Source organism: Leuciscus leuciscus (genome assembly GCF_965113295.1).
Source record: "Leuciscus leuciscus genome assembly, chromosome: 2".
Taxonomy (NCBI): Eukaryota; Metazoa; Chordata; class Actinopteri; order Cypriniformes; family Leuciscidae; genus Leuciscus; species Leuciscus leuciscus.
This window is the reverse complement of record NC_138726.1, coordinates 47,506,086-48,030,916: the sequence shown is the minus strand read 5'-3', so window position 1 is coordinate 48,030,916 and position 524,831 is coordinate 47,506,086. Positions and strand designations below refer to the sequence as shown.

At 37.5% G+C, this 524,831-nt stretch overlaps 8 protein-coding genes and 1 long non-coding RNA gene across 11 annotated transcripts in view; 6 read left to right on the top strand and 3 right to left on the bottom strand.

Annotated features, from left to right (window-relative positions):
- sh3gl3a (SH3-domain GRB2-like 3a) overlaps window positions 1–15,312 on the top strand; it is a 41,198-nt gene extending 25,886 nt beyond the window's left edge. The window contains exons 2-11 of the mRNA XM_082154789.1: window positions 1,088–1,156; window positions 1,265–1,337; window positions 2,573–2,716; window positions 4,807–4,940; window positions 5,428–5,586; window positions 6,991–7,094; window positions 7,442–7,566; window positions 9,748–9,780; window positions 10,091–10,165; window positions 12,725–15,312. Coding sequence (XP_082010915.1) covers window positions 1,088–1,156; window positions 1,265–1,337; window positions 2,573–2,716; window positions 4,807–4,940; window positions 5,428–5,586; window positions 6,991–7,094; window positions 7,442–7,566; window positions 9,748–9,780; window positions 10,091–10,165; window positions 12,725–12,930 — 1,122 coding nt within the window. The 3' untranslated portion in view covers window positions 12,931–15,312. The remainder of the gene's footprint in view (window positions 1–1,087; window positions 1,157–1,264; window positions 1,338–2,572; window positions 2,717–4,806; window positions 4,941–5,427; window positions 5,587–6,990; window positions 7,095–7,441; window positions 7,567–9,747; window positions 9,781–10,090; window positions 10,166–12,724) is intronic.
- Window positions 15,313–15,406: 94 nt separating this feature from the next.
- Window positions 15,407–18,779, bottom strand: gjd6 (gap junction protein delta 6). The gene has a single exon (XM_082154805.1). The coding sequence runs from the start codon at window positions 18,038–18,040 to the stop codon at window positions 16,886–16,888; it is 1,155 nt and encodes a 384-aa protein (XP_082010931.1). The 5' UTR covers window positions 18,041–18,779; the 3' UTR covers window positions 15,407–16,885.
- A 174-nt stretch (window positions 18,780–18,953) lies between these two features.
- On the top strand, window positions 18,954–34,757 carry LOC309487383 (E3 ubiquitin-protein ligase MARCHF3). Of its 2 annotated transcripts, none has more exons than XM_082155031.1 (5): window positions 18,954–19,510; window positions 26,507–26,688; window positions 28,984–29,188; window positions 32,439–32,645; window positions 33,198–34,757. In XM_082155031.1, the coding sequence occupies exons 2-5, from the start codon at window positions 26,549–26,551 to the stop codon at window positions 33,354–33,356; spliced, it is 711 nt and encodes a 236-aa protein (XP_082011157.1). In that variant the 5' UTR covers window positions 18,954–19,510; window positions 26,507–26,548; the 3' UTR covers window positions 33,357–34,757. The 2 variants fall into 2 exon arrangements, with proteins under 2 accessions (XP_082011157.1, XP_082011156.1); XM_082155030.1 differs by lacking the exon at window positions 18,954–19,510 and adding an exon at window positions 23,464–24,287.
- Window positions 34,758–39,375: 4,618 nt separating this feature from the next.
- Window positions 39,376–231,067, top strand: adamtsl3 (ADAMTS-like 3). The gene is made up of 31 exons (XM_082154169.1): window positions 39,376–39,557; window positions 40,101–40,223; window positions 64,368–64,487; window positions 138,862–138,989; window positions 146,979–147,024; window positions 150,946–151,182; window positions 155,030–155,156; window positions 161,321–161,395; window positions 164,917–165,074; window positions 166,620–166,731; window positions 170,676–170,814; window positions 170,963–171,013; window positions 171,657–171,861; window positions 173,055–173,202; window positions 177,165–177,249; window positions 181,162–181,448; window positions 181,686–181,815; window positions 186,342–186,546; window positions 187,557–187,739; window positions 188,739–188,892; window positions 189,681–190,716; window positions 204,654–204,781; window positions 204,880–205,008; window positions 212,111–212,293; window positions 212,843–212,962; window positions 213,553–213,768; window positions 216,609–216,792; window positions 225,550–225,754; window positions 227,018–227,121; window positions 227,214–227,428; window positions 229,450–231,067. The coding sequence occupies exons 2-31, from the start codon at window positions 40,155–40,157 to the stop codon at window positions 229,566–229,568; spliced, it is 5,298 nt and encodes a 1,765-aa protein (XP_082010295.1). The 5' UTR covers window positions 39,376–39,557; window positions 40,101–40,154; the 3' UTR covers window positions 229,569–231,067.
- Window positions 103,941–109,248, bottom strand: LOC309492922 (uncharacterized protein; the record flags this gene model as incomplete). The annotated part of the gene is made up of 6 exons (XM_082161961.1): window positions 109,118–109,248; window positions 108,947–109,017; window positions 108,322–108,859; window positions 106,702–106,848; window positions 106,564–106,617; window positions 103,941–104,188 (listed from the first exon to the last, which is right to left on the bottom strand). Exons 3-6 carry the CDS (start codon window positions 108,755–108,757, stop codon window positions 103,941–103,943), a joined length of 885 nt encoding a protein of 294 aa, XP_082018087.1. The 5' UTR covers window positions 108,758–108,859; window positions 108,947–109,017; window positions 109,118–109,248.
- Window positions 230,909–235,096, bottom strand: saxo2 (stabilizer of axonemal microtubules 2). The gene is made up of 4 exons (XM_082154716.1): window positions 234,966–235,096; window positions 234,099–234,278; window positions 233,761–233,963; window positions 230,909–232,823 (listed from the first exon to the last, which is right to left on the bottom strand). The coding sequence occupies exons 1-4, from the start codon at window positions 235,001–235,003 to the stop codon at window positions 231,853–231,855; spliced, it is 1,392 nt and encodes a 463-aa protein (XP_082010842.1). The 5' UTR covers window positions 235,004–235,096; the 3' UTR covers window positions 230,909–231,852.
- A 30-nt stretch (window positions 235,097–235,126) lies between these two features.
- Window positions 235,127–333,484, top strand: efl1 (elongation factor like GTPase 1). Of its 2 annotated transcripts, none has more exons than XM_082154219.1 (20): window positions 235,127–235,200; window positions 236,019–236,119; window positions 236,238–236,305; window positions 238,972–239,056; window positions 239,145–239,278; window positions 239,767–239,904; window positions 241,482–241,699; window positions 243,157–243,280; window positions 245,390–245,469; window positions 246,740–246,876; window positions 249,099–249,221; window positions 251,946–252,045; window positions 265,943–266,055; window positions 266,926–267,092; window positions 267,954–268,089; window positions 305,833–305,964; window positions 309,292–309,439; window positions 317,507–318,465; window positions 322,102–322,286; window positions 332,205–333,484. In XM_082154219.1, the coding sequence occupies exons 1-20, from the start codon at window positions 235,142–235,144 to the stop codon at window positions 332,391–332,393; spliced, it is 3,396 nt and encodes a 1,131-aa protein (XP_082010345.1). In that variant the 5' UTR covers window positions 235,127–235,141; the 3' UTR covers window positions 332,394–333,484. The 2 variants fall into 2 exon arrangements, with proteins under 2 accessions (XP_082010345.1, XP_082010344.1); XM_082154218.1 differs by having other exon boundaries at window positions 265,943–266,085.
- Window positions 333,485–369,521: 36,037 nt separating this feature from the next.
- Window positions 369,522–373,374, top strand: mex3b (mex-3 RNA binding family member B). Its single transcript, XM_082150735.1, has 2 exons — window positions 369,522–370,031; window positions 370,717–373,374. The coding sequence occupies exons 1-2, from the start codon at window positions 369,800–369,802 to the stop codon at window positions 372,078–372,080; spliced, it is 1,596 nt and encodes a 531-aa protein (XP_082006861.1). The 5' UTR covers window positions 369,522–369,799; the 3' UTR covers window positions 372,081–373,374.
- A 42,808-nt stretch (window positions 373,375–416,182) lies between these two features.
- On the top strand, window positions 416,183–417,429 carry LOC309483294. The gene is made up of 3 exons (XR_014200532.1): window positions 416,183–416,239; window positions 416,323–416,426; window positions 416,643–417,429. It is a non-coding gene; the product is annotated as an uncharacterized lncRNA (long non-coding RNA).
- Window positions 417,430–524,831: the final 107,402 nt, after the last annotated feature.

Below are 524,831 nucleotides of genomic sequence, written 5' to 3'. Positions count from 1 at the left end.
TGTCTGCCTATATGATGCCTATCACAGCATTCCCATTTAAAGGGGACATGTTATACAAAATTCACTTTTAAAAGGTATTTTAACACAGATGTGTGTCCACAGTGTGTACACAACCAGCCAATAATAGTAAAAAAATCCACCCACTCCTTTTTTATAATCCCCATAAATCATAAACAGTCTCTCCAAACTAGTGGCCCCGCCCATGAGTCATCTCTATAGACTCCTGGCACCTGAGTCACTGAGGACACCGTGGTTGAATTTCATTTATGAAGGAAATCGTGCCAAAGAAAGTCGTTGAAGTGTTATATATTTGCGCAAATCATTTTACGCTGGATTGCTTCCCAAACGAGGGTCATGTTTAGGGGCGTGACAATATAATGTCGATGTCCCCACAATAACAGACCGGCGTGCATCTAATAAATTATTAATTCAAGAACGTTGTGCTAGTTTACGGCAACAATGGAGCCGCGAACTCCTCCTTCCTCCACGAGGGGTTTTGGCATCACAGCATTTGTTTCCAGGCATTTCTTTTGTTTATTTTATTGTTCACCAATAAAAGAACGCAACACTCACATCTTCCCAGACATCCTGCAGAATTCAACCAATCAGATCGCGACTTCGAAACTTCTGAAGTGTTTCCAGAAAAGTGTGCCTTATGCATCAGATGTTCAGCCAACGGTCCGTGGGCGTGACATCTGAGGCTGAGACTAGGACACACCACATGCCATCGGGCCATTTTTGAGCTGTGGTCGGCTTCGTTTTTTCCGCACCGTTGTCTCTAGTCGGACGCCATCAGGGTATTTTGGGCCGATTCAGCATGTTGAATATCAGCAAAATTCCAATATTGTGCTTCTCTAATATTGTGCACCACAAAATGTGTATACTATCATCTTATAACTGCTGGTTTGAACACACACACACACACAAACTTAACCAATGACGTCTGGTATAATTTCTATAATATGCAAAGATAGAGGCTTCCGCCCTCCCCAGTTTGTGCACAGGAAAACATCATGTAATTTCAGCCTGCTTAAACTTCCTGTCCCTGATCTAATATCTCTCTCTCTCTTTCTCTCTCTTTTTCTAGTTATTAAGTGAAAAGATAAGCGGTGCAGAAGGGACAAAACTCGATGAAGACTTCATGGAAATGGAGCGGGTGAGAAATGCAGAAATGAGCGCCTTCTTCACACGTTACAAGCATATTTACTCTTATCATCTTTAATCTTTACTCTATTTACTCTTTCTGCTTTTCCCACCTTTACAGAAAATAGAAGTCACCAACAAGTCTGTTTTTGAACTTATGACTAAAACCACAGAATACCTTCAACCAAACCCAGGTACGATTCAGAAATCAGACTTATTTACTGCAATTTGCACTGGATTGCATTAAGTCATTTACATTACTTCTGAAATGAGGAGGCTAGGCATGATTTTTGAGTTAAAGACTTTTGAAACACCACTTACTTTACACCATCAACAAGTGTCCAATGCAATAATAACTTGTTTATACTACCATACTATTTATTAAAACCAAGTCACATCAAAGTCTAAGCAGATTCACACTACTGTTCAAAAGATTTTTAAATGTTTTTTGAAATAAGTCTCTTGCTCACCAAGGCTGATGTAAACATATTTTACTGCATATATTAAATTTATGAAATATTATTAGAATTTTTTATTATATTATAATATAATATAAGTAGTTTTCTATTATAATATATTTTAAAATGTAATTTATTCCTGGGATGCAAAGCTGAATTTGCAGCATCATTACCCAATTTCAGTAAATAATAATATAATAATAAATATAATAATATAATAATAATAATAAAAAATAGAACAGTAAAAATCAGTCATCAAATCGATGGCTGCAGCTTTTTTGTGTATTTCGAATTAAATGTAATCTACAATGGTGAGTGGTTGAATGGTTAACTAATGTTATCCATCCATTTCCACCATTCTGACTGATTTGTGGACCTGATTTTTCAAGTCAAGTCTCTTTTATTTTATATAGCACTTGCTTTATACAATACAGATGGTTTGAAAGCAGCTTTACAGTGATACACAGGAAAATACTGATAATTGATGCGAACAGAGTTCATTTCTGCTGTTCAGTCAGTTCAGTATTGATTCAGTTCCGTTGTAAAGATCATCAATTATTAAAATAGTTCATTGCATCTATAAAGTAGTTCTGCAGAAAACAGTGATGTCATCGTCCAGTTTATTTCAGTTCTCATCCAATAATGTCAGACAGTGCAGTCAAATCAATAATATTGTTGAATATCGTTACATATTGAGAACACTTACAACTCACCTCCCTCTAAAACGTCATCACTGTTCCACAATATTAATTTATATTATTATATTGTTTTATCTCATATTTGGAAATTGTATTGTTTCTGTTTTCTTTTTACATGCATCATTTTTATTTATTTATTTTGTGAGTAGGCACTGATTCCCTGCTGCTACTAAATTACTGTAACTTAGTTCAATGACTCATGTTTAGCATGCAGTGTTATGATTTATAGTTTAATCATGAGTGTATGTCATATATATATATATATCTGCACAGCATCAAGAGCCAAACTGGGAATGCTCAACACCGTGTCTAAAATCAGAGGGCAGGTAAAGACGACGGGTTATCCTCAAACCGAAGGCCTATTAGGAGACTGCATGCTGCGATATGGACGGGAACTGGGGGAGGAGTCCACTTTCGGTAACGTCTGCACATACCAACAGTCACGTACACACATGCACAGACATGAACCACAGGCCAACAGTTGCAGAAATCCAGCTGCAATGTGATGGAATGCTAGTCGATCTCTCTCTCTCTCTCTCTCTCTCTCTCTCTCCTTGAGTCACACAAACTTGCACATTGTGCATTGTGAAACGTGTTTCCTGTAATAGGGCTGTCCTTCCTTATAACATTTAAACACGAGTCTGACACCTTGTGGTGCTTTGTTGATGCCAGATACAAATGTGCAAATACCAATTATTTTACAATGACTTCCAATGTGGCTCATCCAGTCAGAATTAAGTCAGATCTATTTGTGTTATAAAATTGGTTTTAGTGTTGTATGGATTCTGCTACATTTATTTGAAGCATTTGCATCCATCCATCCATCAATCAAGAAAACACTACTTATTCAAACAAACAGTTCTTTATTTACACTTGCATAGAGGTAGGGCAGGGAAATATGGAGATACGAGGTGTGACGATTTACTGTGCACTAAAGGGGTGTAAGTCTTGTATATTATCCTGATTTTTTTTAAATTATTCATAAATTAAACCATCCCAAAGGAATCTAATAAATGTCTATATTAATTTATATGATCCCTATCATATCATGTTTCATATAAACAACATGTATTCACATATTCTTGATGAAGTCCAATACTAAATTCATAATACCCATACGCAGATTACACCAGTACAATAAATCCAAACATATCAAATAGAAACAACATTTCCAAACGTATCGAGTAAGCACAAAAAATACAACTCATTTACAAATTCAAAACTCCCTCAGTGTGTTGAAAATACTTTTAGGAACAGCCATTCAGCTCGAGTAGTGTTCAAAGCTTGAATTGTATCCAGTTCAAAATAAAGGAAACACACCCCTAAATATAAATCAATGAAAAACAATTAGCACTAAGTAACTATCGAATTTACAATCATAAGAATGAACAACAGCAAAAAGAGGGTTGCACTTGCACTTTCCCTAACTGGTTTATCTTCAGTCTCCATTTCAATCAGGTTAGATGCACAATTTCTTCATTAAAGGGGGGAAAAAACATTTATTAGCAGAGTTAATCACATGAAGGTTTCTGCTCGACAGCGACTATGTGTGTGTATATATATATATACAGTCCTATGCATAAGTTTAGACACCCATTCTAAAGTTGACTAAAAAGAGGAATAAAAAATCATCTTTTGGAAATTGAACTTAATACCTTAATTAAAAAAATTAGGAAAAATCCAACCTTTAAGGACACCAATTTTCTTTGTGAATGAATAATGTATCGTAAATAAATAAATGTTCTTCCTTAAAATACAGGGTGCATAAGTCTGGACACCCCTATGTTAAATTCCCATAGAGGCAGGCAGACTTTTATTTTTAAAGGCCAGTTACTTCATGGATCCAGGATACTATGCATCCTGATAAAGTTCCCTTGGCCTTTGGAATTAAAATAGCCCCACATCATCACATAGCCTTCACCATACCTAGAGATTGACATGGAGTACTTTCCATAAGATCATCTCTCAATGCAAATCAAACCAGCTATTAGGCTAACTGAAATAAAACCATGCCAATCTCTAGGTATGGTGAAGGCTATGTGGTGATTTGGGGCTATTTTAATGGGCTATTTTTATGGGAATTTAACATAGGGGTGTCCAGACTTATGCACCCTGTATTTTAAGGAAGAACATTTATTTATTTACGATACATTATTCATTCACAAAGAAAATTGGTGTCCTTAAAGGTTGGATTTTTCCTAATTTTTTTAATGAAGGCATTAAGTTCAATGTCCAAAAGATGATTTTTTTATTCCTCTTTTTAGTCAACTTTAGCATGGGTGTCTAAACTTATGCATAGCACTGTATATATATGTATGTATGTATGTGTGTATATATATATATATATATGTATATATATATGTGTGTGTGTATATATAGTAATTATATATATTTCCAAAAACTTGCTCGTGTTACCTATTTTTAAATCACAGTTAAATCCTTGATTATTTTTTATCTTTTTTATGGAAGTAAATCATTGCTTCAGTGGGTCTACATCATCTTCTCAGGGGCTGCGCTGGTGGACATTGGTGAAGCCATGAAACAGATGGCCGATATTAAAGACGCCCTCGATATCAACGTGAAACAGAACTTCATCGACCCACTTCAGACTCTACAAGACAAAGACCTCAAAGAGATTGTGGTACGACATCATTTCGCTGTTTATTATCATTTCATTTGAAAGAATTATTAAAAGTGCAATAGGATTTTGCATTTAAAAATGTTTTATACTTAAAGGTCTTTTGAAATGAGGTTTGAAAAGATGTAAACTCACATGAGATGAAGAATCCAGGCATATCAGTGGCCTAGAAAAAGCTGCTTTCTTGGAGCATATCACCCTCTCATGGTGGCCGTTATGTTGACCAAGCAACTCTTCTCATTTTATTTCCCTGATTCTCCCCCTATTAGTAGACAGTGTCATTTACAGAATGAAGTTCGTCTTTAAGGTTTAACATCAAGCAGTTCGTGCATTTGCAGTTTTTTGTTTAAGTTTAGTGAAATACAGCTATATCGACTAGGCCGATTAATTGATCAGTGTTTGATAATTTTGAGATAATAAGCATCGGCCAATAATTTAGCCTTTTTGGCCTATTACTTAATGAAAGCATGTTGTGTGATTTCCCTTATAGCATCATTTGAAGAAACTGGAGGGACGACGGCTAGACTTCGACTATAAGAAGAAACGCCAGGGCAAGATTCCTGATGAGGAGATCAAACAGGCTGTGGAGAAGTTTGAGGAATCCAAAGACCTTGCTGAGAGGAGCATGTTTAACTTTTTGGAGAATGATGTAAGGGAAAAATTACTGTTGAGAACATTTTATTTTGGTAACACTTACAGTGAGGTTGTTACATTAATGTATTAACTAACATGAACTAACAGTGAGCAGTATATATATTTTACAACATTTAATAATCTTTGTTAATACAAAATAAAATTTTCATTGTTTGTTCATGCTAAAAAATTAAACCTTATTTTATTTTTATTTCCTGTTTTACAATACTTAAGTGACACATTTATTTATATATATATAGGTTTATATTAGTCTTTAATCCCACATTTTTAAATTTGGTTCGATTGTCTAAATACATTTTGGTACCACTGTATATATAAACGTTCTGCACTATACCTTTTTCATGTATATTTCACATATTGTGTATTTGCACATATAGTTTCTTGTATGTTACATAAATGTACTTAAAGGAGAACTCCGGTCAATTTTAACATTGAGCTAATTTTTTTGTAAATGTGGAGTGCTGTCAGTACAGAGAACAACGACAAAAATCGGTGTTGCCTACACTGTGTTAGTCTCTTTTTAAAATTTGCACCCTGTTGACTTCAATGGGGCAAGTTTTAAACCTGCTTTTAGCCTCTTAACATCCTTGATGTGTCAATCACAAGTGCCCAGCCATTGTGAGTGGTTCCTTCAGAGTGAACGCGGTGAATCTTACTGCAGTAGATGTGAAAGATATGAATAAAGATGATGTTAATTCAGCCAGCGCACATACCTGTATTTTCTTCCTGTTTTCGGTCGAAGTCCACAGTAGTCGATTGTCGAGTTCACGCGCATAGGTTATCACGCAACACCGATTTTTGTCATTGTTCTCTGTACTGACAGCACTCCAAATGTACAAAAAAATTAGCTCAATGTTAAAATTGACCGGAGTTCTCCTTTAAAACTACTTAAAAAAAGCCACGACACTGGGCATTAAAGTCCCCCTGTAGTCAATCATTTTAACCCATAAAACTCATCTTTGATCACCAAAATTACATATTTAAACGTTTTTTCATTGAAAAAATTGTCTTCATGCCTTAAAATAGCTTGAATGTAACTCTACACCCTATGAATATGCAAATAAGCCCCGCTTCCACTCACTCACACCAGCTCATAGATCCGCTTGTTGATGATCACATGTTGACGTGATTGGTTACAAGGTAGTTTGTGACGTCAGAAACACCAGCGATTTCAAACCGTGATTATGAAACTGTTTTTGGTTCACTGCAGTTTTAAGGAGAAAATACTCCTCAATGGTGCTGACTTATGAATTTGCACATGGTTCGTCTTAAAGCATATTAAAAACACCACATAGACATATAAACAACATTAAAAGCTTGATTTTCACCACAGGGGGGACTTTAAGTTTCTGTTCTGGGGTTAACCTCTGTAAACATCATGTCTTTCACTCGCCTGTAGGTGGAGCAAGTGAGTCAGTTATCAGCTCTGATTGAGGCAGCTCTGGATTACCATCGACAGTCCTTGGAGATCCTGGAGGAACTCAACAGCAAAATACAGAACAGGTATATCTTCAACTGCACATGCTGGCAGCTGAAAAGTCAGCTATATTCCCTGTTAATATTACATGTATCTAGTATGACAGTAACAGTATGTGCTGTTGGTCAATTTTCATTGGTCAGCAAGGAAAACACATTTTGTGAGAAAACAGAAAAAGATGAATCTCTCTTCCTTTAATTTTTTTTGTAGCCTGTTTTGTTCCACTATTCAGACTTTGTTGGTGATTTTGATTTCACTTGCTTTAGAAACCAGCCCAAAAAAATTGTGATGTTATCAAAGTGTTCAAAATAAAAAGGTGTCTTGCTAATATACAATTGAGTTTATGCACACATTTTGGCATCTGCTCTCGCAGGATATCTACCGCAAGCAGTCGGCCCAAAAAAGAGTTCAAGCCAAAGTCGATCGTGTCCAGTTTGGAGACCGTCGAGAACACACAGCACAATGGACTTTCCCACACCTCATCTGTCAAAACCACAGGTATCAACCAGAAAACATCTTGACAGCTCTCAAGAGGAGAGCTTCTTATGTGCTTAAATCTAAGCAAGAAAATCTCATTTTTAAATGTGGTCTAATTTTGGATAATATTAATAAAATAATCAAAGTACAGTACTTATGGTTTGTAGCATATATATATATATATATATATATATATATATATATATTAGGGGTGTAACGATACGCGTATTCGTATCGAACCGTTCGGTACGAGGCTTTCGGTTCGGTTTTCGGTACGCATTACGTACCGAACGGTTCGTTGGAGCATTTTTTCTGCCGACCAAAATTTCGTTATTTCAAATGAAGGCGCGTCGCGGGTGGCTCATAGAGGCTGGCGCGACCACAACATCAACTGGCAAATGCAATGTAAGGAACGAAACTGAGCTACTCTTAATGTGTTTGTGTGGACCGTTTATCAGTTTTGACCTGTGAAGCGGGACTCGCGAGACCCTATGCGCGAGCCTGATCAAGCAACACCACACAGCGCTAAGAGATCCAGACCAGTAAAGAAAGCATTTGAATTTCAAATGCTTTTTGAATTCGCCACTGAAGTAATAACATTGCTGCGAGATCTAGTGAGAAACATGCACATTTCTCTGTTATTAACGGATCAAACAGCGCTGACGTGGAAACCAGGAAGAAACATCGTGCCATGAATGAACTGGCCGGTGTCCACAGATCAGCAACATTCACCGTGGAATGGATTTGCTGTAGTAACACTAACTGCAAGTATGGAAGTTTGTCAGGAATAGTGGGCTATAATGCTTTCAAGTAACATTACGTCTGTTTTATTTTGACATTATAAATACAATTGCTGCCCTCAAATGTTAATCTGAACTAAAATAAACCTTTGTTTATAATAGCCTACTACTACAATATTACATTTCATTTTGTCCAAGAAGCTGTTTTGTTTTATATGCTCATAAGAAGAGTCAAGTATAGCTCCATTATTGCTCAGTAAAAAAAATAAAAAAAATAATCATACTTTATGATCATTAAATAAAAAATAATAATAAAAAAAATTAATTCAAGGAAATTTCTCTGGCATTTATTTATTTTTGCTGTAGCCTATGGAAAACGTACCGAACCGAACCGTACCGAACCGTGAATTTTGTGAACCGTTACACCCCTAATATATATATATATATATACATATATATATATATATATATATATATATATTAGTGATACATTTATTAATCATAGCTCATGGTTAGTATTATATTATATTATATTATATTATATTATATTATATTATATTATAGCCTAGAAATCTAGACGCACCCTAGCGGCAGCAAAATGTATTTTGCAGCCAGGGCAGTCTAGCAACTCTCCATTGACTTTCAAGCTGCAAAAACCTAAATTGGGTCAGGCCAATCACGTCGTGTATAGAGTAGGCGGGGCGGGCTTAACATGATGACGACAGAGTTGCGACGGCTGCCACTTGAAAACAAAGAAGAGCTGCTGCTGGAGAATATATAGTCTTTCGAACTATAGGCTTTGGCCGCGACTCTGGAGGACTTGGAGTTAAGTTTTTCTTTGAGAAAAGAGCATAGAACAGCACTTAAGTCATTCTTAAAAAAAGAAAGATGTGTTCGTAGTTTTGCCGGCCAGATTCAAAAGTTGAATCTATCAACTAGCTCCGCTGTTGGGAAAACGCTCTGGTTGGTTGAAGCGCTGTCCTATTGCGTGCCGAGGGAATTTGAGAGACAGCCGTTTATCCCGCCCCTCGGATTGAGCTGTGTCTATGGTGAGTTGCCAGACCCAACATCTTGATGTAGGTCTGGCTTGCCAGGCTAATTATATTATATTATATTATATTATATTATATTATATTATATTATATTATATTATATTATATTATATTATATTATATTATATTATATTATTGGTTTACCAGCCATTCACTAGTGGAAAAATCACATATTCTGCATTAATGGTCTTAATAGAATTACAGTGTTATACAGTCCATTTTTTGGTTTTCTATTCACCAGTTTCATTTTGTGATTTGTTTTATTAAATTTTTATTCTGGCTGTCATTATTTCATAGTAATTTAAAGTAATTTAAAATCAAGAGGATCACGATTTGGCTTTCATTGTGTGTTGCTCACATTTATCACCACCATCATGTTGTCTTACATAATTCCTTCATATTCTTTTCAGATTTCCAGGTCATCCACTCTGTAAATGGAAAAAGTAGGTGGTAATGTTTATCATAGAAATGTTTTATTAGTAGGACTATTATATTTCAGTTGCATCATGATGATGCATGTAATCAGACTTGAAGAGACTTTAAAACTAGAAGTATTGGGACGATTTAAAACTTAAAAGAGATCAAAACATAAAGGGGTGGTGAAAGTAAGCAAAGTAAAACTATCAGACAACTTTAAAATTCCCATACATAATTCATAGACCACATGGTTGTTTTTTGTGGTCATGTTCATCAACTGTGTTTGTGTGTATGTGTCTGTCTCTCATGTTTGATCTCATGTGTTTTTGCTCTCAGTTGATCAGTTCACACACACATCACCCACAGTACCCAATGTATCATGGCCTGAAAGCACCAATGGTAATTGTAAACGTGAGTATTGTCCTGTAGGATCATGCCTAGACACTGAATGTGAGGTTGTGAGGTTGTTATAAAAAGCAGGAGATGTGTAGTATTTTGTCAGTAATGGCTATTTGAATTCTGCAGAAATATGTGGAGCTTTTGTTGGATAACTGCGGTCACAGATTTCATGTGAACCTACTCATCTCATCTACCCACACATCAACTCTCAAACTACATTATTCCATGATTTTCTGTTACTTTCCTCTCAATAACCTGGTCCAATTTTAAAATGAGTTGTTCTGGCTGTTTGGAAGCAGCCCAGTGGTGTTTAATATTTCATTTTAAACCCAATTTTCTCATCCTCATGTGATTCAAGACCTAAATGACTTTTGTTTGTTCTTTGGAAAAAAATAAAATAATTTTTTTTTAACAACATTTCTTTTAAGTGACCAAAAAAAAACAAAAAACATTATGAAAACAGTCCATGCATCTTGTTCACTATTTACAAGTTAATGAATTATATTTGTGCATTATTATACATTTTTGTGCATTATAATTTAATTATATTTGATAGCTTTTTATGAAGAATAGACTGAATACGAATGAACATTAAATGTAATGAGAACTTAACTTTTGATCCCTCACACAAATCTATAATATGACTTAGAATATAACATATGAGACTTTTATGGTGCTTTTTTGAAGTTTGACAGGTTATTGTTGTAAACTGAAATGAATCTATGAAAACCATTTTCATTACTTGAAATAAAATAAACATGAAACATGAAATTTCTGTCATTAATTACTACGTTCCAAACCCGTATGACTTTTGTTCATCTTCAGTAGACAAATGAAGATCTGTTTGATGAAACCTGAGAGCATCTGATGCAAATCTGATGCAATTACTACCTTTCTAGGGCTTGAAAGTGGAGTTGGCCTATGCAGCTACCATTTTCAAGCCCTAGAAAGGTAGTAAACCGAGAAAACAAGGAGGGACAGAAAGCTCTCCGATTTCTTCAAAAAGATCTTCATTTGTGTTTAGAAGATGAACGACAGTCTTACGGGTTTGGAACTATGTAAAGGTGAGCAATTAATGACAGAATTTTCATTTTCGGGTGGACGAACCCTTTTAAAGGGATACTCCACTTTTTTTGGAAATAGGCTCATTTTACAACTCCCCCAGAGTTAAACAGTTGAGTTTTACCGTTTTCTAATCCATTCAGCCGATCTCCGGGTCTGGCAGTACCACTTTTAGCATAGCTTAGCATAGATCATTGAATCGGACAGGACCATTAGCATCTCTCTCAAAAAAATGACCAAAGAGTTGCGATATTTTTCCTATTTAAAACTTGACTCTTCTGTAGGTACATCGTGTACTAAGACCGACGGAAAATGTAAAGTTGCGATTTTCTAGGCTGATATGGCTAGGAACTATACTCTCATTCCTGCGTAATAATCAAGAAACTTTGCTGCTGTACCCATGAGTCCAGCAGGCTAATGATATGACGCAGCACCTGAAAATAGTCCCCAGCTCGGTAACTTCCAACGTGTCCGGGACTAAGTTTGTCTAACCTATTAGACCTATTTTCAGGCGCTGCGTCATATCATTACGCCTGCTGCACCCATGGTAAAGTTTCTTGATTATTACGCAGGAATGAGAGTATAGTTCCTAGCCATATCAGCCTAGAAAATCGCAACTTTTCATTTTCCGTCTACACGATGTAACTACAGAAGAGTCAAGTTTTAAATAGGAAAAATATCGAAACTCTTTGGTCATTTTTTTTGAGAGAGATGCTAATGGTCCTGTCCGATTCAATGATCTATGCTAAGCTATGCTAAAAGTGGTACTGCCAGACCCGGAGATCGGCTGAATGGATTCGAAAATGGTAAAACTCAACTGTTTAACTCTGGGGGAGTTGTAAAATGAGCCCATTTCCAAAAGAAATGCAGTCTCCCTTTAAAGGTGCAGTATGTAATATTGATAGCTAGTGGTTGAAATGGGTACTGCAGTCCAAATTACCAAATAACTGGCGGTAGCATTGTTTTTCAGAGAAACAAGTATTTGAACTTAGCATGTTTCCTAAATCTATGCAAACATATTTTGGTATTTTTATGCTTTTTGTATTGTCAAAAAATTACACGCAGCACCTTTAACAAAAAAAATAATAATAATAATAATTTATTTCAGCAACATTCCTCATTTTCACTTAATGTTGAAGTACTAAAATAACTAAAACTAAATTAACTCAAATGAAATATAAAACCTAATAAAAAGCATATAGACATTAAAAAATATAAAAAGACTGCAAAATTACTGAAAACAGAAAATACAAGAATAAAATATTCAAAATATTTACAAAATCTATAACAGCATATCAATGGTACTATAAAAAAACACTGGTTTGACAGCAATGGTCACTATGAACGCTGTAGGGTGAACATAAAATGATTCCAATGGAAAATGAAGAACATATGGGTTTGGAACAACATGAATAATAAGTAAATAATGACAATATTTTAATTTATGGGTGAACTAATCTTTTAACAAATGTTTAAATCTGTGACATGGTTGTATTTTCCTCATTACAGAGATAGAATCACACATGGACCAGCCCTGTTGTCGATCGCTCTACGACTTTGATCCGGAGAACGAGGGTGAGCTGGGTTTCAAAGAGGGCGACATCATCATCCTCACCAATCAGATTGATGAGAACTGGTATGAAGGCATGATTAATGGTGAATCGGGCTTCTTCCCCATAAACTACGTAGAGGTCCTAGTGCCCCTGCCTCAATGAGTCGAGCCAACAACCAGTGGTCACTGACCACACAGCCAAACTAGACTGTCTCAACCGTCCACGCACCCATCATCCTCTGCTGCATTCTCACCAATGAAAGCCTTGCTTTTTACCACAGACAATTTTGAAGCTTTCACATTTCAGTATTTAACTTATTACGTTTTCATGGTGCAACATCTAGATTTTTACACTGCGAAAACATTTTAATCAGTATTTATCTAAACATCTTTATAACTAAAACAGACCTATACGTCATCTTAGGCCCTGTTTTCACCTGGTTTTAAGATGCGTTTGGTTGATCGGATCACAAGTAGACAAAGGAGACACATTCCTGTTTACACCTGCTGTATTAATCAGTCTCTTTTGTCCACTTTCAACCACTTCTGTCCTGATTTCTTTGAGGGGAGGGTCTATGGGCGGGTAAATGAATGGCCTTTTTTTCCAGATCTTTCGATCTAATGGGCGAAATAAGCTCACGCAATTTACATATGACCTCGAAAGGAGACAAAACACATGGAGAGCAGCAGCTTTCATTTCTGCTCTAATAGCCGCTTCTTAATACCAGATGTAAACAGGGCTTTACATATCATGCAGTTTAGAAAGAACATGATGCAGGGCACCAACTGACCATGTGATGAAGCCGATTAGAATGCAGCTAAAATGCCACTAAAATTCAAGATATAAGGCAAAAAAAAAAAAAAAAATTGTCTTGAATTGATATCATACCAAAATTGATGTGCGATTAATTTGCGAGTAATTCGACTAATTAATTGGCACATCATGTAATTAATAAGATAAAAATTGTAATAGCTTAACAGCCCATAGATGCATATATACATATATATATGCTTGTAAGTCTTTTATTACACAATTTTGTTTCTCCAGATTTAGATTTTAGGATGTTTAGCTATTTTTTATTGGAAAACGATTACGATTATTGGAAATACAGAATTTTTTGCAGTGTAATTTCAATGCACATGTTTTATTTCAGCTTCAACGCAGCATTCACCTTGTTCATTTGGAAATGTGTTGCATCCAATGGGGGTGGATTTTGTATTTTGCTGTCTCCGTATGTTTTTTTTGGCTCTGATATGGGGTTTACCTGCCTGCGGTGGTCTTATGTGTTTTTTGAAACACAATTTTTCTAAAAACTGTGACTATCTTGACTGCTACTCTTATGAATGTCTTACTCTTACTCTCTTCCTGTCTCCGTTTACAGACTTATTGTGATCTTCGGTATCATAGTAAGCATCGCGGGTGTTTTAATGGGTTTTGCTCTCTTGCGCCTTCCAGTGCTTTTTTTGAACGGTGGCTGTATTGCACTAAAGCTTTAGAATAACACACCCATTGATGTGCACATTTTATTTTTTGTGTTGTGATTTTTGGTTTTAGGACATTGCACTTTCTACTGTATCTCTTTCTGCCATGCCGATAAATACAAAATTTTATCAGTCTTATCTTATGGAGTGCTAAAAAATATATATATATAAATATATATTGATATGGATCATAACTTTGTACTGTATGTAACAAGAACCTTTTGCTCGCCTATGTGGTTTGTTTGACCTATGTCGTACTCTGAAGGACATTTAAAAATTTGCAGATGTTAATCAAACATTTTCTCGCCCTAGTTAAACCGTCCTGTGCTTCTAAACTAAATTGGACATCTTTCGAATTCAGACAAAATTTGTCTCTGTGTTTGTCCACCAAAATTAGACTGTATTCTATTAATGTCAAACATTATTTTTGTTACTCTGAACAGTTCGTTTCTTGTGCATGAAATGGAACTTTGAATGACTGTTTTTGTTCCTGTATTGGCCAGATACTGCCATCAACTGTCACAAATGTTGTAATCATCTCAGACCAATAACTTTTTGACTTGTCATTCCCTGTTGTATCTTTTTCTGGCCAAATTAAGCAGTCAGAGAGCAAAAAGGGAAAAAAAAGTAAAAGTTGAAGAAACAAATTATGCTGAAAGCTGCAATGTGGAATTTCTGTGCCACTAACAGCACAAAACCTGAGTTGGCAAAAGTACTATATTTTTGCATAAAAAAAACAAAAAAACATGTCAATGATCATTTCATGACCAGTTACAAGGCTAAGTTTCATTCTTAGGGTTACAGGTTGCAATCCCGAACCCTCAAAAATATGAGCCGTAATAATTGTGATGCTTCCCTTAGCAAATACCACTAAATATTTTCAAATAGGCCTGGATAATAAATATTTCCTGTTTCAATTCAAATCACATTCTCAAGCTCTTGATTTGATTTAATCTGATTCTAGTTCATTTGGATATTTTTCAATTATACTATACATGTGAAAGAAATTCTCTAATTGCTATAGATGCCGTGAACATTCCAACTTGTTATATTATGAAATTATTATTTATTTTTTTTAAACAACTGGCCCAATGTCGTTTTAATGATTCATCAAAAGGACAAGCTAAAAAAGTCATACACTGGTTTGCTTTACGCAGCTTCTTTTTTTCTTCTTTTTTTTTTGCCCTCAGAGATAACTTAATTGAAAGATTTTTTTGCCATTATTTCACCATACAGGAATGTTTTATCTCATCACATTCAATTCATACTGCAAGTTATCAGGAAAATATCACTTCTTTTGCTGCAGGTTTAGCAGCGGGGACGCACAGTTACTGAAAAGCAGTGCCGCAAACATTGACACAAAAAAAAATTATATATATATTGTTTAAATATTTTTACTTGTCCCATGTTTCAGAAATTTTTATCAAACGCATATCTTCCATTGTTTGGAAAAACGTGTTCAAATCGACCAAAAGTTCATTTTACAGACCACTTAAACCAAACTGAGCACTATTTTGAAAGTGCCACAGTGTTTACAATCCTCAGGAAGTCAACCTACTTACACGACCGTTCAAAAGTTTGGGGACGGTACTAAAAAATAAAAAAATTATAATAATAATATTTTTATTCAGCAAGGAACATTAAATTGCTCAGAAAGACGGTAAAGACATTTATAATGTTGCAAAAGATTTATATATATTTTTTAAATACATTCTTTTGAACTTTCTATTGATCAAAGAATCATGAAAAAAACTTCGTCAAAATTAGTAATTAGCACAACTGCAACATTGATAATATTGACAAAATATTATTGAGCAGCAAATCAGCATATTAGAATGATTTCTGAAGGATCATGTGACACTGAAAACTGGAGTAACGATGCTGAAAATTCAGTTTTACCATCACAGGAATAAATTACATTTTAAAATATATTCAAATAGGAAACAGCTATTTTAAATTGTAGTAATATTTTACAATTTTATGGTTTGTGTATTTCTCATTAAAAAAAATTCAGCCTTTGTGAACAGAAGAGACTTCTTTCATGAAAAAATCATTAAAAGAAACGACTCAAACTTTTGAACGGTTGTGTATAATTGTCTCAGCACAAAATACTGAAGAAAATACAGAAATAGACCCTGCACAAAAACTACCTGACTACTTTCTGAAGATGATTGTGAAAACAATATGAAATTGCTTGAAACAAAGGAAGATGTGGCACCCTAATCATCCCGATCTCAAACTTGCGATGTAGAATAGCTCTTTACTTCCAAACACTATTACTAACTCCTAAACCAATTTTACAGTGTTCTTATGAAATTTCTTCTCGAACGTTCATCACTACATCACTGAGTGAAAGGAAAGGCTTGTGAGTTGTTTTCTTTTTTGCTCTCTGGCGTAATTTATACACAAAGTTGTTTATAGATGTTGTAAATGAATATATTATTACACACTGTATATTGCATAAATAAATGACGTGGAAATATTGATTACATGTCATGGCTGATTGTACATTTTATAGTTTATTTTTTTGTCTTAAGCTCATCCAAACAAACGAGCAGCAGCTGCCTTCAAAAATCTATCATACACTACCATTTTGTAATCAAATTTAAGACTCTTCGAATTGTCCGTAATTGAGTTTATATCCAAACCTCAGTGCTCCTTTGTTTTGATTTTCTTTCTTTGTTTGGCTGCGATATACCCTTGAGCAATTGTGTTCCTCTGTAGGTGTCCTTGTCTTTCTTCGCCGAGCAGTTCCCAACACAGGTCCAGTCAGGCTGGTGGTCCACCACTAGATCTAGGGTAGGAAGCGAAGTGGTGCTGGTCACGTCTCTGAAAGTTAGAGAGGCTATGGACCGCGAGTCTTGGTTTATAGCGCCGTAACCCCTCCAGGAGCTGTCCTTGATGAGCATTGACTTCTTGATCATTTTCCAGCCCAGATGATTGAGCTCTAAGAAGTTGAGGAAGATGCAGAAAACACCTACGCAAAACATGAAGATCAAGAAGATGGTTTTCTCAGTGGGACGGGAGACGTAGCAGTCGACCCTCTGTGTGCAAGGACTCGCCGTGCACACGAAGTGAGCGGGAACGTTGAAACCGAAGAGGAGCCACTGCGCCACGACGAAAGCGACCTCGAGAACGGCACGGAAGCACACGTGGAAGACATAGTACTTTGAAAGGACTCCCGGGGAGATCTTGGATGGGGCGGCGGTCTCCCGCTGCGCCTGTGAGCTTTTCTGCCCGCTCTGGTTGGCGATGCCTTCGAGAACATCAGCAAGACTGTGACCCAAGTGCTTGTGCGACTTAATGGAGCAGCTATCCGAATCGCAACTGCGACCGTACGCTTCCCTCGCCTGCTCGCCCTCTGGATGCTTGGATAAGTTGTGCCAGGTGTAGATGATGAAGCAAAGAGAAGGCGTCGACACCGTGATGATCTGGAAGACCCAGAATCGAGGTTGGGAGATGGGGGCGAAGGCGTCGTAGCAGACGTTGGGACACCCCGGTTGAAGGGTGTTGCAGACGAACATCTCCTGCTCGTCCGTATAAACGTCCTCAGTCGCCACAGCCACAATGAGCAGGCGGAAGATCACCATGACCGTGAGCCAGAGGCGTCCGATCATGGTGGAGTGCTGGTGCACGGCGTCCAGCAGCCGCTTGAGCAATGTCCATTCTGTCATGTCTCTACGCACCGGCCTCTTGAAGTACAGCACCTGAAATAGATCCACTTTAGCTCTGTTGCCAGCAAGGACGGGTGTTTTCATGTTACAGCTCTGGCCAGAGAGCGAAGGTGCCATCACTGCTCCCAGCCATCCCTTTCTCCTTCAGAGATAAGGCCTCCGCTTGGGACCGTGCCGGCCACTTCACATTGGTCACATGGTGCCTGTCGCTTGTCTTTAGAGTCCATTTACAAACCACAGGAGAGACGGCACTCTTCCTACTCTTGATAGCGTCGGCAGATTACGTTCTTTTCAGATTGCCGCCGTACGTGATAGGATGGGTTCCTTCTGAAGGCCACTTTTAAAAATACGCCACAGATAGTGGATACGTGCATGTGCTAATCTATATACTTTAAACTTGGCATTGCGCGCTATGAATATTGTTGGCTCTTATGACAAATTGCTTATGTTCCTCAGTTGTAAGCTGCTTTGGATAAGTGTCTGCTAAATAGATCAATTAAAATGTGATAGTTGCCTAGTGCGTGATTTTGTCAGTCATGTTTGTAACTTTGTAATTGGCTTGAATTGAGTTAAAAGCATTAAAAAATATATGTTTTTGAAAAAGTCTCTTATGGTTACCAATGCTGCTTTTGTTTGATAAAAAATAAAGTTAAGGCTTTATAAATTTCTTTTTATATATTTGACATATATTATTCGGTATACAATATATATATTTGTTTTCTATTATTTCTTTTAAATATATTTATGGATTTTCTGGATTTTCAGCATCATTACTCCAGTCTTCAGTGTCCCATGATCCTTCAGAAATCATTCTTATATGCTAATTTGCTGCTCAAGAAACATTTCAACGGTTCAACATTAGAAATGTCCTCTTTACTGTGATTTTTTTTGTATCCAAAATGCATCCTTGCTGAATTAAATTAATATATATATATATATATATATATTTTTTTTTTTTTTTTTTTTATCTTAATGCCCAAAAACCTTTGAATGGTAGTGTATGATAGTAAATGTCTTTTACCAGTATGGGATAGAAATAAAATGTTTCCAATACTGATGATACTGTTTGTTTACAAAAGTGATGGCAGCTATTTTGAATCTTAAACTAAAATAGACAGATGATAGCAGTTATCTTCATGGTATCTGCTAACTGGTCCCCGTTGATTATTTATGAGCCCTTAAAAGGTCTGACATGAGTGGACGCTAAAGAAAAAGCAGTAACCAGGGGCTCTGTTTCCAAACAATTTAAAAGCCAACTATGTAGACTGTAAGACAGCTCACTAGGTAGTATTTTGAATGATTTGGTACGCTAGATTGCCAGCAACTCCATGCGTCATACAAATAGCATTCCTAGAGCAAAGTGCTGGAGACTCAACTCACAATTGATTTCAACAGAGCTTGGAGTTGGCATGTAGTTAGCATCGCACACTAATGAAAATGGTAAAATGGTCTAACTTTTAATTTAATAATTTATAATTAAAAAATATATAATTTTGTTTGCCATCTAAAGTCTTTTCAGCCCATCGCAATGCATTATGGGGTTGTCATTTCATAGAGGAATGGATCTGATGCTGCTGAAGAGAAAAGGTACAGTATCTTAGAAGTCATTATTCACATTCAAATTGGAAGCACCTACAATATCTTAAAATTATGTTTACGTAGTGAGGTTGTAGAACAGAGCATGTCACACAAGTGTAGCCCCGCCCCTTTTTTAGCGCCGCATTCATTGTGTTGTGTCTTTCGGTTTGTTTTTCCACAGCATGAAGGGAAGATCCTACTGATTTATGAATTAACCACTCATTTTAAGGCTACTTCTGTTAGGACATCCGCTTCAAACATTACAATGCTCTTGATAACTTTCGTTAACTCTACATTAAGTAAATCCACTTCACTAGCTAATGCCATAGAAAAAAAAACAACAGCTACTACCGGAAGAATGTAAGTGCAAACACAAAATAGTTTGGTCATAGTCCCACTGATATAGTCAAAAATGACCTATAGGAAATTAATGGGAAATAGGCAATAATCTACAAACCATCCACAATGCAGAAAAAATGCACAGGAATGAAGGGGTGGCACTCTTAAAATAGAGTACAAAATGGACATGCCCAAACACACACTCACTTACACACACACACACACAAACAAATGAACTGGTGTTGCTGTAACAATATGGAAAAATTGAGCCAGAAGACTCAAATAGGAGGTTAAAAACAGATAAAGCATTTCTGTTAATTTTTGTAAAAAATAAAATAAAATAAAAGATAGATAGAATTTTGATGTTATGTGTAGAAAAATGTGCTTCTCTGTGTTCAGGTTTGACTGTAGTAAAATGAATGTAAAAACTGACTCTTCAAATCAACATTTCAAACAAAAGAAATATAAACCTTGACAAAAAGTGGTCTTTGAGAATGTCAAATATCCAAATACTCAACTTAATAAAAATAAGTAATCATGTCTAAAAACACCTGTTAATAAGCATCTTTATATAGAGCTATAAATGGTCTGGTTACACCACAGCATTACACACGTTTATCTTTATTTACTCCCACCAGATGCCTTCAAAAATTTGATTTTTCAATGGGAAAAAGAATTATCATAATTATTGCATAAATATGAATTAGTACCATGAAATTCTCTCAAAATAATAAATAAAAATAATGATTGAACAAAAATAAATTACACTGATTTGACAAAAAAAAAAAGAAAAAAGTTACATTTCAGATGTAGAGTACATTTGGCTCATAGGGCCAGTGATGTTGAAGTACTCACCATGACTAATGGCTCTATCAGTAATTTGCTGTGATGTTGCCAATGGCAATCAGACATGGATGCAGGTCTCAGGTCAGTATAGGAGTGTGTGCGTGTGTGAATACTTGTCCATGTTGTGTTTCCAGGAAGGCTGTGCTCAGAGAATTCCTGTTGATCTTTGATGAGCTGTCAACAGTGTCTGGACCTTTATCTCACACGCACATAAACCAACACATTTAATATTCAATTAACATTATATAACAATATTTGCATGTCGTGCGCAGTAGACAGTTTTGTTAGATTAAATATGGCTGAAAAGAAATAACTTGTTACATTTACTGTAGTGAGGTTCATACTGATAACGTACTAGATACATTCTCTGAGTTCTACTCTGAGTAGCTTGCAGCAAAAATCTTATTTTGAGGATGTTAAGTTCTGTACAAAAACAAATTTTACTTTTCGCTTGCATGGTTCATTACTTTTTCTAGACATTTTAATGAATATTTAAATTGTCTTGGCAGATTATGAATGGATTGGTCTGTTGCACCTCCTGAAATTAGAAATAAAGTATTTTTGTCTAAATATTTGTTGAAATAGAGAAAGAGAAGATAAATTAACTTGAAGCAACAAGTTATTTAGACTTTCAGAGAACATGATTTTAGTATATTTTGTCTTACTACAAGTTAAAAGTGCAGAAAGACTAAATATACTGAAAGCAAGTCTTACATTTTAAAGTATATATATATATGATTTTTTCCCCTGGAAAAGCAAAGGTGTACTTATTTAACCCCTCTTTCACCACATGCATTTCTCTCTTTTTTTTTTCTTCAGTAAATTCTCAATGGATAAAATTTAGTCCCGTCCAATTTTTCTCAATAGATGTCTTGTTACTCAATATTAATCACATTGTGGAAGTAAAATAGGTTGTGAAACAGTGTTTCATGTTGACTTTAAGAAATGACAAATTTGAACCATTTACTTCTCGATTCAATTTTGCACAGAGCAGATTTGTCATGTTGGAGCAGCACTTTGGGTGTTTATGCAGATGGTGTGAGTTCAAAGCTGGCTTGTCTTTTCCGATCCTTTCCTTATTGTTACTTGTTTTATCTCTCATTATCAAATTAGAAGTAGCCAGAATGTAGGCCTACAATAGCGCCTCAGCCAGTCACACCTCACTGAATCCCACAACATTAAAGAGGAAGTTCTCTTTCACCAAAGCTTGTTTTATTCCTGTGGTAATCCCTGGTGTCTGGGTCTCTCCTGCAAGCGTCTAAGAGGTGTCAAAGGAATTATTCACCCCTTCACGTGGTTCATGAAGAAATCCACATTGATGTCCGTCCCCGCCGGCCTTTCTAGCGAGCAGCTTGGCCATGAATAGCAGACAGGATTAGTGCCAACAGGACAGAAAGAAAAGCGAGCAGACAGAGGGAGGAAAGAAAGAGGCAGATTTATGGGGTGAGACTCAATGAGAGTGAAAGTCTCTCATATGACTACTTGTCTACAGTGTTTCCCTTCTGCACTTTCATCTAAGCTAGACCTGCGGTATAAAGAAAGATATTATGAATAAATCAACCCTTGACTGCCTAATCTCTCGTGATTGTCGCAGCTGAGTTTCTCACGTGTTCAAAGATCTGCTCTTTTGTCCTTTATGCTTCTGTTGTGTCTGCGTCGACTGGCTTTAGGAGACATTTGTAGTCAAATAATCGGACCTCCAGACAGGGGCAATGCTCAGAGGTTTGAACGACAATTAAACAGCCCTGTACAAACACTCAAAACCACTCAAGACTGTTACACATTGATTTTTCAACAGGCAAGAGCTGTTTTCGGGCTTCACATCCTGCCTAACAGTGCTTAACTGTGTTCAATTCTCTGTAACACTCGGCCTTAAGTGGCTTATTACTTTAATAACATTTTGATATGGGTTTTATTGCCAATATCTAGATACAATGTAGTGTGCATGTATGTAATATACACACACACACACACACACACACACACACGCATTATGATCACTGGTACTGGACATTATTTGTTAAATGATACTGAATTTGTTTTCCACACTTGTGCTCCTGACGGTCAAAAATGATCACATTGATGTGAATGGGAGTATGAATTGAATTGAAATGAATGGGAGACTTATTTCATTTAGTGAAATCTTTTGGTACTGCGGCCCATCAAAATCTTACTGAAAACGAATTTTTTGAGATATCAAGCTCAAATTTGGTACACTATTTTTTAGATTTATGGTTTTGGTTTTCTTGCAGTTTTAGAGTAAAATGTGTTTTTGAAAATATAGATTTCATATACAAATTTTAAATAGTATTTTTGTGGATTTTTCATAACAATAAATGTAAAATTCTGTAACTGTAAGTTCACTTTTTAAAACGTATTTCCCCTTCAGCAATAATTTACCAAGTGTCGTCTTTAAAAAGAGATCAAACTTAAGTCTGTGCTTTAAAGCATTCAAGATTTACGAATAAATGGATTACAACTACTGTGTAAATATAATATAGTATCATAAAATCCCCTAAAAATACAAAATATTAAATAAAAAAACATTTATGAAACTAAAATAACATTCCTTTCATTGAAAAAATAAATAAAAACATTGTCATTTTTGACCGCCACATGCGAAGAGCACCAGAGGGTTAAAGGGATTCACTCAAAAATGTAAATTCTTAATTACTTTCTTCTGCTGAACACAAAAGAAAATATTTGAAAGAATGTCGTAATCAAACAGTTGATGGACCCCATTGACTTCCATAGTATTTATGTTCCTACTAATTGAAGTCAATGAGGTCCATCAACTGTCTGGTTACCAACATTCTTCAAATTATCTTCTTTTGTGTTCAGCAGAAGAAAGGAATTCATACAGGTTTGAAACAACTTGGGTGAATAAATGATGACAGAATTTTCATTTTTGGGTGAACTATCCATTTAAGACTAAAATATGTCTTTAAAATTAAGATACCAACACTGAAAAATGCATCTGCTACTCAAATAGCAATGGATTAGGCTACATTGAATTATTGTTGGGTAACGTTACGTGTTCTACTACTGTAAACATGGCTGGACAAAGGAAAAAACAATAAATGCTCACAATGCCTGACCATTTTAGACGTCAGTCAGCGAACAAGATATAAAGGTATTTAGCAAGAGATCAGGCCGCTCTTATAGATCAGCGGGCTAAAATTAGACCTGGTCCGTGAGGTTTACACGCTGCCAACACTTTCACCGTTTGTTGTTGTTATGTCTGCAACGGTTTACAGTCGAAGTTTAGGACCCCGTTCGATTAGCATATTGCCAGGAAAATGAAAAGCCATTGATGTCAACTAACTGGATTAAGGAAGCCTGAATGAGGAGCTGCCCGGGGTGTAACCAACGGTGATGTGAGAAGGATTTCCCTTTGTCGGCTCTGTGCCTGTGCTTTCCTGGCCTTCCAGCTAATCCTCAGATATTCTCACCAACGACCTTGGACTCAGGCTAATCTGACCGTAGAGAGAGGGTGAGGGGGAGAGAGAGGGAGAAAGTCTACCTATCTTTAAACCTTCTTCAGAGGCTGATTCTGCTCGTGTTATGGGGAGTTAGGATGAAAAACAGCGTCTGTCTGATGGTAAGTTCCTAACTTTCCTGAAAACTTTGAAATAGCTTTTCATTTGCAAAAGTCATTGAATGGTGTTTTTGAAGTTGTTTTAGATGTCCATTTGGTAAAATGTTAGGCTAGTGCCTTGTGTGCCTATAGTAGTAGAGTGAATGTTGCCTCAGATAACGTTGTATATATCCATTGACTTGTGCATCACAAGGATGCAGCAGAGAAATGCAATGGTTTGCAAAAAAAAAGTGATGCTCCAGCATGCAATCAAAACTTCAGCTTTTAATGTTTGCTCTCTGACGTAAGCATCTATTGACTGATTTCAGAGAGGCAGGATGTGTGTCCTTCAGAAACAACTTTTGGACAGTCTTCATAAAACTAATGATTTTCAATGACCTGGCATTTTCCACACTCTCAGTGGATCTTTTGCATCCCTTACAGTTTAGTTTCAGTTCATGAAGTCTGTACATCATTCAGTGGAAAATAGTGTAACCTCAGTTAAATCCTCCACTCTCAGGAGGTACAAAAGCTGTCACTGGGGCGGTATCCTTGCAAAAGTTACTAATATACCATTTAGGTACTCATATGTACCTTTAAGACCTTTAATATGCACAGTTTAAGGATAAATGCATCACAAAAGGGTATCTTTTGAAAGGGTTCTGCCCCAGTGACAGTTTTTGTACCTTTTTTATACAGCAAAAGTCATCATTATGGACCCATGATTCATATGTGACTGAGCCTAGTCTAACTATCTAAAAAAAATACTGATGAAACATGCATTGAATGTGAATGATAGCCTAAAATGTATGTGCATGCAATTGTTGCAAACATGCATGCAAGTGATCATCATCTGCAATAGTTTAAAGAGGGAAACACACACACACACACACACACACACACACACACACACACACACACACACACACACACACACACACACACACACACACACACACACACACACACACACACACACACACACACACACACACACACACACACACACAGTACAGGCCAAAAGTTTGGAAACATTACTATTTTTAATGTTTTTGAAAGAAGTTTCTTCTGCTCATCAAGCCTGCATTTATTTGATCAAAAATACAGAAAAAATATGTAATATTGTGATATATTATTACAATTTAAAATAATTGGTTTTCATTTTATTCTACTTTAAATTATCATTTATTTCTGTGATGCAAAGCTGAATTTTCAGGATCATTACTCCAGTCTATCACATGATCCTTTAGAAATCATTCTAATATGATGATTCATTATCAAAGTTGGAAACAGTTCTGCTGCTTAATATTTTTTCATAACCTGTGATACTTTTTTAGGATACTTTGAATAAAAAGTAAAAAGAAAAAGAAAAAAAGAAGCAAATGTTTTAAAAATAGAAATCTTTTGTAACAATTTGGGGTCAGTAATTTTTTTTCTTTCTTTTTTTTTTAAAATAAATCAATACTTTTATTCAGCAAGGATGTGTTAAATTGATAAAAAGTAAAGTAGATTTATATTATTAGAAAATATATTTTTTTATTTTGAATAAATGCAGTTCTTTTTAACCTTTTATTCATCAAATATATTAGGCAGCAGAACTGTTTCCAACACTCATAATAAATCAGAATATTAGAATGATTTCTAAAGGATCATGTGATAGACTGGATGTCACATGTGACACTGAAGACTGGAGTAATGATCCTGAAAATTCAGCTTTGCATCACAGAAATAAATGATAATTTAAAGTATAATAAATTGAAAACCAATTATTTTAAATTGTAATAATATATCACAATATATAAAAAAAATTCTGTATTTTTGATCAAATAAATGCAGGCTTGATGAGCAGAAGAAACTTCTTTCAAAAACATTAAAAATAGTAATGTTTCCAAACTTTTGGCCTGTACTGTGTATGTATATGTGTGTGTGTATACAGTATGTGTGTATATTTATGTATAATTTATAATTTAAATATAATTACAAAAAAAGTAGTGTTTTTTTTGTTAAATCTGTCATTCTATTATATCTCATTCACATTCGTGTTCAAATTAAAAGTAGTTCTTCTTATACATTTGCGTAACGGTTTTATCCAAGCTCGTCAAATTATATCTCAAGGGTAAATAAGCAGCTATTTCAGTCTGTTCCTCACACAAAGGACAAAGCTAACGCAAACAAACTTCAGGTTCCTGTCTGTATTGTTCTGTCAGTGTCTCTTCATTGATTCATGTCTCCGTCTCTCTCAGCTTGCTTTTGCTCAGGTATGAACGGCCTCGTGTGCAGCAGTCATGCTCTGTGAGGAGTCTTCAGCTGGGCTCAAGGCTGCTCTGGATTCTCTGGATACTGAGACCTCCACAGATCCTGTGCAGGAAGTCATTCACAGTAGCACTTATGTTTCCTCTGTGATCCATGCACATGTGGGCATCAGGTGGGTCTAAGCCATTTATAGATCTTTTCTTTTAAAGAAATTTCTTTTTAAGGACTACAACAAACGGCTGATAGGGACTACACGACATTCCTCCCGGGTTAGTGACATCACAAACCCTAAAATTTACATAAACCCCACCCCCTGAACATGATTTATAGATTATCAAGACAGAATATGCTAATCAATGACTAGAAGATAACTACACATAAGCTACATAAATTCACCAACTCAGAAATGTCGTCTACATGTTGTCACTTCTTCTTGAGTCTGTCCATCTTTCTGACTTCGGTTTGAACATAAAAGGCTAAAAGTTTTAGAAATTTTCAGTGCATGTCTGTGTGAGGTAAAAGGACACAAGCTGTTGAAGCTCCGCCCTCTGTGCCAGGAGCAGTAGCTCATTTGCATTTAAAGGGACAGACACAAAAACGGTGTGTTTTTGCTCACCCTAAATAAGTGACAACTTTAACATGCTATATAAATTATCTGTGGGGTATTTTGAGCTAAAACATCTCATATACACTCTGGGGACATCAAAGACTTATTTTACTTCTTGTGAAAAGGGCATTATACCACCCCTTTAAAATTGATTCCTGTGACATCGAAGCTGATTTTCAGCAGCCATTACTCCAGTCTTCAGTGTCACATGATCCTTCAGATTTTTTCTGTTATTTTTGTTTTTGTTTTTTGTGGAAACGTGATAATTTTTTTTTCAGGATTCTTTGATGAATAGAAAGTTCAAAAGTATTAATTCCTTTAATTTATAATATTGTATATCTCACAGTTGAAACTTTATATCTCATAATATGCATATATCTATTATTTTTAACTTTATCTCAATTAACTTCTTTATTTAATTTTTTACTAAGGTACAAACATGCTTCCATTCCAAAATAAAGTGCAATAATAAGTAATGATAATGATGAAATGATTAAAATAATGGTAACTTAACTTTTAAACAACCTACAAAAGACTTGCTTATAATCTGCACATTTCAACAACCATATAAATTAATTGATTTGGCCAACTTAAAAAGACTTCATCGTAATCACCCCAAACTTTTGAAGATAGTGTGTGTGCATGCATACAGTACAGGCCAAAAGTTTGGAAACATTACTATTTTTAATGTTTTTGAAAGAAGTTTCTTTTGCTCATCAAGCCTGCATTTATTTGATCAAAAATACAGAATTTTATTTTAATATTGTGATATATTATTACAATATTTTAAATTGTCATTTATTTCTGTGATGCAAAGCTGAATTTTCAGGATCATTACTCCAGTCTTCAGTGTCACATGTGACATCCAGTCTATCACATGATCCTTTAGAAATCATTCTAATATTCTGATTTATTATGAGTGTTGGAAACAGTTCTGCTGCCTAATATTATATATTTGATGAATAAAAGTTTAAAAAGAACTGCAATATTTTCTAATAATATAAATCTTCTTTACTATCACTTTTTTATCAATTTAACACATCCTTGCTGAATAAAAGTATTGATTTATTTCAAAAAAAGAAAGAAAAAAAATTACTGACCCCAAATTACTGACCAGTAGTGTATATTGTTGTTACAAAATATTTCTATTTTTAAAACATTTTCTTCTTCTTTTTTCCTTCTTTTTTTTCTTTTACTTTTTATTCATCAAAGTATCCTAAAAAAGTATCACAGGTTATGAAAAAATATTAAGCAGCAAAACTGTTTCCAACTTTGATAATGAATCATCATATTAGAATGATTTCTAAAGGATCATGTGATAGACTGGAGTAATGATCCTGAAAATTCAGCTTTGCATCACAGAAATAAATGATAATTTAAAGTATAATAAATTGAAAACCACTTATTTTAAATTGTAATAATATATCACAATATTAAAAAAATATATTTCAAAAACATTAAAAATAGTAATGTTTCCAAACTTTTGGCCTGTACTGTATGTATGTATATATAATTTAAATATATGATTAAAAAAAGATAGAAATTAAAGTCATTATTGTAACACATCTCATGCACATTCATATTCATATACTGATCTCACAGTTATATCTCATATCTATGATTTTTTTAACTCTATCCACAATTAACATCTTTATTTATTTATTTATTTATTACTATGGTGCAAACATGCTTCCATACCAAACAAATAGTGTTAACATGATTTTTAAACACCCCACGAAAGGCTTGCTTATAGCCTGCACATTTCAACAACCATCTACATCATGTGAATTTTAGTAGCCTGGAGTCCTGTGTGATCTTCAGTTATTGTTTTCTGATGGATATCCTGGTCTCTTTTTTCAGTCTGAACAACGAGGAGCCGTTCTGTCGTATCTGTCATGAAGGCAGCAGTGCGGGCGATCTGTTATCACCCTGTGAGTGTGCCGGGTCTCTGGCGATGGTGCACCGTGTTTGTTTGGAGCACTGGCTCACGGCCTCCAGCACCAGCCACTGTGAGCTCTGCCACTTTGAGTTCTCTCTGGAGAGACTTCCTAAACCACTCACAGAGGTACAGGAAAATAATCAGCAGTAGTGCTTTTGAATAATTGAATCCTCTATTTGCTAATTTCTATGGTCTAAACACTTTAAAGTCCCCCTGTAGTCAATAATTGTATCCCTTGAAACTCATCTTTGATAACCAAAATTACATATTTAAAGTTTTTTTCACCCTTGCCGCAATTATTATACGTGGTTCTATGAATATGCAAATGGAACCCGCCTCCATTCACTCACACCAGCTCATAGATCCACTCGTTGACGATCACACATTGACGTGATTGGTTACAAGGTAGTTTGTTACGTCAGAAACACCAGCGATTTAAACCCGTGTTTTTGAGACTGTCTTTGGTTCACTGCAGTTTTTAGGAGAAAATACTCAGCAATGGTGTTGACTTATGAATTTACACAAGGTTTATCTTAAAGCATAATAAAAACATAAAAACATCACATAGACATATACAACGTTAAGAACTTGATTATCACCACAGAGGGACTTTAAAAAATCTTTTTGATTTTTAGTAAACTAACCCCCCGATTTCACAAACAAGTCTAGTCCCAGACTGAAATGCATGTTTGAGCTGATTTAACTGAAAGCAACTTGCATTGGCATATCTTAAAATATGTCAGTGCCATTGTTTTGTCTCAAGATGCATGCCAGTAATGTTTTTTTTTTCGAAGGGACTTTCATAAAAGCTACTTAAATGTCCTAATTGAACAAGGGTCTAATCCTGGTTTAATCTAAGCCCAGTCTGTGAAACCGGGCCTAAACTTAGTTGACTGTGTGTTCTGTGAATGACATTAAAGCAGACGAAGACGATGGTGTTGTAGAGGACCCAGGTTGATTATTCCAAAACTTGAAAAATGAACTATAAACCTGAGCTTTACATAAAACAAAAGCCTAAACTTGACTTGAACTTGACTTGACTGATAACAATAACCTGATATGTGGAATATTTTTTCATATTGATCTTCAATTCTGATGAAAAGAAAAGCTTTAGAAATCAGATTTCATAGATCCAATATAGATTTCTGTCTATGCAAATCAATTCTGTACAAATATTTGTAAAAAAAGAAAGAAGTGTTTTAGCAGTCATGGATAGATTCCTAAAATGTAGCTAACAGTTAGGTCCCAGTTTTTACAAAAGTTATTATTTAGCCCCTCTTGATTTTCAGTGTGAAATTATTTTAAAGTAGCTCCATTTGCTATAATTTTGTATGTTTAGCAGATGGTGAAACTGCATCTTGGGCACCGACTATTTACTCCTCTATTTCTTCTAATTGTGTTGTTGGCTAAATGTTGCTATGGAAACGCAGATATTGTCCGACCTCAGCTGAGACATAATTCACTGCGAGTCTGTCAATCTGCCCTCACAGAGTTTATTTAGAGGCATAAAGAGATCTAAAACTGCAAATGGACATATAATAGCATACACTATAGTCGCAAGGAATGTGTTTTAAGCAACATTATCATCAGCCTTCATTCTCATGGAGTCAGTCACTCTTGAGTCCTGAGTCGTGTCTCTGCTTCACCTTAAGGCACACAGCAGATATTGGCAGGTCTGCTTTACCTCGATGTCTTTTAAACACTAATCCACTTAGCAGGAAAATGAGATTAGATGAGGAACATATCCCTGTCACTGCAGAGGCTGGACGGGGACATGCCGCTTTATTAATGTCCTTATCTCATGTTTGGGCTGGAGGACAGGAAGATGATACTATGTCCATGTGCATCACAACAAACCTCACATGCCCTGCCCTATCAGTGCTATGCCTTGCACTAAAGTTAGAGAACAGGCAATATTATGACAGATACAAATACAGATTATAACTGTCTGATATATATCTGATATACTTATGCATCATCATTAGACTACAACAATAAAACCATAATATTTATGAATAATAATGCAGAATAATAATAATGATCCGTCCGTCCGTCCGTCCGTCTATCCATCTATCTATCTATCTATCTATCTGTCTGTCTGTCTGTCTGTCTGTAATATATCTGTCTGTCTGTCATCGATCTATCTATCTGTCTATCTATCTATCTGTCTGTCTGTCTGTCTGTCTGTCTGTCTGTCTGTCTATCTATCTATCTATCTATCTATCTATCTATCTATCTATCTATCTATCTATCTATCTATCTATCTATCTGTCTGTCTGTCTGTCTGTCTGTCTGTCTGTCTGTCTGTCTGTCTGTCTGTCTGTCTGTCTGTCTGTCTGTCTGTCTGTCTGTCTGTCTGTCTGTCTGTCTGTCTGTCTGTCTGTCTGTCTGTCTGTCTGTCTGTCTGTCTGTCTGTCTGTCTGTCTGTCTGTCTGTCTGTCTGTCTGTCTGTCTGTCTGTCTGTCTGTCTGTCTGTCTGTCTGTCTGTCTGTCTGTCTGTCTGTCTGTCTGTCTGTCTGTCTGTCTGTCTGTCTGTCTGTCTGTCTGTCTGTCTGTCTGTCTGTCTGTCTGTCTGTCTGTCTATCTATCTATCTATCTATCTATCTATCTATCTATCTATCTATCTATCTATCTATCTATCTATCTATCTATCTATCTATCTATCTATCTATCTATCTATCTATCTATCTATCTATCTATCTATCTATCTATCTATCTATCTATCTATCTATCTATCTATCTATCTATCTATCTATCTATCTGTCTATCTATCTGTCTGTCTATCTGTCTGTCTGTCTGTCTGTCTGTAATATATCTGTCTGTCGTTCTGTCTGTCTGTCATCGATCTATCTGTCTGTAATATATCTATCTGTCTGTCTGTCTATTTATCTATCTATCTGTCTGTCGGTTGTCTGTCTGTCTGTCTGTCTATCTATCTATCTATCTATCTATCTGTAATATATCTGTCTGTCTGTCTGTCATCTATCTGTCTGTAATATATCTATCTGTTTGTCGTTCTGTCTGTAATCTATCTATCTGTCTGTCCGTCCGTCTGTCTGTCTATTTATCTATCTATCTATCTGTCTGTCTGTCTGTCTGTCTATCTATCTATCTATCTATCTATCTATCTATCTATCTATCTATCTATCTATCTATCTATCTATCTATCTATCTATCTATCTATCTATCTATCTATCTATCTATCTATCTATCTATCTATCTATCTATCTATCTATCTATCTATCTATCTATCTATCTATCTATCTATCTAATATAAATGTATACTTATTTATTGGTTTTAAATAAGTAACATTACCTGCTCAAATTGCTGTACACGTGTAATACCCTTCTAATCATCTGTTTTTCATGGCTCCAGTGGTTCACTACACCGTCCATGCAGCACCAGAGGCGGACGCTGTGTGGGGACGCGATCTGTTTCCTGCTCATCACACCATTAGCCAGTCTGTCGGGATGGCTGTGTGTGCAGGGAGCCATGGATCTGTACTACAGCAACAGCATGGAGGCCATCGGACTCATTGTTCTCACACTCACACTCTTCACTATTTACTTCTTCTGGACTGTTGTAAGTTTATTCTTGTTTTCAGTCTAGCTAAATGAAAGCGCACAGAAGCTGCGTTCACGCCATGTCGTAATTACTGTAATTACAAGATGACAACCCGCTATGTTCTGCTTGGAGCTTTTCATGTCCTCGGAATTTTGCACTTCTACAGCAACACTATCAACGGCAAAAAAAATCTGCAGACGTCAAGTCGGAGTTTATAATCTGTAATTACCAGTTCTACGAGGACTTGATTTTTACACATCGGAATCTCATAATTACAGTTATTTGAACATGGCGTAAACACACCTAGATATTTATTTATTTGCAGTGTATGGAGCCCCTAAAGGGATGACATGATTGTGGTAAAAAAAATAAAATAATTGATGGATTTCAAAACTTTTGCATTTGCTCGTAACACTTTGCATCCCCCGCGAAAAAATTGAGCAAAATGTTTGCGTTCCCACTTTCTCTCATGATAGGAAGGCATGATATAATCTGGACTTTGGTGAACAAATTGTAAAAGAGTAATAAAAAAAGTCAAATTTTCTGCATAATCTTCCTTTTTTACTGCAGGTATCCCTCCGTTACCACGTTCACCTTTTCAGGACGTGGAATGCGACGAATTCCAGCGTCCGGCTGCAGATTCCCCGCCCTGTGAAGACACAGCAGAAACAAAAACATCTAACGATGCACTTCTTGTGCAAAAACAATAAAAAGGAGACCATGGTGTAATGCCGGCGACAGCATCAGGAATAAAAAAGCCCAACGGTTATTTCAGACACCCTGATTTCATGATGTCTTGATTTTGAGTGAAGCCCTGATTTAGAGTCACACTCAGATTTGGAGAGACATTCTGATTTGGGACTCACACGCTGAATTGAAGCGATGCCCTAATTTGGAGTGACACCATCATTTTGAGAGCGATTTGGAGTGATGCCCTGATATTGAGTGACGTCCTTAATTTGGAGCAACGTCCTGATTTGGAGCGACATTCTGATTTGAAGTGGTGTTTTTACTTGTGTTCACTTGAGTTTTTAAATAATGGAAAACTCTGAAGAAGAAACTTTTCAATCATGAAACTTCATCAAAACATTGGAAAAGCATGTCAAACCTCTGGAAAAGAACATGCCTGCATAATTATTCCAGAGAACAATGGTGTTGAGATGATAACGATTGAGCTATTTATACCTGCAGGTTTTACTTTACAAGATTGTTTCATAATTATTCAGAAGAATATATATCTAGGTGAACGTACAGTAAATAGGTAAGACAATCATACAGATATGCAGATCATTTCATTACTGTTTGCTTTATCATGGAAACACTGGAACCCACCCCCCCACTTGAAAACAGGAAAAATATTGAACATTTAACCATCTTTTAATTACTTGATGAGCTGAATTGAAAAGACTAAAACAAATTTACTTTAAAATGTTGTAACATTGTGTGCATTGTAAATGTCACATCAGAATATCCAACACGATCTCATGAGAAAATATTGACTATCATTCAAAGGTTTGGGGTCAATACGATTTTTTTTTCACAGAGTATGCATTAAATTGATCAAAAGTGACACTGAAGACATTTAATATGTTGTTATAAAAGATTTCTGTTTCAAATAAATGCTTTTCCTTTTTATTTTCAGGATTCTTTGATGAACTGAAAGTTCAATGTATCACAGTTTCCACAAAAATATGAAACAGCACAACTGTTTTCAACATTTATAATAAGAATTTTTGACAAAGTGACACTGAAGACTGGAGTAATGATGCTGAAAATTCAACATAAATCACAGGAATAAATTATATTTTAAACTGTATTAAAATACAACATTTTAAATTCTAATAATATTATTACTAAATATTAGGCTACTGATTTTATTGTATTTTTGATCAAATAAATGTCGCCCTGGTGAGCGTTAGAGACTTCTTTCAAAAACATTAAAAAAATTATTACTGATGCAGTTTTATTTTGTGCTAGATTAATTAATTCATAATTCCCCACAAGCCAACATTTCTCTTTTAATATTAAGAATTTTTTTGTTTACTTTTCTGTTCTGCCTAAATGCTGTGGACATAATTTAATTCCTATTGTGAAAGTGAGAAACAAGCAAATAAAACAAGTTTTACATTTCTTTTTTAGTTTTTTTACTCTTACATTTTTCTATCTCCAGACACAAATATCCTGGGGTGTTTTTTTCCACTGAGATCTGAATCATTCAGAGACTTAGCTGGCTGGATAGCTTTCTCCATTTCAACCATTTCAATCCTGCCAGAATACAAATAACTGTGTTCAGTGAGGTGAATTGGTCTGCAGTCAGAAAAAGAGCAGTAACTGTTCTTCATGCTTTAAGATGATTTATAGACCATGAATATTGTTCAATGTTAGGCTAATGTGCACAACATATGAAATGACAGGGGTAGCAAATGGGTAGCAGTAAATCAAAATGCTAAATATGCTAGAACCGTGCATCACTGCTATTGCAATCATTGTCCTATAATTGCATCATGTGCACAGTAACAGCTCAGAGTCTAGAGTAGTGGTTCTCAATGGGGGTTATGGAAGCAAGATTTTGAAAAAGTTTACACCAAAGATCCAGGCATTAAACATGTAATTACTTGCAAAATAATTGTCTACAACATTCTAAAATCTGCCAGTTTAATGCGACATGTAAGCTATGTATCGTTTCTTTTGCAACGACTCTATTATTTTTCCAGTCATAGACCAGCGCTCATGCACTGACTAGAATCCAGCGCTGACAAGAATCAGCATTCACGTGCTCAAAAATGGGTTTCGTGCTGATCCAGCGCTGACTAGAATCACGCAGCGGAGGAATGGAAAGTTGACAAGCCATTAAAAAAGTATTGACTAAAGAACCACTTATATATTTTCAAATATTTTCAATAAATTATGTTCCCATTCACTCCGGCGACGAATTTTTTAAGGTAAATGCCAATGCCAATGCCAAAATGTTTTCTTTGTTCACCAAGTGATTTACTGGTCAGGCATTATTGGTGGTATAATGCCCTTTTCACAAGATGTAAAATAAGTGTGCATGTGAAGTTTTACCTCAAAATACCCCACAGATATTTTTATATAGCATGTTAAAATTGTCACTTTTTGACCATTTTTGTGTCTGTCCCTTTAAATGCAAATGAGCTGCTGCTCCCAGTAAAGGGGGCGGAGCTTCAACAGTGTGTGTCCTGAAAATTTCAAAAACGTTCAGCCTTTTATGTTCAAACTGGAGTCAGACAAAGATGGTGGGATTCAAGAAGTGACAACATGTAGACAACATTTCTGAATGGATAGTTGATGAATTTATGTAGCTGATGTGGAGTTAACTATCTTCTAGTCATTGATTAACCCATTCTGTCATGAGAATCTATAAATCGCGTTCCCGGGGGCGGGGTTTATGTAAATTTTAGGGTTTGTGATGTCACTAACCCAGGAGGAATAAAGTGTAGTCCCTACCAACCGTTTGTTGTAGTTCTTAAAAAGAAATTTCTTTAAAAGAAAATACCTCCCTTTGCTTTGAACTTTGAGCGTCGTAACTTTGCAGATGTTGTTTATGATCAAACAGCAACATTACACACTAACTAAAGTTAGAAAAGTGAAAAACAGCCAATGTTCGTCGCCGGGCCAGCATGCAAAAAAATTGCGTCTTTGGTGTTAATGACAAAAGCATCTGCAGTAAATAAATAATGAATAAAGACCTGTTTTGATTGTTTTATTGAAATACGTGGTGCAGCTGTGAACAAGCTCGAGTCATTCGTTATGTCTCTGGAAACCATTAACTTAAATTGCAGTGAACACAAAACCGCAATTGCCAAGAAGTGTCAACAGAGGGCGCTGATCAGGCCCACAGATACCCCACTGTGAATTATTGTTTACATGAGTATTATTCACATACTAGTAGGCTATTGCTCCTAAGTAACTTTCAAAATGTGACAATGTAACAGGATGATATTCTTTCTGGTGGATGTTTGTGTCTTGTGTGCTTTATTTTAGGCTAATTTCACAAACCTCTGGATGTTGTGTCTGTTACAGCTTTTTCAGGTGTAGAAAAGTGGCGAGAAATTTGAGGCTGAAGCGGCTGTAATGCTTTTAAAAATGTGCCTATGAAGGTAGAAGATAAGTAAAACTTCATGCTTCGAATCAAAATGTGTAATGTTCGTGGCTTAGAATCTTTCATTAAGAATTTTTTTATTCCCTAGGGAGAAAATTAAAGAAAAGAAAACTTCTTTCTCATTATTATGACTCAGATTCTTACTAAACCACTATCCAGCAATCCTGCTGTGTTCCTGTAGGCTACTTTGGACACCATTCTGTCAAATGTGTGAAAGATTCTTTAAAACAAGTTAATGTTAGATAACTAATAGATTAAACTGGAAAAGTATCATTGTACTGTCAAATGTATATGCAAATACTGCATACATAGTAAAAGTGCAAATATATTTTATTCATAATTTTATTATGAAAAAGGGACCGTGCAGCTGAGCGAGTGTGACACAACGCCCCCGTCTGGAGGATTCGGTTATAGTCTAAAACTAACCATCGAAATGTCCACACTCTTAAAATTCTGATTAAACCATTAAATTAAAGCTTTGTTTTTTAAATAATCTAGAATAAAGAAAAATGATACTGTAAAATAAATAAATATTAAATATTTACGATTCTTCACTACTTCCGGGTCACTAAGACTTAGACAATTAAGTAAATTAGTGACATTGATCATGTGACTCAATTGAAGCACAAGAAGAATAGATGCATAATTCTCAAATCGTGTTGGAGAACATCATAAGGTTCAAATTGCTCAAATTATTCGGCTTGATGGGACAGATCAAATGTAAGACTATAAATAATCTGCAAAAAAAAATTGTATTAGATGCATTTTCACTATGGTCTCAGAGTTTTGTATCCCACCGTACATAAACATCATGCTAAAAAGGTATTCATCATGTTCAAACGTCATGTTAATAGATTTAACAGATGTCAATATGATTTAGCTAGGAAATTTGAAATGTCTTCTAGTTTTGGAATAGAAGAATTGCTAAATAAATAAGGAAAAGAAGAGAATGAAAACTGTTGCATGATTTTCTTCAACAGCAGGTGGAGATAAAAGTCCATGAATCCACTGAAAGTGATCTGACTCTAATAATGATGATGACTGATTCCTTCTGTGCTCAGAAAGCAAACACATGGATGCATATTATGTATCATACTTTTGCAAACTCTAACATCTAAAATCTAAAATACACATCCGTTGTTTCAGTTTGCCACAGCACATATTTAAATGTAACACTTGAACACTTCATCATAAATCTGCTGCTAGATCTGTGTAGAATAATAATGACCGTATAGATCTGAGAACTCACCAATAGACTGTTAAAAAGAATGAAAATCTTTGCCTGTCTGCTGCTCACTTTGACTTCAACCAGGACAGGTGAAAGCATATCAAAGCCTCTCGCTGCCAAACGCTACTCTACACTTCATAATAAACAGATATGCTGAGCCCCAACAAGCTCTTTTGATCAATCGCAGGAGTATTTAGAATGATAAAAGCTGACATGAAGAGCTGGGCTGCTCTCTGGAATTGATCCAAATAGTTTAATAATGCTGGGAAAGTAGGCTATTTGAACACTTCAAATGTCTGAATGGCATTGGATTAGATAAAAAAAAAAAAATCAAACCAAGATTCAATTTCAAACCAATTATTACTAGATTTTTTTTTTGGCTCAATGTCTTTTGATCAGCTAATGTTTTGGGGATTTTATTTTATTTTTTTAGAGAATCTTGTGCCTCTTGGTTTAATATTTTGTTAGCTAATGCAAGGACATCCAGATATTTTTAGCTTAAAGCGATAGTTCACCCAAAAATTCTGTCATCATTTACTCATGTTCTTTCAAACCTGCATGAGTTTCTTTATTCTGTTGAACTAAATATATATGTTGAAAGAATGTTGGTGTCTATATTAGTATTATATATGAAATGTATATTAGTGCTGTCAAATCGATTAATTGCGATTAATCGCATCTAACATAAAAGTTTATGTTTACATAATATATGTGTTTGCATATATAGCCTACATTATATATATATATATATATATATATATATATATATATATATATATATATATATATATATATATAGCCTATACAATATAATCTGTTGAACTACAAATATATTTTGAAAGAATGTTGGTAAACTAACTGTGTATTGTGTTTGTGTTTACATAATATAGGCTATGTGTGTGTATACACACACACACACACACACACATATATATATATAGGCTATATATAATTTTGTTTTTGTTTTTTTAAGTCAACTATAAATAAAGGTAAAGTTTAGTTGAAATGTTGCTGTATTTTCAAAACAAGGCTATTTCTAATAAATCTTAGATCGGAGAAAGTGAGATAGGCTACGTATTTATGGACTAAAATGTTGATATTTCTATAGCCTATAATTATATACATATCTATATATATCTCTATATATATCTCTATATATATCTCTATATATATCTCTATATATATCTATATATATATATATATATATATATATATATATATATATTACTATTTATTAACTTTTTGGGTGCAAAAATAGGCACTTTAATTACAGGTTCCATCGCAACACCTCAGCCCATGAAGTGTGACAACATGCCCCGCTATGGGGGTGCGTTCTAGTCGCGTCGCGTCCGGTATGGGACGCCTAGTGGACTATAAGCTCAGCACACGAACTTCTGTCAACTCAGTGTTCAGTACGCAGACGTGCGCTGAGGATATAGAAGAAACTCACAGTCATTCGACCTGCATTCAGCGTTTATAACACCCGACTGACCGCTGCGTGACGGCCACACGACATTCAAGTGCGGCGCGCGCGTTTCATGGATTAAAATGTGAATCTATGAGTTACTTTGCAGCAAAGGTAAGAGCTGATCACATAAACGCACGTCTTTTCTTAGCTTTGCGTGACGAGTTTTTCTAGAATGATATCAGCTTGTCTAATGCTTTTTATCTTCATGTTTTTAATATGAGTCATTTATAAAGCAACTTTGATTTGTCTGCCAAATTATTAAGCTGAATGTGCGTTTGGTCAGATCGTTCATCTCATACTGTTTGCAGCATCTCATATAGGCTTTGCATTAATCTGATAATATAAAAGCTGTGTCATGTGAATATGGGTACATAAGACATTCACTGTTGCACAGAAATGATGCACAGAAACCTATTGCACTGCATTCATACTGCTGTTGCATTATGCATGGGGAATACCTGAGAAAGAGGCTGTATTTTTTCACTGTCAAAAACCTTGTACCAGCCTAGATAGGGTAATTAAGTCAATCAGGAGTACCCCTGCCTGGCACTTTCAATCTAGATTCAACAGAGGTAAATAATCAAGCATCATTCTTACAGCAGCAATGATGATCTGTGCCTAAACGCATCTCTCTCTCTCTCTGTCTGTCTTCAGGCTGATATCTGACTGACATCATTCACCAGACAGCTCTGGAACAGGATTTTAAAGATGGAGTTCTGGGTTTTGCCCATATGTCAGATCAGCTTCATGTTGACACTGATGTCATCCACCGGTCAGGTATGATATACCTGTTAGTTATCGCTCACCTGAATACCATCAATCAGATTTTCTCTACACTGTATTAGACTTGGCTAATAGCTGCTGTACTTTAATCATTTTTACAGCACTGGCTTTCATATAGCCTACTTGTAGTTCATGTTATAATCGAACACTGTTCTGTGACAGAGCAGCAAGCAAGGCTGGGTTATTACTGTGATGTTTCAGCATTGTTTAGCTGACATTGTTTTGTTTTAAACTCATTTGTCCTCTCTAATGTGCTATATTGCCACATATGGATTACTCGTTTTTACGTTGGCTAAACATCATAATGGTGACATCACGTTATCCAAGCGCAAGGGTTAATGGGCGTTCGGCCATTTTTGAAACCTACAATGTAGCCTGATCTGATCATTTGTAATTTGTTGTCCTCCGACAGAAAATTAGGTTGATGTTGCAGTAAAAGTTTGAATTTTGTGTTTTATTGTAACAAATTACTGTAAAAGAACTGGCAATAGAGAAGAGTGCATGAAGATTTGAACTTGTACAGATGTATGTTTTTGATATCTGTTTTTGTATAATGATCGTATAATTATAATCGTGCACCCGTGCATTAGAAATCACACCTTATATTGGACACAATATTTAATTTATATAGTGCTTTTATAATCCACATTGTTTCAAAGCGAAAATATTTCATAAACGTATAACGTATATTTAGTCTATATCTCACATGTTGTATTTTATTAGCAGTTTTAGGGATTTAGAGTTAGTTTAGTGACCAATCCAGACCAATCCATTTCATATTTGACCACTTTTAGATTACCAGCATTTTCATAAAGTTTATGAATAGTAATGGTTATGAATAGTAAATGTAGCAATTTTATACATTTTAATGTGTACTAAAGTATGAGGTCTGCGAGATGTTTTTAAAGAAGTCTCTTGTGCACCAAGGCTGCATTTATTTGATATTTAAAATACAGCAATGAATACATTTATTTAACAAAACAGTAATATTGCAAAATATTAGTACAATTTAAAATGTACTGTTTTCTATTTGAACAGATTTTAAAATGTAATTTTTTCCTGTGATCCAAAGCTGAATTTTCAGCATCATTACTCCAGTCTTCAGTGTCACATGATCCTTCAGAAATCATTCTACCGTAATATGATGATTTGCTGCTCAAGACACATTTCGTATTATTATCAATGCTGAAAACTGTTTTCGTGATAAGTGTTACTTTTTCAGTATTCCCTAATGAATAGAAAGTTCAGAAGAACAGAGTTTTTATTTATTATTTGAATTATAAAAATGTAATAGTCTTTACTATCACTTTTGATCAATTTAAAGCATCCTTTCTGGCTAAAATGATTAATTTATTTAAAAATCTTACTGACCCCATACTTTAAAATAGTACTGTATCTGTCATTTATGGAATTGCTTGATATCACATCTGCATCAGACATTAAAATGCCCATATACATTCTGTTGTTTGAGAGGGAATATTGAATACTTGCATCCCAGTTCAACTTGTGATATTTACAGACCAACTCAAATATTCCAGTCAAATATCTCGGCAAGAGACAAGCTCCTCCAGCCTCTCAAGTCAAATTATAGCCACAGACGGCATCTCAGGTCTGGAGGGAATCGTTGAATCTTGCCTTCTTTTTTCGTGTTAGAAACAGGTTATAAATAGAGTCCTGGTGTGGATGTTAATGGAAGAGCTGGCATGAACGTGGACGCCAGCCTAATCCACCGCAATAGGGCCACTCGATAACAGCCATTTACACCGCGGAGCTGCCACCTAAAGTGGCCAAATCTCTTTGTCCTACGCGCCGGTACATGAATAACGACAGCTGAAACCCTAGTCCTTCCTTTGTGGGATACTGCCGTGGCTGAATGAAATGCAAGTGGAAAGACGGAGGAGAGAGCAGGTAGCAGGTAGCGTTGTGGCATTAGTGAAGCAATGCACTCTGGGATAGAGTTACAGCCGGCCACATCGAGCACCTTTTCCATGCACGCACCGTTCGGCTAGTGTCATTCATTCCCTGGTTCGTACTTTTGCGCCATTTTTACCACGTCAGAATTGATCATATGCATTCTGCTGAGTGAAGCAGGTGACTGGAGTCATCCATCTAGGAGGGAACAGGTTTCTGCTGGAGTCTAAATTGAAATTTGATATGCATTTATCCAGAGTCTCCATTAAAGCTCTTTGCAGTAATCTTTCAGAATAATATTTATTCTATGGGCTAAACACTTCGGCTTGATTTATGCACGCGTGGGAGCCGCCGCTGGGACTCTTTAAGAAGCTGTGAGTTTCAGCACTGAAAGTGAAGCAGAGTCTAACAGGTGTTTTCACTACTCTTTTCCCACATCTCCGATTTTCCTGCTTTTCCTATTAGAGTGCGGCTCTGCTCTTTCACCTCCCTCTGGCAGTGCGCTTCTCCTGGTAGACATGCTCGCTCACACACACATGCTGTCACTTTCTCATGAAAGGGTTTCGCAGGGTCAGTGGTGTTAGATGTGGGCATATGTATTTAATTTTACCTTTTGTTCAGCCTGAATAAAGGGATGAAACTCACAAGGCCTCGGCTGAATCGGTGTATATAGTTCTATCAGTGATTTATCAGTCTAGTATTAGGCCAGAAATATTATAAATAAGATATTTAATCAAATACACAAATGCAGATGTTAATGCTTGGCAAGCACATTGCAAGTATTCACACTTAACGTGTTCTTGTGTTAGGGTGGCAGTCACCAAACTCAAAGGGGAGGATATGATTCAGGTAACTAGCTAAAAAGATGTCAACAATTTAAAGGAACAGTTCACTCAAAAATACAATTTCTGTCATTATTTTTTTACTCACCCGTACCTATTTTCTCCATGCAACACAAAATTTGAATTTGCATATTTTCATAGCTTTGTGTGATGAAAATTAAGTTGTAAGTTCTTTCAAATCAATCAATCAATCAATCAATCAATCAATCAATCAATCAATCAATCAATCAATCAATCAATCAATCAATCAATCTATCTATCTATCTATCTATCTATCTATCTATCTATCTATCTATCTATCTATCTATCTATCTATCTATCTATCTATCTATCTATCTATATCATCTATCATCTATCATCTATCTATCTATCTATCTATCTATCTATCTATCTATCTATCTATCTGTCTGTCTGTCTGTCTGTCTGTCTATCACAGTATATAGGCTATTGTGTATGTATATTGTACACTATCTAGCTTTGAAAATATAAGTTCTTTCAAATCCATCCATCCATCCATCCATCCATCCATCCATCCATCCATCCATCCATCCATCCATCCATCCATCCATCCATCCATCCATCCATCCATCCATCCATCCATCCATCCATCCATCCATCCATCCATCCATCCATCCATTCATCCATCCATTTGCATCCATAACCTGTTGCGTACAGAATGCTTTGGGTCTTAGTTAAACTGCTGTGCTTTCAACCCTTGCATTCTTAAATACCGGTAGTTTGGTGCACTTTGGCAGCAGGTTCGTATTAAGCTCTTAAATTCACTTGTTTGAATTAATCAGTACCTAACACTTTATCTCAGCTGAACAACCTTTATTCTGCTGGGACAGAAAGCATGCACTTCTTCGTCCGGAGGAATGTGGCATTTAAGGAGAAGCTCAGAGGTTAAATGAGTACAGTCAACAATTATGGGCCAGAGTAGATTTTGAAATAGCAATTCTTGCTTGGCTTATAGCATAGATTATGACAAGCAGATGTTGCACTAACCCTGTGCCTGATTGCTTTTTATTGCATTCTGTTTTCAATGGTATTGATATTCTCAAGCTCTCAATTGAAGCCACTTGTGCTCTCTTTTTCAATGTCACCATCTCCTCTATTTTAGGGAGTGTTCGCTTCGCTTTCCATTTTTCAATTTTTTTTTTTATTCCCAATTTACAGATTCGTAAACACTACTGAAGGGTTGCATTGTAGGCGGACTAACAAATGAGCCTTTTGTTGTCTCTGTCTTTCAGAGACAGGAAATGCATAACAATATGCTCTTTCTATGGCATTGTGAAGTTAAAAAATTTTTGGGGATAGTTTTCAACGCTCGTTATTGACAGAGACCATAGAGAGATGGCCGGAAATGATATGGCATTGAGAGGAGGAATGAGGATGGGTTGAATTTGAACCTTAGAGGTTGCTTTTTCATTGCAAACAAATGAGGTATTTTCATATGCCGCCTACCTTTTGGATCAGCCACTGTGTTAGGAGCGTGTTTATGATGCCTTAAAATGCGCACTAGCTTGGAACAGAGCCATTATTTTAAACAGTTATTTGTCAGTAGAGACGTGTTCATCAACACAAGTGAACAGTCAGAAAAACAACAGCTCTATCTCCCATGTCATTTCTGGCTAGCTCTCAATAGGCTCTGAGAATGTGTTTGCGTGTGTGGACATTTAAATAAGTGAGTGTGCTGTGTTGGGCACGGTGTGAAGTTTTCCGTGGATGTGTCAGGCAGCAGTACGAGAGCTTTGGTTTCTCATTGCTGTTGTATTGTGGGTTCAGAGACACTACGGCTGAAGCTTCAGCCTGTTTGAACAGCTGACACCTAAAGCAGAGACAAAGAACTGGCTCCAGACAGCCTCATTGCTGTGAGCCGGGAATAGGTTGTGGATGTTTGAGTGCGTTTCAAGTGTGCACTTGTATGTCTGTATTTGTTCTTTATGGATGGACAAGAAGGCTACAGGGTCCCACAAAATATTTACACCCCCCAAAAAATGGCAGGTTATATATTTGACATCCATATTAAAACTGAAAAGTGTTGCACAAAGTGGCATGGAAGGGTGACTTTACAAGGTTTCTAGGTAGCAAAAAATTATAGAATTCTTAAGATCTTGACATTGATATTTTAAACTCATTTTTGCTGCTTTGTACCCAGAAGACGATTGATGAGGCAAAATCCTATGGTTTTATTAAGCTTTCATGTGTTCTATAGCGTCACAATATCTATTGATGGTTCAAAGGGTGTTAATGTTTTGATTTATTGGTCCATGCAGGGCCATAAATACACAGCTGCTTTTAATGACAGTTTTACTGATAAACACTTAAATCAATGCAGCACATGTTACTCAGAGACAGTCAAACTCAGAGTGCAGGATAATCGTTCTGCAATAAATGATCGAATCCCAAATATACATCTTTAAACTCACACATGATGTAAAACTGGATGCATTTCCTGTAGCTGTGGTTTGATCCGTGTAAGAAAGCAGTTTGTGGATAGTCATCATGTCTTGTTATTGAATAGCACAATAGGTGAAAACTGTCGGGTTTAAAGTCCCCCTGTGGTTAAATTCAAGTTTTTAATGTTGTTAAGTCTGTGTGGTGTTTTTAATATGCTTGAAGACAAACCATGTGCAGATTCATCAGTCAACACCATTGCTGAATATTTTCTCCTTAAAACTGCAGTGAACTAAATGTGGTTTGAAACCGCCTCTTTTAACCAGTCCCATTAACGTGCAGAAAATACAAAAGAAACTCTGCAGATTCTGTCTGAGCTTTGACATCTGTTATGTGAAAGGGTAAAAGAGCTCTTATCTGTATGTTTTGACATATACTGCTCGTCATGAATTCTCTCTCTCTCTCTCTCTCTCTCTCTCTCTCTCAATATTCTGTGGGTGAAGTTAGAACTGAAAGGCTCATTCATACACAGTTACTGTGTGGCCATTCACTCTGACCAGCTGTAAACAGACTCACTGCCTTTTTGCACCCTCTGCACTGCTAATCTTTTGGATGGGACCCTCTCACTCTCTCTCGCTCTCTGACATGGCAAATTGGCTCTTGACACTAAGCCCTGGCACATATTTCATGAGCCATTAATGGGCCCAGTCAGCTTTTGATAGAGAGAGTGGCATTATGCTTAGTACATGACCTTAAAGGAATAGTTCATCCAAAAATTACAATTGTATCATCATTGACTCAGTTCCATGCCGTTTCAAGCCCTGTATTATTTTCGTTCTTCCATTAAAGAGATGTTTAGCAGAAATGAATGATTTATACCATCAAGCTCCAAAAAGGACATAAAAGTACCATGCAAGGATGAAAATAGTCCATAAAGTCCCCCTGTAGTCAATCATTTTATCCCTTAAAACTCATCTTTGATCACCAAAATGACATATTTAAAGCGGCGCTATGCAGTTTTGGCAATTTCTTCGCTGTTTTCTTGCTTTTTGCTCGCAGGTTTCTCTATAGAGCTCCCCCTACAGCTTCGGAATAGATATTTGACAACACGGTCGTAAAAACTCGTTGGCGACTCTCCCCCCTCCCATCTTCTTCCTCTGGTCATGTGCATTTGTTTTCAAAGAAGCCGGCGAACGCACAGAGCCATGTCCACTGAGGTATGTATGATACACAGAAGGCTAGCATATAAATGTATGTGTGCAGTGCCGTAAAGCAATTCCTTACATCGCGAGAACTGATATCACGCGATACTTTCTGACGCTGAGGCCCAAAGTAGCAAGGGTGGTTTTTCCGCTCACAGGCACTAGTGGAAAGTGAGACGGCCACCATTCAACCCGAAAAAAGTTATATAACCATTCCAATGACTCCGAAGCTGTTCAGTTAAGGTAAATTAAGATAAAAAAACTGCATAGTTCCCCTTTAAAAAAATTTTTTCCTTGAAAATAATTTGTCATGCCTTAAAATAGCTTGAAAGTAACTCTACACTCTTGCTTCATTTATTATACGCGGTTCTATGAATATGCAAATGAGCCCCGCCTCCACTCACTCACACCAGCTCAGGGATCCGCTCGTTGATGATCACACGTTGATCTGATTGGTTACAAGTTAGTTTGTGACGTCAGAAACACCAGCGATTTAAAACCGCGTTTTTGAGACTCTCTTTGGTTCACTGCAGTTTTAAGGAGAAAATACTCAGCAATGGTGCTGACTTATGAATTTGCACTTGGTTCGTCTTAAAGCATTTTAAAAACACCACATAGACATATAAGCAACATTAAAAGCTTGATTTTCACCACAGGGGGACTTTAAGATTCTGAAATCGTATGATAGCTTTCAGTTGTTGTTCACTGATAATTATCCTCTCTAGTCTGATTTCCTGTCACACTTTTTTTTAATTGCTGTCCATTTAAAAAAATAAAACTTCCAAAAGTGTTTTTTTCCAACAAAGAACTTTTATTTTTAAAAGTGTGACATGATTGGTCACATGACACATAATAAATAATGATGTGTGTGCATCTAAAGAGGCACTATTTTGGAATTGAACACAAACATGAAGGAGATTTAGAACAGCGCACAATGCTACTTTAATGATTTTAATGTTTAGTATATTTTACATGACTTTAATGTTGTTTATTATCATTGGAGCAGAATAAATCACCATCCAATTTCGCTGTCTCAAAAAGAGCAGCTCGGATATTTTGTCTAGCATCTCATTTTGAGGTTTAAAGCATAATGAAAGTAATATGAGATAGGAATATCAGGGTGAGTAAATGATTACACAATTTTCATTTAGGTGGGAGGGATTTCAAATTAAATGTCTAAAACAATTCATTTGAAATGTAATCATCTTATATTTAAGCCTATGTGAACGCTGATTGTGGCTGAGCTCTTTGGTTCTGCCTCATTTCACAAATCTCTAGTTGTTGAAAAGACTGTGATATCTCACTGCCACCAGATCCTTTGTTGTTTAAAGGTAAGATAACTGGTTTAGGACCAAGTGTACCAAATCCCAGTGTTACTTTAGTATAATTTTTCACATAATATTGTTATATTTTTTCATATTTTCAGTTTGTATTATTTTTAGTTTACGTTTTAGCTATTTTGTTTTGTGCTTTTGTCATTTTTACTGGTTTTAGGTTCATTTTAGGTTTTATATAACAATGAGCAATACATTTGTTACAGCATTTATACATTTTTCTTAACATTATTTGTATATATTAATCTTTGTTAGTTCCATGCTAGCTCTGGTCCATTAAATAATATTAATATATTAATATTTATATCTAGTTTCTAATTTATATTTATTTTGGTTTTAGTTTGAGTCAATTTATTACTTCAGCTTCAACTTATTTTATTTCAGTTTCCCCCAGCTTGTTTGGGGCATGCCCTTTTAGAAATGTTTACGTTTTTCCCCCCTTTTTCTGGGAAATCATTGTGTTTAATGTGCATAGTTCACTATTAGTAAGCCATTTTGTTGGATAATTCCATGAAAATGTTTAATATTGTGACTCTGTTGCTATCAGAACATTGCTCTGTCTGTTTAAGCATCACGGCCAGCCTGATATCAATGCAACATTGACTTTGGGGCACGATTACCTGTTTGGACCTATGATAAATGGGAGGAAACCTGTTTGAAAACTGTCATTGTTTTTGCAATAGCACCCACTAGCAGTGTTTTTGTAACTTACGCCCACTTACCTGGCTGATAAGATTTGTGACTTAAGCCAATTTTTAGATCATTCTTATATCCCTGACACCATATCATTTTATATTTCTTGCACTTATATTGGTCTGGATATGAAGTTGGCCTGTTAGCATGCTGTTCATTTGCGTCGCTACACTTGTAGTGTTTTATTCAGTCATGTGGAATGCTTACCCAGCACCGAGGCACTTCCTGAAGGAGGCATGCTTCGTAAATACATTAAATTGTGTGTTCTCTCTTACCTTTACTGTTTATCATTCTAGGTAAGTATTTCAATATCTGCATTGAAGCGCCTCAGGCGAGCGGCTTTTGGATTTGCATATGGAAGATATCCAGCAACAGTTCACCTCAGTGTTTTTCGACCTCATGGAATCTGTTAGCTTGTGCTGAAATTTAATTGTGGAGGATGTCGAGATCATGACTGTTCAGAATGGCTGGGAATCTTTTAAATTATATTTTATAACAAGTTGTTCTCCTCAGGGGCTTGAGTCATAACGATAGCAAACAAGCCGATTCTTCACATCCAGTCTTCATACTGGATTTTTAGTGTTCAAATGATCCTGTTAGAGTGGATGATTTACATTTGTGTTTTTACCAGAGGGTTTCTTATCAAATAGATTTGCTTAAGCTAAGCTTCTGAAACTAAGTACAGACTCACAGTAATTGCAAAATTGCAGTTCAGATCATTGCTCTATTGTCACGACAACCAAGGTTTATAAGGACCATTTACCTCTCTTAAAACTAAAAAAAATGGCAAAATAGAATTATTTAAGTCATGCGACCGTAGTGTTGTTCATTTATAGCATACCTTTAGCTTTTTACTTCTGCTGATTGTATTTAGATTTTAAAATTCATAAAAGATGTTAATTTGTGAAGAGTATCATGATGAACAAAACATGCAATAATCATAAACTTTTGTTGGTCACAGAGCTTATTGTAATCAATAAACCAAAAGACAATGTACATATGCTTGTACGAAGATTGTTTTCTTGTTGAATATTCTGTTTCACTTATAAGGAAGTTAAATAAAAAGTTTAATAAAAGGAAGGAAGTTAATAAAATAGGTTGCAAATGCAGTTTCATGTTGACTTTGAGCATAATAAAGTTGAAAAGGGGACTATATTTTCAGCCTCTCAACCCCCCACTTTATTTTGGGTGGTATGGACAAGCGTGAGTTATGGATTTTAGGACCATTAAATGCTTAGCGGTAAATCCTGGGCTTCCTGCTGAGCCAAGGCTGGACTTTTCCCACAGGCAGATGCTGTGGAATCAGGATGGGGACTTTTTTTGTTGGTAGTAGAGGTGGAGGAGGCAGGGTTAAGAGTTAGCCGAGGTGGAGTGGCGTTAAGCTGATGTGTTAAGGGGTGTGATTAGAAACAGAAGAGGTTTGGTCAGTGCCGAGCCGAGCTGGAGTCAAATGTGCCAGTGTTGGTGCTTGTAGGGGAGGATGATAAGAACCGTTAACAGTTAAGGAGGTTAAGAGCAGACGATGTGGGGTCACAGACTAAAGTAAATATAACAGTGGAAGAATTATCTTGGGCTGCTTCCAGACATATTTCAGAAATGGAAATATTTTAACGTGATTAACTGTGAAATATTGCTACAATGTGTATAGTTTGTACCCTTCATAAATATATCTCAATTGTAGAGACTTTGCCTTAACAGTTTTTTTGTTTTATTGTTTTGGTGAAAAGATTATTGGTCTGTTCCAAAACCTAGACTGCTTTGCTAGCTTCCTGAACCTTATAAGTGGCCAATTTTAAACATAACATCCTTTAGAAATGATCACACTGAAATGGCTAGTATTTTTATTTATTATATCCCCCCCCCCCCCTTACTGCTTAAAAAACCTTATTGATTTAACATTTGTAAAGACATTTTGTGATATAATTTACTTTTTATTTTGAGAACTGAGACTTTGTTTCATTGAAAATTTTCTAATTTGATTTGCAATGATTTACAATTATAATGAACTATAACTATTTATTGATTCCTTTTGGTACTGAATTATACTTATAGTTAACATTTATCATGTTCCCTCTACTTTTTTTTTGCCTTCTCTGCTGCCAATGAAGATGTTGCTTAGAAAATGTTTACATTTTGTCACAGCCTTCTCATTTCGGGTGCACCTATATTGTTTTTAAAAATGGTTCTCATTAAGGCAGCTTACTAGCCTCAGTAGCCTGTGTCACTTCAAAAGAAATATCCTATACTATAGAATTCTGTACTATGCCCAGGTACTCAAATAGATCAAGAACAGCTGTTTGCAGATCCTCACATTTACCCAACTCCCATTCTCAAGGTCAGCCAGACCCCTCTCAGAATTCCTCAACAGGATTTTCCCTGAACACGTCACCCGACCTCTGCTTACATGGCTCATGGGGTGGTCATCAATGCAGGAGGTAACTGTTGACTTAAGGGTTATTGTCCCATAACCTTTTTTTATTGGCTTTTCATAACCTCAGCAGAGCACATAAGCCATCAATCACTATCTCAAGCTGGATTATTGGCTGGTTGTGGAGTCAATGGCTCACTCTGGTGTGTTTTTCAGAGACCTACTAATGTTCAACTTAGTCCACAAATGGATTGATGTGTCTAAAAATGAATGGTTGTATTTGATTGGTGCTCAGAAAGTTAGTCCCTCTTCCAGTGCTCTTGTTTACACATCTCGGTGTGCAGCTCATGCCTTCAAGTGCCTTCTAATTGCTTTAGGAAGCAAGTTGTGTGTAATTGCCTTGTAAGTATGTAAGTTTATGTATGTTTAGATATGTGAATGAGTGTTTGGCAACTGCCTAGCTTTACCTTAGTTACTCAGTAACACTTGCTGGCATGCTGTGAGCACATATGTCACAGGTGTCAGGTTGATAAAAGTGTTACCATGACATGCACTTCCATCCTCTTAAGCTCTTGCTTATTAAAGTGCCTTCAGAATATAACAAAGATCAACAGACAGCTAGAACAAGCCAAAAAAGGACCATCTTACTGTAAGACTAATGACAGTCCAACTAAGGATGTCTGGTACTAGAGGTGTGTACCGTCTGCGATAATATCGTAATTGTTGTTTTAATGGTGTGGAAGCTGACTTTATTGAGTGTCACTCACTTTGCAAAAATAAATTGTAGCCTATTAAAAGGCCCCAAAAATTCTATATTTGAAGGCAAAAATGTACCCGTATGAGTTTTTGTTTTATATTCCTATATGATATAGTTAAGCAATGTCACATGGGCAAGAATGCTTTTTCCCCCCACATATGAGTGAAAAAATGTTATATTGATTTTAAACAGCAGTTCAATAAACAAGAACCTAATATTGTGAGTTACATTTCAGACACAATATTGTCAATATTGTCTGTTTTTGCTCTTTTCCCACAAAAATAGTTCCAAACAAGCAATAACTCAACCGTCGTGCGTGTCCGAGCAACACAGTGGTGTTTCGTTCCTGAATGAATCAGCATTTTTCTATGAATCAATGATTCAATGATCTATTCATAAAGACAGTTCCTGTGCCCGAATATGCCTTCTTCTATATTATATTTGAGGATTTGTGAATGGTAGTGAAGCAACACAACTGAAGCCGTAGGTCACATGACAATGACAACATCGCGGATGTATTACGGATAACATTTTTTTTTTACGGTCGTGAAGTAAGTTTCAAACCAAATATAGTACCTACTATATAGTGTGCAATTTCATTTGCAGCACGTCACTTGCTTTGTTCCTGAATGAATCAGCCAATTTAATGAATTTTAAAGAATTCAATGACTAATTTATGAAATGTACAATATGTAAGATTTTTGTAACAAAATATCCAAAAATCGCTTGCACAGTGTGAGATATTTCCTGCAGTTGTGTGCTTACAATATCTCAAAAGTTCCCAAAGATTTTTAATTTCAGAGAAATTCCAATTTTAAATAATGGCTCATCCCTGGTATTGTCGCCTGTCAATGACGTAAACGAATCAATGTTATATAGCTCAACATGATGAAATGTTAGAATATGATCAGGATGTTATTCTAATGTTGATCTAGCTTACTCCTTGTCTCATATAGCCAACAAACTAACACAGATAATAACATTATAACTTTCAACACACTCAAATGCAGTTTAGTGTGATAGTGTAGACCAAATGAAACAGCGCTGCGTTACCTCACAAGTTTAATTCGTCAAATAAACTGACCTGTGTGAGTAGTAATTCAGCACTTGCGGTTCGGTAGAATGAAATGTCCTTATTCCTTTATATACGCGGGTCTTGCGTGTGGCACTGATATCAGTCTCTCATTAAAAATTAAAATTAAAAAACATCAATGTATTCACCCATCCATAAACATTATTAGATCCATCAGCATGGCAACAAGTTCCATAATTCCGCTTAGCATCATCAACCTACGCCTTTGTTATTGTAAGAGGTTAGCAACTCCTGGCGGCGAAACAAATTACATATTGTACCTTTAAGACAGTGACTTGCCGGTAAGAACTTGAGGATGACATGGTTCCTCACTTCAGGAACTTGAGGACAGCCTGCCGGAAGCTAGTTATTTTAGTCGATAAAGTTTTAAATATGGATATTTTTCTTACACGAACGCATCGCTTCGCTTCAGAAGTAACTCCGATTGTATTCGATTGTATTCGTCTGACAGAAGAATGTCATATACACCTAGGATGACTTGAGGGTGAGTAAATCATGGGGTAATTTTTATTTAACGCCAATATATATACGCAGATAAATACATTTTTATTTATTATTATATTTAATAATAAAATTAATTGTTATTATCCCTTTAACGCCGGCTCGCTTTAAGTATTCTTTGAATGTTCTTTGCCAAGTCTTCTTCTGCCTTCCTCACCTATGGCATCCGTTGGGCGGTATCCATGTCAGTGCAATTTTTACTTGCCGTTTTTACGATTTCCGCAAAATGTGACCTGCCAGTTTGATGCGACTCTCAGACACAGCGGCGGAAAGTCTGTGGGTTTTAACCCTGTGCAGAATCTCTTCTATAGTAACGCGGTTATGGTACGTGATGTGGAGAATGCATCTGAGACACTGCTGTTGGAATGCATCCAGCTTGTGGATAATTCTCACTATGTTTTTTCCAGATCTCGCAGACATAGATTGGCATCGGTGACACAGTGGACATATTAAGTTCCAGCACAACTGTCTGTACCCAGACAGCAATAGTGTCGGCCCAGATCCGACCCATATCTGGTACATGTGGATCCACACATACCAGATGTGGGCCGGATCTGGGCAGACACTATGCTGCTGTCTGGGTAATTATCAACTGCTCCTGAAGATCTTAATTAGCTGGTTCAGTTGCGTTTGATTAGGGTTGAAGTTGAACTTTAAAGGAAGGTAGATCTCCAGGAACAGGATTGGACACCCCTACCATAGAATAACCATTTTTGGGTTACCCAAAGAACCTTTCAGTGAACAGTTCTTAAAAGAACCATTTTTGTCTGATGTGAAAAACTCACATAATTTTTTTTTTTTTCTGCAGTGGAAAGTTTCCATGGAAAGGTTCTTCATGGGAACCATTGATGCCAATTAAGAACTTTTATATTGAAGAGTGTGGGATGTTGTGGACTAAATTCATTGAATAATTTTGCAGAATCATGGCCTTTGGGTTGGTGATAGCCTGTAGGTTATGACTCAGGTTTTGTTCCCAAGAATAAGCCACATCTCTGTTCTATTAATCCCTGCATACCAACCGCTTCTGGTACGAGAAAAACAGTCACCAAGAACATCAAAGTATAGCCATAGGGAGCAAGCTCAACCCTGCAGGGCAGTTTTGCTCACACTGATTGGAATATGTTCAAAGAGACTGCAACATGCTGAGATTACACTGATGAATATGCATTATCCATCATGGGCTACAATCAGTATGTGGGTGGATGATGTTGTCACCAGAACCATCACCACACATCCCTGATTCCCTACTAAAGGCTCTGGCTATATACACACTCTGTACTCCGCCTCTGAAAATCCAGCACCACACCAGGCAAAATAAATTATAAATGTCTGAGTTTTGACTGTGAGTTTGCAGTGTGAATCAAATGTCCCATGAGCCAATTCAAAAGTAACTGACCACTCAAAAAGTATTCATCACTTAATGTATTCTCTGAATCAGTTAGAACGGCTACTGAATCAACATCTGACTCATTTGCTAAACTACAAGTTTTAAGGACTTTCAGTAGTTTCAGTCTCGAAATGAAGCAGGTTTTGAAACTTAAATACAAATTTGTTTTTAAGTATATACACCAGTGTTCAAAAGTTAGGGGTCGGTAAGATTTTTTTCGGGGAAAAACACTAACATTTTTAAATATTATTAAAATGTATAACTGTTTTCTATTTGAATACATTTCAAAATATACTTTATTTTTGTGATGGTATAAATATAATCTTTATAAGTCATTACTCCAGTCTTCAGTGACATTCTTTGATGAATAAAAATTTAAAAGGGTGTCCTTCCTTTTTCACATGACTGTATACAGTCATGTGAAAAAGGAAGGACACCCTGTAAAATGTTATGGTTTTACGTATCAGAACATAATAAAAATCATCTGGTTGTTTGCAGGTCTTAAAATTAGGTAAATACAACCTCAGATGAACAACAACAAATGACATTACACCATGTCATTATTTATTTAACAAAAATATAGCCAAAATGGAAAAGCTATGGGTACACACTATGATTGAATTGCTTGTAGAGCCACTTTTAGCAGCAATCAGTTGAAGGAATTGTTTTCTGTATGACTTTATCAGTCTCTCGCATCATACTTGAGGAATTTTGGCTTGCTCTTCTTTTACAACGTTGCTTCAGTTCATTGAGGTTTGTGGGCATTTGTTTATACACAGCTCTCTTAAGGTCCCGCCACAGGATTTCAGTCAGGTTGAGGTCTGGACTCTGACTGGGCCGTTGCAACACCTTGATTCTTTTCTTTTTCAGCCATTCTGTTGTACATTTGCTGGTGTGCTTGGGATTGTTCTGTTGCATAACCCAATTTCAGCCAAGCTTTAGCTGTCGGACAGATGGCCTCACATTTAACTCTAGAATACTTTCAAATGCAGAAGAGTTCATGGTCAACTCAATGACTGCAAGGTACCCAGGTCCTGTGGCTGCAAAACAAGCCAAAAATCATCAACCCTCCACCACTGTGCTTAACAGTTGGAATGAGGTGTTTGTGCTGATATGCTGTTTAGTTTTCACCTAACTTGGCGCTGTGCATTATGGCCAAACATCTCCAATTTGGTCTCATCTGTTCAAAGGACATTTCTCCAGAAGTCTTGAGGTTTGTTCAGATGCAACTTTGCAAACCTAAGCCTTTCTGCCATGTTATTTTTAGAGACCCCCTTCCAAACATGCCATTCTTGTCCCGTCTTTTTCTAATTGTATTTTCATGAACTTCAATATTTAACAGAGGCCTGTAGAGTCTGAGGTGTAGTTTTTGCAGTTTCTATGAAGTTTCAGTGTCTGACCTTGGGGTGAATTTGCTGGGACGTCCACTCCTGGGTAAGATTGGCAACTGTCTTGAATGTTTTCCACTTGTGAATTATCTTACTCACTGTAGAATAATGGACTTCAAATGGTTGAAAAATGGCCAAATAGCCCTTTTCAGATTGATGGCAGCAATAATTGCTTTCCTCCTTGGCATTGTGTTAACACACACACCTGAATGCTCCAGACTAGTAAACTGCCAAAGCTTCTGCTTTTATAGAGGTGATCACATTTGCTGATGATCAGTTAATCAAAGAAAGATTGTTAAGGTTGTACTTAGCTTGTCACCCATGGCTTTTCCATTTTGGCCTAGTTTTTATTAAATAAATAATGACACGGTGTAATATGTCATGTGTTGTTGTTCATCTGAGGTTGTATTAACTTAATTTTAAGATCTGCCAAGGACCAGGTGATTTTTTTTATTAAGTCCTAATACATAAAACCATAGAATTCAATAGGGTGTCCTTTTTTTCTCCACATGACTGTATGTATGTATATATACACACAGTGTATATAGTATATGTATATTAGAGAGGCCTAAATTTGAAGTGTGCTATGAGAAAAAAAGTTGTTTTATAAGATAAGTCACAAGAATTTTGCAGCTGGCAGGATTCATTTATGACACTACGCTTCTAAGGTTTCTGCCAATGGTAACTGATTGTCATAAAAAGGGCTCTAAAAGCATTTATGTGACGTCAAGGACATTATGTTTGTCTTAAAAGGGGTATGTGACTCAAATTGTTGTTGCCGCTTTTTCAGAATGATTTAGAGTCAGGGTGCTTTTGCCAACTCGTGCTCACATTGCTCAGGGTAAATGCCGAATCTTCATTGTCTCACTGACTTCAGAGCTGAGGAATGCTAGAGTGACCAGATGTTAACCTGGCCCTTTTTTAAAAGAGAAGCGCCCTTTCTGGAAGTTATGATCCAGGATTAACTCTTCCTCTGACTGTACTGATCCTTGGCATCGAGTACTAAAAGTCGAAAGCTTATTTAGGGTTAGTCCGGTCTGAGAAAAGGCACTGGCCTGCTGCCATTAACCCAGAGACCAGCTGGAGTTTTCTCCACATTATTGAGGATACTCACACTGATGGTGTCGCCACATTCCTCCGGTCAAAGCGGAGCCTTTTACTTCCAATCTTTGATGTTAGAACTAACGGCGCTGCCGTCAACTTAGTTCTTTACTTATTTGGCACTTATGCCCCGCTGAGACAATGTATCTACAGTTCCCTATTAGAGTGCCTGATGAAACATCTTCTGGCACATGAAAACAAGCACACCTGCGCCTGCTCTTGTGAATGCCAGTGGAAGTGCACTGAGCCTTTAGTAATGAGCTTGTGTGTGGCGCTAAGTTGAACGAAACCCAGTACGGTTACTCACATGCTGCCTGAAATTTAAGTTTAATCAAAACCAGGTTAAATTACGGCAAGATTTAAAGGTCCCATTGCATGGATTATTTTATTATTTTAGAATGTTTCCTGGGGTGCCCTTATAATGTTAGTATGTTTTTTAGATCAAAAGTTGTTATAATTTAGAAATAAAAGGCATATTTCCTAGCCTGATTTCATCCTCTGATTTGAACGCTCTGTTTGAAGGGGCGTGTCTGTGTGAGACTGCAGTGCAAACTGCTTGTGTGTAAACTGATTGTGTAAACTGCTGTGATTGGCTGACATGCTTGCATATGAAATATCTAGCATTACATGTGGAACTATCTGGAAAACTTTTACTATTACAGCTATTATACATTTTTACTATTACAGCTATCGGGATTAAGGAATCGTGAGAAGTTTTTTAAGTATTTAGATCTATTCCCATCACATAAAAGGTTGCAGTGATGAGCATTGAGCAGATAACAGCCTGTTGATCGCGTGAAAAAAGATCTTATCATTGCAACGCAGTTTCTTGTACTCTCATTAATGCTTTCACCAATGCAAACATGAGGTAAGTACAGTAAGAGCTTCATTGTGCTGTGTAATTGATCATTGATTTCATAACGAGTTTTTGCAAGTGTCCAGATAAACTCGCGCTGTGTGATTGACAGCTTGGGCGATTGGAAAGGGATTGTTCTTTGATCGCTTTCTGTATATATATTAATCACAGTTTAAGTAAGATTATTTTCATCCTACTAAGAGAAACGATGTGAAGTTGATCGCTACTTCCGTAGTAAATCACTACTCACCGCTTGCTGGAATATAGTTGGAATTGCCCCCTTCTTCAGTATGAGACGCTGAGAGAAGCCTGCTTGATATTGTCCCAGGTTAGAAAAACAGTCCATGGTGAAATGGGCAGAGTAAACTAACAACTTTGAATTAAACTGTTGCGGTATCCGATTATAGATAAACATCAACCACACCTGTTGACATTTGACTGTTGACTGCGCAGTTCCGCCTGGCATTGAACATGGGCTGGCATATGCACATTTTTGGAGGCGTACATATTAATGATCCCGACTGTTGCGTCACAGTCGTTGTTATGTGGAGATTAGCCTATTTTTCAGGGGTGTTTTTCAAAAACGAGATTTAAATAAGAAGGAGAAAACAATGGTGTTTGAGACTCACTGTATGTCATGTCCATGTACTGAACTCTTGTTATTTAACTATGCCAAGATAAATTCAATTTCAAATTCTAGGGCACCTCTAAAGCCCAATTTATACTTCTGCGTTGAACTAACGCCGTAGCTACGTCGTAGGCTGTGTGTAGCGCGCATACCCTTCGGCGTACCCTGACGTGCACCTCTCCAAAAATGTAACAACGCGTCAACTCTACGCGGACGCAAGCGCTGTGCTCCCTCTGCAAAAGTAATTGCGCGTCAACGCGGACAACGACGCAGAAGTATAAATGAAAACAAACGCGTTGCCTACAGCGTAGAGGCTCCGGCATAGGTCCGACGCAGAAGTATAAATCAGCCTTGAGGGCCGTTTAAACCAAGGTTGAAAACTATAATGAAAACAATCAATATAGATCTTTTTACTATACATATTGTTTCAAAGCACAAAGTGCAAGATTATGGGATGTATTATGTGAATGTTTGGCTAAAGAGATGTGTCTTTAATCTAGATTTAAACTGGGAGAGTGTCTTTACATTATTAAGAAGGCTATTTCAGTGTTTAGGAGCCAAATGCGAAAACCCTCCTTTAGTGGACTGAGAGATCTTGGTTACTACCAAAAGTCCAGAGTTTTGTAATCTTAAAGAGCTTGATGGATTGTAAAATGATAGAAGATCGGTTAAAGGGATACTTCAGGATTTAGCATTAAGCTTTGTATTAGTGGAAAATCTGTAGTATTTTCGAATTATCGTGCTTTCCACCCTCATATCCCCCTGAGATGAGAGATTTCTGTATTTTTTGTCTGGAAAAAATCCTCCAATGACGCAAAAATCGTCATTTTGCGTCATCGGAGGATTTTTTGGCCAGAGGCTATAGGCTACAGCCAGTAGGAGGGGCTGTCCCGCATGTTTTCAACCCGCCCATAGAGGGTGGGATCTCACTCACAGAATGTACACATAGTATCAGCCGTCTTTCTTTGGAAGCTAAGCTAACAGGCTGTTGTTCTGTGGAGAAAGCTGAGTAGTAGGAGAAAGCTGAGTATTAGGGGTTACCATACTCTTTTTCCCGGACATGTCCGGCCGTCGAGATCGTCCAAAATGTCCTGGATTCGGCTTTTGCTTTCTCTGCAGTCGCCATTCATTGTTTACATGCACACCTTTTGTTTCAATCGAACTGAATTCATTCCGATTGGTGAATCTGAATGTAGTGTTTACATGAACGCTAAACAAGTGATCGGTTGATGTGCGTTTTAACATTGCTAAGAAAATTCCCGCTCCTCTGTGAGAGATAGCCTACGAGACCGGTGAGTCTCACAGGTGTCGCTCATCAGTAGTCACGCCACCGGCTTCGCGCCGTTCTCCCGCGGCCCTCAGTCTCGTCCTGCTCGCCACAGTAAACATTATGAATGACGACTGTAGAACGCAAAAGCCGAATCCCGGACATTTTGGGCGATCTCGAAATGCCGGGCAAACTCGTCACGGAGACTCACTAGTAGCCTAGCCTTGTTGTTTTCAACTGCGCTCTGTAAACGGTAGGCGTGACTTGGGAGTGGCCTCGTAGGGCAGCGAAGCAAGTGCATTCTGGGAGTTGTTGTCTTTCAAAAGAAAAATCAATTTTCTGGCTTTTCTCAGTCTAGAAAGCTCCAAATTCAAAAAATAATTTCACATTTCTTCTACATAAATGACCTATTTTAAATACACATCCATCTTTCCAGAGGTGAAGTATCCCTTTAAATACACAGGAGCTAAACCATTTAGGGCCTTATAAGTCTGTAGCAATACTTTGTAATCGATACAGATCTGAACAGGTAGCCAATGTAGAGATGATAAAATTTGTGTTATATGATCATATTTTCTTGACCTGTTAAGAACTCTAGCAGCTGCATTTAGGACTAATATAACTGTAAAGTTTTAATAATCATTCTAATTCTACGAGATAATGGAAGTCCACTCCACAATTGTAACGCTAATGACAAAGAATAACGATATTGTTGGAATCACTTTCAGAATCACTTTTATTCCAGCTGATGAACGAAACAAATATTGACAGCCAATCTAAATCCACCTGAAAGGTCCTGTGGATGAAAGTGCTCAAGCATTAAAAGCAGCAGACGACATAACTGCAGCGTGTTCTCTTAGTTATTTTAGTTTTATCAATATTTTGAATGAGATTTTATTTTTATATTTTTTAGCTTTCATGTTGATTTTAGTAACATTTCTAGTGCTTTTGTCATGTTATTTTAATTGGCCATTTTTTATTTATTTTAATTTTTTTTTCAGTTTTAGTGCATTTTTATTTTATTTTATTTTATTTTTATTTCCAGTCATTAACTGAGAGTGCTTCAACTTCAACTTATTTCAGTTTATTATATTTATTTCAAATTTTCATTAAGTTTTAGTTTTCAACTAATATTTTATTTTATTTCAGCTTTATTTCAATTAACAGAAGTTTTAGTTTTAAGACGCTGATAATATAGTTATTGCTGTAGTAATATTTCTTAGTGTGAATGTGCCTTTATACTCATTCAGAAGCAGCCTAGCATTAACACTATTAAGATCTGATTTGTATAGAAGCAGAGGTGGTGATTGTAAAAGGAAATTTGAAGTCCTCATCCGTTGAAAGACTTTTTTTCTTGTTTAGGGCACTTAACGGATCCAATGTCAGACTGAACATCCTCAAAGAGTTTTGTGCAGCTCTCAGAACCTCCCTTCGACTTCTATTCTTGGTTATGAAATGAAAGTTATTCCTGTTAGCCATATTATTTTTGCTCTGTCAGGGCTGTTTCCTGTAAGAGATGATGAGAGATGGCTAAGCTGCGCGACCTTTCCTTTGCTTGCACGTAGAGGAGGGAGTTTGTTGTCGTAAGTCTGTGTTGGGCCCCCGTGAGGTACCTTGGGGCCTCATAGGGAATTTACTGGTGAAGATGTCCCCTGCTAATGCAGTCAGCACCTGAAGGATTTCTGTGTGTGTGTGTGTGTGTTTGGGGAACACAGATGGTGGGGTGTTTACAAGGGTGACAGATGACACTTGTTTAGGCTGTAAGCAGTCTGGATTGATGCTTCTGTTTGGGGACAGATTGTGAAAACGTACAGTACATGACAAACACAGACAAACACATTTCATATGCAAATGCACACACTGATTGTAATTTTGCCATTATTAACAACAATAACAGAGGGTCTTTATTTCGACTTGATCAGGGTTTTTAATCTTAAATATACATGCATCAGGGTTGCATCGCACATGCATCACAATTTATATTAATATTTTCGGACATTAATTAAATGATATTAATAAGTGCTGTGCTGGTGCTGGGTAGATTACTTACAAACTGTAGTCCATTACTGAATACATATTACATGATGAAAAGTATAGTTAGTAACCTATAGTATTTAAAAAGTATTTAATTTTACATTAAATATTTATAGTTATTTTGGTAACACTTGAACTAACATGAACTAACAATGAACAAAACATTTGTTACAGTATTTATCAATCTTTGTTAATAAAAATACAGTTGTTCATTGTTTGTTCATGTAAGTTCACAGTGCATTAACTAATGTTAACAAATACAACCTTTGATTTTAATAATGTAATAGTAAATATTGAAATTAATATTAACTAAGATTAATAAATGCTTTAGAAGTATTGTTCATTAGGGTTAGGGTTAATGTTAACCAATGAACCTTATTGTAAAGTGTTACCATTATTTTTTATAAATCAGTACTTCACTAGTTTTCTTAATCATTAAAATGTTGTTAATAATTATTTCTATGAAGTTATCTAAGGAAAATTTTGTGGTGCTCTACACAATGTAAAATGAAAAAATCTGTTATGATGGCCATATTGAATTCAGTTTAGAAATAGATGTCTAATTAGTCATTATGCGTGTTCTACATATGAGGAAAGAAATAGACATAATTATTAAAAATGGTTAGTTGAAAAACTTATGTTAAAGTAATGAAGATCTTTCATGTTGTGACTGTGAATTTGGAGCCGGTGCTTAAAATTCTTCAGAATTTTGCTCGGCACACACACGGACACGGACACGCGCACGCACACGCGCACGCGCACGCGCACGCACGCACACACACACACACACACACACACACACACACACACACACACACACACACACACACACACACACACACACACACACACACACACACACACACACACACACACACACACACACACACACACACACACACACACACATACACCAGGGCTGTTAATTCAGGCTTGTCAGTGAAAGTCGGTGTGGCTGATGAAAGCATGCCGGGCGGCTTCTCTGAGCGTGTGCCAAACTCCTCTGCTCTTTAGGGCATAAGTGCTTGGAGAAGTAACCAGCGTTAGCATGTATCCATTCACACTTGCACCAGCAGACCAGTGTTCAGGTATAAAATTAGATTCACTTTTGATACCCAGGTATATTTTGTCTTCAAGCTTCAAACACTTGTAAATAGTTCCCCATTTAATGAGAAGGGAGGGAAAAAAGCTTTTCAGGAGCTTGCTGTGATTTTATAACCTCTTTAACTTGCATGAAATGTTTATAAGAGTGTCACCACCAGGCACTTCTGAGAAACCCGTCAGCCTGGCATCAATACGGTAAACTCATGGTAGCCAACTTCAAATTCTTCTGTACGATTCAGGATTTGGTGCATGTGCTGCAGCTTATCTTCCTCAATAAACCTCTAAGACAAAAGGGAGTTTCAACTCTGAAAGACCCCGAACCGCTTTCTTTGCTGTGGGCTTCTTACTATCTCACAATGAACTTTTGACACTACTTTTAACAGTTGCAATTCCTCTTAATTTGTCCATGCTGTAGTCCTTTATTTTCTTTTAGTTTGGGGGATGTCATAGATGGCTTGCAGCTGGCAGGTTTTGAGGTTCATTTCATGAGTCAGGAAAAGGATGATTATTTTATGTAGCCTACTATATAAGTTTTTTTATATATAGACAGTGGCTGATATATATATGTGTTTGATATACAGTACATTAATTGCATATGCATATATCATATGGACATGATACATGTATTTGATTTAATGCAATTTCAATTCCAGTAAATAAGACACATACTCTGTCATGCACAAAATGTGTGTGTATATATATATATATATATATATATATATTTATATATATAGTATATATATATATAGTATATATATATATATATATATATATATATATATATATATATATATATATATATATATTCATCAGTTTAAGATGCCTCTTCTTAATTATTTGCAAGCTGCAACTGTTTTCTTCATGCTTGATATATATATATAATTTTTTTACAATTTTTTTTTATTGTCTATATGAATGACCTTAACTGTTTATTGTCTAATATCTAATGGTTGGATTGGGGAAGATATGGGTGGTTTTGGTGTGATGGAGAGCTTTTGTCTCTGTTCTGTTAGTATGTATGTATGTGAAGTATGTTTTTCTTCGAAAAGTCCTTAACCGACTTTTAAATCTAAAACTTACAATTACAATTGCAAAATTATTCAGCTTGATCTGTACAGTAGTTGAACACTGTTAACATTTCATAACATCTTTTATATACTTACCTCATGGTGTGGCAAATGTTACATGCAGATCTCCCTAAATGACAATGTCCACACGACTCCACAGTACTTTTTCGATTAGGTTTAATGTGGATGTTGTGGTCTTGTTTTACAGGGGTTAGCGAGCCAGACGCAGAGTGCTTACTTCCTACCTGAATTTTCTCTTTCTCCACAAGGAAGCTTTCTGGAAGACACAACAGGAGAGCAGTATCTCACCTATCGCTATGATGACCAGGTCAGAATAACAGAATTACACACACATTCCCTGTGAATATTCATCTGGATTCTGTCTATTCAATTGAGATGATTTCTAATTAAAGTCATACTTGCCACTTCATATTGTGGTGATTAAATTGCACTTTGTAAAACTGCTGCTCTGTGAAATGATCGTGGTTCATTAGCTTCTTGAATTTAATACTAGCTAATAGGCTTTGTTCTAACACCTAGTGAGCTGTCTTGACGTGTGTGTGTGTGTGTGTGTGTATACAGTAGGGCCTATATGTAGAAAATGTTAAAAAATGTTGCATATAATATATAATTTTACCTAATATACGTTGGATAATTTATGTATATTTTATATATAAAAAATTTGTATCAGTATTTTTCAGTATTGATTGAAAATGTAAATATAAAAAAAATGTACTTTGTTGTTTTCTCTGAACTTGGTGTGATGCTTTCGGGGATTGCCTTTCCGCAAATATACATTATCTTTGACCCCAAAATTGTTATGATGCATAATTATGCCTCCTGCCATTTTGGAACTGTCAAAACCGCACACCTACAATGTTTTTATATGCTGTCTGTAGGCAGTTCACTAGGTTTTGGAACAGATCTATAAATTTGTCTTTAGAGTTGCATGATTTTTTTGTAGATAAGTAAACTCAGTAAGAATGTCTTCGGGGCATATGATTAAATGAGTCAGTGATTAATTTCACAGGATGGCACAAGTCAATCATGAATCATTTCTGTCTGTGCATATCTGTGCTGCTCTGAGGGGAAAACAATAACAATATCAGTTCTACAATGTGTCATAACTGTGCTATGAGTAACTTAACATTTAATATGATATAACCCTATTATATATGTCTTCAACATTGATAATAAGACATGTTTCTTGAGCAGCAAATCATCATTTTAGAATGATCTTCCTAGCCCCAAACCTTTAAACGATAGTGTTTTTAATATATTTTTATATTAACTCTTTCCCCGCCAGCGTTTTAAAAAAAAAGTTCCCAGCCACCGCCAGCATTTTGAAACATTTTCATAAAAGTTTAATCGCCCCCATCATATTTTGTTGTATGAATATCTGAACATGCAATATTTCAAAAGCAAGAACAGAGCCTCTGCTTTTAAACTGAAAAATAAAACATTTTATTCTAGCTTAGTGCATTATTTTTTAATCAATACATGAATGTGGGTAAGTTTCATTAAAAAAAGCAACATTTTGAGAAAAACACGGGTTTTTTTTCCAGACTACATCCAGATGGGATTCAGAACAATGATCAAAACATAGATGGAGTAGATCGAGTTCATCAACACCTCAAAAGCTTGCACAGTCCTATACCTCATCCTAGGTCGACATTTCATTCAGTAACTTTAGGCAGTTTTGATTTATAATATATGCTTTTTAATGTTTATGATCGCGTTACATATGCATCTGCTTACATATGCTATCGTTTGTTTCTGCTTCTTTTTCACCTGTATTTTGATCCGGAGATTCAGTACTCTTTCAGAAGATGTGTCATAGCGCCCCCTACCGTATAACAGTGAAAACACAGAAGGCAGGAAATTTTCATCAATGGTGGGGAAAGAGTTAAAGGGATACTCCACTTTTTTTTTAAATAGGCTCATTTTACAACTCCCCCAGAGTTAAACAGTTGAGTCTTACCGTTTTCGAATCCATTCAGCCGAACTCCGGGTCTGGCGGTACCACTTTTAGCATAGCTTAGCATAGATCATTGAATCGGACAAGACCATTAGCATCTCTCTCAAAAAAATGACCAAAGAGTTTCGATATTTTCCCTATTTAAAACTTGACTCTTCTGTAGGTACATCGTGAACTAAGACCGACGGAAAATGAAAAGTTGCGATTTTCTAGGCTGATATGGCTAGGAACTATACTCTCATTCCTGCGTAATAATCAAGAAACTTTGCTGCCGTACCCATGAGTCCAGCAGGCGTAATGATATGACGCAGCACCTGAAAATAGTCCCCAGCTCGGTAACTTCCAACGTGACCGGGACTAAGTTTGTCTAACCTATTAGACCTATTTTCAGGCGCTGCGTCATATCATTACGCCTGCTGCACCCATGGTAAAGTTTCTTGATTATTACGCAGGAATGAGAGTATAGTTCCTAGCCATATCAGCCTAGAAAATCGCAACTTTTCATTTTCCGTCTGTCTTAGTACATGATGTACCTACAGAAGAGTCAAGTTTTAAATAGGAAAAATATCGAAACTCTTTGGTAATTTTTTTGAGAGAGATGCTAATGGTCCTGTCCGATTCAATGATCTATGCTAAGCTATGCTAAAAGTGGTACCGCCAGACCCGGAGATCGGCTGAATGGATTCGAAAACGGTAAAACTCAACTGTTTAACTCTGGGGGAGTTGTAAAATGAGCCTATTCCCAAATAAAGTGGAGTATCCCTTTAAGCAATATGTTATGAGAAGCTATATTGTGTTGTGAATATAGTGACTGCTGAAAGGCTTTGTCAGGCACGGCATGTTTCGTATCAAAGCAGTTACTGTTGTGTGTATCACGACTGGAATGATGTATTGACCGATCAGATGACTGGACCTAAACTATCTGTTTTAGGACTATGACATTGTGAAAGTGTTAAAGGCATAGGGTATAAGGGAACATCGATACATCGCTTCACAGGAAGTGGAGAGGGTAAATCATCCAACTGTCACACCGTCACCAGTCAGAACAAATAATGGATCAGAGCCATTGAAAGAGTTTTTCAATGGCTCTGCAGTGGAGGAGTTTACATACAGTAGTGGCCAAAAGCTACAAGTTGGATGAAACCATCAAAATATTTTAAATATTAGGGAAGAACAAAAGGTTAAGGGATTTATGTGACAAAAAAAGCTACAGGTTTTATTTTACTTTGCAAAAATATTCATAGAAAAACAAAAACTCACAGGAAAAAGTATACATTAACAACAAGATAATCAGTTATTAATATTTTATATTTTGTTGGTTCTCTATTGTTTTTGCATGTGTTCAACATTTCTTTGTATGACAGCATGGACAAAAATTATATCCGCACAATTTGGTCTGTTTCACTTTAACATTTAACATGTAACATTTAACACATTTTTAATAACTGAAATAAAGGGTGACAATGTCAATTTTCCAAGGCTGGACATCACTTTTGGCCACTACTGTATGTGTTTGAGTATTCACAAATTTGGTTATTATTATACAAACTAAAGTATTTATGCATGGTTATGGCGATGAATGTTACATTTGCATATTTTGTTGTATGAATAGGCATGGCAAAGTAAAAGTGTTGAGAAGCAGCTGAGGCTCTGTCCTTTCTTATTTTACTTTATTTACCTCAGGAGTTTTTATGTAGCTACACGTGGAAAACGCATGATATAAGACTGATTCAATGCAATTATTATGACCATGGATTAACACATATACACATGGTTAAACAAATCAGAACCTGGAACGCACCTTTATTGAAGGCACAAGACCTGTCAGTGATGTAGATACTGATTTGTCTAATTTTGAATGATCATAATTCACAGAAATAATATAACCTTCCGTGACATGCTCTGTGTTAGCGGCGGTTGGACCATTTCCACTCGATACAATCAGTTAAGACTTTCAGATCAGCCCCTCGGCTTAAGGGGAATTTAGGCCAGGCCGTCTCGGTAAACCCTCTGTAACAGGAAAGTCCAGGTAAACCCAAAGTTTATAGGCATTATAAAGCTCTGCCCGAGTGTTTTCTTTTGAACGCCTGCCCTGGGAGCCATTAACCCAGACACACTCTGTGCCACTGAACTGTTTTGGGGCCTGTTATGGAAACCTTGGTTCACTTTAGTTCAGCACTGATGTCTGTTTCCAGGCCAGTTGTTATGTCTGTGACGTGTTGGCATGCATGTCCAGGATGGCTTTTATTATGGTGATTTAATACTGGAATGCGGTGGTGGCACAGCAACCATGCAAACACATGCTGCTTCCTGTTGTTATGACAGAGTTCCAAGCATTTCTGCTCTTATGGGCTCATACTAATGCACTGCTGTTGTATATCAATGCTGATAGGTGTGTGTGTGTGTGTGTGTGTGTGTGTGTGTGTGTGTGTGTGTGTGCACGAAAACACACTCAGTGGCCCTGTTTGCAATTGAATTCTACCTTACTACTCTTACTTTTGCTGCAGCATATATAGAGTATGAGTGAATTTTTTTTCGATTTCTAATTGATAAATTTAGCTTTGTTTTCTAGTTTCAGTTTATTTCTTATTTTAGTTAATAGTATTTCAGGGCTGCTAAAGTTAATTCAGTAGGATCATTTAAAAAAGGTTGTTACATTGGAGGTGGATTGTTTCACGTTTTAGAATATACCTTGTATCTGAAGTAGTAAAATTAATTTGCAGCCATTTGTGAAAATGTCATTAAAATGTATTTTACTTTCTTGTTTTTCCTTGTTATCTTTTTTTGTAATTTATTATTTGGTCAGGCATACATTTTGATAAAAAATGTTAAAATGTATTTAAATTCACAAAATTTGATTGAAAATACAACCTTTTTGGCTTCTAAGATTAGACTTTTTTCGCTCAATTGAACAAATTTGTGTGGACTTTTATTCCAGATTTGTATAGGAGTATTGTTGCACAATTTTTTTCCAGTTTCACACTGTTATTTTCTGTTATTTTAGTATTGTTTATATTCTATTATAGTATTTATTAATATTTTGAATCAAATTTGTATATTTTGAATGTCATTTAATAAAAAAAAATTGTGTTCATTTTTATTTAAAAAATACTTAAAAAATATTTTAATTTAGCTTTTATTTTAATTTATTTTAATTTTAGTTTTAGTTTTAATTTTAGTAATTCAACTATTTATTTTTTAGTTAGTTGCCAAGGAAACATTTCTAATTTTCATTTTCTCAGTTAATATTTAAATTGTATTTTATTTTCAAAAAATATTTAACAGTTTTTGTTTTAATTAATAACAACACAGTAGACAATACACAGTGTATAATATATTTTCCTTTGACTACATCTCTGTACAGTGTATATATACAGTTCCCAATAATTTCAACATAGTTTCCATTCTTATGCAGACACAAAAATGTCCTTGCTGAAAAAAAGCGTCACATTTCTGTCCATTATGGGAAAAAAAACTATACCGACTGATGTTTCAAGTTTAGAATATTTCAAAAGATTGTAAAATCTTCCCAGTTGTGCCGTCTGCAAGGTAAAGGCATCAAAAGAAAATGCCACCGGCCCCAGTGCCGCTGCTTCCATGCTGTTTCTCTCCATAAGAAAGAAGGTGGATACCATCCAGGCCTGTGCCTGCTGAGGTTAGCCACAGATGGAGGGCTTTCCCCTACAGACACGGGGCTTAAACTAATAGATAATGCACATGTTCCCTTTGGGCATCTCCCCGGCCAGCCGAAACCGTATAAAGCAGCTTTCCTCAGAGAGCCCCGTAAAGCATATCTAATGGTTTTTTGTGTTGCGCTACCTGCTTGAGACTTTGAGTTTAGCCAGCTGGAGATTTTTGGCTCAATGCAGCACGCTAGTGCCAGTGTTTCCACTTACAGCCAGTCCAGTTCTCTCTAAAATAAGTTCTCATTTGAAAAGACGTGACACTGTGCAGGCAGAAGGTGGATTTTTAATGGATGGGTTTGGAGTGTGTTGATTAATTTGGGTCAAGGGGCGTGCAACGGTCGGGGAGATTTGAAGGTCTGGGTTTGAGAAGGTGTTCACCTTGGGAAAGCCAGTGCCAGGTTTCATCTTTGTGGTGTTTAGCAGGGTTTTTTGTTAGAGTGGCCCCCGTCTGTGGCACGCCAATGTGCTGGAATGGAGATTTTAATTGAGAGAGTCAGGCTCAGCATGGCTTAAAAGAACTCAGAACTTAAATACTAACTATCACTGAAGTGAACAATAATGAACAAAGCAGGAGGGTGTTGTATTTTAGCCGTAAAGTGTGAGGGGCCCTGGTCTATACTGAACGTATCTGCATAGTGATATACAAAAAATAGCTGGTAAACAGAGGTTTTGCATCATAGCTGTTTTTATATTGTGTGTTTGAGCACAATCAAGCATTGTTCTCTTACACTTTAGATTAGGGCCAATTCTCACTATTAACTAACTATTAACTATGACTTTTGCTATAATAAGCATCCATCCATCCATCCATCCATCCATCCATCCATCCATCCATCCATCCATCCATCCATCCATCCATCCATCCATCCATCCATCCATCCATCCATCCATCCATCCATCCATCCATCCATCCATCCATCCATCCATCCATCCATCCATCCATCCATCCATCCATCCATCCATCCATCCATCCATCCATCCATCCATCCGAAACCTTCAAACGTCTATCTATCTATCTATCTATCTATCTATCTATCTATCTATCTATCTATCTATCTATCTATCTATCTATCTATCTATCTATCTATCTATCTATCTATCTATCTATCTATCTATCTATCTATCTATCTATCTATCTGTGTGAGCGTTCATGCATAGCTGCTCCTAATTGTCTCTAATTAAAGCCTTAATTCTTTCCAACTGCTAAAAAGCACATTTCATCACCCCACTGCCTGCTAATGCTCATAACGCCTTTTTATTCAATGACACCCTTGATCTATTTTTAATGTGGATTAAAATTTCCATAAATGCACTTCTCTGAATGCCTCCTTTGACTTTCAGGTCCGTGTGCCAAAGAGGATGTTGGTATTGCCAAGGTTGGGATGCTAATCAAGACTCTCTTAGTTATATGGGACATCTAGTGTTTTACCCTGAGCACTTTCAGTCGAGGGTTGTGTAAAGTCCCATTTGCCTAATCCTCAAGAACGCCTGACAAGATGTGGCTCAGTTATAAGTTAATGCTTGACATTTGAAATTAGATAGCGATGCAAGCTTTCTAGTTCAGCGTTGGTAGGCAGATATAAGCTGCAGATGTTTTGTTATCAAAGGATTTAGTGCTGTGGAAAACAAGGGCGTTGATGCCAGAAACATTGACAAGAACAAGTTTGGGGTCAGTAGGTTTTTTTTTTTTTGTTGAAAGAGTTTGATACTTTTATTCAGCAGGGATGCATTCAATTGATCAAAAGTGACAGTAAAGACATTTAGAATGTAGCAAAAAGATTTCTGTTCCAAGTAAATGCTGTTCTTTTGAACTTTGCATTCATCAAAGAATCCTGAATAAAAGTTTCCTCAAAAATATTACACATAACTGCTGTTTTCAACATTGATAATAATAAGAAATGTTTCTTGAACAGCACATCATCATATTAGAATGATTTCTGAAGGATCATGTGACACTTAAGACTAGAGAAATGATGCTGAAAATTCATCTTTGCTATCACAGGAATAAAATACATTTGAAAATATATTAAAAGTTAAATATTATAACTTTTTCTGTATTTTTAATCATATAAATGCAGCCTGGGTAAGTATAACATCTTTAAAAAACATTTTTAAAAAATCGTTAAATTTTACCGACCACAAACTTTTGGACATTAGTGTGTGTTATTTGCTCACTCTCATATTGTTCCAAACACATATTCTTCTGTGAAACAACAGTAGTGACCACATTTATCAAGATCCAAAAAGGACCATACAAATAGTCTAAACAACTTCTGTGCTATATTGCAAATCTTTTGAACATAAGCTTACTGTGAGACTAAAAGTAGGGTCTTATTCACTGATAATCTTTCCCTTTGGCAAAGCTTTAAAATCTCAATTTCAGATTCAGATTAAAAAATCAGATTGGACATAATTTGTCTTTCTTGACTGAGCCTTTGATAAATACAAGGCAAAAATGTGTCCTCAACTACACCCAAAAAGTTCAACATGAACTTCAACATGACAACAAAACCTCCTGCCTGAAATGAAATGTTTTTTATTGAATGATGTTTCATTCATTGTTGCCAAATCATTTTCATGGTCACACCGCATACAATTATCCTCAGACCTTGATGTGTCAAGTTGTTGATAAGACTAGAATGAAGATGGAGAGGAAATTAAACATGTTGGTATTGGTAGAGGAAACATGCCAGGCATGTCTCGTTTTGGGTTGGAATGGAGCGGTAAAATATTTTTATCCATTTCTGAAGTCAGGAGTTTTCTTTGCCATATTTAATTGAAATATTTCAACCTCAACTGCCCCCAGCACAACTATAATAGCAGCTAATGTTACTAGAACCCAGATTTATCTTTTTATTGTTCCATTCACCATATCTGAACTACTTTATTAATAGTTGTTCACAGCCATTTCATCCAAATGAGTCATGTCATGAGTCATTTTGATTTTTTTCTTTACTTTTTGGTGTTTTTATGGTCATTCTGGAGCTTGATATTCATGGTAACTACTAACTGTTGATATATGGAAAAATAGCTGTGTGAAGTGTGTTCCATTGGAAATATAACAGCATATGTGTTTGAAATAACATGAGGGTACGTAAATGATGACATTCATTTTTGGGTGAACTATTCTTGTAGTGCGGCTGAATGCTGTTATTTCTCTGAGAAAAGCACAGAGTCACAGTATGCAGACCACATGATGTTAGTATTAACTTAGGAAACATAATTGTGTAACTTCATGTAGATTAGTCAACCGTGACGGCCCTGCATTACAGCTGCCATCAATGATATTCAGGGAAAGTGTGTGTATCCTATCAGCCTCTCTCTCCACCATTATTAATCAAATCTGGGAAACTTCTGGAATTTAACCTGGGCCGAAATGACTGGATGTTATTGTAGGTCGCATGTTTTTGCTCGAGGAACAGGCCTTTTTGAGGTTCTGACTTATGGGCAGGGAGGGCAAGTTGGATTGTGTGTGCTTTGCTTTGAAAAATATTAATGTTGCATTGCATTGAAGTTGGCATGAACCGATGTTCTTCCCGATTGTGACGTATATCCAAGTGGAACGGATTCTTGAACTAGAAAAAATTTAGGACAGGGACTTGATTTTGTCATTGGGAAATTGATTGGATGTTTGGATCATTGTGGTTTGCTTGCTATTGGTCGATCTTATGTGAGTACAGGTTGTCCCGCCCTTATATCAGTAAACACATCATCAGAGAAGAGAAGAGATGTTGCTGCAAGAGGGAGGGCAAGTTATTTTGATTAAAGATTACTAGGGCACATGAATTAAAAATAATGATTTTTCATAAAAAAACTAATTGAACGGTCAATTTTGATTTTATTGTGACTTTAAGGATAAAAAATTAGGGTATTAGCACACATGATGCCTTAAAATGCTGTCTAAGTAGGGAGCTCACTAGGCTTTGGAACAGAGCTATTTACACTTACATTTTTACAGTTAAATTGATTTAGCTCATGTGGGGGTTTTCATCTAAAATATTTTGCTGTTTTTGTCATTAAGGCTTCAACTTGTGTGTTTTGCTGTTCCTGCTATGTGGGGGTATGTGTGGGGGTGTGTGTGGGCTGTTGCTGTTCTCAGATCAGCTTGTTTCAACTTGAGGGACCTGCACAGGCTGCACACCTGTTGTGTCAATTCCCTGCATTCAAGTTCACTCAAGGTCATATTTTTAACATGGTGACCACGTTTGAATACATATGCGAACTGCGTTATGTTTTATGTGTGTGCGTGTGTGCGTCTCCTGTCCCCCCCCCCGGACAACAGGTGTGGCCCCTGGAACAGAACAACCATCTGGATCTCGTTTGCCTGTCTTCTGAGAGCACGCCGATTTAGCAATCGCCTCATTTTGTAGCCCTTTTTCACGTTCTCTGACACGGCCTTCTTTGGTCGCGGTTTAACATGAATACATTACGGCAGCACCCCCTTCACCATCACTGCGGCTTTGGTATTACGTTGAATTTGGGCAGCGGTTGGGTTTACTTTGCAGGACGTCAGCGCTGACCGTAGGGAGAAGATTGAGCCGCTAAGAATTTATTGCTCTGTGAGGAATTCCACTGGAACAAGAGAGTTTGAGAAGCAGGAACAGATAACAAAAGGATAGATGATGCCAGGGCCGTCTCTTGGGTTGTGAAGCAGAGGTTCAACAAGGTTTAACTCAAACAGAGGCTTCTTTAAGACATTCTTAACATGCTGGAGAGATCAGATATTGTCCTCCCTTTGTGCTTTATGTGTCTCAGTTAGGACTTTGCATGAAACACTGGTCTAAATTAAGTTGTTGCAAACAAATCGAACAAAGGGACCTCAGAATGCAGGAAGAAATATTCAACTCAGCAAAAGCAATTACCTGCTAAATCAAATGAGGTCGGAGAATGTCTCGCTCCTGCCCCACTGCATCATTCACTGACATTTTATGTGTGAGGACAATCAGAAGGACTAATTTTCTGTGGGGAAGTGCAGGGAACTACATCTTCCTAAAAATGTAATGAGAAAATGATTTTCAGTGTAATTGGTGAGTTTTAGGTGTGTAGTTTAGTTTGTGTAGTGCGTTGCAACACACTTTCCCTGAGTTTGAAAATAATCAAATGCAAATAACATAAACTACAACATTTATGTGTGAATTCACTGTTAAATTAAAGATTTACAAGGTGAAGTTTTGGAAGACTCTGGCCTCCCAGTGGTCAGAGCCGCAACTAATTGAGTGCATTGCCATAACTAACACATCCTTGTGGAGCGTAAGTGTTGATCGTGCAGTGGTTGGATGTGAATTTTCGCAGCTTCACTAGCTACTGCCTGTCTGTCAGGAAGTTGATCCACTAACTGATGTAGGTGGGCAGGGCACAGAGAGCTGAGTTTATTTGGACAGGAGGCCAAACTGAAGTCCACAAACAGGATCCTAGCATGAGTCCAGATGTTGCAGGATGTAGTGCAGTCCCATGTTGACTGCGTCATCCACAGACCGGTTTGCTCAATAAGAAAACTGAAGGGGGTTTAGCAAGGGTCCAGTGATGTCTTTAAGGTGGTCCAACACCAGTCTCTCGAAAGACTTCATGACCACAGACATTAAAGGAACAGGTCTGTAGTCGTTCAGTCCTGTGATCTTGGGTTTCTTTGAATGAGGATGATGGTGGAGCATTTAAAGCAGGGACTTCACACAGCTCCAGAGATTTGTTGAAGATCTGAGTAAAGATGAGTGACAGCTGGTCTGCACAGACTTTCAGACAGGTGGGCGAGACATTGTCTGGGCCTGATGATTGCCTGATCTTCTTTTTCTGGAAGAACAGACATACATCCTCTACACAGATTCAGTGCAGGTTGAGCAGTAGGAGTGGGGGGTAAGCAGGAGGTGTTAAAGGTTGTGTGGAGTGAAGGTCCAAGAGACAACCTTTTTCAAAACAACAATAGAACTCATTCAGGGGTGCGTTTCCCAAAAGCATTGTTAGCCAACTATGTTCGCAAGTTCTGTCATTATCAGCATAGTTCAACGAGCCGGTGTTTCCCAAAACCATCGTTCCAACGGACATTCGCAAACAGCATCGCAAAGTTGTGTGGATGGAATGACAACTCTCGACCTGTGGTTAGAAGCAGAGTTTCTAGTTTGCATGACATGTGGACTATTCTGAGTAAAATAAGCAAGTTGACATTCAGTACAACCTGTGTCTTTTATTTAGTTTCTATTGTCATTTATGTATTTTAGTTTGTCAAGAGATTTAAAGCTCTGTTTTTGAAGACTGCACATGTGCGTACATACTCTACTACGTAAGAACGAGCCTATGATTGAATCTGGAAATAAAGCAAAATGAATGAGAAAAAAATGAGAAGTGGTCCTCAGATGCCATGTCTGTAATTTATAGCAAAATATCTAGCATTAATTCGATCTCAAACAGATTCTTTAAAAGAAGTTATTACTCCACCACTTATGTGACGTCATAAACCAACGTGGTTGAAGGCCACTTTGCGACAATATGGTTTCGGGAAACAGTCTTGACTTGCAAGTTGATTTCTTCAACAATGCATCGTACTATGGTAGTTAAGCAGCGAGTTACGTCGTAGTACGGGAAACACACCCCTGATCATCAGCCATTGTTGATTCCCAGCATATAAAGATGATGATGTCTTGTAATTGGCTGTGTCTTTGAGACCTTTCCACCTTCTCTTAGCTACTCTTACCTCTTTTGCCAGTGTTTTATTGGCCTGTTACATTTTTTTTTACATTATACTGTATGTTTTGCCCCCCCAAGGCAAGCTCACATTACAGGACTGTAAGACTACCTGAATTGTTGTGGTGCTTACACTACAGAACAAGTAGTGTTGTCATCTGTTGTCTTGTCATAGCAGCACGCATACTACACAACACAGTACTGAGGAAGTGCACAAACTACCAGATATTTGGTCACGAGGCAGTCCCGACCAACAGCGAATATCACAGCGTATGTGACTTTTCGAGACAGGCTCAGGTCACGTCACTGACCTGCTCATACTTAACATATGGTGACCACAACAAGCATAAATCTGGACTCGATCCGGGGTTTTTGTTGCAGACCTTGGAAATTTGTCTGGGAGAGCAAAATCCAGCCAAAAATTTTAAATCGGACGCCGAGGTTGCACTGTTTCTTCTGGACAGGTGAGTAGCTGCTAGTGCTGACTTGTTTGGATGTGAACTGTGTGTGAAAATATCCTTCTTGAAAAAATATGAGCGAAGCATGATCGTTTTTTTCATGATGCACGAAACGGGAGGGAGGGGCGAGCTAACTTGATTTGTTTGGGATCTCGCTTCAAACACAAACAGAAGTGACGTCACCCACAATCGCTGATACAACCTTTAAGAGATATTATTGAAAGATATAGATGCTCTAACATTTTATGTATTTAGTCCGTTATACTGTTATCTCATTGATGTTTTGGCCATATAAATAACAATATCTGGCCAAATTTTGCTCTGTTTGGGCCTCTATATAAACCTGAGATAATTTTTTTCAACTTTGAGTATGAGCGCCATAGACTCTATAACTATATCATACTGTATGGGCTTTAAAAGTCTGATTTGTCAAATATGATGCAAAATCTATTTTTAAGATTTTCAGCTGAGATTAAATAAACTATTCCATTTAAAAAATATTTCTGACTATCCTTTCCTATGCCAGGCTTAAAAGGGTTCAAAACAGATTTTCAGTTGGTTATTTCTTCAGTTTAGCTAGATATAACTTCAGGTCATACAGACAGAATGAGCAAGCATGCAAGTTATTGTTGATGCTTCAACAGCTTTACACCCAAATTCAATTAGATTCATTCAAGACCTAAATTTGATAAATATAATTTTTTTTTCTTAGCCTATTCTGTCCTTATCATCGGGTCATGCTCGCAGATACACCCCCCCAAAAGGCTTCAAAAAGGACCGAGTTCTAATTGAGGTGGGCAGCATTGAGTAACCATAGCTACAGGAGCCGTGTTATCCCAGCCGAACTACGGCCCACTTGCTCATTCCGGGTCTCAACAACCAGTCGCTAACTTTTATTACAGGGGAGCTCAGATGGATTAGGCCTGAATTGCAACAAAGAAAGGCTGTGCATAGATTTTACGCCACGTTACCCCTTCCTGGGAACTGCCCGTCACCGGCTTTGTTTGAGAGTGGACGTTTTTGGAGAGCTGTGTATACACCTGCTTTGTGTCTTGCTACTACACACACTCAGACACACATAGACACACACAAGCACAGGTTCATCCTTTATTCAACCCCCGTAAGCAAAATGAAACAAGACAATGCACGCTGCTAAACTGTACAAAATGAGGTCTATAAACCATTTTACTTCTATAGTGTGAATGAGAAGTCTTTATTTTATTAGAAATAGCCTGGATTGTGAAACTTAGGTTTTTTTTTTTTTATATAAACAAAAAAGAATGACATTTATTTCCAAGATTATAAGTAGACGCTAAAGTTAGTGTACAACATAATGTACAACATAATTCGAGAATTTAGTCTGATTCAGAGGGGAATCAGAATGCCAAATCCTGACTGGACGAGAGGAGGAGCTGGGGATGGAGGAGGGAAATTAGCTCCTGAGAAACGCGATAGCTGTTGATTATATTGAGGAGCTTATATATGTATACTGTCATAGGCTTCGTATTCCCATAGGTAGACGTGGATCAGCTGATGCGAGCTTGACTAACGTGACCTGCCAGAACTGGATATTTGGACACTACGCTTGATATTTAAGCACCCTTGGTATCAGTCTGAAAAGTTGTGCATTTTGGTGAAGAATTACACAGACAAACATTTTGTTTCTTTGGAATAGCATGCAATAATGAGTCATGCACAATAAATAACATGCATTAAGAAAATAAATAGGGACAATTATGATTTCATGTTGACTATTAAAGCCAGAGGTCATCCGTTGATTTGATTTTGGCTGATGTTTTCTGTTTTTACTGAGGTCATTTTGTTTGTTCTGGAACGGATGAGCCAGTGTGTCGCGCTGATCAAAGGCTGTAAATAGCTCAGGATGAGTGTATATGTGTATATGGTCATTCTGAATCTAGTGTTTGATATTCAATCCAAATCCAAATTAAAGTAAACATTTAAGTGCTTATACAGCACCCCATTTCTTTCGATCATTATTTTCTCTTTCCTTTCAACTTTGCATAATAACACTTCTGAGTCTAATATAGGAGAGATAACTGCAGGATACAGGTTTCTTAGATGCTCAAGATTGCATGCTACTAATATTATACTTCTACACTACAGTATATATGTATACTGTGCACAGGGGATTTATTTTACTTCACGTCACGTCACGTCACGTCATGTCACTTCACTTAACTTCACTACCAGAGCACACTGCTAGGAATAAAATACCCCACAATGCAATGCACTCGAATTGACCTTCCATTTCCATCACTATGATGAATGAACTGGACATGATATCAGCTGCGATCTCTTTTATGACTCATTGTTTGAACAGTCTGCCAAAAGTTTAGTCAGTTTTTATATAAAAAAATAAATTATTAAGTAGACGCCACACGAACTGAGGTAAAGTTGAATTCCAGTTAGTACGATTTTTGGGTGTAAAATATTCTTGAAATACACATGCTGTTCTCACTGGGCATTAATACAATTTTGTATTTTATTAATATTATGTTCAACAATAATATTCATATTTTGAGAGTCTAAATTTAGGATATTTTTTATTCATATTTTAATGCAATACATTATACAAACTGACATAATATTTTGCCTTAATTAATGAATTAATAATAATAATATTTTGAGAGTTTTGTGTTTTAATTTAAAAAATGGTTTTTTTTTTATTATAATTTTTATAAAATACATATTTGTATTTAATGATTTTATTTTAATAAATAATTGGGTATAAGATATTCCTGAAATACGTATGCTGTTCCCACTGGGGAAAACCACTTAGATTATGTCATATTTTGTTGCTGTTTTTAATACTGATATTTATATGAATACTCATATAATAATTGATATTTCATGAGTTATGTTTTTAATTTGAAAATATTTTATTAATATTTCAAATAAATATATTCAATATTTTATTTTATAAAAATAATGAATATTATAATAATATATATATATATATATACTTTTTTTTTTATATAAATATCAAATAAATAAATATATATATATATATAAAAAAACACATTCAGACTTTCAAAGCTTAGAATATAACCCTGCTGGTTTACACTGGTGTTGTAACGGTGTGGTGTACTCAGGAACAGGCTCAGAAGATGAAATCCAAACAACTCTTTAATAATAAAGTATTTTGGTGACCGGACAAGCAGTGCAGGAGAAGGAACAACTTTAGTGAACACAACGAGGATAATTACTAAACACAGCTGACACACATGACTTAATAATGACGGTTACCAAGGAGACGGACAAGTAGCGGAAAACTGAACTAAGAAACATGTGACATATGAAATCACACTGAAAGTCCATGAACAAAACAAAACTGAACTGAATGTGACAGCTGTATGTGATATTGTTGAATATAAGAGTTGAAAAGCAGCTCATAGATGCTGATTAGAAAGTTCAATTGGGCTCATGCTTTCCTGTGTTGAGATTTGGGCTATGAGCCCAGATGCTCTGTGGGGTTCTCCTCCGTTCCTCCTCCTCTCGCGTTTGCTACCTCTGTTTCTCATGCGCTCTCATCCTGTGTGTGTACTTGTATTTTTGGACTCGTTTGCGATATTGTAAATCTGATAACCATGTAGTAGTGTTGTTACCTGGGAAACCCACCCTTAGGATGTGTGCTGTCGGGCGGGTGGAAGAGTGTGTTATTTGGCACATCAGAGCACATTCCATGAGATCTCCAAACACTGCTACTAATGCATACAGACACACACACACCAGCGTCACACCGTTAGATAAACCTTCAACACTCAGACAAATACTCAAACTGTCACCACGCCGCTAGTGTGTTGTAAGTCTGATCGCTTAGAAAAGTAAAAGCACATTGCTCAATGTGAGGTGTAATGTCCGTAGCACAAAAGGTGCAGGATGAATCACACACTGAAGTAAGTTTGGGGTCTAATCACTAGCAGTAGTATTAAGCACTAGTCTCAGTTCCCTTTCTACACACAACATTTTTTTTTAGAAACAATTTTCACTCAGAAATGTCTCTGATGTGAGTTTCACAAACAATTACAAAGAAACGTGAAATTTTGAGGTAGAAAAACAGTAGAATTTTCTTGTAAAATGCTCACCAATAATCTTTTATTTACAACTTCAAAAAATTACTTTTTACAGTTTACAGGAAATTGCTGAAAACTCAACCCACTTAAAGCTGCAGTCTGTAGTTTTTCCTCTTTGTCGCCATCTCTGTTCGAAATCTGCAATTGCAGTTATTCGCAGAATTATCAACTTTACGTGGGTTGTGCCTCGGCACAGCACAGCGCGGATGAATCCAATGTTTTGAGGAGAATGTGCGGCTGTCAGTCACTGCGCTGGTGTGGATACTGTCATTCGCAATCACAGATTCTACTTATTGGAAGTATGACCAACATAAGAATTTTCACCGGAAAATGTCATCTGAACAAGTAACATGCACTTTTGTTCTGACCAACTAAGGGAAAAAAAGCATTGCAGTAAATCGTGCCGATTAAATCTAACGATCGCTTATCATATCACATATTGTTCTCAAATTGTTAATGTTAACAACATCAGCATTGCGTGACTACATTTAATGCGCTTCAGAGATTTATCCTTGTTTTCGCATGGGCCAGGTTTCAGTCTCTTTTTTTCTGTAGCCACTCCGAAGTCCGAACTCTCTTGCATTTTACAACGGGTGAATCTCCAGTTGTCACTGGTGATTGTCGTTTGAACCTTTCTGGATCCGCCATCAAATTGAAAAGTTTAATTATATCAAGTGAGAAAAGGCTATAAATCTCCACCTCCAACATCCTCACACACAACATAGCCTACTAGCTTCGACATCTTCTTTATGTGTACAGATGTGATGTATTGACGCAAAGACATGCTTGAATTTCCCGCGGAATTCCACCAGTACCACTGGAATTAAAAACATTACTATAAGCTTACCGTTTTGAATCGAGCTAAGGCAAGCAGATAGTTTTGAACACTGGCTGGTTACAGTATGTACTTGCTAAAAAATTTATTTTGGATCATTTTTAACCCAAAAAAGTTACGGACTGCAGCCTTAATAAAGCATTTTTGCTTTACTACATTTGCTTTATCATACTATGGTAAACTCACAGTTATGTTTCATGTAAGTGTCAATTCTTTTAAAGTCCTTATGAGAAATTTATCCTTATGAGAAATAGCGTTTTTAAGCATTATTTTCTACGTATACTACTAATAACTTTTTAACAGGTTGTATAGGCCTACATTAGCATTAGTTAATGAATTGGAATGGGAGTGAGCATTAATTAACAATAAACAATATTTATAAATTAACAACATTGCATAAAATGCTGTTAAAAATGGTAAGCTTTCAGCTTCATTACTCCAGTCTACAGTTTAACATGATCCTTCAGAAATCACTCTAATATGCTGATTTTCTGCTCAAGAAACATTTCTTATTATTATCAGTGTTGAAAGTAGTTATGCTGCGTAATATTTGTGTGGAAACCTTTTTACATAATTCATTTTTTACAGGATTCTCTGATGAATAGAAAGTTTAAAAGAAAAGCATTTATTTGAAATAGAATCCTTTTGTAATATTATAAATGTCTTTACTGTCACGTTTGATGAATTAAAAACAATTTAATCTGTCCTTGCTGAATACAAATATTAATTCCTTTAAAAAATAAGCATACTGACCTCATACTTTTGAAAGGTAGTGCACAGTAAAAGTATAGTGCCATAACATAAATGTGGATAGCATAGCTCATTTTTGGTCTTGGAAGAATAAGGTGAGATTTCTGACTTTTGACTGCAGACTTTGGTATCTTGGCAAATGTGAGCACAGTTTGAGACACTGCTGAGATCTCTATTGAAACTCTATACGTGTGATATTACAGAGGTCTTTTTCTCAAGAGTTAAATCTGATTCATGCAGTTTCCATTCACTCTCCATTAAATCTCTCGGAGAAACATTTGAGATACTGAAGAGATTTCACACTAACCGTCCTTGATAACGAGATTGGTCTAATTTGTCCATTGTGTCCTTCCTCTTTCCGAAATACCGCTTGGATTCGTGTTGACTATGTGTGACAGTGGAAAATCCCCCAGCATTACCCGACAAGGTCTCGGCATCTGGCCAGCGCAGACCCACAGCGGCCCACTTGTTGAATAGGTCAGTCGGCCCTCAGGGAGCGAGGTGGATAAGAATAACTGAATGTCATGGAGGGCTTCGGTGGACTTAACTTAATTAGGGGACATTTTTAGATGAAAAGCCTGCTTCACAGCTGCTACAGCCCTGCAGGTACATGCAACAGGGGGCCTCAGAGCTTCCATGCGCCTTTCCTTATTTAACTACTTCTTCCTGATATAATGCTGCTAAAAAGGCCACCTGGCATTCCCGCTAAATGATAGAAGCTCTCTAAAGGATTTGTGGGGTGACCTCAACGACCTGATGATATTAAAGGAAAGATCGGCTCGGATGGAGAGCTCTTTCAAGCTGGAGAAAGGTGAGCCAGAGGTGAATATTCAGAGTCTTTTTTTTTCATGTATATCTTTCAAGACAGTAGCTCTAGTATGCATTAGTTGTGGAATTCGTTGTTAAGCTCACCCGTATTAAGTTGCATAATCTTCTATGGTTAGTTTGCACTGTCATCTCCTAATATTCTTGTACTCATGGAGACTGTAGAGCAAAGAATATCCCATAAAGCATATTGGCAGCTGTAATCAGACCAACTGACCATCACTAGGATCATGCGTTATAAAGCTATTTATAATTCATAATTTATCAATATATATATTGTATATATACATATACAGTCGTGCTCAGAATTAATCATACCCCTGGTAAATATTATCAAAAATGGCTGTAAAAAATAAATCTGCATCGTTTATCCTTTTGATCTTTCATTCAAAAAAATTGGCAAAAATCTAACCTTTCATTTAAGTAAAAGAATTGAAAGTGGGGGGGAAATCACATTGGACACAATTATTGATATCCTTTTATTAAATACCTTTTTGCAACCTCCTTTTGCCAAGATAACTGCTCTGAGTCTTCTTCTATAATGCCTGATGAGTTTGGAGAACACCTGACAAGAGATCAGAGACCATTCCTCCATACAGAATCTCTCCAGATCCTTCAGATTCCCAGATCCATGACCATGTTGGTGCTTCTTCTCTTCAGTTCACTCCACTCCAGGAAACTGGGACGGTCATTTTGTGCTCCCTAACACATTTTTGTGTTGATTTTGATGTATGTTTTGGATCGTTGTCCTGATGGAAGATCCAACCACGACCCATTATAAGATTTCTAGCAGAGGCCGTCAGGTTTTGATTTTTTATCTGTTGATATTTGATAGAATCCATGATGCCATGTATCTGAACAAGATGTCCAGGACCTCCAGCAGAAAAATATGCCCACAACATTAAAGATCCAATGGTATATTAAATTGTACACGTGGGGTACGTTTTATCCTTGTGTGCACCAAACCCATCTAGCGTGTTTGCTGCCAAAAAGCTCTTTTTTTAGTTTCATCTGACCACAGAACCCTGTGCCGTTTGAAATTCCAGTCGTGTCTGACGACTGAATATGCTGGAGTTTGTTTTTGGATGAGCGAGGAGCATTTTTCTTGAAAACCTCCCAAACAACATGTGGGGATTTAGGGGTTGTTTGATTTTTTTTTTTTTTTATAGGCTTTCTGATCCCAAGACTCAACTAATCTCTGCAATTCTCCATCTGTGATTATTGAAGAGTCTTTGGCCACTCAAACTTTCATCCTCACCGTCCATTAAGACAATATAGACACACATCCTCTTCCTGGCAGATTCGTAACATCTTTAGTTGATTATAACTTCTTGATTATAACTTCTGCCCTGATGGTCAAAATGGGGATTTTCAATTCTTTAGCTATTTTCTTACAGCCACTTTCTATTTTGTGAAGCTCAACAATCTTTTGCTGCACATCAGAACTATATTGTTTGGTTTTAATCATTGTGATGGATGATTCAGGGAATTTGGCCTTTGTGGTTCCTCATATTTAAACTCCTGTGAAACAAGAAGTCATAGCTGGACAATTTCATGTTCCTAGTCACCCTGGTGTGCTAAAAAAAAAGGGAAATATTAATAGGAATATACTTCAGAGATATTTTATTCATAAAAAATTCTAGGGGTATCAATAATTGTGGCGAACGTGTTTTGGAGAAAAACATTTATTTCATAATGTGATTTCCCCCCCACTTTCAATTCTTTTACTTAAATGAAAGGTTCGATTTTTGCTAATTTTTTTAATGAAAGATCAAAAGGATAAACGATGCAGATTTATTTTTTACAGCCATTTTTGATCATATTTACCAGGGGTATGATTAATTCTGAGCACGATTGTATGTATGTATATATATATATATATATATATATATGAGATTTAATACTTAATCATGATTTAATCGTTAAAGAGTGTAATATGAATTCAAAGCATTCAATATAATGCTTTGGTCTCTTTAAACCATATATGATACATTAGATACTGTAAGTATTGATTGCTGTGTTTACAATGTTTAGAACAACATACCAGCACGTGTTTTACACTGGTTCAGTGTTGGTACACATACCAACATTGGTTCAGTGTTTGTCTACGGCAAACACTGAACCAGACTATTTAAATGTTGAGCAAGCAATCTCATTGGCTGCAGGATCAACAGAGGCTGATCAGCTTGTGTCATGCAGTAATGATGTGATTGCTTGCAGATTTAAAGTACCTATCAGCCTGTGCCCTCTAGAATTTCATGAGCGGCCAAGATATCTTACCCTCTTTAGCCACTTTCACATGCAAGGTTGGTTAGTTGATTCTCGTACAATATTTTGAGATGATTTTGACATTTTATTTAGCCAAGCTAACGATATTACGATATCTCTGCTCCTGGTAGCAGACTGTTCTTCAGCAGGGACAGATGGTTTACTCATGACTTCATCTGGAGCCGCATGAGATCTGCCTGCCTTTGGGCAGCTGATTAGCTGATTCATGACATTAGGCGGTCAAGCTCAGGATAGACATCAATGAGAGAGCCGAAAAAATTTGGTTTACTGACTCTTTTCTCCACACACTGCTGGGAATTCTTTCATGATGGGAGGATTTTCATAGCTCTGCATCTGTTTCTCACCGATGTGTTGCTTGATGATGTGCAGATTGTCTTCACTGTGTCTGTGGTTTTCCTTTGCTGGTGAACAGTGGGATGTATCACTCTAGCTTGACAAAAAAAGACTTGATGCTTTGCACTATCCCACATCCTACCTAGTTTTACCCTGCATCTTGGAAAAAATAAATCTGCTGATTTGCAAAAAAGGCCAAATAATACCTAATTTTATGAAAACTTTTTTTTTTTTTTTTTTTATAAGTACATTTTTGCTTATCAAAATTACAAAAGCAGTTAAATATCAAGTTTAGGTTTTGATAACATCTGTAATACTGTCGCTGTTTGGATGTAGTAAAACACGTACAAATGTAGCAGGAAACATATGGGTCATGCTTCCATTTTCTTCTGGCCATAATTATGGAAGTTTGTTTCCGCACAGAAAAAATAAATAAAGTTTATTCCAACTTTTCATCTCACAATTCTAACTTTTTTTTCCCCGCTATTGTGAGTAATAAAGTCTGAATTGTGAAAAATAAACTCATGCAAGTAAAAATGTTGCAATTACCTTTTTCATTTGCGAATATATCTTGCAATTCTGACTTTATTTCTCTAATTTGTGAAATATAAACTTGCGATTGTGAGTTATAAAGTGCAAATTGCGAGTTAAATCTTGTAATTCGGACTCTGTTCAGATTTGTGAGATTTAAAGTCACAATTACTTTTTTTTATTTTTTAATCCATGGTGGAAACAAGGTTTCATACATAATTCTTCCTAATTCTTGAAATCAGGATTAGGTGCAAAATAATGTCATAAATGTGAAAATCGGCTGAGAATTAAATGGATCGTTGTAACCCAGTTAAGGCAGAATAAGACAGGAATCATGTCTTTGCGACTGAAGGATAATACAATACTTCTTCCTTACAAATGTTTGCTGCAATCAAAAATGCTAAGAAAAGCACATCACATTTTGTGAGAAGGTGTGACGTGCTAGAGCAAAACAGGCACTATTTTTGGAATCGGCACCCCCCAAAAAAAATGAAAAATGAAAAAAAAAAGAATAAACAAGTATTGGATTTCATTCAGCAAATAAGATGCAGAGCGGTGTTGTTAATTCAAAATGATACATGCTCAACGAGGGTTTACGTGTCTAGCACACAGTCTCATCCCCTGCTGCAACTGCCTTTCGTCAGCTGTGACGGGCTTGTCGGATGTTGAAGACTTCTCCTCCACACACACTGCAGACTGTGGTCTGCTCAAATGAAAGAGTGAGAGTGTATGTCCTGCAGCCAGGCAGTGGTTTCACCAAGCTCTCCACATAAAAGCTGTGGAACATGTCCAGAGCACTTCATTACTGACAGGGACCTGGGTTCATTAACCTTACGGGAGTTACACCTTGATTAGTTTCCCATCAGGTCTAGCTCACGGTAATGCAGCCTGATACATCTGCGGCACCGCTTGAATATGAGGTTTCCATGGTAACGCTGTGTGGATACAGGCTGGTGTCAATGAATTCTGTGAAGATTTTAACAGAAGTCTCCTAGTAGGCTCAGTGGTTTTAAAACTGGATTCAGCTTTTACATTAGACATCAAGTGGACAGTATCTTATGTGTTTTGGTCACGTTAATGCTTTGTGCCTTTCTTTTGAAGTCTAATTTGTGATTATTAGAATATGATTTACTGCGAAGAGACATTGAACTCTGTAACAGTTGCACACACTCATTTTTGGGTTGAAAGAGCAAAACAGCAATAGATATTTTTCTTATGCATGGATTTTATGTTCAGAGAATTAGGACAAAGATCGTGCTGCTTTTGGCAGATTGTTTTCTCCTACAGGTCCAATAAAAAAGATGGATTACAAATATATGTATTGCAGCTATTCCAGTTCCATTTCATTTGTCTCCTTAGCATTAACAATTTTTCCATTTGCTGGGTTTGAACCCATGCTGCACCCAAATAATGTTTATAATATTTTGCTGGAAAAACACCCTTTCGATGTATCAAGCTTTATGAAAAATGAAATCCAAACAAATGTGTGTTACTTTCTTTATAATTTTTCCTGGTTTTACTGCACATCATTTGTTATTCTTTACCAAAATATATCTTGTGCCTTTCAACCTTATTTATTCATTTACTCTTTTATATATATGCACTCACCGGCCACTTTATTAGATACACCTTGCTAGTACCGTGTTGGAGCCCCTTTTGCCTTCAGAACTACCTTAATTCTTCGTGGCATACATTTAACAAGGTGCTGGAAACATTTCTCAAAAGATTTTGGTCCACATTGTCATGATAGCATCACGCAGTTACTTCAGATTTGTTGGCTGCACATCCATGATGCGAATCTCCCGTTCCAGCAAATCCTAAAGGTGCTCTTTAGGATTGAGATCTGGTGACTGTGGGCATTTTAGTAAAGTGAACTCATTCTCATGTTCAAGAAACCAGTTTGAGTTGGTTTGAGCTTTGTGACATGGTGTGTTATCCTGCTGGAAGTAGCCATCATAAGATGGGAATACTATGGTCATAAAGGGATGGACATGGTCAGTAACAATTCTCAATATCCTGGCTATAGCGTTTAAATGATGCTCAATTGGTACTAAGAATATCCCCACACCATTACACCACCATCGCCAGCCTAAACCATTGAAAAAAGCAGGACGGATCCATGCTTTCATGTATTTTTATGCTAAATTCTGACCCTACCATCTGAATGTCGCAGCAGAAATTGAGACCAGGCAATGATTTCCCATCATGCATTGTCAAATTTTGGTGAGCCCGTGTAAATTGTAGCGTCAGTTTCCTTTTCTCAGCTCACAGGAGTGGCACTCGGTGTGTTCTTCTGCTGCTGTAGCCCATCTGCTTCAGTGTTTGACGTGTTGTGCGTTCAGAGATGCTCTTCTCCAGACCTCGGATTGTATCGAGTGGTTATTTGAGTTACTGTTACCTTTTTATCAGCTTGAACCAGTCTGGCCATTCTCGCGCACGGAACTGCTGCTCACTGAATATTTTCATTTTTTCTGACCATTCGCTGTAAACCCTAGAGATGGTTGTATGTAAAAAGACCAGCCAGTCTGGCATCAACCATGCCACGTTCAAAGTTATTTAAATCACCTTTCTTCCCCATTATGATGTTCAGTTTGAACTTCATCAGATTGTCTTGACCATGGCTGCGTCTGAAAACATTGGCAGCCGACTTGCATGATGTTGCATTGCTACCTTATCAGACATGACTTTGTAGGCAGCGTTTGCACAGGATTGTGGGATATCAAAGGCGAAAAAGGATACATCTATTCTGCCTTCAAAAATCGGATCAGATGAAGGTATCTCATGAGACAGGAAGTGAAGCTAACATTGGATATGGAAGTGCCTTGATGCCTTCCTACCTTGGAATGCATCCTCCGAAGGCAGCATTTTACACTTTCGGACGCATCCAATGTCTATATGCCTAAATGCATTGTGTTGCCACCATGTGATTGGCTGATTAGATATTTGCATTAACAAGTAGTTGAACAGGTGTACCTTACAAATTGGCCGGTGAGTGTATACATATAGTTGCTGCCGGGCGAAAAACTGGGATGCACCTCTTTACATTTTTTCTTGTTTTTACCAATCTGTTTTGGTATACATGGTGCTGTTTTTCCATGCCAGCTTATTATTGTGGTGTTATGGATTTCTTATTCATCTGCTCCTGTGGTTGGTTGCTTCTAGATGAATTAGATGAATACATTTTTTTTATATATATATATATATATATATATATATATATTATTTTTTAGGTTTATTGCAAGTTGCTGGACTCATCAAGTTTTTGGTGCTCTGGTGCATGCGGTCTATATCCCATGTGTTTCAGTTTAGTCTTCATATTAGCCTTAAATCATATTATGCAACTTTTGGTAGTCTTCAGAGGTCTTTTTTAATTCTGAAATAACAACCTCTCAAACCTCAATTACTGCTGTTGCCTCTAGGGGAGCGGTGTAAGTATCACAATCTCACTATCAGTGGATTCCAATTGATGAAACTTGACTCGCTTCATTTCTTGTTTGTTATTGGGATGCTGTGGCTTCTGGTAACTAGAATAGAGACTGTTAGTAAAATCTTGAATACATTTTGAATTAGATTTATATTAAAATGTTTGTATTTCACTTTAATTCATGATGCATCCCTGTCACTATAAGAACATGAGGAGTCTTTCTTTTTTGGGTTTGTATATGTTGTAGAAGTGGGTTGTTTAGTTCTATCTTTCAGCAAGAAATCCAAGACAGGTAATTTGTTTTGATTTGCTTTCATTTTGTTTTTCATTATAAGTAGAGTATATTTTGGGTCTAACCCTACCTTGTTTTGCAGAACAAGGTTTACAGACTTGACATGATTGTAGATCAGAGAGTTTCTGAGATTGATCTGTAAATGGTATATAGCTGACATCACTTTAATCTAATCGGACTGAAATCTTCAAGACATTTATCATCGGAGACTCTCAAGCCAAATATAACCGGCATGTTTATTTGTCCGTTTGTTTGTTATATCTATTTTCTCTCTCTATTGATCTTCTGCTTTCCTTTCGGCATACACAATTACTCTCGCTCCATCCTCTACCTTTGCTTTTTCCCACTCTGTGGAAAGCTTTTTAATCAGAACAAATTAATCTCTCATCCTCTCGTTTATTTTTACTTGAGCCACTCTTTTACCTTCTTTCCAGCTAACAGCTAGCTTCATGATCAAAGCCAACTTCAAGGAACATAATTATTTCCCCTGTTCCAGCCAAAAAAACCAGGCCATACTGGCATAAAGTGGACATTCACTGTGTTTGTTTTCATAGCTTTCAATATGAACATTGTTTGTAGGACAACATTGGGCAGGAGGTGAAATAACATGTTTTAAAATAAATACAGATTTTCTTTTTATCCAAATATAAAATACAGAGTAAATCGCCATTCACCCAACAAATACAGAGAACCCTTCAAACTGCTTGGAAATGTGGTTTATCAGCTCAATCGAGCTCCACTCCCTTAGCCAAAGTTGTTTACCAGTCCTAATCATCTGATCAACCATCTAAACCGACTTGAACCAGCTTACCAATATCTTAGACCATGGTATTGTATATACACAAACTATTATTAATATGTGTAATATATTAATTGTATTGTTTATTTTATATATGGTTTCTTGATAGTTTAAGTTGTTTATTAGATGGTACAAGTTGGTTTAGGTGATTTATCAGATCACCAAAGGGGTTTAATGGTCTCAATCACGTAATCAGTCCATCTGATCAACCAACTTGGAAGAGCCAATGATCATTTAAGACAAGCTATAGTATAAACCATATAAAACCAGCTATTGTATCTTCAGATGCTGTTTTTTCTTGAATGTTCTGGAATAGGGTGACTGGACTGGACACTATTTGTATATCTAGCAGGCTTTACACATGTTGTTCCAGACAGATGTTCACCTTTGTCCCGTCTGAGAGCGAGGGAGCCCATCTTTTCCTGCCTGTTTTATCTTATCTTGATCTGCTATGCATCGGCCAGGACATACCTCTTGGCTTGCACTCCGATTAGTTATTAAGACCCATAGTCAGCCTGCAAAGTCGACCCTGCTAAATAGCAAGAGTGTACAAATAATCTAGCCAGGGACGTGTCCCATCTGTGCTCATAGCCCTCCATGTATTTGGCAAAGAAAGACGACAATAAATCAGGACAGCCTGTTGTGAAGTAGTGAGAAACTATGGCATCTTTAAGTAGATGTACAACTGATGGTCTGTTATACAAAAGAACTAGGGAATATTATGGGCTCTGTTCCAAAACCTATTGAGTTCCAAAACCTAGTGAGTTATCTACAGTCTACATAGACAACTGCCTTCTAAGGCAGCATCCTAACTGAAATGGCGTCTTGTAAGTGACTAATTTGTAAGTCACAATTGATTTCATTAGAGTTTGATAGCATTTTGCTAATGACACTATACTATAAAGCATAAAATACATCACACACTCAAATATGGGAAAACAATTTTTAGTTACTGCATTATTTTATTATTATTTATTAAATTTTTGTTTTAATTTTATTGATACTAAAATATTGTTTAAAATTTTAAGTATAATTATATATTACATTTCTCTCATCTGTTGTAATCTTGAAGTGCTTTTTACAATTTAATGTGAGATTGCTTTTTCTACAAATTCTTTTTATATTTACGTTTTCAATCTTTCTTGTAGTTTGTAATATAGCAGTTTGTGAATCTAAAAGGTCTGCTTTAAGTTTCAAAAGAAAGAACCGATTCTGATTTGCCTGTCCAGTCATTCCTGCTTGAACCTATGAAGGTTTGTAACACATTTGCATAATGCCAGCCTACGGTCTTCATTGACTGCCCGTGAACGACTACTACGACCCTCCTTCAAACACTGTAGTTGTAGCTGAAGCCTGAAAGAGTTTGGTTCATGTTGTCAACAAGTTAAGAAGACACTGTTTTCTGTGCTGTGAAAGCAAATCCACTTTGAATGTACTTCCCAATGTATGAGGACTTGCACTGGAATTGAAACGGTACAACTGATGCAGCGTTACTGTTCATATCACTGTGTATCAAGTGCTGAGGAAGATCTGGAGCTGAAAATCAGATATTGTAATGGGCGTTTCGTTTACGACACGCTCTGTCACAACACACTGGACAGTCTGACCAATCAGAGCAGGGTAGACTCTCGGAAAGGTGGGGTTTAGAGACCAAATGTGACATGTGGCATGAGTGTAAAAAGACATCATGCAACAAAGAATATAAAAAAAGTGATTTTTGACCTTGGATGCATGCTAATCCTATTGTAGGAGACCTCCAAAACTAAATTAGGAACCTTTAAAATAGCATTATAGGGGCACTTTAATACATTTCCAAATAGCTTTAATTTATTTTAAGTATTTTTAAGTAATTTAGTAATTAGTACCAAAACGTATCTCAACTGAAAACAATATTTAATATCTTATAATCCCTTTAAAATTCTGCCTAGGCAGCATGTTAGGCTTTTGAACAGAGCCAGGTCAGGGCTGCATGTCATTCAGATCAGGCAATGTGTGTTTAGTTAAGTTGGCACTGGTTGCGGCAGTGACCGGAGAGGAATCTAGGCCAAACATGGCATGTGTCTGTATCTTTCATTAGACTTTGGTCTCATCAAACGGTTTTTGAAATCCAAGTTATAGTAGTCACTTGAAGCATTTGTATATATATATGTATATATATGGCAGAGTTTGAACGCGGCCGAACAAAGTTTTGTTTGGACAGTTTCGCTGGGTCCTCTACTTAAATGAAATAAAAATAAAATAAAATAAAATACATAATTATACTCGCTATGGGATTTTTATCCTCTCTAACTTTAATGACATTTATGAGGTGGTGTGGTAAAGTGGTTAAAAACCTGATATCCAAAAGGTTATAGAGTAACAGAAAACTATCACCATTGTGCATATTAGCTAGAACCTTGTTTCTGCAACGACATCTGACATGTTTACGTTTTATGTGGTGTGAGAGTGACATAAGAAAAAAAGCTACGCAAAATCCGATCAGAGCGGTCAGACTGAAACAGATTTTAAAAAATTAGATATGAATAGGATTTCAAACCACATACGTAGCTTAAAACAGATTTGTAAATATCGGATTTCCTGTGATTTTCTTTTTTTGTCGTTCTACCAAACGATAGATTATATGTCCTTCTACTTACTAGTTTCTCAGAAGCTAATTGTTTAATTATAAATCTGGGATTTATATGATCATATTTACAGATTTCCATATTTTCCGACCTGAGAAGTATAAATCAATCATGAAATGGGCTTAAACAATTACTAAACAAAGTGTGTTTTCTGTGTGTTACTGTTTTCAAATACATTTATTTCATTCTTAAATTGCTTCCTTGCAAGAGCAAGTGGTGCCAGCTATAATCTAATGTTTTCCACATTATTATTATAATAAATAGTTAATTTTATAATAATAATTATTATTATTATTAGATAATATTTTTTACAGCACATTTGTTTTGTCCTTTGTTCATGTTTTTTCTTCTTCAGATATTAGCTATATTTCATGTACAGTATATACCTGATATTATAATTCGGGTATATACTAGCACATCTTTACTGGTTTTCCTGGTTAGTGCTGGTTTTATGCTGGTCTATCTGGTATAGTCATTTCTCTGGGAAGAAAAGGTCACAGTCTACTATTCAAATAGGGTTTATAGACTTAGAATCGTGCTGAATCTTAAATCTTAAACATTTTACATTGCAAACCAAATCTGAGCATTAGCAGGGATCCGTTCCGCCCATAGGGAGGTGTACAGCAGGACATATTGGGATAGAGCACTGTGGTCCTCTCGTTTCTGAGTTCCCAGACCTGACAGTCGTGAGGGTTCAGTGGTTGCTGTGCAAGCTGATACGGCTGTAATACGTTCTGCTGAAATTTCCAGTTGTGTTGTATTTCCTGATTCGGGGAGATTTACAAGCAGAGCCTTGCACATCTGTATTAGTGTGCTGTTAAGTTGTGGGCCTGGAAGAGGAGGACTGCGGCTCTTCTCCAACACACACACTGTTGGCTGTGCCTCTGTTCTCCTGACTCCTTGTTCACTTATGGTTCACTTACAAACTTGTCATTCTTCCTGTTTCGGTGAAGCGTGTATTTAGCTACAATCTAAGATTCTGAAATGAATGTAACTTAACAGGTTTTATTTCTTGTTAGAATTAAAATGCCATGGATCACATGGAAAGGTTATGGCACATGGAATGCTAGTGCATATTAATATACTGAATGAGAGGTCATGATTTTGCCGCTTAATGAAACTCAATCGCAGTCCATTTACATTTGCAAAACAAAAGTTTACTCAATTCATTTGTGTTGGGACTTCTTCAATAATTTCCATTAGTGTTAACGTAGCATTACTGAAACTGGGCAGAGGATTTGTAGTTCCCAGCATGCTTTGCTTGAGACTGGATGGGGAGAGTAAATGTTGAAATTAGGTGCTATTTTATGTGTTTTTGAGCAAGCTGAGAAAAGAGGGAGAGCTGTTGGAGTTTAATGTTCTGTTATGTTGGGATTTAGAGGAGTTTGCTATGTTGGAGTTTTGGTGGTTACCGTTGTGGTGAAGAGAGGAGATTGATTGCAAAATGCCTGTAGGTGGCGATATGCAGTAAGAATGTAAATCGGCATTAGTCAAAATAACAGGCAGGCTTTTTTTGTTGTTTTTACTCAAAAAGCAATTCATGTTCAATTAAAGTGGAATCATTTCACCCAGTCTTTTTTACCATGTGCTGTTTAGCATGCTAGCTTGCTAATGCCACTCCTTTCTAGTAACTTGTTTTTAGTTTTGCATGTGCAATGCCAAAACTCAATCCATTTAGCTTTCTGCAACACAAAGCGTTTGTCAAAATAATTATTGTATTTGGTTGTGCGTATTACAGCCGTATCAGCTTGCACAGCAACCACTGAACCCTCACGACTGTCAGGTCTGGGAACTCAGAAACGAGAGGACCACAGTGCTCTATCCCAATATGTCCTGCTGTACACCTCCCTATGGGCGGAACGGATCCCTGCTAATGCTCAGATTTGGTTTGCAATGTAAAATGTTTAAGATTTAAGAATCAGCACGATTCTAAGTCTATAAACCCTATTTGAATAGTAGACTGTGACCTTTTCTTCCCAGAGAAATGACTATACCAGATAGACCAGCATAAAACCAGCACTAACCAGGAAAACCAGTAAAGATGTGCTAGTATATACCCGAATTATAATATCGGCATTAGTCGGCATTAGTCAAAATAACAGGCAGGCTTTTATTTCTTTTTTTTACTCAAAAAGCAATTAATGTTCAAGCAAAGTGGAATAATTTCACCCAGTCTTTTTTACCATGTGCTGTTTAGCATGCTAACTTGCTAATGCCACTTCTTTCTAGTAACTTACTGTTGTTTTTAGTTTTGCATGTGCAATGCCAAAACTCAATCCATTTAGCTTTCTGCAACACAAGGCGCACATGAATGGAGTTCATAAGAAAATGTGAAGAAAATCAATTTACAATGTGTCTGCACTGCACTGTCTGTTGTTGCTTTGTTTGCTTTACTAAATACAGCCCTGCAGTTATTACTGATAATAACTGCAGGGTTGATATCTTTTTTTTCCTACGATATTTAATATTTAATCATATTTGAATGATGGTATTTGCTCTGTATACTGTATATGTTTTACACTTGGTTGTCCAAGGACTATTTGAGGTATTTTAGCAGTTGAAGAGTGTTTGTTATTTCTCATGTCTGTTGAAGAAGTCATTGGACTTTTTGGAAGTATCTGTTTGTGTATAGAGCCTCAAAATGATTAGCACCAGCGATACTGTCAAGTACTGTATGTTTTCATGAAGACTAAGTTGTTGATATATATTCAAAAAGCAGATGTCCTTGTCTGAAGTGCGTGTAAACCTTAGATTTTGGATAAATAGGAAATTATGGTTTAATGTTTAAAACTCGAAGAGAAAACAATTGAATCACACATCAAACAGAACATCCACTCACTCTGACAGCATGTTAACATACTTTATTTATGAAATCAGTTCCTCTTCATGATAGGTGCTGGAAAGACTCTAATGCAGGAAAGATGTTCTGGTCTAGTTCAGCCGTGGTAACCATGAGCCAGTTTTCATCAGAATCTGTGTATTCTCAAAACCACCTCCTCTTTAGACAGACTCCTAAATTCTTGACACATGTATTTGGTTGTGCTAGCAACCCTTAATTTTTCCCTCAAAACCCACATGCAAGCTTCTCCGATGCCTGGGCAGCATTGAGCATCATCTTTTATCAGTGTTATCTTCCATTCAGTGATTGCTTGGTTATTCCCTGTTTTATGTCTTGAATATCCGTAGTGAAGCCTTTGTGGAGAGTGGAATGAATCATGACTTCTCTTATACATAAAGGGGTTTGAAGCCTGAAACCATAGGGGACCTTTAGAAGTTACTATGATGCCATAGGAGAATTTAAGTTTATATGATCACATTACCAACACATTCTCTTAAGGAAATGCCACTCAAGCTACTTCTGTCCTGAACTACTAAAATGCAAAGAATTAGATTAATTTTCAAAAATATATAATAGTAATTCTACTCATGGCATTTTTTTTAGAACAGTAAGCATTTTAGATCTTTGATTGTACATTAACTTTTATTTAATATCATATTACTACTTTAATATTGTAATGTTATAATAACTTTATTCTCAAAACTTTTACTTTTTTCTTATAGAAGTCTATTATGAGATTTTTTATTATATAATTTATGACTTCTTACTATGCTAAAAATCTTTCTTTATTTTAGATTATTTTATAAACATGGCACTAAATTGTCATTATCTACTAGTATTTTTGTCATATTAATAAAATAGAAATATATTTTAGTTTCATCTACTTCTATGTTTTGCATAATTCAAACTCATTATTATATCCGAATATCCCCCCCCCCCCCCCCCCCCCCCTTTTTTTTCTTCAATATTTAGAGGAATCCTTTGAGCTGAGGAATGGCAGCATGCTTTGGTGATCCAGCATAAAAGTCACTATTAGCTAAAGTTATAAGTCAATATTTCTCTTATGAGATGGCAATGTCATATGCCAATGTCTTAAAGTGATAATGCACCCAAAAATGTAAATTCTGTCATCATTTACTCAGCCTCATGTCGTTTTAAAAATGTAGTGACATAAAAGGAGATATGTTCACTTTTGGGCGGAATATCCATTTAAGGTTTTATTTTATTTTTATTCCAATGATTCCATAGGAGAAATAATTTGAGTTCTAGTGATGCCAAAGAACAGCAATTCCCAAACTGTTTGTCAGGGGACCCTGATTTTACAAGTCAAATGTTTCACGCTTCATAGTTGTGCTTTTTAATCTATTAGGTGCCATTCACAATCTTGGTCTTGAGATGTTAAAATGTCTTTATTCTTCTCTTTTTGGTTAATGAATTGTTTTTTCACTCACCTAGGTTGGCTGTTTCTGTGTTTATAGTGCAAATACACTCTAAAAAATGAAATTAAAATTAAGTTTTTAAGTTACATTTCTAAACCCAATGGTTGGGTTTGTCCATATTTGAAACAACCCAGCATTTTTTAGAGTGTAGGTTTGGTGACTCCAAAGAGAGCACTGTGACCACTGGTGCAAGGCTTTTGAAGTTCCTTTGATGCCATAGATCAAGATCTCCAAAAAAACAAATAGCCAACTCAAGAACCTAAACAGCAAATAATGGTTCTTAATAACAAGCATGTTCCTTGATGAACTTAATGTGTTGCAAAGAACCAGTGAAGAACCATTATCACAGAGCTTTCTTTCTTTTTCACAGTGTTGGGAAGACAGTCGTGAGAATGAAAGCTAGTGTACTGAGAGTGTCTTGGAGACCAAGCAGATGTTGTCAGGCATTAACTTCCCCTTGACCAGATGCAGTTTTAGTTCCAAAGCCAATAGCATTACTAACAAAAAAGGGCTTATTGTCCCTTAGATCAGCCCCTGAGAGACAGCCAAAGACCATCCACCAGTGACTGTCTATTCCTTATTATCCTCATCAAAACTCAACTGCGATTGCCAATGTGCGTTGCTAGGGTGCAGAAACAAGCGCAGGGTAAAGCCTGAAGTCTCTTAAACAGTCTGTGTCCATAAAAACAACTGTAGCCTTGCTCCGTTGTTTTTCTTGGGGGGTGACCCAAGTTTGTTGAAGGAGCCGTGAACTCTGTGATGGCAGTGCTATTAACTAGATATTTTTTTGAGTAACATAAGTAGTACATACTTGCCCATGCAAAACTTGCCATCATGACTGTTGAGTGCTCTGGGTGGTTGCTAGAGTGTTGCTAGGTGGTTGCCGGGATGTTTAACGTGGTTGCTAGGGTCCATTTTTGGAGACCCGCCCCCGCCCGTACCCGCAAAGTTCAGCACCAGATCCGACCCGTCACCCGTGATAATATCAAAATTAAATCCGCACCCGCCCAGACCCGTTAATATTTGGCCCGTTACCCGACCCTTGCCCGCGATAAACCACACATGCGTTCATGTAACAACATGTAAGGGTGCGCTGCCAATAACGCACCTAAAAGCTGTCACAAAGAACTTGGAAAAGTAATGATTATTAATAGGCCTATGTCAAATATATCAATGAGACATTTCAATTGTTTATTAATAAGCAAGTGTTTTCTGTGTCAAAGATGACGATGCTGACTCGCGATCTTCGCAGTAGTGAACGCGCCAGAGAGAAATGCACATTTCATACGGATTATAAGCAGAGAACAGTCTGTTTTCTTTCGTTTTGAATTGTTTTGTTTAAAAGTACACATTTCATGCTTTCTATTTCTCAGGTCTGTGAGGCAAGTAGCTTATACGTTGAGTTTCGGTTCATTTAAGTTCATCAGTTCACGCGCGGGCGCCTCCGGCCGTGTCCTGATTATATTGCCTGCCTGCTATATTTACTTCTTATTTATTAAATTCAGTAATTTGGTAGATGAAACATTGATTAAAATTAAGATACAATTAATACAAAACGAAATTCACTTTAAAGAAAGGCTGAACAAACTTAATGAAGTGGTCAAAATCATGTCTGCCCACTCCATTTGTCTCACGATATTCGGGATCATCTTATCTTATTCATGCTTTTCACTTTTCATATAATCAACATGAAATATATAAAACAAATTATATTATTTTATTTAAACATGAATATGAAACTAAATCGTTTTTTAATGACTGGGCTACAATACATAGGCCTATTAGCCTACAGTACAGAGAAATTTAATGTCGCAACTTGGTTGGACTAAAAGGGGAGAAAAAAATTAAATTGGGTCGGTCCTAAATTGACAGGGTCAGTCGGGTTACGGCAAACAAGAATATTTTGACTAAAACACATATTTGCGTATGTGTAATGCTGGTAATTTAGACATATTGCACATATTTTTCATCCGCTACCCGCCCGCAAGGAGTTCATTATCCGCCCGCGTCCCCGCCCGTGAATTTTAGGAATGTCACAATCCACCCGTTTTAGCCACTTTTATGCGGGTACCCGACCCGTTGCAGGACTCTGGCTCTGGGTGATTGCAAGGGCATTGTTAGGTGGTTGCCAGGGTCATGGTTGCTAGGGCATTGCTGTGTAGTTACAACTGTTTTTCGCCAACTATATAGAAGGGATTCGGGAAGTATGCAATTTCGGATGCAGCCATTGTCTTATGTTGTGTTTGGGTTCATTCGAAACCACCTGCTCAAAATAAAGATATGCTATCCGCTATGGTTTTGGTTTACTAATGTTTCGAGAAGTTACAAACAAAAACGCGGCACAAAATGTGTATACATGGCATCATGTGTATACTGTTTACACATGCGTCGGTGGTGTTTTTTCCCCCAAACAAATACTTGGTATAGTTTGGTCTCTAACTGAAACAAATATGCTTGTTGTATTCTGCTTGTTGAGACCTTTCAACGATATATGACACAAGCCTATCTGTTCAGTATGATTATTTTACAGATAAAATAAAGCAGTTATTTTTTCACGCTATGAAATTAGAGCTCTTCTAATATGTCAGCAAATGTAAAAGCTCTTGTTAAGTGATGGTTATATTCTCTATGTTAACTGTAAAGCCAAGTTTCTAAGCTTTAAAACGACACCAATTTTGTATTGGATAAACAAGTGGTTGTTAAGGAACGTTATAACTTAGTAGGGCCCCCCGCTTCGTTTAATGGTTAATGATTAATCGATTAATTGTTCATTAATTTAAACAACGATCGATAATGGGGATTTATGCAAATTGACACGCCTAGTGTAAACAATAGTAATAGTAATGCTTGTCAATTCTGATGTAAACCTGTAGTAGCACCTGATATGTCCCCTCTAATTGTACAATACCCCTTAAAGGTGCTAGTCACAGATCCAGGGTTTAATTCAAGACGAACTACATACTTTAGAGTTATTTTATATTCTGTGTGTCATATTAGATACAAACCAGCTTCCAGGTCACCCGACACCACCCTTCCATTACCCAGAAATCTCTCTCCCCCTCCACGTCCCCCTGCCTTTAGCACCTAAGAGGAAAAATAACAGCCCTAATGTCCTTGCGAAGTGACTTTAGATATCACATCACTAGGGAAATGTAGCCTAATTTTCTGCTTATATTTAATAAATGGCAACAAGGCTGACGACATGTGCCAATTGAGGCCATAACATCGTTTGCTGCTGCTGTTGAGCTGTTTTTGGCTGGGATTTGCATAAGACTGGACTTTTGGCATTGAGAAACATGAAATGAAATGGGTGAGAAGCTAATGTATTTGGCCCATGGGGTAAAGGCAGCAGGGGACTGAAGGCGACCCTCCCAGCCCTGTGTTTTACTTTGTGGTACCGAGTCTGATTCTGGGTGACACGTGGTAATTATTGGGTTTCACTATGACAAGCTTCACTACTATTGCATTAATACTTGGGGTTAAAGATATGAATACTTTTTGGCCTGTAACTTCAGGGTAAAGATACTTCAAATCATGTATTTTTTTGAAGAGAGGTGTGCTATTACTTTTCAGACTTTGATCAGACTTCAGGATCCCATAGACTAACATTGAAGTAGGGACTAGTTCTGGATTCTCTTTGTGTTGTTTTAGCTATGTGAATACAGTGAAGTTCAAGTATGGCAGTAAATATGTTTATATCCCCTCAAATGATAAATGTTTGAATAAATCTACTAGTTTGCAACACTTTTTTGATGTAGTGCTTTTGGCACAGTCAAATGCATTATTCAGGTTGGTTATTAATAATCCAACAACAACTATCAACAGTAATTTATAAATATTGAAGTCAAGTTATCCTAAAAATGATGTGGCGGTTAATTGGCTTGATTGTAATAATCATAAATCTTTGTTCTTTGTTTTCAAACTTCTTTGCAGGCATCGTTACGTGTCAGGAAAAGCAGTCTCATTAAGATTGCCTTGCAGTAATTATGTCTGATTATACTCCGACCTCTGTCATTAGCTCAGCGTTGAGAGCCTGACACGATGAAGGAGAGCGTGTGTTGGCCATTCATTGTTTTAATTGAGATGCTTTTCAGCACTGTGTGGTTTGGAGATCAGCCAAATGCTGCGATTTGCACTCTGTCCGACCCGATCTACCTTATTCAGGGACTGAGAAGCGCATAAAAATGAAAGTTTACATAGAGTAAAGATTCATTGCCATTTCTATACATTTAGGTTCTGTAATTTTTCAAGAATTCGATGTGTAAAAAATGTTGTCATTAAACTTTACTGAATGTCTAAAACTAGGGAAAAAAATGGCCACCACATGATGATGGATCAGGTGATTAGTAACCACATAACATATTTTTATATGTTAATGTTAATGTTGATGTTGTTTTATTTTAATATAATTTATTTTTGTTTTTATATATTTAATTACATATTTGAAATACACACACACACACACACACACACACATACTGGTTTATGTGGATTAGCCAGACTTTTTCTCCAAACAGGCCCGGTGGTGGTTTAGATGGACTACCCTTTCCTGAGGTCCTAGAGCTATGAGAGTTAGATTAAAACACTCAAAAAAATTTGGAAAAAATTCAGGACACTTTAGACTTCAGATACACCCTTCAGAGCGTGATACACACCACCCTAAAACTATTGTGGTTTATAGAGACAGTTCTCTTTTTGAAGAATATGTGACTTATAAGGACCAAAACAAACATTATTGGGACTTTAAAGGGACAATGACGTCACTTGCTCATTAACATAAATACACATTAACATAAATACACATTAACCTGACACCACCAAGCATTAATGGGACTTATTATTATTTTATTGCACAACTCTAACATCACCATTGTTAGTTGGTGACACTGACTAACAGCCAGATAACAGCCTGTAAGAGCTAAACAATAGATTGTCACACAACACCAGTGCCATGACAATGAGAATGGAGCAAAAAAGGTAAAATAAGTCATTCTTACCCAACTTCAAAAGACCCATGGTTGCTCATAACAAAAAATAAAAAAATATATAAAATAAAATAAAAGCTGTTTTACAGTTTGCTTTTGTGACGGCCTCTATTTAAAACATTAAAGGAACTTTGGACTTTTGGGACTTTAGCTTATTCGTCGTATCCCCCAGAGTTAGATAAGTCCACACATACCCTTCTCATCTCCGTGCGTGCCGTAACTCTGTCTGACGCTCCCACCGCTAGCCTAGCTTAGCACAAAGACTGGAGGTAAACGGCTACAGCTAGCATACTGCTCCCAATAAGTGACACAATAACGCCAACATTCTCCTATTTACATGTTGTGATGTGTATAGTCACAGCGTGTACAAATAACAAGGTCACATGAGACACAGCCATCTTCTAACCGTATACATACTGGGAACTATATTCTCAGAAGGCGAAGCACTGCTACTGCGGAAGGATTTGCTCGCAGGACCTGAGAAGCCCGTGGTGAGGAGCAGAGAGTTCGCTCAGAGGGTTGTGCTAATCACTCCAGCCAGCAGTGCTTCGTCTTCTATATAGTTAATTCTATGAGAATATAGTTCCCAGTATGTATACGGTTAGAAGATGGCTGTGTATCATGTGACCTTGTTATTCATACACACTGTGACTATACACATCACAAAATGTAAATAGGAGAATGTTGGCGTTATTCTGTCACTTATTGGGAGCAGTATGCTAGCTGGAGCCGTTTACCTCCAGTGTTTGTGCTAAGCTAGGCTAGCGGTGGGTGCGTCAGACAGAGTTACGGCATGCACAGAGATGAGAAGGGTGTGTGTGAACTTGTCTAACTCTGGGGGATACGGCGAATAAGCTAAAGTCCCAAAAGGTCGGCGTGTTCCTTTAACACAAACATAGAAACACCACCACAATTGTCAGTGTATTTAAATCTTTTCTTTTTCTGACTGCCTCTTTGCAGCTATTCCTCTATTTCGAACAAAGTCCCTTATATTTTGCACTGTTCTTTGTGCCAACACGGGGTCTTCCACCAGTTTGCAGTGACTGCATTCAGTTTTGGTGGCCAGTTTTCCCCTTTGACCTTTGAAGTGTCGCATTACTGCAGCGACCTCAGCCTTAGACCACACTTTCTTTGCCACTCTTCTGGATCCATGTTCCTCATCAGCATACTTCCCTGGAAGATAGGCAAACAAAAATGAATAGATCACTAAATGTGTTGTCCAGTTTAAGCCATCAAAACATGAGGTCAGTTAATGCCACAGTTGACAAGAAATTGCAGTTTACTTTTCTTAATTCACTTTGGGTATCAGTTGGTGTCTCACTCGATGTGATTTCACCAACTTTACTAGCCCACATTAGAGTGCGGACAATATGGAGTATTATTAGAATGTCTGCTGTTCATCTATTTATGTGGCCAAACCTTTTGCTATTTGAATTAATTGCAGTAAGTAATACTATAATTAGTAACGTGTCTTAAGTAATTTTGGCATTGTACTTTAACACACCGTATTTTAATTGAAACCAAGACTATGGGGTTTAAGGTCTGATTCTCAGTTTAAATCTGATTTCATAAGGTTAACTAAATAGTGTTGGAACTTGGTCTGAAAGTTTAGTCTTGATATTGAAACTGTACGTAACAATCAGCTTAATACTACTTTTAACCTCTTAATCTTCCAGATTTTGTGGCATGTTGTGACTCAGTCATCAAGACCAATTCATTTTTAGTCTTTTAACCAACTTGCTAAAAAGAGAATTAATAGAACATACTCATGGGCAATCAAGAGAACATGTGAAGAGGAGGAGGTAACTTTACTTTTACCTCAAATTCAGTATACATTTCCTGATAATAAAGTAAGTGTATATGCTCCCTTGCAGACAAGATGTTTTGTACAAATGCAGTAGAGTTAAATTTAGGGCTATTCATTTATATCTCTTTCTTTAAGATTACTCTTGCATTTTGATAGTTGAATACATCACAAAGACGTGCATAATAATGTTAAAGGGATACTTCACCGTTTTTTCATATTAAACTATGTTATTCCCTTAACTAAGACGAGTTGATGCATACCTCTCTCGTCTCAGTACGTGCACTTAATCGCTCTGGCGCGCGGCGACACTGTGATAGCACTTAGCCTAGCCCAGTTCATTCATTAGGGACCAAACAGAAATGAAGCTAGAAGCGACCAAACACCTCCACGTTTTCCCTATTTAAATACAGTTACACAAGTAGTTACATGACCAAGTATGGTGACAAAATAAAACATGGCACTTTTCTAAGCGGGTAAAAAGGATAACTATAATGTATGGCGGAATAGCACTTGGGACTCAAGAGCACTTCGACTTGGCGCAGTAAAAAGTCACGCTTGAAAAATCCTCTCCCTCTCACTTCTGTCATTAGAACCAACGTGACTTTTTACCAGAGGCAGACAGAGTACACAGCTTCATTACTTGAGTAAAAGTACAGATACACCTTGCTAAATTTTACTCAAGTACAAGTAAAAGTACTACAGTCAGATGTCTACTTAAGTAAAAGTACTGAAGTACTTGTTTTTAAAAGTACTTGAGTATCAAGAGTACAAGAGTACATTTTCTAAATATTGCATTACTACTGCCACAGTGCTTACATTGGTAAACACAGCAAACACTTGAAGCGAAAACTATCATTAACTTGTTCAGAAAATTGAAATAGTCTGGCGAGGTGGGGCCACGGGTTGGCACATTCCCGGGACGGACCTGCTGCGTCTTCATCCATTGTTTCATCCATGGTTTCGTCTCTTATCTAAATCTGACCATGGAGTTGACCTTTGGCGGAAAGCTGAAGGTGATTGCTGATAGGCTGTCCCAATCAGTGGCGCCTGCACAATCCAATCACGTTTGAGAGGGAAACAACAAATTGAGGGTTTCCGAGATTTTTCTTTTTCTTTTTTAGAAGTAACGGGTACTCACGGTTATGGATAGAAATGTAGTGGAGTAAAGAGTACAATATTTGCCTCTCAAATGTACTTGAGTAAAGTCATGAGTACTCCCCAAAAATGATACTCGAGTAAAGTACAGATCCCTCAAAATTGTACTTAAGTACTGTACTCAAGTAAATGTACTCCGTTACTGTCCGGCTCTGCTTTTTACACCTAGTCGAAGTGCTCCCAGTGCTATTCCGCCATACACTACAGTTATCCTTTTTACCCGCTTAGAAAAGCGCCACGTTTTATTTTGTGTCACCATACTTGGTCGTGTAACTGTATTTAAATAGGGAAAACGTGGAGGTGTTTGGTCGCTTCTAGCTTCATTTCTGTTTGGTCCCTAATGAATGATCTGGGCTAAGCTAAGTGCTATCAAACTGTCGCCGCGCGCCAGAGCGATTGAGTGCACGCACTGAGATGAGAGAGGTATGCATCAACTCATCTTAGTTAAGGGAATAACAGTTTAATATGAAAAAATGGTGAAGTATCCCTTTAAGGGAGTTGGGCAAAATAAGAATCTCATTGTAGGGTATAAACCACTGTGTTTCTTCTGTGCATAGACAATAAACGTCTTGAATCTGAATCTTACCTTCAGAGGGAGGTACACTCTCACTTACTGTGGACGACACAAATGACACTGATCCTGTTGAAAACAATTTAACAAGTTACTTTTGTCACAGGAAAATATACATTTTATCAGCAGTGACTATGAATTGAGTTAACATACCAAAGTCTCCCATGTCATGGTCTTGCTCTGTGGTTGTAGAGTCAGAAACCATAGGCTCCACAGTTCCAAGCTCTGATGCGGTGAGATCTGTGTTGCTGTCATCAGATTCGCTCCCACTGTCTTCAGCATCACTTAACGCAATCTCATCTGGAAAATGGCATTAGTAAAACTCAGAGGTGTAAAGAGTACTTGAAAACCATACTTGAGTAAAAAGACAGATACCTTGCAGCATAAATTACTCTATTACAAGTTACCAATACGAGTAAAAGTGATTAACAATACTTTAGTATTTTACTTCTACTAAATCTAGGCTCAAAGATGCACTAGTCCTTGACACCTGAGACAGGCAGGTGAAAATAAGAAACAATTGATTTGTAAAATGAGAAGTCATGTTTATTTTCTAAAATCTAAATAAAACTGAACACCTCAATAGTCTAATAAATCAGGGTCGACACAACAGCCTCTTAAAGGGATTGTTCACCCAAAAATGAAAATTCTGTCTTCATGTAGTCAACCTCAAGTTGTTCCAAACCTGTATTTCTTTGTTCTGCTGTACACATAGATAGATATTTTATATATTTTTAACCAAGCAGATCTTGCCAGCCATTGACTAGTACAGCAGAACAAAGACAAGTTTGGAACAACCTGAGGGTGAGTAAATTATGACAATTTTCATTTTTGGGTGAACTATCTATTTAAACGTCTACAAACTCTCAAGTCTCAGTTAAGCTCAAGTGCACAAAAAGGCCACACGTAAACCAATATCCTTCAAAAAGGCCTTGTCAATATGGTGGATAAAAATTTTTTATGTTAAGTCAAATTAAATAGTCAAAGTCTACTTGCACTGGATGTGCTGGTTTTGGACTCATCACTGGCTGCAGTCCTGACTTCATCTAAATCAAACGTCTGCGATTTAGCACCTACTAATGCACTCGCATTCATGTAAAGTAGACTTGTTGACAAGTTTGGGTGAGTAAGGGCAAAACGCACAAGATATAGTTCAGTCAATGCCACTTAGATGGAAATATCACTTCTTTATAGCAAAAACAAACTGCTGCAGAAAAAGTTAGGTGCCATGCAAAATGTAATTTGTAATTGCATAACTTTTTGGCTACTTTGTAGTTGTACTGTTACTAATTACATTTACTCAAATAGTTTACAGCTCTGGTAAAACTCTCATAAATAGCTGGACATAAAAATCTGTGGTTGAAATAGCCACATCAAATAAGGAAAAGATAGTACTTGGTTTTGTACTTGCCACTTTTTGCAAAGTAACTATTTTTACTTGAGTAGTTTTGAGCTATTATACCTGCGTTTATGTTTAATGTGGTCCATGAGCACATAAGATAAATGATTACACAATCTGATATTAGGTTCATATTTAAAGTAATTCGACTGCACCTACACAAACATAATTTTGAATTACTGTCCAGCCATACTGTAGACTTAAGTTTATATTTCTGAATAGTAGTCCTCGACTCATACTTGGACATGAAAGGTGATTTTTTTTTTCTTGGAAAGGGATGCTGACTACGCCAAGTCTAGATGATTATAAATTAACATTCAAAGGAAAAAACAAAAACTCAGATAATATCTACAAGGGCTAATTTCTGTACAAACCTTCAATTTCAATCTCATCCAGTGACTTCCCCTGCATGCTGGAAAGGTTTCCTTTCTCCATTGACAAAAGGAGTTTGGAAATCTTAGCCAGTTGTGTTGTGGGAACTGGTAATCTGTAGAAGTCGCGGTGAACACGGATGTCGTGACCCAGGAAATCTGCAACCTGATCAAGTTCATTGTGTTTTAAATTAAGGACTTGTGAGAGTGTGGCAACATGTTTCCTGAGTTGCGTTGACCTAAGGTACTCAGGGTGCTTTGCTCCACACTGGCTTGCATGAACATGCAAACAATCATGTCCTCTGTAGTGGCTCATTGACGTTGGTCTTGCAAACAGGAAGACATTTATGGCACAAATGCCACATTCAGTTCTTCTACTGGCAAGTAGTGACAAAGCATATTCTGACTCTGAATCAGGTATGTATTCCTTGTCAGACATGTCCTCAGCATCATCAGATGATATTTGGTCCAATTCTGGATGTGGAATTTTGTCCTGATCTGACAGCAGTTCATCCTCAGAAGCCTTAGGAGACTGCTGCGCCTGAATTGGTGAGAAAGCAAATTATTTGACATGGTGATTGAATCTTATAGCCAGTTCAAGTTCAACACTCACTTAGTAGATACTCACCTGTGCTGTGCTGTTAAAGTCATCTCTTTTAATTTGCTTGAGGCAGGATTTATGCCAGACCCCTGAACAAACTGGAACACATTTGAGTAAAATAATGTTAACACTGCAGGTCTATTTAAGTGGTTAGAGCACAACACATTACACTCTATACTAATTCACTAAATATCTAACCTGTGCATCGATAGCCAAGCCACTTGAAGGAAGATACGGGTCCCACACAACGAACACACTTGTCCAAGGAGGATACTGTTGCGCACACAAGGCGGTGTTTTTGACACTGTTGGCGAAAAATTTAATTGTAGTATTTATTTATGCCACATAGTTTGGACAAAGATATTTTATATTTACGCCACATAGTTTGGACAGAAAGATATTTCATATTTACATGTCGATATCCAATCATTTTAAATCCAATACCAATGTGACATTTAATTTACCTCATACATATGATTACCCTTTTATTGCATTTTGTTATTTATAGCGTATCTTATTTATATGCAGCTTATTTAAAGCATATCCTATATGAAGATATACCTTCTTCATATTTTTAAATTGTAGATGGGGAATATGTAGTTAGCCTCAGTGCCAGGAGCTGACTTCTTGTAGCCCAGTATAACTAATAGGGTGCCTATCCATTACATGTAACCAAACATCTTAGAATTCACATTTAACCAACATACAGATCCAATGCAGGCAGTCCAAGTGTTCTTAAAAACCAAAGTGACGCCTCTGGGGACGGGACCCTCTAAACTGTATGGACCTCCCAAGTCATATTTGGGTGGGGTTCAGTGTTAGATACACATACACTCAGATATTATACTGACTGTCCTTCCATTCCATTGTCCACATAAAGCATGTTCTACTCAGGTGACTACACACACACACACACATACACATACACTCAGATATTATACTGACTGTCCTTCCATTCCATTGTCCACATAAAGCATGTTCTACTCAGGCGACTGTCCACATAAAGCATGTTCTACTCAGGTGACTACACACACATACACACACATACACATACACTCAGATATTATACTGACTGTCCTTCCATTCCATTGTCCACATAAAGCATGTTCTACTCAGGCGACTGTCCACATAAAGCATGTTCTACTCAGGTGACTACACACACACACACACACATATATTGAAATAGGTTGACAGATTTAACATTTTGCCACAAATAAGTTGTACATCAAATTTAATTTACCTCTCCAACCTTGGTGAGTGGGCCGAGCTCTGGACTAGTCTGATTCGGGTGGCTGACGGCTGTATGGGTGCACTTGCTCTCAGTGGTCAGCTGTAGAAGATCAAACAGAGACAAAGGACAATAAAGAGAAAGTCCTGGGAGCGTGACACTAGAGAGGACATTTGACATCTGAATAAAAAAAGAAACCATTCTAGTGTTGACAGAAAGACAGAGGAAAACCTTGCTTTAAAACTCACTGACAACTTTTCTGATATTAACAATCAAGTGCAAGATATTAATAAAAATCTATCTTTTGTGAGGACATACCTCTTCAGTATCATCAGTTGTGGAAGGGGGATTTGTGGTACAACACATCTTTGGAGACATTTCATCATCAAGGCCCTGTAAAAAGGAAAAAACAAACAAAAAATATTGTAGACCGTGGACTATGAAAACTACACTGATGAACACATTTGTGTTCACCGCGACTTCTACAGATTACCAGTTCCCACAACACAACTGGCTAAGATTTCCAAACTCCTTTTGTCAATGGAGAAAGGAAACCTTTCCAGCATGCAGGGGAAGTCACTGGATGAGATTGAAATTGAAGGTTTGTACAGAAATTAGCCCTTGTAGATATTATCTGAGTTTTAGTTTTTTCCTTTGAATGTTTGAATGCAGCTTATTTAAAGCATATCCTATATGAAGATATACCTTCTTCATATTTTTAAATTGTAGATGGAGAATTTGTGGTTAGCCTCAGTGCCTGGAGCTGACTTCATGTAGCCCAGTATAACTAATAGGGTGCCTATCCATTACATGTAACCAAACAACTTAGCATTCACATTAAACCAACATACAGATCCAATGCAGGCAGTCTTAAAAACCAAAGTGACGCCTCTGGGGACGGGACCCTCTAAACTGTATGGACCTCCCAAGTCATGTTTGGGTGGGGTTCAGTGTTAGATACACACACTCAGATATTATACTGACTGAAGCTTGAAAAAGCATGTTTAGACAATGTCCTTCCATTCCATTGTCCACATAAAGCATGTTCTACTCAGGTGACTACACACACACACACACACACATACACATATATATTGAAATAGGTTGGCAGATTTAACATTTTGCCACAAATAAGTTGTACATGAGATTTAATTTACCTCTCCAACCTTGGTGAGTGGGCTGAGCTCTGGACTAGTCTGATTCGGGTGGCTGACGGCTGTATGGGTGCACTTGCTCTCAGTGGTCAGCTGTAGAAGATCAAACAGAGACAAAGGACAATAAAGAGAAAGTCCTGGGAACGTGACACTAGAGAGGACATTTGACATCTGAATAAAAAAAAATAAACCATTCTAGTGTTGACAGAAAGACACAGGAAAACCTTGCTTTAAAACTCACTGACAACTTCTTTGATATTAACAATCAAGTGCAAGACATTAATAAAAATCTATCTTTTGTGAGGACATACCTCTTCAGTATCATCAGTTGTGGATGGGGGATTTGTGGTACAACACATCTTTGGAGACATTTCATCATCAAGGCCCTGTAAAAAAGAATAAACAACAAAAAAAGATCAATTATAATAAATATCTTGAAGACAAGATGTTCCCTGTGTAGCATTCAGTGAAAAGATATCATGGCTGTATTTCAGTGAGTGTTTTGTGGAAAACATGTAGTCTCTGAAACGGTTCTTTAGTCACTGAACAGGCCACATGACTACAGTCTGTAGACTATGAAAACTACACTGATGAATACAGCATTTGATTACTTTGTTGTTTATCTATTGTCAGCCAACTTCGTAGAATGATTGCACTTCTAGAATAATTGACTAAGCTTTTACATGGAGTGAGGTGTTAGTCCTTTTATAGTTCTTAGATTTGCTATGATTCTTTTAAATGACATCTTGTCATGAATTTTCGTCAGTGCTGTTGAATGGGTGCCTTTCCATTACATGTAACCAAACAACTTAGCATTCACATTAAACCAACATACAGATCCAATGCAGGCAGTCCAAGTGTTCTTAAAAACCAAAGTGATGCCTCTGGGGACGGGACCCTCTAAACTGTATGGACCTCCCAAGTCATGTTTGGGTGGGGTTCAGTGTTTGATACACATACACTCAGATATTATACTGACTGAAGCTTGAAAAAGCATGTTTAGACAATGTCCTTCCATTCCATTGTCCACATAAAGCATGTTCTACTCAGGCGACTACACACACACACACATACACTCAGATATTATACTGACTGTCCTTCCATTCCATTGTCCACATAAAGCATGTTCTACTCAGGCGACTACACACACACACACATACACTCAGATATTATACTGACTGTCCTTCCATTCCATTGTCCACATAAAGCATGTTCTACTCAGGCGCCTGTCCACATAAAGCATGTTCTACTCAGGCGCCTGTCCACATAAAGCATGTTCTACTCAGGTGACTACACACACACACACACACACACATACACTCAGATATTATACTGACTGTCCTTCCATTCCATTGTCCACATAAAGCATGTTCTACTCAGGCGACTGTCCACATAAAGCATGTTCTACTCAGGTGACTACACACACACACACACACACACACACATATATTGAAATAGGTTGGCATATTTAACATTTTGCCACAAATAAGTTGTACATCAAATTTAATTTACCTCTCCAACCTTGGTGAGTGGGCCGAGCTCTGGACTAGTCTGATTCGGGTGGCTGACGGCTGTATGGGTGCACTTGCTCTCAGTGGTCAGCTGTAGAAGATCAAACAGAGACAAAGGACAATAAAGAGAAAGTCCTGGGAGCGTGACACTAGAGAGGACATTTGACATCTGAATAAAAAAAGAAACCATTCTAGTGTTGACAGAAAGACAGAGGAAAACCTTGCTTTAAAACTCACTGACAACTTTTCTGATATTAACAATCAAGTGCAAGACATTAATAAAAATCTATCTTTTGTGAGGACATACCTCTTCAGTATCATCAGTTGTGGATGGGGGATTTGTGGTACAACACATCTTTGGAGACATTTCATCATCAAGGCCCTGTATAAAAAAAAATATATATATATATATTGTAGACCGTGGATTATGAAAACTACACTCTGATGAACACAGCATTTGATGACTTCATTGTTTTTGTTCTTACATTCTGTAATGGTCAGTATCATCTATGGTGTGCTGGTTAGGTGGTGCTAACAAAAGCTATAAAAATCATGTTCCACCTGAAGCTTGATGGAAAATGTACAGTGTTTTGGTATGTGAAATGTTCTATGGTTAAAGCATTTCTTATATGAGAACTAACAATTTCACAAAGTTAGTTAAATAAAGTCAAGAATATAAAAACACTGTTTTTAACTTTTTTTTTTTTTTAATAACACTCTACACACAGCATGTTTTGTATATTGATCATTGTGGTTGGTTATTATGGTACCAATTAATTTATCTTACAGGTTTAGTACACTAACAGAACATCATAAACACATTACATTTATTTAATGGCCTGAAAGTACTCATATTAATGATATCACAGCCTTCCTGTGTCACTGCAACTTCATATTTAAACAAAATAATGTTGGGCTACTAAGAAAATATTTAATTCTATAAAACAAACACAATGTCTGTAGTAAAAGTTAAGGCTTTAACTAGCTTCGCCCTGCTCATTAAGCCATGCGGTAGCCACAGCTCAACTTAACCTAGCTAGCTTTCATTTTAAAAACAAAACTACCAAATTTGACCTGCTCGCAATGTTACTTCTGTCCTCATCTCTACCTGATGTCCTCCACCTCTTTAGCCCGAGGCTTAATGAGCAGGACATGTTGATAGCCACTCAAGCTAGCTCAGCTAATATTGTGGTAAATATATAGCATTTTACAGTAATTGTAAGTTACAAGTTACAATTTCTTGCAAATAGGAAACACTTCATGCAAAAATGCAACTATATGTATAAATATAATTATTACCTGTATGTATTTAATCCAGTAAACCCAACGACGTCGAGCTGACACTTCCGAGGTGTGGTCCATTAGGTATTTAATTAGCGACAGCTGGGCCATGTGCTGTGGGCGGAGCTTCCCGTCGACTTCTGTTTGTTACCGCCCACGTGCGCAAACCAGCCAATCACAAGACGGCCCGCCAAAATGCACCGTGTGTATCAGAAATGTGTATGAAACTGCAATATAAAACCCAGCTGTGGGGTCGCTGTTCTATACACTGGCATACACTCAAAATCAGGTCAAGTGGTAAATAAGGACTTTCAAAGAAAAAGAGAATTTATGTTGTTCAGACACTAACAAATGCAGTTACACTCTTTGATTTATGAGGACCTTGGCATAGTCCCCGTATTACCCTTAGGTCCGGGGAGCCCAGGTGAAATGTCCGGCGTGTTGTCCGTGTAAACCACATATCCCAACACACACACACACACACACACACACACACACACACACACATTTTTAAATATATAAAGGCATTAACACAGTCTTGCTAACACTAACTGCATTTATAGTCATTTTACATTTGTATTAGCAAATGCATTTTTATACGTTTATGTATTTGCATTTTTTTATTATAATTTATTCATTCGTTCATGCATTCATTCATTTTGCACTGGAAAGTGCACTTTTTTTTCTTTTCTAGGCTTTGAAAAATATTTCTCATAATGAATTTTCCAAGCGGCAAGTTTGGGGTAGATGGAGGCTTAGTTCATTTTTCTCGCCAAATGATTCACGGCAGACTCATATTCATCTCATCTCGTTTACGTTTTTGCTCTCACTTCCAAAATTACATGAGGATTAATTAGCAGCATGGGAATTAGTATCACTAAACTCTTTCACAGCAGGCAGAGGAAGGGCCAAACACTGAGCAAATGTTTGGATCCGCGGGATTAATGATCGCTGGTGTGTTTAACTTGATGTACAATTGGTGTCTATGGATTTGAGAGTGCAACTTTTTGCAAAGATAAATGGATTTGTTTTAAGAGTTAGCTCATAAAATTGCTTTTATTTATGTATTCAGCTGTTTTTGCTTTTTCGCTGGTGTTTTATGGCATGTTTTTTCCTCATAGAAATTGGTTTTCAAACGACAAGTTCATGAGATCGCTTGGGGTGAAATAGATATTGACACAGTGCGCAGGTCACTTGGTCTATTTAGGACATTAAAACATGTGGTTCTGTGCTGTCCCTCTTATTTAACCCGTTTCACCACTTTCAAGTATAAATGGATCATTGACTAAAGTAATACTCATATTTTAGGAATTTCTATAAACACAGTGAAGCACCAGCTGTTTGTGCAATTTAGTAGTCTCACTCAGTTTAATATTACTGTGACTACCCTTCTGAAAAGACTAGCATTATGTTGTGTTTTGACTGGTCATACAGAAGTAAAATGGGTTTGTAGAGACAAAAATAAGAAGACAGGATATGATGGAAAGCCAAAGATGTGAGCAGTTGTATTTAGAGTGGTCTATGATTGCTCACAATATGCTGTAAATAATTTCATTTCTGCGCACAATTACAGTTGCAAAAATGCAACATTTTTCATCTCTCATTTGTATTAAGTCGAGCATTTCTCATTCCACTTGCTCTGCTGTCAATCCCACAATTCCCATTGCGAGCCTGCTGCTCAGCAATCCTCCTACAGCATATAGCAGTGGTTCCCATCTGGTCTTGCTTCAGGAAACATACGGTACCAAATGTTTTTTCTTACAAAACTGACCTTAAAATCAAACACTGGTAATCCATGCATGAGGCACTTCGCCAAAAACAGATGCAAAATGTAAATCGGAAACATTTTAACTTCCCTTATCCATTTTTATTTGATTTGCTGTAGTTTGTGATAAAGCTAATTAAATGTTGTTGTCTGCATTTAGCATTGTTTCTTTCTGTGGTCAGCAGCCAACCAGAAACAGATCTGTGGCTCATTTTCAAGTCATAACTGACCATTTGAGAACCACTGCAATAGGGAATGAATTATAAACGGCGTTCAGCTCGGCTCACTTCACTTTAGAACTTTACTTTTAATGTGTCAAACACTTGAACATGCTGATATATTCCATCTTTTGGATCCGAGTCCAAGCCGTGACTTTTTGTATTCCTCCTTTGAAACACTGAACTTGAAATCTGAATGTACGTGAATGAGCTCTATATTAGAGAGCAGATGAAGCTAGCACACATTTGCCAATGTAAATATTGAACCTGCAAGATGTTTTCCATTGGGTGCTTTCGAGCCAAGCAAGGAATCTCAAAGATGAGTTTAATAAGGTGCTTTCACTGAAGGGTAATGGTGATGGAAAGCATGCAATTTTATTCACCGGAACTAATCAGCTAGCGGTTTCATTTGTTTCACAATTTCCTACTATTTCTGTACATTATATAAGTATAATTGCTCGTCAGAGTTTGCTGACATATAATCAGCCATTGAATTGGTTATATGGTTAGTATGCGAAGCTAACCCAGCTACACACACACACACACACACGTTTTATGTACGAATGTTAAGGTAACATTCCATTTTATAATTTTGTAAACATAATGTAAACGTTACTTTTCAATGTTCTTTGAACATTTTGAAACAAGTAGTTACATTTAAAAAACGTTAGCTGAAATCATGGTGAATTGGAGAATCCAAATCGTTTCAGAAAAAAAAAAAAAACGTTTCATATACTGTATATATAAAGTTTTTCTGCTAATACGTTTAGAACATTATTAAAGATCACATATAACTTTGAATGAACATTCTCTTAAAGTTCAACTCTTTGCACCCCCCCATGGACGGTTCCAGTATTACATTTAATTCACTGATCCAACACTTTACAGTAACATAATTATCAAGAGAACCACGAAGATGGAAATGACTCCTGTGAACAAGTAAACACATGTCATATTCCTGCTCTCATCACTACTTCCGTGTGCAGCTGCTAGATTCAAACACTATTTCAACTCTTTCTTTGGGTTGTTTTCTTCAAAATTAGACTATTTTCACTTGTCTGTGGGCATCTATGGCCAAACGACATTGTAATGTGTCATATGTGCAGGTCAAAACATGCGATGCAGCCCAAAACTTTTATTACCCGTAGTTTCGATGATCTTTGTTAGCCGCTATTGTTGATGACATCATCACGTATTGCTTCCTACGTCATTAAATCTGACTATCTTAGCTCTCCATAGACATGTCGATCAAGCTTCTACACTATTCAGAGCTCAAGATCTCCCTATCCAAAGTTGAGGAGGCGAAGCACGATTTGAACATGGCGCCCTGCAGGACGTCCAGTTGAGGTAGGATTTGATGTCAGGCTAGTTGGAGAGTTTGGACAGTGTTTTTTTCTGAATCATTGGTTTGGAATTGGTTGGGACAATCTGTCTTTGCACAATGGCGAACACAAAAGGTATTTTTTTTGGTGTCGATTTTGGAGGATCTTGATCATCTGAGTGACTGAATCTTGCAGCGACGCTAGCTTTTACTGGAAGAACATTTGTTCATAACTTTGAGAGAACTTTCTGTGTTAGTTGGGAAACTTGCTTGCCAAGCAACAAGCTACTCATAATTTTAAGCAGTTAAAGACATCATGAAATGGAAATTCACCCTATTTGCATTTCATTTTTCAATTAATATGCAAACTGCACTGCTTCACTGACTTTTTTTTTTTTGTACAAATATAATTATGCAATGATATAATTCTTGCATTTCTCTGGGAAAAAGTGGTAAAATGTGGAGGGAATTGTTGATTTTTTGTTGTTGTTCATTTAGTTCAACTTGTTCATTGATTTAATTTCTTGAAATATAGTGGGGGTTTTTTTTACGTTTTTGGAGGTTGACACTATGAATTGTCATTGTATAGCAAGAGCTGTGAAAGGATTCTTCAGAAATTTCTCTACATGAAAGTAAATAACCGCAAATGGGGTTGGAACAACATGAGGGTGAATAAATATTGACAGTGAACTGTTCCTTTAAGCCTTATTTTAAATATCAGAATTGACTGCTGTGTGTGGTGTTCCTTTTCACTTCTAGTATGAATTAATAAGCATTTAAGTGACAGAAAAGGTTTTTTTATTACCTAGTATTACCTTATTCTACTACCTTGCTCAAGATGAGTGAAGTTGCAATCGGGTGAAACGTCATAACTCAAATGTGGTCTTGCAGATGTGCTTTTCAGCGATGGCTAGAACATTTAAGGTCAATGAACTGTGAAATTTTGCTTTGCCACAGCTTTATTTTTTATCTGCCATCTTGTGTTGGCACCAGCACAATGGCGCAAGATGTCTCGGTGCAATCTTCTGTATTAGAGAAGGGGTTGTGTTGGATCTGATGGAGCTCGTCTTGTGTTTTCTCATATGTGAGTGTGTGGTTGTAAGTGATATCCAAGAGGGAATGTCGGGAGGGAGAGAAGAATGAGGTTTTTCTTGTTTAGCTTTTTCATCACACTGATCTTGTCCATGATAAAGAGTTATTAGTTTGGAAGCCCTTCCAGCTTTGTTTAACCTTGCGTTGGATAGGAAGAAATCATTTAATCAAAACAGACCTCCCAGTCTGAATGGTTTGATGAGCATATTTGGAGCATTATCCAGATTCTTGCCGACTAAAAAGCAGAGAAGTTTTCACATTTTTTGCATTTCGTTACAGCAGGGGTCGGCTTTTTTGGCATCCAGTTTCATTTCAGGCTTGATTTGGCCCTATAATTGGTTTATATCTTTTTCACATTATGATGAATGCAAATTTCTGTGGTTTTTATGCCTCAGTGACATCTACAGGACAGTTAGCACCTGCTAATGCTAGCCGTCAACTCTGCAGGAATTTCACGTTGCATTTGAATTCTTTCCTTTAGGGAATGCGTCACAGCTGTCTTGGATCGCAAACGTTTGAGGCCAAATAAGTCAGAAGAATTCATCTAATCTGTAAATCTTGATTTCTCTGACCTCAATTCCCCTAGCTGTCATGGATCATGCTAATTAGCTTCATGGCGAGACTCAATCGGTTAGTCCGTTTGGAGAAGATATAAATTGCACCATTAGGACGTCTTATTATGCGCCGATCCTAATGAGAATTCCTGATTTTGCCTGGAGTGAGACTTGTGAAATCAAGAGGAGAAAAAGAAAACATTTAGATTTGCATTCGGCTTTACAGATCTTTTTCTGTCCTTTTTAAAATGAAATTGGTTATTGCAGCCTACAGTCAATACTTACAGTAAAGTTTAGTTTACTTGCTTATTGTTTGCTAAGACAGAGATTCCCTTACGAAAAAGAAGTATACTTCAAGTTCATTTTATGAAGTATACTTTAGTAATGTTCAAGTATATTTTTAATTAGCCTATACGTTATCGAGTAAGTATACTAATGTCAATATGTCCTAGTAGTAAACTTGTAAGTGTACTATTTTAATACTGCTTGGGACTAAATTGGCCCACTTTTAGTATATAAAAGTATATGTTTAAGTGTATAAGTGTATCAGTAGTAAACTTTAAGTGCACAACTAGTTCATAATTATGTTTCTCATTTGTACTGCAAGTGAACTTATAGGTATACTACAGTAGTAGTTTACTATTTTAATACTTACAGCAACTTTGAAGTATATTCTCAGTAAACTACTAGTTTAGTAGTTTTATAATACAAGTTTTCTTTAAGTGAACTTAACATTATACTTATAGTTTACTATTTATATATAATTTTTGCACTTGCAGTAGGCCTATACTACTATGTTCAAATGTTATTTTTTTGTACTTGAAAAATGCCTTTAACTGTGCTTTAATTTTAAAAACATTTTATTAGCTTCATGCATCCTTTTTTATCAACACTTGAATGTTAGTAAGTTTCATAAATAAAGACAACATTTTAAACAAAAAAGATGAGAAAATCTCATTTTTGTCAAAGACTACGCCTTGATCAGATGCAGAACGATGATCAAAACACAGATGGAGTAGATCGAGTCCAACACCCCCAAAGCTTCACAGTCGTTTTCTCTTCATGGGTTACGCTTCATTTCATTTGGAAACATTAAGCAGTTTTGATTTACAAGCTGTTTAATGTTTGATGATCACATTATTTTACATTTGAGTGAGCAATCTTCTATCACTTGTTTCAGCTTCTTCTTCCCCTGTGTTTTGATCCGGAGATTCTGTAGTTGAAAATGATAGCGCCCCCTACCGTATAACAGCGAAAACATGGATAGCTGGAAAATTCAGTCAATGGCGGGGAAAGAGTAAAGTAGAATTAAAGTACACTCACCTAAAGGATTATTAGGAACACCTGTTCAATTTCTCATTAATGCAATTATCTAATCAACCAATCACATGGCAGTTGCTTCAATGCATTTAGGGGTGTGGTCCTGGTCAAGACAATCTCCTGAACTCCAAACTGAATGTCAGAATGGGAAAGAAAGGTGATTTAAGCAATTTTGATCGTGGCATGGTTGTTGGTGCCAGACGGACCGGTCTGAGTATTTCACAATCTGCTCAGTTACTGGGATTTTCACGCACAACCATAGGGTTTACAAAGAATGGTGTGAAAAGGGAAAAACATCCAGTATGCGGCAGTCCTGTGGGCGAAAATGCCTTGTTGCTGCTAGAGGTCAGAGGAGAATGGGCCGACTGATTCAAGCTGATAGAAGAACAACTTTGACTGAAATAACCACTCGTTACAACCGAGGTATGCAGCAAAGCATTTGTGAAGCCACAACACGCACAACCTTGAGGCGGATGGGCTACAACAGCAGAAGACCCCACCGGGTACCACTCATCTCCACTACAAATAGGAAAAAGAGGCTACAATTTGCACAAGCTCACCAAAATTGGACAGTTGAAGACTGGAAAAATGTTGCCTGGTCTGATGAGTCATTCAGATGGTAGAGTCAGAATTTGGCGCAAACAGAATGAGAACATGGATCCATCATGCCTTGTTACCACTGTGCAGGCTGGTGGTGGTGGTGTAATGGTGTGGGGGATGTTTTCTTGGCACACTTTAGGCCCCTTAGTGCCAATTGGGCATCGTTTAAATGCCACGGCCTACCTGAGCATTGTTTCTGACCATGTCCATCCCTTTATGACCACCATGTACCCATCCTCTGATGGCTACTTCCAGCAGGATAATGCACCATATCACAAAGCTCGAATCATTTCAAATTGGTTTCTTGAACATGACAATGAGTTCACTGTACTAAAATGGCCCCCACAGTCACCAGATCTCAACCCAATAGAGCATCTTTGGGATGTGGTGGAACGGGAGCTTCGTGCCCTGGATGTGCATCCCACAAATCTCCATCAACTGCAAGATGCTATCCTATCAATATGGGCCAACATTTCTAAAGAATGCTTTCAGCACCTTGTTGAATCAATGCCACGTAGAATTAAGGCAGTTCTGAAGGCGAAAGGGGGTCAAACACAGTATTAGTATGGTGTTCCTAATAATCCTTTAGGTGAGTGTAAATTCCTATGTGCACTACCAGTGGACTAGCCTACACAAATTCAGATATGCAGAATTAGAAAGATATCTGTTTTATATCAATATTTTAATCAATATTTTCAAACAATGTAAGTTTCATAAGACTGTATAGAAAAAACTTTGTAAAAAAAAGTATTTAATAGGCTACTCGATCAAAAGAGTTAACACAACTACAAGCCAAGTATACTTTGAATAATTAAACGTTTAAGTATATCTCGATCAAAAGATTGAGTACAAGTATAGGCCAAATATACTTGGACTTTTCTCTCAGTATAAGTCAAGTACACTTAAGTGTAAGTAAGTATATTTCTGAGAAGTACATAAAGTGTATTTTTGAGAAGTATATAAAATGTAGACTGAAAGTATGCTTTCTTCTTTTTAGTTGAAAAGAAGTATACTAATAGAACACTTGAATAAACGTATTTTTCGTAAGGGTTACCAAACTTATTGTGCTCTAATATTCACAAGCAGTATAGTCACGGTTTTATTATTTGTGTTTCATTATGTTCAAAATTGATTTCAGTATGTTATACTGTAAATTCCAACATTTGTTTCGTCAGCCAAATGCATTTGACCTCAAATATTTAGGTCACCTCATTAAGTACCTCTGAGATTTTATGTTAATAGTTGAATAATTTAACAACACATTTGCATGTTAACAGTTATCTGTTGTTGGTATATATACATATATAAAGTGTTTAACTTTGGTTTTCAAATTGCATATTTAAATTTCACTTTTTTAATCAACTCACAACCCCCAGTTTGGAAATCCTATTACTGTCCACATCAACACCACTATTACTGTTGATTTAAACCTCTTGCACTATATTTAACTGTTTGGCATACATTTTCCGGCACTGTTTTTGCTATGTGCATGAATGATTACTCAAATCATATGGCTTGTTGAGGTGTGCTATTATTTTCTTTGTGAATACACTTGCAGTTTTTGCCTGGCTGGTGGAAAAATCACACATATTTACACAGGAATATCATAGAGACTTGAGGGTGGGCTCTTTTGATTTAACCACCTAGATACAACCCAGAACACCCTGGCAACCGCATACCATCATGCTAACAACTTCTCAGAACACCTTCATAACTACATAGAAATGATCTGGAAACCACCCAGAACACACTAACGTTGTGGCCGTGAGTTTAACACAGGCATGCACAGGCAAGATTGAAAATCTTGTATTATTTACAATTAAGCATTAGGCAGATGGTTTTATCCAAAGAGACCTACATTGAATTTAGTACATTTTCTCAGTTCATGCATTTCCTAGAAATCAAACCCATGATCTTGGCACCATACTCTGCTGTTTGAGCTACAGTGGATTGTTCTTTTGGGATTGACACAACTGATTGGACAGTGTTTACCATTAAATGTATTTTATAGGTGTAAAGAGTGCCTGACTCTCTAATAATGTTACATATGAAGTATGTTATGGTTTGCTGTACTACGGATTGCAGCTGTCTAGGCGTAGGCCCAATTCCATATTAATCAGTCAATTAATATTAAGAGAGCTGAGGTGAGCTAATTTAAGGTCCTGTTGATAGCATGTGCTCTCCTAGGCACTGACATGAATTAATGTGCCAGGTCTTCGATGAAGAGTCCTATTTTGTGGTTTTGCTCTCACCTTAATGAAAACATGAGACGCCCTTCGCCAAACCAAAACTATGTCTCGTATGTGCTGTTTGGTCCAAAGCCCTCAACTAAAGAACGTACTACTGTAGCAGATAATGTTCTTCTTGCATGTGTGAAATGCTAAAAAAAAAAAGGGTAATTTTGTTTCTTCTAATGTGTATAAAGATCATTATTAATGTAAGCATGAGCAGATATAAAAAAAAAATTTAAAAAAAATGATTTAATTTCCAGTCCAAAATTGAGAACATTGATAAGAGCTGGGAGAGCAGCAATAACCCCCCTTAGGGTAAACAGAACAGAACCAACATGAATGTATTGCAGATATCAATAATTAATAAAGATTTTAATGTACAACATAATTCGAAAATGTATTCTGATTCAAAAGGCAATCAGAATGCAAAATCCTGACTGGACGAGAGGAGGAGCTGGGGATGGAGGAGGGTAATTAGCTCCTGAGAAACATGATAGCTGTTGATACTGAAGGAGCTTATACTGTATATGGATGCTGTGATAGGCATCGTATTCCTATAGGTAGACGTGGATCAGCTGATGCGAGCTTGACTAACGTGACCTTCCAGAACTGACGCTACGCTTGATTTGTGTTTCACTGCTCAAAGAAACATTGTAAAATTGTAATGCAGCATCTTTCAACTGGAAAGATGATACCATAATGCATTGCATTGATGAAATAAAATGGAGTTAATAATGTAATACAATTTATATAATAATAGGGCCCTTTAATCACAAAATGAACATAAACAGCAAAACAAAAGTAAAGCAGCATCCTCTTACGGAAGACTGCCGCCTAAACAAAACATTAACATAAATATCCCAGACCTGGCCCTTTCTCGTCCTCCACTCGTCTTCAAACTCTATTCAAATTCGTGTCGAGTCTCCCATGCGTTTCATGTGTTGATTTGTGGTTTAGTTGTTGCTTATGTAGAGTGTTCCAAATCAGTCACTTAAGAGGTTCTCTTTCAATTAAATGCCTGTGTTGGCTAGGCAGCTCACTAAGTTTTGAAGAGGCATGAAGTCCTGGGAGTTTTTTTTTTATTTTTATCTCTAGCATTGTTTCTTTCTCCATCACTCTGCTTGTCCGTCATCCTGTCTGTCTCTGTTTCTATCGCTATGAGACTGTGTAGTACCTCTACAGTCTCATAGCGATGCTGAGAATAGACCGCCAGAGACATGCGGCGCACAGGAGAACAGGATCAGCGTGTCTGGTTTTTCTCATTTCAAGCATCTTGTAATCACGAGAAGAAAAAGCTGCAGACACCTTATCATTTTATCTTCACTCGTCAACAATACATCTGGAGCCAATGCTTTTAACCGTGAATTGAATGTTCAAAATAACTGCATTTATTTCAAATACAAATATTTTGTAGCATTTTGATTGGTCACTGTTAATCAATTTAATTAGTCCTTGCTGAATTAAAGTATTAATTTCTTTACAAAGTAAAAATGTACTGACCCCAAACTTCTGAATTGTAGTGTGTGCAATATATATTTCAGCTGTGCTTGTCACAGTGCGTTCTGTGCATAAAAGATAAATCCAAAACGGCATTTTAATTTGGTTAAATAAGGCCTTATAAGGTCTTATAAGGCAGCATAATGTTAGAGCGCTCACAAGGTTTTGGAAGAGAGTTATCAAAACAGAAAAATATTTAAGCAAATCAACTAGTTACGTAACATAAAAACCTACACAGTTCTGGAAGACCAATTAAGTTGTGAATATCAAACACTGTGCGTTGCATGAGGAAAATTTCACGCTTTTGCTCAACACTTCTAAACATTTGGCTTTAATTTGTGTCCCGTGCAGAAGATCAGACAGTGGCTGATTATGTTGAGAGTTCTGGGGCCGTACATGCGTCGGCCATATGGCTCACTTCCCTGACAACTTTGATCTTCACATCACTAGCAGAACGCAATTGTGTTTGTCACAGCTTGTTAGAGTAACTAGCCTCTTGGATGAAATTGCAAGCAAACGTCTGAAAAAGAGAGTCAAACAAGTGGAAAGACATTTTAGCAGGGTGACTTGGATGAGTGTGTGTTTTGCAACTCTTTGAGTGACATCATTCCCAAAGATAAAGATTGTGATAACAGAGGATTTGATCCACATTTAGCAATTGGTTTGCTTGAAAACGTTCCATGTTTTGTTAGCACTCTCATTCCTTAAATTATCCAAAACGAAAATCTGTGATTTACTGATTTGTCTGGTCCTCACATGAAGTTTTCACAAGGCTTCAGAAGACTCTATGGTGCATGTGTAAAATGGACCATTTTTATGGTACTTTTATAATAAAATTTTTGTCAATTTAAAAATGTTGTCACTATCTGCTTTCTTTGCATAAAAAAAGAGCTGCTTTGACCTCCTTTTAGAGTTTGTCACACTGAGCTTAACCCAGGGATATTTTTTAAACCCTGGGTTAATCTCACTTTTAAAGCAACATTTCATGTTTGTAGTAATTTCAGTAACACTGATTGGACAAATAAAGCTTGATGTCATTGACCTCATAAATATGCAAATAAGAACATTACCTCAGGGTTTAAAAAATAAAGTGCTGGAGTGATGATGAAAAAAAAAAAACCTCACCAAAAAAATGATGATTCTTACACGTTTTGTTCATCAAGATAATCTTCACAAATTAACACAGCTTCCATGAATTTTGAAACCTAAATACAATGGCCAGAAAAAAACGAGCTACACCACGGTTGCATGACTTTTAACGTCACCAACACTAAATCTTTATTTAAAATCTACAAATGGGAAAGTTTGAGTTATAATAGTATGCAAGAGCTTGAGTATAAAGACAACAAGGCTGTAAAAGCCGACTAGTGAGTAGGTGAGTTTACTCTTCGACATGATGTTTACCCATAAGCGCCTTTTTCAAGACACGTGAAAGCTTAAAAAAAATCACAAGAGTAGAATAAAAATGTAGAATAAAACATGAAATTGTCTTGAGCTTGTGTTAAAGGTGCAGCTAATAGTTAAAATTCAAAATACTGGAGAGAGTTTTTACCCCGCCCCCCTCCTCCTCCTCAGACTCGACACTCATGCGGGTTGTCAGATTGAGGACATGAAACGAGAACGAGCGACATTGACAATGGAAGGCGACGAGCCTTATGCTGTACAGTACATTTATCTGCGTTTTTCTATACCGGTACTTCTAGTCAAAAAGCTATTTAGTTGAATGCTGAGGCCTTTTAGGTCGGGTATAATCTGCGATCTCTGACCCAGTTCATTTGCTGGCTTCCATGGCTGCAATACGCTGTGTTTTCTGCCGACTGGCCACACAGGGTGTCGAAATACTATTGGGTAATAAATTGGCAGTGGGCGGGATCACAGAGACCAAAACAAAAACAAATTTCCGATATGGAATGACATTTCAAAGTAGAATAACTGTCTGTAGAATTGTTTTTCAGAGAAACGAGAATGTGAACTTAGCATGTTTCCTAAATATCTGCAAACGGTATGACATATGACTTATGGGGCCCTATCTTACACCCGGCGCAATGCAGCGTCAAGCGCGAAGCAAGTGTTTTTTGCTAGTTTCAGTCCGACGCAGTTATTCTTTTCACGTCCTGCGCCACGATGTTTAAATAGCAAATGCATTTGCGCCCATTTGTGCGCTGATGGGCGTGCTGGTCTGAAAACGAGGTGTGTTCTGGCGCGTTGTTGGCGCGTTGCTATTTTGAGGCAACAGAAATAGACTGCGCCCTTGACCAACAAAAACCTGGTCCAAAAACATATTTTTTTAATTGAATGAGCGTGTTAGTAATGTGCGCATATAGGCGGGTCCACAACGCGCGTACACTCTGCTTATTAAACACACAGGGACGTACAGCAGCACACAAACATGCCAAATATTTAAAATGAAAGGATTACAATGTAAAAGATTATTATTGTGTACATAAAGATATGGTGGAATCCGGCTTGTCCCGTAGATGGTCTGTTTGCGCGCTTTAACCTCGCACACGAGCAGATCCGTTTGCACTCTGGAGACGCGTCGGTCTGTCCACTATCAAATTCCGTCATGTAAATAGCGAATCTGCCATGGCGCAAGCGCAACTGGCATTTAAAGGGAATGGGAGATGAGACTCTGATTGGTTTAACGCACGTAAATCCCAAAACACACCCATTACTCATTATGAGAATAGGGACAACCCTTTTAGACCATGCGCCTGGCGCGCCGACCATTTTTCCCGTCGTTAAACTAGCAAAAGTGGATTCGGACACGGCCTAAGTGAACTTGCGCTTTAGACCATGCGCTTAGATTGTTAAAATAGGGCCCATGGTATTTTTATGCTTTACTACTTTAAAAAAAATTACATACAGCACCTTTTAACCACAGACCTTATTTCAAGCATTTGCAATTAACCAAAAACTTCATTGTTCAGACTTCAGGACGATGGAACCAGAAGTTCAAAAATGCTTGTTTCTGGGTTTTTGGACTCCTGCAGCACTCTATGCATAACTAAGATAATAACTTTCCAAGTGTGAAGTATGAACAGTTTGAAACATTGAACAAGATAACCCTGGTCTCAACTGGTCACTGCTTTCATCTGTTTGTTTGGAGAAATTCTGCTTAAATCAGCTCAAATCAGGGTGGGAGACCAGCTAGACTAATATAAATCAGCTAAAACCAGCACAATAGCTGAGGCTGGTTTAAGCTGTCCTCTTTTTAAGCTTGGCGAGTTAACAGTTGCAAGTGTGAAAAGCCCTTTTGTGTCCCACGATTTTTTAATGACATGTGGGTGATTAGATAATGACAGATTTTTAATTTTTGGGTCAACAATTCCTTTAAACTCTCCTCAAACCTCTCCTACCCTTTTCCCCCCTCAACACACACAGTTTGTGTTCGGCAGCCAGCTCACCCAGATGTTAAAGTGTTGTTTAGCCGCGTCGCTGAACGCTGCTGCTTTCCATCCAACGTTTGACGAGAATCTCATGGACCTGTTGATCCATCCGTCGCCCCCACACGCACACACATCTGGAGCTTGGAGAGATATGATTGATGAGAGAATTCCACTGGTGGTCTGTGGGAGACTCGGAGGAGGTTATGTCCCACTGGAGAGTTTCTAGCCGAAGGGATGCTTATCACCTTCTCACACCCACTCACTGTCTGACCAGGCCAGCCACTGTGTGCATGAGTGTGTATGTGTGTGTCTGTTGGTATATAGGAAGTTTATGATTATGCATTTGTGATATCCAAAGCGACATTGGTCAGAAACATGCTTTACGCAAGTACGCAGGCACAAATGCTTTGCTAACACTTTGCAAGCAGGATCCCTTTGAACATACTTAATGTGCACAGTTGTTTTTATCTGGTGGTAATAAGGCCCCGTTTACACGTAAAATTAACATGGTTATTTTGAAAAACGGAGACATTTCCCTTGGGTTGTGCCCCTCGTTTACACGCAAACGGAGAATTCGCCTCTGAAAAGGATTCTTTCTAAAAACTCCGGCCAGAGTGGAGATTTTGGGAAAACTCTGTTTGCACGTTTGCATGTAAACTGAGAAAAACAGAGTTTTAGGCAGTCGACGTCACAGTATGCGACAGAACTTGCTCTGCGTCAAAGTTTCGACCTATATTTTCGGGATTCTCTATTTTCGGCTTGAGCTTCTCGTTACACTGCCACCTACAGGTTTGGCATGCTCTTGACGGCATATACACGGGTTTGTGTAAACAAACACTTTTCTGAAAACGGAGAGGGTGAAATGTCAGTTTATGAAAATAACCGGCCACGTGTAAACGTAGCCTAAACCTCTGTACTTAAAGGGCCGATATACTTATTACATTTACATTTTGCATTTATTCCATTAGCATTCCCATTCAGCAGCTCTGAAAGTATTTTTAGTATTAGTGTTATTTTAGTATTTTTATTTATTTATAGTTTTATAGTATTTATTAATATTTTAAATGAGCTTTTATATTATATTTTCAGTTTTCATTTCAATTTTAGTTTAAGTATTTTTTTCAAAAGTAATTTTATTGTGCTTTTGTCATTTTTATTTGTATTATTCCTATTACATTTATGTTTCTATAGCTTTAATTTATTTTAATTTCAGTTTTAATTTTAGTACAACGTTTAAGTTAATTGCAATAGCACATTTTTGTTTATGTTTAAGTTTTCCATCTAATATTTATTTAATATTTATTTTAGTATTTAATAATAACAACACTGATGCCATCTTTGCTCATGGATATAGTTTCAAATATTTTTTTGGTTTGCGCAAACATTAATTGAGCAAGAAATAAATGCGATGCAACTGATCACTCTTTAATATCATTTCTATTTCACAGAGTTAAGGGCTTTCCTAAAAATGAAAAATCTATTTTAATATATTGAAACTTTAGCACTCTACATGTTGCTTGCAAAGAAGGAATGTTTTTATTATAATTTGTGGTACCTTTGTATGCTGAGAACACATACTTTCACTTCATTATGAATTGTGGTCTGATACATCATTTGTAATGCATGAACATGTACAAAATCGAGTTTGTAGTGCCAGAAGCATTGGTATAGCCTACTTGTGCAAATTTCAGGATATGCAGTGCTGCAAACCCACGACCATGCTAATGCTAGTGATGCTATTCCACAAGTTGTACTAGCAACAGAGTCTGGGCCAAATTCTAACTCACAACTAATTAATCTTAAAGAGTTGTGGGTGACTTCTGGGGTAAAGGTGGTTGCAGTTTGGCTCTTTTCGGACTGATATCTGGGGATTCTGGCACTGTTTTAGGCATGTGATGGCTGGTTTCTGGGGAGGTGGAATAAGTTGTGGGTGAGTTTTGGTCTGCTCTTGGCATTGAACTGGTTTACTTTTGGCTAGCACCTTTTGGGCCAGTCTTGGACCATAATTCGTAGTGGTACTGAACTGTATGTAGGCCAAACTCACAGCTGAAATTTAAGCAGATTCGGCCAAGAATCAATTTGCTATTTGGAAAAAAAACATCTTACCCAATCAAATTGGCAGCTTACTGCAAACCATCTCCCCTTTTTGAGCAGTATGTTTGTATATTTTAGGGAAATGTGTGGTAATGATAGACAGTCAGGATAAGCTACTGTTAGCAAGTGTTTGCATTTTGCCATATTTGTCCTGTACATTTGTGTGATTTGTTTTGGCAGAACAAATTGAGGAAAACTGAAACTAATTTTTTTCTCTCTCACTCAACAGTATGCTTTAGACAAAAACATGGTTCTATTCATCAAAATAGATTTATGTTTGCACTAAAAATGTTTACTGTTGGAAGACGACTGATGAAGATAGACAAGTTATACTGCCCTTGATCAAGTCATGTGGTAATGATTGTATTTACAAGATAAGCACACGTGGGGGAACTCAGGAATGTTTTTGAGCCCCTTTCCAAGTTGGAGGCTAGTTTAAGAATGGAGGAAACTAACTGCTATTGTACTCATATTTCTCAAATAGCTATGCTAAAATAGAATAGCGATAAAGCTTATCATAAAATACTTGATACAATCTTAAACTAAATTTATTTTTAAATAGAGCTACAGTTAGGAATGATATTATTTCTTAAAGACCATGCATCCAAAATGTAAAATTCATTATACCATAATAGCCTAAGAGTTAGCCTAATACAACATCCTTCTCCAGTGATGTTCTTTTTGATATTTGTCCTGTTATCATGTCAGTGATCACCCAAAATGTATTATATTTAACATTTATTTATTTATTATTTAAAAAAAAAAAATTGTTGGTGCTAAATTCAGGATTTAATTGTACTTATTTAATTGGGTGAAAGCTTTGCACCATAAACCTCTGGCTAACTTTTTCAAACTAATGTTGCAGTATTGGCTGAAAAACATCCACTACAGGGTATTTTGGTCCTTGGCATAAACTGATCCATTAAACTGATTATAGTAATTCATCTAGAGACTATTCAGTTACACAAACCGTGATTTGTTGCGTCTTTGTTTGAAAGTACTCTTGGAGGAGAGAGCGTAAGTGACAAACAAACATGATCTATCTAACAAGCTTATTATTTGTTACAACTAAGATCTTTCCCAAGGAACAGTCTTGGCAATCGAAACGGTTTACCTAAACTGACAAGTATAGTGGAGTTATATGAGGTCACTCAATATTCTGGAGCGCTCTTGTCCAAAATATACTTTCAGCTCACTCAGTTCTGATTGTTGACAAATCAAGAGAGACATGGGAATATGAATTGAAAATCGCTATGGACCAAATGCTTTTTTTCCCCAGAACAATGCAGTGACACTGTTGGCTCTGATAAAAAAAAAACTTGGTGATTTACTTGCTGTCTGGCTACTGCGATCTAGCAAGGATTTGAAACACAGCCATTATTTGAATCAAGTCTAGATTCAAACTCTCTAACTGGATTAAATACTAACCATGTTACACTCCATAAAAGCTGCATAGTTATTATCCAGAAGTGAAGTATTTCAGATGTGGCTTTAGAAGAAACTACATTCTTGCATTCTACAATTGGGTGCAATAAAGTAAAAAATGTTGGCAATAGGTTAGAAGTACAGTGGCCAAAATATTGGACACTCCATTTCCAGTGGACTCAGAGCGTTGTCTCTTAGGAAATTGCACTGATTTTAATCTCAGATGCAACCACAAAATAAAATATACAAACATTGCCTTCACTGTTGCTAGGAAATGCATCGCACTGACCTGGAAGTTGAATTCCCAAAATGTATCCTCCTTGTAAAAATACACTGGGTTAAGAAAACCTGCATTTGGAATATATCAAAATGAACAAGTTTAAAAAATGTGAGATGTGCTTGACCAATGAAAAAATATGTTGGGGTGTCATGAGTGGTTGCCAGGGGGTTGCTATGTTGTTGTTCTGGATGGTTGTCATGTCCTGGTCTTTAGATGTTGCTCTGCTCCTTCTTTCACTGTATAGGTTTCTCATAATTTATGTCCATAGAAAAAACAGTGCTGAACACGTTATGTATTTAGTATTTCTGGTTGGGGAATTTAACAAATTCCTCTCTTCTCCAAGTTTTAAACTTGGTGCAACACTTAATATGAGATATAAATACTTTATCAATCTTTTTATCAAGTTATATTTTTTTGTAATGTGGTTTAGTGTATATTGAGGTCCAATTAGGCTCTATGTACTTGTGCTCAAAAGCACTAAATTGTCATAATGATCAGGAAACTCAAGCTACGCATTTAGATTCTGTTTATTTAGCAATTTCCACTTCATTAAAACAATACAGAACAATACATAAACAACTGAATGATTGCAGGCAGGTGTTGGACACAGGGAATAATATGGAGAAAGAAGAAAAATTCCCACACACTGCTTTAGCTCTCAGTAAATCCAATATATATTTTTAAATGATTCGGCCTTGCAAACTTTGTTAGACCATTTTTTCACTTCATTAAACAAACACCAAAATGGGGTTCATTTTCAGGTGTTTAATTCTGTTTAATGTGCTGTTTAATTCAATAATGACATACATTTGGCATTGCTGAAGGTGTGTAGTGCATCTGAATTCTAAGACTGAATATTAGTCAATATGAAATCATAAAGTAAACAAAGACTGTTTGACTGTGTGCTAGTTCAGAAATCTGTGAGTAACCTGAGAGAGGTGTTTGGTTTTCCTCTTTAGCCAGTATTGTGAAATGACTCCTCTGTAGACGTCGGAGAGCTCAGTCATGAGATGCAGTAGAGACTCTGAACAGCACGTCTGCCAGTGGAGTCTGCCATCTTTTGCTCTTATTTTCTTTGAGTTTTTTTAATGTGCTCAGGAGTGCCCAATAAATGACACACCAGAGAACCCAGTAAACATTGTGGGTTTTCTGAGTCACACATTTGTTGCGTGGTCCCGCTGTCATTGATTTAGTCTTGTTCCTTCTGGCTTCGAGCATCTTGCCATACCATTGGACAGACCTTCATGCTGTAAAAATTAACGGTAACACTTTATTTTGATGGTCCCCTTTAGACGTTCTGTTGACTGTAAGTAACTTTGCACTTACAGTACATGTCAACTAACTCTCATGGACTATCTGCTTAATCTCTGCTAATACTTTATTTTGATGCTCCACAACAGACTTTCTACTGACTATAAGTAACTTTGCAAGTACACGTCAACTTTTTAGACTACTCTAATGAGAGTTAGTTGAAATGTAGGTGCAACTTTATGTATAGTCAACAGAACGTCTAAAGGGGACAATCAAAATAAAGTGTAACTAAATAAATTTTCTTAGGATTTTCTTGTTCTTACCCCACGATATGTCTTATTTTAGTATTATTTATATGCTATTATAGTATTAAATTTTTCCAGTTTTCATTTTAATTTTTGTTTAAGTTTTAGTAATTTATTTTAGTTCTGTGTGCAGTAGCTTTAATTTATTTTTATTTCAGTTGTCATTTTAGTCATTTTAGTACTTTAAATTATTTCAGTTAGTTGCTAAGGCAGCATTTCTGATTTGATGTTTTCCATGTAATATTTAGGCTATATTTTATTTTATTTTTTAGCTTACCTTTATTTCAATTACCAACAACTATTTGTAATTATTTAGTTTTAGTTAACAATATCATCACTGATTAGGCAGATTTTAGGCTGAATTTTTAACACTATTAGTGATTTCTAAAGGATCATGTGACACTGAAGACTGGAGTCATGATGCTGAAATTTCAGCTTTACTTCACAGGAATAAATTACATTTTAAAATATATTCAATTAGACACAGTTAAACAGTTGTTTTATTTGATTTGATATCTTAAATATGTTACAAATTACTGTTTTTATATAAATGCAGCCTTGTTGAGCAGAAAATACTTCTTTCAAAAACAAAAAATCTTAATTATTCCAACTTTTGACCAGTAGCCTATAGTTCATCTATCTATCTATCTATCTATCCATCTATCTATCCATCCATCCATCCATCCATCCATCCATCCATCCATCCATCCATCCATCCATCCATCCATCCATCCATCCATCCATCCATCCATCCATCCATCCATCCATCCATCCATCCATCCATCCATCCATCCATCCATCCATCCTAAAAGATTTGTGTGTTTTTGTGCATTTGTAGGGAAAAGCTGCTCATATTCTTTTGCTATAAGCCTAACAAAAAAGTCCTCAAGCCTGAATTTGGTATTTGTCCTAATCTGTAGCACAAAATTAATATTTCTAGCTTTGTGTGAGTACCATTGTTTATAAACAGTCAGGTTTCAACAGCCATAGTTGTCAAGTCCTAAGCTAACCTCTAGCTAGCATTAGCCGACAGACTCCTCAGCTTCAGCGTAGATGCTAAATGAGTGTTGATTTCTCCTCTAAAGCAGTGATGTGATCTCTTCCAGTCCTATTTTCATGTCAGAGGATTGTGATGAGAAGAGACAGGAGTAAACTAGGTGCTGTTCTACCTGGTGAGCTTGGCGAGAAACCAGAAAGATTTGCTGCCCATCAGGAAGTCTTATAGAGGGAACGTGCGATAGTAACTTTTAAAACAATAGGGATTTGAAATCTAATCTGAGGCCAATTTACAGAATCACTCTTGACTGGAAAGTTTAGTCTTCAGGGAAATGGATTGCTGTTAGATCATTGTAAAAGCTGACATCCCTTCACCGCTGCAAGGTTAGCTAGTCAAAGCCCACTGCTGCTAGTCTGTTTTCATTGGCAACTACTGAGGGACTGTTTAACTAGGACTGCGGTCCAACATGTGAAATTAAGAAAGCCTTTACACACATTCATGGTAATAGAACTGTACAAGCAGGGATGTTACATTTTCCAAATGAAAATGAGCAAGAAGAATGCAGGAAGAAATCTGCCTTTCCCACAGAACAACTGCACATTATCCATCTAAAGAATCTGTTTGAAATGGAGGTACACCACTGTTCAAGTTTGGGGTCAGTGGGATATAGATTTAAAAAAAGAAGGGGTGGTATTAAAGCGGTTTATGTACATTTTTGGGTTGGTGATGTCACTAACCTGGGAGGAATGTGGTGTAGTCTCCACGAGCCATTTGTTGTAGTCCTTAAAAAACGATTTCTTTAAAAGCAAATATCTTCCTTTGCTTTGAACTTTGAGCGTCGTAACTTTGCAGATGTTGTTTATGCTCAAACAGCAACCTTACACACTAACTAAAGTTTAAAAAGTGAAATCATAATCAACCACCCCTTTAATACTTTTAATCAGAAACTTCAGCAAGGATGCATTGATTTACTAGCCGCGTTTCCATTACAGATTTGCGCAAATGTTTTGCGCTATTATCTAAATATCGATAAAAAACTATTGCGAAATGACGGCGTTTCCATTAACCGATGTTATGCGACTAAAACGTCTTTTTTTCTCTCGCGATAAGTCATTCCAAAAATCACGGCAACGGACGTTGGTTATAATATCACAGCCACCGCATTAGACATTATTATTATTATTAATGGAAGGAGACGTGGCGTGTTATCCAAGCATTAATGGCAGGGAAAGACCCCCGAACGACACATATAAGGAGTTTCTGGGTGTTTCGCCCTCATTTCTGCTCCGATTGTGGCATTTCTTTGAGATTTAGAATCCAGTATTCCTATAGGCTAATTATTGTTTCTTTTATGAATTTAATAAATAATTCTGTCTCGTGTTCTGTCCAAATGATCCATGTAGGCAACTTTTGTGTCTATTTGTTTTTCCTTTTTTAACCCCTAATTGAAAAACGAAAAATGAACGGTTGTTGTCTTCTTAAAACAAGTTGAACACCAAAATTTTAATTTGAACTGGCTACACACAACTGCTGTGCTTTATTTATGACTTTTTGCCCCTTTATTAAACATTTAAAATATTCACAAATTAATATGGAAAACATGTCGATTTTACTGGTTTTCTAAGGCCAAATTAGAAACTGGAATTGATGTATTTCCCGCAGTGCTGAATGAGAAGAGCCATTAATATAATTAATAAACTATTGTTTTCTAAGTGTCGGCTAAAATCACATCTCCACTCCGCTGTTATCAGATGCGCTTTTAGAGAGAAATGCAACTTTCATACGGATTAGCCTACATAATCAGAAGGTATTAGCTTTCGATTCGAATTTGTTCGTTTTAAAGTGGACATTTCAAGCTTTAGCCTACACAGGCTATATTTTGTTTCAGTTCTCGCGCCCCAGTTTACGGAGATCATGTGCGTCTGATTGTTTCTTTTATTTTACAAAAGCACAGCATTTTCTTGTTATTGTGAGTTTACACAAATAAAAGTGGTTGAGAATAATGTATTATTATTTTCTGTCTGACCAGAAATGATAGAGTATAAGTTGTTTCCACTGTTGATAGGAAAATGCAAGTGTTTGCGGCCGCGCCTCCGTGTCATGCAGTGCGCGCTCCACGCTCAGCTTTGTTCCTTTTTTGCATAAAAGCCTCTTCTAAATATAGCCTATTAAATGTTATAATAAAATAATATAAAATTATTATTATTTGCGTAGCTATACATGGACTTCAAACACACTGCGTCTTCTAAGTCAGGTGACTGTAAATGCGCAAAAACTGTTTCCATTGCAGTTTTGCGAAATATTCATTTTTCGAATTGCCTGAAAAACCACCTCATGAGAGCGTAAAAACTTTTTTGCGATAAATGGGAGTTTTTGCGAAATTGACGTGTTTCCATTAAGCGTATTTTCAATTCGCAATTTCAATTTGCGCAATTTGAAGGGTAATGGAAACGCGGCTAGTTACAGTAAAGACTTTTATAATGTTGCAAAAGACTTTTATTTCAAATAAATGCTGTTCTTTTAAACTTTCTATTCATCAAATAATCCTGAAAAAAAAGTACCATGGTTTCCACAAGAATATTAAGCATAATTTTCATCATTAATAATCAGCATATTAGAAGGATTTTTGAAGGTTCATGTGACACTGAATACTGGAGTATAATATGCTATATATATGCTATAAATTCAGCTTTGCATCACAGGAATAAATTACATTTGAAAATAAATATTTCACAATATTGCTGTTTTTGCTGTATTTGTGATCAATTAGTCTTGATGAGCATTAGAGATTCAAAGAAATAGATCAAGTCAAAAATTCTGTCATTATTTAGTGATCCTCTTTTTTTCCCCTTTGCTCTTATATTTTCTGTGAAAGGCATTAAAATAAGAATTTTTCAATGAGAAAAAAATGAGAATTTTAAAATGAGAATTTTTCAAGGGCCTTCAGGCTGTTTTTATACACAACAATAGATTGTTAAGCTCCAGAAACCACCAAACAACACCATAAAAGCCTAAGAAGTAGTCCATATGATTTGTGCACTATATTGTAAGTTTTCTGAAACTTTGTGTGAAGAACAAACTGAAATTTGAAGAAAATTGGTTGTTGTTCACTGAAAATCTTGCCCTCCACTGCAGCACTTGAATCTTATTCATTACATGTTTAAAATGGCACTATAGTTACGAACCAATGTTATGTCAAACTTGATGTGCCATTTCTAAATCTGTATGTAAATGAGATTTCAGAACAGGGTTGTTCTTAGACACGACACGAGTCAGAGTCTCTCGTGTCTTATTGCTTTATTACAGTCTTGGCTGCTTTTAGATCAGACACATGGGAGGTTGAGGTCAGTAAATGCGAGCTTCAATTGATTTGACACCAAATAAAAAGGCAGTCTGAGCTAGACGTTAGTATATTTTGCTCTATAACTTATATCAACACACAGGAGTTTGAGTGGGTAAAGATATCAAGCAAAAGTATTCGGGAACGCAAGGAGCTCAGCTAATGTTCAAGGTCAGTGTGTAGCTGGTGTCCAAGTGGGATTTACTGGTGGGAAAAGTGAAGGAACTCAATGGATAGGTGGGTGACCGAAACATAAATAAAACTGGGGAATGAATTAGTGTTTTTCTTCAAAAAAAAAAAAAGTTTGTGCAGCAATAACATTCACAACTGAGAACGATACGATTTTTCAGGTCAAAAGAGGAGAAACCCGAGATCTACAAGTAGAGGGCATAATTAAATTTTAAAGTTTAGTATGGGAAAAAAATCCAAATTCACAAATTCATTGGTGAAAAGGTGTGGGAACCCTTCAGTATGAAAAAAAACCCCCAGCTTAGTATGCATTTTCAAAAAACTTACATTTTTAAATGTATCTAAAGTGACTGTAAAGACATTTATAATGTTACAAAATATTTCTGTTTAAAATAAATGCTGTCCATTGAACTTTCTATTCATCAAAGAATCCTGAAAAATTTACACAAAAATATTAATCAGCAAAAACTTTTATACTGTAATAATAAAACAATGTTTTCAACATTGATAATAAGAACAGTGATTAATAATTGTGCATCAATATAACTGATAATGACTGAGCAGGAAACCAGCTTATTAGAATGATTTCTGAAGGATCATGTGACAGTGAAGACTGGAGTAGATGATGAAAATTCAGCTTTGAATCACAGGGATAAATTACTTCTTTTTTTTTATTCAGATAGAAAACAGTTATTATATATTGTAATAATATTTCATAATATTACTAATTACATTTTTTTGCTGTATTGTTTGAACTACCTGACTGGTAGTGTATAAAATCTGAAAATTCAACCGCATTTTTAAGAATGGTTCACTTATAGTAGACTCTCTTTAGAAATTGGATTCGAGAAAATATTTTAGCATAAAAAAAGTTAATGTTGGTGTTTTTGTGTGTTGCAGTCCTCAAGAACGACCCGCTCAGATGAGGAAAGGGACACCGGTTGGGATGCCTGGGGCTCGTGGAGTGACTGTTCTCGAACCTGTGGAGGTGGAGCCTCGTATTCTCTACGCAGGTGTCTCAATGGAGGGTGAGTGAACACACACACACGCACACGCACACGCACACACACACACACACACACACACACACACACACACACACACACACACACACACACACACACACACACACACACACACACACACACACACACACACACACACACACACACACACACACACACACACCTTTATGACTTGTCGAACACTAAGCCTTCCTTTAAACCTTCCATTTAAATATTCCTCATTTAAATAATTACCATCCGAGGCATACACAAAAAAAGGGGTGATGCCTGGTTGAGTCGCGTTAGTAGTTTGTTGAAACTTGCGATTATGGTAAGGGGCGAGATATTTGCCAAACACGCTGGAAGCGGTTGACCAATCACAACACACAGGCCCAGCTGACCAATCAGAGCATTTTCAGCTTTTCATTAGGAGGGGCTTTATAAAGACTGAAGCTTAACAGAGCTTAACTGACAGACTGGGAAGAGAGGTGCAGCAACAATGTAAAATATGTGATAAAATAATGTTGTTTTTACATATACTGTAAGCATGACAACCTATTTAATGTTTATTGCTGTGTCATGTTTGTTAGCCTAATAAGGTTCTGTGTTTGACCCTGTTCACTGTCTATACAATGCGGTTTCACTTGATGCAATATACTGTTATAAGTTGTGAAATATGCTGTCACCAGAATGCCATCCCATAATACCCAAAATTATTTACTTATTTTGTATTTATAGACAGTTTTTATTTTTTTACTGTTAATTTCTGGCAACCACAAAAAGGTATTTTGACATTTCAGTTACATTTTATAATCAAAACAAAATATCAAATCAAGTGGCATCTGCAAACAAGTTATGCTTTTCTGATGACTAAATTCTCTTTTCTTGTTTAGAGATAGATGTCTTTTGGCTAGGTTTTTCAAATACTGCAGCTCTTTTTCTACAGACAAGAACAGGGTACAATTAGCCTATCTGTCTTTGTTATGTTGTATTGTATATGACAACAGTTGATTTATGTCATGATGTCAGGCTGCCCGTTGTTATCGCTGATCTCAGAGAGAGGACAGAGAAGTGCTTCCTTTCCAGAGAGAATGGAAAACTTGACAGACACTTTGGACTCAAGTATCTTCCTCTCTCTTTTTGCAATTCAACTTCTATTTCTGTCATATTTCTGTCCTTCTAAAGCAAAGAAAAGGTTTTGTTCCTCAAGTAATAATGTTAGTACACATTATGCATGTGCATAATTTACATGATTTAGAATATATTAAGGAAGCCGTTGTCATTAAAATGAAGCCGAGAGAATTGAATGATTCATGGATACAGCAAAGTGTGTTTTCTGGGTATAATATTCATCTTGAAATGCAAATGGGATTGTTTTGTTTGTAGCCAATTTTAGTTTCTTGAACGTTAAAACAAACTTTGTTGACTCGTAAAAAGTACGTTTGTTAACTTTTTAATCGTAAACTTTGTAAAGGTGAAATGTCTTTTTTTGTGTTAAAATACTATCCCAGCTTAATATGACATTAATCAGATCTTCTCCTGAAAAGTGGCACTATCAAAAGATTGCTGTTTGCTTGACCAGCCCAACACAGCCCAACTCTGGCTCAACCAATGGCATTAGTTTGGGGCGGGACTGTCTGTTTCTCTCAAGTTATCAAGTCTAAAGGCCCGTTCACACCAAGGACTATAACTAATGATAACGATAAAGATATATTTCTTAAAAAGCGTTATGCCTAGTTCTGTCATGAAACTCTAGATGGCGCAGGCTGATGGGTCCTTAACGCAACCTAATGAGATTCACAGCATTAACTACTTGGCACAAGCTGATTGGTTCATGTCACATCTGCAGCCAATGTGCTTGCTGCTCACAACATTTAACTGGCTGGTTAGCATTCACCATAGCAGTTTGCAGCTCGCTTTCAGAGTTCCTCCGAAACCTCCACCTTCCCCAGCTCCACCTGTATAGATCTGCTATGGTTAATTTATATATATGCTATTTGTGCAGCAGTATGTCTTACATAATCCCATCAGCGTATCAGTATGTATTGCCAGTAGCAAGTTCCTGTACTTGCTCTGCAGCAGCAGCAATTCAGCAGCAGCAGTGTAGCAGATCTATTCCGCCAAGGCCAAATACATTGTCATATCCATTACCATGATAAAAATCTTTAGAGAGTTGTCATGATAGAACTAAATATAAACGAATAGCAAGTTCCACACCACAACTGTAACGATAGGAACATTGTCATTGGAATTACTTCCAGAATGATTTTTTTTTCCAGCTGTTGAAATGTAAAAACATTGACAGCCAATCAGAATTGATTTAAGAGCTTGAGCATTTAAAGGGGTGGTTCAGGATTTTCGACATCGGACCTCATTTTCAAGTGAGCCTGGTTGTTATTCATCAGTGGAGACAGTTTTCAAAAAAATTCATCCAGTCCTTACTTTTGGATAGTTCGCTGGTGCTAGGCTAGCGCGAGTCAACGGTGCACGTTAGCCTTCCATTAAAAACAGTTTTACCCACTCCACAGTACACCAAAAGCAAATAAATTATAACGCCAGACTGTCGATGTAATGTCTGTTGAGAGAATAATGTTAGAAATCAAACTACCCTTTCATCACATTGCATTAGTTATAATTTGTTCCCTGTATTTATAAGCAGTCTACAGCAGCGGCGGAGTTATATTTGGTTACCTAGGAAACCGAGAGAGCCGGTCCACATAACAATCACGCAAGTGTATTTACCTGCCGATGATGATGAGACTTTTGCCTGAGATGCAAGAGCACTTTGATTTCTAACATTATTCTCTCAACAGACATTTACATCGATAGTCTGGCGTTATAATTTATTTGCTTTTGGTGTACTGTGGAGTGGGTAAAACTGTTTTTAATGGCAGGCTAACGTGCACCGTTGACTTGCGCTAGCCTAGCACCGGCGAACTATCCAAAAGTAAGGACTGGATGATTTTTTTTGAAAACTGTCTCCACTGATGAATAACAACCAGGCTCACTTGAAAATGAGGTCCGATGTCGAAAATCCTGAACCACCCCTTTAAGGTGACAGAGGACAGCATGTGCTTATAAACAGAATGATATTGTCCGCTGGTGTGGATGCTAATAGAATAATCATTATAGTTATCTTTACAGTTACCGTTCTTGGTGTGAATGGGCCTTAACTCTCTTTGACTCAGTCGAAATATGTTCAAATTGTTTTCATGGATCAATCCGTTGGAGACAATTCCACTTATTTTGGTAGAAGCTGATCCTGTCTTTCCTCTTGTCATACCGTTCAATCGTAGCATCCAAGCAATATCGCTCGCACATATACTGTAAATTGCTAATATTTCATTATGTTATAATGGATGTAACATCTACTATATTCATTGGGTTATTTGTGTGCAGTGCAGGGGCGGCAGTGGCTCAGTGGTTCATGTAGGTTGTCTACAAACCGAAAGGTTGGTGGTTCAATCCCTGGTTCCACCTGACCAAGTGTCGAGGTGTCCATGAGCAAGACACCTAACCCCAGCTGCTCCCGACGAGCTGGATTGCGCCTTGCATGGCTGACACCGCCGTCGGTGTGTGGATGAGTGAGTGAATGGGTGAATGTGAGGCTATGAAAAGCGCTTTGGTGGCCATAGGTCTATGAAAGCGCTATATAAATGCAGTCCATTTACCATATACTATATTTGGAAAACTCTTTGAAGTGTGAAATGGACTTATTTCTGCTGCGTTTGAGGTCATAGCTCAGTATAGTTAGGATTTGCGACTGTGTGAGTGCTTATTGTGTCGTTAGCCAGTCAACGCTGCTGTTATGCCATTTACTGCTCCAGAGTGATTAGTCACATGCTATTTAGAGCTCAGGTGATTGGCTACAGACCTGAGAGAGAAATTGTGTACTTTCTACTGACCAACTTCCATTGAAATGAATGGGAATGCTAACGGATAGCTCTCTTCAGGTGTATCAGTCCTCTCTGAGACAAACAGAGCAATGCTTTGATAGCACCATAGTGTTTACACTCTTTGTGCAAATAACCCAATGAATGGCTTGTCTCTGCGCATAAAAATTTGGATAGATATCTGTTTTTTTGTTTATCATGTTGGACACAATCATGCTTTTGTAGCTCATTTCCCATTACTTCTGGAGGGTAGATGACAAAAGCTAAAGCAATACTCATAAAAAACAATAAAAATGGGAAGTTACACACCATTTATGCCACAATAATCATTTAGAGCTAACTGAGCGGTTAGATCCAACTGAAAACAAGAGAAAGGGCTAATTACTCTTCAGGTCTCATTGGAAATGCTTCTACTGACCCTCAATGTAAAATTGCTCTCAATTATTCGCATTTAACTGATTCCTGTGTGAGGATAATTTTTTCCCAAGAACATTCATTACGTTTTTTTTTTAAGCCGCTTTGGTGCCTGCTAATTGGATGAATGTACGATACCTTTCAAAAGATTGGGGTTTGTATGATTTTTTTAATGTTTTTAAAATAAGTCTCACCAAGGCTGCTTTTATTTGATCAAAATACAGTAAAACAGTAATATTGTGAAATATTATTAATTATTAATATTATTATCTATTTTAATATATTTAAAATTTAATTAATTTCTGTTGAATTTTCAGCATCATTACTCCAGTCTTCAGTGTCACATCACATGATCCTACAGAAATCCTTCTAATATGATGATTTGCTGCTCAAGAAACATTTCTTTTTAATATCAATGTTGAAAAAAGTTGTGCTGCTTAATATTTTTGTGGAGATCATGATAAAAAAAATTTGAATTCTTTGATGAATAGAAAGCATTTGACAGTATTTATTTGAAATAAATATCATAAATATCTTTACTGCCACATTTGATTGATTTAATGTGTCCTTGCCGAATAAATATAATAATTTCTTTCAACAAAAAAAAGTTTTGATATGTTTGTAGTCAAGCTTTTGTCAATTGTCTTATGTTCTGCTGCATTTTTGAAGTAGCTCTTTGGTTTATAGGGTTCTTGAGTTTGTTTGACTCGTGATTTGGGGATTTATACAAAAGAAAATCTTGTATTAGTCAATCAAAAGATTTTTTTCAATATCAAATTCAATAACAAATTTGACATTTGATGCCATTTCATCCACAGAAAAATGTCTTGCACAGATAAAGTCTTTGCGATATTAAACAGACCATCATGAGTTTGCTGTGAGCTACTGGAATTACCCCCGCTCTCTTCCTCCTTTTGTTTATTGTCAGTAGAACTTTAGAAGTGCTCGAGCAGTGGGCCAGCTTGTGTTGTGATTGAGTTCTGCTGATTACAAGAAGATCTGGAAGTGATTCCACAGTTGATTATGTGGTCAGCGAACAAAGACGCTCTTTCTGAATCGTAGCATCCGAGCAATATCGCTTGCACACAGGCCAGAGCACCTGTTAAAGAGCACTGGAGTAGAAATAACAGACATCTATGGTTTAGAGTGGAGACAACTCAGGCCGTAGTTGACCTGAAAGAGAAGACTGATCAGAGATTAAGAGTTTAAACTAATAAAAACACATACTTGTGTTGCATTATGAAGTACATTGCAGTAACCCTTTTATTAATACTATAATTAATACTTTAATTCAGCAAGGAAACGTTACATTTTTAAAAAATGACAGTAAAGCTGTATTCATAAAAGTGTCCTGAAAAAGAAAAGTTTTAAGAAATGTTTCTTGAGCAGCAAATCAGCATATTAGAATGATTTCTGAAGGATCATGTGACACTGAAGACTGGAGTTATGATGCTGAAAATTCAGCTTTGCATCTCAGAAATAAATTCCATTTTAAAATACATTCACATAGAAAGTTATTTTAAATTGAAATAATATTTCACAAAAATATTACATTTTACTGTCCTCACTGAACAAGAAACTTCTCTGACACAATTGCAGCCAATCAGAAAATAGCAGATGTTTCATTTTAATTACATGTTGAGCTGTCTCAGATGTCACTTTTTTCGACCCTATTGTGGTATTATACTATAAAGTAATAGGATCATTACAAACCGTGATTGATCACTGACTGGCAGCTGACATGCCAGTGATGGTTTAACCAGAAGTAATGTCTTCTCCAATGTCTCATTATTACATGACTCACTATTTGATCTGGCTGCAAAATGTTAAAGGGGTGGTTGATTATGATTTCACTTTTCTAACGTTAGTTAGTGTGTAATGTTGCGGTTTGAGCATAAACAACATCTGCAAAGTTACGACGCTCAAAGTTCAAAGCAAAGGGAGATATTTTATTTTAAAGAAATTGCTTTTTAAGGACTACAACAAACGGCTGGTTGGGACTACATGACATTTCTACTGGGTTAGTGACATCACAAACCCTAAAATATACATAAGCCCTGCCCCCGGGAACGCGATTTATAGATTATCATGACAGAATATGATAATATGAATATTATTATCATGACTAGATGATAACTACACATAAGCTACATAAATTAATCAACTAACCAATCAGAAATGTTGTCTACATCTTCTTGTAGACTTCTTGAGTCTCTCCATCTTTCTGACTCCGGTTTGAACATAAAAGGCTAAAAGTTTTTGAAATTTTCAGTGCATGTCTGTGTGAGGTAAAAGGACACAAGCTATTGAAGCTCCGCCCTCTGTGCTGGGAGCAGTAGCTCATTTGCATTTAAAGGGACAGACACAAAAACGGTGTGTTTTTGCTCACCCTAAAAAAGTGACAACTTTAACATGCTATATAAATTATCTGTGGGGTATTTTGAGCTAAAACTTCTCATATACACTCTGGGGACATCAAAGACTTATTTTACATCTTGTGAAAAGGGCATTATACCACCCCTTTAAGACATTTAAAACAAGCGTTTTTATTTTCAGGATTACAACTGGAGACCTCTTGCTGAATTAAACATGCGGCAAATGTAGTGAGGTCATGTTACAACGGTGTAGCATAGAACACTTTATAAATTGGAATTGTAACTTGGAACAACAAAAGCAAATAGAACATAATATATTCAGTCATTCTGTGTACATTGGATGCGGAGCGGCGTGACGCGACACGACAAAACTCCAGACCGTACACTGATGCCCCTTTGCTTTTCTGACGTACTTCAAGCATTCGCGCTACTTCCGACATGAAGAACAAATGGATTTGCAATGGTCACTTTTGTCACGTCCAGTGTGGACAGCTTCTAGCTGTTGTGGTGCGACACGATAACGGTCGCATTCGATGTAGACACAGTGTTACTGTTTAAAAAAAAAAATATTGCAGGATGCAGTGTATACTATGCAGTATTCTCTAAATATAAGTATTCCATTCCCAATCGTTTTGCTCAAGGGCAGGATGATTGGAGAAAAAGATTATCTAATAAGATCTTAATAACAGTCTGGTTGCATCTTCCCTCCATCCCTCAGTGTGATGTGAACCTTTTCTGTTTAGGGTGACTGCTGCTCTTCTGAACGGAATTAATAAGCTGAAATATGTTTGGCTACTGTTTTTAGGCTGAGGTAATAGGATATTTAGAAAGCCAATATCCTGTTGTCCTTTTCTCTTTATTTCTGTCTCTAAACATCCTTTTCTCAAAACACATTGCTGCATATTTCATACAGCTGTAGCTGGATTCATGTTTTTTGGTGCCATTAGAGATAATCACAAGTTGCAAATCAATTCAGTTTTTTTTTTTTTTTTTTTTTATGCACATCTTCTGGCTTGACAGTGTTGTTGTTATTACCTGACTGACAATACAATATTTCACAATAGAAAATAAGGCTTTTTGTCGAGGAAATTTTGTTTTTGATATGCTGCAGCATGCTTTCATTTTATGTTCTCAAAAAGCACACAAGCAAACAAAGAACCTCACAAACGAGTGGGAAAAAAATGATCAGGAGCAGGTCTAAAAATGATTTCTGCAGGGATAAATGGGGTGTTTCCTTTCCCCTTGATACAAAAGACGGAGCAGCTGTACCACAAAGAAGAACAATGACTTTGTAACATATCTGATTTTGTTGTTTTGTGTTTGTTCGACAGGAACTGTGAGGGCAGAAACATCCGCTACAGAACATGCAGCAACACAGTAAGTCAGTATGATATGTTATGAGGCCCACCAGGAGTCTCCATCTGCAGAAGTGCCACAAATTTATATGGAATTGAAATGCCTGCCGTTCATACATTTATACAGATGCTCCATCCCTCTCATGTTCGTTTATTAGATATTTGGACTAATTTGGTCATTCTTCCTGTTACCAGTAAGAGGGTAGCACTCACAGCTCCGTTTAACACATTTTAACACTATTCATTTTTTACATTTACATTTAGTCATTTAGCAGACGCCTTTGTCCAAAGCGACTTACAAAATTCAGCGAGTCATCATAAAGAGGCAAAAGCAACAACAACGCAAGAAGTGCTCAAAATACGAAGTTCAGGTATTATTCAGAGTAGCATAAGCCTGATAAGTGATGTTTCAAAGGGAAAAGAAATTTTTTTTCTTTTTTTTTTCTTTTTTTTCTTTTTCTATAAGGTTAAGTGCTCACGGAAGAGATTGGTTTTCAGCTGTCTTTTGAATGTTGTCAGGGATTCTGCATTCCGGATGAGGGTGGGGAGAGCGTTCCACCAGCATGGAACTGTGAATGAGAATGTTCTGGAAAGTGATTTTGTGGCTTTCTGTGATGGAACCACGAGACGTCGCTCGTTGACCGATCGTAGGTGTCTGGTAGGGATGTAGACTCGTAGGAGTGAGTGAAAGTAGGAGGGAGCTGAGCCTGTGATAGTTCTGTAAGCAAGCGTCAGTGCCTTTAACTTGATGCGAGCAGCGAGAGGTAGCCAGTGCAGAGAGATGAACAGAGGAGTGACGTGGGCCCTCTTGGGCTCGTTGAAGACAAGACGAGCTGCAGCATTCTGGATCATCTGTAGGGGTTTGGTTGCACATGCTGGAAGTCCAGCCAGAAGAGCATTGCAGTAGTCAAGCCTAGAGATGACCAGGGCCTGGACGATAAGTTGTGTTGCATGCTCAGTTAGGAAAGGCCTGATTTTCCTGATGTTGTGCAGTGCAAACCTGCATGATCGAGCTGTCTTTGAAATGTGATCTGTGAAGGTCAGCTGGTCATCAAACGTTACTCCAAGATTTCTGACCAATCTTGATGGGGTGATTAATGATGACTCTAGCTGGATGGTGAAGTCGTGCTGTAGAGACGGATTGGCAGGGAGGACGAGAAGCTCAGTCTTTGCCAGGTTGAGCTGCAGGTGATGTTCCTTCATCCATGTGGAGATGTCCGCCAGACAGCTTGAGACCCGTGCAGCTACTGTGGGATCATCTGGTTGAAAGGAGAGGAAGAGCTGTGTGTCATCAGCATAGCAGTGGTAGGAGAAACCATGTGCCTGTATGATGTGTCCCTGTGATGTGGTGTAGATGGAGAAGAGGAGGGGACCAAGAACTGAACCCTGGGGAACACCTGTGGTCAGCTGATGTGCTCTGGATACCTCACCTCTCCATGCGACCTTGAAGGACCTACCTGTGAGATAGGACTCAAACCAGTGGAGTGAAGTTCCTGTGATGCCCAGTGATGAGAGGGTGGACATAAGGATCTGATGATTCACCGTGTCGAAGGCAGCAGACAGATCCAGGAGAATGAGGACTGAAGATTTTGAAGCAGCTTTTGCGATCCGTAGGGCTTCTGTGACTGACAGTAATGCAGTCTCAGTTGAATGTCCTTTCTTGAAGCCAGATTGGTTGACATCCAGCTGGTTGATTAGAGACAAAAAGGATGTTAGTTGGTTGAAGACAGCTCTTTCAAGTGTCTTCGCAATGAATGGTAGGAGAGAGATAGGTCTGTAATTCTCTACAAATGATGTGTTTAGCGTGGGTTTTTTGAGCAGCTATTCATTTTAGTAGATTTCCACAGATTTTCCCTGAAACACTACACAAGTCTGCAGATTAATCACAGTTTACTCAAGGAGGATTTAACCTTTCATAAATTCATGTTTACTCAATTTGGCAGTGTACTTTAAACGTTTTTACAGAAGTACATTGCGGAATAATATAATTAGCAAAATATTTGCGTTTCCCTGAGAAACTATGTGTTCACTTGCAAAAGCACTTAAATGTAGTTTTCCCTCCAACCTATTTCCTATTCCATGTCCCTTTAGGGCAGGGGTGTCCAAACTTAGTCCTGGAGGGCCACTGTCCTGCTGTGTTTAGCTTGCCTCAACACACCTTCCTGGACGTTTCTTGTATGCCTAGTAAGACCTTGATTAGCTGCTTCATATGTTTTTAATTGGAGTTGGAGCTAAACTTTGCAGGACAGTGGCCCTCCAGGAGCAGGAATGGACACCCCTGCTTTAGGGGCTGCTTAAGAGAAGTGAGGGAGAAATATAAGTAATTTCAAAAGATTTTATGTGCATTTTCCTCTCTGAGCAAAGTGTGACATGTCAATTTTAAGGTGGGAATAAAGAGCTGGTTATTCATTTTAAATATTTGATTTCATTAACAGATATTGAAGGTTTACATTATTTTTCTTATGCAAGTGATTTTCTATTAGCAAATTATTTATTATTTTCCTTGTTTTACTGTTATGATGGTGCAAGGAGATGAACCCAAAATGCAGACAGTATTCAAGTGAACTACGTTTATTACAGAAAAACAAAACCCACGAGGGGGCAAAACAAGACAGGATCGACTATATAAGACTAACAAGACTACACTAAGACTCAGACAGAAAACTGAACAATAAACTAACAGCTAAGACAGGATCAAACTCTTCACAAGACTTTCAACAGGTTACTCACGGTTGGTTTCACATAATGAATGACAGTGAACCGGCACAGGACAGCAAACACAAGGGGATTAAATAGGGAGAAACTAATGAGGGAAACAGGTGACAAGGGTAAAGCAATGATGACTAAACGAGGGTAACAAGTGGGCGGGGTTACGTGACGAGACAACGCAAGCACACAGCCCAAACAAATGGCCATGTGCTTACACATAAAACATGGGTCTGTCATGATCCTGCCTCAAGACCAGTGAAAATTAAAAACTAGATGGCAGAATCATGACAATTACGCATGACGAGTATAGAGTGATTCATGAACAAAAAAAAACAGTGAGCCAGTTCTTTATTGATTCTTTGATGAATTGTTCAAATGATTCACAAATCAATCTTAAACTCCTTAGGCTAACATCTCAAAAATAAGTAAAAAATAGACGTTAATGGAATTGTTATTAACCAGAATTGTTTAGAGGAATCAGAACCAGAATTGTGCTTTATGATTCAGTCAATAGTCCCCAACTGGTCTACAATCTAATTTTGAGAGCTGTTAGATGCCCATGTGTTTCAAGGACCATTTTCATCAGAAGCAAGTGTTTTTCTACCATTGAAGTGGTTTCATCTGAAATCACATTCCTCCTTCGCCCACAATTCCAATCAGAGCCATCTGGGAAAGATTCCCAGCATAACATTTATTCAATTTCCATCAAAACAGTGATAACTGATGCTTGGTCTTCCCTCTCAGGCTTCCATTGATGAGATTCGTTGTTGAATTGTTCTTTTTATTTCCATTACTGATCCTGACATTTGTAATCGCTCCATCCGATGGAGACGTTTCAATTATGGGCATCACTGATGATCTTTGCACATGGGGGTTTCTGAGCCGATCGAATGATTAAATGAGTTCAAAGTCCCAAGCTATAGAGGAAGAATTGTGGTTTTCTTCAGTGCACAGGAGATGACATAGGAAATATTGTTTTTCAAAACATGGTGGTTTGCCACAATTCAATTACACTGTCTCCATTCGTTAATGCACCCCGGTCATCTGCATATGCTGATGTTATGATGTTACGCATAAGGTCACGATTTAATCTTACCAGATAGAAAATAATATTTCCAGTGTCATTGTCAGGCCAGCTGTTACTGTTGGGTCTTTTAAATATCAATGTTATTATATTATAGTCAAAGATGTGAAAAATATCTGATAGCTGTCAAATTTTCTTTCTACCAATCAGGACTGTCCTCTAGAGTCAGGTGACTTCAGGGCTCAACAATGCTCTGCCCACAATGACATCAAGTACCAGGGACAAACCTACGAGTGGATACCTGTGACGTACGACCCTATTTCACCCTGCACCCTCCGATGTCAGGCCCGGGGAAAAAGCCTGGTGGTAGAACTGGCGCCCAAAGTGTTGGACGGCACTCGGTGTAAAGCGGACTCTCTGGATATGTGTATCAGTGGGATCTGTCAGGTAACCGTTACTGAATACGTTACTGAACTTAAGCTACGGAATATCAGAGCATTACATCATAAGAGTTGCCACAAGGGGCACTATAGCGAGCATTAGCTGTTTACTATGCTCAGTTGTCTATTTAATAGTTATAATAAGGATAATAGGGTTTAGGGATAGTTCAAGCAAAAATATGTCGTTCCAAGCACAAGACTTTGGTTAGTCTTCGAAACACAAATGAAGATATTTGTCATGAAACAAGAGAGGTTTCTGTCACTCTTTTGAAATTCCAGGTAACTAAAACTGTAAAGATCCAGAAAGGTCATAAAGGCATTGTAAAATGAATCCATATGAATCAGGCGGTTTAATCCAAGTCTTGTTAAAAGATACAATCACTTTATATGATGAATAGATTTAATTTATGATTTTATTTACGTGATCGACACACATACAAAGAGAACATCACATATGGTAAACACTAGGGGTCTAACAGTAAATGATGGTTTGGTACGTAATTCTGTTTTGAAGTATGCATTTTTATTAAACAGTAGTTTACTGAACTACTGTATGTGATGCGCTCTATGTATGTGTTTATATGTGAATAAAAGCTAAAAATAAATCTGTTCAACATTTAAAGCAATCAAATCTCTTCACAAGACTTGAATTAAACCACTCTAATCATAATGATTCATTTTCACCTTTTCCATTGTTTATTTGATTGGTTTTGGCTGTTTTTGCACTTTGTTTCTGGCTTGGATTTGTGAGAAGTTGTAAAAACGACTGTCTAGCGGAAGTAGGTGCTTACCAGGTGCACTTGAACGCAGTATGAGATGGCAAAACTCCCAGAAAACCAAACTTCTGTTAAAAACTGAAATCCGAAAATGTTATTTATGCATAAGCCTACTTAAGTGAGCATTTACAGCGCTTAAGTTAAGACCTCTGTCCTTTAAAGTACAGTCTAGGCTTGTTGATGAGGTGAAAAACGTTCTTCTGAAGCCAGAGTCACTCAGTATTTATGAGGGAGAATTCTTGACCTTTTCAGCTCTGTTCTGACATGCATTACAGTAATATTATTACAATGAGAATAAGCTTTACAGTTTTATCCATTTCTTTTCCTGAATATATTTGGATCAAATATCCATCCACTGGAGTTACCAAACCATCTGCTTCTGCCATAGTATCAGTCTTTTTTATTGCATGTCCAAAAGCTTAATGTTATTGTTTGGTGGTACTGATGCCAACAGGTTTTCCATTCTGGATGTTTCTAACTGCGCAGTTCACATTTCCTAAAAAATATATTTTTATAAAACCTGCAGCGAAAGTGAAAAGATAATGAAATAATGACCATAAACATAGGATAACCGTCTCTCTTTTTCAGTGTTACATATGTGTGGATTTGGGGTATATTTAGGTCACGATTCTGCCAGATTGACCTCAGTTCTGTGTCCTTGTGTGAGCAAAAGAGAGAAAGAGGCCGAATCGACAGAAAGACAGGGATTGAGTTTCCATTTGACCATGGCTCCAGTTTAGGAAGTTAAAACACAGGATTTCCAAAAAGAAGTTGCTTGAAAACTACTTAACGGTAATTACTAGCTGAAAGCTTGCATACATATTAGACTTGATTTAGCACTAATTTAGCATTCATTTCACAAATAACTTTCCAGTGCACCTAGAGCTTGAATAACTTTCCAGTGTTTATAAAGGCTATGTTTGATGTGCTTAAAGAAATAGTTCACCCGAATATAGAAATGGGGACTTTCACTCCGAGTATTTATAGGAACTAGCCAGCAGGGCGGTCCTCTGAGAACTAAACATTTTCCTGGTTTCATTCACACTGCCAGTAGAAATTCTGAAATAACATTAGCCATCACTAATATCCTGCCTCTCTGGTTGTTGTGCGGGACTTTTATTTTGACAGTGCTGTGGACTTTTATTTTGACGGCGCTGAGAACGCCAGAGCCTGAGCACACAGTGCTCCCATTTTCTGTCTACATTAGTTTATGATCTGTTTAACGGTCCTATCTAATATGTTATTAGATACAACTGTTAAAGGGGTGGTTGATTATGATTTCACTTTTCTAACTTTAGTTAGTGTGTAATGTTGCTGTTTGAGCATAAACAACATCTGCAAAGTTACGACGCTCAAAGTTCAAAGCAAAGGGAGATATTTTCTTTTACAGAAATCGCTTTTTAAGGACTACAACAAACAACTGATAGGGACTACACAAGCTTCCTCCCTGGTTAGTGACATCACAAACCCTAAAATTGACATTAACCCCACCCCCGGGAACGCAATTTAATGAAAGTAGTATGACTTGTGCACAATATTCCATGTCCTCTGAAATACATTTGCGTTGTTTGAGGAACAGACTGGAACAAGTCATAATTCACTGAAAATTTTAAAGAAATCTATTTTGTGATCTTGAATATATATATAAAAAAATGGCACATAAAAGGCATGGTCTGCCAGGTTTGACATCCATTTGCTCTTGCATGTTTCGTAACTCAACGTGATGTGCCACGTGGATATTAATTTTGTGTTATGAGATTTGAGAGCTACACCAGAGGCAACATTTGAACCAGTTTTCAGATTAAATTTAAATGTGTTTGTCTATTCCTCACACAAAGCTATTGTATGGCTTCGGGAAGACTTGGAATAAAGTGCAGTCTTTTATGCAGCTGTTTTGGTCCATTCACATTCAATTTTGTTTTGTATTTGCAAGAACACCTTGTACATTCTACTAAACTTCATTTTCTGTTCCACACACACACACACACACACACACACACACACACACACACACACACACACACACACACACACACACACACACACACACACACACACACACACACACACACACACACACACACACACACACACACACACACACACACACACACACACACACACACACACACACACACACAAAAGAGCACACACTAAAGAGCCATACAAGTTTGGAACAGCATGACGGTAAGTAAATGATGACAAAATGTTTGGATGAACTTTCTCTGAGTTCTCTTAATGTTTTCTGTAGACTTTCAGCTTTTCATTTGGCCGACAGCAAAGAAACACAATAAACTCAAGCCAAATCATATACAATCATCAGAATTCAAAGCAGTACTGCACTGTAACTGAATTCTACAGTGTTAATGAAACTTCCTTTGCGTTGCACCTATTTTGACCTCAGCTCCTGTGAGTATTAGGTAAATTGGCGTAAATGAAGCTTGTCTGTTTATTTGTGCTTGTTTACCAGAGCTACCGAGTAAAGTCATGCTGTTTGCTATCTCTGGCTGCTTTCCCTATTGCCCTGCTTGTGTAAACAGAATTTTGCATTAAAGCTGGGCAGCTTTTCTTGCACAGATGGCAAATTCTTTGCAGAACATCACTGTGAGTAGCACAGATTTCTCTGTAAATATTGAGGATTCTGAGAGCGAACTTGTGCGCAAGGGATGAAAACTTCTGAAAAATGATTTGGTTTTCTCTCATGTTTTATATGTTGGCTGTCCATGAATTTTGATGATGCTAGGTTGAGCTTAAACATTGTAGTTTGGAGCTGTGCACCGGCCAGCTTCTCAGTGCATTCATTTTATAGTCAGTTTCTGTTCTGTTATGGAGGAAGCATGAATTGAGGTCTCGCAGACATGTCAGAAATTACCTTCACTCAAAATAGTGTTTCAGCTCTGGGCATGAATCAGGAAAATGTGCACTACAAAATGCTGTAGTGGATAATGAGTATAATTTGGAGAGTAAGTCAAGTCTCAAGTAATTTTTTTGTGACTTGAGTGCAACTCGACTGCCATTCTATGTCCTTTCTGTCCCATTTTGCCTTTTTCTGAGTGGTTGCTCTGTCATTTATTACAGGAAGTTGGCTGTGACAGACAACTGGGAAGCAATGCTAAAGAGGACAACTGTGGCGTGTGCGCTGGAGACGGTTCCACCTGCCGACTAGTCCGAGGCCAGGCGGTGCCCCACATCTCACCTGAAGAACGTAGGTACACACATACATAAGCACATTCTTCTTTGTTGGTTTTGTTTTTGGAGTATTGCTTTGCTTTTTGATCTCTGTGACATTCGGACTGGGATTGGTTATAAAGCTAGTGTTTGAGTTTTGATTTTTAAAGCATTTTTGGTCATAAATTGTACAACACTTTTACTATGGCAGAAAACTGCAGGGAACCCTTAAAGCTTCTTTACAATAGTTGGTTTATAAACGCTTTTCATTACAAGTTTGGGAAAATGGTTGGTGCATGTTGCATTCTTAAATGCACGTTATAAGTGACCTAAACTCAGAGAAGATGAAGAGATGAGTGTGAACGGATCCAATCTGAGACACTGAAAGTATCAGAGTAACGCGCTTCACTCTGAGACACACAGCGCATATTCATTTAATTATTCCTTTGCCATTTGATAATCACACTTAGCCATATAACGATTTTGGTTTTATTCCAATTAACCATGCAGCTCTACATGATTCTGAATGTTAGAATGAGTCATTGGACTATTTCCCCCCCTTTTTTTGGAGTTTATTGCTGTATCAAATCAAATAATCCTAAAGGTTCAGAAACACTAAAGCCATAAACGGTTGTGTTTTGGGCAGTCTTACATTCCCTGTGGTCTTCGGTTAGTGCAAGCATTGGCAGCTTTATTAGCCTGCTTAATTTATGTGATTGCCAGCAGTTGGATTGTTTGCATTCTGGGACTGAAGATAGAGTTATTGATTCCCTTTAAAGCATGTGAGGGATTCTCAGTCCATTTGTGAGAAATAGCACACTTAATGCTGTGGCTTTTGCTTGTAAATAGCTAGTTGTCATTTCTTTGAGATTATTACCCAAATACTCAGTTTGTGTTTCTGTCTGCTGGGCAAGTATTTGGTTTTTAGGCAGGACGCCATTGCTGAAATCATGTCTGTTTAAAAATATCAAATAACCAAACTGTTTTATGTAACAACCACACCCCAAATTAATTAAGACAGATATTTTTTTTCTTTCTGCACGCTGTACAGCTGAATGTTGCCTTTAAAACATGCCAGCCTGAGGAGCACAAGGCTATTTCTGTGGCACTTTACAGTGTTCTTGCCTTGAGTTTTATATTGTTTTTGGTAAGATTCTGCAGTGTCTTGTGTTTGATGGCTGCCGAGGATTTTTCCTCATCCAAAAATTCCTTTGTCCTACAGCAATGTGCTCAAACGGCTCTGATTACGGCTCTGTTCCAAAACTTAACACGCCGCGTAGGCTGCATTTTTAGGCATCGTAAGCACACTCCCCACGCAAAGGCTGTTCCAAAGCGTAGGTAGCATGACTATGCTGCCTTCTAAGATACCTTTGGCAGCATCACATGTATCCTTTGAGGAAAAATGCATTGCAAAATGGATGACGCGAGACAAGTTAATTATAAATATACACTTCCGTTCAAGTTTGGAGTCTTTATATTTTTAATGTTTTTGAAAGAAGTCTCTTATGCTCACCAAGGCTGCATTTGTTTGATTTCAATGAATACAGTAAAAACAGTACTATTGTGAAGTGAACATTTTAAAATATCTGTTTTATATTTGAATGTTTTTTAAAATGTAATGTATTCCTTTGATGGCAAAGCTGAATTTTCAGCAGCCATTACAGACCTATCTGTTTAGCTTGTGAACACAAAGGCCAATCAGATGTGTTTAAGTTAGTCAGAATCCGCTCAAAATGGACTTGCACACTCACAAATCCTTTTATTATAACCAACAATGTATAAACACAATGTCAATAAGAGATTCATTGCACAGCATAGACGGCTTCATTGATTATAACGGGAGTTTTGTCAACAGTGCAGCTTTGTGTATCTCACGTTGTAATTGACAGCTTCAGTGATTGTAATGGCATCGATCTTTGCTCGCTTTCTGTACATAATATGTATTTGTCATGCTTCGAACTACACATTGCAAAGTTTCTGGATTGACAACCATATTTAAACACACGACTGAATTCGATTGACACTGATAACCATAGAAATGGACAAAACAAAACAATCTGATAATGTGTCAAATGATCTATGTATTCAGTCTTAGATTGTTTCAAGTCAGTCACTCTGTGACTTTTTACATATAAATTTATGGATTTTTAAAGATAAAATAGTTCTTCCATGATAGTACATTGTTTCATGATCTTTACCGACAGTGTTTTAAATTTTTTTATTTCATGAATAAATAGGGTAAGCTAATATTACAAACTGTTTATTTGCATCTATTTTGGAGGAATATTAGGCTGATGTCACTTTAAGAGCTGCACGGATTCAGTATACTGACACAAACGTGTGTTTTATTTCTCAACTGTTCACGCTCACTTAAGCCATAACCAATTATGTTTACTAGGATACTCACCAAGATGGGCATTTTGATATAATGTTGTATGAATTTGTCTGTTCAAGCGCAATAAGAAGTGAAAGAGACTGCACACAGAAAACTTCTCACTCATCGAGTACCAAATTGAGTTCTCTTTCGCGTCTTCTTGCACTTGAATATTTCATTTTGTTTTACCAAGTATTTCATTTTTTTCTACTGTGAATTTTTTTTGGATTATGCAACAGACACTTTACAACTCAGTGCCTTCGTGCAGTTAACATCAGTATCTGCCTTTTTCATGCTATAGCCAATATGCCGATGGCTTTAAATTCATAAAAAAATAAATAAATATCTATCATCTCTAATTGTGAGTTACATCAAACTCAGGGACATTTGTGAGGACATTATTCCAAATAGGTTTTATTTCTGTTGATGCTGCCTGAGAAAGCACTTTGACTGAAGGAAATAGAAAGCAATGCAGCTTACTGGGTTTTGGAACAGAACCTGAGTGACTGGAACTTTTCTCCTTACCAAGACATTTTCACACAATCATGCTATTCATTTTCAAAGCCTGTTAAACCAAAAACGAGGTAATTCGATCCAAACAAGTTATGCATTCTTTAATAAAAGCCGTCTCACTAATAATTCACATGCGTGGCACTGACACGTAGGCTTCTCGTAAGTCGTAGAGCCGTCATGAGGTCTCCAGATGGAAGTCCGGTGATCGGATAGGTCATTTCCCAAAAGACTTCAATCCGGGCTGGATGACTGTCAGGATTCCAGAGCGTCACATGGATCTGTTAATATTAAAATGCAATAAAGCTGCTAATGAGCCTCTGGCTCTTTTAATTCATTCCTTTGTGACTCATTTCTGCATTTAAAGGAGAGCGATAGAAACACAGATGCATTATGGGAACGTTTGTGTGATTTTTAATTTTAAATTAAACTTGCGGGTCGATGCATCTTTTGTGGGGCAGTTAGCCACATTAGATTACTTTTTTCTCCATCGTTATAAACAAATTTGAAGTCACACTTGCATGGTTGGGTTATTTTTAAAGTGAGGGCAATTACGTCTTGGGTTTTTTTATTGGTTTTTTTGAAACACAGCATTGTTTGGGCATTTTTTACCCTGTTTACAACTGACTGGTGTCTGAAACTTTTTTCATTATAGCAATAAATTCCAGTACTTTCTATATATGTTTCCAAAAGTAAATATTTTGGGGCTCCCATGATGTTGGTGCATTTCCAAGCCCTATAATTGCTGGATGCGGTGAGCATTGCAGAGCGAAGGGAAAAACACCTCTTTTCCTACATCAATTCCTGCTAATGCAATAAACGGCATTAGCACTTTGCATCTACACAAGCCACTCACTTTATATTTGACCCAAAAGTGTCTCAGTTAAAGAAGTTATTAAGGAAGCTACTTTGAAAGCTGTTGCTTGCCAGGCTACAAGCTAAGGGTGTTTGCTGTTGAAACCAGGGGCACTTTTAAAAAAACACACTTTTTACATCCTTACTAATTTATTTATTTGACCGCTAAAAATCTCCAAGGGCTATAATACATGCAGAGATTTTTGTAATTTTTGTAATTTTCTTTGAAAATCATGAACATTCTCACCACATCTCAAATGAGCTGTGATTTTTCTGTGGTGCAAATGATAGAAATTACATTTTAAACATTTTTATAATAAAATAGCTGATTCCTTTGCCTTTTTGTTGCCAATTTCATAGCAAGCATGTTATGAATTTATATTTTATAGGTAATAATTCATCTTTTTTATCATGCATTTTCATATTTTTAAGATATCCTCAAGGCATGATTATCCATTTTGTCACTTGAGCAAGATCCCGGTTATATAAAATGGCTGATTCCTTTGCCTTGTTGTGGATAATTTGCATGTTATGAATTTAGCCATACAGTAGTATGCATGTTTTAAATGAAAATTCCTTAAGGAAATTAAGATTTTATAAAATTACAGCTTGATTGGAAATGAAGCGGAATAAAAAACACTCTGTTTGCGAGTGATATTAACATTGATTTTTCATTGTTTTCTATACATGTCTCATATTTTATATCAAACATGCTCTTTAATAACCCAGCAGAGTTGTGATAAAACTTTATTGGGGGGAGACTGTTTGATGCCACAAATGAGTGACAGTCATATATTTTTTTAAGGTAAAAATTATGATAATATTGCATTCATAGTTGAAAATATATATTTTTTTTATCATGCATGATCATATTTTAAGAAAAAAGATTTTAAGAAGAGAGAAAATTCTTTAATTCTTTACTCATTCTTATGTTGTTCCAAAAAAAATTCTCCTTTTTTGTTCTATAAGTTTGGAAAAACATGAGTGGGGTTAATAATGACAGAATTTTCATTTCATGGGGGAACTATTCCTTTGCTCCAGGGGATTATCCCTGTAATAAGTGTCTGTGTATAAGAAATCTAAATAAAGAATAAAAAAGTAGTAGAGATGAGTAACTGGAGAGATTTCCTGTATTCCACCCCATTCTCTCCATTACCCCATTACGCTTGCTTTTACAGAACGCTCTCAATCCAACCATAACTGAAAGCACTCAAGCTGCTCTCTGTTGTGGTTTTCTGTTTACTGAGCTGGAAATTGGTGGGTTTTCTTTTTTCAGCAGTACACTGGGAAGCCACAAATGTTTTTTTTTATGGAGAGAGGTCGAACACATTAAGCGTGTCAGAGTTGCAGTGTCTGTGTGTTTGCAACTCATTTACTCTCAAACGTGTAATGACTGTATTTACGTGCACAATGGATACTGACATGAGCTGTGAGGGATGCTGTATTTCCGAACTGTGTTTGGAGTGAAACACTGCATACTTCACTTACTGTATGTCATTCAACACTAGAATTTTGGGTTATCGCTTAAAAAAAAAACGCTGGGTGGAAACGGCAAGATGCGCATAAATTCTAAAAATGTGCTCAATTGAGGCAAATACATTTAGGGCTGGGCGATATGGCCAAAAACATAACCAATATAAAAAATGTCATATCAGTCGATATCTATAATTATACAATAAATGTCAAATCTTTATTCCTTTCAAGTTTAAAAGCAGATTTTTGCTCCTAAGTGAAAGTTATTTGTGGTTTTAAACTACTCTTTATTGTCAGAACATGAAAAACACTTCACTTTTTTGAATTCTTTACACTTTTCCAGTCATTTTTCTTTAACAAAATACATTATCTTAATTGACAAATGAATTTCTTAGTTTCTGCATGTGCTAATGGGTCATATTGTTTCAAGTCTGACTTGTGACCTGCTGGCACATTGCTTCAACACAGTTTGCAGTGCAGGCGGCAGTATCAATAATATTACACGTTTTGTCTCTTAGAAATACACATTTGGCAGTAGCTTGAGTTTGGATTCAGATGCAAATTTATGCTCATTAACAAAAACAGTAAAAATTGTAACAACCTCATTTTTATATTGTAAAATTAAAATATTCTGTCTGTTTGAGTTTTATTAAAATTCCATAGTAGATCATTAAGATCTTGATAACCACTGTTAAAACCATGCACATAGCACCTCAATACCATGATAAAATGTAACTATATGGTTTCTATGGTATTTGTATGAAAAACAGTAGCCTAAATACTCTTAGTATAAATGCACAAATGCTATGGCTTACTCAAAAAAAATAATAAAAAAATACTGTAATTATATTCCATTACTCCTTTAATACATTTAATACATGTCTAGATTAATAATATAATAAAACTCTATATGAATATCCCACACATCTGCCACAATACCATTATGTGTTGTTTTAATGAGTCTCTGGTTTGTGATTCTTCTTCTTCAGCCATGAAGACGGTGATGGAAGTGCCGATGGGTAGCAGAGGCCTCAGAATCACTGCCAAGGGACCGGACATGATTGGTGAGATAATGCATGTTAACTTTATACAAAGATCTGTGGTGTTTCACAGCTTCTGGGTCTAATTCTTGACTTGTCATAAAACTATCATGTATGAAGTCTCGACTTAATCCGGCGGTTAGAAGCCATTTAACACTTGTTTGTCAAAGGATTTTGTTGGAGAATCAACATCAATAATATGAATGAATCCAGTTTTCTGCCACAGGGCCGAGGCCTTAGAGTGCAATTATAATAGTGTCTCACTGTGTTTCCAGAGATAGCAAGGTGACATTCAGCTGTCAAGGAGTTGCTAGTTTTTCCACACTCTAGTTTTTGTTCCAGAGAGAATTTCTGAAATCTGAAAGTTAACACCATTGGGAATCTTTCGAATGACAAATCCTATTTCATTCTAAAATCAGCTGAAATATGAGAAATTATATTTATCCTAAAGAAAGTGAAGCACCTTATTTGTCGTTTTTATACTTTATCTTTATTTATTTCAGGGTTATTTTAGTTTTAAGTTTTATTAATATTTTGAATCAGTTTTTATTTTTATACTTTTAGTTTTCATGTTAATTTTAGCTTATCTTAATCTCATTATGTGCTTTTGTCATTTTATTATTTTTTTGTTTTTGTTTTTTAAAAATTGCTTTTTTATGTTTAATTTGTATTAAATCAGTTTTAGTTTGTGTTATTGATTTCCAGTTAATAATTTTAGTGCTTCAATATTTCTATTTCTTTTTTTTTCATCTCTATTTCAATTAACAGAAATGTTTTAAACCCTGATTTATTTATTCATTTATTTATTTATTTATTTATTTGTGAATTGCATTATTTCAGCATTTCCCATTCATTATCTAGCCTGTGGTGGCCCGTAAACCTGTAAAACCTTGTAAACCTGTTTTCAGAGAAGTTTTCCACCAAAATAAAATGCCTGCGGACCCTCCTCAGAGGGACCAAGGTCCACCCACCACAGTCTCACAAAATCCTATTGGAAACACTAATGATGACTAAAGGAGTGGGCTTAGTTTTTATGCCAATACAATAAAATTTTTTTTTTTTATTTAGTTTTGTTTATTTTGGGGTTAAATACCATCCAAATGTTTATTTGAAAGGCTTTGTGAGATTCATCCACATGCATTTTAATCAATTTGTAACATCGTTGCCCCTCTCAGAAAGTTGTCACGGGTCATCTGAGGTATTTCCAAAGAGCTCTTCCAACATCTGCAATATAGTCTAAAGTCTGAACTTTACAATGCCTCCACAGTGACACGGCCAAACTGTATTTGACACAGTCGCCTGGTGTAGTAGCACAGTGTGGGAATGCATATGGATTTTCTATATCTATCTAGCCTGAAAGACCAAAAAAGAAAAAGAAAAGAGAAAAGAGATTTCCTATTACCTGAGTTGGACAAATGCTAAGAGGTTTGAGGGAACTTTAGGATAGAGCAGAAGAATGAAGTGTTCATGCAGGCTAATTTGTGGTGGCTGAAAGCCCAGTACGATGGAGACAGAGCCAGTAATCTAGCAGACTTCCATAACGGACACGCGGAGTATGCTGAAGTCCAATCCCAAAGTACCGTTCCACATCCGATGGACCCACACTCACACAAATACACACTTCCGTTCTGTAGAAAACCACGTTTCAGACTACACACACTGATATCTAAACCCTATAACCTGCCCATTACTTCTTTTTGGTTGCAAACTAGATCTCCATCAAAAACTACAGGGGTATTTAGTGGGTGTTTGGCTTGTCCGGTGTTTCAAATTGGGGTTTGAGTGACCTGAAGATGGCTCTATCCCAAAGCTCACGTAATAAATGAGAAAATACAGATAATACCTTAAAAGACTAGAAAAAATTAAGAAAACAAAAACATACAGTAGAATCCAATATCTACTGTATAACAGCCAAGTTTATGAACTTTCCCCTATAGATTTGTGCATTGAGATGTTGTAGATATGATGGCTCTTTTGTAATGTTCCAATAATTGCCATTGCTAAAAGTACTTAACACAGCCTTTCTAATCTGTGATCTACCACATCACAGAAAAATCCTCATTCAATCCATTTGACTAAGCAAATACATTTTAACTGCCTTTTTTTTTTTTTGTCAGAACAACGACAATGTGGGAATTGAATGTCTTTGTGAGTTGTTTCGAGAAGAAGGCATAATTATATTCAGCTGCTGCCAGACGCTCTCTAGCCGCTTTGACCATTTGTTTGATTTTCCCTCACCGCTAACACATGTTGTTCTGTTGCTTTATTTACATGAAGGATCTGCAATTATTCTCAAAACGATGTATCAATGTGCAAACAACGGAAATACATTTATTTATATTTGAAATTGTCAAGTATTTTATGACTTGAAACATTTAATGTGGGTTAATTACATTTAATTAAAAAATTAAAAAATTCTCATTGTTCAAAACTTAGACACAAAATTAATGTGAAATTAAGTTTCCTAACCATTTTACCTCTATAAAGTGACATTTCAGAGAGAAACAATTTGGAGTGGCCATTTATTTGGATCTAAGTGGACATTACAAGCCAGAATGGAGTCAGGTGTGTGTGTGTGTGTGTGTGTGTGTGTAAAATAAATAATAATAGATACTTCTGATTTTACTAATGTATTAGTAAATTCTAAAATGAACATGAACTAACATTAATAAATGCTTTATAAGTATATCATTAGTTAATGTTCACTAATGTAGTTAGTTAACAAATTGTTATCAAATGGAAACTTATTGTAAAGTGTTACTGGTTATTGTAAATTTTTTTAAAAGAGAATTGTGAACAATATGAATTTAATATTCCACCTAGGGCTGTCAAATCGATGAATCGCAATTAATCGCATCTAACATAAAAGTTTGTGTTTACTGTGGGGAGAACAAGTATTTGATACACTGCCGATTTTGCAGGTTTTCCTACTTACAAAGCATGTAGAGTTCTGTCATTTTTATCATAGGTACTCTTCAACTGTGAGTGACAGAATCTAAAACAAAAATCCAGAAAATCCCATTGTATGATTTTTAAATAATTAATTTACATTTTATTGCATGACATAAGTATTTGATCACCTACCAACCAGTAAGAATTCCGGCTCTCACAGACCTGTTAGTTTTTCTTTAAGAAGCCCTCCTGTTCTCCACTCACTACCTGTATTAACTGCACCGGTTTGAACTTGTTACCTGTATAAAAGACACCTGTCCACACACTCAATCAAACAGACTCCAACCTCTCCACAATGGCCAAGACCAGAGAGCTGTGTAAGGACATCGGGGATAAAATGATGGATTTGCAAAAAATCAGTCTCAGTCTAAATCTCCACCCTCTAAAAGTGTGATTGACAGTGTTACTGTTTAGAGAAAAAGTGTGAACCGCTCCACTGACAGTTTTTGCTGTTTTCAGACTCTAGCGCTGTCACAGAGACAGGTGTGGTGTCTCAGGGCACCTGTTTCAGCAATATCTCTAAGGTAGTAGCAATATTTTATCTGTGGTAATACCCCAATATCACTCATAGAACCTGAAATGTCCTGTTTCAGTGATTGAAGCCCATGCACCAAACAGCCGAAGAGAAGAGGTTGTGTTCAGCTCTTCAGGTTCTCACACTCTGGGCAACAATACGGTGGAGTATCAGAGAGGAGCAGAAAGACAGACACTCCGCTGCTACGGACCGCTGTCTGCAGACTTCACCATTAAGGTGTGTAATGAAAACGAACAGTAGATATATCCATCTACAAGTGGTACTAGAAAGCAGCACAAACTCTTAACTAGATATTTGCTCTTTTCAATGGATTTTCTCTTGTGTTGGAGTTTCCAACCTTAAGAAATGTATTTGATTCACCCCTTAAGATTGTATAGGTCTAGTTTCACAATTTTTTATTTTTATTTCTATCATCATTTGCTTGTTGCAGCCTGCATTATTTTATTTTTTCCATAACATACAAAAGGAGATGTAATGCTGAACGTTCAGCACAAGTAGATGGTCTGTTGTATTGCTGTTGTATTCTCGATTGTTTTTATTTTATTTTATTTTATATTTAATAATTATAAATATTTTTGTACTGTATATGATTTAATTTATAATTTATATATATATATATATATATATGTATGTATGTATATATACTGTATATATACACAAATAATAATGATATATAATTATTATTTGTATATTTATTTATATGTTGTAATATATTTTATTTATTACATACCATTCATTATATACCAAACATGTACATCATTTATACATACATATATAAATAAATATAAAAAATATATAAATAATATACAAATATATAGAATTATTATATATAACAACTTGTGTATATATTACATAGTGCTGTCAAATCTATTAATCGTGATTAATTGCATCTTAACAACAACATAAAAGTTATATAACTTTATTCTAACTGTATTTTTATATTTTCAAAAAAGCATAATTTAGTATGTTTATTAATCACATTATTTCCCTCGTGGGGACCGCTGGCTGGTCCCCACAATATAGGTGATCTCAGGTCTTACTATCCTTGTGGTCTCATTTGGTCCCCACAATGTAGTATAAACCTGTACACACACACACACACACACACACACACACACACACACACACACACACACACACACACACACACACACACACACACACACACACACACACACACACACACACACACACACACACACACAATCATATTCATCTCACAAACATGAACTATTGTTCCATCATGAACCTTTTGGGTTTTAGTTTTTTTTTTTTTTTTTGCAAGGATTTTTAAAGTTTCATGCAAACTCAGTTTGAAGCTTCATTATGAGTTTAAAGCAGCAAAGAGAATCTATGTTTACTCTCCATATGAAACTGTAAACATGGCACAATATGACTGTAATCAGCCTAGACTTTCTCATGTCACGACCTGAAGAGTCATGATTAGATCTGACACTACAGCTTTACAGTAATTGCACATGACTCATTACTCTAGTTAATTGCAGCAGCATGCAAACAGTATTTAACTAATCATCACAGCTCCGGAAATCAGGATATTCAGTGGAAGATGATGCATGCTGCATTTCATATGGAAATCAACTGTGGCCCCTTGAGGAAATTTCCTGCTTATTATACGTCAAAATCATTTGGTTTTTCAAAATGAATGGCTTTTATCTCTTTTTGTGATATGATTATGAATGTGACTATTAAAAGGAAACGATCGGATCAGGCACATTATAAGTGAATTTCGGTTCTTCTCAGGTAAAATATGCTGGCCCTAAAGACACAGTGATGCAGTTTATGTTCTACCAGCCCATTCGCTACCAGTGGAGAGAAACTGACTTTTTCCCTTGCTCTGTCACCTGTGGAGGGGGTAAGTGCTACAGATTATTCCTCTTAATTAGAGATGGACATTTTTAATAATTCACAGTGATTTGAATGCACCAAAAATACTCATTCAGCACACCTACAGTATGATCATTTTAAATTTGGGATAGTTACAATTTTGTTCGATACTGATAGGACAATAATCTGAAAATGATAAAAAGTTTACTCTTTTTTTTGTGTGTCTAAATTAAAAATAAAACACTAACAACTAAAACGAAAAGCAACACGTGGATTTAGGCATCACAAATTTATAATGTACAATATGAACATGGATATTTATTTGATAAAGATTAAATTTAACAGAGTAAATTAATGGTTAGTGTTTTTAAAACTTTAAGTGAGCATTAAATGAAACCAAATGAATAATCTTAATATAAAATAGGGGAAATTATCTACACAACTAAACATCCAATATCTGTTGAAATATATCCAATATCAACCAATATTGAAACCGATAAATTAAAAATCTCTAATATTGGCAGATAATTGAGTTGGTATCTATATATCATGCATTAAAGTGCCCCATTATGCTATTTTAAAGGTTTCTAATTTAGTTTTGGAGGTCTCGTACAATAGGTTAACATGGATTCAAGGTAAAACCACCTTATTTCTCAAAAAGTCTGAAAACAGTTAGTTTGAAGATTCAGTCTCTCTAAACTCCTCCTTTCCGTGAGCCTACTAAGCTCTGATTGGTCAGATGGCCCAGTCTTTTGTGATTGGTCTACCGCTTACAGCGCGTGTCGGAAATGAGATGCCTGCTACCATATCAGAATTTCAGCTCCGGAGACTTCTTCAGCACTTAATACACAGTGATACAAACAGTAATGATGGCGTCGTTTTTTCCATATCAATTCCAGCGTGAGTTCTCTTCTCTGTGAAGTGCATGCAAAGTGGATTTGCAGCGCTAAAACGGTCTCTTAAAGGGACAATGTGTAGCTTTTTAGGTATTTTATTATCTAAAATCTATATTTTTATTCATAAATATGCCCTCAATGGTGTACAAATACCTATGCCAATGTTCAGACTAATCCTCGTAAACGAAGAATTTATTATCTTTATATACATGGGACGGGTAAGTCCACGGAGGCTTCCATGTAGTTCCGCCATCTTGAAAAACTATAATAGCAGAGAGGGACAAAAAGTACTAGGCCAACGCGTTTCCACAACGCGTTTCGTTTAGAGCCAGCGTCACGTGACTGAAGCCAGCAGAAGCGGAGGAGCAGAGAAGTGAGAGGCGCTTGTCACTGCACCGGCAAGTTTAAAAGGCTGCACTGCACGGTTATTTATACACCGTTCATTCATACATACATATGAGTCACGGGATAAGGAGTCCTCGTCGTCGAAAAAGTCCAAAATAGATCGTAAAAGGAAACGTGACCGGAGATTACAAAAACAAGGGTTACTGTCAGGATAGCTAATGCAGGAGAAAGCTTTCAAAAGAGACCCTGAAGTTGCCTGCTTTCTTCTCGACAGGTAAGTCAATGTTACAGTCTTAATTACAAGCTTTTTTTTCATTGCTTGGTTGTGTACTTTATTATATAGACAGTCGAACATTTATAGTTAAAAGTTAAACAGGCTCTTTGATGAATAGCAGCTATTGAGTAAAGTAACGTTAGAGAAGGCTCTGATGATGATGATATCTAACAATGCACATACTTCAAAAAATATAACGAGTAAAGAAGGCATTACTACTAATTACCATAGTTAATGTTTTTGACAGTCAGTAGTTCATACTGTAACATTCTTTTTTTCGTTGTTTCAAGTTTCAGTTTGTTTTAAATAACAAACATGTTCACCCGAAGAAAAACTCGAAGTGCTATTATAAGACATCCTGTCATAGCTTTTAGGTACATAACGGCTACCGTAGATGCAACGCGCATTTGAAAAAGTGAGGCGCTGGAGAGCATTATTCGTTTGAATGCAAAATACAATTTCACCACTAGATGGGAGAAATTCCTACACAATGTCCCTTTAAAAAAAGAGTCTTCTAAAAGAGTCTTCATGACATGTTGACAACATGAACTAAACTCTTCCAGGTCTCAGCTACAACTACAATGTTTGAGTGCTGAACAAAGTTGATGTCGTTTGCGGGCAGCCAATGAAGACCATAGGCTGGCATTATGCAAATTTGTTACATTGTTATAGATCTGTAACAGGAAGTGAGACTGGAATTACTTACGACTCATTTCAGCAGTTCAGAATCGATTCTTTTTTCTTTTCTTTTTTGAGACAGTAACTTTATTTGTCTTGCACTTTGATCTTTAAAACTTTGACCTTTTACAATCACATGAAAGGTAATATTCAAAAAAGCATAATAAGGGAACTTTAATATATGATATATAAAATTATATATAATAATATATAATGATTTCTGAAGGATTATATGATACTGAAGATTGGAGTAATGATTGCTGAAAATTCAGCTTAACCATCATAGGAATAAATACATTTTAAAATATATTCAAATAGAAAACGGTTATTTTAAATTGTAATAATATTTTATGGTATTACTGTTTTTGCTGTATTTTTAACAAATTAATTCAGTCTTGGTAAGCATTATATATATATATATATATATGTATATGTATATGTATATATATATATATATATATATATTATTATTATTATTATTTTTATCCTCCTATTTTTATTTAATTTTTATACTGTAATTTTTCCAAACTTTTGACCGGTAGTGTATACATGCATTATCATGCATACTTACGGTGGCCAAGAGAGCTCAACGCGCTGCAACTGAAGAAAACACATGCAAATAGAAAAAACACCCGCAAATTAAGAAAATATTTAATATTCAAATAACACACGTGTGCTCCAAATACTCACAACACAACAAAATACAGAAACGCGCTGCAAATAGCACAGACCACAACGGAAATGTTTCCAGTGGACCCCAATAAGTGACAAACCAGTCTGGGACATGCTAATAGCTCAAAGTCTACTTTTTTATTTATTTTACTTTTATTTATTTATTTTTTAAACATACAGAGATGACATGTTTATAACATACAACATTGTATACAATATACAAAATTTATAAACAATATGTTCAATGTCATCAGAATACAAATGATAAAAGAAGAGTGTGCTGAAAACTAAAAAAATTAAAAGAGAGAGAGAAAAAGAACACGAGGGTAAGAAATTAATCTATACATCAGTTACATTGTACAAATTGTGTCATGTTATGTTTAAATACGTTTCATAAGAAATGTTAATGCAGGGTCCAAAGATGAGAAGGCAAGTTTTAAAGTTGAGACACTCACGCAGAAATATATAACGCATATTTTAAAAACTTTTTTTGTATAAAATGTATGTTTATTTGCCACAGTTATGTTAACAGCAATAATAAGAAATTTCTGTCGTAAGCAGCTATTGGTCTGATGGACAGCTGATGGACACCGCGCTGCATCGTCATGGGAACATCCCAGGTGAAAATAATGAGGAAATTACATTGTCTTTCGTTGCTCCCTTCGCTAAGTGCGTTCCAAAAGGCTACATAATGCTCCCTCCAAAGTCCCCACTTCTAGGGCTCTGCCCTTCAAAGGGAGTAGGGCATAGGGATGCTCACGAGCAATAAGCACGTCCCAGCCGGGTTTGTCACTTATTGGGGTCCCCTGGAAACATTTCCGTTGTGGTCTGTGCTATTTGCAGCGCGTTTCTGTAATTGGTTGTGTTGTGAACGTTTGCAGCGCGTTTCTGTATTTGGTTCGGTTGTGAGTATTTGGAGCACACATGTGTTGTGAAACTGATAAAGATGTTTTCTTAATCTGCAGGTGTTTTTTCTATTTGCATTTGTTTTCTTCAGTTGCAGTGCGTTGAGCTTCCTCGGCCACCGCACATACTACTTAAAATGCTGTCTGTACTATGGTATCGTCATAAAACCATAGCTAATGTTGCTTTGTCTCGCCTCTGAAGGTTATCAGCTCAATTCGGCTGATTGCATGGACATTCGTTACGACAAATCGGTTGCAGAGCACCTGTGCCACAGCTTCCCAGAGAACACCAAACCTACACCCAAACTCAAGGAGTGCAACATGGATCCCTGCCTCGAAAGGCTGGTTCTGTCTTATCGATCTCTGCAACACACTCACCATGACAAAACACAATGAGTGAAGGATGCATTAGACTTCCTGTGCATGAGCTCATTATAGTGTGGATAATGACTGTGTGACCAAGGGCTAATGCTGTGTGTTTCTCTGCAGTGATGGCTTCAAGGAAGTGATGCCCTATGACCATTTCCAGCCTCTACCGCGGTATGAAGTTATTTACTGTGTACAGCACGTATATCACAGCACACTTACTGCTCACATTAGGATAGACATACAAAGGATAGCTTTGTGTTTTTTTGGATACTACAGACACACTACTATTTAAAGTTTTTTTTTTTTTTTTTTTTGAGTTAGTAATACTTTTTTGAGAAATTTACATTTTATTCAGCAAGGACACATTTAGTTGTTCAAATGTGACCGTAAAGACATTTGGGGTGTTACGAAAGATTTCTGTTTTAAATAAATGTTGTTCTTTTGAATTTTCTATTTATCAAAGAATCTTAAAAAAAAACATCACGGTTTCCACAATAATATTAAGTGTTTTCGAGATAGATAATAAATGTTTCTTAAGCAGCAAATCATCATATTAGAATGATTTCTGAAGGATCATGTGACACTGAAGACTGGTGTAATGATGCTGAAAAAACATGGAATAAATAACATTTTATTTATTTAAAAATTTTAATAATATTTCACAATATTGCTGTTTTACTCAATTTTTGATCACATTGTTGACACTTTTGTCTCCAAAAGCTATCACATTTCATAACATAAAGTTACTGGTCATCTACTATGTTAGTACTTATACACTAATACCAACAGATATTATTGTATAACACTGATGCAGGTGGGAGCAGAACCCGTGGACGTCGTGTTCAGTGTCGTGTGGAGGGGGCTCTCAGGAGAGAAGCGTGGTGTGTGTAGAGGAGGACGTTAACGGTCAGATTGTGCAGGTAGAGGAGTGGAAGTGCACACACTCCCCAAGACCATTCAGCAAACAGAGCTGCAACACGTTTGAGTGTCCACAGTGGATGGCCATGGAGTGGTCTCAGGTAAGTGACCTTTCATTGACCTCTTCTTCCATTTCTGATCACCACTGACCATCTTTAGATCTGTTCTTCAGCCTAGTGAGATGTTTCTGTGTCCTAACTCAAACGAAACCACATACTGTAAGTGACTATTATGCTTTTTACATTTACAACTTTGTTTAGTCTATAAGGTTGTTGTTTGAGCATGAAAAAGGTCTGTAAATGTACAAAGCCCAAAGTCACTCCAAAGGGAGTTCTGTTATAATAAGCACTGTTTCTGAACTCCTTGAAATGCCTCCATTGTAGTCTTGAGTATTCTTCCAGGAACAAACACATCACAATATTCCTTATTTCAATAATTCCCGCACAAGGATTACGCAAAAAATGGACGAGGCCTGGTTGAGTTGCGTTAGGAGACGACGAGCACATGAACAGCTTTGCCCTGCTGCTGATCAAGCAGTAAAAATGGCCATACCTGTGCCCAAAACAAGGCATCTGTGGATGAGAGTCCGAAACAAGGACTGGTGGGACGTCCTGCTTCACTTCACAAACGATGAGTGGAAGGAGAATATTAGAAGGACATGACAGTCATTTATAACACTATATTCAACAACAACAGCTAGTTCCATTTCCATTTCCATTTATGCATTTATCCAAAGCGACTTACATTGCATTATCCTATACATTTATACATAGGTATGTGCAATCCCCTGGGATCGAACCCACAACCTTGCGTTGTTAACGCAATGCTCTTACCACTGAGCTACAGGAAAGCTGTACAAACGTCATACGTCCTCACGTCATTTCTACATCATTGCACATGCGCAGTACTTTCCAGTATCCGATCAAGTGTTTACATGTCCTATCGATCGGATTAGATAAGGTTTAAACCACCCCTACCAATCCGAATTCAATTTTAATCAGATTTGGCCAATTCGTTACGATTTCTTATTTTGACTATGCTAGTAGTCCGATTACAGTCGGATTACTAGTGTCCATGTAAACGCAGCTACTGAAGATTGTCCACCAGTCTGTGCATATATAGGCGTAAAACCACCAACACTATATCAGCCAGCGTTTCAGTTTCATTGTCCAAGCCATTTATTTGTATGTGCTTCTCACTTCACTCCTGGTGTACATGGACAGATTCAGTTCAATTTAATTTGTATGGTGCTTTCAAAATACGTATTATGTGTTTTTGTATTTGTACTATCCAGTGCACGGTTACCTGTGGCCCAGGTCTACGGTACAGGGTTGTGCTGTGTGTGGATCACAGTGGGCAACATGCTGGCGGCTGCAATCCCCAGCTCAAACCCCATATCAAAGAGGACTGCCTGGTCCCCGTCGCCTGCCACAAACCACGAGGTAGAAACAACAAAAATCGTATTAATAAAACAGATCTTTTAAAGAGACCCACAATTGAGTGAGATACTATTGGCTACATAGGCAGCTGCCTTCTAAGTCAGCATCCTAACAGAAATAGCTTATACAGATTTGAAACATTCTAGGCAGGAACTGCACATGAAGCTCATGTGAGATTAAATGATTCCAACTACGTTTGATGTTAGCATGTTGCTAAGATAACAACATAATGCTCTAATACAGCAGCTAGAAACTGCTCTGACCATATATTTCTTCTTGTTTTTTTAGCGGTTTTAGCTTATATTAAAGATGTTTTGAAATAATAATGAAAAGTTATTTTGTGACCGCATTAGAACTGTGCTGTTGAGAACCACAGCTCTAATAAGCATTGAAAATTCACAGCACACACAAATACTGGGTGAATTTTTGAATGGATTGATCATTTCTGTACACTTTTCAGTATTAAATGAAATTGTATTAGTATTTCTTTCACCGTTTTCACTGATCTTGTCACAATGCATTTTTGTGAAGTATACATTTACATTCAATGCTGCCTTTTTCCTTTCGCAAATTCCTCCCCCCCCAATATTGTGATTTATTGTAGCTGGTTAGTTTCTTTAGTTTCAGGCTTTGAACTTTTTACTGAAGAATGTTCTGCCTTCAGAAAAAATAAATGGTTATTAAATCTGGAGCTAAGGCCACTGATAAAGTGAGCAGTCACTGTTAAGTGCCATTCATCTACTAATGAAAACTAACATTAAAACATTGATACGATTAAAATACTTGTTTAGAACTTATTTGCTTCAGAGAAGCATTTCAATTAGAAGTCTGTTCCAAAACTTAATGGTAAAATTATGCTGCTCTCTTAGAAAAACCCATTTTGCACCATTGCATCTGTCTATCACAGAGAATGTAATGAGAATGTGCCCTGAATAGATGATTGACTGCAGGAAAGAAATGTTTATCATCAATATAATTTGTATATGATTAAGGTACAGAATTGCCGTCTGTCTAGAGTCTTCCAAAATGATGCTTATGAGGTTGCTGCCTATGTAGGCAGTTGGCAGTGAGGAAGCTCACCAGACTCGGAACACAGCCAAAGTGTTCTCCATTAGGGAACAGTCAGTGTCTGCAGCTGTCAGAGAGGAGAGTGGAGTGTGCCACAGACAGACGCTCATGAAGTAATGTGTGATCTGAATATGAAATTCTCCATAAGTGCAGACAGACACTCTGAGCTCATCAAGAGTCAGTCACGGTGTGTTTTAGAGCTGTTTCTTGCTGTGGAGTTAATTCATTCCTGAGACTTGTCCTTGTCTGTCACTTTATTTTCCTGTCAGACCTCTATCGCTTTTTTTATTTGAGTATTTTTCTCTGTCTTTCCCGTAGGAAAAAAGCATGAGAAGTGAAATCTGTTTTGATAACTCATTATGATCTCAGTATTTTAAAGTCTCCTTAGACATTTTATTTTTCATTTTATTCTTAGACCATTTGCGCTATATAATATTATATTTCTTGTTTTTATTTTTTTTGTTCTTAAAAATTCACACAAATAATAAACACATTAATAGCCATGATCCATTCAGTAGCAATAGTAAAAATTGTGCATTGTTCAAAACAATTTTTTTAATTATTATTATATATTTTTTTTCTAAGCAACTGAGAACTCTATGCTACTTCAGCTCAATAATATTTTCATCTTTGTCTCTCCGTGTGACCACGTCTTTTCTCACTTAAATGTTACGTATTTTTGGCAAGACACACTTTTCATAAAGTCTTGTGTAATTAGTTCAAGTGATTTGTCTGAGTACATGAATAAAATGTACTTCTTTTTCATTCCAAGTCATGCCAAACATAGTCCCGTCTGCTCATGAATCAAACTCCCTTAGCCGAGACGGAAGACATTTGAGTTCAGGCACGATTTTGCCACATAACAGGAGGTGTTTGTCATCTCGACGTCTAACACTTTCCTCCTCACACGTGTTTTACATTTACAAGCTTTGCTTAAATCCTCCAAATTTTCATTGAAGGAATAATTCACCCCAAAAAAATAGTTCACCATCATGTCGTTTCAAATCTAAAGAGCAGTTTGAAGATTATTCAGAATTTTCCCTTTTGTGTTCCACTGAACTAATGATATGGTACAGGTCGGGAGTGACATGAGAGTAAGTAGTGTTTTCTTTTTTTTAATGAAATACACTACTGTTCAAAGGTTTGGAGCCAGCAAGTTTTTTTTTACGTTTTTATTTTTTATTAATGCTTTTATTCAACAAGGACGTATCAAATTGATCAAAAGTGACAGTAAAGATATTGATAATGTTACAAAAGATTTCTATTTCAAATAAATGCTGTTCTTTTTAACTTTGTTCATTAAATAATCCCGAATACAATTGATCACGGTTTCCACAAAAAAATGGGGGGAAAAAACAGCACAACTGTTTTCAACATTGATAATAATAATAAATGTTTCTTGAGCACTAAATCAGCCTATTCAAATGATTTCTGAAGGATCATATGACACTGAAGACTGCTGAAAATTTAGCTTTGGCATCACAGGAATACATTAAAATATTTTAAAATAGAAAAACGTTTTTTAAAAATTTCACAATGTTATCATTTTACTGAATTTCTGATTAAATGAATGTAGCCTTGGTGTGCAGAAGCGACTTCTTTCAAAAACATTGTTAAAAAATAAAATAAACACATCGTACCAACCCCAAACTTTTAAACGATAGTGTGTTCCTTTAAATGTAATATCAGCTATGCAACAATGCCAAAATTCAAGAAACCTTAATCACAAACATCTGTATGCTTTTTTTCCCCACCAATAATTCTCTTCATATCAATCAATTCCACACTTAACTCAAGCCTGACATGCTTGTAAAAACTCAGTGGGTTGAAATGACAGAGGCTCCATTGCCTGCTATTTCACCTAGACCTTCCCGCACGCCAGTTGTGAGGATGTCTGCCATCAGAGAAACCCAGAAACCCCAAATCAAGAGCCAAACCCTGAGCCCTCGGCATGTTCTACTGCGAGACTTTACTGCTGAGCCACATTCACCAACAGCTGTGATAATCCAGTTCCAGATCAATAAATGGTTGCTTGCATAAATATTTGGTTGTCACATGGAGATTTATGTCTAGCTTTATTAGCAGTGTTTGGGTTGGGGGGCTGGGGAGAAGCAGCCAGGTTCAAACTGGCTCTCTAACCTTCGGTAAGACACATGACCCAGTGATGGTCCTACAGATGTTCATAGGAGGAAGGGTTTCTGGTGAAATTTGAGTGTCCCTCAGCACTGATCTTGCGCTGACTTGGCTTACTTTATCTTTTTTTCATCTTTTATCTGACACTTTCATCCAAAACAGTTTACAGAACACTTAATGCTGGGACAATCCTCCTCGGAGTAACCTGAGGTTGTGCATCTTGCTCAAGAGTATATGATAGTTTGTGGATCACCACTTGCAGGGTTTGAACCATCAACCTTTTGGTTACCAGCCCAGATCTTTGATGTTTATTCCACACCACCCTCAACTAATCGCCTCTGATTAGTAGCCAAGTACCGCTTTTTACAGTTATGAGCCTCAAAAATTTAAAATTTGAGCTTGAATTCAATGTTTGGCTAGTGTCATATTCCCTATGAAAAAGAGCAGCTTATGTAGTGTAATGGATGCTGGTGTGCTAGTGTTCCCATCTGACTTTTTAACTAGCTTAACCTGCATGTTTTGCTGGTAACAAACATAAACCAGCTCAGACCAGTATGGACATTCATAATGTTATAAACTGATTATCTTTTAAAGGTTATCTTTTGCATTTTTGCTAAGACCAGACTTGGTAATTTCCATGTTTGTCAACAGATTACGGTTACACATGAGTCTAAATGCTCTTTTTGATACATGCTTACTAGTTTAATTAACAGAAACATTTATTAATATGTGTGTGTTTGTGTGTGTATTTGTGGCTTTCCCAGAGAACCAACCTGTTGAAGCAAAGCTGCCCTGGTTGAAACAGGCTCAAGAGCTGGAAGAAACCAAAGTAGCTTTGGAAGACCCAACGTGAGTTATTTTTATGATGTTATAGTGTACATTAAATGGTCACTAACGCTCTATTGCTTTCACAGTATATTTGCACTGGTTTGACAATATCAAAATAAGCAACTTGCACATTTCTTAATGTTTCTGTAAGAATCTTTCACTTCAATGAAAGGTTAGATTTGTGCACATTTTTTGAAGGAAAGATCAAAAGATATAAAATAACAGGGGTGCCAATAATTCTGACCACAACTATATAGTATACTAGTGTACTTTCAGTCCAGTTTAACACATTTTACCTTATTTAAATCCATTCTTTGTAATTCTGCAGATTTTTCCAGAGAATCAGTACAGAAAATGCGGAAAAAGTCTGCAGATTCCGTCTGGGCCTAGCTACAAGTGTCTGAATAAACATATAAATCAGTCTTTTCTCTTTTATAACCAATAATCCACTGAACCATAAATCCTCAGGTATCCCAAGACAGTCTCGCCACATTCTGTGCATTATAACTCAATACAGTCATGTATTGTACTTTGATTTTATATATATATTTTTTTACATTTTATATTACTCTGAAGTATTCTCGACCTGCAGAGATGAATCTTTTCACCTGTTGCTCAGGATTTCTAGTGACCTCACGCTGTCAGTAAAAATGCATTTTACCAAGCTCAATTCAACCAGAACTGGACAAGAAGCAGGCTTCATTAGCTGGTTTTTCATCCGAATAAAACGGCCACTGAAACCCGAGTTGAGGGTGTCTGCGTTCTGACCTCTATGTGTCCAGTTTCCTTTCATTACTTAAACAAGGCCCCACGGGCCAATCTCGCCTCCTGTTGTGGTATTATTAGAGTTTTCCCCCCTCTACATCTCCGAAATCATACCACTGTTAATAGTTGGCAGGGGAGCTTGATGGACCCCCCGCTACCCCCACTGAAAGCCGCGAACTATGGGCTGCCAGCATCTAGACAGCCACCGCTCTCTGCGGTCTACCAAAGGCATTTATCACAGAGACTCATAAAACAAGAAGAATGAGGGGTGAAAGTGTTTAAAGGTTTGCAGAAGAGCCATTGACACACGCTTCAGTTCATATGCATGCGGGGGGCGGGGGGTGGGGGAGTGGGGGGGATCTACCGTTTGTCTGCAAACCCTTCTTGAATTACTCCCTTTAGAGGAGTATATCACTCAGTGATAGCAGCACTTCTTTTGCGTTCTGCTCCATCACTCATGTAACTAAATTTAGGGTGATCTAAGGTGGCATGCACCAGGGTTCAGTACTCGTCCCTATCTCAAAGTGATCCCAGTCCACTTTGCTGTGGAATTCCCAGCTGGGCGCTTGCCTCTGTGATTTAGGTGGTTGGATTTTATGGGTTGGATGTAGTTGAAGAGTCTCACGCCACATCTTATCCCTGCTTAGATAAAAGTGGAAGAGACCCACTGAGGAAGGACTGTTGTCTTCCTGAACTCTAATCTTGAGATTAGAACCCTCCTGAGTGCTATTCACTGATATACACGCTCTCAGAGACACACCCACATATGATCACATACTTCTTCCTAGGGAAAGAGGCCCATGACATACTGTAATCACATGAATGGCTTGTAACTACTAAAGCTATCTAACTACTATCATGGTGGAGCAACATTGTAAAGGAATATTGCTGAGTATCTCAGTAAAAAAAATTTGACATGCTAGCTACCTGAATAATACCTGATTAACATGAATAAGAATGCAAGAACTTTATTAAGAATTTAATATTTAATAATTTATATGTATTCATTTATTTAATTTCAATTCTTAATTAAATTACATTATTTTTATTATAGTTATTTAATTTGAGTTTACATATTTTTTTAAATATCTGAAATAAATAGCTATTTAAGAATTCAAATGAAGAGATTGAGTGAATCCAACATAATATGAATAAGTTAAATTTATAGACATTTAAATCCTAAACATGTCCCCTTGGCTTTCACTCTATTCCCAGCATACACTGGGACATAAATAATCAATATGGTGTTGTTGATTTTGTTGTGCCGTAACCTAATATATTGTGATATCAGGATAAGGTTGTTCCTTTAGTTAAAATGATCAGTTAGTTGATGGTTACCCTTGTTGTGTTTCATGTACCAAGCATTGAGGTTTAAACAAAACTAACCTCCAGTTATTTAAAATGTAGTTTTTTCATTTCAAATGATTCACCTTTACTCATTCTAATTTATAAACGTTGTTTTTAATTACAGTAAAAAAAAAATTACAGTGTATCACGCAAGTTTGATTTAATGTGGCGTTTCATTCAAAATGTGTCTTAACACAATTCATAAAGTAACATGAGTATGTGTTGCGTTTTCAGCATTGCCGCAAAGGAAGTTATGGCAGACATTTTAAAAGCACTACCGAAAATGTACCAAATGTGCTGTATACACTTGTACAGTACAACGCTCATCATCCTGAAAAAACACAAGCCTGTTTTCTCAATCACATGAGGTGTTCTGACATCATAATATTCCCTGAATGACACCCCTACATTAGTCCAAACATGACATGTTAGGGCTTATGTGGAATTACAGATCTCATAAACTTTAATTCCTTAAGCCTGGAAAGTGTTTAGACAGTGGGCGGCGTGAGGTGTGCATTGACACCCACTCCAGGCGAACACATTTCCACAATACTTAAATACTTTTACAGATACGTGCTGCACATTTGTCTTTTAGCTGCATTTAATGACAGCAGGAAGAAGTGTACACAAGGTACGAAAAGCATGAGTGTGTGAAGCATGTTCATCTTAGTCCTCGGGTTTAATGCAGCGGTGGTAAAAAACATGTTATACTTGTATTCCTGAATCCAATTATGCACAAATCACGCGAGCTATGGATTTCAACAATATTTTCCAAAAGGGTAATTTTCCTCTCGCCAGAAATATGGAAAAATCATTATGTGGTTCATTAGGAGACCCTGCCACATCTATTTTTATGATCACGTTTATTTTAAGTGTGGTTGACTCTTAAATATCAAAGTCTTTTGGTCCATGTTAACGCTATATTTATCAATATAACTTGGTATTATTTTGAAATCAATTTTGTTTTCATTGTTATTATAACTATTATAGTACTTGGGTTTATTGTTATAGAAAGGATTAGAGACAGTGTTTCAAGTTTTAACGGTCTTTACTTTTCCAACAAAGCAATCTGATATAATGAGTGAAACACAGCTATCTTAAATTATGGCAAAAAATTAAATAAAAAATGTAATATATATATATATATATATATATATATATATATTTAAATTGCCGTAATTTAAGATAGTACTATATATTAGATTAGATAATATTATCTTTATTGTCATTATAAACATGTATAACGAAATTAGGAAGTACTTCCCTTAGTGCCGGATTATACAACAACACAAACAATGTTACATACAACACAAATTTTAAACGTATAAAACAAAAATAATCAATTTGTAATCAGTTTTAAATACTGCACTAATAAGAAGTATATTGCACTAAAACTGTGAATTACAAAATGAAGAATGAAAACAAGAAAAATAGCACCCTGAGACGTTATGTGTATATGTATGTATGTAGCAGAGAGGGATCAGTGCATATTAGAGTGCATATCATTTATTATACTGTTGTCAGAAACATGTTACTGCATTTAAACATAACATTGACCAACAGTTTTGGAGATTTTAGTCTTTTACTGACTTCACCAAATTTGTTTGACAAATTTGTTGAAAAGGCCTTGCTTTACCAATCAAGTTTTAGTTTTTTGCAGTTAGTGAGGACAACACTATAGCATAACAACATCTCCTTTTAAATCCCTTAATATTTGTGCTTGTAAACTGGTTGTGAAAATTGCATATCTTTAAAACAGAATCATAATGTGTTGTGTGTGTGTGTGTGTGTGTGTGTGTGTGTGTGTGTGTGTGTGTGCAGGTTCATCCCAGGTCCGTGGTCGGACTGCAGTGTGTCTTGTGGTCCGGGAGTTCAAAGGCGTCAGGTGAAATGTAAAGTATTGCTGTCTTTCACTCAAGCTGAAGTCGAACTACCTGATGAAGAGTGTGACGAGGACAAGCCTCCCTTACAAAGGACCTGTGATTCAGGCTCCTGTTTAGCATCTCCAGACTCATGGCGACCCCTGAAACCCCAGCAGATCCCTGATCAGCAGGACTACGCTTGGGAATACATGGGCTTCACTCCTTGCTCTGAATCATGTGCTGTTGGTAAGTCTCCATGAATCCCATTAGAGAAAATAACCTCTCTAATGTGTTTACTGCCCAAATAGCTTTTATGCACATTACAATTTCTTACTGCTAAAGAACTAATTTAGATTTTTACATGTCCAGCTTTCCAGATGTAATCTAAAATTGCTGATAGTGATCAGCCTGGGCTACAAAAAAAATATAGATTTGAAATACTCCCCTGCCAAAACCCTTGTTCCTCACAGTGTTGTTTTGCAGGCAAACAGATGGCTGTTGTCAGGTGTGTGAGCACCTTGAAAAAGGAAGTTGTCGAGGACACACTCTGCAATGGCTCTAAAGTTCTGCCTTCCTTGCTTCGCATCTGTAACCCTCAACCATGTCCACCGAGGTACGGTCCTAAAGAAATCACTATGGAAAAATGTATTTGTTGCAAATTCTGATCTGTAGATGTGTCTTAGGTCTTTACTTCAGTTAAGTCTGTGGCATTTTTTTAAATAACATTTTAAATACATATTTTAAATCTCTTCACAAGACTGCCAGACATAAGTCTGATGATTTAAAAAAAAAAGTAAGTGCACAACCCTCTTTAACAATAAGTATGCACAATAATAATAGTGATGGTTTCCTTAGCAAACACCACTAATTCATTCTTTCAACTCCAAATGTGTTTGTCAAGGAAATATGTTGCGTGCAAAAGCAAGTGTGGTATAAAAAAACTTTATGATTCATCCAGCTCCTTAACAAGGAGCTAAAATTGAACCTGCTGGCCTAGATTATGTTCAAAGACCAAATTCAGATTGAATCTTGGTAGGTTGTCAGGCCACTCTGAAAATAAGGACATGTGATGCAAATAATGTGATTTCCTGTTAACTGACCATTTGCCAAAAAAAAAAAAAAAAACCAGGACAGCTGGGTTTTTAGAGCAGTGCATTATGGAATAAATGACTTTACTGGATCTTTCATTTGGCTTTTATGTACTGCGGCTCAGAATATTACAATAGTTAATATAATGGACAAAAGCTTGATTGTTATCTCAGATTATATGGGCTGTATTGTTAAAATTTGAAATGCCTATAGCGTTTAAGACATATGATCGCCTTCATATGGATCTTTCCGATCTTGATTGTGATGGAATGCCAGGGATCGTAAAGTTCAAAGACCATAGCAATGTAACTTCATGTTTTGCATTACCATACACATTCCATACAATAATATATTGCTAAATCATAAACATATTGCTTTTGATTGTGGTAAGGAATATTTTTGGCTTTTTTGTATTAAATGAAACATGGAATGAAAATGCAGCCTTATGGAAGTAGAATAATGTCAAATGTTTTTGAAATAAAAAGCCTGTTGAATTGCACTACTTGAAAAAAAATAGGCATTGCATTAACCATGCTTGCATTTTAATGCATTGTATTTTTAGTGCTTACATTTTTATGGGCTGAAATTCAACATGGTTGAATATTTAAGCTGTGAATATTTCAATTAAAAACATTTCAAACACCTTTTCATTATTAAAAATTCAATAATCCATATTCACCTTTCATATTTCACTTCCTAAATATTCAATCTGTTTAAAAATACAACCAATAATATTCAACAGGCAATTTTCGGTCCATTTTATTTCGCTTTGCAAATTCGCTTCCACAAATTCAGTGGTTCAAATTCGACAGTAAATTCAACATTGACGTCCAGGAACTGCAGGAAAAGCAGTAGATTGCCGAGCATACTCTCCATCTGCTGTTAGTCTACCTCACCATCAGGTGGTGCAAAAGCGCTTGTTGCTGACGAAGACATTCATACATAAAATGAAAATGATTATCTGTGTCAGTATATGCGGAAAAGATGATAAACACGCAATAAGCTGTGTTTATGTTTCATTCAATAACTTCATTGTTACTTTCCCTCTGTATTCTACATGTCATCAGCTTTCTCTACCATGAACAGGATTATAATCGGTTTCCCTCAATACCTCATACTCAAGGATTTCCCTTCCGTTGATAGTGATATGAAAGACCAATCTTGCACCTTATTAGGGAAGTAGGCTGTAGGCTATTGTATAGGCTACAGGCAAGAAGATGGACTCAGAATATGAACTTAACGCGCAAAGTTTCATGCTGAGCGTTTCGTGATATAGCCTACTGGCATAAAATCAACACATACATATAGTATGCATACGTGTATTGCATTAGCTTAAACTGTCACAGCACTTGCATATTGTCCTCCTATTGTTAGTTTAACTGTAAATCGCTTTGGATAAAAGCGTCTGCTAAATGACTTTAAAAATTGGCTTGATATTGGACATTAGCACATTTAGGGACCGTCTCTAAAGTTGCATACAACATTGGCATACACGTTTCTAACTTCAATAGCAAACTTAAATTTATTTGAATAAATATCAAAAATCCAAAGGGTACGCATTATGCCTGACACTAAATGAACACTTTACAGTTGGTTTTATGACTGTAAGTCGTTCTATTCAAATGCTATCGGAGTTAGAAACGTGTATACCAAAGTCGTATACACTTTAGAGACGGTCCCTAAATGTGCGAATGTCCAACATCAAGCCATCTGTATGCCAGTCTATCACTGGGAAACGCTCAGCATTAAGCTTTGCGCATTATTCTGAGTCCATCTGCTTGCCTGCGAGTTTGGTCTTTTACATCACTGTAGTCCATTAAGCTACGTTAAGCGTTGTATATGTCCAGCAGGGGAATCCTGAAGTATTGAGGGAAACCCTAATAGCCTGCATGCAGCACATCGCCACAATATAAAGTTAAGGCAACTAAACAACCAAGAGAAATATATGTCAACCTCAAAAATGTAACATTGGATCTGTATATCCGCATCGGGGAATAACATTATAATCTCGTTCACGGTAGAGAAAGATGCATGTAGGCTACACAGGAAAAGTAACCGTGAAGACACTGAATTTAACATAAAACAGCCGTCATAATAATCACAAATACACTTACATTGCTGTAAATGAGTTTTATGAATGAATGACTTGTTCTAACTGTTGCTGGTCTTCAACACGCGCTTTTGCACCCCCTGCTGGTGAGGTCGACTAACAGCAGATGGAGAGTATGCTCGGCAATCTACTGCTTTTCCTGCAGTTCCTGGACGTCAATGTTGAATTTACTGTCGAATTTGAACCACTGAATTTGTGGAAGCGAATTTGCAAAGCGAAATAAAATGGACCGAAAATTGCCTGTTGAATATTATTGGTTGTATTTTTAAACAGTTTGAATATTTTGGAAGTGAAATATGAAAGGTGAATATGGATTATTGAATTTTTAATAATGAAAAGGTGTTTGAAATGTTTTTAATTGAAATATTCACAGCTTAAATATTCAACCATGTTGAATTTCAGCCCATAAAAATGTAAGCACTAAAAATACAATGCATTAAAATGCAAGCATGGTTAATGCAATGCCTATTTTTTTTCAAGTAGTGCAATTCAACAGGCTTTTTATTTCAAAAACATTTGACATTATTTTACTTCCATACAGCCTATTTACTTTTCTTTATACATATTGCTTGATCTAATTGTGCAAGATTCATCTGTGCATGTTTATCTGAAAATGTTTGTGGAATTTTTCTATCAAACAAAGCAACTAATAACTTGCCCTCGTCCTTCCTTTTCAGCTGACATCCCCTAGGCTGCACGGACTGTTGGTTAATGTGAACCACAGTAATGTTATTGTTAAATAAAACTATTAAAAAGGCTTTCGTTAACTAAAATAAGACAAAACTAAAATATAAATATTATATGGAAAACGTAAACTTAAAAAACATAAATGAAAACTAGAAATGTTACAGAAACGATCTGTAAACAGGGCTTTAAGTGTAAAATACCGAACTTGTCCTTTAAGTACTAAAATGACTCAAACTAAAATTATTTTAAAAAGTATTATACCTACATAGAAATATTAACTAAATTAAAAACAATGAAAATGACAGACTGATTATTATACTAATACCATTATACTGAATTATAATGGCTATTTTTGATCATTAATGTGGACATTCAACAAAAAGTCAGGGTTGTGTTTCATGTCATATTTCATTTTATTACATGTACATACGGTGAAGATAATCAGAGTATATATGCACATATTGCTTGAACCACATGTTAATAGGTTTCATACTTATGAAATGAAATCAAAAAGAGGCAGGGTGTTCTTTTATAAAATATTTCATTTTATTGTAAATATAAATAGGCCTACAGATAACCAGAGTAGCCAGCGTGAGCCAAGTGACGTTATAAAAAATGCTGCTGTACCATTTGCAGAATTATCGGACTTGCGTTCTCCCATTCTCTGGAGTTTGCACTCTTGAGTTGAGTACGCAACCAAGGACCAAGTCCGAACTTTGCTTACTTGGTATTGAGAAATGCCTTTACATTCAGTTCTTACTGCATTGTACAATCAACTCCATTGACATCCACTTTTCATGATCCAATCAGTTCCCAATGAAAATAAATAAATCATAACTTAAATTGGTTACACTTTAATTTGATGGTCCCCTATAGACATTCTGTTGACTATAAGGAGCATTGCACCTACTGTACATGTCAGTTAACTCTCATTAGAGTATTAGTTGAGTATTAGTAGACTGTTTGGTTAGGGTTAGTAGAATAAGTTGACATATACTTGCAAAGTTACTTACAAAGTTACTTGTCTGTTGGAGGACCATCACAATAAAGAGTTAGCAGATATTATGCAGACAGTCTACTAATGATCTAATGGGAGTTAGTTGGCATGTGTAGGTGCAACGTTACTTTGTCTAAAGGGACCATCAAAATAAAGTGTTTCATTTAATTCATTAAAATATCCTGCATTTCACATCAATGGAAAATGGTTTGTGAATGCATGTAGTGTAAGACGTGTGTTTGTGTGTTTTCTTCAGATGGGAGGTGAGTGTGTGGAACCCGTGTTCTGTGTCATGTGGTGTGGGGCTACAGACGCGCGGCGTGTCCTGCGTGAGGTCTGTGGCGGGAAACCGCACTGAACCGGCGTCCAGCAAAGACTGTGTGGACACAAGACCTCCAGAACTGCAGGCCTGCAACCAGGTGGCGTGTCCACCGTCCTGGGAGGCTGAGGAGTGGCAACAGGTTAGTGACCCCTGTGATTTTAGATTATTAATTACTAAAGACTGTCAGTTTAAATCAGATTTTTGTGTTTGGAATCTGATTATATTTAGCAAGTGTGAACGGCAAAAACTCACATACAATTTGATATTTAAAATTCGATTCAATCTACATTCATGTATTTTAAAATCCTATTCAAATCTAATTGAAATCTGTTTCAGTCTGACCACTCTGATTAGATTCTGCATTGCTTTATTGCTTATGTCACTTTCTTGCCATTGCAGAAACAATGTTGTGTTGTTGTCAGTGTGCAGATCACCCAGAAAATTATAATATATAATAGAAAACATATCTGTGGTCCAGTGATGAAGTGTCTTTAAATTTTGAGACCGTCAGAAAAGGCAGCACGAAAAAAAAAGCCATGCGTTCCAGCTTCCTGCGTTTCTGCCGCTGCTTCATTAGACGTAGTAGTCCAGAGTTGCGGCTACACATTATTGTCATATTTTAAGACAACATTTCAAACCCTCCATGTTATTTTTGGCATATGCCCACCAACGCAATGTCATTGCCGTAAAACCAACACAGATCAGAGCACCAGTTGCGACAGTCAGTCATTTAGATCAGATTCCAATCAGATACACAAATAATAACAAAAAGAGTGTGAACGTAGTCTAAGAAATCTCTGTAGTATCTCAATGGTTTCTCCTAGACATCAATGAGACTGAAAGGAGAGACTTTTGTCTAAATGTGTTTATTTGATTAAAATAGCAGAAAGTGCCAGAGACTTAGGTAAGCACTTTGAAGATTCACTTTGTAATTCTCATTGAGCGTGTGTTATTGAGGATATTTGATTATGGAACATGATGTGAAATCCTTTTCATAGCTGACTTTCCATCTTTATTTGGCTTTTCTACTGTAAACATCAAGAGTTGTGGTTTGCATTCGCTCACATGCTGTGCTCTCTGTGGTTGTAGCATATGTGGGAAAGACTGATGTTGATTTGTTTGTTGGTGTTTGTTTCATCTCTGGGTCAGTGCTCTCATTCGTGTGGCAGAGGAACGCAATGGCGTAAGGTTTACTGTAAACAGAGACTAGCTACTGGAAGCTACCTAAAGTTGAGAGACGAGGAGTGCGCCGGAACCAAACCCGACGTACACAGGACATGCAACAACCCTGATTGTCTGCTGCCTCGTCTGGAAGGCGGAGAGTGGTCCAAGGTGTGTTTCTGCATGTGTGTGTTTCTAACCAAGATTTTTTTTTTTAAAGAAGCAAGCATGCATTCAGTTTACAAAAAGTGATGGTAAATACATTTATAATGTTTCAAAAGATTTCTATTACAAATAAATGCTGTTCTGTGTGTAAGTGCTTTCTATTCATCAAAGAATCCTGAAAAAAATGTATATCAGTTTACACAAAATTAAGCAGCACAACTGTTTTCAACATTGATAATAATAAGAAATGTTTCTTGAGCACCAAATCAGCATATTAGTATGATTTCTGAAGGATCATGTGACACTGAAGACTAGAGTAATGATGCTGAAAAATCAGCTTTGCCAACACAAGAATAAATTACATTTATAAATATAATAAAATTAAACACTGTTATTTTATTTTATAATAATATATCACAATATTACTGTATTTATTGTATTTTAATCAGGTATTTGGTGAGCATAATACTTCTTTCAAAAACATTTAAAAAAATCTGACCAAACCCAAACATTTGAACAGTGCTATATTTAGCTTCATTTAAAACCAGTAGAAGAGTAAATGTTGTTCCAACCCTATAGTTTTTTCTTACGGGAAATGCAAAAGTAGGTAATTATTATTATAATATTTTTTATTTTGAAGATGTTAAGGCCAGTTCACTTCAAGGACGATAGCTATAATAATAACTAAAACGTTTTAACAATCATTCTAATTCTATGAGAATATGGAATTCCTCACCACAACTATAACGATAATGACACAGAGAAATTATATCGTTGGAATCACTTTCAGAATTATGAACGATAAAAAACATTGTCAGCCGCCAGAATTCATCCTGCTTTAAAGAGCTGGAGTATATTTAAAGCAGTAGACAACATAACTGTGCGTGCTTATAATAAACATAAAGTTATTGTGCGTTGGTGTGGACGCTAATATATTTATTGTTGTAGTTACCTCTATAGTTATCATTCTCTACACCAGGACCATTTGTCCATGTATGTTTGCAGTGCTCTGTGACGTGTGGTAAAGGTGTCCAGCGGAGGGAACCTGTCTGTAGGAGACAGACGGCGTCCGGTCAGCTGGTCACTCTGGACAGGTCGTCCTGCAGTGACCTCCCTCTTCCTCCCCTGATCAGGAGCTGCCGTATGAGCCCCTGCAGCAGTAAGATATTTTATATTCCAACCATCCTTTACCTACAGTTTCCCCGATGTGGAACCCCATTACGTGTGAATGTATTCTTGTAAATTTAGTGTACTGTAAAATTGTGGTTGTAATTTAACTTAGAACTGACCTCTATTTGATCTTGGTCTCACTATGGTCTCCATACATTCGGATACCAACACAAGGGAAATTTCATAAAAAGATTTCGGGACCCCCTGATGTTTTGAGCTGTGGGAACAACACAATCTTACTTGAGTCTCAAATTTCTCAAATAAATAGCAGGGATCAGTAGGTATCACTTAGCATGTTATCATTGTTCTCATGACACCCATGAACCAATGAACTCTCTATGGTCCTATGTAATAACTATATGTGAACATATATTATGAACATGTGAAACTTTCCGAATGGCTTTGAGATGCTTTCTGATTAAAGCTTAATGCTATGGTTCAGAAAAATCGATCTTGATCACGTTTCTTTTTTAAGCTTCAGTTTCAAACTTAATTTGGTTTATTGGTTTGTATATCTTGATAAGGTCCCGCGGTAAGGGACAGTCCAATAGCCTGTAAGCGGAGAACGTATACTCACATTGTGCCCTCATGTTATTTGTTCTTTCACCTACATTTTCCAAAGCCCTTCTGTCCCATGTGATTTGACTTCATTGGGTTCGTCTGAACTGCAGAGATTATTTGGGGGATTCAAAAGCAGTCATAACCTCACGCGAAACTAAAGTAATTAGCTCTAACCAATGTTTGAACCGCCTAAACTTCTTCCGTCTCTTTCCACAGAGCACACTCACTCTAGAAAACGTTGCCCTCAGGTCATTGGCCTGAAACGCATCTACATCCAGACCAGACAAGAAAAGCGGCTTAGTTTTACCATTGGAGGCCGAGCCTACCTTCTTCCCAAGACTGCCGTCATTATCAAGTGTCCTGTGCGGCATTTCCCTAAAGCTCAGATCCGCTGGGAGAAGGATGGGAGTGATCTGACTAGTTCCAAACGTTTGAGCATCACCAAGTCTGGGGCTTTGAGGATCTACAACCTGGAAGCTGGAGATATTGGACTGTACCGTTGCTGGGCCAATCAAGATTCAGACACCTTCATCCTGAAGCTGATCGGATACAATAATAGACTCCTGGAACAGCCTGAAGGAAAGGGTTTGGGGCAGGAAAGAAGTAGGAACTTTCATCTGTACCTCAACAAAGAAGGAGGTTACGTTGGTTCAAAGTGCAATGAGGGTTTTCCACCTGGTAAGAAGGCTCCAAAATCTCACCCAAGCTGGGTGCAAAGAAACGAGTTCTACCGAGATGATGATGGCCAGCCTAAGGAGCTCTGGGATACTCTTGCTTTGGGGAACTATGCTTTGGCTTCAGGGCCCAGGAGCCACACAGGGGCCTTTGTCCTTGAACCTGCACAGTTCGAGGAGCTTGTGAAGAACATCAGTCAGCTGGCAGAGAGCGGGGATGTGTCGGATGAAATGGCATCGCACCTGATAGGCAAGCTAATAGAGGATTTGGCTGCCGCAGGGCAAGGGGCACCTACAGAGGAAGGCACTACGATGGACAATCATTTAGATAAGACGCCCAACACTTCAGAACTTACTGGGGAAATTGCATCGACAAGAGGCAGTCGAGCGGTAATCGTTCGCCAAAGGCATCACGGATCTGACATGAACTTCCAGAGGGATCTCAGGATCCATGTGGGCAGGAACGCTTACTTAACCAATGCCACCCACAGCCTCACGCTGATGTGTCCCGCTCAGGGATTACCACCTCCAAACCTCTCCTGGAGCAAAGATGGAGGTCCACTACAGAACAGCGACAGGTAAAGACAATGATATGTACTGTAGTTGGGGGTTCAATTCAGTGTTGCAGTTTCATTTTTATTTCTATTTTCACTTTCTATTTTTCTCTTTCTTTATTTGTTTCTGCAGTTTTTTTTGTTTTGTTTTTTACTTAACCGTTTTTGGAGGGCTAAGAGTTTTTGATGGTCGGTTTAAATCCATGTTTAAAGGAAAAACATAAATTCTGTGTCATTCCAAACCTGTTATTTTTTACATGTAACTCAAAATGAAAGTTTATGAAAAAGAATGCACAACACACTGTACTGGTACTATATTAGTTTATATTCACATTTATGCATTGTCTGGGATATAAAACCCATAACCTTGATGTTGTAGCGCCATGCTCTAACTGTTTGCGTTACCGGAATAGTCATTATCTGTTTTGGTTTTTTGGTTTTTTGCCAATATTAGATATTTATTGGCCAATATTCAGGATTCAATATATATACCATTTTTAGATTTATATTACTTTTGCCATCATAAAGCTCTAACTTAAAGGGGTAATGAAAGATTATATTGAATATTTAACCCTTTAAAGTTTGTTTCTTGAATTATGCTTTATGATTGTTGAGTTAAAGCTTGTATATAACTCTGAGCTTTAACCAGAGTTTTTATTAGTGGCTTATCAGTGTTATTTTAGTAGAATTTATATACTATTTGTGCACTATTATAGTATTTATTAATTTTTTTGTTTATTTTTATTTTAGTTTTTGTAATTGTGTGCATGTGCATTTGCATTTAAAATTTTCTTATGTTTAGCTTTAATTTATTTTTATTTCAGTTTTAGTAATTATTGTTCTTCAACTTAAAAACTAATTTGAAATGTTGCCTTGGAAACTAACTTAAAGGGATACTCCACCGTTCCCTTTCAAGGGAACTCGAGCTGCGTTTGAGACGCGGTGGGAACGCTCTGCGTGATTGCGTCATGAAGCACGTGTATAATCAGTCCAATGGAACGAAGGAACGTCATCAGTGACGTCACCGACCAGGAAGGTATAAATCACCCTTGAGATCAGACCAAACTAGCTTCTGTTGTCTTCAGCAAGCGCTCTCTGTATATCTGTCCCTGTCATATTTATTGTTGTCTGTCAAGCTCAATATATATATATATATAAAATGGCGAATAAGCAAGAATACAAGCGTTGTGTTGTGCCCTGCCCTCGTTTCATCACGGGTGGGGACACACATCTGCTTTGTGTTTTTTGTTTGGGAGTGGAGCATGCCCAGTCAGTTCTCGAGGGAGCTGACTGTGAGCATTGCGTTAAGCTGTCCTTGCGGACGCTCCGCTCTCGCCGGGCGTTCTTCGAGGAGGACGGTTCGGTTCGCGTTCCCCGAGGTGCGGGTCCCGCTGCTGCCGAGGCACAGCGGAGGCTTTCATCTTGGGGTTCGCATATGGATTTAGTAGCGGGGTTTGAGACGGGCCCCGCCCTTTCTCAACCTTTACCTGCTGAATCCGGTGCTTCAGCCCAGGAAGGAGCCCGCTCTGCGGCTTCTCCTCCCCGGGTTGAGGCACCAATGTTGCGGCTATCCAGTTCTGAGGAACTGGATGTCGTAGAAGTTGAACATAATATTGAAGACGAGTGTTCGCCAGCTCGTATTTCGGGGGATGAGGAGCTTATGGAGGTTTTAACTCGTGCTGTTGCCAAGTTAAATATTGAATGGCCATCTGATAATGTTGAAACTGTTTCAAAAAAGAGTCTTTTAGATGAACGTTTTTTGCCATCAAAATCACGACCTCCTTGTCGGGAACTGCCGTTTTTTCCCGATCTCCACACTGAGGTGTCCAGATCGTGGATTAAACCAGCATCTTTCAGAGTACATAGTCCACAAACACTGAACTATAGTAACATTAAAGATATTTCTCACTATGGTTATTTGACGATGCCTCCGGCGGAAGAGACGCTTGCGAGCTATCTCTCTCCCGAGTCATCGTCATCACTGAAAGCCCCGACGTTACCCACCAAGCCATTAAAAGCCACTTCTATGATGGTGGGTAAAGCATATGCGGCAGCAGGTCAGGCAGCAGGATGCTTACACACTATGTCTATTTTACAAGCGTATCAGGATGACTGTGAGGAAGTTAGTGCTGACGCAATTCGAGAATTGCGTCGGGCGACAGATCTGTCTCTCCGGGCCACCAAGGAGACGGCTAAATCTGTGGGCCGTTCTATGGCAGCCCTGGTGGCCACGGAGCGCCATTTGTGGTTAAATTTGTCTGATATAAAAGATAAAGATAGATCTGTTCTTCTGGATGCCCCGCTTTCGCCTTCAAGTTTGTTCGGCGATGCTATAAATTGTGTTGTCGATAGATTTACTGAATCTAAGAAACAAGCGGTGGCATTCCAGAGGTTTCTTCCTCGCCGATCCAGTGTCCCAGGGACTGCTAATGTTAAAGCAGAGCAGTCCCGACCGTCTACAAGCTCCTCACAACAGCAACAGCAATATAGAGTTCAACAAAAACAAAGCGTCGCCTCTCGGGTTCCGCCACAGTCTGGGGAGCCCAGGGGGCGGCCGCAGTTTAAGTCAGTTAGAGGTAGACAAGATCTGAGGACTGTCATCTCTAAAAAGGCTTGGGACAAGAAAAAGTCCTGACGCCCAAGGTGTCAAAATGTTGAGGGTGGTCCCCTCGGGGGAGGGACGGTTCCGAGGAATCGTTTCTCCTCCGCGCCCTCTGGGGGGCGGTTCTCTGAGGAGAGCCGCAGCGCTGCCACATCGGTTGTTCCCTGCCGGTTCGCCGTTTCAGGGCACCGAGGTGTCAGCGTCCCCGTGCGATCCTCCGAGGAGGGTCGTAGAACGGTCAGTTCGGTTGTTCCCTGACGGTTCGCCGCTTCAGGGCACCGAAATGTCTGTTCGACTAAATCCAGAGGCCAGTCTCGAGAAGCTGGTTCCCTTAGCAGAATTTCTGGTAGCGTGGAAACTTCTACCAAATATTTCTCAGTGGGTCCTGCATGTAGTGGAAAAGGGTTACAGAATTCAGTTCGGTTCGTGTCCGCCCAGATTCCAAGGGGTTCTGCCCACAGTGGTGGACTCCGAGCAGGCTCTGGTTATGGAGCAGGAAGTAATGACGCTTCTTCGGAAAGGAGCTATAGAAAGGGTCTCTCCTCCCAGCAGAGAGTCAGGGTTCTACAGCCGTTATTTCATTGTTCCAAAAAAGGATGGGGGGTTGCGTCCTATTCTAGATCTGCGTCAACTAAACCGCAGAGTTCAGAAACTCAAGTTCAAGATGCTTACGTTCAAACAGATTGTATCACAGATTCAGTCCGAGGACTGGTTTGTGACAATAGACTTGAAGGACGCATACTTCCATGTATCGATTCATCCTCATCACAGGAAGTTCCTGAGGTTTGCTTTCGGGGGCGAAGCATACCAATATCGGGTTCTTCCCTTCGGCCTAGGTTTATCACCCCGCACTTTTACAAAATGTGTGGATGCAGCGCTGGCTCCTCTGAGACTCCAGGGCATTCGCATACTAAACTATCTGGACGATTGGTTGATTCTTGCTCAGTCAGAGCAGATGGCAGTTCGGCATCGAGGTGTCGTTCTGGCTCATATAGAAAAGTTGGGGTTACGGCTCAACTCCAAAAAGAGTGTGCTCCTCCCAGCACAGAGGACCACTTTTCTAGGAGTAAATTGGGATTCAACAACAATGCAGGCACGTCTGTCCCCTGCACGAATATCAGCGATTCTCACAGCCGTAAAAGGGGTAAAACTAGGCCAGTCACTCACTGTCAAACAATTTCAAAGATTGTTGGGGCTCATGGCAGCTGCGTCCAACGTAATTACTTTTGGCCTTCTGTACATGAGACCTCTGCAGTGGTGGCTCAGGACCAAGGGGTTTTCCCCGAGGGGAAATCCGTTTCGCATGATCAAGGTCACGCGGCGATGCCTTCGTGCTTTGGTCATGTGGAAAAAACCTTGGTTCCTCGCCCAGGGCCCAGTGTTGGGGGCTTCTTGTCGACGCGTAACGCTTTCGACAGACGCTTCCCTCACGGGGTGGGGCGCAGTCATGAGCAGACGCTCAGTGTCAGGTCTTTGGCAGGACCATCAACTGTCTTGGCACATAAATTGTTTAGAAATGATGGCCGTATTTTATGCTCTGAAACACTTCCTGCCAGACCTGAGAGGCCACCACGTGTTGGTCCGCACGGACAACACGTCGGTGGTCTCATATATCAACCATCAGGGGGGTCTGAGGTTTCGACTTCTATGCAATCTGGCTCATCAGATCCTCCTATGGGCCCAAGGGAAATTACTGTCCCTCAGGGCAGTATATATTCCGGGGCATCTGAATATAGGAGCGGATATTCTGTCAAGGCAGGGGCTGAGGCCCGGGGAGTGGAGGCTTCACCCCGAGGTGGTGGAGCTTCTATGGAAGAAATATGGGCGAGCCTGAGTCGACCTTTTCGCATCATCAGACTCAACCCATTGTCCCCTTTGGTTTTCCCTTACACATCCAAGGAAACTTTATGCTTTGAAATGGAAATTATTTTCTACATGGTGTAGAGATCATAATTTGAATCCTGTTAACTGCCCTATTGGTACAGTTCTCGATTTTCTACAAGACCGTTTCTCTGCTGGATTATCTCCTTCCACCTTAAAGGTGTACGTAGCGGCTATATCTGCATATCATACCCCTCTTGCGGGTACTTCAGTTGGGAGAGATCCTCTAATTATTCGTTTTCTCCGTGGCACTTTGAGGTTGAGACCTGTATTGCACTCTAGAGCACCGGCATGGGATTTGGCCATTGTACTGGAGGGTCTGGCTGTGGCTTTCCTTCGAACCCATTGAGGAGGTTTCAGAAAAGTTCCTTACTCTAAAAACTTTATTTCTTCTTGCTATTTCCTCTATCAAGAGAATTGGTGATTTACAAGCCTTGTCGGTGGCTCCATCATGTCTGGAATTTGCACCTGGTATGGTGAAAGCATTTCTTCACCCTAGACTGGGTTACATTCCTAAGGTCCCTACTAATGTTGGGGGCCCAATAGTGCTGCAGGCCTTTTACCCTCCACCATTTAATACCCCAGACCAGGAAAACCTGAATCTGTTATGCCCTGTGCGGGCGTTGGATGCTTACGTCCACAGAGCTGCCCTGTGGCGTAAATCGGAACAATTGTTTGTCTGCTTCGGAGCACCTAAGAAAGGGTGCCCTGCATCAAAACAGATTATGAGCAAGTGGATAGTTGAGGCTATTTCACTGGCATATGAAGCGGCCGGACAGCCTTAACCTTTGACTGTTCGGGCCCATTCTACGAGGAGTATGGCTGCCTCTACGGCTTTAATTTCGGGAGTTTCCCTTCTAGACATTTGTAATGCGGCAGGATGGTCCTCTCCGCATACATTTGTGAGATTTTATGACTTGGACCTCTCCACTCCTGGGGTCAGGTTGCTTGCTTCTTAGTATACTCATGGTACTTCATACAGAACAGGCACATCGTCATTATGGCTGAGTGGGTATGGGGTTCCCACCGCGTCTCAAACGCAGCTCGAGTTCCCTTGAAAGGGAACGTCTCAGGTTACGTATGTAACCCTGGTTCCCTGATAGGGAACGAGACGCTGCGTTCGCCTGCCATACTTCCTGCTTGCCTTGATCGACTTGCTTCAGGCTTATCAGAAGCTAGTTGCTTCAGGCTTAACGAAGGAACGTCATCAGTGACGTCACCGACCAGGAAGGTATAAATCACCCTTGAGATCAGACCAAACTAGCTTCTGATAAGCCTGAAGCAAGTCGATCAAGGCAAGCAGGAAGTATGGCAGGCGAACGCAGCGTCTCGTTCCCTATCAGGGAACCAGGGTTACATACGTAACCTGAGACGTTTTTTTCATATTAAACTATGTTATTCCCTTAACTAAGACGAGTTGATACATACCTCTCTCATCTCAGTGCATGCACTTAATCGCTCTGGCGCGCGGTGACACTTTGATAGCACTTAGCTTAGCCCAGTATATTCAATGGTATCTAACAGCAATGAATTTAGAAAGTGACCAAACACATCAACGTTTTCCCTATTTAAAAACAGTTACACGAGTAGTTATACGACCAAGTAGGGTGACACAAAATAAAACGTGGCGCTTTTCTAAGCGCCTGATCCTCTTCCTCTCACTTCTGTCAATAGTGGGAATAGGATCAGGCGTGACTTTTTACTGCGCCGAGTCGAAGTATTTCCTGTAGCTCAGTGGTAAGAGCATTGCGTTAACAACGCAAGGTTGTGGGTTCGATCCCAGGGGATTGCACATACCTATGTATAAATGTAAGGATAATGCAATGTAAGTCGCTTTGGATAAAAGCGTCTGCCAAATGCATAAATGTAAATGTATTCCCAAAAGTGCTATTCCGCCATACATTATAGTTATCCTTTTTAACCCGCTTAGAAAAGCGCCACGTTTTATTTTGTGTCACCCTACTTGGTCGTATAACTACTCGTGTAACTGTTTTTAAATAGGGAAAACGTTGATGTGTTTGGTCACTTCTAAATTCATTGCTGTTAGATACCATTGAATATACTGGGCTAAGCTAAGTGCTATCAAAGTGTCACCGCGCGCCAGAGCGATTTAGTGCACGCACTGAGATGAGAGAGGTATGTATCAACTCGTCTTAGTTAAGGGAATAACATAGTTTAATATGAAAAAACGGTGGAGTATCCCTTTAAATAAAAAAAGTCAAATTTAAATTTTTTATTTAATTTATTTGTATTTACTAGTTTTAGCTTTAATTAACAATAACAAGATTGATCATAACAATATTATTCAATATTGTTGCCTCCCTTTTTCAAAATATCTCCTTTTGTGTTCCACTGAAGTGCAGTTATCAGTTTTAGATTAACTATTCCTGTAAATTTGCCATTTTGTTCCTGCTCAACATCCAACTACAGTAATGGCATAGACATTTTTACTATAACACACCAGGAGAGTGTCTGATTACAAAACTTCTGGAATTCACATGACTTTACTCTTTTTTTTCCCCTGTTATTATCATGACAGTTCTTTTAGTCCAACGAACATGATGCTGAAAACGAGCAGAGTTCAACTTTTACACCGAAAAGCAATTTTTTCTCTCTTTATAGAAAACAAGACTCCCTGTGTACCTCTGAGTCCAGCCGTGACTGATCTTGATTGAGCAACCGCATATTCCAAAAGCCTGTTAATCACAAACCCACTCAAATATTCACCTCAAAAGCACCCCAGATCTCACGTTATGCGGTCTATTGGGGTCAGAAATACTGGCTGTGCTTCTTTCAGTTTCTCTCCAGGGTCGCATTGTGGTCTAATCGTCTACTCTATACTGTTGACTGTTAAATACCGTCATTGAAAACATTGACTTAGTAACTCAGCTTTGTCCAGCTCACGGCCTTAACATAGCCTCCGCCCAGACAGTCGCCAAACATTGTCTGCCCCTCTTCCTGGCGTGCGCTATGGGACCTGAAAGAGACATGGCTGTGCAAACATTGTTCAGGCCTCTTCTCGCAACTTGGGCTTGAAAACTCGGCAGCTCTGAGGTGAATCTTGATATACTGAAGTGCTGTAACTTTCAGGGGTCACTTTTGACTTGAACTGTAGGGTCATTTTGCGAAGTGTGTGCCATTTCCAGTTTAATAACGTGGTTTTAAAGTATATGTTTGAGATTTAAGACATTTTAGGAGATACAAAATGTTTAAATGTTAATTGCATTGTGACATCAGGTCAATATGTTGAGGTAACAGTGCCTTGTACTGTTTAGAAAGAGAATTTATTGTTGAGATTTAGCCTATACAAATAGTTATATTATATTATATTATATTATATTATATTATATTATATTATATTATATTATATTATATTATATTATATTATATTATATTATATTATATTATATTTAGTGCTGGATAGTGATTAATCGCATCCAAAATAATATATGTGTGTGTACTGTGTATAATACTTTTGTATATATAAATACACACATTTGTATGCATATATTTAAGAAATATTTGCATGTATATACTGTATATATATTTATACATAATTTATATTTATACATAAATATAAATATTTTATCTATGAATACAATTGTTCTTAAATATAAACATGCATGTGTGTGTATTTATATATACAAAATAATCATACACAGTACACACACATATATTATGTAAACAACACAAACTTTTATTTTGGATGCTAAAATTGCAAGAAAAAGTTGGAAACATGGCTGTGTGGACGTTTTTGCTGATGTGTTTAGCAAAATGTCTCTGTTTACACATAGTAGAAGATGACATTGGTTAATCGTTGTTACAAATAATTTGTACACATGCACTGTATAAGGGAGGCACAAATGGGACCCGGTTTTGTAAAATGACCCTGCAGTTGTTGACTCTGACAGCTTGAATTTATGCTAAATTTTTGCTGCATGCCATATCTATTATCAGATTTTATTGCCATCACATTGTATTTTATTGGTCTTGGAATTAAATTAATTGATTTATGCTTCTTTCTATGATTTTTTGATGCAACATCATCTCTATATCCTGGACAGAACTGATCTCAACTCAAACTGGCAAGCAATAATTTTTTTTTTTTTTTAAATATGAAGTTCAACTCAGGGAAACAAGCTTGTTTTCAGCTATAACCATTTTTGTCTTATTATTTTTTTGGATCAGGCACAATCCTTCTATAATACTTTATTTATTTATTATGCTCAAGTTATTTTGACCACAGTATTGCTCAGAGCTGCCAAATCATTTGCCTCCCACTCTTTTGTTGACAGCCGTGTTTCTGTGCGGTCTCGACTGCATTACTGCCGCTCAGTAACTTCCATCAAAGCAGTGCTGTAGAATGCCACTTGACTCCAAAACCAAATATAACATCGCTGCCAACTCATGCCAGCCCAGTGCCAACCCAGAATGAATGCGTTCCACTCCTACAGAGTAATATTTACAATTTGATTGTGTTATTCTTTTCTCACTGCAGGTATTGGGGATATTTTAAAAACTGTCTGGCTATACGGAAACCGTTCCAAATTACAGTGTCAGGTTTTTTTTTTTCATTGATGGGAAGAAACAGACTCTGGGCTCTATCTTGCACCCAGCGCAATTGACTTTGTACACCGACACTGGCGACACATGTATCATTCCTATTTTGCACCCGCGCACAGCGGACTTTTCCCTCCACAGACGCACGTCGGTAAACTAGCAAATGCATTTGCGCTCCCGGGGGCGGTTCAGCGCAAAGAGGAGGCGTGTTCCGGCGCAAACATTCCCTGGTGCTATTTTGCCGGTTTAGAAAACAATTCCGGCACTAACCAGGAAAAACCATTTTTGTTGCGCGTCAGTGGCGTGTTGCGCATGTTATTCATATGCTATTTTAAGACCGCATGCCATAATCAATGTAGCGTGTGCACAACGCGCATGCACTTTGCTTATCTCATCTACACACAGACGCAGCAGTTCTCATTTTTAGAAAACCATACATTATTACAAGGAAAAATATTAACACACGAGGGAAATCATTGTTGTGTCCATGAAGATGTGAAAAATTAGGCATAAATCTAGCTTACACATTTACCCAAATTATTATACACCTGTTTAACCGAAGCTAATTTGGGTGTGTTTCTCCATCCCCAATGTAACTTCTCTGTGTTTTACGGCCCTGACGAGAACGTCGGTCTCCCCGGCTGTGAACCGCTCCTGGCGCGCGCCTGGCAAATCCGCCGTTTTAATATCAATCCGCCATGGAACAAGCGCGCCTGCTCTTAAAGGGAATGTGAGATGTCGCTCTGATTGGTTTATTTCACGTTACGCCCAAACCACACCTATGAATAATGAAGCTACTTCAGACCAACCCATTTTAGATTTGTGTCGGGCGCAAGAGTCATTTATCCCGCCGGTATAATAGCAACAGCGCCCAAGAGCCGCCCACAAAGTTACTTGCGTTTCGCGCTTGATACTTGCGTTTCAGATCGTTAAAACAGGGCCCAATGTCTGTCAAGATGTTCAGGCAATTTGTGAAGGTAACAATTTGGTAGCGTTTTAATTATTCATACTGTATGTATTATTTCAATTAGTTATATTCACTATCGATCAAAAGTTTGGGGTCAGTACGATTTTTTTATGTTTTTGAAAGAAGACTTTTATGCTCACCATTGCTGCATTTATTGGATCAAAAATACAGTAAAACGGCAGTATTATTATTACAATTTAAAATAACCCTGTTCTATTTGAATATATCTTAAAATGTAATTTATTCCTGTGATGCAAAGCTGAATTTTCAGCATCATTACTCCAGTCTTTATTGTCACATGATCCTTCAGAGATCATTCGAATATGATGATTTGATTGATTCATCAAAGAATCCTGAAAAAAATGTATCATGATTTCCACAGAAATATGAAGCAGCACAACAGTTTTCAACATTGATAATAAGAAGAAATGTTTCTTAGGCAGCAAATCAGCATATTCGAATGATTTCTGAAGGATCATGTGACACTGAAGCCTGGAGTAATGAAACGTGTCCTGTGTAATGACAAGCTCACTGGAGAAACAGCAGCTCTGTGTGACGGTGTATATCTCCATTCTCCTCCCATCCGCAGCTCCTGTGGCGATCACGGCCCCAGGGCCGTCTCTGCTGTTGCGCTTACGTAGCGCTTCTTATTTTTGGCCAAATGTGAAGCAAAACACAGGCGAGGTGATTGACATTCACAGACTCTAAAGCTGTGTGAAGTCTCACCCTTTCGTGCCCTTTTATTCAGATGTGTCTTGGCACCACGGCGATGCTCTAAATCAGATCCTAACAAGGTTGATTTACTCCTAGAGCTGTGAACTGGAAATCACACTCAAACCAGTGCAGTTTCTGCTCCGCTAATGGTATGATTGATATTTAGATGAAAAATATACTTTTAAGATAAGCACAGTGTTGGGTAAGTTCTTCTAAAAATTACAAGCTACTAAATATATCTTCAACAATGTAATTGGATTACTGGACTCTAAAAAGTGTTGCATTACTTATTACTAATTACTTTCTAAAACTCATAACAACCTCATCTGGCTGTACAATAAAAGGATGAAACCGCTCTTTTAATTCTTTCAAATAAATATAAAATAGCATCAATTATTCTTGACCAGACCAAAGTAATTTAAAGGGAGAAGGTTACATTTACAAAAGCATACATTTTAACTTTAGACATCACATTTTGATGTTAAATCCACTATTGTTTCATGCAGAATTGTTCTATAGTCTATAAGTATTTAATGCAATTACATCAGAAGTAACTGTAAAAGTTTAGTTTAAGTTTTTTCGTCTAATATTAATTTCGGCTTTCCATTAACAAAAAAACTTTTTACAGTTTTATTTTTATTTTTAATAATACCAACACTGGTTCCGCCCTATCTTCCTGTTTCTACAATAAATATGTCAACACAGGAACACTACAAAAAGTTTTCCAGTAAAAAAAATGTGTAAACATCAGTAAAACAAGATATATTTACTTGAGCCACAATATGTCTTAAATTAAGTTTGTATAAAAGAAGAAAAAAAGCAATTATCTGAAATTCTGCATGCAAGTTCTTATTATTTTCTGTTCAAAATTTTCCGAAGACGTCTTGTAATGATTATTTTTTTCATTAAATGTGGCATGTAAGTGAAGTGTAGGATAATGTTTGTGATTGTGAAACAATGCCGCCATTGTCCCGAAGTTGATTTTCCGCACACATTTGTGCCTGTGAGTCGGCCCAGACGTGCCATCACACTTTAGATGATATCTTTTCTTCGATACTTCAGACATGACTCAGCTGGTGTGTTTTTATTAGTGGGTCTGAATGAGTAGACTTTCATAAGATGTGTGCTGGATGGGATACAATGCACATTTTGTGCTGGTGTCCCTTTGTGGGTTTGGGTGGGAGCAAACGGAGAGCTCACTACACCCTGGAGGTTTCTAACAGATCCTGACTTTCTTAATCACTCTGTCTCTGTTCCAAAACACAGAGAGCTACCATGCTGTGTTCTGTATGCATAGGCAACTGGCTTAAAAGGCAGCATCCTTACTGAAATCTGAACTTTTGAACATCCTTTTCATAAAGAATCCGGAAAATACGAAGCAGCACAACTGGTTTCAACATTGATAGTAAGAAGAAATATTTCATGAGCAGCAAATCAGCATATTAGAATGTTTTCTGAAGGATCATGTGACACTGAAGACTGGAGTAATGATGCTGAAAATTCAGCTTTTGGTTTTTTTTCTTCTAGTTTCGAAAACAAAGACAGATATTAAGCTGAAACCTTCTTTGGTGTTATAGGATCAGTCTAAGAATTTAAAAACTTTTTGCTCTGGAGGCCCACTAGACTTCACGAGTGTCAGATGAACTCCCTGAGCCGCACAGCGGCGTCTGCACAATAAACACTTTAATCAGGTATATAAACACCTCTGAGGGTTCATCACACTCACTCTGATTGACTCTTCTGGGATTCCTGATTGCTGTAGGAGATCACGTGAAGAGCGAACCAGAAACAGAAAAGTGGCAGAGCCCGAGGGAAGCTTGTGATTGATATACAGGAAATAAGAGATTGAACCAGATCTCGACCTGATCCGATGGTGTGGCTGTTGATTAAAACACAATCGTGGTGTGTGTTTTCATTGAAAGGGCACAGATAGGTGCATTGAGCTCCTGTGGTTTCACTTCTGTTATATATACAAACTAGCTGTTGTTTTAACCCAGATACAACCCGGTTTAAGTGAGTCTCTAATTGTGTAATGCTACACACGTACGTGGTTAGGGGAAATGCGATAAAGCGGTAGGGTCCACGGCTCTATCATTGGAGAAAGCGTAACAGTCAAGTTGGAGCATGTGTGACTTGATCACATTAAGGCCCAATCCCAATTCTATTTTAGAGCCCTTCGCCTATTCCTAATCCTTCGCCTACCCTTGCCCCTTGAAACAGAGTGGCAAGGCGTAGGGGTGAAAATATTCCCCTAAGAAATGGGACACCACTACTACACCGTTTCAGGTCTTTATACGTCGTCGCTAGCGCCTACGTCACAGGATATGCGCTGATGTTTATCACAAACTTCCAAGATGCCGTCGTCAGCTGTAGTCATCTTAGTTGCGTGGGTTACAGCTATTTTTTTTAAAACGTTTCTCTGAAGAACATGACCGTATATGAACACAAGATTGAATGTAACATAAAGCTAATGATTATTTGTCGTTAAAATACTTATTAATGCCAAAAATCCCCATACCCCTCCAACCAAAAGAGAATCGAGACAACCCTACTCCTTCACGTGAATTCGCAAAACAGAGGGGTAGGGGAAAGTGAAGGGGTATGGGGTAGATTTGGGATTGGGCCTAAGCCTTGACATCAATGAATTTCTGTCAGAGTTGTATGAATCACACTGTTCCATAGAAATTAATTGCCAAATGTGAATCCTTGAGCTGAATCCTACCTGTGGCAAAAAAAATTTAATATATATATTGTGACTTCTCATCACAGTATAACACGTGTAGTGTATTTACACATTCATCACATTTACACGTGTAAATTCTGTAAACTCTAAAAACAGATCAATCAAAACATGTTGAAGATTAGCCAATAGGATATTACCTTTCATGCAGTGTAATACAGCTGTTTATGATGTAAAAGGTCTACAAAGTTTTAAAGTGCTCAAACAAATAAAGTTATTGTATCCTAAAAGAAAGAATCGATTCTGAACTGCTGAAATTAGTCGTCAGTCATACTTTCTGCAGAAACCTACAGTACATAATGCCAGTCGATTGTCTTCATTGGCTGCCTACGATCAGCGTCTGCTCTACTGACATCCATTAAAAAAGGCCTCTAGTCTCTTTCCCTGCATATGTGTTATATTTTTTGTTGTAACCTTGAAATCTTCCCTTTAAGCTGCTTTGACAGTGTTCCCTGAAATTTGCAGCTGATTTAACGCATCTCTCTTGCCCTCCCCAGGGTATCGTGGGACAGTGGTGGAGAAGTACACATTTCGAGCCCTGGCGCCAATGATGTGGGCACCTACAGGTGCACCGCCACCAACGAGTTGGGCTCCGATTCAGAGACAACACATGTTCTGTTGGCTGGTGAGACATCACACACTGTTTGTCTCTGTAATGACTGTTTCTGTAATGACTGTTTTATATGCAATGTGAGCTGTTGGTTTTTTTCTTTTTTCAAACAGAAACTCCCACGATCGCTGCATCACAGAAAAACACGTCAGATCTGAAGAGTACCAGCCTGAAGGTGGTGGTTGGAGGTGTTATCAGTGTCCGTTTAGGTGTCAACCTCACCCTGGAGTGCCCTGTCAAAGGTGAGGGATGATTTCACGACCAGAAGAGAAATAGGAAATTATTGTGTGCATCTTTTAAGATCATGTGTCATAAAAACTTGAAGCATATTCTCCAGTGGAGCCTCAATGTAGATGCTTCAAATTAACAAAATACTTCACTCTGTGAAAAAGTGAACATGTTTGATGTGTGCATATCCTATGCTTAATAGCTCTTGTCCATGTGGTTTTGGTGAAAGATTCGACTAATTGGACAGAAATGATGTGTAAAGTCAACAGGCTTTCAGGATGCTGGGCCCCTTCTATGGGATTTATGCTGTGCTGCATCATTTACAACCAGCAATCTACTGAAAAATTGGCCTCCTGTCGGCCTATTGTACTAAAATTTTCTTTTTAGAGCTCTCTATAGATTTCTACTTATACAATGAGTGGTCTAGCGGATTTTAGTGGATATAATTCATCATTTAGATATACCAAGTGTTTAATTAAAGTCTTGATCAATGATACTTTAAAATAAGACCAGTTTTTGGTATTTTTCCGTTCTAAGATGACTGCCTGTTCCTTTGGACCTTCACCTCACCTCATGAGATCAACAGCTCCCCTTTAACTCCATAAACCCAAACTGGATACTATTCTTCCTTTCACCTCCTTTTTATTTACAAATATATATTAGGGCTGGGTATTGACACAAATGTCACGATTCAATTCGATTTCGATTCACAAGCTTACGTTTCGATTAAATTCAAATCTGATTTCAATTCAATTCTATTCGATATCAGTTAAATATGATATATAAATCAGGCACAGTGCATAACAAATTTTCTCAAGAAAAAAAAAAAAAATCTTAACTATTGCTGTAATCTATACAAGGAGTCAGTTGGTACTACATTACTATAATATTAAAGGTTAAAATGGACTGATTTGTATACAAACCCTTAACATTTTTATAATAATAAAGTTAAAACACTAATTGATGGTTTACATGAGGCATGATATGGATTTTGATAAGATGTATGTATCTTTCAACACCTTCTGATGTTCAGTCATCTTTATCTTGTGCTGTAACTAGTAAAGCGGAAGAGATGATCAGTTAACGTGCGCTTCGCTTGATGTGAGGCGGCAATAGCAATATCTCACGTCACATTAAAGAGCGGCAAAATTTATTGTTTGAATTTCATAATAAAATTGACAGAATTTGAATTTGAAAAGTAACAAAGCACAAAGCTTATTCCGATTAAGTGGATGGGAGGCACGCTACAAAGTTCTGTTCATTCATCAACTGAAAACAGCATAGACCAAAAGATCAATTCTTGGCATTTAATAATCGATATCGGTTTATAAAAATGAGAACTGATTAATATTGAGAAATCTATCTTTTTTACCAAGCCCTACTTTAAGTAAATAAAGGCCTCTCTCAGGCCACTCTGTCTGTCTTCACTCCCCGCTGCAATTTATATAGAGTTGTTTATCTGGTGATTTGGTTGATGCAAAGGACACCTGCTGTTAACAATGGCCTCGCTGCAGCAGAGAGCCATAAGTGTCAGCTGTTCTCTCATGCTTTCATCACCATCTGATTCCCTGAGATGAATAAATGAGATTTGAAGAGCACGTCCAGTTGGCTTTGACAGAAAGGACGGCATAGGAAGCCACAGAGCAGTGGGTAACGATGTAAGAAGATACTGTAATTGAGCGGTTAAACTGATGGTGTGGAGAGATGTGTTGTTAGAGGACGCACACATCCGGATACACACCCCTTTACCACAACCGTCTGATTCAGGTTGCATGATTGCACAGTGTAATTCAGTCTGCTTATCACGCAAGTCATTAATAATTGCTCCGTTCTAAAACTTAGTGAGCTGCCTACATAGACAGCTTCCATGTAACTTCAAAAGTGATTGATTTTGGAACATTCTTCAAGAAAGTCAAGTCAAGTCACCTTCATTTAAATAGCGCTTTTAACAATATAGATTGTTTCAAAGCAGCTTTACAGTGATAATAGGAAATTACAGTAACAGAGATTGTTTTGGCTTTACAGCAGCTCTAGAATAAAGTTATTGTCCAGCTAAAGTTAGTTTTGATTGATTGATTCACTTCCGTTGCAGAGATCATTAGTTATTAACTTAGGGGCCGCTAACACGACACCGTTCTAACAGAAAACACTCAACGGGCTCCGGCCCGCTCATCCGCACAAAACAGTGCCTGGTGGCTCGAGAACGCAAATCCTGAAATAGTTTCCAAAGTCACGTTTTATCATGAAACACGCTGTGATTTATTCCAAAGTGACTCGGGCATAATGCATTTAACGTTAAATAATCTAAATGTTGACTTTCAAAAGTAGGCGCGTCAAGAAGGCTATTCTCTGTATTTTGGTTCATTTTTGGTGAGCGCCAGAAAGATCTAAAGAGACCGAGACGCGCTGAAGCAGCATCATGTTGTTTTATTTATTTTTCAATTACATGATATTTTGTAGTCATTTTGAATGTACACAAATAAAAATATACATTTTACTGTTTCGGATGATGTCATATTATCTGTATGACTATAAATAACAGAGTATTAAGTTATTTCCCAGCAGTGGAACAAATCCAAGTGATGGCGCTCGCGCATCGCGCTCTCACACAACATAGTATCAGTTCTGGCGTTGCTTCATATCGCAGGCTGTTCATTATCAAAATGAAACACAGTCAACCAAACATATAAAAAGTTATTCTGCCTAATTGAATTGGTCTGTTGTACAATATAAAGGGCAAGCTGTGCCGCACACAGTCCTACTTGTTATTCCAAACATTTCCCTTGCTGCGAAGACGCTGATTTAGCCTATACGTGTATATTGGGACTCGACTGAAGTATGAAGCCTTCTTTATATTATATATAAAACTTGAATCTGTATTTTAAACTAGCTGTTTGAAAATACATGTCTATAAAATTCAGCCATAAAAACATTTCAATTTGTTAAATTTCAAATGTTCAATATTTGTTTTTAAAAAATCTAATTCAGAACTATTTAAACTACCACCTAAAATTCAATTTTGTTAGATTACACTTGCAAATAATTCAAATTTACACAATTCAAATTCAAATCATTTTGTCATATTATAAGCTCCATAACAGACCTGTTAGTTTTTCTTTAAGAAGCCCTCCTGTTCTCCACTCATTACCTGTATTAACTGCACCGGTTTGAACTCGTTACCTGTATAAAAGACACCTGTCCACACACTCAAACAGACTCCAACCTCTCCACAATGGCCAAGACCAGAGAGCTGTGTAAGGACATCAGGGATAAAATTGTAGACCTGCACAAGGCTGGGATGGGCTACAGGACAATAGGCAAGCAGCTTGGTGAGAAGGCAACAACTGTTGGCGCAATTATTAGAAAAAGGAAGAAGTTCAAGATGACGGTCAATCTCCCTCGGTCTGTGGCACCATGCAAGATCTCACCTCGTGGGGCATCAATGATCATGAGGAAGGTGAGGGATCGGCCCAGAACTACATGGCAGGACCTGGTCAATGACCTGAAGAGAGCTGGGACCACAGTCTCAAAGAAAACCATTAGTAACACACTACGCCGGCATGGATTAAAATCCTGCAGCGCACGCAAGGTCCCCCTGCTCAAGCCAACGCATGTCCAGGCCCGTCTGAAGTTTGCCAATCACCATCTGGATGATCCAGAGGAGGAATGCGAGAAGGTCATGTGGTCTGATGAGACAAAAATAGAGCTTTTTGGTCTAAACTCCACTCGCCGTGTTTGGAGGAAGAAGAAGGATGAATACAACCCCAAGAACACCATTCCAACCGTGAAGCATGGAGGTGGAAACATCATTCTTTGGGGATGCTTTTCTGCAAAGGGGACAGGACGACTGCACCGTATTGAGAGGAGGATGGATGGGGCCATGTATCGCGAGATCTCGGCCAACAACCTCCTTCCCTCAGTAAGAGCATTGAAGATGGGTCGTGGCTGGGTCTTCCAGCATGACAACGACCCGAAACACACAGCCAGGGCAACTAAGGAGAGGCCCCGGAAGAAGCATCTCAAGGTCCTGGAGTGGCCTAGCCAGTCTCCAGACCGGAACCCAATAGAAAATCTTTGGATGGAGCTGAAAGTCCGTATTGCCCAGCGACAGCCCCGAAACCTGAAGGATCTGGAGAGGGTCTGTATGGAGGAGTGGGCCAAAATCCCTGCTGTAGTGTGTGCAAACCTGGTCAAGAACTACAGGAAACGAATGCTCTCTGTAATTGCAAACAAACAAAGGTTTCTGAAGTTCTGCTTTTCTGATGTATCAAATTCTTATGTCATGCAATAAAATGCAAATTAATTACTTAAAAATCATATAATGTGATTTTCTGGATTTTTGTTTTAGATTCCGTCACTCACAGTTGAAGAGTACCTATAAAAATTACAGACTTCTACATGCTTTGTAAGTGGGAAAACCTGCAAAATCGGCAGTGTATCAAATACTTGTTCTCCCCACTGTATGTGCGCAGGCGTGTAGTCCTTCTTTACAAACCAACCCTCAACAAACTACTGGTCTGGCCTTAAAAATGTATAATAAAGAATTTTTTATCGCTTCTGCTTAGCCACGTGAACCGAAATTATCCCGCCAACGTATTTTCTGTACAGAGGTAAAGAGAAGGGAACTAGTTGGGGAGAGACTAGTTGACATTTCAGGACTGTGCTGTCGTCGTGTCCAGGCGCAGGTCCTTCATCAGATCTGGATACGGCCTGAATCCGGCGGACTGCGGTAAACCTCGGATAAAGAGAGAGACTAATATTAGCGTAGTTGCCATTCTTCTTATGATGTAACGAGTACGTCAGGATTTAGGATGCTTCCCGTACAATGTAAGGAAGACTGTTCCAAAATTTTGGTGCTAAATAGGAAAAGAATCTACCGCCAGCAGTCGATTTTGATATTCTAGGTATTATCCACTGGCCGGAATTTTGAGATCGCAATAGACGTGAAGGACTATAATGCGTTAAGAGCTCGCTCAAGTACTGGGGAGCTAAACCATTTAGTGCTTTGTAAGTAATCAGCAATATTTTTAAAATGTATACAATGTTTAATAGGGAGCCAATGCAGTGTTGACAGAACCAGGCTGATATGGTCATACTTCCTGGTTCTGGTAAGAACTCGAGCTGCTGCATTTTGGACCAGCTGTAGTTTGTTTATTAAGCGTGCAGAGCAACCACCCAGTAGAGCATTACAATAATCTAGCCTTGATGTCATGAATACATGAACTAATTGTTCCGCATTTGTCATTGAGAGCATATGATGTAATTTAGATATATTTTTAAGATGGAAAAATGCGGTTTTACAGATACTAGGCACGTGACTGATACTAGACAAGTAGTGCAGAGTGCACAGGAGAACGTTTAATCAGTATTCAATTCAAGTTTATTTGTTTAGCCCTTTTCACAATACATATTATTTCAAAGCAGCTTTACTGAAAATGCTTGTTTCACTGTTAATATTTAGGAAGTATTCTGTTATCACTCAGAGATGAGTGTGTCAAAGTATTGTGTTTATTGCAGAAATATAGAGCTATAATATAGTACATCATCTGGCTCTACAACAGGTCAAAAGCCAAAGAAGTGGTTTTCATTTGGATTTGAAAATAGTCAGAGAGCATTATTGGAACAGTGTTTGTATGAGTATGCAAGCCAGTAGGCGGTCAGCACTTAGAGATACACATTTTGTGTGCAATATATCTTCTTTTATGTTCCATTTTTTTATCCATAATCATGTAGTTATTGTTCCTGTGTATGTTTCTCCTCCCAGTGGAAATTTCCTCCAAGAAAATACAGAGGTCACTTTGGCGGCCACTATTAATCCTACCTACATTAACAACATCAGTTCCTGCCATCTTTGCAAGCATGCCTGACAGTTTACTGGTGCCAAAGTGTGTCAATGCCCACGTGTACGCTTGACACACACACACACACACACACACACACACACACACACACACACACACACACACACACACACACACACACACACACACACACACACACACACACACACACACACACCTCAAGGCCTCCGATGTTATTTTCCATTCCTGAGAGCGTGTCTATTCATTGGCTCTCAGACTAACGGCTGTATGTCAGTACTAATGTCTCCACTCGGTAGAAGGGGACCATAAAACTCAGACTCCAATCCATGTGCTGCTCATTATTTTCACCTGGGGTGTCCCATGGGAACTGGTTGGAGGGAGGCAATTTGCATTCATTGTGCCCATTTGTACAAGTAATTTGTGGCAATCTGCTGGCCTCTTGTTGATCTGCTCTTTGAATCAACATTTTCAGCGGTTTGAATAATTCTGCGCAAGCTTTAATGTTGATATACAAGTATTTTTATGGTAAGATATCAGTTGCCCCTAAATACTGGAGTTTGTTCAGTGATCTGTCATGAGCTTATAAGCTAATAAACATATAGGTTTGTTTTTGGGAAAGCTGCTCCCAGACCAGTGCGTTTGGTATTTTTCATGAATAAGGTACAGGGTCCAATATGCTTATAAATATTGTATGAACTGTTGGATTTACCGGTATGTTCATTTTATTTAAATGTTGCCGTTTTTGCAAAAAAATTTGGCACGTCTTAGTTTGTGTGATTCTGTTATACTGTACATATCTGTTATATATACTGTTATACAAGGATGGGACCAAATAATACAAAGGAAAATGTTTGTTCAAACATAAATTATTGATTTTTTTATTGTTGTTATTATTATTATTATAACATTAAAATTAATGTTATATATAATTATATTTATGTCATACATACACACACATATATATATAATGCAGACAAAGGATTGTGTGCAAAATGTAGGACACGGCTCAATTAAAATTAGTTTATAAAAATATTTTTCATGTAAAATAAATTCAATTAAAATGATTCAAAAGTATAAACTGTTTTAATTGTTAGGTAGAGTCAAAAATGTTAAATAATAGTTTATGTAACATATCTAACATTTCTGACAACATAGAATTTGCCCTTCCAACACCTTTAAAAAGTAATGGGACACCAAAGTGTACCCTACTCATAGAAAGTGGTGATTAGTGTCAGCTCCAGACTTGAGTGTGAATTGATTGATTGAGAGTGACTTGACGTTTGTCTCTGAACAGGTGTCCCTCAGCCAACAGTGAGCTGGCACCACAAGGAGGGTCCGCTAGGCGCCAGTGCTAGTCCTCTTCGGAACGGATCTCTGCTCTTGAGAAACCTCACACTGCAAGACTACGGCACCTACTCCTGCGTGGCTGCCAACAGCATTGGAAAATCGGTGGCCTCCAGCCTGCTACGTGTGGTGGGTGAGTAGCGATTCCCATAGTAGCCATATGTCAGTCGACACTTCACCGGGTGACAGGGAAATCCTTGCACGACAGCGCTTTGGTGCTAAGTGAACCACACTTTGTGGGTTGGCTCTGTTTCCGACAAAGTCAGCTAACTCAGCGGGAGATTTGCGAGTCGTATATTGATATTGGCATCGTTTGGCGCGTCTTGTTGAGAAATAACGTGAGACCTACAGCCTACAGGGGTGGTAAAATCCATCTATGCAGCGAAATGAAGAAATATGCCCTTCTTTATAGAGGCCGTTTGTCTCTGGAGATCTTATAGGCCACATACAGAAGGCAGTCGAGGCCTTTATTTGGAGGCCCTCAGTATTTTATTAATTGAGGTCATTTCTGTCTCCATCACAGTCAGCCATAATCTCTCTGCTGATTGGAAAAATGCTCTGACTAAGAATAATAATTCAACTACTTGAGGTCATTCAACCATCAAAAAACAAAACAATCTACAGTACCTATAGGAATGTTTGGTTGATTGCGTTTGATGACACACTGCTCTTTTCATGGCAGGAGGATCTTTGGGTGAATCTGAGCATCAGCCTTCAAAGGAAATGAACAGGAAGAGGGTTTTGATGACCTCTGTGATCGGCACCAGCGTCACGGTCAAACCAGGAGATATCTTACGGATAGGTACAGCTCTTTTCATGTTGTGTAAATGGCATGAGCTTGTTTTGTAATTTAAACACCATATAATTAGTCTTACCTACATCATTTTCCATTTTGTTATTGTGTGTGACTGTGTAAGACTTGTTTTCAAAGAATATGTCTTACTACAGACACTTGCATGTGTTTTTAGCTTGTTTCAAAAAGCAAATTTATTTAATTTCAAGAATTTTAAGATATTTTACCTCAATAACCATTAAAAAATACTAATTAAAAACGTACAAAAAATCCAGCAAAGAGATGTTTCATGACATACATACATTTCTAAAAGGTTGCTAAATTAGGACAGCAGGTACCACAGCACAGGGATGTGAGTTTACTGTATGTACTGTATGTACTGTGTTTGACAAATGGGACAGCCTTTGTAGCTCTTATTCTTGTGTCTTTGTGTTTGTTAGTTTAGATTTCCATTAAGACTGTTTAATTGAGTCGTAAATGCTTTTTAGTGCATGTTTTGCAGACTTTAGTGAATACATGTCTTGCTTTTTAAGACTAATTGCAAATGACAGGAGATGTCAAATCCATTTCCTCTTGAAATTCACCCATAACCCCTTTAGGTTGTCCAGTGGTCTCCAGTCATAAGAAGCCCATTAAGTGGTCCTATCAGAACCAGACCCTGAAGCAGAGTCCAGACGTGAGCTACCGCATGCTGGCGGGAGGACGTGTTCTGGAGATGAACACGCATGGAGGGAAATTTGACGGACGTTACGAGTGCCAAACACAGATCAACAACCAGCAGCGTCTCACAGCTTGGATTCACGTGCTTTCACAAGGTTAGTGTGAGGAGAAACAAGAGCTCTCTATAGTTTTGGAATAGCACACAGTAGGGTTGTCACAATACCACAAACATATCTTATGAAACTATACTATATCTCAATAGCTGATAATATAGCTGTTGAACTATGCATATCTTACGGATCTAACTATAGCTGAAGTATCACAATATCAAGTGGTATCACAATACCATGCAAAATGAAATCTACAAAATGAACCAAATTTTCAAAAATACATCGATGTAAATGAAAACAGATTTTAATGAATTATTAATGAGAATGAATAACTGGCTATTTTTACCAATCAAATGAAATCAGTGAACAAAATCCATTTAAGCTCTACAGAAGTGACATTTACACTAGATATATTTACACTGACACTTAAATGCTGCTCAGAGGTGGTATTAATGAATTTACACTGCAATTACAATTACATAAATAGTTTAATGTTATGAGATTAATGTTTGAAATATAAAAATTTTAATATAGAAATTAAATAATAGGCCTACTTTTAAATAGAAAACTAAAACTGCTGGTAGGTGGTGGCAAGTCTTGATGGTTGAGTCACTGAATCATTCATTTAACCGATTCGTTCAGTGGGTGGAGCTTGACATCCAGCTCCCCATCTCTGGACGTAATGGGTGGAGCTTGAAGGTCTATCCACACCCTAACACCACTCATAACCCTATTGCTAAACCTAATTAGGTTAAACTCCACCCATGACGTCCAGAAAGGGGGGGCTGGACGCCATGTGACTCTGCAGTGAGCACTACTTGAGCAAATGACTGTTTTTATGAATGGCTCATTGAATCATTGACTCACCCAAATTGGCCAAAAGCACGAATTCATTCAGAAACAAAACACGGCTGTGTGTTGCTCGGAGAAGCATAACAATTCTGCTTCGAACTATTTTCATTGGTGAAATAGATCGAAAACATCAATATTTATAATGTTGTGTCTAAAATGCCATTTAATTATAACTTTTTGTTTATTGAACTGTTGTAATAAATCAATCATATTTGCAGTCGTGCTGATATTCGGAAAAACAATACTCTTATTCGTGTATACTTACTATTACTCCTTACCCATAAAGGAGGCTACCATAAAACATAGGAGCATTTTTGCCAGCACATTTGGCTTTTTTTAAATCCCAGTGATCCTACGTAGACAACATTTTCAAGCATCAGATGCACGCTCTTGATTTGAAGGCTTTCATATTAAGATAGCTTCTTTAACCAAGCTTTAAAGGATCATTGCATGTCTCCTTCACAGAGGAGGCAATTCCACAATTCATCTTGGCAAGCTCATGTCATCTAAGCTTTCAACTTAGAACAAAAAAGTCCTCATTTTTTGACAAAAAGCTGTCATTGAAGAGAAAGCATAAAAAGCTATCACATCACATGACACCAAGCAAAGGATGAGAAGTATTAAAAATAAATGAGGGTAAATATAAAAAATCATGATGCATTAAAGATCTTTGATTCAAAACGTTTTAAACATTTCTTGCAATAATATCATTATCTATTCATCTATTATCTATTATCTATATCATTATATATAACCGCTTTTTTTTTTCTTTTTTTTTACTTTTTAATAAGCTTTATGTTAGGGATTTAAAAATGATGCACACTATTCAATTGTAATATACGTATGGTTTTGTTCTTTATTCATGTATGTTATTGTTATTTGTTACTGGGTTTGTGTGTCTTTTTGTTGTATGTATAATGTGACAATAAAAAAGAAGCCAAAAACAAATAAAAAGTACTAGGTTAAAAGTCTGTGAATGATAAATAGCTGCTGTCTTCCAATGAAACTCAACACGCAGAATAGACAGGAAAGTAAAATTGTTATGAGTTGTGTTGAAGGCTTCGGACATGAATTGGACATCAGTTCTGTCTTGTAGAGAACCAACCGCTCGGAGAGCTCATTTGTGTCTTGTTAAATCTCCATGTCTTCTTTTCAGTTCCGGCACAATGCCAGAAATTTTAAAAGACAAAGACGATTGTGTGGATATTCAAGCCCAGATTCCTGGAAACCTTTAAGAGCTTGTTAATGGTCTCTATAACCTCTCACTTTGAATCAGGCGATTTGGTAGCTACATTACTTGAGAGGTTGTGGTTCTTCTCCGATTGTACTTGCCTGATGCTAAGATATTGATTCACTTTACTGAACATATAAACATATTGGTGCATGTTTGGAGTGTTCATAAATATATTGTTTTTAGGGATGATATATCTGTACCATATTGGTCATGGTTATTGATCAGTAGTAGGCATTTTCTTATTTATCAGTATCTGTTTATGTTGGATTGGCCAGTATTTAATCGTGCATGCTCATTTTTCTATATTTTCTATATTGATGCAAATATATGCTAATTTTTTAAAACAGGTTTCAAAGTTCAAGTTTTTGAAAACGAGACCATTATCGGTGGTCAAACGGTGGTCGGTCGGTACCAAAATGGTGACATCATGTGCATGCATATTAAACTCTCAGTCTATAGTGACATCGTCAGCTACTGGCACGGCATGCATAAAACAGCGTTTTTAGTAATTTTCGTGGCTTGTGTGAATGGGATTGCTTTGACAACATTGTCTGTATGCACTTTATTTTTAAAACGCAAAGGAAAAGGTTTTCAGTTTTTAGTACAGTTTTCAGTTTTAATTGTATAATAAAATCAATAATACAATTCTATAGTATTTTATACTATTTATATTATATTTTGCCTTAATAAATGACAAAGTAAAGGCAAATAACTAAAATATGTTTTTAAGCAAACATTTTTAAATAATGATCTGCTTATTGGTAATTGTGTGTATTTTTCTCTTTGTGTCATTTTTTAGAGTTTGAGTGGCATTTGGGCGAGTGGAGCACATGCAGCGCTTCCTGTGGCAGCAGAGGGACTCAGATGAGGAAGGTACGATGTCTGACGTCAGAGGGAAGGGAGACACCTCATTCGGTCTGTCATCATCTCCCCAAACCGATCACTCAAAAACAACCATGCAACCTCCTGGACTGCCCTCCCAGGTATGCTTCAATAAGTAAATAAATAAATGTACTTCATAATCTGAAGCATTTGGCACCTTCATTTGGCATGACAGTCTGCATGTTAGTAGAGTTGAATGGTTTCATATATGGTTCATTTCTGATGAAGTCATTATGGCAACTGAGGTGATTAAGAGATTTTATGGGCACACTTTAGGGGTCCTATTAATATGCTTTGTTACATTTTCAACGTTCTTTAGTGTGTAATGTTGCTGTTGGAGCATGAAAAATGTCTGCAAAGTTACAAAGTCACTCCAAAGGTGATTCTCTATATCAGTGCGCACTGTTTCTAAACTCCCTGAAACGCCTCCATTGTAGTCTTGAGTGTTCTTCCTGGGAACTAACACGTCACAATATTCCTCGTTTAAATAATTCCCGCCCAAAAACAAATATTATTCAATATTTGACCAATCACAACACATTGGTCCAACTGACCAATCAGAGCACATTGTGATGTTCAGAAGGAGGGGCTTTATAGACCGAAACTAAACAGAGCGATACTGACAGACTGGGAAGAGAGGTGCTGCAACAATGTAAAATATGTGCAAAATATGGTGTTTTTTAAATATTAAAGCATGAAAACCTATTCTAGTAGACCCTAAAAACAAAATCAAGACTTTACAAAAGGGCATAATAGGTCATTTTTAACCTGTGGTGAAAATCAAGCTTTTAATGTTGTTTATATGTCTATGTGGGGTTTTTAATATGCTTTAAGATAAACCTTGTGTAAATTCATAAGTCAACACCATTGCTGAGTATTTTCTCCTTAAAACTGCAGTGAACCAAAGAGAGTCTCAAAAACACGGTTTGAAACCGCTAGTGTTTCTGACGTCACAAACTGCCTTGTAACCAATCACGTCAACATGTGATCATCAACGAGTGGATCCCTCGAGCTGGTGTGAGTGTGGAGGCGGGGCTAATTTGCATATTCATAGAACCGCGTATACTAAATGAGGCAAGGGTGTAGAGTTACATTCAAGCTATTTTAAAGGTGGGGTAAGCCGTTTTTGAAATATGCTGTTAGCCAATGTTGATATTTTAAATAAACCCAAACAAACACACCCCTTCTTCATTGCTCTGCCTCCAAAACTCACACTCCAATCCTAACAGCCTTGCTCCGAGTCGGTCTCGAACACAATGACGCTAAAAAACACATTCTCTAGCAGTCGCCAAGGCGACTTTCACTAGCTGGCCCAAGAGAGGATGTTTGATCATAGAAGAAGCGCAACAAAATAATGCTTCACGAAAAATAAAGCGCAGATGATGAACAAAAAAATGAATGTACAGTACACAATAGTATTAACCCTCTGGGGACCAAGCTGTTTTTGGGGCCCTTGAGATGTTCTGACATGCTCTGACATTTGTGCTTTTTTCAGTTATTTATAAACATGTTAATGGCAAAGGTGTAAATTCACTCTATATAGCACAAACAGGCCTACCATAATATGCGAGCAACATGTATGTAGATGTTTGTATTTTTAAGAGAATAATGTTTATGCGTGGTTATTTAAAAAAATAAAAATGAAAGTTGCTGAAATAAGACCACAAAACTCATACAAAATATGTGCCCACAAGACTTTTGACTAATGGATGTTGTCCCTTTCAGTTCTAGCTTCAAAATTATGTGAAAATAGTCTTGCTTTATCGTTCACAAAAAAAAATACATTGATTTAAATGGTGTAAAACAGGTTTTGCTTGGAAAGCCAATATGCGAGGGGGAGGAGTAGTTTACACCTTAGTCCCACCCACTCTGCATAATGACTCTGCATAATTAGCCATTCATTCAGGTGTGACACTGACTGAGCCACAATGCAAAGACAAAATATATATTTTGAAGAAGACTTATATTGACCATTTAAGATTTTGCTTACATCTATCTTGTAAATATGTTTTGCTATTTTATTAAAAAGGTTACAATTACAACAATAATTACAATTTCAGCAATATTTCTGCAAAAAAGTACTCTTTCTTTGTAAAAAAAAAAAAAAAAAGATTATAGGCCTACATTTTATCATATGTATTCATTAGTTTGAATATAGCCAACATTGGAACATCTTAGTCTATGACTTTATTTTTGACAAAATAGTATTTTATATTCAGAAAAGCTTATTTGATGTGACAGTATATTCTACAGTAAAAACTGTACCCAAATCTAGTCAACAAAATGTTGTCTTTCATACTTCGCCTGACTGTAACGCAGTAACTGTAACTGTAAAAGCAGTTTATTCTTTCACACACAGACGCGCGATTCATATTTAGGCTAAACACTCTTTACAAATAGACGCGCGATTCATATTATAGAAACGCGATTCATCTTTTTGTTTACATAAGCCTACAACGTTATTCCATAACGTTATTCCACATTAACACTTGAGAAAGGATAACTTAGCCTACCTCACTCCTCAGCGGGATCTGCTCCTCATATCAGCACGGAAAATTTTCTCCATAAGGTAGGCTATATTATGCCTCTTTGTTTACAGCTGATGTGGGGGCGTTTCACAGACTGAAATGGTTCTCAGAATTTGCGTTTGAATAGCACGCGCTCTCCGGGGCGTGGTCACATTACTTTTGAATGGCTCGTAATGAGCTCGACTGGAGTCGCTCTCTTTTTATACAGATTACAGAAGCTGATAATATTTGTTTTTTATATAAATTACTTCATTTAAAAGCTGCGATCTCAAGCTTTATGCCCGTGGGTCTGTTTGCCTGTTTGACTGAATTTTCGCGGAGTTATAGATAATTTTCGAACGCGTTTCAAATGGGAGTTTACTGACAGAGAGAAGGCAGAAATAGCATCATGTTAGTTTTTCTTTATTTGTCAAAAAGCAAAACACTTTATTTGTATTGTGAGTATACAGAAAAAAAATAGAAACTGAACAGGATCGATTGATGTATTACACGAAAATGAAAGATCAAAATTAACAGAGCATTTTGTGTTTATTTTTCATTGCTAAAAAAAAAAACGAGCAAAACGCGTGGGCGCGTTTTTGGTCCCCAGAGGGTTAACAAACAAGAGTTGGTTGTTAGTTGCCAACAGCACAGCAGCTCCAGACACACATGACACTCAAACCCAGGGTTACTCATGTGTGGAGCGAATCAAAGCAACATCCGCGTGTGTTTTCAGGCCCTCCCACTCAGCTCTCTCCTGCGCTGGACAGCGTTTCTAATATTAACACAGGTCCTAAAGCTCTTGCCCAGACATAACCCTTTATTTTCCAGTGATTTCTTTTGAGCTTTTCTCTTTTGTATTTTGTCTCATCTCTATTTCCACAGTCTTTCTTCAAATCTCCCTCATGATCGTTCTCAAACCTCCACCGACATACACCTACTGCTGATTGGCTACACGTTTGTTGTTATGTCAGTCCGACTAACTTCCAAACAGCATATTTCAAAAACGACTTGCCCCAACTTTAAAACCCCTTAAGTGTCACTGGCCCACCGGTGGGCCCGCAGCCATTACATATTTAAAACAGTAATATCCTTTACTAAACCTAAACTAATTTTAAACTATATATCATTTGAAAGCTTACAATCTCTAGTTTTCATATTTTGTGACTGATTTTCAAAATAAATTACAGAGGAGCCGTAATTTATCACTTTGCAACAAGAATATTTTCATGCCAAGAGTTAATATATAACATCCATTAATATTTTTTTTTGTGAAAAAATGGTCTGAAAATGTTTTAAATATAAAGAAAATAATAATAGATTCACCATTTGTGATGTGGCAGTGTAAAAAGTGGATTTCCTGCAGGGGTTCAAGCTGCAAGACTGCCGAATGACTAAAGAAACATTATTAGCAAGATGGTAGAAAACTGTACATTTCTTGTCTATCACCACCCACTGCTACTTATACCAACGACAAAAATAAGCAGTTACAATAGCTTAATATGTGGGAGAGTGTTGCTTTAGAGAGTTACTATATAGTATTGCAATAGGTAGCAATTCAAAGTCAATACCAAATCAAAACTAGTTAGCACATCCTTTGTAATTGAAAAGGTTTAATGACAAAATATGGTTATGGTTACACTTAAAATAGTTACAAAATAGATGTATGAGATGATAAAAACTTATACCATTAATTGTACCCAGCATATACGGTATGTAAAATGTTACGAGAGAGAGAGAGAGAGAGAGAGAGAGAGAGAGAGAGAGAGAGAGAGAGAGAAATAAAAGAGGAGGTAAAGAGAGAGTGTGCCTTTAGGAACTCCAAATGGTCCTTGTGGTAGAAAGAGAGGATGGAAAACAGTAAAGCAAATGTCTTTGTTCATTTCAAATATCTTTACATACGTAACGAACATACGTGTTATTTTTATCTGTTTATTAGAGGTTGAATTCATATCAAAATCTGCCAAACTTCCCATACTACTTCTGAATAGGATGTCTACTTCATAAATTGTATGAAAATTGTGGAAATTTAACAAATTAGACCTTGTTGTAGTTTTACTGATTTTAAAAGTGGATTTACTGATTCTTTGAGTTGTGTGTATTTTGTTATACTCATTTATGGGTTTGATTCGTTGGTTTAAAGACCAAAATAACTACATCAATGTAAATAAACTGGATAATTACCCCACTGTCTGAACAAATGGATTCATTACTTACTAAACAACTGGGAAAATTACACTGTAAAAAGAAATAAAGATTGGGTGCAATGTAAACAAAGCCATAAAAACTGTATATGGCTGTGCTATCAAACCTACTGTATAATTACCCCAGTTCTCTGAACGTTAGCGATTTAGAAGTCAGACACAGTGACAGTCTTTGATAAATGAGTGTCTGCTGATGGATCTCTCCATAGACTTCAATATAAAGAGAGCAGAACCCTTCACAATCTTGTGAGCTGTGATACATTTGACTGCGAGCAGCACCCCGGTCCTCTGATTCCCAGCCAAAGTGCCTCTCTCCATCAAACAGCCCATCTATCATTCCCTTCCCAGCATCAGTATTTTCAGGGGCTGTGCAGATGCTCAACGGAGCACATGAATCAAACTCCATGAGTCCAATGGGGCTGGAGAAGAGCAGATATCAGTTGTCAAGTGTAAAAGAGCTTCTTTTTGTAAGTGCACTGGTCTGGCAAGAGAAATCCATGTGGATTTTTTTTTAACCATTTCGACACAATGCAGTGAAATCAGAACATTTAGAATAAAAAGTATTGTGAAAATTATTTTATCACCAGGGTTAGAAATGAACTTTTCCAATATTTGCCCCCTCGGATTGATTTCTAGGGACTATTTTTGTGTGTGTGTGTAAAGGCAATTTTTATAATTACCTTAAAAAATTAAATTACTTTTATTAAAGGGATACTTCAGGATTTAGCATTAAGCTTTGTATTAGTAGAAAACCTGTAGTATTTTCGAATTACCGTGCTTTCTACCCTCATATCCCCCTGAGATGAGAGATTTATGTATTTTTTGTCTGGAAAAAATCCTCCGATGACGCAAAAATCGTCATTTTGCATCATCGGAGGATTTTTTGGCCAGAGGCTAAAGACTACAGCCAGTAGGAGGGGCTGTCCCGCATGTTTTCAACCCACCCATAGAGGGTGGGATCTCACTCACAGAATGGACACATAGTATCAGCCGTCTTTCTTTGGAAGCTAAGCTAACAGGCTCTTGTTCTGTGGAGAAAGCTGAGTATTAGGGGTTACCATCCTCTTTTTCCCGGACATGTCCGGCCGTCGAGATCGTCCAAAATGTCCGGGATTTGGCTTTTGCTTTCTGCAGTCGCCATTCATTGTTTACATGCACACCTTTTGTTTCAGTCTAACTGAATTCATTCCGATTGGTGAATCTGAATGTAGTGTTTACATGAATGCTAAACAAGTGATCGGTCGATGTGGGTTTTAACATTGCTAAGAAAATTCCCGCTCCTCCGTGAGAGATAGGAGACCGGTGCGTCTCAGTATTCACGCCACCGGCCTCGCGCCGTTCTTCCGCGCCCCTCAGCCTCGTCCTGCTCGCCACAGTAAACATAATGAATGGCGACTGTAGAACGCAAAAGCCAAATCCCGGACATTTTGGGCGATCTCGAAATCCCGGGAAAACTCGTCACGGAGACTCACTAGTAGCCTAGCCTTGTTGTTTTCAACTGCACTCTCTAACCGGTAGGCGTGGCTTGGGAGTGGCCTCATAGGGCAGCGAAGCAAGTGCATTCTGGGAGTTGTTGTCTTTCATCCACATAAGCCAAAAATACATTTTCTGGCTTTTCTCAGTCTAGAAAGCTCCAAATTCAAAAATTATTTCACATTTCTTCTACATAAATGACCTATTTTAAATACATATTCATCTTTCCAGAGGTGAAGTATCTCTTTAAATGAAATTAATATTCTATATCGGAAACAATCTGATTGCTTTGATATGGGTACTTGTATCCAACTTTCCGAACATCCGCTACTAGCTTTAGCCCGCTAGCATTACTAGCGTGGGCTCGCACGTCGTGTTTACACTCTTTTAACTCAAGAAATATCACATTGTTAATTTTAGTAGCATTAAAAACAAAAACAGTTATTCAAACAGGGAATAAATTATATACAGAAAGTTAGCAAAACATTCCTTATGACTAAAGTGTTCTTGATTGGCCATTGCATTCTTAAGTTCAACAGAAACACATGTGATTGGTTATTGGTTAAAAAAAGATTGGTTAAAAAAACTTACAAATAAATTGATGCAATCTGAGCAGATCTAAATGTCACAATCAACACTTTTCATTCATTTTCACATTTAATTTTAATAGGAACTGCCATAATAGATTTGGTTAAATCGTGCAAAAAATTCAAAACCCTTATTTTGAATGTTTTCATGAAACATTTTGAAACATATTTGAACAATAAGACCAGGGACATATTTAAGACAGCGTTATTATCGTTAACTATATATATATATATATATAAAAAACATTTCTGTTAATTGAAGTAAAGCGGAAATATTAGTTGAAATTTTTTTACTAAACTTAAACGAAATTTGTCTATTAATAAATATAAAAATAAAAGCTAATTCAAAATATAAATAAAATTATAATAAAAATAAAATGATGATTTAAAAAAGTAAAAAAGTCAATTTTGACTTTAAACAAATCATTTTGTCAACTAAATATTATTAGCACACACTCTCACTCTTTGGTATAAAAGCCAGCAGGAGTTTTTTTCCGCAGAGAAAATATTCCGAGCCTGACTCATTAGCATAGTCCACGTTTCATATCGTGAGCTGATTGATTGAGGGTTTCACGGAGAACACAGGATAGATAGTGCATACAAACGCTCTCCGACTTCTATACGTCCATGCCAAAAACATCATCTGATTATTGCCATGCGTCTGGGCTCAGCGCATGAATCATATGGCTCTGTAAAAGCGCTTAGCGTCAGTTCAGAGCCATCAGCGGGAGATCCTCTCACAAAGCGTGTCTTTGTTACTGCTTCTCTCGCTCTAACACAACCCCAAATGCCCCGCAGAGGCTCCGAGCTCCCCAGTGACTCGGGCACAACCTGTGCTTTTTCAAGAACCAAAAATATCCAGCCGTACGTATCGCCAGTTAGGAATGCGATATATATTCTTCTCGGTTTGGAATGGCACATATCCAAAGTTAGCTAGAAGTTTGAGGTTTGTTAGTGTGCGTTTAACTGTGTGAGTGCAGAGAGAATTGGTAATATGCAGCTAGATAAATGTCAAGTATAAGATTGGATGCTGCAGGTGGATCTATGGTGTGAGGATAAATCATGTCCTGTAATAATAAAAAACAAAAAACATTTGTAGTGTATTTTCTGTCTACAAAGTTGATTACAGATGAAGTGTGTAGTTTCCAAATGGAATTATAATGACAAAATCGCACTTTGTAATTAAAATTTTACCAGTTTTGTAGCTATTCTGACTTTCTGAACTGTTCTTGTTCAGTTGGACAGGGCTGGATTTACATAATATTTGTGACATAGGTAAAAGAATCGGAAACCTTGTATGACCGAAACTGCAACTTTTCAGAAAATCTAAAAAACACTGTATTTTTTAAATTATTAAAACTATGTTGTCAAAATTGATATTCTGGCTTTATAAATGATCATATACTTGCATGTGTCATTATATTATTAACCGTTTTACTGTGTACTACCTATGTTTTTTATATATATTATGTGAAACAGAATGAATTGCATTATGCAAAAGTAATGTCAAACAGGATTATGCTACATTGCTGTCACATGACCTCATAACGTTGCATGTTTATTCAGTGAATAGCGAAGAGTTATGATCACTGAAATATATTTTTTGGTGATCTGATCAAAAAACGTTATATATAATAAACATTTATATAATTTTGGCTCATCAATCACACTGGAAACGGAAGGTCAAGTTGAGTGCATTGCATTGTGGCATTTTATACATTGTGCAGTTACACTTTATTTTAAGTGTAATTATAAATGTAAGTACTGAGTAAAAATAATAAACTACACATTCTTTCAATAGGATTAGGGTTTGTTTTATAGGGTTAGTTGGATGTAATTATGCACGGTTTATAGTAATTACTATAGTAACTACATGTGTAACAAGGACAACAATAAAGTGTTACTCAGTGTGCTTTATTGTATACTGCATATTTCAAAAAATGTAGAAGAATCTAGGTATTTAATGTAGAAAATTGCTAGCTGATTGTGGAGTATTTTAACATCATTTAAAAAGTAAACACTTCTGATTTTTTTTATAATTTTGAAGCTCCCCTGACTTTGAACAATGTTCTTTCTGTATGCGTCAGTTGGGTGTCAACAGTGTGGTCGAAATGCTCCAGTTCCTGTGGGCGGGGCTTCCGAGAGAGGCGGGTGTCCTGTCAGCAGGTGGAGGCATCAGGGAGCACGAGGGTTCTGTCCCGGACGGCGTGTGAAGGATCTCCTCGGCCTGAAGACAGGGAAGAGTGCACCTCTCAAGCCTGTGTGGAGTGGCTCACCGGACCCTGGGGGAAGGTACGTTTACTGGCACTTTTATATTCATCCTAACCGCTCTAATGTGGAACAGTGTCTAAAATAGTGTATAACTAATAGTTTGATATCTGGCCATTTTGAAATCATTAGCCAGTAACCAGTACAGCAGATTTTCTAAATATTGAAATTGATGATAACCATTATGCACAAATATTTTATATTCTGTGGACTCATTGCTATTTCTTTTATGTTTTTGAAAGAAGTCTATTCTGCTAGCCAAGGCTGCTTTTATTTGATCAAAACTATGGTTAATTTGAATTTTCAGGAATCTCTGATGAATAGAGAGTTCAAGAGAACAGAATTTATTTGAAATATTTTGGAACATTTTATTGCAGTGTGATCATGCTATACTTTTTCATAAACTTTTAAACAATAATTTTTGTTATAAATTATTCAACTTGAATGAACTTATATTAATTGAGAGAAATATTTGTTTTGTTTTTAAATACATTTGTAATATTGAAATGTATTACTTCTGTAATTTGAAATATTTCTGAGTGAAAGATAATATTCAATGAGGAAAATAATTAAGGTACAACTTTTTTTTTGGGGGGGGGGGGGGGGGGGGGGGGTGACTTGATTGTGAAGTATTAGGTAAGTAAATTTGGTCAATATTGAAATAATATTGAATAACTTAAAGATATTTGCAATAAGTCTTTTTTTATTTTTTATTAAACTAATGATTAAAAATACTGGCCAGTTACAGAATAAAAAAAACCCACTTAAAATATTATTTTTAATAAATATATTTAATACATTATAATACAAATGTATTATATATTCTAAAAATATTATAAGACAAATATACGGTAACAATTTTCAATAAATTAATGTTTATGTTAATAATGTTAATTTTAACATTACTAATACATTATTAAAATCAAAAGTTGTATTTGTTATCATCAGTTAATTCACTGTGAACTAATATGAACAAACAATGAACGACTGTTTTACTAACTAACATTAACAAAGATTAATAAATACTGTAACAAATGTATTGCTCATGGTTAGTTCATGTTAGTTATTACATTAACTAATGTTAACAAATGAGAACTTATTTTAAAGTGTTACCAAATATACTCTCTTATGCAATCATAAAAAAAATCATGTCATTCGTCAAATACCTATGATCAGTTTTATGTAGCATTTGTTAAACTCTCTCCTCTTTGCATTTACAATTTTATATGTCACGAATATATGTCAAATATATATATATATATATATGTCACGTGATGTGTTCAACAGTGCACGGGCCGTTGTCTGGGGCCTGCGGTGGCCACACAGAGCAGAACGGTGTCATGCAGACACTTCAGCAACTCCACCTCCAAAACATGTGACCCAAAAGAAAGGTGCCAGACTCGTTGTGGAATATTCAGCATCACTTATTCTCACATGCAAAGCTCTTTTATAATGCATGATCTGATTCCCAAACACCTCTCAGGCCGTCATCCGTGAGGAACTGCTCCTCCGAGATGTGTGACGTGCACTGGAAGGTGTTACCGTGGAGGACGTGCACCGTGGCGTGCGGCAGCGGCTTCCAGTCCCGTCGAGTGGAGTGTGTCCATCGGCAGAACAGAAAAACTCTCCCCGACCAGCACTGCGCCTGGCAACGGCGGCCTGTTACCTGGCAACACTGCAACATCACTTCCTGTGGCAGTAGGTCTCTTAGTTTTAGCTCTGAAACTCCTTGTTATAAACCAGGCTGAGTGTCAGTACAGTTCGAAAGATGTTTGCCCTTGTTCGACACCATTAGAGCGCTCATGTTTTATAAGGGAAAATATTACCGACCTGAGGGCGAAATATATTGGCTTGATCCGTCACTCTTGAAGAGCTGCTATTTGCCTGTTATTTATAAGTTAACACAACGTCCCGAGAGAACTCGCTTTTGTTCGTGGGGTTTTCTTTTAAGCTCCTTCAGGAATCCTGTCTGTCCAAACATCTGCTTTTTCTCCTTCACTCTTCTGTGCCGAAACTTAATGAAACATTTTTTGTGTCACCTAACTTGTTTCTGGGTGCAGAAATATTTAATAAAATAACACCAATAAATGAACTTATATTGTATTTGGAGTGTGAAGCTGCAGTCACACTACACTTTGAGCCTGCAATGTTGCTTCAGACACCGCAGCGAACATGATCATATCACGCTCTTTTTATTAAACAATAAAAAGTCACTGTTTGGATTTAAATAGGCAAATGTTTAAGAGTCTATGATTAGATCATTACTGCAGTGATTATTATGTTTCCAGCATGTTATATGTGTGGCAACAGTTCTTCTAACCCTAATTGATGGAGTGTGTAGCTTTTCATTTCTTAAACAATCATGTAGGACACACACATCATGGCCATATTACAGGATGACAATGTCAAGATTCGTCAGGCTCAAATTGTGAAAGAATGGTTAAAAGGAAGCATGAAGAATCTTTTCATGCAACTGGCACCTCTGAGTCCAGATCTTAATTTCATTGAAAGTCTTTGGGATGTGCTGGAGGAGACTTTACAGAGAGCTTGACTCTTGCATTGTCAGTACAAGATCTTGACCAAAAATGTATGCACCTCTTGATGGAAATGTTAAGGTGCATAAATTTGCATTTCTGGTCTCCTACGTTTCCATGTGTATAGACGTCAATGAAGCACAAAGTCCAAAAATTCATTACAATAATCTTTGCGATATTTTGATCCAAGATCAGGGGCCAGTTACAAAAACTTAGCCTCTGTGTTAAGACTGTCTTAAAAACTAGCTTGACCAACTAGCAGCTAACCAAGGAGTAATTACATACCAAAATACCCCTTTACGTAACTGACTTAAAAAATTTAGATATAGATGACTAACTTTAAATACTAGTCTAAGCAGTTTATGGATGAAGCAAGACAAACAAGTGTTTCACAGCTGTAGTGTGTAGTTTAGCACAACTGAACAATGTATTGACCATCAATGAGCATCTTAGACCTGAACTGTCAATTTTATTTTATTTTATTTTATTTTATTTTGTATTGTAGGAAACTGTTTCTCTCTGTAGGGTGTACAGTAAATAAAAATTCTTCAAATATTTCACCTTAATGAAAATATATTAAAATAGTAATAGTTATTAATATTTTTATTAATAATAATTAACAAAAATAATATACTATTATTACTATTAATTAATAATAAAATCATACAAAAGACTCTCTGTCACACTTTAGTTTAGGGTCCAATTCGTAGTATTAAGAATGACTTTTGCCTCAATAAACTGCTTATTAATAGTTAGTTTAGGTAATGGGTAGGAATAAGGGATGTAGATTATGGTCATGCAGAATAAGGCAGTAATATGTGCTTTATACGTACTAATACACAGCCAACATCCTGGTAAAATGCAAGCTAATTTAGCAACTAGTTAATAGTGAGAATTTGACCCTAAACTATTAACAAGAATGACTGCATGTTGAGAACTTTTCATGGTTACATTAGTTTCTGTTAACTAGTTATTTCATTCATAGTGAAAAATGTATTAAAATGTTATTTACAAATGATTTAGTTTAAATAACTTCTGTTTTCTGTTTATTTGTCTAGGTTAGTCTAACCTTTTAATGTTTACATTTGCATTATTTGCTGATTCATGTGGTGAATTGTGCTTTTGAAAAGTATCATTTATCAAGTTGTCATTTAAATAACCTTTGTTTTGTGTGTACTTCTCTAGGTGAGTGTACGGACAGAACCCACTACTGTCCTGTGGTGAAACGTCTCAAGCTTTGCCCTGTGGATCTGTACCGGCAACGCTGCTGCCAGACCTGCTCACAGGACACTAGCGCCACCTAGTGAGCACCAGAGGCAGACGCCCTTTTCAGTCACCGCACTGATTGTCTCTCGTATTGTTTAAAATCGTGCAAACCCTTGGACACCTGGAGTGTATGGACTAAAAGATGTCTACTGGTGGCAGACGAGTGTTTTCTGGTCAACATTTCACTGGATGCTTTCCCACAATCATCAGAAGTCCAAAGAGAAAATCACTTGAGATTTGAGACTTGTCTCTCCACCGGCTCTCTTTACAGATTTCATTTTATCTTGCCCTGAAAGTGATATTGTATGTGTATTAATTTAAGAGACATGCATTTTTTCTTGTGGATATGGGAGGACAATATTATCGGACCATTCACCTATGTGAAGGAAATTAAAATAAAAGCATCTTGAGTGTACATAATGCACTGATACTAATAATATCAGTTGTACACAGCTTGAAGTATTAAGAGAGACATTATCCCAAAAAAACAACAAAAAAAATTCAGAGCCCTACCTTAAAGTCAACATGAAATGCTGTCGCAACCCATTTTATTTATCCATTAGGACTCTATGCTGAATAGAGTCAGGTGGTCAGAGGGGCGACATTAAAGAAGTAAAAAGGATTTTGTGGAGTGCTTCTCAAATGGAAGGATGCACCCCCTAGTAAGGCTGCATATCATCAGATCAGCCGTCAAAGTGCCGTCACAATTTGAAGGATCCTTGGGAAGGCAGCCTTCGTTTCGCGTCCTTCATTCAGCTCATTATAAAGGATGCATCAAGTTTATCCTTCACGTCCTTAAATCACCCACAATCCTTTGTGCACGTTCCAGTTCACGTTCAGAAAATTGTTGTAGAGGGGGAGCAAGTTATTATTGCTATTTTGATATATTGCTATTTTGAATTGTGAACAGTACATTTTGTATTGGATTACAGTAGCATGTTTTAAGAAAGTAAAAAGGGTTCAATTTGTTTTCATGTTGACTTTATTATTAGAAAATGTGTTAATATGGGCGTAGAATGTATGACAGAAAACCCGCTGACTGATTGAAATGGCATGTGCCATAAGTCACATTTCTCCAGCCGTCTTTTAGATGTACGTTTTGTGTTCAAACAAAGTGTTACATTGTAAAATGTGTCTTGTATATAATGTGTTTTTAAGTGCAATATTGTACATTGAGTGTAGAAAGTTTGGATTTTATTTTCTTACATCTTGGTTTAGTTTGTCTATATTATCCATATTTAAGATTAAACGCAACACAGACCTACGTACTTATAGCACCTGCAGTGGATTTTCCATATCTCTAATATAATGGTTTCCTACTGGCCTTTATGCATGTATTTTAATTACATCAACAAATGTTGTACATAAGCCACTCACTGAATTTATCCATGAATTTAATCCATTGCATCTTATTGCTATGTGGAGAAAGCATCGTTACATGACTCCATTGAGGAAGCGCTAGTTTTGGTACTATTCACGTCAATATAGCAAACAGTCTATGTGATACAAATACAATAAAATACAGTTTTACCAATCACTTTATATATCTTCATAATTATTGTTCCCTTTTTATTCTATATTGTGGGTAATACAATCAAATGTGTAATGTTTAAATTGTGCTTTATGTGGTTAGCTACGCTTTCATTCAAAAGGCTGCATTTATTTGATCAAAAATACAGTAAAACAGTAATATTGTGAAATATTATTAGTTTAAATAATGGATTTCTATTTTCAGCATCATTACTCTAGTCTTCAGTGTCACATGCTCCTTCAGAAACCATTCTAATATACTGATATTCTGCAAAAAAAATATATATATATATGTTCAATGTTGAAAACAGCTGTGCTGCATAATATTTTTTGTGAAAACTGATTTTTTTCTTTGATAAATAGAAGAACCACATTTATTTGAAGTAGAAATCTTTTGTAACATTATAAATGTCTTTGCTGTCACTTTTGATCAATTTAATGTGACCTTGCTAAATAAAAGTATTAATAAAAAAAAATTTGTATAGTAAAACGTGGAGTATGAATATTGTTGATTTTATGTCAAAAACTGATTTATATAGATTGACATTTTTTAGTACTTGCACTGCATGTTTCATATCCTACATAGTTATACAGCGGTTTCATCCTATTGAAAATCAAAAACTAGCTAAAATTGTAAAATATCCATATTCAGTGTTTTCTGAAAAGTAGTTTGACCCATTGACCCTTTAAATCGTAATTCATTACGATTCCCCATAGGATTACAGTAATTTAAGGAGATCATATTGTATTCTAGTTTATGTCATCTTTTATAGAAATAACATGATGACTTTCTTAAGCAGTCAAGACCATTTCCTTCGGAGTCTCGATCCTATCAGCGGACGACATCTTGCGGAAGAAACGGTGTCCTTGATCATCGCAATTATCGAAAACAAACCCCGGTGGTGACTCGAAACTGGCTGGACACATGCTGATCCTCTTGGGCGTGAACTCCGTGCGGTACATGGTCTCGTTCTGTAGGGGAGCATCAGTCCGCAGTGGTGCATTTGGGGGCTTGAAGCTGAGACTAGGCCGGGCTTCATGCTGGACAAAATGGGCCCTGAAGGTTGTCATATCTTCCATTTTCCCACTAGCTCGCTGGATTTCCTCTGGCTTCCGGATCACGGCTTGACGTTGCGCCACCCACGGCTGGAAGTCGTCCTTCATGGTGGTGTTGCCCTGGAAGGGCCTGGAAGACTTAGTGGGAAGAGAGAAAGGTTTGGCGGAAAGGAAGGGTTGGATTTGGTGCTTGATGTAGTCGGTTTGCGAGGTGGTTGTCAGGTCCATGTGTGTCGTGGGACTGGTGTACTCCACCGATTTCTGCACCTGCCGGAGGGAGACGGGCCACTGCTGGAAATGGTCCCGGAATTCTGTGCTGCTTTGGAAGGGCTTGCTGGAGGTCACTTTGAGCGGCTCGGGCTTGCAGCTTTTGGACAGCTGACCCGGCAGGCCTAGGAAGTCCTGTCGGTGGGTAGTGAGGTCCTGGAAAGGACCATTGCTGGGTTTGTACTCTTCTGGCGGTTTAACGTAACGGGCTTCTAGAGCGTGTGGTACATATGAAAGCTTGTTGCTGGTCAGGTTTTCAAAAGGAGCATCGGATAGCTTGGCTTTGTTTGAGGGCTTGAAGCTCTCGCGTGGCGCAAGGCCTCGGTGGACGAAGTCATCCTGGAATGTGGTGGAATTCCCAAACTTTGTAGTAGGAGGCTGATACGTTGTGTCAGGCTTAGTTAATTCCCGTCTGCTGATCTCCCACGGGCGAAAATCCTCTTTAAAAACATCATACAAAAGTTACTATAAACATAACGATAAAGTTGTAAAAATCGTTCTCAATATTAAAGAATAGCAGACTACAACTGTTACGATAATGGCACAGAGAAACAATATCGTTGGAATCTAGCTGATGAACGATAAAAACATTGACAGCCAATCAGAATCCATCCTGCTGTAATGAGCTTGAGCCTTTAAAGTGACAGACAAGTATGCGTTTAGAATAAACAGAACAATATTGTAATCTTTATAGTTATCGTTCTTGGTGTGAATGGGCCTTTATTATAATAACTATATTATTAAAATATTATAATAATTTTTCTGCATTTCACTTGTGTACTAGTCTAGCTTTTACTGTACTGTGTACTGCAAATATTTTTGGCTTTTTATGATACAGTACCATTCAAAAGCTTGGGGCCAGTAAGATTTTTATTTTATTTTTTATAAGTCACATGATCCTTCAGAAATCATTCTAATATGCTGATTTGGCGCTTCTTATTATCAGTGTTGAAAACCGTTGTGATGCTTCATATTTTTGTGGAAACTGATTTTTCAGGATTCTTTTATGAATAGAAAGTTCAAAAGAATAGCATTTATTTGAAATATTTTGTAACATAAATGTCTTTACTGTCACTTATGATTAATTTAATACATCACAGCTGAATAAAAGTATCATTATTATAAATTAATAAGCTAAATTAAATCTTACTGACTGCAATCTTTTGAAAGGAAGGGTTGGTAAATTGTTTGTCATGTTCCTTATAAGTTGCTCTTTATAAAAGTGTCTGCTACATCAATAGATTTACTTTTAAATATAGTTGATTTAACAGCAGATAGATGAGTTTGCTTCATAAATGCTCCATTTGTTCAGTATGTATTCTGAAACTGTATGCTCAGAAAGCATCACATGACCTAACTGACCTAAAGTGTCATTACCTGTATAGGTGGGTATGGTGACCGGTTGTGCATTCATGGGATGTGCTCTCGCTTTAGGGCGTGAAGGAACAAATGGTTGCACTTCATATGGGTAGAAGTCTTGATTATAGGTAGTTCCTAAGTCAATCTCTCCAGGCTTGGGCTTGTACTCGGCCTGCTGCCTCCCAGGGCGACGTGTGACCGGATATGGGATATAGTCCATCCTGAGAAAACGGTAGAAAAATTAAACTAATTGACAATGTAAATATCTTACTGTAAGTTCATTTTTAATGCAACTTGTTTAAGTACTCCCCAGTGACTCGAGTAATTATTATTTCAGTCCCCGAATGTAACGTTACCTGAAGGTCGTTGTTCCGTCCATCGTGTCCTGATGAGCTTTATACTGCAGTTGGGGCTTGAGGCTCTTGGAAGGAGTGTGACCTTTATAGGCAGGATACTTCTCTGAGTACTCTGACAACACATTGGTCTGACTCCCTTTCTTGTAAAGTGCCGTGGGCTGGTGTGTGCAACGGTGACGGCTGAAGGTAATGGAGAAGCATTTTAGGCAGAGGGCCTTTGTTTAAAAACAATTGATATGCTTCTGAGAAGACATAAACTCATTAATGTCTTTCACCACAAGATTCTTTTCAGTACCTGCAGTACTTTAACTGAACATGTTTGTGTAGTCCAGGGCAACTATACAACAAACTTGGTCTCTAACTCTTGATACTACACACACACACACACACACACACACACACACACACACACACACACACACACACACACACACACACACACACACTTTTCCTCCATTTTATTCTCTTTGCACTGCCAATGTATTCAAGACGCATTTTACAGTGCTTCAAAAAGAAAACGATTAAATTAAATTAAGTCACTTTTACCTGATATTTTCTTCACGAATTCCCAATAATTATGCAATGATTTAAAAAGGAAAACAATAAAATAAATAATAACTTTTAAATTTAATTAAAATGTAATATAATAATGTAAATGTTAAAGTATTTGCACTATAATAATGTAAATGTTAAAGTATTTGCACTTTTCTGTCATTCAAGATTAGTTTGTTCCATTACTTGATATTCCTTCTAACTTACCATGTGACGTTAAAGTTACGTATCAATTATTCAAAACACCTGTTCTCGGGCTTCAAAAATGACTACAGACACAAACCAATAAACAAACACAAACAAGCATACTCTTACCCACAACTGCACATCTTACAGATACAGAGCCGTGTCATTTTCGTCGAGTTATTGAGGAAAAGGAAGACTTTTTTTCCTCACTCACCCACTCGCTGCTTTCCTGACGCTGAAGTGTGAGCGTCCCGTTCCCCGGCAACTACTGTTTGCAGCGTCCTGGTGATGACGCAGCGTAACGTATGACGTATGACGCGTGCGACGAACAGCTCATTTGTGCTTCCTGGACTGGAGGAAACATGTGAGTATCTGTTGTCATTTCATATATTCAATAAGTTGATTTAGTTAATGTACCGTTGAATATCTGTTGCATTTTTAACTGGTGTTCGTTGTTATATATTTTTGCGATGAATGTTCAGTTTGTTGTGTGTTGTCAGTCAGTCAGTCTTGAATAGACGTAGTTTTGAAAAGTTGCACCTGGTTGTGTCAAATGAGTCTCTGAATGAGTGAATCTGAGAAATAATGTGCTGAAATCTTCCAGTTGTCACCAACACACACACGAGTTTGGTTTTAAAGAACGACATTTGGCAATTGATCGACTTTAAACCCACATCCTTTGTTTATACAATAGATAAATGATTTGGACACACTTGAAAATTGCTGTAGATAAAATAAAATAAAAATAAGAGTCAAACCAAGAAGCATTTAAAAAAATACAGGCAGAAAATTTAAGACTTTTTTTTTTTTTTTTTTTTTGGTTTTGAAATGATTAAACCAATTAACATGCTATTCTAAATTAATTATCTGATGCTGCTGTCAGGTCTTTAAGATCATTTTTAACTATTCAGAATGTGATATTGTGTCCAAACCATTTATAACAACATAAATTCAAAATAGTTGATGAAAGTGGTGAAGCATTATCTCTAGAACATCTTTTATTCCAGGAAATCTAAACAGTTTAAAACATGTTTTAATAGAATAAAACAAAGGGATCAGATCTGTGGTTACTGTACTGAGAACAACATTTGCTTGAAGTGACTTAAGTGTTTTTGGGGTTGCTGTTAATGTATTTGTACTACCGTAATAGTGATCTTCATGTTCTGCACTTCATCTTCATAGAAAGTCAAAAATGGGTCACACAAGTTTGGAGAAGATAGTTGCACTGCAGAAGAAGACGTCACAGATCAGAAATCTGTGTATTCTTGCTCATGTAGATCACGGTGAGTGTAAAGTATGCTGATGTGTGTCAGATCTATGTTTTTGTTAACGGTTAAGTGTTTCCCTTAAATCTTACCTCAAACTTAAAACTTTGTGTTTGTAAATGTGTGTTGCACATAGGAAAGACGACATTAGCCGACTGTCTTGTGGCGAGTAATGGTATTATATCCAGTCGTTTAGCAGGAAAGGTAAGTGGACGTAAGGCAAAATTATCGGTGATTAGACCACACAATAGCTAATACTTTTTTCCAACATATTTTGTGTTTTTCAAAATACGATACAAATTCAAATTAGATACAAATTATTAAAATAAATTTCTGATAATGACAAGAATGTAAAAAAAATAAAATAAATCACTTTCCTTAATTGAAATAAAGATGTCATAATATTTATGTTGAAATATTAGATGAAAAACTTAAAACACTTTAACAGAAATTAGAAATAAACGTAATAAGAAATAAATTAGTTGAATTTGAAGTACTCAAATTACTAGTTTTAGTTTCAGTTTAGTTTCAAGTTTGTTTTTTCATGTGTACAGAATGTCAGTGACAATTTGTACAGCTGAAATGCTTAGAGTGAGGCTAAGGCATTCTTCAGCAGTGCAATACAATACAATACAATACAATACAAAAACAATTAAGGAAGTATTTACAGTAAAGTACGTATATGTATGTATGTATGTCTGTATGTTTGTTTTGTATGTTAAATAATAGTAAGTAAACTAATAAAAATGACAAAAGCACATAACATATTACTAAAACATTAACTGAACTGAAAATTAAAGCTATAAATATAAAAATAAAAGTAAATTTAAATTAATATTATTAGAGACTATTTTATAAAGAAAGAATGACACATATATACAGTGGGTAGAACAAGTATTTGATACACTGCCGATTTTGCAGGTTTTCCTACTTACAAAGCATGTAGAGGTCTGTAATTTTTATCATAGGTACTCTTCAACTGTGAGAGACGGAAAATCCCATTGTATGATTTTTTAATAATTAATTTGCATTTTATTGCATGACATAAGTATTTGATCACCTACCAACCAGTAAGAATTCCGGCTCTCACAGACCTGTTAGTTTTTCTTTAAGAAGCCCTCCTGTTCTCCACTCACTATCTGTATTAACTGCACCAGTTTGAACTCGTTACCTGTATAAAAGACACCTGTCCACACACTCAATCAAACAGACTCCAACCTTTCCATAATGGCCAAGACCAGAGAGCTGTGTAAGGACATCAGGGATACAATTGTAGACCTGCACAAGGCTGGGATGGGCTACAGGACAATAGGCAAGCAGCTTGGTGAGAAGGCAACAACTGTTGGCGCAATTATTAGAAAATGGAAGAAGTTCAAGATGACGGTCAATCTCCCTCGGTCTGGGGCACCATGCAAGATCTCACCTCGTGGGGCATCAATGATCATGAGGAAGGTGAGGGATCAGCCCAGAACTACATGGCAGGACCTGGTCAATGACCTGAAGAGCGCTGGGACCACAGTCTCAAAGAAAACCATTAGTAACACACTACGCCGTCATGGATTAAAATCCTGCAGCGCACGCATGGTCCCCCTGCTCAAGCCAGCGCATGTCCAGGCCCGTCTGAAGTTTGGCAATGACCATCTGGATGATCCAGAGGAGGAATGGGAGAAGGTCATGTGGTCTGATGAGACAAAAATAGAGCTTTTTGGTCTAAACTCCACTCGCCGTGTTTGGAGGAAGAAGAAGGATGAGTACAACCCCAAGAACACCATCCCAACCGTGAAGCATGGAGGTGGAAACATCATTCTTTGGGGATGCTTTTCTGAAAAGGGGACAGGACGACTGCACCGTATTGAGGGGAGGATAGATGGGGCCATGTATCGCGAGATCTCGGCCAACAACTTCCTTCCCTCAGTAAGAGCATTGAAGATGGGTCGTGGCTGGGTCTTCCAGCATGACAACGACCCGAAACACACAGCCAGGGCAACTAAGGAGTGGCTCCGTAAGAAGCATCTCAAGGTCCTGGAGTGGCCTAGCCAGTCTCCAGACCTGAACACAATAGAAAATCTTTGGAGGGAGCTGAAAGTCCGTATTGCCCAGCGACAGCCCCGAAACCTGAAGGATCTGGAGAAGGTCTGTATGGAGGAGTGGGCCAAAATCCCTGCTGCAGTGTGTGCAAACCTGGTCAAGAACTACAGGAAACGTATGATCTCTGTAATTGCAAACAAAGGTTTCTGTACCAAATATTAATATTCTGCTTTTCTGATATATCAAATACTTATGTCATGCAATAAAATGCAAATTAATTACTTAAAAATCATACAATGTGATTTTTTGGGATTTTTGTTTTAGATTCCGTCACTCACAGTTGAAGAGTACCTATGATAAAAATTACAGACTTCTAAATGCTTTGTAAGTGGGAAAACCTGCAAAATCGGCAGTGTATCAAATACTTGTTCTCCCCACTGTATATATACAGTATACACACACACACACTAAAATAACACGTCATATAAAGATATAGGTTTCACTAACCTCACAAATTTGCCACAAGTTTTAACTCATTTTAAGTCAAATATCATAATCTGCAGTTGAGTGAGTCAGTCATCTGACTTGATACAGACTAATTACTCCTGTAAGCCATTCAGACTGGTTTGCAAACTCATTAAAAATAATAATGCATTTTTTTCCCCCATGTAGTCAGCCTCTCTCTGACTTTTTTTTTAAACACAAACAGTAAGCCTAACTCCTACCATAATCGTTAACTACCCATAAAATCAGAGGGAAATAATTGGAAACTTAATAAAAGAAAAGTTAAATATTTAAAAAAAAGATTGATCTGAAATGCCGTTTTCTGTCTGTTCCTGTAGCTGAGATATCTGGACAGCAGGGAGGATGAGCAGATCAGAGGAATCACAATGAAGTCCAGCGCTATTTCATTACATTGCACAACAGGTAATGCCATCGCGGTCTGTAGCTTTACTGATTCAACACCATGTATTGCTGTAACTTATGGTTAAGAACTGTATCTTTGTCACTGCAGGAGGAAATGATTTCCTCATTAATCTGATCGACTCTCCTGGTCATGTGGACTTCTCCTCGGAGGTGTCCACTGCTGTCAGACTGTGTGATGGGGCCATTGTTGTTGTTGATGCCGTCGAGGGAGTGTGTCCGCAGGTATAATCCTTGACTCGAGTGTGTTTTCATTGTCAATATTGACTGTATAAGTTATATTGCGTTTTAAACAGACTGCGTAGAAATGACACACTGTTATGCACTTTTTATTTGGTCATTAATTTCATGTAAAAATAGAGAAATTGCCATTACAATTTCATGTAATTGCATCTCTGATTACAACTTAAGTACCGAAAACAGGGTTGGTTATGTCCCTCTTTTACATTTCAGTAAATTGATTCTTTGTTCACGACAATGATTCCTCTTTTGTTTGTATCATCACTAAATGGTCATCAGATGTTCACAAAAGGCATAAAAAATGATCAAGTTTTAGATTAAGAAAGAACAAATATATAGTGCTTTTTACGGTTTTATTTCGTGAATTTTGAATCTGGTTGTCAACAATAGCTGTTTTGTGAAAAAGATGTCTCAGATCTTTAGGCTCTACACCACATCATCCTGTAACAGTATCTCGTTCTTTTCTGCTTTAGACGCAAGTTGTTTTACGACAAGCTTGGCTGGAGAATATTCGTCCTGTTCTTGTCATCAACAAAATTGACCGGCTGATTGTGGAGCTGAAACTCACTTCACAGGAGGCGTACACTCACCTGCAGAAAATACTAGAGCAGGTCAGTCAGAGCTCCAAGACATGGCTGAAGCTCTGGAACACACAATCCAAAATATGTCATGCTTTTATGACATTTTATTTAGTTTATAACGTCAGCTTATACTGTATCAAATGTAAATTGTACTTATACAGTAAAAATTTTACAAAATGTTTTTAAAAGATCTTTCTTGTATTTTTTTTATATAATCTTTATTTTTTATATAATGTCCGTATTTGGGCCAGTAAGATTTTCTTAATTTTTTTACACATACTTTGCTGATACATTATATTTTTACAGCAAGGACACATCAAATCGATCAAAACGGACAGAGTAAAGACATTTATAATCTTAAAAAGATTTCTATTTACAATAGGGCTGCTCCCTAATAGTCGATAACCTAGATAACCTAGTTAACCTAGTGCGCTAATATTAGGCTCATATCCAAGTGTTTGTGCGGAGTGTAGAAGGTAAAGTATTGCACGATTACTGCACGGCATGGAGGCGCTGGCGCGATCACTTGATAACAGCGGAAACAACTTTAAATACTCCTTCATTTTAGGTCATACAGATTAGAGTAATTCAAAACTGTAAAGGGTCTACTTTTATTTGTGTATGCTCACAATAACAACAATGTTTTGCTTTTGTAAAAAAAACACACAAAAAACAGGATGCGCTTTCTGCCGTCTCGGTCTCTGTGAACTGCAACTCTGCGTATAGGCTACTTGTCTCACAGACGTGAGAAATATATCTATAGAAAGCTTGAAATTTCTTCTTTTAAACTAACCAATTCAAATACTCTCTGATTATGTAATCCGTATGAAAGGTGCGTTTCTCTCTAAAGGCACGTCCACTATAGGCTACTGCGGAGAGGGCGAGTCAGCATCGCCAGCTTCATCTTTGCAGCCGACTGACTCAGAAAACACGAATCAAAATGTCTCCTTGCTATTTTTTCCGACACATTCATAATCATTAATTTTCATTGTCCTTTGTGGCAAGTTTTATGTGTGCACTTGAGCTTGGAAAAGGCTATATATTACGCCCATATATATAAAAGTTTCATTACGGTTTAGTATTCCCCTCATATGTACTGTATTTAAGTCATTACATTCATATAAACATGCGATAAGTCGACCGGTGGCTTAAATGAATGACTACTAGTTCACTAGAAAAATCTTTAGTCGGGGGCAGCCCTAATTTACAATAAATTCTGTTCTGTTTATCAAGGAATTCTGCAAAAGAATGTATCACGGTTTCCACAAATATATTATTGTTAACACTTTGATAATAATAAGAAAAGTTTATTAGAATGGTTTCTGAAAGATCATGTGACAGTTTTGCATTCACATGAATAAAGTATATTTAATACATTTTAAATATAATCAATTTAAATAATTAATAAACAATATTTAGTAAATAATAAATGTTATCATTTTTTAAAAATCTGCGTTTTTGGACTCAGGATGTTTTGAGTTTTGAAAGTTACACTATGTTTTCATAGTCCGCAGATCAAAGAAATGTAGGTAATTTATGGTATGACATGTCTCTGAGCAAAGATGAAACTCTATGGCTATAAATGTTTGGTTTTGCCTATTCTACAGGTGAACGCAGTTACCGGCACGTTATTCACCTCTAAAGTTCTGGAGGAGAGAGCGGAGAAAAACGCAGAAGCTCAGAGCGGCTGTACAGAGAACGACAGCGGAGATCAGGTGTATGACTGGAGCGCGGGTTTAGAGGAAACCGATGACTCTGACCTCTACTTCAGTCCTGACCGGGGAAATGTGGTATTTGCCAGTGCTATAGACGGCTGGGGCTTCAGGTACGTGTTACCCTTTCTGAAACTGAGGGTTTTTTAAACATTTTGTCTAATGCTTTAATTTAAAAGCAACTTACATGGTTGGCTTTCACCCATTACATCCTGGCTTTGGTTGTAGTACTTACAATGGCTCACAAGATGGCAATACTATACTAGATTTCAGCATCAGGACTCCCCACCCTTCTAATGTATTGCACATTTTTGAGGTGTTACATAACTGTGGTTTTAGATACTTGAAATAAGTGCTAAAGTACTAATATGACTGGTGTAGGTGGACATTTCTAAAAGCTGAGCAAATAGAACAGAGCACTCTGGTGAGCATGAGGATGTTTTTGGACCAAGGCACACCACATTCAGCACAGTTTATACTGTAAAAACACTCCAGAGTAAAGTACCAATTTGCATTTTTAGATTAAATGAATAGGTCAGTTTGGATTAAATGAAATTTAGAATAGGATTTAGATTTAGGTTTAGATTAAATGAAAAGTTGTTCATTAATCATTTAATCACGCATGTGCCATTCCAAACCCTGTAGTATGTTCTTACTTTAGTGAAATAAAAAATTTGTTGTTAGGCAATGTCTGAACTGCTCTTTTCCATACAATGAAAGTGGAATGTGACATACCACATACAAGTACCAAAGTCTACATCAGGGATAGGCAACTCCGGTCCTGGAGGGCCGCTGTCCTGCAGAGTTTAGCTCCAACCCTAACTAAACACACCTGAACAAGGCAATCAATGTTTTCAGGATTACTAGATAGATACAGGCAGGTGAGTTTTTATCAGGGCTGAAGCTAAACTCTGCAGGACAGCGGCCCTCCAGGACCGGAGTTGCCTATCCCTGGTCTACATATTTTCATTTATCTGTAAGATTAATTTTCACAGAGGCTATATTATCATATGTCCTAGAAATAATTGTTTCAGTCCATTGTTGTTCAGTCCACGAAGGAAGCCTTTTTTTAAAATTTCTAAATATCGTTAAGTTGTGCTGAACTGATTCAAATGAGACATTGATCTCTCAATCAGAAACGGAGAAACACACTCCCTTTTTTCTTTTTTTGTAGAAAGTTGGCCTAGTTAGTTACATATGGACATGTAAATCAATTCAGTTAAAGAAATTAAAAAAGGTTTAGTGGAGGTATAAACTTAAGGTTCAGCTTTTTTTATGTAAAGACATAATTATTTATAAATATGTAATCACATCTTGGATAGATGATTTAAGATATGTGCTTTACATCATGCCCAAAAATCATAAAACTGGTCTCTTTCGATTCAATGCAGCATACCGAGTTGATTGATATCAGCTATTTTGGGCATTGGCCATTTTGAATTTTGTTGTAAAATGTTGTATTTGTATCGTACCATTACAAAACCCATGTGTCGTCGGCACCATGCTGAATGGGATGAAATAAAATGGCAAATAATGATGCTGAATTGTATTTTCTGTAATGCTCTGACAGAATCCATCAGTTTGCTGAGATGTACAGTCAGAAAATGGGCATCCGCTTCTGGGTTCTGCTCAAGACTCTGTGGGGCGATTTCTACCTCAACGCCAAAGCCAAAAAAATCATGAAGGGAGCTCAGGTACAATACTTTCTGAGAGATAATACACCTTAACATGGTTTATATACTTGTAGCATGGTAATACATTGGTATTTGGTTTTGAAACATTAAATAATGCCATGGTATTACGATTTTTATGCCACCTCATTCATTTTTTGTCGGCGTTTTCAATAGAGTCGTGTTGTTTTGCACCTGGGATTTTTTATTTATTTTTTATGTGCATTATTTACGTAATACAGGTATATGTTGTGGTGCATTAAATAGTTTTAAGCTGAAAAGTTTGCTATAGAGTGTTAATTCATAAGCAGCCCATGTGTCTGCTGTCCTCCTTTGAAGGACTGACAGGAAGTGGCCTGAAAGAGCTTCATGAGTGATGGGACAGCAGAGGCCCACCATTAGATTCTCTGGATTTGTAGAGCCATTTAGGACATTCAGATATGCTACAGTTATGCTAATGGGCGTCAGTTCTCTCACCAAAACCTCACCTTAGTAACTAGAGAGCATATACACATGCAAACATTAGTTTCAAACCTGTGGAACATCCTTTCACTGATCCGAACATAACAGACCTGGATACAGTGTTATAGGGGTCAATAACGTGACACTCATATCTTGTTTTTTGGATCTATTATAAAAAATAAATAAATAAAAGAGTAAAAAATGAATATTATACAGACAGTGATTTAACTTCTACACTTCTGTGATAGACTCATTTTATATTTCGTAATTAAAATGCAATAACAATTCTGAAATACTATTTATTTTTAAAAAGTATTCTACTGTAAAAAAAAATTGTTTGGTAATAAGAAGTCTCTTATGCTCACCAATTTGATAAAAAATACAGTAATAACAGTAATATTGTAAATAAAAATATAATTCGATTTTAAAATAAATCTGTTCTATTTAAAAAAAAAAAATTTAAATGTAATTTATTCCTGTCATGGCAAAGCTGAATTTTCAGCATCATTACTCCAGTCTTCAGTGTCACATGATCAGAAATCATTAAAATATGCTGATTTGCTGCTCATGAAATATCTCTTATTGTCATCAATGTTGAAAACTGTTCTGTTGCTTAATATTTTTTTGTAAACCGGGATCCGGATTTTTCAAGAGAAAGTTCAAAAGAACAGCATTTATTTGAAACAGAAATCCAAATGTTTTTACTGACACTTTTGATAAATTTGAATGTTTCCTTGCTTAATAAAAGTATTAAAGCATTGGTTTCATATTAATTTATTTTTACTCTCAAAATTTGTGCTGTGAATATTTTTTATTTATTTTTTGTAAAGGAAATTAAGATTAAAGTCAGAAAATCTACCATTGACTTTGATATAATGTTCACCATTTAACATTGTGATTGGTCAACTTTCTTGCTTGTTGAAAGTTGATTCAGCTCTGAAACAGCATAACACATAACCACTGTTTTAGGGTAAAATGAGTCTGTTTTAACATACTGAAGTTGGTTTAACTTATTGATCCACTTTCCTGTACTATCCATATTTCTGAGCAGTGAGCACATTTATAGCGTGTGTGTTTTAACTTGATTTGAAAAGATTTAGCAAAACCATATATTTTGAAGCTCATTTGTCATTGGCCCTGTATTTTGTGCCTTGGTTAATAAGAACACTCTTGTTAGAGATGTTTATAGTAATGTAGGTCGAAGATCTGAATAATGAACTCTTTGAAGATTTATGCCTCAATCTGCAGTTACCAGATGATTTAGACCGCCAGCCGTACAATGCTCAGACAAAACAGTGTCTTCAACCTAGACCGATCAGTCACGGCCATTATTCCACTCTGTCAGACAGATCTCATTCAGAGTTGGTTATGGAGGGCGACGTGACCTCCAGACGACAACATTGATTACAGAGTCAAGCCTAACTTAAGCCTTTAAACTCATTTGAGCTCAGATGTTAGTTGAGTTTGACCCCATTCAGTCACATTTGAAGCTCTTTATTATATGTCCAAAAAGGCAACTAATGAAGCAATGCGGCACTGGGCCGCTTACACAATGTCTTAGTTTGTGTATGCATTCTCTTTTTCATATAAATGAATATTTCCTAACTTTGTTCTATATACTGTCTTAATGGACATCACGCTCAACAACTTTTTCTTCTTTTCACTTCACAGTCCAAAGGAAAGAAACCTCTGTTTGTGCAGCTTGTCCTAGATAACATCTGGAGTATGTATGACGCTGTGGTCACTACAAGGTAACTTTCTGTATGAACTAATTTGTCTATCTATACATATGAGAAATTTACACCAACAAATGACTTATCTGTCCACTCTGAAAATGAAAATGCTGGGCATATTTGCCATTTAAAATAAACTTTCTATTAGGCAATATGGCAATCATTGGTGTTATTGTTATAACTTAAAATATTAAAAAGAGTTTTTGTTAACTGCAGTAAATCTGAAATAAAATAAATTATAAATATTTGATCAATTGAAATGGATTTAAAATATTAAATAATACTATAATAGTAAATAATACTAATAGTATTAAATGGACCTTAGCAGTGCTAACATTTTTATGAAATCAAAGTTGATTGTTTATTTTATGAATGCATGTTCCCGGTCTAATTGTGCATAATTCATCAGTGCACAATATTCAAATAAATAAATATATACAGTGTCTTGCCAAAGTATTCGTACCCCTTAAAGGATTAGTTCACTTTCAAATAAAAAAATGTCCTGATAATTTACTCACCCCCATGTCATCCAAGATGTCCATGTCTTTCTTTCTTCAGTCGAAAAAAATTTACGTTTTTGAGGAAAACATTCCAGGATTTCTCTCCAAATGCTGGACTTCAATGGCAACCAATGGTTTGAAGGTCCAAATGGCAGTCTTAATGCAGCTTCAAAGGCTTGACACTATCCCAGTCGAGAAATAAGGGTCTTATTGGGTCCAAATGTCACACACCTCTCAATAAAAGGTCTATAAGCTGAAAATGGATAAGAGCAAAAACGAAGCCATGAGATCAAAAGAACGCCTTGCAGAGATTTGAAGGTTCACAGGAGCATATGGCCTCCATAATCCCTAAATGGAAGAAGTTTGGAACAACCAGGACTCTTCCTAGAGCTGGTCTTCTGGCCAAACTGAGCAATTGATGGAGAAGGGCCTTGGTTAGAGTGGTGACCAAGAAGCTGATGGTCACTCTGGTTGAGCTCCATGATCATATATAGAGATGGGAGAAACTTACAAACATCACTGCAATACTCTGCTGATCTGGGCTTTATGGCAGAGTGGCCAGACTCAAGCAGGGACTGGGGGACTGCCACAAATCAGTTTTTTGCTTTGTCATTATGATGTTTGGAGTGTAGATTGATGTGAAAAAAGGTCATTTAAAGTAGTTTAACATTAGGCAGCAACATAACAAAATGTGAAAAAATGAAGGGGTACGAGTTCTTTGGCAAGACTCTGTATATATCCAGTATATATGCACTGTATATCTCACTTGACTGTTTTCACATTTCCAGGGACAAAGAAAAGGTAGAGAAGATGGTGACTTCTCTGGGGATAAAAGTCATGCCTCGTGACCTAAAACACTCGGACCCCAAAGTGCTCCTCAGTGCCATCTGTAGCCAGTGGCTTCCTGTGTCTCAAGCCGTGCTCTGTATCCTTTACCACACAAACACTGGTAATGACTTAAAAAGTCATTATTTTTTGCTTTTCTGTTTGGGGACGCAAGTGGTGCAGAAATTACACTGATTAACTTTGAATCCCTCTAGACAGAGTAAGGTTTTAGGTAATAATACAATGCTTGACTAAAACAAAGTAGGGAATACATTTGATATATAAACATAGGTTTAACCTCTTCATCTTGTTTTTTGGAGTGTCCAAATGTCTGAATTTGAGTATAGTTTCTAGAAACGTACAACACACAGTCCTCTGTTAATTATACACACCCTCTAGTGACGTTAGCCACATCAGCACTAGGCAGTTGACTGGCGTTGTCCACCTCCTCAGCCGTGATCTCACCAGCTGTATGGGAAGGAAACACAGAACCGACCGTTATTAGACGGCAATATGATTGTCACGGGCTCGCCTCGCAATTACTGTGGTTGCAGGTGCTCGGAGTGACACGTAACTGCGATTAACACTTTTGGTCAAATTTCAGTTGTTTCCCTAAACATGTAATTGAGTGATTCTCAAAATACTTCTCAAATGTGTAGTTTTGCCCTGCCTGGCAGGTGTTTTATGTTTGTGTGGTGTTGTTTTTTTGTTTGTTTTTTGTGAATGGAAAGGAGTTGGAGCTTTTCAAAGTTGGGTGAACCATTACTTTGAACCATTAGCAAAGAACAAATCTTTGCTTTTTAGTAGTGAGGACTACTAGGTATGTTAGATAAACTTGTTTAACTTAAAATTGATCTAGAGTAGTATGAATAGTAGCTTGTTTAAATCCTCAGACGTGTGTAGCCTCACAAGTCTTCATCTTCTCGACTGTATCCAGTATTAAAGTCATAGAAACCTCACAATTCTGACATCATTTTGTTGGTCAAACTCAACGTTCAACCCTGTTACCAAAGTTATTATAAGAAAAGTATCCTCAATCCAATACTTTTATTACGTTTATTTGAAGTACACTACTGTTCAAAGGTTTAGAATCGGTCAACTTTTTGTTTTTGAAAAGAAATTATTACTTTTCAGCATGGACACATTCAATTGATCAAGAGACAGTCAAGATATTTATAATGTTAGAAGAGAGTTTTGGTCCAAATATATGTTTTGTTTTCTTCTTTTTTTTTCTTTTTTTTTAGCTTTGTGTTCATCAAAGAATCCTAAAAGATTATCACCGTTTTCATAAAAATATTAAGCAGCACAACTGAACTTCTGCACAACTTCTGAAAAATCAGCTTTTCCATCACAAGTATACAATTTTAAAAACAGTTATTTTAAGTTGTAATAATATTTCACAATATTATGTTGTGTATTGTATTGTATTAATTTAATGTTGTTTTAATCAAATAAATGGATCCTTGGTGACTGAAAGATAATTCTTTCAAAAACATTTGAAAAATCTTACTTACCTAAAACTTTTGAATGGCAGTGTAAAATGATCAATAACTGCAAACCAATATTTGCAAACCTATCTTAATTTAGACAAAATTTGCAAACATGTTACCTATTTGGGTGTTAATTTATTTAAAATAAAGTGCATGTAAAATGTATTTATTTGGACCTCTCAGATTTTGCTAAAAGAGCTTATATAAACAAACTGGTAACACTTTAAAGTCTCATTTATTACCATTAGTTAATGCATTAACTAACATAAACTATCATTCAGCAAAATATTTTTACAGCATTTATTAACCTTTGTTAATGTTAGTTAATAAAAATGTTCATGTTCATGTTAGTTCACTGTGCATTAACTAATGGTAACAGATACAAATTTGGACCTTAAAAATGAAGTAGTCGTGCTGTCCTCTGTGTATGTTCTGTATATAACTTGACAGCCAGGTAAACTCTTTCCTAACATCAAGACTCTGAAATCAATAAACCTGTGGGCAGGAAGAGACTATGAAAGAGTTTACCTGGCTGTCAGGTTATATACAGAACATTTACCAAGGACAGCAATGGTGTAGAAGTATTGTGCATTAGTTCATGTTATCTGATGCATTTAAGTAATGTTAACAAATGAAACCTTATTGTAAAATGTTACCAATAAATTTGATATAAAAAGCATGTGATATCTACATCTAATGTTTTTTGAAGTTAAGCACCATATTTCATGGACCATTGGTTTAAAAACAAAAACAAAAACATTTCAGGCCCTATTTTGTACCCTATTTGTGGAAAGTGCCAGTCGAGTGTGTTCTCTTTAACTGTGTTACTCAGCGATGGTGTGTGAAAAGCTGCCCAGCCCAGCTGAGATCTCGGCTGAGAGAGTGGAAAAGCTGATGAGCGTGGGAGCGCGCAGGTTTGACTCTCTGCCCGAGAAAACACAGGAGCTAAAAAAAGGTGAGTGCGTGTTAACGGCTACAGCAGAGGATGTGATTCACACAACATTTCCTACCACCAGACTCCCATCTGTGGATACAAAACTCACACTCGTATTGCACGCGTGTGCTCTTCACTCAGGAAAACGGCGCTCTTAGATCTTTTCTAGCACTTTCTGCTCACTGGCAGCTTCCTAAGCCGACAGCACCTGTCTGCGCACTGTATTTGGATTGAACAGCTCCACTTTTGGCTTGTGGCTTTTTTTAAGCTGTATGATGGTGCAGTGGTCTTTTGTTGCGTTCCTCTTCTTTGAAAGGCAACATTTCACCCAGAAATTAAAAAGCTGTCATCATTTACTCCCTCGTGTCATTCCAAAACCATATAATCTTCCTTCTTCCGTGGAAACACTAAAGACGCTTAGCCCGAATGTTCAAGATGTTCTTTTATTGCGGTCAATCAAAAAGGCATCATGAAAACACAAAAGCACCATAAAAGTTGTCTGTACATCTTGTGCGCTGAAGTCATATGATAGCTGTGTGTGAGTAACAGACTTAGATGTGGCTATTTTGGTTATTTTGGTACAATTGAGATACTATTATAGTTTTTATTCATATTTTGAATTCCTTTTTTTGTTTACAGTATATTCTCCTTTTTTGTTTAAATTTTTTAAATAAAGTTTTAGTAATTTAAAAAAAATTTTTGTAATTGTATAATTTTTTTTATAGGTTTTGTTCATTTTTATTTTTTTATTTTTTTTTAGTACATCAAATTGGGACAATTTGTCTCGGCGATTAGCTGAAATAGTACAAAAGTAATTATAGATATTTTTATTATATTTCAAGTAACAAAAATGATGCATGATCAGCAGTTTCATGTGAGGAAAAAGCTCTTGCGTATGCCATACTAATTTGTCACGTCCGCCAGCAGAAAGTGACTTCTGTGTGAGCCGTGGTTCATACATTGCTACACTATTGACAAAATCTCCCCGAAAGTTTGCAATGCGACCAGACCTTTATAGAAAAAAGTTAATTCAAAAAGAATATTCTGTCCTCATATTCTGTCATGTTGTTTCAACCCTGTATGCTGATATTTTTTTTTTCTATAGAATAAATTAAAATCATGATTTGCTGAAAACATTCCATTTCACAGTAGCACATTTTTATTAGTTATAATAAAATAATCATTTTTATTTATCATTAAAAATGGCACACCAAGGGCCAGATTTACTAAACGGGGCAAATTAGCGTGAGAGCGCAATTCCAAAAAAATGGTGATGGGAGTGGAAAGTTCTGCGTGTGATCTGCAAGTACTGACGACTTGCAAATTAAAGAACACAGACGCAGCCGTATCATTTACATAATGACCAACGCAATCTACCAAGAGCGTTGTGAAATAATGGCTCAAATACCAGTAAATTGACTAGCGTAAACCTTAGTAAATCACCTTGCGTGATTCATTTAAATGCTCTCCTCCCATAAATTTTGCGTCTGAAAGGAAAACTCCTATAAAATGCATATGCGATAAGGTCAGCCGCCAAAATAACCCCCTCCACGCATTTTCAGCGCTAAGTTTTTTTTTACAGCGTGTCTTTAGTAAATCCTTTTAACGGCAAAAGAGGGTTTGCGCTGGTGCGAGCTGTTAGTAAATCTGGCCCCAAGGCTTTTCACGCTCGGTTTGAAGTCAGTGACAAGATGCATGAATCGCATGCAATGACATCCACTGCTAATATGGCTATATGACTGTGCATGATGACAGAATGTTTTATTTTTGGGTGAACTATTGGTATTAAAGATAATGGTTTAATTTAGAACCAAAACAATTAAGTTGGGTGGTCCATTAAACTCCTAAGTTCTTAGTGTCACAAAGAGATTATCTAGATCTTTAGAAAACTGTCTACATTAGTGGACAAAAGTGATGTTCTGCCTAGGCAAATCTTCACCGTTTATTAAAATATTACTACAAATTTGTTTAAGATTTTGTAAGCATCCTGCATAGTTTTACTTTTAGTCACTTGTTTTATTTGTGACCACGCAATGAAACCTGCCAAATTGTGCGGACATAATCTTTGTCCAGGCGGTCATACAAAGAAATTATGAACACTTGCATAAAACAAGTGAGAACCAGTGAAAGATTATCTATTGATTATGTGGTTTGCCTTTTTTGCAAATTCATTTAGTCAGATAATACCTTAACCAAGTTTAGTGTTTTGTTCTTCCCTCATAATTAGAATATTCAAAAATGTATATACAATATTTTCCTCATAATCTGATGATTTAATCGAACTTGTAGGCTCACTAAAACAAATATTCTTTCTGGACATCACTTTTGGCCTCTACTTTGGTTCGGTTTTTTTTAAAAGCCCCAGAAGTCGAATGCAGTCTGTGTTAAAAGTTGCCAGAGGGCATTTGTTTTTCCAGCCTTCACACAATTGCTACAAGAGTTTGTGTAATAGCAGGATGCTTTTAATACCGTGTGGCCTAAGGCTGAGGTTTCTTTGAGCTCATGCATTAAAAAGCAAAGCGCTCCTCAATTCTGGCTCACGGATTGTAATCTCACGCTTTTAAAGTCATTTCTGATGGCGCCTAGGTGTGAAATTTAGTTTGATTTTGTATTCATATAAAAGGACCACACCGTGTCCCATCCATATTGTGTTCAAAGTCCGAATTGTACAATTACACTAGTGTTGCTGGCATTAAATAAGACTTTCTTTTTAATCTATTTGCTCTGTGTGTTTGTCCCCTGTAGCATTTCTAGATTGTTCGGCTGATGAGACGGCGCCTGTAATTGTCTTTGTGTCAAAGATGGTTTCCGTGGACTCCAAAGCTCTGCCACAGAACAAACAGAGGTATTGAACTTTTTTTGGTTTATTTTCAGATAGATGTTAGTTATGTAGAGCTTGTATTGTTGTGGTTATGTACTGTAGATGGCATGTGACTTTCTAATCCTAAAACTGCTGTTCTCCAACTTTCTCATTGTGATTTATGACTATAGGAACAGGGCCTGTTTATCACCTCATATTTAATCATTATAATTCCGATAATTAATTCAATTAGCTAACCCTCTGGTGCTGTTCGATAATTTTTTTTTACCAAAATGTTTTACTTTTTGGTGTTTTTAGAATTTTTTACTTCATCAGGATAGTGCGAAACTTAGTAAAGGTTTTGGTACGTAGTATGTGAACACAAATAAAAAATCACGGACTCAAAAAGGTTCATTGGTCCTGAAAAAAACGGACAAACTTGTACTGTTCGCGGTTATAAATGACCACATTGGAAACGAATGGGAAGCGAATTTCATCTAGTGGAAACGTTTGGTACTGTGCCCATACAAAATCTTACCGAAAGCTCTTTATTTTTTAAATTTTTTTTATGTTAACCTCAAATTTGGAACACAACTTCTTTAGATTTATGGCTGTGAATTTATAATAGTATTATGTTTCAGTTTTTTTTGGGGGGGGGGGTTTATTTCGGAAATAATCTGCCAGGTGTCTTCTTTAAAAAGAGACCGAACTGCAGTCTCTGCTCCAAAGCATTCAAGATTTATGACAGTTTAAGGTGAAAAGTTTCAGGTCTATGCTCAAAAAGTGAATAACAGGTAATAAATGGATCATAACTATTCCATAAATATAATTTAGCATCATAAAATCCCCTAAAAATATTAAATAAAAAAACAGTATCAAACTCAAATATAGTACATTCATTTAATTTAGGGAAAAAAAACCTGTCAAGCTGTCAATACATGTTAGCTAGATTATATTCACTACCTGTCTTGCAATGTGTGTTGTGTTTTTGCTTAAATATAGCTAAATTATGGTTTGGGCTTTTTTAAAACTTCTATCACATGTCATGATTTGTATTGAGTTCACATCAAGCAAAGCTAATGCGATTTTACGTACAGCATGTTTTACACTTCAGACTTTTTTTTGTATTTTCCGGTTAGAGAACAGTCACGTTGCATCACCAAAACCAGCGAGCATTGATGTTCACTGTTTTGTTGAATTATTAAAATAATAACATAATCTCAGGGGGAACATCAAGTAAATATTTCAGGTTAAAGTGGTTAAATTTTTTTTTTGGCAATCCTTGCCCTAGTGAAACAGGATGTCACAACATGGCTTACCACTTAAAAACATACAATATGAATGATAATATTCTTCAGTTCACACATTTTCTGAAGAAAAGGAAATATTTATTTCACATTTATTAAATAAAATAATACATTTTATACAATACGAAAGAGTTTACTTCATTCAAAGATGGGGATTTGTTATTATTTTGAATAAAAGACTAGGTGGATAAAAATGCTTATTTTAATGGGTGCAAATATTTGTGAAGGGTGCTGTATATAATATAATAATATTCCTTATGGTAATTTTCTTTCCAGCGTAGCACATATGAATAACTGGATCTGTTAAAACACTATTCACAAAACTGTTATAATAACCAATTGGACAGAAGGTCTTTTTTGCTTGACTGGCAATTGACAGGTGAATTGAGAAAATATAAATATTTAATTTATAAAGTAATAGTAAAATAATATAAAGTATATTGTTGCTCCTATGACAATAGGACTATTTAGCTTTTTCCCTGGATATGTTTAGCGAACGGTCTTGAATGTTGTTTTGTCGCATGCAGCATCATTTACAAAATGAGCCTTTTTCTGTCTCCTCTGTCACGTAAACGTGAAGACACATTGTAATTTTGTTTTTCATATTTTTGTTTTGGTGGCTTAATGTGAGGAACATTCCACATATGTGTCTCCACATGGACAAAAACAGCCTTTAGGCATCATTGATAAACGTCTGCTGGTAAATCTTCCACGAGGAAAGAGTAAGGACAGATGTTTTCTTTTGTAGATGGTTTATGGGACTTCGATTTGAGTCGCTCACATAATTTACATCAGCGAGGATTAGACTATCATTCCGACTTAAACTATGTGCTGCAACCACATGTAATTCCTAAAGACTTTTATTTACTTGGATTTGCCCTTGATGAATGTTAATTTTGGATGCTGGCTTTACTGCACAACAAAGACAAAATGCAGTAACTTTATTGTTAAAGGGATAGTTCACCCAAAAATGTCAATTCTGTCATCATTTACTCATCCTTATGTTGTTCCAAACCTGTATGAGTTTCTTTCTTCTGCTGAACACAAAATAAGATATTTTGAAGAATGTTGGTAACCAGACAGTTGATGGTAACCATTGACTTCCATAGTAGGAAAAAAAAAAATACTATGGAAGTCAATGGCTACCGTCAACTGTCTGTTTACCAACATTCTTCAAAATCTCATCTTTTTGAACACTTTAAGACATAATACAATTTCTTAGACTGTAAAGAAAGAATTGGTTTTAACTGTGCTCTGATGCACAGAATGTGAAATTAATATCAAATAAATCAAAATGATTTTTTCTTAGCTCCAGTATTGGTGTAGTTACTGAGTGGTGCTTTTGTAGAGCAGTGGGACATTTAAAGGAAATCTTTTGGGATTTTAAAACAGAGATTGATCCTGATTGATTTCCCTTTTTAGCTATCCAGTAGAGATTATTCCAATACCATACGAGTAGATTTCTGATAAAAATTGGTACAAAAATTCCAGTTTATCCAGGGGAATCTGATTTGATTCCCATCAAATTCCCAATATGATCGTTTTAGGATTGGTTCCAAATGATGAGAGAAGTTCCAAAAAGAATCCTGTATACATTCCTTCAGGCATTTTGACGAGGACGAGAGCTCTAGGATCCTGAATGATAGATCTCTCTCTCTCTGCGTGTGTGTGTGTTTTGAGTAAGTTTACTATAGCCCTTGGGTTCTACAAACTTAATGGACCTTGGCCAAACAGTGATGTAGCAGTTGATCGATACGGCACCTAGCTTGCTCTGTTTGTGTACTGTATGTGTGTGAGCACAAGTTTGTGCTGCTGTTCTTGTCCTTTGTTGCTGGACTATGAAAATTGATATCCTACAGTAATGTTGCTTGCTTAGATCCTGTCCCTGTTGATGTCTTTTGTGTCTGGACTCAATTGAAACAAATGTTTTTCAGTTTTCATCCTCCTAAGTGAGGTGACATCATGTCAGCGCTGAGGAACAATGCCTGTTGCAGATCCAGGAGCATACGCTAGATGGTGCTCTCAGCCGCGTCAAACTCCTCAAATGACCCCAGATCTGAGGGCATGAGCTGCTCAGACTCTTTGTTCTCGAGTCAGTGTGTCAGTCAGCTCCCAGACGGCCCCTTTAGGACTGACCTCAGATCAGACATTTTCCATTATTCATCGGGTCGGGTGGAAGTGTGCAATGAAATTTGGTGGTGTTACAGATAATTCAGTCAAGTGGGTTTTTGTTTCCATCTGTGTCTTTTCAAACATTCCACCCACTCACAAAGTCTTACACTTGCATACTTGATCCGTCTGTCCGCTGTTTGCAACCCTTTTGTTCTCACTTTTTGTCTCCTTTCTCACCTTCTACAGTAGGTGACAGCCTGGAGTACAGGTGGGCGGTATGACCAAAATCTTATATCATGGTATGATCACATACAAATACAATGAAAAATAGTTTATATATGAACAAACAAACAAACCGAAAACAAGAATTATTGACAGTTTCTGGATAATCCAGTAAATGCAAGGGACTTCATCTCATTTGATTTATTTTCTTTATATGTGTGTGCGTGCGTGCGTGTGTGTATTATGGGGGGCGAAACAGGAAATAATATGTAAATCTGAATATATAGTTATAAGCCTGAAAATATAAATCTGAATATATAGTTATAATTTTGAATATATAAATGTAAATCTGAATATATAGTTACACATCTGAATGTATAAATGTAAATTAAAATATATAGTTATAACTCTGAATATATATTTATAAATCCTGAATATATATAATTATAACTCTGAATATATAAATGTAAATCTGAATATAGTTATAACTCTGAATGTATAAATGTAAATCTGAATATATAGTTATAACTGAATATTTAGTTACAAATCTGAATATATAAATGTAAATCTGAATATATAGTTACACATCTGAATGTATAAATGTAAATTAAAATTAAAATATATAGTTATAACTCTGAATATATATTTATAAATCCTGAATATATATAATTATAACTCTGATTATATAAATGTAAATCTGAATATATAGTTATAACTCTGAATATATAAATGTAAATCTGAATATATAGTTATAACTCTGAATATATAGTTATATATCGAATTAATGTCATATTTATAAATGCCGTTCAAAAGTTTGGGATCGGTAAGATAATGTTTTTCAAAAGAAGTCTTTTATGCTCACCAAGGCTGCATTTATTTGATTAAAAATAAAAAATAAACTGTAATATTGTTAAATATTACTACAATTTAAAATAACTGTTTTCTATTTGAATATATTTAAACATATAATTTATTCCTGTAATGCCATTGTGAATTTTCAGCATCAATACTCCAGTCTTCAGTGTCACATGATCCTTCAGAAATCCTTCATTCTAATATGCTTATAAATATAATATAAAACACACATATATTATGCAAACACAAACTTCTATGTTAGATGTGATTAATCGCGATTAATCGATTTGACAGCACTAATCTAATCTAATCTAAATCTATATGTATGTGTATAGTTGTTATTATTATTAATGTATTATTAATTTATTTAATTTATAACAACAGCCCTTTAAAATAACAGTTTGTCAAATAACAAATCATTCCTGCCCACTATATATAGATGTATCTACTGGTTGACACATTTCTACCCTTACACTATATGGTCTATCACCCAGCCTGGAATGATTTCGAGGCCTTTGTTCTCACCCTTTGACCTCACCCTCACTGTTTTATGTCGACTGGGTAAGCGTGACACTGGACAGTCGACGATATGGCTCGCTGATGTCGAAGCGAATTATCTGGACTTTAATGTGTGGAGAGACAGTTGCACTTTTAAATTATTAGAAGCAGATGGCCTGGGCAAACCCTGACGACGCTTGGCGGCACTTCTGTCTTTGAGTGTTGTTTTGACAGAGGGGGCTGTGGAACATGTGCAGACCCTTGCAGGCTGCATGTAGCTTTTCATTGGCTGCAGGAGCTCCCGTGTAGCTTTAGCTGGCGGATCCGGGGTGCAGCTAATAAAATCCATGCAGTGTTTGTGTAGAGCAGGAAGAGTGATTAGAGGCATGCATGTGACTGTCAGAGCTTACACGCAAGAAACACTGTTCTGGAACCAGTTGCTTTCTTGGCAACATATTGAGATGGGTAACTGTAAGCAGGTGAAACGCTATTAGCATAACAGGATATTCAGTGGAAAACTTTTCTCTTTCAGGAATTGGTTGGATCGTGAAAAGTGGGCTTTAAGTGCCAGAATGAAGCCAGGTTGTTGGAGATTTGTTGATATAATGCTCACAAGGCTGCATTTATTTGATGAAAAATATAGTCATATTTCAAATTTTAACTATCAAAACAACTGACTTTTCAGCATCATTACTCCAGTCTTCAGTTTCACATGATCCTTCAGATATCTAGCAGCTGATTTGCTGCTCAAGAAACATGTCTTATTAATATGTTGAACACAGTTGTGCTGCTTAATATTTTTGTGGAAACCATGAAAGTTTTTTTTTTGGGGGGGGATTCTTTGATAAATAGAAAGAACAAAATATATTTATTTTTTACATTATAAATGTCTGTACTGTCACTTTTGATTAATTTAATTCGGCCCTTGTTGAATAAAAGTTGAATTTCTTTAAAGGAGCCGTATGTAAGATTGTGGCCAAAACTGGTACTGCAATCACTTTCAAATTACTGTAGAGCGGTGTATCCCCTCCCCCTCCCCCCTGACTCGAGGTTGCCAGATAGGCTGGCATTTTTTATCCGACACGTTTGTAGCTGCAGCTGTGGTAACTAGAGCAGAGCTGGCGACCCGGATGCCGAAACACTACTGACTTCGTGATTGGTAGATAGGTGGAGGGTGGCGCATCAGGCCAAAACACAACATGACAACATCAACATCAGTTGAGGGCTGCAACTTCACTTTTTAAATGACAATATCCTGGCCGGACTACTGTTGTCAGTGATATAAGTATTTGAAATGAACATGATTTCTTAATGTCTAGTGACATATCAGGGCCATTTTATGATTAATTGAAATACATTTCTTACATACGGTTCCTTTAATTATGATATTCTTCTGACTGATGACAAATTTATGAACTGTTTTGCCTTTTAATTGACCGGATAGTGGTGATGTGACAGGAAAGTAAGTAATTAAACTATGTATTATAAATGTATTATTCAGAAATGACTTTTGTCTTCATTGCCTGAATTCTGCATTGAACTCTATGTACTGTAGCAAGGCATCAAACTCCTCAGATTTTTATTCTTTTATTCTAAAATGTTTACTTTTTGTGTCAATTATGACATAATTTCTGCTGTCATAATTAAGACTTTATCTCATAATTATCACTTTTTTTGTCATAATTTTCACTTTTTATGTGACTTAGTATCTCTACGCTGTCAGCGAATCATAACAGAGGTAATTTATATACAGAAGTCTTAAAGGTACAGTTGCTAAAACAGGCAGTTTGATCATAAAATGGTGAATAATGGTCATGAAAAACTCAATTTCACTTTTTTTTTTTTTTTTAAGGAAACTTGGTTAAAAGTGAATTCTTTAAGAGTGCAGAATTGGTTTCCTTTAACTTTTGAACGTTTTCACGTATACATTTTAACTGGAACCGAGTAATTTCTCTTCCCAGCACCAGCAAAACACCTTTTCCCCTGACTGAAGGAGACTGACAGATTGAACTGGATCGAGCCACGTTTAATTTAGCGTGTTGATTTTCAAGCGGTCGCCATCTCGCCAAACACTTTTGATGCTTAAATACCTTCTACTCCGTGTGTTTCGAACGCCGTCTAGCTCGGTGGAGATCAACTCCATTTCCTTCGGGTCTGCTAGAGTCATCGAGGGATGAGCGCGATTTATTAACGGAAAAAGAGTTGGGCCGCGGTAATGTACTCCTGTTTATTCAGTCTAACATCATACTGTTTCCTTCAATCAAGAATGCTGCGGTTAATATGCCACCGTATTTGGGCCTTGACCGCCAGCTCCCTGTTTATCCTCCTTGGCTGCGGGCCGTTCAGAGAGGAGATGGACGGCTCCCAGTGGCTCTTTAGCTTCTTCTTACTTTCATTGTTTGCTTGCATTTACTTTCTGTTGTATTCAGTCACGTCTCACCCTCCTTTTCTCCAGACGGACGCTCTCTCTCTCTTGCTATCTTTGTTTCTTTCTCTGTCTCACTTTCTCTGTCTCATGTTTTCCCCCAAACTTAAAGCAGTCAGCTTCAGGGTATCCAGGCATAAAGTTTCTTCCTGACCTGAGATGATCTTTTCTCTTTCTCACGTCTATGGGGTCTCTGCCCTACACACACACACACACACTCACACTCACACTCACACTCACACTCACACACAAACAAACACATGGGTGTTTCTTCAACTACGAGCACTCTGTGTCCCAGCGGTTGAATTTAGTTTATTTTTGTTTATGAAGGTCACATTAAACTGTCTTATATATAAACCAGGCCATCATCATTTATTTTTTATACTTTTCAGTTGCCTTTTATGCATATATTTAAGGCTGTCATTCAATTAGTAAATTATTTATTAGGCAAAAACTGGTTTTAGATTAGAAGTCAATGTATTGTTGGTTTCATCTCTGTATTATGCATACATATGTGTGTCAAGCTAAATATCACTGTGTATGTATGTGTGTATATATATATATATATATATATATATATATATATATATATATATATATATATATATATATATATATATATATATATATGAAGTGTTCAAATGCAAAAGCCTCTAAGTGCCATCTTCTACAATTATAATTTTTATCAAGCTCCTATGTTTAAGTTCAGTAATTTCACTTAAATTACAATTAATAGGTAATCTTCATTGCCATTTAAGTGAAATTACTGAACTTAAATATACAAGCTTGATAAAAATTATCATTCTAGAAGAAATTTTCAGATGGCATTTAGAGGCTTTTGCATTTGAACACTTCATATATATATATATATATATATATATATATATATATATATACATATATATATATACATATATATATACATACATACACACACACACACACACACACACACACACACACACACACACACACTGTATGTACACCCACATACTTCCATTTATATATATATATATATATATATATTATTTGTTTATTTATTTTTAAAGAAAAAGTGTCTTTTTTTTCTCTTTTTTTTCTTTTCTTTTTTTCTCTACATAAAATTATATCTGTGGACAAAAGAACTGGCTGTTTTGTTTTAAAAATGATTAAACTGTCATTTCTATTGTAGATTTTGTGTCCATGTGAGATTTGGTGCAAATGCTGTTTGTTCATGGAAGTTTAGTGTTATAAAATGATTTAAATTGCATTGAAAAAAAATACATGTGTGTTTGAAAAGGTTATGGCATATTTTTAGGGACCATAGGGACCAAAATAAAATAAAATAAATAAAAACCCATATATTTGTTTTCTTAGCTCCGCAAGCGTTTCTCCTGCAAATGAAGTGTGTGGGATGTGCGTCTAGGTCTAAAGGATGACATCATATTTTGTGAGGACAGCTTTTAGCTTGTAAATGAGCTTCCCTCCATATTTTCTTTCAAAACATCATATCTAAGTGTGATCGTCCATAAGCACATTAGCGTAGCGAGGGACGTCAAATGCATGAAAACACTCCCACATCAGATGAACTTTGACCCTTTGGAGTGAACTGATAAAGGGGCATTGCAAACATAGAGGCTGAGAAAATGGACATAAAGTGTTCGTTTAGACCAAGATGCATCTCAGATTTCAACTTGAAAAGTTGCGACGACAGCAGCTGCTAGCGTTATATCCCCTGACCCACATTTCAAAGGCACTGTTCCAGCCTTTACATATCAAAACAGTGTTATTTAAGCAAACCCAGATATCCTGCGCTGGAGGGAGACTTTGGCATAAGCAGCATTGCTACTTGTAGTTTATTTGATCTTTCGTCTTGATTTGATAGAAGCTTCTGTTGATGTTCGTTTTGTGAGTTTTCGAGCTATGTGTTCATATGAAACATGCCAGGAGGAGTATGGGTATACTTTCAAAATATCTGTGTTTTTTGGGGGGGGAGTTTTTTGATTTAGAGACTAATAATTATTTATTTTTTTATTCTTCAGCGTGGCACTAAGAGATTTTATGTTTTTATTGTCATTTTGAAGTATTTATTAAATATCCCTTGTGGATCCTGAATAGAATTCCTTCCTACATATCCAGATTTTCAGCAAAAACATTTTAAAATGGATTTTTCCTTTCAATTCATCGTTGTGGATTTAAATCAGATTGATCATTTCCCGCAGGACGTTGAATTGGAATGACCGGAAGATACATTTACAGAATTATTTATTTATTTATAATCCATATGTCTTTATGCTACGAGTAAAGGCATTTATATTGTTACACAATGTTCTGTTATTTTGAACTTTATCCATCAAAGAATAAAAAAAATAAAATAAAAAAGAATCCACAAAAATAATAAGAAATGTTTCTTAAGCAGCAAATCAGCATATTATAATGATTTCTAAAGGATCATGTGACTCTGGAGTAATGATGCTGAAAATTCAGCTTTTTCACAGGAAAAATGACATATTAAAATATATTTAAATGGTAAACAGTTATTTTAAATTGAGATTATATTTCACAATATTACTGTTTTTACTCTATTTTTTATCAATTAAATACAGCCTTTGTGAGTACAATAGACTACTTTCAAAAACATGAACAATTCTTACAGACTCAAAACTTTTAGATATATATTTTGCTCTATTTGAACATTTAAAAAATACAAGTAGTTTTGCATTTCTTTCTTTGCGTTCTTCGGTTCAGATTTGCCTGTCACCTCAGTTGACTTTAAGGGATTGATTGGCGCACAACCCTGACATATACTCTGGTCAAGTCTGCTATTTTTTCCTCTCTTTTTTTCCCAGTTGAATGAACTGCATCATGAAACCTGCAAAGCACAAATGCATTCCTCCACCTTTGGGGTTGCCATAGCAATGATCAATTTGGGTCAGTGTGTGTGTGTGGTATGAGATTTGGCGTGTGGGAGTGTTGTCAGCCACTCTTACACACACACTGCATGCAACGTTAATATGTTGGCTTGCCTGATTGGCTGCTGGTGCTGGGGGCTTTTATTAATGGCACAAGGCAGTCGGTAGGCAGAAAATTGGTTTGGCTGTTCAGTGCTCATGCAAAGACATTGATGATTATGCAATAAACAATGTTACTCAATGGAATAGCAAGGTTTCTTTAAAATACACTCTTAGAAGGAGAAAAGGTTCTATATATAACCCTAAAGGGTTCTGTCATGCACTTCATATGTATATATAACCTTTTTTAAAAGTAAAAACTAAATGTTATGGATTTAGTTTTAATGATTTTTTTAATACATTTTTAATGTTAATGAAATTGAGCTCGTAAACATACTTTATCACTAGTAAAAATGAAATAACCCTAACCTGATCATTTAAGACATTTCTCTTATAAATAACCATTTTTTTGCATAAAACCTTCTTTAAAATTGAGTCAAAAACCATGGGTTTCTATATATGTGACCCTGGACCACAAAACCAGTCACATGGGTCAATTTTTTTAAATTGACATTTATACATTATCTGAAAGCTGACTAAATAAGCTTCCCAGTTATGTATGGTGGATATGTATAGGATAATATTTGGCCGAGATACAGCTATTTGAAAATCTGGAATCTGAGGGTGCAAACAAATCGAACCATTGAGAAAATCGCCTTTATAGTTGTCCATTTCGGTTCGCGATTGTGCTGCATTACCTCACAAATATAAATGTTTTATATATTTATGGTAGGAAATTGACAAAATATCTTCATGGAACATGATCTTTACTTAATATCCTAATGATTTTTAGGCATAAAAGAAAAATCGATAATTTTGACCCATACAATGTTGGCAACTGCCACAAATATACCCGTGCGACTTGTGACTGGTTTTGTGATCCAGGGTCACATATAGAGTGTATGTAACCTTGCAAATGTTAATGTACAGTAGTGGCCAAAAGTGATGTCCAGCCTAGGAAAATTGACATCTTCACCCTTTATTTAAATATTATTAAATATTTTGATAAAATATTAGATTAAAAAAATATATGAAAGGTTTGGTAATCATATTACATAGTTGTGCTTATTTTTGATAACGCAAAGTAGTCAATGTTTATACTGTTCTTTATTAGAACAGTGGAGGTTGGTCAGGTTCGAACCTGGGTTTTCTTGAGACCATCAGTTATTTATATGTTTTGGGCATAAATCTAATTGTTTATATAACATATTTATTGTATTTAAAATGTAATTTTATACATTGCAAAATGCAGATATTAGATTCACAAATCTCCATCTTAACAATTGTTTCCAATGGAAAACATCTGTAGTTTAATGTCTTGCATGCTGAAAACTGATGAAGTGTGTTTTGTGAGTAGATTATGTGTTTTGTGTGTGCAGATTTAGAAACAATTTAAATTTCCATTCCTCTATCATCTTTTTTTCTCCCTTTGAGAATATTAAAAAACAATCCCGCTTGTGGTTTTTAAAGACTTGGCCGTAATGTTCTGTACCCATTACTTCATGACCACAGTGGCCGAGCTTGTAAATGAGCTTCATGCTGTTTCCATTATTGCCAATAAGCGAAACATTCAGACCTTTGAAAAGGAAAACATTACAATTCGGAGGAGGACTGATATAAAGCACTTGAGATGCACAACATGATTGAAGCACTGATGGAGCGGAAGTCAAAAGGGGGGAAGTGGGTAAAAATCTATTGTGTAATTGAGACCCAAATCAGTTGATTTATGGTCAAATTCACAATTGTAGTTGCTATTGCACTACAGTGTTTGAAAACACAGCTTTAAGAAGTTGAGGTTTTCCTCTGGACTGTATCCTGTTTTGATGTGATTTATGCCCCCCAAAATTGTAATTAATATTTCAACATGGCAGTGTTCTCTCAAATCATCATATAGCTTTGTTTACGACTCTGAAGTTAAAGCCAACACTTTCCATGAATAAGGTACGCTTTGTCCCGTTACATTTTCCTAGCAATAAAGACACAAATCCCATCTGGTATTTAATTCACTGCAGTAAAAAAAATAAAAAAATCATACAAATTTTTTTTTTATTTAATCATTGACAATCATGCAACATTCCATAAACTGAGAGTAACCACATTTGCACCCTTTCACAGCATGATGGGTTTGTAATTTTCTCAATTTTGCACACATTGTAGTGTGAATCTCAACTTTTTTTACCTTGTTATCAAGCGATATCAATGATCGACAAGAATGAAATGTTTTCTTTCATTTATGGGAAATATAAGTTTGGTGGCAAAACTACTGTAGATAGTCCCTACTGAGAGACCACTGCAACCCTTTTTTAATTTTTTTTATTTGCTAAAAAATAACACAATCACACAACATATATATAAAATAAAATAACTTTATATAAACTATAATAAACGTATAATATTTAGTTTGACAATCATTCTTAAGAATCATAACTCTATTGAGTCAGCCATACTACACACATCGCTTCAGTCAATACTGAGCTGAAACTTTTGTTACCAATTACAGCTTGTTTGGCAAGTGTTTTGCAGCGTCATAAAAAGAAAACTTGATGAACTCCACAATCATTTGACTGGTAATGTCTCGCCAATTATACCGTGTAACCGCGTAGGATCTATATTTGGATATAAAGCAAAATAAGTCACAGTTGTTGGCTGTTATGTTCCTCTTGCAGCGATTTGTTTATAGTCTGTAACGATCGTTCATTTGTCATCTCCTCAGATGGAGCCATCACCCTGCTTTAGAAGGGCCCTTAATAAATGTGGCAGCAGTTTGGAGGCAAACATGGTTTAAATCTTCTATTGGATCTACTGCTTGGGTGCATAAAAGCACATTATTAGTGCTTGATACTGGCTTGTTTCAAGCTATGGTAACTCCTTGGTACATTTTTGGTATGTTGAGAACTGAGCCAGATTCTTTCTAGCCAGTTTCACTTTAAGATTTATATCTTCAAGTTAAACAATTGTAAGAGTTTGGTGTTCTATTTAAGCTTGTCCGCAGCTCCCCTTTGTTCTTATGGCATGTCTGCTTCTTTTTGAAATAGAAATGTTGAATCAGTTCACTTATCTTTGCTTTTGAAATTGAATGTGTGTGATAATAGCTGGCACAAAAAACTTTTGGCTATAAAAAAAAAAAAGAAGATTTTATGTTGCATAGGCCTACACTGGTCCAAAATAACTTTTTTAATCATTTGTATGGACATTTTCATGTTAAATGAATGATTTATATGACAATTTTATTTCAGACTAAATGCTGGATAAAACATGAACAGCATTGTATGTTGTGAATGCTGATAAACTATATAATCAGTATAATTGGCATTGGAATTATAATGTGCAATACAATGAAATAAAATTGCGCAGTGATCTGTTGGCAAATTTCAGAGTTTAAGAAATGGCTTTCCTGTAATTCACGAGAATTAGAGAATTAATAATAGTAACAGAAAACAATGTAGCCCACTGTGCAGTTGTGATCTTGCCAAGTGCTCAGACTTCTGTGGTTCACAACCGTTATGATTTGTGATGTTTTTTTGTACTTTCAGGCCGTTGACTCAGGAGGAGATCGCCCAGAGAAGAGAACTGGCCAGACAGCGTCACGCCGAGAGACAAGCTGCCAATCAGAGTGCAGAAAGCCCCGGGTCAGCTGATGCTGGAGGTACTTCAGCCCCAGCAGCCCCGGCCATCGGTAGTGTCACAGACAAGAACTGAATCTGTTTAATGATGTGTGTGTGTGTGACAGTGAATGAGTAAAAGAGGCGTGTTTGGCACAGGCTATATTTCTTACGCCAAATTCTGTACAATGGTGCATATCAAACTATTATGGTATGTTCATTTCTTTGACAGAACGTGGAGGCTTCTTTATTTGACATTCAATTAAAGAGGACCTATTATGCCCTTTTACAAAGTCTTGATTTTATTTTTGGGGTTTATTAGAATTGAATTTGAGGTTTTCATGCTTAAATGTTAAAAAACACCTTATTTTTCACATATTTCCATTGTTGCAGCACCTCTCTTCCCAGTCTGTCAGTATCTCTCTGTTTAGTTCTGGTCTCTATGAAGCCCCTCAATCCGGAAAGCGCAACGTGCTCTGATTGGTCAGTTGGACCAGTGTGTTGTGATTGGTAAACCGCTTTGAGTGTGTTTGGGAAATGTAATGACATTACCATAACAACAAGTTTCAATACACTACTAACGCAACTCAGCTAGACCTCAGACCTTTTTTTTTTTTTTTGCATTTGTCTTGTGCGGGAATTATTTAAATGAGGAATATTGTGATGTGTTCGTTCCTGGAAGAAAACTCAAGACTACAATGGAGGCGTTTCAGGGAGAAGAGTTACAAAACACAAAGTCACTCCAAAGGGAGTTTTTCTCTTTGTTTTTTGTAACTTTGAGACCTGTTTCTAGCTCAAACAGCAACACAAAAAAGTTGAAAATGTAAAAAGGCATAATAGGTCCTGTTTAAAAGCTTTTATGTTTACTCTGAAGTATTCATCAACTTTATTTTGTATGTTTGTGTGTTCTGCAGATGCTCTGTGTGCGCAGACAGAGGCTCTCTCGGTCAAAACTGCAGTGGAGGAGGAAAACAAAGAGCATTTTGTGGCCTTCGCACGAGTCTACAGCGGTGTCGTCAGAAAAGGCCAAAAGGTGTTTGTGCTCGGACCCAAATACGATCCATCACTGGCGCTCAGAGTGGTGAGCAGCTGTTTGTCTGTCTTAATAACTGCAGATGGTTTCCTTATCCAAGAATTAATGCAATTCATAACATAATCATCACACAATTAATAATCCTTAACCCTGGTGAACTTGAACTCGGGTAAATGAACTGCCTCGTTCGGGTTCATTTCCAATTAATTTCCTCATGTTTGAAGCTGTCTGGAGCTAATTGTCATATTATTACAGAGAAACCATTATACGACTTATTGAGACATTCATTGAAGTCTCTGAGATTAATTTGCATAAAGCTCCACCATCATCAGCCATTAGGAACGTCATCAAATTAGGAGCGGTAGCATCCACTAAAAAAAAAGGAACTTGCACGGGTTGGTAAAAAATTGCAATGGTGTGTGTATGTGTGTATATATATGTACAGTATACACACATACATACATACATACACACACATATAGGCAGACAGGCAGGCGGATGGATGGATGGATGGATGGATGGATAGATGATATAAGCTAAAATAATTCACTGACAGCTCTTACTCAAACAGAGAGAGCTGACAGAGACAGACACGTCACAATAGTACTATATAAACTATTTACAACACAATTTGTTGAAGGCACAGCTAAATATGGTATTTATTAGACTTTATGTGAAGATTAAAAGTGAAATTTCAATTTGTTGTTACCGGTAAGTTATATTTTTTTCTATAAAAAAAACACAAAAAAAACACAAAAAAATGTCAATTATACTGTAATGTTGAATGGCTATAATTACTAATTTCCATTTTTCAGAAAAATCCATTTGTTAGGCACATCAGTAGCAGCACAATATATTATATAGTACTGATGCTGATGTGGGCGTTTTGTTGATCATTTTCTCCTGTAGCTTCCTGAGGGTTGTTCAGTAGCTGATGCTTTACCCAGCGTCCCCCACATGGCCTGCTGTACCGTAGACAGCCTCTACCTGCTGATGGGCCGCGAGCTGGAAGAACTGGAGGAAGTTCCCTCAGGAAATGTTCTCGGTAGGTCGTCTGTTTTCCTCAGTGTTCCTCTTCACGGGTTCCAGATGGATTTGTTTTTAGTATTAGTCTTTTAGTTTATAGTGACTTTCACCTTCTTGAAGACAAAACTCTATTTCTGGTTATATTTTGGTTTGATATATGGTTTTTCATGGTTGAATTCTGCTGCAGTTAGGCCAAAATGAAATTACATAGCAATGCCATGGGATTCTGCTGAAGTGCTGGTTATTTGTGTTTTTGTGAAAAGCATTTATTTGAAAAGGGATTTTATTTTATTTTTGTAGCAAAGTAATAGTCTTTACTGACACTTTTAGTCAATTTAATGCATCCTTTCAAAAAACAAAAAAGTGTGTGTATATAGAGTACCTTAAAAGGTTTCATTTTTGTCAAGATGCTGCCTTAGAAGTCAGTTGCCTACAGTGTGTAGACAGGAAGGCATCTCCAGGTTTTGGAACAGAGCTTAATTGTGGCCCCATAAACAACCAGTGATGCTTTCTATCAAGAGAAGAAGATTCTTCTGGAGGTAGTTTTGACTTATATGAGTTTGTTGCCCTGGCAACATGGGTTGAATTGGGACATTTTGGCAGATATTTTTCATCATCTCTGTTTTGTCTGTGTTTACAGTCACAAATGTTTCAACACCAAATATGCATCAAAGTAGGACTAAATTATCCTGCAGGCTTTAGCTCAAAATACTGAAGTTCAAAATGACGACTTGGTTTAACAATTCCTGATTTCCCCCTCATTCTCATAAGTTTCCTTCAGCCTCAACAAACACAAAAGATTACAAACAGCTACGGCTTTCTTCAAAATGCTATTGAACTCTTCACACAGGCAGCTTGTGTCATGTAGTCTTTAGACCACCTTCTAATGATGATTTGTTTTGCTAGAGCCATCGCCTTGAGGTTAGCCCATGCCTTGGTTTTAATATTCACCTTCTTATTAGCTCGCTAATAAACAATAATTACGTGTCTTCATAAAAACGTAATTGCAATGCCTAGTAATCTGTTGAGTTAGAGATGGCAGTTAACAGAGCAATAGCAAACTGTTTTTGTGTCGAGACACGTGCTTCAGACACAGATGATAAAGTCCCACCCTCACTTTAGACGCGCGTTGTTATTAGCTGGGGCGACACACCCACTGCCCAAAGGCTGCAGCCCAGAAACGTCCCAAGCACAGGAATTCAAGAAGGACATATCAAAATACAGGCACAATGGTCAGTGTCTCTATAGACACATACACCACCACACTTCTAGTGGACCATAAGTAATGATTAAGAGGCTTTTTTTATCTACACTTTTATAAGAGGCATAAAGTCTATACTTTTTTAAAGTCATAGTTTTAATGTCATCAGCATTTAATAGAAACCAGTTGTGAATGGAACAACATATTCTGTGTTCATATACAAATAAATACATTTGAATAAATAAAAAATCTAATTTGAATGAATTTTCGATCATGATTGACTGATGTCCGGACATTTGTAGAAAAACTGTTTTTTATTTGTTTGGAATTGCTCTTTTTATATATATATATATATATATATATATATATATATATATATATATATATATATATATATATATATATATATATATATATGAATAACATGAATAACATGAATATCGTGTTTATATAAAAACAATAAATACATGTTATATTTTTTATTCACCAATATATATATACACTCACCAGCCAGTTTATAAGATACACCTGTTCAACTGCTCGGTAACTTGAATATCTAATCAGCCAATCACATGGCAGCAACTCAATGCATTTAGGCATTCAGAGGATCATCTTCTGAAGTTCAAACTGAGCATCAGAATAGGGAAGAAAGCTGATTCTAGTGAATTTGAATGTGGCATGGTTGTTGATGCCAGACTGGCTGGTCTGAATATTTTAGAAGCTGCTGATCTACTGTGATTTTCACGCACAACCATCTCTAGGGTTTACAGCGAATGGTCAGAAAAGAAGTCTGAACGCACAACACGTCGAACTTTGAAGCAGATGGGCTACAGCAGCAGAAGAACACACCGAGTGCCACTCCTGTCAGCTAAGAACAGGGAACTGGAGCTGCAATTCGCACGGGCTCACCAAAATTTGGCAATAGAAGATTTGAAAAATGATGCCTGGTCTGATGAGTCTCGTTTTCTGCTGCAACATTCAGATGGTGCGGTCAGAATTTGCCTTAAACAACATGAAAGTATGGATCTGTCCTGCCTTGTATGAACCGTCATCCCCAAAAATGTGTGTGTGTGTGTCTCTGTCTGTCTGTCTGTGTAGGATGACAGGAGGTTAAAGACTGTTATTCTCATATCAACAAGCTTTCAGGCTTTTGTGATACTTCACTATAGTCTGGCTATCACCAGACCTGGAGAGTACAGAGTCTGCTCTGTATTTTCTACTGCACAGGAAGCGTGATCAACGGGCATAGTTCAAATGACTCTGTACGCAATTGGATAGTCCTTCAACCAATCAGATCAATGATCCGGGTGACGTACTTTGCCGTGAAAACTCCAGGCAGGAAACGTGTCAACAAACGTGTTGGTTTGTAGCATTGATCAGCGGTTTGCAGAAGCAGCAATGGCATCGAGTGATTTTTGCAGGTTGTGACAAAAAAAACATGAAAGTGAGTGGTATTTACACCCACTCGAGCGATTTGTTTGCTAAACTAAAGAAGCCATTGAGCATCGTCATGAGGTTAAAAGGAATTGGATTGTCGGTCGTGTGAGAGCCAATAGCGCGCCAGGTGGATAAGCCAGTTTGTGATTGGTCCCCGCAGATTTGTAACGGAAGCAGGATAGAAAAATGTACCGGTTTCCAGCCTGAGCTGCAGGGCGAAATCAAATCGCCGGCAGATCGAGCTGGGTTTACCCAGTCTAACTGTACTGGCCATCGGTTCACTAACATTCCTAAACAACAGAGTCAGGCTGCAGCGTAAAATGGATTGCATTTATAATCTGCTGTGGTCTTCACCTCAGTGGTAAAGAGGCGCTCTGGCTCGTCATCTAACACTGGAAGGTCTGTGTGATTCTCATCCAAGACTCCCATAGTTCTGAGTCAGCGTCCAGATAGAGGCAGGAGCAATTAAATCTAATTTATGATTCTCAGCGTTCCTAACATCATAGATGTGTGTGTGTGGGTAATGCGCTGATGAGACTACATTTCCATTTCTCGTTTCTCATTTCTCATTTCTCATTCCTTATTCCAAAACCTCAGTCACCTCTTTAATGCACATTTGACTCTTGTTTTCTAATGTGGCGAAACAATTAGATATTGTGATTTTTTTTTTTCTTTTTTTTTTTCTTCTTGTCATAATGCATCAGTACTTTGGATCATTGGATTGATACATTAACAATTTGGTTATTAATTATTTATATCTACATTAATATTAGAACTAGGCAGTGTGATCTAAATGTAATGTTACAGTATGAGTAATTATATGTCGTAAAGTAGTAATGGTGTGTATTCCAATATAGTTACTTACGCAGGAAATATTTGTATAATAAATAACCATTAAATGATCATTGGTAAATTTCTGCTGCTACACAGTATATCCTATCTCACCAACCTGCTGTGTTTCATATAATTTCTTAGTTATTAATGAATTCGGGTGCAGATTGTTTTTTGTTAAAGCACTTCCGTTATTTGAGCTGTAAAGTTGTTGAAATTGTCATTGTAACGTTGGAACTTCTATATAGGCTGATGATATTCTGGTACAGAATGATACAGAGTTTACCAGCTTGACTTGGTTTTGATAGAAGTTGAAATATTGGATAATAACTCATTTTATCATACAGGCCTGTTTTACACAGCTCTGCACCCATATTAGCTGGTGGCGTAATTCACACTGCACATGTGACACTGAAAGTATAGCCTTTGAATTCACTATAAACCTATTTATCAACACTGTCTTTTGCAATTTTTACTTTTATTAAGCAAAATAAAATAATGGATTGAACTACTCACTAGTTGTTTGAGGGGGCAAAAAGTGTTGAGTTTGATTCATGTTCCACATACAGTGACAGAGATAATATTCAGCTAATCCTAATGAATCCAGTCGATTTATTACCAGTTGGCCCATTCCTGATGACCATTTTATATTATTATTGTTTTTTCATAGACTGTTTTGTTGAAGTGCTTTTTTCTAATTCTGGTCATATGCAGTCTTATTTTATGTTTGTCACTTAAATGGCTGAACATCTTGTAGATATTTGTTTTGGGTAATTCAGGGTTTGTTATACAAGACTTAACTTCACAAGCATATTTACTAGAACACATTGTGCTTGTAAACCGGTAACACTTGTATTGAGCTTTATTAGTAGTCATAGATTATTCATGTTTGAAGCTTTTATTGCCATGAAAGCGTATAATTATTCTCAGTTTTGATTTAGCACCTTATTCAATAGCATTTTAAATGTTTAGTTGCATGACAAAACCTTCGAATTGCTCGAGTCTCTCTGCAGTTTGTGCGGCAGTACATTGAACGACTGCCCAGTCCTTGTTTATTTGATGAGATTTTAATAAATTATGAAGGAGGGGCGCATTAATGTATTGACATGCTCGTCTAATGCTAGCTCACAAGGGGAGTGCAGGCACTTGTCAATAAAACACTACGCCTTTGAGTGGACATTACTGAACACTATTTCATAATTCAGTTTGAGCATCAGGCCCACGAACAGCCCTAACCAGATTTGAATGGTCTTTAGTGAGCGCTTGCACGTTACACACACGGGTGGAGAATCAATGATAATGCATGCTTTTATAATGAAGATGGCAGGAAGGTCAGGTCAGGAAACAGCAAGTCTCTGTGGAGGGCTGCTCCCTAATAGTCGACTAAACGTTAGTCGAAGAGAAGAGGCTTAGTTGACAAAACTTTAATTAGTCAGTTGGTTGCAGAAAAAATAAACTCCACAGGAAGTGGTGCAGTCACGCAGTCCGTATTGAACAGATTGTTGACACGGCAGGTCCGCGTCGTAATTATGTTGGGCTGGAAATCCAAACGTTCGCCTATCATTCATCGACCTAAAACATGGCATATCATTTGAAACCGTAGTTGTAGTCCTGCGTTAGCCATGTATTCGTGTTTAACAGCGGAATCCCTGGTGAAAAACTTTAAGCTTTACAGAAAATTCACCCCAGTCAGAGTCGGAAGAAATACCAATGCGCTAAAATAGCGCTTTAGCACAATCTCAAAATACTGAAATATCTATCTATCTATCTATCTATCTATCTATCTATCTATCTATCTATCTATCTATCTATCTATCTATCTATCTATCTATCTATCTATCTATCTATCTATCTATCTATCTATCTATCTATCTATCTATCTATCTATCTATCTATCTATCTATCTATCTATCTATCTATCTATCTATCTATCTATCTATCTATCTATCTATCTATCTATCTATCTATCTATCTATCTATCTATCTATCTATCTATCTATCTATCTATCTATCTATCTATCTATCTATCTATCTATCTATCTATCTATCTATCTATCTATCTATCTATCTATCTATCTATCTATCTATCTATCTATCTATCTATCTATCTATCTATCTATCTATCTATCTATCTATCTATCTATCTATCTATCTATCTATCTATCTATCTATCTATCTATCTATCTATCTATCTATCTATCTATCTATCTATCTATCTATCTATCTATCTATCTATCTATCTATCTATCTATCTATCTATCTATCTATCTATCTATCTATCTATCTATCTATCTATCTATCTATCTATCTATCTATCTATCTATCTATCTATCTATCTATCTATCTATCTATCTATCTATCTATCTATCTATCTATCTATCTATCTATCTATCTATCTATCTATCTATCTATCTATCTATCTATCTATCTATCTATCTATCTATCTATCTATCTATCTATCTATCTGAACACCCTGCTATTTTGCAAGTTCTCCCACTTGGAAATCATGGAGGGGTCTGAAATTGTCATCGTAGGTGCATGTCCACTGTGAGAGACATAATCTAATCTATATTAATCGATTATCTATATTAATCGATAATCTATATTATTTTTTTAACTATTTATTTGTATGATACAGCTGCAAATAAGTATTTGAGGGCTGAAACTTTGTTTTACTAGCACTCTTTAAGATGAATTGCTTGTGTTCTCTAGTTGAAGGTCACTTTGGATAAAAGCGTCTGCTAAATGAATAAATGTAATTGTAACGTAAATGACTACTAGTCGACTAGGAAAATCTTTAGTCTGCAGCCTTATGTCTGTGACATGTGTTAGCCATCATTTCATTGTTTTATAGTGTAAACTCCGCGGTCAGTGACTGCTGCTTTGAGGGGATGTTGATTGTAGATAAGTCTGTATTCCTGCTTGATTGGGCTTGTTTTGCAGCAAGGTGTGGAGGAGTTCAAATGCGAGCACGGAAAAAAGAAGGCCTTTAGATATGGATGAAAGATTTGTCCTTAAACCACATGACAGGTTAAAAGCATTGTTTGACCTGGCTCTCGGCTGACTGGACCCCCTAAAGACAAAACTCAAACCAGACGCACTGTCAAAAACAGGCCCACTCGACTTACCACATCACACGCACATGCTTAACACTACCATACCGCCCCGAAACAAAGCCAAGGAGAAGAGCCAATAAAAAAAATAAAGTGTAGACAGGGACAAACTATTTTTTTACTGATGCTTCCCTTCATATGCTGAAACTCCACAGAAACAGGAAATGAAGAACTTAAGTGTGATAGATGTCACTGTCCCCCTCTCTTCACCAGGGTTATACACTGTAAACCTGAATAAGTTGGAAAACAAAAACAAAACAAATCGAGGCAACCAGTTAGAATAAAAAATGTAAGTTAAGAAATTCAAGCAGAACTGGTAGATTTAAATTTTAATTACTCATAACTTGAAATATTTGAGTAAGCTAATTCATACATTTAACTTAGTTATGTAATCTCAACTTAAATAGTTTTGGTAGTGGAAAGTTGGCTAGCTTTATTTGGCTAATTCAGTAAATGTTAACTTGCTAATTGGTAACACAATGCTGTATTAGCATTAGCATAGCATAGCAATTTCAGAATGAGTACGGCAATATTGAACATTTAACATATATCTGTTCTCAAACCAAGTTCATGCTCCACTCATCACCATGATGATTTTTTTGAAGGCTAATGCGGAGCAGGGACCATCATACACAAAGTACATCTGTTTTTATTCAGGATGTACACTAGAAGATCTAACAACTGGATTTGCCAAAGTGTGTGAGGTTTGTGGCATTGAATATTTAGATATTGAAAAACGTGTTAAAAAAAGCATTTTTGCTGAAGGCTGTATTTTGCTGAAAAAGTATTATAGCATTTGCCTTACAGTTGTTCGGACAAAACTGTTAAACAAAGACAGTAAACAAATGAAGATGGAGAATAGGAGCCTGTGCATTTGTGCGTCTCTGGGATGTCAAAATAAAAGTACCCGACTCTTATCGGCCAAACAGAAATACTAATTAAACCATACCAAATATCAGCCGATATATTCGCCTTGGCGCCTACTAACATGTTTACTAACATTATTACCACTAATAATAATATAATATAATAAATTAAATTTAACAAATACAATTTTATGTCAGTTTGAATTCCAATTCAACAACCGGATAGGGCAGTTCTATTCAAATTCCAGCTCATAAATTGAAAGGAAGCCAATTCTTAAATTCTCAGTTTTGGTCAACCCTGATTGGCAGTGTTTACAAATCTAGTAAACCGCAGAAGTTTTATGGAAATGGCAAACTTTTCTGTGACAATGGTCTACTCTAAACCTTCTTTTTATCTTTCTCTACTTTGCTTATTGGAACTTTGCTGCAGTATTAGTCTTTGGTAACTACATGTTAAATGTCCATTTCATTTCAGCAATTTAGTACATCTGTTCTTAAATGGTTTCGTATTTATATGTAATTATAATTGTAACTCCGGTCGCCTAGTTGTGTGCGTTACCTGTGTGTCAGAGAAGATAAAGCTTTAAGTTTGTGTTGTATATCACAGATAGACCAAGTCAGAGTCTATTTTGTAGAAGCATCCTGTCGCCTCTCTCATCAGGAATACAAGCACAATGATTCTCATTTATATAAAATGACGTCATTCATTCCTGTGGCCTTTCCCCCTGGTCTAGTTCATAATGGCACACACATGCAGCAGAGCTTGTCTAGTGAACCATCATTTCCCACTTCAAAGCCACCCGCCTGCCTTTGTTCCTTCTCAAACAGGAAATCCAATTATTAAATCCTCATAAAATATGTGAAAGTGTCCCCCCCAACACACACACACACAAACCTTAAATGGTTTCACTGTTATTAATGATCAAGTGTAGAAACCTAAAGAGCAGAATTGAATTTCTGTAATGGAGATGAAGTCATTAATTATGGAGCGATCTCACTCTCGCTGAGTCTCACATTTATTTTTGCTTTCTTGAGAAGCTTTTTGTGATATTTGATATTTGAATGGGATTTAACAGATGCCTGTGGTTGTTTTATCATTTATTATTTCATTCCATTCCTTTGTGTGAAGAGTTTGATTTAGAACGACATGTTTGGCTGAGATCTTTTTGGTTTGGAAATATTTCCAAATTTACACTTATTTCTTTCTTTCTTTTTGTGTGTGTGTGGTTTATTGTTTCCTGGATTCCAGTTGGATACAAATATTTATTTCATTTTATTTTTTGTTTGGGTAGTTGATATGTCCTGTTGTGTCACATACTATACTACATTTAAAATTATTTTAGAATAAATTTTCAAGCAGTTTTTCAGACATTAAAGTTTTATTTTATTATTAGTAAAGGTGCTAAAAAACGGTAGCCAGTCACAGGTCCTAAGATAAACAGTTTTCTTTAATAATAATTTTTATATTATATTTTATATTGATAAAGCAAAAACCACCCATGGACTAATTTCGTATAAACTATTATCATTTATATTTTTTAGAGCTATTCCTTACAAACGTGTTGTCTCTCCTGCTTGAAAAAGACTATCTAAAATTGTATTATTTTATATGGAAATACAAAGATTTACAAATGTTCCAGCTCGGCATCTGAATGATCCATTTTGTGTCATTTTGTTTAATGCTTCATTCAGTGCAGTCTGTTATGATTGAGAGCCGCTAGTTTCAATAACCAGCCATGTATTCACGATTTGTCAGTGTTAGGACCTTGAGTGTGGGTTAGATATTTTTCAGCCTGTCTCAATAAACTCTGAAACTCAACTAGAACTGTTCAAATATTGTACAAATATTTCTTAAAAAAGATAGTTCTGTTCCCAAAATCTGACTGGATGAGCCACGTTTAAAAGCATAAATGTGCTGTAGTAAACATTATAAATATACTCTAATGAAGTATATTTATCACATCTTTGAATGTGTTTCAGTTTTTGAAAATTAAATTTTTAATTGTCTCTGTGTAAACTACAAAAATGCTCATTTGTGAGAACAGTGACTCTGAAACAGTGAAAATATGTGTTCAGTCTATAGGCACGTTGGGTTTATTTACTAAGTGACATCACCAACTACTAGCCCGGCAGCAGAATACAGTATTTTTGGTAGTTTTCGCAGATCCGTGTGAATGGGGATCGTTTTGACAGAATTGTCGTCTAATCTCAAATGGAGAATGGAGATTGCTAAACTCCAGCTTACTTGTTTGTCTGTGTTTTCAGATAATCCGCGCTTCTTTTGCAGTTTAGAGAGAGCACGTGTGTCTGTCGTCGCGTCATCGTCATCGTCTTGTCTTGGTCGTCAACGAACATTTTTCATAATAGATTTCGTAAACGAAATTAACACTAGACCTAAGTCTGGAAATGGTTCAGGGCATTTTTCCATGCAATTCAGGTTTTGACTGTTTTATCATCTGCTAGGTGAAAATGTCTGGCCACAAAAGTGGTTGCACACACATGATTTGAGGTATCATTTGTTTACTTTATACTTAATTTTTGTGGTTTGTAAGAATCCCAAACCCTACAAATGAGAAATAATACTACTAATGATTGCCTTTATATTTTGTCTTCTTCTCTTTTTTTTTTTTTGTGCTGCTTTTTTATTTTAAATAACCACTTGTGGCTGTGCATTACAATGATTTTACTAGAATAACGGGGTTAACAACATCTCTTTACTATGGTAAAATCACTGTAATGCACCGCTTATTGCTTTAATATGTACCAGAACAGTGGAAGAAGCAAAGTATTGGGAATAAAAGTGAACAACTAATGAACAACCTCAAAAAAACTAAAAAGCAGTCCCGTGGTCCACTGCACTTTGAAATGCACCCACCACAGGGATGACTCTTCAGCAACTGAACCGATTCACATGTGAGATCAGAAGAATAAGCAGATGTTTATTACAGGCCTGCGGTACGGGAATGATTGTCATGTGCAGCGCTCCAAACAGTTGTGTTGTTTGATGTGTGTACAGTGAGAGCGGCGGCTCAGCTGCTTGGGTTTTAAGATCGCGAGTAGGCCACAATGTGAACCACCAGCCTCGCTCTCTGGTTTGGTTCTGGTCACGTCAGTTCGCTACACAGCAGATGAGATGAATAATGCTGATTCATGGTGGCGAGCTTTGCAAAAACGTTTGTTTTACGGTATGGCTCGTGTGCGCACATGTTTACTCGTGTCTGGACAACAGAGCTCTGAGTAACAGGGATTGCGGCTTGATTTCCCCTCGGCAGGCTCCCTCGGTTATATACAAACTGCAATCAGGACGACCACAGATGTGGCACGTCAACGGGTGTTTCGATGACTGGGCAGATGTAGGCCGTTTACTTTGTTGATTGTAAAGCATGCTGGTTGGCATGAGCAGTAGGGGTGGGTCCAACAAACTAGTAGTCAGTTATTTATCTAGTTTGTTTTTTAGCTTTAATATTTGTAGCGGCATTACTTTAAAGGGGATAAACTGAAAGATGTAATTTGGTGAGTCTCAAAGTAAAGCATCTTAACTGAACTTTATTGATAGTTGAAGTAATATATTTAATGCATTGATTCAGTTCAATTCACATTTATTTGTATAACTCTTTTCACAAAACATTGTTTCAAAGCAGCTTTAAAGAAAATGCATGTCTACATTACAATTTAGAGTGATCTGTTATCAGAGGTGACTGCGTCTAAGTAATGTATTTCAGAAATGTACATATACAAATCATGCGGTTTGCTAACAATGTATTCATTTCAACAATGCAATAATTTAGGGCAGAAATAATAAGCTCATTGAAGTAATGAATAGTATATATAGAAAATTTAGCAGAGGTGCATGTTGATTCATGTTGATACATGTTGATATTGCTTTGGGTTATTATAATTTCTTTTTAAATAATAGCTATTAATTGTCAAGTAAATAATGGTGTAGACATACAGCAGCCCAAAACACACTTGAAAATATATTTGACCCTTTAGATCAAACAACACTGCACAAATATTATGGGATTAATAATAATAATAAGATATATAATAAGAAGAAAGAAGATGATAAATAATAATAATAATATATATTTTTAATTATTATTTATTTAATTGTTGTATTTAATAGTATCATTATTTTAATACTTATTATATAATATTATTTTATATGAAATTTAATATATTAGTAGTAGTAAAATATTTAGTAAATAAAAATAAAATAGTAGTAGTCAGTATTTAATGTCATAATAATAATTCATATAATTTTAATAATTATAATATATATATATATATATATATATATTAGGGCTGGGAATCGATAAAAAAAAATTAACTAATTAATTGCACAATTTCTGTAATTAATTGCAATTAAGCTTGTAATCATCAATATTTAAACTTAGAATCACCTAATTAAACAACACAGGAAAAAAAGGGAACAGAAAATAGCCCTATATTAAAATATTAAACATCAATATATCAATATATTATTCTTTTTCAATAATCAATCAACATAATCAATTTAACAGATTATTATTATTATTATTATTTTATAAATTATTATAACAAAATATAGTCCTACAAAGCTATTATTACCAGAGCATGTGATCAGGGCAGGTCATTTTACCATTGTTGCCCAGCATGGCTATACCAGCTCAGCAAACAGAAGTCAACAGAGAAATTTCACGTTACTTGAGTGGACTTTACTTTTCCAGTGCTTAGTACATGATTGAAGCCTTTGGGCCGTTAACGACAGAGCCGCCGACACACACACACACACACACACACACACACACACACACACACACACACACACACACATACACACACACACGGAACGGAGAGCTCGCCGCTGCTGGGCCATTAACGACAGAGCGAGCCGACACACACACACACACACGCACGCACGCACGCGGAGCACAGAGCGCGACGCACATACCGAGCGGAAAAGACCCGCTCATGAAAGCTGCCCGAGAATGAAACCTGACCGCCGAACATGGAGGGGCGGGACGGCATATTTCGGCCTTTTTATTAGCAGACGCAACAGGAAATCATTAAAACGAGGCAAAAAAAAAAAAGTGCTGCGTCAATTGCGTTATTTTTTTTTAACGCGTTAAACATTTCAAATTAATCGCAAAGATTAACGCGTTAATTCCCCCAGCCCTAATATATATATATATATATATATATATATATATATATATACGTTTTTTATAAAAAAAATGTAATATACAATTATAATATAAATAAGATTTATTTATTTATTAAATATACTTCTTTATAAAAATACTGTATCACTAGTGGTCATAATATCAGTCGATTTCTGCTCTAAAAAACCCAATTTAATGCATAATCAGTCTAATTATTGTGAGGTTTTTGATTGTTTTGTACAAATAGGTTGTAGTTGTGTTTAAATATTTTTGTTGAGTATCTGTTTTTTGAGCAGTTTATCTTTCTGTCTGTCTTTTTTAATGTTTCGCAGCACGAGTGTTGCATTTTTAAGATGCTGTCAACAACTTCATGAGACCGCTTTATTTTGATCAATTCTGTTGTACCCAGTCCAGTTTTTTAAACGGATGAACATGTTTTTTATAAATGTTCTTTTAGGAAATGCATCTGATCGGCATGACCCCAAACCAGCATATAACAGCCACAATAATTCAAGGCAGGACTAGTCGATAAGTCTTTTTTTGCACCTCCCGAGTGAGCAGTGGCATTGTGGCAAGTTGATATGTTGTGTGCTCAAATGTGTGTGTGTGAGAGAGACAGATTCACTGACTCATCACTCTGGTGTCCAATCAAGCATGACACACTTTTCCTCTCATTCCCTCGTAAACCCTTATGGAATCACGCAGCCGTGAGACACACTCACCTAAACATTCCCTCTGCACTCTCCTCAAATTTATTGACCATTTTTCACTTTTTTGTTTTTCATGTCCTCACCCACATACTCTACCCCCCTCCTCCTCCCTTCAGCGTGACCTAGATTTTTAACTTGGCGAGGTCTCTCCAGGTTGTGTTGTTACCATCAACGGTTCTGTATTTGAAAATTTGTTTTTGGTTGGAGAGAAAAAAGCTGGTGATTTTTCCAGTCTTGCAGCTGCCTGTGAATGTGACGGATGGAATGTGTGTTCTCGGACCACCATCACCCTTGTTTTTCTGTTCTCAGCTCAAAATCTCTTTTCTCTGGCATTTTGTCCTCCTCAAAGCCATGGGGAAAAAAGCATTGTGATCTTTACACAACATTGCCGATTCACAGTATTGCACATCTAGATGAACAGTGTCCCCAATGCTGCAGTAAAAGCAACCTACACTCTTAAAAATAAAGGTTTTTTCTATGGTTCCCTGAAGAACCTTTAACTTTCATGGAACCTTCCCATTCCACAAAAGCTTCTTTATAGTAGAAACATGTTCTTCACCTTTTCCCTGAAAGGTTCTTTGGGGAACCCAAAATCTTTTAAAATAATTTTTAAGAGAGTTGTGCAGTGGGTCGCAGGTCTGTTCTGATGGGAAACATCAGAAAAAATACAATATATATGTGTGAGTGTATATACATGTATATGTTTATTTTTTCAAATATGTTTGTTACTTTTGTGCAATTAAAAAACATTGTCCCGTATTATCTTCCGATAAAAAATCTGGGTCATGAAGCAAAATCTTTTGAGAACCACTGCCCTTGTGCAGGTCGTCTGAAGGTCTTTCTTTGTTCTCCTCGGTTCCTCGAGTACCTTCTCTCCTCTCTGCTTGTTCCAATAGATGGCGTAATAGAGACAAACTGCCTGACTAGACCGTCTGATCCCCCCACCCCCACATCCTGTCAGATAAAGGGTTCACGGTGGAAGAACGTCTGAAAACAGCTCCTGAAGTATAGCTTCCCTTGTGTCTAGGGCCGTTCTACAGATACACTGATCCCAACAAACTCATGTCCGATATGAACGTTTAAGTAATGGGATGACAATGACCTTGATGGTTGAGTCTCATGAAACCTGTCAGGAACATCATATTTCACTTCAGAAAAATCACAATGAAAATGAAACTTTTATTTAGGACCATAACTTTTTTTGCGTTGACTTTATTAGAGAGAGAGAGAGAGAGAGAGAGAGAGAGAGAGAGAGAAGGTTGATTTTTCACATTATAAATAATCATTATAAAATTATATATAATCATTCTTTTTTTATGCATAACAGAATGAGATTTGGAGGAGAAGGACACTTATTGTTCATTGTTGTGAAAATAATGTCACAGTGAACAAATCATAATGGTCCTAACAAAGCAAAAATATAAACAAAGTCAATTTGGGTGAAATATGACATATTTTTCCCACTATTTGTAAGATTTGCACTATAATAGATCTTCCTCATATAAGAGAAAATCAACCAAAACATCTTGAGAAACACTGATGCATCTTATATAAAGGAAAACTGTTGCATCAGTTACACACCGTTCACCTGAGATACATGAGAATGTCTGGAGTCATGTCGGCTTTGCAGTCCAGTATGTTTGGCAGGGTTTTTTTATGAGGACGTCGTGAGGATAGAGAGCGAGTGACAGAGAGAGAAGGTTCTGGAAGCTGCACACGCCTCACAGATGTGAATGCCATTAACTGGGCTGAATTGCTGAGTGTGGTGTTTTCAATCTTCACTTCACCACATGTCTTACAATGCTGGGCCTTGACCAGTTCTCACACACACACACACACACACACACACACACACACACACACACACACACACACACACACACACACACACACACACACACACACACACACACACACACACACACACACACACACACACACACACACACACACACACACACACACACACACACACACACACACACACACACACACACACACACAGACAGAGGCATAAAATGTTCCAGTGGCTGCACAAACACACAATATCTGATTGTTCAGAACACACATTTGGTCCTGAAACCTTATTGAAGCGCCATTTACAATGTAATGGCTCTGCCAAACCAAAGATATATTTGCTAACATAAATTAATAAAGATTTAAGATTGATTGTTAAATATGTATTTATCTTTAAATATGTATTTTTTAAGCTTTAAGCAGGATTCTCACGGTCATGGAAAACCTGAAAATATCCGGGAATGTTAAACTAATAAATCAATCTGTATGTCGTTTTTTTTTTATTCTTATTTTTTTATTCCTATCCAGTAATCACAAACGACTGGAAAAGACTTGAAAAAATGCATTGGTCTAAAGGTGTTGGAACCCTGTTTAAGGTTTGTTTTAAGATCCTTTTCCCCAGATGGATCTTTAATATCCGTACAGATCACTGACTTAATATCCGTAAAAGTCACTGGGAAAAACAGGAAACAACACATATTCAGACACGCACACACACTTATTGTGGTTGTGACATCTACGCCCCTTGCTATTGTTTGTGTTTGTGTGTGCGACTGGATTTGACAAGCACATTGTGTTGATGGTTTATTGGATTAGGTTGCGTCTTATTCTTTCTATTATTTATTACTGCATGTTTCATGTTAATTTTGTAATTGCATTCATATTGTACATTACAAACATTTAATTATTGCTACTGAGGATTTTGTATCATTGAACTTGTGTTGTATTATAGGCTAGCTTTTCCTATAACTAGGCCCAGAGGGAATCTGCAGACTTTTAAAGGGTACCTATTAAAGGGATAGTTCACTCAAAAATGAAAATTGTGTCATCACTTACTCAACCTCGTGTCGTTCTAAACCTGTATGGGTTTCTCTGTTCTGTTGAACACAAAAGAAGATATTTTGAAGAATGTCGGTAACCAAACAGTTGATGGACCCCATTGACTTCCATAGTGGGAAAAAAAAAATACTATAGAAGTCAATGGGGTCCATCAACTGTTTGGTTACCGACATTCTTCAAAATATCTTCTTTTGTTATTTTGTTACTAGAACAGGTTTTCATGTTTCAATGTTCAAAATAATACCTTATTTTTCACATATTTTACATTGTTGCAGCGCCTATCTTCCCAGTCTGTCAGTAATGCTTTGTTTAGTTCCTGTCTCTATGAAGCCCCTCCTTCCGAAAAGGGCAGTGTGCTCTGATTGGTCGGCTGTATGTGTTGTGATTGGTCAACCGCTTCAAGTGTGTTTAGGAAATGTCCCTTACCATAACCGTGAGTTTCAATACACTACTAACGCAACTCAACCAGGCTTCACCCCTTTATTTGCATATGTCTTGGGTGGGAAATATTTAAAAGGAATATTGTGACATGTACGTTCCTGGAAGAAACTCAAGACTACAATGGAGGCGTTTCAGGGAGTTAAGAAACAGTGCTTGAGAATAACTCCCTTTGGAGTGACTTTGTGCTTTGTAACTTGAAAATAAAATGCATAATTACCAAATACGGGCTGATACTGACTTTACAGTATATGTCAGGATTCAATTGGCCAAATATTTATGTTTACATTGTCCTCACCAGACAGATGATTTTGATCGGTTACAGATCACTGTATTTCTGTGATGTAGTTAATATTTGAACAAACATGATTGGCTTCATATGTTCTACTACTTGCCAGTGCAACATTTTCCAAGTGCATCAAGGCAATTTGACTGCTTTTCTTCTGTTGAGAAAGCAAGTGATCTTAGTGCCAAGAGGCTTCTGGGAAACTCAGACCTTCTATTTATAACTCGAAACCTGAGCAATTTGGAGTCATAAAATCATTCATCAAGAAAGATGTCCTTGCTCTATTTCTCACAAGCATTTGGGTAAACAGCTTTCAATTGCTGGTCATGAGGTGTGTGAAATTCAGAGGTCATTTGCTTTTCAGTTCATCCATGTTCAAATGAGTGTGTAGCCGTTAATTAGCCAGTCGACACCGAATTATTATTACTTGTGCCTTGTTTGTCTCTGTTCCTCTCAGTGGCTCTAGAGTTCATTCAGCCTCTCAATTTTTTTCCTAGATGATACTGCGAACATTCAGTGCAAAAATGTCTGAAATTGGTGACTATATAGATGATTGCCAACGTACTTTGCATCTTGAGAGGACAAAAAATACACCTAAAGACAAAATGCAGAGCTATTAAGAGTGTTTCAGTAATTATACCAGCACCTACAAACATGCGAGTACTTACAAACAAAATTATCCAAAAACACTTTTAAATCTGTTATGACTTTATTTATACAGTATGTGTATATATTCCATTTTTTAGTTTGAAAGAAGTCTCTAATGCTCACCAAGGCTGCATTTATTTTATTATAAATACAGTAAAAACAGTCATATTATGAAATATTATTACACTTTAAAATAGCTGTTTTCTTTTTGAATATATTTTAAAATGTAATTTATTATTACAAATGTTGAGAATTATTTTTATTTTTTGTAGAAACTGATTTTTTTTTTTTTTTTTTTTTTTGGGATTCTTTGATGAATAATAGCATTTATTTAAAATCAAAATCTTTTGTAACATTGCCTAATAATATGATGGCTAAGTTGTAGGGTAATGCGCACAATGAAATGCTCAGTTGATCTGTAATGGCTACTCGACCTCTGTTTAGTTTGGCTTTGTTCGTTACAGGCGGTTCATGCCCGCGTGACCGTCCACAGTTGCCTGGTGCTCTTCTAAGCTCCCATTGTCTGGATGACTGAGCACCGCTAGACTAATTACAGGTTATCCTTCTGTCTCTGGCTGAAGACATCAGTTACGAACTCTTTGATAGCTTCTAATTGGCTTATTAGAAACTGCATCGTCAGTCAAAACCAGATGCCAATGACTGAAAGACCGCAATGCAAGTCAACATTTTTGCTGAGCGTGATCTCAACAACTAAGAACACTTATGAATGCCATACAGATCATGCATGCACACTTAAATTATGAAGGAAATAACTTGACACACTGGCAAAATTATAGTAATTTCCGTCGTTTGAGCTCTCAATTTGTCAGTAATGGTGGCTTTGTTGTGAGAGTCTGAAGGAAGCTAAAGTTAGCCCTTTTGTTTGGCGTGCGTGCAGAAGTAGACAGGATCGTGGCCCAGAAACATGGTGTGGTGGCTAATAAGCGTCGCGATCCCTCTGGGTTTCCCATAATAGCTGGAGGTTTTAATAGGCCAGAGTGCAGCTGCGACACACGGCTCTGTTTTCTCAAGCCAGAATGGCTTTCTAGGAGCTGTGCCAGCTTACAGGGGGCAGCGTGGACTCTGAGTCAGTCAGATGCCAGTGCCAGCGCTAGGAACCTGTCTGTTACACTTTCATTGTGTCTCTCTCTCTCTCTCTCTCTCTCTCTCTCTCTCTCTCTCTCTCTCTCTCTCTCTCTCTCTCTCTCTCTCTCTCTCTCTCTCTCTCTCTCTCTCTCTCTCTCTCTCTCTTCACATACAGTTTTATAAAGCTGGTTCAAGCTGTTTTTTCTTTAGCCTGAGGGTCAAATGCCGTGAAACTGACACATCCTGCTATGGAGCAATCATCTCTTTCTTTTCTGTTTACCCCAGCCAGAATGGATGGAGGGATGGATGGGATAAAGAAAGAAAGAGGTGATTGTTCCATAGCAGGATGTGTCCAAATGTCTTTTAATCTTTCCTTTTCCTCATCTATCTTCCATCCTTCCTTCCTTTCTTTCTTTCTTTCTTTCTTTCTTTCTTTCTTTCTTTCTTTCTTTCTTTCTTTCTTTCTTTCTTTCTTTCTTTCTTTCTTTCTTTCTTTCTTTCTTTCTCCATCCATCCATCCTTCTTTTCTTCCTTCTTTTCTTTCATCATCCATCCATCTGTCTGTCCATCTTTCCTTTTCCCCATCCATCATCCTTCCTGCCTTCCTTCCTTCTCATTCTTTCATTTCTTTCTTGCTTTCTCCACTATCCTCCTTTCATTCTTTTCTTTCATCATCCATCTATCATCTGTCTGTCCATCTTTCCTTTTCCCCATCCATCATCCTTCCTGCCTTCCTTCCTTCTCATTCTTTCATTTCTTTCTTGCTTTCTCCATCTATCCTCCTTTCATTCTTTTCTTTCATCATCCATCCATCCATCCATCCATCTGTTTGTCCATCTTTCCTTTTTCCCATCTATCATCCATCCATTATTTTCTCTTCTTCTATCCATCCATCCATTCTTCCTTCTTTTCTTTTTTCATCATCCATCCCTTCCTTCCTTCCTTCCATCCATTTCATTCTTTCTCTTTTTCCTTCATTTTTCTTCCATCTATCCATCCTTAAATCTTTTATTTTCCTTCCTTCCTTCTCTCTGTTTTTTCCTCTTCATTTCCTCCCACACTTGTGTACTTGAGGCTCTATCATTACACGACCTCAGTCTCAAATATGTGCGTTGGCTGTATATTTCTAAATCCAGAGAGCAGCAGGAATCAGGACATTGTTTGTTTCAATCATTTTTCACGTCTGGTGTTGATGAAGGTTTCATTAGAGCCTGTAATATCTTCAGTTTACTGATGAAACTTTATAACAGCGTCAGCTACCTGTTTACTGATCTTGTTTTCAGATGGTGACAGAACTTGAGTATTTTGAAAAAATACCTTTATTTTATGGGTGTGCATTTAATTATTTTCTCAGGCAATAAAGGCACTGTTACCTTTTAGCAGTATTTTTTTTTAAATACAGTACCATTCAAAAGTTTGGAGTTAATGTCTTTGAAACAAGTCTCTTTACTGTCACTTTTGGTCATTTAATGTGCCGTAGCTAAATAAAAGTATTCATTTATTTAAAAAAAGAAAGAAATGTTACTGTCCCCAAACTTTTGAATGGTATTGTATATTACACCTTTTTTTATTATTTGATCAGAATGGTATTTTGATTGTTTTGTATTTTTAGAATGAATGAATTCTATCTGATCTGAAGATGGCAGAATCACTTTAAAAGCAACATTGATCCAGATCCAACTAAAAGGGGGTTTAGATGGCGTTTGGGCAATTGGATTAGTATTAGTTTAGTATTATTTGCCTGATCTTGACCATAAAGCAACATCAAGAAGTTTAATCATCTTGGTTTCATTTCACGATATACAACTAATAATTTATAGTTAATCCCACAATAACCCCAAAACCCTCTCCTCTTCTGTCACATCATCCCAGGAGCGTCATTCCATCCGTCTTTCTGTATAAAAAAAACCCGATGGTTAGCAGAAATCTGAGTCTTCAAAGACAGGCATTGGAGACGACTAGCTCAGCAGAGACTGTAGCGGTCGCCCCCCCATTGCTTTGTGGATTAGCCCGTCTTTCTGCGATTGTTCACAAAGCGTCCTCCTCTTAATCTGCTGGTTTCGTTTCAAACCGCCAGCCGCTGTGAAATCAGGACGGTTCCTTAAGTTCATGTTTCCGCGGGTCTTTGAAAGACACAGATGGTGTATTTAAAGCAGTACAGAGTGAGATTAAGTTATGAAATATGATTTTATTAGCAGCGTGGAGTTTCAGCCTTGGTTGTTAAATGGTAACCCCTAGACACTTGTAGTGGGATTTAGGTAATAAATAAGCTTAGATGTCTTTGAGACATGGAGAAATGGTTTTTAAAGGTTTAAAAAAAAAATTTTTTTTTTATAGTTGGTAGAAAAAACGTTGCGAACACTACAGAAATGAATTTTTTGTTGGTTGTTTGCTGTGTGTAAACGGATTACCTCAAGAGAACAATATGATGTTCGGGACCCTTTGATATATTGCTAGTTACTGAAACTAGGTTTCAGCCTCGATTTTTGAAAGGTGCCTGATTTATAATGGTGAGCGCTTGTAAGCAAGCTTCAGACATGTGGAAGCAATTGAGAAAAGCAAACAACACTGGGAGATCTGAATGTGTGTTGAGGTTGGCAGTGCCAGGGTAAGTTCTGTTTGTTTAGTGCCCACTGGTTGCCATCTCTTCAGGCAATTAGTCCTCTGATCTCAGTATGACCCTCCTTTTTTTCGTTGCCCATTACCAGATGACATTCACTCACCAAACTACCAAGAAACATACATTTTGTCAATATTTTGTAATATCAAAACAATGTGCCACAATGAATCGGACTTCCCACTTATAAAAAGAGTGAGCGACATTTTAGAAGAGGGCATTTGATTACTATTCAAAAGTTTGGGATTTTTTTTAAAATGATTTTGAAAGAAGTGCCTTATGCTCACCAAGGCTACATTTATTTGATAAAAAATACAGTACAAATTGTCACATTTGGTAATATTATGAAATAGTATTACAATGCAAATGAACTCTTTTCTAGTTGAGTATATTTTAAAATGTAATTAATTCCTCTGATGGCAAAGCTGAATTTTCAGAAGCCAGTCTTCAGTGTCACATGATCCTTCAGAAATCATTCTAATATGCTGGTTTTCTGCTCAAGAAACATTTCTTGTTATTACAACTGTTGAAAACAGTTTTGCTGCTTTATATTTTTGTGTAAATGATTTTTTCCCCCCAGAATTCTTTGATGAATAGGATTAATTTGAAACCGAAATCATTTGTAACATTATAATTGTCTTCACTGACATCCTTGACATCCTTGCTGAATAAAAGTGTTTTTTCTTTAAAAGATTACTCACCCAAATAGTATATATCTATATAGGCCTAGCTTTTAAACTGTAACAGCTGTAGAACAAAGGTGCATTTAAGAGCAACATGATGGAAGTGACTCACTGAACACAGCACCTGGACTGTGTATATAGGGGGTCCAGATGAATATATGGGCTCCAGCACGGCTGTGTGTGTGTGTGTGTATCACACTCATGCTTGCTCAGCAGAGCGGTCTACATGCCCCCTAGACAGGGATGGTGTCATTGAGGCCTGTCAGAGCACAGACGGATGATTTCACTGCTCTGCTGAGCGTTGATCTTTTGCAAATTTTCTCATGCCTTTGCCTTTTTTTTTCTCATGCTCTCCGGAACTATTTAGAACTTCTTTCAGATGAATTACTGAAAGAGAGTGGCCCAACTGCATTTTTTTATTGCTTTACATGTGCTTCATCTTGATGTATATTTACCGGCCGCACCATGTTACAGGCTTATGATGAACTTTACTTTTTGTATTTGCAAATTTTTCCGATTTAGTTTTAAGACCACATAGAATAGTTTGATGACTTGCGTGGTTTTCTTTCCTATGTTGACATTCTTTTTTTCTTTTCTTTTTTTAACTAGCTTTTATTTTACACTATTTGTTTGTTAATCAGTTGCAAGAGGTTTTACGAGTAGGTAACTAAGTAACTTTGCAACTGCATCTCAACTAACTCTCATTGGAGTATTAGTAGACTGTTAGGTTAGGGTTCAGATTAGTAGAATAAGTTGACATATACTTGCAAAGTTACTTATCAGTTGGGGAGCAAAACGTTTTTTTTTTTTTTTTTCAGGTGTTAGCAGATATAAAGCATGTATGTTCCCACCTCATCCTTCCCTGGACTATGAACATCGTTACAAGAAGTTTGTAGTGTCTTGCTGCACTGTAGGCAGTTTTTTTTATTTTTTTTTATAAAAAAGTAAAAAAAATCAGCCACACTTGTTTAAAGACAAAATCAATGAAAACCAGTCTTAAAGGACAATTCCGGTATTTAACACTTTGAGTCTATTTTGTAGTTTGTTTTGGATGAACAAGATTGGTGGACAAAGAAATTTTGACAATGGTTCCTGTCTCGACTTTTTGACTATTTTAGAATTGCCTCTGACCGCTTTAGAATGGGAGTCTATGGCCATGCACAAACATGCCCTTAAAACAACCCTTAACGTTCGTTTTCAAAACTGTGCAACTCACCGAGTGGTTAGTGGTGTTCGTTGATGATTAAAAACAAGTAGCGTAGCGAAATACAGTTTCTGTCGTGTTTTATTTGGCATTTTGTAAAATCCCATTGATTTCCGTTGGAGGACTCGTTGATATTATTGTGCTACCGGAGACGGAAAGGGGGCTGTTTACATTTGGTTGTAGTCTTTTAGGTCTTTTCGCTCGGTTCTCTGTCTCTCAGAAGGCTAGCGTGAGCAGAGCAACGGAAGTTGCGGAAGAGCGGAAGTTTATACGCGGTTGTGAGGTATCTGAAAAAATTGTTCCACTATAGAAAAATAAACTGATTGAAATCATACATTGTGGCGATATATTTGTTTTTAATCATCAACGAACACCACTAACCACTCGGTGAGTTGAACAGTTTTGAAAACGAACGTTAAGGGTTGTTTTAAGGGCATGTTTGTGCATGGCCATAGACTCCCATTCTAAAGTGGTCATGGGCAATTCTAAAATAGTCAAAAAGTCAAGACAGGAACCATTGTCAAAATTTCTTTGTCCACCACTCTTGTTCTTCCAAAATAAACTACAAAATAGACTCAGTGTTAAATACCGGAATTTTCCTTAACATCCCATACAGTGATGCTTCTCAAGTCAATGTATATTCAAGTATTTTTAGATATTTTACTTGTAAATCAAATACTCATTATGAATTGGATTTTTTTGCAGTGTAAAAGTTAATTCTGTCAACTTTTAGCACTAGCACATAAATGAAAACCAAGATAACAAACATGGACTAAAAGCTACAAAATTAAGTTATTAATATGTTCTAATTAGAATCGAAAGGGGATTTGCAGCCTGAACCTTTTTTTTAAGTTCTTCAGGGAACTTTATTTGAGGATATCGTCGGAGCCTTGTCTTTTTTCAGAAGCCAAACCTCTTCGTCTCTCCTCTAACTCGCTCTACACAATGTTCATACTGTTGCTCCCTCTACAGAATCACTCATTTCCTCTACATGGCTGTTTCCTGTGGTGACGGTGGTCATATTGCTGCCACATGCTGCCTGTCAGAGCTGTTGCAGACATGTTAGGGATATATGTGAGGATATATGCCTCCCGTGTGCACCGCTTCTCATATGTTGCTTTTTATTCTTTTTTTTTTATAGCTTGCACTCTTATTTTCTTGGTCGCTAATGTGTTGTGGTATAATTAGGGGTGATTTTTTGGGAGAAAAAAGAAAGTGTGCGTGTGTGCAGAAGACTAATGTAATGTAATAGTCAGTGTGTGTTTCTTGGCTAAAGGGCAAGTCTGTGTCGGCCCCTCATGATCATACACATCCACAATCTGTCAAGTTTAGGAGAGGGACTTTCCACTATGGGGACTTTCCATGCCGCTCCGAACGGAGCCAGAAAGAGCTCTTTTCCACGACTCCATAGGATCCCCTGTAGAATAGGGATCACTGCTGAATGCTGCTTTTCAAATGCTGACCAGACCATGAACCTGGTCGCACACTTGTATTTTGACCAAAGAGACTTGGCTGTTATTTTTAGAGAATTTTACTGAATGAAATTAAAAAAGTAAGACTGGTGACATGAATTTAATAGCTTCTAAATCTGTAATAGCCAGTTGAGATTGTATCATTAGTGGTGCTTGCTAAGTGCTCGAGTATAAAAGGCTGTTTTGATTTTATTTGCATGCAAAATTCTGAATAACAGCAAAAACAACCACAGCACTTTCCTAACACATACTGTGCACTAAATAAGTGTCCTGATGCATAAGGTCATTGGTGAAAACTGAGAATTTATGAAATTCACATATATTTTTATATAAAAGGTGGGTTGATGATGTTTGGTTTTGGTTTTAAGCAACATTATTAGTAATGTTCAGTAACTATCCTAATACATTAATAGTATTTTGCAAAGTTAATGCAAATGAATGAAAGAATTATCAAATGCATGCATTAATTGATTCAATTATCATTTTTCCTCCTTGTGACCTTTTATATTTTATTGCATTTTAATAAAAACAGTCTTTCAACCAGTTCTTTTTGCTTTTGCAGTTTAAAATTGCATAATTTTTATTTTATTTTTTTATTGCCGTGGCAAGCACCAATAATGAAAGTTAAAAAAGATATATGAAAATGGCAAAGACAAATGATTGTACACTCAGAATAAAATTAAGTAAAAAATATTTTAAGCTATGGTATGCTTAACTTATGGTATGAAAACTTCAAAGAACGTGCTTAATGAAAGTTTACTTAAGATTCATGCTTCCTTTTTGTTTTTTCAAAAAAATCTGCTAAGGCACTCAAGGGAAAAAAAATACCTCGTCCATATGGAGCCAACTTCACCAAACTATCCGCTTATGAGTCCAGTGTTGGCATAGCCGCCTACTGGCACCAGTCAGATCTGTGTGGGGAGGCGCAGTGTCTCCAGAAATCACCCACAAGAGTCTGAGTTTCATCTTATGCCTGATCAACTAACTAAAGCACTGAAAGTCTCTGAGGAGCAGTGAGGGTCAGGTGATGGACACCGGAGTATTCACCGCTTAAATCAACAAAGTCTTGTGCTTTTTAAAATGGCAGAACTGTAAAAAATAAAGCAACAATTTCTGATTTTTTTTTATTTTTTTTTTATTTTTTTATGTTGCACTTTAAAAAAAAGTCCTTTTGGAGTACCTTGTAAATGTCATGGTTCAGTAAACGTTCAATACCAAGGTATAGGGGAGAATGGAGCCTAGTTGACACTGTGTCAGTAACTTTTAAGATTTTTAATCAAAAGTTCAAATACTCAAATGCTTGTTTTCTCTAGCTGTGTTTTTTATGTTGGATCTCTTTTTTCTTGGCATGAGCTTTCAAAATGTTAAATAGCTTTTTTGGGTAAAAAAAACCCAAACTTGCTCCCCACCAGACATTCTATTGACCATAAGTAACTTTGCAAGTACATGTCAACTTATTCTAACCCTAACCTTACCAGTCTACTAATACACTGCTAACACTCTAAATGTTAAAGGTACCATCAAAATAAAGTAAAACCCTCTTTTGTAGTCAAGACTTTATGGTGTGTGTTTATTTAATTAAAAAAATAATAGACCCACTCTAAATATTCATTGGAATAAAAAAGTTAAAACTAACCCTGTTCTTCCCTATGCCAAAGTATCATGGCATTACCATCTCTGTACCATGGTACTGTTATAGTACCGTGAGGGTAAACTTGTGGTAGTGTTATATTTTATGGGTTTGCAACTGGTTTACAGTATTCATGGGTTTCATCCGGTCCCTTTCCACAGGTGTATAAAAGCAAGCACCTAGATTATGAATGCAGACTGCATTGTGCTTGATTAATACACCTGTGGAAAGGGACCGGATGAAATCCATGAATATGATTGCTTTTTGGGGTAAATGGACTGTTTAAGATTATAATAATTAGGGATGCACTGATATAAAAAATTTGGTCGATACCAATGACTGATAATTATATATTTGTAAGCCGATAACCGATATATTGGCCGATAAATCTAAATTCAAAGATTTTATAATTTTGAGAGCCTGATTACAAAAAGAAAAGTCTCACCATATCCCAAACACAATTATAATGATGTTTTTATTATTATTGTCTTTGGCCTATATGACTGATTTTGCGCTGCACATGTTGTATTTAACTTTTTGAAGTGATTCCAATCATATTTCAAGCAATTCAAAACCATCATGGCGAACAGTGTGCATCTGAAGTGTCTCAGCTGAAGGAAATAATCCATTATTTATCGGCTTTAATATATTGACCAAATTTTCTTATCAGGTCGATAACGATAACATTGAAAATAAACATATATCGGCCGATGCCGATATGGTGACCGATATATCGTGCATCCCTATGAATAATTTTAACTAACTGTACACTATATACATAGTTATTCGTTATATTCGTTATATTACACAGTTATGTATATACATAGTAATGTATATTTTGCCCGGCTGTAGTTCAGAGCTAACGCTGCTGTGTGAGCGGAAACAGTTGGTCTGGGACGATTTGCGTTTCACCTTATAGCTGTCCTCAGAGGACTCTCCTTCTATGCTTGCCAAGAGAGACTGCACACACTTTTGTTTGTTTTGCTTGGCTAAATAATTATCTCCCACAGTAAGGTGCAGTACCGCTGGAAGCAGTGGAGATAAAAACACTATGGAAGTATACTGGGAAACGGAAATATGATTGTTAATGTCAAGTTCTATGTCTAAACATGTCTTTGGAAAGACGCATTGCACTTAGCATAATTTAAGATGCATACAAATGGAGTTTCCAAGTTTATGGTGTAGTGTTATGCCATGCTGTCTGGAAGGATTAAAAATATTTTTTTCATATGAATAAATATTGCAATGTTATTGTATTTGGTCTTAGCAGACTAGATCTGCTATGCTGCTGCTGCTGCTACAGAACAAGCATGGACTTGCTACTGCTAACAGATACACAGACACCATGCTGTAAGCATGTAAGATATGCTGCTGCTGCATAAATAGACATACATAAATCCCACAGCAGATCTAGGCAGGTGGAGCTGGGGAGGTGGAGGGTTTCAGAGGAACTGCAGGACTAGCCTACAGCAAACACTGAACCAGACTATTTAAATGTTGAGCAAGCAACCTAATTGGCTGGAGAATCAGCAGAGGCCAATCAGCTTGTGTCATGCGGTAATGAAGTTCTTGCAGATTACATGTAAAGGACCAATCAGCCTGCGCCCTCTAGAGTTTGTATATGGCCAAAATATTGTTCAGAAATGTACCTTTTGTATTTTACATAAGACTCATACAAGTTTGAAATAAATTTTTGGTGAACTATCCCTTAAATGAATGTTTCCAGCTGTTTGTTGAATGAACATGGAGAAAACAGAAATGAAAAAGGGCTGAATTGATGTCCTAATTGCCACTTACTGCTTAATTCGTGACAGAACCTTTTATAATATCAGGCTGGAAAAGGAAAAGATAATAAATACCTCATTAATATCAAATTAATACCGCAAAAGGGTGTCAAAGACACTGAATATGTTTAGTCAACATTTTTCAAGCTATCCATCAGTGCCCAAATACCCCAGTGATTAAAGCAGCCCAGTTCTGACAGTCTGGACCAGGACTTAAAAAGAGACTCATTATATAACCAATCCAGTTTTGTAGCCAATATCTGTCTATTCTTTGTGGAAATCTCTCGTCTCTTACTTCTGAACATGGGCCGCACTTGGCACTGAATACAAAGCTTTGTGTCTATGCTTGCGCAATGTTATTAAGCGCAATGTTAATCACTACCAACTCTCACTGATGACATCAACCTGCATTCTAATTCTAACAGTATCCATCTCATACGCAGAAAAAAAAGGGAGTGTTTGAGGGGAAGACCTGTTATTCACACAAAGCTGTCAGAGTCAAGCAGCGCTCAGCTCTCACAAGACAAACTCAAAGATTTGTGGCCAGAAATCAATTACTTTAGCTAGAGTGAGAGAGGAAGGTGGCAAAATTTGAGCCCTGATATTGAGGAGATGTGTGCCTGACAGATGTTTTGTGTGTTTGTTCTCCCATGAATAAAGCAGTATATGCAACTACACACTTTCAATTAGTCTTAAAGTTCTGAAACGTGTCAAATTATGACACATTTCACAATTTAACCTTTAAACAGTTACAATTTGACTTTGAATTGTGATTGTTTACTGCAGCTATCTGTCTTCTAACCTTGCAAATCTCACATAAATTTCACTCACTATGTTCTAAATGATAAACACTAGTGTTCAAATGTTTGGGGTTGGTAAGTCTTGTTTTAAATAAGTCTCTTACACCCACCAAGATTGTATTCATTTGATAAATAACACTGTACATATTTTGAAATATTATTACAAATGAAACAGCTGTTTTCTATTTGAACGTATTTTTACATGTAATTTATGTGATGCAAAGCTGAATTTTCAGCATCATCACTCCAGTCTTCAGTGTCACATGATCCTTCTTATCATCAATGTTGGAAATAGTTGTGCTGCTTAATATATTTGTTGAAACTGATTTTTTGAATCTTTTGTAACATTATAAATGTCTTTACCGTCACTTTTGATCAACTCAATGCATCCATGCTGAATAAAATTATTAATCTCTTAAAAAAAAATCATACTCACCCCAAACTTTTAAATGGTAGTGCACGTTATGTTTAAAAACCCTAGCAACAGCATAGCAACCCACAGCATCCTAGCATTGTGGCTGTGCTTTTTAATTTTCCTTATTATTCATGTCTTATTTACAAGTGAAACTCGAAAAATTTGAATATCGTGCAAAAGTTCATTTCATTCAGTAATTCAACTTAAAAGGTGAAACTAATATATTATATAGACTCATTACACGCAAAGTGAGATATTTCAAGCCTTTATTTGTTATTATTTTGATGATTATGGCTTAAAGCTTATGAAAACCCCAAATTCAAGTATAATCATGCATATGTACTCAGTGCTTGGTTTGGGGCCCTTTTGCCTTTTGCAGTGGCATGGATGCTATCAGCCTGTGGCACTACTGAGGTGTTGTGGAAGACCAGGATGCTTCAATAGCGGCCTTCAGCTCTTCTGCATTGTTCTATCTCATGTCTCTCATCTTTCTCTGGGCAATGAGAATCTATGGGGTTAAGGTCAGGCGAGTTTGCTGGCCAATCAAGCACAGTAATCCCATGGTCATTGAACCAGGTTTTGGTTCTTTTGGCAGTGTGGGCAGATACCAAGTCCTGCTGGAAAAGGAATTCATCATCTCCATAAAGCTTGTCTGCTGAAGGAAACATGAAGTGCTCTAAAATGTCCTGGTTGACGGCTGCGTTGACTCTGGACTTAATAAAGCACAGTGGACCAACACCAGCAGATGACATGGCTCCCCAAACCAACACAGACTGTGGAAACTTCACTCTGGACTTCAAGCATGTTGGATTGTGTGCCTCTCCATTCTTCCTCCAGACTCTGGGACCTTGGTTTCCAAATGAGAATGAAAATTTGCTCTCATCAGAAAAGAGGTCCACCGTGCTTTATTAAGTCCAGAGTCAACACAGCCGTCTACCAGGACATTTTCAGAGCACTTCATGCTTCCTTCAGCAGACAAGCTTTATGGAGATGCTGACTTCATTTTCCAGCAGGACTTGGTATCTGCCCACACTGCCAAAAGAGCCAAAACCTGGTTTGGTTGGTATATATATAATATAATATATTAGTTTCACCTTTTAAGTTGAATTACAGAAATAAATGAACTTTTGCACGATATTCACATTTTTCGAGTTTCACCTGTACATTACAGTTATAAAGGACACAAAATAGAGCAGCATCACAGTGTCTAGGCACTATTTTACCATTATTTTCTTTCTTCAATGATTTAAAGACGATGTAACTTTCTTATTAGCATGTCATGAAATTAATTTTACTTAGCTTTACATTGAGTTAAAATGTATGTGTGCTATTAAACATGATGGAACATGCAAGACTAAAGTCTGTTGAAAACATTAGCCGTGATTATTATTCAGGCTTTTCTCGGCTTTGAAGAGTCTCGGAGAACCACAGCTGAGAGCCGCCACAGCTGCCAAAGGCACCGCTAGCGAAAAAAAATAAAAAAAAATATTTTTATATAACTTGCGCCCGGGCCAACTGTATTTGTGGTTGGAGGAAATTTCTCCTCGCTTGAGTCATTGAGATCACTTGCTCTCGGTTGTTTGCCCCTTTGTGCTCTTTGATCCGCCTTTTCTTGCCTTCGCTCTATCTGTCCCTCCTCTATTCTCTCCAAGCACTCAGACGGATGTAAAGCTCTCTTCCCTGACCCGCACTAACACCGCAATCAGGACCAGATCCAAACACAGTCTCCGTAGGCCTCGCTGCCCGGCCGTAGTTCAGAGCTAACGCTGCTGTGTGAGCGGAAACCGTCGTTCTGGGGCGATTTGTGTTTCACCTTTGACCTCTAGTTGTTCTCAGTGGACTCTCTTTCTACCCTTGCCAAGAGAGACTGCACACACTTTTGTTTGTTTGCTTGGCTTAGTTTCGACTAAATAATTGTCTCCCACAGTACAGTACAGTAGCGCTGGAAGCAGTGGAGTTAAAAACACGAAGTGTACTGGGAAACGGATGAAGATCTGATCGTTAACATCAAGTTGTATGTCTAAACATGTCTTCGGAAAGATGCAATGCACTTAGAATCATTTAAAATACATAAAATACATACACTTTATGGTGTAGTGTTGTGCCATGCTGTCTGGAGAGATTAAAAATAGCCAGTTGATTTAACAGAAGTGTTTGTCATCGGCCTTTCGCAGCTTGTGCAGTTTGAGTGATTCATGCACACAAAACCTTTACACTTCTATTAAACTACACAATTCCATATTTATATTAAGACAGACATTTTGGATTTGCCTTTATCAGTTGACTAAAATAAAATAAAAAATAGTTATACTATTATTATACTGTATATTATTTATTGTTTGTTTATATATGTATTCTGTATGTATGTTTTATCAGCCTAATGTAGTTTAACCTTTTATTTTATCTATCCTGTTGAAAAGGCCAATAAGAATTCTTGAATTCCAGAATTCTGAAACATCCAAAGTAGTTTTATTTTTTTCTCTCAGTCTGAAGTACTTTGCAACAAATCCCTCTTGATTTCCACCATCGTTTCTGCCAGGATGTAATTGTTCTTAATTTCCAAAACCCTTCAGCTCAGATTTAGCTTCCATTTTTTCAAGAGTGTCTATTTCTTCCATGTGTGGCCCAGATTCCTGCAGCGGGGTCTGTTCTCCTACTGTATGCAAGCGAAATGTTCCTCTTCCCAGGTAATTTCAGCAGCCCTCTCTGTTTTTCTGTGCTTTTGTTGAGGAATGCCTCTGAGACGCAGTCACCTTTGAGTAATTACCTTCTCATGTTTCATGTTGAAAGAGCTTCTCTGTTTTACAGTTATAAAGAGCAGAGTGAACGGTGTCCTCAGTTCTTATCAAGAGGACGGCTGTTTCAGAGCCGGGGCGTTTCGGATTTTTCCCTTCATGTAGAAGTTAACCTCTTGCAAGATGAGCACTGTCTTGAGATCGATCTATTCTCCTGCTCCCTGTCGTCTTCTACAATTTTCTTCAATTAGTTCAGCTGGAACCACGTAACTCACTGACTGTGCTGTGTGTTCTGGTCTTTATTAAGACATTTATGATTAAAGTTCGAAAATGTCTATTTAAAAAAGTCATTATATTTCAAAGTATAGACATATCAAAGAATAGTTTCAATTTCGATTAAATCTGACATTTTGAGAAATGTTTGTATAAAATCATGTCATTGGGATATTTGCATATCATAATATCTATCTATATGTCTGTCTATCGTTCTATCTATCATTCTACCATCGTTCTATCTGATCTACCATCGTTCTATCTATCTGCCATTCTATTGTTCTATCTGTTATATTGTTCTCTTTATCATTCTATCTATTGTTCTATCATTCTACCATTGTTCAATCTGTATCATTCTATCTATCTGTCTGTCTATCTGTCTGTCTGTCTGTCTATCGTTCTTTTATTCGCTCCTTCTGTCATTTTATTGTTCTATCATTCTACCATTGTTCAATCTGTCTCATTCTTTCTATCTATCTATCTATCTATCTATCTATCTATCTATCTATCTATCTATCTATCTATCTATCTATCTATCTATCTATCGTTCGTTTATTCGCTCCTTCCGTCATTTTATTGTTCTATCATTCTATCTGTTGTTTTATTATTCTATCATTCTCTCTTATCACTATCATCTGTTGTTCACTCTGTCGTTCTAATGTTTGTTGTTGTTCTTCCATCTGTTTTGTTTCTTTTCGACTGTAAAACAACGGGCCAGGCCTGTTTTGTTATTTTGTGGACCAATCAATTAGTGCAAAAAAAATTAAGGCAAGAGAAGAGTTTGCACGTATTTGCACATACTGTACACACCACACACTGTATGCATATCCTGACGAAGCATACTTACGAAATGTACTTTATACTGAAAGATTTACGTTTGAAATTGGCTTCTTAAAACGACACTGATATTTTCTTCAGAAAAATGCAAGTTTTAGATATTTATTTTTTATGTTTTTATGTGCTCATTTTCTTCGTTTTTCACCCTGAAAATCTGCAGCTTTTTGGTGTGGAAATCAGAAGCATGTGTGAGGTGAAAAGTTTAGAGCAGGATGGATTTATGTAGCAATCATTAAAACACCATCTGATGCCGATGAGCGAAGGATTTGCTTGTTTTTAGAGAGCCTGAATTTGTCCCGAGTCGCTGATCTGAGATCCGTTGTGCTGCAGGCTGTATGACGGGTTAGACGGGGACGAGCTGGCCCTGGATCAGTGCTTCGGGAGGAGGGGTTGAGGGGGTCAACACGAACAGGAAATCATCAGCGCTGTGGATAAATATGGCAGTGTGCCTCGGGCCCGTATAAAGAGTCACACACACAAAGAGCTCTTGTGTCTAGACTGACCGCTGCATGTGGCTTGACTTTCAGTGATGAACGAGTGACTCGCAGGTTAAAAGACTGTTGGTCGAGGAGGGGTAGAATAACTTATTTTCAAATTATTCAGCCTCCTCTCTTCCTGCTGTCATTACCTTGGCTTAGGAAGGTTTGTTTTAACTACAATTCTAGTAGTTGTATTTCTAAATGTTTGAATTATTTTAGTATTATTAAAATAATATTTTAGTATTTATATATTATAGTATAAATTATATTGTAGTATTCATATTGTAGCATTTATTCATATTTTGAATGAGCTTTTATTTATTTTATTTTATTTTTTTATTTAAATTTAAGTTTGAGTAATTTTGTCTTTTTTATTATTGTTTTTTAAATATTTCTATTTAGCTTTCTTTTTATTTTATTTGTATTTATTTTTAATTTTAGTGCGTAAACTAGAACTTATTTTATTTGTCAGTTGCCTAAGTTTTGTTTAATCTTTTCTAAGCATTTTATCTAATATTTATTTTATTTCAGCCTCATTTCAATTATCCAAAAAATGTGTTCTATTTTTATTTTTACATAACAATAACAACACTGATTCTAGCATACTACTCTTACCATTTCTTCTCTTACCATATTTTCTATTGCAGAAATAATATATACAATTCTAAATTCAGCCAAAGACTGTTTTTAAACAGATAGTTCTGCCCCTAAACTTACACCATTGGTTGAACCAGTGTGGTTTTGGTTGTTTGCTTAGACAAACACAACAACATTTGTTGACACTGTAGTGCCACATTCTTTTTGGAGAATCGTCCTAGAAATGGCTCACTTATATATATCCACATTAAGATAGTTTGCTATTCCAATGTGATGATCCAGTATTTTCCTATATACTAGCTTAATGTGGATTGACAACTATATTGTAAGTGATCCGTCCAAAAGACAATTCTGCCAAAAAGTGTGATAAAAACTGTGGCACTATCAACACATTGTTCTGTTTGTTTGAGCATCACAACAAAAAATGACATTGCAACATTGGTTCAACCAATGGAATACATGTGCGGTCATCTGTTTGTTCTGACCAATGGTAGATGGGGAGTGTTTAGAGAAGTTGTTTAAAAACATCATTGACTCAATTCGCAATAGCATATATTTGAAAAAGTTACACACTTCACCTTTTTCACCATATTGGAAGAAAGTTATGTATAATTCAGAAAGGGATGGACTAAACCCTGACAGTTTGATCTTGTATCACCCAGAAATGGTTGACTTTGTGAGTACAACTTGATAATTGTACATTAGTTAGCTTATTGTACTGCTACTTATCAAATACATTAATAAATGGGAATACAATTTTGATTTGAGTTTGAAATGATTTATATGAGAAGAAAGAGACCAAATGGGAAAATTAAAAAAATGGGAATTAGCAAAGATACTGTATGTAGGAAATCGAGTGCTTGCTTGGTACAGTCAAATATACAGTTTGACATTCATAATACAGAATTCTTAATATTCAACCGTAGAATGTCACAATTGTCCAATCAGAATGAAGGATTCCTGTTTTTCCAGGAGTTGATTGGATACTGTGTTCTAAACTAGTTCCAAACTAGTCTGTGTGTTCTAAACTAAAGAGACGGTCTCATTTTCCCACACCTCGAGGCATCTGCGCAACATCCTTCCCTGAAAAACGTGTGCCATGACCCAGACATATGCAAACGCTTACAGAAGGAATCATACGATTCCTCCGATGAGCAATTTATCAACTGTACATCTCGCTTTGCATTACAACCCTTCCATTTTAAATGAATGTAGCAGCTTTAATGTTTTGCACATTTGACATTGTATACATGGTTTATTTTTCTAACCATGTATAGAAATAGTTAATTAGTTCTATAGTTTATTTTTCTATAGGTGGTGCTATAATAAACCTTTGTGAGTCGATCCATGATGTCATGCTCTGAATGCACAGATACTGATCTCGTGGGAGAGATCGACCTAGCGAGTCAACACCGCCAGGACCCTCAGACTTAAGACTTCATATGGCCTGCGCTGTGATTACCGTTAAGCCATTTTTATTACCGTCTTTACACCCTCCAGGTGTTTGCTCATGAACACGATTGCGAGTCTGTCTGGAATTGGCCCTTAATAAGCCCAGCCTGTGACAGAAGCTCTTGACTCATGGCTGGTTCATTGACTGAACAAACTAACCTCTCGAGTCGGGGGCTCTGCTCTCCTGATGGAAACACTCTTGGACCTGATGTAATTCCACTGAATGGGATTCGAGGGGCAAGTGAAATGTTCTTCCTGCTGAGCCACTGAAATGCTTCATTCAGTTGTCCCTATCAGTCAGTTTTTATATGAATGCATCTCCTCCAGGTTACTGCCCACCAATCAGTCCCAAAAACTGTTCAATTTTTTACCACTCTCATCCTCTCTCAAAATGTATATCATTTGCATTTTATTTTATTTTAAACACCTAATGTTGCTTTCTATTTTTAACTTTTTCAATCTTGACCTGTGGTTTTTAATTTAGCTGGAATGATTTTGGCCCTGTTTTTTTTTTTTTTTTTTTTTTTTTTTTATTTCTTTATTAAGGACCATGTACAATTTCCAACATAAATGTTACCATTTGATGCATTGTACCAGAGTTAGCCATAGGCTAATTTACATCTGCAGTCCATATGTAATATGCATATGCATATATGCAATCCAGGTTTTTGGTATTAATATATTAAGGTATCCGGTATTAAGATGCGTTTTGGTCGATCGGATCACAAGTAGACGAGGCAGACACATTCCTGTTTACACCTGCTGTTTTAATCCGTCTCTTTTGTCCACTTTTGACTACTTCTGTCCTGAATTCTTCTAAAAAAAAGGTCTGTGGGCGGGTAAAACTATACACGTTTTTTCAGATCTTTCAATCTAATTGATGAAATAAGCTCACGCAATTTACATAGGAACGTGCCCGGAAACGATGGAAAAATACACGGAGAGCATCAGCTTTCCTTTCTGCTCTGATTTTTTTCTCGAATTTTTTTTTATTAATTATATGTTATCATTAATTATAGTCATTCAGCATTACAGTATCATTTAAAGCATCATAATAAATGTCACATTTACCTGTGCCTTCAATATATCAGGGCTCAATTTTTTCTATTGGCCCAGTCAGACCGGTTCAGATTTTTCCTTGCCCTGTCAAAATGCACAAAAAGTTATTCATTGTTTTTGACCCACGTAAACATGTAAACAGGGCTTTAAAATGTTCAGGTTGGATATATACAGAAATTGAATATATTTATCAAACACTTCACAGTCACGGCATAAATTTATGCAGATTAAAAATAGATTAATCCTTCTAGCTACAAAAGTTGTTCAGTCAAGAGCAGTGAGTGATTCTCTCTGTCTTTTGTTCTTTGGTTAACATTAATAACAGACATCACAGCATCAGGTTTAATAGGCTGATGTCACTTTAAGACCTGCTGTGCATGACGCTGATCTGACACACATTCTATTTTCTCACAACTCTATACATTCTTACTTACGTACATACTTACTAGACTTAATTTAACTCAGTTAACTGTGCTTGCAATGATACTTGACAAAATGAGCATTTTGGTATAATTTTGTGGGAGAATTATCACGTACGTTAATTTTGACAGCACTATAAAAAAAAATTTTTTTATATTATTAATATTTTTTATATTCCACAATAAATATAATTACATTGCAGCATGTTAAATTTGTGTATATTTAAAGTTTTAACATACTGATATGTTGTTGAAATTTGTTTTGGTTTATTAAAGATGAGTTTGAACCCAGGCCCACACGAGAAAAGCAAAAATCACTGGACTACTTGTTTTGTTTATCTTCTAGTAGCTTCTTGTGCCTAAGTACACTTTTGTTAGGGATAGGCCAGATGCCATATCACCACTAGAATTTAGGGTTCTTCTATCACAGCACTATTGCAAAAGTTCTTGAAAGTATGTTTCTTTTTCCATCACAACGTGCACAAACACATGCTTCCACTCTTACTCACACAACCTCCCACCTAAACGGGCACACACAGGGGCCTTTGTTATGTCAGGAAGCCGTTGTATAAATAATAATGTTTCATATTTTTTTGAACAACTCTTTTTATGATGTTTAAAATCCTGTGTAAAACAGTTTGACTGGTCTTTTGAATGCAGCTTAGTTTAATGTTGTTTGTATCTCTGCAGGTATTGGTGGCATGGAGGAATTCATTCTCAAGTCGGCCACCATCTCCACATCTCCTGCCTGCCCACCCTTCACGCCAATCAACTTTGAAGCTACGCCCATCGTCAGAGTAGCGATCGAGCCCAAACATCCAAGTACGTGTTGATGAGCAAAAGCAGCCACATACAAACACAGAACTCATTAAGCTTGAGTACTATTTTGCATTGTGGTGCAGCAGGTAGGCTAAAGCATTGCAGAAAACTATCAGATACATAAAGAAAAAACAACTGATAAGCAAAGAAGAGTGCATTGACTCATCGCAATGACTCAACCGTATAAATTAACAAGCAGTTATTTTTTTCTCTGCCCTGGGGCATATTCTGAATGTAATAGAAACTTTTTTGTAGGGCATATATTTAGTAAGCTTAGTTTCTTTTTTCAAGTCTGTGAAATGATTAAGTTACAGAATGTGTGTGTGTATAATTTTTTATTGTGATTATTCGCACCCTTTTGGGCTAATAATCTCAGTAGATCACACATTTATTGTGAAATTAAGCATACGCCATTTATCTTCTTTAACACGTTTATTTTGTCATCATTTGTCAACACTTAGTTTCTTTCTTCAAGTGTGTGAGATGATTAAGTTACATAACGTAGTGAGCTGTGTATATGTATCTGTGTATATATTGTAGCTGGAGGAGCAAAAGACAGACAGTGGTTAACATACATTTATTAACATAAATAAACATAAAATGTTCAAAAATGGGGGAATTAAAAAAACAAAAGGGGGATCTGGTGTCCTCGTCATGCCAGGGAATCGTGAAGGATGGGTAGTGATCAGACTTTGGACTTTCTTCGGTCTGAGGCGCGAGGGGTGGTGGCTTCGCCATAGCGGCTTGTCCTCTTTAGGCCGCGACAACTGAGGGGAATAGTGGCCCGGCATCCTTGCCTGTCAGCAGCGTCACGCATGATTCTCCGTCCCGGACCGCGGGTCCGGCGACTCACGTCTTCGGCGGCGCGGGAATCCCTCCGCACTCTCTTCCTGGACCCACGAGGACACCAGCGTGCATGCACGGGGAAGAGAACGATCTCTCGAGGCGAGGCGCGCTCAGTATTTAACAGCGGTGGTGATGAGGCTTCATATTCTTCAGGTGTGCCTCATCACACGCCGCCAATTTTCCTCTTCAGCGCCCCTCCTCTCCAATCACACCCACTCCAGTAGGGAACCTGGAGATGCCAAACAAACCCTAAACCAACCACCTTGACCTGACTGCAATATATAGGCTACCTACTACAGTACATGGATCCATTCAGAATTACTAAACACAGCAACATACACATGACAAGTCAAAACATTATCCTGAATGCGAGTGGAAACAACGTGAATGTACTAAATTGTGTCTAAATAATCTAATCTGTGTGTCGAGACCGCACATAGACTATTTGCTTGCGCATCAATATAACGGACTTTGCTGTACAACTCCTGTACGTCACTGCAATCGTCTTTACCTTACAATCCTCATCCATCAAAACTTTCCTAGTCAGACGCTGGTTTGCTTTATCCAGCTGAGAAACATAGTTTGAGTATCATCTGGCCATACAGTGGTAAGATGTTTTGACGTTCCGTTCAGTCTGTATTTCACACAACGTGAGGGCTCGTGCTCTTCAAAAACAATCACAGAATATGACAGAGCTCATGTTTTTAATAAACACACACTGAAATTAATAATTCATGGAAAACCTAACGTGAGTCGCTATTCTCTGATGTAATCAGCCTGGTTTTCTTTACATTCGCAAGTTCTCTTGCTTCAGTAACTTATCTGCGGTATTTCCCTAAACTTATTTTAACGCATTAAGGATTTTGAGTTAATCACATTATGCATTGCATTGAATTTTATCTTTTATTTTGTTCTACTGTTTGAACTCAATATTTTGGTGAATACTGCCTACAATGGCAGCTCACAATGACTTACCATAAAATAAGATGCATAAGCATACAGATTAAATTGTCATCTCTAATGGGTCTCTAAGGTGCAAATATCCCTCAAAAAGGTGCTTTAATGGTGACTTCTCCAGGTTCACTCAGAGGTTATTCTCATTAGCTGTGTCAATGATTGCATGGAAACCCCGGCCATCTCAAAGCATCACACTCGCTCGCTCATGTGGGACGCATTAGTCACAAGCACAGCTGTAATGAGGAAGTTAAATGTTTCCCAGTTTAGCACACCAAAGAACTGTCTGATCTTGATCACACACACACACACACAAACACAATATCTCATTGTGAGGGAGATCACTGTCCCAGAGGGCTGTTTCAGAGTTTAGTTTCATAACCGTAACTTCAGCTGCCCTCAGGTCAGGAGAAGCCATCGCATCTTTATTAAAAAGCTCTCATAGTCATAGTGTTACTGCTGTCAGTACAATATGTTCTAAATGAATTTGCTTTGATGTCAAACAGCACTTTTATTTGAAGAGAGAATGAGAGGCTGCTTTAAAAGGATCATATCATACATGTTTTATTATTTTGCCCCACCCCCCGAGGTCTGCTTCTAATGTTAGTGAAGATTTGAACCCAAAACAGTTTTTATGCCCCTTTGACACCCTTAGAGTTTGACTGGACATATGTTGCTGCTTTATATTTTAAAATACTCTGTTTGTGAAATAAAAAAAAAAAGAGTTGTGCACCAACATGGGCTGAGGGTTTGCTTTCGGGTCAATATAGTTTACGTGCATCCTTCAACAGCCTCTTGTCAAGTCAAGTCTCCTTTATTTATACAATAATAATAATAATTCATTACATTATATAGCGCTTTTCTGGGTACTCAAAGTGCTTTACATATGGAAGGGGGGAATCTCCTCAAACACCACCAATGTGTAACATCCACTTGGATGATGCAACGGCACCCATATTGCGCCAGAACGCCCACCACACACCAGCTTATTGGTGGCGAGGAGACAGAGTGATGAAGCCAATCAGTATATATGGGGATGATTAGGAGGCCATGAGGGCAAATTTAGGAAGGGTTCCTGGGTTAAACCCCTACTCTTTTTCCAAAAGACATCCTGGGATTTTTAATGACCACAGAGAGTCAGGACCTCGGTTTAACGTCTCATCCGAAGGACGGTGCTCTTTGACATTATAGTGTGCCCATCACTGTACTAGGGCGTTAGGACCCACACAGACCACAGGGTGAGCACCATATAGCGCTTTATACAATACAGATTTCAAAGCAGCTCGTAATGAATTAATTCCTATTGAAACAAAAGGTGTGCAAGTAAACATAGCCATTGATAACAGGAAAATTATACATGCAAAAAGAGTTCATTTCGGCTGTCCAGCAGCTCTAAAAAGAATTATGTCAAAAAAGAAATGCTCACACAAGTGTGTGTGTGTGTGTGTGTGTGTGTGTGTGTGTGTGTGTGTGTGTGTGTGTGTGTGTGTGTGTGTGCGTGCGTGTGCGTGCATGTGTGTATGTTTGCAGGTGAGATGCCGAAGCTGGTGCGGGGTATGAGACTGCTGAACCAGGCCGACCCTTGTGCCGAAGTGTTGATTCAGGAGACTGGAGAGCATGTTCTGGTCACTGCAGGGGAAGTGCACCTACAACGCTGTCTGGATGACTTGAGAGAGAGGTGAAGAACCACACACATACTGTATATACACATAATTTACACAATAACATATACAGTACTTAGGCCCATTAGTATTTTTACCAAAAAATAATGGTTTTAAGCCAGCTATTTATACCATATATTTATTTTATGTCAGTAGGAAATATCAGTTTACATTTCCAAACATTCTTTTTGCCATTAATTTGTTAATTTATTTAATTTAATTAAAATTAATTTATGCATACAAAAATCTCACTGGATTATTACAATTAATGGCAAAACGAATGTTTGGAAATATAAACTGATGTTTCCTACTGACACATTACAGCAAAAGATAAATAACTGGCTTAAAACCTTTTTCTTTTTGGTGAAAATAAAACGTGCCTAGACATTTGCACATTACTGTATATGCATACATATATACACACCACCATTCAGTTTGGGGTCAGTAAGATATATATATATTATTATTATTTTTTTATTTTTTTTAAACTAATACTTTAATTCAGTAAGGTTGCATTAAATTGATTAAATGTCACAGTAAAGACATTTAAAATGTTACAAAAGATTTCCATTTAGTAGTATAGTATTGGTGAGCCAGAATGTTCACAGACAGGAGATTTATATGATGCAGGCAGCGGCTCTATCAGCTGCTTTTCTCCTTCGCTGAACGCGTGAGGAACTGTGATGTCAGCAACAGATTTACATACTAAAAGTTGATTGTACAGCTACTCTCACATGAAACCCATGTAGAGCTTAAAAAAACATTGTTTTGTTTTTTCAACAAACCTTATTATAGATGTGTCGTCAGATTTGAGATCAACCGTGGTGCAAGTGCATGCTGAACCAAGGGTTGAGAGCTGTTACACCCCTAGTTTTTACTGTATTTTTGACCAAATAGCCTTGGTGATCTTAAGAGACTTCTTTCAAAAACATTCAGAAAGATGTGTTTGCCATCATACTGGATCATACTGGATGCCAACCCTTTAACAGGAAATAATGCAGCTTGGTTGAATTGTATTGGGAAAAAATATTATTTGGTTAATAATATAATTTTTTTTACACCTGCATGGCAAGGTCATTTCATAAGCATAGAATGTCATTGCATTATGATGAAAGATTATGAAAACAAACACTTTCATTAGAATTACGGGCACTGGTGAAACATTTGCAACACAATTAATTTGTCAGTTTTGATTTCATGTTTGATTTGCATATTTTACTATGTGATATGTCATCACATTATCAGATCCTTGCATTTTGTTGGACCCGAACACTTTCGGTTTCTTTCCTCTCCCCGTTCTCAATCATCTCATACTATTTCTCTCACTATATGTCTCTGTAATCTATCATTTTCTCTTTCTCTCACAATCTCTGTTTCACTGCGGTGGTTGCAGATCAATATCTCTTGATGTCGGTCTTTGAGCATTGAGCCTCCTGTACTATTGCAGAGCTTAGACTAATTCACACCTCTGTGGCTTCTTCTCAACACAGACTGACTTGACAAATTATTCATGGCACATACAAGGCACAGTTTTTGCCTTGGGGGGTGGGGTATGTTAAAGTTGGATTTGACACATACCCTTATAATTACAATTTTGAAGATGTTTTCTCCAATGTTAATAAGACACCAGGGTACATTTGGCTTGCCCTTTGGTTTTGCATTGTATAAACAGCATATCCGCATAAATTAGCAGCACCATCTGCTAAATATTGGTTGGAGCTAAATCCATCACATCTGCCCTCGCATATCAGTAGCTGTACCTTTCCTTCAGTATTGTCTAACTCCGTAATCTAGGTCAGACTGTGGGTCTTACATTTTTTTGCAAGCCACATAATAATGAATTTGGTTTGTCAATTGAGTATTTGGAATTGTGTGGAATTGTATCTGGTTATGTCTAGTGTAGGTATTTACGTTTACTTAGGTCAGTTTTATGAAGAAATGTGAAATATGCAAGTCACATATAAAAAGGTTTTATGTGTAGTGAAAATGTGTATTGAGCTACATAAAAGTTACATATATTCTTGGTCATAAATGTCGCAATACGTCTACTAAATGTTATTCAAATGGGGAGATTGCATATGAGAAAATGTGCTATACATTACATCTTCCTGAGAAAGTGGACATACAGCAAAATATTTGAGCTGTCAGGGTAAAACATTCAGTTTAGAAATGAGATCAGGACAGTTGAATTTTTCATACTCCATTGGGTTCACATCTGGATATCAACTGGACCAAAAATAATTTCATGAATTCATTACCAGTATTCATTTGAAGAAGGAAAGAAAATCAGTGTGTTTGTTTTGATGCGCAATGCAAACTGTCACCTAAAATGCAAATTAAACAAGTTATTCTTTGATAACTCCTGGCACTGTTTATGCAACTGCTTGGTGCATTTTAAATGTAAATTATGTGACTAGTAATTGTTAAGCTCTTCTGTTTTGCTTGAAAATAAAATTGGCCACAATATATGGAGCCCCACCAGAATGGCTTTTGTTGTGATTTCTATGTTCCGCTACGGTACAGTGTTGGCCTAGTGTCATGGTTTGTTATATTTTTGTTGTTCCAGAAACTGTCCTTCATCTCATTGATAGTACTACAAAATCAGTTTGAGTTAAGACCTGTGAGAGATATAGCGTAGAGACGGGGGGCAAATCAAGTGAGAAATTGTCACATTAACACAAAGGAGCAGGAAGCCAGAGAGGGATATGTCATGTTTTGTGGATGTAGATTAAATTTGACGATCCTGACTTGGCTCTGCTAGAGCAGTGATTGGCTTGTGAAATCGCACCAGCGTTCCATCGCTAAAAATGTTGTAATGGTGTAAGGAGACACAAATGAGCTCTTATCCACTCCCCATCTGGTGCTCTGCCTCGAGCTGCGGGCCTGTAAATTAACACAAGTCTCTCGCAGTGTTATTTTGTCCTGTTTTCAGGCGTTGTGAAAGGAAGACTCATCAATTTGTTTTTTACATTTTCGCCAAAGCATTTTCAGCTCAAGCGCGGTTACTGGCTGTTGATGGGGCTAGAGATCCCTCAGGTGTAATTTGGCTGGGCTGTAATAGAGTCCGTCTTGTCAAGGTTTGGAAAAGCTCCGGCTAAAGCACGAGATAAAAACATACTTAAACTCCCCATTGATTGAGATATGTTCCTGTTTATATTCACCTTGTTTTCTGTGCCTGCTTTCTTTCAGTCTTTCTTTACTCTGCTCGTCCCACCTGCTCTCCCATTCTTTTCTTTATTCTACTTTAATAGAAGGTCATATAAAAGCCATGTTTAATAGGCCTGTTTAGGATTCTAAAAAGCCTGCAAGGTTTGCAAGCTTTTCAAAGACTGTTTAAATGATATAAATGAGTATTTGCTGAATGCTGATGGTAGATGAGAAAGGGACTTAGGTATTCTTTTTCACACACCATTTATTTTCTTTGTTTGTCGATAATCAAAAAAAAAAAAAAAAAAGATATATCCTTCCACCACTACAGATAGGTAGTGCACTGCATTTCACATCGATTTTAAAGGGGTCATATAATGGTACATGCACTTTTACAAGTTGATTGTACTGAAGTGTGTGTTCGCAGTGCCTGTACACAACCATCATATAATGATAAAAATCCATCCAGTGTTTTTTGTTTTTTTAAACTCCTTATATTTTCCCGTCTCAAATCGAGCCGTCTGATCGTGTGACGTCACACGGTCGGACGCCCCTCCCACGATTGTTAATTGACAGCAGCGTTTCAACACAGACCCGCCCTGAGCGAGCTGTCATCATAGTCCGCATTGTTGATATGCTGGAGCACTGTCTATGAGCAGAATGGCGTCTAAGCGATTGTGATGTTCTGTTCTTGGGTGTAATAACGAACACAGCAGTCATTTTGATGTTCCTAAATCCGAACCGCTGAAGACGCAGTGGCTGAGTTTTGTTTTCGAAGGGAATATTCCCCACGATCAACGTCAATGCTTTCATTTCTCACCAGACTGCTTTATAAACGAGGGTCAGTATAAAGCTGGTTTTGCTAAGAAACATTCCTGCCGTGACCTCATGTCAGTGCTTCAGCCCTGACAGTTGTACCTAACACTGCATAGATAACGTTACGCATCACTGACAAGCCTACATTTACCGAAAAAAAGTTTTTCATGACCATTAGCTGTAACATCAATCTGTCAATGAACTAACGTATACATCAGTAAACGCATAGCGTTCGTATCTCACTACTCTACCCTGCCAGTACACACAAAGATAGATCAAAGTGACATTAACGTTAACCAACCATTCAGAAATGTCCTGTTCGAGCCTTAATTGTCTAACTTCTTCGGGGCCGTCATCTTGTTCCGGGTCCGACTCCGGTTCAAATTGATACGGTTGCACAGATGTTTCCTCAGAGACTCCCGCTGCCATTCTTCCTCCAAAATATACCCTCAACTGTTGTCAAGGCAACACTCCACGTGTGTTGTGTCGGTCAAAACGGTCCACAGAACAGAGGGGTGAACAAAGCTCATTATCATTTAAAGACACATGCACTTAAATGGCGTGCTGAAAACAGAGCTGTTTTTGACCAGGTAAAATGAGTGTTTTCTTACAATACTAATGAGAATTTTTAATTAAAGTATATTACAAACTTTTCATTTAGACCCTAAAGAATCATATTAACTTGTACAAAAATGGCATTATATGTCCCCTTTAAGATCAGCTGTTGTAGAGGGGACGAGGTTCACTGTTTTGACAGCACCGGTATGTTAGATCCCGTTTACACTTGGTAGTAAGATGCATTTTGGTCGATCGGATCACAAGTAAACGACGCTAAATATAGGTGTAAACAGGGTCTAAAATGTTTTGAGTGTACAATTTCAACCACTTCCAGAAGGATTCGAAAACGCATTAGATCGAATTGCTTTCATAGTGTAGACGCTCTTGTGGTCGAATGTGTTCGAACAGCCACTAAAGACCGTCTACTCTCGGCCTACTGACCTAACACGTAAACATTATGGGAAGCGCGCTAGCCAGACGGGATTTAAACTTTGACGGCTGGAAACCCAAGTGTGGTTTGAAGATGAAAAACGTACCAAGCACAATGTTCTCTCACCATTCCTGATTTCTAACACGCACTCACAGCGTTCGGTGTGTTCTTGTGGCTATCAGAGCAGAAACGAAAGCCGCTGCTCTCCGTTTGTTTTGTTTTTTGCTTAAATTGCGTGAGCTTATTTCGTCCATTAGATCGAAAGTTCTGAAAATACTCATACATTTAACCGCCCATAGACCCTCCCCTCAAAGAAATCAGGACAGAAGTGGTTGAAAGTGGACAAAAGAGATTAAAACACAAGATGTAGACAGGTATGTGTCTGCCTCGTCTGTTTGTGATCCGATCGACCAAAACACATCTTAATACTTGGTGTAAACAGGGCCTAAGTTGCAACACTGCAGGTGAAGTCCTGCGATTAGTGCTCCTGACCTCTCAACACATCTGCCTCCTCCTACCTCACTAACTCTATCATTTCTGCAACTGGAGGAGAAACCATGACATTTTGCTGATGGTTTAGTTTTGTAGTAAATGGGCTGCTATTCAGTCACTAGCTCTTCCCCCTCAGGTCAGAAAGAAACAGCAGTATGAGAGGAAAGACAGGGGTGAGGACCCATCAGACCCTGAGCTGTAGGTTTGGAGTCTATGGGGGTCAACCATGAGGTCAGGAGAGTCTGAGGTCAGGCCGCCTGCAGCGTTTACTCCACAGTCTGAGTGGCGTTTAAAAATATCCTGTCAGACCTCTGTGTCAAAGCAGTTCAGCGATAGCTTGTCCAGACCTCTGGCGCAGCGCCTGTCCTCAGGCCATTTAGAACGAGGTCATGCCATGCCCTTAGTCACGGGATGATGACATCACATCCTCAGCAGAAAATGGGTCAACTGCCAGAACACAGAAGAAAATGAGACTTTGGCGTTAGCCCACTGATGTTAATTATTGATTTAGTTAAAAGAAACGTATTGCTTGAGTTTGTTTTGCCTATAATTAGTGATTTTGCCATTGAAAAGCTTGTTAATTATGCCGTTTGTATCAATTTAATAAAATGCAATTGAATATGTGCATCTAAATAGAAACTAGAGGATAAACAGTGGGCCACTAATTGTTGACTCACTTAGTGTCAGCAAATGTATCTAATCAATTAAAAGCCACATAAAATTGATTGACTGGCTAGTTGACTGTTTGAACCAGATACTGTGACAGAACAGCAGACTATTGTTGAAAAACAATGAATTTGAACGTTATGATGATTTATGGTGAGCCAATTATGGTAAATGGTAAAACATCTAGTTTTTCATTATATTATAAACATTATATATGTTTTAGTTTTTTTGGATGTCCTAAAAATTGTATTCTTATACTGCAAAACTGACACACTACTGTTCAAAGATTTTATGTTGATTTTTTTTTATGCTTTTGAAAGAAGTCTGTAATGCCTACCCAGGCTGCATTTATTTGATTAAAAAATACACTATTGTAAAATAAGCTGTTTTCTATTTAAATATATCTCAAAATGTGAATTAGTCGTGATGCAAAGCTGAATTTTCAGCATCATTACTCCAGTCTTCAGTGTATGATCCTTCCGAAATCATTCTAATATGCTGCTTTGCTGCTCACGAAACATATATTATATATCATATAATATGATATATTTTTTCAGGATTATATGAAGAATAGAATGTTCAAAAGAACAGCATGTTTTTATTGTCATTTTTGATCATTTGTACTTTATCTGTCGATTATACTACTCGTCTCACTCTTCTTGGCAACAGTTTTTCTTATTTACTTCCCATCAAATATTTCAGAATATTAAACTAATTCTGTAAGTAGTTTGAGAGGAAGCTACTTGGTAAGTGTTTACCCACAATACTGATTGTTTTAGTTTAAAAGTGTTTTTTTTTTATATAATAATGGCCGTTTTAATTGTCAATGATAACAGGAACACATTTCTGGTTTGGAAGCCCTACTGATGGGACTGAGGGAGTGCATTAGCCAGTACAGGTTGAGAAACACTTGAGTCAGGAAATAACAATAAATAATGAGGTTGATGAAGCATCCAGTGAGAGGTGATGGTAACTGTGTGAAACGTATCGCACCTGGAGCTGTCGGTGTTGAGACAGCAGCGCCTGCAGATGCCCAGTCACGGCTCTCTGGAGGTTTCTGGTAAACATTTTCCACTGGATTATCTGCTTCCCAAACCGTTCTGTGGCTATCTGGATCTAACTGGATTACTGAATGTCTCAGCGAAGACAGCAATCATGTCAACCGTCTGCTCCACTTAACAAAGCCTAGTGACCCACGAGACCCAAGTGTCCAGCTGTCTCCATTAACCAGTGACCCGGAGTGTGTTGGTTCCTCATTAGATTTAAGCCATTATCATATATCAAAACAAGTAGTATGTTTATCTACATATAAGCACAAAACAAATTGAGTTACCCTGGATTGTGACTCTCTGGCTGAATATGCGTATGAAATACTTAGGAGTACGCTCGCATCTTCCGGCAGAATGTTTATGTCTGTTTCCTCATGCAGACAGAAGGAGATTAATGTGTATTTTAATAATTTCTGCATGAATGGCCTATTGTAAATTAGATTTTACTGTGCAATAACGACGTGCTGGAGAATCAGTGTTTGGCTCTTACCGTTGGCTGAACGCCAGTCTTGAGTGTCGGCAATAATTTTCCTTCATGTCCTCCCAGTTAGTTTGAAAAATAAGCCTTTTTGTTCCTCTCCGGGTAGTTACTGTATTTCATGCGCTCTGGAGTTGTGCTCTGCACAATGAAAATAAAGTTGAATCTAATCTAATCTATTGCAATGATGTAATGTTTTTTAGGGTTGTCACAATACCAAAATGCAAGTAGTCAATACCAATACCTGTGATATTGGGATTTTCATACTAGATAGCTGCAAGTCCATTTAAATTGCATTCTCACAGCAAGGCCCAATGCACAAATGTAATATTTGTTTCTTTGTTTTTGTTTTCAAAACTACCTGTTGTTTGGTTTGTTTCTTGACCCTGCGTGTTTTGTGTTTTATTCTGGTTATTATTGATATTTATAATTTTTCTTGTTTCTCTAGGTTTGCTAAAATTGAAATCAGTGCTTCCGAACCAATTATTCCATTCCGCGAGACGGTGATCCGGCCTCCCAAAGTGGACATGGTGAACGAGGACTTGGGGAAGCAGCAGAAAGTCGCTGTGATTCACCAGGTAAAGGACGACCAAACAAAGTATCACGAAGGGGTCCAGGTGGATTCCACCGGTCTGGTCACGCTCACCACCTCAAACAAGATGGCCACGGTCAGGGTGCGGGCTATCGCTCTTCCTGAGGAAGTCACCCGCCTTCTGGAGGACAATGTGGAGCTCATCCGCACAATAGAGCAGTTCAGCCTGTTCGCCTGGGAGGGCAAGACTCTGGAAATCAACCAGAAAATTCTGGAGAACATCCAGGACTTCAAGGTGAAATTGGAGAGCACCCTGCAAGGCCACAAATGGAGGGGTGCCGTGGAGCATATCTGGGCATTTGGTCCACGCCGTTGTGGGCCAAATATTCTCCTCAACAGAATCGAGGGATACCGGAGACCCTCAGTGTGGCAGTGTCTGGAACGAGAGAAGGAAATTGAAAAGGCTGAGACCACCGCATTTAGAGACTTTGACAACAGCATTGTTAGTGGCTTCCAGTTGGCCACACTCTCTGGTCCCATGTGTGAAGAACCTTTGATGGGGGTTTGCTTCTCTGTAGAGTCCTGGGACATGAAGATTTCCACACCTCTTACTCAGCAAGACTCAATAGATGAGGAGTCCCACATGCGGAGCCAAATAGGTGAATATTCTGACGTTCATGTCTCATCCACAAGCTCTAACCGAAGCAGGAGCAGAGCGGAGACTGCTGGTGGTTCACTGGACTGTTATGGGCCGTTCTCAGGACAGCTCATCGCTGCCATGAAAGAGACCTGCAGATACGCTTTCCAAGCTAAACCTCAGCGGCTGATGGCTGCAATGTACACCTGCGAAATCATGGCCACTGCTGAGGTCCTGGGTAAGCGTTTATTACGTTTTTGTTGTGTGTTTTTGTTACTGAGAGGAAAGCGCCCAGCACATATTTACATATTCTAATCTAAACGTCGCCCTTAGCAGCATGGGCGACATCGGGGTGTTTGTTAACAGTATATATCTGCAAAGGTTTTCCCAAGGTTTTTTTTTCTTCTTCTTTTTTACTTCTAAGCGAAGAAACAAAAAAAAGAATTTCGCCTTGAGTATATTGGGACCTTGAATCATGTTCAGTCTCTCGTACGTTACGTGTGCACGAGTGCGAACCAAGCACGCCGCACAAGTCCTGAAAAGTGAAGCCAAAACGTTTCACCATAAACCCCGCCCTCCCAATTAAGTCTAATGGGACGCGATGGAAACTAAACAGTCAAATTACACTTCAAATTAATTTTTTCCAAAGATGTTTTCTGTAATTTTAGGTAGTTTTTATCACACTGATGTACGTTTAAGTATTCGTTTTTTTTAAATAAGTTTGGTCTTAGTTAGTTATTTGAGGCTATAAAAACAGGGAATGTAAGCGAAGTAGTCACTGAGGCACCAACAGACTTTTTGGGGGATTGTCGGGAGGAGATTGGAGCTTCAACTTTAATTTCTACAAGTCCATAACTGTTTATTTACACTAACATAATGAGTTGCTCTGCAGTAAACTGTACTAACCATTTCTGTGGGAGTGTGGGCGGGACCTTGATAGCGCAGCTCCACAACATTGTTGTTGAGAAGCAACACTGCATTAGATATTATGATTTTTTTATATTTTATTTGAGTGTATCTTTAATTGTAGTTTGTCTAACTGCACTGGCAGATTTCTTTTATTACTTTAAGTATAAAAAAAGTGAAAATAAATATCTGCCACTACCGTAATACAATTACATCTCATTTCAAGATACAATCAAGAAAATTAGTCTTGTTCAAGTCTCGTTCAAGTAAATTTTTCTTGTTTGAATAGAAAGTACTCAAACAGAGCAAAGAAAAACAAAATATTTCATGGGGTTTAGAAAAACTGAAAAGAGCCACATGAAGGGATTGTTCTCCCAAAAAAATGGAAATTAGTCATTATTTACTCACCATTGTGTTGTTCAGAACTGGTGGAAACCCAGATCAGTGAATAATGACCTACATGTCAGTCTATTCCCCACACGAAACTATCATATGATTTGGAACATATGAGTCATGAGATTTTTTATGGTGCTTTTGCATCCTTTTTGAAGTTTGACAGTCCCAGTCATCATTCACTTTTATTAAACTTAAGACTGTGGCAAAGATTTTGTCAAAAATCTGCTTTTTGTGTTCCATAGAAGAAAGAAAGTCATACTGGTTTGGAACGACGAGGGCGAGTAAATGATGACAGAATTTTCATTTTTGGCTGAAACATTGCTTTAAACATTTTTAAACAGTAAAGTATATGCCAATCAACCTGTATCTTAAATAGATCCACAGTCCCTTGAAATGGAGAAAAAGGGCCATATACCGTGCAGAGAGGAAATAGTTCTCCCAGGTCCTTCCTTGATTGAAAGCTGATGTGAAACAGCCATGTACCAGTGTGATGTCATCATAGCACCAGGTTCCAGAACAAAAGCTAAATTGTCTGACCAACATGCCTGTGTGAAATGAACCCAGTTGAAGAAGTAAGGGAATCCTACCCCATGAGAACCAAAACCTCTGAGAAAATCAGTTGGCCTGGGCCAAAGGGGAGAAAATACGTAAATATTTTAACAAATGGTGCAAATTACCTTCCCGACCACTTTTGTTCGCCCAAGAAAGGGGTTTGAAATCTGTAAATGAGGCGCAGACATTTCGTTTCCATAACTGCGATGAGAACAAAAGTATTTGGGAGCACAGCTGGAGTGTATTAGAGGAGATAATGGTTCTGAATATAAAATATATAAATTTAATTTTTCACTTGCAGGATGTTTTCCATATACAGATAACTAGTCACACTGTTGATATCCAGGTGTATGTATTACAGATGTTTCTAGATGTGATAAACACATATACATTCAAGCTTGTAAAGGGTCAACATATATATGTGTGTGTTTATATATATATATATATATATATACTGTATATGTGTATATACTGTATATATGTGTATATATATATATATATATATATATATATGTGTGTGTGTGTGTGTGTGTGTGTATATATATATATATATATATATATATATAAAACCCTTTAAGTCAATGCGTCTCAGGCAAATACAGAGCATTAATTGAGTTTAGTTCAGTTCATTTTTTTACTTTTTGTATTATAATCAGAATTGTATTCTGTAATATATTGCGTTGTTCATATTTGCCTGTTCAGGCACAAAAGGTCGTGTTTTAGTGACGTCCGCTGTCACTGCGGGAAAAATACATTCATCTGCTTGTGTGGTGTTGAACATGAACATTGAACATGAAAAGTGATGTTATAAAAAACATATAGATAGATAGATAGATAGATAGATAGATAGATAGATAGATAGATAGATAGAAGAAATATTTATTTTTATGAAGGCAACAGATAAAAATAGATTAACATTTATTTATAAATCTGATTATGTAGTTATAAGTCTGAATACATAAATTTAGATCCTTATGTCTAAATGTATTTAAAAAAGCAAAGAAATTCCTGTTTTTTCATTATATGTCCCCTTTAACTGCATCAATAACAGTTTTACAAAGTGACATGACGTGAAGGCCAAGTGTGGTAACCCATACTTGGAATTTGTACTTTGCGTTTAACCCAATCAAGTTAGTGCACACACATTAGGAGCAGTGAGTAGTGAACACACACCAGCACACACACAGCAAACCGTGTTATACAACATAGTAACATAGAGATGAGTGTTCATGGCCCAGATGTGCAGAGGTCATGACCTTCTATAGATGTCTGTCATCGAGTATTATTGCGAGAGCTTCATGCTCGTCTACAGTGTTAACAGGTCGATGGTCTCTGGGGCCGAACTGATAGATGCACAGGCACAGAGTTTCTCCCCCGTCACTTCCATGTATTCTCGTCTATGTGTGTGTGTGTGTGTGTGTGTGTGTGTGTGTGTGGATCAGCTGCTGTTTGTGTTAGTTAAAGGATAAGGATGTCCGCCACAGATGAATTTTAACAAACTGATTGCGTGTGAGTTTCTGCCTTGTGATGATGGATTTTGCGTGCATGTGTTTCCAGGTCATGTCTAAATCCTTATGTAATAATGTCTGTGCTTTTTTATTAATGATTGTAGATAACATGCATTATATTTGTTTTGTTCTGTACAAGTGTTAATGTTAACTTAAACTATTAAGAATTATGTTTCAGTAATTGAAATAGAATAAAAGTGTTAGATGGGGAAATAAAGAAAACTAGAAATGTTGCCTTGGCAACTAATTAAAATAAATAGGTTCAAGTTGAGGTACTAAAATTACTAAAACAAATAAAAAAATGTATGAAAAGGCTAAATAGAAGTATTTAAAAAGAATTAAATAATGTTATAACATCAAATAACAAAATGACAAAAAAAATTATGAAAACTGAAAATATGAAAGTTAATTCAAAGTATATAAATAAATACTGTAATAAGAATGTGTCTTCATTAACTGCTGAAGGAGTAAAAGTTCACAGTTAACATTTTGTTTGTAAATATGACTTATAGGTCGTGTGTATGCTGTTTTGTCCAAGCGGGAAGGACGAGTCCTACAAGAGGAAATGAAGGAAGGGACGGACATGTTCATCATTAAAGCTGTACTTCCTGTTGCCGAGAGCTTCGGATTCGCTGACGAGATCAGGAAGAGGACCAGCGGCCTGGCCAGCCCACAGCTAGTCTTCAGCCACTGGGAGGTGAATGAATGAATGACTGTGTGAATGAATGAACAAACAAACAAACAAATGATTGAATGCATGAGTCATGACCGAATAAATGTTTGCACAGTATTTTCATATGTTTTGGATTCCTGTAGCTTTTATGTTTGGATTAATCTGTCCCACTAAGAAAAAACACTTTCGGTATGTATATAGCGAATCAGTGCATATAGATTTTAAAAACTGGTCAATCATAAATGGTATATTTTCCTGACAATCCAATACCGGTCGACCTCTTAAAGAATCTGAATGAATGAATGAATGAATGAATGAATGAATGAATGAATGAATGAATTGACAAATTAGTAAACAAATAATTGCAGCAATTGAAGAATAATAAATGAATGAGAATAGATGAATAGATAAGTGAATTAACGATTAAATGTATGTATGAGTATTGACTTAATATGTAAATGAATCAGTGTAAATTAATGAACAAACAAACAAATGAGTAATAAATAACTTGAAAAATAAGTGAATAAATGGTTGAGATGATCAAAAAAGTAAATGCAGGAAACAATTAATTGATGAACTACTGAGTTAATGAAGGAAATAGTTGGTGTGTGTGTGTATGAGTGAGTGAATTAGTGAGTGAGGAATGAATTAATGAATATGTGTGTGTGTGTGTGTCTGTCTGCACATTAATTATAATTTTGAAATATTATCATTTAAAATAACTGTCTTCTAATAATAATAATTTATTCCTTTGTAATAAACAATTTTTTCAGAATTCATTGAATAGAAAGTTCAAAAGAACAGCATTTATTTGAAATACATAAAATTGAACAAAAAGTAACATAAGTATTGATTTCTTTCAAAAAGGAAAAACTTGTACCATATTTTTAACTTTTATAATTAGTGTATGAATGAGCAAATTACATGAAACTTCAGAATGAATTAGATGTTTCTCCTTTGCTCTTTGACTAGGTATACGTGTGTGTTAAGTTATCTCACCGTCAGTCAATACTTTCCTCTGAACACAGTGTTAGTTTACTGGACCGGACAGGACACCTCAAAGATACTGAACCCAGTGCCAGAATACAGACATGTCTATACAGATGCCTGATAATAATATGTGATTATGCCTGGCTGGAAAACTGTACAGGCAGGCCAATCTATTAGATCCAGTCATATTGATCTGCTGTCAGATGCTAGTATTGCTGATCAGGCAAAAGCATGTTTACCTTGAGTGTGTAGCAGTCAGCGAATGAGTCGCGCGTATGTGTGAGTGAACCCAGAGAGCTCGCTGGATTGATCAGTGCGTTACAGACATGAGGAAGAGACACGTCCACGGTGTAGTACTGGAGGAACGTCTCATAACCACTTACAGTGAAACTCAACTTGAGCAGTATTCAGAGTTGAGTTAACAATGACTCTGGATGGATGGATGGATGGATGGATGGATGGATGGATGGATGGATGGATGGATAGATGGATGGCTAGATGGATGGCTAGATGGATAGATAGATATATTGCCAATGCTGTCAAATAAGTTGTATCACTGACTCAAGTGTTATTAAGACTGTAAGTCATCACTGATCTTTTAAATCAATGGAGTGGAGGCTTTCGGTTGTGTGATGGTGTTATTGTGTATTTTTAGCAGATTGTTCCTCACGTGGGAGTTCATTGTGAGTTAGTTGAGCAATCCTGATGCTGTGTGTGTGTGTTTGGTTGGGGATTGGCGTGAAAGAGGATCAAAGGCTGTAGACGCCACGTGTGCCGTCTTTAACCCGACGGCTGGCTGGATGCGCTCTCTCCACACCGGGGCTGTGTGAGCGGGACGAGTTCTGTGGCCATATGGCGCTACTGTCAGCCAGGATGATGGGTCGAGTTAACCCTGACATGATACACACACACACAAAGGGCATTTAAGGTCGTCTGATACTTCACAAAACAGTTGCGCCACTTTTTCATGCTGTGACTCAATGCTAAAACCTTCATCTCATACACAAACCACCCACAGTCCAGTGTAACCAAGTGTGCTGGTATACCACAGTATTTAAATGATTTAGTTGAAATGTTGGTGATTAAAATGAAATCATGATTCATGAGTCATTGAAGTTTGCACTTACAACCTCTTTCACTAAACTCCCCTTTCACTGAACTGTGGCTTAAACCATTACTGTTCCAGTCAATCCTACACATCATCTGACAGTTGATGAACTTAGGTTGAGATTAAGGCCTTATTTTGTCAATCCTGATTTTGTAATACTGTTAATTATGCATGTCTGGATTTCTTGATTCTAATTAGTCAATCTTGGCATTTTGTGGTCAGATATTTTTTTGTTTTTTGATTGCTTAGCTGCTTAATTGTCTCAAGAAACTGAAGGTATCTTATTGGATCACTTCACAATCTCTTTCTTATTACATAATAAAATAATTTAAACAAAAAAAAAATATATTATTTATTTATTTATTTGGTTAACAAGTAGGTTGATGCATCATTCATTCATTCATTCATATTATTCATATATTACATTTTTTTTTTTTTTTTTTTTTTTTTGGTACTTAATATTTAGTAATAATAAATAATATTGTGGCCAAAAAAAGTAGGTTAATTTATTTATTTAATATATTTTTATGTTTTTAATAATTCTTAATATATTTTATATATATATATATATATATATATATATATATATATATATATATATATATATATATATATATATATATATATAATATTATTATTATTATTATTATTTTTTTTTTTTTTTTTTTTTTTAAAGGTAATATTAGATTGGATGGTAATACAATACATTTTGACTTGGTACTCAACGCTTTTGCTGAAGTGTGAGTGTTGGATTAACTTTCTTTTATTCTGATAGAGACGTTTTAATCTTTGATTTTTTCGAGAAATAAGCCATGAATAATGTTCTGTATCTCTACCAGGAGAAGACCAGTTAATAGTCTCCTTCGCATGAGGATTCTTGTACTTATAGTGTTTGAGTACAGTGTATCACACACACACATGACTCAAATTGGACGCCAGTCTTGGTACTTGCAGATTGTGTTTGCCGTGCTGGAGGAGGGTAATTCAATTCCATGTTTAATTCAAACCTTGCCTTTCTAGATTTTGGGGCCTGCTGCATTTTCAATTCTTCTAAATGTGGCCTTTGTGTGAAGAGAAAAGACTAAGACATTGCGAAGCACTGCAACCCATTTAGTCCTCCTTTTTTCTCTCTCTCTCTCTCTCTCTTCTCTCTCTCTCTCTTCTCTCTCTCTCTCTCTCTCTCTCTCTCTCTCTCTCTCTCTCTCTCTCTCTCTCTCTCTCTCACTCACCCTCTCAAAATGCCCCCACAAGGATGGTAATACCAGAAATCTTTGACACAGTGAGGAAATTGTTTGGTCCCCATGAGAAAAACAAATATAAAGTTTTCTGTGAGGGTTGTGTTTAGTGTTACGATATGGGGTAGGGTTAGGGTATAGAATATACAGTTTGTACAGTATAAAAATTGTTATGTCTATGCAAAGTCCCCATAAACAGAAAGTGTGTGTGTGTGTGTGTCCTACAGCTGAACTGCTGCTGTTTTCCTTTCTGTGGACCTTTTATGGGTCTTGAGATGCTTATTTTGACTGCAGGACTTCTACAAATCTGTGTTGTTTTGAGAGGCCTAAAGAGTTTATAGCAGTAGTTCACCCAAAAAAGTAAAATCTGTCATCATTTACTCACCCTCATGCTGTTTCATGTCCCATATGACTTGTGAAACACAAAATATGATCTTCAGCTGAATGGTCACTGCTCTTTTCCATTTGACAAAAAGCACAGGGGTCAATAATAATTTTATTCAACAAATGTTAAATTAATCAGAAGTAACATTGAAGACTTACATTGTTACAAAAATAAATGCAAATAAATGCTGTTAACTTATGCTTTTAACTTTATATTCTTCAAAGAATCCTGAAAATATAGTATCACCATTTCCATGTAATATTGAGCAGCCAATCATCATATTAGAATGATTTCTGAAGGATCATGTGACACTGAAGACTGGAGTAATGATGCTGAAAATTCAGCTTTACAGCAATAAATTACATTTTAAAGTTTTTTTATTTTTTTTATAAAATTCTTACCGACCCCAAATGATTGAAGGGTATTGTATTTCTCCATATTTATATATTTTTTAAATATCATCTGAAGTAATACAATATCTTGTGAGGAACAGACTTAAATTCAGTGTTCACTGAAAAAAAATTAGAAAGACCTGGCACATCTGTCAAAACTGGCACATCTTGACGAATATGATGAATCTGAATGTAGATGATGTAGTGTACATCATCTACATTCAGATTCATCATATTCGTCAAGATGTGCCAGTTTTGACAGATGTGCCAGGTTCTCATCTCTTGACCCATTATCACTGATGTCAAACCTGGGTTGACTAGCATATTGACACGCCATAATTAAATGTATACAGAGAGAACGATTTTCAGTGAAAGAGATATAGAGAGAGAGAGAGAGAGAGAGAGAGAGCTTGACAGCCCTAGTCCCCATTTACTCTCATTGTATTGAAAATAGCACCCTGTACATTCTTCTTAACATCTCATGTTGTGCCCCTCATAACATCATACAGGTTTGAAACGACATGAGGGTCGAGTAAATAATGATTGTTAACTGAATTCACCATCCAAGTAGCATTTTGACTACATTAATAAACTTGTGACTTGACTTGACTTGGATGTTATTTGTGATGTGGAAACATTGCATTCGAGACGGTTATTGATATGTGGTTTTGCGGTTGCACATGTGTCCGCCTGCTAAAAGCATTAAATGGATCCGTTTCAGGGTGACTGATACGTCAGGAAATGAAGTAGGGTGAATAGGAATTATAACTGACAGGAGTCTTATAAAGTTGGTCCGGATAGCGTTTCCTCATCGTTTTTGTTGTCGATCTCTCACCTGTCTTTGTCTCTCTCTTTCTCAGAGAGCCGCAGAGTTGAAAAGGCGCCAAACGCAGGACGCTGCACCATTAGTGTGAAAACTCACCCGCTCGCTGCCACATCTCAGAGAACCTACACACTCCATCTGACAGCCTGCATGCATGCATGTGTCTGAATGCGCGTGTGTGGGCAGATGTCAAGCTTTGACAACAGCACTTCAGTGTGTGTGTGTGTGTGTGAGCATGTGTGTTTGTTCCCTACTGTGCCGAGGGCCCATTAGACACCATTAGACACATATGCCAGGGCCTAGAATCCGCCCTCGATCTGCCTGCCAAGCGTCTGCCCGCCCCTGCCATGAGACACACTCACACACACACACTAATCAGCACCAGCCATGAGCAAGACGCATGCAGGTCAACATAATCTAATTGTGTAAGATGGACAAAGAAACAGACTAATGAGTTACACTGGACCCTTGTGCGATTCTGACACACAGTTAGTGTCATTCAGTGTTAGTGCTGCTATCAAACACACACTCCACCCTGACGTGGACAGCGGCGGACGCTTCCTCATTAAAACCTTCCGTCTCACTACAGTTCCATTCACCGGCTTTGTCGTTTATAATGTAACAATTATCAGATTCTATCACAATCGTGACCAATTGAACAACCTTGAGAGTAAAAAAAAAAAGACTGTTAAATGGTGTCAATGGCAAGTGTGTGTATATGTATGTGTATATATATATATATATATATATATATATATATGTGTGTGTGTGTATATATATATATATATATATGTGTATATATATGTATGTATGTGTGTGTGTGTGTATATAAATTATACTTTTATTCAGCAAGGACACATTAAATTGATCGAAGGTGACAGTAAAGACATTTATAATGGTACATTCGATTTCTCTTAAATAAATGCTGTTCTTTTGAACTTTCTATTCAACGAATCTTGAAAAAAAAATCACGGTTTACTCAAAAATATGGCCAATATTTGTCTATTTAAACTGTAAATAAATACATGTAAACATTACTGTTCAAAAGCTTTTAAAATGTCAACAGAAAAATGTCTCTTTTGACCTCCACGGCACCCTTTATTTGATCAAGTATACAGTAAAATGGTAATATTTTGAAAACTGTTTTCTATTTTAAAGTATTTCAAAATATAATTTATTCCAGTGATGCAAAGCAGAATTTTCATAATCATTACTCCAGTCTTCAGTGTCACATGATCCTTCACAAATCATTCTAATATGATGATTTGCTGTTAAAGAAACATTTCTTATTATTATCGATGTTGAAAACAGTGTAATTTATTTGTGGGAGCACTGGTACATTTTTATTTCAGGATTCTTTAATGATTCTTTGAAGTTCAAAAGAACAGAATTTATCTTAAATAGAAATCTATTATAGTATGTTCTATTACTACTATTAGACATTATAGATGTCTTTTTCTTTTCTTTTTGACCAATTAAATGCATCCTTGCTAAATAAAAGTATTAATTTCTCTTTAAAAAGTCTTATTAACCCTACTTTTTTAAACCTTAAAAGTGTTTGTAACATAGTAACATCAAATCTATTTAATTTAGTACAGAAAAGTAATTATTATATATAAAAAACGGACTATTCTTGTCAATATTTGTGTGTTGCATATCTCTATTAGAATACTGTGTTTTTAGCTGAACAACATGCTAACTCTATTTGAATCAACAGTAATTCGGGTCTCTCATGCAGCTTGTGTGAAGAACGCTCTTTGTGAGTTGCAGCTTATGTAGAACGTTCCAGATCAGTCATTTATGAGGTTTTAAGCCCTATTCGCACGGGATAAGTATTACCTGGTGACCTCTAGTAATTTGTAATAATTGCGGAGGTGGTCTGTGATCTGAATCCCGTGCGAATCGGCCATGTCTGTAATTTGTAAAGTAATAATTCCCCCGCAAATGACCTACCATATTTCGCCGAACACCGAGGTCCTGTGATAATATTAGTCCCGTGCGAATCGGCATCTCTGTGATTTGGCGTGGTCGTTTATAATTTGTTCAAGGTTTTTGTTTCCTGTGCTTTTTTATCCATCTTTCGCAAAGTTCGAGTGTTTTGATAGTATTTTGTGTGCTGGGTCATATCGCTTACACCATACGATACAACTATACAATTTGCAGAAAGAGAAAGCTGAAAACCATCAGAAGAGCAAAAACAAAAAGAATGATTAGATGGAGATGGATGACATGTATAGCAGCATGTGGTAAGGAACATTCTTCTGTTTATGATATATCATACAGCTAGACCTATAATAACGACAAGACATTTCCGAGCAATAGCCTATTACATATCCGGGAGATAAATCAATTTCGAGTAAAATCACAGACTTCGCTTATCCCGTGCGAATGCGCCACATGAAATTCAGATGTGGATGGGTAATTTCACACAAGGTCCCCAGATAAAACTAATCCAGTGCGAATAGGGCTTTAGAAAGGCAGAGCTTGTGTGTGTTTGTGTACGGCAAACACATGAAAAGTGCCCTGTCACTTGTTGGGTTGTGCTTGAATGAGTGCACACACACAAGACAAAAGCTCTTTTGGTGGAGAAAAAAAAAAAAGAGGGATAGTAATCCAAGCTGTCAGGTCAACAGAGAGAGAGAGAGAGAAAGAGAAATGAGAATAAGAAAGCAGATATGGAATCAAAGATCAGCACTCAGGAAGCTCTTTGCAGGTTCTCTACTGCTGTTAAAATGCTGATGTCTTCCACAAACGCACTGATCCTTCAGTGATGTTCGGGCGCAGATGCTCTTGAAGCGCTGGACTGCAGTCGATAACTGTGTAAATCCGGCCGTTGTTGCCATCTGTCCCGAGGTAACGGAGCCCACGCCGTGGGGCCTCTCTGGGACCAGGTGCAGGGGCCCCGCTGGACTCTTACAGTAATTGTACCACTCGCGCTATTGTCTAAGCATGAGGTCATATTGTATGGAAGTGTGTGTGTGTTGCTGCAGGGATTGCGTCATCCGCCCAGCACCTGCTCCCATTGCTGTGTGTGTGTGTGCTGGTACATGCTCTCGCTGTGCCTCATATAATGCCCATTATGTGTATCTCTTCACAGCGGACAATTGCGTAGTCTACTTCTGCCCTGGAACAACTCATTTTCTTTTTTTTTTATAATGAGTGCGGTAGACAAAGGGATTGAATATTGTGGTGCCAATTCTAATCTGAACTCTTATCTGACTGACTCACAAATGAACAGCATAGATGTGCATTACTTGTGAGGAAACATTAGATCTTAAATTCTGAAAGTCAGTAGCACTTTACAGTAGGGTGTGCATTACATATGGCATTAGGGGTGGATGGTATGACCCAAATCATAGTAGATTCACAGTATCAGTCTCACAACATACTTCATTTTGCTGGCAATTAAATGAAAAAACTTTGTTTGTTGGTTTGTTTAGTTAGTTAGATTAAAAAGGATTAATCTATATTAAATGAAGTGACTGAACACTGAAGTGTATAATAACTTTTGATAAAATTTCTGTATATTTCCCAACTGTTAGATCAAATATTTAAAATAACTGTCTTTGGGCCCTGTTTTAACGATCTGAAACACAAGTATCAAGCGCGAAACGCAAGTAACTTTGTGGGCGGCTCTTGGGCGCTGTTGCTATTATACCGGCGGGATAAATGACTCTTGCGCCCGACACAAATCTAAAATGGGTTGGTCTGAAGTAGCTTCATTATTCATAGGTGTGGTTTGGGCGTAACGTGAAATAAACCAATCAGAGCGACATCTCACATTCCCTTTAAGAGCAGGCACGCTTGTTCCATGGCGGATTGCTATTATAACGGCGGATTTGCCAGGAGCGGTTCACAGCCGAGGAGACCGACGTTCTCGTCAGGGCCGTAAAACACAGAGAAGTGACATTGGGGATGGAGAAACCCACCCAAATTAGCTTCGGTTAAACAGGCGTATAAAAATTTGGGTAAATTTGTAAGCTAGATTTATGCCTATTTTTTTCACATCTTCATGGACACAACAATGATTTCCCGCGTGTGTTAATATTTTTCCTTGTAATGTATGGTTTTCTAAAAATGAGAACTGCTGCGTCTGTGTGTAGATGAGATAAGCAAAGTGTATGCGCGTTGTGCACACGCTACATTGATTATGGCCAAGCATGCAACCTTAAAATAGCATATGAATAACATGTGCAACGCATGTTGAGAAGGAAAGGAATTGTTTTCTAAACCTGCAAAATAGCACCAGGGAATGTTTGCGCCGGAACACGCCTCCTCTTTGCGCTGAAGTTAATTTCCTAATTTACCGACGTGCGTCTGTGGAGGGAAAAGTCCGCTGTGCACGGGTGCAAAATAGGAATGATACATGCGTTGATGTACAAAGTCAATTGCGCTGAGTGCAAGATAGGGCCCATAATGTTGTTATTACATTAATTTGGAGATTAACTGAAATTATTATAATATAATAATATATTAAAACTTTAATGTTAGATGCAATTAATCACGTTTAATTACAGACAAATGTGTGATTGAGTTTTTTTTATTTTTTATTGATTGACTAATTATTTGTTTTGCCTATTTAAAAAAAAAAAAAAAGATTAGTTATATTAAAAATGAATATAGAATTATTTTATATTCTAGATAATCCAGTAAATGAAATAGATTTAAAAATATATATTTTCATTCATTAAACATTAAATACTCATGATAAAGCCCATTTGGGGAATCCATTAATTGATCTAATTTATTTTCATTTTCATTTGAAAGTTTTTGAAGTTCATTGAAAACACTGCCTGTTAATCACTGACTGACTGGGCTGTCAGCCAGCACTACTGGGATTCTGTATTGACCAATCAGCATCCAGGATAACAAGAACAATCTTTAAATCTGTTTTAAAAATCAAATGAATTGACATATTAGTAATTTGTTGTTCATTAGTTGCATTAAAGTGTTGCATGCAAACCTCTAAACACAGCACAGACGTCATTAACATTGTGTGTGTGTTTTAGGTTATCCCTAGTGATCCATTCTGGGTGCCGACTACCGAGGAGGAGTATTTACACTTTGGAGAAAAAGCAGACTCAGCCAATCAGGCTCTGAAATACATGAACGCCGTACGAAGACGCAAAGGCCTCTATGTGGATGAGAAGATCGTCGAACACGGGGAAAAACAACGAACTCTCGGCAAGAACAAATAAAGCGAATGATCCTCAGTTGTGAAACTCTAGCAGAATGATTTTGTGGAAACATTTTTATGTAAATTGTTTAATTAAATTCAGTGCAACAATATAATAATGGGTTTGCAGTGCACAATTATTTTATTTATTGAATTGTTCTGCTCTGGCTTTATAAAAGAGGTCCATTTACATATTTGATGACGCACAACCACTCCTTCATTCTCTAATGACCAACCGATTGGCTGAAACTGACCGTATAGTGATTCAGACATTACCTCCAATCAATTTCTAACAGTCCATGGTTTCATTTATAATGGATCTCATGATTTCCCATTGCAAATTGGTTGAAAAACCAATGTTCAAAATGTTAATGGATTCAGTGACTGAACCTCATTAGCTAATACCAGTTAAATCTGGTGAGATACTTCAACTAAAACTGAACATCAAGTCTTTATTCTACAGTATGTTCGCCTGCGCTAATCTATTGTAAAAATGTGCTGCTATTAAGCAATTAAGCAATTGCAGTGCACTCTGGAACCTAATGTTGTAAATATTATACAGCAATTGAAGTCAATTACACAGTTCGAGACTTTATTGGACCAGACTGAAGGAGTAGATTGTCTGATTTGCGCTGTTGCGAGACTGTTGGTGCACACAGATCTTTGCAAATTACAGTGAGTCACTTGACTTTTTTCTTCTTTTTCCCCTTCACATGTTCCTAAACAACCATTCCTTCCTCAGTTATTTGAGACGGGATTAAACCCTGCAATTAAAGGACATGCTTTCAAATCATAGCGTATCTCCTTACGTGTTTGGGATCTTGTGCTGGGGTCTGGCGGGGCCCTGCGTTGAATAATTTAAGAGTCCTCTTGAAATACAGTTTCAATTAGTTTGAAGTGAAACGGCCTTGAAATGAATTCCTTCATCGCTCCCTTTTGGTTTACACAAGTTTAAACCCTTGATTTAATTTGTGTTGAACACAGCTTTAATGGCATTTGGAGAAGGATTTGAATTCTTTAATAAGAAGCTCCCAGAATACTGTCATCCCAGTACGTGCTATCGTGTCAAATCACTTCAGAGATTTTGGAAATAAACTTGACTGAACAAACTGTCGCCTTTGTTGTGCAGAATCAGTTTTATGTTTGTCTGTTCTGGTTTTCCATGATCGCTTTGTGCCAATGCGTTGTAATCATGCTTTAATTTTCTGACAATCAGTATTTTTCATTTAAAATTAATATTAATCTATGTTAGAGAATTATTTAGATTTAGATTTAATAATAGTAATAATTACAATAATAGGTTTTAGGGCCATTTATAACAACTATAATTAATATTATTAATAAAAACTATTATTTGTATTATTATTACCATGTTATTTTAAGGTAATTAATGAAAACTGCAACTTGATATTGACATTTAATTAATTGTTTGAATTTGATAATTTTTTTATTTTATTTTTAACCCCATGAAGATCTAAGATACCCTTGCCTCTGATTTTTTTTTTTTTTATATATATAATTTGCTTTTGTGTACACTGTAAAAAAAATTATGTAAATTCTTACATTTTTAAGTACAATCAACTTTTAAGTCATTTCAACTTAAATTACATTAAACTTAAACTGGCTTAAAAAATTTGTTGAATCTTGTATAACTTATTTTTAAAAAGTGCTCAACTTATTTTGATGATTTAAAGCAATGTAAAAACATGTCAATTTATTAACCATATATAATTTTTTACAGTATATATAGTATATAACCATTAAATATATTTAATGTCCTTTCCTTTTGAAGTCAGATGATTTGCCTATTGATTGTGATGTCATCACAGGAAGCATAGTTAGTATTTCTCCACATCAGCTGATCTGAAGCTTGTTTTGCTGTTTTTCTCACAGTGCACACTGCTGGTATTCCAGTAGCGAGGACTGATCCCAGATCAGATGGCGTTGAGTGCAGGGGTCAGTTCTGCAGAGGAGCTGGTGGGTAATGACCTCTATGTTGCATTAAGCTAATGGGGCTAATTTAGTGGAACGAATGGCTTTAGTCAGCAGAACAGACAAAGCCTTCAAATGCTGTAGATAAAACTCTTAACCAATGCAAATGGAAAGTTCCACTCAGGGCTTCACAGCTATTAGACTCCAGGGCTTATTTACGGGTCCAGACTGGTCACACTGGCCATGTGGGGGGAATTAGGAAGATGAGGTGTACGCTAGCACTACGCCAGCATCGTCTGTAGAGGAATTTTCTAGCATTTATTCAAGGTTGTTTTGCAGGTCTGACTGGTTTACTTTTAATGAAGTAAAAATTATGTTCACTTTCTCCATATAGTGAACTTGACTTTTAATGGTACCGGATCTTTTATTTTTTAAGACAGACTTAATATAAACTCTAAAATTGTAAAGTGATGATATTTGCTTCTGCAGAAGGCAAAAGTCAGTGTGATTTTATAAGTGTGAAAAATTACACTACAGATCATTCTTAAGAGAGAATCACCAATCAGTTGCTGTTACCATGGAAACAGAATTGGTAGTAAAAGAACTCACCAGTGACCCCCCATTAAGCATTGCAAATTATGTAATCAAGTCCGATTGAAAGTAGTATCTTAGGCTTAATAAGGATGCATGCATTTAATAAAAAATTGTGAAACAGTATTACAATTTAAAATAACTGCTTTCTATTTGAATCTATTTTTAAAATGTAATTTATTCATGTGATGCATGTGATTTTCAGCATCATTACTCCAGTCTTCAGTGTCACATGATCCTTCAGAAATCATTCTAATATGCTGATTTGATGCTGGAGAAACGTTTCTGATTATTATCAATGTTGAAAACAGTTGTGCTGTTTAATATTTTAGTGGAAACTGTGATTAAAAAAAAACAAAATCAGGATTCTTTGATGAATAGAAAGTTCAAAAAACAGTGTTTATTTGAAATAGAAATCTCTTGTAACATTATAAATGTCTTAACCGTCACTGTTGATCAATGTAATGCATCCGTGATTAAAAGTATTTTTTTCTCTTTTTTTTTAAACCATCATACTCTCTCCAAATTTTTGAACAGTGTTATATATAAGTATTTATTTATATTATTATTTATCTAAGTATTTGCAATACACTTTAAATATTGTTTTCATACTTACAATAAAGACTTTTATATATGTCTAATATACCATCATTTTTGGTTTATGGAATACATAAATCTTTGCATTTGTCTTTTTTTCTCCTCGTTTATAAATACCTTTTTGCTTTGAATCAGAATTTGCATTGTTATTCGTCTTGGTTGGTTAAAACTCTTAATTGAATCATTTTTTAAATACCTATGGAGAAAATAAACAGGAAAAATACTTCTTGATCCAGTTCTTGTGCTCTGAACTGTGTATGAATTTGTGCTCGGAACGTGTATGGTGATACAATAATGTGTGGTTTCTTTTATAATAACCTTTGAAATCTAGAAAATGTGCATATCAGGAATTTCATAAGGTCAAAAGTTGTATTTTGTAGTGACGTCTTCATGTGTACAGCTAGTAAATGACACAAAATGAAATGACAGTGTAATATAGCTCATTAGCTTAAGCTTATACTGTTTCCAAGCAACACAATGATCAAAGTTCACTGTCTGTAGCAACTTGAATATTAATGTTGAATTCAGTTGACGTACGGTCACAAGTGTTACATCTTACAATGCATTCAAACATCTCTTCCAGTCAGATTTTGGAGCTCAAAGCATCCATTTTTAAAATATGATCTATCAAAGCGGTTTTATCTCCAACTGAGGAGCAGCTGTTTGCTGAAAATCATATCTTATAATGTTGAAAAACCTATGAAGCCCTGGCTCTTCAGACCGTCAGTGCATATAAGCTGCAGCTGATATCAGTGCGACTCAGTTTCCATTGTTGTGCAAAAGTAGGCTACAGTCATTCTGGGTGGTATGACGACGTCATGTTTTATAATGTTACTTTTACTGTTTTGAGGCATTTGTTTTGAATTTAGGTGTTATATAATTTGAGATTTTGATGACTCATATGTTGATATAATTCAATAATCTGGGGCCAGTTGCATAGTCATTATGTTAAGACTGTGTCTTATAAGAACTAGTCTGACTTGCAGTTAGCCAAGGGTTAATCAGTCTTTAAGCTCTCAAATTTGACCAATCTAAGTTGGGCCTTTAAGGCCCGTTCACACCAAGCACGATAACTATAAAGATAACGATAAAGATATAATTCTAAAAATCGTTCTCCATATTAAAGAATTACAGAGTTCACACCACAACTATAACGATAAAGATATGAGGAACGATATCGTTGGGATCACTTTCAGAACGATTTTTTTTCCAGCTGTCGAACGATAAAACACTGACAGCCAATCAGAATCCATTCTAATTTAAAGGTCTCGCGCATTTAAAATGGCAGATGACATTGCAGAGAAGTTAATGGTGAGAAGTCGAGGTACAAAAAAAATCCTCCACTGTTTGACAAGTCAAACCCCCTTTTCAAGGATACGTTAAAAAAGATGGATATATGGAAAGCAATCAGTCGTATCCTGGAAATAAATGGTGAGAAGTAGGCTATTAACGATGAGATATTATGCAGTTTAGCATAGTGTAACAAAATTACCTCAGGTAGGCTATCCAGCGCTAGTTTTGACAACATTGCTGAAGTTGCAGTGAAAAAGGCGTAGTATACATAAAGGTGTTGACTAGGCGATGTTTTTATCCCATCATTGACAGCGCGGGCGCGCGCGCGTGCTTAGAATAAAAAGACCGTTATCGGTCGTTGGTGTGGATGCATTTATCGTTATCTTTATAGTTATCGTGCTTGGTGTGAACGGGCCTTAAGTCTTTTTAATTAGATGACAAACTTGCTCATTGTGTTATCATTGAGTAAAACTATTCATTTGTTTCGAGAATTCGGCACTCCATTAAAGTCACGTTAATTTATATTCCAATTAATACAATAGATTGTTTAAAAGAAAGCAGCTTTACAGTATTGAACATGAAAAAACAGTGTCAGTGTCTCTTTCAATTAGAGTTACAACTTTATTTTCTTCAATAAAGTGGCAGAGTGTGTTCATGTTTTTACTCGCTGACATCCGACCTTGAGGTACTGAAGAGAATAAATTAAATGTCAAAGAAGGCGGAGCCTCAGACCACACCTAACTATTACATAATCGCCATGGACCAATACAGTTTCTGGAAAGTTCGCTTTGGCAAGCTGTTTCGACTTTCCGAAACGAACACAAAACAAACTTCGTTTTGGCCTGATTTTGTTTTTCGGGTATATCGGGACCTTTAAACTAAATGAAAAAAATAGATATGTTAACTGAAATAAGTTTAAAGAACAAAATTACAAACTGAAAAAAATAAAAAAATTTGGATGAATGTTTTTTTTGTTTTTTTAAAGACAAGCTAATAAAAATGGCAAAAGCACATACAAATTACTGAAAGTTAAAATATCTAGTTTAGTCATTAAACTCAGACAGGCTGATAGGTCCTTTACATGCAGTCTGCAAGTAATCACATTATTACCACAGGGAATAAGCTCCGCTAGCTCAACATTTAAATTGTCTGGTTCAGTGTTTGCTGTAGGCAAATATTTAAGAAAAAAAAGAAAAAAAAAAGTTTTTTCTTTTTCTGTGTGATCTGGTTTGCACGTTTTCTTTTTGGGTTGGTCAAACTTGTTGAGCCCGTCTTTAGACAAGCTTAAGATGTGTCTTTGGGAGAACAGGAAGGATGCTGAAGTGCGATTATTTATCTGCTAACCGGACAGAAATACGGAGGAACAAATAATACTTGGAGACTTGATGGAAAAACACACAGAAGGAGGATTCCCCCGACTAAAGTAAGCATGCAATTTGAGAAGACACACAAAAGCGGTTAAACTCCCTTGCCGAAGAGTGGGTTTGCTTAGAGTGACTGATAATTGCCTGTTATCTTGATTGATGAACTAACCAGGTGTCTAAAAGAAAGAAAGAGTTCTCTTGATGGCCAGAGGTTGAGAACAGTTCAAGTTTACCTGACAACTTAAGACTTCTGTCTGTAATATTTGCAACTAAAAATAATGAATGCTTATGAACAGGTTTCACACAATCGCCCCATTCTCCATTGCTCCAGCCAATGTTGTTATATGTCTGGCACCAGTCAGGCTGCTTAAACAAATACTCCTACATTCTGGTTTATAGTGTAGAAATTACACACAACGACTTTAAAGACAATTAGTAAAAAATATAGGCCGGAACATGATTTATCTGCCACAAATTTATTGGATTTTGAAACGTAAAGTAAAAATGATTTGTGATGTAATCTAAAAACATTTTCAGTAAGTTTTGTGATTTTGAATACTTTTCAACAATGAAACATGTTCAAGAACATGTAGTTAGAATGTAAATAACCTCATTGGTTCTTTCTAAAGCTCAAACGTGCTGCGTAACACAAGAATGAACCTCATTGGTTCTTGCTGAAGCTCAAACGAGCTGCGTAACACAAGAATGAACCTCATTGGTTCTTGCTGAAGCTCAAACGTGCTGCGTAACACAAGAATGAACCTCATTGGTTCTTGCTGAAGCTCAAACGAGCTGCGTAACACAAGAATGAACCTCATTGGTTCTTGCTGAAGCTCAAACGAGCTGCGTAACACAAGAATGAACCTCATTGGTTCTTGCTGAAGCTCAAACGTGCTGCGTAACACAAGAATGAACCTCATTGGTTCTTGCTGAAGCTCAAACGTGCTGCGTAACACAAGAATGAACCTCATTGGTTCTTGCTGAAGCTCAAACGTGCTGCGTAACACAAGAATGAACCTCATTGGTTCTTGCTGAAGCTCAAACGTGCTGCGTAACACAAGAATGAACCTCATTGGTTCTTGCTGAAGCTCAAACGTGCTGCGTAACACAAGAATGAACCTCATTGGTTCTTGCTGAAGCTCAAACGTGCTGCGTAACACAAGAATGAACCTCATTGGTTCTTGCTGAAGCTCAAACATGCTGCGTAACACAAGAATGAACCTCATTGGTTCTCACACGTCAAGCGAACATGCTTGAGCTTCTGTTTACCACAATTGATGTGTGAGTTGATGAATTTTATGTGTGAATAACATTTTATGAATCTAAATTTAATCTGTTCATCATATAAAACATTTTTTGTGTTCTGAAGGTGAAGTCTTGTGGGATTTGAACGATATGTTGGAGAGTAATGACAGAATTTTCATTTTTGGGTGAACTATCCCTTTAAACTCTGTTCAACTTTGTTGCATCGCCAGCAGTCACTGTCACTCATGTTGCCTCAAATCACCTGCTATTTTTTTCTGCCATGCTTGACAGATGTAATTTTGAAATACTGCACATTTTCCACAGAGTCCCAGAGGTTTTTCCCTTTTTTGCTCTGATGTAGCACCGTGACAAAGATTTCCACTAATACTCTGTATAAAAAGCAGAACACACACCCTCACACGAAATCATCAGGAAACAGCCCCTGCTTGGATGTATATTTCCAGAGGTCCTATTTCTATATTTTATGTTGAATGGCACCCGTTTGTTATTCAATAAAAGAAAACACACATACGCCATACAATGGCACCGTAGAAATGTTAGACAGGCCAGAGGGAGATGCGGCATGAATTATGGATAAGGCTACAGAGTGGTGTCTGATGCAAAGGCTCATGGGTAAAATGATTGAGTTGGATGCCTACCGTAAGGAGAGCCAGGTGGGTTTTGGTTTGCGTGTGTGTTTGTATATAATGAATATGTCAAGCTGCTATCTCAATATCATCTCATAAAATCCTGGTAACTGTTAAAGTAATAGACTTACATAATGTTGGACCAGAGTGAAAACACATTCAGTGATCATGTGTCGAAATCACATATTAAAGGGATAGTTAACCCAAAAATGAACATTCTGTTGTCATTTACTCACGCTCATGTCGTTTCAAACCTGTTTTACTTTATTTGTTCTGTGGAACATAAAATATTTTGCACAGGGACGTTTTCATTGTCAAGCTCCAAAAAATCATAAAAAGCACTGTAAAAGTGTCTATTCCAAGTCTTTTAAAATCATATAATAACTGTGTTATGTATTTACAAAGTTGATGAAATAGTTGATGATAATTGATCAAATGTTGCGTAACACAAGCTTGAGCTTCTGTTTACCACAACTGTGAGTTGATGAATGTTTATATGTGAATGAAAGCCTAAATTCAATCTGTTCATCATATAAAGCGATTGTGTCTCTTCAGAAAATTTAGACTAAACCACTCAATTCATATGGATTAGTTTTACGATCTCTTTATAAACTTTTTAAAGTGTCAAAGTGGTAGTTGCGGAGCTGTCAATGGAGGAACTGAAAGCAGAAAGAATACTTCTGTCTTTTAAGAACTCTGAAATTTCATTTCAATATCATTGATGCACAGATGCACATAATCATATTTGCAATCGGCATTCAGATAAAAAAAACTAAAAATAAAAAAAAGTTGGTTTCCACAAAACAATTAACTGTTTTCAAGATTGATAATAATCAGAAATGTTTCTTGAGCAGCAAATCAGCATATTAGAATGATTTCTGAAGGATCATGTGACATCAGGTGCTATTTTTGTTGGGTTTTTTAAGAGCAGCTTTGACTTAAACATCTCCTTTTGTGTTCACACACAGTAAATTATTGTAAGAAATATCGCATTTACTAATCCCTGTCTTTGTTTCTCTGTTGTCATTTTTAGGCATTGTATATTGAAAAGAAGAGTTATTGCTGACTCCATGTTTTTCTCCTTCCCCAGACATGACAGTACTGTGTGTTTGTATATTAACAAAGAGGTACAAAAAACACATTTTTTTCATTGCTCGGAAACAGTGCATGTAAATAAGACTCGTCTGCCGCTCTTGTAGTGTCTATTTGAGGCGCTTATTATTTGCTGTCCTTTGTCTTTGAGCAGAAATTAATTGCCTTTGTTTTCAGAGGCTTTTTGCGAGGCATTACCTCATCGATCTCTCCCGTTCCCCCAAAAAAGTATAGAAGGCCCAACGAGCGGATGAAAGGAGAAGGGGGGTCTTCAGCGTCTGTGGTCACGCTGACTTGGCGCTCGGCTCACCGTTGCAGCAGATGCTGCTTTTCTCTCCACTTCACAAAAGCTTTTTCCCTCCTTTTTCTTCAGTATGCTCTTGAAGCCCTGAGGGAACGCAGCCGTGACCCTCACCTCAGCGAGCCAGGCTTGTATTTCGCTCCTGCGTCTGGATTGTTCTAGACTCTCTCTAGTGATTCATCAGAAACAGCCAGGAGTATGCTGAGACAATCGGCAGCTAATGCGTTTCCCAGAGCTCCTGCGCAACAATCCCCTCGTCTTTTCTTCCCTGCATTTTCCTTCTCTTTTTTTTTCCCCCTCTCCGCTCTTAAAGAGCATTTAGTGAGTTGTGCGAGGGTCCCGCTGTGAGGCAGAGAACAGCTCGGCTGCTGAGGATGTTAACAGGCTGTTGGACGTCTCAGTGGTTGTGTGGAGGTGGTGTTTCCCCGTGGTTCTGTGCCAGGCTGGCGGCCCCCGTTGGCAGTGCCCGCTTAAAGGCCACGTTATGTGCTGTAGGTGCTTGGAAGTCAGAGGCTAAATGCCAGCTGAAGTGTGCCAGGGCTAATGGACTCGCTGCTGGACTTTGTCCACGAGTATTTGACAGTGAAATCTACTGAGAGTCATTTTGTGTTGTGTATCCAGAATAAAAACTTAAAAAGGGAGGATACAGTTAAAAGAGATACAGTTTTTTTTTTTACATTTATTTTATGCTAAGCTGATGTTTCAGCATCATGGATGTGCACACAAAAGGAGATATTTAGAAATATGTAAAAACCTACAAAAATAGCACCATAATTGTCATAAAAGCAGTTCATACTGCAGTACTCCACCATTCAAAAGATTTTCTAATGTAATGTGCAAGTCTCTTGTTCTCCAAGGCTGCATTTATTTGATAAAAAATGCAGTAAAAACTGTAAAATGTTCTATTCGAATATTTTTTTAAATGTAGGCTAATTTATTCTAGTATTCATTACTCTAGTCTTCAGTCTCACATGATCATTTAGAAATCATTCTAATGTGTTTACCCTTTATTTCGATAGTCCACTGTCAACACTGTACTAAGTATAACTTTGCAACTGCATGTCAACTAACTCTCATTAGAGAATTAGTAGATTGTTAGTTTAACAAGATGAATGTATTTACTGTCATTAACAATCATTTCTTTTTATTTTTTTTATGATTGAATTTGAAAGGTAGTGTATTTTTGTTTGTCTAGGCTACATACCCTTTGTAAAATACTTGAGATGCTTTTTTTTGTGCCATTTTATTTCTTTAATTGCTGTATTTCTCAGTGAAATGGGATATTCAAGAAGGAAAAATGTAGGGCAGGACTAGATTTTATCCATCATGAATTTAATTGATTGTGAGAAGTGGGTGTAATGTTCTAGAATAGAGGCTCGTGGCTGAAGAGCTGAAGCACTCGTACATTTTATTACATATTGATAAAAGACTATGAAAGCACTTTAAAAAAAAATGAATAATGCAAACTGATCTGCCATGCCTAATAAAACCAGGAACATGTATCAAGGAAGTAAACAAGGTCAATGATGATGTCATTTTGACTTTTAATTATATAAAGCTCAAGCTGAGAGCAAAAAAACGAGCAACTTCCTTTAAGAGTTCAAACATAAATGTTGACATTTAAACACATTTAAAGGGTAGTTCACCTATACAATCTGGTACAAATAATTTGTGAATCTCAACATCAAACACTTTTATACTAAATACAACTACTAATAATGTATTCCTGTGATGCAAAGCTGCATTTTCAGCATCATTACTCCAGTCTTCAGTGTCACATGATCCTTCAGAAACATTCTAATATGCTGATTTGCTGCTCAAGAAACATTTCTCATCAATGTTGAAACCAGTTCATATTTTTGGAGAAACCAAGATGCATATTCTTACGCTTCAGCACATAATACAGCTAATAAAACTAAAGCAAAACAGGCAAATAACATTTCTCTATTCTGCTGAAACGCACTGTAAACCCGAGCGAGCGAGTGATGCTCGGCTCAGCTGTACGCATGACATATTGTGCGGAAGGGAGGACTTCATTCCTGCGTGTGGAGATGCTGTTTTAATGGCCCAGGGCAGCGAGCGGCTCATGAGATCACTGGATCTCTCCAGGAGCTGTGAAGCCACATTACCAGCAGACTCGATTTGTCATAAAAATAAGCCGTTTCCTTTAGCAGTCATGTGTTTTCTCTGGCAGTGCCATTATGGCTTTGGCTGCCTGCCCAGCCTCATTTAAAGCTGCTTGTTGTGTCAGCCGTCCCTTCAGCGTTTGAACAGAGGCCTCTGATGCCCGGCAGAACCACACGCGACACACTTTCAACCCCAGTCGTGGTGACTTCAGAGTGTGTGCAATACATTTATGAACATGCACTAGATTGACTGCCAAATATAGTGATTTCCTCTTCTATATTTCTTTTTTTGCTCTATAGATTTATGCTTATATATCTGGCAGATGCTCTAACTTGACTTATAGTGCTTTCAAGATATCATTTTGTATCTCTACTTGAAATGTCTGGGAATTGAGCTACCGCGATGTTCTTGAGTTGTTTATGTTGTTCCTCGGGGGTTAAAACGTTCCTGGTGTAACGTTAAAGGCTTTAGATCATTGTATTGGTTCTAGGTGTCATCTATCAACAAAGGAAAAGCAATGTCCTTCTGGGTTCCTTGAAGCACAGATGGTTTTCTTAGGAACTTTGATGCATAGTAATTTACTTATTATTTACTCATCTCATCCTCATGTCATTTCAAGCCAGTAGGCGGCTGTTGTTTTTTCTTCATTACTGCTTGCACTACTGTTCAAAAGCTTGAGGTCAATAATAAATCAATAAAAATTGCTAAATAAATGAATACTTTTATTCAGCAAGGAAGAATTTTGAAATTGTAATAAAAATTACAGTTAAGACATTTTTTATCTACCTTTGAACTTTCTGATCATTAAGAATCCTGATTTTTCTGTAATCACGGTTCAAAAATATATATATAAATTCAGCTTTCCAATTAGTAATAAATTAGATTGTGAAATGTAAGTTATTATAAATTATAATAATATTTTGCAATGTTTTACTGTATTTTTGATCAAATAAATGCAGCCTTGGTGAACATAAGAGACTTCTTTCAAAAACATTTTTATAAAACTATGTCGCAAAAAGAACTTTGAATGGCTTCAGAAAATGTAGTGCATGAGTCATGTGGAATATTTTTATGACAACTGTTGAACTGACATAGTATGGGAAAGATGTGCATGAAGATTCTTCAATCGATTCTCCCTTTTTTACAGAAAAAAAAAACAGCATGCAGGTTAGTGAGTAAATAATAACAGAAATATCATTTTGAGTGAACTATCCCTTGTAAAAGCTGGTCGTACAGCATCAGGATATAAAAGCCTTTATTATTAATAGTTTCAGCTATGTGTGTGTGTGTGTGTGTGTGTACGTGTGTGTGCGTACGTACGTGCGTTTAACGTACTGAGAAACACAACATGCAGGCCAAGACTACACTTAGTCCTGCCCTGACAGCAGGTTTGCTTCTCTAATTCAAAACTCACCCTTGTCATAAAACATAATAAGAGTCTGGCAAGAGATCCGTTTGGCTGATTTTATGTGGACGTTAATGATTTCCATGCCATTACAAATAAAAAACAATGCCTCCAGTGTCTACAGGAGCTGTTTGCATGTGATGTATTATGAAGCTTTAGCACATTCAGATCCTGTTGGACAGTTTTGGCATGTCAGTCGACATGTCAGATTCTTTACTCTGACCTGAAACACTTTGACACCCATTTTACCCATATTTAAAGGCCCACTGAAGTGCTTTGAAACACGCAGAATTATTCAATGTGTTGATGTAATTTCCACTGAAACAGGAAGACAGGGCGGGACATCTCAAACAGCTCCTCCCCTTTTTAAAATAGCCAATAGCGTTTAGTTTATATCACAGCTCGGCCAGAGCCGTTGAGCTCGGTAAAGCCGCAGTTCCCTCCTAATCTCCTTCACATTTGGGCAGAATTCAAATGGGTCCGATATGTTTTCTGGTCTTTCACTAACGTGAAACCAGACTTTGTTCGCCCCAATGGAAAGCATATTTACACTGAATCGTTTCCTATTCCCTATATAGTGCACTGTGTGCCATTCACCATGTAGAAAATAGTAAATTTGTGAACAAAATACAAATTTTAGCCGCAGGTTCAGCGTCTATTTATAGTGTAAGGGGCGGGGTGCTTTAGATTCTAGAGAGTATTTGATTGGACAGAAAATCTGATGAGAAGCTGAAGTGCAGCGTGATGTCATCAAAATCATTGATCCATATTGGTGGAAGTGAGAGACTTAGGCTACGTTCACACTGCAGGGCTTAATGCTCAATTCCGATTTTTTGAAAAAATTCGATTTTTTTGCAAGGCCGTTCACATTTCCAATTAAATGCGACCTTTTGTGATCTCCTGTGTGAACGTGAAATGACCCAGAAGTGACCCGCATGCGCAGAAGAGTACTCAACGGTCAACGACGTCACTTGTTGTTTGCGGAAGTAGCTAAACTTTAACTGTGATTCTCTCACACACACACACACACACACACACACACACACACACGAGCGCGCGCAGCGACCGTTACACAAGAGCCAGACAGCAGCCGCTGACCTATCTAATATCAGATTCAGCACAAATAAGTTAACATAACGTATATATATAATGGCCGTGGGCTTTTTTTTTTCTTTTTTTTTATTAACGGGCTCGTCGAGGTCGACCCGTTCGGCAGATTTACCTCAGCTCGACGAATATGCAGTCCGTTTTCAAACCGACGACTACTTCATCGCAGGATTATGACGTTTTTCGCTTATCAATGACGTGCGGGTCGGATAAATGCGACCTGGCCGTTCAGACTGAAGTCGCATTTGAAAAGATCGGATATGTATCGGATTTGGGACCACATACCCAAGTGGCCTGGGTCGCATTTGAAAAGATCGGATCTGTGTCGTTCAGACTGTCATGAAAAGATCAGATACAGGTCGCATAGGGGCAAAAAAATCGGAATTGGGTCGTTTCAGCCTGCAGTGTGAACGTAGCCTTAGTTTTGAATGCTTTTTTCTTCTAAATACGCATTTTGTCATTGTTTTGGAGCACACTAGCTTATAGATAACTGTATATATAACATATTCATACTAAAAGCCAAACTTCAATTTTGATTTCATGGGGACTTTAAGTATTTTCAAGCGAGTTGCACATAAATGAAAAACTTCTCCTTTAAATACCCAAAGGCATCATGTCAGATTGATTGGAATATTCATCTGTCAGCTCTTAATCATTGGTCTCATTCGTCCTGCATGACACAGGACATCCATGAATTTTTATTACAGTGTTTGAGGTTTTTGAATGCATAAGCGGTTTCCCGTCTCACCCTCAGAAACTCATCATGAAACCATCATCTGTTTAAGAAAACATCCCATCTTAAATGCTGCTCTCAAATGAGGCCTAATCCTGGACTGTCAGGCGTTTTCATGGTTATTCACAACTGAAACTGGATTTTAGTTAAATACATAATCTCTGCTGGACAGTAATGACTTTTACAGTATTCTTTGTACTTTCACTCAAGGGCATACATTTTAATTCAACAGGTGGATTTTAATAGTTTGTGTTTACATTTCATAAATTCTGCTTAAAATTGACTTTATGAATGTTTAATTCTACCTTTTTGCTATATTTAGCCCAATTCATTATTTTATAATAAATTACATTTTAAAATAAATAAATAAATAATAAATAATTAATTAATAATATTTCACAATATTACTGTTTTTAAGAGTCGTCTTTAAAATCTTAATCCCACATTTTTGAATGGTTGTGTGTTTTTTTGTTGTTGTTGTTGTTTTTTTATGAGAATTTATTTCCTTGCATTTTTTAACCATATATCCTTGCTTTTTAAGTTTTTAATTTGGATATACAGAACAAAACTGTAGTAATATATAAGCAATATATAAGCAAGAATATGTCTGGAAGTTAAAGTTACCATGAGATCAAAACTAAACACTCGTAATGTTCATTCAAAGCAACATCTCTTCTCTTCTCTGATGATGTGTTTACTGGTGCGAGGGCGGGACAACCTGTCACTCACATGAGATCCACCAATAGCAAACCACAACCATCCAAGCAATTCTTAATCGACAAAATCAAGGAAGAAAAGACTGTCGCAACTTCTATTTCATGCTGACTTTAAAGGTTTTTTTTTTTTTTAAATGTATCATCTCATTGGCAAATAAGAATTCTTCTTGTTTTAGGCATAAATATAGCAAACCCTTTAACAAGGGTTGTGCTAAAAATAATTAAAAAAATACATATTTGCCATTAAAAATGCATTTATTGAGTTAAACTTATAAAGGAATTGATTTTTGCAGCGTGCAACTGTCAGTCCACAGAATTAATCTTTTACTGAACGCTAAAGAAAACTCTTATGTACATTTTCCTTGGGAAGGAGCATCTGGGAGTCTGTTTGGGAGCTCTATAAGTCTAGAGGTGGGCCGCTGATCGTTATCGAGTGTAAATGGCTCAGTTTTCAAGCCGTTCCCTCTTCCTTTGGACCTGGCTTTTTGTGCCTTTCCCCTTTCAATTGAATTTTAAACCCATTCGCTCTGATTGGATTTAGGATGCTAAGCGAGCTGTGGGCACTTCTTTTCTCCTCTCCCCATTTCGAGCACCTCCAGCTTACCGTTTAATCTGTAATCAATTTGTTTGCAGTGTGTACAATGATCCGTGTGCGCGTGTGTGTGAGTTTTACAGAAGTAATTATGCCCCAGAGGTCGGCGAGCTCCAGATTAATGCACACTAGAATTAAACAAACTAGGCTCATGGGCCAATTATGTAGGCAGAGAAAAGGCGAGAGGAGCCATAATTTCCATCCACTCTGTCTTCCACCTCATAGTTCTTATTTGCGTCAGATACCCCCTTCATTTCTTTTATTTATTCTCTCTTTTTCTTTCTTTCTTTCTTTTTTTTAAGAGGGCCAATTCCATTTGTACGCCCACACATTGGTATCCCATGAATCCCCTCGGCGGTATAGAGAGTGCCGCTGCATTAGTCACATTTGCACATGCTCACTAGGAGCCGTCTGAGCGTTTTAAAAGAGTGAAAGACTCTCGGCCCGCATTAATCACTCCTCTGTTCTGTTCTCATAACTGAAGTGCAGTCCAGACAAATAATTTATCATGTAACCTCTCCATTTACTTCTGTGCAGTTATGCACCTCCAATCACTAACAAAAAGGTACCGTGGAATTATATATATATATATTTTTTTTTAAATGTTTAGGTACTAGTATTGTAATTCTATCTATCTATCTATCTATCTATCTATCTATCTATCTATCTATCTATCTATCTATCTATCTGTCTATCTGTCTATCTGTCTATCTGTCTGTCTGTCTGTCTATCTATCTATCTATCTATCTGTCTATCTGTCTGTCTGTCTATCTGTCTCTCTGTCTGTCTGTCTATCTGTCTATCTGTCTGTCTGCCTGCCTGTAATCAATCTATCTATCTATCTATCTATCTGTCTATCTGTCTGTCTGTCTATCTGTCTCTCTGTCTGTCTGTCTATCTGTCTATCTGTCTGTCTGCCTGCCTGCAATCTATCTATCTATCTATCTATCTATCTATCTGTCTATCTGTCTATCTGTCTGTCTGTCTGTCTATCTGTCTATCTGTCTGTCTGCCTGCCTGTAATCAATCTATCTATCTATCTATCTATCTATCTATCTATCTATCTATCTATCTATCTATCTATCTATCTATCTATCTATCATCTATCTATCTGTCTGTCTGTCTGTCTGTCTGTCTATCTGTCTATCTGTCTATCTGTCTGTCTGCCTGCCTGCCTGCCTGCCTGTAATCAATCTATCTATCTATCTATCTATCTATCTATCTATCTATCTATCTATCTATCTATCTATCTATCTATCTATCTATCTATCTATCTATCTATCTATCTATCTATCTCATGTAAACCCACGCTGTGTTGTTTTGTGCTGTGCTAAATAGTGCAAAAAAAGAAAGAAAAGAAAAACATTTTCGGTTATGATACTGTGTGGAATCAAACTGAGAGAGATTAATGATGTTTCTCTGGCTAACAGCAGCTATAGCACCACTGAGGTACAAAGTGTTCATGATTGTAGCGCTGAGGGAGAAACTGCATGTGTAGAGAGGGAGAGACAGACAGGGACTTTCCACCTATGTCTGCTCCTCTATTCATGTTTCTCTCTCTCTCTTTCTATCTCATCCATCTGTTTTCCCCTGTTCTCAGTCCTTGTCATCTATAATTGGGGTCTAGATGCCCAAAGTTCACTATGATTAACACTTAACTGTTTGAACTTATGCTATCCAGAGATATTTTAAATAAATGCTTTTTGTGTTATAGTGGGGTCCAAGAGACATATTGAAATTCTGGAATTAATAATCTAATTTAAACCTGGAAATAATCAGGAAGTAGTAGGATTTTCAAAAAATATCAATTTGTAAATGCTAATGTTTAAAATATCTAGGTCACTTTAATCAAATTACTGTCACTGATCATGCGAACTTCTTTGAACAGATTGTGAAGCGCAAGATGATCTCAGGAACATTATGACATCATGCTGGAAAACATGATCATCACTCATCAGGTTTGTGCACTTTTCAGGTTTTGCATTTTTCATTTCTTTTCACACAGATTGCTATGCTGTTGTTCATATAATTTGTAATGAACACTTCTAAATAGTGGTCTCAGACTTTTGGACCTCACTATATATAAGGCACTTACACTGATGAAAGTCAAGGTAGGGAAAATGAGGTGGGTTCTTTGTCTGAAGTGATCCTAAAAGCATTTGGACACTCAAGACACAGTTTGAAATGTCAGGCCAGGTCTGAGTGCTAGATTGTGGAGAATGCAAGACTTTGGTGGGGAAAAACTATTAAAAGTTTGAGAAACCCTGGTACAGAAGAACACACGTGATGCTGTTATACAGTTCACATACCCCTTGTAGAAAAAATCTGTTAAATTTAGAGTAAAAAAATGGCAGCTGTGGTTGCCAGAAATCTACCGTAAAAAATACGGTAGCAACATTTTAGGTTTTACAGACTTAACTTTACAGTAAACCTATTTAATATAATATAATATAAACATATTTCATTATCTGATATAATGTGAATTTACTGACTTATTGAATATCTGTTTTATACCATTGTAATACACTGACAACCAATCACAGTGGTGATGAGAGTCACATGATGAATCAAAGCTCATCACAAGCAGCTTTTCCACACAAAAAAAAAATGATAGTGATATATAGAAGCTCTACAGTTTCATTCACACAAACACTAAACACCATCATGGTATTTTTTTATAAAAATAAAAAATAAAAAAAACATTCATTTAACAACATTAAATGTAACATAAACCCCTAATGTACTGATTAGAAAAAAAACTAAGAAAAAAAGAAGAAACAAAAACTGTTTTTCACACTGAAAATTATACAATGACTTGTTTTTTTCACTTCCAAAAACGGTCAATTTAATGGTATTACGGTTAGATCTATCACAGTTATTCACCATATATAGTACGAAAGTTTCTGTTAACCAATTTACAGTTTTTCACTGTTTACGGTCTTTTACCGTTAAAATCACGATAACTTTAGCTTTTATACCGTTCAAACAGTTTGAGGTTGGTTATTTTATTTTATTTGGAAAAAAAGGTAACACTTTATTTTACAGTGTCTTTGTTACATGCTATGTACTTACTGTAGTAATAACAGTAAATTATGCATAATTACATGCACCTATAAGCACGCTGTTAATTAATATTACTCTGTACTTTAATGTATAGTTGCACTGTAAAAAGAACACCTTAAAATAAACCGAAAGGAACTGATGTTTGTTTCATGCAAATATGGTTTAAAACTGTATTTAGACACATAGGCTCATATTTCGTTTTCCCCCCTGAGCTTCGCAATAAAAATGTTCTTAAGGTTTAGCACCTTCAACTAACCTTGAAAAAGAAAAAGAAAACTTTTTTCAATGCGTTTCAGCCCCTATTTTAAACCCTTTTTGAGCAAAGTGCCATAGACTTTTATAATGACGAATTCTGTGCCAGTGTGGACTTCTATCTTTCCTCTTTTCCGAGATTTTTCCACCTTTTCTTCCCCTTCGCCCAAAACAATTTCCATCTGGGCTGAGTCCCAGCAAGACTGCCGCTCAATTACCACACTCCAGTACACACAGCGCGCGCGAGGGAGAACTCAACATCTCCAGCAGAAAACACACCTGCACTCACGCAGAGAGAGAGAGAGAGAGAGAGAGAGAGAGAGAGACCTGTCTCGCTGATGGATCCGGCCCGTCCACCCACACAAACTCTCACAGGCAGCACTTGGTCAAATACCACAAAGAAAGAATGAACGAATGAAAAAAATTTTTATAAAAAACTGGAGAAAAAGAGAAAAAAAACAGCGCAATAGAGGAAAAGATGCCGTATCCCCCTCCTGTCTGTGTATTTTTTTGGACCGAGGCGACTCCCCCACACCATCTTCCCGAGAGCTTATGAAAGACGAGGGATGTTTATGCGTCTGACAGCGCTAGCTCTCTTTCAGCAGCCGTTCTTTGCTTTTAAAACCATTAACCCTGCCAGCTAATGTCATGATGGATTTCATAAGCGAACGCGCTCTTAGAGCTGCCAGGTCAGACGTCAGGCATCTGCTGACAAAAGCTCCTATAGCTTGAGAAAAAAGGCGTAGGAACATAAACAAGATCCTTAAAAACAGCCCATAAAAATTCTTTGCTATGGAAACATGGAAATGAGATGCTCTGTTGTAGACATAAACATTTCTAGATGTTAATATAACCCTGAAGACATCCTAGCGTTACACTCGATATTTCTCCTTTCAGTGTGTTATTGAGCTTTGCTCCTCTCGGCTCTGATTTGTATCTGTTTTAGACGTGTATGATGTGTCTTAAGTGGAGGTTATGCAAAATAAAGGATGTTATATCGGGATCCTGCGCCGGCTGTGTGTAGACAGCTGGTGTGGCGGATCAAAGATGGGCACAGCACCTGATGCCCGCTGCCCACTTCTGCCCAGCATAATGTGCCAAAATAGACAAATGCCCACCCTGTGGCCTAGAGGGAGTTAAAAGACTGAGCTTTCCCATTTTTATAGGCTATATATACCGAATTTCATTCCACACTCTTAAAAATAATGGTTCAGTGTTGGAACCATCTTATTTTTTTATTAGAAGGTCATAGTTGGGTTCTGTGGAGATTTTAGTCAATCTTAAAGTGATAGTTCACCCAAAATCGAAGATTCTGTCATCATTTACTCCCCTGTGTTAGCCTTGCTAACGTCAGACCTCTTTCTCATTGAGACGTGGTCTGGGAACCACATGTTCATTTTCTCGTATTTGAGGCGTGGTTTACGAATGCCCAGAGCCGTTTATTGGGCGCTACGAATGTCTATCAAATGCGCCTGTATGTAGCTCATAGCCAATCGTTTCAATTATACCAGATGACGTATGTAGAGCGACAGAAATTCGACGAGGAAGAAGACGATGGCTGAAGAAGACTAAACTACTTAGAACACTATCTAAGGCTGCATCGAAAGGTAACTTCGCGTCTGATGCCATGTTGGATCCATAGATATAAACAAACTGCTTCGGTGTGTCGCATAGACATCGTCATCGTCTTGCTGCTCCCTCCCCGTTCTGTGATTGGTCCCCTCGCTGAGGCGAAAATCTGGTCCATGGTATCCAGGCTGCCTAGCAGCGTGAATAAAATCGCGCTGCGCTCAAGGCAGCATGGGGAAACCCGGGCTACCCCTGTGTATTATTTATTTACTATTATAGTATTTATTGTTTATATATTTGTTAACTTTTTATATTTAATATTATTCGTTTTTCATCTAACAGTTTCATGAGTGGGACATTTTTTTTCATACAATGAAAGTTGATGGGGTCCAAATTCCAATGTTGTTTGACCAACATTCTTCAAAATACCTTCTTTTGCCTTGTTTATCATCTTCTTTTTTAATCGAACTTGTAGGGTCATTAAAAACAAGTTTTGGCCAAAAGAAGATATTTTGAAGAATGTTGGTAATCAAACAGTTGACGGTAGCCATTGACTTAGTATGAAAAAAAAAATACTATCAATGTCAATGGGTACCGTAAACTGTCTGGTTACCAACATTCTTCAGAATATCTTCTTTTGTGTTCAACAGAAGAAAGAAACTCATACAGGTTTGGAACGACACAAGGGTGAGTAAATGATAAATAAAATAAAAAAAAATTTGGGTGAACTATCCCTTTAAGTGAGCGTGATTGGATATAATTCATCTGTCCGTCCTCCATCTTTGTTCCTCGATCTCGCTCTCTCGTCCCGGTCCTGGTTGTGTTCATGCCCGTGAGCACTTCATTATGCTGTGAGGTGTTGTGTTGTTATCTGCAGATATTGATCTGACTGTGACAGAGGGACTTTTTAAAGGGCCGCTTTGACTGCAAAGTCTGTGAGGGACAATTTCATTATGTTTTGTTGCCGTCGGCTTCGAATGCACTAGAACGACAGTCTCTAAAGTCTGGCAATCAGCAGGCGGAAAGCAAATACAGACAGCCTCGCTATTGCCAAATGCGTGTTTTTGCCAGAACTTTTATGCATCTCATTGCAAGTTACATTAATTGTCTTGATAATTAAATGCCAATTGTGTACTGCAAAATTAACTTTTATTCATCCAACACAGTTTTACAATTACTGAATTATTTTAGCCTCCACATTGTGCAAACAAAAAACACAGAGCGGGTGCATTGTTAAAAGTCTTGTCAGGCCCAATTGTTCTTCTGTATTGTTTTGGCACATTTTTAAATAGCTTTACAAAACCTCTCTCCTGTTTTGCATTTGTATTACATTGCTTCCTGAAAGTTTTCTTAGCCATTACAGTGTCTATGTGCAGACTTTAGGTGCCATAAGACAGTGTGTGTGTAAGTTGCCCATTACTTTATTGCAGATAAAGCGTACTGCAGTATACTGTATACTTCCTCCGTAAAAATACTAGCCTATATACTGTAAAACATACAAGATTCAACGCTGCATTGTTGTCCAGGGCGTACGCAGGGTTTTATAATGACTGAGGTCCCAAAAGCTTGCTCTTCCTCTTTCATCTCCATCACCGTCGCTCTTTCTTTTTCTCTCAGTCTCCTTATCTTGCCCTGTATCTCATCCCTTCCCAAAGCTGAGCTTTGATTGACACATTTTTCTTTGCAAGTGAAGAAAGTAAACATAGGATCTGATATTTATAACTGATATTAAGAATACATTCTTAGACAAGTGAATTTACTGAAGGCTACCAGGAAAACTATAATAAGTTTATTAAATTTAGTCTCAATATGTACACATTCATTATTAATATTATGCCTAAGAATATGATAAACAACTTTGTTAATGTTTCTTGTCTCGTCACATTGAACAGTTACGAATTGCATGAATCTTGTAAATTATAGCCTATATTTTCTTTTTTTTTTTGCCGAAATTGGACAAAAGTTCTAGCCTGGAAATCCAGACCTAAATCTGAAAGATTAATGGTCTGGCGTCGACTAATGAAAATCGGCCAGCTCGAGGGGCGGCACCAAGCATGCATTTGAAAATCTCAGTGCACGCAATTGGATAACACTACGACCAATCACAACATCGCTTAGCTACCAGCGGAGCTAACTGGTAGATTAGACTCTTACCATATCCGGTCGGCAAAACAGCAAAAACGCCCTTCTTGCAAAATAACGATTTGAGCGCCGTCTTCTGTTCCTCTTTTAGAGAAAAAGGCAAGTCTAAATCTTTCATTGTAGCGGCCAAAGCCGTTTCAAACAAATGGTGTTCATCCATAGCCATAATGCAATGTTTACTGATGACTTCGACGTCGCAGCGCTGTCGTCATCACGCCTCTGGCCCGCCTACCGTAAATCCTCTAATATTGGCCTGTATTCCATTAGCGGCCGGGTCTCTAACATTGGCCGGTCTCGCTGTCGGCGGAGGTAAATAAAGGCCGGTCTCTAATAGTGGCCGGGGCTATTATTTGAACCAACGTTTTTCTGGGCAGGCCACAACATTATGCTTGTGATAGTAACATGCAAATACCACAGGGGGACAATGTTTGCTAATGACTCCAAGCCATAGCTACGGTAGCCTGGTCATGTCAATCACTTCGCTCTTGACTCGCACGTGAGACTTCAGTCACCGGTAGGCTAATGTTGTTTACAATGGCAGATTGAAGGAGGATTTTGGGCGAAAATCTATTTTTAACCCCCTGGGATCGACAATCGCGCTGGCGCTATAGGCTCGCTTTTTTTCTTAAGTGCAAAAGAGATTCAAAATACTCTGTTGACTTTGATCTTAATTACGGAGAGCGCGCGCTATTCAAACGCAAATAATCTGAGGCGATCCACGCAAACCTGTGAACGCCCACAATCAGCTGGATAACACACATCTATCTAAGTAATAATAATCCTGGAAAATGTACCTCAGAAGTGCTTGGAAGTATTATTTCGAGGAACGGATCCAGCTGAGAAATAGATCAGTTCTATATTTGCTTTGTTCTAATCGCAATAGTGTCTGTAAGTTACACGCAAAAAGACTTTTTAAATATGAATCGCATTTCTGTGTGTGAATGAATGAATGAATGAATGAATGAATGAATGCACAGATGCGCGCTGTTGTGGAGCTACTACAGCTGGAACAAATACTGTTCCAAAATGAATCATTGCTTTTCACAAAAAAATATCATTTATATTATATTTATTTGTTGTTAATGTTCTGTATGCATACCATAATGTTATATGGTAACTGTACGTTTTCAATAAATTAACCTAGTATTTTATAGGTTCAAATAGACACAAAATCTCGTTTTTATTCATTCTACTGGTAGTCTGTTTTGCTCAAATAGAAATAAAGGCCTGTCTCTAATTCTGGCCTCCTTCCAATAAAGGCCTGGGCCGCGATGCGCTTGAGTAAAATAAAGGCCCGGGCCTATATTAGAGGATTTACGGTATATCAGATAACCCGATGTGATTGGTGCAGCTCAGATAGAGGGGCATATTTAATGAGCATCATTACTCAACACGGGCTAATATAAAAAATCTAAATTAAATAAGCAAAGATGTACGAGATAATATATGATACGGAATAACTGTCCTACTTTGTCCAGGTCAGCACCTCAGTTTTGACCAAAATGTCGAACAGAACAACTTCAGTCAGTTTTCTATTGGAATATCTTGGTCAATTTTACACAGTGCTTTAGCCTGTGAAGCGTTAACATGGCCTTTATCTAACTACTATGTGTTTTTTTCATTGCTAGGAACAGTAATGATGATACTTCATAATGGCAGAGGAGGTTAGAGCAGAATTGTGCCCCTCAAACATTAGTTTCCTGTCTGATTCACGACATCATTTGTTCCAATGCCTGATTCATCATGAGTACCACTTCAAAGTCTGGGCCTGGAAGCGGACATATTGATTTAGAAACGGCCACACACATTGTATTACATATACTCCTGAGAGAAAGCGCATGTTTCTCGTCAGTAGAACAACATGAGGATCTCTTTGGAGTTATTTGAAGTCTAATTTTCACCATAAGGGAGACTAAGACCTGAAATGTCCTCTACACAAGTATGATAAAAGTACAAACGCTACCTCCTCAAGCTTGATTTAGTTCTATAATAAATGTGCAGATGCATAATGACTCTCAGTGTTGGAGCAAGAGCTGTCAAAGTTAGCTAGCATAGTAAACTAATATACTGTAAATCTTCTTTTATTTGATTTTTATCATTTTTATTTATATACACAACTATTCAAAAGTGTGGGGTCAGTTAGGTTTCACACATATATATATATATATATATATATATATATATATATAAATTGTTTTGGGAAAGGGGAAAAATATTTTATCCAGCAAGAATGCATTAATTTGTTCTAATATCACAGTAAAGACATTTATAATGTTTTATTTCTGTTTCAAATTAATGCTGTTCTTTTAAACTTATCCTGAAAATAAAATGTAATGGTTTCCACAAAAAACAAACAAACAAAAAACCTTAAGCAGCACAACTGTTTTCGACACTGATAATAATAAGAAATGTTTCTTGAGCAGCAAATCAGCATATTAAAATGATTTCTGAATGATCATGTGACACTGAATGATGCTGAAAATTCAGCTTTGCATCAGGAATAAATTAAATTTTTAAATATATCACAATAGAAAAGGGTTATTTTGAGTTACTTCACAATATTACTGTTTTTACTGTATTTCACAAAAATATTAGTAGTGTTTATTTTAATAAGTATATTTTAAAATAACTTTCATTTGAAATTGTGTAAGTATTCAATTGGATTATCCAGAAATACAGTTGTGGTCAGGATTAATGGCACCTCTGGTAAATATGATCAAAAATTTCTGTAAAACATAAATCTGCATCGTTTGTCCTTTTGATCTTTAATTCCATAAAATTGCGAAAATCTAACCTTTCATTGAAGTGGGGGGAAATCACATTATGAAATGTTTTTCTCCAAAACACGTTGGCCACAATTAGAATTTTTTACGAGTAAAATATCTCTGAAGTATATTCTCATTAAAATTTTATTTTTTAGCACACCAGGGTGACTAGGAACATGAAAATTGTCCAGTTATGACTTCTTGTTTCACAGGAGTTTAAATATGAGGAACCACAAAGGCCAAATTCCCTGAATCATCCATCACAATGAGTAAAACCAAACAATATAGTTCTGATGTGCAGCAAAAGATTGTTGAGCTTCACAAAATAGAAAGCGGCTGTAAGAAAATAGCTAAAGAATTGAAAATCCCCATTTTGACCATCAGGGCAATAATTAAGAAGTTATAATCAACTAAAGATGTTATGAATCTGCCAGGAAAAGGACGTGTGTCTGTTTTGTCTGAATGCACGGTGAGGAGGAAAGTCTGAGTGGTCGAAGACTCTCCAAGGATCCCAGATGGAGAATTGCAGAGATTAGTTGAGTCTTGGGGTCAGAAGCCTACCAAATAATAATAATCAAACAACTCCTACATCCCCACATGTTGTCTGGGAGGGTTTCAAGAAAATCCTTCTCGCTCATCCAAAAACATCTCCAGCAAATTCAGTCGTCAGACACGACTGGAACTTCAAACGGCACAGGGTTCTGTGGTCGGATGAAACTAAAAAATTGCTTTTTGGCAGCAAACCCTCCAAGGATAAAAAATACCCCACGTGTACAATTTAATATACCATTGGATCTTTAATGTTGTGGGCATAATTTTCTGCTGGAGGTCCTGGACATCTTGTTCAGATACATGGCATCATGGATTCTATCAAATATCAACAGATAAAAAATCTAAACCTGACACCTTCTGCTAGAAATCTTATAATGGGCCGTGGTTGGATCTTCCATCAGGACAACGATCCAAAACATACATCAAAATCAACACAAAAATGTGTTAGGGAGCACAAAATGAAGCTTCTGCCATGACCGTCCCAGTTCCCTGACCTGATGAGAAGTACCAACATGAACTTGTGAATCTGAAGGATCTGGACAGATTCTATATGGTCTCTGATCTCTTGTCAGGTGTTCTCCAAACTCATCAGGCATTATAGAAGAAGACTCAGAGCTGTTATCTGGGCAAAAGGAGATTGCAAAAATGTAATAAAAGGGTGGCAATAATTATGGCCAATGTGTTTTGGAGAAAAACATTTATTTCATAATGTGATTTTCCCCCCCACTTTCAATTCTTTTACTTCAACGAAAGGTTAAATTTTTGCAATTTTTTCGAATGAAAGAAAGGATAAACAATGCAGATTTATTTTTTACAGCCATCTTTGTTCATATTTACCAGGGGTGATTCTGACCACAACTGTAGGTATTACCACATGATAATTTAATCAATGAAATATTATTTCATTGAATTCTTGGCAAAATAATAATACAGTGACATACAGATATCAAGGTATAAAATTACTCATAACATAATATGAAGTTTTGTTCATACCACCCACCCCGACATCTCAGTCTATCAGTTGAATTCTTAAAACGGCTAATAGCTAAATGGAACATTTGTCAGACAGAATTCTTAATGACGATTTTGTCGGTATGACAAACCTTAATGAAGGTTTCTTGTTAAAAGTGGTCCTTTTGTAAGTGGTAAATAGTTTTATTCTTGCATTATATTCATTTATGTATTTATTTACAGTATGAATGAATGATCCAATTAATTACTAACAAAAAGCCAAATGAAAGTTACAATAATCATGTTATTATTTTCTCTTTTTAATTAGAAATATTAAAAATAAATTAAACATTTTAAAAAAACACACTAATAATGTTAAAATAAGAATTTTTTGCTTACCAAGACTACATTTATTTGATAAAAAATGAAAAGACAGATAAAAAAAAGATAAAAAAACTGTACAATTAAAAATTTCTGTTTTCTATTTGAATATTTTAAAATGTAATTTATTCCTGTGATGAAAGCTGAATTTTCATCATCGTTACTCTTCAGTGTCACATGATCCTTCATAAACCATTTGAATAAAATGCTGATTTGCTGCTTACAGAAACATTTCTTATAACATTTCTGAAAACAGTTGCTATTATGCTATCCAGATCTCATAGTGATTTTTTATTTATTTTTTCGAATCAAATCCTGCCATTTCGTCCTCTGCTTTCAGAAGGCGCTCTGGAAAATGACCGTGATGAGTGATGCTTTGTGACTGTAGATGTAGCGGCTCATCTGTGAGAAGTTTCTCCTGGTTCTTCAGTGATGCTGAACACAGACTGATAGATGAGCGAATCTACACAGAACTGCTGAACTGCACACGTCTTTGTCAAACTCCCCCTTCTGGTGTCTGTGAGTACTGCATCCTTCACATTCACTAACACCTAACAGCAAAAAAATCCTGCTATGCAAACTTTCACAAGGCCTGTTAATGTGTCATTTCTGTATTTTGAACCCAATGCAATTTGCGTCGATGAGATTGTGTTCAGATCAGAGGTAGGGATATAAATGTGTCATGTGTTGGGGTAACAAATTTTGTTGAATTGACAAAACAAAAGATGTCTCTTCCACATCAGCCAGAGGTTTCTTTGGATTTGATTTAGGTTGTATGGAAGCCAGTTACTCAGTTTGTGATCAGATAGCAGAGCTCTGGAGGAATGACCCACAAGTTGAGAACAGGGCTTGCATTCAGAGAGAGTTCTTCCTCGATGCAGCGGGTCCTGCGCTGAGAGAGAGAGAGAGAGAGAGAGAGAGTGAGAGAGTTACTGCTGTTACTGCCGCTGCCTCGGGTCTGGCCGTCTTCCAAACACAAATCAATGCAGCCTGGAGTCAATGGAACTTCAAATCTGATTCCTGTTCGTCTCTACCATCTCAAGAATAGGCATTGGAGTCGTACGGAACGTAACAATTCTGGTTCCAATTCCGACACCTTTAATGACTGCATTAATGATATATATTTTTAGAACTTATCTAATATAGTGACGGCTAAACAAAACAATACTGTTTTTACTTACATATTTGAATGTTTTTGTTTAGTTGAAGTTGCAAGTCTCAAGCCTTAAGTGAGATGATTTTGAGTTTGTCATGACAAAAGTTACACTTTGCAGTTAAAATAAGCTTTAAAATGAACTAAGACTGATAAAAATCGAGATGTGAACGGACATTACATTTCTTATTTGAATTTGTTTCCTTAACAACAGTCGATTTCATTTAAGAACCAGGAATCCCACAGTCTTTGAAAACCATAAGGAAATTTTCTTGACCCGGAAAAGTAGTGGAAATCAATAAAATCTTGGAAAGTCATCAAAGTTTCTTTAATGAATAGAATTCTTTTCTAGCTATATGTAAAGACCTAAAATATTTCATCAAGTAGAAATGGCTATTTGTGAGTAAAAAAAAAAAAACATCCTCATGTAAATTCATTGGTCATAAAGAGTGTGAACTTTTTTTTATGAGATTTTAAAAAATTATATTATTTAACAATTTTCATATATTCCCACACCAATAGCGTTGTCATTACAGCAGATATATATAAAAAATACTTATGGGGGGCCTTAAAGAACCACTGGTTCAGAGTCTTGACTGATTTTAAAGTATTTTACCTGATTCATTATAAGAACCATACATATAAGAGTCATTAGTTTGAGAATCAGGCTACTCTACTTGTTGTAGACGTTTAAAGACCATTAGCAGTGCCACACTTTTAATTATATGTTCCCCCCCTTTTTTCCTTTTTGTAAAGAGCATTAAATGGGCATCTGTTTAGTTCAGAATAAGTAATTAGCACAGTGTTTTTGGTCCATTTCCCCAAAGAGAATGTGCTAAAAATTCTCAACTTGTGTGAGTACATTAGAATATAGAATTGGCCACAAAGCTAAAAAGCCACAAAAAAAAAAAAAAAAAAAAAAAAAACATATGTTAAGGGGTGGAACCTCAAATTTCAGTTCCAAATACACTCCCTAAAAACAGGTTTCAAAGACAAAACTTTCTTTACTCCTCAACTGAATCCAGCTGCTGCTAAACTGCAGTGCATCTGGGCAGAGAGAGAGAGAGAGAGAGAGAGAGAGAGAGAGAGAGAGAGAGAGAGAGGGAGGAAGGAAATATGCTGAAGCTGAGGAAGAGTGAAACGGGTTAATGTGTGCAGTTGACCCAATTCCATGCTGAATGAAAAAAGGAGCATATACAACATATTATTTATCTATACACTTGCTTGATTAATGGAAACAAGCGAGAAGAACTTGCCTTACAGCGAATCAGCTTCCTCACAGAACGGCAAACCCGCCTCTAGGCTGTGGTTACAAATAAGTAGTCTCTTTAAAAAGTAGTCTGGGAAAAGCTGCTGTTGAGATCTCACTTGATTTGTATATTATGCTCTAAAGGAAAGTTGACACTCCCAAACAAAGCTAGCAGGATGAGCGATGAACTTTGCCCTACTGACTCACATTACCGTTTCCGATATGTGGCAGGCTCCCAGGCTATCACTGTGAATTTATTGTGCAATGCAAAGCAGGTGTGCATTACTTTTTTTTTTATCACAAAGTAAAAACTATAAATGTACCCCTTCAATCTAAGACTCAACATGTTAGCAAGAAGTCTATCTAATGCTGTGTTTGTGTGTGAATGATTTGAGACCCGTTTGTCCCCTACAGCCTCACAGTGAGTGATGATGATTGTTGCATGCCTTCCTTCTTCCTGCTTCATTTAAAGTGATTCCTCAGGGCTGTAGCACTGGGCCTGTTTTCTTTGTTTTTGTGAGGCAGACCTATCTGAAACACCTTGTTTCTTTTGTTGTTTAGGGTCGAGTGGATGCCTTTTGTCAACGATCCCATCCTGGGCACTGGAAGTTGGCACGGTGAGGATCTTTACCCGATTACCTCCCTGCAAAAGCTGCACAGCTTCTATTTGCTCATTAGTAGCACAATTAACCAGCGCACCGCTGGGCACGAACACCGGACCTCCCCATTCCTCATTTCTGTCTACCGGGCCTCCATCAAATGGCCACATTGTTTGATATTCTTGATGCTGCTCTGAATTTTTAACCTGGTTTGCCTCAGCAGGGAGTCAAGTCAAAATTACTTGTACAGCTCTTTTCACAATACACGTTGTTTCAAAGAAGCTATACAGAAAATCATGATGGTAATGTTCATAATATTTTAATATCTTCATGCCATATAGTTGCATTTGCAGATTAGAGCTAGGCGATAACATTTTTCAACAATAGAATCAATCAAGCAGTTAAGATATGCTATATAGAATATATCACCCCATGGGATTACTGTATGTATGCGGATCAATTGGATGTAATGCATATCCAACTTTAAATATTGAGCTGTGAGATCATTTACTTTTGCAACAATATAAACAATCACACAGCCAATATTTGCTATGCAGGTAGAAAATACTATATATCCAACTTTTAATATATTACTGGCTGATGTTATAGTTTATTTTTTCACAAACAAGCAGTAGAGATTTATATTTGTATGTATGCAGGTTAAGTTGTAAATTCATTATTAATTAATCCATTATGTCTAACAACACTCATCAATAGTGTGCTGCAGGGATGACATAGTTTTGTAGACCAAAACCCGGAAACGGGTTAGCATTTCAGCACTCACACTTTCAGGGAATATGTTTTTTAATAAAGCCTGAAAGAGCTGTCAGAAGTTTAGAGTTGGTGACATTGAAGTCGAGCAATCATGATTTAGTTCATTTATAGCCTAGGCTAAGGTTAAGGAAAAGTATAATAAACTGTGATTGCTCACAGAGCTTTTTTTTCTTTTCTTTTTTTTGCGATAATTCAAAAGCCTGGAAAAAACCTACACTGTGAAAATTTGTTGGTTTATCTTAAAATCCCCTTGTAGTCAATCATTGTATCCCTTAAAACTCACCTTTGATCACCAAAATGACATATTTAAAAGTTTTTTCCTTGGAAAAAAAATTTATGTATGCCTTAAAATAGCTTGAATGTAACTCTACACCCTTGCCTCATTTAGTATACACAGTTCTATGAATATGCAAATTAGCCCCGCCTCCACTCACTCACACCAGCTCAGGGATCCACTCGTTGATGATCACATGTTGACGTGATTGGTTACAAGGCAGTTTGTGACATCAGAAACACCAGTGATTTCAAACCGTGTTTTTGAGACTGTCTTTGGTTCAATGCAGCTTTAAGGAGAAAATACTCAGCAATGGTGTTGACTTATGAATTTGCACATGGTTTGTCTTAAAGCATATTAAAAACACCACATAGACATATAAACAACATTAAAAGCTTGATTTTCACCACAGGGGACTTTAAAAAAGCAAGTAACCTGGTTGCATTTAAATTTTGAGTTAATTGAAAAAAAAAAATTTATAATAAGTTAAAACAATGATGGGGATTGGTTTAATCAACAGAAACTCAAAATATGTAATCTGAAATACATTATCTAAGTTTTTTTGGCAAAAGAAAAAATGTTGTGATAAATCATTCAAATATATTTTTTACAGTGTATTGGGTTTTTGTCGAGGTAACCAGTGTGATGCTAACTTCCAGGTTAGCCAAAATATGTCATCACTCTGTCAAAATGATTGAGATTGCCAATCAAATCACAGAAGGCAGGCTTTACTGTTTTTAGGTTACAGTTTTAACAATGAAAGAGTGCAAGGTAAGAAGCTAAACATTTCTTTTTTTGATAGTTTCTAGTACGGTATAAATGTTAAATGATCAACTATATCCAGTGATGCAAACTACTCGACCTTTTGTCGAATTCCACCGTTTTGAATTGAAAATGTGATTCATGTAATTGACTGTGAAACATTAACAAAGCCATTTTCGGCATATTAGGTATAGCCTACGATTAACACGATTGAAGGTGTGCTTATTTCAAAATAAAATATGATTTGCCAATGTATTACTTAATGAATTCTAGGGCTTTTGCTGTTGTTCTTTCTGATTCATTGTTCCCTTAAACCCCATTAATTCCTTTATTTAAATTCTTTAAATAAAAAGCTCAATGGTAACGACCTTGCATGTAGGCTACTAATGTGTTTGTTATTGTCACTGTATTTGTTGAACAATGCCATTTTTTTACATAAAGAGTCATGCATCCAGACTGCTAAATATTGATGAGATTTATCGTTCATTATTTAACGCAATAGGCGCGGACTTCCCTGGTTCTGGCTGAGACGCAGAGGGCTGTACAGTATCCGAAGGGTTCTGCGGCGGCGCTGGAGGCGGGAGGGGCGAGCGCAGAGGCAGAATGGATTAGGAGGGCCTGGGTGGGACTGGTGCATTGTGGGGGAGCAGCCCCAGCTGTCCTGCCGCTGTGCTGTGCTCTGCTCTGCTGCATGCTTCTTCTCCCGGCGTCTGGCAGACAGCCAATGGGAGGAGGCGAATCAGTGGCACTCGAGTTCAGTGTGTCAGTGCGGGTAGCAGTCTGCGAAGGGATGGGCCGATGCAAACACACACACTGCACCACTGCAGCACTGGCCTACTTTACCTTTTCACGTAACACGTCATACTGATGCACATTTGAACGAATTGCTGGGAGCGCTAACGGGACGGCTTGTGTTACGATATTTAGCCATAAGGTTTTACTGCAGTCGTAAGCTGCAAACTGCATATTCAATTACACAACACTGCCATGCGTCTGTGTTCACTGCGCTCGCCAGTGCAGACAAAGAGAGAGAGAGAGAGAAAGAGGGGGAGAGAGGTGGGGTTTATATAGTCTTGATTATATCACTCGGTTTTAACGCTCTTAAAAACAATGCATTAGAACATGGATGGAAATAAATGAATGCAAGTGCAATACATGCATCCAGAGGACACAAAACTGATGATGTCAGAGTTTGTCATCTGTGACCTCTCTTCTCTAATTTCTGTCCATGCTCCCTCGCCGTCTTTGTTCCCGTTGTTTTTTTTCTTTTCTCCGGCCAGACGGCAGTGACTGTTGGCTTATTAGCTATCTCACGGCAGTGCTGCACTCAGACAGGTCTGGGTCATGCCAAGCTAAGCCCCTCTTCCTCTCATTAAAGGCTAAGCAGCTGGTTAACTCCTAATGCAAAACAGCAAATATCGCATGCGTTAAAGTGGCCTCTTCGAGCTGCCAAAGGTGGACATGTGAAAAAACAAGCTGGGGTGACCTATGTATGTCGAATCCACTCTAGACGTTTACGCTCTGCTTATTTGTGCTGGCCTAAGATTACCTAAGGACCTTAAATGAACTGAGTGAAACAGACAACCGGCAAACTTATAGAAAACCCTGATTCATCAAGGTGCTAGTTGAAAGAAAGCAGGTTATATTTTGACTGGCGCGCTTGTGAAATCATACGCCAGGCGTATATAGCGGCACAGCCAGAAGGATGTTTTATTGCTCAGAGGTTGCTCCTTCGTTGCTTAGGTGACTTAATATATATTTTCTTTCGCAGAATCTACTTTGTGTCAGTTGTTTCTCCTGAAATTCCTTTGGAGAAACGTTCTACATGTGAATAGTTAAGCTTAGATAATTTGGTCTTGGAGGAATTTGATGAGTTTTGATTGTAGAAATTGGCCAATCAGAGTGCACTTTGAGACATTGTGTAAAAAATGTAAGATTATTGATGTTTTTTCACCCCAAGAAAAAGATCTGAGAGGCAGAACACTTCATTTTCTCTCCATTCATTGCAGTCTAAGTGACACAACTTATTTTTTAGATACACTTATAGATTTTTTTTTAAAGATTTTTTGCCTTCTTGCTGCATGAAGCAACTTTAAACGCTTTTAGATTTTTTTTAAAGACTTTCCAATATGACAATTAATTATTATTATACTTATTATTATTACATGATTCATTATTTTATATTAGAATACTCATCAAAATCAATTATAAATGCAATAATAAAATTATTATCCATTCTAGATAGACTTGCAACATTTTTGTATACATTTTGAAAGGATTGAACCATCAGAGCTTTTGTTTAGTACGCTTTTCTATTTCTTCGGATGCAGTAACGTGTGAGTTGTCATAAAACGAGTTTAACAGGAAAAAGATGTCCTCGTAAAAGTTGTGTCATGACAATGATCTTCCTTCTGTCACTCCATCTGGGCAGCAGAGAGGACATCAATCATACCCACTTTTGAAACAGATCTGGAAAGACATGCGAAATAGTGGTTTTTAAACAGACTCTGTGGCTGAGGCTTTCGACCGCTGGCTCTGCGTGTGTGTGTGTGTGTGTGTGTAAGGATTGAAGCCAGCACGTACAGAGGCTGCTCCTCAGCCTTTGTTCTCCACAGTCTGTAAGAGCGAATTGGATCGGAATTGGACTTGCAATGTGATATCTTTAAGAATGACCAACTTTATCAGTACATATGATAAAGTACATATGAAACATGATAATGCATGCACATACTGAATAGCAGTCAACATGTAAATATATACTTATATATTCTATTCCTTTGTCAGTGTTTTAATTCACAATACAATAAAGAGTAAGGTCTATAACTATGCAAATCGCAAATCAGAGTGACTCTCTCTGAGCTTCTGAAGCAAAAAAGCATAGAAATAAGCCATACATGTGGCTTTAGCATAATTCCCACCTCCAGATGTTTCTCAATGCAGCTTTTAAACTCAGATTGTGAGCCAGCTAGTGCTTAACTAAAAAGAATAATAAAAAAAGGGGGTGAATATTAACAAAAAAAGCCCCTGAATCACATTCTCAGGTTTGGGGGCAGTTAATATTAGCATACCTATTGTTCCTCAGGAGTGAGGTGACAAAGAAAGTGCTTCTCGTTTCAATGCCCCTCAATTGGTTTGAAATTTTCTTTGTGCAAAAAGAAGCAGATTTCCCTGCCCCCACCCCATCTTCCCGCTCGGGCCACAAAAGGCGTATTTGCCTGTAGATGCTTTGGGATCCACTGGGAGATCACCAATAAGCACTTCCATCATGCTCTTTAACATACCGGCCAACGGCAGAGTGCTTGAGAGTATTGTTGATAGCTAACTGGCCATTAACTGCGCCTATGCCAATATTTGTGGATGGGATGAAATATTGATTAGGCATCTACTCGCATGCACTTGTACATACATTGATATGAAATTGTGAAGAAAATGCATTTTTGTTTGGGTGTTGACTCATTTTAACATGACAATAATAGATGATTATGAAGCTGGTTTTGCATTGATAATCAGGACACCACAAAAAAAATTGACTGTATAAGGGTCCATTGTTATTTAAATCAGTTTCACAAATCTCATAAGTGGCATTATTACATTTTCTATTTTTATATATTTATATTTTTCTGCAAATGTTACTGACTGAGGTGTATGCATGAGGACATCTAAAGGAATTTAGATGATTTAACACAATCACATTCCTTGTGAGACTGGAAGGAAGGAGAGGCTGGTGTCATTTGGAAAGAGACTTTGCGTGTTTTGAATAAATGCATAAAATTATATAAATCTGGTGGTTCACTTTATAAGCACGCTGTAACTGAAATGTGAATGAATGCTAAATATATTTCAGAGAGAGAGAGAGAGAGAGAGAGAGAGAGAGAGAGAGAGAGAGAGAGAGGGCGTGCAGTAGACAAAGAGAGTGCATGTCTTGGCACGTTGTCCTTCATTGAGGCTTTTGAAAAGCACATGTAGGCCTAAAGGTCACTAAGAGAAAAATAAAATAATTCTAGATTGTTTTGAAGAATCTAAATTAGATGCAAACTGAGGCAAATGATATAATCCAAACACAAATTATTACTTGGGGAATTATTAATAATGAAGGTGCGCACAGAAGGTTTTGTTTACATTTATCTGGCTCCCAATAATTGCAGTGGATTTGGCTTTATTGGCACCTTTCAGCCCGCATAGGATCCGTGCACACATCATGACAATGGATATTGCTTTGGATGTTAGATATATGCTTTGTGAAGTGTCATGAACACTGTCTGAAAGTAAAGATGTTGTTATTAGTGACTGGTCATGTGATGACAACATGATGGCACCCATTCAGCTCCATGTAGAACAAAAGTACATCATTTTAATGATGTTTCTCAAAAGTGCTGTTCATTTCTTTGTGTAAAACTTTTTACATTTTACACATACCTCCTGTGTGTTAATAATAACAAGAGGATACAAATGATGCAGATTTACTGTTATACTGCCTGAACTGAACATTTTCAACATTAAAGTGACCAGTGTTTTTTGACTTATTTTTGGCGGGAGGGTTTTCACCTGACTGCAAGTAAAGCAAATCTATAAGCACTAACCCACAAGGACAATGCTGCTAACAGACTCACAACACCTCAGAATATAGTCATGTAAACCAACAGCTCTTTATTGATGTACGTTTTAACCACACTGTTGGTATAAAAACGAGAAAGTTAAACAATAACAGTAATTCGCATAAAATGTGTTATGTTGCTTTTTAATAAGACCACAAAAGAAAAGGGCGGGCCGCGACGAGCCGTGGCTGAACTCGGTCACCCCCCCCTCTCTCTCTTCCATCCAGAATCTGTCCAATCAGCGCGGCGTATGTAAATCACAACCCAGCGCAGCACAGTCTCTGCCCCGTCCGACCGGGGTGACGTCATGCGCACATATTCTCCGGTAGTGCCGCGTCTGGCTGCAGCGAGTCAGACAGCGAACAGAAACGAGCTGCAAGGGAGGGGTGCGCACTCGAAAGGGAATATTGCCACCACCGGCATTCCAGTCTCCGGGAATAACGCTAATTCTACACTTCGGAATTGCACTGATTTTTATTATTTGGACACGAGGAAAAAAGGACGCGCATTGAATTCGCACCCGTGGAGCTTTTTAAACCAGCCGTTCCCAGCTCAATCCCACCCTCCTGTAAGTTTTCCCCTCTTTGTTTCCAGACCTATCCAAGATGCCTAGTTCGCTGTTCGCCGACATGGAGCGGAGCGGCAACGGCGGGCAGGGGGACGCCCTGGATGACCAAAGAGCCCTACAGATCGCCCTGGACCAGCTCTCCCTGCTCGGACTGGATAACGATGACAATTCTCTGTATGACAACGAGCCCAGGAGAAAGAGCGTGAACATGACCGAGTGCGTTCCCGTTCCCAGCTCCGAGCATGTTGCCGAAATTGTCGGCAGGCAAGGTAATCATTATCATCATCTTGAACTAAATGTGTGCATGCGGCTATGTAGAATACTGTTGTGTTATGTTGACATGTGGTCATTTGCATGTATGATATATATAGGGAATGTAGGTTATAGCCTATTTTCAACTGCACTGCCCTCCTTATGTCCGACCAAACAAAAGCAAGGGAGCTCTGACACAACCCAAACTACCTTTAATATGTCATCTCCTTTATACACAACATTCCTTTATAGACTGAAGTGCCATTTTATTGAAGCAGCAGCGGCTCTTTATTTCTTTGTCTCAGTGGACTTTGTTTACACTCCCTATATAGCCAATTGGGAATAGACTTCCTTAACCAGGAAACATCATTATATAGCCAAGATCTATGCGACATCATGTTGTATTGGCTATCTGGTAAGAAGGGACAGAGCAAGTTGTTGACAGTATGATTAGAGTGTTGCGTTGGGTCAGAAAAATCCTGAATTCAGCATGCATTTTTTCCCCCTGTGCTATTTTTGACCTTGCATGTCAAGTAGACGAGCATGTGGTTTGAATTTATGCACAAAAAAAAAAAAAAAAAGAGACAAAATTGTTGTCCCCCTAGACTGTGCGCTTGCACCCATCTTGCATCTTTTTGTTTTGTGCCAGGTTGTGTGTTTGCCTTGTCTTATTTTAGTTTTTTTGATTTCTCGCAATTGTAGGTTGCAAAATTAAAGCCCTGCGAGCAAAGACCAATACGTATATCAAAACTCCAGTGCGGGGAGAGGAGCCAGTCTTTGTTGTGACAGGCAGGCGAGAGGATGTAGCCATGGCGAGGAGGGAGATCATCTCGGCGGCCGAGCACTTCTCAATGATCCGAGCCTCGCGGAACAAAAACAGCACCCTGAATGGTAACGCCACAGTGCCCGGCCCGCCCAATCTGCCTGGCCAGACCACCATTCAGGTGCGAGTTCCCTATCGGGTGGTGGGTCTGGTGGTGGGACCCAAGGGGGCCACTATCAAGCGCATCCAGCAGCAGACGCACACCTACATCGTCACACCCAGCCGGGACAAAGAGCCCGTGTTTGAGGTGACGGGCATGCCTGAGAATGTGGACCGGGCCAGGGAAGAGATTGAAGCACACATCGCCATGCGCACCGGCGGCCTCATCGAGTTCACAGACGAGAACGACTTCCACGCCAATGGCACCGACGTGGGTTTCGACCTGCACGGGAACGCCAGCCTGTGGAGCAAGCCCAGCTCGAGCGTCACGCCCACCTCCGGTCGCAAGCCTTTCTCCAACTACCGCAACGACAGCTCCAGCTCTCTGGGGAGTGCCTCTACCGACTCGTACTTTGGCGGTAACAACAGCAGCTCCCGTCTGGCTGATTACAGCCCGCCCAGCCCCGCCCTCAGCTACACTGCCTCCAGCAACGGCAACAACAACAACAACAACATCAACATGAACGCCAATGCCAATGGATTTGTCTACAGCGGCGAGGTGATCTCGCCCGATTGCACTGACATGACCTTCGAGTCGTCGCCGGGATTCGACCCCACTCCTGCACCGCCGGGCCTGATGTGGTCCCAGTATGAGCGCGCCAATGGCACCTCCGCCTCGCCGCCCGTTTTTCCCGCCAATGCTTCCACGAATGCCAATGGGCTGCGCCGGGCCAACAACGGGGTGGGATGCACCAGCCAGCCCAGGTTGTCCCCACCCCTGCACCAAACCAACGGCGTGGCGGAGCACCCCCTGGCACGCCGGGTGCGCAGTGACCCGGGCGGCGGCACCCTCAGCTTCCCTGGCTACTCCCCAGCCCTCCCTGGATCCCATCACTCCGGTGTGCCCTCCGACTCATCCATCTCCTCGTCCTCCTCATCTTCCTCATCGTCCTCATCCGGGACGAGCCGCAAGGGCAGTCGGGACTGCTCAGTGTGCTTCGAGAGCGAGGTGATCGCGGCCCTGGTGCCCTGCGGCCACAACCTGTTCTGCATGGAGTGTGCCAACCGCATCTGCGAGAGGAACGAGCCCAAATGCCCCGTCTGCCATGCTGCAGTTACTCAGGCAATACGTATATTTTCATAAACAGCGACAAGAGCGTGGCTTCGTGAGACCCTAATAACGTGTGTTATTGTACATGTATATATACATATGTATGTAGAGCTGCAGTATCCAAAAAGGGACGGCCGTTCCGGTGTAATTGTTCATAATGTACTGTAGCTCGGGACAAATATTTTCAACATCTAATGCATGTTTTAAATATTAAAGCCTAGTAATCAATAGTTTTAGTCAACTGTACACAAACGTTAATGAAGTAAGGACAGCGAGCAGGTACCGTAGTCAGTTTGCCGACTGTTAGCATAAACAAGCCTTTCGATTCCGCTGATCGAATGTACTGGTAGCAGATCTCGAGGTTGGGGAATCTGGACGGCTTCCTGACAGACAGACAGACAGACACACAAAGACTTACAGCGGTGGAGATACTGCAGCTTATACGATGGAACTCGTTTGAGGGAGAACAGCAACATATCCTACATATATATGTATAGATCAACCAGAAATTCCACAAGTTTTAAATATTCATGATGACATTAATACAGATTGAAGTATTTTATTCTTTTTTGACTTGAAAGATTATATTTCGTATTGCAAAGATGTTTACAGATATTTTAATTTAAGTTCAGTGAACTTTTTTGTAGCTGGGTTCAAATATCTTTTTATTTTTTAGTATGGCCTTACGGCAACGAACACTGTATTATTTTAATATCACTCGAAGTGCGGATGGCGATTCAGACCACGAAATGTGTATTTGCATCGAACAGTATTCTGTTGGGTTGGAGGGTTTCTAGGTTCAGCAAAAAAATGTCTTTTGAATCTGTTTCACCCAGCATATTTTCTATTCAGTAATATAAAGCATATTTTATTCTATATTATTACGAAATGTCGAAATGTATGAAACTTAGTACGTTCGGAAAAAAGGAACCGTTTAAGCTTTCTAAAAATTTGTATGAATTAGATTCCAGTGGGTATCACAGAGTTCTGTTCTGTTGCACCACTATAGGTTTAGGATTTCTATTTTAATACGTTTGTTTACCACTTGTTTATGTATATTATGTAGGTGAAGTTACTTGAGCGTATATGTACTTTATTGAGCAAAGTTTAAAAACAAAGTATATTTTATTTTATGATAAAAGGCCTTTAACCTCATGGTCAAATACTAATATTATATTTGCTGAAACAAGATTTGAAAATGTATCAAGAGTTTTATTTTTCTGACATTTAAAGTTCTACATGACAAAGTAAAACTTAAGTAATGGTGCTACTTCATGTTTTTTTAAGTATTTCTATATAAGTCCAATAAAATGGTACATGAACGAGACGTGTTGATTTGCTTATTATGGAAAAATCTGTGCTGTGTTTCTATGCTTGATGTGGTCTTGAAGCTTTCTTTTATTCAAACTCCCTTTTGCTGGCCAAAGTGCTTGCTTTTATAATAGTTGTGTCTGCTCAACTCCAAACACATTTAAAAACACTGCAGTTATGAAGAAATGGACATTTGTGATGTCATCAATATGGCATCTAACAGGTTAAGTAGACGTTCAGGTGTTTAAAATAGATTTATTATGCTTTTAAAAACAGTGTCTTGACACATTCGGGTCATGGGTTATATTGATGTCAGAGCTCTTTAGTCATTAAGTAGTGTACATTTTTATGTTTTCCTTTCTTCCAATGCTGCTTTTTGACTTTCATTCCTCCCAGCAGCTTTTGCGGTGTCATGTGTTTTCTTTTTTTTCTTTTTTTTTTTTTTTTGGTGGAAAGACTGACTGAGAATATTCCCTGCTTGTAGATAATAAATGCACTGCAAACAGGCCTTAATGATCAGTTTAAAATGGAAACATCCAAACGCTGGCTTCACAAACCGGCCCTCATAAACCGTACTATTAGGAAACAATCCCAGCACTGGCAGAAAAGAGCTGACAAGTGTTAGACCTAAATGCAGAACACATGCCCTGTGTTGGGTTCACAGCTTGACTTCTTAGAAAGAAGGGAAGAAATACAGGAAGCAAATATTTTGTCGGGCAGGTCTCAGGTTGGGTTTTATTTGTGTTATGGAGAATGGAGTTGGTTGACACAGGGTTAAATTCTTGGGTCAGAAGTGAGTGCTGGCACAATAATCTGAATGTTTTCCCCTTATGGTAATGGGTTGCTTGGCACATGGAATATTAAATTAAGATTAATTAATTATTCATAGCTGATGAGCCTCCCTGCTGTTTTTATTTTTAAATGAAAGATGGAGCTAAAACCATTATTTAAGACTGTAAAAAAGGGGGTTAGAATTAATTATATCATAAATATTATGATGATGAATTATTTGTTATTAATATATTTTATGATAGGTGTTAGTTTGATTTAAATGAATGTTTTCTTTATATTTTTAACTACCAATCAAGGCATTAGTTAGAATTAAACATATATTTATTGTATTATGATTAATTATGCATATTAATACTCCCATCCACCCTAAACAAAAGAGGGTTTTTAACAAAAACCTAATATCCACTGCTGGACTGGGTAACATATTTCCCATCAAGCTACAGCATTGACTGTATATTCATTTTTGAAAGTGTTAGTATCCTGGAAATATCCAGAATACCAATAAAATATCTCCACCCTTTCGTAATACATCATATTCCCAGTCCTTAGCTCCCCTAGCTAATCAAACCACTGGATCCAAGAAGGAAACTGAGATTGGGAGCAAATGTCTGGGGTGTCTGTGTTTCCCAGCAGCATTGGCTGGATGTGACGGTGACGATTTGTTGAAAGGAGGTCATTATCTATTTTTAAATCGCCAACTTAAGCCATTAGAGTTAGGAGCATGTCTGCACAGTCCAGACCAGACTGCCGCGCATCGTTTCTGGCGTCTGCGACCAAAAATAAGCTTCCAACGTAATGCTTGTGTTTATTATTCAAGCTTGTGGCCCACAAAGAAGAGGAAGGGATTGATCCGTCTTTGTCTGCCCTGGTGCTCCTCGCTCTGTGTCTCCTCCCTCTCGTCATACAGTCATCTTTAATTCATGAGACACAGTGGTTGTCATTGTGCACTGGAGTGGCTTGGCTCTCATTTGATTTGACTCCTGCCACCTGACAGTGCACTGCTGCTTGCTAACTAGCATCCAGGATTTCTGTCAGTGTGCACCATCTCACGTCCCCTGTGAGAGCGCCAGACAGCTATTCCTGCTAACAGCCCTCCATCATCAACATATGTGCTGATGAGCCTATACATCCACCCAATGTCAACTGTAACAATTGTCCCGAAATTACCCCTCAAAGTCCCTGCAAAAGCCTTCGGAATAAAAAGAGCAATTGGTTACGACTATGAAAGTGATTCGCTGATGGGGAAAGTATTCAAATGGCTGCAATAAGCCTCTGGGGATCGTACAACATTACCCTCAAAATGAAACGTCTGTGTTAACTGCCCAATGAAAACAATGAACAAACTTCTGAATGAGGAAGCTGTGCATAGTTTAAAAAAAATGTGCAAAGAATGCATTATGTCATGGTTGCCATCAATAGTAGGCTACAAAAAAAATAGTGCATGTCTGTTTCCATTCACAGACATTGGCATTAGTAATCGCCCATACTGAATATGAAAAATTGGATGTATAGTGCTTAAAGGCCCACTGAAGTGTCTTGGAACGCGCAGCTTTGTATGATGCGTTGACGTAATTTCCACTGAAACAGGAAGCTAAGGCAGGACATATTGAATGGCTCCTCCCAGTTTCCAAATAGCCAATAGCGTTTAGTTTACCTCACAGACTGCAAGTCATACTTGACAGCGCCATGGAAGCAAATCCGAGCGCTGATGATATGTTGGATTCAATAGTAGAGGTGTGAATAAATTCTAGCCTTTTCATTCTTAACCAACATACTGTTACAAAACAGATTAAAACTTGAGCGTTTGAGCAACCGAACACACATCTCCAACCCATATTGCTCCATTACGTGTCAACGGTCGTTTTGGCCAGTTGGTATTTATCGCAAAGGGGGTGGGACACTTTAGATTCTAGACATTTGATTGGACAGAAGATGTGATGAGAAGCTGAAATCCGCGGTGATGTCATACAAATCCGTGATCCATTTTAGCGGAAGTGAGCGACTGTAAGTTTTGAATGCTTATCTCCTAAATGCGAAATTTGTCATTGTTTTGGAACACATCCGCTTATTCATAACCTTAAGGCTAACATATTCATACTAAAAGCTAAAAAACTTACATTTTTATTTTTAGGGTGCCTATATACACAGCTCTGTATATAAAGTTAGGCATATATTCAAATGTATCAGCATACCCTCATTTAAAGCGATATATATATACACTACATAGCACATCTCCACTTCTTGACTTTTATTTAGTCACAAATTGTAACTATATTATCACCCAGCTCTTCATACGAAGTTGTATATATAAATATGTCCAAGTTTATCTGCATTCAAAAGTATAGGCCTACTCATGTAGGGCTGGATGTGAATGTGAATGTGAATGTGACATTTACTGAAATATGCATGCAACATATATGGCAACTTTTTATTGGCAATCTCTTTTCTCTGAGCTCTGCTTTTGTTCCCTTTAAGAAGTTGATGTTAGTCAGCACTCAGTTACGCATTCATGTATGCTTGTGTTGTGTAATTCACAAGAGACTTTAAATGTGATACGTGCAACATGCATTTTGATCCTTTAAAGAACACAGAACATCAGCACTTGCCAGTTGATGGTTTTCTCTGGAAACAGTACTAGAAACACGGGCTTTTTGGAGTGTGTTAATTATGCTGGCTTGACAGAGCTAACATACTGTTATAGTACAAACTTGGGTTAGATTTGTTCTTTCAAAATCCCTAACCAGAGACCGAAATGTCTACATGCAACTCACTGCCCAAAGTATTGAAACTACAGGAGGCCTATAAAACCTTCAGACTTTACCCTACTGTTCAAACATTCAGAGTTTGCCTTGACAAACCTTTGTTTTTAATTCCAAAATACTGGCTTTATACCAGAGTTTTCAAACGTAGTCAAAACTTCACCATTATAAATGTCTTGTTTATGTGGTGTGTACCATGCAGTGATGGCATCAGATACAAATACCATCCTTCAATGGTTCTCCGGTGCTTCTAATATAATGACATGATATGATCATAGCGTGTTCAAAACACCATGGTTATTTTTTTAACTAAATTTATGGTTTTATATTAGGAAGGATGCATTAAATTGATAAAAAGTCACACATATGTATAATGTTATAAAAGATTTCCATTGTTCTTTTGATTTATGCTGCTCTTTTGAATCAAATATTACTTTACAAATATTACGCAACATTATTAAGCAGCACAACTGATTTCAACATTGATAATAATAAGAAATGTTTCTTGAGCATCAAACCATCATATTAGAATGATTTCTGAAGGATCATGTGACACTGAAGACTGCAGTAATGTTGCTGAAAATTCAGCTTTGCATCTCAGAAATAAATTACACTTTAAAATACATTCAAATAGAAAACAGTTATTTAAAATTGTAATAAAATTTCACAATATTACTGTTTTTACTGTATTTGCGATTATATTAATGGAGTCTCTATTTTGCTTTATACATAAATGTAAATGTAAAATACCATGGTACTACCTTAAAGTGTAAAACATTTGTCATTGTGGTTTAATAGAAAACAAACAGCGGTATGTGCAGAGCTGGCTCTCTTGTTTATTGTTTATTACAGGGACAGGACGAGTGATTATGCATCTGTAATTGATTTATCTTTAAGTGCACTGCTCAAGTGTATAATGGTGGTATAGCATGACTGTGACCTTACTAGCGCTGCAAACACTCCTCACTCACGTCCCTGAGCAGCAGCCATGATGCATTTACCATTGATTCCCTCACAGGAAAATATAGACATCTGTCTGCTATAATAGATGCTATACCTACATAAAAGACGGACCTTTTCTTCTTTAAAACACAAAGCTTGTGTGATTTTTAATGGTCTGAATGATGAGGTACAAGAGGTCATGAGAAACTTTATAGCTAGGTTTGATCTAAATTTACTATGCATAATTTTGGTTATCTTGGCGTATGAAACAGAAATGACAAAATAATGAATCAAATAAAACCCGATCTCAGGATTTTACAGGATTTCATAAGCGATTGAATTAGACCTTGAGTGGCTGGAGTTGGTTTTTTAATGCTCTCCTCTCGTCTGTTCGTTATCAGTTAGGCCCTATCTCTTTTTCAATCGTGCCGAAGGGTTCTGGGATTCTTTTCCCTTTATTCATTTCTGGTTGCGTGTTTGCTGGCGAGGCGGTACGTGCCCTTTTCTTGGCCTGGAGTTTTACAGTCTAACGTATGTTTAGGCTTGTTCTGTGGCAAAACTCATTTCTGCTGTTTTTGATTCATATGCTTCAGACATGAAAAGCAGTGGTTGGCTGCACAGCTTGAATCCTGTAATTTGATGTCTGAGACTTGTCTTTAGGGACGCCGAGGTGTACTGCACACCTCCTAGAGAGTCAAGAAATGATGGTGTGTTTCTCATTGTTTTACGAGAGGGGGATTTTCAAGTTTGATTAGAACGTATGAAAATATTCAAACGTTCGTATGAGTGAACAGGCTTTTCGTTGCGCATTTTTTGAAGTTTTGACAGCTTCAATTGGTCATGAAAAACGTTGGTGTATGGAAATGTAACCCCTCAAACAAGACTATCTTTTAGCACAGATGCTGTTCACGTAATTTAAACAACTGACTTTGGCTTATCTCAGTGTTTTCCTTTTGAAAATTGTTTCATTGTTCAAGTACCTCGGGCCTTAAAATTGATTTTGCAGCTTGTTAATCCAAGAAATGTAATGTTCATCAGTGTACTTAATTCATTTGAGTTGAGACTACATGAATTATTTTCTTTGAGTTAAAGGGATAGTTCACTCAAAAATGAAAATTGTGTCATCACTTACTCAACCTCGTGTTGTTCTAAACCTGTATGGGTTTCTCTGTTCTGTTGAACACAAAGGAAGATATTTTGAAGAATGTCGGTAACCAAACAGTTGATGGACCCCATTGACTTCCATAGTGGGGAAAAAAAAATACTATGGAAGTCAATGGGGTCCATCAACTGTTTGGTTACCGACATTCTTCAAAATATCTTCTTTTGTGTTCAACAGAACAGAGAAACCCATACAGGTTTAGAACAACACGAGGTTGAGTAAGTGATGACACAATTTTCATTTTTGAGTGAACTATCCCTTTAAAGCTGCATTCCGTAGTTTTTCCATAGACAGTATAAGAAATGGACAGAGTCATCTCATTGGAACTCAATTGAGGCAAGTGAAGCCCATTTTCAGCGATTTTTTAGGACTTCCGTTCCTGACGCGCAGACTCAAACTGAGCTTGACGACGTAGATGTGACGTGAGCAACCCGTCTGTCTTCTAGTGGCTGTGGCATGAGAAATCTGAATCATTCCCTTCCGAATCTTGCAGAGACGGAGATCGTGAGTAGGAGGTGTCCATGAGCTAGGAGCAGGAGAAACTTTTGCTAGGTATTCTGATTAATTATTTTGTCATTTTGCCTCCACGTCCCCCCGATTGCCCGCGAGCTTCTCCTCCCGTCAATACGGTAATCTCTCTACTGTGCGACAGAGAGTCGTGTGGTTATGACGCAATCGTTAGCCTACTTTTACAAAAACTGTTTTTACGGGGCCATAACGTAAGCTACAAGGTAATGGAGCATTTTATACATTGTCGTGTTTCTTTAGAAATAAATAATGGACAAATGGAGTCTTCAAACGCCTCAGATGTAAAGTTATTCGCTGTCAAAGTGACGCCAAAATGAATGGGAGTCAATGGGATGCTAACAGCAGGTGAAGTTCTGCTACAAGATGGTGGCACGCGGCCGGCTTCAACTTCCGGTCGACTTCCTTCCCGCTTGAGTTTTTCCTCTTTGTCGCCATCTCTGTTCGAAATCTGCAATTGCAGTTATTCGCGGAATGATCAACTTTACGTGGGTTGTGCCTCGGCACAGCACAGCGCGGATGAATCCAATGTTTTGAGGAGAATGTGCGGCTGTCAGTCACTGCGCTGGTGTGGATACTGTCATTCGGAATCACAGATTCTACTTTTTGGAAGTATGAGTAAAAGTAAAGTAAAAATTTTCATCGGAAAATGTCATCTGAACAAGTAACATCCACTTTTGTTCTGACCAACTAAGCAAAAAAAAGCATTGCAGTAAATCGCGCTGATTAAAGATCGCTTATCATATCACGTCAAACCGTGCAAATTATACTTTGTTCTCAAATTGTTAATGTTAACAACATCAGCATTGCGTGACTACATTTAATACCCTTCTGATATTTATCCTTGTTTTCGCATGGGCCAGGTTGCAGTCTCTTTTTTTCTGTAGCCAGTCCGAAGTCTTTTGCATTTTAGACTGGTGATTGTCCTTTGAACCTTTCTGGATCCACCATCAAATTGATAAGTTTAATTATATCAAGTGCTGTGAGAAAAGGTTATAAAATCTCCACCTCCAACATCCTCACACACAACATAGGCTACTAGTCGAGACACCTTCTTTATGTGTACAGATGTGACGTAATGATGCAAAGACATGCTCGAATTTCCCGCGGAAATCCACCAGTACCACTGGAATTAAAAACATTACTATAAGTTTACCGTTTTGAATCGAGCTAAGGCAAGCAGATAGTTTTGAACACTGGCTGGTTATGTACTTGCTCGAAAGCGGTTGAGCTTTGCATGGGCTGGATAGGGAGTTTTTTTATGCATTTTTAGCAAGATAGAAAAAGGGAAGACTTCTAATTTGTTGGTATTTAAAAGAGTTTGTCACGATTGTGTTTTAGAGGGGTTACCATTGTGGTGAAGTTTCTAATGTGTGCTTGAGTTGAGGACCTGCTAACAAACATTCAAATTGCTTTAATAAAAGTAGTAATAACTACCGTAATGTTATGGATGTAAGTAGTATTATTTTTAAGGAACCAACACCTGACATCAAATATACGTAAAGAAAATGTATAATTAGTTTGTCAGTAGACAGTATACACATGTCAGTACATCACCAACAAAGTCAGGGGCCTTATTTATAAATAAAATCCACAAAAAAAAAAAAAAAATGAATAAAAACAGAACTCAATTCATAATTTCATAAACTTTACACAGTTGTTCTTGAAACTGAATCAACACTGAACTGATTTCAGCTGAATTATGAAATGCACTATTATTTTTCTAGAGCTGCTTTACAGCAGAATTGAACTCTGTTTGCATCATTGATCATTATTGAATATGCTTTGAAACAAACTGTATTGTATATAGCACTATATAAATAAAGGTGACATATATTATACAAAAAAACGTAATTGTAGGATAACTTGAATAATTCAAGTTAAACTAAAACAAGTCATTCATGTTAAATGAACAAATTCTGTTTTACATTGTTGACTTTATTGGGTTTTACTTGTTTCAGACACGCTGGAACCACTGTCAATGATTAAATCATCTTCAGCCAAAGAGCTATTTTTTGAGTGAGTGATCAGTTCCGAAAAGAACAATTTTTTTCCTTAGTCTGTAGAACATTTAACAAATTGAAAGATTTTTTTTCCACAATAAAGAACCTTGCAAGATCTATGGATGTTAAAGGTTCTGCGTGGAACCATAAGCCAATAAAGAACCGAGTGCAGCATGCCTAGCATGTAGCTGTAATTTAATAGTTAATAAGGGGTGTTAAATGTTTCTTATATTATGTTTAGAGCAAAACAAGCAAAGAGAGAGATATGTGTCCTGTTAGGTGGGTTTTTAGGAAGGTTTTTGTTATAGGCTATACATTTCAGAGGTTACCATGATAGTGAATGATGGGGTTTTCTGGTATTTAGTATAAATATGTTAGACTTTCCTATAAGCTAGTGTGCTACAAAACAATGACAAAATTAATATAGGTGACAAGATATAAGCATTAAAAATGTACAGTCTCTCACTTCCGCCAATATGGATCAATGATTTTGATGACATCACGCTGCACTTCAGCTTCTCATCAGATTTTCTGTCCAATCAAATGCTCTCTAGAATCTAAAGCGTCCCGCTCCCTACATTATAAAAAGACGCTGAACCTGCGGATAAAATTGGTCATTTGTTCACACATTTACTATTTTCTACACTCAAAAAAATGGTTTTGTGGCACTGTTCTTTTTACTCAAATATGTTTTGTTAAAGTAACACACATATATTTCTTTTACCACCAAAACACTATTGTATTGTATTCTATTAATTAACTTAACCTGTATAATTTTCCACTTTACTTAATTATCAATCGTTAAACTAATGTAAAGGGTTTAATTTCGCGATAAAAAAAAATGGATGTGATGACTTCCAAAGTATCGTGAAGACGGCGTGCGACGAAGGTGTCAAAGTGCATGGCGTCAGAGCTAGAAGTATCAGCCAGGTAAGAAAATATAAAGTTAATCTAAAGGCAAAGTCTTTCATTTCTGTTAGTATTTCGGAAAGTCTGTTGATGCTTTTAATTTATTGGTGAATGGCACACAGTGCACTATATAGGGGATAGGGAACGATTCAGACACAATTAGCACACAGTCTGCTCCAGTCCAGAGACACAGCAGCACAGAGCGGATCATATGCGCGAGTCGGCACAGACCAGAAAACATATTGGACCCATCTGAATTCTGCCCAGAATGTTATATTTTATATATAAAGCGATATGGAGGAGATTAGGAGAAGAAATGTTTAGAGATTAGGAGGACCTGCGGCTTTACCGCCGAGCTGTGATATAAACTACACGCTATTGGCTATTTAAAAAAAGGGGAGGAGCTGTTTGATATGTCTGACCCTGTCTTCCTGTTATCAGTGGAAATTACGTCAACATATTGAATAATGGTGTGCATTTCAAGGCAGTTCAGTGGGCCTTTAAAGGGGCTATTATGTAGAATTCAGAAACCCTTGTTATTGTTATTAACAAAATAAATATGCAACAAAAATGACAGCAGTGAGAAAGCAGCAGTTAAGAAAGCATCTGATCATAGCGGTGTGGATATGTTTGCACCATCTCTGCAATTCACCAGCATCATGTCGACAGATGAGGTCATTAAAATTACACTGTTATGATAGTTTGATTGTATACAGTATATTTGAGACAATAGACTATATAAATCTGGCTATGTGAGACTATAGTTTGTATGAAATCCCTTTGCATGACACATTGCCATTACAGTACAGAATGGCTCATTCGGCATTATCCTGAACATTGTATAAGCATTCATTTCATGTGTCATTGAATGGAAGAGAGGCTCTCAGGAGCTAATGTCACATCCTTTGGACTATCCCGTCAAAAATGTCCTTCACATAAAAATAAGTTATAGGAAGTTGGGGAAGGTCTCATTTTTTAAGTTTTGTTGCAAGCTGCACACACTGGCAATACAAAAAGCAATTAATACATGACAATTCTTACATATAGCCCAGTTAAGGTTGTATATCGATTTTTTTGATGACATACAGAGTCGCTGCCTATGAAAAGCATTTTAGATCAGTCTTATGAGGTTCCGTTCTAGTTAGTATGCTGTCTTTAAGGGAAGTTGCCTATGTAGACAGGAGACAGCAAGGCAGCTCTTTAAATATGGGGACAAGCTATTCTTTAAATTCGCAATGGAAGTAGCGACAGATATTGTGACGTGCATCCGATTGTAACAGATTTCTGCAAAATAAAAAATTTAGGGCGGGGACTTGATTCTATGCATCACTTGTTGACTGGATTTTGATATGTGGGCCTTCCACTTAAAAGTGGAGGCAGATGAACGTGATCTTGTAGGGCTAGGATTTATGTACACTAAATGATTGAATCACCAGAGAGAAGTTTGTCGTTTTTACTGGAAGATGCATTTTGATTAAACATTACAAGTACAAAGAAATTGTTTAAAAATGAAACACTCAGATGATTCATTCACAATAAGAACTAACACGCATTTAGAAAATTGATAGGCTGAATTTTCATCTCATGCTGAATTTAAAGACGTCTTATTACTGCAGAACTATTGAAACTGTGTCTGACTGACATCAAAATTTAGAAAAGCCATCCGAGTCCACTGCAGAGAGTTTGATTGCACTAAATCTAGGGTAAAATGAGTGCGATTTTCCTAATTTCTTTGTCAGCATGGTCCGACACACTCCAAATGAATTGTGCTTGCTCTGCGATGGCCCAGTCAGGAGAAAAAGCTCATGTGGTTTCCCTCCTGGTCAGGCGCTTTTAAAACAAAAGCGTTTCCACCACGCAGAGGCTGGAAGTGTGTTTTTGGTGGGAAAGATTAAGTAATTGTTCTCAAGATGAATCCAGCCAATGACAAACTGCTGCCGTCTCCTCCTGAGAGCTTTGCACGGACGTTTTATCTCATGAAAACATGTATATGCGTAATATGCCTCGGCTCCCTCTAAAAGATATTTTCCTGCAATATAGGAAGTGCCAGGACCCATTTGAAAACAGATGAACCCTCCATTAGGTCATATGAAACCTCTCCATTTCCTTGAATTAGTGTGATGCAATTGAATGACAGAGGGCATTGTGGGTCAATAAAAGAAGAAGTCTTGCACTCATCCTATAATCAGCAGAAGCCATCTCTGGGCAGATAAGCCCTTGCACTCCACAGCAAAGAGCTTCCCAGGAAATATGATTAGATACAAGCCCATGTCGCTCGCAGCGGCAAGGTTGCTTTATTTGAGGTCTTATGTAATGCAGATCTCTCATCAGCTGTGGAGAAGAGGGGCGTTAATAAGATGCAGGAACAAGACAAAGGAAGCTAATGAAATATAAAACTAGCTGCTGGGCGCATTTTTCATGGCCGAACCCCTTTGTTTCTCTTGCTGAGGGATTTTTATGTAAAAAGTGCAATTAGGTAGGCGTCATAACTCTCTAGATTAGTAATTACTGCCTCATTTCTCCAGAGAACTTTGGGGGGGGGGGGGGGGGGGGGGGTCTTTTGTTTTGCTACATTTTTGCCCAAAGCTACTGAAACGCTTTCGAAGCTTTTCATCTAAGCCAATGACAAAATACAGTATGCTATTTTAAGTCTTGTATACGACTTCTGCAAGACGTGTGGTTTGCAGGTGCTGAAAAGTGTGTGTTCTGACTGTTTTGGGTTGTTTGGTTGAATAAAGGTGTGAAGAGACTACAGGTTGTACAACAAATGCAGTGTCATCATTTTAAACAAGCACTGGAGCATTTAAAAGATGCAAATCCCAAAAAGATTTGGTTTAATACTACAGGGTGGAATTTAAACTGAGGGATCAGCTTCTTGGTTTGTCGTTCTGCATTTACAAACAGTAATTGCAGAGACATTTCACAATGGTTATCAAGCTCTCTCAGTAGAGCTCCACTTGTGCTAGCAGTTTAAGAGGTACGACCGGTGAGCTACCACTACCATGGGTGGTATGTTTCGTACATTAATACTTAACTGGTGTGCACATCCCAAACACCCAGATTGGGCTCAGGTACCTGATAAAGACCTGAAACGTTGTGCTTTAAATACATTAATCTGGAGTAGCTTGCAGTGTGCAGACTTCACTTTTCTTTTTCTTAGTTTATGTTTCGTACATTACTCGGCTTTGTCCAAAGCAATTTACAACTGAAATTAATAGAAGCAGATTATTTGTGCCGATTAATTACGGTTCGGCAGGTTTTGGAACATGAATGTGCACCAAATTATTTTCTCTGTCCTATCTGAAGCTAGCCATTAAAGGATTGTATTTTATTTAGCATAAAATTAACAAATTCTCTGCTTGAAGTATTGTGTCATAATAGATCATTGCTTATAGTCCATGAGTCATATGTTTTTTGTTGGTTTTATTTTTTGCTTTCCAGTCACTGGTCACTGTCGACTTTCACTGTATTGAAAAAAGCAGCTTGGAAATCTTGCCAAATGTCTCCTTTTGTGTTCTGTGGCAGAAAATCCATGTTGTTTACACACTATAGTGAAACCAGGAAGCCAGGAACTTTCAGGGCTGATTCTATTGTTCTTAAATAGCTAAATGCATGTGGTGTCTGTAACTCTTTACATCAAATAACAAAATAAAACAGTGCATGCTATGACCCTTCAGCATGTTCATCTGGGTCACATGATTTATCTGACCATAAGTGAACACGATACACAATGTAACTCCTGGTCTAATGCTGAGCTGGTTTGGCAGTCTCCTGCTAAAACTCATGACAGAAGTCACAGTGATTGGTATCTGCTATTAATCCCCCTCACATTGACATGATGCTGATTAGCAGTGAGATACACCCTGAGCTCCAGTAATGACTCTCATCCCCATCACACACTGATTACATTAACTCATTGTTACGGGATAATGTCTATAGATTACTGAGTCACTATATAAAGTGAACCGTGCATAGTTTTGTTTACGCAATATGACCTTTATACTAAAGAGGTGGTCTGGGCCCAGATCAGCGCTATTTCCTGGTTCGTTGCCTCTCAGATGTGCAATAATGTTCTGGCTTTTTACCTCCTTAATATATTGTAGTAATAGTGCTGTTTGCTAAAGCATCACTGTTGTATTACTCATGATTATTGTTAGTGATTTGAACAAACCCCTCATCCTGGAGTATCAAACTTGCACTATATTTACTGAATTATGGGTAACACTTTATTTTACAGTGTCTTTGTTACACGTTACATGTAGTACTACAGTAATTACTATAAATTGTGTTTAATAACATGAAACTAACTCTAAACCTAATTCTAACCCTAACCAATCTTTCATTTCAAAGTCATGTTTCTAGCATCTGTAAAACCGCATTTTTCCATCTTAAAAATATCTCTAAATTAATTACATATGCTTTCAATGAAGACAGTTAGTTCATGCGTTCAAGACATCAAGGCTAGATTATTGTAATGCTCTACTGGGTGGTTGCCCTGCATGCTTAATAAACAAACTACAGCTGGTCCAAAATGCAGCAGCTCGAGTTCTTACCAGAACCAGGAAGTATGACCATATCAGCCCGGTTCTGTCAACACTGCATTGGCTCCCTATTAAACATCGTATACATTTAAAAATATTGCTGACTACTTACAAAGCACTAAATGGTTTAGCTCCCCAGTACTTGAGCGAGCTCTTAACGCATTATAGTCCTTCACGTCTATTGCGATCTCAAAATTCCGGCCAGTGGATAATACCTAGAATATAAAAATCGACTGCTGGCGGTAGATCCTTTTCCTATTTAGCACCAAAACTTTGGAACAGTCTTCCTAACATTGTCCGGGAAGCAGACACACTCTGTCAGTTCAAATCTAGACTAAAAACACATCTCTTTTACCTGGCATTCACATAGAACATTATAAATTTCTATTATTCAAATCAGTTAAATGATTATTAGGCTTATATATATTATATAGGAACCGGGGACACTTCCTATAACACCCGATGTACTCGTTACATCATAAGAAGAATGGCATCTACGCTAATGTTAGTCTTTCCGTTTATTCCGAGGTTTACCGAAGTCAGCTGGATCCGGACCGTATCCAGATCAGATGGTGGACCTGCGCCTGGACACGACCACAATGCATCCCTGAAATGCCAGCCTCATCAGCCCCATGGACACCTCAACAAACCCGTCTCCATACTGGTGTGATGACTCCGACCTCCAACTGGATATATATTCTGAATGTTCTTATCCAATCTGACTTCTGACCTGTAATGCTGCCTGAATCATAATCATACACTGTTCGTTCGTTGGCGAGAGGAGAACTGGCCCCCGACTGAGCCTGGTTTCTCCCAAGGTTTTTTTCTCCATTCTGTCACCTGATGGAGTTTTGGTTCCTTGCCACTGTTGCCTTGGCTTTTGGCTTGCTTAGTTGGGGACATTTAATATTCAACAATATTATTGATCTGCCTTACTTCAGGTGGACGATGACGCAATTTTCTTCTAGTATAATATTATACAGAATATTAATTGCACATTATATGATTTGCCTAAATATGCATTATATCATTTGCATTGATTCATATTTTGTTCATTTATTATTATTATCATCTATATTTCTGCAGATGGAAGGAGGCTCTTGTGACTTGCGCAAGTATATGTACTTAGCAAGCACAGAGCCCGCAGCGTTTATTTGCATATGCAAATGAGCTGCGATGAATGCCGGGACAGCACATTCCTGACCAGTAACATGGACAGATGATGATCTAACAAGATACAGACAGATAAACAGAGAGATAAAGAAATATCTGCTGATGTGAGACAGACAGCCTGTGGAAGTGTCAGGACAGTTAGGTTTGTTGGTGTGTGTGTGTCCCGTTCACACCTCCAGCTGCCTTCACATCAAACGCGTCCCATCGCCTGCTTCCTCACACTGCTGTCTCTGTCTCTCTCCCACACTGCTCATCTGGGCATATGGGTCTCATAATAGCAAGCAGCACCAACCAAACACCTCACAGGCTCAGTTCAGATCATAACAGACACAAGAGTGTCTTCTGTAATGTTTTATTATGTTAAAGCCCTATAAGCGTGAAACAGGTTCAAGAGTTCAGAGATTCATATATTCTTTCAATCAAAGTTTTGCCTTCATTTCAATGATCATGCAGTGTGACAAATTCACTTATAAACTCCATATGCACTATTCCATGTTTTCTCTCAACTATGCACTGTATGGAAATTAATATGAATTAATAAACTGCTTGCGCAATAATATCATTTGAAAATTCTGTTGTAGTTTGATTTGGGTTTAATCACGTCACACCACAGGACAGTTTGAACTGAATGTTTGTTTTGTTGCTTTTAAAGCTGAAGATCAGATCAGTTATAATTCTAACTCAGATCAATCATACTAATTCTAACAGTTGTTTTCAAACAAAGTAATTCATTTTTAAAGAGACTGGATGGACGTAACAAAATCTGAAACAAAAAAGACGCATCTTTTGATATGCTATAACTTTCAATGGTTAATTGGTCAAAATTAAACTTCTAATTGTAAGATATCATGGCTTATATTGTGATGGTCTTTAATAAATAAGGCACAGACTCATTTTACCTGTACACTGTTGAGCTGATATATAGACAGACATCTGAAATTTAAATAGTTATTGTTTTATTAAATTATTTAGAATATTAAATACAGAATGATAGAAAAGACCTGACTTAAAGGAATAGTTCACTTTAAAAAGAAAATTCTGTCATCAGTTTCTTTCTTCTTGAACACAAAAGAAGATATTTTGAAGAATGTCAGTAACCAGACAGTTGATGGATCCCATTGACTTCCATATATATTTTTTCCTACGATGGAAATCAATGAGGTCCATCACCTGTCTGGTTACTGACAATCTTCAAAATATCTTCTTTTGTGTTCAGCAGAAGAAAGAAATTCATACAGGTTTGAAACAACTTGAGGGTGAGTAAATGATGACAGAATTTTCTTTTTAAAGTGACTATTCCTTTAACATTGAGGGACTTGAGCATTATCTGCAGAGACATTTTAATGCTGCTCTTGATTTGTGAAAAGCTGCTCAATACACCTGATTTCACCCCATCACTGAGCTGAAAATGAGCTTGTGGGGGGAAAAAGTGCTCCACATTTAACTACTGGTTCTTTAGTTAATAAAGTAACATTTAATAGATTGAAATCCATCATAGGCAGAGCAGATGTTTTTTATTCAAACCATTAACCCTTTGCGTCCTGGTCCGCCTGGTACATCATTGCTTAATGACACAGAAAAGGGAAAAGCTTCATTAATCACGTACAGCCCTGACTGAGCTTTTCTCTGTTCAGTGCCAATCAATTTCCAGCCCTTGGTGTCATTCAGAAGCAATGCATTTTTCTGTTACGCTTTTATAACATTGAGAGGTTTACAGCTGGCTTAATTCGTCAGAGTTTATGGCAGGACACTGCGTCATTTCTGTTCCTAGAGGCACATGCAGAGAAGGTGAACACATTATGGGTATTAAAAATATTACACAACTAAATTATGGGCTAATAAAAAAAAAAACACTGGGCCTCATTCGCCAAACAAGCAGAATTAATTCATGTGTGTTTTTGTCTTTCTTATTTTCGTTCTATCTTTATGCAAATTCCACGTTAGAGGCTCTATATTATTATTATTGTTTTTATTTATGGACATTTTGATTTACACAGAAATTAATTTTGCGCATGTGTCTTGAATAAGGCCTATTCTTAACAAGTCAGTAGAAGTCATCATGGGTTAAGGAAAGCATACAAAAACAAATAAATACATAGATATTATTATTACTACATCTAATAAAATGTAGGGAATGTCTTAATTTTCATGAATGATAACATGGATATCTACATTAAATGTATATTTGTATAGTAGTTTGACTTTGCTTGCTCCCTCATTTATAAAATGTTGCGTAAAAACCATCCTAGATCTGATCTTACGATCATTTCTCAATGTGCATATGTATGATTCAGACTCAGCGGCGGTTTCTTCATTAGGGCGATCGGGCGACGCACCACCAAAGTGTGAAAGGGACTTTTTCAATCACATTCTCATTCAACCACAGAGTTACGCTAGCAGTGACTCACTGTTGTTCTGCCTCTGGATATAATCCAATCAGCGCCAAGTCACGTTCTGTGGAGTACCTCCTCTTTTTGGGCGATTTCACTATGGCCGAAAATCGCCCAGAGTGTTCCCATAGACTTACATTCAAAGATTTTTTTTTTTCCGAACTGCAGGCACTGCAATGCATTCTCTATGGGTTCCGGGAGGGCTCGTACTAACGTGCTTTCGTCATCATACGTAACTTCACTTGTGCAGCGATTGGTGGAAACAAATATACCTCTAATTATATTTAGCCATAAGATGAAGTGACATCCAATAATTTCCTCAGTGCATAACTTACATTTCACGGACATATTCTCCATCTGTAAATGTTAGAAAGTCAATATTTCCAGTTTGCTGGCGAGCTTTCTGCAAGCTAAACTTCCGTGAACGAGCGCCGCCGCGTGCATGCGCGCCGAACAGACGGAGCGCAATAGAATAGGAGCGCAATTATCCTGACTAAAATATACATTAGCACTAAATTATAAATATATTTAGCTAAAATATTTGTTGTTGAATATTTGTTGTTGTTGGTGAACATAAATGTGCTAGAGAATTTCAAACCTACATGTGTATTTTTTATATTAGCTTTGTTTGTTTTTTGTTTTTTTAAGTTTAGTAAATTTAACTACTTCTTTAAAAAGCATTATTTTGTTTTTAGATTGTAATGTTGCAATGTTAGAATGTAATGTGATTTGACCCCTTTTTTGGATAAACTGCAGATAGACAGCAAGGTTACACTGTTTGTTTTTATAACCTTCAATATGAACATTGTTTGTAGGACAATATTGATCAGGATATTAAATATAAAAAATAAAAAAAATACAGTTTTTTTTTATTCAAATAGAAAAATAATAATTAAATACTCAGATTATACCATACATCGCCATTTAGGCCAAAAATTCAGATTTATTTGGCAATTGGCTATTTCCCAACCCTACCGGCTGAAGTTTTAGCTAAACTTTAGGCTAATGATAGCTACATTATTATCACTGTTAAATTGTTATTTAACAATTAGCCTACATTCAGTCCTGGATTAATAATTCAGTTTGTTGCGCCCCCCCCACATTTTTTTAGCACTGTTCAGACTCAGAGAATGAACATAGGCACAAAGAAATATGCATCCGCCTCTCTTCCAGATGTGAAATCTATAAATCGCAAATGATCTTGAAATTATACACAGCTGAATGGTTTCAGATCTCCGCCTCCTAAATGTTGCATAATTGATGTCATTAACATATAAAAGAGCGGCAGTCAACATCCAAATCCTTTACTTGAGAATGGCGAGTGGTAAGAATTGCTTAGATTTCCAAATACCTGCAGTTCTCCGACTCTCTTCCGCTAGATGCAGACATATAAAATTAAACATTGCCGTGGATTTTAGCGTACGCACAAACTTTCATGTTCATTTTCTCTTTAGCTGTGACAAATGCTTCTCAAATTCAACACCTTTAAGATCTCAGCTGTCTCAGACATCCTCTCCATCACCCCGTTTATCCTCCAACACTGATGCCACCCTCCCCCTATCCTCTCTGCGTTAAAACATACTAATGGTTTCTCCTTTGATGTGACAGTGCTATTTGCTTGACAATAGTTGTCCATCCTGAGCCATCTCTTGTGTTTATGGCTCTTTGTGTGAAGTCCAGCAGACTCCTGCAGATCAGCCCCTGCTCGAGTCTTCATTCACAAGCTCTCAGAATCACCCTGTTTGTGCATTCATTAGATTATGCAGCTCGAAGTATAAATTGATATCTCTCTCTGTGTGCTTGTTTCACCAAGTTTCTGAAAATGGCTAATACAACTTCTGTAAACAGACTTATAAATAAAGAGAGCATATGTCACACTTACATTTCTCACTGGCAGAGTTATAATATACTGCTGTGGTTGATCAACTATTATGAGTGTTTTTTGTTTCTAGGATTGTGTTTTGGCCAGTAAGCACCCAAAACACCAAATATCACAAGTTCCTATGATAAGTTAAGAAAACCATAATTGATTATACCCTAATGGTTTTCCTGGAAGAAACCTGGCACTGTTGTTCCTTCATTCAACATAAAATCATGAGATTTTTCTGACCTGTTTTATTGGCTGCTGGCAAAAATTGAAAATTTGATCATCTGGAAATCTCTCAAGAGGATGCATAATTTGAGGTATCATGCAAGTTTGCTAAACAAATGCTGTGCAAGTTTACTGTAAGACCCGTGGTTGTAAAATTACATCACTTTTAGCTCTTCCAAAAACACATCTGCAAATACTTTTTTTTTTTTGAAAGATCACATTTACAGCCAATGGGTCCTATTGTTTAGCCTTGCAATGCCATTGGATAGTAAATGTATATAGGTCTTCCCATAAGGCCATGAACTCATATAACCTGCAAACTTTCCTGGAAGCGCATCTCCTTGTTTCATTGGACTGGATATCTCAACATTGAAGTAAGTAAAACCCCAGAAATATACATATATATATATATATATATTTTTTTTTTTTTTTTTTTTTTTTTTTTTGATTGATAGAATGTCTAGTTTTACCACGTTGGGAGAGAATGGTAGTCAAAATAACATGTGCACCTTGCACATTACATGGAGACATTGCACTTCTCAAATGTTCACATATGAGAAATACTTACAGAAATTTCATGTATTTAAAGGGAAACTTCACCTCTGGAAAGATGAATGTGTATTTAAAATAGGTCATTTATGTAGAAGAAATGTGAAATTATTTTTGAATTTGGAGCTTTCTAGACTGAGAAAAGCCAGAAAATTTATTTTTGGCTTATGTGGATGAAAGACAACAACTCCCAGAATGCACTTGCTTCGCTGCCCTAGGAGGCCACTTCCAAGCCACGCCAACCGGTTACACAGCGCAGTTGAAAACAACAAGGCTAGGCTACTAGTGAGTCTCCGTGACGAGTTTGCCCGGGATTTCGAGATCGCCCAAAATGTCCGGGATTTGGTTTTTGCGTTCTACAGTCGCCATTCATTATGTTTACTGTGGCGAGCAGGACGACGCTGAGGGGCACGGGAGAACGGCGCGAGGCCAGGGGCGTGATTACTGAGAAGCACCGGTCTCGTATCCCTCACGGAGGAGCGGGAATTTTCTTAGCAATGTTAAAACGCACATCGACCGATCAATTGTTTAGCGTTTCATGTAAACACTACATTCAAATTCACTAATCGGAATGAATTCAGTTAGATTGAAACAAAAGGTGTGCATGTAAACAATGAATGGCGACTGCAGAAAGCAAAAGCCAAATCCCGGACATTTTGGACGATCTCGATGGCCGGACATGTTCGGGAAAAAGAGGATGGTAACCCCTACTACTCAGCTTTCTCCACAGAACAAGAGCCTGCTAGCTTAGCTTCCAAAGAAAGACGGCTGACAATGTGTACATTCTGTGAGTGAGATCCCACCCTCTATGGGCGGGTTGAAAACATGCGGGATAGCCCCTCCTACTGCTGTAGTCTTAAGCCTCTGGCCAAAAAATCCTCCGATGACGCAAAATGACGATTTTTGCGTCATCTGAGGATTTTTTCCAGACAAAAAATACATAAATCTCTCGTCTCAGGGGGATATGGTACGTCTCACGGTAATTCGAAAATACTACAGGTTTTCTACTAATACAAAGCTTAATGCTAAATCCTGAAGTATCCCTTTAATGATTCACAATTTCTAAATGTGTTATTTTGTTATAATTTTCAGTTTAGACCAGATTTGAATCATTCTAAATGAATGAATTATTTCTGGTTGCAGTATTTTAGGTCCTTTCAGTACCAGTATTTGAAATTGTTCCAGTATGATAGCATACAGCAAAATATAGTTAACTGTTTTTTTGTATTTTTTTGTTTGTTTGCCCAAATATCTGCTAGCTGCAAGGCATACACTGTTTCTGAAATGCTTTGGAGGATGGTTATTCAAAGACAGGTGTGAATGTTCAGACATATAGGATGTTGCATGGTATATTGTTCAGGGACAGGTGTTAATGTTCTGGAATGTGGGGATGTAAGAGGTCTGGGGGTTTGTATATTCATTTTAGAATTCTGTGACTTCAGTGGAGTGTAACACATAAATAGGATTCATTTACATTTAAATTATTTATACTTGAATAAATTCTAACTCTTTCAACTATTCTTTTCATTTCAGAATGACATCAGCAAGAGGTTCCTACAGCGTGTATGATGTTATTGCAGCTGTCCAAAATGGAGAGAGTGATTTTGAAATGGAATCGGACACCAGTGATTCGAGTGATGGGGAGGGGGTTGAAAATGTTGATGAAGTGGAGAAAGAGAATCATACAGCCACTGATTGTCCAGCTGCTGGTGATGAGGAGGACATCGAGCCAAGCCAACCAGTTAAACTGACTATGCCCCGGGACCGGTATCACTGGCTGAAAAAGAATTGAATCAGTCCTAATACTGATTTATCTGGTCCGGACGTCACCAGTGGTGCTGTTTCCTTCCAGACACCACTGGAGTACTTTCAGAGGTTTGTGTCAGAAGACATGATTCAGGCTCTGACAGAAAACACTAATCAGTAGAGCTATCAAAAGACTGGAACAACTATAAACACAAACACCAAGGAAACTGAACAGATGATTGGCATGTTCCTGAAGATGGGCCTGGTGCAAATGTCTGGAGTCCGTATGTACTGGGAGTCAGACACGCGGTATACCCCCGTTTCTGATGTGATGTCCCGCCACAGATTCCAATCTCTGTTGACATCTCTACATTTTTCCAACAACCTGACAATGCCAGAGAGCCAGAAGAAAGACAAACTGTGGAAACTCAGACCATGGCTTAATTCATTCAGAGAGAAATGCCTGCAGGTGGTACCCGAAGAGCACAACTCTGTGGATGAGATGAAGATTCCTTTCAAGCGGAAATTCAGTGGCATTAAGCAGTATATGCAAGGCAAACCTCACCCATGGGGCTTCAAATTGTGGGTAAGAACTGGAATCTCTGGCATGCTCTGTGACTTTGATGTGTATAGGCAGTGTTGATGGAAAAAGAGTCAAATCTGAACTTGGAACGTCAGGTGATGTTGTGATGAAGCTTGCCTCCACACTTCCAGAAGGTCAGAACTATAAGGTCTAAGCCGACAACGACTTGACCTGTGTCCCATTAGTAGTTCAGCTCCTTGATCGTGGAATTCATTGAGTGGGAACAGTCAGGCAAGTGCGCTTACCCAACTGAAACCTTGCAGATGAGAAGATCTTGAAGCAAAAGGGGATAGGAAGCTTTGACATCAGAGTGGAGGCAAACCACAACATCTGTGCTGTCAAATGGAATGACAACAGGACAGTCACACTTGTGTCATCCTTTGCTGGCACAGATCCTGTGCAAAAGATTCAACGCTGGAACAAAGCCACCAAATCCTACATTGAAGTTGAGAGACCTTACATTGTGGGTGCATACAACAAATAATACATGGGCGGTGTGGATTTGTTGGACTCATTTGTAGCCAAATACAAGTTAATTTACATATTCTGGCACACCATTATCCTTGCTGTGTTCAACGCCTGGCTCTTTTATAATCTAATTCAGACAAACACAGCCGTTACCACACCAAGGAGAGGGCGGTCATCTTCAGCCAGTAGGAGCCCTTTGATGTCCATAACAGTGACACCAGAAAAGACCATCCTTAGGTAATGGGGGTCCACCAAATGAGGTCCCAGCCAAGAGGTCATGCGAACCACCAACGGATGTGCGTAGGGACATGGTCGCACATTTCCCAGTGAAGACAATGAGAGGACGCTGCAGACACTACAAAAAGGGATATTCGAATACGCTCTGCAGGAAGTGCAATCTCCGTCTCTGCTTTTCAGAGGAAAGGAACTGCTTTTGGGACTACCATTGCAAGTGGACACTGGACACTGTTTCTTTGACAGTTTTCAATCTGTTTTGTATTTAATATTTATATGTTATGTTTATTTTTGATAAATTCTAATTCATAAAATTTTTTAATTATTATTATTCATGATATTTACTGTTATGGTGTTATGTAAGCAATCCACACTCCAAATGAGCCCTTAGATGTTCTGTATATTTGTTCTGACAGTGTGAGTGCAAATGCTGAAATTCTGCTCCCAAATAGGCCCAATGTTGCTATATTACATTTCCTTAAAAACTTTTTGCAATTATTATTTTTAAATCCTTCATTATTTCATCAGAGGCCTCCTACAACAACATCTGACAGGACTGGTGACATTAAAAAAAAAAAAAAAAAAAAAAAATTCTATATTTGGGTCTTACAGGGTTAATACTTTAGCAAGGGTTTGCTCAAATCCTGACTCAAATGAATAATTTGAAATTAACTTTGAAAGAACCAATTCGCTAAAATGAATCAGAATTTATGCCTTATAATTACAAGTGAGTGGACATTTTAGGTGAGCAGCTTATTACTTCAACATTTTGACATGAAAAATAATGGTAAAAGTATCACAGTAAAAACATAAATCCGTAAAATAACAGAAAAAGTACTGGCAGCTCATTGCTCGGACATTATCGTGTATTTTTACGGACATTTCCGTTAACCCTAAAACACAACTCAATGAAGTGCAAAATTCTAAATACAGGTAAAACACCTGTAAAAAATAAACACAGAAAATTACATAAATTAATACAGTACATTGTGCCCTATTTTTACAGATTTTTTAAGTTGTTTACATAGCGGAATAACATACTATTCTGAGCGAAAAAATTAGCTATAGTGTTCCAAATTAGTGTTTATTTTTATTAGTTAGTCCCCAACACTGAGTGAAAACAGCTATACTAGACTTACAACACTCACAATCGCTGCACCATGTGCTTATTGATTTTGCCCTCTTTTCTTTTACATAAGCCAGGCTGACTCGCAGCTCCAGGCAGACTGGCTAATGTAAATATAGATCGAAAAGTTCCCTGCATCCGCGCCAGAGAAAGCACACCATTGAGTCCTGACAACAACCTTTGCTGAGTTCTGTTCGGTACACTTATAGAACTGACATCCATGGGTTCATAAACAATCGGTGCCAAGTCTGAAGTCAAGCTGAAGTTGGAGGCATGAAAGGTGACATTTGGTGAGCGCCAGCAGCGAGTTTTCGAGCTCGGTGGAGGAGTTTGGAGAACTCAGGAGAACTTTAGAGAAGACTGAGCCCTTCAGCAGGGCAGTGAAACTGCAGGGGATGGATGTTCAGAACAGACTCTTCTCATGACTGCTTCACTCTCTTCTCCGTATGCTGAAACTTTACTTTTGTTGTATTGACTTAACATCTTGCTAGAAACTGTCATATGCAGGAACCTTGAAAAAGAATATGTTAATAAACATTTTTGTTAAACAATTGCCAGACAACCTGTATCATATTAATAAGTAAAAATAAAAATCTTGGTGTCGATAGACATAATTTGGATTCATTCTTTAAGAATAATTGAATGTGTAAGTGGGAAGTTTGGCAGTTTGTGCAGATGATGCGATACATGCATATATCAGGGCAAAATTCATAATTTAAGAATGGGTTTCCTTTTCCTTAAAGGGATGGTTCGAGTAATTTCAACCTAGGGTCCTTTGCACCATGACCTCGAGCCAAACACACCCCCAAAAGTTTTTTTTCCCTTGGTCGAACATTATTAAAGTTAGAGAGATATCAGCCGAATGGCTTAGTGCAGGCACAAATGGATCCAAGGATGTATCTCTTAAATTATTTGTAAATATCTCTTAAATGTATCTCGTAAATTTGGGCTTTTCCCAAATCACGTAAGTGACCTCGACGTCCAGGTTAGCGGTAGCATAAGCCATCAGGCAAGTGTTATTTAAATAAACTGCTGATGTACTTACAAACTTTCCAAGGTCATGGTGCAAAGGACCCTAGGTTGAAATTACTCCGAACCATCCCTTTAATGAGTGTGATATTAAGCCACAATTGCAATTCAAAGAAAATCAGCAGGTACACAACAGAAGATTTTCATTAGTTCATTAGCATTTTCAAAATAACAACAAAATGGGCCAGAACAGAAAACTTAGATGTTCTGTTGAGGGTTTCTGTCTTTAAAATGTCTTGTTGTTTGGGGTAAATTTGGGCATTCTGGGAAAAGAAGTGCTCTTCCACCATAGCTTTCAAAATAAGTAAATTTTGGGGAAATGTTCCATTTGTTGTGCGTAAAATAGAATGTTATAGCAATTTTATTAATGTATGTGAATATTGTTCTATTTTAGAATTCTACATCCTTATTCAAAATTGAATTGCAATTCTGGATCCTGTTTGCATCTTCACTTCCGAGTCAGAAACTCTCATTTTAAATCCCTTCTCAATGAACAAACTTCAGCCCTGAAGATTAGTGAAGCACATGTGTGTTACATGTTCTCCCTCATAAACTCCTCCACTTTTTGGTTTTTAATTTGTTCTCAACAACACACCCAACTTTAGCCTGCTAATTATATCTGACTTTTTTTAACTGCTACTTCATACGACCTTACACCCGACATTGGATTAAGTGAAATAATACAGTGATTTGTTAATGTTCTTGAAGGCTTCCAGTATTCAGGATGGTGATGTTTAGTTGCCCAGTCCTCAGCCTGTTATTAGACATCAGTTTGCAGGGCTCTAGTGTGTGAAAGCTAATGAGTTCACTGCACGAGTGGTCTTGATCAATTATTAACAGCTCTCCCAGTATCAGTGTCATAACGCGACTCAGCTTCAACTTCCGTTTCCTAGTGAGCACATCTGCTGCCACATGAAGGAGTAAAGACTCACCTTTCTTGTCTTCCTCTCTCTGAACTCACCTTCCATTGCTTATTCTATTTTGTTTTTCCACTTTCTGTCCCTTTTCTTTTTAAATTATTTTCACATAATTCCTAAATTTCCTTTCCTCCACTCACATCTAAATTCTTTAATTTTTTTGTCATCCTCTCATTTAACTTCTTTTCCTTTTCATATCTTCCCATCACACCTCACTTTTTTCCCTGTCTTGCTCACACATAACACTTCCTTTCCTATTCTGACTTCGGCTCATGCCTCACTTCCTTTCCTTTAGTTTTCTTACTTTCTTTCAAGTACTGTCTTCCTTTTTCATCTGTCATTTTCTTTCCTTCCCTTTTGTCTTCCTCTCTTGCCTCACTTCCTTTCGTCTTCCTTTTTTCTTTCCTTTCATGCCACACTTCCTTTCCTTTTCCTTACAATCTTTTCTTCCCTTTCTGCACGTCTCATTTCCTTTTCTTTCCCAGTTCTACTCATCTGCTTTAACTTCTTTTGTCTTTCTTTCCTTAATTTTACTTCCCCTTCTTTTCTCCACTCATTTCACTTCCCCTTTTCATTTCCACCTTTTCATCACTTCCTCTTGTCCTCTCATGTCTCACTTCCTTTTTGTTATTTAAATTTTCTTTCCTACTCTCACATTTCACTTTCTTTCTTCCTCCCATGTCTTACTTCCTTTCTTTTCTGTCTTCCTAATGTTTCACTTCTGTTAATTTCCTCGCATATATCACTTCCTTTAGTTTCATTTCCTCCACTCATACCTCACTTCCTTTCCCTTTCCTTACTTTTTTGTTCCTTTTATTACTATCGTCCTCTCATGTTTCACTTCCTTTCCTTTCCCAGTTCTCCTGTTTTTTCTCTTTTTGCCTTTCCTTTTCTCACATCTCACTTCTTTTCATCCTCTCACATATTACTTCCTTACCTTTCCCGTCTTTCTCTCGTGCCTCACTTCCTTTCCCTTTACTTACATTCTTTTTTCCTTTCAGTAATGTCTTTCTCTCACATTTCCTTTCCCAGTTCTACTCCATTTTTCCTCTCACTTTTTACTTTTGCTTAGATCTCACTTCCTTTTCTTCCTCTCACTTCTTTTCCTGTCTTCCTCTCATGTTTCACTTCCTTTCCTTTCCTCTCCTGTATTCCTCTCACATCTTTTCCTGTCTTACTCACACATATCAACCAAAGGTATCTTTCCTTACCTATTCTTTTCTGTCCTCCTCTCATGCCCCACTTCCTTGCTTTTATTTGTATCACATCTCACTTCCTTTCCTTTCCCTCTACACCCCCTTCCCCCAATTATCATATTTCAACACACTCAGAGTCCAATAAAACGATTGATGCAGATGATGTGTGGGTTGAGTGATATGCTTCTCCGGTGTGAAAGAGAGGAGGAGAGAGAGGGAGCATGTGTAGTGTGCAATTAGAGGGGGCTTTTTCAGCGCGTTTCTGCCCTTTCAGAGAATATGATATCACTCACAGAGAATTTCCTGCTGCCTGTATTTTTGGACACAATGTACCCAGGAGAGCATGGCAGACTGAAAGAAACAGACGATTCTGGCTTCCTTTAGAAAAGAACATTTCAATGTCACATCAACACGTCTGGCCACATGCACAATACAGATTTGCATGGGCTTTGATGAACAGACTGACAGGTGGGATCCAGTGCTGTGGATTCGCTGAGATGGTATGCTGTCATGAAATCAGTGCACAAGCAGTTAGTCAAGCAGTCAAAAACATGCATTGCTTCTAAGAAAGACTATATATTTTTTCTTTATATTTAGACCTGTTCTTTTACCCTTTACACTATATAACTACTATTATATATATATATATATATATATATAATTTTTGTTAATTTTATTTAATCTTTTTAAATATGTTTGAAGATATTGAAGATTTTTCTATTAATTTCATTATATATGTTATTATTATATTATTATATGTATATACAGTGAGGAAAATAAGAATTTGAACACCCTGCTATTTTGCAAGTTCTCCCACTTGGAAATCATGGAGGGGTCTGAAATTGTCATCGTAGGTGCATGTCCACTGTGAGAGACATAATCAAAAAAAAATAATCGAGAAATCGCAATGTATGATTTTTTAACTAATTATTTGTATGATACAGCTGCAAATAAGTATTTGAACACCTGTCTATCAGCTAGAATTCTGACCCTCAAAGACCTGTTAGTCTGCCTTTAAAATGTCCACCTCCACTCCATTTATTATCCTAAATTAGATGCACCTGTTTGAGGTCGTTAGCTGCATAAAGACACCTGTCCACCCCATACAATCAGTGAGAATCCAACTACTAACATGGCCAAGACCAAAGAGCTGTCCAAAGACACTAGAGACAAAATTGTAAACCTCCACAAGGCTGGAAAGGGCTACGGGGAAATTGCCAAGCAGCTTGGTGAAAAATGGTCCACTGTTGGAGCAATCATTAGAAAATGGAAGAAGCTAAACATGACTATCAATCTCCCTCGGACTGGGGCTCCATGCAAGATCTCACCTTGTGGGGTCTCAATGATCCTAAGAAAGGTGAGAAATCAGCCCAGAACTACACGGGAGGAGCTGGTCAATGACCTGAAAAGAGCTGGGACCACCGTTTCCAAGGTTACTGTTGGTAATACACTAAGACGTCATGGTTTGAAATCATGCATGGCACGGAAGGTTCCCCTGCTTAAACCAGCACATGTCAAGGCCCGTCTTAAGTTTGCCCATGATCATTTGGATGATCCAGAGGAGTCATGGGAGAAAGTCATGTGGTCAGATGAGACCAAAATATAACTTTTTGGTCATAATTCCACTAAACGTGTTTGGAGGAAGAAGAATGATGAGTACCATCCCAAGAACACCATCCCTACTGTGAAGCATGGGGGTGGTAGCATCATGCTTTGGGGGTGTTTTTCTGCACATGGGACAGGGTGACTGCACTGTATTAAGGAGAGGATGACTGGGGCCATGTATTGCGAGATTTTGGGGAACAACCTCCTTCCCTCAGTTAGAGCATTGAAGATGGGTCGAGGCTGGGTCTTCCAACATGACAATGACCGAAGCACACAGCCAGGATAACCAAGGAGTGGCTCTGTAAGAAGCATATCAAGGTTCTGGCGTGGCCTAGCCAGTCTCCAGACCTAAACCCAATAGAGAATCTTTGGAGGGAGCTCAAACTCCGTGTTTCTCAGCGACAGCCCAGAAACCTGACTGATCTAGAGAAGATCTGTGTGGAGGAGTGAGCCAAAATCCCTCCTGCAGTGTGTGCAAACCTGGTGAAAAACTACAGGAAACGTTTGACCTCTGTAATTGCAAACAAAGGCTACTGTACCAAATATTAACATTGATTTTCTCAGGTGTTCAAATACTTGTTTGCAGCTGTATCATACAAATAAATAGTTAAAAAATTGTGATTTCTGGATTTTTTTTTTTAGATTATGTCTCTCACAGTGGACATGCACCTACGATGACAATTTCAGACCCCTCCATGATTCCTAAGTGGGAGAACTTGCAAAATAGCAGGGTGTTCAAATACTTATTTTCCTCACTGTATATATCATTGTGAAAAACATCAATTGGAAACAAAAATAAAACTGACTGTTTTGCACCATTTTTACCAAAGTAGTTTTACATTTTAAACCATTTGTTTTTAATTGTCTGCTTCAGACTGTGTAGTTTATTTCTCCTGTGAATTCTCTTTTTTTCTCTCTCTGTCTCTCTCTTAATGTCTCTCTTTGACCTCCCATTATGTGAGTGCATTGAATATGGAAATATGAAGTCCACCCACTCATGTTTCTAGCTCTCTCGTCTGTGCACTCTCAGCTGGGTTTTAGAAAATTGCAGCTGGACTTCACAGTAGTGCACAGGTGCCTCGGAAACAAACTAGGTTTTTTTCCTCCACCTAGCATTTGCTCTCTCTCACACAGACACGTTTGCCATTTCTAGGCCGCATACAGTATATGCAAAAGAGATTTTCTGATGAGAATAGAATCATCATGGGGATACAGAAGTCTTTCATAATGAACAAATCCAATATTAAATCTACTGGCTGCCTTAATAATAATGCAACAAAACAATCAATTCTGATTATGGTAATACAATAAAATAATGAATAATTAGTAGTATTATCAATTTAACTGCACTGACACTATCGGATGAGAACAAAGTTTGAGAATGAGGGAACAATGGCATGTTATGTTATCCCGTCAAGGAGTTCAGTCATATCGGCTCTAAAGATCAAATGGTACATTTTCCAATCCAAGTCCAATCCCATAAATTCTCATGTATTATTAAACAACACAATCTGATCAAAGATCAGCAGCGCTCAGAGCGAGTTGGCGTGGAACATGCCCTGACATGATAAAGAGGGCAGGTGGCTGCATAGCTGAGCTTCGACGGGTCTCTGAGCTCGCATATTCATTTACACCGCAGCGACTTTTGGCCAGAGACAAATAACGTACAATGCTCACAGAGCGACTGGTCCAACTCTACTGAAAAAACCCCCCAGCTTAAACTTGCCTAAAATGCTCTGAGCTGGTTTAGCTGGTCTAAAAGGGTTACACTCTTAGAATAAAGGGTTCTGTCAGGCGCTTCATACATATAACCTTTAAAGGGATAGTTTTGATATCAAAATTGAAACTACTGCGGAAAAAAAGACACCTACATCTTGGATGCCCTTGAGGTAAGCTAAAACATACCAAAATTTAATTTCAAAGTGAACTATCCCTTTAAGGGGTTCCCATCATGGGATAATTTTATGGATTTAGTTTAAATCAATTAATTTTGTTTTGATTCTTTTTTTTATTTTGATTACATTTTATGAATTAAACAGATGCAAACATAATTTATCACTAGAAAAAAACTGAAATATCCCATTAAGCATGAAAGTATTATGCAACAATTTCAGACATTTCTCCTGATATAGAACCTTGTTGGCACAAAAAGTCCCTTAAAATTGAGTTTAGAAACCCAGGGTTCTATATAACCCAATTGAACCTTTTTTTCTAAGGCCCGTTTACACCTGGTGTTTTAATCCGTCTCTTTTGTCCACTTTCAACCACTTCTTGTCCTGATTTCTTCGAGGGGAGGGTCAATGGGCTGGTAAATGTATGGTTTCTTTTCAGATCTTTCAATCTAATAGACACAATAAGCTCATGCAATTTACATATGTGCCCGGAGCAACGGAAAAACACACGGAGAGCAGCAGCTTTCCTTTCTTCTCTGATAGACACAAGACCACGCCGAACGCTGTGAGTGCATGTTAGAAATCAGGAATGGTGAAAGAACTTTGTGTTTTTGTCTTCAAACTAAACTTGCAATATGAAAGCAATCCGGTCAAATGCATTTTCGACTCCTTCTGGAAGTGGTTGAAAGTGGACAAGCTCAAAACGTTTTAGACCCTGTTTACACCTGTATTTAGCGTCGTCCACTTGTGATGATCTGATAGACAAAAACGCATCATAATACCAGGTGTAAACGGCCACTGAGTGTATGGCAACAACAAAAGTCATACTACAACAACATTTACTCAATTCTGTCAGGACCACTATCGTCAAATACGATTGACAATTAGCATATACAGTAGCTTGGATTGGCGGTGTGGTTCTGTTTTGGGCAAGAGCAGGGAGAGCAGCAATAACCCCCCTTAGGGTAAACAGAACAGAACCAAGATGAATGTATTGCAGATATCAATAATTAATAAAGATTTTAATGTACAACATAATTCAAAAATGTATTCTGATTCAAAGGGCAATTAGAATGCCAAATCCTGACTGGACGAGAGGAGGAGCTGGGGATGGAGGAGGGTAATTAGCTCCTGAGAAACACGATAACTGCTGATAATACTTAAGAGCTTATATATGTATACAGTGATAGGCGTCGTATTCCTATAGGTAGACGTGGATCAGCTGATGCGAGCTTGACTAACGTGCATGCCAGAACTGACGCTACGCTTAATATTCACATGGAAAATCCTTCTCCAAATGCAGTGATGGTATCTGGCCTTAGAGTTTTGCTAGGGATGGCTAAAGTGGCATTTCATTCAATGGGACATGTATTCCTGATTCCTAATTAGGAAGACAGCCTCGGATGTAGATGAAATTATGACCCACTAAATACTACATTCACATCCTACCTGTTATGATTGGACTAGCTGTTATACCACTACTGTGGAAATTGATGGGTGTGACATATTTGAAAAAGCCCAATACAAATTTTGTTAGATGGAAAAACAGGTACTCGACGTGAGTCACACATCTCATTAGATCAGTACTGTCTCTTGCATCTGTACTGGATGGAAATATTATTTTCATTGGAATTCCATGGGATTTGAACATCACGACACCAACATGACTTCTGTTTGCCCATCTGGTTGATGCCCATTTCTTACACACACACGCACGCACGCACGCACGCACACACACACAGCTTGTTTGGCCTGATTAAGCAGCTGGTGGCAGGAATGCACATGATGACTTGGCACATTCCCAGTGACTTTAATGGACTAAAATTAACAGCTTATTGTTGAGCTAGGCATTCACCAGAGGGCAACACTCTGGTCATATGAAATGTGTATTGTGTATCATCAAAGCTGGATATAATAATATGTTTCACAAAGCAAGATTGCTTTTAAAACCTTGCCAGTTTTGAGTGCAGTGCTTTTTTAAAGTTCTAGTAATGACATTTACTGTCTTTTCCTCTTCCTTTCGTCTGCTTTATTTTTTTTCTGTCAAGAGGCTTTGGAACAGTGTGTACTGTAGAAAGTGATATACAAATAAATTGAATTGAAGTTTAATTCTTATTATCAATGTTTAAAACAGCAGTGCTGCTTAATGCACTATATTGCCAAAAGTTTTGGGACTTCTACCTTTACATGCACATGAACTTTAATGACATCCCATTCCTGATCCGTAGGGTTTAATATGGAGTTGGCCTACCCTTTTCAGCTATAACAGCTTCAAATCTTCTAGGAAGACTTTCCACAAGGTTTAGGAGTGTGTTTATGGGAATTTTTGACCATTCTTCTAGAAGCGCATTTGTGAGGTCAGGCACTGATGTTGGACGAGAAGGCCTGGTTCGCAGTCTCCGCTCTAATTCATCCGAAAGGTGTTCTATCGAGTTGAGGTAAGGACTCTGTGCAGGCCAGTCAAGGTCCTCCACACCAAACTCGCTCATCCATGTCTTTATGGACCTTGCTATGTGCACTTGTGTGCAGTCATGTTGGAACAGGAAGGAGCCACCCCAAATTGTTCCCACAAAGTTGGGAGAATGAAATTGTCCAAAATGTCTTGGTATGCTGAAGCATTAAGAGTTCCTTACACTGGAACTAAGAGGCCAAACCCAACCCCTGAAAAACAACCCCACGCCATAATCCCCCCTCCACCAAACTTTACACTTGGCACAATGCAGTCAGGCAAGTACAGTTCCCCTGGCAACCGTCAATCCCAGACTCGTCCATCGGATTGTCGGACAGAGAAGTGTGATTCGTCACGAGAACACGTCTCCACTGCTCTAGAGTCCAGTGGCGGCGAGCTTTACACCACTGCATCCGACGCTTTGCATTGCACTGGGTGATGGAAACCTATTCCATTAAGCTCTCTACGCACGGTTCTTGAGCTAATCTGAAGGCCACACGCAGTCTGGAGGTCTGAGCTATTGACTCTGCAGAAAGTTGCCGACTTCTGCGCACTGTGTGCCTCAGCATGCGCTGACCCCGCTCTGTGATTTTACGTGGCCTACCACTTCATGGCTGAGTTGCTGTTGTTCCCAACTGCTTCCACTTTGTTATAATACCACTAACAGTTGACCGTGTAATATTTAGTAGTGAGGAAATTTCACGAATGAACTTATTGCACAGGTGGCAACTATCACAGTACCACGCTTTAATTCACTGAGCTCCTGAGAGCGACCCATTCTTTCACAAATGTTTGTAGAAGCAGTCTGCATGTGCCTAGGTGCTTGATTTTATACAACTGTGGCCATAGAAGTGATTGGAACACCTGAACGCAATGATTTGGAGGGGTGTCTCCAGAGGCCAAGTATCGTGTCTCAATACTTTTGGAAATATAGTGTATTTTTGTGGAAAACATGATACTTTTTTCAAGATTTTTTCAAGAAATATTTTGTAACATAATAAATGACTTTTTAATTACCAATTTCATGCAACCTTCTTGAAATCTTACTGAAACCCAAACTTTTGAATTGTAGGGCATCTCTACACAGACATTTAGAGCAAACAATACTCTTTTTTTTACTCAATACAAATTAGCAGTGTTTGCTAAGCATTTTAAAAGCCCTTAAACTTTTAAGTCTTGCATTTTGCACTAAAGTTTGTGCTACAGACAAAAATGATAGCTCAAATCATGCCTTGATTTTCACATGGTGGACTTACATTAATGAGGATAGAATATCATAGTGACTTGTGGCCAGGCTCTTTTAACACAACCACACAGCAATGTGTTAACAACCATTTTGACAATGCCTGGCTAAAACCCAGACCAGCATTTTTGTTTTCCTAGAAAATGAAAAATTTAGCTCAACATTGCTAACAAGAAATACCGCCATAGTTTCAAATGACACCAAATATTAAGGTACAAATATAGATACAACTGCAGTAGTAACAATGTTCAAAGAAAGACATGAAAGTTTTTGACTGCTGTAATCTGTCATATTTCCAAGTGAAATTCAACTAGACAAGTAATTGTGAAAATTGGGCGATACGTAACAATCTGTTGTTAAGAAGGAAGAAGTCGAAAAGCAAGATGGATTTATGACATCAGCTGTAAAGTAAAGTCATATCAGAGGCAGAGCAAGTTGCATTTTTATACAAAAATATGAAGTAATAATAACATGCACCATGAATCATACATAATAAGACCAAGAAAATGCATTAAGTAAAGAGGGTCCATTTTGATTTCATGTTGACTTCAAAAGGTCTTTTTGCTGTACTTTTTGAGATGATGTGATTTTCTCTTCTTACACCAGTCAAACTCTGGAAGGCACAGAATTTGTACAGAAGTTTTTTTTTTTTAAGAACATCATCCACCTCCAGTCTGAACTCCATCAAAAGATGAGCACAGACATGCTTACAGACAACAGCCTGACACTGCAGACAACAGAAAATGACCTCAGATCAGTGAAACATCACTACACATTCACGCAGAAGTACTTTAAAGCAAGACTAAAGCGCTGGGATAGCAGCGAGATGTTCAGGTCACTTTCTGCCCAAGACGGATGCAGCTTCAGGCCTCACTCCCACGTAGAAGCAAGATATCTCAAGGTAAAGTAGCCAGAACAGAGACTGACCTTAACCCTGACGCTTGTGTGTGTGTGTGTGTGTGTGCATGCTTGAGAACTCACACACTGCCTGCTTTTATCGAGACACACTTCATTGAGGAATGCCGTCTCGTCTAAAAAGCACATCACTCACTTCCTCTAAGCAGTTTAAGAGTGTTACCTGAGTCTCGATCGCTCCGCGGGCCCACCTCCATCACTTTGATCTCTGCTTTAGCTAATGCCTCCTTATGCCTTTAATACACATGAAATATAGCAGGTTATTAAATGTTTTATGAACAGACGGGTCACACTCCTTCAGTCTCATACGAACTTCATTAGCAGACTTTATTCTAAAGAACGTGTGTGAACAGACATTAAAGTGCACTAATTTCAGTCGCTTTCAACTGTTCAAAACAGAAAATGTGGTCACCTGTTTCCAAACAGTCCCACGTGTCTTCATGGTGCTAAATTATGACCTATTTTGGTTGTTATGAGACCAAAGCGAGTGAACTTATGGCAGCATGACTATTTGTGCCAGATCTGCGCAGTGTGGGCCAAAATAATTAGGCTTTAAAGCTGACACGGACCATTCAGGGTCTCGTCACCCCATTCATATTCACACGCTTTGATCAGCAGTGTTAAACGGATGAACTATGAGTCCCAGATTCCCAGAATCCACTCTTCACTTAACGCGACACGATATTTACATTCACAATCTTGTTGCCAGATTTCACAGCCCTCTTAACTGCGAGGAAGTCTTTAATTGATTGCGATAATGTGGTTTTACTTAAACACGGTGCTGAATTTCAAGAAAGCAGTTTGTGGTGATCGTCGCAGCTGTGATGGTGGTTCTGGTTGGTGAAGCAATGCAGTGCAACATGTTTTATGGGTCTGCACAAAAGTGAAGCTATTTGCGTAGTATTTGAGCACTTAAGAGTGTGTTTGTTACTGAGGGAGAGAGAATTTGGCTCTCTTTCAAAACCTAGTGAGCTGTCTACATAGGCAGCATTTCAAGACATTACAAGCATGCTTGAAAAAAGGCAAAAGGTAGGCAACCTTCTTTGGAAAAGTTCTAAGACAACGTGTGTTTTGCAGAAAAGGCAATCCCATAATGCAATGCGACAAGCTCAGTGATAAAAGCACATCAAAGACAATGAATGAAGTGAGAGAAAGTTTATTATGAATATACTCAGAATTCATTAAGCACCAAAAACTATCAATAAATGTTTTTATATTTTTGAATAAAATAACAAAATATAATCTGTGTGTTATGCTCACAAACATTGGGTAAATGTATTTAATCTAAATATATTTATTTCAATTTTAAATACAATTAATAAAAATGTATTTTAATAATTTAACAAATGCAATAAATCTACCCAATTATTGTGTTTATTTACACAAATATGAATTAATTTTTATTTTTTATATAACCCAATATTGGGGTATTGGGGACTATCGAGTTTTTTTTTTTATAATAAAAAAAATCTAATATAGATAGAATAAGAAAATATTTTGTGTTTATAAATAGCTTAGCAACATGTTAACAGCAAACTATATTAAATTAATTTGTGAATAATTTTTTTCTGAGCGATAAGAGTTGCTGCCTATGTAAAGTGTTCCATTTCAATTAGAATGCTGCCTTACAAGACAGGTGCCTATGTAGGCAGTAGACAGCAATGCCACTCATGGATACCTTTGTATGTATGTCCGTGTTTGTGTATAGTGTGACAACAGCTGTGTGTGTGAGTGTAAACAAGCCCAAACATGTTTTTCAGTGTCCTTCGGTGCCTGTGTGTGTGTGTGAGCGCGCTATGCAGTGGGACCAGTGAGGTCAAACGTGGCGTCCTCTCTTTGGCGTGCAGTATTCTCCAGCCGCAGGGGATATTGTTGCGGGAACCGTGAGTGCTTACAGTAGGGCCTGGGAGAATGAAAACAAACTTGGCTCGGTGGTAAACAGTGTGGCGGGAGACTGCTGACGTCCATAAATAAACCTCTCTGTTTTGGCTGTGAATCCGTACAGTTGGCTTCAAGAGGATGATGTCATTGTTGGCTGGCCCAGAACAGTGTCACAGCACATCTGCACCGGGCCAAGTGGTACAGCAGTGGAGGAAAGTCCCGCTCCAGGACACAAAGCCTGATTGGAGGTCGAATTGGTAATATTACTGCACACAACAGGCCATGAGTCTGCAGGTGTAAAGTATAAAAACAAAAATTAAGGTCATGCATCAGAGAGTGACACTGAATTGATTTCTCACATGGCCTGTGTGCCAAAAACCTCATGTGGACCAAGCTAACAGGGAACTTTCTTAGAATGTTCTGGTAAGGTTCTCTCAAAGTTATGAACAAACATTCTTCCAGTAACATTAATAGAATGTTCATTCAGAGTTATCTGGCCTTTGATAATGTTCTCAAAATGTTAGCACAATAACACCAGGATACTTTATTTTATTATTTTTACTATAAGTAATGTTTTACCAAACTAACTCTCATTAGTGTACTAGTTGGGTATTAGTAGACTGTTAGATTTAGGTTAGTATAATAAGTTGACATACTTGCAAAGTTACTTAAAGTAAGGAGAATGTATGTTGGAGAGCATCAAGATAAGTGTTAGCAGATATTACGCATACAGTCTACTATGATCTTATGAGAGTGAGGGGCTGTTTACAAGACACCATTTTCAACAAAAAACGTAAAACTTTTTATGCGTTCTGGTCGTTCATTTACACCACAACGGCGTTTTGGGTATCTGAAAACACGAACTTTTGAAAACGCAAATCTATGAAGATGATGACGTCATGCACATACGTATTACGTGTTCAGTCTATAATGAATGAATATCAGATGAATAATGTTTAAATGGTGTAATATTTGTGAATTTGATTATGTAGCCTATTTATCCATTTTCTTGCGAGTGTCGTCATGATTACTCTCTGGTGCTGTGCGTGTGCACTTGCCGCGAGACTCCGCCCACACACTGCTCTGATTGGCTGTGGGTTTTGATTGATTTTGACGCATCTCGCAGTCGCGTCTCGTCTAGTGTGGACAGACAAATTATTTGTCGCTGGAATCTTATCGCATCGCATCTGGTTAGGACACGGTGTTATGGTTTTTTAAAAAACGGGCTAATAGGGCAAGAATAACACACTTAATACCAATATATTTTCTAAACACAAGTCTCACTAAACAATTTTGCTTCTCAAGTTAATTGATCTTGTTTAGATATTTTTCACCATAAAACAAGCCAAAAATAATGAGTAAGAAATTTTTTTTTGAATCGAAGAAGCAACGACTAACATGTTTGCGTGGGAGAACAACATGATGGGTTAAAACCATGAACTGGTTAATGAGGCCTCGCTTTTACAGTGACTTCCAATTCCCAAGAGCGGTGCAGAAAAACAAAGACTCCTTCAGCGTTGAGTTGCGTTCCTCGCCATGATGAAAGCAACTTTGCTCTCTCCTGCTTTTCCTCCTGATCAGAGTTAAACAAATTCCCCTTGTAAGTTTAAGAGTACGACACACAGAGACAAGCAAATAACGGCACTCCAATTACTACAGAATTCTGTCAGATCTCTAATGTGCTTCAAGAGACACATCAGAAACACAAAGACTAAAAATACTACTACAAAATTAGCATTACATATTTTAATTAGATTTTAACTGCACCACCGTGGACTGAAGTGCCAAAGCAGCAGGAAATACATTGTAGCATCTTACTTTGGTTTTCTGCAATAATTGATTCTGATTGGTCAATCGTGGCATTCTGCAGTCAAATATTTTTGACATGCTCTCAGCTCCTATGCTTGTACCACAATCTCTTCTTTCAATACCGTTCAAAAGTTTGGGCATCGGTAAGATTTTTAGGAATGTTTTTGAAAGAATGCTCACGAAGACTGCATTTATTTGATCAAACAATCAGTAAAAATTGTGACATTGTAAAAAAATTATTACAATTTAAAATAACCATTTTCTATTTAAAAAAAATTACTCCATTCTTCAGTGTCACACGATCCATCAGAAATCATTTGGAAATGCTGATCTGGTGCTCAAGAAACATTTTTTATTATTATTAATGATGAAAACAGTTGTGCAGCTTGATATTTTTGTGGAAACCATGGCACTTTTTTAGGATTATTTGGTAAATAGAACGATCAAAAGAATTAGTTTGAAATAGAAATCTTAACATCATGAATCTTTATTGTCACTTTTTGGCAATTTAATTTCATTCTTGCTGAATAAAAGTATTAATTTGTAAAAAAAAAAAAAAAAAAAAAAACGCAACTTTTAAACAGCAGTGTACATCATAAAATTATTTCAACTCAAATCAATATTCCATGTCTATTTATTTAATTACTTTGAAAATAGCTGTGTAACTCCGTTCAATGTATGGTAATTATGACTTATTGTACATTATCTCTAACGTATGTGTGAGCATCTGCTTACAGGACCAACATAAACAATCCAAACTTCTCAAAAAGTGGCAGTACCATTGACTAACCATTTATCAATAATAGATTGCGTGCATACGTACTCTAATCATTGGACTTCCAGTAGTCAGGCTTGACGCTGCAAACAGCTCAATAGTATCGAATGATGTTAGTTTGTTTGCGGCCGCGGTCAGATACAGACACGCTGGCAGATATACAAACACAATGCAATTGGACCAACTGTTAAGGTCCTTCCCTCTCCGCACATGCTGTTTTAAGAAGCCCTAAGGGATGTTTTTGTGATTTCTTTCCCTCTCTTTGTTTTCCCTCTTGAAAACAAGCCCCTTTCTCCCCATTGCACAAAACCCTGCATGTTGACAGGCTGAACAGAAGGTAAGTGGTCTCTCCTCGCGCAGCACAGATTACTTCACCAGCTTTCACTGAACTCATTTACTTACCCTCAGCCTTCTGCAATCCTTTATTTACCTCAAACAAATCCTACTGAATCCAATCATTAGCTAGTGCTTAAATATTATATTCCAAGGTCAAAAGATGCCAATCACATTCTCAATGATTTGCTGCATCCTGAAAACAAATCATATATATTTCACACAGCATCGGGACTATAAATGTAAATGTAGAAGCTAAATCAGTGTGAGCAGAACATGTGGGTAAAGCCTGTGTTGAGATGTTTCTGAAATGTCCCACATACCAGAGGGCATAAGCACCACTGAAACTCATGTTCAGTCTACAGTAATCATAGGATGGAGATGTCACTGACTTGGAGTGATGTTCTTGTGATGTGAAGCCTCTTCTGCAGTTTAAGATGCATTAGAGCCACTATGAAAGCATGTGGAAAATGGAGGCTAATTGACAAGAGCAGAGAAACGTCCATTACGGCATGCCTGAGAGAGTCTATAAACAAAACACAAAAATATCTGGACACATAAATAAACATGGCAACAATCTGACAACTAACTGACATAAAAAAAAGTGTATATATACATAGTGCATTTAAAAAGTAATGATGGCTGCTCTGCTTTGAAATAACCTGCAAAAATAAGATGCAATATAGCTTTACTTAGTATACTTAAAGGGGTGGTTTACCCAAAGATGAAAATGATGTTATCATTCACTCAGTCGTTGCAATGAACTCATTGCAATGAAAGTGAAAGCGGGAAAGATGCTAATCAAGCTCCAGACGTACCGAAAAGTAAGATCCATAAAAGCAATCTATATGACTCATGCATAGGGTTGGGAATTGAAAATTGATTCCAGTTCTGGAATCGGTTACTTAAGGTCAGGAATCGGATACTTGTTATAAAATTAAAATTTTGATTCCCCTGATCGATTCCTTTGTGTGCATTTTAATATGACTTTAAACCACTCAAGCGCTAGACCTCGCGCACTATTTTTTGTGCTGTTCATTTCAATCATATCTTTATTTAGTTGTTTTTATTTGTGTGAATAGCGAATTTGTTATTTTTTTGTTTACTTGTCTTTAATAATGCTTAAAACATTTATATTATATAGTTAGGCTAGTTGGTTTTATGGTATTTTTAAACCATAGGCAAAATTCCTTGTGTAAGTGTTGTTTTTTTTTCATGGTATTCAGCTACAATTAAATGTTTTTGCAATAAGACTTAGAATAAATATGAATGATATCTACTTTTTTTTTTTTTTTACCCTATTGGAATCGGAATTAGGAAGGGATAAGCAGAATCGGAATAGTTCAAATTAAAATGATACCCAACCCTACTCATGCACTATTACATCATATGAGAGTTAAGTGAAAAACAGACAATCACTGGAAATCTGGACGTCAAACCTGATGTGACGTGCACTGTTAGACTTTTCTGTAATTTCTACAGTTATTTACTTTAAATCCCCCAGTATTATACTGCTATTTCTCTTTACAGTAAATAACTGTGATTCCAATTGCATCATGGGAATTTTCTGTGACGTCTAACACCACATACAGAGACTTACTGTATTTTTTTAATTTGCTGTATACTACTGTATTGACGTAACTGCCTCTCTGGCTGGCACCATTCCACCGTGCTTTTTATTTCCTAATTTTTGCCTTACACCACGTGTCTACAACGCTATAATAGCCAGAGGCTGTCTATATTGGACACATTGAAGCGACCGGACCTTTAAATGCAAACCTGTTTATCCCTTGTAAGAACTAGTGCGAGCGCTTGGACTCGTATCGGACTACGTCTGAAATATAACGGCCGCGGCGCATCACTACACTGTCTGGGATTTGTCGTGTCGCGTCAGACAGACATCCAGTGTAGGTAATGGGGTCTGTCTTTTGTTGGATCGCGACGTTCGTGTCTGGCCCGGGGAAGAGACGGAATTCACTTCACCGAGAGAGAGATCAGCAAGCAAGGTAAAAAACAAAAAAACAAAAAAAAACATTCTGTGTATGTTGACAGGATTGTGCCCAGTTTAACGTATGTTATAACGTTAACGTTAGCCTAACGTTACTCGTCGTCAACATGGCGGTAACGAACTTTACCATGGTAAACTGAGCTAACGTTTATTTTTACACACTTTGTTAGATTATTGAATTGTCGAGTTAAAATATGCCAACGAGCAACGCGTTTACATTAACAATAAATGTGAATAAACTAATGTGAAATTCTGTTTATATCTTAATGTTGGCCTACTGATGAGAACCTTTATAGTTTTAGCATTAGTTTGCAAACTATACCATATTATAGTTTTTTTTTTTTTTATGGAATTTAATATTTACTTCCATTTTTGTGTTTAAAGGCAACTGCAACAAAGCGCCAATTCGCGCCAGTGACTTAGCAAGATTCCAGAGGTAGGCCAGCCCATTTGTGATATATTTTGAAAAGTTTGCTGAAATGATTAGCATACACTATGTGAAAATTGCTTTTGAGCCACTGGTGCAGACTAGGTAGCTAACAATATCTTATAAAATCTCTATAAAATTGGCTAACTTTATATCAAATAAGTGACCTTTGCATTATGTCTAACTTTATTACACAGCAAATGAACCAATCAGAAGATGGCCCATTGTCTTTGTTCAGTCTCACCAGATTAAATGTATCCAGGTAAGCACTGCAGTAAAACTCTCACTAAGACCAAATCTAGCATTCTAAACTTGTTTATATTTTTGCATTATTTTTATATTTTATTAGCCAGCGACTCTACCATTGCAGTTCCACCTGACTAGGAAGGTCCTAATATCAGCGCACAGGTGGGTTAACTACTGTAGGAAGGAGAACGATCATCACACAGTGATTTCTTGCATGTATCTTACTGTGTATTTGTCTCAAACAGGTACTCCTTCACTGCAGACAAGCTGAAATGGGCTAAAATCATCTATTTCAGTCGTTCAACTTCTTTCTATGCATCTCAGCATTTTTGGACAGAATTTAGGATTTGTAAGTATTAAAATTTAATCTGGCATAATTTAATTTAGTTCTTTTGTATGCTATTTATTGACAAAAGCTGTTTACAAATATATATTCTTAAGTTTTTGTGAAAATAATAATAAAAATTAACAAAAAAGGAGGTTAAAAATAATGTGACACTAATATTCTCTCTCTCTCTCTCTCTCTCTCTCTCTCTCTCTCTCTCTCTCTCTCTCTCTCATATAGTGTTGGAACCGGGATCTCCTCTGAAGGACTGAGTACATTTGTGTTTGTGGGCACGCATGCAGACCAGGGAACACTCTGATGTTGTCAATCAAGTTCTGAACAGGAACCAATCTTTGGAGAAGTTCATTTATTCACAAAGGTGGACAAAAACATTGTGTTGGCTTTTTAAAGATTATTTTGATGATGACTTTTACTCCTATGCTGTAGAAAAGATGGAGTAGACAGTCAGACATTGATAATAATAATAAATGTTTCTTGAGCATCAAAGAGACTTCTTTCAAAAACATTACGCCACTTAAATACTTCTTTTGGCCACCAGTGTACATGAATCCAACACATTTTTGGAAATAAGTGAAATTATTTTTAAGGTGGGGTTATGTGTCTTGTATTGTGAAAAGAACTGTGTTTTGTCCTGTTTTGGACATTTCCTTTTTGAATGCTTAAAAATGTATTTATATTCTGCAGTTTTATGAATGTAATGGTTGATATTTCATTATAATACTTGTATAAGCTAAACAACCAATGACTCTACATTCATTTAGTCAAATGCTAATGTTTTGTTTATGATTTTATGTATGTTTTCAAAAATGTTTGCAGTGAAGGACAGCACATAATGTGTTAATTTAACACGTTTACACATCTTTGTGCTAACCTCTCTGACATATTTACTTTGTTAAAATCATTAACACAATGAATGAGTTAAAATTAACACAAAAAATGTTGTCTCTAAACTTACCCATTAATGTGTAAAAATTTCACACATCATTTCCAGCATTGGCATGTTTATTTTGTGATATATATGAAATGTTTTAAATAAAAAAATGGTATTTTGTGATAACTTTGTCTAATTGGTTTGTATGAAAGTAGTACTTATGTAGGATAAAAATAAAATTAATCATATATCAAAATTATCAAATCTAATTTATATTTAGTACAAATAAAAATAATTACAGTAGTGTACTGATTAGCTTAGTTTTTACAGTAATGCACTGTACTGATTAGCTTCGTTTTTACAGTAATGCACTGTATTACACAAAACTGAAATACGGTTTGGTACTGTAACTCTTAATTACAGTAACTTACTGGCAACAGTGTTGCCAGTAAGTTACTGTAAAAAACCCTTGAAAAGTCTAACAGTGTGTCTGATGACGCTATATCTGATATGGAATCTATAATAAAACATGACAGAATTATCATTTTAGGGTGAACTGTGCAATTAAACATGATTTTCCTAAAAATGCATTCCTTTTGAACAACAGAGCATGTGATCTCAGAACATTAACACATCAAGCACAACCCATCTTTGAGATTATATAAACACTAAAGGTTGAAGGTCAGTATGATTTATAAAAAATACATTTAAAAAAATTTAAAAAAAGAATACTTTTATTCAGCAAGGATGCATTAAACTGATCAAAAGTAATGTTCAGAAAAGTAAAGAAAGTAAAGACATTAATGTAACAAAATACTTTTATTTAGAATAAATGTAATTGATCAAAAATGTATCATGGTTTCCACAAACATCAACAAATCAGCCAATTAGAATAATTTCTGAAGAGTCGAGTAATGGACCCAAAAATATATTAAAACAGAAAACAATTAATTTAACTTGTAATAATATTTCACAATAATATTGTATTTTTGATTAAATAAATGCAGCCTTGGTAAGCATTAAAGACATTAAAAAACATGAACACATCTTTACTATCCCAAACTTTTGAATGGTAGGTGTATCTTGTACATTCCAGCTACTTATATAAAGACATGCTTTAACGTAACAGCAGAGAACAAAACAGACCACATTTTTGCTGGATCTGATTACTAACGGCAGTGGCCCATAAACATCAGAAGAAGCATCCAGAATTAGACCAATGAAGAAGTGTGGTGCAAGATATTGTTAGATATTACACCTTTATCCAACTATTACTCACTCAAAACTAACAGAGAAAGTTCTTTGTGCTGTGTGACTTATTTATTTTATTTTTAAAGCATAGTTTAAATGTCTGACTCTGAACAGACAAAATCATATACTTCAATTGTTTTAACAGCCAAATAAAAGGCCCTCTAAACACAGGAAAGTGACAATAAAAGACAAACAGCGCTGCTGCTGGTGTGTTTGTGGATGGAAGGAAGAGGTTCTGTAGTTAAAGTGGTAAAGGCCTAAATGAGAGCCAACAACTTTGATGTGAGCTGCACTACAGTCTACAAATACACACAGACCCATTTGGACCCACACCTGCAAGTTGTTAAATATTACAGCCGTCCCATTTATGAAGACCCACCCTACTTGTTAATGCAGTGTACCGAGACATTTCTGGGTAAGAGCACACTGGGCTCTTATTTGTGTGTCTAAGGTCTTTATAAAGTAACCCATTTTAGGTGCCTCCTGAGAATGTCCACCTGTAAGAGATTTAGTTTGCATCGAGTTCATATGGTTCATATCGTCATCTCTTATTTCTAGCTTTTCACACAAACACAAAGTAGTGATAGGAAGATCGTATCATTTATCTGACTTAATCTCTGAACCTTGTTAAGCAAAATGAACTAATCTTTTCACTCATTTGAGCGGAGTTAATTTAAAATGTTCTATTTTCAACAGCCAAATCCCAAACACTCCATTATTTGCAATTTCTTTATCATATTCTGAATTGGGAAATTATTTAGTTAATTTGCCCCGTGGCAGACGCAAAATGAGCGAATAGTTTATGAACGGCTCATAACTAACACAAAGTCTGGTCTCTGACGAGTAGCAACTATTTTGATCATTAACTCTGTTTTACAAATAAATCCAAACAGTGAGGATATCATTGTACGAGAAACTTTGTTTGCTCTCAAACCTTTTCAATTCTTTGTGAGCGAATGCAAAGTTTCTCTGTTTCAATAAAGTTTCTTGAAATATATTTTTTCCTCTCATCTCATATTTTTTTCCCATCACCATGTCTCTTTAAGTCTTCAGTATACTAGTATATTTTCAGGATAGCAAAATAAATAGGCTTACACAATTTTTTAAAACAATTCACATATTTATAGCTGCTGACGTCAAAGGTTGTATCTAATCAAACTTTAAATTCTTATGACTATTTGCTACTAGTACAATGCTTGTCCTAGTGTTAGGCTGCTGAATCAAAGTTTTCCAAACCACTTTCGTACATGCACACAAACTCTTTGAGGAGCTTGATGAAAGTTCAAATTTTGCTCAGTGTTTTAAAGTTTAAAGTCAAAATGTTGGATGATTCATGTTATTCCTTTAGCGTGAACAGGCCTTTATGCCTCACAACCCTGTGCAAACTTGTTCACAGAATGACATGACCTGCTTCTAAATGCACACCGCAAGGATTGTCCACCTATAATTAGATGAGTAAAACAAGAACACCCCTCAACAGTTGATGTAAACCTCCCCCACATTTTACCGTAAAGCAAAGTGTAATGCAAAGTAGCAGCAGTATCTTCCCTCAGCTGGAGATGAGCTCTTGAGAAGGAGGGCCACATGGTGCTGGCTGCTTCATGAACAATGTTTTGGCTTCAGTTTGCCTCCTGCTGTGCTGGGAATCAGCAGGCCTGCTGTGTGCCTGGGATGGAAGATTCTGGACCTTCAGCACAAAGCCTTTAGATGGGCGGTCATGAAGCCATGAAACACATCCTGCGTCTTTCATATGTTACCTTCAATTGAGCTCAAAGCTCCATAGTGTACTATATACTGTATAATTATGTCTGACACTTTTTGCAAACAAGGGTACGAAATAAGAATTGAAAAAAAAAAAAGATTATAATAAAGTTTCTAAAGGTAATGCTTAATCTTCAGAAAATTTTCATTATTAACATAGATGTAAAAGTAAATAATCAAATTGCTGAAATATGGAGAATAAACATTTATTTGTGCATCTAATGCTTTAAAAACTGGAAGTGAACATCAGTTACTGAATTAATAAATGTTTTTCTTTCTATTTTTTCTAAGTTGCAGAATCCATGTAATCTTTCCATTGCACAAAAGCTTCATTACAGTATTATAAGGTTCTTCAGATTATTAAAATGTTCTTCACACTAAGAAAGAAATTGTTATTTTTAGAACTTTTAAAGGTTGTATCAGTGATTTCAGGCCCAAACATAAATGATCACATTCATCTAATCTTTCCTAACGATCCGCTAGCTGCCCGCCCCATAAGCAGGCTATTTATTTTGGTTTTGAGTGGTTGGTGAAACCAACTGTTTTTGTGTGCAGATCTCAGAGCCTAGGCTGCCTACAGAGACGCGTTTTTTTGGATGGCCTGCTTATGGGGCGGGCAGCTAGCGGATCGTTAGGAAAGATTAGATGAATGTGATCATTTATGTTTGGGCCTTTTTTGGGCCTGAAATCGCTGATACAACCTTTAACTGAAAGGTTCTTTGGGGAACCAAAAATGGCTCTTTAATGGCATCGCTGCAAAAACACCCTTATGGAACTTTTATTTATAAGAGAGAGATCAACAATGTTTTTCAAAAAAAATTATTGTATCCTATGTACTTAATGTGACAGATGTCCGAGTTATTTTTTAAGCTAAATAAATACATATTTTCACAAAGTCAAACCTGGTGTGTCACTAAAAGGCATCTTGATTTCACCAAAATGTTTATCTGTTTAAGTGTTTTACATTGAAGTATTAGTGAGTTAAATCTCTAATCTATAATCTTTATTATTATATCTAGTATAAATAGTGCATTACTAATTAACCTCTTAAATTTAAATGATGTATATGATTCCTGTAATTCTGATCATTCTTCTTTTTTTCTTTCTAGAATTTGAAAAACAAACAAAAAATCTACTGTGACATAACCTAACTGCAACCAAAGTGCAAAGTTGCACAAAAATATTTTTTGGTGTTTGCTGGGATAATATTTTAACTTTTTTGTCAACTAACCAGTAAATACCTCGACCAGGCATTGCATATTGAAAAATGTCAATTGAATTTAAACAATCGGTTGATCCACTGAGTGATCTGAATAAAGGTTTCTCCATTGTCCACCTCTGCCAATTGTTCTGCAGCTTTTGAAGAGTGGATGGCCCTTGTTTGACGTTAAAGACAAGTCATTCTCCCTCTTAAACCCCCTTTAGTGTCAGGGCAAACTCGCATAAACTGAAGAGGAGATTTGACTCATGATGGCAGGGTAGAAGAATGCCAGGCTTAATTATTCAAATGTCCAAGAAAGCCCTTTTGAGCCCCGGGAGTGAAGGTGGAAAGGGTTGTCTGGGAACAGATTGATGAGGCTGCTAAGTGGACCTCAATGAGCCAGAGAAACCCACGCATAATCATCACACAACGCCACTCACAACCATTTCCATAATCTGCCACTTGCTGATCGTCACTGATGTAAGACTTGAGTATGTTCTTTGTGATGTTCAATGCATTCTAATGATGTTCATCATAATGGCTTTAACTGAAGAATGTTACTGAATCATCGTGTTCAGTACTATTTAATCTGAATGTGTTTCTTCAACTATGGCCTCTTTTGGCCCTGTATACTCTCTTAAAACACACATTTCACACTCTTCACTATTTAATTTGTCTACCAACAATGTTCAGCAGTGTAGATTCATGCATCAGAGAAAAAATTCTGTCATTTTTAATAGCATAAGTTGGAAATGACATTTTTGGAATGAAATGTCTTACTGTTGTTAAAGTTAATTTCATAGCAAAATTACAACTTGATTGCAAATGAAAAGTGATATTTAACTTTTGCTCCACACATCATGTTCAGTCTCTCAAGTATGTTCTTCATTGACATTGATTGGTAAACAAGTAACCTATCATCTGAAAAAACAAAACAAAAAAACATTTTGGGTAGAATTGTGGTGAAAATAGTAGAATGTTTTCATTTTCACACCATAAATATGAAATGGTTTGTGCTTATTTTATGCTATGCTTGGATTATCATATATTTTAGTCTATGATGAAAAATCTGGGACAAGAATCAAACAATACAATCCCAAAACTTGCTATAAAAAATGATTCATAAGGTTAACATAAGGTTAACAATAAGAAAACACTTTTAATATGTATAACGAATCAATACCTGCATGGGAAATAAACATCAAAAAGTAAATCATTTAAAAGTGGTCTGTATATTATAATTGCATCTTTCCATTTTCAAAAATAAAAACAGTATGCTGCATATCTGTTTTTTTCTCTCCAGATGTAGTCCAGATCTCTAAATGGACTATATTGGACCGCTTGGATGAAAAACAAAACAAAAACTCTCTTCTTTTGACTCTTGAATTGCTATTGTTAGCTGATGTCACACGCTGCTGACCTCGAGGACAAAACGGATCAATCATGACATGTCTATCAACATACTTTTAAATTCTAAAACAGAAATTAGTGCCTGTTCCTCCTCTGGTTTGACCAATCTCCCTTTTGTAACCAGTTGATAATGGGCCGTACAAGCACTACAATAGCATTACCATAGTTTAGAGCTTTATGCAAGCAGAATCATTTTGGACTGATTAAATTTGCAGTCAGTTGAGAAGAACCTCAATGGACTCTCTCCCTCAGCACTGCTCAAAAATCCCTCCACACAAGAATAATCGCAGGACAGCCGGCAATTAGAAATGGCACCATTACCTTTAATGGCCATGTATGAATTAAAGAAATGAAATAATGAAATGCAGGCTTTACACGAAAGAACAAAAGCATTGAGCTAATAAATATAAATGGAGGGAAAAAAAGAGAAGGAACAAAATATAATCAATGAGTGCCGTCAATTTTAGGAAATTACCGGAACCTAGAGTTATTATGTTATTTAACCCACACATGTTTTGATGGAGACATAATTGCGGATATCAGTATTAGCTGAACGAAACACGTGTGACGCACATCTGAAAACCAATAATGGCATGATTAATTCAGGGTTCCCACACTTTTGACCAATGAATTTGCATGACTTTTCAGGTGTTTGTGATCACTGCATAGGGATGTTTAAATTAAAATACAGACAGATGTTATTATGAAAAGGGTTATTGAAAAGAACCAACTCAAAACACAATTTGCTAACATACATTTTTTCCAAGAAAATTTTGCTAATGTTTCCAATTCCAAAGTTTCTGAATGCTCTCTGAACGTTCAAAACGTGCACTTTTTTTAATTACGTCATGACATCTCTCGGGAGATTGTTATGGTAATAGAGATAGGCATGGTAATGGATATGGCAATGTTAATGTATTTGATCTTGGCAGAATAGATCTACTACACTGCTGCTGCTGTAGAGCAAGTACCGAGACTGCCAGAACATTCACACACACTGCTGTTGAGCATGTAAGACATGCTTGCTGCACGTAACATTCATAATTTAACACCCGTAGCAGATCTATACAGGTGGAGCTGGGGAAGGAGGAGGGTTCTGAAAGCGCACTGACGACTGTTAACAGCAAACAATACCAAGTATTTGAATGTTTGAGCAGCAAGCTCATTGGCCATTGATGCAACAGCAACCTATTAGCCTGCACCATCTAGAGTTTCATGCCAGAACTAGATAAATGTTTTTTCTTGGTTATGTGAACGTTAAGAGAACATTCCATTGTATCATTTTGCAAACATAATGGGATTGTTACTTTTGAATGTTTCTTGAACATTATGAAATAAGTAGTAACATAAAAAATAAAATAAAAAAGATCCAATTAAAACATTTCAGAAAAAAAAAAGAAAAGAAAAAGAAAAAGTTCCATGGATGATGTATAAATAATGTTTATGTGCTGAACAAACATTCAAATAATGTTACTGGAAGAATGTTTGTTCATAACTTTGAGAGAACCTTGCTAGAACGTTCTGAGAACATTCCCTGTTAGGTGGGTGTAGCTTGGGAGAACGTTACTCATAACTAGAAACTAAGAAACACAGAAACTCATAACATAATTTGAAAATCAGAAGCAAACGCAAAGGAAATAGCTAATAATTATGCAACACTATGAGCAATAATACATATAATAATAATAAAAATAACTAAGATGATTGTATGCGGTAATTAAATGACTTTACAACACAAAACATGCAAAAATTGAAAAAAAACTAAATGCATTAAAGGAGCAACCATTGCTGTGGTTACTGCACAGGATGAACACAAAGAAACGTAAAGCATTACCTATGAAGTCTGATTCATGTAAAAAATGACTTTTGAATGGTTCTTTTAATGAATCATACATAAGACTCAAGTCACTGAAACTATCAGAGGCACTACTGAACATTATTTACTTACTGAAATAAAAATAAAATGTGGAGATAACAACAGATTTCCTTTAGACCATTTCATTGTGTTCAGTTTGAATCAATAACACAACTAACATCAGTGAATCACTTAGAATAAAAAATTGGAGATTTAGAATTGGAGTAGACAACATGTAATAACTTTTCAACAAACTACAAATTATGATGCACTACAGCTAACCACAGTGTGTTTAGCATTTAGAGAGGGGTTTTTTTTTTTGGCACAGGGATGAACAATTATATGCAAACCCATTATCACTAACTTGCTTGAATCTCCCAGGGGGGATCATTTTATTAGTCTGGCTATAAAGAGGATTAATTGTCATAAGAGGAAAGTATTTCCATGTGTTAGCCAAATAGCACGTATGTTACAACTTCAAACTGCTGTCTACAGAAGTCACAGACTGAAAAATATGTCGAGTTCAATCATCACTAATGAGTTGACAGCCTTTAGTTATACACAAGAAATGCAACTAATTAGATTTGTATGCATCTATCAATGGGGCCATATATGCAGGCCTGTTAGTTTGTCTCTGGTTGGATCTAGAGCAGGGGTCGGCAACCTTTTTGTCATGAAGTGCCATTTTTAAGTTTCTGAGTTAATCACTGTGCCGTATAGAAATAGTGTAGAACCTTAAATATTTCTGAAGCATTTTTTCATAAAATTTGTTTTACATTTGTCAAAACCCTTTAATTTGTTTGTTTTCAGGTTTAAATAAGACTTTGAAGAACAGATTTCCAATGGGCCCATTTACAACTGGTAATTCATGTGTTTTTACTGATCCGATAGCTATCCATTTTGTTAAAACGGTTCCATTAACACTTGGCAACATAAATGTGTCTCAGCAAAATGAATATAAATCTAATCTTCAATTCCCACACTATATGCAAGTTAACGTCAAAGAAAGCAAGATATTAGCTGCAATTGTAATATTAAATGCATTTTTATTAGCTACAATTTCAAGATCAAAGTTCGCAATTGGAGAGAGAGCGACATCAGCAGAGGTAAGATAATTTAAGTGTCACTACTTTTAATGAACACGACTGTGGGCCCTATTTTAACGATCTGAAACGCAAGTATCAAGCGCGAAACGCAAGTAACTTTGTGGGCGGGTCTTGGGCGCTGTTGCTATTATACCGGCGGGATAAATGAGTCTTGCGCCCGACGCAAATCTAAAATGGGTTAGTCTGAAGTAGCTTCATTATTCATAGGTGTGGTTTGGGCGTAACGTGAAATAAACCAATCAGAGCGACATCTCACATTCCCTTTAAGAGCAGGCGCGCTTGTTCCATGGCGGATTGCTATTATAACGGCGGATTTGCCAGGAGCGGTTCACAGCCGAGGAGACCGACGTTCTCGTCACGGCCGTAAAAGACAGAGAAGTGACATTGTATGGGGATGGGAGAAACCCACCCAAATTAGCTTCGGTTAAACAGGTGTATAATAATTTGGGTAAATGTGTAAGCTAGATTTATGCCTATTTTTTCACATCTTCATGAACACAACAATGATTTCCCTCGTGTGTTAATATTTTTCCTTAATGTATGGTTTTCTAAAAATGAGAACTGCTGCGTCTGTGTGTAGATGAGATAAGCAAAGTGTATGCGCGTTGTGCACACGCTACATTGATTATGGCCAAGCATGCGCCCTTAAAATAGCATCTGAATAACATGCGCAACGCGCCACTGACTTTAGACTAGGTTTTTCCTGGTTAGTGCCGGAATTGTTTTCTAAACCTGCAAAATAGCACCAGGGAACGTTTGCGCCGGAACACGCCTCCTCTTTGCGCTGAACCGCCCCCGGGAGCGCAAATGCATTTGCTAGTTTACCGACGTGCGTCTGTGGAGGGAAAAGTCTGCTGTGCGCGGGTGCAAAATAGGAATGATACATGCGTCGGTGTACAAAGTCAATTGCGCTGGGTGCAAGATAGGGCCCTGTGTGTTGAGCTTCAGGATATGACGCTGAACTTTTAGTTTTATTTACGGCAGTTTGCACATCAGCTTGCTGAAGTAGCGCTGTCATTTCTACCTACCGGGAGCTGTTGTAACCCACTCTCACATGTTTAATTTTTACCATTTTAAGAGGAGTAAAATGTACATAAGTGATTACATTTGCATTTTGTCCAGTTTCATCTTGAATGCGGAAAAATTTTCACGATTGGATAGCTATGCGATCAGAGAAAACACATGAAGTTAGTTACCAGGTAGGCTACACATGAACGGTGTTTCCACATGCATCACAGTCATTTCAATGTGTAGAATGTTTAATAATGACTCTATATACTTGGTTGAAATTTATAGCATTAACTATGTACTGCGGAACAAGCTGTAAGCTGTCAGTCAGTAACTTGTGTTCGCACTAATAGTTTGTCAGATCTGGCGCATTGACTTAATTCTCACACTTTAATAGTATTTCACGAGATCACACTTACATATTATTTTTGAGGGAGTAAGATTTAATGCGTATTTGGCGTGCTGTCCGGAGGGAGGGCTCCGAGCTCGGAATTCAGCCCGAACCCAGAGTACTCCCCCCGCATGTAAGTGTTTAGAACTAGAAGTGTGGAGAAGGGGTGGTGGGGGATGCTGCAAACTGTCAATGGATTGAGGTAAGACTGCTGAATCTATATATACCCTCTTATCATTGATTGCTGAGTGCTATCCACTCGTGTTAATTATCTGAACGTGCTCCTCCCGAACTTAGTTAATAAAACTTCATTTATAACTCCTAACTTATAAAAAAAAAAAAAAAGAAATAAAAAAAACAGCTGTGTTACTATAAGGAATGATTACCTCAAAATGTAGATCTTTATGCAGGTACGAGGTACTTTTTCTTACCTCGTACTATATTTACCATATTCATATTATGAATGAAATCCACACAGCCTCTACTTCTCTCTCACTTTTGCTCACATGCCAACGATTACCCACACTGGCATGTTTGCCATAGGTTGCCGACCCCTGACCTAGATGAAAAATGCTTCAGAGAAATGACCATTGTAAATAAATAAACGTACTCGGTTACTAACGTAACCTCGGTTCTCTCTAGAAGAGGGAACGAGTACTGTGTAAGTATCTTACGCTAGGGGAAAATCCCTTTTCCGTGAGATATTGAAGCCAAAAAATTATCCTTAATTTTGTATTATTGTAAAACGCGTTACAGACATAGGCAAGACGGCTCGTGTGCCTATTGGCTGTTCTGCGGCAACTGCAGCAGCCTATCGAGCGAGGCCTAGCGTGACGTCAGACCCAATGAGGGTGCTTCGCGCCCACTGCGTCATAATAAATACAGCCCTATAAATACAGCTCGCAGGCAGCTGATATCTGGTTTTTCATCGCCGAAGCTAACCAGAGCGTGTGCATGCACGGCAAGATACGCAGTACTCGTTCCCTCTTCTAGAGAGAACCGAGGTTACGTTAGTAACCGAGTACTTTCTCTTATGAGAGGTCTCTCGTACTGTGTAAGTATCTTACGCTAGGGGACCCAATGTAAAACGCCGTGCGTGCTGGGATCTGACACCAAAGACCCAAGGGCGAAAGCCCGGGGTTCATATAGTGCATAATCACCAGGGGAACTCACAGGGAGCAGCGTCCCTTAGACGCAAATTACATCATACAGACAGGGCGGAGTACGGCCTGAGCTGATGGGAAATTGTGGGTCTTATTTATTTGCCCATAAGCATTTTGCGGTCGATTAGCGGGCAGTGTATTCTGAACCGATAGCATCAGAACAGACAGTACTGGTATATTTAGACCGACAACAGCCTGGCCTGTAAGGCGGGAACCTCTAGGTTATAAAACCTTATAAATGTAGACGGGGAGGCCCAGCCTGCTGCCATACATATATCTTGCAAGGCAATCCCACTTGACCAGGCCCACGACGAAGCCATGCTTCTCGTGGAGTGCGCTCTGACACCCAACGGGCACTGCATACCCTTGGAAGTGTACGCCAGCGCAATGGCGTCAACTATCCATCTGGATAGGCTCTGTTTCGACGCGGCTAGTCCCTTGGAACGTCCGCTGAACGAAACGAAGAGCTGCTCCGTCTGTCTGAAGAAAGATGAGCGAGACACATAAGCTCTTAATGCCCTGACTGGACAAAGGAAGCTCGCGTCTCCTTCCTCGTCAGAAACCGGTAGGGCTGACAGGGAAATGACCTGCACCCTAAACGGTGTGTTGACGGTGCTTAGGTTTGAGTATAACTCTTGAGTCATTAGGACCAAACTCCATGCACGTCGCGCTGACTGAGAGCGCGTGTAAGTCCCCTATGCGCTTCACCGAAGCGAGAGCCAGAAGAAACACTGTCTTGAAAGACAGGTGTTTAAGATCAATCGTCTGTAAAGGCTCGAATGGGTCACCTTTCATGGCCTCCAGTACCACAGAAAGGTCCCATACAGGGACAGAGGGAGGTCTGGGAGGATTCAGTCTCTTAGCTCCTCTAAGGAAGCGGATGACTAAATCGTTCCTTCCTATTGACTGACCAAGCGTTGTTTTTGAGAACTCTGCTATGGCCGCCACATAAACTTTGAGCGTGGAAGGGGACCTGCCCTTATCCAACAGCTCTTGTAGGAAGGAGAGAACCTCCGTCACCCCACAGTCTGGGGGCGACACGCCACGAGCTGTGCACCAGCTGGAGAACACTGACCATTTCGAGGAATAGAGACGTCGCGTAGACGGAGTTCTGGCCTGCGTGATCGTGTTTAACACTCTGCTTGGGAGGTCAGCGGGTACCCGTTGATGGCCCAAACATGAAGGGACCACAGCTCTGGGCGCGGATGCCAAATCGAGCCCTTGGCCTGAGAGAGGAGGTCCCTCCTCACTGGCACTGGCCATGGGGGCAGTGCTCGCTAGCTGCATCAGAACTGGGAACCAGGGTTGGTTTTTCCAGAACGGCGCTACAAGTAGCACTGAGCATCCTTCTTCCCTGATCCGCTCTATCACCTGAGGCAGGAGAGAGATGGGAGGAAAGGCATAGAGCGGGCGGTGGGGCCATACATGAGCCAGCGTGTCCCTGCTCTTGGAGAAAAATTCCAGACAGTGAGCGTTTTCTTGAGACGCGAACAGGTCTACTTCCGCTCTGCCGAATTTCTTCCACAGCAGCTGGACTGTCTTTGGGTGTAGAGACCACTCGCCTGTCGGAACATTGTTCCTGGACAGTCTGTCCGGTCCTACGTTTAGGAGCCCTGGCACATGCGCTGCTCTCAGTGAGAGCAGGTTGCGCTGAGCCCACACCAGGAGGCGTTCTGTCAGCCTGTGCAGGTTTCGGGACTTGAGGCCGCCCTGGCGATTTATGTAGGACACCACTGACATGTTGTCCGAACGGACCAGGACGTGGTGTCCTCGTATTTGGGGATAAAAACGCGTCAGCGCGTTGTCTACTGCCAGCATTTCGAGGCAGTTTATGTGCAGAAGCTTCTCCCGTTCTGACCATTGGCCGAAGAGCGGTCTGCCCTCGAGCAGCGCTCCCCATCCCGACGTGGATGCGTCCGTAGACACCACCTTCACACTCGAGGAAGTCCCCAGGCTTACACCTGATTGGTACCAGTCGTTTGCTTTCCAAGGTTTCAGAGCTGCGATGCATTTCTGATTGACCTTGAGACGAAGCAGACCGGAAGCCCATGCTCTGCGCGGCACTCGCGCTTTCAGCCAGAACTGTAGCGGGCGCATGCGAAGCAAGCCCAGCTGAAGAACTGATGATGCTGAGGCCATGAGACCCAGCATCCTCTGAAATTTCTTGAGCGGGACAGATGCGCCGCAGCGGAAAGAGCTCGCTGCGCGCTGAATGTCTAGCACGCGCTGTGCATAGACAGCGAGATCAGTTCTGTGCCCAGAAAAGATAATATCTGTCTGGGGGACAGAGAACTCTTCGCTCAATTGACTCTGAGACCCAGATTCTCGAGGTGATCGAGTAAAATGGTCCTGTGCTCTATGAGCATCGAGTGAGAGTGAGCTAGAATCAGCCAATCGTCCAAGTAGTTCAATACTCTCATGCCCTGTAGCCTGAGGGGTGCGAGCGCTGCGTCCATGCACATCGTAAATGTACGGCATGCTAGGGACAAGCCGAACGGTAGGACTGTGTACTGATATAACTGGCCCTCGAAGGCGAATCTCAAATATCGCCTGTGACGTGACGCTATCTGTATTTGAAAATATTCGTCTTTCAGATCTATTGACACAAACCAATCTCCTCGGCGAATCTGCGCGAGGATTTTTCTGGTCGTGAGCATTCAGAACTGTTGCTTTACCAGCACTCTGTTCAGTTGCCTTAGATCTAGTATGGGTCTGAGACCCCCGTCTTTTTTTCGGTACCAGGAAGTATCTGCTGTATAGCCCTCCTTCGCTCTGAGCTAGAGATAACGGCTCTATGGCCCCTTTGCTCAATAGTTTCGAAATTTCGGCTCGAAGTAGGTGTGCTACTTCTGTTTTTACCATGGTCTCGACGCGCGTCGCATAGCGCCTAGGGCGCCGGCGAAACTGTAGCGAGTAGCCTCTTTTTATAATGTCTAGCACCCACTTCGAAACCCCGGGTAGCCTCGCCCATGCATCTGCATGAATGGCTAGGGGTTGAATGCGAAGCGCACTCTGGTCGCTCAGAGACAGAGGGGCTTCGGTGTGCTGTAACACAAGCGTCGCGCTTATGACATTCGAGGAAGAGGGCGCGCTGATAACAGCGGGCAGATTGCCCGCGCTCGGTTCCTCTGAGGTGGTTAACTGAGAGGGGGAGGGCTGGGCGAGTCCCGTAGGACTTGTCATGTCTGTGTGTGGATGTGGGCGCGGGATAGCTGGCACATTTACCACACCGAGAGCATTGTCCGCCTGGGCAGTGGTCACTGGGCACATCTGCTACGTTTAATGCGCAATCGAAACTGGGTCGATTATATGTGCGCGAGCCCTGTGTGACGGGCTGTGTTTGTGTGTAGGAATGGGCACTGGGCAGTGGGCATTTTGTCTACACTCATAACACCATCGGCCGTGGCACCAGAAAATACACTCTTTATGGGATTTATCTGGGTAGCCGTAAAAACGGCATTTGTGTGCAGGCAAGCGGGCAGTGGAAGCACAAAATTTGCAGTGTGGCCATAGTATGCAGCGCTGACGCAGCCTGCCCTGCGGCGGGGAAAGCGCGACCGAGCAGGGTTGACGTCATGCGGCAAGCTTTTGAAGGTAGAGCCAGCTTAGCGCGCCGTCCAGCGGAGGGCGGGCAAAGGTGGGCTGCTATCGCTTCTTCGACCGGCGGCAGCGAATGGTAACCTCTGTTTTTAGCATCGTCAACAGCGGAGAATGCTAGCGAAACAGAAGAGTGCATTCTAGCTGAGAAGGGGGCGTTACAAGACTTAGCGACTACTTCGTGTAACTCAGGAAGAAAGGGCGCTGGTCTGGACGCAGGCGAAGCGCGCTCCCCGGGAAGAAAATATCCATCCAGCCGGTTGTGAGCAGGCTGTTCAGGCGTAGACCACTCGAGGCCGAGGCTCGCCGCGGCCTGTGCGAGTATGTGCATCAGCTCTGACTCGATGCTAGCTCTTTTGCCTGACGATGCGCGGACAGAGAGCGTGAGATCCACAGAGCTCGCCCAATCCTCACTGCCCGATGTCAGGAGAGAGCAGGAATCATCCTCCCCCAATGCGGCTTTCTCATCAGCGTCATCGACGGAAGCGGCGGCAGACGGCGGCCGCTGTCCGTCAGGAAGAGACACTGACGAAGCCGGTGAAGCTGGCGGGCGAACCGGCGAGCTTTGACGGGTGGGGGAAGGTTCCGGGACCCGCTGAGCACGGCACTGAGCACTGCGCTTTTTACGGCACGGCACTACAGCGGGCGGAGGTGCAGTCTCAGTGAAATATGCCAGGCGAGTCCTCAGAGTCGCCATAGGCAGTAGCTCGCAGTGATGGCAGCCGCCGTCAGCGAGCGCGAGAGCTGCATGATCCTCACCCAGGCAGGAAACGCAGATAACGTGGCGGTCCCCATCGCTGAGTGTGGCTCTGCACGAGCCGCAGGAAGGCATCTTTAAAAAGACGCAAGCTCTTTTAGACAGTCTAGTGTGTAAGAGAGTGTAACAACAGAGAGTGTAAAGGATATAGGCGCCGGATAGCGCAGCAGGAAGGCGATTGAAGGCGGCGCGGCCAGCGACTTCAGTGACGACTCGTCCCGCTGCAAGTGCTTCCTCAGACGGCGCGGCTTCTCTCCGGATCCAGCGATGCGTGTGCTTCGCTGAAGAGATGAAAAATCAGATATCAGCTGCCTGCGAGCTGTATTTATAGGCCTAAGCCACGCCCGTTTCGGCGGGACGTGACGCAGTGGGCGCGAAGCACCCTGATTGGGTCTGACGTCACGCTAGGCCTCGCTCGATAGGCTGCTGCAGTTGCCGCAGAACAGCCAATAGGCACACGAGCCGTCTTGCCTATGTCTGTATGCTGCCGCAACGCGTTTTACAATAATACAAAATTAAGGATCATTTTTTGGCTTCAATATCTCACGGAAAAGGGATTTTCCCCTAGCGTAAGATACTTACGCAGTACGAGAGACCTCTCGTAAGAGAACACATACATTATGCATATATACATTATATATAATGGATAGGTGATATGTGTTACCTACTTACATATAGGAGGGGAGGGAAGAGTTTTCAGAGATCTAGGTCAATAAATGATAGATGATGCCTTATCTAAGAGAAAAAGTTCCAGAATGTATTTAAACAGAGTTGTTTTCATCTTCCTCTCCGGTTAGTCTGCTTTAACATGTTTAATTTCTGACCCATTCATGATGTAAGGTGGTGATTCCCATGTTTCTCTTGTGCTCATGTCATGTGCTTTGGTTTTCATTTGTTACAATCTCATTGGTTTATTGTTTCATTGCGTTCAGGTGTTGCTCATTTGCTTATCAGTACTAGTTTATGTATTTACAGTACATTTGTGTATTTGTTTGTACTCCCTCTGAACCATGCAATAAACTGCATTTGTGCTAAGAAAATGGACTTCAGTGGAACCATTACACACGACTGACCACTTTTGCGTGCTAAACCTAATAGATTTTACAAAAACAAACAAAAAAAACCTGCATTTCGTTTTAGGGACTCAAATATAGCACTTTGCACTTTGAATGACCATTCAAAGTAGAGCAGTCAAAGACACAGCTAAATGCGTTCAATCCAGCCCACAGGATTATTTAACTATTACATTATTTATCATATCTGCATATTTAGCTGTAGCAGGATCAAAATAACAGGCAAAACCCCCCCCCAAAAAAAGTTTAGTTTAAATGATTTTGACACCTTTGATGCACATTTCCAGATTTACGTGATGCAGAACACATTAAAGAGGACCTGTTATGCTTTTTTACATTTTCAACTTTCTTCAATGTTACTGTTTAATGTTTAACTCCAAAGGGAGTTATTCTCTATATCAGTAAGCACTGTTTCTGAACTCCTCAATTGTAGTCATGAGTTTTCAATATTCCTTATTTAAATAATTCCTGCCCAAGGTATGCACAAAAAAAAAAAAGAGGGTGAGGTCTGGTTGAGTTGTGTTAGTAGTGAAACTCGCAGTTATGGTAAGGGTTGAGACATTTCACAAACACATTCAAAGCAGTCGACTAATCAATCACATAATGGTCCAATCATAACAAATTGGAACTAAACAGAGATTTACTGACAGACTGAGAAGAGAGGTGTTGCAACAATGTAAATTGTGTGAAAAATAAGGTTTTTGAACATTCAAGCATGAAAACCTATTCTAGAACACCACAAGACAAAATCTTTGTAAAAGAGCATAATAGGTCCTCTTTAATATATAATAATAGTCAAGCACAGTAATCATAAAAAAACAAATGCCAAAAATTTATATTTTTCGAAAATCGAAAAATGAATAGTATTTGTGAGGAAACTCACTGGGACACTGCTTAGTCTTTCAAATCATTTAGCAACTGGGGAAATACAATTATAGGCCAGATTAAATTTATTTTCCAATCGCAAAAGACAAATTTAGACTGAGGCAATAGTTTCCCCAGGCAGATTTTCCCTCAATAGTGATAAAACATCTGTGTCAGCAACACTGGAAACAATGTAGAACAGAAACACATGGACAGCCAGGAAGTGCAGAAACCAAATGAAGCATGCAATAACTAACTTTGAATTGATTGCTACTGTAGAGATGTGCAAATATATTTATGTTTTGCTTAGTTCAGAGTACTTGAGAAGCAAAATTGTGAAAGAGAACGAGATGGACAATAAGTTTATTGGTTCATGTGTTTAACAGCTTGTTGAACACCCACTCTGGGTTTCCTCTCTCAACAAGAGTGTGGTTGATTTTCCTCGTGTCATTTTTTATTTGAATTTCAAGTATCCCATATCTGCTGTTCATCCTCTTTCCCATCACTGCAAATCACTATGACAGCTTCCCTTGTCAGGGGCAAAAGCAGACTAACTCAACAGATGTTCCACAGTGCTTGACTGGTGTTTCTCCTTCACCAGTGGATCTGATTAAAGGAAGAAATGACTAGGCTTTTAAGATTTAGGCTTGAGTTGTCAATTAATAAAAAAATGTAAAAAAAAATGTGTATAAGCCAATTAACTCATTGGATTATTTGCAATTAATCAAATATATCAGTATTTGCTGAGAAAAGCTCTCATATAAAGAAAATTAGTTAACTGAGATTCTTACTTTAGGGGCCGTTTAAAACTGAAACATTTAAATGAGTTTTGGCCGTTCATTTACCCGACAATGGCATTTTGGGGGCCTGAAAATGCTAACTTTTGAAAATGGGATTCAAAGTGCAAGTTTTTGAAAACGATACAGTCTCTGTGTAAACTACAAAAATGCAAATTTGTGGAAACAGTGACATCACGCACATGCATATTATGTGTTCCGTCTATAGGAGTGTAGTGTTTCTTTACAAAGTGACATCGCCAACTACTGGCCCGGCAGCAGAATACAGCGTTTTAAGTCGTTTTCGTGGATCCATGTGAACGGGGATTGTTTTGATAAACGTTTTCGTCTGTACGCTTTAAGTACATCGTTGTCGTGTAAACGTACCCTAAGTCTTCTTACCCCACTGCCCACCTAAACAATGAAAACTGTTCTGAAGCAGTTTCTAAAGTGTAAAATCCCGAGAGGTTTCTATCGGTCCTTGAGCAAGTTTGCCGGACACTGATGATTTAAGATAGAATGTGTTATAGAAAAGTTCATGATTGAGAAACATAACAAGGACCTTAGTTTGTTCCTTCTTTATCCTCTGGTTACTGTGTGAGAACAGACAGACGGCCAACATTAATGATGCATCAGATTGAGCTTTAAACAGCTTGTGTTCATTAATTTATTGACCATTATGTAATCATGGAGAATGATGTAGCGCACAAAGAGGAATTACATAAAATAATTTAAAATAAAAGATATTTAAATAAATATTGTATATGTAAATAAAAGATTTATATTTAGCCATGAGAAACTGTGTACACTGATCATTTATTAATACAATAATTTCCAAAGTGAAAAGTAGCTTTAGAAATCTGCATGTTTATTTATACACACACACACACACACACACACACACACACACACACACACACACACACACACACACACACACACACACACACACACACACAAACACACACACAAACACACACACACACAAACACACAAACACACACACACACACACAAACACACACACACACACACACACACACACACACACACACACACACACACACACACACACACACACACACACACACACACACACACACACACACACACACTGTATACTTGAGTTTGTTTTCAGACTTTTATATATATGATATTATATTTATATTGAGTTTGTCAAATCTGTCTGAGGTGGACTGGAGGAAAAAAAAGCTGTAATTTTTTTTATTTATTTTTTATCAAAATAATTAATCACACTAAAAGCTGACAGCCCTACTAATAACTTCTGTTTAGAAATGTACAGGTGAAAGACCTGAAATTTAATATCCGTGCATTGCCTGGGTTGACTGAATTTAAATGGTAATTAGCATTAGCTATGCTACTGGCAACTCTGTTTGTCGTGTGTTTGTGTGTGTGTGTGTGTGTGTGTGTGTGTGTGTGTGTGTGTGTGTGTGTGTGTGTGTGTGTGTGTGTGTGTGTGTGTGTGCGCGTGTGCTAATGCAGCTAACAGTATATCCACTGACAGTAAGCATAACAGGTAGAATACATTTTCAATTTCTATCCCAATTAATCCAGTAAATCTACAGGGAACACTTGAACGCAACATATGACCCCAGATGGAAAGCTGACGTAAATTCATAATGACAAAAGTTTTACATATGGATTTCACTAACCTTACAAATTTTTGGCAAAATCACACCGAATTCAACAGTTCTCGCTAATTTTGAGTTGAACATAATAACCTGCTGTTGAGTAAGTGAGTCATCTGAGCCGATTCAGTGAGGAAGTGAACTGTCCATGATTCAGAAAAATTACTCCCGTGAATCAGTTTGATTCGCCGCCAATATTTTAGAGTGATTTTATAAATAAAAAAATGTATATAAAAAATACCCATAATTCCAGAACAAACCATTTTACATGAAATTAAAATGAATGAAAAAAATGATAATTTGTTAACATGTTAAAGCTTTACTTGCCATCAGATGCTCATCTAATGTACTTCAGATGTACAGTGCAATCTTTTCTATCATTCAAACATTATCATATGATTTCAGAAGACTTGGTATATAATGCACATGTCATATGGAATATGAATGAGGCTTTAAGCAAACTGAAGAATAAATATATTAAAAGTAATGTACAGGCTACTAATATTCCACTATGTGCTTAAAAAAACCAAGGCCTCAGACTGAATTGAGTGCAATCAATTGGAAATAGATTGAATTGAGAGAACCTACACTGAACAGTATTTATTCAGCCAGAGGTTAAATTGAAAAATAAATTATTTTATTTACCTTTATAATAAAAACCAAGCCTTTGTATAGGGTATTATAAGATTAACTTTTGTGGATGGGACTCAATGGGCTGTAGTTATTTTTTATCGATCCTTACAACAGTCTCTATCACTCACAAAGGTTATGAAACAGTTTTCATGTCAGTCTCGACTCAGAGTATCTGTAAAAGCAAGATGTTTTCCTTTGATTTTTCTGTATGTTAGAGATAGAGCTGCCCAAACAGGAAATTGTCACTTTTTGCTTCCTTTGATGTTCCTTTGTAACTTTCTGAAAAGTCCAGTTATGATATCCACTCTGAGAGTGCTATTAAATTTACCAACATACTCTTTTGACCTTTTCAGTGGTGATGAACACAGTGCGTTGTGATCAGACTTTCTGCTGAAGAGGTGAATCGAGTCAAGTTATGAATATTTCTAGCTACAGCCTCCAGTCACTGAGGACATCCACTTATGAGACGATTTTATACTCAGTTGAGCGCGGCAGAGGTCTAAAAAATGAGAATATTTCTAAAAGACTGTGTTATTAATACAAAGCAGATATACAAAATATATTTTGCCAAAAGGTCACGGCCTACTGACTTAACCGACAGTCAATTGCTCAGAGCCGTGATGGTAATATCAATGCTTTTCACACCGGCTGCACTTTTAGACGGACATGTTTCTGAAACTACTTCAACTTGCAAGTTTTTCCAAATGTTTTTTAGAGCAAGTAAAAAGCACAAAACGAAAAAAAAAAAACGAAAAAACACGCAGACTTAGCTTCCATCCTTGGCAGACATTTTACAGATGATTTGCTAAACTGCTTGAAAGCACAACCTCAAAAATGACCACAGAACTGATTTTGCACCAGTCTCCACAAGCAATTTGTTATAAACATCACAAACCTTAAATTTCAATCAGAGCTGCTATTTGAAAAGCACTTTTATTCAAGGCCAACGCACACAAAAATGTATATCTCAGTGTAAAGGATTCATAAACTGGATATTTAAGCAACAACCTTAACCTCAGACGGCTCAGGGTTGTGTTTCCCATACAATGACATAACTTTCTGCCTAAGGGGAGACACCCCAGGTGAAAAAAAACAAAAAAACAACTAATAGATATCAGCATGAAACTTCCCCAGTTGATTACTGACATTAAGACAAATATATTTTGTATTACACGTTTTTAGAATATTTATGTTTAAATATGCAAATTAGGTATTCTCTCATTAAAAATGCGCTAATTTACATATATTTCAAGAAGAGAAATCTGACCATTGGATAAAGCCAGATTCTAAATTCTTGTTTCATTTTGTTGACATATTAGAGTCAAAGGTTTTTACAGAGGGGATTTTGGATATCTCTTTTTATCACTCCATTAATCAGAAAAGACTGTCAACAGCCCAAAAAAATCCAGTTTCGCCCCGTTTTTAGGTATAAAATGTTGTATAAATCAGAATCTGAACGATATATGAACAAACCCCTCTGTAAAAACCTTAAGAATATAGATAGGAATACAACTGGAAAGTTTGGTTTATATAAGTGCTGCTGAAGTGGAGATTTCTGGCTCAGAGTGTGAGAAAAAAAACATTTTGAGAAAACGGCCTTTAAAGATTTGTATTGTAAAAATTCATACTTTTTTTAGTGGAAACAACTATTTACAGACAAAATATCTTATCAAATCATTATCAATCAACAATACAGACCACCTAAAACACATCAAAACTTATATAACATAGCATTTATGGCCTTCAACTGAACAGAACCCCAGTGAAAAACAGTCAAAAACACACTCTGGAAATGTCAGAGCACGTCACGTGATGCATCTGAACGAATCACGTTGTCAGAAATTGACATCAGCCAATGAGATTTCGCTTTTAGAGTTAAATGCCCCATTGTACTTTCACGATTGGTTGCTGATAAAAAGGAAATTACCATATTTGGATCCGACAGCATTGCACAGGAGAGAGAGAGCTTTCCAACGGTATATGTGATGACAGGGTGCAGACAGCGATCGCGGAGCAGCATGTTGATTTAGAACGCCAACTTTTGTTGAATTTAGGAGAAATCTACACACGCAAATAGACAAAGTGTAGTAAATGTGTATTTCTGACTTTTTTTCACCACAATTCTGAAAGAAGACATGTTATTGAAGACAAATAGTCCAAAATCGCAAAATTAACCAGTAAAAAAACAACAAAAAAAACGATGTTTTTGCCTGCCGTGTTTCCCCTTAACCGCTGTAAAATGCATCATTGTAGAAACTAAGCTAGTAACGACTGTTTCCCGGTTGCAACTCTGTCCTTTGAACCATATTAGTCCAACAATATAGGACAAAAATGGCGCTGATTTTTGACACAGTAAAATATATAGATTCAAATGTATATATATTTTAATGGAATGAAAGACATAGAATGTATTGAATGTTATCTTGTTTATTGTGCCTAAAATCATGATCTATTTCACATCATTTTAACAAGAAACTAAGCTTGTAACCACAGCCCGAGAGCTGTAGTTCCAACCACGCAAGTTTGCGACGCTGTTTGCAAATGTTTGTTGGAACTATGGTTTTGGGAAACGCCAAGTCATTCAACTATGTTGGTAACAACAGAACTGGCCACCATAGTTGGCTAATGATGATTTTGGGAAACTCACAACTGAGCTGTTCACTGAAACATCGATGCATACTGTAGACAAAACTGACAAGTACTATTCAAAAACTGATGGTTCCAACAGTTTCAACAGTCAAGGTTTCTAAGCCAGTCTATTATTGTTGTATCGAGCATTTCAGATTAACCCAGTCCTAAATGGCAAGTAAAAACACAATGAATTAAGAACATGTTACACTTTGGTCAGAGAGCGTCTAAGTGGGCAGGTCTTGGTTAGAATATGCTGATATGTGGACCAGAATTTATGCTGCAAATCAAAAGTTCTACCAAAGCAATAAAACAAAAGTAACATGGTCTGATGAGTAATCTTTCTTCCCGATTTCTCAATCCAAATGGGTTAAGCATACAGGATGCCAAAGTATGCCTTCAACCCACAATATCTGTTGCCGGTTGTACATGGCAGGAGATCTGTAACAGCATTGGCAGCGATCTTATAAGAGTCATTAGGTCAAATGATTGTTCTGCATGGTTGCATAACCACCCTGTGGATATAACAGAGCCAGGTGAACCGTATATGGAAAACTGTGATCATAATGTACTGATGATGATATTTGCATCTATGAAAATTTCTTTACAACGTTCTGTCATCACATAAAGTCGGGTATTGTGATGTTTTCTTCATGCTGAAGATGTTTCACAAGTTAAAAACATCATTGACCCTTTTGAAGAAGTTCAAGATCTAGAGGCTTTCTTTTTGAATACAAAATTTCACAATATTATAATTTTACTGGGTGATGTGTACGCAGTGTGTCCTTGGTGAAAGCCAAATTAGAGCATTGCCAGTGTGGATGGGCTGTATGACATATCTTCATTATTAAACACCATGTGTAACTAAAGGTTAAAAATAAATAAATAAAGATTAGATTAAACACAGGTTCACTTGCAGTCAGAATATTTTTGTAATATCAAATGTTTTTGTGTGGCAAATTATTAAAGCTGCCCAAATTCTGCCATCAAAGTTCAAGAACCAAACATTGAATCTATAAAAATAAGCCTGCTGAGTTATTCAAACATGTCATTATGGTAACATTAAGTACCACAAATACATTTTATTGTTTGATTTTAAGGGAGTTGTTGTTAGTTTTTTTGCGATAAACGATTTTAATACTTCAGGTCCAATGTAAAAAAGCAAACCAGCTGAGTCCAGTTTAAGAAAACCAGTATAAATGGGATCATTAGTTTTTTTGCCAAAACAATAGGCACATTTATTCCTCTTGTGGTTTCTGTCACATGAAATGTTTCTCCCTCATTTATATTTACACGATTCTGGCCACCCCATTTGCTAATCATTTAAGAGACCCATTTAGATTTCATGAGTCTTTCTGAATGACTCAGTTTTACTGTCTAATTTGCCAGCCACAGCCTTCTTAATGAAGTACATTAGGATTGCATTTAATTAAACCACTGCAGCGGCCTTAATTTAATTTCATCCCAGAGTGTTTGTAGTCCAATTAGATCAATTATACGTCGGCCAAACACTGCCACAAGCAACATCTGCATGACACAACAGACACTGCACCTCTGCATGTTCATGGCAAATTAGAGGGACCATTAAATTAAGATTCAGGGCCTGTATTCATAAAAAATCTTAATGCAAAGAGTAGCTCCTAAAGACAAAATTCAAAGAAAATTCTTAGAAATGTGGGCGTTTACTCTTAAAATAAAATAAAAATCCTAGTAAAGAAAAAAGTAATTCAGAAAGCATCTTAACCCTTAAAAGAGGTCTTAAGGTCAAAATAGTAAGGAGTACGGATGAGGACTTTTAAGAGGCTTAAGAGTTTCTTTAGCAGAGGAGAAAATGGCAGAAAGATGAAGAGGGAGAAGAAATGTGTTGCAGACAATGGATGACAATGAGTTAATAAGACGCTATAGATTAGATCATGCAGGGATCATGTTTGTGACCGATCTTATTAGAGACACGCTAGCATCTCCGACACAGTGCAGAAATGCTATAGCGCCAGAAATTAAAGTAATCACTACATTAAGATATTTGGCTACTGGGAAAACGCAACAATGCAGCAGTGATGATTTGGGTCTGTCACAACCTTCTGTAAGCAGAGTGATCACACAAACAATTACAGCACTTCCAGAACCTCTTATTGGGCCCTATCTTGCATCCAGCGCAATTGACTATGTACACCGACACATGTATCATTCCTATTTTGGAAATCCGCCGTTATAATAGCAATCCGCCATGGAATAAGCGCGCCTGCTTTTAAAGGGAATGTGAGATGACGCTCTGATTGGTTTATTTCACATTACGCCCAAACCACACCTATGAGTAATGTAGCTACTTCAGACTAGAGGTCTTCACCGGTCCACTTGGATCCGAAAACCCGAGGTCCGACCCGAGACCCGAGCGGTTTCGGGTCCAAAACTCAGACGAATGTCTCGGACACGGGTCGGGTTCGGTATTAGTGGCCTCGGGTCTCGGCTAATTTAAAATAAATATGCTTTTTCCAAATGGACCCGAGAAGACCCAAACTATGTTGGGCATTTAACAAAATTGCATTATTTAAAACAACTCTATGACACCGTTCTCTCACTTTTTCTAAGTGAGAGAGCGAATCCGCGCTTCTACGTGCAATGGGCTATAAGCACGGTTGCCTCCGCATTTATTTACTCAGTTATTAATTTGCTTAGTTATATAATTTATAATTTGAATAACAGAACAACCCCTTGGGGTAATCAGAAAAAAAAAAGTATTCCTTAGGCTACATCATAGATCGGAATTTTCTTCAGGAAACGGGCAGACTTGAAAAAATAGCAGCAAACAATAAACGATAAAAATTGCAAATTTTTTTTAATAATTAATCCAAAGTTTGAACATTTATGAGTAGGCTAAAACATCTTATTTTGAACGTGCGTTGTGTGACTGTTTACAGTAAGCAGACACGTTGCTCAAATAAAGAAAAGTTGCAAAAATAAAGACATGCCTACATGATAAATTTGACCTGCTATGGCGGTTCTAATGCCTTGTTTTTAATCTGGTTTTATCTAAACAACTTTTTAACAACGGGATTGTAGGCTAAATAACACAATTTTAGTAAAAGTCAATGACTGGGAGACTTTGGATATTTTATTGAAAATCTGTTATAGGCTACATTTGAAAAACAGCCATCGGTAAATTTTACTCTGTGGTGGTTCTAATGTTAATCATCGTATGGTCCGGTAAATAACATTATGTCAAATTTTATAGGATGTAATGGGTTACCGTGATGTGTGATTGACATTTCAGCACTCCAGCGCGTAGGCCTAGCTAATGTTAAGTACATTTTTAAGAAACGCAGGGCTGCAGGCTGTGCACAATGTAAATGCCATTTAAGTTCGGGTCCAGTCGGGTTCTAAAGGAAATGGCGTCAGGTCGGGTCGGACTCGGGTCTAATTTTATCGGGTCTGTCTGGGGTCGGGTTTTTCTAGAATTTTTTTTTATTTATGCACGTCGGGTTCGGGTAAGTAGTGATTCGGGTCGATCCGGGTCGGGTACAGTTTTTAGGACCCGAGAAGACCTCTACTTCAGACCAACCCATTTTAGATTTGCGCCGAGATCCGCCCACAAAGTTACTTGCGTTTCGCGTTTGATACTTGCGTTTCAGATCGTTAAAATAGGGCCCTATGTGTCGCAGTTCAATTAGTTTCCACTGGACATTCCCACTTTGCAGGCTCAAAAAACCTGCATTTATGAATATAGCAGTCTTCACTGGTGTGCACAAGCAGGGGGAATGAACCGCTAATAATTTGCGCTATAAGTTCCCACGTCTGCTTCTTGCCCTTTGCTGTGACACCCGGCCCAAATTTTCCTTTAAGGATGGCCTTGTTTTCATCCACTTACTGGGTTAACAGTAAACACTGTTCCTCTGTCCAGTTGGGCTCTCTCGTCCTTCTTGTTTTCATTCCATGTTTGCTACATTAAAACCGTTATTCAAACCACCACTTAAATAGACATGCCAGCAATCAGTGTAATTGGATATAGGATATAGCATAGCAAATACCAGGTATAGCAAATACCTTATAGGAAATTAACAGCAAAATAAAAAGTATATATACATATATATATATATATATATATATATATATATATATATATATATATATATACACATAAATATAAAAAATGTGTGTGTGTGTGTGTGTGGAGAAGGGTAAAATAGGAAGAATTACACATGTAATTTCAAAGTGAAGGCTTAAGGCCTCATTATACTTCTGCGTCGGACCTACGCCGGAGCCTATACGCCGTAGGCAACGTGTTGGTTTTAATTTATACTTCTGCGTTGTTGTCCGCGTTGACGCGCACCTAGGGAGCATGTGAAACCCAGAGGGAGGGGTTCTGGCAGACCAATCACAGCGCTTGCGTCCGCGTAGAATTGACGCGTTGTTACATTTTTGGAGAGGTGCACGTCAGGGTACGCCGAAGGGTACGCGCGCTACACACAGCCTACGACGTAGCTACGGCGGCAGTTCGACGCAGAAGTATAAATAGGCCTTTAGGATAGACCCTATACTTAAAATCCTCTTTCTTCTTCTTGGACAACCAACCAATCATAGTCTTCAAAAGATTGTGTCATACGTAGCAACGGGGTCAGCCGAAAGTTTTTGTCTTTTCCTTGCTCAGAGTTCCTCTCAGATCGGTCCCGAATCGCTCTTAAGCTAAGACTCCTATGTAGAAGTTTTTAAGCTAAATTAGGAGTTTTCTGAGAGGATTCTTAGAAGCTTTAAGAATATGGGCCCTGATCTTTTATAATCATATTATAAATATATATCTGTAACATTTCTACTTTTAATTGATTTATTATTTCAATATAAATTGTATACTGTATATGATCTTATATATAAAATATCTAATATTTATTTTTAATAAGTTCAAACCTAGAACCTCTTGTTTTTGCATGTGTTCATAATTAATTTTTATGACAGCCTTGCCAAAAATTATGTGTGCACAATTTGGCATGTTTAATTGCATTATCACAAATAAAACAATTGACTCCAAGCACAACTATGCAAAATGCTTACGGAATCTTATCTAGGCCGGACATCATTTTTGGCCATTATGTTTATTACATTTTTATATTTAAAATATTCCCACTTATCCTTTAAAGAACCTTTCTAAATAAATGACAGCCTCTGCTGTTGCTCAGTTTCCATGGTGTAGCAGCTTTCTTCTGTGCCGCTGGCACAAAAGTAATTACGATCTTCCAGTAGGCAGCAAATGCACTGAAACATTATAACTGACCAGAAATTTGGCACACTTATACTCAGTGTTCTAAGATATTAATTAGGGTCATAGTAGGTTGTTGAACTTAGACATACCCTCTGATACTTATTTGTTTCCTTCAATTGGTCTATTATTTAAACTTGAGCTTCTCTTTTTTTATATCATATTGAAATAAGCCTGCTAATATCACGATTCACAACTAAATCCAATGCCAAAAGAACAGCAAAGGACTATTCTGCATCCTAACTAGGGTAATAAACGGCAATTTAGGATACACTTTTATCCATTCCCTCTGCAAAAACACAGGGCAAACTAGCTGGCAATAGTTTGTTGAGGTTCAAACCTGTGGTTACCAGTGGAGATCATTAGCCAAATTACCAAAACCAGTGCTAACAGTGTTGCGCATCCTATCCAAGGGTTATTATCATTTTCTAAAACTAAAGGCCAGATTTACTAACAGCTTGTACCATTCAGCGCAAACCACCGTTTGGGGTTAAAAAACTTCTGCCAGGATAAATATATGTATTTTACTATGTAATGCGCAAGACATGCAGTGCAAAATTAGAGCTGAAAATGCGAGGACAGGGTTATTTTTGCGGCTGACCATATTGCATATGCATTTGTAGGAGTTTTCCTTTCAGACGCAAAATTTATGGGATGAGAGTATTTAAATGAACCATGCAAGATGATTGACTAAGGTTTACGCTAGTCAATATACTGGTATTTCCGCCATTATTTACAACCCCCAAAAAGCATGTCTTAAACCAGACGCTAATTTACGCTGCTCTTGGTAGATTGTGTTGGTCGTTATGTAAATGATATGGCTGTGTCTGTGTTCTTTATTTTACGCGTCATCATTATCACGCGCATAACTTTCCACTTCCATTGACACTGTCACTTACTTTTAACGTAAAAGGCACACCCACAGAAAGTGTGAGGTGTCATCCACTTCCAGTTATTTTAGCTTGACAAAAACAGTCTGATATGCTGTTTGATATTGCAAACTGGTATTTGTTATCATATTATAATAAATTATTAGAATAGAATTAGAATATTTAAAATAGTTGTACCGTTTACTGCACTTTGATAATCTAGTTATTTACCTATAGCCGTTAATGAATCGCATACTCACAGAAAAAATATACTTCCATTTTGCAAAATGGTGGAAATGACAGAAAAGTCAAACTCAGCCCATCCTGGCAACAGGTGCCAAGCAGATGTCATGGAAAATTTTGGAATACAAAGCCATTACCCCCAGCGGGGTTCAGATCTCCGCATCCTCCCACGGTGAGGAGCTGGGAGCGGGCCATTGTTCTTCTCCCTGAAGAACAACAGAGGACTCCACCATCCAGCTGAGAGTGCTGGAAACCATTATGACAGTAGCATGTGATGGCCAAGTAGAGATGGGATATATAAGAGAGGCACCGAGGTGACGTAAGGGCAGGATGTTCTGCATCTGTAATGTATTTATTGTGGTTAGTGAGTTATGCTATTTAAGTCTTGCTGTTGCTGCTCCGTGATTTTATAATGAAGGTTTAGATCATCCTTTAATGCTCTGGTAACCACTGGATCACAATGATGTTGCACTTAGCTTTACATTTCTTGATAATGTTTTTAAATCACGTCCCTCATCTGCTGCACTTATTAAATGTAATAAAATGATTTTTAAGCAGTTTAGGTTCATCAAAGATCCCATTAGGTCCACTCAAATCCTTTTTTAAGTGTTTTCTTGTAAGTATCTGAATAAATATAAAATACAATTTATCTGCAAAGTTTCACCTTTAAATCACTTGTAAAGACGTATAAACAAACACTCCAATTTAGATTCATTTTTGATTAGTCAGCCTAACTAAGTGATTCTGATTAAACTGGCCAAATATGCATTAAAGTTTTAGTATTTGACATTTTTCAGCATCCACTCAAGGGAGTCAAACTTTGAATGGCTTACCCTCTGCATATTAATCTGGGAAAGAAAAAAAAATACACACAGTAAAAAGATGTTTGTAATTTCAATGGTAAAACAAAATCCAATAGTACAAACCTGTTAATTGGTTAACAGTAATCTCTGCGTGACCCTTTTAGTTTCATGTGTGTTACCATGATGGTATTTTTGTATGTGTGTGTATAACACTGCGTGCACCTTGAGTAGTATGTTTCTCAGCTTGTGGAAAAGCTACATGGGAAGTCCGAATCGTTTCTGCGAATTGGTTCTTTCGGACAGTTCATTCCAAAACGATTCATCAGTTTTTTTAAAACATAATCACACAATGACGTCACATTTACGCAATTCTATTATTAAAGCACACAGTAATGATGTGAAAAGCAGATCTTTTACATGTTTAAAGCACATACACTGATGAGGCAAAACATTATGAGCAGTCACAGGTCACATATTAATGTCAAGGTAGATTAAATGGTGAACAAACAATCGGTTCTCGTAATCAATGTGTTGGATTATCTCTGAATCACCAAGGCCTGTGGGTTGTTTTCAGTCAGCAGGGGTGAGAATTCACCAAAAGTGGTCAGAATAGTGACAAACCACAAACCAGCGACCGGGTGTTGGGCACCCAAGGTTCATTGATGCACAAGGGCAACGAAGGCAATCCCATCTGGTCTGAGCCAACAGAAGGTCTACTATGGCACAAGTCACACAAAATCTTAATGATGGTTATGGGAGGAATGTGCCACAACACACAGTGTGTCACACTCTGCTGCGTATTGGGACTGTGTAGCTACAGACCAATCAGAATGCCTATGTTGACCCCTGTCCACTGTCGAAAGTGCCTACAATGCAAGCGGCAGAACTGGACCTTGGAGCAGTAGAAGGAGGTCACCTGGTCCAATAAGTATCATTTACTTTGACATCACGTGGACAGCCGTGTATGTGTGCTGTGTTTACCTGGGAAAATGATGGCACCACAATGCATTGTGGGAAGACGACAAGCCGGTGGATTGAGTGTGATGCTCTGGGCAATGATCTACTTGGAAACCCTGGGTCTGCCATTCATATGGATGTAAATTTGACACATGCCCCCTACCTAAACATTGTTGCAGACCAGGTACACCCCTTCATGACAATGGTGTTTCCTGATGGAAGTTCCTCTTTCAGCTGGATGAAGCACCCTGCCACATGCTGTTCAGAAATGGTTTGAGGAACATGAGGAAGAGTTTAAGGCGTTGCCCTGGCCTCCAAATTCCCTAGATCTCAATCCATTTGAGCAACTGTAGGATGTTCTGGACCAAAGTTCAATCGACGCGGGTCTACCTAGTAATATTAATACTAAATTACATTAAATTTAAGTTAATTACCGCAAAAGCTAAATGTTGCCTACACATTATTTTTACAGTAATGTTTTGACAACCACAACTCAGTTTTTAAGCATTGAATTTTAAGGTTTTTATTTATTTATTTGTACCTTTAAAAAGCTTTTTTTTTTTTTTTTGTGGCCCAGGTTGAAGAAAAAGTGCAAACATCTTTTGTCAAAAGGGAAAAAGAAAGAGAAAGAGAATAAGAAAGCTAGAGAAATGGAAATATCTAATTGGAAATGACTGGTTTGAGAGCATATCCACCCTCAGAGTGAAATCTTCTCCTCCTCCTCGGTCCCCTGGTCCCCTGCACACATGAGGATTAGCCCAGAGCTTATGCGGATCTAGTGAGTCACAGCTACATGTTGTGTATGTGTGCATTTGAAGGGACAATCAAAATTATCATAGAACACCACCAATCCTCCCTCAGCTACAAATCCTGAAGCCTCTAGAATACCCTACATCAAGTTATATTGAGGTTTTGTCGGCATCATCCTCTTCAGGAGTGTTTTTTGTTTCTCTCTCTTTTTTTCTCCTCTCCTCTCCTGCTCAACCACATTTGGCCCATTTTCATAAAATGTCAGAATCTGATCTTAATCAACTCGTTTGAAAAAGTTACTTTTGAGATTTACATTTTCCCATTCATAAACTATTACCCCAAATCCCAAGTGCATAAATGTAAAGAGGAGAAACCACAGCATGGTTTATAAACAGAAGTGAGGGAATTCTCAGAAAAATATTGAATAATTTACATAGTTTGGAAATATATTTCCAATAAAAGCTAAATTTAGGTAATTAAAAAAATATTATATGCAACCCAAGTGAACAGTAATGGCAAACAATAGAGGCATATGAAATGACTGATATTCTGATATTTTGTGTGCATGAAATACAAGAAACAATGTGATTGTTCAGAATGTTGTTAATTATAACAGTATTAAAGGAACACGCCGACTTTTTGGGACTTTAGCTTATTCACCGTATCTCCCATACATACCCTTCTCATCTCTGTGCGTGGCGTAACTCTGTCTGAGATTAGTCACAGCGTGTACGAATAACAAGGTCACATGAGAAACAGCCATCTTTTAACCGTATACATACTGGGAACTATATTCTCAGAAGGCGAAGCACTGCTACTTCTGCGGAGTGATTTACTCCTACTCTGAGCAAACTCTCTGCTCTTCACCACGGGGCTTCTCAGGTGCTGCGAGCAAATCACTCCGCCCAAGTAGCAGTGCACGGAGATGAGAAGGGTGTGTATGGACTTATCTAACTCTGGGGGATACGGTGAATAAGCTAAAGTCCCAAAAAGTTGACGTGTTCCTTTAAAGGGGAACAAGGCAACTCTAGCCATTTCTTCGCAGATTTTCACTTTTGTTGTCACGTGTTGTCTCAACGAGCTCTCCCTACAGCTGTGGGTCGTATATATTTCACAACACTGTAGTAAAAAAAATAAAATAAAAAATTGCACTTGCGGCAGCACCCTCCTCCCCCTTTCTACCGCTGCTCATGTGCATTTGTTATTATGGGAGCTGGCCAACTTTATCGTTTGGAGCTATGTCTACCAAGGTGGGTAATACATCATACACAGTATCATATGGCATGTGTGTTTATGTTGAATTGCCGTAAAGCAGTTTGTGTTTCTCGCTCGTTCTCGCTTCTCACTAGACTTCCTATTTCCAACTTACCGGGACGTTAGTCCCCATATTGTAAGGTTAGTTTTCCGCCGCGGAACGCTGGGGGGTGCGGGGAAAGTCACCATTCTCACCAGAACAGGTTATTTAACCACCCAAATGATTTCGAAACGGATTTATTAAGTTGAAATAGTTGCCAAGTTCCCCTTTAAGTCAAGGGGATACATTTAGCAGTTTCTTGAGCCAATTATATTGAGTAATCTGAAGCACATCCTCATTACTAGCGCTTTCTGAAAGGGTCCTCAATGGAAATAATACTTGCCCTGAAGAGACCCCTTACAACTTCTCATCCATGTCAAAATAATCTCTTAGAGTAAAGAATTTTGTCACTTCACGGTTTAATTTTCATTACTGTATGTGGCAGCATTGCCGGTTCTGACAAATATATGGATATTGTCTGTTGAAATATAGTGGACTGCATTTAAGAGTAAAACACGTTTCCCTTGAGTACTTTGATTTATATCATCCTGCCAGGATGATTAGTTGGACCACAGTATCAGAATCCACTTGCTCAACTCAAAAGGAATTTGTGCCATCATCTTGAGGTTCAAACTGCACAACTGCACATATTTTTGGCTTAGAAAAGTAGTATAACAACTCTGTTTCCTTCAGGCAAATGCTCAGTATATTTGCCAGATCTGAGCTGCCTAAACGCTACCTAGTAGCATTTTGCTGCATGACAACAAATATTTTTTTTTTCATGGTCTAAACTTTCAAACAGTTTTCTTTTTATGAAACTATAATCCCTTTGTATGTATGCCAGAATGTAAAACCTGTAATTTAATACACAATAAAATGTGATCCAGTTCCATTTGTACTGTCAACTTGTGCAAAATGGCACCAGTTTCCGAGTAGAAATGAACAGGACTTTAATGCACAAATAATAAAATGTTTGTCCTGTAATTTAATTACATTATTCCTTATTCGTGCAGTATATACATTTGAGGGAGATGTCCATAAATGTGTCACATATAGCCTATAACAAATAGCCTACATGCATTTTATTTGAACTTTTCACGCTGCTTTAATCATCTCCACATTTAATCATGTTGTATTTACCCAACTGTTTAGCAATTACATATATATACTTTTGGTTTCCCTCGCCACCCATGGTTCTTTTTTGATTTGCGCCTGGCACTGGGGCAAAGTTTGCACATGCACCTGATAAGTCTCCTGTGTGTTGTGGTCGTAAAGAGAGGGTTCTACTTCTAAATAAACTAGACTAAAAGATACTAAAGAAACAACAATTGTGAGCGGGGTGGCCAAGCTTCGTTCAATGGTGGGCCCTGGCCAGCCCGTACCCCTGCCAGTGTCAGCAAATTTTGATAAGATTAGTGGTAACTTTGCATACCCATACAACCCAGTGTTCATTTGATTCAGGAATCTACTGGCTCTGTCAGATCATAGTGTGTTTCTATGTCTAAAATAATACTCATTCACTATTTCCTATAAACGAAAGTGAATGCCATATAGTGGCAGAAGGATTTCACAAAAACATTGGGATGGTGATGTAAATAGTATGTGCCGCTGAGTGTTGAAGCTGACCCAGAAACAAATACTTAATATATATGCAATTTACATTTAAAATAAGTAAATCAAAGGTTTTGGGTTGGTATTTTTTTTTTTATGCTTTTGAAAGAAGTCTATTATGCTTATTACCATGGATGAAATTATTTGAAAATTAAAAATATAGTAGAAACAGTAATATTGTGAAATATTATTACAATTTAAAATAACTGTTTTCTATTGTAATATATTCTTAAATGCTATTTATTCCTGTGATGACAAAGCTGAATTTTCAGCATCATTACTCCAGTCTTCAGTGTCACATGATCCTTAAGAAATCATCCTAATATGCTGATTTGCTGCTCAAGAAACATTTCTTATTGTTATCAATGTTAAAAAAACAGCTGTGTATGTGTGTGTGAATACGTTAAAATAACAGGAGAATTAAACAAATGGTCAACAAGTACACACTTAAGTAAAAAAGTGTACATTATTAAATTCTGATTTATACTATCTTGAAACTTTCCAATTTAAGATATGAGATCTACTTGCATATGAGTAACAAAACATCATTATTTAATTAGACCTACAAATACCTGAATATCTGAATGATCCACCAAACTATAATTTCTACCAATTTTACGATTAATTAGTTAAGAAAGATAAAACACTTCAAATATCAAGAGTTAATGGGGGAAACAATCCATCAATACTGTGTATAATTTTGGCTAATGCATTAGTGAGTGTACACTGGTTGTACACTATAAATCAGAGTGCATTATAGGTATAGAAAAGTGAATCATAAAGGGTATGAAACAGTTTACTAAAAAGCAAATTGACTGCACTAAGCAATAGGGAGCAATATAAATGGGAACTCTTTAAGATAAAACCTTCCACCATCCTAAATAGTTCACTGAATATGTATTTCTCCATTATGTCAAAAGACAAACGTTGATAAACACACTTTCACAAACTCTGTTTCCTTTTGTACTATTTCTTTGTCTTTCACTCCTAAGCGTCTGTCTTCCTCAGCTCTGCTTTTCTCTAACTCTAATGTGTCACACTTGTCCTCTCTCTCATCTTCGTCTGTATTGGAAGCGCCTGCGGAGATGTGCTATAATCATTAAAAGTCTCAGAAGTGCTGCTTTACTCTCTCTGTGCGTATGTGAGAGCGTCCACATATAGCGGTAAATCACCAGTGTCTGCGGACTTAATCAAATCAAACTCTTTTCTCCGTCCTTCTATCTTTATATTTGAGTGTTCACTGACATGGTTATGATTCATGATGGTTTAGTCCTTCAGGCACTCTTGCACTCTCTAGCTTATAGACATACCAGCACAAGAACTCATTAAAATATCTGTCTGTGATTGAGCTCTTGAGGGAATATTCAGGGTTATTGAGAATTTGCAATCAAGTTGAATGGGAATGCTAACAGATCAGACTCTATATTGGGACTCTCCTTGCAATATTTTGAATTCTTAACCCTTTCAACCATAAAAGGAGCCAAATAATAATAATAATAATTTTAAGTAAATAATAATCATTTTAATAATAATTTTTAGTAAAAAATCTGAAGACATTTTTTTCAAAACTTGTGTTTGCAACATCGACTCTGTTATTGAACTAAACTGAATCAACACTGAACTAACTCGAACCTGTTTGATAATGAATGAACTTTACACACTTACTGACCTGAACTGAATCAACACTGAAAGAATTGAGCTGAATAATGACACTATTGTCTTGCTAAAGATGCTTTACAGCAGAATTAAAAATGTTCTAATATTTGATGAAGTTTGCATCATTAATTCTGTTACTTTCCTGTTAATACTGTGATGCTTTAAAACAATTTCTATTGTATAAAGCACTATAAAAAAATAAAGGGGACTTGACTTTATTTTAAATATTGCTTTACATGTGCTGTACTACTCCATGATATTTTTTGAATACTAAACATGCCTTTAACTTTGTCTTGGGCTACATTCACACTATACTATTCCTGAACTAACTCATATGCACAAAAGAACAATACAAAGAGGGTACGCAGCATGAAATTAAATGTAAGTAAACATGGAGGTTACTGAAATCAACATTTATGTGTTCATTTATAAGGTGATGTGCCGCAGAAGCCAGTGTATTTGTGTGCAGGCATTAAAGAGAATGCAGACGAGGATGAGGAGAAAGAGAGCAACGTTTTTCTCGTACAGTTTTTTTTCGAGTTTTGCATGTACAGTATAGAGCTGTCACCATAATACTGATGAGCATAACAGCTCACTGTCCCTCTACTGTCTAACTTTGCTTCAGTCTTCCATATTCACTGAGTGACCAAATAACTACTAATATCTGGTGTAAATCCTATTAGCGCAGAATTGTGACGAATGTTGATCTAGAGTGACGTAAAATTGCACGAATTCCAATATGACTGTTCAGACCGACAAATCAGACCTGTATCTGATTTAAGATCACATATGGAAGTGGCCAAAATCAGAATCGAAAAGATCAGATTCCGTGTGGTTTGTGCTGTTCAAACTGCTATGAAAAACTAAACAAAAACGCCTCGGTTACGAGTGTAACCACGGTTCCCTGAAGAGGGAACGAAGCGCAGCGTCGATTGACGCTAAGAGAACGCTTTGCGTGATGATGTCTTGAAGCACATGTAAAATCAGTCCAATGGTGTGGCGGAACGTCAGAGGCAGGCCTGCCCAAACAAAGCAGCGCTGGCTTCTTAAGGTCTGAGCCAAGTCGCTTACAGGCACGTAGGAGATATGTCAGGTGACGCAGCGTCTCGTTCCCTCTTCAGGGAACCGAGGTTACAGTTGTAACCAAGGCGTTTTTGTAATCACCTATGGCATTCAGGAACTGGATAGCTGCAGTGTCGGTCCTTCAATCAGGGCGGAAGTAACTGCAGTGCGTGCTTCCAAACCCTGAGAGAAGGCACTGGATCTGTCAGGTGAAGGCAGAGATAAGGCTGGGCCCGTCTCTAACCTCGCTAACACATCCATTTGCGAACCACGAGTCTGAAGGACCAGAGCCTTAGGGAATGCGAGCCTGAGCGTCCTCGCAAAAGAACGCCAGGCGGGATCAGAGTGTCCACATTGGAAGCACCTCGCAGTGCTCACAGCCAGTTCCCTCGAGCACTGACTGTGCATGCTCCTCACTCAAACATGCAACACACAGAATATGTGTGTCCCCACCCGGTATAGCGCGGGCAGGGGTGCACACACAGTCTGAATTGCTGCTGCTTACGCGCCATAAATTACTACATATAGTGACAATACAACACCAAATAGACAAGAGACAGTTTTACACAGAGCGCTTGTGAAGACACAGAAGCTAGCGCTGCTTTGTTTGGGCGGGCTTTATAGTTTCCTGGTTCATGACGTCACCTGCCTTTGACATTCCGTAACACTATTGGACTGATTTTACATGTGCTTCAAGACATCATCACGCAAAGCGTTCCCTTAACGTCAAACGACGCAGCGCGAGTTCCCTTGAAAGGAAACCAGATCCAAGTTGCATATGAGAAAATACTTTGCCTGCAGTCTGAACGTACTTTCAATAATTATCAGGGTCTGAATTATTATTATTTTATTTTTTGAAATCATATACTTTATATTGGTATATTGTGGTAAATGTAATGTCCAAGCATTTCCAGTCATTTTAATTCATAACATTTTCAGTAAATTCAGCACATTTCAGTTAATTCAGCAATTTCACAACAGGAATACTGCAAACTTTGTAAAATATCCATTTATCTCCCATGAATTATTTTGTTTAGTCATTTTACTTGTGATACTGGATGTTCAAACCAGAGTTTTTCTGGTTGCAGCTGACAGGTGCTTTTATACATGTGTTATAAAGCACTATGTACTGTAGATCCAAATCATACACCATGTATGTGAACACAAATACTAGCTTGACAAAAGCTTGACTTCACACGTCGTGAAGTGTGTCCGCATTCTCAATTCTCAATCAAGTTTCCAAAAATAATTATTTTAATAAGTTTTACTTTCAAAACAGTATAATTTTGTGTTATCATAGTGCTTTCTACTTAATTGCTTCATGTTTCTTCATGTTTTAGTTTCTAATGTTTCACTGTAAATACGGTTCATTTTACTCACAGAAGGACGAGTGGAAATTATTGTTTGAGGTAAACGACAGCATGGCACAGATGGCGCAAATAGACATTAAGTTGAAAATAACCCACAATATTCCTTTAAGTATGTTATGAACCACAGGCTCGTCTCCATTAATTAGGTGTGGCGTATTCTCACATACTGACCAACCCTTCTCTTGGCATGACCCTTCGAACTCTGAAAGCCTGGGAAGAAGAAAGCCTTCACTCAAGACTGATGCTCCTCTTAGTATTCAGCTTCAAATCAATTGTAGTGCATTTGTCGGCCGAACAAAGAGCAAGCCACGGTTTAGATATTCAACAGACTCTGTTACTGAGGAGTATCAATACTTGCTGGTTTTCTCCCACCCTGCCCCCTGTTCTCATGTGAGTCACTGTGGGATCAGATTGTGCAGAAGACCCTGCGTTCCCACTGGTCGTGAGTGCAAGCACCAGGTCCTGGGGTCAGAGGGCACAGAGTCCTATGGTGTGACATCATGAAAGAGCTCAAAGGTCACAAGGTTATGTGAGGGGAGGAGGAGACACAACCATGACAAAGTGACATGGGATGGACAGAATTCCATCACACAACGGCAACCATCCGAGTGAAACGATCCAAGGAGATGTATCTAGGCTGATGCAATTAATGTTTGTGATGCTTGAGTTTAATTGAGAGAATTTGATTGGAAGTATTTGCATCGTATGTATGGTGTTTTACAACTAAACATGAGACAACTGTTGGGCACTGAGCTATTGATTAAATGAATGAGGGGAGCATATCATTTGGTCTTGGAAGAATCTTAAATAAATGTTTATATTCTATGCTCAGTATCTCTATCCTGTACACACACGCAGAACAATATTATCAACTGAGATACAACAGTAATGACAAACAAATGGAAACGTCATAGAAATGAATTGGTCTAGGGCTCTATGAAATCTGTTTTATTTTTCTGGATTCCGTTTTTTCCGTAAAAATTTGGTTACATAAAATTTTGGTAATCAAAAAGCATGTCTCATTAATAGAAATCATGAATCTTATGCAATTTAATAATAATATATTAAAAGTTGGGAAAAAAATGTTTAGGGCCCTATGAAAAGTTTTTTTAAAATTTTTTTATTCCATTTTATTTGTACTAATTTTTTTTTTTTCTGGATTCCATTTTAATGGTTTATTTAAATTTGAATAATCAACGATTTAACAATCAATTCTATAAAATGAATTTTTATTGTTCTTTTTTAGGAATAATGTGTTGTGTATTTACATTTTTCTGACAATCAAATGAAGGCATACAACATTAATTTAATTTATCTTTTAATCATATGAAATTAAACAAACTTTTTTTTTTTGTCAAGCAAAGTGCAAAACAGAGCTTTACTGTTAAAATTAAAACATGGAAGAAAAGTTGATTCTTCCTTAAAAATAAAGTTTTAATAATAATAATAATTATTATCTTGATATGCCACACCTGTGAGGTGGATGGATTATCTTGGCAAAGGAGAAGTGTTTACTAACACAGATTTAGACAGATTTGTGAAAATTTTTTGAGAGAAATAGGCCTTTTGTGAACATAGAAAAAGTCTTACATCTTTGAGTTCAGCTCATGAAAAATAAGGGGACAAAAACAAAAGTGTTACTGTTAGGACCCTGAGATATTTTGTGTTTATCAATTGTCCTTGTGTGTGTCTCTCTCTCTCTCTCTCTCTCTCTCTCTCTTTCTGTGTGTAGACAAGTTTGTTTCAGATGGGCGTTACATCTGTTAACCTGTGGAAGACTGTGATTGGACCTGCTATGCACCTGACCTGGATATAAGGACCACCCCTAACACACAATAGATGCCTTTGAGCCTCGTTGACTTTGTGCTTTGCGTTCGTACCATTTGATTGTGCTTCTCTTCACCTTTGTTCGTTTCGCCACTATTTAATTGTGTTGTGCCAGAGAGATTATTAGTGTTTAGTGAAACTGAGTTAGTGTTTGTTGAATGTAATCCTACTTCTGGTTTTCTCCTATATCTGACTATTGCTTGATTGACTACGCCTTGGATTCCGATTCTAACTTGTCAACCTGATACTTTTTAAATAAGTGTTTAAATATTTATTTGTATTTCTTTTTCACTTTGTTTATGGGTAAGGGAGTTAGGCAAGTTAAACTGTATTTTCATTTTTCTTTTTTTTGTTTGAGGTCATTTAGGTTCTAAAAGAAGATTGTTTTGTTTTGTCTGCCCCCGACGCTAACCCTTCATGGTAAATAAAACTCATATTACTCGCCATCTCTCTGGTAGTGTGACGCTCTTCCTTTTCCTGTTGCGGCTGACCCCTAGCGGTCGTAACAGTTACGTTTATAATTTTGTTCAAGACAGACAGACAGACAGACAGACATTTCTGGTGTATTAATTTATTTGCATATATATCCTTGCAAATTACTATTGCTGCTATAATGATGCATATTTTCACAAGACGTCAAGTCTCGGCCTACATTTTTTTCTCTTTAAAAGGAGCCGTTTCATTTAAAAATACATCTGATGATTATACAAGTACATTGGTAAACTGGTTTGCAAATGGCTATTCAGATTGGCTGTGATTCTGAAAATAGACTTGATTTGGTCGTTTTTCTGAAGTGAGAATAACATTAGGGCACTTACTTGACATTACTCGAACGGATTCATTCCAGTATGGTTCAGGCTCTTTATTTTTTAGATGTGTATGAAGAGCAATATTGCAAATGAGCAATAGCATATGAATCATATAAACATAAAACCACTTTAACACAGAACAGAAACTCATCAACTCACTTGTGTGGATTGAGACATTAATGGATGTCACTTGACTTTGGTGAATTTTTTAGGCTGATTAAAAAGAAAAATGGCTCTAGTTCTGAGCGCCGGAGATAGCCTGCAATTTATGACTAATTGCTGGTAATTAAAAAAACTTAAATTTTCCCACTTACAGTGATGGAGCGAAAAGACTGTAGTAAAGCAGAAATTATATTCCATTATTGAAATACTGAAATCTCGTTCTGCCTAATGAACTGCAATAATGGATTGTTTTTCTCAAAAGGTCATATTTAAAACAGATTTGACCAAATCTGCAAGGATTCATAAATGTTTCTGAATTCTGTGGGACTAATCACTAGTAAAAAATGTTGTGTTTCATTTTCTATGATAATATTAGTTAATACTGTTATTCACAAAGATGAATCAGAAAACCAGCAACCTCTTCATCTTGCATATGTTTTTATTTGTCAATAAAGATGTTTATAATAAAAAAAATAATGCTTTACAAAAATAACAATATAATAAAATGAATGGCAAGGAATGTTTTGTCGAAAATTCAAGCTAGCAAGAAAAAAAAAAAGCTCTATAAAAATATTATGAAAGTACTGTAGTATAAATATACTAAAGTCATTATTCACTGATAATCTACACCTCTGCCAGAGCTTTGCTGTTATATTTAAAAATAGAGCTTTTATTGGCAATCCATTCCTCATGCAAAACTATCACATAACTTCAGACTTTATTATATTGCATGAGTTCTGTATGGAATTCTTTGTGGTGCTTTTTGGAGCTTGGAAGTATAAATCTCCATTCACTTCTGTTATATGTAAAACAGAAGCCCTTTTTGGGTTTCCAAATAATACCGGTTTAGAACAACAGAAGGGTAAGTAAATGATAGAAATGCTCATTCCTAGGTAAACTATTCCTTGTCATTTGAAGACACTGTACAAAACATCAAGTGAGACATAATTTTCCCTAATCAAGAATGCTGTTGCCCAGTGTTGAGTCTGGGCTGACAGTCAGACTGTCTTTGCCTCTTTAAATAAATGGTAAGAAATGAGAGGGAGCGAGACACTCATCTGCTCCATCTGTGTGGTGTCTAGCGCCTACATATGACACATGCCATCATTCTATCTGTGACTCATCAGCCTCACAGGAAAAGCATTTTAACATCCACCATGCTTTCACTCCACTGACACTATCAAATGTTTTTTTTTTCTTCTTATGGAGTGTTACATACCCGTGTTTTTGCATATATTTTTTTTCAATTTCAACTAACAAAGAATTGGGAGTTACAAACATAAACTGCCAGGCCTAAAAAAAAAAGTTACTGTTTGGATTTAAATGGGCAAATACTTAAGAGTTTATGATTAGATCATTACTGCAGTGATTATTATGTTTCCAGCATGTTATATGTGTGGCAACAGTTCTTCTAACCCTAATTGATGGAGTGTGTAGCTTTTCATTTCTTAAACAACCATGTAGGACACACACATCATGGCCATATTACAGGATGACAATGTCAAGATTCATCAGGCTCAAATTGTGAAAGAATGGTTAAAAGGAAGCATGAAGAATCATTTTCACACATGAACTGACAACAGAGTGCTCGACTCTTGCATTGTCAATACAAGATCCTGACAAAGAGGTGAATATGTTGAAATACATTAAGACGTGAAAGATGGAGACATGAAAAACAATTTCGGATACTTTTTTGCTAAATTATTTCATACTTGTTCAATATAACTACGTAACCTGGCTCAGGTTTCCCTTGCAGGTTTTGAACTCACAACCTTTAGTTACCTGCATGGATCTTTAACCACTAAGCAAACACCATTATTACCATGTAAGGTGAGAGTGAAGAAGTCATGTACCAATATCTGGGTTAAAGAAAAACCACCATAGAATTAGTCTATAGTATACAGTATGTATAGGGATGCACTGATATGAAAATCTTGGCCCCGACGATAATTCTTCATATTTGAAAGCCGACAACAAATATATTGGCCGATAAATCTTTTTATTTGAAAGCAGATAACCGATATATAAGACGATAAATCTAAATCTAAATTTTTTATATAATTTTTGAGAGGCTGATTACAAAAACAAAAGTCTCACCATTAAAACCCATGTCCCAAGCACAAAATGATGTTCTCATTATGATTTTATGTAGGCTATATGACAGAATTTCGCTACACATGTTGCACCTAACCGTATTTTCCTTTTTGAAGTGATTTCAATCATATTTTAAGCAATTAAAATCCAGAATGGCAAACAGTGCACATCTGTAGTGTCTCAGCTGAAGGAAATAATCCATTATTTATCGGCTTTACTATTATCGGCCAAATTTTCTGGCTGATAACGATAACATTTAAAATGAAAATTTATCGGGCAATACTGATATGGTGGCCTATATATCAAAAGTCTAAAGGACTAGTCTGTGGTCTTAGGACATAAAATATCACCATCCACTTTCAGTGTATTTTCCAAGATGTTTTTGCATGAGCAAGTTTGAATATTCAGAAATGCCAATGACATTTAAGAGGTAATAATGAGAGGAAATTATCTGTATAATAACTTACATTTGTTCCATACCCTTTCGTCTGAATTCAACAAAATATTTTTTTTTTATCATCCCAAAGAGTGCTAAAAAAGAGTGATTTTTCACACTTCCGAGATTCTAAAGATACATAAATATTGCAGCCTTCCAAAAAGCCTGCTGGTCTTTTATTCAGCACACACAGATCAGGACTGACCTTTTGCTTGGACAGTTTTGAACCGACACGCTGCTTTTACAGAGAAACTGATGTGTGCACATGAAGTTTCTCTTCAAGGTGAAACTACAAAATGCATCTCTTGAAGAACAGGTTGGATGTGGATGGCGATGACTACGATACAAGGGTGCAATTTCACAGGCACAGTGCACAAATAAGTGTTTGTGTACTTATATATGCGTCTCAGTCACTTGAAGCAGTGGGTGGGTGTGTGTGTGTGTGTGTGCGCGTTTTATCTCTAAATATGAATCCAGACAGCACATATGCGTCATCCTCTGTGCCAAATGACCATCCTCATCTCTTGCAGGCTGTGGCGCTAATTCAAACCTTCTGGTTTTGATGAGTAATACCAGTTTTAAGGATAAAATTACAGTGAATCTGAAATCAAAATGGACTTTTTACTTTCTTAATGTACATATCTGGTCTTGTTTGTCTTCAGAATTGCTCATCAAAATGTAACAGCTTGCTATGCCTCTAAATTACTTTCCTTAACAGTTGATGTTACCAATTCCTTTTATTTTTCAAACCATTTCCTCCACCTGTCATACAGAAACCACTTTCATGACCAACAAACGCCGAGTCCCTCTGCCTTTCTGGAATTAAATATTCCTAATGTGACTAAATAGCTTAAAGCTACACTTTTTAACAAAGCTCCTGGACCAGATGGCATCTGTAGTATAACCCTTAATCATTGTATGCAATCAATCATACAGTAGCTCAGTTTGGTGTTTTACTCATTGTTTCAAGATTCACTGGATCAGGGTATAGTTCCTCAGCTATGGAAAACCTCTGTTATAGTCCTCATCCATAAGTGTGAGAAATCTCACTCTTTTAATGATTACCGACCTGGAAAGGGAGGTTAAGTTACAGCTTATGACAGTGCTCCTGTTGGACAAAAGGTGGGGGTACCTTTGCTAGACTGCTGTTTGTTGATTACTTCTCATCGTTTCACACATTGCATCCCATTTTTTAGCAAAACAAAAACATGCTAATGAATTTAATCTCAATCATGGGCTGGTCTTATGGATTTTGGACTTTTTGACAGGTAGGCAGCAAAGGGTCAGGTTAAATGTGAGTCTTATTGGACACACTTTATTCATACTGTCATCGATTCACTTCATACTTTATACAAATGAAAGTTCTTAGGCTACTTGTCATGTTGTTAATAAGCAGATGACTCAGTCCTCCTCTCCCCACTTATGATGATACAAAAATGAACATTTTGTACCTGTAAATGTTACGTATTAATACCTTCATAACAATGAGACCAGGCTGAAATATGTTGGAACTATTTTTGATACAACTCTTTGTTCAATGTTTTAGCAGAACACAGGGGAGATTAAGAAGGCTTATCAAGGACTCTATGTTCTAAGGACACTAAACTGCTTCTGTGTACAGAGATCTATATTAAAAACCTTCTATAACACTTTTATTGAGATTATTGTATGTTTTTCATTTGTATGTTGTTTTTATCACTTTGTCTTAAGAGTAAAAATCGTTTGCAAATAATCTGTTCAAAAATGACCAGTGTGCCTCTGTGAAGTTTAACTGAGTATTACGAGCAGCAAGGAAGGCCTGGAGTTATGGGTGATGATATGCACCACTTGCACACACACTTGAGATAATGCCTTCGGGTAGGCGGTTTCGGAGTATTAATGAGTAAACGCTACAAGTTTACTTTTGTGCCAGAGGCGTCTATACAATTTGGATTTCTCAAAGGATTCTTAATTTGTTATTTATTAGGCATTTATAAGCAACTGATTTTATTTTGAAGCATACTGTAATTTGTATTATGTTTTATCTATGTTTTAACATGGGTTATGCGTTTGGATGTGTTTGTGATGTGTCTGTTGTGTTGTTTTAAGCCCTATTGTAATTGCCCCCTGTGGGATTAATAAAGTGTAAACTAACTATCATTTTCCAGTGGACAAAATTATCTTCCGCCATACATGTTTTTTTCATTGAATATTCTGGTTTATTAGGAAACAAGTCAAATTATAGTAGTAAAATACGTTATGAACAACAGTGTAGTAGATTTGAAGGCCCCATATAGGGTGAGGTATTTCTGCTGTATTTTAGTATCAATATACATGGCAATTTTCCAAATACACAATATTTATACTGTTTAAATTGTATATTCTATCCCCTAACCCTAAACCTACCCATCACGAAAAACTTTCTGCATTTTTACCTTTTCAAAAAAACATCACTTGGTATGAATTGAAACAAAGGAAAACAAGTCCACACGAGGACAAGGATTTTGAATATTGCCCTCTTTATCCACATATATTAGGGTTTACCAGGACCACACACACATATGCAGCCCACTTGGAAGTTTGTTGGAGCTGTATAATGAATTTGATCAAATATAATTTAATAACTATTATTATAAAATGTTGTACATATAAAAAAACAAAACATATTATTAGTATAAAGATAATTGCACAAATACTACACATATACATATGTAAATAAATACAAAATATGTATCATATATACTGTGTATATATATATATATATATATTAATATATAATGTATTATACATAATACAAATATTATATACAATATAAATAAGCAAATATATTATTATATTGCATATTATAAACTATATCTCAAAGATTCAGGAGACTATAGAGTTCTGAGCTTTGTTTCACAATATCATTATCTCCTCAGATGTTTCTTGTTCTGAACTTATAAGGAATTAAAATGAGTCACTTGTCCACATACAGTAAAAGTTGCAGACTTTGGCAAATCTGAGCACAGTGAGACATTATTCATTCTTCAATAATCCGGATACATTTGAAAAACGTACACACTAGCGTTCTGTCCACACTAGCGTTCTGTCCACACTAGCGTTTTCAAGCATTTTCCAAAAGTTTCTCATCCACACTGAAATGTTGGAAGACGCTAAATTCACCTTACTGCGCTTGCGTAAAACCCTCATAAAAGCTCACTGAGATGATACAGAATACGATACGGAATAGTTCTCATGCTGTTCTTTTGGCAGGATCATTTTATTTAGCAAAATATCTCGCCATTCACTGATGAGTCTAGGTCGCACTCACTCACCGTTATATGTTTGGTCTAAAGGAAAACACAACTGCTCTCATGTTTTGAATTGTTGTTTTGAATTTTCTGTCATCTTTGCAGGACCGTGATATGAAGAGTGTGCAAAGTAACATATTTTAGCAACACTGTGAAAGTAAATAGCACATAACAGGCACAATACCGGTATAAACATGAATATCTATGGGTTCAATATGCGTCACGACTTAACATGCGTCAACATTTTTAAATACCTCCGTTTTCACAGTCCACACTACAACGAGAAAACACAGTTTTCAAATGTATATATTTTGGAGAGCTTTTCCAAAAAGCTTCGTTTTCGTTGCTAAAAAGCAGTCTCAGTGTGGACGGAAGGCCAAAACGGAGAGCAAAATATGAGTTTTCAAACGAAAACGTATTAGTGTGGACAAGGCCTAAGGGCTTATATACAGAGACTGAATGAGGGAACTAATGAGTAAATCAATTAAAAACAGGTGAACTGAATGAGAAAGGCACAGACTGAAAACTAAGTCACAGGGAAAAACAGGGAACCAAGACACAACAAACATGTTACACTGAGAAGCAGATGAATTCTCATTTAATCTGGTTGCTTTCAAGGAGAGACAATTGAGACATTACTATCACTACATTTGTGATTCTTCTTTCCTACTGGATTGTCAACCGAAGGCGTTTCTTCCAGTGTGCCGCCATGCATTTAAATGTTTCAGTTGCCCTTGTGCGTCAGTGCTGGTACGGATAAAGCTCTCATCCTCTCATACAGATGGGCTCCAGCTCTATGTTTTAACCTTTCTGTGTGTCTGTATCAGAGACCGAGTGAAAAGGAAATGGAGAAAGCTTTCAACCTCATTTTACAGCCCACACAAATAGACATGCTAATCTTTCCTTTTTGAACGCAACCCTTCACTTCAACCTGTCCGGTTCCTACGCACACTACTTGTTGATCTAAAAAAACAAAAACAAAAAAACAGGAGAGGTGATGTCAGTGCCTGCAGGGACTTATATTGAGACGTAATATTCGTTTTATAATTAGCATGCAGAGGACATGTAGATTCCAGCAGATGCTGGTTAGTGCTGACCTATTTTATGTGTAATTGGGGCAGACACACACACACACACACACACGACTGGCTATACTTGGCCACAGGTGCCATGCGGCCTGTTCTGAGCTCAGCAATGTAATGTGCTGAATACTGCTTACCTACGTGATGGATGAAGCCAACATGAAATATAGGCACACAAAGCACATTGATTACATAACAGGAATGCAGTCATCCATATGTCACATATGTGGGTTAAATTGGGATTTTAGAGGCAATGATTCTGGTGCCCAAGGCAAGACATGACATGATTTTGTACCTGCTACCTGTCAAGTATATTACAAGTCTAGAGGTTATATTATTCATTACTAGTGTCCTAAGAATAGCTCACAATAGACTGATTATCTTGATTAACTGATTAACTGTTACTGACAATTTTGGATTATTTGATTCAACTTTTTAGAAGATTTTTCTGTATCACAGCAAATAAATTTGACTGTTATGGGTAATATTGTTTGATTATTTATTCATTTTAGGCCATTTTTTTTCTATATAGCAATGATTACCTGAGACTATTATTAGCAATGTCAGATTATTTTAAAATTCATTCATTTCAGACCATTTGTTATACAAGGCAATGATTAAGGAGGCAAGGAGGCCCCTCCTTGAACTGCCACCTTATCGTGGTGGAGGGGTTTGAGTATCCGAACGATCCTAGGAGCTATGTTGTCCGGGGCAATATGCCCCCGGTAGGGTCTCCCAAGGCAAACAGGTCCTAGGTGACAGGTCAGACTAAGAGCGGTTCAGAAGCCCATTATGATGCAAGAAAAATCAAGGACCGAGACGTCGCCCGGCATGGCGATGCAGTCCTATCAGGTCTGACTGGCTTGTGGGACTTCAGAGGCAGCTGACGGGTACCGGCAGGCCAAGCGGACTGCAGCCCGGGTGGTTATGGAGGCAAAAAAATCAGGCCTGGGAGGAGTTCAGTGAGGCCATGGAAGAGGACTATCGGTTGGCCTCAAAAAGATTCTGGCAAACCGTCCTGCGCCTCAGGAGGGGGAAGCAGTGCCCTACCAACACTGTTTACAGTGAAGGTGGGCAGCTGTTGACCTCAACTGGGGATATCGTTGGACGGTGGAAGGAATACTTTGAGGATCTCCTCAATCCCACGACACGTCTTCCATTGAGGAAGCACCGTACCACAGTACCTCTGGAGGGTGTGTTCCAACTACAGGGGGATCACACTTCTCAGCCTCCCCGGGAAAGTCTATGCCAGGGTACTGGAGAGGAAAATTCGGCTGATAGTAGAACCTCAGATTCAGGAGGAACAGTGCGGTTTTCGTCCCGGAGCACTGGACAAATTCATGGGAGTTTGCCCAACCAATCCACATGTGCTTTGTGGATTTGGAGAAGGCATTTGACTGTGTCCCTCGCGGCATCCTGCGGGGGGTGCTCTGGGAGTATGGGGTCCGGGGCCCTCTGTTAAGCTTGGTTCGCATTGTCGGCAGTAAGTCAGGCATGTTGGACAAGATGTCTCTGATGTCCCCAGAGTGTGTATGTGAAGTTTTAGCTCAAAATACCCCACAGATATTTTTTATAGCCAGTTAAAATTTTCACTTTTTGAGGGTGAGTCACCGGTTCTGTTCATAATTTTTATGGACAGAATTTCTAGGCGCAGCCAGGGGCCGGAGGGTGTCCGGTTTGGGGACCACACGATCCCCGGCTGGAAGCTGCTGGGATGAGTATCAGCACCTCCAAGTCCGAGGCCATGGTTCTCAGTCGGAAAAGGGTGGCTTGCCTACTTCAGGTTGGCGGAGAGTTCCTGCCTCAAGTGGAGGAGTTCAAGTATCTGGGGGTCTTGTTCACGAGTGAGGGAAGGATGGAACGGGAGATTGACAGATGAAACGGTACAGCTCCTGCAGTAACGCGGTCGATGTACCGGTCTGTCGTGTGAAGAAGGAGCTGAGCTGCAAGGCGAAGCTCTCGATTTACCGGTCGATCTATGTTCCTACTCTCACCTATGGTCATGAGCTGTGGTTCATAACCGAAAGAACAAGATCCCGGATACAGGCGGCCGAAATGAGCTTTCTCGGCAGGGTGGCTGGGCGCTCCCTTAGAGATAGGGTGAGGAGCTCGGTCACTAGGGAGGAGCTCAAAGTAGAACCGATCCTCCACCACATCGAGAGGAGTCAGCTGAGGTGGCTCGGGCATTGCATTGCATATAATGTGTGCTGGTCAACTAGTCTGAGCGGATTTGAAACCGGCTCCTCACTTCTTGAATCAAATACCTCATGGTAATTTTAGATGTGGTAACTGTCAACAATGTAATTTTACATACAAGACATCAACTTTTACACATCCTCACACGACAACATTTTTTAAAATTCGAGGCACCATTTCGTGTAAGACGGCCAATGTTATTTATATGCTGCGTTGCCCTTGTGGCTTATGTTATATAGGTAAGACTAGTAGACCTTTGAAGAATCGCATTTCGGAACATCGATGTGCAATTAGACACCACGATCCAAAAAGTCCAGTTGCACAGCATTTTGCAGCTTTCAGACATTCAGTCTCTACTCTTCAATACATAGGCATCGAGGTAGTTAAGTATCCACGTCGTGGAGGTGACATTGATAAATTGCTTTTACAGCGTGAGGCTTTTAGGATTTTCACATTAAACACGTTGTCCCCTAGAGGACTTAATGAAGATTTTGATATTCGTCCATTTCTTTGAATTGTTATACATATGTGTGTGTGTTTCTCTTTTTTTTTTTGTATGTAATACATCAAAGGTTTTGGAGCGATTACTTTAATTTAATTATTTTGATGTATTTTTGCAGGTATCAAGAAAAGTGTTTTTTGAAGTGCATAATAATGTTACTGTTGTATTTTGCATAGTTTTTTAGATATTTTTGTGTGTATATATATTTTTCTTTTTTTTTCCTTTTTTTTCCTTTCTTTTTTCTTGTTTTGTATTGGTTAGTAATATGATGTTTGGACATGTGATCACCTGGAGATATAAAGGGTTGCACATCTGTAGTTGTCTGATGAAGAGCCTGCGTGCTCGAAACGTAACATACGCTATGCGATAGCTGTCTTGAAAATAAATATTTTTGATAATTTTGGAGCTTAGGTGTTGCCGACTTTATATTTTCTACTTGTTGGTTTCTTAGTCGAGCACCCTTTTGAGACTGATGTGCGTGCTTTTGTTTCATTTTTCTTTGCTGGTCAACTAGTCTAAAATTAAGAAACCCCTAGAAAACAGTAAAAAAAACCAACAACATAGGAACATTGTGTGTACATTTAAGATAGGCTACTTCATTTATTATTCCAGTATCCAAATATGATACTAAATTCCACAGAAAAAAGGGCTTCTACTTGTGATGTGCTGTCTTTGCATTTGAACATTGCACATTTTAAACAGGACACGCAATAGACAGGAGTCCAATAATAACAAAACGAATCACTTATTCTAAAAAGAATATCAAGTATAAGTTAGACGAATCCGACATAATCAGGGCTGTGTTAACAGTAAAACGTCAGTCATTTAACGCATTTTAAAAACACGGATGGATAATACAAAATGCTTTCTGACATTTTGACAGAAAAAAACACAAGCAAGAACAAAATTTTAACTTAGCCCGTAAATTTTCATTTTACAATTATCTTCTCTCTTTGTGTGCGCATGTCTGTGTTTGTGAGAGAGCTTGCGCAGATACAATGGTACTTTTTAATCCATAAGTAACTAACGCGCTAGTTTTCATACAAAATAAATCCTGTATGTAACATAAATAGGTACATTAGTTATTATTAACACCATAACGTAACACATGCAGGCTACGTTTCTCAACACTGAGAATGAATAAATAAACGCCTGTTTCTCCAGACTCGTGCTTATCAGTAATCCACAAATCACAGCACTTTCATAATCACTAAGCCATAGCGATTTCAAAATTGTTTTGATTTATTGTTCAGCATTACTTGAGCAATTTATAATTTGCATGGCTGAATGATGCCGTCTTCTTATCTGAGTGACCATGAATAATGGAGTATTTTAAGATAATCCATGCAATCACTCCTGTGTGATCATCGAATCCAGAGGATTAAGGTAACTCAATACAATATTTCAACTTTCCACATCCACCCCAGGCCGTTTACCTTCAGGAGTTAGAAGTACTGTGACTACTGTACTGTCCTCGCTTATGAAATCAGTCAGACAGCGGGCCGCGGGAGTGGAAGGGGGATTGAGCGTGATTCTTTATTGGTGTCAATTTTTCAGTCTCTTTTTAATGATAGGCCTTATGCATCTGTCAATCATCCCCGCTTGCTATTTGGGGAATGAACCCAGCGCTATGACTGGTCGAACTCTTCTTTTGCTGTTGCTTGATTTGAGGACTGCGCGTTCACCGAGGCGTCACCAGGTTTTTGGCGTAGTGTAGAATGACAAATCATACCAGAGTACTTTGAGGTCAAAATGCGTATCCGCTACGCAAAATGCGTACAGGTTGGCAGGTCTGCATCTTTGTCCGACTCCGGTTTGAACATAAAAGGCTAAAAGTTTTTCAAATTTTCAGTGCGTGTCTGTGTGAGATAATCGAAGATGCTAATACACAAGCTCTTTTTGAAGCTCCGCTCTCTGTGCTGGGAGAAGCAGCTTATTTGCATTTAAAGGGACATACTCAAAAAGGCACATTTTTGCTCACCCTCAAAAAGTGACAATTTTAACATGCTATAAAAATTATCTGTGGGTTTTTTTTAGCTAAAACTTCACATACACACTCTGGGGACATCAGAGAAATCTTGTAAAAAAGGGTATTATAGGACCCCTTTAAGGCCATTTTCTATATCACAGTGATTAACTATTATTACTGGCGATTTAAGATTACTTGATTATTTATTAATATTACAGATTATTTTTCTATATCACAGTGATTAACTTGGCAATGTTGAGTTATTTAAGCGTTTATTCATTTCTACATTTCTACAATCTTTATATATCGCACTGATTAATATGACAATTTCAGACAATAATTGGTAACACTTTACAATTAGGTTACATTTGCTAACATCACTTAACTGCATTAGATAATATGAACTGTAAAATTAAGTTGTATCTGTTAACACTAATGCATCATGGACTAACATGAACGAATCGTGAACAATTGTATTTTATTAAATAACCAAATAAATGCAGTAAAAATGTATTCCCTATATACAGTAGATCATGTTAGCTAAGGCATTAACTAATGGGACCTTAGTGTGACGCTATAATTCTAAGCTCTGTCTCAAATTTTCTGTAATAAAACTGATATTTGAAAAAACATTGCCTTTGTTCTGATCATCAAGTACTCAGTGTGCAGTGCCTGCAATGCTGCTGTAAGGCGAGTGGTGATTTCTGCGGGTGTCGCACATGTTTAGCCATGAGCGCTGGGAATACAGTGCCACAGAGCAGGCAAGCTGGTGACTAGAGCACGGCAGATGGAGCAGACACACAGAATGAGAGAGGGTGTGAGGCTATGCTAATTTCTGAACAGCAGACATGCCAGTGGCAGGGTGGAGCCAAAATTAACACCAGGCAAATTGGACAACGGCACCATTTTGGAGCTGAACCAAGTAATGCAGCATGGGTGCTATGAAACCGAGGGACACATGCGCTCTAGAAATGTGCAGCTGATACCTTAAAAGAGCTACCTGATCTATCTTATCCTGATACCTAAACCCTAAAATGACGTTTACTGGTGTAACGTAATGTAGTCACAATGTTTTACATAAAAAACCCCACAAAAAGTCATTAAAGTTGCCATGAAACAGAAGTTGCCATAGTCTTTTCTTCCCTATTTTGAGTGAAACAGCTAATCGAAGGAGAAAACTTGTAGGGCGGGACTTGATTTTGTCCATTTGTCATTTATTGGATGGTTGGATGATTGTGGTTTGCTATTGGTGGACCTCATGTGAGTGACAGGTTGTCCCAACCCACAGGTAAGGTTGATTGGATATGCCAAATTGTCATAGCGTGAGTGTAATTGTGAATGTGTCCCAGCACTCTCAGTGCTGGGTTGTGACAGGAAGAGCATCCAATGTAAAACCTGTGCCAAATCATGTGTGTGTAAAGCGGACCCTGCAAATGAGCGGGAATGATGCTAAGACAGAGAGAGAGAAAGGTTACCTGAAAAAAAAATGTACTGTGAATAAATGCATGCATTTATAAATAAACGAATGCACAGATGAATAAATGAATGAGTTACTATAAGTATGAATGAACTGGAGGTAGACAGTCTGCAGGGGTCCATGAGGAGTTCATGCTTTCATTCTCATCTCTTCTGTGTGTTGAGGAGGAAAATGGCTGAGGGAGGGTTTGATGTCTCAGACTGTGCGTGAGCAGCATGGTTACCTGTAGCTGACTGCTGTATGTGCAGGAACCTCATTCCCATATGTGTCCCTGCAGATCTTTAAGCCTACTGGATTCTGAATACAACATTCAACATACATAAACACACAAACATACGGTTGGTTCTGATCACCAAGGCTGCATTTATTTGTTTAAAAATACAGTAAAAACAGTAACTGCAAAATATTAGTAACTGCAAAATATTAGTACAATTTAAAATATCGGTTTTCTATTTGAATACTGAAATGTATTTTATTCCTATGATGGCAAAGCTGAATTTTTAGCATTATTACTTCAGTCTTCAGTTCCACATGATCCTTCAGAAATCATTCTAATATGCTGATTTGCAGCTCAAGAAACATTTCTTATTATTATGTTAAATGTTTGTTGAATATTATCTTGAATATAATTTATATTGAAAACCGTTGTGCTGCCAAATATGATAAACCGTGATAAAAAAATTTCAGGATTCTTTGATGAATAGGGAGAAAGAACAGCATTTATTTAAAGAAATAATATTTTTTTTCACTTTTGATCAGTTTAATGTGTCCTTGGCCTTGTTGAATAAAAATATTAATTTCTTAAAGGGATACTTCTCTGGAAAGATGAATGTGTATTTCAAATAGGTCATTTATGTAGAAGAAATGTGAAATTATTTCTATAAGCTTTCTAGACCGAGAAAAGCCAGAAAATATATATTTGGCTTATGTGGATGAAAGACAACAACTCCCAGAATGCACTTGCTTCCCTGCCCTAGCCACGCCTACTGGTTAGAGAGCGCAGTTGAAAACAACAAGGCTAGGCTACTAGTGAGACTCTGACGAGTTTTCCCGGGATTTCGAGATCGCCCAAAATGTCCGGGATTCGGCTTTTGCGTTCTACAGTCGCCATTCATTATGTTTACTGTGGTGAGCAGGACGACGCTGAGGGGCGCGGGAGAACGGCAAGAGGCCAGGGGCGTGATTACTGAGACGCACCGGTCTCATATCTCTCACGGAGGAGCGGGAATTTTCTTAGCAATGTTAAAACGCACATCGACCGATCACTTGTTTAGCGTTCATGTAAACACTGAATCATGATTCACCAATCGGAATGAATTCAGTTAGATTGAAACAAAAGGTGTGCATGTAAACAATGAATGGCGACTGCAGAAAGCAAAAGCCGAATCTCTGACATTTTGGACGATCTCGACGGCCGGACATGTCCGGGAAAAAGAGGATGGTAACCGCTACTACTCAGCTTTCTCCACAGAACAAGAGCCTGTTAGCTTAGCTTCCAAAGAAAGACGGCTGAAACTATGTGTACATTCTGTGAGTGATAGGGCTGGGCAAAAAAATAGATTTTTCGATTAATCGTTTTTTAAAATGTGGTCGATTCAAAATCGATTCTCAAACGCCAAGAATCGATTTTTTTCCATCTTTATGTATTAGTTTTCCTCCACTGTTCATAGGCTTGCAAACTCAATTTTATAGCTAATGCTGTGAGATTTTATGGTAGTTTTATCTAAATGATAAAATAACCTCAATTAGTGCTGCACGTTTAATCATATCGCAATCGCTATGACAAGCCTATACGCAATTAGGCTATATAACCAAAATGCTGTCGTGACTGTGACAGAAAAACTTGCGATGATATCGTGCGTGCGCACAAGACAGCACAGAATAGAATTATCTTTCGCGCTTGAACGAAGAACACACACAATTATGCCAAAATGTATTTTTGTCGAGTATCTTTATAACATAAGAGCAGTCTTATGACGAACGTGAAGAGTTGTGCCTCGTGAGAGAATGAGTCCGCGTGTGAGTTCCGCGTCTCTGTCAACAGCGGCTGGTCTTAAAGGGACAGTACACTGTAGCCACTAATTATCTCTGTCATTTAAGTTAATCAAAGAACAAAGAGAACAGAGAAAAACACTCACTGCTCTTGAATAAAGAACTTTTGTAACTTTGATTAGTCAATATATAATTTATAATTAATGCAACACAGACTGTTTGATAATTTTATTCAATTTCTGTATGGCCTAGCTGTTAGACAGGAAGGGCACATATTATATTATATGCAACGTTTTTATATGTGGGTTTATGTGAGGATTGTTAACCTGTTTGATCAAGACATGCGACTGTTCTGACTTGTCCAATTTTCAGCATCAATTTTTCATCTTGCATCAAAATCCTGTCTATTCATTGTATGCATTTGAAATATAGAGTTGGGTTCTGTTTTAATGTACCCAAGTGTACCTAAAATAAAAAGAGTTTAATATACAGGTTTGTAGGTTTGATTTCTTTTTATTAATTAAACACTTGAAAACTTGTTCACTTTTTTTCTTTTCTTTTTTTAATAAATATAGGATTTGTATTTAATATTCATTGAGTGAGTCGAATCGAAATTAATTTAGAATCGAAATTGGAAAAATCGAATCGAAATCGAAAATCGAATCGAAATCGAAAATCGAATCGAGAATCGAAATCGAATCGAATTAGAGCTTGCGAATCGAAATCGAATCGAATTGTAACATCTGAATCGATACCCAGCCCTAGTGAGTGAGATCCCACCCTCTATGGGCGGGTTGAAAACATGCGGGACAGCCCCTCCTACTGGCTGTAGTCTTTAGCCTCTGGCCAAAAAATCCTCAGATGACGCAAAATGACGATTTTTGCATCATCGGAGGATTTTTTCCAGACAAAAAAATACATAAATCTCTCATCTCAGGGGGATATGAGGGTAGAAAGCACGGTAATTCGACAATACTACAGGTTTTCTACTAATACAAAGCTTAATGCTAAATCCTGAAGTATCCCTTTAAGAAAAAAATACTGACACAAACCTTTTGAATGGTATACAGAAATGAAAGAAAGAGGTTGCTGAATACTTATTATAAGGTCATTTATTAATTTGTAGGAGCAGACAGAATCGGCAGAATACTTAAAATATGTGCTGATTTTGAGGGAAAGTCTATATCACTTCTATAGTCACATAAAATGAACTACTATTCTTGCCTACAGCAGCAAATGAAATGTCACTGCAGCCCCGGCAGATTCTGCATGATGTCTGTGTGTGTGTGTATGTGTGTTAAGCCTGTGGAGGTGAACCCAGAAGGTGTCTGGATCTGCACTGCTTCCAACCTCCTCCCGCTGTTTTCTCTCTTTCCCATTCACTCGTTTCCACACTCATTTGCAGTTCTTCCTGCCTCTCGCCCCCCAGCGATTCTCCCTCTGACCTCTGCAGTTCTACATGCAGGTGTCTGGATGGCAGAAAGCGGCTCTGATGGGGCACTAGCGTGCAGGGGTTGCCTCTGTCATTGCTTTGATTAAATTCAGTCTACTTGCTCCACCTGTACACCCACCTGTCAGCTTTTCTTATAGCTGTGCCATCTCATGCATTACTGTCACTGCACCTCTAAAAGACACCTAATGAAGAGTGACTGACAATACGAGCCTCACCTTGAGAGATCAGCTCTTGAGTTCTCTTTGAAAGAAAGTCAGGTAACACTTCCTGTATACATAATATGCATAATGCACCATAACGGTTAAGTGTTGGGAATCAAATTTTTTATTAATTAAACAAAAAGAGCCCTGAACTTATGAGTGGTTGGTTATGTAGTTATATCTGTTGTTTCATTTGTCATGACATTTGAAATAAAATTTATGAAGACTTTTTTTTTTTTTATGCATGGATGAACCATTCACAATAAGATTAATAACATACATTAAGAAATTAGATATAGGGTGAATTATTTTATTTTATTTAGACTTTCAAGTAAAAAAAAAAAAAGTATTGTTTGTTTTATTAATATAAAAGCTATCTAAAAGCTAATTGTAACTGTAGTTACAAAATATATCTATTATATAATTTAAAGCAATTCGAACAGCTTTACGACTACTGTTCAAAAGTTTAGAAACAGTACAATTATTGTTTTGTTTTTATTGAAAAAAATAATGCTTTTATTCCGTAAAGGCGCTTTAAATTGATTAAAAAAATTACAGTAAAGACCTTTACATTGTTAAAAAAAAAAAAAAAAAAAAAAAAAAAATTTTATTAAATGCTGTTCTTTTGAACTTTCCATTGATCAAAGAAAGGAAAAAAACAAATAACTTTTTCCACAAAAATATGAAGCAGCACAACCGTTTTCAACATTGATGATAATAAGAAATGTTTCTTAAGCAGTACAAATTTATTTTAAGATATATTAAAATAATAAACATTATTATTATTATTTAAATTGTAATAATATTCCACAATATTGCCATTTTACTGTATTTCTGATCATATAAATGCAAATTTTTAACAGTAGTGTATGTACAGGCTTCATAGCAAGTGCAATAATTGTGCACCATAATTCTACAGCAATTGATCTTTTATTATGTTTTATTGTTATGTTGCACTACTCACACTTAAGCCGCACAAACAGCGACTTTACAGCAAGTAATTAAATGCTGTGTGGTCAGTGAATGTGGGCCTTCTGTTTGACTGAACAAATGCCTCACAGAATGAGTGTCGCATTGCACTGATCTTCTGAGGACCTTCTCTTATCTTTATTCACAGAAAACATGCCTTCACTTCTAAAACAGTGGGGGAAAGGCAATTTGGCATGTAAAACATAGAAAGACTAGATGCTCCTTGCTGCCGAGTGCAATCCCTCAGGCCCAGGACATCCCACTGTTCAGAGCTCAAGAGAAGAAACATAGGCGGATAAACACACATGCAGACGCAACTCTACACAAACATGCATCTGCTCAAATTCAGTCATGCATACAACAGTGTTTTTGTGCCATCTACAGCATTGTTTACCTCACACAGCTTCATATTTAAAGCTTGTTTGGATGCCAACATCTCACTTATTTATTGTTCTCAAAAAGGGCTTTCACTTTTTTCCATTTGATCGTGATCATCTCTCACGAGAGAGTCGAGAGACAGACGTTTTCGGTGGAATTCTCATATGGACCATCCGTCCCCGTTTTGAAAAGAAATATTCCTACATATTCATAATTGATATGTCTGAAAGTCGAGTGCGGCAGCCATAACATTCCTTAATGGATGTTTTCCATTATTAGTAGACAGACGGAATCCTCCTTAACACGTTTAACAGATTAAATAAGCACAAACTACAAGAAGTGAATGTTTGTGGAGGGTTTCAGCTTGATGAAATATCCACCACATGCTAGATGGAAACTGTCAGAGTGATATGTTATAGTTAACAAATGAAAGATCAGTTCAGATATAAAGGAAAAGCTCTTATATTAGCTATACAACTGGTTATTTTATTATAATTGCTGCTTGCACAATGATTTTAAGTGCTATGTGTGTAAAGGCAGCTTTGTAGTGAGACAATTATAAATACATATCACTGCAACTGTGTAACCATCTGAATGCCTGCAATTTGACATTTCAGACAAAGATGATAACGATCATACGAGTGAAGTTGTATGAGAATAAATGGAATAAATTATGGCAACCAATCCACATAACATCAAGGTCAACACAGTTCACATCCCATTTACTTCTGCAAACGGACATATTTCAGAGTGAAGAAGGACGGTCAATTAGACAAAAAATGTAGGACAAATGATTGGATTAGGGGAAGTCATTTTGATAAAGATTACAAAGACAAATCAAAGACCATATATATATATATATATATATATATATATATATATATATATATATATATATATATACACACTATATATATATATATATATATATATATATATGTATATATATAGTATATACTAGTAACGTTAGTAAAACTACAACACCACCGGATCTAGCTAGACCGGAAACAAAACAACAGGCACGCCGCACAAACTTGTTTGGGCTTGCGAGCCGGCCAAAGAGTGGACGAGAAGCCAACTTGTATCGCACATCGGACGCGCACTTTCTCAGTTTATGGCCAGCAATAAAAATGCCGAATGGCGCCGCATGTGTTGTGTACACTCATAAAGAATAATGTGTTTGAATTTTAAATACGAGGCGCTGCGCTTCGCTTCTCGTCGCTTCCCCCTTTAACGTTACGTTTTGAGTGGATGAATGATGAGCGCGAGACGCCGAAATGGATGCCAATAAGATTCTGAATGGAAAGTTTAATTTTAAAAAAGTGGCCAAATGGTTCAATTTACAAGACCAAAGTGATCTGTGTGTTTTGTCGTTGTGAACTGAGCCATCATCGCAGCACGTCCAGTCTGAAATACCACTTGATGGCCAAGCACACACACAGCTGATGCGAATTCTCCGCCCCCTCGTCAATATCAGGACCTCGTCAGTATTTCTTTCACCCTTTTATTGATGGACAGTGTTACATTGTGTGAGAGATTATTTGCTCCAAGTGAGAATGTTAGTGTGAAATTGAACACTACAGTATATGCCAATGTTGTTTTCAATAAAAAAAAAACATTTGCACAAAGCAAGCCGATCCACTTTTCCATGTTGATAAGAGCATTAAAATTTGAAAAAAATAATGGGCCAAAAAGAAATCAAGAGACATTTAGAATAGATAAAAATGTGCGATTAATCGCGAGTTAACTATAGCCCCTTTCACACAGCGCTTTGAACCCGGCAAATTGCCGGCAAATTGCCAGAACGCCTTCTGTGTGAACGCAAACACGACCCGGGATTGATGCCGGGACTGATGCCGTGTTGGGGACCTAGTAACATTGCCGTGTTCAGTCCCGGAACGCGCGCTGTGTGAACAAAAGCCGTAAAAATGCCGTGTCGTAGTGATGACGCTGAAGCCGCGATCGTTCGCCAGCTGTGAAACGGTACGTAATGCGCAAGTTTATGATCGAATCAGAGAAACAAATGCACAGGCGTGGTTTCTCGAGAGAGAGATCACAGCTCATAAGCAAACCTAAGACGCTGCTGAGATTACAAGTCACATCGATGTCACGTGCCTTTACGGCATTTTTACGGGTTGTGTGTGAACGCACTCTCTGATTCCGGGAAATCACTGGCAGTGTGAATGAACCAAAATCAAACGAACCCGGGTCACTTTATCCGTGTATTTTCCGGAATCTCTGTGTGAAAGGGGCTTATGACATTAATGCGATTAATCGTGATTAAATATTTTAATCGTTTGACAGCACTAATATATATATATATATATATATATATATATATGAATTATGAATGAAGAAAATTAAATAGGGCCAGTTTTAATTGCATGCCAGCTTTAAATTCCCTCTGCATACCATGCTATCACAAAAGGAGGTTGAGAGTGTTTTATTCATCATTATTGATTTGTGTTACTGGTCGCATCCCTTTTATTTCACTGAGTGTATCTGTGCTAAAAACCCATTGACAATTGAAATGCATTTATTAAAGGAGGAAACACCACAAGTGGGTTAGGAGGATGTTCTGGTAAATTCATAAAAAAAATTTTTGAAAGCATGCCAAAGGAAAAGAGACTGTTAATGCTTTGAGCTACTTAATGATATTTAGTTGCTGTTGTGCCTGTATTAAATTGTTCATATGTCACATATTTTCAGATTGTTATCCTGTACCTTATAAATTCTGCTTTCGACTTAGATTTATTTTGCACTATTTTTCTCGAGTCGGCTGTAAGAAAACGGTCACACTCTGTAATTCATATGACACACTCTCTTGAACTATGCTCATTATGCTCACAAACACTAAAACATTACTAGCATCCCTTAAATATACCACTATTTTTCAAGTCAATAAATCAATTAGAAATAGGTTTGCTTATGTTGCTTTATCTTACACTGTTAAGGAAAATTAAGCCTGATATGAATCATGCAAAGAAATGTCATACTTACTGAAGTCACATTAAAATGTCCTGTAGTACTTAATTTAAATAAAACATAAAAAGAATCACAATAATGCATTCGTAATACATTCCTGTTATAGAAGCGTATTCTTGTAATAATATTCAATCTCTGCCAATTCCTGTCCCTTAAAGATAGATAAATAAGCAAAGAAAAAGACATGAAGATGAGCTCTGTAGACAATTGCTCCAGTTTTATTCCATATATCCTCACATTACCAACAATGTGAACAGAGGCCGGATGTGTATGGAGTCGTGATTTATATGTATTATGCGTGTAGCTCTATTGGTGGTCATATCATTTTCCACCATGCCCCATGTTTAGATATTGATCTCATTCTTTTGATGCGTTGCCAGACTGCGCTTTCATCCAAATGTTTATCCTGGAGTCGCCTTTGTATGCAGTTCAAATGAGGTGGAATTAGAAATGCATATCGTATTGCCAGCAAACTATGTTTCTTTAGAATATTCCCTTACAATGAGTCATAGCACAAGCATTCACATTTCCCCCTTAAAACAAGAGTGAAACAAGGAGAGTGCAGAGTGTAGCTGCTTTTCTCTACCAGAGAAACTTGTAGACAGGCAACAGACAATTGACCAATCCTGAGTGGCGACATCACTTACACGCATTCTAACAGCACGCTTAGCCAACCTTGCTGAGAAGTCCGGGCCGAGAGCGGTTTGAAATTGCGCCGTGCCGAACCAAACTCAAAGTGGATATATAATTGGAACATTCCTTACCGTTCATAGAACCGTTTGGCCTGAAGGAGGAAAAATTGCTATTTTTCCTTGAATCATTCAGTCTAAACTGACAACAAACAAAAACACACAGTTGAAAATCTTTGTGGCTGACCTTGATAAATTACCTTTATCTTTACAAATGCAAAAGGGATCATATCATACTTTTTTCTCCCCTGAGAGAGACCATTCATGACCCTTCATGACCATTTTCCATTCTTAGGCTCTTCCACACCACACGCACAGTGTAAGCATGAACTGTGAACTGAACTGTAGCTCTATATAGAAAAGAAAAGTTGCAAAAATCACAAATACAATAATTACAAATGTAATCACGAAATCTAATTTGCATGAGTAGACGGCTCTTGTTTACATTCAAATGTAAATTAACTAAATCCAAATCCTGAAGCTATAAACTGCTGAATTAAGTGCTGTTTGTGTGCCCTTTGCACAAGGTTACCGTATGCTTTTAGAATATATCATGCTCTATTATGTCAAAAGATCAATACAAGTTTAACTCCTTATGATTTCACACTTTCCTTGGAAAGGAGCAAACTAAAACTGACTCTAAGAAGAGTTCCACCTCAGTCAGACAGCACAGGGAAAGAAGGTTTGCCCTTGAAGTCTGGGGCATCCGGCACTATCATCGGGGAAAGTAGGCTAAAGGCTGGATCAGGCTTGGGGAAGTGGGATCATGTCACGGTGTGATGGATGTTCTGTGTAAAAGTATCAGCCAGCATGGAACAGCAATTGGGTTGTACTAAAACACAGCTTAAAGTCTTGAATGTTGCCTATTATCCCCAAACTGGTTTGTTTAATTTCTCAGTGACAAGACACATTTTTATTTTAAGTGGACTGAATACATTTTAGAAGAGTTGCAGCGGTTATGTGCATCTTAAACACAACATAGAGCCAGATACTAATACTAACTACTAAACCCTCTTTTGACGGGAATTTGCTAAAGAATTTGCTAAAGACACGCAATGAATAATATTAGCACTGAAAAGGCAAGGACAGAGTTATTTTTGTGTCTGACCTTTTGCATATGCATTTGTAGGAGTTTCCCTTTCACACGCAAATTTAGGGCGCTTTCATTCTAGCACTTTTGGTGCGCACCCGGGTTCGAATGACATCAGAGTTCGGTTTGTTTGGATGATGTGAACGCTGTTTTCCGAACTCGGGTGCGCACCCGCGAACCGTACTCGAGTCCGCTTAAAAAGGTGGTCTGGGGTACGGTTCATGTGAACTCGGGTACGGTTCGCTGCTGATTTGAACGCAATCGTACCAAATCGCGGAAGTGAACCGCTATTGATGACGTATAATCTGGTGCGTGCGTGTGTGTTTAACAACTGTAAAAGGGTCTATATACACTTACCTTGACGAAAAGTGGGATTGACGCACTGCAAGCAGAGAGATGATTTCTGCTTGCCTCCACAAAAATTGTCTTCGGCGGGCGGGCAGACATCCCGCTGTCTTTGGAATGGTTTTAATACTTTTGCGGCAGACAGACGCAAGTGTGTTTCTGTATCTTTTCTTTGAAAACAAAACCAAAGGTTCAAAAAAAGAAGAACAAATGTGAAGCGAGCAATTCTATCCATTTTGACGCCTTTTCATAGCGGTTACCAAGCAACACGAGTACGTGCCAGCTGCAGCTTGATGATGTAAGCGTACCGCGGTTCGGATACAGATAATATAATGTGAACACAGTCCATCGGGGGCAGGGGAGTGATATTTTTTTTCCCAGGATGGTAGGGGAAGACTCATGAATATTCATTAGGGAAGTCATCCCTGATTGGTCTGATGACCTACCCCTAACCCCACCCCTAAACCTACCCGTCACTGGGGGTATTATGGCCTCCCTAACCCCGCCCCTAAACCTACCCGTCACTGGGGTTAAGACCAATCAGGGATTACTTCCTTAATGAGTCTTCCCCTACCATCCTGGGAAAAAAAATATTGCGGCAGGGGAAGGGGGGAGCAATCGAACCAAGTGTGAAAGTATTTGCGTAGGTAAAAAAATAAAGTAAAGTATTTAAATGAATCATGCAATGTGATCTACTAAGGTTTGTGCTAATCAATTTTCTGGTATTTACACCATTATTTACCGCTCAAAAAAGGCATTTCTTAAACCATCTCTTGGTAGATTGCGTTGGTCATTATGGAAATGATCCGACTACATCTGTGTTCTTTAATTTGCAAGTCGACAGTAGATCACGCACTGAACTTTCCACTCCCATCACTGCTTTTATGGAATTGCACTATCACACTAATTTGTAAATTCTGTTTAGTAAATCTGGCCCTACATCTAAATGAAACATAAAATATAATTAATTTTCATAACCTCTGAAACAGCTTTCCATTTGGTTGACATCTCAAACCCCTCTTACTTTCTTTTTACTATATTAATGCATATTTCTGTATTCTTATTACTTATTTATTTAGTTTCTCATTTCTATTCTCTCTTATTCTTAGTCTTATTGTGCACGATTCAACATTATTCTAAAAACATTAATTAAATGAATTTGCTCCATTACAAATCCCTCTTCCTTTCTATTACACTGTTTAATGTTATGGCATATAGCTATGCATATTTCTGTATTATCTTATTTAATTATTATTTTATATACTTTTTATTTCTCATCTCTATTTGTAATGTAAGCAATATTAGTGGAAGACAATAATTGACAAAAAACACCTGAATCTATTCAAGTAACACACTTCATGATCCAATCAATTCCTAATGGATAAATACTGAACATAAGTTTCACTCAGAATGATGTCACATTATAGGAGTAAAATGCAAAATGCAACAAAAAAAAGGTTAAAATTTAATTAAATAAATAAATAAATCATGGTTTCTTATATAACACGGAACAAGATTAAGGATATAATGACTTTTGAGGCAGTAGCTGTACAGATGACCTTAACATTGACTCTGTGTGTCCTGTGAGGCACAGCACACATCGCTTCTGAGGAGTCCATTCCTCATGTTCTCCGTGCAGTACCACCTCAAGCTAATGTAAACATCAATGAACCAAGAAATGTACTTCAGAAGTTCGTGCAAGCTCTTTGCTGACTACACTTCCATTAAACTCATTCTATTCCAAGTGTTCTTGATCTAAACGGTCCTTCCTTTGTAGACTGACCATGTAGACATAATCAATGGGATTGTATTCTAATCTCTCACTCCACATAAAAGTAACTTTCTCTAAATGTTCAAACTCCTGGGAAACCTCAAGTTAGTTAGAATGTACAATACCTATGAATGGACCGCTAGTAAAATGTAATTACAAAAGTTTGGGGTTGTATGATTTTTCATGGTTTTCATGGTTTTTTCAAGTCTCTTATGGCCACCAAAGCAATATTTTTTTTTATTTATTTTTTACAAAATACAGTAAAAACAGTAATATTGTGAAATATTATTACAATTTAAAATCACTGATTTGTATTTAAATTTTTTTTTTTAAGTAATATATTCCTGTGATGTCAAAGCTAGATCTTCACCATCATTAGTGTCACATGATCCTTCAGAAATCATACTAATATGCTGATTTTCTCGTCAAGAAGCATTTCTTATTATAATCAATGTTGAAAACAGTTGTGTTGCGCAATATTTTTGTAGAAACCATGATACTTTTTTTCAAGATTATTTGATGACTAGGAAGTTCAACGGCATTGTTTGAAAAATAAATCTTTTATAATATTATAAATATCTTTACTGTCACTGTTGATCAATTTAATGTCTCCTTGCTGAATGAAAATCTTAATTTATTTACAAACTGTAATCTGTAACATCATTTCATGTATATTTCATATTTGTTGAGATTTTATGATAATTAAGCACCACCGAGAGTGCAAATTACTTATTTAATTAGTCGCATCAGGTTTCATTTTTAAATAAATTTAAATGAATTAAGGCTGTTTCTTGGACAAAGTGTCTCCATCATGTATTAATAAACAAGAGCCTCATAAGATTGTGTGTAAGTACTGAACTTCAATTCCAGAGGCCAGTCTTACAAGTTAGTCATGCATTTTTTTTTTTTTTTACTTGTCATAGTAACTTTTTGTCAGTTATATAAAAAGGTTTGTCTCAGAAAAACGAAGCCTAAATTACGTTTAACTGCTAATTGGTCAGACTAGTTCTTAAGACAGAGTCTCAACACAGTTCTTATCATTCTAAAGATGATTCATGAAGATTTAAATTTTGGCTTTAAGTTTTAGATCCTGTAAATGTCAGTGTCTACCCAATCTATCCAATCAATCATGGGTAAACTTACACATGTATGTACATAAATACAAATGAGATCACCAAGGAATGTTAAACAATTAGCAAAGCAGGTTTTGAGAGGGACTGATTAGAGAATTTAAATCTAGTACATCTCAGCACAAATCTTAATACAGTAGATTAATATTTTATATTTATTAATTTGCATTTTTTTAGACTATATATACACATTCAAGTGGTGTTAGGAAAGTAGTTCAGTATAAACAAACAAACACACACACTTGGTAAAACTTCCACAACGAAGACAGATGAACGCTGGCTTCTCAAGGTCACGTTCTACTTGTGTGTGTGTGTGTGTGTGTGTGTGTGTGTGTGTGTGTGTGTGTGTGTGTGTGTGTGTGTGTGTGTGTGTGTGTTGAAATGCAGGGCGGTCTTCTCCAACCCAGCGATCCCCTGTGATGTGTCCTCATTGTCATATTGGCTTGAGCCAGGCAAGAAGAGAGAGAGAGACGCTGATCACAGGACACACTTTCCAAAAAGGGGTCAACAACCTGTCACTTTCATTTGCTTGGCGGTCTTAATAAGTCCCACAGGCACTTGGGCTGTTCTGGTAATCACGGCAAATCATGCAGAGGTACAGCAGCAGTGCAATTAACAACAGACATCATCACACTGAAACAGTACTTAATGTAGAATACTGAAATACTGCATCTCATCTGGGTTTCTAAAGTCATGGTGTTGTTACAAAATAAAAAATAATAAATTAGAAAATGAGAATAATTAAGATGAATAAAGATTAACTTTAAAGACACACTACCCTCTGCTCCTCTTCGGACCCAAAAATGTTACGTTTTATTTTAAAAAAAAAATTGTACTTAATCGGAATGGTATGAAACATGGTAAAGGTTTTGGCACTTGCTATGTGAACGCACACACAAAAAATTGTGGACATGATTCGAAAAGGTTTAATGGTCCTGAAAAAAATAGTCACACTTGTGCTCGAAAATGACCGCATTGGAAATCAATGGGAGACGAATTTCATCTAGTGAAATCTTTTGGTACTGCGGCCAAACAAAATCTTACTGAAAGCTAATTTTTTGAGATATCAAGCTCACATTTGCAACACAGCTTGTTTAGATTCATGGCTTTGATTTTCTTGCAGTTTTAGAGTAAAAAAGTGTTTTTGAAAATATATAATTCATATAAAAATAAACATTTTGTGCATTTTTCATAACAATAAACGTAAAATTCAGTAACTTTTTTCACTCCAGAAATAATTTGCCAAGTGTCGTCTTTAAAAAGAGATCAAACTTAAAGGGTAACTAAACCCCTGGTCAGAGCCTGACTCCCACCCACTGGCAAGACGACGTAAAGTACATGCATCTGATGAGTTTTATCGAGTTGATGTCAATAGCGCTAATGTCTCTGTGCTATGTGAAAAAATCCAGCAAAATGCACTAGCGCGTTTGTCGACCCCAGAGGATTAACTTAAGCATAACCATAAATTGTGATTAAAATATATATGACCACTCACATCAAGACGCCGCTGCGGTGGTGGAGTACCCTCCTGACCACTGTACTAAATACATATAAATCTACGCTAGCTCATATACCAAGGGCGTGGTGAGCTCGTACCAAGGGGGTTGTGAGCTGGAACCTGCTTACGTCACGTAGTACCGCTTACATCACGCAGTACCGCAAACATCCAATAGAAAAATTCAACTGCAGTAGCCACCGTTCAACCTGAAGAGGGCAGCACTCAGACGTTTTTACACCATTGTAGAATTAAAACACTTTATACCCAAATGTCAAAAAAGTTACTCGAATCAATGAACAGCACTAATAAAGCCCCATTCTTACAGATCATTAACTAAAAAAAGTTGGTTTAGGGTTTAGTTACCCTTTAAGTCTGTGCTTTAAAGCATTCAAGATTTAAGACAGTTTAAGTTGGAAGTTACATTTTCAGGTCTATGCTCAAAACGTGAATAAATGGATTATTAATATAGTGTAAATATAATTTAGTACCATAAAATCCCATAAAAATACAAAATATTAAATAAAAAAACATTTTCAAACTAAAATATAGTGCATTCCTTTCATTGACATAAAATATAAATCGGTCATTTTTGACCGCCACGCGAAGAGCACCAGAGGGTTAAAAAACAAAAAAGACAAGAACATCTGATGGTATCACTGTTTTTTCTTTATGCAATTTGTTACATAATTAAAAAATGTTTTAACAATAATAACATTTATATTATAATGCTAAATCGAATATAATGTAAACATATAAATTGTTATAAAATATAATTATAAAAATAATATTTTAGTAATTTAGTATCCTAGCCATTATTATTAATTAAGAAAAGGCTTCCTCTTTTTTTATTGTTAAACAAATTTCATAAATCCATTCAGTGATCTCGACTGTACAATGACATCATTGCTGCCATTCTAATTAGCCAATGAGCTGGCCAACAGCACACCAACAGGAAGTGGAGATAAGCCCAGAATTGTGCCATCAATACTTCACATCCTCCCTCATCCATCTGTCCCCACTAACCAAAGCCATTCAGCATCCTATAGCATGCCAAGTGCGACGTTATGGACCAGCACAGGTTCGGCTTTGATTTGCTGCAGAGAGAATTATGTTAGATGCCTGCCAGTAAATCTCACATGTAACATGTGAACTACATTATGATGATGCCTTCAGGTCTAAGAATGATGTGACAGTAAATTGTTTTATGACTTGTATCACATTGATACAGGAAGTTAGACTGCTTTGTTTAGCTCAATTGATCATACTGTAACAGTAGACGAGACGAGCTTCCGAGATGTGGAAGTGCATGCAGACTTTTTGGAACAGAGAACAAAATGGTCCTAAAACAGATTACAAATGTGCATGACTATAAAAAATTTTACCTCCAGAGCAAATAATCTGAGTTTCGCACATTCATTTTATATATAATATATTTTTTATGCAATATGCAATGCGGCAATATGCGGCATGCGATATGTAAATATATTTACATATATATAAAATATACTTTTACGATAGGTCAATATTTAAATATTTATCTCTATTTTTATATCTATTTAATATCCGCTAATAAAAATAATAGGAGTAATAATGTCTGAGGCAAAGTTGATAATTAAACATCTATTAAATCCTGATCTATAGAAGACAACCTCGAAGCAATAACATTTTCATCTGAGCATTCAACTTTATGTCTGTATAAGCCATCAACCCTGGATCAGGAATAGCCTCACTCGTCCTGACTGGACACACACCCACACATGTCAGTTCTCACACAAAGGACTGCCTGCGAGTCCCAAACATCTTGAGAGAAACAAAGACACATCGCATTCACACATGCACACACACATATACTCCAAAACACTTTGCTATGGCAAGCTTCACTATTACAGAGTGCTTAGTGACATTTACGCCTTAACAACCGTGTAAAATCATCCTACAAGCAACTAGGACTGTTTACACCTAGTATTACGAAGCATTTTCGTCCATCCGATCACAAGTTGGTGCTAAATACAGGTGTAAACGGGGTCTAAAATGTAGGGCTGTAATCAACCAAAGAAAATCTTGGTCGACTGAAGTCCTGAAATTTTCGACTAAAAATTACGTTAGGAAAAAAAAAAAGTTAAATTAATTAGCTGCGCACTGTGCGCAGTAACGTTACTTGGTAGCCTTGTTGTCCGCCTAAATGAATTATAAATAAACATAAATTAGTAGGCTATTTGCAGTATATTAAATCGTTTTTGACCTAATTATTTTGCACTGAAATTAGTCTGACACACGAGTCTGTCGGTTCTGACAGCGTTGCATCACGTGCACCTGCGCAATATCAGAGCCTATGATTTCCGAAAATAGTACTGTTGTCAACTAGTGATATCATCACAAGAACTTTTGAGGAATATGCAACATAATTTAGACAATTGTTTTTGTCATATGTATTATAATAACTGACAGACACTATCATTTCAGCCGCTCTGTGCAGCCGCTCTGTGCTCAACTTCGCGGCTGAGACACGAATAGACTATTAACTTTTTTTTTAAATGCTGCCACACTGCCGATGTCTTTGTTGACATGGTAGAAGAGGACTGACTATGAATTAAACGCTCTCACAATTAAATCAATAATATTCAGCAAACCTTCTAGTAGCCTACTTTCTTCTATCTGTCTCTCTTCTTTTGGATTAGCCCAACCCACTGGAGAAGTGAAAGCAAGGGGGTGTTCTGAAGACAGACTGTTACCTGTGAAACAGGGGTGCTCTGAAAACACCCCCATTAGCAATTAGTGCTTTCCACCTGATGAAATGAACGCGGCAAAACTGATTAAATGAACACGGCAAAAAAAATCGACCAATCAGAATTTTGGTCGAGCCAGAACGTATCGACCAAATAATCGACTGGGAGATTACAGCCCTATTAAAATGTTTTAAGCTTTACCACTTTCGACCACTTCCAGAGGGAGCCAGAAACGTATTTGACCGTATTGCTTTCGTAGTGTAGACGCTCATGTGGTCGAATGTGTTCAAACAGCCACAAAGGACTGTCTACTCTACGGATTTAAAGCATAAACATTATGGGAAGCGCGCTAGCCAGACAGGATTCAAACTTTGTCAGCTGAAGACCTAAGGGTGTATTCACACTTGCCAGGTTTTTCTCGATCAAAACGAACTGTGCTGCGATTGCTCTTTTAGTAAGATTCATTTGAATAAGTGAGAACGCTGTCATCTGAATCCTGGTGCGCACCAAACAAGTGGACAGAGTCCCCTGAAAAGATGGGTCTTGGTCCGCTTTGGCTGAAATATGAATGCAACACAGACCAAAAACATATAAACAAACCAAAAGACATGATGTCACAAGATGCGACCCTAAAAAGGACGGAATGCTCAAGCATTCCTGTTTTTTCTCGTCATAGTCGCGATGTCGCTCATCACAGTTCGGTACATGAATCAGACCTTACAGGCATCTCATCGCAGCAGATCTTCAATTTGTGTGTGTGACGGAGGGATAGCTGCAGCTGTTGTCTACTTTACACATTTTATAAGCTCTTCATGAGTACTATCATATGTACACACATGCGATTTAGCCCAGCACACAGCATTGTTTTGGATGTTCGACAAGTTCCTTCGCAAATTATACGTCATAAAAGCTGTTTTTTTTGTCGTTTTGTTTTGTTTTGTATTGTATCTTTAGGTTCAATGTTAAAATGACAGTGTGAATGCTTGCTAAGCAAACCAGGACCAAATGTACCTATCATTTTCTTTTTTTGTCCGGACCAAAAGAACTAAGAGAACCGAACTACAAGTGTGAACACCCCAAGTTTGGTTTAAAACGTATCAAGTACAATGTTCTCTCACCATTCCTGATTTCTAACATGCACTCAGAGTGTTTGGCATGGGCTTGCGGCTATCAGAGCAAAAATGAAAGCCGCTGCTCTCGGGGTGTTTTTCCTTTGTCTCATTTCGTATTCATATGTAAATTGTGTGAGATTATTTCGTCTATTAGATCGAAATATCTGAAAAAAGCCCATCCATTTTTCTGCCCATTGACCCTCCCCCTCAAAGATATCAGGACAGAAGTGGTTGAAAGTGGACAAAAGAGACTAAAACAGTAGGTGTAAACGTGTGTGTGTCTGCCTCGTCTACTGATCCGATCGAACAAATCACATCTTAATACCAGGTGTAAACACCCTAGCTACAAAATAGCAATGTGCTAAAAAAAAACATCAGAACACCCTTGCAGTGGCATAGCAACATAGTGCTGGTGAGTTTTGCACAGGAAAACACAAAATATTTTTAAAAACCTATTTAGCGATATTGTTTCAAGATCATCTTAAACAAATGTTATCTAATTTCTATTTTGCTCTGACAGGGCATATTAAATCTAAACTCATGACTCCTTTTAACTATTCAAGATATTTCAGCATCCTTTAAAAAGCCTCCACAACAAAATACATTAGAAACTGTGTGAATTGAACACTTGCACACATAATTATGTCATTAGCAATGCGGCAGGTACCATTTATTCGCTTTGTTGCGATGGGGAACGGCAGACATGAGGCAGACCTTTACCTCTTGTTCTGTCACTTTGTTCAGCTCTCTAATGGGGTCTTCCAAGAAGAGCTCTCGGCCTCCCACACACTCACACTCAGAACACACACTCACACAATATGCACACTCCAAACCAAAGTTGTACAGACATTAATACACGTTTGCATGCATCCAGACAGCCAAAAACGGGAACATTTTCTGCTTTGTCTCAGTACAGTATTCACTCAGACAGTAAGAGAGCTACTAACCCTCCCCATCAGACAGCATGGCTTTGAGAGCTGCAGGCGATGCCAATATTCAACCATTTGATGCCTGTACACTGACTGCATAACATACACACATGATGAATAACAGAAGAGTAGAACGTATCTTAAAAGATCTGCTTCGAGTGTTTCTTTATTAAGATGTCCCTATAAACTGTAATGCAGTTTTGAGTGAGAATAGGCAGAATTGTCTCAATGAACAATGTTTAGTTTTTTCTTTGTTCTCAAAGCCCTGGACTTCATTTTGGGATGTCACCGCTCTGTTTGGCTGTGTTTGGAATGGAATACTGGCCTTGCACAGTATACACTGAAAAATGCTTACTATTACTAAAACTGCATTATGCAACAAGACATTTTCAAACTGTAGTGTGCAATACTGTTGTCACTTGACCTCATTACGTTGCATGTTTAATCTAGCCAGTTGTGTTCAGTTTTAGTTGGACATAAAATAGTTATTTTGCATTTTGTGTAAAAATATCTTGGGAAGCCCCCCTGGAAAAATTAATCAGCAAAAATAGGTTAAAAATCCCTCCTGATTTTACTTCAGGTTTATTTGTTGCATTGTAAATGGAGGGTCAAGAGGAACACAGTGCATTGTGGGATACAGTAACCTTTTGTATACCGTGCATTTAGGCAATGCACTAGTAGGCTATGCAAGTATCTCATGCATAATATGCAAATTATAGCACAAACTGTAGAAATAGAATGAGTAGGATGCTAGTATGATATGCAGATTTTCATGCCATGTTGTAATTGCTGTAATTACTAGATGACAACCCAGGAAGTTTTACTCAGAGCTGTTCACATTCTCAGACTCTGAATTATGCATTTCTATGGCAATACTATTAACAGCCAAATTAATCTGTAATCTGAGCGAATTAATAGACAAAACCACAATACAGAAAGTAAAGGTCGTTATACAAATGCCTTATTACTAAAGATTTTAAACTTTTTTTCAACGTACAGTATGGAATTTTTCGCCACTAGGGGTCGCTAACCTATTTACAATAACAAAGGCGTAGTTTGATGACGCAACATTTGCTAAGAATTATGGATCTTGTCGTCAACGTCAAGCCGACCGATCTAATCTATGGATCTAATAATGTTTATGGATGACTGAATACATCGATGCTTTTATCATGACTGTGATATGAAGCAGTTCGGGATTGCTAAGAGACAGCTATCAGCTATCATATAAGGAATATGGACATTTCATTCTACCGAACTGACCTTACACGCGAGTGCAGAATTACTACTCACAGTCACAGGTCAGTTTATTAGACAAATTAAACTTGTGAGGTAACGCAGCGTTGTTTCACTTGGTCTAACATTTCACTATCACACTAAACTGCATTTGAATGTGTTGAAATGTATGTGTTAGTTTGTCTGTATGAGACTAGCAGTAAGCTAGATCAACATTAGAATAACATACAGATCATATTCTAACATTTCATCATGTTGAGCTATATAACATTGATTAGTTTTATGTAAATGTGCTCACCTGTTTAATAAAGTACATGTAGAAGCGGTCGAAGTCTCGGACGTGGAGCTCTCGTTTATATACTGTCTATGGGAGCTCTAGGCATCTCGAAAACACCACGCTGATATTGATTCTCGTTTTAGTTCTCCTTTTGTATCCAAAGTCTGCTTGCCATGGTCCATAATGTTTGAACGAAACAACAACAGCGTGCAAATAGACATTGCGAACTACCGTCAGTCGCTTTGGTTACTATCATAGGGCTCTGGTTCATAGCTCTGGTTGCCATGGCAGTACGAGCGGAAACCAGGGACAACGCGGATATGACGCCATTGACGGCGACAAAACGGAAATAAAGAAACGGGACGTTTCTCGAATTAAATGACAAATTTCTCCTGGTTTGAAAGTTGTTGGAAACAGTCGGGATAATGTAAGTACACAACTAAAAAAAATATATATAACATAGATATAGTGATTTTTGCTATTTTTAAAGCAAAAAAGTTACATATTGTGGCTTTAAGGGGGGGATCATATTCAATAATGTATTAAACATTTTGTAATGGCCCACACATAATCTACATGTGCAGAATTATACTGAGCTAATATTGTGAAGAATGTGTGTTCCAAAATTGGCAGGTCATTCACAATATTAGCTCAATATGTGAGCAAATTTTTTACTTCATATGACACATTATGAAGCATGCAGATCTCTCCTTGAAATCAGCAAAAGAAAAAGTCCTTAGATTCTATCTAGGTCTGATAATAGAATATTTTATGATTCATTTACTGGGGTTTTTCTTAAAGGGCACCTATTATGCAAAATTCACTTTTACATGGTGTTTGAACATAAATGTGTGTTGGCAGTGTGTGTACACAACCACCCTATAATGATAAAAATCCACACAGTGCTTTTAAAAAAAAATCCCCATAAATCATAAGCACTGTCTCAGAACAAGCCGTTCTCAGATTCGGGGCAATGTGACGTCACTTTGCACAGGCCCCGCCCACGACTGTTGATTGACACTGCAGTTTGAGCATAGACCCCCCTGAGTGAGCTGGACACAGTCCGCCATTGTTTCGACGCTGGAGCAACTGTAGACAAGAATGTCTCCTAAGCGATTGCAGTGTTTTGTTGTTGGATGTAAGAATGAATATAGCAGTTTTCATTTACTCTTGTTACTAGAGGATGGATCAGTACCAACTGTTCGTGATCAAGCTTACAGTCTCCGGAGCGACTGGCCACGGCAGAAATGAAAATGGGAGCGCGCACTTTATGACAGCTCATCGAGTCGTTGTGCGGATATAAAGTTTACCAGTTTATTAAGCACCCTCTGAGAAGGTGTGTATATATTTGTTTACCGTTGGTCGGTTGTAACAAGTGTTTTGTGTACTTCGCTGTGTATGTTGATGATAACGAAAGGGAGAGAGAGAGAGTTTATGGATAAGACTTTAATGCGCACTGTGTTTATTCAGCTCTTACAGTGATTTTCTGGAGTAAAACTAGCGCTTCATCTTTTGTGTGATGTACAATAAACTTCACTGAACTCGTCAGTATATTTTGGTCATCATTCGGACTGGGTTTGCTACAGCAGGCTTGTATTAATAGTGGATAAAAGCAGATGACAAATTAGTTATAACCGTCCTTAATTAAACTAAACTATACCTGTTCTATCTCCATACAGCATATATTCTCTGGCTCTGTGGGCATTATTGTCCGACTCCGGGTCGAAATGATCACGCTACTGAGAGTTTCTGTTTTGATATTATCAGATGAGATTGTCCTGGCTCTGAGCGCAAGCTCGTAAGGCTACGCCCTTTGGGCGGCAGCAGCAGCTCATTTGCATTTAAAGGGATACACACTAAAACGGTGCATTTTTCTGAGCCCCAAAAAGTGACAATTTAAACATGCTGTAAAAAATGATCTGTTGGGTATTTTGACCTAAAACTTCACATACACACTCTGGGGACATCAGAGACTTATTTTACATCTTGTGAAAAGGGGCATAATAGGTGCCCTTTAAAGGTAAAGTGTGTCATTTCTGTCTCATTAGAATCACCAAATAAAATTGCAAAAATTATGACACACCCCTCTGGTCAAACCACTGGAAAGCCCAGCCTCAAACTCACGCCACTGGTTAAGTCATTGTGAAGAGTGAATGTTTTGTTTACGGCACAAAAATACACAGTATTTACACATTTTATTGTAATGTATTTTAATATTTACTATATACTGTATAACAGTGTTGTAGTATTTGATTCTGGACAAGACCAGACTCAATGGCCTGGCTTTACAGACAGGGCTCGGATTAAGCCAGGATTAGGCCTTAGTTTTAGGGCTGGGACAACGCGTCGAGGTCATCGATGACGGTCGACGCAAAATATGCGCATCGATTCGTCGACCTGTTTTTATTTCTCTAAAAAACGTTTGCAAAACGTTTACCTTATGTGCGCTGAATATACGCGATGGCCGGATCAACATTCTGTCCAACGTTATATAACCAATCCAGGGTTTTTTCTGCATTGATCTTTTTTTGGCGGCTGTCAAAGCCTTATTTGATCGGTGAGTGATGTAGAATAGAATGACTGCTGGGGCGCGTACGAGAGGGAGCCCTGGCCGTGCACGCGCACTCTTCAAACAACACGAGCGCTGCTTGCTCTCTCTCTCCCTCGTGCATATTAACCAAAATCATTAGACACGATAGAAAAAGGGCGAAACACCAAAGTTTCACGCACGCTCGCGCACTCACAGTCTTCAAACTACACGAGCGCTGTCTTGCTCTCTCTCTCTCTCCCTCGTGCATATTAACCCAAATCATTAGACACGATAGAAAAAGGGCGGAACACCAAAGTTTCACGTGGAGCATTCGGAGATTTTTTTTTTTTCTCCATGACAGGCTGCTGGCTCCCACTGTTAATTTTTATTTATTTTTTGTTGGAAAAGCACTCTCTGTATTAGCTTAAAGCCCTCAAGTTTACATTGGTTACTGTATTCTTTCAGTTGCTCTAAACAAGTATTTTGGGTGACCTTTTTTATTGAATGCTAGTCATCAAGTTGTTGTTATTTTCATCTGAAAGAACTTTTTTTCAGTAAGCTAGGCCCTATGTGTTCACTGTTCAGCAAGCTTGTTTCAGTAAGCTATGTGTTTTCAAGGCTTCAAGGTTTTATTGAATGCTATCTCTGACTAAGAATGCATTACTTTGCACTTGTATAGTCTTTTATTTTGTAATTTTAAGAGCAATAAACATATATTGCAATGTTAAGGAATTCATGTTTTTTCATTCAGATATGTAAATCAACATGTATAAATTGTTAGTAGTCAATTAATGGGGAGATAATCGATAATCGAATCGAATCGAAATCGAATCGATCTGGAAAAATTAATCGTTAGATTAATCGATGCATCGAAAAAATTATCGCTAGATTAATCGTTTGAAAAATAATCGTTTATCCCAGCCCTACTTAGTTTAATTAGTACATCCAAGTAGCTTTTAGAATCGTGCCTTAGGAAAAAATAAAACATTACTGGTGTGTATCTTGAGACAAAACAATGCCACTGAAATATTTTAAGATATGCCAGTGCAAGTTGCTTTCACTTATGACCGCTTAAACATGCATTTTTGTCCAGGACGAGACCCACTCCGATGAAAATCATGTTTTTCTAGGTGTTAACATGTTCTTGTGGTATTTTTCTGATGTTAGAGGACATATCTTGAGAAAAATAAATTCAAAGTTGTATTTCTGAGTATTTCTGCATTCAAATGGCTGTGAATCAGTAGCAGACGCTAAAATGCCGGCTAAAATAGACTGGAGTTGTGACGTAGTAACTCCACTGGGCGGGGCCACAAGCTCATACTCCCCTCCGCCCCGCACGCTCAGGTTCTGAGGAGTAGAGAAGACGATGGCGGATCAATACCTATGTGCGGTAGCGGATTGCAATGCTAAGAGGAGAGATATTGGTATTAGCTTTCATGCTTTAAGTCAAGTCAAGTCAAGTTTATTTGTATAGCGCTTTTCACAATACAGATTGCATCAAAGCAGCTTCACAGTATTAAATTAAAATAATACAACAAAGTTTGTTTCAAGAGGAATTTATTGATTGATAAAATTAAATTAAATATCCCCAAAATATCCCCAACTGAGCAAGCCAAAGGCAACAGTGGCAAGGAACCGAAAAACTCCATCAAGTGACCTAATGGTGTCCTAAAACTCCATCAGGTGCCTTAATGGAGAAAAAAAAAACCTTGGGAGAACCCAGGCTCAGTCGGGGGCCAGTTCTCCTCTGGCATTGGATAGAGGCCGGATTGTAGTTTGAACTGTAGGATTATATGAATGCCTGGCTGAAGAGATGCGACTTTAATCTAGTTTTAAACTGGGAGAGCGAGTCTGAGCAACGAACAGTATCAGGAAGACTATTCCAGAGTTTTGGAGCCAAATGTGAAAATGCTCTCCCTCCTTTGGTGGTTCTGGATATCCTAGGTATGACCAAAAGCCTTGAATTTAGTGATCTCAAAGAGCGCGATGGATTATAGGGCGATAGAAGATCCGTTAAATAGACTGGAGCTAAGCCGTTTAGGGCTTTATAAGTCAGTAGCAATACCTTGTAATTAATACGGAACTTTATAGGTAACCAATGCAGTGATGATAAAATCGGTGTTATATGATCATATTTTCTTGATCTCGTAAGAACTCTAGCGGCGGCATTTTGGACTAACTGTAGCTTGTTTATTGAGGATGCAGGACAACCAGCTAATAAAGCATTACAGTAATCCAGTCTCGAGGTCATGAATGCATGAACTAACTTTTCTGCATCAGAAACTGATAGCATATTACGTAGCTTAGCAATGTTTCTAAGGTGGAAAAAGGCTGTTTTTGTAACATAAGAAATATGATTTTCAAAAGACAGGTTGCAATCGAGTATAACACCCAGGTCTTTTACTGTAGAGGATAAAGTAACAGGACATCCTATGATGTTAAAGTTGTATTGTGCGAGGTTTTGTGGGCGGTTTTTTGAACCGATAAGTATTACCTCTGTCTTGTCTGGATTTAATAAAAGAAAATTACGCGTCATCCAATCTTTTATATCTTTAACACACTCTGTCAATTTGGAAAATGTAGCGTTTTCATCCGGCCGTGATGAAATATATATTTGAGTGTCATCAGCATAACAATGGAAACTAATTCCATGTTTCCTTATAATATTTCCAAGTGGCATCATATATATTGAAAATAACAGGGGGCCTAATACAGATCCCTGCGGCACTCCATAGTTTACTGGAGTTATGATCGATTTTTCTCCATTTAAATAGACAAAATGGTAGCGGTCAGATAGGTATGATTTGAACCAGCTTAGTGCTTGTCCTTGAACACCAGTATAATTTTGTAGTCGATCTAAGAGTATTGTGTGATCTATAGTATCGAACGCAGCACTAAGATCAAGTAAAACTAGTATTGAGATACAGCCTTGGTCAGAAGCTAAAAGTAAATCATTTGTGATTTTAACGAGCGCAGTTTCAGTGCTATGATGCGGTCTGAATCCAGACTGAAACTTTTCATAGATATCATTTTGTTGCAAGAAAGAGCCCAGTTGAGCGGACACCACTTTTTCTAATATTTTAGACATAAATGGAAGATTTGAAATGGGTCTATAATTTGCTAGATTATTATGATCTAATTGTGGTTTCTTAATGAGAGGTTTTATAACTGCCAGTTTAAATGTTCTTGGAACATGACCTAAAGATAAAGACGAGTTAATAATATTGAGGAGAGGCTCTTCCACTACAGATAACACTTCTTTCAGTAGTTTAGTTGGTATAGGATCTAATAAACATGTTGTTGTTTTAGATGAAGTGATAAGTTTATTTAACTCTTTTTGTTCTATAGTTGTAAAGCACTGTAATTGTTCTTTCGGGGTGATAATTGAAGCTGAATTGTAAGGCGCGATTGAAGATTGAACGTTTATAATTGTGGTTCTGATGCTTTCTATTTTCTCAGTGAAGTAGTTCATGAAATCATTACTACTGAACTGTAACGGGATATTTTGTTTGGGTGACGTCTGTTTATTTGTTAGTCTAGCCACGGTGTTAAATAGAAACCTTGGATTGTTTTGGTTGTTTTCTATTAGTTTGCGGAGGTGCTCAGCCCTGGCAGCTTTTAGGGCCTTTTTATAACGTGACATACTGTCTTTCCACGCGATTCTAAAGACCTCTAAATTAGTTTGTTTCCATTTACGCTCTAAAATACGGGTTTCTCTCTTTAAAACATGCGTAGTATTGTTATACCATGGTGCTTTATTTTTCTCTCTGACCTTTTTTAATTTAATAGGTGCAACCACATCCAATGTTCTAGAGAGAATGGTGCTCATAGTGCTAGTTAGTTCTTCTAGTTCATCTGTTTGTTTGGGTTCAGGCAGCAGCTGAGACAGATTAGATAAGCAATTTGAGAAATTATCTATGGTGGATGGGAGGATTGTTCTGCCTGGTTGATAACGCGACGCCGCATGACATATTACAGCAGTACGTAATATGCAAGTTACCATGTAGTGATCAGTGACTTCATCACTTTGTGGAATGATATCTATATCGGTTGGATCGGTTCCGTGTGATATAATTAAATCGAGTGTATGATTAAGACGATGAGTTGGTCCGGTGACGTTTTGCTTGACCCCAAATGAATTTAATAAATCTGTAAACGCAGCTCCTAACGCATCATTTGGATTATCTACGTGTATGTTAAAATCTCCAACAATTAATGCTTTATCGACATTGACTAATAGGTCTGAGAGAAAATCTGCAAACTCTTTTAGGAAATCAGCGTAAGGCCCTGGCGGTCTATATACGGTAGCCAAGGCTAGAGATAATAGGGATGTTTTTCTAACATCTAAGAGCGTAACATTTAGTACAAGTACTTCAAATGAAATAAACTTATAACCCGTTTTCTGAGTAACATTTAGAATATCTTTATAAATGGTTGCAACACCTCCGCCACGGCCAATCAGACGGGGCTCATGCTTATAACAGTATCCAGGAGGAGTAGACTCATTAATACCGAAATAATCATTTGGTTTAAGCCAGGTTTCAGTAAGGCAAAGTACATCGAAGCTATTATCTGTGACTATTTCATTTACAATAACTGCCTTAGGTGTGAGTGATCTAATGTTTAGAAGACCTAGCTTTAGAAATAGTTTTTGTTTACTAATAGCAACATTTTCTGTTTTAATAACAATTAGATTTTTCCTAGATCCTGCATTAGATTTATTATTTGATCTCACTAAACGAGGAATAGACACGGTTTCTATGCAATGTTCTACACTAGTATTTATATCAGTTGAATTGGTGCAGCAGAGACTATGATTTGGACTTTTGGTTACTAGTCAAAGGGTATTTAACATTTTGGAGATGTTATCTGACAGAAGATCCGCTCCGAATCTGCTTGGGTGTAAGCCATCAGCACGGAAAAGCCTAGGACGCTCCCAAAACAGATTCCAATTATTTACAAAGAGCAGTTTCTGCTCATTGCACCATGACATTAACCATTCATTTAGCGCAAATAATCTGCTGAATTTTTCATGCCCTAGTCGGTACGTGGGAAGCGGTCCTGACACAATGATCGTTGTTTCAGGCGATGTGCTGCGTACCGTATCGATTAGATTCCTGAAGTCTTTCTTCAGAATCTCCGTCTGGCGCAGCCTGATGTCGTTCACTCCCGCGTGCAGGACCACAGTTCCGACGCGCTCGTCACCGTTCAGGATCTCGGGAACGCGAGCAGCGATTTCAGAAACACGAGCACCAGGGAAGCAGTGACTTTGCACCTTACTTGTACCTAACGTAGCGTGTACGTGCCGAACGATGGAATCGCCGATGATCACAGCATCGCGTTCTGTTTCGCGTAGAGGGGAGAAGCGGTTTTGTGTCGATAACTCGAAAACCGGGAGGGTCGGAGAAAGTCTTGGTCTAAACCTGACTCGCGTCTTCCGCTGCGGAACCACCCAGGCTTCGTGGTGGCGTGTTGGAGCCGGAGTGAACGAGACCATGGCTGATTGCGACCGATGCTGAGGAACGCACGGAGTAGACGCGGTCGGAGTCAGCGGGTTAGTAACGTTAAACACTGATTTGTGTGCGTCGGCGCGTGATGTTTCAAGAGCCAAACACCGGTCTCTCAGCTCGGCCTGTCTCAATAAAAGGTTGTGGATCTGTTTCTCAACAGCTTCCAGCTCAGACTGCAGTGCGTGAAGCTCAAATGTGTCCTCACCTGCACCAAGCGGTAGACTACTTACATCTGATATATTCGCCATTTTAACAGATGGACAGTGAGTTAGCAACGAAGCTACCAGTGATGCTATCAATATTAATACTAATTTATATTATAAGTTTGTTTGTAAATGAGTGTGGAGAAGACGCGTTCAGCCGTGATCCACGGACGTAACCTTTAAGAGTATGCAGCGTTGGATCACTAATAGGCTTGAGACGCGTCTGCTCAACAGTCCGCGTTGTAACTATGAGGTTTTTTAGTGATAGGGGTGTAGAGTAGACGCAGGATAGGCGAAAAAAAAGTGTTTGTTTATAAGTGAGTGTGGAGAAGACTCGTTCAGCCGTGATCCACGGACGTAACCTTTAAGAGTATGCAGCGTTGGATCACTAATAGGCTTGAGACGCGTCTGCTCAACAGTCCGCGTTGTAACAATGAGGTTTGAGCAGTAGTGCTTCTCAGTGAGGAAGAGTAGAAAATGTTCGTTGTAAGCGGGTTTAAAGAGAAAAATCAAGAATTATAAATCAAATCGATAGAGCTCCAAAAACAACAACGCATTCAGACGCAACGCATGATAATGACAGGACAAGACATTATTCACCGTGTTTGTTGAGTGTTTCTTATTCACCTGAGCTTTTATGAACTCAAAGGCGCGAGAGAAAATAAATAAATAAAAATAGCTGAGCGCAAGGGTGGCGCGTTAACAGGCTAGCGAATTACTAGCGTGTTATGCGTCAGGGTTGGGTAAGCTGTATTTAGTAGTAATATAAACAACTAGAAATTGTAGTAAATGATGGTTCAAAACAAGGAAATACGAGGCTAAGACGGAGCTTACAGCTCCGAAGCAAACACACTCACAGCAGGCAGCGAGAAAAATCAAGAATTATAAATCAAATCGATAGAGCTCCAAAAACAACAACGCATTCAGACGCGACGCATGATAATAACAGGACAAGACATTACTCACCGTGTTTGTTGAGTGATTCTTACTCACCTGAGCTTTTATGAACTCAAAGGCGCGAGCGCGCGAGAGACAAATAAATAAATAAAAATAGCTGAGCGCACGGGTGGCGCGTTAGCAGGCTAGCGAATTATACCGTGTTGTGCTAGTAGCAACGGAAGCCAGCGATGTTGGGCAAGCCGTATTTAGTAGTAGTATAAACAACTAGAAATTGTAGTAAATTCAAGTCTTTACCAAAACATGTTGCTGTGAGAGATGAATGGATTACGTTCCAGGGTTCCAGACTGCGACCATTTTTTGAGAATGTGCGAGTTAAAATTTTATGTGGTCGCATTTGTGCGAGTGCATACTACTCAGTTAAATTCACGCATGAATTTTCCTGCATTGAACTTGTTTTAGCGCCCGCCAAAGTGAATTTTTGTCCCGCCAAAGTCTTATTTGATCGGTGAGTAATGTAGATGAACTGCTGCGCTTGTTTAAATGAAAGAACGAGCAGAGAGAGAGACCCGGACGCGCGCGCGCGCATTCTCTGTCTTCGGAGCCAGGCGAAAATGTAAACAAGACCTCACCGTCTCCAAACTAAGCGCTGTCTTGCTCTCTCTCCCTCGCACATATTAATCAAAATAAATCGACACGGCGGTAAAAGGTCGGAAGACCAAAGTTTCATGTGGAGCATTCTGAGATTTTTTTTTTCTTTTTCTGAATTGCCGCTGGGTGTGAATTGTGCTAAATAAGTTGCCTTATCTTCTCTGAAAAGCGTTCCGGACATTCAGCTGACATAAAACAACACTTTAATTAAACGAAAAAAACTATCCAGTGATGAAATGTTTTCTGTGCTGACAGAAAGAAAGAAAGAAAGAAAGAAAGAAAGAAAGAAAGAAAGAAAGAAAGAAAGAAAGAAAGAAAGAAAGAAAGAAAGAAAGAAAGAAAGAGGCTTTTGCTGCCTATGTATCTCGCTTCAGCCAACGGCTCCGCCCACAACGCAGAGGCGAATTGCTAATGAGCTACTGCCGCTCTGCTGAAGCGAAGTCCCAGAAAACGGCACAGGTTTTGTGATTTTGGCTAAAAACGGCATAATCATCATTTAAAGACCACTGAGAATGTTTAAAAATAGCTCAAAATATGATCGGAGTGGGACTTTAAGCCTTGTCTGTAATACCGGGGGAACCAGCTCATTCGATTCTGAGTTCAGGCCGAGACCTTATGCTCCTAAAAATATGATCTTGTACTTAAGACAGACTTGTCCGGACTAGAGTACTACAACACTCATTTTAAAATATTAATAAAGTATTTAAGTATAACATTTAATATATTTTAATTGTTCTGTTACTTTAAAAATATATATATTTTAATAGTTAAAAATATATTAATATAACAAAATAAAATAAAAATACAATTGAAAGAATTAATTTGGTGGCACATTATGTACAGGTTACCTAGTAATGTAGTTAGAGATGGTGATGGTAGATGGTTTTTATAAAAATCCAATTTGATTGATTACATAGGTTCCATGATGGGCGTATGTGTTTTTGATTGCGGATTTGATGGTGTGTGCGCCTTGGGGAGACAATGGGAGTTATCTGGGAAAGGCACCGAGTCTAAGTGTGACTTGCATTGCCTACCACTGGATACTACAGGAACTGCAGCTGAATTTCTTTTGCCCCATCTCTATTTCTCTCTCCCATCCTTTTGTCTTTATTCCTTCCCATCTCCTTTATGTTATTTTCCATCCTCTCTTTGCAGTAGCACAGTTGGACAGTCCCACATGGCTGAGATGGGGCGGTTTAGATCCGTTCTGTGTGTGTGTGTGTGTGTGTGTGTGTGTGTGTGTGTATGCCTTGCTTAATTTTTATGATGGTGCACTGTGCTGTTATGAAAGCCCAGTGAGAGATATCAGATGTCAGAGCAGGCCAGCACATTCATAACCTAAGAGAAGACCATCCAAGAGCGCCAGGAAGACTTCATCACGATGTCTAGAAAGAAAAGGAACACACATTCCACAATAGAGAGAAAAGGAAAAGATAGAGCAGCAGAAAAAAAGAGATGGAGACAAAGAAGGACAGCGAGTGAGAGGAAGGCAGAAACAGATGTGTTTTCAGTGGAGTGTCGAACAAAGAGCTGGGAGGGGCAGCTATTACACCTCTCAAGGCTGCAGCTCACGCTCTCCACCGCAGCTCGAGACAAAGAACCCAACCCTCCCGGCTACTGCCATCCCAGAGCCCTCTCTGCATTTTAATAGACTGCAACTGCCAATTAACGGCATGTAGCTGCTCGGGATACTGTACGCTGACGTTCATTATTTTTCTTGTCTTGTTTCAAAGGCTGAGCTAGGATCAGCAATATTTTCTTTTTCATTATAAAAAAAAATTCAGACTGCAGCGTTACACTTCTGGCCTTGGGAGAATTCAGTGGACACCATCTGGCATCCATCCAGCCAATGTGATTGCAGAAAAAGGTGTATATTGAACTGACGTTTGGTTGGTTGACGTTTGGTTCCTTTCTTGCATGACTTAATTCTGAAACAGCAGCTTGTTAAAGAAATGTATTTTTTGTGGGCTTATTTCATGCAGCTACTCTCATGAGTGGTGTCTAGCATTGCCCTAGTAACCAATCATAACATCCTAGCAACAGCCTAGTTACCCCCAAACTCTCTAACCTCATGCAATGGTTTTCCAGTTAAGAAAGTGAACAAATGCAGAAGTTACTAGGAATTACAACAAATACAGAAGTTACTAGGAATTACAACAAATACTGCCTTGATCAATATAATCAAAGACCATCCACAAACACAATCAGGTCAATAAAGTACTTTGATCTGAAATCGAACTGATAAACTAGCATTAAGTGGTTATTTAATTACAGTGGACTAACGCAATGAAGGAATTAAACATTACATTTCAAGTGGGATATACCCCTACAAGTCTAAATGGGCAAATTCGGTTGGTATTCAGCTTCCTTCGGATTGCATGGTTAACAACAGTATTAGCATACACACTCTCAAACACAAAATGTATCTGATGATCAAACCACATTACAGCATCCTAGAAAGCGAAGAGGTACCCAGAGACCATTTAATTGACTCATAATGATATTTAGAACGGCAGCGACGGCATTTTGTGAAGCTACTTTCAGAAGTTAAAAGCATTAGGGACATAAAAACAAAATAACACCAGCCCACATGCTTGTTAGATGCACCAGTTTAGTGAAAGCCTCCAAGACTGAGAGTACACCATCATAGATGGAAACCCAGAGGACCAATTCTAGCTAAATGATCCCCCACAGAAAAATGCTACAAAAAAAATTTAATAATAGAGCATGGCTCTGGGCTTATTAAGATGGGAAATGGGATGAAATAATGACTGATTAGAAGGTGACTGATCTGATGTCCTGAGGAATCTTAAAAAATTGGTAATAAGTAGGAATAGATTTCTCTTGGAGTTCACAAAAGAGGTAGCCTGGATGCCAGCCAAACTTAGCAACGCCCACAACATTTGAGGTCGGGAAGTTCAGTCTGGACTTAAACAGTTGTGGAGCAACTATGCTCGAACCAGAGCTGTTCGGACCAATCAAATTGTCAGGGCGGGCTTTATACGATGATGAACAGATGATCAACAGTAACGTAATCATCCACGTCAAGAGCGCTTGGGTTGAATTTGTTTACAACAAACTGACTGCCGCTGGAGAATTGAGATGTGTAGATTCCGCCATCGCGTCTGTTATAGAAGATATCGACAGCGCATTCATTTGAAAAGAGTAACAGAGAACCGCGATCAAGGCATTTGCCGATCGGATAGATGAATGAAGAACATACGTCACTTACTCCGTTGCTCTGATTGGTTGTAGGTCTATCCAACTGAGTGCAGAGGCATTTTCTTTCCTGGTTCGGTTGAAACACGCCCCTTAATCACAGCCCGATGGAGCAGTATCAGACTCATATTCTGACTAGAATCTGAGTATGATGACGTCAGGCTACAAAAGAGGTTGTGTTAACATCTGTTTATGTAGTATTATACATTTTAACACATGATCAAATTTACACGACCATGATGGCTATTTAAGGCTATCTTATATAGACTAGTTCACCCAAAATCCGTTTATTTTACTTCATACATATCGCTCCAAACCAACCTGCATGACTTTTTCCTATTTGCCCCTAGTCACAATTGTTGATTTATCCTACTTATTTTGATTGTTTTCAAGTTGGGCTGCTGAGTTTGTCATGCTTTATCAAATCTGTCAATAGGTGAATTGCAGTAATGCAGTAGTCAATAGTGGCCAGAGGAGGAATGCATGACCTTTCTTTGTTCATTGGATTCTCAATATGTCCAAATTTCCAGTTTTATCCCAATTGGTAACTGTGTGTCACGGTCCATTAGCCTAAGTTTCCAGACACCCCAATGGCAGCGACTCCCTTTAAAACAGTCTCCAGCGAGAATAACTTCAGGCAAACCAGAGGACCCATATCTAATTAAAAACTGGATAATGTCTTACTATATCTGTTATCCAATGCCATAAAACATTCTCTGAAAATGAAATACCTCTCTTTCTCCTCCTCTCTCTCTTTCCCACTGCATTTCATTTTATTCCATGTTTGCTCAGTAAAAGGCAGCCTTATTATTTGTGAGATTTAGAGATTTCAAAAATCCATATCCCTCAAAATTAATATTTGTGTTTGAGAGGTTTGGGCCATTTCATGATATCCAGTTTTGTTCTCAATGGACAATGTCATGGATGATGTTTCTTTTTTCTTTCAGTTTATTAGATTTTTTTTTTCTTTTAGTACAGAAGTTCTGTCACTGTTCAAAAAGACACTTTATTATTGTAATTACTTTATGACCAAAGAGACCAAAGGATTGACAATGCGTTTCCATTTTGTAGGATTTGTTTTTGTAGCAGCAATTACACCAAATAGTTATAAACATCAGGATGAACATTTTGCTCTGATGTGAAAATGCTGCAAAATGGTTTAAAAAAAAAAAACCCTCTGAAACCATCAAACAAAGTTTATGATCCTGGGATATTCCTACACCTCAAATACTTAAAATGTATGTTTAGAGGCATTCCCAGCCTTCCCAGTAAGTTAAAAGATTGAAACTTCATTACAGTGACCTCAGAGCAGTCCTCCACCACACCCTAAAGTGTAAAGAAAAACTGTTCTATGTAAAGAAAAACTGACTGTTGTAATGTGACCAATAATCACAACAGATTTTCAATAATTCTGGAGTCAATTTTTCAACTTACACAACATACCACATGCACATTTGTTTACCTCAAGATATTTTCCAGGTTTACATCCCAAAAAGCCTATTTAAAAATTAATCAACACCTATGGTTTACTGAATGGGCTCTGTTGCAAATTGTTGCAAATATCTGTTGGGAATGGTGCAATTTTTGACAATAAATATATATATATATTTTTTAAACATTACAGGTCAAAAATACTTACTTGGAAGTACTTACTTTGATCCACACAGACATCAATTGTGCCAGGAGGCCATTGACCATATTGTGTAAACACCATATATTTTATATAATGGAGTGTCTATTTACACCAAGTGCAAAGAGCATTTAACGCTAGTGTAAATGGCATCTATTGTTATTTGCCATCTGTACAAACAACTGCGGTCTTTAAATAACCCTGTATGTCGTTAGCTACTACTCTATGCCTATACTCAAGCAAACTTCAAGACAAATGTATGACCGTGAATTGAATTGGTCAACTCAGATATTCCTACTCCACAAATAACCTTAAACTCCCAAGAGTTCGAGATGTCTATATCGTGCCTCGAGATCTCGCGATATTAAAACGTGACGATATTTCTCATCGAGGTGAAAGCTGTCTCACAATATCAGCATGAAGGAGTTGAGCCTTTTGTAAAAAGGCTTTTGCAGTGTTTGTTTGCATTATGTTGTTATGTCTCATACACAGAAAGGACTATCACGATTCCTCGATTAAATTTGAGTACTTGATTTAAAAAACAAATCTTGTTTGCAATTTACCCATGTCGTTTAAAAACACAATATGGGAAATCTTTGGACTCAAATATCGAAAAACCACTATCAGCGATGTGATTGTGTGAGTGAAAAAAGCTGGATTTTTTTTTTAAACCCAGCATTAAGACTCTACCCCAGCGAATGTGACCATTGTTCAAAGTACTGAGCAATCATCCGTGTAGATGATTGACAAGTAAACTACTTTAAACCCCAAAAAAGTGAACAGAACACTGTGACCTTTTGTTAGCTAGCTCCTGTCAACTATCACTCAGTGTTCAGCCAAACTTCCCACCATGTTAGTAATTTACTGGGGTAACGTCAGCTAGATAGCTAGCATAACAGTCTCTCAACCCACTCTCTAACTTTACACTGTTTGCCACTTATTGCCATTGCAACAGCTAAATACACTAGACACTAGGGTTGGGTATCATTTTAAATTTAATGATTCCGATTTCCACTTTTTATTTTAAGTCTTATTGCAAAACATTTAGTTGTAGCTGAATATTAATGAACAAAAATCAACAAGCCAAAGAACACTTACACAAGGAACTTTTGCCTAAGGTTTAAAAATCCCACAGCAAAAACTACAAACTAGTATACATTCAAGCATTATTAAAGACAAGTAAACACTCAATAGACAATAGACAAGTTTTGGACCAATGTGTCAGTGCAGCACGAGCTGATCTTGATCAATCGACACTGTTACTACACAACGCTAAGAGATCCAGTAAAGAAAGCATTTGAATTTGCCACTGAAGTAATAACATCGCTGCGAAATCTAGTGAGAAGCATTCAAATTTCTCCATTATTAACGGATCAAACAGCGCTGACGTGGAAACCTGCAGAAATATTGTGCCATGAATGAACTAGTTATAGGCTTTAAGTCCACAGATCAGCAACATTCACCATGGATTTAACGTAGTAACACTAACTGTAACCATGGAAGTTTGGCAGGAATAGTAAAATGCTTTCAAGTACGTCACACATCTTTTTTCAGCACTTCAAAACTCAAATATTATCATATTTAAATGTTATTTTTAATGTGATGACCAAAACATTATTTGTTCATCCTTCAAAGATTATCCCCATTTATAAAACAAAGTTTCAAGATGTATGAAAACTCACACTTATTTAAAAATATGTATTTATTTTTATAAATAATATATTTTTTTTAAATCAAGGAAATTTTTCTGGCATTTCTTTCTTTTTGCTGTATTGAAAACATACCTAACCGTGACACGTTGTTGTATCGAACCGAACCGTGAATTTTGTGAACCATTACACCCCCACTTATTACAGATGTTGATCTATCTCAAAGTTTGTCTTGATTGTTCTACGTTAACACTTTTACATTGTACACATTTTGTAACATTTTATTTAAGTTCAAGAGTTTCTTTAACACTTACTGTTTTATCTTAATAAAATACATAAAGAAGATATATATTTTTTTTATGTTTTTTATTTTTACTGCTAAAACTGATATAATTTGTTGTTTACCTTAATGTGGATAAATAAAAAAAACAGTGGTTTAAATTAAAACTTTTCTACTTATCTAAAAAAAAAGGTTATAAAAAAGTCAATAATTATCGATACTGAACGCTATAAAACATTATATCATAATACATTTTTTAGCTATATCACACAGTCCTAATTATACGTATTGTACAGAAGTTGATTATTGTTCATAGTAAATTACATGTACTTAAATGTTGTTTAGTAAACCCATTTGATTACTTGCTTTTGATACTTTATTTGAACCAATTATTATTGCCTCATTGTTATTATAGCCTATATGCATTTTAAATATTTTTTGGCTATTGTTCACTTAAATATGAATCGACTGATTACTAAATTACAAAAATCATTGTTAGTGACAGCCCTAGATTAGTTAAAACGTTTCAGAATGCACCTGCATTGTTTAGCATTTTGTGACTTTCAGTAAAAAAAAATTGTCATTGGAGATTTAATAAAAATAGTCTTAAAATATCGTCTCCTGAACCCGATATCGTCTGTCGTCTCGTCTATTGAGCTAAGTGAATCATCGCACCCCTACTGCTTATTCTCATACCTTCACATAGACTCTAGAAATATCGCCTGCATAAAGTCTGTTCAGCTGGACCTTCTCTCTCACTGTTTGTTTTAGAAGATCAGGGAACAATGAATCATGAATGTGCAGTCCTAAGTGTGATTACTCATAATAAACAGTCTGCTTTAAAGAGGAAAGCAAAAGTTAAAATGGAAATAATTGGCCATAAATAATGTTCACGGCTGCAGTAAGGTTCATTAAACAACAACAACAGTAATAAAAAATGTTTTGCATGCATGAGCGATGTGTTGTGTATTCTTTCTTATATACACAGAACAACTGAATCAGTCGGCTTCCAACTCTTGGGTGCTAAATCTCTTCAGTTAATCTCAGTCCCAGATGCCCACGGTCGACCTATAGACCTCTCATATGCATATTGCAGGCAAAAATGGCAAAGCACAACAGCGTCAAGCTCTAATCAGACTCCCATTTCAGTTTCCAGGAAAGAAGATATAGTCACTATATTTGCCAAAGGTTAATGACATCAGATCTTTGAAAGATACCAAGTAGTTTTGCTTCCAACACTTTTACAAGAATCCCTATAATTCATATGGCTGTAACACGGTGCGTTCTGCATAATTTCAGTTAAGTTTTCAAGAATTCAGGTCCAAACTGGACCCTTTTATTTTAACCGTCATCTTAATTACTCAATGGTTATGTTTAAAAAATTAATAAGCCGCTCAAGTAAGTAGCATTTTAATGCATTGTATGTGTATTTTGTCTGGTTAGCATGATCCAGTTAATTCCCGTTGGCAGATGCAATAACTACACCTTTCTGGGGGCAAAATCAGCCACTTATGACATTCCATTTCAGGATGCTGGCTTAGAAGTCAGGTGCCCTTGTAGACAGCAAGGCAGCTCACTAGGTTTTGGAACAGACCCACTGACAGTATAATTACTGCTACAGGGAACATTACAGCAAGTACGTCAATTTTCTAGCAGATGGAGTTGTACCCATTATGATGCTACATGATGAATACATGCAGTCCAATTTTAGGCCCAAAACCAAGTTTAGATGGGTTTGAGTTATGCACATATGTAACTGAACATAATGGTCAAAACACTGTAGTTACAGCTAATTATATATATTTATATATATATATATATATATATATATATATATATATATATAGAGCTTGAACTTGAACGAGGTAGCAAACAAAAACTTGAAATTCAAATTTAGGTTTAATAAAATAAAATAGAACTGAAATTCAATTAAATTCATATAACAAGTCAAGTGTAATTTTAACAAGAAAAGGGAAATGTTGAATGTTGTCTTGACAGTCTTGTTTGAAAGTTAAATAACTTAAAGTTTTAGGTCTTACAGGCAGACAGATTTATGGACCGGGGGGGGGGGGGGGGGGGGGGGGGGGGGGGGGGGGGGGATTCCCAGAATGCCATTACCTGTTGAATTCAAGTAAATCCAAGTAAAACCACTTATAACAACACACATTCTTTCATTTAGACTCCTTGGAGCAGCTGCTTTGTGGACAGAAGCCAGTCATTATCAGTCCATGAAATTAATTTCCCCGTCAAAACTGCAGCCGGTTTTCATTTGCATGTGAGCGGGATTTACACAGTGTATTCCTTGTTTTTCCACTGTCATACTCTATTCGACAGCATATCAACACCGCACCCACATACTCTGTATGCATTGAATTATGCCACTGGACAGCCTCTGGTACCACAAGAACCATGACGTCCAACTCAACTGGCTGACTTCTCTAACTTTGTGATGATTAATAATTGTTCCTGGGAGGGAAGAGAAGAATTATATGTCTGTTCACTTTTTCCCTTGCATCCATTATCAACAGAGATATAGTTTTCTTCGGCCGCTTCTAACCTTGTTTAAGGCCACCCTAACTTGTGCCAGAAAGTATTAGGGAGTAGGGCTCATTTGTTAAGACCTATCATTTAAACACCTGGCATGTTGTACCTCTACTAATTCAGTGTCTGTAGGTTGTAGATAAGTTACATTACAAAGACCTCAACTACAGCTCGTTTTCTCTCTGTCAAGAATTCACTTCTGCAGTCATTCTCAGTTACCGAATCCTTGACTGGTAAAATAAATAAATGAATAAATAAATAAACAGCAAGAAGTCTCACAAAAGCCAAACATATACATACACTACCGAAACATACACTAACATTTAAAAAAACTGTGCAGTGTGTCCTGTGTGAACTCAATAACTCTATCAAACATTAACACAAATATCAACAAAACAAATGGAATCAAAATCTCAAAATGAATTGTAATGTCTGGAAGGTTACATGTCCACATAGTTGAATTTCATTAAACTTTGAATCCGGGGGGCTAAAATTAACACTCACCAATTACCACATGCAAGCAAAATTTTTGGATGAGTCACCCAGCTAATTTTATTAGCAACATAAGATTTAACTTGAATTGTAAGAACGATAGTCTGATCCTCATTTGTGTAGGAGACATGCACTGAAATCAAAAAGCCTTGTGAATATAAAATAAAATAAAAAACAAGTTTATCTGCCAAAGTTGAAATATAAGAAATACTGGTTCAACTTTATTTGGATAGTCCACTTTAGACATTCTACTAACAATAAGTAACTTTGCAACTACATGTCAACTAACTCTCATTAGAGTATTAGTAGACTGTAGTAGACTGTGAGTAGACTGTTAGGTTATGGTTAGTAGTAGAGTCGTAGTAGTTCTATGGTAGTAGAATAAGTTGACTTGTAGTTGCCAAGTTACTTATAGTCAGTAGAATGTCAGTTGGGGGAGCATCAAAATAAAGTGTTAGCAGATATTAAGCATACAGTCTAGGGGTCGACGGATTATCGGCCTCGCCGATATTAAGCATTTGTATGGTTATCGGTATCGGCTAGCCTGGATGCCAGCCGAACTTAGCCCCGCCCACAACATTTTTAGGTCGGGAAGATCGGTCTGGACTCGATCCGTTAAGGAGCTATTATGCCCGAACAAAAATTGTTCGGACCAATCAAATTGTCAGGGCGGGCTTTATACGATGATGGACAGATGAGCAACGTAACGTAATCATCCACGTCACCAACGAGCGCTTGGGTTGAATTCGTTTACAACAAAGATGACTGCCGCTGGAGAATTGTTATTTCACGAGTTCACACTTACAAATAAGTCAGATAGAATAAATGCTATTTGGCGTGCTGACCGAGGAGAGGCTCCGGGCGTGAGAGTGAGTGGAGGGATGCTGAAAACTGTCAAGGAATGTTAGGTGAGTTGACATCGTGAATAAATATATGCTTCCTCTCATGCTGATAGTGTAGACCGTAGACGGCAATTGTTTGATGATGACAAGTTGATTGGATTGATTATTTGAACGTGCTCCTCCCGAACTCTGTTTATGAAACATTATGTGTAGATTCCGCCATCGCGTCTGTTATAGAAGATATCGACAGCGCATTCATTTTAAAAGTGGAACAGAGAACCGCGATCAAGGCATTTGTCGATTGGAAACATGAATGAAAAATATACGTCACTTACTCCGTTGCTCTGATTGGTTGTAGGTCTATCCAATTGAGTGCAGAGGCATTTTCCTTCCTGGTTCGGTTGAAACACGCCCCTTAATCAAAGCTCACTGGAGCAGTATCAGACTCACATTCTGACTAGAATCTGAGTATGACGACGTCAGGCTAGGTATCGGCCATTTTCAAAACCGATTTGCCGATAAAATAATTACATTTTGCAATGCGCTATATTTGGCTCTGACGCAGCCACCTCTGTTGGAACTCACCACTCTATAGACTAGACCAATGTCCCCGCCCATCTGATTTGTTGGGAGTCACGAGTCCGGCCAATCAACGCGGAAAGCTGAAGGCACTGAAAGTTTTGCACTCTCACACTGAAAGCACTTGCTGACTGGAGCTGCTTCACTGATCACACATCAGTTGTCTCTCAAAGTTAAGGCAGCAGTAGACTTTGCTGAAGTTGCAATAAACAACACTGAAGTGGCAAAACACCTCAATATAATAGGGCCCTGTGATTTCCGCGATGCAGAAAACACGGACGGAATTGCGGAATCCAGTCATAAAAACGGAAATTACTGTATAAAGTGGAATGTCACGGAATTTGTCAACTTTTTGATGAATTAAAAAGCAGGTCAGTACAAATCAAATCGAATTTCAAACCGCAAAAAAGAGTATTTAAATTAAATGAATCCTGCGTGTCTCTAAATGAATGGCGCAGACACACTGGAGCACGCATGACGCCTGCGCTGTTTTCAGCCTCAGCCGCATCATTATATGAGGACATGATTGCATAAACATCATGATAAATCACAAAAATGCATAAACTGTCAAAATAAAAGTTTGTTTTTTCATAGGGACTTATATGTAATTTTTGTTAAACTGTAAATAAATTGAATAAGTTTGATGATTTCAATTCATTTGAAATGCTTTTTGATTACAAAAATTTTATTTAACCATTAAAATAGAGTCTTAAGTCTTACAAAATGTTTACAGAATGCTGCTGGGTGCTCCCTGGACTTTTTAAGTTATTATTATTATTAATGTTATTATTAACAGTTATTAACAGATTTAAAGATAATTATGTTTAAAAGCATTTAAAGAAAGTATTTGTCAAAACCCTTTTTTATTCTTAATTTTGACATTAATTTACATTTTTACACTAGACATAGGCTATATATCGGTTCAAAATATCAGTTATCGGTCTACTTGATCTGTAATAATCGGTATCGGCCCTGAAAATCACATATCGGTCAACCCCTAATGCAGTCTACTAATACTCTAATGACAGTTAGTTGACGTGTAGTTGCAAAGTTACTTATAGTTAGTAGAATGTCTAAAGTGGACTAAATAAAGTGTTACCGAAATATGTATTATCCTGTTTTTGTTTTGTTTTTTGTTGTTTTTTGTTTCATGGATGATGTGAAATATTTATGACTGATGAATTTCTTCTGCCATTGGCAGGTCTGAAAACAAGACCGTGTTTGCAACATTGCCAATATAAAAAGCAAAGAAAAAACTATTTTTAACAGACCCGAGATTGCATGATGTTTATATGTCAGTCAGTAACTGATCCATTTTGATGAACATCCTCAATACTCTCAGAGCATTGATGTTTATCTGGCCAATTAAACAAATCAATGGAAAAGGTGAATCAAAGTCCACTATAAACACACACACAACATGTGTGTACAGCCTGTTTAGTGCATAACCTTCAACAACTAGCAGTCACACTGAATACTGTTTTTATTTAGAACTGCCCTGATGAATGTTTCTGACATAACAGAGATACTTACATAGGCCTATATTTAAGTTGGCTGAGAAAGCCAACTTACTGATATTGTACTTAAACTTATTAAGTTGGCTTGAGAGAGCCAACATATTGAAATCCTATTTAAACTTATTATTAAGTTGGCTTGAGAAAGCCAACATATTGAAATCCTATTTAAACTTATTATTATTCTTCTGTAAATAACTGTTGACTCAAACTCGCCCTAGAGCTTTAACTCTACATACTCCAAACTCGGCTCAGACACTCAAACTGATCTGAAGTTTTATGCTATATCTTTTCAGACTGATCGGACTTACGGTTTTCCTACAAATGACGATCAAAACTCGGAAAAACTCCCATTGACTTAACATTGGGCATTCTAAAAAAATTCAAACTCACCAACCGACAAAAATTCAAATCTAAATCCCTTGAAAACTAAATCAAACTGCCATTCTATATATATTAGCCAATGAAACTCATTTAAACTAATAAACTCTAATCTCATACACTTATAAACTAATTAACTTAAATTTAATAACTAATTAACTAATAAACTCATGAATTCATAGACTTATGAACTCTTAAACTCATAAATTAATAAACTCTGAACTCTAAACTCATTTAAACTTATAAACTCTAAACTCAAAAACTTGTACACTTATAAACTTATCAATTTATACACTTATAAACTCTAAACTCTGAGTGTGTGTGTGTGTGTGTGTGTGTGTATCTATCTATCTACCGCTCTGAATACCATAGCAACCACCCAGAACACCCTAGCAACCACCTAGCAACCACCCAGAACACCCTAGCAACCACCCAAAAGACCCTAGCAACCACCCAAAAGACCCTAGCAACCACCCAAAACACCCTAGCAACCGCCTAGCAACCACCCAGAACACCCTAGCAACCACCCAAAACACCCTAGCAACCACCCAAAATACCCTAGCAACACCATAGCAACCACACAAAACATCCTAGTAACCACCCATAACACCCTAGCAACCGCCTAGCAACCACCCAGAACACCCTAGCAACCACCCAAAAGACCCTAGCAACCACCCAAAAGACCCTAGCAACCGCCTAGCAACCACCCAGAATACCCTAGCAACCACCCAAAACACCCTAGCAACCACCCAAAACACCCTAGCAACCGCCTAGCAACCACCCAGAATACCCTAGCAACCACCCAAAACACCCTAGCAACCACCCAGAACACCATAGCAACCGCCTAGCAACCACCCAAAAGACCCTAGCAACCGCCTAGCAACCACCCAGAATACCCTAGCAACCACCCAAAACACCCTAGCAACCACCCAAAAGACCCTAGCAACCGCCTAGCAACCACCCAAAAGACCCTAGCAACCACCCAAAACACCCTAGCAACCGCCTAGCAACCACCCAAAAGACCCTAGCAACCACCCAGAACACCCTAGCAACCGCCTAGCAACCACCCAAAAGACCCTAGCAACCACCCAAAAGACCCTAGCAACCACCCAAAATATCCTAGCAACCACCCAGAATACCCTAGCAACCACCCAAAACACCCTAGCAACCACCCAGAACACCCTAGCAACCGCCTAGCAACCACCCAAAAGACCCTAGCAACCAGCCAAAAATCCCCTAGCAACCACCCAGAACACCCTAGCAACCGCCTAGCAACCACCCAAAATACCCTAGCAACCGCCTAGCAACCACCCAAAAGACCCTAGCAACCACCCTAAATATCCTAGCAACCGCATAGCAACCACCCAGAATGCCCTAGCAACCACCCAAAACACCCTAGCAACCACCCAGAACACCCTAGCAACCGCCTAGCAACCACCCAAAAGACCCTAGCAACCACCCAAAATATCCTAGCAACCGCCTAGCAACCACCCAGAATACCCTAGCAACCACCCAGAATACCATAGCAACCACCCAGAACACCCGAGCAACCGCCCTAAATACCCTAGCAACATCATAGCAACCACCCATAACATCCTAGCAACCGCCTAGCAAAAAACTTTCCGGTCCAAACTTTCTCAAGCCAACTTAAAGTTTGTCTCGACGAACTTTCGCATCTAGTTATTATTATTATTATTAAGTTGGCTTGAGAAAGCCAACATATTGAAATCCTATTTAAACTTATTATTATTATTAATATTATTATTATTCTTCTGTGAAAAACCGTTGACTCAAACTCCTCCTAGAGCTTTAACTCTACATACTCCAAACTCGGCTCAGACACTCAAACTGATCTGAAGTTAGTTGCTTTATCTTTTCAGACTGATCGGACTTACGGTTTTCCTACAAATGACGATCAAAACTCGGAAAAACTCCCATTGACTTAACATTGGGCATTCTAAAAAAATTCAAACTCACCAACCGACAAAAATTCAAATCTAAATCCCTTGAAAACTAAATCAAACTGCCATTCTATATATATTAGCCAATGAAACTCATTTAAACTAATAAACTCTAATCTCATACACTTATAAACTAATTAACTTAAATTTAATAACTAATGAATGAATAAACTCATGAATTCATAGACTTATGAACTCTTAAACTCATAAATTAATAAACTCTGAACTCTAAACTCATTTAAACTTATAAACTCTAAACTCAAAAACTTGTACACTTATAAACTCATCAATTTATACACTTATAAACTCTAAACTCATAAACTCTGAGTGTGTGTGTGTGTGTGTGTGTGTGTGTGTCTGAGTGTCTGAGTGAGTGTGTGAGCGAGGTAGTCTGTTTGAGTGTGTGTGTGTGTGTGTGTGTGTGTGTGTGTGTGTGTATCTATCTATCTACCGCTCTGAATACCATAGCAACCACCCAGAACACCCTAGCAACCACCTAGCAACCACCCAGAACACCCAAGCAACCACCCAAAAGACCCTAGCAACCACCCAAAATATCCTAACAACCACCCAGAACACCCTAGCAACCACCCAAAACACCCTAGCAACCACCCAAAAGACCCTAGCAACCACCCAAAATACCCTAGCAACACCATAGCAACCACACAAAACATCCTAGTAACCACCCATAACACCCTAGCAACCGCCTAGCAACCACCCAGAACACCCTAGCAACCACCCAAAACACCCTAGCAACCACCCAAAATACCCTAGCAACACCATAGCAACCACACAAAACATCCTAGTAACCACCCATAACACCCTAGCAACCGCCTAGCAACCACCCAGAACACCCTAGCAACCACCCAAAAGACCCTAGCAACCGCCTAGCAACCACCCAGAATACCCTAGCAACCACCCAAAACACCCTAGCAACCACCCAGAACACCCTAGCAACCGCCTAGCAACCACCCAGAATACCCTAGCAACCACCCAAAACACCCTAGCAACCACCCAGAACACCATAGCAACCGCCTAGCAACCACCCAAAAGACCCTAGCAACCGCCCAGAATACCCTAGCAACCACCCAAAACACCCTAGCAACCACCCAAAAGACCCTAGCAACCGCCTAGCAACCACCCAAAAGACCCTAGCAACCACCCAAAACACCCTAGCAACCACCTAGCAACCACCCAAAAGACCCTAGCAACCACCCAGAACACCCTAGCAACCGCCTAGCAACCACCCAAAAGACCCTAGCAACCACCCAAAAGACCCTAGCAACCACCCAAAATATCCTAGCAACCACCCAGAATACCCTAGCAACCACCCAAAACACCCTAGCAACCACCCAGAACACCCTAGCAACCGCCTAGCAACCACCCAAAAGACCCTAGCAACCACCTAGCAACCACCCAAAAGACCCTAGCAACCACCCAAAACACCCTAGCAACCACCCAGAACACCCTAGCAACCGCCTAGCAACCACCCAGGACACCCTAGCAACCACCTAGCAACCACCCAAAAGACCCTAGCAACCACCCAAAATATCCTAGCAACCGCCTAGCAACCACCCAGAATACCCTAGCAACCACCCAAAAAACCCTAGCAACCACCCAGAACACCCTAGCAACCACCTAGCAACCACCCAAAAGACCCTAGCAACCACCCAGGACACCCTAGCAACCACCTAGCAACCACCCAGAACACCCTAGCAACCTCCCAAAATACCCTAGGAACACCATAGCAACCACCCATAAAATCCTAGCAACCGCCTAGCAAAAAACGCTCTGGTCCAAACTTTCTCAAGCCAACTTAAAGTTTGTCTCGACGAACTTTCGCATCTAGTTAAGTTGGCTTGAGAAAGCCAACATATTGAAATCCTATTTAAACTTATTATTATTAATATTATTATTATTCTTCTGTAAATAACTGTTGACTCAAACTCGCCCTAGAGCTTTAACTCTACATACTCCAAACTCGGCTCAGACACTCAAACTGATCTGAAGTTTTATGCTATATCTTTTCAGACTGATCGGACTTACGGTTTTCCTACAAATGACGATCAAAACTCGGAAAAACTCCCATTGACTTAACATTGGGCATTCTAAAAAAATTCAAACTCACCAACCGACAAAAATTCAAATCTAAATCCCTTGAAAACTAAATCAAACTGCCATTCTATATATATTAGCCAATGAAACTCATTTAAACTAATAAACTCTAATCTCATACACTTATAAACTAATTAACTTAAATGTAATAACTAATGAACTAATAAACTCATGAATTCATAGACTTATGAACTCTTAAACTCATAAATTAATAAACTCTGAACTCTAAACTCATTTAAACTTATAAACTCTAAACTCAAAAACTTGTACACTTATAAACTTATCAATTTATACACTTATAAACTCTAAACTCTGAGTGTGTGTGTGTGTGTGTGTGTGTGTGTATCTATCTATCTACCGCTCTGAATACCATAGCAACCACCCAGAACACCCTAGCAACCACCTAGCAACCTCCCAGAACACCCTAGCAACCACCCAAAAGACCCTAGCAACCACCCAAAACACCCTAGCAACCGCCTAGCAACCACCCAGAACACCCTAGCAACCACCCAAAACACCCTAGCAACCACCCAAAATACCCTAGCAACACCATAGCAACCACACAAAACATCCTAGTAACCACCCATAACACCCTAGCAACCACCTAGCAACCACCCAGAACACCCTAGCAACCACCCAAAACACCATAGCAACCACCCAAAATATCCTAGCAACCGCCTAGCAACCACCCAGAATACCCTAGCAACCACCCAAAACACCCTAGCAACCACCCAAAATAGCCTAGCAACCACCCAAAATACCCTAGCAACCACCCAGAATACCCTAGCAACCACCCAAAATACCCTAGCAACCGCCTAGCAACCACCCAAAAGACCCTAGCAACCACCCTAAATATCCTAGCAACCGCATAGCAACCACCCAGAATACCCTAGAAACCACCCAAAACACCCTAGCAACCACCCAGAACACCCTAGCAACCGCCTAGCAACCACCCAGAATACCCTAGCAACCACCCAAAAGACCTAGCAACCACCCAAAAGACCCTAGCAACCGCCTAGCAACCACCCAGAAAATCCTAGCAACCACCCAAAACACCCTAGCAACCACCCAAAAGACCCTAGCAACCGCCTAGCAACCACCCAAAAGACCCTAGCAACCACCCAGAATACCATAGCAACCACCCAAAATACCTTAGCAACCGCCTAGCAACCACCCAAAAGACCATAGCAACCACCCAAAACACCCTAGCAACCACCCAGAATACCCTAGCAACCACCCAAAATACCCTAGCAACCGCCTAGCAACCACCCAAAAGACCCTAGCAACCACCCTAAATATCCTAGCAACCGCATAGCAACCACCCAGAATACCCTAGCAACCACCCAAAACACCCTAGCAACCACCCAGAACACCCTAGCAACCGCCTAGCAACCACCCAAAAGACCCTAGCAACCACCCAAAATATCCTAGCAACCACCCAGAATACCCTAGCAACCACCCAAAACACCCTAGCAACCACCCATAACACCCTAGCAACCACCCAAAAGACCCTAGCAACCACCCAGGACACCCTAGCAACCACCTAGCAACCACCCAGAACACCCTAGCAATTGCCCGCGACCACCCATAACATCCTAGCAACCGCCTATCAAAAAACTTTACGGTCCAAACTTTCTCAAGCCAACTTAAAGTTTGTCTCGACGAACTTTCGCATCTAGTTATTATTATTATTCTTCTGTGAATAACTGTTGACTCAAACTCGCCCTAGAGCTTTAACTCTACATACTCCAAACTCGGCTCAGACACTCAAACTGATCTGAAGTTAGTTGCTTTATCTTTTCAGACTGATCGGACTTACGGTTTTCCTACAAATGACGATCAAAACTCGGAAAAACTCCCATTGACTTAACATTGGGCATTCTAAAAAAATTCAAACTCACCAACCGACAAAAATTCAAATCTAAATCCCTTGAAAACTAAATCAAACTGCCATTCTATATATATTAGCCAATGAAACTCATTTAAACTAATAAACTCTAATCTCATACACTTATAAACTAATTAACTTAAATTTAATAACTAATTAACTAATAAACTCATGAATTCATATACTTATGAACTCTTAAACTCATAAATTAATAAACTCTGAACTCTAAACTCATTTAAACTTATAAACTCTAAACTCAAAAACTTGTACACTTATAAACTCATCAATTTATACACTTATAAACTCTAAACTCATAAACTCTGAGTGTGTGTGTGTGTGTGTGTGTGTATCTATCTATCTACCGCTCTGAATACCATAGCAACCACCCAGAACACCCTAGCAACCACCTAGCAACCACCCAAAAGACCCTAGCAACCACCCAAAATATCCTAGCAACCACACAAAACATCCTAGTAACCACCCATAACACCCTAGCAACCGCGTAGCAACCACCCAGAACACCCTAGCAAAACACCCTAGCAACCACCCAAAATATCCTAGCAACCGCCTAGCAACCACCCATAATACCCTAGCAACCACCCAAAACACCCTAGCAACCGCCTAGCAACCACCCAAAAGACCCTAGCATCCACCCAAAATACCCTAGCAACCGCCTAGCAACCACCCAAAAGACCCTAGCAACCACCCAAAATAGCCTAGCAACCACCAAAAATACCCTAGCAACCACCCAAAATACCCTAGCAACCGCCTAGCAACCACCCAGAATACCCTAGCAACCACCCAGAACACCCTAGCAACCGCCTAGCAACCACCCAAAAGACCCTAGCAACCACCCAAAAGACCCTAGCAACCGCCTAGCAACCACCCAGAATACCCTAGCAACCACCCAAAACACCCTAGCAACCACCCAGAACACCCTAGCAACCGCCTAGCAACCACCCAAAAGACCCTAGCAACCACCCAAAACACCCTAGCAACCGCCTAGCAACCACCCAAAAGACCCTAGCAACCACCCAAAACACCCTAGCAACCACCCAAAATACCCTAGCAACACCATAGCAACCACACAAAACATCCTAGTAACCACCCATAACACCCTAGCAACCGCCTAGCAACCACCCAGAACACCCTAGCAACCACCCAAAACACCCTAGCAACCACCCAAAATATCCTAGCAACCACCCAAAATATCCTAGCAACCGCCTAGCAACCACCAATAATACCCTAGCAACCACGCAAAACACCCTAGCAACCGCCTAGCAACCACCCAAAAGACCCTAGCAACCACCCAAAAGACCCTAGCAACCACCTAGCAACCATCCAAAAGACCCTAGCAACCACCCAAAAGACCCTAGCAACCACCCAGAACACCCTAGCAACCGCTTAGCAACCACCCAAAATACCCTAGCAACCACCTAGCAACCACCCAAAAGACCCTAGCAACCACCCAGGACACCCTAGCAACCACCTAGCAACCACCCAGAACACCCTAGCAACCTCCCAAAATACCCTAGCAACACCATAGCAACCACCCATAACATCCTAGCAACCGCCTAGCAAAAAACTTTCTGGTCCAAACTTTCTCAAGCCAACTTAAAGTTTGTCTCGACGAACTTTCGCATCTAGTTAAGTTGGCTTGAGAAAGCCAACATATTGAAATCCTATTTAAACTTATTATTATTATTCTTCTTACTAAAACTGTTGACTCAAACTCGTCCTAGAGCTTTAACTCTACATACACCAAACTCGGCTCAGACACTCAAACTGATCTGAAGTTAGTTGCTATATCTTTTCAGACTGATCGGACTTACGGTTTTCCTACAAATGACGATCAAAACTCGGAAAAACTCCCATTGACTTAACATTGGGCATTCTAAAAAAATTCAAACTCACTAACCGACAAAAATTCAAATCTAAATCCCTTGAAAACTAAATCAAACTGCCATTCTATATATATTAGCCAATGAAACTCATTTAAACTAATAAACTCTAATCTCATACACTTATAAACTAATTAACTTAAATTTAATAACTAATTAACTAATAAACTCATGAATTCATAGACTTATGAACTCTTAAACTCATAAATTAATAAACTCTGAACTCTAAACTCATTTAAACTTATAAACTCTAAACTCAAAATCTTGTACACTTATAAACTCATACATTTATACACTTATAAACTCTAAACTCATAAACTCTGAGTGTGTGTGTGTCTGAGTGAGTGTGTGTGTGAGGGAGGTAGTCTGTTTGTGTGTGTGTGTGTGTGTGTATCTATCTATCCACCGCTCTGAATACCATAGCAACCACCCAGAACACCCTAGCAACAACCTAGCAACCACCCAGAACACCCTAGCAACCACCCAAAAGACCCTAGCAACCACCCAAAATATCCTAGCAACCACCCAAAAGACCCTAGCAACCACCCAAAACACCCTAGCAACCACCCAAATGACCATAGCAACCACCCAAAAGACCCTAGCAACCACCCAAAACACCCTAGCAACCGCCTAGCAACCACCCAAAAGACCCTAGCAACCACCCAAAACACCCTAGCAACCGCCTAGCAACCACCCAAAAGACCCTAGCAACCACCCAAAACACCCTAGCAACCGCCTAGCAACCACCCAAAAGACCCTAGCAACCACCCAAAATATCCTAGCAACCACCCAAAAGACCCTAGCAACCACCCAAAACACCCTAGCAACCGCCTAGCAACCACCCAAAAGACCCTAGCAACCACCCAAAACACCCTAGCAACCACCCAAAATACCCTAGCAACACCATAGCAACCACACAAAACATCCTAGTAACCACCCATAACACCCTAGCAACCACCCAAAACACCCTAGCAACCACCCAGAACACCCAAGCAACCGCCTAGCAACCACCCAAAAGACCCTAGCAACCACCCAAAACACCCTAGCAACCGCCTAGCAACCACCCAAAAGACCTTAGCAACCACCCAAAATACCCTAGCAACCGCCTAGCAACCAACCAAAAGACCCTAGCAACCACCCAAAATACCCTAGCAACCGCCTAGCAA

What these genes read in the sequence shown, in the direction of transcription:
- gjd6 (XM_082154805.1), bottom strand. Translation starts at nt 18,040, where the DNA reads ATGGCACCTTCGCTCTCTGGCCAGAGCTGTAACATGAAAACACCCGTC.
- LOC309487383 (XM_082155031.1), top strand. Translation starts at nt 26,549, where the DNA reads ATGCTCTGTGAGGAGTCTTCAGCTGGGCTCAAGGCTGCTCTGGATTCT. An exon ending in CATGCACATGTGGGCATCAG is followed by an intron (nt 26,689 to 28,983) that starts GTGGGTCTAAGC and finishes CTCTTTTTTCAG; the next exon opens with TCTGAACAACGAGGAGCCGT. An exon ending in TTCCTAAACCACTCACAGAG is followed by an intron (nt 29,189 to 32,438) that starts GTACAGGAAAAT and finishes TCATGGCTCCAG; the next exon opens with TGGTTCACTACACCGTCCAT.
- adamtsl3 (XM_082154169.1), top strand. Translation starts at nt 40,155, where the DNA reads ATGGAGTTCTGGGTTTTGCCCATATGTCAGATCAGCTTCATGTTGACA. An exon ending in CTCTGAATCATGTGCTGTTG is followed by an intron (nt 181,449 to 181,685) that starts GTAAGTCTCCAT and finishes GTTGTTTTGCAG; the next exon opens with GCAAACAGATGGCTGTTGTC. An exon ending in TCACCGGACCCTGGGGGAAG is followed by an intron (nt 225,755 to 227,017) that starts GTACGTTTACTG and finishes TGTGTTCAACAG; the next exon opens with TGCACGGGCCGTTGTCTGGG.
- saxo2 (XM_082154716.1), bottom strand. Translation starts at nt 235,003, where the DNA reads ATGACACGGCTCTGTATCTGTAAGATGTGCAGTTGTGG. An exon ending in TGTAAGATGTGCAGTTGTGG is followed by an intron (nt 234,279 to 234,965) that starts GTAAGAGTATGC and finishes CATTACCTTCAG; the next exon opens with CCGTCACCGTTGCACACACC. An exon ending in CACCATACCCACCTATACAG is followed by an intron (nt 232,824 to 233,760) that starts GTAATGACACTT and finishes ATGTTTTTAAAG; the next exon opens with AGGATTTTCGCCCGTGGGAG.
- efl1 (XM_082154218.1), top strand. Translation starts at nt 235,142, where the DNA reads ATGACGTATGACGCGTGCGACGAACAGCTCATTTGTGCTTCCTGGACT. An exon ending in TCCTGGACTGGAGGAAACAT is followed by an intron (nt 235,201 to 236,018) that starts GTGAGTATCTGT and finishes TCATCTTCATAG; the next exon opens with AAAGTCAAAAATGGGTCACA. An exon ending in TCGAGGGAGTGTGTCCGCAG is followed by an intron (nt 239,279 to 239,766) that starts GTATAATCCTTG and finishes TTTCTGCTTTAG; the next exon opens with ACGCAAGTTGTTTTACGACA.
- mex3b (XM_082150735.1), top strand. Translation starts at nt 369,800, where the DNA reads ATGCCTAGTTCGCTGTTCGCCGACATGGAGCGGAGCGGCAACGGCGGG. An exon ending in CGAAATTGTCGGCAGGCAAG is followed by an intron (nt 370,032 to 370,716) that starts GTAATCATTATC and finishes TCGCAATTGTAG; the next exon opens with GTTGCAAAATTAAAGCCCTG.